Source organism: Microtus oregoni, unplaced genomic scaffold, assembly GCF_018167655.1.
Source record: "Microtus oregoni isolate MIOR12 unplaced genomic scaffold, Mior012 000036F_ref0000092, whole genome shotgun sequence".
Classification (NCBI taxonomy): Eukaryota; Metazoa; Chordata; class Mammalia; order Rodentia; family Cricetidae; genus Microtus; species Microtus oregoni.
In genome coordinates, this window is record NW_024543095.1 from 11995446 (window position 1) to 12572161 (window position 576716).

Sequence of the window (576716 nt, forward strand, 5' to 3'; positions counted from 1 at the left end):
TCCTTGCTCATGTTCTTCCTTCTTCTGCTCTTTATCTGGGCCTTGGGAGCTCAATCCAGTGCTCCAATGTGGATCTCTGTCTCTATCTTCATCCATCCCCGGATGAAGGTTCTATGGTGATATGCAAGATATTCATCAGTGTGGCTATGGGATAAGGCCAGTTCAGGCACCCTCTCCTCTGCTGCCCAAGGACCTAGCTGGGACATCTCCTTGGGTACCTGGGAACCCCTCTAGAGCCAAGTCTCTTGCCAACCCTAAAATGGCTGCCTCAATTAAGATAGCTTCTTCCCTGCTCCCATATCCACACTTCCTCCATCTCAACCATCCCATTCCCCCAAGCTCTCTCCAATCCTCCCCTTCTCTCTCCCCATCTCCCCCCCACCCCACCCCCACCCCCATGCTCCCAACTTTTGCCTGGCGATCTTATCTACTTCTAATATCCAGGAGGATAAATTATGTTTTTCTTTGGGTTCACCTTCTTATTTAGCTTTTTTAGGATCACAAATTATTGGCTCAATGTTTTTTGTTTATGGCTAGAATCCACTAATGAGTGAGTACATACCATATTCTTCTTTTTGGGTCTGGGTTATCTCACTCAGTAAAGTGTTTTCTATTTCCATCCATTTGCATGCAAAATTCAAGATGTCATTGTTTTTTTACCACTGAGTAGAACTCTAATGTATATATGTGCCACACCTTCTTTATCCATTCTATTGAGGGCACCTAGGTTGTTTCCAGATTCTGGCTATTACAAATAGTGCTGCTATGAACATAGCTGAACAAATGCTTTTGTAGTATGATTGGGCATCTCTTGGGTATATTCTCAAGAGTGGAATTGCTGGATCCTGAGGTAGGTTGACTCCCAGTTTCCTGAGAAACCGACACACTTATTTCCAAAGTGGTTGCACAAGTTTGCATTCCCACCAACAATGGATGAGTATTCCCATTACTCTACTTCCTCTCCAGCATGGGCTATCATTGGCATTTTTTATTTTAGCCATTCTGACAGGTAAGTGTCCATGAGGGAGATTGGTCTGTAATTCGCTTTCTTAGTTGAATCTTTGTGTGGCTTGTGTATCAGGGTAACTGTAGCCATGTAAAAAGAACTTGACAATGATCTTTCTGTTTCTATTGTGTGAAACAATTTGAGGAGTATAGGTATTAGTTCTTCTTTGAAGTTCTGGTAGAATTATGCACTAAAACCATCCGTCCCTGAACTTCTTTTGGTTGGGGGACTTTTGATGGCTCCTTCTATTTCCTCAGGGATTATAGGTACATTTAAAATGTTTATCTGGTCTTGATTTAATTTTGATATGTGGTACATATCCAGGAAATTGTCCGTTTCTTTTAGATTATCCAATTTTGTGGACCACAGGTTTTTGAAATGTCACCTAATGATTCTCTGGATTTCCTCAGTGTCTCCATTTTCTTTATGTAAGCACTTAGTACTATGAACTTTTCTCTTAGCACTGCTTTCATGGTATCCCCTAGGTTTGCACATGTTGTACCTTCATTTTCATTGAAGTCTAGGAAGTTTTTAATTTCTTTCTTTATTTCTTCCTTGACCCAGGGGTGATTGAGTTGAGCCTTATTTGGTTTCCGTGAGTTTGTACACTTTCTGAAATTAGTGTTGTTGAATTCTAACTTTAAGCCATGGTGATTCAATAAGATACATGGGATTATTTCATTTTTTCTTGTATCTGTTGAGGTTTGCTTTGTTATCGAGTATGTGGTCAGTGTTTGAGAAGGTTCCACGAGGTGCTGAAGAGAAGGTATATTCTTTTGTGTTTGGGTGAAATGTTCTATAGATGTCTGTTAAGTCCATTTGAGTCATGACCTCTGGTAATTCTTCTATTTCTCTGTTAAGTTCCTTTCTGGCAGACCTGTCCATTGGTGAGAGTGGGGTGTTGAAGCTTCCTACTATTAATTAGTGTGTAGGGTTTGATGTGCAATTTAAGCTTTAGTAATGTTTCTTTTACATATGTGGGTGATCTTGTAATTGGGGCATAGATATTCAGAATTGAGACTTCATCTTGATGGATTTTTTTCTTTGAGGAATATAAAGTGTCCTCCATCTTTTCTGATTGATTTCAGTTTGAAGTCTATTTTGTTAGATATTCGAATAGCTATACCTGCTTGTTTCTTAGGTCCATTTGATTGAAAAATCTTTCCCCAACCCTTTACTCTGAGGTAATATCTGTCTTTGAGGTTGAGTGTGTTTCTTGTATGCAGCAGAAGGATGGATCCTATTTCATATTCATTCTGCTAGCCTGTATATTTTCATAAGTGAATAGAGTTTGATATTATGAGATATTAATGACCAGTTATTGTTAGTTCCTGTTGTTTTTTTGTTTTGTTGGTCATGGTGGTATTGTGTGTGTGTTTTCCTTCCTTGGGATTTGCTGGTGTGGGATTATCTACTGCTTGTTTTTTATGGGTATAGCTAAATCTTTGGTTTGTAGTTTTCTTTCTAGTACTTTCTGAAAGGCTGTATTTGTAGATATATATTATTTAAATTTGTTTTTTCCCCAACGGAATATCTTGTTTTTTCCATCTTTGGTGATTGAAAGCTTGGTTGGTCATAGTAGTTTGAGTTTACATCCATGGTCTCTTAGTATCTACAGCACATCTGTCCAGGACCTTCTAGCTTTCAGACTTTCCATTGAGATGTTGGGTGTAATTCTGATAGGTCTGCCTTTATATGTTATTTGCTTTTTTTCCTTTGCAGCTCCTAATATTCTTTCTTTATTCTGTATGTTTAGTATTTTGATTATTATATGGTGAGGGGACTTTTTTTGGGTTCAGTCTATTTGGTGTTCTGTATGCTTTTTTATCTATCCTTCTTTAGGTTGGGAAAGTTTTAGTTTATGATTTTGTTGAATATATTTTCTGTGCCTTTGAGCTGGAGTTCTTCTTCTAACCCTTTTACTCTTAGGTTTGGTCTTTTCATGGTGTCCCAGATTTCTTGGATGTTTTGTGTTAAGATTATGTTGGATTTAACATTTTCTTTGATAGATGAATCTATTTCCTACATTGTATTTTCAACTCCTGATAATCTCTCTTCCATTTCTTGTATTCTGTTCATTATGCTTGCATCTGTAGTTCATGTTTGTTACCCAGCTTTTCCATTTCCAGAATCCCCTCAGTATGTTTTTTCTTCATTGCCTCCATTTCACTTTTCAAGTCTTGAATTGTTTGAACCATTTGCTTCAACTGTTTGTTTTTTTTTTTGTTTACTTGGCTTTCTTTTGTTTGTTGATTCATTCAATTTTTTGGTCTTTTTTTCATTTCTTTGAGGGAATTTTTCATTTCCTCTTTAAGGGTCTCTGCCATCTTTATAAACTTATATTTAAGGTCATTTTCTTCAGCTTCTTCTGGGATAGTCTTCCTTCTGGTGTCACCATATTGCTTTTATGTTGTTGAATAAGTTCTTGCATTGGTGCCTACTCATCTCTTTCTCCAGTTGGTGCAGGCAGTGTCTTTGCCTCTTGGTCCAATTTTTGCAGTCAGTGTCTGTGTGTCAGTATCCTCTCTTAAGCAGATTGTTGCAGATGCTCTCTGTGTCTCAGGGAGTCACTCCTGGTTCCCTCTGGGGAGCTTCTGTTTGTGTTTCAGGGAGCCACTGATATCTCCAGGGATGGGAGGGTTTGGGGGTAGAGTGGTGCTTGTAGATTACAGGGTCCTATGGGGGGTATTGGAGCAGCCTGCCTGCAGGGATCTTGCTCTCTGGCTAATTAGTGCATCTGAGGCAGGTGGGGAGGAGGCCCGTGGTTTTGTCCCAGGTGCTGGGGCAGTTGCAATGATTTAGCATTTCTAAGCTTTGGTTTTATCATCTGTACTTCACTGAATTGTTGCCTTGTGTAATTTATGATTTTAGGTGTGTTTTTGTATGATGTGAGAAGTCCTTCTATCTATGTGTTGCTTTTATTGGTTAATGAATAAAGAACTGCTTTAGGCCTATAGCAGAGTAGGGCAGGAGAGAGCAGAGCTAGGTGGGGAGAACTGGACTAAATGCTGGGAGAAAGAAAGGTGGAGTCAGGGAGACACCATGAAGCTCTGTGGGAGACAGATGCTGGAACTTTAGCCAGTAAGCCACAGCTATGTGGCCATATACAGATTAATAGAAATGGGTTAAATTAATGTAAGAGTTAGCCAATAAGAAGCTAGAGCTAATGGGCCAAGCAGTGATTTAATTAATATAGTTTCTGTGTGATTATTTTGTGTCTAAGCTATCTGGGCAGCCAGGAACCAACAAGCAGCCCCTACTCCAACATCTGTAGATAAGCTGTATAGTGTAGGGTAAGACGAGGTATGTACAAAAAAATTTCTATTTGTAGTTTTGATGAGCATTGTGAGAGGTTGTAGATCTGAGGTTAGTTTTTGTTAGTGTATAGATTGTAGAGCAACACAAACTTGATTTATGAACCAGAGAAAGTACAGACCTGTGATTCAGATCCCTACAGATACATTTATTATATGTATCCCATGTACAATATAGATTTCTTTTAATGTTGGGAATTTTCAGTTTCTAGCAAAAGCATTTGCTAAAATTATAGTTCTTCAAGAGTCTCAGTTCAGTCCCATCTCTTACTGTTTTCCCAATGCCTCATCTCTGATTTCTGTGTGTTCCATTGGATTACCATCCCAAATTACTAAGATTGGTACCCCGATATCCCACCAAGTACTCCTAGGAGAGCCACAACATCATGGAGCAGATATGTCTGGTTCAAGGCCGCTTTTGTTTCTGATATTTGAAATGTCCCTCCTTTTTTGACCACTAAACAACAGCTAAAAGAATGTCTCTTTTATTTCATTATTGTGGACACTTGCAGTGGCAGGGGTCTGCTGTCAGTTCACAATCAGAAACACTTTCACATTAGATGGTTAAAAAACACAAGTTGGCATCAAACAGTGAGCTTAGTATGGGAGATACAAAAATCTGTAAAATCTATAAAATCAGGTCACTACTCACAAGACAATATTCTACTAGAGTGAGGAGTTATACAGGTTTCATATCACTTAGTGTAATCAGTACAGGAAACTGTTTATGTAAGTTTAGAAATAGAACAGGGTTACTCAAGCTTCTGTGGGGGATGAGGCAAGAGAAGGCTTCTTGAAGAAGAAATACATAACCGGATACTAAAGTATCAGTGTGAACCAGGCAAAGGAAGGAAGATGTATGGTTAATTTGAAGAAATCACAAGAATTTCATTGCTGTTGACCCAGAGTTCCAGGAACCAGCTGCATCTTATTACTGGACTCAACAGATAGATTTCTGATTGAGTTCTCCTGATTCTTTGGCAAAAAGATAAGGCAGTGCCATAAACATAAAGATATCTAGTTACAAAGAAGTGAGAGATCCCTTGGGATGCTGGAACTGTAGAAAAAGATGCCAAAAACGAGTTAGATGTGCAAGAGATTTATTGGGAGGGATACCCCTTTCATAGGGGAGTGAGAACAGCAGAAGGCAGGGAGAGATTTCACTACACAGGGAAGATCTTATATTTGTGATAGAAGGGGAAAGAAACAAGTTTAGACTCTGAGGAAATGTTTACCAAGCTAATAGAGAGTTATGCATCACCCATAGATAGAAGTGTCTATGTTGGGTAGAAAGGGCCAGACCATAGTATCCCACACAGTACTGTTATATAACAGTATAGCTTCAGTGGACACCCCATGACAGACCCCAAACCTCTATGGCTACAATATCCTCACTGGAACTGCCATAACTAGGCGTTTTGCCTTATATACAAGATTCACATAAATATAATTATTATGTTCCTATCACCTAAAACAGTGATTCTCAAGCTTCCTAGTCTGCGACACTTTAATACAGTTCCTCATGTTGTAGTGACACCCACAACCATAAAACCATTTTCATTGCTACTCCATAATTATAATTTTGCTACTGTTATGAAATGTAACATAAATGTGTTTAGAGATAGAGGTTTCCTGAAGGGGTTGTGACCTAGAATCTGTTTGTTTGTAAGTTTCCAGTTCTTACAAGCATAAGGCTGGGGATGGGAGTCATGTTATGAAAGAATTAGGCAGCTCATATCTGGAGCCACTTGCTTCCTAGCACCCCTTCAGACTGTTTGTGTAAAGATAACCTATCCAGGTCTCAGTACATCACATACATTCTTTTGGGCGTTAGCCTAGTCTTTCTATTGTACTGAACCTTTGTGATGTAGGTGGGTCTTCTTTTTATGTGTTGCTTTCATTGGTTAATTAATAAAGAAACTGCTTGGCCTGATAGGTCAGAACATAGGTGGGCGGAGTAGACAGAACAGAATTCTGGGAAGAAGGGAAGTGAGTCAGACGCCATAGCTCTCCTCTCTGAGATGGATGCAGGTTAGAATCTTCCAGGTAAGCCACCACCTCATGGTGCTACATACATTAATAAAAATGGGTTAATCAAGATGTGAGAGTTAGCCAGTATGAGGCTAGAGCTAATGGGTTAAGCAGTGTTCAAATGAATACAATTTGTGTGTTGTTATTTCAGATGTAAAGCTAGCCATGCGGGAGCCAGGCAGGAACACAGCCCACTGTTTTTTCTACACCTTTGTCTTTGAATCCAGACAGTGCATTTACCTGGCCCTTTTGTTGACCTCTTCCCACCTAGATTAGAGAAGACAAGCAGCTTTACTATGAACACATGGAGGTATAACTATCAACGAAGATATTTTGTTTATTTTAGAAAAAGAAGCATTAATACCCCAAAGAAACTAACATTTTCACACCCTTTCTCAAAAGAAACTTTTTCTTTACTGAGAGATTGTTTAACATGTCGTGGAAAGCTTGGTCACAAAATTTGAAACTTTGGGTTTTTTCAGAATTAATGAGAGTGAATCACTATGAATGTGTCATGTATGTTCCCTTTGTGCACTGGTCACCTCATCAAGACTGTTACCATGCACATATCTCACATGAAATTCTTTGTCTATAGGTAAGAGAATGCGTCTCCACTTCCCTTATTCTAGGGTATGTAGAGTCAATGTAAGCCTTTAGATATTCATACAGCTGGAAGGTATTTCTGTTGCCATGCAATCTTCCATCCTAACATAATCTACCCCTGATATTGTGGTTTCTTACATTGCAGAATGTCATTCACAGTGTCAAGAGTTTTGTTTTGTTTTGCAAAGACTATTCTAGTTCCATACAACTGCATTAAATGTTCTTTGCCTACACTTTGATGCCAGAAGTGTCTTTTTGAGAAGCATATTTTGAAGCACTTGATTCAGTATCAGATGACGATTCAGAATGGCACTTTCCTTGGGAATTAAGACAAACTGTCAAGTGCTTAAATGAGTGGGCTTATGGGAAATGTATGGGCTCCTTGTGAGCCATGTTGAGAAGGAGAAAAGATAGACAAGGGTACCCAGGAAAGAAGATCAGAGAAGTTGCTCCTTCTAGAAGTTTCTACTGGTGCTGAGGAACTGGAGCTACAAGAAGATCTTTGAAAATGTCCTGACTTTTTCTTTTACAGTTAATGCTAGAAGCATTCTTGGTAAACTAAATGGTAAAAATTCCACATGACAGTGAATTCCAAGAGTCTGTGCTTAATCTGTGAAGAAAAGACCTGACTTCATACCTCATCCCTATGCATGTCTTCCCATTTGAGCATCTAGAGTGTCCTATAACCACACTTTACCTGGTTTTCCTAGTCCCCTGGGAACATCTCTGAATGGTAATTGCTCTAAGGTATATACAAGTGCTGATATCTAAGAAAGATATTCTATAGAGTCTAATTACAGAGAACTAGTAAGCAAAGATGCAAAAATCAAAGGGGAATATGATAAAATGGATAGAAAAGGTCACCTGTGCTTAAAGCTCAGGATTTGCATATGTAGATTAGGTCTTCCACTTGCTCTTTGATAACTGCTCTTGCTTTAGAATTGTTCTGCTCTGAGTGTTTATATAATTATTCTATTCTTTAGCTCTAGTGTTTTGGTTAAATAATTCAACTAAATGCTAAGACATCAAGTGAATAAATAGACCTGCAATTGACTTGGGATGATGCCAACTCCGAGTATCATTATTAAGGTTATAGGTCTCAACATAGATAGGATTAAACACTGATTATGTCTAAATATCCCAGTGGGAAACGTTATTAAAAGGTCTTTGGAAAGCCCCCTGCCTTTTTGACACATCATATGCTGTTGTTGCTCTTAATGACAAAGTTCCATGGATTATTTATTGTAGTAGGATCTTATTATGGGTTTGAGATCGGCTCTTCCTTGGGAGACTTGGCAGGAAGGAGAAACAGCACTGTTATGTTGCTATTAATTGGGTTACAGGGGAAAAATTACAGTTTTAATGTAAGATTTCACAAATGAAATAAACTTTTATTATTTGATAGGTTTTGTCAGTTTTAGAAGAGAGGCTTTCTGCAGTGACTCAACCAAAGGATTTTGCTCAACTCCCAGCATAATTTCAATATATAAATATAGGTAGAGAAAGTTTAAAAGGTAAAGATCATGTAGAAAACTGAAGCCCAAATGTTTTATATTGTAACAAAACAAAAAAAAGTGACTGAAAATTAGAATGAAGAAACCAGAATAAGACTATTGGTTAATGCTATAGTCAGTATGTGGGGGTTAGAGCACAGTAGATTAATCGTACCAGATAGTCATAGGCAAAAATGGAGAAATAGTCACCCAGAGAGTTACTTAAAAGATGCTGTAACTACATTAGTAACTCCCAGAACAAATATCTAAGCTCTCCTAAATCCTCAAAATATTTCAATTAGGAAGAAATGACATAAGCAAATTAAGGAGCAAAAAACTTAGCAAATGTAATACAATGTAACAAAACAATGTGACTGCGATTGTCATTAAGCCTCCATCACACCAGTCAATATGAAAGAGCTTTGCTTGCTAGAAAACAAAGAATGTGTGTTGATCTCATAGTAAATGATCTGCCGTTTCTGCCAGTCTCCCTCCCTAATCCTGATACAGGACAAAAGAGCAAACCTAAAGCCAATGTTATTTCTGATTATTGATGCAAAAATGATGACACATTAAAAGCAACATTGCATTAAGAAAAGATTATATCATGTCCAGACAAGATTTATTCCACGGTTATATCAGCATTAGGGATCCTATTATGGTTGCTGGACAAGTTAATATCTTCATGGAAAAATCATAGGCACATCCCCACAGAGATTGATTAGATTGATTAGGTTACTGATGAAAACCAATGTCTATTCATGACAAGAGCATCCAAGTAAACAGAAACTAAATGAGATTTTCTTAATATGATAGTACTAATGGAAAACACAGGAATATTTTCACTATTATAAAGAAAGAATGCCTTGATTTAGTCATGAAAAGATAAAATCTTATTATTCACGTCAATGAATGGGAAGAGGGTCATTATGTTAAATGTAATATGCCCATCTTAGAAAGATGATCTCATGATCTCATTGTGATATGAAACCTAAAAACACTGACTCATAGAGTTGAGATTAAAATAGTGGTTACCAGGAGCTGTCAAAGAGGGTGCAGGAGGAGATGGGAAGAGGCTGATCAATAGTACTACTTCTTAGTTAGGAAAGAGTTCACTGTCCTATGGTATAGTAGGATGCCCATGGATAAGAATTCAGAAAGAACTAAAACTAGAAGGAAATAATTGAATGTTTTAAAATAAGAAATTAGAAAGTTTGAGCTGAAAGGGAAACCTTGATATATTATTTGATGTATGCATACATTAAAACATCATACAGTTCTTTACAAATATGCCAATTAGAAAAAAAAGAATGAATCTTTTAGATGCCCTCTATATTTAGTAAGCTTCAACCTTTTGCTAAATATATTAGTCATTGTAGTTAGAATAGAAAAAAATTAAAAAATAGAGGCTAGAGAGACGGCACCGTGGTTAAGGGCACTGGTTGCTCTTACAGGAGACTCGTCAGTTCCCAGCACCCACACAACAAACAGTTCATAACTGTCTGTATGTTTAGTCCCAGGGCATCCAGTACCCTCCTCTGACCTCTGTGTCACCAATCATAAATATGGTACAGACTACATTCAGGTAAAACTTCCATACACAAAAATAAACTAAACTGAAGAAAAGGAAGAAAATTGAAATTACAGAATGGATAAATAAAACATACCACGATGCCTGTAATATCGTACCTTGGAAATCTAAGAGAATGAAAATACAGCTAACTCAAGCATCATGATTAAGATGTCAGTTCTTTTGGTAATTTCTAAGAGTGTCACAATATCAATAAAATTATGAATAAGCACATTGACAGAGTTTTATGAGTTGATGTCACAGTGCTGTAAAAACACCCAGTGTAGGAAAACAATGAAAAAGAAAGGTTACTAGAGTGGAGTAACACTCTTGGTTATTAAATTACTCTGTCAAACCTCTGTAATTAAAATAATGAGGTGCTGGCCACCTATAGATCCGTTGACCAGAAGAGTAGGAGACTCAGTACTAGACCAAAGTTCCTAAGAAAATCAGATATACAATGAAGGGCAAAACTAGATTCCTTTTCCCTCGGGGACTTGAAGACCTAACCCAGGACCTTGCACTTGGGAGTTAAGTGCTCTGCCACTGATCTGAATCCCCAAGCTCCAGAGACAACAATGGAAGGACACACAACCTATTAACAACTTTAAATGGGTAAAACCAGTTTCATGCCTTATACTTAGCTCAAAATGCACCAAGAATTTCTATGTGAAATCAAAACCAAACAGTACTGTAAGACAACATGAAGTGTTTCTTCCTTAATTTTGGTATAGGAAAAGACTCTCAAATTATGTCTCAAAATCTATGCCTAAGGTAAAATATCTTTGCCTACCAAAAAAGAGTAAAAAAAAAATCTGGGACACAAAACGCTTGTAACATAGATTAAATACTAAAGCCTGGAATTCCTAACATATAAAGAAACCTTACTGATTGCTCTTTGGGCTGACGAGGAAGGGGGACTTGATTGGGGGAGGGGGAGGGAATTGGGTGGCGGGGAAGAGACAGAAATCTTTAATAAATAAATAAATTTATAAAAAAAATAAAAATAAAAAAATAAAAAAATTGAAGAGTGAGAAAAAAAAAGAATCAAGTAATTCAAGCAAGTTAAACATAAAAACAGCCTTAATTTCCTTACTTACAAGGGAGGTGGGATACATTTACCCTTTTGTGACACTTTGAGAAAGAACTATGTATACCTGGCTTACGTCAACATTATGGTGAGTTCCAGGTCCCCCCGAGCAATGCTTCTATCATGGTCGGTATCTTTTTAACCCTTTCAGTGTCACTGCTTTTCTTAGTTTCAGATCTCATCCACACCTGCTGCGTAGTTACCTCCTAGTTGCTGGGATTCTTCAGCAACAGCCACATTTCTTACATATCTCTTCTTCCCTACAGATCTCACTACCTATAGCTGTAACTCGGACGGAAACTATATCAGCATCAGTGTTTGTGAATTGTTTATATGATCAACACCACTGCAAAAACTATTTGGCTTTCCAGTGTAGCGACCTTACTACCCATTCAAGGCCTCCATCTTGTAAGCTTTTACAGCCTCGGAGTCTGCTTTTAGGCCAGTTGTAATCACAACAGCAGTGTGTGGTAGGTGAGTCGGAGATGCTGTGGGCAGTAGAAGAAAGATCTGCTAATTAAAACCAGGGAATCTCACTTGAACAAACACATCTAGGATGTATCTTAAAGGAGAAGAATTTCAGGAGGAAAGATAATTGAGGAAAAAATGTCTTTTTGACCATTTACAATAATCTTATGTGACCCGATGAGAGAGGCTCGAGAAATATAAGAAAATGAGCTTCATTATGTTCTTCATTTTTTATTTATATTAGGTAGAACATTGTTATGGGAGCAGAGAGTTATGTACAAAAAAAAAGGCATTTCCCTCTCTGAGTCATTTTCAAGTTATCTTCGAAAAACCAATATTAGGAAATTACCTCTTCTTTTATTGGGACTAAGGACTTGGTTTAATGGGAACCACTCATTAGGGAGGTGCAGGATGCAATTTCGATTACTATTATCCCCATTTTGTTATGTGGAAACAGCAGAGCATGAGAAGTTGGCTATAGGCTGGTAGCTAGGAACTTTGGCTGTGACTTTGGTGGAAATGTACCTGAACCTAGAAATATCATAAGAGGAACACCAAAGTAGAAACTGGAAATACCATAAGAGGAACACCAAAGTACTTAAAATGCGACCTCTTTGTAATGTAAAAGCATTCTTCTTCATAAAACGCCTCTGTCTATTCATTCTCCTCCTGGTTATCTCTGGTCAAGCCTTCAGTAATTTTCAGTCTGCATTTTTTCTTGCCCTCTTCTGTCTCATATCCAATCAGCAGTTATAAAGAACTCATACTAACTGAGTACTTGGTTTCTATTAGGCATCATGCTACATATGCCCAATGCATATGTAATTTCATGTAATGTGTCTCTAGGAGGTTGTGTAATGAGCCCAGAGTATATCAGACTGTGATTATGCTGGACAGCTCTGGTATCTCTTGCTTCTATCCGGCCTAAGTCCTCATGCTTTCTGCCATGTCCGTTACACAATTGGAACTTCTTTCTGTGGGAATTCAGTGTGACACTGGAGTAGCTACACTCCAGAGCAATACCAGCTGCGTGCTCTAGGGGCTGCCATCAAGACTCACATGGATGGAAAGGATTTTAGAGCTCTAAACTGACAGTTTGCAAATGATCTAATTAAGACTCAAGAAGGTTGAGTGAGTTAGTGACCCAACTTTGGGCAGAAACCAGATTTTGACTTTAGCGAAGTATTCTTTTCCTCCCTTTTGGTAGCCCCAGGACCCAGAAAGAAGTGTGAGGAGATAATGGGGTCCACCAGGAAACTTGTTTCTAATCAATCAAGATATCAGAGACTTTAGACGAAATTGATTCCCTGAAAATCCTCAGGATCAGAAATCCCTTGAGTTCTTTTGAGTCATCGTAAGTTGAGGTAGTTAGAAAAGCCCTTTTATGGACAATAATTTGTGTTGTGTGTGTGGAATCCCATTATGAGAAAGAATAACACTGTTTGTTTAGGAGAAGGACAGGATTATCTCAACGAAGCCACCTTATTCAAGTATCAGGGAGACAGATGCACTTGGTCTTTATCTTCCTGACAGACTCCAGCTCACCAAGCAAGGGTGGAATTCAGGGCTCTCAGACTCAAGACTGGACAAGCAGCAGTGGGTTTTCCATGCTGGTTCTTCATCCTGTGGTGCCCCTTCATCCACTCGATTGTCCTGCCTTGCTTCATTCAGTGATTCACTCATTTCAACTTTAGAGAGCTCTGATACGAGCATTAGTCTAATGTTCTGAAGGTTTGTTTGCCTCTGTCTATTCACCCAGGGCACCACTTACACATTCCTAGAAATGTGTTTTAGTCCATATTCTTCCTTGAGAATGAAGAGGTTGTTTAGGGTTCTGGCAGTTTTACGGCATAGATAGAAACCATCCCTTTCATGTTGAGTTTTCCGTGTTTAACCAAATTAGTGAGAAGTGTAAAAAATGTGTGCTTTTATTTAAAAATATTTTCCTTATAGGAATTATTACAAAGTACAGAAGCATTGATGTGCTGACTTGAATTTTTAGATTAAGGATGTGCATCATATACACTAGATGGAAGTAAACACTGTCTTGTGCACATATTATCCTCTGTTACTCAAAATAGTGATCATTTCAGAAGACTAGATACGTAAGCTCATGAGTAATTTTGTTTATAACAGGAAAGATCTCCTCCTAAATCAAACATTTGTTTGTTTTATTTAGAAGCAAAATATTCCAAAGTAGATGTGAGAAATGAACTCCTTTCTGCTCCACACACGCTGTAATTTTTCCTACCCTTTTGCCTGTATTTGCATTGATATCCTCCCACCTGGGGTACTTGCCCTGCCGTATCCTTGCCTGTGAATTTTATCCAACCGTTATGTTCCCGAAAGCTTCCAGAGAGTCCTTGTCAAATCATTTTGAAACAGAAGGCCCAGGAGATGCTCTTCTGAATCATCATAGTTAACACGCCTTTAAGAGCCCCTTCACTCCTGAAATGCCATGTGAGTTGTCTGAGAATAATGCCTTCCAAAGAAGAGAACGCGATTGCTAGGTTTTCTGCGGAACTGTGAACACTCACACATAGGCCAGCATTCTCAGAATTGTTCCTCTTAAGCTGAGTTTAGCATTTGTATCTTCCCTCAATGTCTTGAGTATCTTTCTTTTGTATCTGCATCTGCCAAAAATCTTTCTGCGCGTGTTATTAAGCACCTATCACATAAGGATTACAGGGTACAGCAAGATGCTAAACTAAATAGGATGGGTTATTACCAGTCTCAAGTTATGGAGTGGTTCGTTCTTCAGACAACCATTTACTAAATGTTTTATGTGGTATAGACCTTGTGTAAAGTATTAAGAGTCATTCATAAAACATCATCTGGCTGAGGTGAGAAGGCAGTCCATCTAAAAGATGCTTAATGCAGGGGTCAGAAAACATCCTCTGTAAAGGAAAAGATAGTGAGTATTATATGCTCTCCTGTGTGGCGTTTGTTTCAACTACGCATCTCTGCTGTAGTCTTGCAAAGCAATCATGAACAATATGTAAATGAGTGGCCTTGGCTGTCTTCTGGAAAACTTCTATCACAAAAATTACTGTAAAGTGATGTTAATCATCATGTCCCCCATTTTGTTGGCTTTTCCCTGAGGGCTGCAAGATGACCAAACTCAGCCAGATATTTATTATGATTGGAGGAATAACATGAGAAGGAAAATGGCTAGGAAAATATGATTTTCAAGAGAAAGCCTTGTGGCAAGCTTATATATCATGAGATAAATCTCTTAACTATAAGTAAGGCTTGTAACAAAGCTTGTGACTTTCCAACCTTTCTTGGGAGTTGTGCCAAGGGAGAAAGTATTGTAAAAGGCCTCAAAGGGTAGTTGATGCTTTCCTTAAATATGGTGGCCAGGGCAGTGTCGATCCTGGGGTAGTGACAGTGTCAAGGGGAAGACAAACAATGAGCAGACACCATCTACAGTGAGAAAAGACAGAAAAGACTTATAAACCCTTGTGTGGGGTTACGTTTGGGGCCTAAGGAAGGCCACTCAGATGCCAGGGCTTTTGCCAGCTGATCATCCTGCAACTGGAGACTCTGAGGCAGGAGGATTACAGTTCAGGGCCCGCCTGTTTCTGTGTTGCACTCTGAATAATTTATGGAGATTGTCTCAAAATAAAAAGCAAAACGAAGCCCTAATCTGTGGACAGAGCTTAGTGGTCATGTGCTTGCTTAGCATGCTCAAGGCCGTGAGCTTCCAGACCAGTAGTTCTCAACCCGTGGGTTGTGACCCCTTTGAGAGTCGAACAACCCTTTCACAAGGGTCACATATCAGTTATCCTAATATCAGATATTTGCATTGTGATTCATAGCAGCAAAAACTACAGTTATGAAGTAGCATTAAAATAATTTTATGGTTGGGATCACCACACATGGGGTATTAAAGGGTCACAGCATTAGAGAGGTTGAGAACCACTGCTCTAACCTGAGCTGTCAAGGAGATGGGAGGCGGCAGAATGTGGGTGGAAGTGCTGAGCGAGGAGCTACGGATGCTCAGGGAAGAGTCAGGCAGGATCTCCTAGATCATTTCACTTAAGACTGATGAAATAGAAATTCGTCACATTATAGGATACGAGGGAAATGCTAGAAGAAAATAAAGCATAAAAGAAAAAATGAATGACAAATTGCAGAGATAAAAGTCTGTTCAGTTTTAGATAATTGTGTGTTAGTTTCTATTTATTATCTATCTATATGTCTGTCTGACTGTCTGCCTTTCTTTCTTTCATCTGTCTATTTATCTATATCAATCTGTTTTGTCCATATTTATTTCAATAGAGCAAACATTTTTCTTATTTAAAACTCTTTATAAACATAATTTTAACATGTGTACAAGAATGTCTGCATGTGTGCAGAGGCTAGTGGACCACCTTGGGTCTTGTGCTGCAGGACCATTTGTATTTTCCTCGTTCCTGAGATGGCGACTCTCATTGGCTTGGACCTCTGGGGGGAGGGGGGGTCTAGGCTGGTTAGCTAGTAGGTCCCAGGTATCTTCCCATCTTTGCCTCACTGACACTGGAGTTGCAAATACACACTGACTTGCTCAATCTTCTGAACTCACAGCAGGAGCATCTCAGGTGGTCTCCCTGTTCCCACGCCCAGCCAGTGTGACATAGAGCCCAAGTGAACTTTCTTTGTGCAACCCTGTCCTAGTTCCAGATTTGAAAATGAAATAAAGGTTAGCCTTTTTTTTCCTTTAAAGAGCTACATTTTAGAAGATTTGTCACACAGCCTTAAATAACAAGAACAATTTTGATTATTGTTTTAGAATTGATTAAGGAAGGACTGTGAATGTGAGCCTACACATGTCTTTTTATATATTCCTGTCACTTTTATTAATCATCTTCTTTGACAATTTTGTACATTCTGGTCTCTCTCTCTTACACACACACACACACACACACACACACACACACACACACACTCCTTCTATTTTCCTTTAACCTCTGCCATCTCCCTCCTTCTCCTGCCAGATCCTGTCTCATATTCACATCTTTTTGCTTTGCTTTGTGACCCACTGAGTTTAATCAGGGCTGTTTGTGTGACCCTGAGTTTTGAACTCTCCACTGGAGCCTGGTGCATTCTTCTGTAGGTCCACAAGTGAAGACAGTGACTGCCTCTTCCCTAGATTCTGCCAGTAGCTCAGTAGGGTGTGCCTCTTAAATCCCTACTCTATCCTCGATTGATCCATAACAGGCCCAAAGACTACAAGCATCTTCCCAACTGTTGGTACATATGACTTTGTGGTTATTTAGAAGATAAGTCTTAGTTTCTATTCCTATTATCAATGTACGAGAGTGTCTGTTTGATTATGTTCCTGGATGCATCAAATGTTGTAATCAAACTCCTGTAACTTTTATTTTCAAATGTTGGCTTATTGACTCAGTTTAAGCCCATTAGCCATTTACTTACTTATGTGTACACTATTTTTATTTTCTATAAAACTTTTTAATGAAAGAACATATAATGAAAACTTATCATTATGGTACATTCCCTCTTCTACTTATTTTTTTTAAATACCTCTCTGAAGATGGGTTCAAAATTTCACATAAATGGACATATTACTATATGACAAAGGTTGTTGCTACTTTTCTATGTGGAAGAAGAAGTAAAGAAGATGACCCATGAAGTCTGACAGAAAAAATGCCCGAGGATTCTGAAACTGAGCAATCTTCAGATGTTACATGCACATAGGGGCTGGCTATGTGACTGACTGTGTCCGTGGAGGAAGGAGTTCCTTTGGAGCACAGCATCAAGGGAAACAGGACTGAGATATGGGTGAGAATGCACACTGGTGCCCAAGTCTCTAGACTGATGGTATCTGTTACAGCAGATTATCATGCTTATCAATATAAAATAGCTCTTCACCAAGAATGCATTTCTGTGAAACAGACTGTTTTCTAGTCTAGGAGTTTGCATTGTAATGGGCTTCTTCATAATGGAATGAGTCTTGACAAATTCACTTATTTATTTCTTTTCTATGTTTCTTAAAAGTTGTAAACTTACACTGTAAAGTTTAAATTCAAAAAGGAGGAAAGAAAATTATCCAGTTCCATCATCCAGACACAATGCTATTAAGTTTGGTAAATTTACTTTTAAGCCTTTTTTCTATACATTTTTAATATAGTTGAATTAATTTCATATAAACAAATATATAACCTGAACTTCTGTTTAATATTAAATGAAAGCATTTTCTTTGTTGTTCAAGAATAGTCATAACCATTTTAGTAACTATACAAAGGGATAGTGTATATTTAATTATTTTGTATTTTTTTTACAATATTTAGCTTTTCCATTTTTGTCCCTGTAATAGGTGATACTCTAGTGAGTATATTTGTATTTTTTTCTGTATTTATTATTAATCTTTTAGAATTGAATTTTGGGGTTCAGGGCCTGTGAGCTTGGTTGTCTCATAGTACAAAAGATAGACCTATTAACTTCTCATGAAGAAAACTTTGCTTTCTTTGAAGGATTTTAATCCATGTCGATGGCTCAGTTCCTAGTTTAAGCGATTTGTGTAATTATTGCCTCTGGATATTCCTTATCAGGAGAAAGGCCTTAAGATGAGTAAAGATGGCAGTGACACAGAGGATGGGTGCCATGGGAACAGAAAAATAAAAGCTCTCTAAATGTTCTGATGATCAAGATGAGTGGAGCTGGCAGTTTACTGTCTATTATCCCAAAGCTTCTTTAGACACAGCAATGATTTAGCTGAACTGTACTGGAAAGATAGGGACTTAAGGCAGAATGAGTTTCTGTGGAAGATGGACACACTGATGCCTTCAGTATTTCCGGCCGGATGAGCCAGCCCTTGAGGTGCAGCTCATGTTGATGTATTTGAATCCCTGAGTCCCTTTCCATGTGAACACATACATGCAGGTCTGAAGGATGAGGTGGTCAGCCATGCTATGCTCACAGGCTAAAGTCGTCTTACTTAAGTTGTTGAGGTGTCTGAGGAAATTTACTTGAGGTAAGAATTTACAAATTACATTAATATTGTTGGCTTAATGGTAGAATTTGAAATTCTCCTTTTCAAGGTCTTGCTTTGCTCTGTGGGGAGATATTTCTTAATTTCCCCAAGTACAGCCATATCCAAACTTCCACCAAGTGAGAATCACCCGTGGAACCAGAAGTGGGAAGTTAGGACCCTGGAATCTGCCCTTTTCGATGATGGTTTGCAGTAGGTTATTTAACTAAAAGTAGAGAGATCTGAGTTTGTGGCAGTGAGGGATAGAAAGTTGTTCTTCCCAGTCCCCTTTTAGGAGGGAATGTTGTCCTCTGTAGCAACATCTGCAGCTATGCAGAGCAACCTCTTCCGCATCTCACACAGGTGACTGAACTAATCAAGATATCTAAGATCTAGTCTGCCCAAGACTATCAAATCTAGTGGGCTAAAGTTGTGTGGTTTTGATTCTGAATCATTTACTGTATATCAGAGGTCATTATTTTAAACATAATAATCAGAGTCAGAAATACACATTTTGCATATTTCATCTTATATTCACAATTTATCTGTCAATGACATGAAGTCATACAGAAGGAACTATGGGTGTGGCAAGAGGTCTAAAGGGAGGGAAAAATAAGAGAGGGTAGTAGAATGTCTGAAATATGAGAGAAGGAGGGTCAATGTGGAGGGAGTAAAGGTCCAGAAGGAGAGGGAAAGGAATACATCGGTGTATGTGAAGTGTAAGCACAAAGTATAATAACATAAATGTATGAATATTCTACAGTGAAACATATTGTTTTGTATGTAAATGTAATGAAAAATGAAAGAAATTATTTATTAAAATAAATCTGACTGGCCATTTTAGCTCCAGGGCATCCCAGCCTGCAGTTGCTTTACAGGTCAGTCTGTCCTTTCTACCTTCTCTTCTTCATCACAGGTAATTCTGAGACCCTCCCCAGTAATCTCCCTGTACCTCAAATCTCCTGAGTCATTTTCTCAGGGATCGCCTATAAACAGATGTCCATGTGGAGTCTGCTATCATGTCACTCAAAAGAACAGGGCTAGGACAGAAAGAAAGTCTGATCGTGACATCTCATCCACTGCCTTTGAGTCTTACTGATTCACCCTGTTATGAGCAGCTTGTCCTATGCCACGCACACATCTGTTTCACTCATTTCTGCAATTTCTCCATCTCCCATTTCCCAAGGTCTATCCTTGCTTTACTCAATTGTAAAAAAAAAAAAAAAAAAAAAAAAGGTTTGTTGAATAGGTTTTAATTTTAATCAGGTATCTCTCTCTTTGGAAATACTAAAGTTTGGAATAAACTTGGAGAATGCAGGTGATTTGTTTCATGACTCCCTGTCCCCAGAGAAATCACCTTCTCTCTAAATTTATGATAAGTTTTACAAAGTGAACTGCTTATCCATGAGGTGGAGCCTATTATTCTTCCCCTTGCTCTGTTTTGACTCTTCCCATCCTGCCTTGCTTACTCATCTCACTCAGTATAGACAAGAACAATCATAAGAGCAGAAATGTCAGATTCAGGTACAAGAACACCATGTATCTGGCATGTATAAAACTGTGATTTCAAGCATATTAATCTAGTTTTAGGTTCTATATTCACAAAAGAGTAATTATAGAACAGGGCTCACTGACTTGACAGAATAAATAAAAACTTACTTTTATTCTTCCAGATACACAGTAATAACAATAAAAATGGAGCTGAGAACTATATGGCACTTACTCTGTATCAGACACTATTGATGTAATGTTGACATACTGCTGTGAAGTTAGTTACATTAATTAACCCAGAATTAATTTACAGAAACTGAGGCATAAAGTTTAAATAAAACTGTACAGAGCTTTAAGTATCAAGAGTTGGGTTTCAAATTCAAGCATCAAATACAATTATCATTTGTACTCTCTAATACAATATTGACGGTTATGTACATTAGTGAATGACATTAACTATAAAATCAGCACTGCTAATATGTAGGAGACAGCCATATTTTTTGAAAAGGTTTCAATTTATTCTTTGACCATCTCATACATGTGTATGTCAGCGTCTGATTACTCCCACCCCCACTCTTTTATGCCCCCCCCATCAAGCTCTTCCCTTCTCCATACAATCTGTCTTCAGCACTCATGTATTTTTATTTTGTTTTGTGACCCTGTGAATTAACTAGACTTATCTGTGTGGCTATGGGTTTGGAACTCTGTGATGAAGCCTGCTGGGCTCACCAGTGATGATGCTATTGAATGTATGTACTTCTTCTCCCAGAACCGATCAGTAGCTGAGAGTTCAGCAGACAGTAGGAGGACCTCACGAGCTCCGCCCCCATCGATGGTTGCAGGCCCAGGGAAGGTAAATATAGCTACTGTGAGCTCACTATATTAATAGCTGTGCCATGCCCAGAAGATGGCGTTTGGCTGCCCTTCTCCCCATCTTGCATTCTGACTGCCCTTCTGTGATGTTTTCCTGAGTCTTTTTTATTATTATTTTTTATTTTTTTCATTTCCCGAGTCTTAAAGAGGGTGGCCCAAATGCATTCTTCAGAGCTTATTTTACCAGACTTCACCAGAACATATTCTTAATTTGGAGAAAAGAACAGCAATGACTGAGGTCTATCACAGAAGCAGAGAGAATGACGGTAATTTCCAAAGGAACTAGGTGGGGCTGCAGAGATGCTGGGTCAAAGAAGCAAAACTTCAGATAGGTTGGTGAAAAGCGGTCATGAGATCGGTTATATGACATGATGGCTGGACTAAATCGTAGTGTGTTATATTCTTGAACATCAGTGGGAATAGACTTTCAACGTTCTCACCATAAAATAGTATGTGAAATAATTTAGATTTAATTGGGTTAATTTTACTGTTCTTCCATGTATATATATCCAAAATTGACATGCTATGCATGATGAATACAATATTTATTTGTTAATTTAAATAGAAGTGTCTAGTCTAATGGAGTGGTTTTTTTTTTTCTGTTTAAGGGACTAATACAATACAGCATCTGTTTCTGGAACATTGTAAGTGGGTCATGCTCCCAAAGCCTTCATTCACACTACCCAATTTGTTATGGTTCTTCTTTTAGGCAGGGCCACACGTCCAAGAACAAATACAGCTAGTTAAACAGACAATTAGTTTTTGACAGAATTTTCCATGCTTCCCCAGAGCTCCACCCATTTAGACATTGGTTGTTTTCTGCAGAGTGTCTATAGCTGTCTTCCTACCAAACATCCAAACATTCCTGGGAACTTGGTGACGAATGGGAGTCCCAGCAATGGTCACAATGGGAACAAACTTTAGTGCTCCTTTGCTGGCTGTGCTTGGTTTATGTTTTCATTCCTTTAGCCCATGTCCTTATTTACACCAGGAACTGGAAAAAAAAAGAGAAAATGTCAAATTCTGAAGCAAAACTTTGGAAATGAGATAAGTTCCAGCTGCTTCAGCAAAAGGAAACAGCTGTGCTCTAGTAGATGATAAAGACTGCATTGCCGTCCCTAGCTCAAGACCGAAAGAGCTTCAAGATTGTTAGGACAGAAATGGAATTTAAAAAAAAAATGTTTGTTTCAGTTTAGCCTAAAGCTTTGCCTGTAATGCAGAGGCCTCAGCCTTAACTATTTTCTCATGAAACCAAGATGAGGTGCTCTTCTAGAAAAAAAAAAAATCCTTTGAAGGTGTGTGGAGAAATGATGAAAGCCACAAAACAGTAAACCCAAGTTTTAGGCGCCACATCAGTAAGCAACAGCATCATCTTTGTTATCATCACAGTGGATAGTCAGTTGTAGAGGCTTACCCTGTGACAGCCACCAGGCCACTCAGATTCTATTTTCCCCATGACTATAGGTCAGCCCCTTGAATATCAGACCAAAGTGTTGTTTAGCACAATTGTTTGCATTCCTTTTATTGATGTTACCAGTTAATTGTTAATTAATCTTTGCATTCACTCAAACATTATTCACTTATTTATTAGAGAATTGCTGGCATTTAATAGGAACTAGGCTATGCTAGGACTCAGAGCCTCATAGAGAAGACGTGTAGTCAAAGGGATTTTCAATACAGAGGTCCCTGGGCTTGAATGCGATGCTTTCAGAAAGGACTAGGTCACCATTGCTGCTTAGGAAGTCTCATGGGGCTCAGGGACACCTTACAGAAGTCGAGAAGGTGGTAATGGTTGTTATAAGCGAATAGGAACCATTCCAGTATTCTGTGAAATTCAGTTTTCCAGCTATGATCTATAGGTTTTTATACAGGGCTTTTCCACATTGTGTATTGTCTGTGCCTTTTCCTGCTTACCCATTCCCCCCTAAAGTAGGTCACATCTTGTGATGTTCCTTCATCTTTGCGCTGTAGTTGATTGTATGGTGTAGGTATTGGATTTCATGTGCCCTGGCATTCTTAACCCCACTGTTAGTCATTCATGTATTGGTTTTATGAGTCTTATAACAAAGCCCATTCTTTTTGTTTGTTTGTTTATTTTATTTTTTTTAATTGTTGCAAAAAAATTTCCCATTTCCCTTCCCCTCCTCGCACACATCACCCCCTCCCCAAGCTCCCCTCTCCCTATCCCCCTCCCCCCACTCTATTCCCCCTCCCTCTCGAGAATGAAGAGCAGTCCAGATTCCCTGCCCTGCGGGAAGTCCAAGATCCTCCCACTTCTATCCAGGACCAGGAAGGTGAGCATCCAAACAGGCTAGGCTCCCACAAAGCCAGTTCATGTATTAGGATCGAAACCTAGTGCCATTGTCCCTGACTTCTCATCAGCCTTCATTGTCCGCCACGTTCAGAAAATTCGGTTTCATCCCATGCTTATTCAGTCCCAGTCCCGCTGACCTTGGTGAGCTCCCAATAGATCAGTTCCACTTTCACAGTGGGTGGGTGCACCCCTCGTGGTCCTGACTTCCTTGCTCATGTTTTCCCTCCTTCTGCTCCTCATTTGGATCTTAAGAGCTCAGTCCGGTGCTCCAATTTGGGTCTCTGTCTCTATCTCGATCCATCACCAGATGAAGGTTCTAAGGTGATATGCAAGATATTCATCAGTATGGCTATAGGATAGGGTCAATTCGGGATCAACCCACCCCAAGATCCAGTAATACCACTCTTGGGAATATACCCAAGAGATGCCCTATCATATGACAAAAGCATTTGTTCAACTATGTTCATAGCAGCATTATTTGTAATAGCCAGAACCTGGAAACAACCTAGATGCCCTTCAATGGAAGAATGGATGAAGAAAGTGTGGAATATATACACATTAGAGTACTACTCAGCGGTAAAAAATAATGACTTCGCGAATTTCGCATGCAAATGGATGGAAATAGAAAACACTATCCTGAATGAGGTATCCCAGTCCCAAAAAGATGAACATGGGATGTACTCACTCATAATTGGTTTCTAGCCATAAATAAAGGACATTGAGTATATAATTTGTGATCCTAGAGAAGCTAAATAAGAAGGTGAACCCAAAGAAAAACATATAGTCATCCGCCTGGATATGGGAAGTAGATAAGATTACAGGGCAAAACCTGGGATCTTGGGGATGAGGTGGCATGGGGCTAAGGGGAAATGGGGTGAGAAACATGAAAAGGGGAGAATGAGGGGAGCTTGGGGGAATGGGATGGTTGGGATAAAGGAAGGGTGGACATGGGAGCAGAGAAATATATAGCCTAATTAAGGGAGCCATCTTAGGGTTGGCAAGAGACTGGACTCTAGAGGGGCTTGCAGGTGTCCAGGGAGATGTCCCCAGCTAGTAACAAAGCCCATTCTTATACCAGTAGTAAGCCTATGTTACCGCATTAATAATTAAGAGAGAAAATTGACTCAAGAGAATATTGTGAGATAAGCCCACCAAAGACCAGCACGTGGGTACTCTTAAACTCAGAAAGAAAGTTTTTATTGCCGGCTGGTGGCTACATAGGGAACTTGCCAAAACCATGCAGCCCCAAAATTTACAGCCTTTATCTTTTATGGACAAAACCAACACCTTGTCATCACACTTCAGTTAGCAAAAAACAGAACTACAGAAGCCAAAAACAAAACAAAACAAAACAAAATTCGTACGTTTAGGGACTTTCTTGGAACTATGAACTAGGTCTTTGATGGATTAGGTCCCTTTTCCCATTTCGGCAAATGCTGGGGCATACATGCCAGGCTTTGAAGTCAGAATGGTCCTTCTAATATGTTGTGCTGAAGTCTGGAGGCCTTGTTCCAAGAGAGCCCAGACAATACACCATGCAGAAGTGGGTCAAGATCAAGTGGTCTTTCCTTTGTACAGAACCATCGCCAAGTGGAACTTCATGGCAACCAGTATATTTCAACTGTGTGTGTGTTCTGAGGTCACTATCTGGTATCTTTCTCAATCACTCTTAATCTTATTTTTGAGACTGTATCTCTTGTGAGTTTCAACCAATAGCTCACTGCTTCTTCTCAACTGACCAACCAGCAAACCCCAGAGAGCCTACTGTCTCCTTCTCCATATCTGTTTTACATGGGTCCTGGGGGCTAGAACTTGGGTCTTGATTCTGGCAGAATAAGCACTTTACTGGTGAAGTCATTTCTCTGCTCCTCAGCACTTTTGACTCCATCTTGTACATGGTGGTACATACTCAGAGTCTTAGCAACCATGGTGCTGAGTGAGGTAAGAGGGTCACAATGAGATTGATGCTAGCCAGGACTGTGTAGCCAGTTCCAAGCCAGCCGCAGAATTTTTGTGACTCTTTCTATAGATAGATAGATAGATAGATACATACATACATAGATACATAGATACATAGATTCTACCCCTCACAGAAAAATCTGCATTTTTTTTCCAGTAAGAAAGTATCTGTTAGAATTGCACTCTAGTCCCTCTTTCCATATTTGGCTTTCTTCTGTCAGTGCCAATCATGATAACTTTATTTCTAATGCTTTACACCTTTTAGGCCTCATCTTCTTCCTATGGCGGAGAAGTTAAGCACAGGTTCCAGAATGATAAAGATGTTATGAAAACATGAAATGGTCTTTTGGGCTGGACACATTAATCTGGGAAAGGCTAGCTAACGGACAAACACAATGATTTTATTTATTTCTTGTAACAAGAAACCTCAGAATTTTTAATGAGCAGGTTGGACATCAAAGGCAGGAGTCTAGTTGCAGCATTGTCCAGATATATTTGGCCATAGAAACCTTTCCTCGGGGTTTCCACTGAAAGTTAGAGAACTGTAAGCACTATCCAAACCTCTGACCTACTTCTCAGGCACTTAATCTGCAGCAGCCAGACTGGCTTGACATAAATATCACACTGCAAGTACAGCAGAGAAAGAGAGGTCCCTTCCTTTCCACTCTTATCAGTTTTCTTAAGTTTTGTGTTAAACAAAAACTTTTCATCCTTTTTCTTATTTTTTTTAGACAAGCACATGGCAAAATATAAAATAGAAATTAATAGCAGTAGCTATAGAGGTAAAAGAACTCTCTCTAACATGCACACACTCTCTCTCTTCTTGCACACACATGCACGCACAGAGAGAGAGAGAGAGAGAGAGAGAGAGAGAGAGAGAGAGAGAGAGAGAGAGAGAGGTACTTCTGTTCTAGATATTCCTTTAGATCTAGACTTGACCCATGGAGATTCATTCGTATAGTACCTACCAACCACTGACAGCATCTTGTGCAATAGATTTTCTAGTCTTCCAAGTATCTTTTCCTTTAAACAATTGTGTAGCAAGGGCTTTGCAAAGGTAGAAGTATAGTCTGGGACTTCTGGATACTATTTCAGGAACCTATTTAACCCACTCATCGGCTTGCCATCTGCCACCCTACCTTGACTGAGGTTTTCCTGATCCCTCAGCCTGCATTCTTTTTATTCTGAAGCCTCCTTGGAATGTGGCAGAGTCTTGCAAATGGCAGCCCTTAGGTGAATATTCAGCAAGGCAGATATATGTGTCCACCAAGCTCTGTAGCACTGGGAGAAGGTGAGCTTTCATGTTAAGTTAGGAGAGCTACTTTTATTTCAAAATAACCTGATTTCAAATGATTCTTAACATAGCCCACAGTCATGGCTAAAAGATCCATTTCTACATTATACATGTTTCGGGGGTCCTTAGGGTATTGTTGAGTAGCGGAGAGTTTCAGACCTTTGTTCCAGGGTGGGTTTTCTGGGTTCCAGTTACACTGAATGAAAATTAAGGAGAGCAATCTGGGGGTTGGAGAGTGAGATTGGAGAGTGTTTTCCTCTTACTGAGACATTGACATGTGTTGATGAGAGAAACGTTTATATTACATAAGGCTGAAACAAAGAAAGTAAATGATGCACCTGCAGACATTCGCTCCTACTGATCTGCTGCGTTTGATTATCATCCCCTGCACCTTACGTCACAAATTCTAGTTATAATCATATCTATTTTGTAAATAGGTTTGCTTACTTGCTTGATTAGGAATTTCAAGCAAAACTGAATTTGACATTTAGAAAAATCTGATGATGAGAGAGAGACCAGGATCTTTGGGCTTGAAAGATGGTTCAGTGGTTCAGAGCATTTGCGGCTCTTACTGAGGACCTTAATACCATGCCTAGCAATGGGTTTGCGTGGTTCATCTGCCTATAACTCCTGCTCCAGGGATCTGATAATCTCTTCTGGCCTCCATGGGCACCTGAACCCACATACACATGTCCTTACTTGTCTGTGTGGGCATGCAGTGTGCACGCACACACAATCTATTTTTTAAAAAAGCAGAACAAAACCAGGAGTTGTAAATCTGATGAGGTTGTTATTTGAAGCTATCCAGAATTCTATAGAGACTTGGGGTGGGGATTATTTGGGCTTGCATCTATCATAGGACAGAGATTAAGGCTGATGTTATCTACACCTGAAGGGCCAGGATATTGTGGTCAACATCTGGTTTTCACGTAAGTGATTAGGACAGTGATGGGGTTCTGTGGGTTCACATTGTAACCACACAACATCTGCTTCACATAAGGTTCTTGGAAGGAAGGTCAAGGAGGCCCTCATCCAAGGACAACGGCAAGTTTACTTCTCATTTAGAGAGGAGGCCTTGGAAAAAAAATCGAATGGATAAACTTGCTAATATGGCAACTGTGAAAGCCGGGAAGAGTCCCTTAACTTCAGAGTCCGTTGCCAGCTGGCACAGGGCAGCTGCCTGAGGCTTGAAGGGCTCTCGCAGGGGAGACAGAGTAGGAAGAGTTCCCACTCCTAGCCGAGTAGACATGCCAGGGAGCAAAAGCACTGACTCCTGCAGTGGGAAGACAGCTTTTCTAATGGTAGGAAATAGAATTTAAAGAATTGACCTGAGTGGTTCTGGAATCACGAGAAACCGCTTCTCTCTGAAAGAATCTAGGAACCACTGAGAAGCCGAAGCATAGGGCGCTGCGGAGCAGGGCACTGTGGTCCTCTTCCCATTGGTCCCAATTCATTGCCGTGAGAGACTTTCTAGCACAGGGGAATCTTTATACAGGAATGTCTACCATTTTGTGCATTAGAACGTATGTGAAACCTTCAGGATCAGAACACTCACTAGGCGCTGCTCTAAGAATGAGCATTGCTTGATTAAATTGAATTTGCACTGCAGGAATTATCTGTGGCTGGGAGAAATCCTGCCGTTTTCCTACTTGAGCAAATATTGACATTTTAGACCTTTGTTAGTGGCTGAAATCAACCTGTCACTGTCACCGTTGATTGATTAAATATCAATGTCACTTTTATTACAGTATCCCAGCTCAAAGGATAGACAAATATCACATCTGTTGTGGATGGTGAGTTACGTTTTTTTGTTTTGTTTTGTTTTGTTTTTTGTTTTTTTAGTGTAGGTTCTGTGTTTTATTTATTTATTTATTCATTCATTCATTTATTTATTTATTTATTTATTTATTTAAGATTTCTGCCTCCTCCCTGCCACCGCCTTCCATTTCCCTCCCCAAATTAACTCCCCCTCCCTCATCAGCCCAAAGAGCAGTCAGGGTTCCCTGCCCAGTGGGAAGTCCCAGGACCTCCCACCTCCTTCCAGGTCTAGTAAGGTGAGCATCCAAACAGCCTAGGCTCCCACAAAGCCAGTACACGCAGTAGGATCAAAACCCAGTGCCATTGTTCTTGACTTCTCAGCAGTCCTCATTGTCCACTATGTTCAGTGAGTCCGGTTTTATCCCATGCTTTTCCAGACCCAGGCCAGCTTTTTTTAAAAAAAATACATTGTAGCACTTTTTCACCTACCTGTGAGGCTCTTGAGATCAATCTGAAAAAGTAGAAAATAAAATTAAAAACACAATATTGGAGAAAATCCAGGAGATTTGGACATTGGATAATTCAGTAATATTTCTGATCCTCAAATATTATATTTATGAAACAAAGGATTTGGAATATGAGCCTTTGTCCATCCTTTCTGGTGAAATACATGACTCCATGATTCCAAATCCTGAGAGCCATTTCTCTTTTTCTACACTGTCTGATTCATGATGCAACCGCTTTCATAAATATGGGATCAAGTGTAGGCTGAATCATTCAACGGAGCAATAGGACACCTGATATTGACGAAACCAAATCAGTAATGTTTCTGTTATCTGATCTTTATTCTTTGAAAGTGAGTGTTCCCACTTTTTATAAGTGGCAATAAATAGTTCACTTGAACTTCTCATCAAGTTGCACAGAACAGATTATATTAAAAAATCAAAGAAAAAACCAGTAAATCTACCGTCCAGTGTAAATACATTCATGTGATAATGATTTTTGTATGTATGTATGTATGTACATAGACAAATCAATAAAATGAATAGTGGTAGTTCATTTTACAAAATTATTTTAAAGTTAATTATAATATTTACAGTTTTTGATGAGAAAGATTTTTTTGTGTGTGTGAAAATTTAAGTCATAAAGCTACATTGAAATTTTGTTGGTGGTGAATGGAGCAAAAGAATTATACCCTGTGTATGTAGAGATCTGGTTGGTGCTGGTTTGGTGGGAGGAATGGTGGCTGTTGCAAATGTATCTTAAGATGGGCAGTGTGATACTCAAAGACAATGGGGTTGCCGTACATGGAATACTTGACCTCTCAACAGTCCCCCTCTTCTGTTTCTTGATTTGTCTTTTAGAGTCTTTGATTTAAGATAGGCCTTTTCTGCATGTGAGCGGGCCTTGTCCAAACTTCCCAACACCACAATGGAGTGACTGCAATGGACTAACCTCTGACAAGTTGGAGATTCTCACCTGCACTCACCCTATCAGAACTGTGGATTTCTCCAAATGACAATGGATGCTCTAGGCAGACCCACCTACACGAATAGCACCTTAGTACCTCCTCATACTTTCTCTTAGAAGGAAATGACTTTGCTCTGAGGATGAAGGCTGAGATGATGCTTTGAGAGAAAGTTGTTTCATGCTGGAGAAACTGAGGCCAGGCTTTGATGTGTGGCCATGTCTTTGTGAGCTGTGGATTTCTGGATGTTAGAATAATACCCATTTGTTGTTCATTTAGGTCTTAGGGCAATTATTTGGTGATTTACTTTTAGAACTCTTCGGCGTTCAGTATCCCTTTTTATCCTTACAGCAATCTTATGGATCAACATTCTCATTTTTAAAGAGAGGAATCTGGAGATGAAAGAAACGTGTTGCCAAAGGAATTCGGAAAAATGACAAAAAATGTGGAAGTTGTATTCCATGTAATTAACCCCAGGATATAGAGCCCTGAAGTGGCAGAGCCCAGCGAGTGTGGTCTGATGCCACAGTTGCCTGCCTTAGGTTGTAGATATTAGAGACAGTAGGACCTAGGCAGCACTTGGCATCCTGCTTGCCTTATGATTGGTCCATAAGAAATAGGAGACACTGAAGTGGGTATGTATTGCTTCAATTATTTGAACTTTAGAAACTAATGGAGGAAGATCTCCCTGACTTGTTAAGGCCTTTTGGGGACATAGTTCTAGGATACCAATTACTTCCCCCTCTTTACTACCCCACCCCTCCTTCATTTTATTCCATTATCTTAATAAGCACAACTTGCGTTTCAAGTTCTAGTGACAACCACCAGTGACCTGTGGTAGAATTGTTCAGATAGTTCACAGTTGCTGACAGTGATTGAAGGCTCTGGCCTTGGCTGTTCCAGGAGGCAGTGATATGTGTCTGAATAAACTTGGCTTAATCACACCGAGTCGTGGTTGGCTCGCTTTATCAGTGACACAGCATCAAATAAATAAATGGCTCCTGGAAAACAGCTCATTCCCAAGCCAGCTGCTGTATTGCTGAGCTCTGATTTCACTCTGATTAATGAGAATGTGCTTTCCCAGCTTCGGAGATCTGAGCTGCTTCTCAGAGCACTATCCTGCCCTCCCCTGTTCTGCCATTAGTCTAGAGGACTCGGGATGGTGCCATTTCATGAATACTCTTTGACCTATGGAATTAAAGCTCTTCACAGGGAAACAGAAATATTGTCATCTTTGGACCACCAAAAGACACAGCCTCCTTCTACTGAATTCCTTGTAGTCTCAGAATGATATTAGTAATTCTTTTCCTCCTCCAATGTCTCATATACTTTAGTACTTGGAAATGTCCTGAGAACACTATTCACTGCTACTAAATAGAGGGGACATTTCAACTTTTATATCTAATTGAGGTCTAAACGCCACATTCTTTGGATTTTCCCTTTGTCTGTCCCTCAAGATTTGACCCTGTGCTGTACAGTCCAGAGACTGATCTACAGTAATTATCCTTTTGGGTTTGAAGGAATGAATTTAGTAAGGATATAATAAGTCAAAGTCAAAGAACAAATCATAAAAGATGGATAGATAATAGATTTTAAAAAAACCTCATCAAATCAAAGACTCAGACCATCAATCTGAAATTGTCTGGAGAAAGCTCCATTAAGTCAGTCAGCTGGAGATTCTAACAGAGTCCTGACACAGAAGACTGTCCCATGTCCCACTGGATGAGCCTTCCAATGAAAGAACAAGTGGTAACATGCAGAGTTGATATCAAATAAGTTATTCACAACATCCGGTAGAACCAACTAGGAAAGTCGGGGCAGTCAACTGGAGTCCCCAGTTGAGACTTTTCTCTGTGCATGAGCATCCATGACTGAGCGTCCTATGGATGAATTTGTGCTTTTCTATAGGCACTTTTATATCATGGGGGAGGCAATTGTAATCTCTGTTGGAAGAAGCTTATCTTTTAGCTGTTCTCAAAGGAAAAAAGATTCTTGGCTGTTCTGTAGTATTTCTCTCTGTGTGTCACAGATATGGGAGGGGCAGCCCATCCCTAGACAAGGGGCCTAGGAGTGCACTTTGCGACAGACATGCTTGGGACTGGAATGTGGGGGAGGAAACACTGCTTCTTGAGCCAGTCTTTTAGTGAGTACAAAGAGCACATGGTAATTTATCAATATTGTGTACACTACAGGCCCCATTGGGTTTTCTTTTCATTACAATTTCTTCCATTACTCAAATAACCTCATATCAAGTATCTAGATAATACAAAGTCTACAAAGAAGAATATGTGAGTCTCTCTCCTTTCTCCCTCTCTGTTTTTACTTATTACTTGAGACTGCTGTGGTCGGTAGTCTATATCTTTTAGGCCTTTGAAGACAGATGAATGCTCCTCTAGTTCATTTATTTTGCTGACATGTGATCATCCTAAATCCAGTATTTAGCCCTATTCTCAACAACACTCAAGTCTAAAGATGTTATGCAGTATTTAGACACAGAAAACATAAGTAATAATAAAGTAAATTGCAACCAAATTTCCCACCTAAGGTTTGTTAAGTGACTACAGGTTGCTTCATAGATTTTTGTGAAGTGACTCATTACAGCTATTTGCCTATCCAGTCCCACTTCCAAAACAAATCTCAACTTAGACTTTGCTGCATATTAATCCCCATAGATTTAACTTTAGATTAAATATTTTTAAATATGTACAGTTGACCATTCTTCTGGATAAAGATAAAATTATACAAATGGTAAACTATATATGCACTTTGTAACATACTTATTTTAACTTAATTTTGTGTTCATTCATGTAACAATATATAGTTTGTTTTCCCTTCTTGCTGTGCTGTAGTGTTTCATGTGAACATATCACAGGTGATTTGTCATTATCCTATTTATAAATATTAGAAGACTCAAGTACCAAATGGATGGAGCTAGAAACATGATTTTGAGTGAGGTAACCCAGACCCAGAAAGACAATTATCACATGTACCCACAAATCACAATCCCAGAGAACCTAGACAACAATGAGGACCCTAAGAGAGACTTACATAGATCTAATCTACATGGGGTAGTAGAAAAAGACAAGATCTCCTGAATAAATTGGGAGCATGGAGACCTTGGGAGGGGGTTGACGGGGAAGGGAGAGGCAGGGAGGGGAGCAGAGAAAAATGTAGAGCTCAATAAAAATCAATAAAAAATATGGAAAAAGACTCCAATACTTGCTTTCCTACATTTTTGTAGTGATCATTGCTATGGATTTTGGGTCCGGTAAGACCTGAGTTTCTCCACTGTACTCAGTTATGTGTGAAACTGTTGGATTGTAGCATGTGAATTATTTTATCCTTAACAAAAATTGCTATTTGAAGATGCTGAAATTTGAAAAAAGATCATTTTGTCTTCCTCAGTATTTAGTGTTCTCAGACACTTCAGCTGTTACCCATGACTTTTGCTTTAATTGCATCTCCCCAATGTTCAGGGAAACTGGGGAATCTTCCTTCATGGTAGTGAATACTCAGGTTTCTACTTCTTGTAAATTGTCTTTTTATAGCACTTGGCAAGTTTTCATTTTCCAAAGAACTTTTAAAACAGAGTAATTCCTACAGCATGCTAATAGTGGACTCTTGTCTCACTAGTTTATAATGCTTTTTCAGCACCAACTACACTAATTTTATTAATTTGCCATAATCTTTTATGTTTTTTTATACTATGGACAGAAGATTTTTTTTCTCCATTCTTCTTCTCTCCCCTTCTTTTCTTCCTTCCTGCCTTTGAAAATTATTTCTGTAGTACTACGATTCCATGCATCATTCCATAATGATGAAACTACAGCTGGGAACAAAGAAGATATCCAGGTCTTGGTATTTTACATTGTAGAGGCAAACTTGCTAATAAACAAGCAAATAAGTACAATGCATGGCTTATTATATAGTGATAAGGTAAAAGGTAAACAATCAAGAAGGGAGAAGAGGGGATTATGTAGCAGAGGAACTATGTCAGTGGAAAGGATGCTAAGAAAGTCTTTGGAAGGTGCATCACATAGTGAGGGAACAGGCAAACCCTGCTTATGGGAAAGGAGACATTCTAGCAGAGAACAGCTACCTCAAGTCCTAGGGCAGGAGCTTGATTGCTGTGCTTAATAGACTTCAGGAGGCTGCATGTGTTGAACAAACAGTGTCAAAGTCAAGAATGGTCAGAAATAAGGCCAAGAAGTGGGAGACTGACACAGGTCATTGAGGGCCTTAAGGATGCTTCATCCACAAGATTGTCATAGCGACCTTTAAGGACGCTGCATTCTTAAGAGCACCATAGCAAGTCACCTCATTTGCATTTCTGTCAGTTTCTCTCTGGCCTCCCTGTTGAGGAAAAAGGCTATGTAGGTGCTAAAGTAGGGAGAGAGTTCAGCAGGAACCTGGGGAGCAAGAATCCAGGCATATTACTATACTTCACTCTCATTCTATAAAAACTATTGTTTAAGGTCATCGTACCCAGTTACCAGTAAGAAACTAGGCTCAGAGGGACCAGTTAGTGCACTAACTTGCTATTATATAGCCTGGCAGAGGAGGGTTGGTATCTATATTTAAATTTACTTACACTCCCAGAAAGATTTCATGGTCTCAACAAAACTATCTTTTTGGTTTTTTTTTTTTTTTTTTTTTTAATTTTCGAGACAGGGTTTCTCTGTAGTTTTTGGTGCCTGTCCTGGAACTAGCTCTGTAGACCAGGCTGGCCTCAAACTCACAGAGATCCTCCTGCCTCTGCCTCCCGAGTGCTGGGATTAGAGGCGTGCGCCACCACCGCCTGGCTTTTTTGTCTTGTTTAAAAACCAAACCATGACACCTAATCCTATGTACTTGGAATTTGGTTGAGAACCCCGTGGTCTTATTTCAGCTCTCAGATACTCCCACTGATGTAACAAAGAAGTATTACTGTAGGGAAAGGAGAGCACATGGTGTCTCTACAATGCCCTCAGAAGTGTGACAGCTACAGCTCTCTACAGGCTCAGCAGTGGAAGATTACCCTGTGAGAACACAGTTATAACCGGAATCCCTGAGGGGGGGTTATTGGTTGTCATTGTTGTTTCCCGTGGACTATACTTAAGCTCCCAGGAAGGCTGTGACAATTTGTGGCTCACCAGGTTCGGTTTTTGTAATTGTGCATTAAGGTAATTGCTAACATAATCTTTAATCAATAGGTTATAAGTAGAATTTTGCATTTTAGGCTTTCAAACGAGTCTATAAATCCTAGGTCGCCATGACTGCATGGCGTTTTTTTGTGATGCGTTTTTTTCAACTGTGAAACTCGTGTGACAGAATAAAGATTTAAAGCAAGGGGAAAATTCGGAATTATTTAGTAGACTGTCTTTATTTTATGGATACATAATGTTAGGCAAAGAGAAGCTGTTTAAATTTAGCCATTCATCCAGAACTGAAAAAGCTGTTGTGAAGCAATCCAGCATATTTGAACGAAACTATCTTTAGACATAAGAATAGGTTTGGTTCTCTCTCTGGCTGCATGATCTTGGACACGTTATCTATATGTTCTAAAACTGTGAGTTCCAAATTAGTAAAATCTGGTTAGTAGTTATTTGGAAGAGTGGCTAAAAATGACAAATGCACCCAAGATGACAGATACTGCATAATACAAAGAAAGTGTATTTATATCAAATTTATATCATTCATTATTTCTCAGTTCATTCTTTAAGTTAACTTTCTTAATGATTGATCAAGTACTAATCTAAGTGGAACTTTAAGCATCATTTACACTAATAGATAAAGCAGGCTTTATTCTAGACATTCCTCTAATAGGCCACCTAAGTACGTAATCATAAAAACATGTGTTTTATGAAGAGCCTAAGTGGCAGAGGGGGAAGGTGCCCAGCATTGATCGCACCTGAAATATCTCTGCAAAGGAAATACAGAGGAAATGACCAAGAGAAGATGAGGCATGGTGTCACAGGCCTCCAATCAGTGCTTGGGAAGCAGATTCAGGAGGATTGCTGAAAGTCTAAAGATAGTCTCATCTAGATGTAGTTAGTTCCGGGCCAGCTAGAGCTCCATGGGGAGACACTGTCTCTAAATAACAATCGCGGAAAGAATGGTGACGCTTTCTCCCTTTCGGCTCAGTATTGTAAGTGTTTTGAGTGTCCAGTTCTTTCTGGATGTGTTTGTATGTTCTGGGGCATTTTATTGCAATGAATAAAATTTACTTTGGGTGCTCACATGAGATTGTCAAATTTACTAGTTTGAGGCACACTTGTAGTAGGAGGGCGCTTGTTTGTTCACAGCTGCTCAGCCCCGAAATAATCACACAGAAACTATATAATTTGCAATACTGTTTGGCCAATAGCTTAAGCATATTGCTAGCTAGCTTTTAGATCCTAAACTAACCCATCTCCATTAATCTATGCATCACCACGAGGTCATGGCCCAGCAGCAAAGTTTTGGCACGTCTGCCTCTGGTGGCAGCTCCATGGCTTCTCACTGACTCCTCCTTCTTTCTCCTAGCATTCAGTATAGTTTTCCCTGCCTGGTTCTACTCTGCCCTGCAATTTCTTTATTCATTAACCAATGAAAGCAACACATAGACAGAAGGACCTCCCACACCACACACTTACCAGCTTCATAATGAAATTGTCTCCTTATTCTAATATCTGCCTCAGAAAGTACTGTTCCTCAGAGCTAAGCGTAACAGTGATAGCGGGAGGAGCTTCTGAATGATCTGCTGAGAGCACATGATGTGGCCGAAGGATGTGGAAAATTGTAGAGAACTTTATTCAGGATGATATTTTTTTTCTTGCCGTTAGACTGAAGGCACGAGTAGTAGTACATCCAGGAATGGGCTCTATTACAGCCTTCATGGATGGTACTATTGGGCACAAATGAGATTTTGGTATTTGATTTACTCCGAATATGTGAAGTGCTTGGGTTATTTCAGATTCAGTCCCAAACCACGAAATGCATTATAACATAGGAGGCTGATATATGAATTTGCAGGAATACCTTTCCAGTGAGTAAAATAATGTGGCCAGAACTGGAGCCTCTTCCCGATGCCGTGGTATCTTGGATACAAGAATGATTATGAAGTGGCTTTGAGAATCTCAGAGTCAGAACAAAAGCAAGTAGATAGTCCTTAAATATACACACGTTATAGAAATGCCTCATCAGTGAGAACTCTCCGTGCTGGTCCGCAGAACTGCACTGTAGTAGAATTGTCCTGCTCAGAAAATATAGGTTTAGGATGGACCCCAAAAGCATCTTTATGAACCACTCCGCTTCTCTGGCACACTCTTTCTTCAGACAGATCACAGGAAAGGGACGTCTTTATAGTATTCATTTATTACTGGCATGCTCTTTTTATCTCAAGGCTCTCCAAATTCTTCAGAACAGCAGTATGTTTGGAAGTCATCTCTGAATCAGTGAAGTCGAAGCTTCCCAGAAGACACCTTCCCTACAGACGACTTCATCTCTAAATTTCGGGAAGCAGTGTCTACTGTAGACTTCCAGGCATCTCCTAGGCTCTAAATATGCAAATCCTACATGGGAAAAAATGCTAATAGTAGTGGGGCTTCCAAGTTCCCATATAAGGATATAAACACCAGAAATGCTAGGATGGAAGAACAAAGCACAGGTAGACTTTGGAAAAACTAAACAGTATGACTGCAGGCTGACCCTTCCCAATCAGAAAACATACGATACTCTAAAATCTAAAACCAATGTTGATTTAAAGCTGCCATATTGGCCATATGAGATTGAAGGGCCATTAAGAGTATTGTATAAAATTAAGTAAAGGCTATATGTATAAGGTATGTATAAAATGAGTTTTAAGTTGGGTTGGGTTCTATCTGTGTGAATATCACTATGCATATGCACATATTCTAAAATCTGAAATCAAAAGCACTTCTGGAACCAAGAATTTTGAATGAGGTATAATTGTCATGATTATTTTTATTGTTTCCTCACAATACTTAGCAAGGGGGCCTCAGGGTTTGCAATCAGCGGCCATAAGCTCAGGGAGCACTTACTTTTTCATACAGTAAACTATATAAGCTTCATCTCAGAAGAAAGGTGTAAGCACCATAGTTTCCTTACATAATGGAAGGGTCTCATTTGAACAGACTCTCTCTCTGCCATCCAGCTTTTGAGAGGGCAATGAGCTAAAATCTGAAGCCAAGTTATAGTGTGGTGGGGCAAGGCCTTTAATAGCAGTTAGGTGGCAGACACTGTCAGATCTCTGGGGATTTGAAACCAGCTTGGACTTCATTGTAAGCTCCAGGAGAGCAAGGATTACACAGTGAGCCCCTGTCTCAAACAACAGCAACAATAACAACAGCAAGGAAATAAAACCAACCTACTCTTTTTGCCAATTTCCTTGCTTGGGTTAGAGTCATTTGGCTTTAGTCCCTTTGAAGGATCTCTGAGTTGCTTTGAAATTAACAAGCAAAAACTATCCTGTAATGGCTGATCTTGGCTGTTGACAATACCCAGGAAGTAGCATCAATTAAGGTACTGCTTCAATGAGGTTGGCCTGTGGGCACGTTCATGGAGTCATTTTCTTGATTGCTAGCAGATATAGTAGGGCCCAGGACAGTATTGGGAGTGCCATCCTTGAGCAGGCGTGCCTGGGATGAACAAGAAACATGAGCCTGGACGTAAGTCATAAACTAAAATTCCTCCTTTGGTCTGTGCTTAACATCCTGACTACAGGTTCTTGTCTTGAGTTCTTGCCCTGGCTTTCATGGATGACTGACTGTAATTTTTAAGTCAAATAAACCTAGTCCTCTCTCTCTCCTCCCAAGATGCTTCTGGTCAATGTTTTACCACAGCAAGAGAAAAGTAAACTAATATAATACCTTAAGTCCTGGATAAAGGTGAAGGAAGAAGTTCTAATGGCCAAAGGAATTAGAGAAACACTCTACTGCGCTGGGAAGTAATGATCAGAACTTAATGGTAGGTCCAACTGAAGAACACTTGGGAGTTGGGATAGAATTTGTTGTGGTGGTGGTTAGTTTTGCAGTAAGAAACATGATTGGGTGTCTTCTCTTTCATTCAGCTTTTTGTGAGGCCAAAGAACTCAACTCCAAAGCTTCGTTGTTTTTAGTAGTCTACCCCTATGTGATTTAGTTCACTTGGGAAACTACCATTTTGGCTTTAGTGAAACTTAAAGAGGGGCTGACCAGAGAGCCCTGTGTTCTTCTCAACATTAAATATAGTGTTTAATATGTGTGTATGTAGGGCAATTTCATCTCATGGCACTATGATTTAAATTATAACATATTATGGGATGTGCATTTCAGTTATTATTTAAAAATCATTAAAGCGATTGGATTTGTTTCTAGCTGTTCTGCTAGGGTTGATTTACCCAATGACCTTGAATTTGTTACTCTCCTGACTATTTGTTCTTCTGCTTTCTTCTAAACACAGTTTCAGATGGCAGACAGTACTACAGGTACTGCCCAGCCAGATGTCCCCTGAAGTATGCTCAAGAAATGTTCCTTCTTTCTAAAAAGAAAACAACAGAACAACCATCTCACTAGAATTAATGAGACAATTATCTCATCTCAATGATTCCCCACATGCTTATGTGGAAGCAATCTATCAAGTTCTTCAACTTTCAAATATCCACTTTGTTTTTCTTTTTTAATAATAGACATTTCAAGTCCTGGGTCTCAGCCTGTAGAATTTCTGGAGAACTTTCAGGGGAGACTAGCTGTCCTGAGACACTTCTAGAAGTGTAAGAGTATGAAAATCTCAGTGTGGCCATATACTCTCTATGTGTCCTTGGGCAGGCTCTTCAGCCTGAGTCCCATTTCTTTGCTTCTGAAAAAATAGACAGCAATAATCATTTCCCTGGAGGGTGAGTGGGAGGATTGATAGAAAGAGGTGAGGCAGTTGGCATTGGACTATCCACACAACAGATGCTCAGTAAATACTCTACTTGCTCTTTGAAGCCTCACCAAGGCTTCAAACGTTGGCAGAGTGCCATCACGAGAATTAGACAAAGCCAAGCATAAAACATCTCTGGAGAGTTTAGTGCTGAAATTCACTCAGGATGGATGATCTCTGTCTTTTTTTCTTAAGGTGTGCTTATGACCACAACAGGGAAGAAGACCATTTTGAGTTTCCTTTTCATACTTTGTTCATTTTATAACAAAATTTTGTCTTTTTTAATTGTCTAAAGGACTTCATAAGGCATTAGGCCTCAAGCATCAGGAATATACACAGAGTAGCTGGTTGATTGGTACACACAGCCAGAGTAGTCTCCGGGTACACTCTGTGTCCTTAAGTCCAGTGTTACATGCTATGACTAATCTTTCCAAGGTGAAGAAAAGAGAAGCAGACAGTCCTAGAGGCACATACTTTTAATCCTGGCACTCTGGAGGCAGAGGCGGGTGGACCTCTGTGAGTCCATAGATAGCTTGGTCTACACGTAGTGAGTTTCAGGGCAGCTATGGCTACACAGAAGAGACTGTGTCTTGGTGGGGGAAGAGGGGGTACAAATAAGGTACAGTGAGGAGAAGCTCTGGTCCATATAGGGAAATCCTTTTATCTCCAGGAAGTTTTAATGACGCATTTTATTGAAACCTGGCATTAGGTAAAGAATTAAAGAAAAAAAAAAAAACTTACCTCTGCCTGCTGATCCTTGGCTCTTCTCTCTTTTCCAGGCTCAGTCTTGTTGCTAATTTTTTCCTATTCTTACCTGTCTTTACCATGGGTTTGTGGAGTAAGAAGGGGCAGGAATGGAGGTGGGGGGACGTCAACTGAACACTATTTCCTTTACTGTTCATTTGGTGAAGTTGAGAATCTTGGGGCTGATTTGTTAGGAAGCTGGCATCGGAGAGTGTGGATGAGTGCCGAAGCAGCCAAAGGTTGGGGAAAGTGAAGCTCTTAGTCTCCCTTTTTGTCCTATCTTGAATGCTGTTGTAGAGCGTTGGAGACACTTGTCACCATCAATAGCTGATAACAAATGTGCTTTCTCATGGAAGGCTACTTGGAAATTTGTGTCTTGTTCAAGAACAAATATTTAATGAAAAGGTTTTGGTTGTCCAGTTCTACAAAAATGATGTGGACTTCAAGTGTCAGGAACCAAGCAACCTTGGCCAAACAGAAGGACTTCAGGGTTGCCTCTCTTTTCTTTCTTTTCTTTTCTTTTCTTTTCTTTTCTTTTCTTCCCTTCTCCTTCCTTCCTTCCTTCCTTCCTTCCTTCCTTTTTCTCTCTTTCTCTCTCTCTTTTTTTCTCTTTCTTTCTTTCTTTCTTTCTTTCTTTCTTTCTTTCTTTCTTGTTTGTCAAGCATTTGCCTGTCAAGGAGATTTGAAGGGGTTTGTTCTTTAATATGATATTCATATTTTGAGGTCTAAGTGGGGATGGGAAAACTAGTATCAACTTATCCCTGAGTTCTGCCCCAAGTGAGGGCAAAAGTGAACACTTGAGGGACATTTAGTGCTGAAGACATTTTGAAAGCTGTTGTGCAGAAAACATGCTACAGTTCCTGCCCTTCACTCATACAAGTCACTCAACTCTTAGGAATGCATTTCCATATCTTGAACCAATATTTTTGTCTGAAAACTTACAGTGCTCAATCAAATACGGCTAAGAAGTCACTCCTTGTGACTCCCCACTTGGTCAAAGGAAGAAGAGCAATGGCTTTCCTGTTCTCCCAATGGAAAGAGCCATGTTTAAGCTGCAAGCCAGTATGGAGGTGTGCTTTGGGGTATGTCTTCCACAAACTGGATCCACATGGGCAGGTGAGATTTCCCTGCTCCTTCATTTCACACCCATTCCATTTCCCACTTGCTGATATCTCATGGATCTTTCCATGCCCTTCACTTACTATTTTAATCTGAGTCTCCATTGTGTAAATGTACCACATTTTCTTTATCCATTCTTCGGTCGAGGGGCATTTGGGTTGTTTCCAGGTTCTGGCTATGACAAACAAAGCTGCTATGAACATAGTTGAGCACATGTCCTTGTGGCACAATTCAGCATCCTTTGGATATATACCCAAAAGTGGTATTACTGGGTCTTGAGGAAGGTTGTTTTCTAATTTTCTGAGAAATCACCACATTGACATCTAAAGGGGTTGGACCAGCTTGCACTCCCACCAGCAATGCAAAAGTGTTCCCTTTTTCCCCCACAGCCTCTCCAGCATAAGTTTTTATCAGTGTTTCTGATCTTGGCCATTCTTACAGGTGTAAGATGAAATCTCTGAGTTGTTTTGATTTTCATTTCTCTGATGGCTAAGGATGTTGAGCATTTCCCTAAGTGTCTATCAGCCATTTTAGATTCCTCTGTTGAGAGTTCTCTGTTTAGGTCTGTACTCCATTTTTTTTTATTGGATTATGTGATCTTTTGATGACCAATTTTTGAGTTCTTTGTATATCTTGGAAATCAGACCTCTGTCTGATGTGGGGTTGCCAAAGACCTTTTCCCATTCTGTAGGCTGCCGTTTTGTCTTGTTGACCATATCCTTTGCTTTACAGAAGCTTCTCAGTTTTAGGAGGTCCCATTTATTAATTGTTTCTCTCAGTGTCTGTGCTACTGGGGTTATATTTAGGAAGTAATCTCCTGTGTCAATCTGAGTCTCTACCTACTGCTGCTCCCTCTTGGTCTTATTATAGTCTTGTCGAAGGATCGAGTCATTTTTCTGTTTCCTAAGAACGTCTATGCCTTTCTATTTTGTTATAGGTTAATATGTTTCTGGGTAATTTGAGAAATTAATCTGCTTTATACACCTGTGTAATGAAAACCAGGAGAAGCAAGGGCCCTTTTTACTATCATAGTGTCCTAAGTCTTTAAAAGTTGGAGATACGAAATTTTTTGTTGTTCTATCAGAAGCAGGTGTAGTTTCCCAACTGAGCATCTAGAGATGTTGGGTGAGGAAGGACTTGAGGTGAGAAATCTGCATTACTGAGGACTGGGAAATGTCTTACAAGAGGAACTTTTGCACACTCTGAAATAGGAAGAATTTCTGGGTATGCTGGAACATGGGGAGCCCTCAGTGTCGTTTTCCTGGGGAACTCCTTGGCTTTTTCCTGAGTAATCCTAATTGGTCAGCTCTGTCTCAGCAAGTTGACTTGTCCTAGCAATAAATCCTCTTGTAGTTTTCCCTAAAATATGCATGTTCTTTTCTGGGCCAGAAGGATCAGATGCTAAAGTCTAAAATATTGATGGAAACTCCTTGTTTTCTTTCCCCAGTGTCTCTACTATCCATTGCTGCATAGACACGTACTGAAGTTGGAACATCCTTTCAGCTATTACCCTTTGAGATTCCTTTCTCTGTCTATGGAGGCAGTAGGAAAGCCAACACCCCAACAGCATTTGTATGTACCTTAAGTCTCAGTGCAATCATAAGGTATTGTAAGACAACATGCCTCCAATGACTGTATAACAGTGGCAATCATACCTGCCCTGTAGGCCTTCAGGTGGCTTTGGTGATGACAAACCTTTATCCAAAGAAACCCTTTAGTCATACATTTCACAATGTCAACTTGTGACCCCACTACCTTGCAACATTTGTGTTCATGCATTTTCCCCCAGAATCTCCATCTTCCACACATTCTTCCTCTTGTCATCCCTCTTATGCTTTGTTATTCAGTCAAGCCCATAGCCTCCATCAGTGGAATAGTAACAACAACAGCAAACAATGAGGATGATAGCAGCAGGATCATTGTGGCTACTATGTTAGCCACACATGCCCAAAACGTCCTATGAACCATTCCCCACCCTTGCAGAAATTACTGAAGGCTCTTCCTGTTTGTGGATGTCAAAGACTATTCCTTTGTAAAAAGTAGTAGGTGAAGGATGTGAGGTTCAAACCTGTAACTCCAGGTTCCTTCCACTACAATGTGCTGTCTGACAGGAAAAGTTAAGTATGGTCACTATAATGACCGCAGTTCCTCTTTCCTTGAGCTTCTTCTCAGTTTCCTTTGCAAAAGAAATTGTGGTTTGGAGAAATATTAGTTTGTTCAGGGATGGTGGCTTGCACATGGTAGGAAATCCAGGATGCAGCTAGAAGAACAGTACACAATATGTATTTCTATCCCCTTGCTGCTTAAGAAACTAAGTCTTTGGTGCCCTTCGGGTGTAGCAGTGAGGAACTGGGAATGGATGGCTCAAACGCTGGTTTATAATTAGGTGCAAACTTGTGAAAAATCATCAGAGAAATTGCTGAGAGTTTGTTTTCATATGTCTCAGTGTGCCACATTTTCCCTGCTGACTTGAAGCCATGGGTGTCAGCCAGCTCAGTTGCTCTTTCCCTCTTTTTTCCCCACTGTTGGATGCAGTCAGCATGTGATGCAGTTTTGAACTTCCAGCTTTGTGGGGATTAAGTGCCTGGTCATTATGCATTGGAATAGCCACTGGCTCCTGTCCTCAGTTTTATCCATCTATTTTTTTTTTAATTCTCAGGGGGAAGGACTGAAACATTAACCTTTAACATCAATTAAAGCATGTAATTGCCTTTCTCGTTTTATTGAAAATTTCTTTGACAGTTACTAAATTATACACAACTTATAGATCAGTACATGGTATGACTTCTTTATCAGATCCCTGTTATTTCTTATAAATGGTCTACAAGTATCAAACAATATGCATGCTGGGGAACCTTCCATGGTGGTTGAAGACGGAACATTCTTGAACTTACTATGATGAATTTGTTGCTTTTGCTTTTAGTATATATTTTGAATTTTAATGTCTTTCTTTAATATATATACATATATATGTATATATATGTAAAATCTAGTTACTTGATATAGATGCTCTGAAGTACTGATGACGTGTTCAGAGTGGTCATTTGGTTATTTTAGTCATCTCCATTATTTAACTTATTCAAAGCATATATTTGGATAACATAAAGTACTGGTTTGATAGTGTCATAGAGTATAAGTCTTATTTGTTCTCTTTTTTTTCCATTTCCTGTATTGTTTGTCCATTTCTTTGTCTGTATGTCCACTAATTGAAATTATAATTCAGCATAACATTTTTGGTTGTGAAGGATTTTGCAATGAACTTCATGAACATGAGCAAATGTGCTTCTTTTGTCAATGATGATACATAATTAATCTTTAGGTAGTGTTCTGGTGGAAGCTCCACCCCAGCCCCTGGCATCCATATACTCAAAGAGTTTGGAATGTTCTGGTGGAAGCTCCATCTCAATCCTCCTCCCTCATCTTTCTCTCCCAAACCCTGCCCCCATTCCAGTAAGCCCTCCTTTAATAGATCTTTCCCCCAGGGATGTTCAAGACCACTTCTGCAGAGTATTTAAAATGCTCCCTCCCAGAAAACAGACAGGTGCTTTTTTTGTCTCTCTGGGGGCCTGGAAAATCATGCAGGAGTGTTTTATCCATTAAACCTGGGCTTTTTCTAATTTGATTTGATTTGGTCTGATCTGGCTCTAACTTGGAGTTTTTTTCACATGGAAAACATCTCTTTCAGTGTCAGAACACAGGTCCTCAAATGCACTCATTTCCTGAGCACACTGAGGTTTACTTTGGGGCTCGGGACTTCACTAGATCAAATCTACATTTAAGAATGAGGAAGATTGAAGGGACAAAAAGGAATCAAGAGAAACAAATGGAGGACACTCAGTTTTACACAGAAGCTTGACAACACACTTTGTCGAGATGTAACACATGTACTAGTTAATCTGTCCAAGTTCTGTCCTGTCAATTGGAGGTCTAATCACTCAGGGACATGGGTAAGTCCCAAGAACCCTGGCCCTGAAGTTGAAAGTCACTTGTGGTAAAATCTGAGGATTGACTACTTTTAAAGTATGAAATAACCAACTCTGGAAACGTTGGGCCTGACTAAACCCTTGCTAAATGATAATTAAATGGGCTCTAGTTGGCCACAGAGCATACCTGTGAGAAAGGTAAGTTTGGTTAAGATCCAGCAGGGCTTGCCATCTGACTGTGAGTAATAGCCACTCTCAGAGAGCCAAGCTTAGTACCAGGGATATTCTGGTTTATTTTCTCCTTATATATATATATATATATATATATATATATATATATATATATATTTTTTTTTTTTTTTTTTTTTTCTGTAAATGGAATGTTTTTTCTGACACACAAGTTTCCTTTTTGTCTTTCTAGGCCCTGAAGCAAGATTGGATAATTCCTGCTAGGTTTCAGTCTGCCTCATCTCACAGTGTCTTGGGAACTGCCTGTCCCTCCTGTCAGTGCCACAGTCGGTGGAGGGCTCTAACTGATAAGGGTAAAGTTCATTGATGATGCGTTTAGCTTCAGGTCTGAACATGTCAGGATAATTAATACTCAAAGATGGCAAACTGTCCCTAATGAATCTGAAAGGACACTGGGATGGATGCTTGGGAACAAAATAGCAGAAAGAATTTACATGACAATGTAAGACATAAAAAAATGTTGATGGTTTATGCAACATGGAGGGGTTTTTGTCCTGCCCGGTACCCCACAACTGTTTAACCCCAAAGAAAATCACACATAGGTCTCCATAAATAATAAGCCGATTGGCCCATTAGCTCTAGCCTCTCACTGGCTAACTCTCACATCTTGATTAACCCATTTTTCTGATCTATGTTAGCCATGTGGCTCAGTACCTTTTTCAGCTGGCAGCTCACATCCTGCTGCTTCGGTGGTCTCGGCAGGAGTGGGATGAATCAACTTTCTCCTTCCCAGAATTCTCCTGTTCTCATTACATCATTTCTATTTCCTGTCTGGTTTTCCTGCCTATACTACTGCTTGGCCAGTCAGCACTTATTTGAAACATGATTGACAGAATACAGACAATTCTCCCACACCAGGTTTAAACCAGGAAGTTTTGTTAATGCTGCATTTTGGAGTCCAACTTTTGTGTTCATCATCATTTGGGAAATCTTCAGTTTGTTGGTGTTCTGTGCCAAGTCTTATGTCGACCCACCAAGGCATGGGGAGGTAGTCCCTGGCTTCATGAGACCTGCACTCCATGACAACAAATCCCACTGTGGCTTTCATGTGAGGATTTAGTCTCTTATATAGATACTCTAACTCTTCTAAGATGACTTTTAATTTTTACTTTGAGGTAATCTTAGTGAGATAAGCATGCTGGTTCCTCTTGCATTTTCCTATCTTTTATAAAGCATAGATAATTAAATATTTCCTTTTGTCTTTGAGGAATGTTGGCAGGTAGAAAGGGTAGAGGGGTACAGAATAGTGAGGTGCTATTTATAATAGGATAAATCCTGAATGTAATGCAAAATATATTTTAAAAGGGATAAGTTGCTTCTTTTCCTACTTGCTTCAGGAATTTTGACATTGGCTCCTATCCATAGACCCTATAATGATGTTGATGAGTCTTGGGGTCATTACTACTTCAAGTATTACTCATCAGCTGTGTTAGATGCAAGACTCCAATGGCCTGAGTCAAAGGAAGAAGAAAGCCATGGCATTCCTTGGCTCAGAATTCTTAAACCCAAACTCATTGCTTGTTAAGTATATAAAAAAACCCATAATATTGAGAGAAAAAATTAAATTGCATAAGTGATATTGAGAGTAGGGTGCTATTTATACAATTAAAAACATCTATACTACTGTATGCTGTTTATGGATCACACACACATACGCTCACACACAATTTCACGCATGGGAAATGTAGTGTGGTCTTCAGTTGTAGGGGAGGGAAAGAGGGTGATATTAAAGAAAATGAGATTCTGTTTCCTAAGTATTCATGCTTTATTTCTTAAGAGAAAGTGCAGCACCAAAGAGGAATATTTAATACATGTTTGCTTTCTTAAATTAGTGAGGGTACTGATATTTATCACATTCTCTTAAATTTTTTACTAACTTCATTTTTCAAAAGTTCTATTTACAGAAAAGGTAGAGACAAGAGAAAACATTTTAATGCATTTATTAAATCTCTCTATGTATCTATTTATGTGTGTATGCATCTATCTATCTATCTATCTATCTATCTATCTATCTATCATCTATCTATTTATCATCATTGGAAGTGGATTCTTCTCTTATACAACACAACCTGACCACAGCTTTCCTTCCTTCCTTCCTTCCTTCCTTCCTTCCTTCCTTCCTTCCTTCCTTTCTTCCCAGTTCTCTCCCAGCTCCTCTTTCCCCTGATCCACTCTCCCTCTGTTTCCTCTTCAGGAAAGAGCAGGCATCCAAGTGACTATAGCCAAACAGGACAAAACAAACTGCAATAAGACAGTTAAGCCTCATATGGAGCTGGACAATGCAGTCCAATAGGAGGAAAAGAATTCCAAGATGTATATATTAAATCTTTGCCCAAATTAGTATTCTTTCATTTTTCTTCTTTTCTACTAGTGATTCCTGTGAGAAAAATACCAAGCTTTGACTGCATGACTCTGAGAACTCTTGATTCTATATAACACATCAGCTTTTCTTAGCCTCAGATACAGGATGCCTGGTTATTAATTGCTGGTTTTCAATGTTGACTGCGCAATTTTGCCCTGCACATGTTGACTGATCACTTCAATATTGATTTTCCATAGGCCCTACCACTATTTGCATATCTATATCTATGTCTACATACATACGCAGGAAGTTTTAACAGGGCTCAAAAACATTTTGTAATACTAGAATTTTAAGCCACTAGAGCTATTAGAACATTCTTTCCTTGGGTGGCATGCTAGCTGCAGATCAAATGTGAGATAGGATGGAAGTAACACACTTGAATATGCAGAGCCTTAGCTCTAAGAATTCTAACAGAGTTAGTCATTTCAGGTTGTTTCTGAGTATCATTTCTCTTGGATGCCCCTCAGACTAAGGAATATGCATTTTTATTTTTTCCTCACTTGAGTTGTAATTACATTTTAAGTCATTTCTCTTTGTTCTCAGCTTTTGCTAAATATGAGAAACATGCATATGGTGTGGGAGAATTGTCTGTATTCTGCCAATCGTGTTTTAAATAAATGCTGATTGGCCAGGCAGGAAGTATAGGCGGGTCAACCAGACAGGAAGTAGAGGTGGGGTGATGAGAACAGGAGAATTCTGGGAAGGAGGAAGCCCAGATCACCGAAGAAGCAGGATGTGACCTGCCCCACTGAAAAAGGTAGTGAGCCATGTGGCTAACATAAATAAGAATAATGGGTTAATTTAAATTACAAGACTTAATAAGAAGCCTGAGCTAATGGGCCAATCAGTTTATCATTAATATAGAATCTCTGTGTGATTTTCTTTGGGGCCAAATGGTTGTGGGACCTGGTGGGAGGACAGAAACCCCAACAAGAAGGCCCTGAGGTTACATGCATGTTTCTCAGAAGTTGATGAAAACCTGTCAGAACTGTCTACAGTAATAATAAGTCACACACTCCGTAAAACTTTGAGGGCATGGTTGTGTGTGAGGGATAGCCCCCTTCAAGTCCTTGCAGATAGAAGGTAACTACTACTTGACTGATACCCAACTTGAAAATTGGATGTTAGGAACGTGTGTCTTTTTGGACATGTTATAGGAAATAGGGGACAAACATTATTTATTGATTTAAAGATGAGTGCCCCCCCATTCTAGTGTTTCTTGGAATGATCAGTAACATTTACTATAATATATTTTTTGATAGATCCTTTCCCTACAAAGATGGAGAAAGATCCATTTGGTGGAGGAGAGTACAACTTAAAGACTAAATAAGAAGCTCAAGTCCAATCATTTGTTCCAAGCCTCACCAAAACTGTCATTTTCATAGTCATTTATCCATTTCCTGTTTCTTTACAAATGGCTTTAAATACATAAAAGGGCAAAGTCTGAAGTATGAGCTTACTGATTACTCTCTATCCCCAGGACTGCCCTGTGTAACCTGCTGACATGAGCATGGGGAGTACTATAAGCAAAGGCTATGGTTATATCCATGCCCACTCCAGGCCTATTATTAGAAAATAACTTATACTCTCTCTATCCGAAAGCCACATCTATATATTAGAATTGCTCAGTTTCAGCAGCATGGCCACATTGGACCTGATACTTCTGTGTCATAGGTACCACTCTGCATGGTGCAAGACGTGTCAGCATCCATAACTTCTGTATATTAGAAATTAACAATATCTACACAATTATCACAACCAAAAATTCCACAAGAGCTTTAGTCATAAAGTGATGTTGAAATTATTTTCCTACATGTCTTGAGATAATTATGTAATTTCTGATAGCTGCTCTCCTTAGTGTGTTCATGAATTTTATTGAGAATAATTCTCAATTTTACTGAGAATTTTTGCATCTATGTTCTTGAGAAAAATTGGTCTAGAGTTTCCTTTTACCACTGTGAACCACAAGGGTTCAGTTTTGGAATCAGTTTAATGCTGGTTCATAGAATGTATGTGAGACTGGTAACAATATTTCTTCTCTTCTACCTTATGAAACAGCTTAAGGAGCGCCTTGGAAATGGTTTGTAGAATTCAGAACTGAATTTATCAACTCTTGAGCCTTTCTTTGTTGAGAGGCTTTATTATGACTTCAACCTCATTGTTATGAAACTATTCAAGTTGTTGATACATCTTGGTTTAATATATGTCATAAGTGGCTAGAAAGTTATACATTTCTTCTAAATTTTCCATCTATTGTTTTAGATGTAAAAGGACGTTTATAAACCATATTTGGGAACATGGGCGCAGTTTTTTCTCTCCAAACTGCTTCCTGCTGAATGGGGGCGTCGTTAATTAGGCCTTTCATGGTATAACCTGTGTGCTAGTTTCATCTCAGTTGGCAGTTGAGCGAAGCAATTTTCTGAAGATGTTCACTGCAACCCTTCAGGAGGGCGTGGTCCATCATACCAAATCGGAATAGAAGAAATGAACAGCGTCTCATCCTCTGTGAAAACAAAATAAGAAACTCCTTTCCAAAGTATCATATCCTTAGATCCAAATTCATAATATCTATGTTGGATTAGTTCAGCAGTATTTATAAATAAATATCTTTTAGCATCTGTTTCTCCTTCCTCAGCATTTAAACAATTCAAAGAGAGCATAATAGCATAAAGTATCAAAAGTCTTTGTGTATTTTCCATCTTTGTACGCTTTATTTTAACCTCTATTTTGTTTATTTTTACTTTCAACTCTTTGCTTTTTGAGACAGGTTCTCTGTATCTTTGACCTGAAGTACCTCTGTAGACTAGGCTGTCTTTGAACTCTCAGAGATCCGCCTGTCTCTGCCTCCCAGGCATTCGGGATTAAAGGTGTATGCTACTACACCTTGAACTCACAGAGATCTGTTTGCCTCTGCCTTCTAGGCACTGGGATTAAAGGCGTGTGCTACCACACACAACAACTCTCTTCCTTTTTTTTTTGTTACTTTTAAGAACTTTAAATTTTAGTCTGCATATATTTTTAACACACTTCAAACCATTTAGAAATTTTCTCTGTCTTTGAATCTCTCTTTACTGTATATCTCTCTTTTTCTGACCACATGAGTCTTTAATTTATCAAGCAATATCAGTAGGACTAAAGCCGTGGCTTTGCCAGCTAGATCCAGTCCATTCCTTAGCTTTCCAGCCTCATGGCGGATATACAGGCTGTAGCCATGTTTACTGCCACAACTGTATGGCATTTCAAGGTCCCTGCCAGCAAGTGAGCTACAACAGACAACACTCAAGTCCTCTCTTGGTAGCCGGCCCTCCTGCCTCAAACAGTCAGAGTTTGCCCTGGCAGGACAGCCCAGAAAGCCAGCATTTTTAAACGGTGCAGCTTTTTTCCTGCTATGGCTGAAAACCGAAAAGCATGCGTTCAGCTTTTCGTCAACACCGTTTAAGTGTTTCGTGGCAGGACCTCTTAATGAGCTGCAGGCTTTGCAGCTAAAGCTGAGTCAGGAAGCCTCTCTTAGATGAGGCGCTTGCTTGCCTCTAACAAGCAGAACAGACCCGAGAACACAGCGAGTCTAGTTGCCATCAAACAAATCATAGCCCTTTACTCCAAATGCTCTATTCAAAAGCTCTGTCTCCCGCAGGAGCCAGACAGAGATCACAATGGCGGCACAGCCCCAGGAAGTCGCGCTTTAAAATGACACAGCGTTTTTTTCTGCTACTGTTGCCGAATCATGAAATCTCTCTACAGCACGCCACCAACAAACAGCAAAAATCTGTGTTAAACTCTCTCTCCCTTATTTTTAAGTCTTCTCAGGTTTTTTAAGTGGCTTTAGTTGTCCACCCGTCTGGGCGCCAACTGTAGTAATGTCCCCACGTTGGGCGCCATATGAAGTAATAAGGGCAGTGGCGGCGGGGCTGCGTCCCCAACACCCCGGCCGCCTGCCTGGCTAGCTCAGTCGGTAGAGCATGGGACTCTTAATCCCAGGGTCGTGGGTTTGAGCCCCACGTTGGGCGCCAACTGTAGTAATGGGGGCGACGGGGCTGCATTCCCAGCACCCCGGCCACCTGCTCGGCTAGCTTATGCCCCAAAATAATTACACAGACACTGTATTCTTCCATAATGCATTTCTGACTTGCTCCACATCTGGCTGGCTTCTCCCATGTGCCTAGATTCATCTCCAGTTCCTCTCCTCTCCAAAAGTCCTGCCTATTCTCTCCTGCCTAGCTGTTGGCCATTCAGATCTTTATTAAACCAATCAGAAGGTGCCTTTCACACAATGTGTTTAAATATATTGAAACAGATTTCTGAAACTCTTTCTTTCTTTTCCTTTTCAATACAGTCTTTCATCCTATCCTGACTCCCCTTCACTCCACACAGTGACAACGTCCATGCTACCATCTTACCTGGAAGTCCAGAGCTTCACTGAAAAGCTAAGAGCCTTGAAGTCATGTGAAGTGGCATTCTTATCAAGTGTACCAATGTAGGACTCACAAGGCCTGGGTTCTTGTATTGGCTCTACCACAAAACTCTATGTGACCTTGAATAATTCACCTTTAAACTCCCTGATAATTTTATGTAAATTCACACAGTTACATATTACACATTCTTCTTGATTTTTGTTTCTGTAGATGTGTGTTTGGAAATACATGTTAGATCAGTAATTCCATTTCATACAATTTACTGTAGCACAGTGGTCTCATGTGTATTCTAAATTTCTATGAATCTTTGCTCACTGTAGTGTTGCATGCAAGGACACGTGCTTGGAAATAACTCTAGTCCTAGTCTTTAAGTGGTTACATAAATAAATTCAGCACATTTATGCTATATCACACCACTGGACTTCTCTAAAGCACCTGGATTTTAAATATCCATTTATAAACATGAGCAAAAGCTATTTCCAGCCTTGAGAGAAGCCTTTTTTCAGTGGACAGTGGTGAATACAAACACTCCACTTTCAGTCTACAGGCTCAGTGAGGTTTTCAGAGTGCTATATTTTTTCCGTCTTTGGAGTCTGCCATGCTCAATACTGGCTACCCCTCAGCCTCATGGAAATGAGAATGTAGCAGGTCTAGATGTCAGAGCAGAACAAAATGTCCAAAGGAAGTCAAGGAGAAATCTTTCCTATGTTTTTTGTTTTACAAATGACTTGGGCTACTTGTTCTCATATATTGGTGTCCAGAAGTGGTCACTGTCATAATTACTGAACTCCTGAAGATTAACTTTAGATGCATTGTACTCAAGTTTGGAGCTTGGCCAGCAACTAAGATGTTGGTCAGCTTTCTGTAAGTTTCATTATTACATGTATGTGTGGGTGGGTGGGTGGGTGGGGGGACAGCAAGTAGATAAATAAAGAATATGTGTATTCTCTAGGAAAATAAAGAGATGGATTGGTTTGTGAGCACACAGCTCAGTGTCACCTCCTAAAAGCATCCTTATCTGCTCTAAAGTACCTCAGTGAACTTCTGCTCAAGGACAGTACTCTGTGACTAACTTCCCACTAAGTTGAGTTAGTTATGGATCATAAACGCCCTGAGAACGGAGACAGACATTTGTTCATGGGTTAATTAATTATTTATGCCTTGTCTTGGGCTCAGCATGACTTACAACAGAGGTGTGAACAACAGAAATCTTAAAACCACAGTCATAGAGCTAATATCAGATGATTAAAATGTAACAACAAAATTCTTCTTTTACTTTTCATATACCTAGATGGGTGCTTTGCACATGAACAATGTTTATGAATAATTATTTTATCAAATAAATGGCTATGCCTACTCTTGGTAGAGAGCATCAATGTTCTGAAATGCTGACAGAACCACTTTGCAATTAACAGCCCGTCCTTCCTGGGGAAAGGCTTCAGAGCAGCTCATCAGGTTAAGGTTGAGCAGCGTTTTCATGCTAAGGGCAAACAATGCAGATGATGGTCGACCTTGCTATTGGCATCCACAGATGGACGAGCTGTGTCCTTAGCCTGATCTTCCCAGTGAGACACCCTCAATAGTATAACTTCATCTAGAAAGCAGTATCTACAACTTTCGCCTATCAAGAAAAAGTATGTATAGATTAATAAATATCCTGCTTTATCTCTGTTACGAGTATATCCAAGAAGCTCTGAGACATTCTTCGTGACAGTTAGACCCCAATGGAGGTAACTGGAAGAACCCAGATTTCCCTTCTATATTCTCTACCTCAACTATACCATACAGGACAGAATAAACATATTTACTTAATGTGTAAATAAACAGAATTTATGGATCTGTTCTTTGCTTGTGTTTGGATTCTAAGTATAGAGAAAACTTCCAGTCATAGACAGCTCTCCGATGCTTAGAGTCTAGACAATGAGAGATCAACTTCGGGTGATAGGAAACTAGGCAATTAAGGCCAATCTTCCCACAGGAATAATGTAAAAAAAAAGTATCAGAAACAAATACTATCTCTTCTGAGGCTTAAGTAAATAGTAAGATAGTGACTAGAGATTAGAGAAGAAAGAAGCCCAATGTGGTGGGGCTGGCTGGCCCTTGGAGTGCTTCATCTTTCACAACTCTCCTATTTCTCTGAAGGAACCTCAAAATCTCAGAAGATAAGCAAAGCTGTGATGTTCACGGGGCTGATGAGGTAAATATTTGAGAGTAAGGTTTACCAAGATGGGAAAATAGGGTCTAGTGTTGCAGATCAAAGCCAGAACCCTGTGCATATTAGGCAAGGGTTCTGCCACTGATATAAGTATGCAGCCCAGTCTACCCATGCTTCGTTTTGTTTTTATAGGATCTTACTATTTCACCAATTAGCATTTTGAACTCACGTTGTGTTCTAAGTTGGCCTTGGCCTTGTGATACTTTTGTGACTGGAATTATAGAACTGAACTAATACTCCAACTATGGGAAATAGATTTTGTTTTATGTCAAACCTTGATTGAACTGAAGTCATTGGGTGGTGTGGGACAATTGTCTGTATTCTGTCAATTATATTTTAAATAAACACTGATTGGCCAGTAGCCAGGCAGGAAGTATAGGTGGGACAACCAGACAGGAAGTAGAGATGGGTCAATGAGAACAGGAGAATTCTGGGAAGAAGGAAGTTCCTTCTGTAGTCGTGACCCCAGTCACAGAAGAAGCAAGATGTGACTTCCTTGCTGAATAAGGTACTGAGCCACGTGGCTAACATAGACAAGAATAATGGGCTAATATAAGTTGTAAGGGTTAATAAGAAGCCTGAGTTACTAGGCCAATCAGTTTATAACTAATGTAGACCTCTGTGTAATTTCTTTTGGATTTAACAATTACGGGAACTGGGCAGGACAGAAACCTTCAGACAACAATTGGGACTGCCTCTCATAGTCTTTATTCAGACGCAATTTAGAATTCCTTTAGGAAGAATAGTTCTAATTGAAAAGCCTTATACTTTTGTCTGTTTTTTTTTGTGTGTGTGTAACTTTGCAGAAATTCAAATTTGTTACTACACAACAGGAGAAGCAAAGGACAAAAAAACCGAGACCCATGGAGGATCCAGATAATGGAGGAACAAACATGCACTTCAAAATATTTAGGATTAAAATGTTCAAGATAGGCTGATGGGGTGGCACATGCCTCCCATCCCTATACTCAGGAGGCAGAGACAGGAAGATCTCTGTGAGTTCCAGGCCAGCTACAGTGAGGCCTTGCCTGAAAAAGTAAAATTAAATTAAAAAATGTTCAAGGAATAAAAAGGCAAGGATAAATGTTTGTGGCAGAAATAATTTTTAACGGGTAACTGGAATTTTCCCAGTGACAAAAATTTCAAGGCAGAGATTCACTCTATGCTACAGTTGTACAAACACTGGCAATAATAATGGAAAGCAGACCAAAATAAGAAGGGAGGAAGCAGCTGAGAGCGAGTAAAAGAAAAATAGAAAGCAAAGAGTAATGTGGTAGTTTAAAATCAAATACATGAGTAAATACACTTGAAATCAACATGGTGAAATATCCCAATTTGGGATAAACATTGTCAAATCAGATGGGAAATATAAACTCCAAACCTAAATATCACGTTGCGTACAGGAAATGTGTCTTAAAATACACAGCAACATAGACTTTTCAACGCTAGAAAGCTAAGTTGGGGTTTCCAGTGTTGGAACATTGCAAAGGATTCTTGGAGTTTCCTCATCAAATGGGCTGCTTCATCTGGTAGAGCAGTCATGGAGAGAGGACCTGTTGTATTAGGATATTGTGTAAACTCTGACTTCAGGCGTTCTTGTGCTAGTCTGTGTTAATAAGTTTGAGCAGATGAATAAAGCTTTCTGGTTCAAACACCTGACGTCTCACATCATAGTGTCATATGGAAGAATGGAAGAATGTTAGTCCCATTCCTTTAAGGGATGGGACTAACATTGAACATCAAGGCAAATTTGAAATTAGCCAGGAGAGTTGTCTATGTTTTCTCAAGTTGTTAGAAACGCTCTACTGTTTGGGCGCTGTCAAGTGATGATGGTGTCCTGGAAAGGCAGAGAAGGTTGTATTAAAACAAAGAAATCCATCTCAATAAACTAGTCTCAGGAAGATGCGAGCTAACACTCAGATCTACTTGGAAGTGCAAACAAAGACTACCCAACCTCTCCAGAAGTCTGTCTCAGACTTTAAAATGTGCATCTCCTTAATTCCTGCCACCGAGGGAATGGGGGTATTGAAGGCTAAAGGGAACCGTTTCAATAGCACTATGACTGCTATTAATAATTAAAACTAGCCATTGATATGGAATTCAGCTAAGTTGTCATTACTCTGATACCATCTGCAATATAGTTCAATATAATTAATGCTTTTAATCACCCTAATAATGGGCATGGCATTATTGTTAGCATGATTATTTTTATCCTAACAAGGCAGTGACTTCCTTGCTGCACACGATGCCTGTTCTGTGAGCTTAGGGCCAGAGGGCACTGGACAAAAGACAGCCTTGGGTTTAAAAACACCTCCTGTGCCTTCAATTCCAGCTTGACTGCACTTCAGTCTTCATTAAAATGTGCTTTCATGTCAGGGATTGCTCCATCTAGTTTATGAAAACAATGTTAATTCATTTGGGACTCCTTTCAATCGGTGGCTCTAGTCTTAGGATCTAAGACCATTTGGAACAGAAGAAAAAAAACCATATTGTATCCGTAGGAAACATGATATGATTTATTAACTGATTCTGTGGCATCTTCCTGTACCTCTGATATTTATGACAGTCAAATTCTCCGATAAGCATTTTGAAATTAAATTGGAAAGTCAAGTGTCAGGAAGGATAGCCTTGGGGGTACTGTGTTAATTTTTCCATTGCATTAAGCCCTGTCCTATTTTTAAGGTATCAGTGAACCACTGAAGAACACGTTCAATGCAACTCATGTAAAAGAACAGATTGTTTTAGTAATTAAAAAAAATCTCACTTTCCCCTTCAACACATCATATATATACAGACTGGGGAACGAAATCTCAAAATCATATGATTTGGATTTCCTCAAAGTAGAGGATGCTCATTGGTTGAAATGTTACTTGAGAGATGATTCCTTCCTTCACATATTACATCTACCTAAGACCATAGGATGGATGGAAATTGAAAGCTGTACAGCTAGGCATTTTTATGTTTGGGTACATGCTGAGATTCAGTGAAGAGACTAGGAACTCATTTTTGATAAGCAAGGGCAAAGTAGTTATTCTGTGCTGTCTTCTCTGAGTTCATCACAATTTTCTGGTTTGTTTTTTTTTTTTTTTTTTTTTTTTTTTTTTTTTTTTGCTAACCTCTACATCCACCTGATGTTTGGAAGATTTTTTTTTGTGGGGGGGTGTTCTTATGCATCTAACATCCATGAAAATCATCATTAATTTTTATCCAACCCAACTGTTGACAAGAATAAAGACTAATCACACTGGATGTAATTCTGGTCTCTGTAGGCATGTCCATGTTCTTTCAGGCATGAAGAGTGTCCACTGACCTGCCATGGAAGGGGCTGCACAGACTCATGTAACTTTATACAATGTCTCTCATTTCTGGTAGTTACTAACCATGTTCCTTTAGTCTTCTTTATCATCTGCAAACTGGACCTTCATTTCTCTCTATATTATGTGATTCAAAATATAATAAGATTCAATATACATCTAATAATCATAACTAGTTAGGCACAGTAAGCCATTTATGGAGTTTCTATTATTCAAATAATCATAAATATGACTGGCATTGATCTTATTTTTCATTGAACAATTGATCTCCCCGCAAAGGGAAACAAAACAGGGAGACTTGTTTCTGTAGCAATTGTTTAGTAACAGGAATCCTTCTTTTTCTATTCTGTGATTTTTCTGGTGAGAAAAAAATGATATTTTCAACCTGACTCTGCCCTGCAAGCATAAAGGGAAATAATTCCAGATTTTTTCATCATGGTATTTTTGCCACATCAACTCTTTTCCTAGATTAGCCAGGGGCTGTCGGAGTAGGACTCTATCAGAAACTAAAATATCACAGCAAGAAGCATTTTCTTTTCAAGAAACCACACGCACACACACCCACTTAGACCTTAGAAATAAGGGCAGTAAAATCATGTTCTCTAATTGTCCACAGACTTGAGGACAGAGATATAGGTTGTTAGGTTGTTAATTTTGAACATCTAAAGGCTTTATTTAGAAAACAAAATGCTCAAAAACTGGACAATCAAAGGCCATTGCAGCAGCTGGCAACAGAATGGTATTTAGTGTCGCCTGTGTGTTGCCATACAAGACAGCAAATGAGATGAGAAACTGTGCTTCAACCCTATAATTGAAATTGCCCAGCAATGTATAATTTGCCCTTTGATGGCAGCATCCACGGACGGCTGCGCCAGCTCCCATAGCAGCATTCAGAACCTTTGCAGTGAGGAGGTCATTTTTTCACACTTCGGAGGGCGGTTCCAGTGATCTCCTTCCCTCTGTCAGGCTCTAAGTGACACAAAAGCCAAGTTATATTTTGGTTTATCGTGGAATCATAACACTCTAGCTTATAATGGAACTTCAGTAAATATTTGTTTACTGAGTGAACTTTTAACCCTCAAGACCGCAGGATTGGTTCTAATCCAAACAAAATACCATGGTGGGCAGAGTCAGTGGGAGTAAATGGTGAGGAATCAGGATGAGATTATCTGAGTTATTTAAATTTCAAGAAGAGACATGCTTATAAATTCATGAGCTCGGATGCAGTTGCCAGCTACCACAGTAACTGTCGGGTGACACTGCCACCACCACCAGCAGCAGCGTTACTAGTCAAGTCTACTTCTGTGTTGGGTGCTTTCTAGGTATTAGCCTTAATCTCTGACAACTATTTCAGTTGAATCTTTTTTTTTAATTGAGAAAAGGAGAAAAGAAAAAAAAAACAAGTTTCCACCTGCTCCCAGCCTCCCATTTCCCTCCCCCTCCTCCCACCCTACGCCCCCTCCTCCCACCCTTCTCCCCCTCCCCCCACTCCTTTCCCCCTCCCTCTCCAGTCCAAAGAGCAGTCAGGGTTTTCTGCCCTGTGGTAAGACCTAGGACCTCCCACCTCTGTCCATAACTAGGAAGGTGAACATCCAAACTGGCTAGGCTCCCATGCATGCAAATGGATGGAAATAGAAAACACTATCCTGAGTGAGGTATCCCAGACCCAAAAAGATGAACATGGGATGTACTCACTCATAATTGGTTTCTAGCCATCAATAAGGGTCACGGAGTCTACAATAGGTGAATCTAAAGAAGCTAAGTAAGAAGGGGAACCCAAGGAAAAACATATAGTTATCCTCTTGGCTAAGGGAAGTAGACAAAATTGCCGGGGAGAAAATTGGGATCTTGGGGGTGGGGTGGGATGGGGGTAAGGGGAGATGGGGAGAGAAAAGTTAGAAGGGAAGGAGGTCGGGCCTTGGGAAAACAGGAGGATTGGGATAAAGGAAGGTTGGACAGGGGAGCACGGAATCAGTTGAATCTTATAACCCCTGTGTTATAGCTACAGAGATGAGGCAGCAATATGAGAAACCGAGTTCAATGCTTCTCCAAGTACTCTCTCTTTCCTCCCCAAGACTGGCTCAGCAATCCCATTTACTCTCCAGAAAGATCTCTGCTTCAAAGGCAGTTTTCAAAATCATGATACCTTTTTAATCTCCACAGGATTTGGATTGACCCCATTGGTGGCCATGGCATGGATTCATCTTGCTGTGGTGTGTGTGTGTGTGTGTGTGTGTGTGTGTGGTTTGCATCACTGTGCCCAGACCTTCAAGTTCCACTAAAGTCAGTCTGACTTCTCAATGTTACCAGTTCAACTGACTTAGCTTGGAAAAAGTGGCAGCGTTAGTTTCTTCAGCATCAATAATTCTAGTACAGATGTTACGTGGCTGGAAACGGTTTCTATGGGCTTAGCTCTTAGATTGCCTGCATTCACATTATTAGTTCATCATTTCATTTTGATGGCACTGACTTTATGGACTTGCCAGTTGGAAACATTTGATACCAATGTGCTGGTCCTTCCCATAGGGCAGTGGTTCTCAACCTTCCTAATGCTGTGACCTTTTAATACAGTTCCTCATAGAGTTAACCCCAACCATAAAATTGTTTTTGTTGCTACTACATAATTTTGCTGCTGTTAGGAATCATAATGCAAATATATCCTGAGATAAAAGTTCATCAAGAGGGTCACAAACTTGAGGTTGAGAGCCATTGCAATGGTGGCCTCTCGTGTAAGTATGGGTACTTTAAGAACCTGTTGGAAAGAATTCAGGAAAAGAGCTAGTAAAAACCCTTTAGCTATTTTCAGACATGGGAAACTTTTCTATTTTTAGACACATGTGTCTAAGAGGAAAAACTAAGATGGCCAAATGCTGATACTTAGCCACTCTTAGCCTCCACTGGTAAGAGATGTAAACTGTTTTTGTTGTTGTTTTGGTTTTTTTTTTTTTGGTGTTATGTTGGAATATCTCAGAGTAGCTGTATTTTGTGTCCTCAATAAATATTTGTTGGATGAGTGATTAGGAGTTTGTGACTTGATTTCATACGTACTGGCTACTTACACCCACCTCCTGTGGAGTGGTAGAAGTAATTCTCCAAACCTAATCCCACACAGGGATTTGTGCTTACTGTTTCCAACTACATTCCTCTTTCTTTTGTGCATTCACCCACATTGATTTTCATGTGTGAATCACACAAGGCCTTCCATTGATCTCCGCTGCTTTACTAACTCACTTCTTCTTTCTTTATCACCCTACAATTTATTCAATTCAGCTTAATCTGGACAGCATGCAGACTGGCCTAAGTGTATGCACTAGGCAACTAGAGAGTGCTGACCCCTAAATATCTTGTAGAGAGCAATGTTGGCAAGGCAGGGACATGCAGAGTCAAGATGCCATTTGGAGATGGTTTTAGTAAAGGGTCAAGAGCTGCCACTGCTGTCAGTGTGTCATTGCTAACAGTGAGAGGTTGACACCTATGTTAGGGCAGAGAAACAGGTCGGCCTTGTTTCCTCCACTAGGAGAGAGCCTAATTGATAACATACACAGGGAACACAAACATATCAGAGAAAAAGAGGAAAAGATTACTCTAAAATACAAACTAAGAATAAATCTGTACTAAAAACCAGCCTTTTTCATATCATGGTTTATGTCAAAAGACTGTAATAAATGTTCATGTATATTATCTCATTTCATAACCATGCCGTCCTATGAGGTAAGGTGATCATGTGTCCTTTTCAGTGACAAGGAAATAAAGCTTCAATATAAAGTGGGTGCTGAAACTTATCCAACATACAAAGTTTTAGCCACTCTGCATTACCTGCTCAGCTAGGGTAGACTGGTCCTTTTATCCATCATTGAGGATGATACATTTGTATATGTTTTTAATTGTGTTGCTTCCAACATTGCCCTTGTGTTTAACTCAATGCCAAGAATTTGGGCAAAGAAGACCTGGGAAAGCTTTCCTAGTTATTTTGCTTGTCTATCTCTAAATAAGAAGAAAATAGCAAGGAAGCAAAGGATAACTGCTTTGAATTTAAACAGGCATACTAAATAATCTTAAATAGTACTTATCACATAATAAATAGGTTCATCACTACACGCATACAAAAGCAAAACTCTGGAGCTATCATAAGTCTGTTTTCTTATGTTCTAGTACTTGAGACCAAAGATAGACTATGGAATGGAAAAGGTAGATGTAGTGATTGGAGAAGGAAGGAAGAAAAGAGAAACCAGGAAGAAATATACTTGAAGAATATATACTTCAAGGATATACCTCCATCATCAAGTAGGTAGGAAGAGAGTATGCACTCAAGTCCCAAAGCTTTCTCTCCCTACCTTTACTTTGATCTTGTACATTCAAAGGGAAATGTGAAAGACTGTCAGGTAGGAAAATGGAAAGCACCAGAAGAGAGAATCATGGATTTTAATTTTGGCAAGACCATCCTCAAGTAATCCCATTTTTCAAATGCAGTGGGCACTAAAAGGCATTCTCTAGGACTTTTAAATGCTATTGAGTTCTTGAGACTAGGACTTAAGAAGGTCGTGAAAATAATTATCATAGTTAGCAACTAGTTTATATGATGTCATATGCTAATTATAGAAAAGGGTGGATCTTCTGCCAGTGTATGGTACAGTACTCAATGTCTTCATTAAGCCCTGTGTACCTCAGAGTCCTCAGTCAGCTGAGGGGTTGCTTGCTATTCATCAAATGTTTTAGTTAACTAAGGCTTCCACAGATGGACTGATAATTTTTGAACCATGATTCTACAATTAAACTTAATTCAATTTTTCTTGGTTGAAAACACTTAAGGTCATGAAATGAATGCTTGGTTTCATCTGTATTGCTATGAATTCTCATTGTACCAGCAGACTGGGGGATTAGTGGCTCATGGAGAGCTCAAATTGAGAGACTGCCAATGAGCCACTATTTATTCACCGAAGGTAATTTGCCCATTGTGGGAATATTGCTGCTGGCTCAAGATGAGAATCTTCTAGAAGGCATGAACATGATAAGTAGTCTTGTTTAATGTGCATAATTATTGAAGTGGTACCACCTGAGCTAGTGTAAAACTGATCATCAACAGTACCCATGCCCTGCCTACTGTAGTGTTATAATGCAGACCCATTGTCACTAGGTTTTCTTTTAAAATGAATAAAAACGCATTTGTGTCATTTCTCCTTCCTCCAATCCCTTCCATATACCCTTCCTTCAACCACTCCTATACATCTTCCTCATTCTCGCTCAAATTGATAGTCTATTTTTCTTTGTTTTGCTACACCACACACACACACACACACACACACACACACACACACACCATGCCGAGTCTCTTTAGTGTTGCATGTGTGTATATGATTTCAGGCCTGACCATTTAGTATTGGATGATCAGCCATTGCTGGGGAAGATTTATTTATTGTCTTTCAACAGTCATTAGTGATCTGTAGTTCTTTGTCTAGGAGTGGGGTCCTGAGAGATTTCTCTCTTTCATGTTAACCTGTCTATTGGTATTGTCTTTGGACTTTGGTTAGGCAACTTGTATTGTTGAGATATCATTGGTATAGCTTTTCTGTCATTTCTAGGAGACACAATCTCACAGACATCGTAATCCCCTGGCGCTTAGATTCTTTCTGTCCCCTCTTCTGCAGTGTTCCCTGAGCCTTCGGTGCATATGTTAGACATGCCATAATCAGTTGATCTCTGTGTTTTGACAAATCATGGCTCTGTACTGATCTTTGTTTGCTGCAAAGAGGTGTTTCCATGATGTGGGTGAGAGCTATAGTTATCTATGGTACACATTTTAGTTGTGTGACACATTATAATTCAAAGGCGTGGATGCTGTCAGTTTGGTATAATGAATCTGAGTAACTGGGTCAGGTGAGTCAGGGAAGAGATAAAGTCCACCACAAAGTATTTTGATTAGTGTAGGTCCCTCTCTGGAGAGCGGATGAGTGGTAGATTTCAATGGAAACCTCTGAGGTTCTTTGTGGTACCTGTTTGAGGACCATTCTTAGCATGGGGGGGCAATGCATCATTATCTACAGAATTTCAACTTCTGTGGGCTCAGGATTGGTCCTTGTATTGTCTATTCCACAGTATTTCCTAGGTCCTTGGGAATGCCTGGGTTTTCTTTATCATAGCAATGTATGTTGTTCAATACAGTAAGTTTGGAGAATTTAGTACATTCCAAATCCCTCATTTAAAAAGCAACTATTTGTCATTCAGGTCTATTTCTTACTAAGAGTGGTCACATGTTGTGTTCTATGTATGAGTAGTAGTAAGGTGTTTGATCACACAGTGACACTTTGAGACTATAAATAAAGTTTACCTTAAATCAGGGGGCAGAGTCAGAAGCTAGCTGACCAGAATTAGCCATAGAGAAGCCAACGATTTGGATAGAGAAGACACACTAGAAAGAAAGGGCAGGGACTTGGGTTTGGCTCTTTTCTTTTGGTTTTGGGGTAGGTGAAAAGATGTGCCTCTTGCTTGATCTCCAGCCAAAGAGCAAAGTCAGCTGATGGCTCCCCAATTTTTCTGATTTAGTGGGTTTTCAAACCCACATCTGATTCCCGAGTCTTTGTTGGTAAATAGAATGATAGAGACTTAGTTTGAATGTATATATTTTGGCTATGGGACCAGAAGACCCTGAGTGGCTGACAGGAAAGGGCACTGACTATGGGACCATGAGATCACAGATGATAATTAAAATACTAGTAGATTCATGTGCAGCAACTAAGCCAGCAGAAAAACATCAGTAGGGTATCATTTGTTAAACCAAAAATTATTCTTAGGCTCCTGTTTCTGCTCTATTCAGAGGAGCTTGGTCTTTAGTGTTTATTTTTTCCAGAGATTTAAAGAAGTGAAATCAGACAGTACATGAGGTCAGAACATTTTTATAAAGACCAAGAATGCCTCAGAAGTTGTTCTAGAGGTAAAAGAGAAATCAAGATTCCTTGGATGACTTCAAGTTAAACCAAGATCGGATGGTTATTTAAAGCATGGGAGTCCCTTGTGCACCAAGGATTCTCCCCATCCAGGGTTCTCCTGAGAGGCAACCAAAGGTTGGGATGACAACTACTCGGGAACACAAGTTGAGTGTTAGGAACTGTCAGCCTTTCCAATCCTCCCACGTGATTGCCCATGAGGCACCGGAGAAGCAATTCTGCCCTTCCAAATGTTTCAAGCTTGCACATGAGTGGCATTTGCGGAATAAGGGTGATGGAACACACACACTAGAGATGCTGGATTGCATAGAGCAGCAAGCCTGGTGCCTGGTTTCACATAATGGACTGTGACCTTTCCGAAGATGTGGAACTTCTGCAAATAACAAATGTGAGCATCCTATACTTCTGTTGTCCCATGGAAATAAATGAAGCAGTGTGAGGATGTGAACAATAGATGTCTCTCATTTCCTGGAAGATTACTTTCTCATCCATTGTGGTTTCTGGGCCTTTTGTTCAAGTAGATGCCTCTGGTATTAGATACATAAGTTCAGATATACAAGCATCTTTCTTTGTTTTTCTTTTTAAATTTTTATTTTAGAATCTTTTCATACAATGTTTTGATCATATACTTTCATCTCCCCTAACTCCTCTCAAATTGTATCCACCTAACTACCTACCCAACTTCATGTTCTCCCTTTCTCTGCCTCTCTTTCTCAACACCTCCTCGGGAAAGACAATGGCAGCAACAAATCCCCCAAAACAAAAACTGCCTAAAACCAAAATATGAAAAATAAAATAAAATTAATAAGTCAAAAATATCAAAATAGAAAGTACACACACACACAAATCATGACACTTAGTTCATATTGGCTAACTACTCTTGGGTGGAGAGTTTGGTTGAGACACCTAGTACTACTCAGTCAGAGAAAGCTAGTTTTCCCTTTCCCAGCCAAATAATTATCAATTGCAAATAATTTCTTGCTTAAGAATCGGAATTTGTGTACACTTCCCTTTTTCAATCTTAGAATTTTGACTGTTTTGAACCTGTACAGGTCCTGTACATGTTGTAAGAGTCTCTATGAGTTCATATGTGTCAGTCCTATGGTGTCTGGGAGACACTTCTGTTTTGGAGACATCTTTTCTATTTCTCCTCCTCTTCTGCACAGGTCACTGAGTCTTGAGGGGAGGAGTTTGGTGAAGTTATCCCAGTTAGGACTGAGTAGTCTAGTCTCTTATTCTTTGTCTGTGTGTTAATCTCATCACCTGCAAGAAAAAGTTTCTCAAATGTGCGTATAGCAATCTATCATGAGGAGTCATTTTATTGCTATGTTTCTTCAACAGAATAATACTGTGAGGTTTTTCCCTAGACTCATGATGACCTTGCTAGTCTCAAGTTCTTGAAAATTTTAGCAGTGTTAGTGGATTCCATCTCATGGAGTAGGCCTCACTAAATATTTAGAAAATAGTTGGTTACTCTCATAACATTTGGGCAACTATTGTCCCAGTATCTCTTGCAGGTGGGTCACAATTGAGGTCACAGAGTTTGTAACTGGGTGATATTGATATTACCTTTCTCCTCTAGTCATGTGCTAAGCACCTTCTAAGACCATGAACACTTGTCAGTAGGGATGGAAGTTCTAGTTAGTTACCACCGTGATTCCCTCATGCTAAGTGACATAAACACATGCTGTCTACAGCAATAAGGCCTTACCATTAGGTTGTAGAAAACAGCTCATAGCCTCCTCTAGGTTTCTTCATAGTTTTTCTAGTTAAAGATGACACTTACTAAACATACTGTGTTGAATAAAGTTCTATATGACACATAAAACGACTTCTTCAGAAATCTTTAAGTCACACTATTGATAACTGTAATAGTTAATCTTCATGGACCTGAGAGCCTTCAGAAGCTTTGGAAAGCGCTTTTCTGGTTGTTCCTGCAAGGATGCTTCTAGATGTGATTAGACAATGAAGGCTTTGCAAAAATGTATAGTTGACTCTTGATGGCTTTAATTATTGAATAGTTTCCCAAAATCCGGAAATCCTGGAGCTGTGGAAGGTGAAGGTGAGTTCTAGTTGGAGAAAAGTGGGTCATGGGAGGATAATCTTTGGGACATATCTTGACTTTATCTCTTTCTGTTACTGCTCCATTCTGCTTTCTGTCTTCCATGGCTGGTGCTGTGCCACGTTCTCTCTGCCATCGTTGACTGAAATGTCTGAAATGGTAAGCCAGATACTCTTTTCTCTCTTCTGGTGTTTCTGTCGGGTGTTTGTTTCCAGTGATGATAAAAATGATGAACCCAACTGCATTGTGGCAGTGATCTCCCTGCAACTCCTTTCATTCTCCATTCTTGAGCATTCGGGTGACAGCATCCTCTGGCTTTTTATGCACTTAGCTTGTGACTGTGTGATTAGTCTAAGCAATGAGCTCTGGGCAGAAATAAAGTGTGTCCCCGCCAGAATGAAGTATTTAAAGACAGTATGCAGTTCTCCAGCTTCTTCCCTGCGCCGTGGAAACTCAGGAAGTGATGTGTTGGGGTAGTTGTGTTGCCAAATTAAAGTGAACTGGTTACAGAGCATTTTCCCTGGAGAGCTGGACTTGTGGTTCAGCTGAGAAAGAAACAAACCACTGCCATTTTAGGTCACTAAAACTTGGAGTTATATTACTACTAAGGCAAATATTTTCCAAGTTAGAGTTTAAGCCTTTATCTGTTTAACAGAACCAACCCTGCAATTAGACTTCCGAGGTTCCATTACATTATCCATCTCTTTATAGTTTTTGGCCTTAGAAATGTCGATCTGCTTGTTTTAGTTTCTTCATCTTTGCCTTACTCATAGAGTGATAATCAACTAATATTAAGGAATTAAAATACCATCTGCCACACAAAAGTATTCTAAAAGCTTTAGTTTTTTGATGACTAAATTCCAAAAGCTGTTAGTGTAAACTCCCAAACAATTAGTACCCAAAACAATTCCAATGTCTACATTTTGTTTATTATTCATTGAGTTCATCCATGACATTTACTGTGGGTATAAAAAAAGATGTGCATGTGATTCACATTTGTTCCAAGAGAGTTTCATAAGAAGTTATTTTGCAAATATTTCAATCTTTTTTTTAAAAAAAAACAATTCTATTTATTTATTTTTATTTTTTTATTATGTGTACAGTGTTCTGCCTACAGGCTGGGAGAGGGCACCAGGTCTCTTTACAGATGGTTGTGAGCCACCATGTGGTTGCTGGGAATTGAACTCAGGACCCCTGGAAGAGTAGCCAGTGCTCTTAACCTCTGAGCCATCTCTCCAGCCCCCAATATTTCAATCTTTTATACCAATGACCTCACCTTTTGAAAAACATTTCTTTGGGTGACTTATTTTTGTTTCTTCTACTGCTTCTCTTAGTTTGACTTTTTTTTTTAAACCAGTTTCTATGTTTGTGAGTAAATAATTCTCTCATACCTTTTTAATGTTGGCTATAACAAGAACTCTGATTTTGTCTCCCCTCGTTTTCTTATGCTGCTGCTAGCTGACAGGGAAGATATTGAACAAGGATAAGAGATGATCCCATGGTTTGTTGTTTGGGTGGCTAAAAGTTAGGCAGTAATGTCACAAGAATGTGACAGGGTTTATTTCTGTGCCTAGACTGTATGTATGCCCTCTGGTGAGTAAGTGTTAGCACAAAGTATTTTTTGTCATAGTTTGTGATGCTGGCAAATCATATGCAGTAGATACTTCCGTGTGTGGGGGTGGGGGGAAAGAGAGAGAGAAAGAGAGAGAGAGAGAGAGAGAGAGAGAGAGAGAGAGCATATGCACATGGCCATTCTTCTTAAGGAGCCTTGTTTTCTTTTGAGACAGAACCTCTCAATGGCTTTGCTGTCTGGTCACGGAGGCCCAGGAATTTCTCTTTGTCTGTATGAGCATGTGGGCCCGGGGGGTTGGGTAACTTAGACCCCATATTTCTGCATAAGCTATCTCCATGAGTTATGCATGAAGGTACTCTCAGAGGCCAGAAAGATGTGCTGAATCCCCTGGAGCTGGAATGACAGGTATCTGCTCCATGTGGGTACTGGCTGAAACTGAACTTCGGGGTCCTCTACAAGAGCACCAAGCACTCTCAACTGCTGGGCCCTAGATTGTGTTCTTTAAAAGACACATTTAAAACAAGGAGACTGAAGTAAAACAATTCACAGTATGGATGAAGGAGTGGGGGCGTTTAAAGGAAACCATAGTAAGAAGGCAAGATATGTTCTGCACATCAAGGAAGGAAAAGCTTCATGGAAAGAGTCTGCCAAGGGGAGACACTACATGATTATTGAATGAGTGGAAGAAAGTACATCCAAAGGCACTAACAGTCGCAGGTTCCTTCAGAGGAAATACAGAATCAACTCTCTCCCGGCTCTTCCCGAATCCATTTTCACTTATTTGTAGACTTTATTTCTTGCTTTGTCTGGTGTTTTTCTTCCAACTTGGTTTATACTTTGTTTTACCTTATGTTTTCAGTTACTTTAAAATAAGGGAAAACATGTATAAGAGGGTTTTAAAGCAATTCTAAATAAGTAGGTTTTTAAAAGTGAAAGAAATTATTTACAATTCTCTACTTACCACACTTATTTCCCAAGAAAATCTACTAAAAAGTTGGGAGTAATACATTGTCACAGAGAATCGATCCCAAATGCATCTCGAGAGAAGACAGCGTATAAAATATAGGGGGTTTTCTTTCACAAAAGATTTCTAATTTCTGTTCTAATGGGTAGGGTAATATAATTTTATGAGTTCTTATTTAATACTGCATTAAGAAAAGTGTAGAGTTGAGGCGATAGCTTATTGCCAAAAATAGCTTATACAGAAACATGGGGATCTGAGTTAAATGTAAAAGCCCCCGGGTGGTGATATGCTCTTAGAGAAAGAGGAATTCCTGGGCATAGCCATTGAGAGGCTCTCTATCAAAAAAAAAAAAAGGCCTGTGATTTGCTTCTGGCCTTCATACTAGCACATATGCGCACACATTTGACACACACAAACACATACACACATGAATACACACACACAAAGCATAATATGATAACAACATTGGTGAGTGTGAGTGTGTGTGTGTGTGTGTGTGTATTAGGTGGTTCAAAAGGAATAGTGGGTTTGGACTTTCAATTTTAAATCATTCTAACTAGGTTCAAACACATCTTTATCAATCAAAGCAGGAACTATAAAGAGTCAGCACATTTTCGCTAATTAGAAATACACTTGTTTATTCCTGTGGTGCAAAAATCCAAGAGTTGGGATTTGTCAAATCTGCAAAGCATTTGGATGGGAAAGACTTTTCTGTATCCCTGTAGATGTACAAGCATTTCCCCTGCAGACAAGTGCCGAGATGCCTAAAGAAGTGGAAGTTGATAGATAAGGAGAGATCCGGTGAATATTGGTGAATTGGGCAAAACTCCATTGCCTAGTTTGTTCAGCCTTTGAAGTGCTGATTGCATGAATTTCTATCAGCTGTTAGAGTGGAGAGTAACAGCCTCTTTCTGCTGACCTGTGCCAGCTGCCAGCATGGCAGTGGTGGGTGCATAGCATTGAATTGCTGAGTTCCCTTCTCAGATATAATGATTCCGAAAGCTAGAGTTGATAAGGCGCCTAGCACCACTCAACAGCAGCCATGGCATTCCCATGCATATGTGGCTTTGAACAATACTTTGGAGCATCTCAGTCTGAACCATGAACTGTCTGCTTTTAGTCATGCATGGTGACTTGAGGGAGAAATGGTTCATTATTGCTGTACAGAAGAAGAGAGGATGGTGATTCACAATGTAGATTCATTTGTGTTTTAGGAGGCTCACAAGGCAACCACAGAGTACAGTGGTTTCCAATCTTTCTAATGCTGTGACCCTTTAATACAACTCCTTGTGGTGACCCCCAAACATGAAATTATCTTGTTGTTACTTCATAACTGTCAAGGCTTTCTGCTCCTTTGCAAAACTTGTAGAACCATCCATTGCCTTATAAATTGGTTAATAATTTCTGAGACAAATATGGTTTCATTTTTGAGAGTTGTCTTTGTTGTTTACAATGGCATTGGATGTCGATAAGAACACCATCCAAATTTGCCCTCTGATTTACATCATTTTCATAGTATTAAATAAATATAAAATAAACAGCAAAAAGAGTGGCAAACGCATATTAAAATATTATATAGCATAGCCAAATTTTTAAGAATGTATCCAACATCAAATAACAAACTATAACAGTGCAAAACCCACAATTATTCTTGTACCAACCTAATAAACATATATCATCCATACATATGTATACAGTTATACATCTTCATACAAAGCATTTCTGCAGGAACAAAGGAGATGTAGTTATCTATTAAAAAAAACTTGAAATTTTTCCTTTTAAGATTTGGAAGACAAAAAAAGTAAAATCTGGCACTGGTGGTGCATGCCTTTAATCCCAGCACTTGGGAGGCAGAAGCAGATGGATCTCTGGGAGTTCGAAGCCAGCCTAGTCTACAAGAGCTAGTTCTATGATAGCCAAGGCTACACAAAGAAACTCTGTCTCAAAAAAAAAAAAAGCAAACAAATAGCAACAACCAAAGATTTGGAAGATTGGAACTAAAACTTAGGTTTTTGGTTATTATTGTTGCCAGAATAAAACCTTCCTTCATCTCCATTCCATAAACTGTCTCTCGTGCCTTTTCTTTGAATTATAACATAGCATCTTGCCTTTACTCACCCTGCTGGCTTAGCTATTTCCATGTACAACTGTGCATGATGGAGATTCTCTTGGGGCAGCATCTAAAGGCTGCAGAAGTTGCAGCTTCAATGTGGAGGCTGCCAGTTAAACCTGTCTATGGGATAGGAAGGAGCACAATGACCTTCGAAGCCAAGGACCAGTTTCTCTTCACGAAACTTTTCTGTTGCTTTTGTAGCTAGACTCAAAAGCAGAGGAAATTGATGGTGAACATGGGTCTAAAAGATGAGAGGATGGAACTATGTGGGGAGACAGTGACCGAGCCTCGGTAGCATGAAGCCTCTAAGCATGAAGTCGTTGTATTTACTTGGATGGTCTCATTTATTCTTCACATTAACAGCAGAAGCTAGCCTGGAGAGAGGAAAGTAGGCCATCCATTTGCCGTTGACAGCAGGTGCTGTGTGTCTACTGTTTGCAGAGTGCTGTCAACAGATATTGGCTTAAATAATTGCATGTACCTTCGCCTATCAGTCACATGCTAATGCAAACATAGATGCAGGGTGAAAAGTGTTTTAGAAGGATGTTAACATTTCACCCCCCCTCATTTGGAATGGCAGAGGGAACACCATACAGGAAAAAAATGCTAAAGCGAAATCAAAGTGCTGCTTGCTTGAGTCATTGCTGGTGTCCAAGAATATGAATTTCATTGCTTGGAGCACCTGAGGATTTGTTCCTTAGGAGCTTCCTTCATTTAGATTGCATTTATTACAGACATTGGCTGCATCACTCTGATATAATTTCTGTCACATTTGCCACGGAGTTTGAATATGTCTGTATGCTTATCAATCTCAAATAGAACTAAACATTCTCTGCCTAAATGATGCAAGCTATTGCTTTGGGGTTCTTTACAGGACCCTGAATGTGGTAATGGAGCAGTCCCTGTTATGACTTGACCTTGCCAAATATCTCAGGGCTGGAAGTCATTTATGTGTTTAGTTCATGGTTTTTCACTTGGGAACAGCTGTTCAGCTTTCACACAATATTTTGGGAGCGACCAAAGCAACACCTTTACTTTGTTTGGTGTACCTCTTCCATTCCCATCTTTGTTGTTGTTTCTCATAGCCTAATGGAAAGCCTCTACCAGGGTATAACTGTAATCCGTAGGTAGGGGGTGGGGAGCGGTGAGGGAGGAGGACCTCCTTGAGTTTGTGTTATATAATCAGAGCTTGCCTCACAGTCCTCCTCACGCATAACAAATAAATAAATAGAGGGAGGAAGGAAAACATAAAGAAAAGGAGACCTTCAACTGACATATTTAATCTGATGGATGACTTTCTTAAATTCATACAGGAAGTGCGCATTTGAGTGCTTCAAAAAATTGTTTATCTGACTTTTTGTGGCTCCCACTGTATTCTGTCATCTTATATCTCACCTCCACTGAATTTTGTTAGGTTTTGGAATGAAATTAGGTTTCTCTAAGTAAAGTCAGACTTCCATATCAGGGAGAAAGAACAGAAGGAAGGACTGTTCTGGCTAGAATGGCTTGGAACCCCCAAGGAGTCCGAGTCCAGTATCGGTTCCTTTGAGCAGTATCTTTCAGGCCTCCTTTTGGAGTTTTATACTTTTAATTTTGTTGACTTTTTAGCACATTCACTTTTATGAATTCTACAATGCAGAGTTAGTTTCAAATGATGATTTAAGATAGTACAAATAATTACTGCTAGAGACCGAGTGTATTTTTGCATTGGGATTTAATTTTGCTTCAGAGTTTCCCAGTCTGACACTCTGGGTGTTCTGGATATTTCCTCAGGAATGATGGTGTCACTGATACAGGGCCATTCTGGGAAACACCCTGATTCTACATCTCAATTCATCCACTCTGCCTCATTTTGGGGGAACAGACTGTTCTCAGAATGATAGCAAGCACCCAAAGTTGACCTGCACTCATCACTCTGTCTCCATCGTCACTCCAACGTAACTTTTTACTGGAATAGGGGAGAATATTCAAGGCCACTCCTTAAATATTTAAGCTGATAAGCTAAAAAGTCTTACAGACTATATAGCAGTCAGCTTCTTGATTTAAACAAATCATGTCCAGCAATCTATTTCTCTGCTAATAGGATATTGCGAGGGAGTCCCTGAACTGGCAGGAGATAGACAAAGAGAAACGAAGGGGGCCCCGAAGGGCCAGGAACCAAGATGCTGTGCCAGGATTCTGCTGTGAAATACTTGCTTTAAGTGATGCTTCTCCTCCTTCATTACTTCCGGTTAATTTGACTTCTAAATATCTTCTTGCTTTTGTTTTAGTTGCTCAGGATTTCTTGATTTGGAGCATCCAACCACATGACTATGAATTTATGAGTTTCTACAGGAGAAAATGAGGGTGGAATGTGAGAAACTACTCTTCCCTAAACCCTTGAGCAACAGACGGCTCTCTCTATGAAGTACTGTACAGTACTGATTGGAAGAAGCACACAGGAGGTTAGGCAGCCGCAGAAAAGTACATATCTGATCAATAGCTTCTGTTTTAACAGAGAATAATTATGGAATTGCCCTTAAGAATCAGAATCAAACAGATTGGGGGGGGGTATAGACTATGTATGCAGATCCCGGTAACCAGAAGCCTAGCAAAGAGAGCCTTCATCCAGGGATTGCACAAATGCTAATCTGAGCCCAAACTGCGTTGAAGGAAAGGAATAGACCCTTCCCAGGCTTGTCGAAGTTCCTCCTCCTCTCTCTGAGCTATAGACCACACTAATTAGACCACATCTAATCATTGGATTAATGAAGAAAACAAGGCACCATCTTGCTCCATTTCCAAGTTCTCAACAGCTCTGCAGCTCTCCTTGCTGATCTCTAAGGCCTGACTTCCCACCACCCCAATCCTCTTGCCTCATTTTGCTATTTATCTCAGCTGTCCTCCAAAGAGGGTTCTCTCTGGACCTTCCTACTTTTCATAAGGACAGATTAATAGTCATGCCAGAATTCTTGGAGATGTTCAGAATGGAGGACTATGCTTTTCTATGACTTCCTTATAAGAAATTTAAATTTGCCTTGTGTCAGCAAATACTCCAAAATAATACCTTCAGTAAGATTTTAATGTAAATCAAAACACACACACACACACACACACACACACACACACTTTCATCTCTACCAGCTTCATCTTTGGACCTCCACATTATATACATCATTGAAAACTAGCCAGCTGGCACCTCCTGTCTCAGTTGGCTAGAGAAACTGAACAAGGATGGAACTTTTCCATTTGCTGAAAATGAATGATTTATTATCTGAAATTCAAATAATTTAATACGCTCTCCAAGAAATTATCTTGTTTGGAAAAACTGTAAAAGGAAAGTTAAAGGAGGTGGAAGAGAAGCTGAGGAGGACAATTGACAAATGGGGATCCACTCTGACATGAAAAGACACTTTAAAGAAGGCATTTGAGGCTGGGTCAGGAAATGGGAGAAGGGCTCTTCAAGTCCAGACTATCTAACCTAGGACTGTGGATGTTGTCAAAGAAGGAGAACTCTGAGAACTGATGTTTTTGTTTCCATTCATTTTCCTTGGCAGTTGGGGAATGAGTTCCATGTCTGGGAGCCCTGGTTAGGATCCTGCCTCTTTGGGCATGAGGGATCATTCCGTCATTCAGAGGTGAGTAGGAAATTAAGATCCTCCTCTCAATCTCCTAAACTCTGAAAGCTTGTTAGTCTGAAGGGAATCCTTTACCTGTATTTTTCTTCAAGTATTCTTTAAGTCTTCTAAATTATTCAGCAAAGCCTATGTAAAATACTGAAGGTCTCCAGAAACAAGGTCCCAGAGGAATCAGGTTGCATAGCTGTGACTTCTAGTCTCTCCTCAAATACTTACCAAGGCAGGAAGTCCCATGTCTTCAGGTGGAGTATCAGACAGCCCTTTGACTTTGGGAGGAAGAATAATGACTCCTTGTGATATCTACCTTCTGATATCTGGGAGCTCTGATGTACGGAACAGTAGTGAAGCATGATTGATAAAAACTCAGGGTCAGAAATTGAGGTTCAACCTGAAGATCCGAAAAGCAAAATAGCCAGCCACTGGCGCTTACCTCAACCTCAGTCTGAAGTGGTGATCCTGCCTCCTGGAATCTCAGAATGAGATTCCACTCTAGTGCTGGGATTAAAGGTGTGCACCACTCGGATTAAAGGTGTGTGTCATTGTGGCTACTGGGATTAAAGGTGTGTGTTACCATAACCTGGTCTCTAAGGCTGACTAGTAGGACTGTTTTATTCTCAGATCTTCAGGCAGTCTTTGTTTATTAAAATACAATTGAAATGCAACACAGTAGGTGGATACGGTGGTATTGTTTCTGAGATCTCTGGACTGTGATGTATGAAATAGTTGATGGATACGGTGGTATTGTTTTTAGTCACCCAGGATGTCTTAACTTGTTTGTGCAGCAGTACAAAAAATAATATACATACAAGAGTTTTCATACTGACTTTGAAGTCATCTGAGAATAGAAACATAGGAGACAGATGGGTAGAGACATGAAATTATTAATTTTACTGCCAATTTTCAATTGTGTTTTCTGAAGACTACTACTCAACTCTTCATCCTTGAATTAGAAAGTTTCAGGCACTCAACCACTGGAGCAGTCTCTCAACTCAGTGTCCATGAGCAACCAAAAGAGAACTGTCTCTTCATTAGAGAGCAGCTGGTGGGATCATGCTGAGAGCCAGCAAAACCAAGAAGGAGAAAATCTGGAAGGTGCTAAGCCTTGCATCCAGACTTCTCTCCAATTCACCAATGAGATCCACTACTGTCTCTGTCTTGGGAAGGGAAAACAATGGCGTTAGGAATGTGGCAAGCCTTCTTTCATAAGGAACATATGCTCTTTCTAATATCCGTTCTTTGTCTTTGTTACTGAGAAGATGAAACATGAGAAAAAAAATTACACCTCAAAAATCATTCTTCCACATGTACAATGCAAAGCCAGGCTTGAGAGCTCACATCTGTAATCCCAGCACTAGGGAAACTGAAGTGGGAGGATTGCCAACTCGACAGTCCGTCTAAACAAACAGAGAAGTAGACACAAGGTTCCATAGGCTTAATTCAAGTACTAACTTCTCTTTTTTGTACACAACAAATATATTTTTATTGAACAGATATCAATTGCCTTTTTTGTCTTTTGATAGATGTTGATCAAATTCATAAGGAAATGTGATGATAACGTCATGGAATAACTGAGATCCTCTATGCATCCTGTCTTAGTTTGGAGCTCTTTTCACATATGCCTCTTCGGCTATGTCTGCTCTGAAAGAACCCTATTGTTTCTGTTCATTTGACATTCACAATCTTACTCAATTGATAACATGTCCCTCTGCCCCATGTTTTCCGGCTATTTCCTTAAAACTCCGCATTTCTTCTGGTTGTGCCATGCACCCAGGTCACTCCTGAGGAACATTTCTCCCTGTCACACCTTAAATGCTTAAATTAGGCTCCAAGATTGTGTGGCATAACCTTCATTTCCTAAGGCTTCCAGATCATTACTTTGTAACCAGCTTCTCTATACAGATATTAATTAGTTACTGGTAACTAAAATACCTTCCAGAAACAACTTACAGGCAACAAGGTTTATTTTGGATCATGGTTTCAGAGGCATTCCCATTTTTCATGGGAGATAGTGGGAGAGGCTCAATCCATAACGGTTGGAGCCTGAGGCAGTGGGTCTTCACAGCATGCCATGTAGGGAACAAAACTACAGGCCAGAAACAGAAGCACGTCCATTCCTAATGACTTGCTTATCCAGGGCAGTCCCTCACATAAGGTCAGCACATTCTTGAGAATAGCATCCAAGATGAGGACATAGAATTCAAAGCATGAGTCTTCAGAGGATATTTCTGATTCAAATCATGACAGGACTCAAGAGCCTCACTTCTGTTACTAGCTTTTCTTCTTTCCTTTTCTTCTTACCTTACTGACCACACAGTTACTCCACAGGTAGTCTTCAGTCTTGATGACTGTTTGGTGGTGGTGGCGTACATCTTTAATTCCAGTACTCAGGAGGGCAATTCAGGTGGATCTTTATGAGTTCAAGGCTAGCCTGGTCTCCAGAATATATTCAGAATATCTGACATCCAGAATAACCAAGGCTACACAGAGAAACCCTGTCCCCTCAAACCAAAAACAAACAAACAAAAAAACAAACTAACTAGCTGACTAACTAACTAACAAGCACCTAATCAATCCTGATTACAGAGTACCTCGGCTTCCAACATTCAGTCATCATCCAGAGAGCCTCTCATTGTCCCCAGATCATGCTCCACGCTTGGACCCTGTTTCTTTGCAGGGTTACTACCCGGCAGTTAGTTTCAGCCATGGACAACCATAGTCTAGAGTCAAAACTGATCCAAAATACTAACCCAGCGTCACCTCTTGAGCTTCTGACTCAATTATTCTCAGGGTGCATTGGATTCTACCACCTCAGGTTCTGCATTCCCTGATTCTGCTACTTCTTGCTGTCTATCATTCTTACCTAGTACACATGCAATATTCTATCATTGAAACTGCTCACTATAACATGCCCGACCTCATGTCCCTAAGTTCCTTTCACAAACCCAGGAGCCTGCAAGCCCTGGACGAATCCATCTGACATTCTCATGCTCTTGAATCTGATTTATTAGTCTTGACAAAGAGTCATCTTGTGCGGACTGGGGAAACTATGCAGGTGTCAATACCATTGCTATCTGAGGGTACAATATTACCCAGAAATCTTCCATTGACTCATTCTTCCATTTCAAGTTGTCACACTGTCCTCAAGCTTCTAAAAGTTGTGTTTCTCAATGTTCCATGAAGCTGATGATCCGACTACCCTTTAATAGGGACTATAAAAGTCATCAGACAGGAACCTCCGCAACTTTATACACTTTAATACACTTTCCTCCTCTGTCCTACTACAACGGGGTGGGTATTTCTTCCAATAGTGCAATTCTTACATCTTATTCATTTTCCAGGGCTCATTCTTTTGTTAAATTCCTTATTCCAGAGGCTGCACTTTCTCCACCTAGGCTATAGCTCAGCCAATTCCTCTTCCTCAAAAATAACAACAAAGAAAGCAACCCAACAGAGCAGAAATGAGGGAGGCAAGTTGGTATAACTTACTAAATCACTGGGGTGGGGTTAACTTAAAAGTGGGTGGGGTTCTCCTTTCCCCAGTGTGTTGACAACCCCCAATTTTTTTTTTCACCTAGATCAAATTACTTCTTGGTGGTCCTGTTTTCTACATTTTTAGTTTTAGCTATTTTGTCCTCGTTAAATCTCATTCTTCTCTTATTCCTCACCCACCACAGCGTGGTTCTACCTCCACCCTTGGGTTGCAGCTGTCTTCACCAAGGCTGCCAACGACATTCACTCATGTCGAACACACCAGGTGGTTTTCCCTCATTACCTCACTTGACCTTATGGAAACATTTACCATTGTTGACCACACTTCTTCCTCAGGGCTCCACTCTTTCCAGCCTCTCCAATTATTTCTTTGGGCAACTCTAAGTAACTACCACCTCTTTGCATCCTTAAGTAACCACAAAACTGAAAATTCCTTGAGGTTTTTTTTTCCACTTTTTACATTGTTCTTGGTCAAAACTCACCTATTTTCATAGGTTTGAATAAGCAAACTCATGTCTGGTTCTGGTCAAGCCACAGCCATTTTTAAATAACTTTTTTGTTTTCTGTCTCCCCTAGAATGTTTCAACTCACCTGGAACTATTTTGAAATAAAACTGACCTCACTGACATCTCTCACACGTGTGTTCATCCCTCGTGTTTCTTAAACAGATCCATAGATCCAGAAATAGTTTGACAGAGATTTGGCACTCATTTTGTTCCTTCTTGCCTATCCCTTTCTGCCCCATTGTCTCATGTGGATTGCTTAGAAATCAATCTGTCTCCTCTGTCCTCTATGGCTAGGATCCTAGCTAACAAATATTCACTTCATATTTATGCTGTTAATTATTTCAACCTTCTTACAGTTTATTATATTTCAATGCTACATCTTTAGTGCCTAGAAAAAAAAGTTGGTGACAGTTCATTGGTATAGGCGAGTAACTTTGCTTAGAGTGCAAGAATACTGTTTGGCACTGAGAGATGTATATATTATATTTGCGTGTGAATGACTTCTTATCTTTCTTAAATCTAGGCTCTTATATACAACAAAAATACTCCTGGGAAAATGCAAATCCAAAGAAATTTCTCTATTACTCAGGCTGTTGTTGCAGCTGAAATGCCTCTGATGGCTGTATTTGCTGCGATAGTAAGTCTAAAACTTTAAAGCAACAACTTGCCTCTGTCATCCTGGGTCCCCTTAGCCCCATGGATGACCGAGATAGGATGCCCTTCAGCTTCTCACTCTCGCCCCAGATGTTGAAACATCCCTGCCTTCAGACAATGTACAGTGTCCCCTTCTGCAGCTTCTGTTTATTTAGTTCCCCCTTCTTGCTGCTCTTCCTTCAGAGCGGCACAATCTGACCTCCAAATGACTTTCCATTTGTGTTTTCTGCTTCACCTCTCACAGTGCGTCTCATGCCTTCTTAAATGTCCGCAGTGTCTCTATTTTATACCATCATTAAAATGCACACGATAGAAACCCTGGGTAAGGAAACGAAGCAATCAAGTGGTCACTGGAGCTAATCACCCGTCTCTTCCTGCCCCCTCTGTCATTTTTGCTTTCCTCTTTATTCTCTCCAGCTTTCGCGTTTTCATTTCTTTTTTTTCCCCCTGTGAATGAGTAAGAGACACATTGGGATGGACGTAAGAGGTGAAAATGTGCTAGCTGTTTTCCTGTTAATGACAAAGTTCACTTGGCCTCCATCTATGCACTCTGGCTATTGGATATAATAAAATCTGAACCACTTTGGGGTCTTTCTAGGGATTTCTACTATAAATCACCTTCTAACCCTCTTGACATCAAAGGGTTAATTTTCTTTTAAAGTGTACTTGATAATCAAATGCATTTGAATATGGTTTAGATTAGATAATTCCATGAGGGTTTCATTTTTTACTGCTGGCTCCATTAGCAGTTGGCAAATGTGTCCTTAAGTCAAGCTATGGCAAAGCAGTTTTAAAGGAATTGACACCAAAGGCCGTTCTAATATTTTTTTTTTTATGAGAGGGAATCACAGGCTACATTCATTTAATAAATCAGTAACTCTAATCTTTTTCTCCAATGTTATCTTTGGAGCACTTTCAAGAACTAAATAAATCTCTTTGAAATTATTATGTAGAGCTCCTCCTTCTGGCCCTTTGGAAGGGAGGAGGGAGGGAGAGGCGAAGAGAAGGCAGGAGGGTAGAGAACAGTAGGAAAGAAAAACAATGAAATTCTTTTTCTTTATATCTTTATTAGCTTGTGTAATGTTGTACTCAGGGCTCTAGGTTCATTTTCAAAATATTATGAAAATTTGTCAATAGTTGCATTTCTGGAAAAATTTGGAATGGGGTTCCTTTCCTTGAGGGTTCATACTGACCATTGGGAGTTTGGGGCATTGCTGTCAAGATTGGGGCTCAGTTCATATTAAGTAATGTTTGACTTGAAGGAAAACATCTTAAGAACACATTCTCTTACCAGGATTGTCCAAGGGCCTTGCTGCCACCAGAGCCATGCAGATCTGGGTGACCTTTACTGCCACATGGGACCAGCCATTGTGATATCCAGGCCCGGGATGCTGCTGAGGACCATGCCTGGGTCTGTGGCCATACAGAAGCTAATGTCTGTATTGATGCCTATGGTTCTTGATACCATCAAAGACCCTGCCAATGCCAGAAGTCCGGGTTGCCTCCTGGGACCATGTTGGTGTCTGAGGGCCTTTCTACAGCCAGGGCCATACTGATCTGGGTGGCCTGTGCTGCCACTGGGGTTATGATGACGTCTGGGCCTGAACTGCTGTAGAGAGTCACATTTGGGTCCGTGTTCCAGCTACAGTTGGGGTCTATGATGATGTCCATGGGCCATGTAGCCACAGAGTGTCAAAGAAACCATGCATGTTAAAATCTAAGGGCTGTGCTAAACTGGCCCAGCCCTTCACTGGCCCTGGGATAGCTGGACCTACCCCTCACTGTACACTGTAGGAGGATAGCTGGCCTTACCCCTCACTGTACACTGTGGGACGATAGCTGGCCCTGCCCATCACTGTACACTGTGGGAGGATAGGTGGCCCTACCCCTTACCATACACTGTGGGGGGATAGCTGGTCCTGTCTCCATGGAAAAGCTGGCCCTGTTGGCATGGGCCTATGAGAGCTGGCTCTACGTCTCACCTGAGGGCAGGATGTGGTCCCTGTGGCCCAGATTAACCGGCTCAGCTACCACTCAGGCCCACATCATGGACCTTGGGTTGGCCCACGCTAACATCTACCCCATCTATGACCTGCTGGAGTGTGTAAAGGGACTGGCCCTGTCGACTGATAACCACAGGCTCTCCATGGCTTAGGTCAACAGCTGGATATTCAAGCAGAGTGTCAGTAAAGGCCCAGTGATGATGGTGCGCTAGAGGCCTTGAACCAGACCAATAACTCATTGCAATGAACATTTTGAGGGTGGGGCTGACTGGACAAAAGAATATATTGCATGGCACACTATAAAATCATCAGTGCTAGTGGATGAATAAAGAGGTATTAGAAAGATGGAGGAGTATGGTGGTTGTTTTGCTTTAAATTGATTTGGGGGATGTACTTTTGGGAAGATGCTGCAGGGATAAGAAGTGTATATGGAGTGACTGGGAGGTGAATAGGTTTGGGGTGCATGGTATGAAACTCACAAAAAATGAATAAAGAATTATGTTATAAAAATAACTGCAATAAAGGACTTTGGGGGGATAACTGGAGAAAAAAGGGTTCATAATCACTGAATTGTTTTATCTTTACAACAACACCACAAGCTACACATTAACATTGTCTCCAGTTCTCCAAACGTTCAAACACGGGCTAGCTTCTATCTTCATGCTATCTTCTAGCTAAGGATAATCTCAACCTTTCGATTCTCCTCTCTCCACCTCCTCCACTTGACGACACATCCTAGTGAAGGGGATGAGCAATGATGAGACCCAGGACTTGTCAGAGAATGGAGGATTCCAACTGTATTTGCTAGTGGATCAAATGTGACATACAAAGATAAGAGAAAATGTTGCGGTTCCAAACAAGAGCAAATGGAAAGTTGGGAGGCACATAGAAACAAGGGGAAGATAGAATCTAGCTCTGGTCAGACTATAGTTACTTTCTAACCTCACTAAAGACATTAGGTTTAATGCTAAGTCTTTTATACTTCTATAGACTTTTATAAAATACATGCGAGCATGTTGCACATGAAGGTTTAAGGAGTAAATGCAATATAATACAAAGCAAGCAGGAAGAATATATGTAGTTGTTTTTAAAAGTTAATTTCAAGGGTACCACTGATGTTAATGATTTTCTTCTAACACTATTAATTATGCCCTCTTTGATTCAGCCAAGGTCTCAACTGGGAGTTTCTTTGTCTAATACAATAGTCTAAACTTCAATTCCAGAACTTTCTTGCCATTTGTAGACTTGCTTGTAGTACATTGTAAACATCTTTTCCTGGACATAGGAGATCAAGATGGTACCCAGAGGATCATCCTGAATTGACAGGTCTTAGAATTTTTTCCAGTGGAGAAGTTGGTAGAATGAGTCTATAGGAAAGCTTTTGGCGGGAAGAAGTCCAGGTGTGGGGAAAGCAATGCAGATGAGAAGGGATGCTGAGTGATGTTGAGAGACACTCTGTCTGCTCCACTGATGGTCATTTAGTCTTTCTCTAAAGACCTGAAACTATTACAGACACACAGCATCTTCTGTGTTCCACCTCCTGCTCTGCTGAAGCCACAGCAGGAACACCTGTCTTCACCCTCCACACGAGGTCAAGGCAGGCTGTGCTTGGACTACTCAGTTATTCATTTTCTTTATCCAAAGAGTCATTACCTGGAGCTCAGCCCAGGTTTTTGTTTCTTTGCTCAGTGTTTATTATCACCACCTGACTAATTACTAAAAAGCAAGCAAGCATGAATTAGCTCCAGACAAATACATGACAATTACACTGGGGAGAAACAAGAGGGTTGAAGGGCACATCCCCTCAGAGCACACACTAATCAGGCATAGAGCCGTCATCTGCATTTTAGCCACACATGCATCTAATTGACTTCATGGGAAGTCAGGTTCTCATGTCAAAACATCTGGGTACAGTTTTCTGGATGTTTAAACAACCCTGGCTCTGGAGAATGAGCTTGGGGTGGTATTCTGACCAGATGTAATCACCCCACCCCTTTCCCTTTGCTCTTTATTCTTAGCCCTTTCTGCTTCTTGACCAAAGAAAGTTCTCGATCTCTTGGTCAGACCCACCTACTGGGGTTTGAAGTGATTGTCTTTTCTTTCCACAACTCATTACCGAGACCACTGCCATACTGAAATTCTGATCCTTCCATTGGCAAGACGGGGACTGGTTAGGCACTCACTAAAGGACTGCTCTTTGCTGCCTGATTTGGTGAACTCTGTAAACTTAACAGTTGGCCTAAAGTCACTGATCTTTACTGAGCTCCCCAAGCAATTAGTTACTGTGTGCTAGGCCTGTTTTCTGCATCCTACCTGGAACAGTACCTACCAGGAGTATGCTGTAATTTCACTGCTCTTACCCATGTCTCCTCAAGTAGCATGTGACCCAGAGGGGTCTAGGCAATAAACTTCCCTAAACTTGACACCTAGACTCCCAGGTTATGAGTCATTCAGTGAGTACTTGTTGTTCTTCATTAAATTCAGTAGCTGCCCCCATAAGCAACTGCTGTCAGCAACTGCAACTCTGTAGCTACCAGTAGTGGATTGGTAGCACTGTCTGTCGCCAAGCGGAAATTCTGTTCCTTCAGGTACCGGCTGGTGTAGGAGGTCCTTCTGTCTACGTTGCTTTTATTGGCTAATGAATAAAGAAACTGCTTTGGCTTATAGCAAGATAGAACTTAGCTAGGTGGGGAAAACTAAACTGAATGCTGGGAGAAACAAGGCAGAGTCAGTGAGACACCATGTAGCCCCGCTGAAGACAGATGCCAGAACTTTACCTGGTAAACCACAGCCTTCTGGTGATACACAGATTAATGGATATTGGTTAATTTAAGATATGAGTTAGCCAGAAATACGCATAAACTATTGGCCAAACAGTATTGCAAATAATATGGTTTTTGTGTGATTATTTTGGGGCTGAGCAGCCAGAACTAACTAGCAGCCTGTTACAACAACCAGCTCTACCATGGCTACTAAAGAGATTTCTATCCCTCTACAGAACTCAAGATTCAAAGTTTGAGGTGAAATTCTGCTCTCTCAGAGAGGCTGAATAGTAAGTAGCTAACTTTCTCTCCCTGCTCCTGTCTCCCAGCGAAACAGGATGTCCTTCTGCTCAGCCCCCCCATTTAAGAACCCTAGCTACACATGGTTCCTCCCCATTTCCTGTCAAGTAGTTGCTGACTCAGCCTCCTGACCCAGGTTAATTTCATTTAATCAAACAAATGTAACATGTCTTTGCATCATTAAACAAATATTCCATAACATTAATGAATGTAACACATACTAAATTAATATTCCACAACAATTTGTAACATTGCCGAACTGATTTCCTTGTGGACAGGGAAAATAATTAGGTCAGAAGATATAGCTGAAAAGCTTTTTATCTGATAGTTGATACAATTTCCAACTCACAGAACATTTGGGGAGGATGTACATGCTCCATAGGTTTGGAGAGTCATGGGAAATATGTGTAATATGTAATCAAGTAGAAATTTTCTGTGTGGCAAGAGATAATCAGAATCATATGGTGGCTATAGAATCAGAACTTTGAAAGGAGAGATTAAGTTAGTATCTAATCAGATAAAATTGCTTTTGCAATTTCCTGTGAGTTGGTTCTCACTGTCTTTACCTTGGCTTATTGATTATGAGTGAATGTGATTGATTTAAAGAAAAATAGGTGGCAAGACATAAAGCATTGTTCAAAATGAATGGCAAAACTTATGGTCTTTGCTTTAAAAAGGAAAGCAACAACAAACAAGAAAGAGACTATTTAGAATCAGTTATGCTGAGAAATAGTATTCACTTAGCTTGCATTTTTCACAGTAAACGAGAGGTCAAAGCAACTCAAAGGACAGTTCCTGGTTGCCATGTGGGTCCTGGGAATTGAACCTGGGTCATCTGGAAAAACGGCAAGTGCTTTTAACCACTGAGCCATCTTTACAGCCTCTAATGCAGTGGTTCTCAAACTTCTTTATGCTGTGATCCTTTAATAATGTTCCCCCAAACATAAAATTATTTTCTACTTCATAACTGCAATTTTGCTACTCTTATTATTTGTGATGTAAATATCTCTGTTTTTCGATGAACTTAGGGAACTCTTGAGAAAAGGTCATTTGAACCCTGAAAGGGTCACAACCCATATATAAATTGAGAACTGTTGCTCTAATGGGTTCTATTGTACACTGTTAAATATTACTCGCTTTTTAAAAAGCCAACTACTGTACTCTTGTGTATGTATGCTGTATTAAGAAGCCCACAAATTGGATATTTAGGTAGTTTACATATCTTAACTATAGTTCTGCAAAAAACACCAGAGTACTAATAGCTCTTTGGGATCTTGATTCCAACTTTTTGTATAAATACCCAGAAATTATATTGATATGCCATCTGATAATTATAGTTTTAGTTTTTATGAATATCCATGTTGCTTCCAAAGCAGCTATGCCATTTTGCACTCCTAAGAATGTTATGAAAGGTCCAAATTCCTTATATTCATGCTGAGGCAGACATGCATAAGGAATAACTTAGCAACATGGGGCTCCACTTGGTTTACTCGCCTCTCCTAACAATGCACTAGCAACTTGGGACCCCTGCCTGCATAAAGATACATGTATATCACACTTTGAAAAGTGGAATAAAACTTTACTTCCCTTAGGAAGCACAATAACTTCCCAATCTTGAGTAGACTTTTATTCAAACGTATTCCAGAAAATGTCCAGGTAGGTATAACAGGTGTCCACTCAGGTCAAGGCTGGGTTTTGGTACTTCTGCAAAAGGTAAGATGTGTCCTTTGAGTGCAGTTTTATGGCAAAATCACTATTACCATCTAACACCTATGCATGATTGGCTGTATATCTGATTAAAATTATTTATAGCTTAGGAAGGGATATACACATTAGAGAAAAGGTTATATATGTCTCATTATTCATCAAAATAGAAGAAACACTGGATGTAGTGGCTTTTATATTTAATCCCAGCACTGAGGAGGCAGAGACAGAGGCAGACAGATCTCCTTAGTTCTAGACCAGCCTGGTTTACACACCAAATGCCAGGGCAGTCAGGAGTGCGTATCAAGACCCTGACTCATTTCATCTGTTTGTTTCCTTTGCTTTTGAAGTCATGCATCTCATTTTGGTGTCTGCTATTGTCTGAGCTAGGTTGCAGTGTTTGCATTTCATTTGTTCACCCAGCACTTACTGTGATGGCTCTGTGTGTATCTGCCAATTAAAGCATGAATACAGCAATTAGGAATTTTAAAGCCAGATACTCATTAATCTTGACCTGTTGTCATTGTGGTATTCAGTGGCAGAAAATATAACTGGGCCTGAAGATCAGTTGCAAAAGCAGAGAAGTTTTAGAGCAGCTTTACCATAGAAACTACTGTAATATGAGTGAAAACTATGCCCAGGATAAAGCCAAATCTTTTGTGCTTGTCACCACCATCCCTTAGTTACTTTTCTATTGCCATGGCAAAACACCATGGTCAAGGCAAATTTAGAAGAAACTCTTTAATGGTGGTTTATAGTTTCAGAGAGTGAGTCCATGATCATCTTGGTGAGAAGCATGGAAGCAGGCAGGCAGGCATGGCACCGGAGCAATATCTGAAGCTCACATCTGATCCACAAGCATGAGGAAGAGAAAGAGAGAAAGAGTGGGGGAGCTAACTGGAAATGCTATGGGCTTGTGAAACACCAAAGCCCACCCCAGTGACATACCTCCTCCAATAATGCCACACCTTTAATCCTTCCCAAACAGTCCCAACAGATAGAGACCAAGCATTCAACTATATGAGCCTATGGAGGCCCTTGTCATTCAAGCCACCACAGCTCTTGAGAAAGTAGAAGAAGGTGACTCTGGGAGATATTCAAGCAGAAGAGGAAGAAGCCTTGGGGTCTGGGGTACCAACATCTACTTCTGGGTCCATTTTAAGTGCTTTAAATCCAGCTAACTCAGAAAACATTTTAATTGCCTTTTCCATTTGTTTCTTGGATCTTTTTGTGTTTGAATGACAATATTAGCCATCTGTTCCATGTTCCTTTATACTTAACTCTGCTAAATGTTATTTGGAGGGGACAAAATTGAAGAACATTTTCTGTTAGATTCAGTTGACAATGATGGATCTTCAGTTCCTCAGAGTAAAAGCATGGACATGTAAGCACCAGAACAATCTGATCTAGTACCTGTCATAGGATGGCTCTTCACACTAATAACTCACATTTAGTAGCCCCTTATTTTCTGCTTTCTCATTTTTTGCCTTTTTAGAAGGTGTTCTCTTTCTGTGAGTTCCTCACTTATCATGCCATCTTGAGGCCATGCTCCAAGTCATGATCCCAAACACAGTTCTCCAGATTCCAGTGACATTTTCTATACTTCCTAACTGAAGATTTCTCTGAAATCTTTCTGAGATGTTTATACAGGAAAGAACCCACAAAACTTTGTTGCAATTAGATGCCAATAGCTAGATTAGCTTGCAATGTCCTCATGATCACTTCAACAAGCTGGAACTCTGACCCAGATCAGGGCACTGACTGGGCTGCACAGCTTATGCACTGCAGAGTAGGAATTGAAACTAAGGTTGTTGACGTCCAAGGCCACATTTACAGTCATCAAGTTTCTTGCCTTTAGTTGATGTAACACCTTCTTAAAGTGTTGACATTTAAGCAGCACTCTACGGTAACCTAATGATGCTGTTGGGAAGCAGGCTTTACAGACCAATCATTAAACCTGTATAGAAGACTGGGAGCAACAAAACACTGGACCTCAAGATTTGCGAACCATACAGTTTGGTGGGTGAGTGGATGAATGGCTACATTTATCAGAGGTTGACTCACAAGATACAGAGGTTAAGAAATATTTCCCTTTGTATTTTAAGTGTCCAGGTAATACTTTCTTGTTTGAATAATCTGTCTTCACACCTTCAATGTGGGTAGTAACCATTTCAATGTCCATACTGGATTTCCTGAAGTAGGTACCCCTGAAGTCTGAATATGCTTTCATTTTACCATGAAAATGTTTAAATAACTGTCTTCCATCCCACCAAGCATGGGTAGTTGAGTGTTATGGTTCTCAGAGTGTGGCTTCCAACAAGCACATCTGGGGTTGCTTGTACTGTGCCTCAGAGCTACTGAATCAGAAACTCCAGTGTTGGAGAAAAGCAATCCAGGTGATTTGATGTCCACTTGAGTTTCTGAGACACAAAGTCAATATGGTGGAATATGTTCCCTTATTAACTATATGCTGTGCTAAGAATGATACCTCCTTTGAACAGATCTAGGTCTGACTATATTAGCAGCAAACTTGCTTTGTTAGACACATCATTGGTGGGGGAGGGGAGGCCAGGAATCCAGGCTAAGGCAAAACAAGCTTTAACAGAAGTAAGATGCACATGCAGAGATGGAGCTTTCTATGGAATCTTCACAGCTAGAATAAACTTTGCAATTGTCTCCAGGTACCCAGGGTCAGGACAGAAAGTACATGGTGTGAAAATCAATGGTGGCAGTGCCCTTCCATAACAAAACTCTGCAGACTGAGTGTCTCAGACCACAGGGCTTTATTGTTACACAGTCCTGGAAGCCAGAAGCCTGGAATCAAGGTATCAACATGCTCATGCTCCCAAAAAATGCCTCCAGAGAAAATGTCTGATGCCCATTTCTTGTTTCTTTGGTCACATAGAATGCTATGCTTTCCAAATCATCCCACATGTCCTGTTTCTTATAACTTGCTGTATATAGAGTAGAGACCACTGCATCCCAGACAAAGAATACAAAGTGGGTATGAAACTCCATGAATCTGTTGTCTTATCTATAATAAGAAGACCCGTCTTCCCGCTGTTTCTGAACTTGGCTGCTTCTTGAGAGGACACTTTCCCTCCAGTTCTTTCTAGATGCATGGGGAAAGTCAGAGAGTTAACTGTGTTGTACAGTAGGTGACTAGAAGAAGTTGGTGGCATCAAACAGTGTTCCATTTCCCCTTTTATCTCTCCCATCATGTTGGGATAGAGATTGCAATCTGGACCCTTGTTCCTCTTTGTCTTCTGTGAGGAGATGATCAATTCTAGAGAAGACCTGTCTCTTGTTTCCCTGGCAGGACCTTCTCAATGCCTGTTCTCTTACTGAGTTTAGCTGCTGTATTCTCCAGCATCTTAGACATATTCTGATAATCTTCAGGTACTGTGCCATTTTATCCTTTGAGTGCACCATATTTTTCTTTGCCTGTAAAATCTAAGGCTTAGTTTATTAATACTAAGATTTCTCTGTGCTAACCAATGAGACTCCATTCATATCCAATGTCTGAGGAGGTCTGTCATTTCTTCCCCACAACCCTACACACTAGATCAAAGACTCAGAGTGCCTTTTTATTTGAAATACATCACAAACCCCTGTGCTCCTAAGCAGTCTTCTTGGGGGGGGGGTGCATCTTCAATGAACTGACTGCCAGATCTCGAGGCTGCCTCCAGCCATGTCATCATTGGACATTTTGCTGTACAAAGGCTCAGAACTTCAAGGGTAAAGACTAGGACAAGGGATGAAATTAGAATGACAGGATACCATCCTGGAGCATCAGTATTTCCTTAGTGCTGATCCTTAGAGACCAGCAGCAGCAAGAGTCTGCTTTAGGTGAAGAAAAGCAGGGAAGCATTACTTCTCACTGTGGCTTCCTGGGGAGGGTTAAGACTAGATGCTCCATGACACCATGAACTTTTGTTGTCCTCACCTGCTCCCGCTGTCTGGAACTCCTGCAGACTTCATGTGTAAACAGACTTCCTATGTAAGAAACCATGGTGACAAGATACCGATCTGAAGGTAACTGCAAATGTTGTCAAAGGGGTGGAACATTGACAAAGCCACCTGTGTGATAAATACACCCCTGTCATAGGGGCCCAGGGAGGAAGCTTTGCCCGTCTCTGTTAGATACCACTCTTCAACAGGGTCCTACAGGGAACATCACAGCACCAGGATGAATGGTTTGAAGCCATTTTCTTCAAAGACTTCATTGTAAAAAAGAACAAGAGCCACAGACTCCATAAATGACTTTACTTTTCTCTCCATAGGGAGGCCTTTTATTCTGAAGAGTCCCTTATTGAGATCATCCCTTCTCAGGTTTCTAGAATTCCTAGAAGGGAAGCAAGTCCATATATTCTGCCATTCCTCCTCTCCAGGATGGCTTCCTGGCGAAAAGGAAATGGAATCAAAGTTAAAAATGCATCAAAAAGAAAGCCAAGGACAGGTTATTATGGGAAGAGGAGTGAGTGGGGATCATGTGGGCTGGGGGGATGCTGGCATCAATAGCATTTAGATTAGCAGAGCATCTTTGAGTGGGGACCCTTGTCCATCAAACAAGAATAATGAGCTCAGGGCCAGCTGAGACATCACATGGACTGGAAAACTACTCAATTCTTGGACTTCCCATTCATAATTAGACATTGTTGGATGAACTGGACCTCAGCCTTAAATCATTCTAATAAATTCCCTGTGTGTGTATGTGTGTGTGTGTGTGTGTGTGTAGAGAGAGAGAGAGATAGTGACAGAGACAGAGAGAGATTCATTCTAAGAGTACTGTTGCTCTAGAGTACCCTATCTCAAAATTTCAAATGGTACAGTATAAAAAGGAAGAGCAAATAAAAGGATATTACAGAATTATGAAGTTCTGAGGCCTCTGTTACCACTGTCAAACTTTCTATCAGGCATGTGTAATCTTTCACCTGCTGGACCAACTTGCCTGAGTCTTGATGCTCCATCTGTTTCTCATGTCCTTATAGGGAGGTTGTAAACACTGATAACCAGATATAGTTAAAAGATGGTTCCAGCTCACACACCTGTGCATATTAGGTTTTACATCAGCAGTAAATCTCCTGTGAAGATATATTTGCAATGGATTGTTGATAACTGTATCGTTGTTTTCTTAGCACTGTAACAGCATGCCCCACAGAAGGAACTGCCCCCACTGGGTGAAGGTATAAAGTGTGAAGCCTTTGGCTTTGACCTTTATAGGCTACTGACTGACCTAATTCAGTGCCATTTCTTTGAGAATCCTGGGTATGGACCTGGCCAGGGTCCACCTTCCTGATAGGACTTGATAAAGTTTGCTTCAGTTGGACCATTGTGGCTTTGGTCTTTCTCCTAGCAGTATTTCGGTTTCACATTTTCATTTCTCAAATGGTGACTGGGTTTATTTCTATTGTTTTCCTTTTGATTGTATTTTCCCCAATATAATCACAAGACTATTGTTTTGTAGTTAAATAGGAAAATTGAACAGATTAGCATATGAATAGAAACTGCCTGAAAGCCTGTTTCAGGACCAGCCAGAACAAAGGACTCACAGCAGGATGATAGTCTCATTATTTTCCTTGACTCTGGCTCTGAGAGTTAGCGTATTGTCTTCCAATGCAGATGAGCTTCCTCCTTGACCGGTACTCCTGGCTATTGCCCGCGCTGGCCTTTCTTATTTCTACTCTGTAGCCCCAGGAGAAATAATTTCTAAGCTCTTTCTGATTGGTTTGCTGAGTCACATGATTTGGTGGCATCATAACTGTTCCAGAGAGTGGGACAGTGTATGTGTGTGTGTGTCTGTCTGTGTGTCTCTGTGTGCCTATCCTGCTCGCCAATGTATAACCTATATGGTAGGTTTTCCTCATGACACTATGGATTCAAGGACAAATTAGTTCACATAAGAGTTGTAACCAAATCACACTTTTCCACACCATCTTACTTTTAAGTATATTGTTAATTGTTTTCAGGTTAGCGTATGAAGGAATGGGCCTCCTTTTGGCAGTCTCATCCCTCTGTGTCATTCTACTTCGCTCACAGCCATTCTCATTCTCCACTGCCTCATCTTCTGCTCCGTCCCTCTCTGAATCTGAGCAGTAGAAAAGTAGAACATAGTTCTGTCAGGAAAGCTGCTCTGACTTTCCTGATGTCTTCCACCATCCCACAAAGTTTAACAGTTCATTGTTGTCATCATTCATCCTCCCTACAGCATTTCTTCCTGTTTAGCCTCTCTGCGTGGATCTGCTAGTTCCTTTCTGGGCGTGGATCTAAGTAGAAATCTGCTGCCAGTCTTCCTGCGGCCACTACCACGTCCAGTCTTGTGACTGAACAGCATGCTTAGTGCTTCAGTTTCCTTGATTGCATGAATACATGAGATGGAGGGCTAAGCCACAAGCCCATGGAGGAGGGGACTCCACACAAGGTCTCTGATTTTCCCATTGAGAAATATCACAGGCACACAGAAATTTGTTCAATTATACCATGTCAACTTTTGAAGAAGAAATCAATGTCAAAAATATGTTCTATAGTTGTATTTATTCACAACAGATACTAAACAGTGTAATTCAGAAACAGTGATGCAGTTTTTTTCTGTTCTCATGCTTCATAAATAATTTTGTTAAAACTCTCAAAACATTTCTCATTTGTATCTTTTAAATTTGGTTGCCATGTTCTTGAGTTCTTTGTATATTTTGGAGACCAGACCTCTGTCTGATGTGGGGTTAGTGAAGATCTTTTCCCATTCTGTAGGCTGTCATTTTGTCTTGTTGACCATATTCTTTGCTTTACAGAAGTTTTTCAGTTTCAGAAGGTCCCATTTATTAATTGTTTCTCTTAGTGTCTGTGCTGCTGGGGTTATATTTAGGAAGTGGTCTCCTGTGCCAATGTGTTTAAGGGTATTTCCCACTTTCTCTTCTATGAGGTTCAGTGTGTCTGGCTTTATGTTGAGGTCTTTGATGCTTTTGGACTTGAGTTTTGTGCATAGTGATAGATATGGCTCTATTTTCATTTTTCTACATGTTGATATTCAGTTATGTCAGCACCACTTGTTAAATATGCTCTCTTTTATCCATTTGATATTTTTTGCTTCTTTGTCAAAAATCAGGTGTTTGAAGATGTGTGGATTGATATCTGGGTCTTCTATTGGGTTCCATTGGTCCTCCTGTCTGTTCTTATGCCAGTACCAGGTTGTTTTCAGTACTGTAGCTCTGTAGTAGAGTTTGAAGTCAGGGATTTTGATGCCTCCAAAAGTTCTTTTATTGTACAGGATTGTTTTGGTGAACATGGGTTTTTTGCTTTGCCTTATGAAGTTGAGCACTGTTCTTTCGAGGTCTGTGAAGAATTTTGCTGGGCATTGCATTGAATATGTAGATTGCTTTCAGTAAGATTGCCATTTTTACTATGTTAATTCTGCCTACCCAAGAACACATAATCCAATAAAAAAAATGGAGTACAGACCTAAACAGAGAACTCTCAACAGAGGAATCTAAAATGGCTGAAAGACACTTAAGGAAATGTTCAACATCCTTAGTCATCAGAGAAATGCAAATCAAAGCAATTCTGAGATTCCATCTTACAACTGTAAGAAAGGCCAAGATCAAAAAACACTGATGACAACCTATGCTGGAGAGGTTGTGGGGAAAGGGAAACACTCCTGCATTGCTAGTAGAAATGCAAGCTGGTATGACCCTTTGGATGTTAGTGTGGTGATTTCTCAGAAAATTGGAAAACAACCTTCCTCCAGAACCAGTAATACCACTTTTGGGTATATATCCAAAGGATGCTCAATCATGCCACAAGGACATGTGCTCAACTATGTTCATAGCAGTTTTGTTTGTCATATCCAGAACCTGGAAACAACATAAATGCCCATCTATCAAAGAATGGATAAGGAAAAGGTGGTACATTTACACAATGGAGTACTACACAGCAGAAAAATATAATGACATCTTGAATTTTGCAAGAAAATGGATGGAACTAGAAGCATTATTTTGAGTGAGGTAACCCAGACACAGAAAGACAATTATCATATGTACTCACTCATAGGCAATTTTTAAACATAAAGCAAAGAAAACCAGCCTACAAACCACAGTCCCAGAGAACTTAGACAACAATGAGTACACTAAGAGAGACTTACATAGATCTAATCTATATGGGAAGTAGAAAGTAGAAAAAGACAACATCTCCTGAGTAAATTGGGAGCATGGAGACCTTGGGGGGAGGTTTGAAGGGGGAGGGGACAGGCAGGGAGGGGAGCAGAGAAAAATGTGGAGCCCAATAAAAATCAATAAAACAAAAGGAAAAATAAATAAATAAAGATGGCTGCCATGGAGTCATATAAATTCCCATGACATATTCTTTCATTTCCAACAGATTTATTTTTGAGATGTGGTTCATTTTGCATCTGTGTATAAAGATAGGTTTACTGACATCTATTATCTAGAGTGACAATCACAAATTTAAAAAATTTAATTCATTTGATTTTTATTTCTTCTGCAAATGCATTTGCATATGAGCCACAGGTCTCTGGGGTTTGCTGGCCAGCCATGAATGACACCAAGTGACCCAGAATACAAAAAAATAAAAGGTGAATGTTACTTTAGAAATGACACTTGATGGTTTTCTACACACCACACACACACACACACACACACACACACACACACATACACACATACACACACATGAACATACATCCACACATAGGTGTAGGTAGAGACTGCTTGTTTGTTTCCTGGCCACCCAGACCCAAAAATAATCACACAGAAACTGTATTATTACAATACTGCTTGGCCTATTAGCTCATGCTTCTTATTAGCTAGCTCTTATATCTTAAATTAACCAATTTCTATTAATCTGAGTATTGCTATGTTGTTGTGGCCTACTGGTAAGATTCTATCTGTTGTTCAGTGTCTGTCAACTGCAGTGGTGACATGGCTTCTCCTTGACTCTGCCTACTCTCTCCTCCTCTATTTGCTTGGAATTCCCACCTTGCTCTATTCTGAGCTGTGTGCAATAAGCCCAAAGCAGATTCTCTCTTAACCAATGGTATTCACAGAAAACAGAGAGGAATCCCACATTACTTCCCTTTTTCTGTCTAATTAAAAAGGAAGGTTTTAACTTTAACATAAAATTACATATAGCAAAACAGTTATCAAGCAAGGATTATAGTTACAATATTTACACTTTATCTTTTATCATAACTAAAGAAAACTATAACTATTTTTCAACTCCATCAAAGACCCCAGAAGGATATACTATTACCTGAGTAAGCAGGAAGTGCATTGTAAGCAACTTCCAAAACTCTAGAATTGACAGAGATATCTTGCTGCCTGGACAGTCACCCAAAGTTCTTCTGTAACAATGGGGTAACTGTCTTCAGCCTACAGACCCATAGTATCTGACGGACTTTTCTATGAAGCAGGAAATTTCAAAGACGGTTTCTCTTATATTGGCAGTTTGCCAGTCAATTTCTTCTGTGTCCTGTAGAATGCCTGGCAAACTCTTTCATGAAGCAGGAACCCTGAAGAACCATCTTACCTTAAGGCAATTTCAGCAGTCATTTTTCTGTGGGTCCTGCAGGTCCAGTTCATTCAGCACAACATCAAGCAGTCCAGGCAAGTGTAGTTTCTTGCCCAAATGGCTAACAAACTCCATAAGGAGCCTCTTTAATGCCCATCTTCCTGTTGAAATAGATTGGTACTACCAGGAACCGATGTGCCTCATTGTCATTAAAAGTCCTAATTCTTAAAAAAATTTTAAAGTCCATATTCTGTTAGTTATTGAAAGGTTTGAAGAATAACTATCTACTGAAATATATCTCTGTACATCTAGAAAACCTAATTAACATGACTATAAGTTTAACTGTAATAAAAGACTATTAATTAACCTATATTTCTTAATTATACAATTACATTTTTAAATGAGCTATACAAACACAATTTCTTAAACAAGAGCAGAAATATACATATAACAAAATTGACCTTAAATTTGTATTAGTAAATCAAGATCCATACCAATGCAAAGTATTCATCTCTATAGCATATCCCCCTTTAAGTATAAACAAATATTTATAAACAATATTTGGGAATTTGGGCATTGTTCTCTCCAAACTGCTTTCTTCTTTTTGTTGGGTGAAGTATTTTCTTGGGGGGAGGTTATGGAGACCTTTCATGGGGTCTTGGTTCATCAAGCAACATTAGTCTGAAAACAATCCACGGGTTCTCATCTTCTGTGGTAACAAAAGCAGAACCTCTTTTCCAAAGCAGCATATCCTTAGATCCAAATTTTGAAGTCAAGATATCTTTAAAGCATATATGTTGGTTTAGCTTAGCAGTCTGTACAATGAAATATCTCTGTACTTAGCTCATTCAGGTCAAAAAAATTCAAAGAAAACACAATAATATACATAATCCATATTTTCTGTAATTTCCATCTTTACATGGCTTATTTTTGTTATTCCTTTTATCTATGACTATACTCTGTCTCTTTCATAGCTTTGTATTATTTCTTAAAACCATTTACTTTCTTTTATGACTGTCTATATTCTTTTTCTTCTCTCTCTCAGCCTACGTATATTTTTTTAAAACACACTATGACCCATTCATAGGTTTAGTTCTGTCTGAATCTGTCTTTATTGAATATCTGTAATTAGTTTTTGACCAGGAGTGCTTATAAAATGGCAAGCAGCTTGGTCACAGCGACCCTGGGTATTAGCTCTGCTTCTCTCAGGCTTTTAATATGGCAGAGGTAGTTCTCCACTGGCTCTAGGACTGCTGGGTGGGAACTGTCCTTACCACCTCAACTCTGGTAACCAGTCAGCCCATGCTGCCACCAAGTAATTTGCAGCACACTGCCTAGAAACCCCACTCAAGTGCTCAGCCTCAGGAAAGAGCCAGAACTGTTTCTGCAACTAGCACCAACCAGGAAGCTGCTGTTTTGAAACTGCAGTTTTTTGCTGCTAATGCTGAATCTGAAAGATCCTTCTTAAAGGAGCAGTTGTATTCTTTTCCTTGACAACAAACAGAGCCCATCTGAAAAAAAATGCTGGCTACCAAGAAACCATGGTAACTCTGTTCTTTTGTGTCTAGCATTCCTTTCCAAGCTGTCTCAGGATTTATGTGGATGTGTTGGTGCGCCATTCTGTAGGCAGAGACTGTTTGTTCATTTCCTGGAATCCCAGACCTGAAATAATCACACAGAAGCTAGCTGTATTATTACAATACTGCTTTCCTGTTAGCTCATGCTTCTTATTGGCTAGCTCTTACATCTTAAATTAACCCATTTCTATTCATCTGTGTATTGCCATGTGGTTGTGGCCTACCATTAAGGTTCTGTCTGGCATCTGGCATCTGTCTCCTGTCGTGGCTACATGGCTTCTCCTTGACTCCTCTATCTGCTTGGAATTCCTACCTTGCCCAATTCTGCACTGCAATAGGCCCAAAGCAGCTTTTATATTAACCAATGGTATTCACACATCACACATTGTATCAGCACACATATACAGGGGGCTTGTATATAGTGACATTTGGCTCAGAGAGATAAATTCATAACCCAGGTATAATCACATAACCTGTAAAGTACATCTGTTTTTTAAAAATTGTGTATATGCTTGTATGTGCATGTGGCATATACATGAGTGTGCACATATATATGGTTTATGCAGAAATTTATATATGTGTACATTTCTTGTGCAGGCTGACATTAATGCCCTCTTTTATCTTGTTCACATTTTGAGACAGGGTGCCTTATGTGGAGCTTAGTATTTCAGCTAGACTGACTGGCCCTCGAGCTCCTAGGATCCACCTGCTGCTTCCTCCCACTGCTGGGGTTGCAGGTGCATGCAGCCTTTAAATAAGTGCTGGGATCTTTATTCTTCTTTGCTTATTGTCCACATATTTGATGCAAAAGTTTCCAAACCCCACCTCTGCCTCATGGTGTCTCATCCTGATACATTTTCCACAGTAGAGCCAAGGCTACAGTTTGGCCCAAATGGAGGTCCCTGAAGAAAATTAAAGGAACTTGTCAGCCTACCAGCAACATCATGGAGCTGCACCTCTGCCACCATCTCCCCTTGCATCTTCTGAGGGAAGACTCTAGGAAAAGCCTTCATTTTAATATGTGTAATGGCAAAGGAGGCAAGAAGAAGAGCAGAGTAGAGCCAGCATTTTAGACTGTGAACAGGGAGAGGAGAGGCAGGGTTGTACCTAGGGAGGAAGAATTAACATTAAAAAATGACCTTTAGAGTGACCTGCCCAAACCCCTGGCCCAAAGATGGAGCTGGGCACTGCTGAGTCAGCAGAAGCCTGGGAGGGACCTCTGGCCTCTGGAAGGAAGCATTTTGGCCTGAGTTAAAGGATGAAAGGTTTGAAAATGTGCATCTGTATTAAATGAGAGCAGGAGAAGGAGGAGAAGGCTGCCAGTGCACCTCAATCTACTTCAGTGTTAATGTGTTGCAGGGCTTTTTTCCAGGGTATTCTGTTATGCATGAATCACTGCATTTCCAATCTGAAGATTTGGATACCTATTGCCTGGAAGCCGAGAGGTAGATGAGTGGTGAACGCATAGTGTGCAACAAATGATCAGCTTCATTTTCTGAAAAGCTATGATAAAAGCTCCCAGGGTGTGGGGTAAACGAGGACCAGTTCCATGTCAGCTATGTTGGAGGCTGAAAATGGTCAAACTGTGCGTCATCTTGGTTTGTCATAGGATAGAGAGCAGCAGTCTGTACTTGTCTAAGTATTATTTGCACAGGGAGGAAAATACTTCTGCAAGACCTTTTTCAGAGGTATTACTAATATCCAACACCAAGCTAATGACTTTGGAAATTGGGTTTCAGAGACCCACATGGATGATTTAAGTGATAATAACAGCTGCTGCTGATGTGTTTTCATGTGTCACAGAAACCTGTGATCAAGGCAGGCATAGATAAACCCCAAACAGATTTGGAGTGGCTCAGTGCTCAGCCAACCTTATTGAGGAGAGCCTTAAGAAGCCCTGGATCGCTTAGGGATGCTCCCCTCAGGCTGAGAACTGGCCTTTTAGAGCCTGCCTTTCTAAATAGGGTGCCCCAATGTCATGTTTCCCTCTGACTCAACAAGATACTAAGATAAATCACCGCTTTACTTTCCAGAAAAATGTCCACAAGTGAAGACTCATCCAGATTCACAGGAAATTCGATTCAGGCCACTTTGTTGTTGCTGCTATTGATTTAATTAAAAATCAATTTGATAAATATGATTTTTTTTTAAAAAAATGTAGCAATGGGAAAACACTTGGTCTTACGTTCCCCAGACCTGCTCTAGCTTCTCACTGGTGGTGTACATAACCAAATGGATGTTATTTCATGTCTCTGTACAGGTTGAAATCTTTACTAAGATTGACTTCATTATTTGGGGGATGGAGCTTAGTCTTTTGTTGAATAAATGTGATATCATCTATGCATGACAGTGTATTTCATAACAATGCCATAGCCAGGATGATTGATGTCTTTATGAAAACAAACTTACTTGTGAAGAAAAAAATCAAGCACCAGCAGTGTAAATATTATCAAGAACCTAGGTATTTAAAATTTGGAAGGCATCACCAAGCTGGCATGCACTCAAATTTAGTGATTTGGATGGAACCACTATTAGTTTGAACGCGAGTCCTTTTTGTGAATTTTGTGATTATGACCAGTTCTCTGTGTTGGGATTTAAAGTTTGAATTTGTGTTTCTTATGGTAAAAGTGTGAACCTACTTCTGATTACTAAACTGCATAGTTTAAAAAGGTGAGGGTTCTTCCAAAGATGAGTACAGGGTAACATACTGTGAGCATCCAAACTCTACTGGTGTCACTTGATCCGATCCTTTGTCTGTTATTCTCTGCACGGATGCTCCTTTCCTTATTTATCTGTGGGAGACTCTTTATAGTGTCTGTTGCAAATATTCTCCCAGTCTTAAAATTCAGTATGGCTTATATTATTTTTCACATAAATTTAAAATTTTATGCAAGTATAATCTAACCACTTACTGTGTCTTAGCAAATAAATTTTTCAAGATTATTATTTCTTTCTAAATCTTTAAATAATTTTCATTTAAATCTTTAATTTACAGGAAAGAGTTTGTTGTAGGGAGTGAGACAAAGATCTGGTAAATTTCCTAGACAAACACATCATTGTTCAAGTGTACATCATGAAATAATCACTTTTCTTTATCTCGGTCTGTAATTATACCATAATTATTGAATTAGAATGCTCCAGTTTTCCATATGCATTTGATTATATTTCTAGATTCTCAATTCCACTCAATTTATCCTATCAATTTTTAATTACCATATTAGCCCTACACCAATTCTATTACTGTAGTTTTGCAACACACCATATGTACTTGGGATTTTTGGTTGGTAAAGCATTGACTTTTATTCTTTATTATGCAGTTGCTAAATGTTTCATGTCTATCTGGGGAGAGTTACTATATTTTAAATTTTTTTATTTATATTTTATTATATGTGCTCTACAACATACCAGAAGACGGCATCAGATCCTATTACAGATTGTTGTGAACCACAGTGTGGGTGTTGGGAATTGTACTCAGGACCTCTGGAAGAGCAGCCTCTTAACTGCTGAGCCATCTCTACAGCCCTTCAAATTTTATTTTAAATTATATTTATTTATATTTGAGAGTTTTGAGAGTTGTTATATTACTCATCATTATTCTTTTTTTTTTTTTTTTTTTTTTTTTTTTTTTGAGACAGAGTTTCTCTAGCTTTGGTGCCTGTCCTGGAACTAGCTCTTGTAGACTAGGCTGGCCTCGAACTCACAAAGATCTGCCTGCTTCTACCTCCCAAGTTCTGGGATTAAAGGCGTGCGCCACCACCACCTGGTGCATTTTTAACTTTTTAAATTCATTTAACTACCAAGGTACCAAGGGGTAACCTCCTCACACTAAACAACTGTTGGTATTTTGATTGAGATTATATAGGGATCATATGGGTCAGTTAATACTGTACTCTGAATGCTAAAGCCATATTAATTTCACATGTTGAAACCTAACCTTTGTTCTAGTTTGGTCTAGCAAGCTGTCATGAGCATACCTGGCAGAAACTCCTTAAGGGAGGAAGGGTTTATATAGATGTACAGTTTCAGAGGGCTAGGTCCATGATTGTTTAGCTCCAGGTGCTCAGGTAATCATGCTGGCAGTAATACGTGTCAGAAGAGATTGTTCTGTTCCTGGTGGATTGTAAGCAGAGGACATACAGAAAGGTGCAGAGCAGAGATGTACCCTTTGAGAACGCTCCGCTGGTGACCTACTTCTCTCTACGCCCCATCAGGTTTTCAGAATCTCCTAAAATAACATCACCAGCAGGGGACCAAAGCCCCAACAAATGATCTCTTCTGGAGAACACTTCATACTTACAACTTAACAGTGTTCAATGTGATGTTAAGTGTAGGGTCCTGTGAGAGATGGCTGCTTAGGCCCCGAGGCCTCCACTTTCATGAAATTGACCCTTTAATAAAAGAACCTGAAGGAGTATTGAAGGAGAATGTCTTTCCTGTCTCTTTATGTAAAATCAGGACAAAAGTGCTATTTTGAAGCAAAGAGTAAATCCTTAATCCTTGCTAGACATAAAATCTGTTAGTGTCTTGATCTTGGAAAGCTTAGATTTTTCCAGCTTCCAAATTGCATGCAATAATTTTATATAGTTTATAAATTATTCAGTTTAAGGTATTTTGTTATGACAGCAGGGACAGACAAAGGCCATTAAGCTTTGTCATCTTTAGTGAATTTTCCTATTCAGGAATAAAGAATTTAAATTTAGGTAAATCTTCAATTAGGTACTCATCTCTTTAATTTTTAAAACTTGTTATTCATAGATAGCATCTATAGAAAAGAACATAATGATTTAACAAAAAAACAGCATTCAGCACCAAGTGAATATTCTCATGTATCTTCTATCAGTAAAACAAACAGAACATTATCAGTATTTCTGGTGAAAGGCTATTTCTGTGATATTTTCTCCCAAGTCTTGCTCCTCATCCTTTTGTTTGTGAGATTCATCAAATGATTGTGAATAAATATAGTTTGCTCATCTTCATTTCTATGTCAGATCTCCATGCTCTGCATCTAACACAAAAATTAAACAGAGTTCTGTGTGTGCATCTGAGGTTTTGTTTTCAAGTTTGGGTTGGCTTGCCTGCACCTGAGTCTGAGCACATGTTAGGTATTTAGGAGCGAAGTTGTTGGGGCAGAGGGGATATGTAAATCCGATAGAGGACAGAGAATGATTAAACTACTTTATATTCACCAGCAATAAAATATGAGTGTACTGTATTCATGGGTCTCAACAACTGATGTTGTTTGACTTTCTGTTTGAGTCATTCTTCAGGCATGTGGATTTCACTGTGGATTTAGGATGCATTTTCTTGCATCTTAACAGAGTTCAGTTCCTCTTCATATTTCTTGAAACTCGGTTTTGTGCATCTTCTTGTCTGTTTTTCCTATGTACTCATAGGATTTATAAGTCTATTAAATAAATTTTATGTATTTCTGTCAAGATTATTTTTGCAGTTTTTTATTGCTATTACAAATGAGATACATTCCACTATCAAGTTTTCTCATGTTCCCCAACTACTTAGATTTACAAAAGGCAGATCTCCTTAAATCATATTTTCTTTGATTACCCACTGATGTCAAACTCTTTCACTTTGTTTTTTTCCATTTTACAAAAATTTATCTTGCAAGTAGTGACCGACATTTGTCTTGCTCAAGGCTTCACCTCCGTGAATACCTTTCTCACCTCTTACGGTGTGAATATTGATCATCAGAGCTGCTCTGAAGAGTTACCAGTATCAGAGCCATTTTACTAGTGGATATAGAACCAATGAAGGGTCTGTCCAAAGACCCAAAGACTTTTCATTACACTTGAGATCACTTCCAAGTTCTCTTGAAATTGCTTGCTGCAGGCTCTGGGATAAATTTTATTTCTTAGTAGAGAAAATAACACCAGCAGCTCTGTTATCTGCTGCCAGAACAAAGTGTGTTTGCTTACTTGAAAATTCCCTTTTCACCTCTGCCCTCGTTTCAACATTGGTTTTCTGACCATCAAAACCCAGAGTATGTCATGAAACCATCTCTGATAATTTGTTTCTGCCTTGGCCTTTGGTTTAATTGCACATTTTCTTTGGAATTGGGTCTTATGGAGTTGAGTCAGAAATGTCACCCACAGACTTATGTTTTGAACACCGAGTCCCATGCTTGTAGAACTATTCTTAAGGCTGTGGAATCTTTAAGAAGTGATGCCTGGCTGAAGGAGATAACCTACTTGGGGTGTGCCTTTGAGTGGTAAACTTGGTCTTGATTCTGGTCTGTGTTTTCCTACTTCTTTCTTGTCTGAAATGAATGAGTTTTTACCTCATACTCTGGATGCCATGGACAGAGTCTGCCACCATTGTGCCATCTCTACCGTGATGTACTAAAATTTTTTGTATTAGTTGCTTTCACAATGCTGTATCCAAAATAAGTCTATTTTAGCTCATGGTTTACAGGATTATAGCCTATCAATTGAAGGAAGTCAGCCTGCTATGGCACGGGAAGTGTCGTTGTAGATTGTTCACATGTAGGTAGACCAGGAAGGGAAAATAAAGGAGTCAGGGCCCAGGGGATGGTAGCTTTCCATTTAGTAATCTATTCTGGCACCCTGACCCCTTTGTTAAAGCTTCCACAGCCTACCAAATAGTCCCACAAACCAGGAAACAAATACTCAGAACGTGAGTCTATTGGGGGTATATTTCAGATTCAAACCTAAAAGCTGGGAATTTACTTTGACTCTGTCAGTCAGTCTCCCTATGGTGCAGTGGCATTACATTTGTATTTTAATAAATAAAGCTCGCCTGAAGATCAGAAAGTAAACAGTCCCACTGGTCAGTCTTAGAGACCAGGCAGTAGTAATACACACTTTTAATCCCAGTTACAGTAGATGCCATAGAAACTGGGCGGTGCATGGTTTTAAGCCCAGTGGCGCACTCCTTTCATCCCAGCCCTAGAAAGGATTACAGGACCGGAGGAGAAGGCTCTCAGACAACAGTCTCATTTTGAGATTCCTGGAGGCAGGATCGCCATTTCAGACTGAGATAGCGGTAAGAGCCAGAGGTTGGCTGCTTTGCTTTTTTGGATCTCCAGGTTGAACTTCAATCTTTGTCTCTGAGTTTTTATTAATCATGTTTCATCAGGATCCATCTCTGCTTTTTAACTCACGTCCCCATTATTGGTTGCCAAACATTTGCTGTCTTGGATTCTTGGCTATATTTTTTCTATTATTATTTTTGCTTTGTGTGTGCTCCTTCATGTGTGTTTCTACATATGGATGCAGGTTGATGTCAGTCATTTCCCCAACTTTTTTTTTTTTTTGAGACAGGCTTTCTCAATGATCCTGGATTTCATGAATTCAGCCTGATTAGACAATCATTGAGCTGAGCTCCTGGAATCAGTATGAGTCTGCCTCCCGGCAATGGAGCTGCAACTGTGTGCTGACACACGGCTTTTTAAAAAATATTTTTTAAGTTTTATTTATTTTTTGTACATGATGCTCTATCAGCATGCATGCTTTCAGGACAGAAGAAGGCATGAGATTCCATTATAGATGGTTATAAGCCACCATGTGGGTGCTGGGAATTAAACTCAGGACCTCTGGAAAAGCAGCTGATGTTCTTAAATGCTGAGCAGTCTCTCCAACACTGCCCCCCGGCAGCTTTTACATGGGTGTTGTGAATCTGAACTCAGATCCTCTTGGTGGTAGAGCAAACACTTTACTGACTGAGTCATCCCTCCAGCCCTCACATTTTCTTAATTCAGCTTGCCCATTGGTTTAAGCTATTGAAATGAGTTTGAAATCATTTTTGGTATAAATATGTCCTTTGTCATATTTGAGACATACTAAAAATGATTTGTTTTTTATCTGAAACTCAAATTTAGCTGGACATCCTGGCTTTTGCTTTATATAACCTGGCAATTCTAAAAAGCTGAAGCTTCAGTTTTATTTTCTGAACATATTCTGTATAAACAGGTAGAGCAATTTGGTAAAACTGATGACTTCCACCCAAAGTCAAGGAAGAATTCCATATTGTGGTAGATGAGAGAAGATGCAACCAACTGGCTTATGTGGTTTCTATACTCTCTTACTAATATTTAACTCCATATTATTGATTATGCAAAGATAATAGTCCATTAAGTGTTTCTGTATATTGATGGATCAAAAGATCATTGAGTATTTCATCTGCTGTGCTGTGTCTGCTCTGAGCAGATTCCACCCTAAATTCTCGTGTACAGTGACTAATGCAAAACAATTATACTTAAAACACTTTGTCAATTAAACATGTTATTCCTCAGATATTGTCTGATATGGTGTGTAAGTGATCATCTGTTACCTTGCCAGATAGGGAGAATGAATACCAAGTGTTAGCAATAACCCACTTGCTGTAGATATAGAGTCCCGATGTCATTACAGGAAAATGAGGAAGACAGCATACACATTTCCTTCAATGGCTCAGAAATGCTGCAGCTTTTCCACGGGGCTCTTCAAAGGTTTCTATGTAATTATCACCCCCAAATAATGCATCAAGTGTTTCTCAGTCAAAGTAAACAATTTGTTTCATCTTCTGGTGTATTGCAGTAAAAGCATAAAAAGAATTATGAGAAAGTAATATAAATTATGAGAGGATAATATAATTTTCTGAAACTAAGTACTTAGATTTACTGTGGAAGAGATTTATGTGAATTTAATAAAACCAGAGATTGCAACTTTAAAAACTCTATTGCATGTACTTCTCATATTTTTGCTTGTGAGTCCTAGCCTTTAATGGCTAAGCCATCTCTCCTGCCCTATTACATTAAATTCTTCTGGAATGCAGTGTATCAGGTGTTTGTGGACCAAAACCTAATCTCTGTGTTTCACAATTTTCCCCTCTGGTGGGAATGTTAGGCTTGACTTAAGATATTTTTGACATGTGAGACTATAAAGAGATAAACCCTTAATATAAGGATTACTTCTCTTCTGTATATATCAGAAGTTTGGTTCTGCAATCACACAGCTTTCTGGGACAGGATACTATATTTTGCATAAGCACAATAGTAAAAATAGTATGTCCAGGGATGTGTTAGGACTTTGGCACAGTAAGGATGGCTGCTGCTGACACTCTGGGAGGATACAGATCAGCAGTGGAATGCTTACTGAGCATGCGTGAGATCCTGCGTGCAATCTCCAACATGCTACTGATGACACCGCACAGGTATCTATGGATAGGAGAACAAAATATTTCAGGGTCATGTCTTGTAGCTGTTCCTATTTCTGTCCATTTTAACATTTAGTGTTTTCTAGGGCTGAATCTCTTTGGCTGTGAGTGAAACCAATGGTTAGATGAGCAGCCTATGGGGTCAGGCTGGCCCTTTTGCTGACTTATCATCGACTAGTCATGCCGTAATAAGGACCTCTTTTATCCTTCAGTCTTTTAATTTTGAAAGATGGAGATAATATTACTGGGCTGAATTCTTGGATACATGTGTATGAAGTAAGAGGACATCTGTCAACTATCTAGCAGTGGTTGTCTTTATATTGCTATTATTGTTTATAATACAGCTATGTAGCAAAAGTTACCTGGGAACTTTGACAGATTTCACACAATTCTTTCGTGTGTGTGTGTGTGTGTGTGTGTGTGTGTGTGTGTTTGTGTGTGTGTATGTGTAGGCTAGAGGTGAACCTTCTGTCTCTTTAAGAGATATACTTCTTACATTTTAAGACAGGGTCCCTCAATAAAATCTGGGAGTTACTAACTGGGCTGGACTACTTGCCAGTGAGCCCCAGGGATTGTTCCCATCTTTGCCTCTCCAGAGTTGTGATGTCAAGTACATACCACCATGCATAAATTAATTTGTGTTCGGACTGATATTGAGGTCTTTAATCCATTTGGACTTGAGTTTTGTGCATGGTGATAGATATGGATCTATTTTCATTCTTCTACAGATTGACATCCAGTTTTGCCAGCACAATTTGTTGAAGATGCTCTCTTTTTTCCATTGTATACTTTTAGCTCCTTTATCGAAAATCAGGTGTTCATAGGTTTGTGGGTTAATGTCAGGGTCTTCTATTCGATTCCATTGGTCGACTTCTCTGTTTTTATGCCAATACCAAGCTGTTTTCAATACTGTAGCTCTGTAATAGAGTTTGAAGTCAGGGATGGTAATGCCTCCAGACAATCCTTTATTGTATAAGATTGTTTGGGATCTCACCAAGGCCAGCTGGCCTAGGTCTGAAAAAGCATGGGATAAATCCGGACTAGCTGAACATAGCGGACAATGAGGAATACTGAGAATTCAAGAACAATTGCAGTGGGTTTTTGATCCTACTGCACGTACTGGCTTTGTGGGAGCCTAGGCAGTTTGGATGCTCACCTTACGAGACCTGGATAGAGGTGGGCAGTCCTTGGGCTTCCCACAGGTCAGGGAACCCTGATTGCTCTTCGAGCAGATGAGGGAGGGGGACTTGATTGGGGGAGGGGGAGGGAAATGGGAAGCGGTTGCGGGGACGAGGCAGAAATCCTTAATAAATAAATAAATTTAAATAAAAAAATAAATTAATTTGTGGGTTCTGATAATCAAGCTTGGGTCCTGATACTTGTGTACCAAGTGCAATACTTACCAACCTATCGCGTCAACTCTGTATTTCTTTTTTATTTACTTTAATTTCTTGTTCTTCTCTACCTCACTACTTTATTTTACTTTTGTATATTCTCTGCTGTAACTTTTGCTATTCTCAGTTCTTCTCCACTGTCTTAGACAGTGTCCGAGTCTAGTCAGGCAAGCCATAGCTCTCTATGGATACTGACCAAATGGAACCAATCAGAGCTCCGTCTTCAGAACTGTGATGACAGTGTGTGACCTTGGCTGACACTCACTACATGTCAGCACTCTTAGGACTTTAGTATGTTAACTCCTTTCAAGAATACCACAAGAAAGATGCCATTATTCTTGTTTGAGTTATGAGGAGTGAAGCGTTGGGATAATAAATAGGCTGCTTGTTATTGTGCAATTTAGCAGAGACAAAATCTGAATGCATGCTCTTAATTGTTACTTGCGAATGATCCTCTGGAGGAGCCCAGAGCTGAGAGAAAGGCGATCCAGTGGCTCTGCAGTCTCTCAGGCCTCACCTCACTGAGTACAAACAGAGGCACAGCAATCTCACAAGGTCATCTATCAGATAAAACCTTCAGGCCACCTGCCTACAAAGCGACAGTTCCCTCTATCAGAGCCTGCCTTTCTCAAGTGGAATGATATGCCCTGCTCAGTTGGTCTAAAGGGATCTGACATTTTGTCTATTCTTTCTTGTTTTTTTTTTAATTTTATGTTTTTGAATTCCAAAGATACCGATACTGTCTTTGTTCTTTTGAAAAAATTACACGCTTCTTTTTTTTTCTTTTTTTTTTTTTTTTTAAAAAAAAACAACCTCATTCTTGACCCATATCAGCTTCTTGACAAACAGAACTAGCATCTGTGTTTGGTCCCAGATATCTTCTGACACATGTCCTGTCTGGTTATTTGTTCCTATCGGGAATTGACAAGCCTCAGAGAAGGAGGTTTGAGAGAAGTGTGGATGTTCAATGTGAATTTATGCAGGCATTTGAATCAAACTTTTCAATATTTACAGAACTATGAGGGACCGAGGAGATGCTTCAGTGATTGAAGTCCTTGCTGTCAGCATGAACACCTGAGTTTAGATCCCCAGTGTCCCCACAGCGACTGGGTGTGGCCGTGCATATTTGTGATGGCAGTGCTTGGAGGACAACTGAGGAAGACGCTTGACATAGACCTCTACATATGCACACACATATATGTAGTAGGCAAATACAGCCACTCACACAATCCACATATATGCATATATCAGCAAACACAGAAAATAAAAGGATTTACAAAACTCCGATGTAATGGGAGTCCTTACTGTTGTATAAAACGTGAAACCTCACGGTGGCTTCAGTCATAAAACACAGTTTCTGTAATCAGCAGAAGCAAAGCACAAAGATCCCCCACTGTAATTTCTTACCACGCCATCCCCAAGCTTGAACACTCTCGGAATTAATTAATAACAACGCTTTTGTTTTTGCATTTGTATCTTTGGGTCTTGGCTTCTTTGGGATCAGGCCTTACATATGCTTGGAATTTGTTGGCTAGAGTTTCAAACAGATGGCTGTGTACTTTTTCCCATCTAGGAAACTCGTTTGCTTATTTGTCCTCGCGTTCTCATGGTAACCAAAAGAGGTTGTTCATATTATTTTTACTTACAAAGAAAAAAATTGTGAGCTGTCAGACAGTTGCAGCTGTTTGATGGAGGCTTGACATTTCGTTTTATTTTTCTAGTCTGTGTTGATGGATGCTTATCACACTGCACCTTGTTTTTAGTGACTATTAGAAATAAAAGTGATCAGAAAGGGAGCCATTTCTGTATATTATCCTTAATTATTTTTCACTGTTACAAGAAAAAATAAAATTCCCTTTGATTTCAAATAGTTTGTGATGAAGGTTATTATGATGGCTCAGGTAGATTGGGCATAACTGGGTTGTTTAGATAGCTTCACTATAGGGATTGGTCACCTTAGAACCTGAAAATACTTCAGTGCATTCTACTTTGCAGCCAGTACCTGAGGTATGGAAACACAGCTCTTGCAAAGGATGTGGTTATGTGTAGTAGGGAGGCTGCTTGTTCGTTCCCAGCCGCTTAGGCCTGAAATAATTCCTCAGAAACTGTAATATCTGCAATTCTGTTTGGCCAATAGCTTAAGCATATTGCTATCCAGTTCTTATATCTTTGGCTAACCCATTTATATTAAACTGTGTATTGCCATGGCTGTGACTTACTGGCAAGTTTCCGGCGTGTCTGTCCCCTGCGGCAGCTACATGGCTTCTTCATGACTCCTCTCTCTCTATTTCTTTTCCAGCCAGGCTCTATTCTGTTAAGCCATTGGCCAAAAGCAGTTTCTTTATTTATTAACCAATAAAAGCAGCACATATACAGAAGGACTTTCCACACCAGTTATGGTGCCAAGCAGTGGTTGAGTGTAGACTCACGCAAATTGTGTATGTGCAATGGGGCCACCATTATTCCTCAAAATGGAGTCAAATTTCATTGCCACATTATAGTTAAGTATTATTAAAAGCTAAGTTCAGTGTGTGTGTGTGTGTGTGTGTGTGTGTACATCTATTAGGCACACTTAAAGAATCAACTCTTCAGAAATGATAAAACTAATGCTTCAACGTCGTGTTATGGGGGAACCTCAGAACAAAATATTCATTTGTAAAAGATAATTTCTGCTGTGTACAAGGTCATTTCAGGTTTATAATTGATCCCAACTATGAAGTAACTACTACTGCCTACGACATTTTAGTTGGTACTGCAAGGATGATCTCATAACCTGATTTGTGAAAATAAAATAGCCATTGCTTAATTTAGGAGAGGAATTAGATATAATTATACATAAATATATAAATTTTATTCTCAAATCAGATGCCTGCAGATAAGTCTGGCCGAAGAAACAAGAATAAATATATCTATTCTCTGTGGTTGTGTGAAACTATTGAAGGTGACCTTGGTGAGCTGTTTCCACGGAGACTTCGGTGATGCATACAGAACTTATTCAGTGTTTGTTCCTTTCATGTGGGTGATATAAGTCTTCAAAAACCATAAAAAGTGGGATAATAATTATGCCTTATGATTGTTACTATGGAGATATGTATCAAATCTGTATGGAGTTTCTTTGGCCTGATACAAATATAGCTTAAGAATATATCTAATCTGATCTATTCTATCCAAATGTCTATCTATCTACATACCTACGATAGTTTTGCTGTTGTATTATTTTTTTGTGATTTTATGTCAGTTTGGGAGCTTACTCTAAGCAAATAAAAACTTTCAGTTTTTGATTTCAAAAGGCAAAATAACACAATGATTGCCAAGGTTGAGCTTTAGAGTCAAATAAGTTTGAATCTGAATTTTGATTTGCCAATTAGTGACAAAGGGAGTTTGGCATTTGGGGCAAATACTTGCATTCTTTAAGCTCAAGTTCTCACATGTGTAAAGGACTCCAAAGGGCCAGGGATATAATGTAAATAAATAAAATGTAAATAAGTATACTATCTGGTTGGTAACAAGCACTGGGGAATTTTGGTTACAACCGATGAAGTGAAGACAGTTAATTTAGCCTCTTGGTTCCTTCATCTTTCAAAATGATGACTATTGTTAGCATTAAAGAAAACATTTATTCAGACTCCTGGCAAGGCAGCGAGAAAGACTTACACACTCACGAACAGGACTATTGCCGTCTTACTTTGCAGCAGGATAAAGATATTGAGTTCAACTTTGAATAAAGGAAAAGTGATATTCAAAGCCAAGGTATATGGTGATGGTCAGAGGAAAAAAATCACCTAGAAGGACTTCAGGTCTAAGGCGATTTCTGCTGAATCAGGTCAACAGTATTAGTACAGAAAGTAAGGTAGGGTAAGTTGGGATGAGGAATGTGACCAGACATCAAGGGAGGAAATTTTAACTTAACTGACCCCGTGAATAAAAAAAAAAAATGGGCTAAGAGTGGCTTAGCCTTGTTTGGTTATTAGAACAAGAGATGCCATTAACACTGCGGAGGATGCAAACAGCAGCTATATCTTGCTGAGTGTCACTGTGTGTGGCCCTTCACAAAACCTTATGTTTCCCACGACAGGAAAGAGCAAGTACTACGGTCAGCACCAGGGATCCTGGGAGCTTTACACACAGACTTCTGGGTTCAGAGCATCGCTTTACCCAGGTGGGCGGATGGTGCTGCAAAGTGGCATCCGTAAGTACTGTTCTGTCTTGGCTTAAGTGTGCCTGTATGACTAGCTCTAATCTCACCTTCTGTGTTTAGTAAATATTAAAGATGAGTGGATTAATTAATGAGCCATGGGGAGAAATGCAAGTCTCGGTCGTTTTTAACCTCTCCCGCATTTTCTTCTAATTGTCTATTTGAATTTTAGTTAGTGTTTGATTTGTTTTTGAATATTTATTTTTATCAGTTTGTGTGTGTACGTGCGTGTGCATGTGTGTGTGTGTGTGTGTGTGTGTGTGTGTGTGTGTGCAGTGTGACCACAGAGACCAATGAAGCTGGATCCTCTGTAGGTGCAGATAACACTCTTAACAACTGGGTCATCTCTTGAACCCTAGGGCTTCAATTTTTTGAGGGTACTTATCACCTGCCTACATATAGTAGACATTTGTTGAACGAATGAATAAATAAATGTTGGCCATTAGCTAAAATGTCCCTGGACCCGGAACAATGAATATTTTGATTTTTCTTTGTTTATATTAGTTAACGGAGCCACCCAAAAAGTACATCCAGTTGACAGAATATGAATGACTAATTTACAAACATTTATATTTCAGAGTTAGGAAACATGGTGAGATTAGGGAAACAGTGAGGACAATGATTTACACACAATAAACTAGTTCAGGCAATGACAGCTTAACACGATTAAACAGCACATAGAACATACATGTATGATAGGCATTGCTTTTGATATTGACATACCATCAGTTACACACATAAGAAATATTGCCAGTTACAGTTTGGGTGTGAAATAGATACTTTTTTTGATACGACATTTCAAATTACAATGTATCTCAAGCAGCATGCAGGAAAAGTCACTTATTGTATCTTTGTTAGGACATACTTTGCACCGAACTTCCAATTTTTTGGTAGTTAGATCAAGAATATAGAAACCACAGAAATAATAGTATGGTTGAAATCAGCAGTTGTATTTACTGGCTGAGAGAATTTCTGGTAAAAACAAAATTTTCTGAATTCGTTAACAAAATGCACAGTGATCATAAACATAAAATATATCTTTTCACAATTAATTCTTGTTTATTGGTGATAGAGCAGCTGTAGGAAATTCAACTCTGAGAGCTGGATTTTACATGACAGCAGGAACTAATTCTTCTGTGGGCTCACGTGATCACAACAGAGATGTTTACCATTTGAAATCACGTATTATAACAAGGTGCTATACAAAGATCACAAATATTTGGTGTTTCTGTCTTAACGCATATGATGTGGTCATTCCACAGAGACTAGATTAACAGGCAGTGTAAATCACATGAATCCTAAGATTTTTAAAAATACATTTTATACAATAGGCTTCTTATTTCTTCACTAGCATTTTATTTTGATTTTTTTTTTTTGTCTTTATAATTAAAGTCCTTAGAGAAACTAAGAGCTTCTGGCTCATGCCAAGAAAGTCAATAGGACTGATATTTCCCACAGGAATATGGCTGAGTGTACATTGAATCACAGTCAATAACGCAACATCTAATATAACAGATTATTTAAAAAATTCAAATCAAGTCTAATTATTTTAAAAGACATAAGTCTGAACAAAACTGTAGTAATCAAAATTTTATTTACAAAACACTTAAATATATAGTTTAATGGCTAGTTCTCGCTAACTGCACAGATTAAATTGGCTTACACAGTCTCTTAACTTTCTGTGCAAAATTGGTAGACCTCTGAGACAACGAGTATGGAGTGGTTGGCTAAGAAAATTAGACAGTAATTTCTGTCCACTCAACGTTCTTTGAAGAGAAATGATTTAATGATTTCTCTATAAGACAAGAATCGTCATTAATGTTGGCGTGTTTAAGGTCTCCAAATGCAGCCTAGTGTGATGCAAGAATTTGAGGAAAAGACTGATAAATACGCCACCAAATTTTCAGATTCAAATATAGCTTTTTTTTTCTAAGAATTATGTGTATTACATCGGCTTAAAATATTTCCGTTGGTCATTGGAAACACAAAAAGAATTCATTTTCAAAAGATAGGTGATGGAGTGAGCATTCTTACAGTCACATTCATAATACAAGAAGTTAATCTACATTTTATAGAGCATTAAACAATTTTCTTTGGCAGAAGACTATAAATAATTTCCTTCACTTCTAACATTTCAACGAGGCCATTTTTTTTTTCCTTGTGTGTGGTCACTATTTCAGGATAATAGTAGAACACCGCAGACATAAGAATATTTAATGAGCACAAACTGACAGCTATTTTCAAATAGTATTGATCCATTGATGCTGGAGAAGGTATTTTACATAGCGTTTTCAACAGTACGTCTGACGATCATAATTGTAATACAGTTAGCAATCATGCGCATGTTGACTTTTCTTCCCCCCCCCCCCACATTTTATCTCTGAAGCATTGACAGAATACACTAAAAAGTTTCTGATTGCTAAACATTTTGCTTCCCCCACAGAATTACTAACTAGGGTGTGCACACCTTTGTGTATGTGTTGTGTGCTGAAAATGGCAATCTTTATACATTTGATTCGTTGGCCTGAGAAGCTCAAAATTGAAAGATGCAGTTAAGTTTCCATCGCTATTATCACTGCCAAACCACCATGCAGTGGATTCCCAGTGGGACTGAGCTATTTAAAACACAGTCTTGAGCAAGGGCCATCTCCAGGTTGAGCTGGAGGAATGTGAGGATTGCTTACACTCGCCCGTGCTAAGATTGCCTCTAATTTTGTCTGTTTGGCTTTCCACCTCCTGCTCTTTGTCTTTGAAGGTTATTTGGATCCCTTACACTGTGAGTACATCATCTGGACAGACTGTTCTCTACTCTTCAGCATGTGTGTGTATGTGTGTGTGTGCGGGGGGTGTTGGTTGCGGTGCTCATGTCTTCTCCAGAGAAGAATTCATGCGTGAAGACACGCCAGCCTGTTCTATAGGGATTGCCTGTTATAATTGCTCAGGATGAGCTCAGTTTACCCTTAAATCATTCACCAGCTTTATTCCCTGGGGGAAGAAATGCCACTGGAGGCATGAGACAATTGTGGATTAGTTTCCAACTGGAAATCTCTCTCTTGCCTGCCCCATGGAATGCTGCCAGTGGCTGAGCAGCGTTTTGTGCATATATACAACAGCCATTTCCTTTTCTGGTCCTTGTTTAGAGAGCCATGAGTGTCTCTTTGCTGTGAGCATTGTGCTCTACAAAACTCCCAGAAGAGCCCCGGGAAGTCCGGTTACAATCACAGTTGTGTCAACGGTGGTTATTATGGCTTTTGGGAAAGAGACTTGTCTTGTACCATTAACCTGTGACTATCACCGGGAATAGTACTGACAGGCAAATCTGCTTATGGTTTTAAAACAATCATCTGCTACCTTCTCATGCCCGAGCCTTTTCCGTGTTCTCCGAAATAAGGGTCTTTCATTATCTAACTGTTTTCCTGCTCTTTTGCAATTCAAATCCATGATTATTTCAAGGCTTTGGGATTGGAGCGAAATAAACAGTGCAATGGATCGTGGAGCAAGGAGAGATGCTTGGCAATTTCACCTGGGAAGCTTCCACCATAGAGGTTTCCAAGATGGCTTTCAACAGTCAGAGAGGATAGCAAGGCTTTGGATCTTAGTGACAAATTTGAGTTAATTGCACAGAATCGAGCTTAGGCCTTCTGCTGCAAATATTATATTCCAACTCTGCAATGGTCTTAGTGGCGAGGTGACTTGTGAGCAAGACTTTGATCGTGAGTAAAAGAGTGTTTAAGTGGAGATGCAGGGGAAGATGACTGAGACCAAATGGGCTGTGTTTGAACTGGGGATACAAGAAGTCAGGTGCATTTGAGAGGAAGAGGACAAGAGGGAAGTCATCAATGCCAAAGTACTCATCACTCCCCACCCCACTCCCCGTAGCAAAGGGACAACCTACACTCAAGCTTTGGCCAGCATCAGTAGACACACACAGCTTCTTGAATTGCTTGAAAAGCAGGGACAAACACGTGGTGGGTATTTTAAATATTTAAGAGTGTCGGGTTAGATTTTAGAGGACAGATGGACACATGCCCACACTTACACGTGTAACTCACTATCTCAGTTTATCTTTCTAAGACATTCTTATCTGCTAAGTGACCTGAGTATTCAGCACTCCAAGGCCAGGAAGAGAGTCTTGAAAGTTGACCCCAGGCTACCTAGAGTGATGATGTCTATGCAGTCTGTTGTTTCCCAGCTTTTTGCGCCCTGTGGCTTGTTTTGAAGCAGCTTCCCACTCCTCAGACCAGAAGACATTGATTCAGCAGGACATAGGACTGCCACAGAATAGTTCAAAATTAAGGATAAAACCAGCGCTAGTGAAGCAACCAGGAGAAAGGTTTCCTAGGCTGTCCATGGCTGCTCAGGTAAAGAATATGCACGGCTGTATTTTAAAAGAAAGACTCAGGGAAGAGAGGCTTCCTGAAGTCCCATTACAAGGGGGGAAAAAAAGCAATTGTGAGGTTAGTTCTCCTTCAAATTGAATTCTAAGTCTGAGTTATGGACTTTTAAACCACACGTCTGAGTCTGTTGTACTGAGAGGCAGGCTGCCATTTAAGCCCTTAAGCTTCTTTCTGGGGGAGCAGAGTTAAACAGGGGGTGACATTGATCATCCTTGGCCATACAGAACACTGTGTGGATCAATGGTTTTGAACTCCAGCATGCATTAAAACAATCCAAAGAGCTTGTTAAAACCTGCAGCATGGAGCCTAGTCCTGGCATATCTCATTTACCAAGGGATGGGGTCTCTAGTGGGAGCAGCTGATTTGCATATTTCCCAGGTTTCCTTGTCATTGCTGATGCTGGTTGGTTGCAGATCAAACTTTGAAGAATCGCTGTAGTTGCTTATTCTAAAACACTAAATATAGTTAGCCATGTCATCCGAATCGGATTCTCACAGCAAAGCTTTGCCATGTGGGGAGGGGAAGATTAATGTTGAATTTTCTCTCCTGAAACCCATCAAGTAGTAAGGGCTAGATTCCACGGGTGTTGGTTTAATTAGAGAAGAGTTTTAGGTTTAGAAAGTTAGGCATACATCAGTATATACAATAAACATGTTCATAAAATATAATTCTATGCGCTGGCCTTCCTGTGTAATTTTCTATGTTATTAAGTGTAACACCTTAAAAGTCCATTTCTAGAAAATTCTACCCTCTTTCTTCATATAATATTATTTTAGTAATAACATAAGAGTTCTCTTCTGCCGCTTAGGCGACAGTCACCTTATCAGTCCAGAGTAATTAACACAGCCACTAAATTTGTTCACAGTTTCTTGGCTGAGCACAAACAAATGAGTTGTTGATATTTTCTTAGTAAAACCTTTGTGGAAATTTGTTAATCCCAAGAACTCCTGAAAATGAATGAACAGGGAAGGTTTCAAGGGACCTTCTGGGGCTTTCAGGTGAGAAAGAGTTAAGGTGGACAAACTGTCAGCAGGCATAATTAGAGACTGCAATTTGTTTGGCTGGAAGACCTGGGTCAGCTTAGGAGGCGGGGCTCTGGCAGGGAGTTGAAGAAGATTGACAAGAATTTGTGTGAATGGAAGGAAGTCTAAGTTCATTGGGAAAAGGGGGTTCTCTTCCTTAAGCAAAGAGCTGCCTTTGATTGACAGTACAGCTAGGGTTGCTTAAGGCAGGCAGCAGCAGAAAATGCCTATAGAGCATCTTTATTTTTAAAAAGATGAACCTCCCCCTTTTTCCAGTTTACTATTTCCTAATCAAATCTGAAATTGAGGTCAAATTTGACATAAGGGAATCATTGCAATTTAAAATGTGATGCATTTGCTGCAACTGAACAGCAGCTCTGGGTGGAAACGTAAATGAGAAGAGGAAGGGTATTTTTATCCCCAAGCAGCAGCTACAGAAATTATTGCGGTAGTAACAAAAATATTACCCATTTAAATTTCTTCTCTCTATGTTGAGGCTCACAAAGCCACTTCATCTGTTGCCATATGTCAGTAATGTTTGGTTACTCTTCCCCCCTTACAAATTTGGCTTTGTGGTTCAGGACTAATAAAGTTGGAATGCGTTCCTTCCACTAATGTTGAAATAGTTTTGTCATTTCTTAAGACATTCCTTCAAGAGAAAGCTTACATTCATTCCACAAAAATATTCTCTTTTACATAAGCAGAGGTCTGTTATTTTTTTTCCTGTCTTTCTCTTGTGAAAATGTCTACATTCTTCTTCTGTGTTTTATGTGCAATTTCAGATCACCAATGAAGTATTTTGGCTGTGGCAGTCCAGGTAATTGCTACGGTTATGGTTTAAGAAGTCTTTTTTTATGAAATCTTTTGGATTAGTCGTTTCTCCATAACAAAGAGGGTATTGAAAAGACAATTGCATCTGTAGCAAATGATACCCTTTTTTCATTTTGCTGTAGAATGCTTGTACCCTTAATAACCTTGGAAAGGGTGCTGCTGGCCTCTGGACAGCTTGTTTATAATTTCATATAGTTTAGTATAAAACAGTGTTGACAATCTCTTTCTCCTATCTGTTGGGAAGCCTAAGGAATGCAAAACAAAAGTGGAATTGTTATGAGACACTCTGAGAATTAAAGGTCATCCTTAGAAGAAGGATGGATTTGTCCATAAGAAGGACACGGAGTTAAGTCCACTCTAATCTTTCAGATGCTTCTTCAAATGGAGGAAACTTCCCACTCCCTCCTCTCAGGGAAAAAAAAAGCCAGTCCTATACCCCAGCAGTGTACAAATAATTATTGTAAAATCAATTGTTACATTCCCCCCAGATGCATGGGGCTCAATTGACTTGGCACTTGTTTTGATAATCGAATACAAGGAGAACTGATTGGCATCATAAAGCATCTTTAGCCTGTATTTACAAGAGGAGGGAACAGGAAGCTACTGACCACATGGGTGGGGCTTGATGAGTTCTAAAAAACAACATGAAAGTATCATCTCATCTCTCATGTAGCAATGTGAAGATTCAAACCCAGAGAGATCTGAAGACTCATAACTTTCTGAAACAAGTGATCTATCTGCCCTTCCAAAAGAGAAAACCTTCAAGTCTCCTGTCTGATGATGACTGGGCAGTCAAAGGAAGAGAGCACTGTATGCTCAGGGGAGAAGCTAAGGCCCTCTTCTTTAGAGGCTCAGTTGACTAGGAATGGAGTTTTAGCTCAGAGAGGAGCCAGACTCTCCAAGTCAAGAACATTCAGTGTTTGTGGTTAGTAGAAAGAACTTCAATAATGACCAACCTGTCCAGAACTTGAAATGCTAACAGAGCAGTCTCACATGGTGATTGGCTCATAGAAGACTCTGGAATGTGCTATTTAAGTTTGAATCCCTTCATCTTGATGGTGAAAGACAGAATGTGAAATTAAGAAAATCATTATTTCTACTTTTTAAAGGGAAGTTCTTTGATCACTTTCAGAATGACCCTATTAAATATTCTCACATTCATAAAGCATCCTTAGACCAAAATGAAAGATTAATTTAATTAGAGGACTGTAATTGGGATCTGATTAAATTCAGGGCCAGTGTTAATTGTCTTAAATCATCCTTCCTTTAATGTCTCATGTTACCTTATGATTCTTAACATTTTATCAGAATAAGGGCTGGAAATTTATGAGATTGTGTCAGAAACATAAACTCTGATTTTGAAACTGCTCCACTGGCCAGACTGAATTATTATTATTTTTTCAAGTTTGAACTGAATGTAATGTCTGTGAATGATTGTGGATGGGGCTTTGTTAAACTGGCTAATTTTCTGCCTCTCTGGCTTAACTTGTGTCTGATCCCTTGTCAGTCTTTAGTCATCCATTTGCTGTTTATCTAGCTCCACCCATCCTTACCATAGCTGGTTCATGAGCACAGCATTAACTCAGAGACAGGTAAAATGACATGCGCTTTTGTTCAAAGCTTCTGGTTCAACCAGGATGGTACTTGGCATTCTCCTGCCCCTACATTATACGTTCTGAAACAGCTGTTTTTTTTTTTTTTTCCCCTGGCAGGATTTAAAAAGACAGGAAGTGAAGACCAATGCTCTGTGTCCTCTTATAGAGAACATTTCATTGGGGATAGTATAAATGTAAACTTACAAAGACGGGCAAGACATCAAGACAGCCCAACAAAAACCGGTCCTCCTGTATAGCCCAATAGCCTGTGCAAAACATTCCTTTCTTTTGTCTTGATTTCAACAAATCATTAAATATTTTAAACTCCTTTAAAGACACCCAAAATAATTCTGAATTTTTAAAATAAAACAATTCTAAATTTGAGGTAAAGACAGAATTCTGCTGGCCATGAAGCTGATGTTGATTAGTGGAAGTTCTGAAGCAGTGTGAAATGAATCCGAAGTAGTCATAAAGCGATCTTTCTTTTCTTTTAACAATGACATGACCACTAGAGTCGGTGTGTCAAAGTTCCTATAAGATACCCATGAGAGCAGGAACTCTGTTCTTGGAGTTTTGAACAGAAACTTGAAAAGACAAAAAAGTTTTGATGACTTAATGATAACAATTGTAAATGAATTCCAAAGGCTTTGCACCTGTTCAATCTCATGCCTTGCCCTGAGAGGGCTCCCTGGAGAAGCCTCATGCGCAACTGGTTGGCCGGGCTAGTAAGATTTTGGAGGGGAAATGACAGAGACAAGACAACCAACAGACGTGAAAGTTGGAACGTTGGCTCTGTTGTAAATGTCTAACCTTAACCTGAGCCAGTGAAAGATCCAACAGGCTGGGGATATAGTATATCAGTGGACAGGATGGATGAGACCCTCCTCTGTATCTCCCAACATGCAACCAAGCTGGGGATAAAGTATCAGTGGACAGACTGGATGAGACCCTTCTCTGTGTCTCCCAACTGTAGGACACATTTCTAGAAAATATTAACTGACACGGTTGCCTGCCTGCTTGATACCATCTCTTAAGCAAAAATACAAAATCCCATCCTATTTTAACTTCCAGAATTTGATCTTGGTCAGATTTTTTTTTTTTTACAAGAACTGTTTTTGAGACTCATTCTCAAAGGCAGAAAGAACCAAATAAGTCCTAAAGGCTTCCTAGCTGAAATACTTGCTAAATAAAAGGAATAAAAATGAATTTATTTTTTTAAAAAAATATTTTTGCACCTTTTTTGGGGAAGGATACTTGTTATTCTAAACATCTCTCAAACAACTTGAAATGTACACCTTTACCTTTAGAATAACACTCCCTTTTGTGCTTTGTTCCACTTATGAAAGAGATATGATGTGAAAGGAACTAACTTGACATGAATTTCTGGGCAACCATAGATAGATATGTAGGATGCAGTTCAGGCTATTCAACATGTGAAATTTATCTTTGTTTTTAATGTACATATCTCTATGGTGTGGGAGAAAAAGGAAAGAAGGGAGTCACTGATTGAACAATGTCCAGTTTCAAGAAAAAGAATCTTGCAATTAGTAATTTAAACCTTCTAAACTTGTTTTTGCACTGGTTAAAATGCACACCTTTGGTAGAAAAAAGACCAAATGCAACATTCACCTTTGTTGTACCCTAAAATGCTGGTTCTTCTGAAACATTTAACTACTGGTAGATCTGTCTGGACCACATGTTATTGGGGCTGACTCAAGTCCAATAGCCCACCCTATGTATTGATTCAACATTATAATTAGTCTTGAAACCTTAGTAACAATATCAAAATGGAGTCATCTTTTAAAAGGGAGAAGTATTAAGTTACCAAGATGAGTAATTTAAAAACATTATACATTTTAAAATGTAAGGGAATTATTGAAAATATTTTTATGAGATATCTGCACAGCTCTAATGTATTCCACAAAATAATTCAATGACATGGAAAGTATGCCAAAAGCATACTTTTCTTTAGTTGTCCAAGCCAAAAGCTATATATGCCCAGCTTTGACTTTCATATCAAACATGAGAATGAGTTTAAATTATACAGTTGTCTCAGGGAAATGGAAATCATTCTTACTTAAAGGTAATGAGTTTCAAATATCTTAAATAAGGGTAATATGTGATGAAATCCTACTTAACACATTTTCTTTATGCCAAACTGTTTCATTTAAAAAATATAATCTTGTCAAAGGTATAGTTAATTCTCACCCATATCATTATTTTACCTTTACAACTTGGTTCTATGAGCATTATGGCAATGCAGGATAAAAAGTTCCCAAGATTTTTCACTGGGATATTCTTCAAGTCTAATGTTTGCTAAAATGAATTTAGCAATGTAGGGAAAGATTCACAAAGAATCTCATTTTTTTCACAAAAGCAGCCATTGTGATCATATGATTCTTATCATGGATATGCTATCTATTTTATTTCTTCAGTGAAATATTTTGTGAAGCAGTTACAGACTTGGTTGAATTTAATAGATTTAATACATAGGGGTAGTTATTTTATTTGGAAAAATCTTCAGGATTATGATCTTCACAATAGAGGTGGAACATTGCAAATCAGCAACCATATAAATATTGCCTTCTTGTATAACTGATCTTTGTTCCATATTTGCAAGGGAGTCTAAGAAATAGTTCTATAGATTATAAGATCACTAGCGGGGTACTGGTAGAAGGCTGTATAGTCAGTCATCCTAGTAGGTAACTTTCCCTTCCTCAAGTACATTTTTTTAGATTTGGCAGAGTATACCTGTCTTTGCAACAAACAAATTATTAGGGTTGGACTTTGTGAGTTAACTCCTAAAACAGATCCAGTAACCCTGAAGTTTGGTAATTTCTTTCTTGGTCTATTTGGTTTTTAATGTGAATTTTCTTACCCATTGCATTCCTGAAACACACTAACCAGTGAAGCACTTGGGCCACTCATATTTCTTAGAGTCATATGTATTTTTATGTGTTTACATATGACAGTTTTAGAGAAACTCTGCACAGGGCTTGGGGACATATGTCTTGCTGTTCTTTCCCACTCTTACAGATACTGAATGAATAGGCTGGGAGATGGACATGGGGCATGATAAATACAACCCAAGAGATATTAATGAGCTAGTATGTAACTCTAGGGTACCGCAGAACCCAAATATTTGTAGAGATAATACACTTTGCTCTAAAATCTGTTGTCTTTGTGAAAACTAGTCATCTTTGATTTTTCTAGGACAAGTTTGCTCCCAGAAGAAAAACTCTCGAGCATGAGCTTTCCCCTGCTGCTGAGAGGTAACAGCAGGCATCATGAAGTTTACTGAACGTACTAAGAGTGGTTGATGGAAGAATGGCAAAGTTGGGCAGTATGGAAAGGAAAGCCTACAGTATGAAGTGATGCTCTTTACAAAAAGTAAGTGCATCAAGAATAAGTAATGATCCGTAAACGTCCCTTGAGACAAAGAAATCAGAGAATGTTTGACAAAACTGAAAACTTGGAGATTCTCTAAGGGCATCCCTTTGGACATCTTGGCAGGCCGAGGCAAGGTCACAGCAAGTTGGATACTTACCAATGTGTTTTTTTTTCATGTCTCTTTTGTGTGACACACCACTTATTTACCAACTGACCATCATACTTCCAAGTTTTTGCCAAGAGGCATGGTTATTATAAAGAATGCCAGATTATAGCTGTAAGTTAGGATGCACAATGTCAGTGGTGAAATGGCCACATGTTCCTAAACTCATGATGGTGCAACCGCTACTTGCTCTGGGTACAGTTTCCCAAGATCAGAAAAGGAAAATTAAAACCAAGAGGCAGATTCCACATTTTTAACTCAGAAAAACCAAACCAAAACAAAACCAAAAAAAAAAAAAACAAAACAAAACAAAAACTAAGTAAGTCTTAATGAAACTGAATTAATTGATTTAAAAAAAGAGGGGATTTCTAATTCCTTCTACAAAGCTGTCGGGTATGAGAGCAAACTAGCCCCTCTCACTTGATTTTGATAGGTCAAGGCCAGGAATGTGGGCACACAGCGTTTCTAATGGCGAAGCCTGGTGTGGAAAGGGCAATGGACACAATGCATTTCTACTTGTTTGGAGATCACCTCTTGGGGAGGGGCTGCTTATTAGATGTGAGCTACCTGTCCATCTTGCAGGCTTGTTTCAGACAGCTTATTTGTATTATAATCTTATATTTGAAAAGCAAGAGCAACAAAAACTTGGTGCACTTATGCTTTAGAGAGCAAGATTCTCTGAAATGGTCATGGTTGGAAGCACTGAATCAGAACCTGTGAACTAATGAGTGCTTGCTCCTACGCACTTGAGAGTCAATCAGCCAGAGAATTTTGTGGAAGTCTATTAAATGGTCAAGAATCCTCACTATATTACTCATTTTTGCTCTTTATTCAAGAAGTAAACACTGGCTGCCAATGTTGTATAAAATTAAAGATCAATATTCAGAAGGCGTAATCAATTCTTTGATTCAAGAAGAGTGTTTAAATTGTACCTTATTTCCTCCCTCCCTTGAAAATGTGCCACACAGGCCCACAGGACGCTGTAATGAAAGAATTTGTGGGAAATAAGATGCTCAGATGAACAGAGTCATTTACATGCAGCTAATGTCCAGATTCTACCACAGTAAGAGGGTACTAGTTCTTTTCCTGCAATTCTCATTCTATGCCGGGTCACCTCTTCTAGGCTCTATCGATTGTTTGGGAAAGGAAAGTCAGGAACATATAATGCATAAAACCAGAAGTTAATAACATAAAACATAAGCCGTACTAGGAGCAAGAAGAAATACAATGCATGATACTAAATGAACGATTTGCTTGTCCCTTGGGAAGTAACTGTACTTCCAATATCCATTGTGATGGTCTGCATGATTTAGTCTAATGCACTGTGTGCTAAAAGTTGCCCGGCAATAATAGTTTATGAGTCCATGACCTTGGATGCAGAAAGCAAGAAGATCGAGCTAAACTAAAAGGTGAAAAAATGGTGACAGCAAGGCACACTTAATGTTGATCACAGTGTCACAGGACAGACAGACACTCTGACTCCATGTGCTGCTCTTGGGACATTTAAACGAGAACACTGTAGGTCCAAAGAGCTGACATTTGCATGACCTTGAATTCTGGCTGTCTCCTTTCCTGTGGATGAGGATACCAATTGCACAATGATACCTTGTTGGTCTTTATTTCTTCAAAACATGAAAACAAACAACGGACAATGAGAAGAGGCATTCCCCAGTACAGAACGAAGACTGGAGCCCATGGTAAAGAGAGGAATTCCCCAGTACAGAACGAAGACTGGAGCCCATGGTAAAGAGAGGTATTCCCCTGTACAGAATATGCTGTGCCACTAGTGATGAAATCACAAACAATTAGAAACTTTATTTCTTTTTCGTGTCGACAATGTGTACCAATTCCAAGGAACAACACTGTTAGTGCCTGTTCCCCTAAAGTCGTGCACAATACACACAAAATAAAATAATAATCAAACAAATAAAATGAAATCATTTTACACATAATAATTAACAACCCTGAACATCATATTTTCCCTACAGCATGAAGACTGAAAAGGCAAACAAACCAAAATGCTTGAACTTGAAACTGACCAACAGCAAGAATTTCTTGGGAAGGTCTCGGTGAAAATTCGCTGCAGGGTGAAAATTCGCTGCAGGATTATTGACATTCCAAAGATGGAACGTAACCAAACAGAAACAAAAACAAATCAAAAACAGTGCAAAACCTTTCTAATATTTTTAACCATGTATATCCTTGGACTGCATTTACTTAGTAGTTCTAGGCTAGCTTTCCACGTTTAAAATCTAAAATAAAGTTAAAAAAAACAAAAAAACAAAAACAAGGTGGGTTAGAATGTACCTCTGTGGGCCACCAGTGTCACCAATATTGGCGGGCTGCAGTATATTGTGATGGAAAGGAAGCAGTGCCACATAGATAAAAACTGGTTAACCGGGTCTTCTCAGTGATTCCGGTCACCACCATGACTACCCTGCTTGGTCTAAAGTAGGAAGATGAACGAACCTGCAAGTCGGCCAAGGTGAAAGAGTACTGTTCCAGAGTGAAACATTACATTTTTCTAAGAAAAAAAAAAAAGTGAGTATTTGGTCAACTGCTTTTGTTGTGCAATTTTTTTTTTCTTAATGTGATTGGGTTAAAAAGAAGTCATAATTATCTTTCTCTTGCAAGATAAAACTGTCTCAGTATGGTTAGGTCAACTCATACTATTTGAATAGGGATCCCATTCACTCATACCTCCTGGGGGCAGGAATCTGGGCTACCTTGGTCACTGGTCAGCTACCAGGAAGTAGTATATTACCTACTGAATGGGTAACAATTATCTAACTACGAACTCAGTGACTAAATGTGTATTAAATAATGGACAGCTATGATCACAGTGGAAGAAGAGAAAGGAGGTCTCAGAAACATTTATTTCTTAAGTATCTTTGAATCAATAATGCAAAGGGTTATGGAGGTCTCAGAGACCTGTCTGAGAGGCGGGCGAAGAAGCACTGCTTTTGGAATGTCGGGTTTATCTTTGCTCTTTGGTACTTTTGAATAGAAAGAGCTATTTCTTTCAAAGGGTTAAAAAAAAAAAACCTCCCCAGTGTTGTCTTCCTGGAATGTTCCAGTCCCTTTGTGTTATCTCCTCTTCGTGTCATATGCAGTGGACTTCTAAAGGCCCACTGGTCACTCTGGTTTCTTTTCCACTCAGGAGTTGCTAATGAATTCAGGGAGTCTGGACTGGAAGGTGAATGAAACCGGGCTCAAAACAGCCTTCTACAGAAAAAAAAAAAATTAAAACAAGCTAGCACTATCTACCATCTGTGCCAGACAGAGCAGATGCGCAATAAATACCTGGGGGGAGGGGTAGTGTGGAAACGGTGGCTCTAAATGTACAGGCACACCCAAAGTGTCCACTTTTCTCCCCAGCCTTTCTCTTTGGCCTGCCTGAATTAATCATGGGTGATTCTCGGAGGCCTCTGCTATGCCCTACATTGGCTAAAATTCCATGGAGATCTCTGTAGCTCCTCTGTCCTCTCAATAACTTTAATCTCTCCTCACATGACAGTTATTGCTTCTTAGAAATGAATGTGCAGAATCATGAACACTTAGCCATTTTCTTCTTTTATACCTACTAATATTCAAACTCAGTAACAACTCAAAAGTAACAGCTCAGGTAAAAGGAAAACTCGCGTCTTCAATGTCCAATCAACATCGCTGAATGGGAGAACAGTATTTGCTATACTCTACTATATACAGATACGCTTTGTTTTCTTTGTTTGTCGTCCATGCACTGTGTAAAGGGGATCACAACAACATTCCCAAACAGGCACATGAAGGAGGGCAAATGTTCAGTCATGACTGGAACAGGATTGTGCAAGCCATGGATGCCACTGAAAATAAAACTGATTGGAAAAGTCCCAGGCAACAGCAACGTGGGACCTGGACACACGTGATGACCAAAAGGATTATCTATTTTTTTGGGGGGGATGGGGTTAATTTTCCTACTTGCAGGGGATTGGGTGGTGGGCAGGAGGGGGGTCTGGGATGGGATACCTGGGGAATTAGCTGGGCTGGGCAGAATAAGGGTCTTGCTAATCACAGTTCAGAGCTAAAGAGATAAGGATGAAGAGTTCTGGGTGTTCCTGGGAATCTAGGCACATTATCCCTGTACCAGTTGAACGAGAGTGCCAGGCACCATATCCTTAGTCTACTTCTAGAACCATCGCTTCTCCTGGCTCCAGTTCAGCTCCCATGCTTCTCTTCCTCGAGGCAATTCGCCTCTATTAACATCTCGGAGATAAGCATAACATTTTGGTAATAGAGACGTGCTTCTTTCTTCTTCCATGCCCAGATCCTTCCTTAATCCAAAGTAACGTTTAAAGTGTTTGGAGGAGGTGAGGAGAGAATCGTAATGATTTCCAGATTGATCCCAAATCCATACACCTTTGGGTGGATCAACGCTTCCCATAAAGAGAAGGAGGATCCTGGCTCTCCCAACAAAACAAAACAAAATCAAACCAAACCAAAAGCCAACCACCACCTCCCCGACCCCACTGGAAACAAAACAAAGGAAAAACAAACCAAAGCCTTAGCCATTTACAAACTTGGAGAGGGTACAGCCCTCCTAGGCTGAGATGCGAGGTGCACCTGCCTCCATGCCTTGTTCAACACGATGATGCCCTGGGAATGGGAGATGGTGGTTTCTGACTTCCGCCCTAGTACAGAGTATGTTCTTGAAGCTGGATTCCATCAGCAGGTTAAGTGAACATAACAAATGTCAGTCTCCTCTGTTCATTATACATATTTTTTTAATGTATATATATGTATATATATAAATTTACTATATCTGATTGTTCCTTTAGAAGCCTTTTATGTGGCAGTAGGCCTCCAGGGAGGAGAAGAAAATGTACAAGAGCCACAGGAGCACGAACAAGCAAGATGTGAGGAGCTTGGCAGTCCGGGGCCCACCTAGCTCACCTCCTATTTCCGGCCTCCGCCGATACAGCAGCACCCCCACGTTGATGAATGCAAAAATGGTGAAGAGAGTGACGGAGAAAGCTAGCGTGCCAGGGGACACTCTGAACTGTTCCCCGTTGGCCGCATGGTAGATGGCAGCAATGGACCAGGCCACGCCGATTCCCAGGAAGACGTTCACAGCGTTGCTTCCGGTGACGTTGCCTATGGATGCATCTGCGTACTGGTCCTGGGTGGCTGCTACTTTGCTGGCAAACGTGTCTGCAGAGACAAGAAAAAGAGGCCATGGCACTGAGTTAACCTTATACGCACGCCCATGGGGTGGGTGCCTGGAGAGTTTACTGTGTAGTCTATACTCAAGCCCACAGGAGACTTCTGTGGCTTTTTGAGTCAGTCTTCTGCTCAAGGGATGGAGCGTAGATATCAGGAGTCTATAGATATCCTAGTTCTTTGTCTATTGGGCTTGTATGGTAGTTTTTTTTTTCAGAAGTATTCATAGCTCAAGTTATATCAAAATCCAGTGGGGGCCTTCAGAAGACTGACATTACAAGACTCCATCCAGCTGTTCTTGGTCATAATCCCTGGGGTCCAGAAATCTATTTTCACAGAATCCCAAAAGATTTCTAGGTCACTACGCGTTGAAAATGGTTGCTGGAGGGTATTACTAGAATGCTGTATCAGCAGCTATTGCTCACAGATGAGCGAGCTAACATGCCAGGAGAGAGTTCCAAAGATCGGGGAGCAAGTCAGTACAGCACTGAAAAGAATTAGACTGTAATCATAGCTGACATTTACCTAGAACCCCAAGAATAGGGAAGTAGGTTCACCCGTATGACAGTATTGATTGGGATAATGATAACAAGTGATGAAATGAGGCCCAAGGATGACTTGCAGCAGGCATCATGTCAAGATGGTGGATTTGGGGCCTCTGCCTCCTGCCTTCAGGACTCACACTTGTTCACTGCACCAGCTCACCCATTGCCATGCCGCAGACACTAGTAGGTAGCTCTGTTGGCAAGGATCTTCACTGTGCCATTTTGTGAAGACAAAATAGTCATCACTCACTCGAGAGCAAGTTTGGCATAGCAATAGCTTCATTAGCACACAAAGGTCTCCAATCCTCATTTACAATGTACTCTGTGTCCCCGGGTCCCTATTGTTCCTCTGTGGGATGCAGATACTGATAATCACTTTAGATTTGCTGTTTTTAAAATGGGATAGAATATGGGAAATACTGCTTACACTTCTTGGCCAGGATAGGTAGTTTTTTGTTGCTTTGTAGAGACAATAAAGAGAGAGAAATCTAGATTAGTTCACAAGTTGGTATGGGTTGAACTATGGCCTCCCTGGTTAATCAGCTACTCCATGTGTGCTACCTAGTTCCTGATACTGGTGAGATGGCTCAGTGGGTAGTCGTGCTTGCTGTGCAAGCCTATTGATTTTAGTTCAATCCTGGGAACCTATGTACCAACTGACCCCCCCCCCCCCAAAGTTGTCCTCACCTTCTGCATCCATGAGACGGCATAAAGCCCCTCAACACACACGTACTCTCTATTACATATACACTCATTCACACGCACACACTCTCTCACAGACAGAGAGCTGTTTTTGTTGACCCTGTAAATGGTCGTGCACAGCATGTTCATAAAAGATGTTGATAATGGCCCCACTGAATTAACATTTGCGGCTTTAGTGATGGCAAGTGTCGTAGGACCAGCAGTTTCTGGGCGCCCGGCACGCTCTGGCAGGCAAGTAGCCATGTAATAGCTGAATCAGTTTCTTCTTTCTGATCCTATTCTGTCATCAACACCCTTATGAAGAAACTTCCATGGAAACAAGATGAAAAGGGTGCATGTTCCTATCATCCTGTAGATGTGCTCCTTTGTGACAGGGAAGACAGTTACCCACTGCACCCGGCTATCATATTCCTTCTGAAGGGGAGTTGGTCAGCCCTGAGGGCCCGTGGTACTTTTGATCACTGTCTGTGGTGGGTGCCAGATTTTGCATATCTTCTAAAACTAAAGAGATGAAGAAGATCACTACATACTGCATATAACATACAGGTTATATGCACATTCTCATTTAACCATCTCACAGTCTGGTCTTACAGCCACATGCAATTATTCCATTTCTGTAATTTTGAAATCTTTGAAATCATTATCTTATGCCTCTTGGATAAGAGTCCTGGAGGGAAAAAAAGTTTTAGACCAACATGATTTCAGGGTCCATTCCCACTACACACCACATTGCCTATCCCAGGAAGATCAAAGGTTTCTTTCCTCTTAGTTACAAGCCACTCTGTTCCTTCTAACCAGAAACTTTGAAGCTGGTTTTTGTCAAAGAGCCTTTTCTGTTTCAAGGGGAAGCAGCCTGAGAAGGCACAGACTGTCTGCTAATCGAGCTTTTGGATTTGCTCTGCCTTCTGTGTTTGTCATCGCACAAACAGCAGCCCAATCAGGATCCTCGGAGACGGGCGAATAAAGCAAGCCAGACACATCCTAATGGTCTCTGCATTTTCTTATTAAAAGTTATTGGAGCTGTGCATGCTGAAGTAGACTAAAAGAGAAGAGGTTTTGTGCCTTTTCTTCTCCAAGGGCAGCCAGTGCAGAGGAATAAAGAGATAAAGAATCAAGAGGCCATGGTGGGAGAAAGCGACTTAGGGGAGAGTCGCTGCTGGGGAGTCCCTGAGCCCTGCTCAGATCTGAAGTGACTGCCCTTACTGTCTGATCGTGACAGGTGGCCAACCAAGTGAGGGGCTGTCATTCCCTTCTGAGACAGGGATAGGTTACCAAGCCGACTTCCTCTCCTAGCAAGTGCTTCCAGGGGACATGTTCCATTTGGCAGGGAACACAATCAAAGATCCAAGGGACCTGGCCACCCAAACTGGTCATGTTTGTTGGCTTGCAGAGCATGACAGGTCTGTGAAAATTTCCACTATTGCTATTTTCCAATAGCCTGTTTATGCGACTACTGTGTGAACATTTCAATTTGTAACAACAGGTTCTGATTTCAAATACTTTCCTCTGGAGCCCCTGACAATTAGGAGCCCAAATTACCAACTTGTCACATAAATAAAACATGTCTAGAACCTCCTTGAGTCTGGTAGGTTTTATTTACCTGGGTTACTCACTGGGCCTCTTGCCTATTTTTATTTCTAATCCAAGAGCTATGTAAAAGCATTGAAAAATGCATGCAAATCCAAACCATTAACTTTGACTGTGACAACTAACCATAGCTCAGGGTTCCAAATGCCATGCGATGGGATCTGTCCAAATCGCCCTCCGTAGCTTCCTCGCTGCTTTGTGACGGAACAACATCCCGCACACCATATGTGAGAGGGTGATAAACCTGCCCTGAGCCCCAAGCCTATAACATGACTGTGGCTGAATGAGACAAATGCTTGCCTACAAAGAAAAATCCAAGAGCCCACTGCTGCCTTGGTCTCAGAAGGGATGCGATGCTGAGAAGTTGGCGCACTAAATATAGAGGTAAGGGAATCAGATTTCCAATGCGATTCACATACATTCAGACGTGTTCATGGTGGCATGCATTTGCTTTTATACATGCATACCCCTGCCAACCTCTCATGGTTCAACTCCCGTCTTGAGCTCTAATTAATTGTGCACTAACGTAAAGTCTACAACATTTAGGCCTGTCCTCTCAGTCTGGATGACTATAAACCAGGAAGAGTTAGGCCATAACTGTCCTCTGTGGAGCTGTTTCCAGTTCACTTTACATAACCTTGGCCAAGACATCGGGTCAGCATACAAGAATAATTCCCTGTTTTCTTCCAGGACTTAATTTTTCGTAACCTGGATCTCTTCAAATTCATAGTTACCTAAACATCTCTCCTGGAAATGGCCATCCTTACAATGTCACAGATGGGACACAGGCTTCCCTGCTATAATTCAGGAGTGTCATCTCACCTCAGATGGTTCATCTTATTCTCTACTCTTTGGGGACAACTGTCCAGTTCCAAAGTGATTCATGCCTAGGAGTGACCTTTCTAGAACCAGTTTCGCCGTGGAGATATGGTTACTTATCTGTTAACAATACAGATTGTGGACACTCTAGGACATGGTCCATTATGTACAGAGGTTCATGGTGTCACAGTAGAAGGTAGCTCACCAGGGAGATACTCTTGCACCTGCCTGAAGGCTCCTGTGTAAGGCATACCCCCTCCAGTTCCAGTTTCCTTTTCTAAAATGAAGAATCCAGAAGATCTCTAAATCTGCTAGTTATTGGGTGGTCCACACATTAGGTCAACATATCAAGTAGATTTTGGATTTGTTCTGCCGTTTGGATGTGACCCAATTGCTTCCATTAGAGCCAGAATCTAGTTCATTTAGGAGGTATTGATAATTCGAGGAAGGAAGATTTCAGATCGGAAGCTATCGCACTAAGCAGGTTGTGTTAGTTTTAATAAAATCAAACCACACAGCACAGCCTTTTGTCTTTTAACACTGGGTAAAACAAAAAATGTTGGTGAAATTATTACCTCCCACCCTTACGCGGGAAGCTCCAGTTTAAATGGGATAGCGGAAACTTTGTGCTAGGGGAGGCGTTTTCCTAAACGAACCAGATTCTGACTCCTCTTCTTGGAGGAGCAAAGGTGGAAGTGTACCTACCTCACAGGGTTTGAAGGGAAATGAGTCACCGTGTATGGCATCTAATGAGTGCTTAATATTCCAAACTGATTCTCCATATACAGCAAAGCCAGAGACTGTAGTGTACGGGAGCCAGACTCCGTGCTGATGATTCTAAACTTCCAGTAACAAATACCCTTGGCCAAAGAAACTTAGCAACTTCGAAAGCTCATGCTTTTAAGTGTGATCACATAAAAATCATTCTTACAATTAAAGCAAATTTTATTTTAAGAATTTCATAAGACTTAAGTCATCAAAAGTCGTTAGAGATGTGGTTAAGCCAGCCATCTTCTGAGTGGCTGCGCCTCAGTCCCTGTTTAAGCATCACTTAAGCATGCTCCTCCTTTCTTCTCTTCTTTTCCTGTCCTCTGTCCCTCCCTCTCAGAATTCAGGCAGAAATAATCTATTCTGGTGCTAATTCTTCTGCTATGTCTAGCCAGACAGAAACAAGTTTTAGCCTCTGGTTGGAGTTATTCGTGACATTTATATACCCAAGTAAATATGGACGAACCCCCCACCCCATTTCACAGGTTCACATGAAGGCGATCCATAAAGCCTCTAAGTGGAGTGCCAGAAACCAGAGAATTACAACTGATTGATTAATGATGAGCGAAGAAAAGAGCTGTAAAATCTAAGTGAAGGGTGGGGTTAGGGTGGGAGAGCCCTAAACATTTCTGCCCATAAAAAAAAGCTGTCCTGAAAGAGATTGAAAAAGATATGGAGATAGTCACCAAAAACTCAAGAGGTCCATGTTTTCAAGATCAAAGATCAAAGCCCCTGGTATATGTCATTTTTATCCTCAGGGGCAAATTGGAATCAGTAGGACAATTTGCTGGCCTTCCTGGACTCTCTGCTTAATTGTCTGGGGGCGGAGCCTAATTGTCTGGGGCAGGGTCACAGCTGTGACAGTTTTAAAGCTTTCACAAGCCTTAGCCACTGGCATCTATAGCTTCTTTCATCTCTGTAAGGAAGACAGGTGCCTCCCCAGGCTAAGCAGGCAAGGTGTCCCATAGGACGGCTCTGATGTCGTCATTGAAGAGACCTACCTTTGCTATCAAATGACAAGTTATTTTTCACTTTGATATGTTAACTTGGACGTGAGCATTTTGCAAAGGTACTTCTGGGCCTTTAGATTTCCTGCCAGGAATCTGACACCCCGCTAGAGTTGAAGCTCAAAGCAAGAAATTCCCATTCAAAGAGAGAAATAATGGAAGCTTATATTTCAGGGGACACAAAGTAAAGACATGAACGAGTGCAAAGAAGTTAATCATCTTTCCAAAGTGTACTTTGATACATAGCCTTAGTTTAAAATGATGCTTCTCCAATCTATCATACTCAGACAGGGTAGTTTATAGGTGAAATGCTCATAAATTCTTAAGAGGATTGGAGATGCTCTCTCTGTGGAACTCTTAGGAGATTTCTAAGATTTGTGGCTTTTTTTTATTTTATATTTTCTTGTTTTAGCTTTCCCCCCTTTTTTTTCTCTTAAATTTTATTTTATTTGGGGTGTGTGCAAGGGCAGAGGGAGGATTCGAAGGGGTGGGAAATGAATGGGGTCAAGATACATGATATAAAAGACACAGAATAAATTAATTAATAAAAAAAAAGAAGTACAGAACCTAGAAAAAATGCTAAAAATTCCTGGCTCTATTTTGTTCTTGCCGAATAAATATCCTGAGCATTTTATTTTAAATATTTTATCTTTATTTATTTAATTATGTGCATGGTGGGAAGGGGGAATCAGTGCAGTGTCCACAAGGGCCAAAAGAGAGCACAGGGCCCCCGTGGGTTGGAGTTGCAGGCAGTTGCAAGCCCTTGGACGTGAATGCTGGCAACAGAATTGTTCATCTTTAAGAACAGTGCATACCCTTAACTCCTGAGTCATCTCTCCCACCCTATCTTGAATCTTTAAAATGAACCTGATGGCTCACTTGAGATGGAAATTGCTTTATTTAATTTTTTTGTTCACTCACTCTATCTTCTCTCTGGTTCTAAAGAAACTCTACACAAACTAGCCTAGTGTGCAGAAAACTAGTGATATTCCTCTCTGGTTGCCTCTTGGGATTTTCATGTGGGTCTGAATTAGACTGGAATATGTGTGCATGGTGGTACCCTTGCTTTTGAGTTCCATTTGTTTATTGCAAGGGATAAAAAATGCCTTATATAAGTTACAATGTGTGCTTGATCAAACAAGGAGTGTGAGGTACACTGATTCAAAAAATTTCCTTTTGTTCTTTTTAAACCTTAAAGACAGGGAGGTAAATGGTGACTTCTGCTCATCATGGAGATATCTACCAAATGGAGGCTAAGGTAGGTGGCTGATATGTTCACCTGAATCAGTGTGACTCTGTGGGTAGCTGCTATTGCAACTGAGGAACACTGGTCCTGCATGCCGTGATCTGCATAATCCAGTTTTGGTAGCAAGGAGCCAAGCTGTGGAGAAAGATCCAGCCCTGTTCTCATTTTCCATGAACCGACTATGCTAATTCGGGATAATTAATCTCAAAGGCCTCTGAAACCTCATTTGTGAATAAGGTAAACTGTAAGTGCTCAATTGTATGGCTGTTAAAAAATGATTTTTACAAAATACTGTAAAAAGGTAAAAAGGCCTGGACCGGTACCCGGAAGGTGGTAGTTGCAAAACAAAACCAAACAAAACAAAAAAGAAAGAAAAGAAAAAAAACATAGCGTTTAGAGCATTTATAGAATCTATTATTACATTTTCAGAATTTTTGTTTCATCAATAGCAGAGGTTATGGTGATATTGTCACACTCTTTCATCACTGTCTCCTTCAAGGAGGTGATTAGGGACCAATAGATTTCTTCTAGGATGATGGCAGAATGTGGTTCTGTCTGCGATGTCTAGAAATGATGATAGCAACCGAACAATGAACATGTTTGGGGGCTTAGTAGGTTGAGCCTTACACATGGATTCTCACTTAACATAGCACATTCTATAGTGTGTACACCTGTTGTTATCTTTATTTTACAGATACCACAAATAAAGTGTAAAGAATAAGGACTGCGCTCAAAGTTACATTCCCAATGGGAAGCATAGACTCACTACCAAGGAGTAGGACTGTTGTAGAATGGCTTGTGCTGAGACCGTCAATGGGCAGGATCTACATTCAACTCGCCAGAGTGAAGCACAGGGTCTCTGGCTGACTCACAGAGGTAGTTGGACATATCAGAGGAATGAGGAGGGCCCAGAGGAGATGGGCGGGTCTTTTTGTTGCTCTGTGGATCTATCAGGCTTTGCTCTCATATCCTACTCTTCATCATTTTTTTTATTAAAAAAACAATAAAAGAAAAAATCTGGCCCCCAAAGCAGGACTTGAATATTTAAAACACAGTTTCTGAAAAATCTCTGAAAAATTCTGGATAAGGAGCTGGTGTGGATGTGAGACCAACAGTCTCCCATGCAGGCCAACACTCAGAGAGGTACATGAGAGATGCCAGGAGACACAAAACAAGCAAGGCATACAGAAAGAGAGGTATCAGCCACAAACCATACAGCAGCACATACCAGATTCATAAAAATTGGTTAAGTTATAAGAGCTAGTTAGGAATAAGCCTAAGCTATAGGCCAAGCTTTCATAATTGATAAAAAAGCCTTCATGTCATTATTTGGGAACTGGATGGCGGGACCAAAAATAAAAGCCATTACATAGGGCTTTAGCTGCAGGCCAGAATTCTTCATTGTTGGTTCTTGGGGCCACTAAAAAGATTAGACTATTGGCATTTCATAAAACTGAAAGCAGACAAAGAGTTCAAAGAAAACACCGAGAACCTTTGCTCATTTGCCATCAGCTATAACTGCACAGTGCTGCATAGGCTGCATATGTGAAAAAAAAACTGAATAAAATAATTTTCTGTGGAAATGCCAGCTTAGCTTCTTAAGCAAAATACTATCTTAAAGAGGTCTAGAAATAGGATAAAAGGGATCTGCTTTCATGGAAGGCCCCGTGTTCTAGAACATTAACAGAGAGTAGTAACTGACATCGAAGTCATTGTTCAGTCCTCAATTTCTGGCTTTTCTCGGATTACAACTATGTTGCCTCTCTCTACAAGACCCCAAAACAATCATGGGTAAGCGTATTTTTAAAATAGCACCAGGGTTCTGATAATTCTACGTTTGAAGTATGATTGTATTACTTGTATAATAAAACTGAATTGAGAGTATAAATTCAGTTTGAATTCATTCAGCAGCATTTGGATGATTTTGAAAAGAGAAAAAGAAAACAAATTTGGAGCTCCAACAACTAGGAGCACTATTGTCATCTCCTCATGCCGGGTAGTTTGTAATATAGAAACCCACTTTCTGCTTCTAAAATAATCCAGGCCCAGTTTCCCAGTTTATTTCTTCTTTCTCTCTCTTTCCATCTTTGTTTTCTGAGACAGAGTTTCTCTGTGTAGCTCTGGCTGACCAGACTGACCTCAAATTCACAGAGATCTGCCTGCCTCTGCCTCCTGAATGCGGGATTAAAGGTGTGCACACCACTGCCTGGCTATTCCCCTGCCCCCTCTCTCAATTCATCATTGTATCACAAGATTACTCTTTTACTCCTATGCTTGTTATAATTCTGGAACGTCCATCATCTGATTGAATCCTATCAAGTCTGCTTCAAGTCCCAGTCTAGAGTGGAAAAATCATGTGCTTTGGAGCTAGGGATATTGATAGAGCTAGAGGTAGCTGCCAAGGACCCGAATGAGAAACTGTACTTTCGACCATCCAGTTCCACCCATCACTAAATCTTCCTTCTCACCTACAGGGCTGTGATGGAAGTTCTTGGTTGGCTCAGTTAATGTAACAACTGGTCCTGTGAATCTAGACAACACATTAGACACCCAACATGTTCCTTTGTCCTGAGGATAATTATTCTACCAAGATAGACTCTTATGAATTTGAGACTTTGTTCATTTTAAGTCTGGATGGATAAATATGGACACTACTTAAAGTAAGCAAATAGCGGCAACTCAAAAAACAGAAAAATTGGGAAAACTGATTTGTTCAATATTCTTTGATAAGATAAATTGTAACTTCATATATTTTATAATTGTTAAAATCTAAAGGCACTCTAAGTGTTCACGACACTCTATCATTCGGTGACAAAGCAGGTCTTGTAATATATGTAAAATCAGATCGTTTAAAAAGTGTGGGCCAATGCCAGGCAGTGGTGACACACACCTTTAATCCCAGCATCCGGGAGGAGGAAGCAGGAAGATCTCTGTGAGTTTGAGGTCAGTCTGGTCTACAGAGCGAGTGCCAGGACAGGTTCCAAAGCTACACAGAGAAACCCCATCTCAAAAAAAACCAAAATATTTAAAAAAGTGTGGATCAATAAGTCAGATATGCTTGTATGCATATTTTTGTGCAGTTTTTTTAAACATAACAGAAATTTAAAATTGAAAGCTAACAGATTGTTAATTGGTAGTGAGACTGTATTTTTCACAGCTTATTACTATTTCCTGTCTTATTTACAAAGGACATGTATTGCTTTTAATAGCATGTGTTATTAAAAGACTCATAATAAAAACACATAAAAATAGGTTTATACATGATACAGTTTCTCTAGGCAGAAATGAGAGTCGGTTTAAGAATTTTTTTCCTGGTCCTTTTGCTTGTGTCAATTGTCAGAGTTAATTCAGGCCAATGGGAAGTGTCATCATAAAGCATACAGAATGGAGGGTATGGAGGATGAGGAGGTGTTGCATAAGAGACCAAACCAGGGCATCCCGATCATCAGGGCTTAGCTTGGAGCCTAGGTTCAGGGATATGTCCAGGATAGGACAAGTTACAAAGAAGAGCATATGTTTTCCCTTTCCTTTCAAAAGTATTCATTCTTTCTTTTTTTGAAAGAGGGTATGTCTTACAATATAGCTGAGGCTGGTTCGAAACTAGTTATGTAGCCCAGGCTGCCGGTCCACTCCCAGAGGTCTGTTTGTCTCTGCTTCTCAAGTACTGGGATTAAAGGTTCAGAACACCATGCTCGGCCGAGGAGCATGACCTTTAAAGAAACATCACCAACAGAGAACAGAAGCTGCCACTGTGTCCCTGATTCCTTGTGACCACTCTCCTCATGTCTTCATTTTGTACTTGGTGTTACAGATTCCTTATATTTCATTGACCAACAGGATGTCTTGTTAATTGCACTGCACAGAATCGCTCTGTCTTGTCGCTTGACCTGACAAATACTTTTTATAGGCTTGCGAAGAGATCTGTGCCTTTGAGATATTTGAAAAAGAAACGCAATTCCCACATCCTTCAGCCTTTATTCTTGGGATCTTTCTAGATACATAATTATTACTACAAATGCTACACAGGTTGCCCGGGATACCCCAGGAACTGAACCCACCTGTCTTTTTCCTACTCACCCAGAATGACAGCCCTTGATACTTAGTGTCTCTTGGCAAACATCTTCTAGTTTTACAGTTGCATGCCAGCTTAAGAACACTTGCACAGCTGCTATGTGATTTTTCTTCCTTTTTTTCCAACAATTATGAGGGGGGTTGGAGAGTTACCCTTAGCCTCACATCACCCCACCCCCACGGAGAAAACAGTACCTTTTCATCACTTTGCTAGGTCATGGCCCATGTTTGGCACTGATACCCCTCTGTATTACCTAACTTCCGGAGCTTGTGTGAGTATTAAAGTGATTAAGTTACACAAAATTACTTTCTAGTCAATGAAAACCACACTATTGTAGCTGACGTTAAAACATTTTGCCGTGTGTGTATTAATTTAAAATATTCTACCCTCAGGAAACCATCATTAATAACACATGTCGCGGTGGGATCATGTTTTTGGATATTTTCAAAGCCGGATCTAGCTTAGAATATTTAGAAGGAAGGGAAGCAGGGAGGTTAGGGAGAGAAATTCAGGGCCTTGGGGAGAGCAGCTGTGGGAGAAGTGAAATGAGAATAGTAGCTGCCAGAGAGAGGAAAAACTCTAAATGATTAAAGGCATTATGTGAAACGGGAAGCTCAGGAACCGCTATCCACTTCCATAGTTTTGAAGACTAGACTCGTCGGTGCAAGTCTGCGGGAGAAGGCTGCAGGCTTAGGTGTCAGTTGTCAACCATTAGTGGTGTAAGCAGTCACCCAGCTCTATTCAAATGCTGCCCCGTCTCCACAGAAAGGCTATTCGACGACATCATAGTTTGCTTTATTTTCTTCTCAACAGTTTCCATCTCCATTCCTAAGTGCCTTGCCTAGAAATGGAGCGCCGGTTCCACAGAGTTCCCTGCATCCTTCCACTGCTCCCGTGCGAAATGGTGCCTAGTGCTTAGCGGGTCCTTGTGAGGTTATTTCTAGAATGAATGAGGGGAAGGGGTGCAGAGTGGCCTGAAGCCACTCCCTGCTCATACACTACTCCTTTCTTTGAATCTCTTTGAGAACTGGTAACCCCCCTCTTCTCGGATGCCTTTATGACTGAAGAACAACAATTTGAGTTGCTTCATGGAACAGTGCCACGTTATCTCACAGAGAGCTTTAGGCTTTCCAGTTATTTATGGGTCTCATCAGGCAATCTTACAGGTTTTTTTTTATGCTTATTTCTTATCGCCAAAAATCCACCATAGACTCAGGACAATATTCGATTTTAGAAAATGTACTGATAGCAATTTCTCCCTTGTCAGTTTCTCTCTAGTGCCTGAATGCAGGACTCCAGCAGCACAGATCTCGGGGCAGGTCGTACCTCAAGGACTTCTAGAGCAGTCCCATGGCAACTATCCACTCGCAGCCAAGTAGCCTTATCCTCAGACTCCCACTTAACAAACAAGCTACCTTTGGGGCTGTCTTTGTCACTGTCAGCCATCTGTAGCCTCAGCAAGAAGGACATTTTCATGACCATTTTGTACATCTGTGAATTTTTTTCTTTTTTGTTATTTTGTAAATACAGCTCAGGAATGGCAGGCTGTGATTAGTCCTCTGCTGAGCCTGGTTGCAGACCCTATTGGGGATCATTTTTGTTTGGAACTGTAGAGTCTTGCTGTTTGTCTCAACCCATGACATTTTACTATGATAACCTAATAACAGCTTGCAATCTATGAGACACCATGTCCCAGAGCCTCCCTGGGCTCCAGAGCAAAGAAAAAAAAAGAAGACAAGCATAATGCAATTTTCTGATTGCAAATAATAGAGCCCAACTCAGCCATCTTCTTTTTGTGCGTGACATATAGGATTTATATTTGCTGAGCTTAATAAAGGTCGTCGAATATGGTCACCCACCAATTTAAGAATCTTTGGGATCTTGTGCTGGAAAAGGTGTCTAAATCATGTAAGGCACTTTGTGGATTTAGTTTTTAGAATGAAGCAGAGTATACAAAAATAAGTAATACCAAGCTTATGCTTCATTCCCAAGAAGAGGCAGAATGGAGGGTCAGTGTGCTAGGGAGCCAAGATGGTATCCAGCTGGCATTGCACATAAATGCCAAGCACCATGGCATTTATACCGTGCATTATTCCAGACATACCAACATTCTTTTATACCCACATGTAAGATTTACCTTTCAAATTCAGTGAGTATTGTATTTTCCCTCTTTCTAAAAATACCAGTGAGCCCAACTTCCTTCTGCTGCTCACACTGTGCCCATGACACAGTAATAAAGTCACATCTTCCTATAGCCTAATGTTTCTTCTTGTGAGTTTGGCAGTAGCAGAGAATTCTTTGTGCAGGGCAGAATGCCAGTGCTTCCTGACGAATACGTCCTGGTTTCTATATTCTCTCCCTAATGGTTGGGATGGATTTGTATTGATCAGAAGACAAAAAGAATGGCACCTTGGAGCCATGAGGAGAGTGAAAAGCTGAATCAATGACACTGGACTCCTTGAAACTGTGTTATGATCAACAATTGAAATAGCCAAAGACATTTACAATTTTATAAAGTTAAACAAGGGGGAATTATCTAAGATTCCCAGTGTTGATTCTAAGTATCACTGTGTAAGTTTTTCTCCTAGTAAACAATAATCTATGAATTAATAGTATTTGGGGGGAGAAGGTGTTTGGAAGTATTTGGGGTTGTTTTTAAGGAGTTCAAATCTGCAAAGGCACAGAGCAATAGAAATGGACAAACCCCACTCAGAGTTGCAAGATGTCTGGTGAAAGGAATTTTAAAACAGCTTTAAAAGTTTATGATAACTTCTGCCCTTCTGTATTATAAAAGGAAATATGATTGCAATAAAATGGAGAACCCACATTTTTATATTGAAATTTTTTCATTGGTAACTCACAAAAGACGGGAACTATAGAGTCAGTGAGGGATTGCTTAAGGCTGAAGAATGAAATTACTATTATCTGAAAACCGTGAGGGATCTCATGGGGGTTATTCAACACCCTAAAAGAGGATCAGCGTGACGACAACATAACCCAGTGACTGCACTAAACAGCGACCATTCTTCAAATGTGTGAATTGTATGGCTTGTAAGTAGTGCCTCAGAGAAGTGTGCAAATTGTAAGATGGGCCTGAGTTGAAAAGCACAGAGAAGTGATCTTTGAGATTTTTCATTATCTCATCTTCAAATATATCAAAACGAAGAAAGGAAAATCAACCAGAGCGCCCTTCTTCGTCCTTTGTCACTGGCCTGCAAGCTTGTTGAACTTTGTGGCGCCAAAGGGACTGATGTCTTTAATCTACAGGATGCTTGCTTCTTGGGACACGTACCCAAGATAAAAAGAGGTGGAGATTTACATCGCTCGCAACCCATAAGCATAACAGCGGTATCTCAAGCACAACAAGACAGGTATCCATGGATCTGTGTGCACACACACGTACCATCCCATTTCTGCCGGTGTCCTGGCTTTGACTGGCAAAGAGTGTGTTAAGTCTCAGATAAGATAGACTTGAATATTTTTAGCTCTTCACTCTTACCCTGTGATTCTAATGAGACCCAGTGAAATTGGCTGGTGTGCGATTGGGGCTCTAATCCAAAGCCTCTGCCAGGCTTCAGGTTGGGCACGACATATGTGGAGTATCTCCGCTCCCTGGACTGCCTCCTGACAGCTGACAACATTGCTGTCTTCCTGGTCACGACCCAGCCTTGTGTTCGATAGTTTTGCAGTTTTTTTTTTTTTTTTTTTTTTTTTTTTTTTTTTGCAGAATTGGGAAAAATAAGTTCAGGAACTGCTAACAGAAAACTTGAAAGTTCTCTTGAAAAAACATGTAATACAGACTCTTTGCCTGAGAAGAAAGAATAAAAGCTGCAAGCATTTTAAAATGAGTCTCCCAGGTTTTTACAAGTGTCTTGAGTTCTTTGCACTGTCTCTCTTGTGGCATGTTTTACTCCAGAGCAGAAGGCAGCTGTGGTGTTGGTAACAGAACAATTCTTATGAAATCTAATATCCAACCTTCCTTTGTTCTTGTAAGTTTCCTTCAGCTCCAGTTACATCACCTAACTGTGGGTGACTGTGCTGGCACTTAGCCTCCAGATGGCTCCTGCCTGCAGCAGGTTAAGATAGGGGCTCTAGAAAAGCCACCGAGGGTGACTAATGCTGCCCGGGGCAGCTTCTCTGGCACTGTCTCTGGGTGGCCTTGCCTCCAGCCTGACTGTAGGTCTGACTGTCCCATTTTAGCAGTTCTGACCTTTCTTGGTAGTAAAGAAACTGGCTGTCTAAAGTTAGAGTATCAGGAGACTAAACATTCCTGCCCGGAGGCAGCCTTTTGGAGGATCCGACACCATAGGCACTGGGGAATATAGGCTGTGGCCAGAACATTTGGGATGATAGGAAATGTTTATCATCTTACTAGATATTCACACACACTGCAGAGTGGCTTTCCTTGAATACAGTGGGTGTCTAACTTGAGGGATCAGTGTCCCAAGGCTCACAATTACAGGAATAAAGGCAGAAGGGCTGTCCACTCACCAAAACCCCAACATACTATATCAGCAGAGACCTGTGATTTGTATAGTTACCCATGCTTTGGCAGGTTTAGGGCAAAATACCCCAGGAGGACTAAACTTTTTAACCAGCAGATTAAATGAGAATAAAAGAAATAGAACATTTCTCTTTGGGTCTGCTTTGCCTGGTGTCAGGTACTTTAAAGGCAGGTGAATCTCACCACATTTCTGTGAGAGATATTTTCAGCTGTTCCCCTGGTAGATATCTTCATATGTGTGTGTGTTGGCACATATGTGGATCCACATGTGTACACACACATGCATATGGAGGCCTAAGGCTGACATCAGAAGTCTTCCTCAGTAGCTCTCTGTCTTAGTCATTGAGTCAGGGTCTCTCACTGAACCCCGAGATTGCTGATTAGTCTAGTCTAGCTGGCCTGCCTTCTCCAGGAGTCTCTTGTCTCCACATTCTGAATGCGGGAATTGCAGCTATCCTAAGCCTCACCTTCATCTTTCCCAGACACGCACTTTGATTGCTGAACCATGTCCTCATTCTAGAGAGGTTATCATTATTAATTTTTGTCGGAGTCAGGCCAAGAAAGCAAGGCGTACAGACATTAGACAACATGCCTCCATGGTGCTTCATGCACAAGAGTGGAAGAGGGAGGGATGGGTTTGCACTCTGATCCATCCTCGACAGCTCATGCTCTTTTATTTCTTCTCTTTACATCTTGATCTTTAGACTGGGAGAAGGGTGAGCAATCTTTCAGACACCTAAGTCTGTGAACCATCAACCTGTCTGTGAGCTCAGTACCAAAAACATTAAGTCTTTTTGCATGCATTGCAAGAGGAAACTGAACCAATATGATTCCCTGCTCATCTCTATGGTGCTCAGATGGCTGCTGATTTAGAATGATTTCTTGTCTGTTGGGAGAGCATCCCGAGCCTCTCTGGGCTCTGCCCACCCACACCTACACAGCTGTGTACAATGGGCAGCTTGACTTTGCAATGACAAATCTCCTTGCTCACATGCATTAGCCATACACGGCTGTGCTGATGAGGAGGGTCTCAGCATTTTCTTTATCCCTAGCTGTTTCAGAGATGAATAATGCTAAAAGTTGCCAGTGAACCAAGCTTTAAAATGTTGACTTTTAAAATAATGAGTATAGGATTATAAAGGCAAGTCTTTACTAATTTCTGAAATTGTCTGAAGCCTAAAGCCTACTATCTGATTTGTATTCCAAATGGAATAACAGCCCAGTGATCAAGGGTTTGCATATAACCCCAGGATGCCATGTTTGAAAAGTAGAAAATGTCAAAATTGAGGTAAAGAGAAATGAATAACTCCAGGAAAATTGTAAGGCATATGGGAAAGAGTGTATATAATACTTTAAATATATGTTCAAAATGGCATGGCAGAATAAATGGCCAAGAGCTGTATTATAAATCCAGAAATTCCATCCATCTGAACTTAAGTGTAGACAAATGACTTATTCTCTTAGTCTGGTGAATAGTGAAAGCCTTGGTGTCCACTCTCTTGTGGAGCTGACTTTAGAAAGAACCACCCTTGTCTGCATCTGTAGATATGGTACCTAATACATTTCCAGGGTGACATTGAGATTTGCAGCTCCTGGAGATAGTAGCATGACTTCTGCCACATGTAAGCTATTTTAAGGCCCACTGAGAAACAAAGCAACATGATGTGGAAAATGATAAGATACTTACTACTTAAATATAATATAGGATGTGTTAGTTCTGAGAGTTATTCAAAACTAGGAAATTAAAAACTGAGATATAAACAATTAATGAGTAATTTTTGTTGTAAAAACCTCACAAAGGCAGTATGTTTCTTAGCACGGAGGAAAACAATGAACAAGCTCACTTTTAAGGAGCAGGAGCTAAGGGACAAATACACAAAATACACAAACCGACTTGCAAGGGAGTGACATGATATCACTAAAAAATGTAAATAACAGGCAATGGGAGTATTGTGCACACATCTAACACATGCTTGGAGCTTTGTGGTCAGCTGCAAAATTTCCTCTCCTGCTCATAACTTTTTCCAATTATTATCATTTTCTGATGACCTCCAATGCTTTTGATATTGTTCAGATTTGATCTTGGCATTAATTCTGAGATGATTAATTCCTGTTTTATATGTTAGGGTTCAGAATGTATTATCCAATCCTCTAATCAATTTTATTTGAACTGCCATGTGGTATTACTGCCCACTTTTCAGGCATGAGAACTCAGGCACAGAGAGCCAAGAAGTCTCCTCGAACCACACTGGGAATAACAGGACAGAGACCTGAACTGCAGCCCTAGTGTACCTCAGCACTGCAGAAAGAGTGCGGGGTGGACAGTCAGTAGAAAAAGTCCGAGGGTGCTATAATTCAAAAATAATATAAGCTTCTTCCAAAATAAGAGCTTTCGTTTGGAAATTTTTCTACATACAAACTGAAAAAAAGTTCAAAAAACATCTAGACTTGTGTTTCATGTCTTAACACCTCCAACGGGAGATAATTCCTACATGACTTATTTCAAAGGATAAAGAATAGTAAGAACACCAAAGGATACAGAAAACCTTACAGTTCCAGAGGCCGAGAGGCAGCCTAGAATACTCAGGCTTTAAAATTTTCTGGTCTGAAGTGAACAGCTGGCAAAGCAAGCTCAAGGAGGCAGCCGGCAAGCCATCAGGTACAGACCAGTTGATACAATGCAGAAAGACCAAGGCTAGACTTTGGGGATAGGGAGCAAAAATTCTTGTAACTACTCAATCCCTAAGAGGTTTCTGTGTAACATCAGAAGAATGATTTCTTCTATCTGAATCCAATGTAAAGAAGAGGTAAAGGAAAGCCTATATCTAGAATCCAGAGTACAAAGCAGAGGGTCTTGGCCCCACAGACAGGATTTATCCCAGAAAATTACTGTGAGTGAAAATAAAGGCCCAACCAGAGGAGGCCTTTCATTTTCAACAGGCTGATTTCCGAGTGCTTATTCTCATGTTTGCTCCTTGAATCTTGAGCTTTCTTTCCCACAGAAACAGTGGGGTGTGATAGTTTTGGACTAGGGGAGATAACATAGTATACCTAAAAACTTAAAAGTACTGGCCTGAGTTCAGGGTCTTAGGAACAAGAATCATAGAAGAGAATAGAAGAAGCAGAGGCAAAGGTTTGTCTTGTTCAACACAGTTCCCAAGATACACAAAAGTTTGATGAGAAAAAAATGTTTCTCCTTTGAGGTCCTCTGTGCCTTTGGCTTCCCTTTACTCCATGTACAGCAATGGCCTTCTCAGATCTGCCTTATTCCTCAGGAACCAGTCAGGCTTTGAAAATAACCTTTATTTGTCTTCCCCAATAATCAGAAATGCTTAGCAGTCTCTAGAGTGCTTTAGGAAGAGTCAGATTGAGACCATTAACGCTAATGGGTAAAAGACTGGTTTGCCCATTCGTGTGTGTGTGTGTGTGTGTGTGTGTGTGTGGTGTGATACTGAAACACACATCATCAGGGTATGGTAGAAGTAACTGGGTGTTTTTTTTTTTGATTGTGTGAAGGTTACAGTTGGTAGAGTTAGATAATAATAATATTCAAAAACAAAACCAAGAGGCCAGTGCGATGCATTAGTAGGTAAATGTGTGAATGAAACCACCAAGATTGATGACCTAAGATCCATCCCTGGGACTCACATCATGAAAGGAGAAAACAGACTCCCACAAGTTGTGCACGCACACACGCACACACACACATGCGTACTCAGAGAGAGAGACAGAGAGGAGATAGAATAAATAACTTAATGTAAGAAAAATGACTTTGAGCTTTATGAAGTAGTAAAACTGTACAGAAAAGAAACTATGAGAATACAAAACATTGTGTGATCTGCTTGACACTTGGAAGGTGCCACTTAAGGTCACACACAACTGTAGATGAGCAGACAGTTTTGTGCACATGAAGAGGGAGATTGTTTTATGCCGTCAGGAAAACCCTGAGAAAGCAATTGATTCAGCTGTGGAGAACAGAAGCAGGGTGGTAAGCCCAAAGAACAGTGGGCAAAGAGAACAGAGGGGAGTGTCATGGGATGGCCAGATGATGTCAGTCTGCAAGGGAGACTGAAGCCTCTGAGGGTGATAGTGAGTGAGAAAAGGAGCCACCTGGAGACCATAAGCAGAACTTTTGTCTGATTGCTTCTTCAGAAGATCTCCAGTGGAAGCAGAGAAACAGGAGACACTTGTAGGGTCCACATAAAGAACAGTTGTAAGATGGAAGGGGGGCAGTTATGTGAATCTGTTAATTACACGTTATATGGAAGGCATGCTGGAGCTGAAGATGAAGGAAAAATAGGAATCAAGGCCTCCTGGGTAAATGATGATATTGTTTTTCTGGTCAAGTCTGGAGAGAACAGGTTTGGCTGAAGGACTAAAGTCACTGGGCTGCTGAAATTGCCACTTCTGTTGAGACATGGCAATGGAGTTGCAAATCACACATCACCCATCGGACATGGAAGCAGGGAAGGTAAATCCTATGTACCCCAGCATGGGAATGCAGGGGCTGCTGCTCTATAGCTATCAGGCAAGGACTGGTATATAGACTGGTATATAGATGCTGTGTATGTCATGAAACTGTCCCCAGGGAATTGTGAGAAGAGAAGGGACAAGGCTGAGGACCAAGCTGTGGCTCACTCCATCTGTTCAAGATTAGAAGAGTCTGTCTGGAAGCTTCTTCCTTCATCTAGGACAGTGACTTAGAAAAGGGGCCTTGCTCAGAACTTCTACAACTTACAAACACTTTCAGTATCATAAACACTTTCAGTAATGTAGCAGGATACAAGATTAACTCAAAAAATCAGTAGCCTTCCTTTAAACAGATGATAAATGGGCTGAGAAAAAAATCAGAGAAACATCGCCCTTTACAAAAGCCCCCAAATAGCATAAAATATCTTGGAGTAACTCAAACCAAACAGTGGAATACCTGTATGACAAGAACTTTAAATCTTTGAAGAAAGAAATTGAAGAAGACACCATAAAGCAGAAAGATCTCCCATGCTCTTGGGTAGGCAGAATTATATAGTAAAAATGGCAATCTTACCAAAAGCAATCTACAGATTCAATGCAATGTCATCAAAATTCCAGCAAAATTCTTCACAGACCTTGAAAGAATGGTACTCAACTTCATATGGAAAAGCAAAAGGCTCAGGATAGCCAAAACAGTCCTACACAATAATGGAACTTCTGGAGGCATCACAATCCCTGACTTCAAATTCCCCTTAGAGCTGCAGTACTGAAAACAGCCTGGTATTGTCATAAAAACAGACAGGAAGACCATGGAACTGATTTGAAGACTCAGATATTAATCCACATATTTATGAACACTGATTTTTGACAAAGAAGCAAAAAATATAAAATGGAAAAAAGAAAGCATATTTAACAAAGGGTGTTGGCATAACTGGATGTCAACATGTAGAAGATTGCAAATAGATTCATATCTATTGCCATGCACAAAACTCAAGTCCAAAAGAATCAAAGACCTCAACATAAAGCCAACCACACTGAACTTCATAGAAGAGAAAGTGAGAAGTACACTTGAATGCATTGGCACAGGGAACCACTTCCTAAATAGAACCCCAGCAGCACAGACACTGAGAGAAACAATTAATAAATGGGACCTCCTAAAACTGAAAAGCCTCTGTAAAGCAAAGGACACGGTCAACAAGACAAAACGGCAGTCTACAGAGTGAGAAAAGATCTTCACTAACCCCACATCAGACAGAGCTCTGACCTCCAAAATATACAAAGAACTAAAAAAAAAAATGGTCATCAAAAGAACAAAGAATTCAATAAAAAATGGAGTACAGATCTAAACAGAGAACTCTCAATAGAGGAATCTAAAATGGCTGAAAAACACATGAGGAAATGCTCAACATCCTTAGCCATCAAAGGAATGCAAATCAAAACAACTCTGAGATTCCATCCTACACCTGTAAGAATGGCTAAGATCGAAAATACTGATGACATCTTATGTTGGAGAGGATGTGGGTTAAAGGTAATACTCCTTCATTTCTGGTGTGAGTGCAAGCTGTTACAGCCCCTTTGGATATCAATATGGTGATTTCTCAGAAAATTAGGAAACAACCTTCCTCAAAATCCAGCAATATCACTTTTGGGTATATACTCAAAGGATGCTCAATCATACCACAAGGACATGTGCTCAACTATGTTCATAGCAGCATCATTTGTCATAGTCAGAAATTGGAAACAACCTAAATGCTCCTCAACCAAAGAATGGATAGGGAAAATGTGGTACATTTTCATAGTGGAGTACTACACAGCAGAAAAAAATAATGACATCTTGAAATTTGCAGGCAAATGGATGGATCTAGAAAACATAATATTGAGTGAGGTAACCCAGACCCATAAAGACAAATATCATATGTACTCACTCATAAATGCTTTTTAGACATAAAGCAAAGAAATCACAATCCCAGAGAATCTAGACAATAACGAGGACCCTAAGAGAGATATACATGGATCTAATTTCCATAGGAAGTAGAAAAAGACAAGATATCCTGAGTAAATTGGGAACATGGGGACCTTGGGAGAGGATTGACGGGGAGGGGAGATAAAGGGAGGGGAGCAGATAATACTGTAGAGCTCAATAAAATTAATAAAAAGAGAAAAACCTGAAAAGAGGCCTTTCTCTGCTGCCAGGTGTAGCTTTCAAGCACTAGGAAGCATGAGAACTCTTATGAATAGCTCACCTCCTCCCCTGCCCCGCCAGCACAGTAATGAGCTCTTGGCACTTGCTAGTGTGATGAGAGAAAAGTCCATTCATCCTCAACGCCACAAACTTTCCCCCATGTATTTGGAACAATACTGATGAAGGAGGGTCATCTTTCTATCTGTTGTTTTTTTGGTTAAGTAATAAAGAAACTGCTTGGTCTCTGATAGGACAGAAAATTAGGTAGGCGGAGTAGACAGAACAAAATGCTGGGAGAAAGAAGCTGAGTCGAGGAGTCGCCATGATTCTCCCACTCCAGACAGACGCAAGTTAAGATCTTCCCTGGTAAGCCACCTCGTGGGCTACACAGATTATTAGAAATGGGTTAGATCAATATGTAAGAGCTAGCCAATAAGAGGCTGGAACTAATGGGCCAGGCAGCGTTTAAAAGAATACAGTTTCCGTGTAATTTTTTCGGGTATAAAGCTAGCCGTGTGGGAGGCTGGGAGCTCGGGTGCCAGGAATGTAGCCCTCCGCCCTTATTACAACACAATACGGTAAACAATACTTTCAAGGAGGCATATGGGCATTCAATCCTGCCCCAGGGATAGAAGATAGCATGGGGAAGTTTTCAGTTGTGATATGGCCATCACAGAGTCTAAGTATCAGAGTCTTTGGTAGAATGAGACAACAATTCATCAGACAATAGGCAGTAACCCTCCAGCTTTAGAAGTGTCAAGACATCAGCTGGGTCTATGGTCAGTGCTGACTAAGAGCAGGTTGACATGGAGAACATTCATTTTACTTTTGTCTTAATTTTTTCCGCTTCTAGCAATCAAGTGTTGTGTTCCAGAAACAATAGCATCATTTCCCCCCTTTTTGGTGTCTGGGATACAATAAAACAGATGAAAGAATCAATGTGATGAATACAGTCAAATGGTATAGTCATTAAGTATCATTAATTACATAGCTTTTGGGGATAAGGGGATTCCATATACACACACATGCACACACACAAATATACATGCACACATACAAATATACATATATATACACACACACATATGTGTGTGTGCGTGTGTGTGTGCATGTATGTGTGTGTATGTATAGACATACACACATATATTCTGAAAATTCATATGAATATCTTATTTAGGAAATATGATGTACAGCTAATATTGTAATAAATCATAGGCAATTTAATCATACTATAGCAAAGAAGGCTGCATCCCAATGGGAAGAATTTCTGGCAGAGCAGAAAAACCATTACAACAACTAATGGTTTTGTTGTATTCTTTTAATAATGAGTCAATTGCTGTGGTCCATTTTTCTTTTTCCTTTTGGTATGAAGTGTGGTTGAAGTTTATCAAAGCCACAGGTAAGCCAGCAGTGCTATGGTCCCTTCTTGCTTTTGACTGGTGGCTGGTCTCAGAACTGAGTTAGTCTGTCATGTGACTGAGCCCATGATCAAAGGGCAGTCTCAAGCCCCATGCCTTATGCCAACAGGATGGGGAATTTGAGAAGGAAGGGGAAAAACCTGGCATATGAGAAGAGAGGGCTGGAGTTTCCACAATCAGGAAACTAAAAACAACAGCAACAGCACAACATTGTCTTATTCCTATACCCAAAGAGCTGAGCATTGCTCCAGCCCTCTCAGAGAACCTTCCTGTCATAGATGGAGATTAAAAAAGTGATTTAAGACTGGACAATGCGAAGTGAGCGAGTGAGTGAGTGAGAGACTTTTGAACACTCAGCACTAAATTCATCAAATCCTTCTTTTCAAGGTGCAGGTATCTATGTGGAAGAGAAGGTAGAAAGATTATAAGAGCCAGAGGTGGTAGGTGATGCCAAAGAAAAGGGTCTCCCAGACAGAACAGGACTGATACACAGGTGAACTCATGGAGACTGTGCCAGCACACACAAGACCTGCACAGGTTCCAACCAGACAAAATTCCAGCACTGAGGAAGGGGAAGGTGACACACAGCTCCAACCCTATCCAGGAACTTATTTGGAACTGATACCTGCTGGGAAATGAAAAACCAGGTTTTTTTTCCAGAGGAGTGTCACTGGGTATATCATCCACACGCCAGGTCATGCCCCATGCCCACGAATAGCTGGCCAACGTGAAATGAACTCAAAGGTGTGTGTGTGTGTGTGTGTGTGTGTGTGTGTGTATGTGTTTTAGTTTTGGGGAGTTCCACAAATCATCCTTTACCTGGCACTGAGGTTCCGAGAGCGACAAACACAACTGCAGTCACGGAGTCTTTCAGTCCAATGGTGCAGCCAAAGTGGGAAGCCAGATCTCCGATGAAGGCTGTCAGGAGGCCAATCATGAGGATGGAGACGATGAAGCAGGCCCAGCCATTCCAGTATTCTGTAGGGGGCACGAAGGCAAACAGAACCTTCCAGAATACTGTGAGAAAGTGCATCACGTAATCAAAACAGGAGGGCAGCTTCTCTTCCCCACATTCATCGTCATCGTCATCTTCCCCTAGAAAAGAAAATAAAGCAAAATATATTTCATTAAGACCCAGCTTCTAGGAATTTCTTCCATTTTCTTCATCTCCTTCTAGACGGTTGTCACGCTCCTCTGAGCGACAGGAGGCCATCAGAGGTCACTGAAGCTTAGGGCTTTCTAAAAGTCAGCCATCATGAAGCAATTATTGGTAGTGGTATTCCGAAACCATTTCCCTGTGGCTAGGTTGTCAAGGGTAAAAGCTCACACAATCAATACAACCTCCATGCCGTTCACATTACCTCCCAGTAGGATTTGCCTTTGGGACAATGAAAAAGATTTCTTGCCAACATGGAAAGCTGAAAGAGAAGGCTTTCTGGAAGTTTGGACAAAGTTCTACGAGGGTTCTTCGCTTTGAGCTTAAAGTCTAATTGAAGATTGATAGTCGCGTGACTTCTATGGTGTGGCATTCAGTCAAGGCTCCCAAGTACAGCTCTGGGACCTTTCTTCCACTCTAGATTCACCTCCTTTAATTATTTCCAACCCTGTCTTAGCCTATTAGTATTATTGGCATTTTGAAACCATCGTCACATTCTCTGGCTTCAGAGCTAAGAGTGTGCCTCATATTCTTACCCCTCCATTGTTCCCCTCCACCCATCAGTTAAAATGCCTCTCACCCCTCTTCTGGCTGCCATGGTTCTACATACTCAGAACTTTGGATGAACAGTTCTTGGTGAGTTCACTGAGCAATGGCACTTTGGAATGTACTAGAAATGCAAATTCTCAACTCATTGAATGTGACAAAAAAATGTGGGTTTGAATAAACCCTCCTTGTGAATTGACTACTTTGAAAGTTGCTGCCTTATCTAAAATTAGGCCTGTTCTGTGTCCTCTCTTCTCCATTTGACGTGAGCCCTTTATACATTTTGTCTCTCTAGTATTTGGTTATCATTTCCATCACTTAGATAACTATTTCGTATCCCTGGCATTTGGTACAATCTCCATCACTTAGATGACTAAGCAGCTGCCAACTGAAGGGATGAGTACATGAATTTCTACTGATTTTACATCACTATGAAATTATATAATATATGTGTGTAAATTACAAGTACACCAGTTAAATCATATTTGAACGCACATATAAGTGCAGGAGGCTTGCTAGTTAAAAGGGCCAGGAAGTTAATAACAACACCATAAGAAATAGTTCATATAGGTGGCATAAGATTAGTGTAAATATAATACATATTAAGTAAAAATAACCCCTATTCATGTGTTTTCAAATTATGATAGTCAGTGTCACTTTTCTCAGAGTGATAAAAAATTAATGTTCATGGATTTGGGGACAATTTTTTTTAAAAGAAGCTTCTCTTGACTATTTTGTTTACTTTCTCCAGCATCACCCGGAATTAACTTTACTTTGTTCTAATTAATGTGGTTGACAGCAGGTGGGGCTGGCGGCTCTCTAGCCGATTGTATGGTACAAGAATGCCAACACCAAGCAAACGCCTGTACTCTTTGTGACATAGTACAGGGTAAAGCCATCTAGGACAAAAAAGTGTGGGAATCCCCCTTAAACACATTCCAGCTTGGAGCAGAGAGTGGGTATCACAAAACTTGGAAAGCCAGATAGCTTGGGTTTCTCCTGACCATACAGGATTAGCAAGAAAGTGATGAACCGCTCTCCCATGAGCACATGGCTACAGTTATTACCTTGTCTTTGAGGCTTTGGGAGGTAGCCAATAAACAAACTGTTAGGAGAATGCACCCATAAATGTACAGAATCACCTTTGGGGAATGCACAGGAGAAGAACTTGAGTCTAGTGGATTGACAGAAAATTCTAGGAGTGAGAAAGCATTGTTGATCTCCCAGGTTCATACTGTAGGAGTGAGAACATGTTTTTAGTAGCCTCTTCTGAAAACACAAACTGCTTTTTAAATAAAAGCATCTGAAATGGGTTACACTCACCTCCTCCCTCCCAATCAATGCTTCAAAGCCCTAACCCCCCATCCCTAGAATGCAATCTTATTGAGAGATAATGCCTTTGATCAGCAATGTGAGACAATGTGTCAGAAAGACATTGAGTCTGGGTATGGGGGCACAGTCCGGATGCTCACCCTTTGAGAGGCAGAGGCAGGAGTCAGAATTTGAGGACACCTGAGCTACACAGTGAGACCTTATTGCAAGTACATGTACATGTGCAAGCCAAGGGACTGATTGGGAGAACCAAACCGACTCACACCTTGATGCACAGAGAATCAATTTCTTCTGTTTAAGCATCAATTTGTGGCAGTTCATTATGGCAGCTTTGGTCAACCAACAGCAGCTCATTGGAATCCTCCTATTGTCACCTCTTGAAGTTGGGGTACATATATCAGACATCACACTGTAGCCACAACTATGCACAAATGCTGCACGTCACTTACAAACAAACACTGCCCATGCATTTAGGAAATTTCCCTGCTTCTTTACTTCTTTATCCTTTTGCCTATTCTTTATCCACTTCTCTTTACCCTGATTTTGCTCCAGATAAAACTGTGAAAGCTTCAATTTTTATAGTTAATCTTAAGGTGTGAGGGAGACAAGAGCCATGTTAGTTTTGTGCCTGACTTGTCCTTCCCACTTTCTATAAGCATGTCCACCTGTAAGTTCTGCAAAAGCACCACAATTTCTGGTTATATTTCTTTTGTGTCAGACCGTTCTCTTAACTTCCATATATTAGGGCACTTATAATTTCTCAGGATATATGACGAAAATGTTTTGTTAACACTGAGTTTCTATCAGTCATCCACAGAAGCAAAGAACATTCTGCCTCTGCAAAGTCATTTATTTTGGGAATGATTAAGTCTCAAAGTTTAAAGAAGAACCAGAAAGCAAAGAATGAAACTTCTCAAAAGAAATGACACATGTAAATCCGGAGTAGATATTATTTTTATTTTGAAAGTGGAAATAATAACACCTTTCCCTGGAGGGCTGTTCAGGGGAAGAATTAGACAAATTGTACCAGATTCCTGAGGATGCTTCAAGCTAATGATTATCACGTTGCATATTATTATATCCTTCTACTCCGGCCTACAGCTGTGTTTTCCCCATCATTATTTCATTGCGCAGTTAACATGCTGTTTCCTAAAAATTTTAAAACAAAATAGCATAAAGCACAGGGTGTAGTGGTGCACTCCTTTAATCTCAGGAAGCAGAGGCAGGTGGATCTCTGTGATTTTGAGGCCTACCTGGAGCTATGTAAACAAGACACTATCTCAAAAACCAAAACCAAAGCATAAAGTATGTACATGTGTGTGTGTATGTATGTATGTATGTGTGTGTGTGTGTGTATGAGAGAGAGAGAGAGAGAAAGAGAGAGAAAGGGAAAGAGAGAGCGAAAGGGAAAGAGAGAGAGAAAGGAAACGAGAGAGAGAAAGGGAACGAGAGAGAGAAAGGGAAAGAGAGAATATTCCCTAGCCTTTCAGTATTACAGAGAATCTTAAATATTGTCATGTTTAAACCTGTTTGAAAATCATCATGTATCTTACAACGTTTTAAAGTAGAACTGTGTCTTCATTCTTTTTTCCCTGGGATCTCACTGAACTTTATATACTTGAAGGATTACCTGACAAGTCACGTAATGATTAAAAATGACCACTGGCCTCCATGCATGCTGCACGATTATCCTGTCTTGGGGAAGGACAAGCGAGTATTAAGGGTGTCCATCACCAGCTGGACTATCCTTAAGAGTCTTTTTCTCACGAAGAGCAATGGAGCATTAGCCCTCTCCTCGATAACTTGGGAGCATCTTTTATTTCACAGCAGAAAGGACAGCCATATGCTGGTTCTGTAGCCTGTCAGCGCAGGATTGCCTGGGGCTGCACATCCCTTCACATCCCTCCTCTGGGCATGCATGGAGATAGACAAGTTGGGGGGGTTGCTTTTATAAGCTCTCAGTTAAATCCCTCTTATCGCAGAATCCTTCTTTTCAGCTTTATAGATTCCACTAATGGAAAGATAAACAATCTGTGTCCCATTAATCCCTCCTGGAGCCTTAGAAGAAATGGCTTCCCTGATACACGTTGGTTTCCATAAATATAGCCATAAAAATAGCCAAATTATTAAATGTGCAGGTAGTGGAGACGGCTTAACTTCAACTATTGATGTATTAACAAGACATTGATCACTTCCCTGGAGCACAGAACAAGGGTATCATCGGCTCAGTGGAGCATGGGAGCTGGGCACGAGGCTTGCCACCAGCTGATACCTTATCTTCTATGGTAAACACATGTTTTTCGACATCCCTCCATAGACATGGGCCTCAAGGAGTGTGCTGGGAACCAGAAAAAGAAGCCACTGGGATGAGCTACACTTGAGTCAGAAATACTGCAGACCAATTTCTGTTTCTTGGGAAGACACTTGTATTTCCCAGGCTCAGATCCATGTCTGTCAAATGAGTTTGCTAACTGCCACATCACAGTGCTGCTTTGAAAACTGAGAGAGGAAAAATCTGGGTCCTCGGTAAAAGCATGGGTCCTTCACAGACCTGTGCTATAGCCCAGAAATGTTGTTTGCTGACCGGAAGGCAATAAATCAATCCAGCCTCAGCAGTCTGATGTCAATGATCTATGTACAGCTCAAGCGAACCATCGTCACCACTATTTCCTGAAACTGATTTTTTTTTAAAGAGAGGGTAGGGCAGAGGGATATGAGGAGGTGCCTAGCTAGAGACAGATACCGAGCCAAAAACAAAGTCTTTTCCCATACTGACCTTATATTGACATTACAGTAACACTTTAAGGTGGGCATCGTTATTCTTGTCCTATATAGGAAGAGTCTCAAACTTGCGGGGAGGAGGCAGATATCTTTAATAAATAAATAAATTAATTAAAAAAAAAGAACTGACTTTGGCTTGGCCAACCAGGTTTGTCTTTCTTCTCTTGATAAACATGATCTTAGGGAAAATATTCCAAGCCCCTTGGTCTCTGTATCTGTGTCTGAGATGGAGAATGCAAGACATTTCTCATAAGTGGACTGAAGCAATTTGACTCAATAAAATCTTTTTCTTTTTTTTTTTAAAAAATTGTATTTTACAATAATTGTTTAGTTGGTAAGTTGGGTAAGTAACTAAGTTGTGATTTGATCTAACTGCCTGAGGAAGCATATTCCTACATGATGCCCTAATGAAACAACTAGGTTCAGCATCAATCACCTATTGATTCTACCCTTTCATTGCCCTGTGCTAGCTATATACAATGCTGTGCCTTCTATGAATATGAAAATATTGGCCCACACAATCAATAACATTTGAATTCTAGTATTTTCAGACATCATTTTTATTTACTGAGTCAGGTGTATGCTGTTCTTTATATCTTTGTGGACCATGCACACAGGGAAATAAGCAAGGAAGCGATCATAGTGTGACCATTTTGGAATCTCTGCTTTGGAAAATGTCAGGTTCTTATTCCCATTTCTAGTGGACAAAGGTCAGCTTTCCAGTTCAGAACATATTGACCTTCATCTAACTCCCCATTCTAGAACCCAGGAAACCGCTTGAAGGGCCGTACGTGTATATGTAAATCAGTCTGGGAGACACAGATGGCCTGAGTTTGTGTCTGATTGTTCTAGTCCTTCACAGGTATACAGAGAGCTCTCTACTCCACCATACCAGAATCTTTCCTTCTTTTACAGCTTAACATACAGATTCAAACTAGGTGATCCTATTCCATTCTATTTTGATTTCGCATTGCCTGCAAGGTTTAGACCTTTGAAGTGGAAATCTTGAAATGGAAAAGGCAAAAGAAAACATAGCCATCAGTTCATCAGTTAATTCACCCTTTCTCTTCTACAGAGAGGGAGAACAGCTACAACAGCAGCAGCAATACCCACAGCAGCAATAGCAACAACAGTAACAACAACAGCAATAACAGGAACATCAACAACATCAATAATAACAACAATAGCAACAATAAAAACAACAACAGCAGTAGCAGCAACAACAGCAGCAGCAACAGCAAGAAGAGCCACAGCAGCAATAGCAACAACAATACTAATAACAATAACAGGAACATCAGCAACAACAGCAGTAACAGCTTTAACAATAAAAACAACAGAAGCAACAGCAACATCAGCAGCAACAGTAACAGCAACCCAAGATTCAGCAAGCCAAGCTTTATTTCCTTAATCGTGTGTACCTGTGTATATCTGTATGTCTAGTACATAAAGCTTGAGTTAAGTTCAGTAGCATTTTACTGTCTTGTTCTTGCTATGATTTAATTTTCTTTTTCTTTACCCTTTTATATACTTTTAAGCTATTTTTTTATTAAGAATAATCCTGATTTTCTGGTCTTATGGTTTCTATGTATCACAAGTTCAGTGACCCCTCCCTAAAGATTCACCCCTTGCTCTGGCTCTGGATCTGGACACTGACCACCATTCTCTTTAGCTTGCTCAGTGAGAACACAACTACATACTCTTGCAGCTAAAGGAGATGTTAAAGTTTTCTCCTAAGGAAACTTAGAAAGACACTTTCTTGTCAGAGAGAGGTCTTAAGAGTCAGTTTGCATCTTTTCAGATGTGTGAGCTGCTCAAGCACAGGAGAAACTGGAGCCATTTGCTTCTGTCATCTGAAACGAGTGGGCATTCTGGGAAACTGAACTTCAAGTTGGCCAGATTCAACCGGCTCCTTCATGTGGCTTCTTCTATAATAACCACTTTTTTAAGATGTCCACCAGTGTCAAACTTGAGAGAGTCAGCTATACCAGAGGACTCACAACTTCACAGTCGGAATTTGGTGGTTCTGGTAGGCAGCTCAGGCTGACCTCCAGGAAGACGATGTATATTTTCCTTACTGCCCGAGCCCTATGAAGCCAAAGGTCTGAGAGGGACTCAGGTGTTACAACTGAATGGTCTCTCTCTCTCTCTCTCTCTCTCTCTCTTTCTCTCTCTCTTTCTCTTTTTCACTAGCTGATGGTACTGAAATTAGCATGGAGACCCTGGTCTTGGAATCTGAGGTTACTGGACACTGGCACGCACAATAATTTCCGGGCCTCTTCTGGGATACAGTTCTCTCCAGTTTGCATCCTCCTTCTTTCAACGAATGCTCTGGATCCCAATATCATTGTTCGTCAAATCTGAGTTGGAGATTTCTATAGCTTGGACGACTGGCCTGATCGTGGGTGGAGAAGATGCTATGTAGGCCCTCCTGATAAATTTCACCAGTTATTTCCAGGCCACAGGCAGCTGTGGGGCATTCTTCTCTACAGGACCGGTGCTTATTCTTAGGGAGTCAAGGGTCAGGTGACCTGTAACAATATTAGAAAGGGACTCCAAAAGAACCTCACCCTCAGTGTGTGAGCCTTAACCTTGTTTGAGACAAATGAGCCCCTGGGAGAGGCCTTCCATGGACATCAGCCTGAGGTTTTTCCAGCTCTTATTAGGACGGTTGACACCAATGAAGAAACACGTCATGTGCCACATTTTGACAGCCTGTAGCCACTGTCAAAATGAAAAACGGATCCACTAAGATGCTCCAGGTCTCTGTACGTCAGATTATTAACACAATGAAACTCTTAGGAGGACAACACTGGCTGCTTGAGTTTTGGCGTCCCCTTACCCCACTTCTCCTACACAATAACATCTTGGCATGTTCTGTTATGAGTGTTATTGCCTCTAGCTCCTATCCCTACTATATCAGAGCAAGAATCTTGAAATTCGATGTTCTCAAATAATCTATGAATTGCAGGATAGAAAGAATTCCAGGTTCCAGCAATAGAAACCCATTTCCTGCAGGCTTCAGTAACCTAAGAAACAAACCTTTGGTAGGTAGGACCTACACAGAGCAAATGCACACATCGCCTACTACTGTGGATGGTCTTGTTTTGGCGGGTACACCAGGTTCTAAGACTGACCTGGGGGTCCTGTTAGCACTTTTTGAATATTAGCAGGAGTGTCTAAATTAGCCTTCTAGAGAGAGGGAGGTTGAGATTGGAGGTGCTGTTGGGGCAGACATGACCCTGTTGTTGTCAACAAACATTGATGTTACATCCCAGGCAAATGATCAAATTTACATGAACGGTAGGTAAGTACCCAAGCCTCCCCTCAGACAGGGGAGCATGAAGGACACCCAGGGCCCCTAAGATGTGGCTGTAGTGAAGCTGTGGTACCCGCTCCCTCCTGGGACACTTGCTTCCGTGCATACGGTAAATGCACAAACGTCACCCTTTACATTCCCGGGAGCCTAATAAGGCCATATTAACGAAAAAAAAATCAATGCTCTAAAGATGCAGGTGACTTGCTTACAAGCTCTAAGATTCATTCTGCTTCCTCATTTCCGTGACTACGAGATCCATTGTGTCCACAGGGGAAACTAATCTCTTTGTGCAGCAAACATTCATTCAGGTACAATCTAATCTCATCAGTTTTGTTTTGGGGAAGGTATAATTGAGAAATATCTGTCTTCTTTAAGTCCTTGAGTGATTTATAAAATGCTGAATTAGTCTTTGGGAGAATGGCTGGCTCCACTTTATTCTTGCTATGAGGTTAATGGTTTATTTATTGGTGACCAAAAATCTCTTTTATTTAGGTTCAAACATCTTTCTTTCTGGTCACCAAGAAGGAAGAACTCCTGTCCTTCGGTGGTGACAAAAACCTTCCTTGGACCATTTTCCTGATCCCAGGGCCACCTGGATGGACTGTTCTGGTCTTGACGTCACACGAGTCTATTGCTGACAAAGTGGTATTGTGAGTGAGTACCAAAGATTCTAATCCTGGCCTTGGTTTACACAATACAAAGTGATTGCAATTGCTCAGGGCATCTTTCATCTGCATGCTCCTACCTCCTTCTCCCCAGTTGTCATTGTCAGTGAGATCTCCATAAATAGGGCCTGCCACTGAAAACAAGGCTCTGTCCATGATTAACATGGGCACGTCACAGAGTCCTTTTGTACCCTCATTTCCTCCTTTGCATAAATGGGTAATAGGTACAACTAGCTATTTCTTTTGTGATGAGACTTTTAAAAATGCAAATGTGTGGGTTTTTTTTTTGTGTGTGTGTGTGTGTGTCAGAGAGAGAGAGAGAGAGAGAGAGAGAGAGAGAGAGAGAGAGAGAGAGAGAACCTGGCTAGTTGAGAAAAAGCCCCTAAGGTGAGGTGTTCTGTGAGCTCAAAAAGAAAAAAACAATAACCATGTAAAGAGGAAAGACATTGCATGCAGAGGCGAAGTATGTGTCTGTTCATTGAGTTAGAAACGGCTTATAGGCTTGGAACTCTGGGAGGCACAAGCCAGATAAGATGGAAAGAGGGCTTATAGCTTCAGATTCAGAATCTTAGGCTCAGGGTAAGAATCCAATATCCATGTCCCCATGTTGTCGAGTGGGCTCAGTGGTGCTGCACAGGAGCAGTGGGGACAGAAAACAGCTAGCCACCAAAGCATCGTCTTTCACTGATGATCCATGCTGCTATCACTTTGGGCCAGGAAAGTTCCAGTCTTTGAGTCCCACAGATAGAATGTCTGCCTGACTGGTGAAGCCGGCATCCCACATTTCCAACAGGAAAAGGAGAACACTGCTGTATGAGGGTAGCAAGAGCCTCGGGTCTGAAAGCTGCCTCTGTGCTGCCTGGGAGGAGTCTCTCAGTCTCTCTCTCTCTCTCTCTCTCTCTCTCTCTCTCTCTCTCTCTCCCTCTCTTTCTCTCTCTCTCTCTCTCTCTCTCTCTCTCTCTCTCTCTCTCTCTCTCTCCACCACCTTTATTAAATAGCAGAACACTGTTCTTTACCATGATTTGGACCCAAGATGTTTTCCAAGAAAAAAGATAAAACACTCAGCCAGAAATGATCAAAGACAAGGAAGGAAATATGTATGGGGTGGGGAGTGTGTATCAAAGTTGACTTAGGCAAGTGGCTTTTCATCATAGGATGACAAGAGCCTCATCAAGAGGGCACGCTGTGAACAGCAAGAATCAGTGCTGTAGGTTGCTGTGGTATGGGTCGCTGCTCTATATAGTGTGTGTGTGGGGGGGGGGGGGTCTGTGCGCATGCAGGAGGTATGTTTCTTATGTTTTACAGTTCTTCGGATAATACTGAAATGTGTCTTCCATGGAAACACTATACAAAGGCTCCCATCGAGGGATGGGAAGCGCCCCTGTGTCTTAGGCTCTGATGGATATGCAACAGCTAAATCTCTCTCCACATAGCAGTAGCCAGTGCCAACAAAAGAGCTGCTGGATCCAGAGATGGGGCATTGTTAGCAGAGCTGAGCCTCTCCAGACAAAAGCCGCATTAGAGACATGACTTCAGGCTCAGGAAGGAGAGTGCTGACTCATTCGGGAGCCCTTCAGTGCAGTCTTTTCCTCAAGATCTTTGTAATAGGCAATTTAAGAGAAAAACAGCTCAACAAGCCAATATTCTTTTCTGAAAAAAAAAATCAGCTAATACATATCCAGGGGCCAGAAAAATAATTGCTCTGCCTCCTGTCTTCTGTACTTGCACCACATGGTGGCTGGTCTGCCTGCCTTGTTCCAGAACAATGAGGGAAAGATACTGGAGTCTCCAATTTTGCCTGTTAGCGCTGACAGTTTTAAACTGATGGATATCATAAGGCTTCCATACTAGTACGACCTAGCGTATCTGCACAAAGAGTTTCTGGAAATTGCTGTCCTCAGTGTTCTCTCGCTCGTTCCTTCTACTTTTACTTTTTCTTGAGTAGGTTCCTAATCATCAGCTAAATAGCAAGAACATTCCACCAACAACAGCGACAGAAAGTGCGATTTTAAATATGAATTGTTTGCATATTCAATCTGTACACACACATTTTTTTCTGTTTACAAGTACATACGTGTGTACCTCTATGTGCCATGTGCATATGGATTTTTGTAAAATTATAGGATTGCAGATGTCTCAAAGTATTCTTGAAGTGCAGCATGTGTCTAAGAAATTGTATATATTATATTTGTGCATATATTAAACATATTTGCATCTACATTGTATATTTAATTTATATTATATTATATATTATTAAATATGCACAGATATATTTAATTTCCTAGATCTGAAGCCATAACATGCTTAGTACAAATAGTGCATCTAATGTCTGTGGTGACCTTTGATCAAATGTAACTACGTAATTTACTTAACACATGTTCAAAGGTAGATATTCCATCTTCATTAAGGTGTTATTTCAAATAACAGAACTATGTAAGTTGATTGCCTATGATGAATGATCCGTGGGGATTCCACCAATATTTCTGTTTCCTTCCTTCCTTCATTGTTTCTGTGTCTCAAAGACAACTCATAAGGCCGTGTGTTCTATCACGTCCATTCACGGCCCAGGAAAGCTAAAGGACTGACCTGGAGAAATGCAATGAGATTATGTGGCTCTTTGACTATTTAAACTCAAGGGATCAAAGATGCTTAGGGTTTCAAGCGCAAAAATTTAAGAATTAAGTAAGTTAAATGCAGCTTCTCTCACAAAGAATGTGTTCCAGCTACGTGCTGAGAGATGGGATCAGCACTGCTAACCACTCTTCACGTCCAGTAATTGTTACTCTATCAACACAAGGCTGGGGAAGCCTGAGAGGATTCCAGGCATGAAGAATCTGTCTCGAGACTGTCATAAGTCACAGGGAAAGGCCAAGAACTTATAGAAGAGGCTGGTCAGCGACTCTTCTCAGAGTTTAAACAATCAACCTTACATCTAGGATCAGACGTAACAGAGCCCCAAAGTCATGGAGTCACTTTGGAAACCTCCTGGGTTCCTTTGGATGGGAACAAACCAGGAGTCTCTGTGAAATCCAGAAACTGATCTGTCCTTTCCATTTTAAATAATTGATTTATTTTTATTTTATGTACATTGGTGTTTTGCCTACATGTATGTCTGCGTGAGGGTATCAGGTCCCCTGGAGCTAGAGTTACAGACAGTTGTGAGCTGCTATGTGGAACTGAACCTGGGTCCTCCGGAAGAGCAGTCAGTGCTCTTAACCACTGAGCTATCTCTCCAGTCTGATCTAGATTGTTTTGGAAGACTGACTTTTCATTCTAGCCGTTCAGTGCATTTGTTTTAGACTTGCACATTTTTTTCCCCCGAAACCCCAACTTCACAACCAAAAGACTTAGCCATTGCTAAACCTCCTTTTCTCGCCTCGCTTCACCTGACTTGCTACCAGTTAAGACGTGACTGAGGGAGCCACATAGGGCCAAGCTCAATGCTTGCTGGGTATAGACTTGCAAAGGTGAGGTGACACTCAGCAGCTAGGTCACCATGTGAGTCTCAGGATGTTCAGTCGCACTGCTCTAAGTGCGGCTGCGATGAGCGGAGGCAATGTATGTAGATCCTCGGACACACAGTCAACAGCCAGATAAGTGGGAATGCTCTTATTTAAGCAGAGTGAGTCTGCCTTTAATTTGCTGGCTCTTCACAGACTTCTTTTTTTTTAACAAAACAATTGTATCAACCCTATCTCATGAAACCGGTTCCTTTGATTTTAGACAGAGAATATTTAAGATTTATGATCTTTAAGATTTTATACAAAGGATATTTAAGAATCTTTGCAGTGTATGGGAAATAAGTAAGAATGATGCATCCTCGTTTCTATTTGCCACGCTGTCCCACGAAGGCTGTGTCAAACCTGAACAAGCAGGATCGTCTTTAACTACGTAGGCAGGATTTGAAGGGGACCCGGCACCAGCACGTGAGGTAATGAGAACGTCCTCCTGGTGTTATTTGGTGACAGGGGCTTCTGGGAAGCGATCTGATTAGACCGGACTGCCTGGAAATCCCTTGAAACTCATTTGAGGTTCCATTTTTATTATTTAGGACTTTTGGAGTGGGCCAGTCTTCAGGCTGGTAATTATTTAAGTCAGTTACTGTCGGGGGGCACTACTGAGTTGGTAGCTTTGGAAATTAAACACTGTTTTCATTGAGAACCTTCCCAATCCACCCAGCAAATCTATGGGCAAAAAACTGGGAAAGAGCAGCAACCCCTACACTGTGGCCAGTCTCCAGGTGCATTTGGCTATGTCCTGTTGTGATCCATCCACCGTGACCTGTCTTCAGGCTGGGCTCAGCAGCTACTTGAGCCAAACTGGGCTAGTATTGAGTGATCTCTCATATACAGTGAAGTTTCCACTGGCCTTAGAGAAAGACAGTTAGGGAACCAACACTTCTGCGTCTTTATCATCTCAGTTCTTTTCCTCTGAGCCTAACTCAGGCCTATCTGTCCTCATCCTTTCAATACTGGGAGCAGAGACATACAATGTATCATACTGTTCTGAATGTTTAATCTGGGCAGGGCAGGTGGGTAGGCAGGGCGTGTTTCTCCATAACAAAGCACAGTGTTACCAGGGAATACTGTTGGAATGGGATGGCCACTGGCTGAGTTCCTAGGTCTCGGTATGAGATGGCACCTTAGTGCTAACCTGGCCTTGCCCTCTCATGCCTCTACTGATGAGACTCAAAGTCAGAAAAATTATTTACTTGGTCAAGGTTATTTCCAGAAGTTGAACCAAGAAAGCAAGAAGGACTTTCTTTCTGGTCATTTTGAGAGCTCTCTCTTCTCTCTCATATTTATGTGTGTGTGCGTTGCTTTTCATTGTGAAAATGCCAATAGGTGCTATGTAAAATGCACAAAGATCATACTTAAAATTATTTCAGAAAACTTTTTACTCTGGGTTTTTAAAGTGAAATAAAGGCTAGTGGGATGCATTTCTTCTTTAGAAAGTCACAGATTATCAGGCACTTAAGGCGTGCATTTATTGTCTGCACATCTGCCCTTATGCACATGATCGATGGATCTATGTGTTACCATGTGCATATTTTTGTGTATACACACTCAGGCCTTAGGCCTTGCCCATGAGTTCATACTTCACAATGGAGATCTTCCTTAGCTGACCTGTTCCTCAGCACTGCCCCTCTCCAGTGTTCGTCTTGAGTTATAATATTTCTCTGATCTCAGTATTCTTGTATATAAAATGCCATGTTCAGTACTCCCATGAAATGGGAAGTCCAACCAAGGTTGAACTACCTATACCTGTAAAAATTATGGTGAGTTCATGGATTAGGCATGTTTTTCTCCCCTTTACACATGAGGGAACAAAGATGAGGGGAAGGTATGCATGCGTGATAATCTGCTGAGTCACCCAGAGTCACACACCTCCATCTGTGTGCATGGCTGGCCTTGCTGTGACTTCCCACACCCTTCCTTAGCCAGAGGCTAAAGTGACGAATAGCAAGATGGAGGCTGCGGAAATGAGAGCATCCTAGTGGGTTTTACCCAGCTTATGTTTGCCCTGTATGCTGATATTCCTGCTTCCCCTATATGACTGAGACTTGATTCTTAAGACCAACCTAAAAGTGCTTCTCTGGATGGGGGAGCATAAAGAAGAAAGAAGAATGGGGGTGGTGGAACGGAACTCAAGTTGGATAGGCAGTAAGTGCTAGCTTCATTGAGAAGTGCATGTGTGGACACATCCTAAAAGTACCTGGTGGGACTGGGCTTGCCTTGACATGATTTGTCAGCCATTCAACTGTGGCACATGACTGCTTCTGGTATTCTACCCAGAAAGCAACAGAAGGAGAATTGCTGGAACATGACTGTGTAATCCCTTCCTAATCTTCGGAATCTCTTGAGTCTTTCAGCTTTTCAAATACTCAACTGTCAGAACTTGGTGAGCAGATATATCATGGTCAGAGGAAGCCCAGATACTGCGCTGTGCAGTTCAGGCAGGTAGGAAACAACGTTATCAGCTAGTTACTTTGAAATGAGTTTTGAGATAGTTAATAAGAAGAGAGAGACAGAAAGAGAGAGAGAAGCCAAATTCCATTTACAAAATTATTACTTTTGTTTCACAAGACACATAGATTCAATTTTGCACAGAAAATTGCTTGGGAAGAAAAGACTCTCGGCAGAGCCCTTCAAAGACAATTTAATATTTTTAATAAGGAAAATCTTTCTGATTCTCAACTATTTAGCCATGAAATCTTAAAAATCCAATGAAAGTCTGCCTTCAATAAATGCTGCTTTACAAATTTTATTGTCTGTTTAACAACCTGAGAATATTAGCATTCCCAAGGCACTTAAATTCAGTTATAATTACAAACACTGCACTTTGAAAACTGTCTTTCGTGTAATTTAATGTAATTTAGTGCCTATACACTATTTGCTTATTTTTCAGATCTTCTTTAGCTCAAAATTGTAAATAAGGTCAATTAGCTCAGGAAAAAGGCAAGTTTCTAAACATTGTCTGTCTCTAAGAAGTCATTTATAAACATATACATGAATAAGACACATGCACACATATGCATAAAAAATCCATAAAGCTTGGGAGATTTTGCATGTCACTAATTAACTATTTTGAAAAGAACTGAAGGCGGGTGAGTTGTCACACACATGTAATACCTTGGAAGGATGCAAAGCTTCAGGCTACAGGATGAGTTCAAGGCTAGTGTGGGCAAGTTATTGAGACGCTGCCTCAAAATTTAAAAAAAGGCTAGGGACATAACTCGATGTGTTGTAGAGAGCTTGTCTAGCATATCTAACACCCTGTGTGCAATCTTCAGTAATACACACACACACACACACACACACACACAGTGCTGGAGTTAAGACTCATTATAGAATGGTGATAGCTTTGTCTCTTGAGACAGTCACTGGCACATGGTGGCTTTTCTCAGCAGACCACAGCTCAAGATCAGGACTGGGGAGATGGGTCAGCTGTAGAGGGCTGAGCGGGCAAGTGTGAGGATGGGAGTTCAATACACAGCACCCATATTAAAAGCTGGGAAAGGTGCTGTATGCTTGTAATACCAGCACCAGGGAGGCAGAGACAGATGCATCCCAGGGGCTTGCTAGCCAGATAGTCTAGCTGAATCAGTGAGCTCCAGGCCCAATGAGAGATCTTGCTTCAAAAAATAAGGTACAGAGTGATTAAGAAAGACATTAGGACATGGGCTATTGGCCTTCAAATGTGCACACATGTGCACACACACACACACACACAAACACACACACACACACAAACACACACACTCCCTTCTAGAGCCGAGCTGTGTCTCTGAACTATGTAGATTCTTCCATCTATACAGTAAGGACAACCAATGGACGTACTACATGGGAATCGGAAGGGATTTCTTCAGTGTCTACAACTGTAATTCCAGCACTCTTAATGAAGGAAGTATCAACATCTATATACTTGTTTTTCTTCATACCTAAGCTTCAAATGCATGGCTTTGGCCTTGTCCAAAATACTCCGCTTGTCACATAATCCCCCTCACATTTTGACACTGCACCGTGTCATTAGCTTAAAGCAGTCTTGAAGTAATTGGCACACTTGCTAAAAGCTACGAAAATATCTAAGAACACAAAGCCACTCTGTTGCTAGGAAAGCAAATTTGCCCTTAAATGGTCTTCTGATGGAATTATGGGGGTCACCTGCACACTCCCTGTCTCCCTCCGCACTCCCAGTTTCTCTAGCCAAAGCTTATGATCAGACACCCGTGAACTATGTGTCTTACTTGCTCTCTCCTACACTAGAAAAGTAAGTTCCTATATTAGACTTTTAGCAGTAGTATCTGTCTATTCCATTTGCCCCCATAAGAGCATCGACAGACACAGACAGACCAGGGGCTGGTAACCAGCACACAGCCATTACACAAATGTTTGTATATCCACAGCTAAAGAAGGCCTGGATTCTTCTGGACAAGCTTCAACATAGTGTTATGTGGTCTTTCATGTTGCAATCTGAGTACCTCAAAGCTCCATAACAATTTGGTCATTTTTGACACTTCCTACTACTGCGTCAGTGTTAGTGTCTGCTCAGTTCTTCTGGGCAGAGGGAAGTACGCTCCTGTCTCGGGTACTCATCTTGGATTTCTAGAAAAACATAAGCCACCCAAGGGGTGTTTCCATCTTCTTCTACTACTGCTGACATGAAAGATTTCAATCCACTCTCCCAATAGTATTCTACTGTTTAGTGCTCATACATTCCCACTGTATACTTGACTGCAAGAAACCACAGCATGGTGACGGCCAGCACTAGCAATAAACAACTACACTTTTTTAAAACCACTCTCTGTTCCCACAGCAGAAGGGAGATCCATCCAAGTGTAGTGTGGCAGTTGGAAAGAGTAGGCTGTGACAGAAGCTACGGCCTATCTGCTGGTGATGATGCTGTTGCCATATTTTACAGCTTAGGAATCACCCGCTCCTTCAAAACCCCTAGCTCTGTTGACTGGCTGCCGTGAGATAAGCCTATGGGGATTTGGGGGAAAGAACTAGTGTAAGTGGAGGAGAAGAGCTGAAAAAGGAGACAAAAAATGCAAACCAGTGTTGCTCTGATGAATGTAAGTGACTCCCTCTATGTCTGTACACAGGGAGAGTGGACAAGGCTTGGCAGCATAGGAAGGGTGGCACTCTTTCTTTATTTCTTATCCTCAGGTTCATTTTGCAGGATATTCCTAAAGAAAACGCCGTACTTTGCTTGTAGAGGAAGAACCGCAACATGCTTCAGTGTGCACCTCAGAGCCAATGCAAACTCTAAGATGTTCGATGCCTTAGGGGTGGACGCAAAATGATGGCACAAAGGTCTCAATGTCTTCCTTTTCTTCCCATGAACTTGCTCCTGTTTGACCTCCCCTTGGCCAATGTGTGCTGCTTTCAGGGATCCAGACAAATTCCCCATGGTTGGTTAAACGTCAAAATAAGACACAAATGGGTTTAAATTCATCCTGTCTACCCTCCAAAGGGAACTATAAACGGATACAGGTAAGGGATATTCTGATTTCTCTTCATTTTGCCACATGTGGTGTTTTGCCGGTGGCAAAACCGGAAAACTTAGTCGAGACTGGCCATTCCACCTCCTCACAGGGTACAGAGGGAGGCACTCACCTGCACTGACAGTGATCGCTTCGATGAACTGCTCCCTCCAGCTGTTTGTCCCTACCACAAGGGCCAGGTTCGTCTTCTTAATGAGTTTGTCCACAGTGCTCTAGAAGAGGCAAAGGGATAAAGACAATAACTTCTGGAGTTGTGAAGGCCTCAGGAAATCTAAAACCTTGTTTGGAAGCCTCAGGGTTATATAAAGGGGTAGCGGATGTCAATCTCAGAAGAAATTTATCCATAGCAAACACTGTCCCGATTATGCAAACAATCGTGGTCTTTGGAAACACTCTGAAATGGGAACTTCTGCCCAGAGAAATCTAGCCTTCTTTACAGCCTAGTGACCAATCAGGAGCACCTCCAGTGTTTCCAACAGCAGCTGTTTGAAAGGTCAGCTGCACCCCTCAACAGTGCGGCCAACTTGACTCCCTTTGGCAGGCTGTCTGCGAGTGAATCAATATTGGCCCTGTCTAGTATTTAGTGTCTGTGACCGCCTGGAAGTGATAGATCTGAGATGGAAGACATCTTGCTATATTTTTGTCGCAAAAAGAAAGCCAGGTAGCAGGGTTTAAGGTTGCTTGCTGTTTGATCAACAACAAACAGATGATTTGGTGGGGGTGGTGGGGGTGCAGAGAGGTCATTGTATTTTTCAGCTTGCTAATATCCAGGCAGTTCTATTCTCACCCGACTGCTGTTCCATCAGGAGCACATTAGACAAGCGAAAGTCAACACCTGTAGCTAAGGGCACGCTGCTAATAACCATGCACCAGATTTCCATACTTTAATAGCACTGAGGTGCCCGCCCCTTCTTTTACTTTAGAACTTATTGGGCAATTAGTTTTTGTGCAATGAGCACTCTCCAACTTTCTAAATTTGGTTAACAAAACAACGGGGCTTGCCAAGCGCTCACAAGGAAACTAAGTAAGCCATACAGTCAAAGCGCTACCACAAATCATGGCAACTACAGGGAAAAGGGACATTTCCAGGGCAACGAGGCTGCACCTCCCAGGGAAACTACAGCACCAACTAGTCTACCAAACCCCCACACTTACTGTCAGAGCATCCTCGAATTTCCACTAATCGCAAAGAGGCAGAAAACACACATTATTTGCCTTAGGTAATGACTTATACGTGTTCAGCGCAGGATACCGAACTATGGGTTTGAGGGAGCTGACAATATTGGCTGAGCCTGTTAGTTCTAAATGCGTCATTGGAAGTGATTTTACAACACTGAGAAGAAATGACACATGGAAGGACCCATCTCCAACTAGCGCTCTCTGTATCTGCAACGTTATTGGTGGCCAGCTAATATGTCCTTGGGTTGGGGAGGGGGCTGACCTCTCAGCTTCTTGTCTGGTATCCAGAACTGCTAGTGCCCCTGGATAAGAGTTTGAATCATTGCTCTTGGGAATGATAAATTGAGACACACGGCAGGCATCTGTCTTTTCTCTCTCAACTCAGGCACATCTCACCCTGTACTCTGAGCATCTTGGCTGATGCCAATTCAAAGGGCTGTGTGGAATGTAAGAAGAAATGAGCTCAGTTTTTCTCCTGCATGGAGTGGAAACTTGGAGTCTCTCTCTCTAAGGGGGAGAGAACACACTGTGCCGTAGCCAGGTCCGAGAACCCCCTCATCTGAGAGATAAGCAGATGCGCGTCGCTCCAGCAGAGGAACACGGACTTCCCCATAAAATGACTGCTAAAGATCAAACTTTTAAGGGGAACTAAAATTAACCTTTATTGATGTGGAAAACCCCAAGTATATATTAAAATGTAGTAAACATGAACCAGAGAGGCAGAGCCAAAATTTTTCCAAGTGCTGTGCAGTTCGGTTCCTTCATCTATGTGAGGAAGGAGAGTAAATCCAGATGAATTAAAGTTCAGACATTACTCTCTATTCACCTGGAGAGAGACACTCAAGACGTTATGAACGCCTCACCCTTGAGAGTGGGCATTAGTAAAGCCACCGCCTTAGCATGGTGGGTGAGAAGGCGGGGGTAGAAGGAGGGCACATGCCGAGCAGACCATGCTCTCCTAGAGCTTTGGACAAGTCTCAAGTTACATTCTAGAAAAACACAATTCCTAAGTGAAGAAAGCCAATGGTGATGTTACTGCCCTTGAAAAACGTGCCCCCAAGATGCCCTTTAGGTGTTAAAGTTAACGATGACTGTGTTTGTGAACTTGAGATGGAAGTCAAAGTTACTCTAAAGAATAAAAAAATAAAAACCTCAGTAAAGTGGACTTATATAAAGAAACTGCAGTACTTTCTAAAGAATCCATTAGCATTGTTCTTTCCATGGCTCTTTCCTCTAAGGCAGAGAGCACACAATGTGTATAAAAAATGCGGGAGTGAATTAGCTCCAGAAATGGCAGTCTCCGCTGTGACAGGCAACACCGAACCCTTTGATTCCCACTGGGAAAAGCAGCAGGAGGAAGAGGACAGCTGGACACGTGTGGACACTGAGTAACGGAGTGGGCTATAGAAACCGACAGACGGAGATTCGTGGAGATCACATGAGCATAGGATGCTCTCTCCTTTTGCTCAGAGATCACATGAGCATAGGCATGTTCCCTCCATGTCCTCCCGAGCCAGGCTCATGGCTATGCCATGCTGGGCTTGGCAGTGGGCTCAGTCCCGAAGTCTTCATCCCACTGTTGACTCCAAGAGACAGATAGGTGCTCAGTGGTCGGAAGAAGGTTTTAAAAAATTCCATTTTAATTGCAAAGACACCTTGTTACTTACTACCTATAAGGCAACTCAATCTGAGGATTAAATTTAATGAATCAACAAGGAAGAGGTAATTAGTACTAAAGATCCACGTAGGCTTCTATATGAGCCTGGTTCTTTATTTTCTTTTTCTTTGATTGTTTGAATAGGCACCATCTCCTTTTGAAAAACAAGGAAAGAAAATATTGTTCTGTTCCGGGTTTGTAATTCTCGATGTTATTAGAAGAGATACACAGTCTCTTATCCCATTGTACAACTAAAGTTGGCTGCACCTCAAGTTTTCTTAGATATGAAGGATCTGGTCAAGAAAAGCTATGTGTGGGGGATGCGGCAGAACAGTGGGTTAGGAGGGACACACAGGTTTCATCTTCAAATCTGAAGCTCATCTCATCCCCATATATTTAACGTTTAAAAGAATGACTTCCATAACCTGGGAAATTTTAAATCTTGACTGATGATGTAGCTCAGTAGTATAGTGCTTGCCTGACATACTGGAATCCCTGGGTTCAATATAGAGGATCACACCAAAAAGAGAAAGAGAGATGGGAGAGGGAAGGGAGGGAGGGAAGGAGGGAGAGAATTGGAGAATCCAGTCTCATCAGCTCACGAATAAACTGTATAGTTGTAGATATGCTTCTCTGGTGGGCAGTGCCAAAGAGCATTCTCAGGTCCAAACAGCTTAGCTATAAAGGACCATTCTCCAAAACCACAGCCTTTGAATTTCCACACCACAAATCCTGATAGATTCATCAGACTTTTTCCTAATACATAAAAATCTCTCTCTCTCTCTCTCTCTCTCTCTCTCTCTCTCTCTCTCTCTCTCTCGTCTCCTTTGAGACAAAGCCCTCCTTTCAGGGGACAGTTCTGACTCGGTCACAGAGCATGTCACCTGCTGGACTGTGGCTATGATGCTGTTTACTGTACAGGATTTCTTGATTCTCTGCTAACTCCACATTTTCAAATTGGATCTGACAGCCTTTTAGGGAATGAGCCTGTACGTGAAATCACATTTTCCAGTGTCCCCAGAAGGCTCTTAGGGCACAGACCACAATGAACCACCTTGAGCAAGCTGATGGGGTGGGCAGTGTTGACAGGCTTACCTTGAATTCGTAAGACTCTTCAATGATCACCTCCAGCTTGGTGTGCTCTCCCAGGATGGGGCGCCCCATTTCTGCAATGCGCCTCTCCTCTTCCTCTTTGCTAGTCAGTGGCTGCTTGTCATCATACTCGTCTGGGAAAGGGAAGGCAAGAGTGTGAACAATGCGCTCCTTCATATTTGCAAGTCCCAGGATCCTGCTATAAGAAAAGCAGGGAGCAAGGATGTGCTAAGGACCAACTAAAAGTCTCTTGGGTGAGATAGGGAGGGTGAGGGCCAAAGGGGCAGAGCTTGGTCGATGGGGCAGCGCCACACTGAAGCAGCAGAGGATTGAAATATAGTTCAGTCTCATCTCATGTGAAAGCTCGGATGGGGAAAAGCCATGGTCAGGGCATGTCACTGAGAAGGACCCTGCTGCATATTGTTTGTGCCAAGGGAATCACCCAGCTGTTTTCTGTGAAGCTGGCCAGTTTGGCGTTCTGCACACATTTTTTCCAACACGTGACTAAAGGGAAACACAATTAAAAGTCTTAAAGTAACCCTGAGGGAAGTGAGAGTTTGGCCTTTTCCTTTCCTCTTTCTAGATGCATCAGAAAATGCCTCAGGGCCAAAGAGACACGAGAAGGACATTCTGATCTCCTTCGTAGCTTCACGCTTGTCAAGAGTCCCTGTCACAGGTTCAGCTCTGAAACATCCATTTTACATTTCCTTGAGATGGCTGGGCCCCAGTGCGTTCTCTCGGGTGCAAAGGTGAAATGTATTAGGGAAGCTCTGACCATGTTAATCTTAAAGCAAACAGAGAGGGCGAGGGTGAGGCCTTTGGGGAGCTAATATTCACTCTGTGGGAATGATTACTTCCAGAAGCACCAAGTAAGCTCTCATTCTAGGAGAGGCAGGGGGTGGAGGGTTCTCAGGAAAGAGTCTGTTGATGAGGAGGACCTCACAGTTGTCTCTCTCTGCATGGTAGTCATTGGCATAAATCCCAGACTGACAAGGCCAAGCATCTGTGGAGGGCAAACACTTGTAATCACCCTTGACCTTCAGGTCCAGGATGCTGGGAAATGATAGGCTACTTCCTCAGAGCCCAGTGAAGCACTCATATCCAGGGAGGCAGAGGTGTTGCTATGGAAAAACCTCCACTCTGATGCTCTCGCCTCCAGGATATCTGGGCAATTGCCTGTAAGTGGAGTCTGTTGTCTGAGTCATCCAGACTGGGAAGGGCTGACTTTTTTGTTCAGGCGTCCTGACCTGCCTTTTACATTTAGACATCAGTATCAGCAGGGGTTCGTACCTTCTATTTCCTGCACAGACACAGCTTCCTCTCTGCTCTGGGACCCTGTGGCTATAGTTGGTTCTATTTATTGATCTAGCAATGGTTTTAAGGGATGATTTTTGGCTAGCAGTCTACTGTGAGGACTGGGGTTGAGGGGTAGAGGGGCTGGAAGTATAGCTAGCACCTTTGATTTCATGTGTCAGAAGGAATGGATGGCAGAAGCAGAGTGTCTCTGCTAACACATTCTTTAGCATGCACTTAGTAATGTATTCTAAAATAATGCATTTAAAATCCCCAGTGGTCTTTAATCCCACCAAATCAAAGGAAAATGAAAATGAGTTATTTGGCCTGTTGAGAAGCTGTTGAATAAGAGCAAAGGCAAAGCAGATAGAAAAGGAGATTAATTTTAACTGTAAGAGTGGCAAGGGATTTTATACAAGGATTGGGAAGCTATAAATCAAGGAGAGGCAAAAGGTAGAGTCTCCAAGACTGCCTTCTGAAATCCTGTGTTTTTCAGTCAAGGGATTGGTGGCCATGTGTGAAGTCAGTTTACCTAGTGTTCAAATCAATCATAGCTTGATTCTTCACTGCTTTCTGATCATTGGGTCCATGACAATGTCACTGGCTGTGTCCAACTCTCTGACATACCCTGAATAATAAATGACTTCCCCCAAGAGAAATATTGCCACTTAGATATCTATTTGACGTGCAAAGCTATGTGTGGGAGAATATTTATTGTGGCCATCACTTCTGTGATGTACTTAGAAACTATAAGTTGTTTTGAATGGGGCTCAAGGTAATCTAGGTAGAAAACATATAGCGGTTAGGGAGAAAATATGTACTGGGATTGTTCATGGAAACATCTCACAGAATGAAGCAGATCCAGAAAATGGTGAAAAATAATATGGGTATGGCAGTGAATGAAATTGAATCCATCCTATGAATGAAAAGGTGCCCCCCCCAAATCCTTCAGTCTTTCTGGTCAGCAACAAATACATGGTTTGACACTCCCAGGTCCATAACTGCTTCCCAACATCTGGCTTTCTTTCGTTTAAGATAAAATAGTTTATAGGCACAGAATGCTTGACTAGCCAGAATTGAATGGCATTCTCTTCATTGTAAAAATAATTAGCTTATTTTCCACTTATGAGAAAAATCTTACTAGATTTTTTTAATTAAGTAAAAGACAAGATAATTTTAAAAATATCACGGGATGTACATTATAATTTGGTTAGCATTTAACCTTCACAAAAATCTCATAAGAAGCTGAAATGTGGACATCTTGTCTAAACAGGTTTGATCTTCACATAAAGAAATGGTAGGGAGCTTGTTTCTATTTCTTGCTAAATTCTCTTTCCAAAGCATGGGCTTACCCATTATGCAATTACCAAGAAATACTCCTACACCTTCATTTACTTATATTTAAGGCCCTTCTTCCATTAGTATGCCAGCTGACAACTGGGATTTAGTAAATATCACTCAATTCTTTAATATCTACTGTGTGTTGAATGGTTTCATGTGGCTTTGGGATTATTTTAAATTATCTTTACATACACATAGCTAGTCTGTAGGATTGCAGAGCTAGGGTATGCCTCAGCACTCTTTGGGCTGTCTTTGCTTATGTCTAGTACAATGTATGGAATACTGAAAAATTACTCAAGTATTTGTTATGAGATTCTTCAAGTTACCGTTAGTAATATTTTTCATCTGCTCATTTTTTTTAAAATAAAAAGACCATCCATTATTTAAACACATGGTATTGTCCTCTTAGAATATATCAGCACAGACACAGTCCTCCTCTTTCTTCAGTTACCTTCCAGAAACTTCTGGTTTAGTGGGAAAAGAGGCATATGAATGAAGAACCAGAATCAGTGTGGCGGTGACTGTGGGACCAGTGTGGGAAGAATTTTTCTTTCTGCCTACAGAAGTCATGGAAAGTATCAGGACAGAGGATTAATTTGAAGCTATCTTTGAAGCATGTAGAGAGCTTTCCAGGTGATTATGATGGCAAGGATGACTAGGAGGTGCAGAGATGAGTGGTCATAGTTTGGACATGGACACAGCATCATGGAAAGGTCAGGGCTATTTTCATTTGATGAGTTAATATGTACATCTAAGAGATTGTTACAGTTGTGTAGTTGAGAGGTGGCAAGTGGATAAATCCTATGGCTGATCCACAACAGTACTGATATATTAGCAGTAGAGTTGGTTTTTTAATTTTTTGAGACAGGGTTTCTTTGTAGCTTTGGCCTGTCCTAGAACTCTGTAGACCAGGCTGGCCTTGAACTCACAGAGATCTGCCTGTCTTTGCCTCCCAACTGCTAGAATTAAAGGTGTGTGCCACCACCACTTAGTCGATGTAGAGTTTTATGGTGACAAAGAAAAGAGCTGAACCTTTTTCCCCCCAGTGTTCTCCTTAGGCGAGGCTTTATTAAACAGGGAAATGGTTAACACCATTTTTCAGCATTGATTACTATATTTGTTTCTTTTTCTCTTTTGACAAATGGATCAAAGCAGATTACTTCTTTGTAGCCTAGGTCACTTTATTTCCTTGCCTATATAGAGTGACAACACAATGGAATCTGAGTTCCATTTCTTAGAGCAAATTAATTCTCTGTGTGTAGCTCTGGGTCTCTTTGTCTCTCTTGATGCACATGTGTATACTGGTAAAGCTCACCAGTTGTTGACCCTGTGCGTTGTCAGCAACCATAGTACAAGCTGGTGTTGCATGGACACAATCCTTTATAGTGATTGATGTCTATAAACAACAAAAATCATTAGCTTTAGGTACGTGAGTTCTCAAAGTAGATGGAATTTTGTAAAACTGCTTCTAATGTTTCCTGGTTGACGCTGGACCTTGAAGTAGCATCGTAGTGATGAAGGGGGGAGGGGAGATCCTCCTTTTAGAGGGCACTCTCACCCACATGGCCCGTTCAGCGCAGAGGTCTGTCAAGGCGCCAGTGTCCTAGCTGTCTTTTCGTTGTTACTTTGTCTTAGTACCAAAAAAACAATATAGGACTTAGAAGGTGGGGAAAAGGCTGGTGATGGGAAAACCTTCTCAGGATTATTTTCCTAACAGGTCACTTGACAATGTTTCAGCCCCAGCTGGCCTCTCTGATTAGAACCCAGGAAAATTTTTATTTTTAGGAATCTTTTAAGAGGAAAATTGGTAGTGGGAGCTGAGAATTGTGATTGTTGGGTGGAGGTATGGTTTGTGAGGGTGAGGGGGACCCTCAGGGTCAGGCAGAGGTACTTCCACCACGAGGTCAGTGATGGGCAACAGTGATGACTGAAGGAGGAGGTACTGTTGTCCTCAGCAACTGACTCCACACCAGGAGCTGACCAGTACACTGTGATGCCTCACAGAACCAGGGGGGCTGTGTGATCCTTGGGCGGCTCTGTTTCTTTGTACACCAGGAAAGGCACAATTCTGGTGGAAAACACACCCGTTTTGGTTGTGCTTTTTTTTTCTTAAGAATTTTCATTACACTTAGATATAAAACTTACATGTAAAAGAGATATTTGCAAGAAATTTGAAACATATTAAAATCGGAGAGAAAGAAGGCATTGGATCAACCTCTCTGTGGGTCCATATTATCTCTCCCTACTGCCCTTGATTCTTGATCACTCACAGTATCCCAGCTGTCAGAGGAGTCACTCACCAATCGGCATTATCTCAGAAGACCCAGGGAATGCCATCTATGATTCTAATAAAGCATATACCTGAAGGCTGTGGCTCTCAAGGGCCACAGTAAAACGAGTACCTGAAATGGTGATTACAGTGGAGGGAAGCAGATGGTCTCTAGCTTGAACCTTCCTGAAGAGAGGCTGGCCTAGCAAAAGGACAGGCAGAAAATCAGCAGGATGGATCACATTGCTTAGCTCTCAGTGCCTTTGGAAATTAGTAAGCAAAACCAGCACCTAGACGCACACACTGCAAGCCATGTTAGTGTGGCTGGTTACAGGTCACCCCCTGTAGGCCACAAGGGGGAGTTCTGGTGGTTACCAATAGAGATTGCCACCCACAAATTGGAGGTAAATGGTCCATAAGACAAACCCAATCATGCTTGATTAAGTTTGGTGGATGAGAAAACGAATCTCTTTCCTTGGGGTGAGAGGTGCAATCAGTATAGCAAGAGTTTGAAATGGATGAGCCAGGTCCTTCAATAACTGGTTCCAGAGGCATCATAAGACAACAGAAAGCACTTGGCATAATGACTTGTGTTCTAATTTTTGAAGCCAATTGGTGCCATCTGTATAGTAGGCCATCTTTTCTATTTTCCCACATATAAATGCAGGTAGTATCTACTCCATTTCTGTTACACGTTTCTTTGAAGTTCAGGAAATACAGAACCCTTATGAAGGTGCTCACTACATCCATTTCCTGTGCAGACTGGAAAGCATCATTTATGTTTCCATGGAATAAGGACAAGTCATTATTCCCCAGCAGATCCATTAACCAGGCCTCAGACTTTCACTGTTCTTGTCCAGGTGGTTGCCAGGTCCACCTTGTCTTCATCTACAAAGAGCTACCGAGAACGAAACTGAGACTCTGGAATCTTGGACTCAGGGCCAGCCCTGCCACTTGTTTTCTGCTTAAATATGGGCAAGGAATTCTGCCTCTTGGAGATGCAGCTTTCTTGTCTGTAAAAATGAGGCAACTTTGATGGAGGGGCTTTACCCCTCTAACCCATACGTTGGAGCGGTGGAAGTGTTCTCAAGTGTCAGTAGTCTCAAAGTTTGGCCCATTTAAATAGACATGCATCTGAAGTCTGTTACAAGACCACAGCATGATCAGAAGAGCAATATTAGGGACATATATTGAATGCCATAAAATTTTAGGGAGAGCTATAGCTGCAAGTCTTAGAAGTTTTAGGGGAAATACACCTCTCCAGATTTAGTCAGGATACTGAATCTTATTTAAAGTTATCTCTACCTATGTAATCTAATTTTCCCTTTGGGGCATTTTCCTTTACACGTTCTTTGACTGCCATTCATAATGCTTGCTCTTTATGAGATATAGTTATATAGACTGATAAAGGGCCCAATGTATAATGTAAAGATAAAGAGAGAAGGAAATTGTTCGTACTATAGGACCAGCCAAATGACAGGGCTAGTGGTGGGATAATCACCAAAGGGCTTTTCACTCAGAGTCGAAAATGTGGCTGTCAGCATCTTGGATGAGATATCCAAGGTTAATCTTTTTGAACCTTTCTTTTTTTTTTTCCCCTGTAAGTGTGCACAATAAAGACTGAGAGAACGGGGATAAAATAATATTCATTATAAACTCTAATGAGTTATAATGTTATCATAAAACCATAAGTCAGAGGGGCATGAGTGCATAGGTTTAAGCACAGGTCATTTGGTAAGACAAGGGCTAGAACAGCAGGTGGAGGTTTGCAAATTTCAAAGGCCCCTCCAGCATTCCATGTCTATTACTAACGAGGGCTCAGCTATTGCTGTGAGGCTGTGGACCAAATGGTTTTTTTTTTTCATTTCCATATATACTTTTTCTAAATTCCACATCTGTACTCGTCCATGCAAGTTCATGGAAAACCTGCAGGCTAAGTCCAAAGGCTACATTAATTCTTCTCTTCCTCCTTGTACCTCAAAGCCTTGACTTCCAAGTTTCAATGTGACTCCAAAGAGGACTCTCTAGGCCTTGTTGCCGCTGCTCCCTGTGCAGACCTAAGTTGCAGAAATTTCTTAGAGGCATCAGTAGCAACTGAACCCTGGTATTTCTGGTTTTATGGGAGGAGGAGAATATGAAATTAGACAGTATCCAGATAAGTAACAGTTAGGCCAATGTAGAAATTTCTAGAGAGTTCTGGAATAATCCTCCCATTCTAACCACATTGATTTATGTATTGGGAGATGTCAACAATGAAAAGACTTCTTATTTTGGCTAAAGTTCCAGCCATAGGGAGGACCCAGGGAACTACTCAGATTGTAGAAGCTTTTAGAGAAAGAGATTGTATCATGTTGGATGCAGGATGCAGCCAAGGCAGGAAATGCTGATATGAGGGATATGGAAAGCTATGGATAGGATCTGTAAGAAAAGAAAATGAGGATCCTACTGACTGAGATACTGCAAGGGAGGGTGGTTCAAGTGGCATGAAAAGAAAGCCTTAGAAATGAAATCCTCACATGTATAATGCAAGATGGCCAAAGACATACATGCACTCTGGACTGAAACTGTGTAGAGTCTCACCAGGTTGCATAGAGTGTAAGGAACAGCTATTTGATGTGCTATTTCTAGAGACTATGGTTTCTTTAGAAAGACAATCCACAGCGCCATTTTTCTACCATTTTCTGTATATATCTGGACAATTCCTGGAGGGCCGAATCTGGAAAATCTGAGTTGGGAGAGGCTCGGCTGAGTCAGATTCAGGGATTTCTGTAAGGAGACTACCATGTTTAACATTTTAAGTATTTCTAATTTCTGTGTCTCTGAGAGTCTATGAGTGATTCTGTCATTTGCGGGTGTCTAGAGACGAGTAGGGGGCAGTCATCCATACAGAACTGCCATACATAGAAAGTTCTTCTCTGGGCAGAGCCACCCTGGTACTCAGTGTCCATGACTTAATACTAACAGAGGTTGATATCAACTCCAAGCCTGTCGTTGTGTCTTCATGACTAGAAATTTTGATAATATTCCCTTCAAATATTTTTTTTTCTAGTTCTCTGATTTACTATTTGCCCAATACATTGGAAAATTTTGGTATTTGTCTCACATATTGCAAAAGGCCATCTAAGTGAGTTGCTAGAGACATTTTCAACCTGCAGCTTCGGGCAAGTTTGAGCCATTACTGGGTAGTCACCTTCCCCTCTAAATCTGCAGGAACAATCCTGAAAAGGTAAGAAGGTACGCAGGGCGGAAAGACACTGCCCTTAGGAATGATTTCCACCTGTGCACAAGGAACTAGCTTCTGAGATGGCAGAATTTTGAAATTAAAGATTTCAAGCTTTCTCACTGGGATCTTGAATGCTTATGTATGGCTTTGTAAGGCACCTCAAATAGCAGAGAGAGTTCTTGTTACCATGCTATTAGTACTAAGCAAAGTGATCAAAGAAGGGCTTGGATTGTTATCCTCTTCTGATGTGGCATCATCTATCTACTTTTAGGATCCTGTTGATCCTGGGCCATGAACTTTGTGTGGTTGTCATATCCACCATCAGGAACCAGCAATCCCGTCTTTCTTATTCTAGTACACTGTGTAGCATCTATCAGAGTATATGGCAAATTCTTGGTGCTATGAAGGTACCTGTAGATTAGTTCCAAAATATGAACAGTTAGAGGCTGTCCCTGTGAGTTTTCTTACAAATAAATATCACACACACATACACACACACACACACACAGGCTGTTGTTAATGTGTAAAATCAACCAAAGGATAGTAAGGGGCACACTTAAATAGTAATTCGGGTTACATTTGGTTTGGTGTTTAGGCTATCTGGGCAAAAGTAAGAACTTTTAAAAGGCATTATCTTACCATACAAGTATTTTCCTTAATTAAAAAGAAATAAAAGAAGAAAATAATTTTTAAAAACTGTATTATGTTGACATTGACAGAAAAACTATAATTAGGTGGTATTAGACTTGAAAAATTCATACCTGTTAATGTGAAGCCACCTAAAAGAGAACAAAAGAAAAGAAATGTCATAATTTAATTTACATTACAAATAACAAGTACTAGTGACATTACGATGCTTGATAACCCACTTGACTTATGAAAATCTGCCAGATTTATAATTAAGAAGAATATTAAAAGTTCAGTCATAACTGAACACATTCTCTCAAGATTATGCAATTTAGTGCATGATTGTAGTTCTTGTGAAATACTCGAGGAATCACTGGCCCTCTAAAATGTCTATATACATTAAATTAAAAATGTGATATGAATGGTTTGGCTTCAACTAAAATGAGGCCAACATTCTTAAACAAACATCTGGCCAGTCCACAGACAGAGATAATAATCCAGAGTTACGGTATCATCTCAGAGAAGTGGAAAACAAGCTATGAAAATGGAAAGGAAAAGCAAGAAATGAAATGCTTACCAAGCTCACTCAACAACCCGGCTGTGAAGGAAACAGACAGAGACAAACACAGAATAAGAGAACAAATGAATAATGAAAGAGGAATATTAGCAGAAAGAAATCCAGGCAGTTTTTGCTAGACTGGGGGAAACCATCCCTTAAAAAATGTGTGCACCCCTATTGAATGCAATGTTGGGGACATTTCCAAATAAATGACCCCAATAGGAAAATTTCTGTGTGATTGAAAAAAAATCACCTTATATTTTTATTATATGTCTCTATGTATCTCATAAGATATTTCTCCCACAGTTGTTAGCAAACAGTGCATACAAAATCTAGTGGGAATATTGGAGACGGTAATCTTTAACTCGGTTTGGGTTGGGCCTCTTCCAATAAATACCACCTGAGGGCTAATATATCAAATGTTTGGAAGTTGTTAGTGACTAAAGACCTCAATTTCTTCTTAACAGGTAAAAGTCCCCAGAAAAATCCTTCATATTACCCTCTTGGAAGATTTTGACCTGGGTAAAGATCTCTGTGCATATTTTACTTAGAAGATATTTTGACTCCTTCAAAATCGGGTACACTCTTTAAATTCTCAAGTCCTAAGAAGCCCTAAAGAGACATTTATTTGTGTGCCTTTGTCAGTAACTTGTACATGTTAATAAGCTGACCTGGATGCTTTTTACTTGACATAGAACTCCAGAGGAGTTGACAGAGTGAGGAATGTGGGCCCATCTATAATGTAGCTGTTTAGATTATATTCTTTAAGTACAACTGGGACGATAGCACTTTAATTTTAATAAAAGTTAATCTGCTATGCAAGTCAAATTAAAGACTTCCGGGACTGTCTACAGGAATATTCCAAGTGCCTGTTTTCAGCCCAGTTTCCCCTGTATATTGGTAGTGGATGCAGAAGGAACCTAGGCAAACGATGTCGGTAAGCTTACTCATACTGAGAAAAATTCATTTGGCAGGTATAAAACAGGACAGCACCATCAAGGAATTTTAATTTGTGTTAATATGAGGGCATATTTTACTAAAATGACAATCAAAAGAGCTGATGCCAAGACACTCCTCCTTGAGATAAAAGACAGCTCTTTGGAGGCACACATTCAGAACTAAGTGCTTCTTCCCAGAGGCTAACGAGGCATCTTTGATCCCATCTTAAGAAGACATAGTTGTTTTGAAGTCTCTTTTCTTTCTGTTTACTGACTATGGGACTTATTAAATGAGTTGCATTAAAATGACTCCCAAGTGATTCTTTTTCCATTACTTCTGTTGCCATTTTGTGCTTAAGTCAAGCATGGTAGAAAAAGAACTTTTTTTTTCTCAGATGTACTCTGAGGTCAGTGAGTTCTTGGAATGTGAGATTGTATTTCTGCAAATGATAAGCCTACACAGGAATTGGGCATATAGACTGCATTTCTTGCCCCACATTTTAAAAATTAAATGAAATTCTCCTTTTCTATTTGAAATTGAATCTATTAGAAAGTAGGGAATAGTTCAGATCAGAATTAGCTTCTCTTTGCAAATGTTTCTAAAACTGCAAGACCCTACAAAACCTAATTAACAAAAATGTTAAAAAATCTTATAACTATAAGAATAACACTTCAATTTTTTCTTATTACTATTCATATTAAAATTGTATTAATTCTGTAAGTATCAAAAGATTTTTGAGTATGGGTAGGATTAGTGTAAGTCAGGGTTAAGTGTTTACGAAACTGATGTCATACATATGACTGTGGTCTCATATGTATGGGTCCTTTATTTGTTAGAGTTTATTATTATTATTGTTATTGCCACTGAGAGATGATCTTGCTATGTAGTTCAGGCTGCCCTTGAACTTTCCATCTCTCCTCCTTGAATTCCCAAGCACTTGAATCACAGGCATGTGCCATCATGTCTAGCTTTACGGCTAAGTGATGTATTTGATGATACAGAAGATATCATATCAAAATAAGGACATTGCATATTGACAGCATGAGTCTTAAGGCTCCTTATTCTTATTAATTGCTTTCTTAAAGGGTGGAGCTGGACAGATTGGCACACACTTCTCAGTACTTTGGAGGTTGAGGCAGGAGGATCAGCTCCAGGCCATCCTCAGCTACATGAGACCTTGTCTCAAAAATAAAAAAGACAAAAAGAAAAAAACAAGCCCTCCCCAAACCAGATTCTCTAAGAAGCCTGATGACTGAATTTTCTGTAATTTCTTATAAGTTGCTATGAGATCCATGCACCCTTCTCATCTGCTTACGAACATTCAGGTGGGCTTGCTTTTCCCTCTACTGTCATTGGCAGGGTATGTCAGGCTTTATTGAAGGGTGAGTGAACCTTTGTAGCTGCGCCTTTAAGTGGCTCTGAAGTGGCGGAAAGCAGAGGGCATTCTCTTATCTCCTCATTCCTGAATGACAGAAATTCTTTCAGGATTTGTTAATAATATTTAGCAACTCTGGTGGCAATCAAGGTTAGTCAGTCCTTCCTGGAGAAAATGGGAATTGCTTGGTGAACTTCTAAGGGACGGGGAAAGAACCCGCTAAGCTTCGAGGCAATGGAGTTTAGTCCTGGAAGCCGAGGAAGAGGAGAGAGCCAAGTGTGAGAATAGGAAGACAAGAGAGGGAGAAGAGGACACTTTCTCGCTGGTATGTCTGTGTATACCCTCACACCTTTTATTCCTCTTCTTATCCATTTTGGCTCCTCAAGCACAAGGGAGAAACTGCACTCTTTCTCATATTCCTCACGATCAAATATTCTAATGGTAATGATCTTCCTGTGGGGACACAAGACAAAGGCAAAACAAATGGTTGGAGTCACACACTCATGCTCTGGATGTTCACCAAGCCGAATGTTATGATGTTACGGAGAGAGAACTGGCAGCACATGACCTTCAGGCGTATGTAAAAGGGCATCTTGGTTGCTCTGCACTGGTCTCCCCTGAGGTTTCTGTGTGAATGGATTGCTTGCATAAATCCATCTGCTTCTTCCACAACTAAGAAAGCTGGCTTAGAATTTGGACATGGCAAAGTATCTGTGCCAGTTTCCTCAGCTTGGGAGGCCTGATTGATTTTTGCTCAAAATTAACTTTCAGACTTGCACGGTGCACAGTGGCCATAACTGGCTCATGGAGCTACAGTTCTGGCCAGCTGCTGCCAGCGTGAGCGCTATGCCCTGTTACATGCGTGCGGAGGCATGTGTGCATTGTCAGTCATGTTCTGAAGAATGCAGGCGTCCAGGGAGGCACAGGCAGCAGAAGCTGTTGGACTCAGCCCTGGAGCTGCTCCCCCACCTTTCTTCTCACTCATCTCCACCAGGCGGGGCTCTCCGAGCTCAATGTAGAAGGTCTTGTTTTTCTCATACTCCTCATCATCAATTACCTTGACTTCAATTGTTTTGCTGAAACAGAGAAGAACAGAAATTGACGAACAGGGGAAGAGGCATGCAAAGGAACATAGGCAGGAGGAAAGCAAGGTTAGAGAAGTCACCGAGAACATAGTTCCTTGCCCAGGGCCACAGAATTAACTTGGGCAAAGCACAGTTGTCAACATTAGTAAGCTTGTCATTGGCATGAGAAAGAAAAGCAGAAAAACAGATTCTAGTAAGAAAAGAAAAAAATGCTTATTAAAGTATTGAAATCTTGTGTTGTCTTAGCTGTGTCCTGAAAGCCAATGCTTTAAAGCAAAGTAATAAATTACAACAGGGCCAGTGAGACGTTTCCATGGCTAAGGCACCCACTGGTGTCGAGTTCTACCCGTGGAAACCACCTGCTAGAAGGAGAGAACTGACTTCAGCAAGTTGTCCCCTGACTTTCACCCATTTGCCATGGCAGGTACACCTCCATACATACATATCCACACTCCTCCAACATATACACAAATAAAAAGGGAATAAAAACACAATAAAATATTAACAGACATGTTATCTTAAGTGGTGGGGTAATTTCCCCTTCTCTGTGTTTTACTTTATTTGCAAGCATTATATTTTAAAAATTTTTGATGCGTTTATGACATAATTACATTATTTTCTCTCTCCCTTCTCCTCCCTCCAGATTCTCCCATATACTTCTCTTTTCTTAAAAAAAAAAAGTCATGGTCTCCTTTTCCATGTATAACATGTGATTCTACATATATAATATCATATCATATCATATACACATACATTTTCATGTATATATACACGTGTTTTTATTATATTTAATGTATAGTCTTAAATATAGAAAGACAACCTGCTCAATCTGCATAATGTTACTTGCACATATAACTTTTCAGGGATGTTCATTTGCTATTAGACAACCAATTGGTGTGTTCCCATGTGTAATATTTTATCATTACATTTTATTTTGATTAACATAATATATGTGTAAAAGCATTACAGAGGAAAATAAAATCTCTTCTATCTTTCTCCCTGGTATCTTAGAATCTAACTTGTTTAAGTTCCTTGGACGTTGTTCACGTTTTGTTTACATTCCTAAAGATGGAAACTATTTCACACAACCGTATCAAAAGTGTGGTGGCAGGGAGGGGACAACTGCTTATGTAATTATTTTCATCCCGTGCCAAGCTGAATTTCAGCTTTCATTAAACTATGACATTTATATTTTTTTCAACTTCATAAATACATTGTGGTGTTTCACGGAGAATTATTGCTGCAATCCAGCCTTCAGAAATGTATGCCCTATGGTCCTATGGCTCTGAATGATTGATGAGTAGACAGGACAAGTGCAAATATTATGCAAATCTAAACTTCTCTAATGATACCAGACATAACTCTTGTTAAATCTGAAAATAGATTATTCTAATATTACCTTTTAACTAACAAAGTTTAAGCGTGGTATATATTATAATTTACCCAGAGCCTCCTAAATACTGATTTAACAAGATTTTGAAAATAACATTTACTAAGATAATATCTGATTAAAGTTTGTGAAACAATAGGTTTACATAAACAGAAAGTTTTAGTGATATGGAGATTCTTTAATTTTGGTAACATTTTCTGAGTCTTTTAGAAGGAGATGTGTCCACAATCTTGCTTTTAGTTCATTGATGAAATCTGCCAGGTTTCACTTAGGTACAGGCTTTCTAATGATCATTTGTCCTTTTATCCTAGCATGAAGAAAAGAATAAAGAAGTTCTCCGAATTTCCCAGCCCCTTGTTCCAAATGTCTAACTCTTTCTTTGTAGGTTCAACATTGGGAAACGGAGACCAGACCTTGGAGCCTCGTATTGTCCTTCCCTTTCCCACCTACAGAACATGCATGACACTTGCATCCCAATGTATCCCTCCCGAGAAGCCAGGGCTCATTTGTGTTCCAAAGACCACAACAGGTGAACAGCTAGAAATAACTCTTGTTAACAATAATCTCTTTCAGTGTAGATATTAATAAAACTATCAAGAGTATGGTATATATACATATACACACAGCTCCTGCCTAATTTTTAGAGCATGTTTCTAGATTCCACCTATTTAATATATATTACATATTACATGTGTGTATGTGTGTGTGTATACAAACCTGGCACTTGAGAAATTCCCAGGAACCCACTGGATGACCCCTGGTAAGACCCTAAGCAATAGTGGAGAGGGTGCCCAAACTGGCCTTGTCTTGTAATCAGATAAATGACTATCTTAAACGTCATCATTGCACTTTCATCCAGCAACTGATGGAAGCAGAAGCAGAGACCCAATAGCAGAGTACTGGGCTGAGCTCCCAAAGTCCTGCTGAAGAGTGGGAGGAATGAGAAAAAGAGCAAAGATGTCAAGACCGTGATGGGAATACCCGCTGAAACAGCTTACCTGAGCTAATGGGAGTCCACCAACTCTGGTCTGACAGTAAGGGAATCAGCATAGGACCAAACTAGACCCTCTGAATGTGGGGCAGATTATGGGGGCCACTGGCAGTTAGACCAGAATTTATTCCTACTTCTTGTACTGGCTTTTTTGAACCCATTCTCTTTGGAGGAATAACTTGTTCAGTCTATATATAGTGGGGAGGGCTTTGGTCCTGCCTCAAGGCAATGTGCTAGACTTTGTTGACTACCCATAGGAAATTTTACTCTTTCTGAGAAGTGAATAGGGGTGGGATGGGAGAAGGTAGAGGGAGTAAAAACTGGGATTCATATGTAAAATGAGAAAAGAGAGTCTTAAAAAAAAAACCAATGAATTAATAAATTAAACAAAAAAAAAAGCAGCAAAAAAAAAAAAAAGTCAGTTGACCTGACAGTTTGGGATATTTAGTTGTTAATTTACATTTGGAAAATCCAAAATACTATAAGAAGCCCAAGAGGGCTTATATGCAGCAATTCTGGAAATGTAGTTTCTTTCTGAAAATTAGACAGTATCTGTTATTTTAGGTTAGATTAAATTTACCATTCAAAATTTGACCAAAGTTCTCTCTTTCTCTTTTCCTTTTCTTAACAAACTTGTTCTTTAGGTATTAATTTCTATTTTTCATTTTTGCAATCTTAAACTGGGATTGAAAATCTGTCCTGAAACAAGCAATGTCATGAGAACAGGCAAGGAAATGTGAAGGAAACCAAAAGCGCCGTGGTAGTTATTGTCCTTCGAACTGATGCTCAGCATTCATTGTAAAGGCCCTTCACAGTAGGGAGCATCACACTTGGAAGCCCCCAGGATAACAAGTCAGGTTGCAATGCTTTTACTTCTTATTATATGACCCATACAGTGTTCCCAGTCGCACAGTGTCACAGATATAATTGTACTAAAGAAACAAAGAAAGCCTAGTTCATATACATGCAGTAGCCTTTCTAGAGAGCCAGTGTATAAGAGAGACACTGATTTACGCCCAAGTGATAATATGACAATTTATGCAGTACCCCCGAATCACCCACTGACATTTTATTTGTTATCACTGCAGAAGGTCTTCTTCTACCATCATGTGCTAGTTAGTCTTAAGTGCCAACTGGATACAGTCTAGCCTAGTCGTCAACTTGATACAACTTTGAAGCAGCTGGGACCCAAGTTTCAATGGAGGAATCACCCAGGTCAGGTTGAACTGTGGGAATATCTGTGGGGGACTGTCTTGATTGTTAATTGAGGTGGAAAGACCCCGTACATGTCATGGGCTGGGCACTCAACTACGTCACAGAAGTGAAAGCTGGAAATAATAAGCAGGTAGTGGGGGTGCATTTGTTTCTCTCTGTTCTTGATTGTGGGTGTGATGTGATTAACTGCTTAAATCTCTGCCTCAACTTCCCTGCAATAATGGACTGTAGCCTGGAATGCTAAGGTAAGAACAGACCCTTCGTCCCCTACATTGCTTGTAGTCAGGGTACTTAATCATAGTAACAGAAATGAAACTAGAACATATTGCAATAGCTTTATTTTCTATACCCCAAGACGATAGCTACAATAGCCCATAAAACTTGTTTGAAATTTATCATTGGAGCATCTTTATTCATCAGGATCAGAATTCTCTGAAAATATTTCAGCATTTGGCAACTGAGATATGAAAAACTATATATATATATATAAAAGAAAATATCCACATATGCCTTTCTAAAGACACCTAGAATAGATATCATTTGCATAACAGCATATCATTTCAACATCATTAGAGACAAAATCAATAATGCCCTTGGCAAGACAAGCCGTTAAATTATATATTGATTTAGCTTCTCTAGTACAGTAAAGCTATTAATAGGAAATGTGATTATTAAAAGCCATTTCAGTTAATCTAAAGTAGCAAGATGAAGTCAGCCCTGAGTTAATTCTTTAAATCAAGACAGAACAGTCAGGAATCATGGCTTGTTATGTTCACCTTTTACTTCAGAACAGAAGGTTGCAATGGTGAAACCAACCAATATAATTTTCACGAGAAATTCACGAGAAACTCCCTACTCATCTGCTGTTTCTCACTTAGTAGAGTCTAAACCTTGAAGACCAAGGTTCCAGCTCATCTACCACAGAGCATGCTGCATGAGCTGGGACTGGTTTAGTGATGCCTGCAGCTAGACTACCTGGATAATCATTGAAAGCATGCTCCCGCTTCCCAGGATTTGGCAAGAGAAATGGAGTCTCAAGGATCAGGGGATCATGAAGTCCCACTGACACACCAAAACCCTATTATAGGATGCTCCTGGCCTTTCTGCTTTGTTCAGCCGTAGAAGGATGTCAGAGAAATGCTACTTCTTTCAGTTGACAGGATGACAAAATCAAGCCTGAAAGAGTTGGGTAAACATAGTCCTTTAAGCAAGCAGAACTCGCACATTATTGCTCTGATGAGGAATGAATAGAAAAACAAGTGCCTTGCTATTCTCAGCAATCATGACTGTGTTCTAAAGACAGAGAGGAGAACTCACTTGATCCTTTCCATCCTTGACTACAAAAAAGGCCTTTTCTAGAAATGAATAAAACAGTAGAAAAATCTTACGATAACAATAAAATATTTCTCAATGGAACCAAGACGTTTACAGAAACTGTTTTCATTTCATTTTTCTAAAGATTCAGCTATGAAAGGAGTTATTTAGTTGAAAAAGACGGATCATCCCTTCTGATCTTGGTGGTACCTTTCATGTACACACACCAGTATGATTCTACTTCTTAGTCCCTCTTATCTGATGCCTCTCATAGGACACAGCTTCAAACAGACTACCAGAGAGTCTTGTGGTGAGTCACTGATGAAGGAAAGAAAGTCATGACTTTCTTAGTAGTGGTTGAAACAGAAAATCTCGTTAAAATATATTTTAGTTTTCATTAAGCAAGAGTGGCATTCCTATTTCTTTTTTTTTAAATTAATTTAAATTTTACTTTGTCTTTCTGTGGCTTTATTTTTCTAGGTCTGCCCTTGGTGTCAGAAGAAGATGGCAAGAAAAAGATGAGCCTGGAGATTAGAGAGAAGGAATTCCTTTCCAGATTCTAACACTGAAAGTTTCACTGAGAACATCACAGATTTGGATGCATCCATACCTTCCCCCCTTAAGATTTATCCTCATTTAGGCACACTCAGAGGCGAGTCGAATCAGGCACTTTATATTTCTTAATCCATAGGTCTTCCTGACGTTCCTAGAAGTAATTCTTACTTCCTACAATTTACAGAGGAAATTAGACTCAAAAGAAGTCAGTGGTAGCCAACTTTAGTTGTTTATTTCCTGAACTGGCTTCAAGAACCAACTCCTTTGAATTATATGACCTACTGCCAACCACCAGGTTCCATAGTCAACTATTCAGAAAGTTTATGACCACATTAAATAACGGAGACCATTGTTTTAGGTTAAATGCAGACTTGTTATTTTATTTTTACATTCACAAAGACTTCTTGTATGAACAAGGATAGAATTTCATTTCTATTTTTGAAAGAAATACAGTCTATGATGGCTGGATGGCTGCCTTGAGAGGTTAAATCTTTGAAGAAGAGATAAAGCTTTAATTGGAAAATGTCATGTAAACACATGGGGCTTCACCAAAACTGAGGACTGAGTAGCTGAACAGTAGGCTTAACCTCATTCAGGGCTGCCTGATACAACTGGATAATTTCAGGTCCACTCCTGTCTATCAAAATGAGTATCTAAATTTCAATGTTTCCAGATGATTCCTATGCACGGTGAAGTCCAAGAAGCAATGATAAGAAGACCAATGAACTCTTTGTTTTTTTCTTTTTTTTTTTTTTTTTTGGTTTTTCGAGACAGGGTTTCTCTGTGGTTTTGGAGCCTGTCCTGGAACTAGCTCTTGTAGACCAGGCTGGTCTCGAACTCCCAGAGATCCGCCTGCCTCTGCCTCCCAAGTGCTGGGATTAAAGGCGTGCGCCACCACCGCCCGGCTGACCAATGAACTCTTAAATTAGATAATAGATTAAGGGGTTGGTGAAGGTTGAGTTTGTTCCAGATATCCCTGCATGTCAAAATCACCTTGGATCATCGCAAACTGTCAATCTCTGGTTTCACTCCAGATAAGTTAAATAAAACTCTTTAGTTGTGGAGACCCAGTACAAACAAAATTTTAAAAGATGTTTCAGATGATTCTAATATTTGGTCAGGGCTGGTAACTGGCTATTGGCCATATAGACTGTGTGGCAATATTTTGTTTGTGCTTTAACAAATAAAGCTTACCCGATGATCAGAGTGTGGAGCTAGCCACAGTTAAGCCACAGAAACCAGCCAGTGGTGGAACACACCTTTAAGCCCAGTACTTGGGAATCACACACCTTTAATCCCATCATGAGGGAGGTGGAAAGAGAAAGGGAAATAACTGGGCAGAGAGAGGAATATAAAGAGGGAGGAGACAGGAGCTCACAGCATTCAGTCTGACGATTCATAGAGACAGGACTGTCCATTCAATCTGAGGATTCACTATTGGTAAGAACTAGCAGCTGATTGCTAGGCTTCTCTGATCTTTCAGGATTTCATGTACTGCTATATCTGACTTCAGGTTTTTATTATTAAAACCAATTAAAATTTGCACTACAAGAATGTGTATCCTGGTGTCTAAAAAACTGCATTAAAAAAAGTGGGAATAGATATCACATACCATTATTGGCTTGGTGTTAATCTGTGTCTTTCATTTCAGTAGTGATCTTTTTATGACATTAGGTATATATAGAACGGATGGGATTGTGAGAAAGTCCCAGACAAAACAAAACATTACACCTAATGAGCAATCTGAGTTGAAACACAACACAGGAGTATTGGTTTTGCCTTTCGCTGAATTCTGTGGTGTACCTGGAAGTTGTCTTTCCTCTCAGCAGGCAACCTTCATGACATAGGTGAGAAAAATTCCTTTGGCATCCAGGCAGCTGTGCTTATGCTCATGAAGAACCATTTCCCTCTTAGCAGCAGATAGGCATTCTGTCACATGTTTTACACAACGTTGTTTGTCACAGAGTAAATAAAAACTAAGATGTCAGTGGCACCAAAGATGGTGCTGTCTCCTCTCTCTTCCTGGTTCCCCAGAAAGACCATGAGTCTTGTGCGGAGGAGGCCATGGAGGAGGCCATGTCGGGGGAACAGGGACTTAATGCACATGCGCACTCTCCTTTCACACTTAGAAGTGTTGCTGGACTGACCATAAACATCCCAGCAACTTCTCAAGTCACAAGTGAGGTCCGAATCTCCGGGACCTGAAGTGAGTCGTCAGGAGAGCATCCCACAACTCAAAAAGACACACAGACTGCACACCCAGGGGAGAAGAATCTGAATAGGTATTTCCCTAAAGAAGAGATTCAAATGGCTAATACATGCATGATTAGCCGCCAGCGAAAATCAAGTCCAAGCTGCACTGAGATACCAACTCTCACCAGGATGGACGTGATGAAACCGATCACATGTTAAGTGAGAACGTGGAAAAATTAAGATCTTCATCCACTACCAGCAGAAATGCAAAGTAGTACAGTGAACAGAGCGGAAAGGTTCTCAGATGTTTAAAAAGAGAGTTGCCACAGGGACAACAATTTCACTTCTAGGTGTGTGGAGTCACCACAGAACCAACAAGTCTACTTCTAGGTGTGTGGCAAAGAAAATAAAAATTGGAAACAAGGCAAGAATTTATCAATCAATGGATGAATGAAAAAAACAGGATCTATTTACAAAACAGAATATAACGTGGCAATGTAAAAGAAGGACGTATTGATATATACTAAAGCATAGAAAAACTTTAGAAAGCATATTCAGTGAAAACAGCAAGGCATTAAAGATGACATACTGTATAAGTCCATTTGTGTGTGCGCATGCATGCGTGCATACACACACACACACACACACACACACACCCCAAAATTGGCATATCCAGAGACAGAGAATATATCAGAAGAATTTCTCTAGGTTGCTAAAATGCCATGGGTGAGTATGGGGTTTTACTTTATGGATAAAGTTGCTGAATTTGATATCAGTGATGGCTGCAAATTCCGAGGACATACTAAACCCACTGAATTGTATACTTTTAAATCGATTTGCTGCTGTGGTATCTGTGGTTTACCTCAAAGAGCCAGTGCTGGGGAAAATAAAAACCTGCAAATTTTATGATATATCAGTCTTCACAGAGGACTGTTTTCTTGGGTGAGAAAGTGTAAGACTATGTAAAACTTTCAGTAAAGCCTCCAATTTCTGCGAGTATTGCCAAGAAGAAGCTGGGGTGCAGCATGCCAGGAGACAGGGCAAGCCATTTATATCAAAGTTAAGTACCTTGCCTGTGCCTGTCAGCTCCACTTCCCCTCAGACCAGGGTCTCAGCAGCATCCTTACTGAAAGCTGCCTGCTTCCCTCAGCAGCAAGAGCTGCCAGCCTCCTTTGACATGCTAAGTATTTCTGGTGGCTGTTACCCCTGGTCGGGCTTCCAGGGCTTATTTCCTTCCCCAGGAGTCTAAGGTTTTATGAAAATGCTAGGAACAGCACTTGTTTGAAAAGGAAAAGGCTCTAATCATAGGTTATGTCTGCCCTCCTTTAGGAAGCAGGCGCCACGCTCACTCACCACCACAGGCCCTCTCTAGCTCCTTTGTTGGCATTCATTTCTCTCTCTCCACAAGGAGCAAGAAGATTGCTCTGCATGGCTTAAATTCCTGTTAGACGTTAAACTTTTCCCTCCTCTCCCAGAATTGATCAGTGAGCTGCTCTTTGATTTGGGCTTAGGAAAAGGGAATGAAAGTCAGAGGAGACTCCTGAATAGATATTAGCCATTTTTCCTTAAGTAATCTATATCAACTCTCTCTTCTTGTAAACATTCCAGATATGAACAGGTTGCTATTCCTATCTATATTAGTACTCTTAATTATGGTAGGAAGCTAGGGAGAAACGTTAGGCACCGACACCTCAGGGAATTTAATATCCCACGCCAAGATGGTGGCAGGAAATGTACCCATGATTCCATCTGTTTATTCTTTTGGGCGAAAGCATGCAAAAGAAGCTCTTATGATCGGGTTCCTCACTTGGCTCTGGAGCTTTTTTGTTTAGGTAATTGAGTGGGTTCTACCTGGCTTCTCTCAAAACATCGATGAAACAGTTTATTAAATGGAAATAATAGACCTCACACAGGGCAATTATGATGTGTTTGCAGTGCTGTGATGAGTGTTATTGTTAATGAAGTTTGGCTGATGGAGCTCCACAGGTTGTCAAAAGATCATATGGTAAATAATTTTGTAAAGGGTAATAAATGTTAGGCTCTTGTTATTTAAGTATGGTGGGGACAGAGGCTCAGTGGTACGACATTGCCTAGCTGGAAAGTAGTGGCCAATCTTTGAAGTTCTTCTTTGCTTGTCTGCCCAGTCATCAAAGGGGTAATTGGAAAATGGTGGGGATTAAAGTCAGGAAACAACAAACAAAGTAGGGGGCAGTCCCCCCAAATCCACTCTCAGCAACAGCTCTGGACCACACCCTATATACTGAGATAGCCAAGTGCAGGACCCTGAACTCAAAGAAGCAAGTAAAACAATGTCATTATGATTAGCTTCCCAATTCCAGCTCTGCTGGGTCCTCATTCACCACCAGTCGCACGTCAGAGAGTCTGAAGTCCCTCTTCCTGGAGCTCCTTCTCTGAAATAGAGCCTGGCAAATAGTGATGCTGCCAGTCTGTCATTAAAAAGACTGAAGATGAGAGTTCCCGAAGTGGCTAAATCAAAGTAATTCTCCAGGACTGTCATTTGCACCCTGATCTCTTTCTCCTTGTTAAGTGGTAATTGAAATCATTGCTTCAAACAGAGTGCGGGACAAAGACAGCTAAAACCTTGCTGCTCCAGGGAGACCAAAGGAATGTCCAAGGATCCTGGAGTGAAGATTTTCCAGATCAACTTGCCCTTTTTTATTTTCCTCTGTTCATGTTTTAAATGAAATGGCAAGTACTTGATATTTTTTTTTAAAAAATTGAAAACAGTAAATAATAATTTATCCTTTTATTTTTTTGCTTCTTTAGCTCTCAGTTATAAACTTTAGTCTCAGAAGATAAAGCCAACATCTTGGCTCATGTCTGTAATCACAGAAATATGGGGGTGGAGGCAGGAAGACAGAATTAGCCTGGGCTACATGGCCAATAGCATGTCAGGTTGGGTTACAACATAAAACCTCGACTCTAAGACAAAGTAAACAAAGTAAAAACAAATTTTTAACAATCAAAATCCTCCTAAAAACATGGAAGCAATTTGAGAAACTCACAAGTTATCCTTCTTGAAACAAACAAACAAACAAACAATCAAGAGAACCCATGAGCAATGGTCCTTTCCTTGGAAGATAGCTTTGACGATTTCAGGTGATGCGGCAGGAATACAGAGCCACTGTTCCAGTAACTAGTGTGTTAGACATTCTAATACCTACCGAGTTCTGATCTAATTTGACAGGATACCAACAAAACTACACTAGCAAAGTCTATTAAGAAAAAGAGACAAAGGTATCCTGGAGACTGTCCATAACTTTATGATATTTACATATTAACCTAATGATTACCTTACTCAGTTGGAGTCAATAATCATCAGTCTTAAGGGAGTAAATGTATAAGGAGCCGGGGATTGTTATTAAAGGCCACATGCTAAGACAATTATCCATTCAGTAAAAAATAAAATGGATCAAGGATCAGACAGAATGGTTGACCATGATGGTTGAAATTTGACAAAATAGACCTTGGTCCATTTTTAATACTTAACAGCATTTGTATTGTAGACTCTATGAGAGAGACACACTTTGAACATAATGATGAAGGACTTTCAGCATCTTCAAATGTATTCATGGATCAGGGGTGTAACTTAAGGACAGAATGTTATCTTAGCATGTGCAAAGCTCTGACTTCAAACTTCAGTAACTTCTCCTCATCCTCAACATAGCATTCCCTAATTGGTTTTCAAGATGCTATATACTTCTGTAATATGACATTGTTTGCTGTACTTGAAACTGGCTTCTCTAGAAAATATTATTTCGATGAACTCCTCAACATTGAGGCTAATATTAAGAGTGTCTTGTGGGAAGCTAGGAGTGGCAGTGCACGCCTGCAATTCCAGAGTTTAGAAGCACTGAGAGCCTGAAGCCAGTCGTGGGGACATGGTAAGATTCTCAGAGTAGGGGGAAAATGAAGGGACAAAGAACATCTTTTCTATGCCAAATAATACATTTCTTAGGTTCAAGTTTAGAAACTAATATCAGTCCCTTAATTTTAATCTGCCATGGCCTTCTTTCTGTGGGTGGTACTCTTTCCCTTTTGGCCTATGGGCCACCAAATTGAGAGGGGAAGGAGCAGTAGTGGCAACGGAAAGCTTTGCAGGTGGACATGAGCACAAATGGAGACATCCCTCCAGGAGGCAGATTTCAGTGGATCAGATCAACTTTGTTCCGGAGTATAAGGAATATACAGGATTGGGAGCCTGAGGACAAGCCCGAATTTGCACTAAGCGGTGTGTGTTCCTATCACAAGGCTCGTAGCACAAGTCTAAGTTATTATATGTGTGGCAAGGGAGCCTCGTAGCAGGGATCTGTGTCAGGGTTCAAGCTAAAGATATGATAAACATCTGGTATAGAGACAGAGATCTGGTTTAGAGACAACTTTCAGACAAGTCAGTCCTCCAGACTCAGGGACATTCTCCAGATAAGGGCAGGTAGAGACAGGAAGATCTGCTTGGGGGAAGAAGTCCCGTGTTGCTGAGCTATTGAGATAGGCTGCCAGGCTATGGAGAGACTGCAACCTCTACCAGCCAACAAAAATCTTCCAACAGCCTTCTGTAAGAACTTAGAATAAAACAAAATTGATAAGGCTCAACTACAAGGAAGGCTATTTCCCCAAGCTTTCTCAAAAGCCCTCCTTCATCAGCATTAGACTTTTCCCAAAGATTATTGCTTTTAGACCTTATTTCATATATATATAAAATGCTCAAGGTAGAGAGTTTCTGGGGAGAACAACAGGAGGATTGCACTCTTGGAATGTTGCAGGTCAGCCCCAGGAATATGCTGAAAACATCTCAGGAGCCTGCTTTCGAATTATTGATAGATCAGTTGGACTTTCTTAGATCTTTAAACTTGTATTCTTCCTTTTGTTATTTCCTCCCTTCCCATCTTCATAACCACAGAAGACTGCAGCAAGCTAATCTCTCTGCATGCACTTGCATAAAATATGCACAGAGACAGACACCAAATACTTTCTTGAACATAGCGAGAATAAGCCAGGAAGCCGTGAATTGATGCTGATTTTCAGATTCCACATTTCTGTTCTGTGACTTCATGTGCGTCCGTGTCCACATGTGTATCAAATCATGCCTGCATATGTTTAAAATACATGTGGAGATCAGAGGACAGCTTCCAGCATTATTTTTTAATGTTGTCTATCTTTTTAGAGACAACGTCTGTCATTGGCCAGAAAGTTAGCAAGTAGGTAAGGCAGGCTAGCCCGTGTGCCCTGGTGGCGTGCTGCATTCTCTTCAGTGTTCACTGCCATGTGCAGCTTTCCTAATGCAGGATCTTGGGATGGAACTCAGGTCCTTGTGCTCCAAGGCAGTTGCTTTTCCCACTGAGCCATCTCATCTCAGCTCTCTTTGTTTAGTATTTGAGAGCTACTTTACATTAAATTAAGCTTTCCATATTTCTGTTTAAAAACACATCTTGATTTTAATTCTGTATTTCATGGTATATACCCATTGTTTATGAAAAATTAGGTAACAGAAATCTTGGCTAACAAGCAAGGTGTGAGGTTGGAAGGCCAGGTGGGGTTCAGTTTTGCTTATGGCAAAGGAGTCTTCTAACAAGTTCCTAGGTGAGTTTAAATTGTTCTAATGTTATTTTCCCATGAGTAATTAATAATAATAGTAGTTATGTCAATGGGCCCATGATTCGGAGCATTTCCACATTACTGACAAGGTGAAAGGACTTAAGAAGCCTTCTCAGTGGCAAGGCTCAGGTGGCTGGCTTCTTGCTTCCTATCTCCTACCTGTATTTACATTTGTCCTTTACTCTTGAGGCTCAAGTTCCTAGACTGTGAGGCAAGCACAATAATAGTATTTATTGCATCTGATTTTATTATGCACTGAAATATTGTGACAGGTGCCCTTTTTCACCCTGAAAGACATTGTGTCAAGTGAAGAACTGGGTCTTTTGCAACGGGACTGTCCATGGTCTCGTGCAAATCACTTAATCTTTTTCTTATTCCTCACCTATAGAAATATAATTCTTCCATCATCAGGCTGAAGAGGGTCCGATGAGAAAAGCAGAAGGGACTGGATGCATCGCAAGCACTCATTGACAAGAGAATAAACAGCTAAGGGAATAGATGTTAAGAAGTTCAGGAAAGTTCCATTCCTAACATCAGGAGGAATCCATGAGAGACACATTTGTTTTCTCAAATCGGATATTCAGGGTAGCTTTTTAGCTACCTTTCCCTGAAAATCTAAACAAAACAAAACAAAACAAAAACTAATCTTGCACTTGAGAGACCCCCATCCTTGTTTACCCAAAAGACGGTAAGTTGCCAGTGAGCCCCTGTCTGAATCCTTAGGTTGAGACTACTCACATTCTTTCTCGCTAAGCAGAATCATAACAATGTGGACAGCTTCAAGATAATGTGTGTTCTTTTGCTTAAAACATTTTCTGGGTTATCTAGGTAAGTACTGGTTTCTTGTTAAGATTTAACAAATAGAGAAATGGAAACAACAAATTAGTTAACGGTCTCGATGTTGGGGATCACAGGTGGCAAGTCCACCGTCTCAGGTGGTGCATCCACTAAGTGACTGGTGGATGGAGGGGATCTGTGATTGAGTCTCTGGTTCTCTCACCTGGACACTTTGAAAATATTTAGCTCCTAATAAATGGAAGGAAAATCTTGAGCATGTGTTTTTCTTTGGCTAAGCTATTTGGCATTAGGCCTTCATAGGCGACCACTCTCCTTTTGGTTTTTATTAATATCTGGAACCTTTTTTGGCACTATGGATAGTAACCTCCTTCAGACCCTCTTACTCCACTGGTTTCTATGTCTTAATTTCACCATTTGGAAACTCTGTGTGTCCATGCGTAAGAGAAGACACCTTCTCCTTGGTTACTACTAACTTTTGGCTTTAGTTTTGGGGGGAAGGTTTTCAGGATTTAGTTGTCAATGTTGTTTCCCCAGAAGGCCCTCTTGCCTACCTCAAAAAGCCTCACGTTTGCTTCCTAACAAATGATTCTCTCTAAATCCCTTGCTCTGCCAAAGCCAAGCCTCCTGTCTCTATTTTCAGGTTATCGTCAACATAGCATTAGGCGTTGCCATTCAGATTTAGCCTTTGCCTTCCTAAATGCTTCATTTTCTAGTCTAGAAGAAAAGAAAAATCTCCCAATCCTTATCATGGACATCCATGTTCGCCTCTCATTAGAAAGTGAAGCAAATTGATTTTTTTATTTGTTTACTTTATGTTTTTTGAGACAGGGTTTCTCAGTGTATTCTTGGTTGTCCTGGAACTTACTCTGTAGACCAGGCTGGCCTCCAACTCACAGAGATTTGCCTGCCTCTGCCTTCCAGGTGCTGGGATTCAAGGCGTGGGCCACATCACTCTACACAAATTGAAATTTAATGAAATCATCCAATATCTCAAAACTAGTGGCCCCTAGACTCAATGTAAAACTCATTTCCAGACTCTACCTAGATCCATGTCAGGTATTTGAGTACTTGTTACTCCAGGTTTTTCCTTTCTGGCTGCTGAAGGCAAGCTTACCACTATTGGTAGCAAACCTTTGCTGAGTCTCCCCCTTTCTAAAATTAAGTACAAGCTCATGCTAACTTCAGAAGGAACCACCTTTTGGTTGTTCTGTTGGTTCTGTAATCACTGTCTTTTCCACACTGTCCATCATGCTGAGGGGCACTTTATAAATTGAATGGCTTAAGCAGTGGAAGTTTGGGCTTCCTAAAGCATGGACGGCTGTATAGAATCATGACTTACAGTCTTTGACCTCCCTCCAACAAATGCCCATCTACAGACACATCAATGAAGAGCGAAGGAGAAGTAATAAACACTCAAAACTAAACCATCATCATATCAGCATCCCTTCCTTCATCCTGGTGCATGTTCCTGCGTTGTTCTCTTCTTACAGGGACCAGTGTTCTAGTGCATCAACCCTCACCAAAAACTAAACAAGAAACCCGAAGGTGACTTATTTTCTTGTGGTAAAAATGGTTAGTAACGGTATATATTTGTATGTGTATGGCACTTAGGAAACAGCTTTCTATTTTTAAAAGGGCCTTAATTTTCTTAATTGAAAGGGACTAATTATGGAAGGAATTGGCTTTGCAATGGCATCTGAGGATGCTGAGAGGGCGCCTGTTTGACAAAGAGGCCTCCGGAAGAGCTGATAACAACACATAAGAATTAAAACCAACATCAATTAGGAATCCAAATTGACTTTGCAAACCCAACAGGCACACTGTGGCCGCTGATTGAACTTCCCAGTACAGCACCTTGGTGGCCTTTATGACCCTTTCTGGGTATCCCGCTCACCTAAGAGCGAAGACTCATCATTTTCAATCCCTTGTTCTTAATGGAAGGGACTCAGGGCACTTTATAGGGAAGACAAAATTAGCAAGGAACAATTTAGCTGTTCAATGGTTAGAGAAATTTGAAGCTTAAAGTCAAAATTAGCAAAGCCAGAATGGACTTTATTAGCTTTGAAGGGAAAACAAGCTTTGCTTCCTCCCGCACCCGCCTTGTTCATGGTCTTTGCTCTAATGGATGTTTTCCCCCAGTTAAGCTTTAGAGAACCACAGCTGGCTTATAAAATGCCAAAACATGACACTGTTTAATAAAACTGAACTATTGGGCCAAACACAGCGAGGAAGTATTTGGTAAGAAATTTGTCAATTAATTATCGGCTTCTTTCTGATGTGGCTACATTTCAAGTGTACATTGTAGGGGGGACTTTGTAAGTGGCTTTTAGAATAATTTCGATTTATTATGGGGTATACAGTTTACTTAGGGTCCAGAAAACAAATATTCATTGTTATTTCAGGATTGAGGTTATATTTTGAAAAATTTGTAGGAAGTCTGCATTATTATTATTGCTATTATTATTATTTTGGTTCAGAGAATTGTGTGGGCGGAGCAGACATTCATCTAGATTTGTAGCTTTCAGAAGTGTGACCTTACCTAGTCACTTTCCATGAATTTCAGTTTCATAAAAAAATGAAAGGAGGGAAAATAGATGCAATTCACAGCCTTAATATCAAAAAAATGTAATAGCAAATATCGGAAGACTTTCTCATTTAAAACAGTCTCAAATGTGAAGGGCCTTTGCGATTACAGTTCAGCTACTTCATTTTCTCATTCTGTAACTATGTTTGCTCAGTTTGAATTTGACAACCCTTTCAGTAAACTAATACTCCTTCAATTTCTTCCAAAAAATGCATGGGGAAATAATGTCTGAGGGGTGAAAGATTCATTTTGGAAAATAAGGGCTTTCTATGTGGATGCAAACGCAGCAACACCTGATGCCTCCCCACGCTTTTGTCCTGCCCCGCTTTGGAGTTCTATCTTATATTTATAGAACCAAAGCCTCTCAGAACTGGAAGCGGCAGGTACAGAGGACTGACAGAAGACAAACAAATCCCTCATTAATTATTCATGATGATGACATCATATTAGATTTTAGCATTGGTCCCAACACATCTTGTAGAACTGAATTTAAGTTTGGGTTAGCTACATAACCCAGGAAACAGATGTCATCTAAGGGAAGGTTTGAAGTGATTTCTCAGAGGCAGGGCTAATATTGTGAGCAAATCCTAGTAATTCAACAGAAATAGGCCTGCGGTTTTTATGTTATTTGGTTTTTGTGTTATTTAGAAGGTTATCGTAGTTATAGATTTCCTTCTATATTCAGTGGCTGTCTTGGTATAATGTTCATATTCCCTTTTTTTAGTGGTTTCCCGTGCATCTGTAGGATAATCAAACTCTCTATTACAGTTTTGACGGGCTCTTCCTTCAAGAAGCCAGGCTTCCTGAGACAAGAGTTTAAAGGATGGTGAGACTGGAAGGGGAAGGGAGAGGTTCTATCATATCGCTACAAGATCCATCAATTATACAGCTCTGGAAATTTACATTGCCGAATTATGTAAACTGTCTGGGCAGTGCCCCATAGTCAACAGTAATGACATTATCCAGGGACCTGACACCGTATACACTGTGATAATTAAGTCTAGGGCTGATTCCTGGTAATTATGATTGACATGACTGAGCTCACTGTTATACATTTGTACTTGAGTTTTTCTTCTTCCTAATCTGTGATGGTTCCTTACATTTCTCAGCAAGGGCAATCAACATAAACTTAACGATAAAAAAAATAGTAGGTTTGTTAGTCTTGATTTCACCAAGTAAGTGAGCACTGACTGGTACATGATGATTCAAGCTCATGGCATGGGTCTGATTGGGATAGGTCAGACATACTTATTAACCATATGTCAGATCCTATAGGGTGTTTTACCCTTCATCCATTCCATAAGTCTTTACTAAGGATAGGATTATGCATTGAGCCTATATTAGGTGGGAGTGTGAGTTCACAGATTCGAGGAAGGACTGACACGGACAGCAAAGATTACATAATTTTCACTTGTACTAATTGTAAGTAGGCCTCTGTTTTATGGAAGCACAGAGGAGGAGGAGGGGCTTTACAAAAATCAAGAATAAATCGTTTGATGCTAGAGAAGAAAGTTCTTCCAGGCAGGAAAATATTCAAACGACAACATATGTGTGTGTGTGTGTGTGTGTGTGTGTGTGTGAGAGAGAGAGAGAGAGAGAGAGAGAGAGAGAGAGGCAGAGACACAGACACAGAGAGAGAGACAGAGAGAAATACAATGCAGCATGACACACACATAAGCTGAAGTCTTATTAAAAAAAAAAACTTAGTACAAATGATCAGGGCAGTCAGGTGGTGGTGGCGCATGCCTTTAATCCTAGCACTTGGGAGGCAGAGGCAGGCGGATCTCTGTGAGTTCAAGGTTAGCCTGGTCTACAAGAGCTAGTTCCAGGATAGGCTCCAAAGCTACAGAGAAACCCTGTCTTTAAAAGCCAAAAAAAAAAAAAAAAAAAAAAAACCAAAAAAAAAAAAAAAAACCAAAACACCCAAATTATCAGGGAAAGAAAAGCACCTGCTAAACTGGGCGGTGGTGGCGTATGCCTTTAATACCAGCACTCGGGAGGCAGAGGCAGGCGGATCTCTGTGAGTTCGAGGCCAGCCTGGTCTACAAGAGCTAGTTCCAGGACAGGAACCAAAAAAGCTACGGAGAAACCCTGTCTTGAAAATCCAAAAATAAATAAATAAATTAATTAATTAAAAAAATAAGAAAAGCACTTACTATATACAAGCAGCCAGTTCCATTTTACTAGAGTTTATCACGTGTCAGGTCAGAGATTGGTGAGTGACGTTTAAAACAACAACAACAATAACAAAATGAGTTGAAGGCAAGGGAAATACAAAGTCACGTGGGTACAATTTTGTAAGAAGGGAAAAGGGGTCTTTAAGATTATGGACTACCATGTCTGCTTCTGACCTTTGGCATAAGCGTTCAAAAAGAAGGAAGCCAGGAAGCATCTACATAATATTTAGAGAAATTTTTGGCTTCTTATCTTCCAGTCTGACTGCCAGAGCTAAAGAAATAGTAGGTGCCCTAATTTTGTTTCTGCAGGTTCTGATTCCTGAAAACCTGCCTGCAGGTTAGAGAAAACAAATTGAATTTCCACAAATCGCTCTCTTTGAGCTCTTCCTTTAGTCTGCAAAGATCCATTTCTCATCACAAGATGGAAGAAAGGAAATACACATTCTACCAGAGAAAACACCAGTCAGTGAATTGTAAACTGACCTGATTTGCATGAGCAGAAAATCCAATTATCTAACATAAATTCATGTCTGAGCACATATTTCATTTTATTTTTATCTACCATGAGTGGTTTTGGCCAGCTTTTGACAAAAATGTTGCTTGGCCATATGTATTAAATTTTCAAATTAACTTATCAAAAATTGAAATATCGAAAGTCTGAATTACATGCAAGATTGCAATCATATTATTTTATATAGTACTGACAGAGGAGCTGGTGAGAGAATTATAACCAAAAATTAATGTAACTAAATGATAAAGAAAGAGGTGGGAAAAGGGAGGTAAAAGAAATATCATTCTCTTGATACAATGAGTAGTCACACACAAACAAACACAAACAATAGTCAAGTTACTCCGTTGGCAGTGTGGCGTGTGAGGGTTAGAAATGGGATATAGGAAGGGAATGAACCATCTTGGGGTCAGTGATGTCAGTAATTTAATATTATAGGCAACTGCAGTTCAAGAAAATTTAAGGCATGAATCACACGCCATTTTCTCCTATCTTTTCTTTGTTTTTTAAAGTTATTGGTAGAGAGGGGCTGAAGGCAAAGTAGAGAACAAGGGTTCAGGAGGAACAGGTAATGCCACTGCCAGACCTAGGTGGGTCTGCCCCGTCACTGTAGAATGAGGCTGATTGAAAGTAGTTAAGATTAGAGTGTGACTGGTCCCTGGAGCAGAGCAGGTTGTTGGATGTTAGGCATTAATAGAGAAGATCCATTCCAAAGATGTACTCAGAAGGCATAGGCCTATGCAATAGGTGGAAGCCAGGTAAGCTGCCTGCTGTGATAGTCAAGAATATAGGCACTGTGATGTCATGGAACTGAGATATGAAATAATACAAGGCTGCACATAGGTAGCACCACATAGCAGAACATTGTCACAGCCTGGGAAAAATGGCACCCCTCCAAAGACACGGATGACAGCAAGAATGAGCCTGAAGATGAGCTGAGTCTTGAAATCAAGCCAGCAGGATGGAAAGAAGATATAAAATCAAATTTGACTTTTACATGGATTTCAGAAATCTGTGAATTCATTGACTTTCCCAAGTTTTTCAAAGAATAGCTGGGATGCACAGAAGTTCCACACATTTGGAAAGGAAGATGGAATTTTGGAACGGGCATGTAGGCTAGAATTTGTGATAAGCAGGCTTTCTAAGATGCCAAGGGCCAGAAGGTTAGGGGAGAGCTTCTGAAGTTCCTTTTGGCCTAAAGCAAGGGCAGCTGAGGTGGGCTGAGGAAGGTTATTGGGATCAATCTGGTGTTGTGAGAAGCAAAGGGAAGGAATAACACTGAGAAAAAATTTGGAGACAAACCGAAGCAGTCACAATGTGCCTTTTTCCTGGACATTTTCTCCCCGACTTGCTTAAATCTCTTCTCTATGGTTATCTTTTGCTATTCAAAAGATATTATCTATTTAAGTAATGAGTCTGAGCATGGGAGATGGGGAACAACATAATTTAAAAGATTAAGGGACTGGGAAGATGGAGATAATAAACCGTTTCCTTGATGTGTTTCATCCAAGTCAGGATGGGCTATGTCTTAAAGAACTTACAGAGCACATGTTTGCAATGAAGATGAAAGTCTTCTAGGAGAGTCTGCAGTGTGTCTGCCATGCACATTGAGGTGGCAACTGAGGACACTCATGCATTGTGTGCAGACTGATTTTTGTTTCCCAAAGAATTAACAGAATAAGATGTCCACAGAATGGGAAATCTTTTTCTTGAATATTTGCTGGAAACAGTATGCTAAAGAGGGATGGTAGGTAGAGAGGTGAGGCTGTGGAAGGGAAGAGGTTGGCCATAGGGACACTAAGCAATTGCAGAGTTCTCAGGAACTGTGGGGTGTTGGGTAGGGCATGTGGGTTTCAACTTAGAGGCTGTAATAACGTCTTGGCCCATACTTTAGAAATGAGGCCAAAGAGTTGATGTGTGTTGTGATGGAAGGGGCAAGAGCCTGAAGTGGAATATTGTTGATGCATTCAGCTTTGCAATATAAAAGAGGAGGAGCTGTAATGGTTGGTGATTTTTAAAAGAAGATGTGAAAAAGAAACTAAAAGTTAGATTAATAATGAAGAAACAGATTCCCAGTAAAAATTTCCGATAAAACCGCCTCTGAACTTGTGTGGTTCTGAGACTATCTTAGTTAAAGATTTTATTGCTGTGAAGAGGCACTATGACCATTGTTTTCTTATAAAGAAAAACATTTAATTGAGGTGGCAACTTCCAGTTTCAGGGGTTTAGTCCTTTATCATCATGGTGGGACATCTCAGAGTGCAGGCAGACATGGTACTGCAGAGGTAGCTGAGAGTCCTACGTCTTTGATTTTAGGGAAAAGGAAGTGAACAGAGACACTGGGTACAACTTGAACATATATGAGACCTCAAAACCTGTCCCCCCGCAGTGATACACTTCCTTCGATAAGGCCACACCCACTCCAGCAAAGCTATACCTCCTAATAGTGTCACTCCCTATGAGTTTATGGGCACTAATTACATTCAGACTGCCACAGAGACTTACAATAAAAAGCCGCACAGTATTAGACCAGTGGGTCTTTTGGATCCAGAATTTTCTTTGGAGCTTTAAAAGCAAACTCACAGGGGCTGGGGAGGCAGTTCAATTGCTAGAGGCTTACCTACTGTGCAGGAAGCCTTGAGTTCTATCCCCAGCACTACATAAACTGGGCATGTGCCACTTTGCCTAGGATCCTAGAACTCAGGAGGTGGAGGCAGGAAGACCAGAAGTTCAAAATCATCCTCCCACCTATAGTGGGAGCAGGAATAGCTTGAGCTACATGAGACCTTCTTACAACAAACACCACAGATGCCTTCCCCTTTCCCTGCACTCAGAACCTCTGACAATGTAGTAGGTGGAAGGTGAACAAGAGAAAACTCCAATACTAAAGAGCCTCCCTAAAATCTAAGGTAAAGACCCACTAACAGGAATGGGGAAAAAATCAGGTGAGCTTCTATTTCCAGGTTAAGAGGCAAATAACATTAAGAGAAGAGCTTCAAAAACCGTAGATCTTTCTAGGTTTATTATTATTATTATTTTATCATTCTCTGCTTTTACATAGCTCACGAAATCAACCCTCTTCCATAATACTTTCTTACACTGATCAGATACCATGTTCAGGGAATGAAAACAGAAGGTGCTTCTTGTAGATTTTATTTTAACAGAAAATTCTCCAACTCATCTTCTTTCAGCATATCGATTAGTGGTAAAAGTCAGTTTATTATAGGATAGAATTATTAAGTCCACAGAGTATTCTTTTGGGGGTGGAGAGGGGCTCTTTATGGTGTATCAATTTGTTCCACAACAACCTACATGTATAACTTTCTGTCAGAGGATGTCACGGAAGTGCCCTATATATCCCACACATCAGCAGCTGCCAATCCAACATGGCCTGGCACATCTTACTGAAGAACTGGACCAGGCTTGTCTGTCCCTTCTCCACGCAAAGCTCTTTCCATCATTTGCCGGTTAGAGGCCTGATGAAATAATTACCAGGCAATCATTCATCAGTGATACATCTCTCGTGTATGAGGGAGCCGTGTTTCATGCATGCGGACAACTGCATTATTTTCTCTAAGTTCAGAGATCATTAGCAGACCTGACAGCTGATGGATAGGGATGGAACTATAACCTTATTGGGCACAGTCTAAGGGTAGAAATGAACCAGCAAATCACAAATGCCAAAGCCATCATAGAGAAAAATGTTCCCTAAGAAAGGCTTGCCAGCTTCTAAGCAATCAACTCATTCCTTAACCTATCCACTGACTTTTATGAATGAAAAGCCTGAGAAATTCACTTAATTAAGCAGGTGGTTAAAAGAAAGAGAGGTGTTGTGTCACATTAGCAGGAGCTCTTCCTTTCATACCCTCCCACTCTGGCTGGCAATCCCGCGCCTCTGACAGGTGTGTTCTTGGGTCAGCTTCCACTTCTTCAAATCTCTAAGCAAGGAATTTCAAGTCCAATTTAGTGTCCTTAGAACAAGAGAGAATTGGGTATCCAGAGGGAAACTGATCTCTAAAATGCTTTCCTGTTTGGGTTTTTAGCTTAGCTTGTTTTGCTTTCCCCACCAGCTCTGTGGAACCAAAAATGTTGCTACCCACATGGCTCTAGATTAGGTCTCTTGACAAAGGTCTAGGGTGGATGGCTGCTCAAGAATGCTGCATGGGGTGGGCGGCTTTCATGGAGAGGAATCAGGGATTTCTGTCCCCATCCCTAGCTCGGTCAGCTGCCTAGAGCACAAACGAGGTTTTGACCACCTTAGCATTCACCCACACACGCAATGGATTCTCAACAGAACTGATCAGATCGGGAGGAAAGCAGAACTGTAAACTTCTTGGAGGACTTGCTAACTCTGGGTCAGTGCTTATAAAACAGAAGGGAAAAGTTGAGAGTCTTGGAGACTCTCTGAAATTATAAGACGAAGTCAAATAACTAAAAGTTATTTCTATTTTAAATAATGAAAAACCACTGTGTGTACAAGCTCCTTCCTAAACTGGACATGTGGTGGTTCTATGCAAGATTTAGGTATAATATGACCACGTCACCAAGAGTAAAATACAGAAATTAGACATAATAGAGCTAATTGTGGGGAAGGTAGCAGCGACAGAAACCTTCCTTTTGAAAACAACTGTGAGTAGGTGGAGTATTAGTCTCTTAAATACTGGCTATTTTCCCATGAAATGCTACAAACAAGTTTTTTTTTATTTCTATAACCTGGGAAACTTATTTATAAATATCAGATATTCATGATGTGTATTCTCCAAAGTGCCCACTCAACTGACATCTAATTATTTCATGTCATTCCTGCAAAAAATATTTCAAGTATTAATTTCATTTGCTGTGGAACACTGTTAGTTTTAAAAAGACTATTAGTAGAACTTATGCAACCATGAACAGAATATATTCTACAAAATAAATTGCACAGTAAGATAGAGAAAAAAAGGAGACCGAAAACCGAAAGGAAGGGATGCAGTATTTGATCTCCGCTCAGGAGTATGAAAAGTATGTTCTGAGAATGCTCATAAATGTACAGACTTAATACCAGATAGGTCCTTTCCCAAGACACTCTCTGGCCTAGAACGTACGTCTGAACTTATTCCCAGAGTGATCGTTATTCTGACAATGTTCACAGCAATTCTGTAGTCACTTCCCTTTTCCGTCAATGTACTGCTGGAGGGAGCTCTTCAAGATCAGTGCTCTAAGAAATGATGAACAGGCTACGTATAGAGTATAGAAAGCCGACTGGAGGGAAATAAGGGGGATCTGCTTTGGGGCTGGTGGCTAGATCATCATTTGCTTTGGATGGAACCTGGAGGGGGTGGTCTACATGCTGTCCTAATGCCATCCTCCTCCAGGCTATTTCTTAATCCACTATGTAGAGAAACGCCTTGCAGAAGGACTGAAGCATACTCTGCACTAGACTGCTGGTGATAGAAACCCCCAGCATTGCATGGGGCTTGCTTCCTATAAGACAGTCACTTCTCCAGGAGATGACTGACAGTAAAAGGAGGTTTCAGAGATGACAAGGCATTGCTGACAGTGAAAAAATTCTCTTTGTATTACTACAGTGCTATGAATTAGGATATTGGAAGCAAACAGAAAATTCTCCCATGCTTTGCAAAGAAACTTTGCCTTCGAAATTTTTCTTGTTTAGAAAAACCCAAGTACAAAACCACAGGTCTAGAGTTTACGTATTTTGACATATCCTCCTGGTTCTACATGATAACCGGTCAGTGTGAAATTAGCAGGAACTTACTCTTGGGATCTTGTTCTTAGTTTTGGTTTTAAAAGAGGCAGTCTGAGAAGAATGGAGAATTACTCATTGTTGGCCATATTTGGCAAATCAAGATCCCCTCCCCCCAAAAAAGACCTCTCTGTATCATTTATCCTGATAGAACGGTGACACAGAACAGATGTCATTCCAAAGTTAAAATGACACTGTTTTCATAACAGAATCAGCTTACATCACACTGAAACACATCACAGCAATGTTCCTCTGTACACTGTCATGGACAGGGTGAGTTAGATCTTTCCAGAGAGCTTGCCAAGCGCAAACGATGGGAGGAGTTGAAACTTTCTCAGGGCACTCAGCTGGCTTACATGGCTCCGTACTTCACTGCAGCCATAGACAATATTTCAAGTCCCTACCACACAAAGCATCTTTGGATTTCTCCAACCCATGGAGGAATTGACAAGGTCCCCATGGTAGGTAGAAGGCCAGAGATTTTGATTACAGGGTTACTTTCTTGTTCATTGCTGTCCCTCTTGGACCCTGGTCACCTGAATTTAATTTTGGGTTCTAAAGCTTTAAGGCTGTGTGCACACTAGTTTTTGTTCTCTTAGCATCTCGAATTTGGAAGGCAATCCTTCTAGAATGGGAGACTGGGTCAGTTGGTACAGGGAACGTCACCATTTTGATAGCTTAGCCTCCACCTTGGCCTTTGGGCAGTCCCTCCTGTGTCACCACTTTAGCAGACTTCACGGTAGATTTGGGGACCAGAAACTTCTCATGCATGCACAACGAGAACGCTCTTTGGGGGAACCTTTTGGGTGCAATGCCACACACGGATGTCACTAACTGTCTCAAACTATTGCAGTGAGCCTGAGGGAAACTTCTGCGCCACTTTAGACTTCGTCTCTAGTTGGCTACATGGTTCTCATCATCCCCGATACACATTGTTTGGTGATGGATTCATGTTGGAGTGAAGCAGCCTACTTGGATGCTTGTGTTTAATGAAACCAGTTGTCATGAACAAGAACAGTGAAATAACCTTGCAAGGAGAGTTAAAATTATATTTCCATATTACATTCTTTTGATCTTTTTGCTTCTGAAGAAAGAAAGATGGTGAAGGTAGAATATAAGTTATATGACAAAAGCCCTCAAAAACATGATTTCATAGAGACTATGCCCTCTAAAGGGGACAAATTATCATAAGGAGCACACACCTCTTTTAAGATTACCAGGACTAGGAAAACAAACGTTATTACTGTTTCTCAAGTTTCTTGGTGCAAGCATTGTGTGACTTTCCTAGATCCCTGTTTCTTATGATTTAGGCAAGACATGACAGGTGGAGGCAGATGAGGGCTTTCTACCCATCCAATACTTTCTGGGTGTGAAGAAAACAATGAGACAAGTTTGTAGATTTTCTCCTTTGTGGAAAAAAATGGGAGCACATATTATTCTAAACCAGAGATTCTAAGGCAGCTATTTTATTTTGCAGAAAAATAGAAATTAGCTTGCTTTAGCATGTACAACTTTAGCAGAATTATTAATGTAATAAGCACTGTCCCCTGCCACAAGGCCCAAGAGAACCGCTGGTATAGACTGAAGGTGTGGTCGTGGTTCACGCTCTCCAAATGACTATACTACCTTGTACTGAAGATTTATTGTGTCAATAGAAACTTAGAGACTACTGGAGATCCCAGTTTGAATTATGCTGATGTGGGTCATGTCCCTGAAGGGGAAGGGTCATAGAACCTGGAATATGGAAAAACATTTAGACACAGAAATGCTAAGAGTGTGTGTGTGTGTATGTGTGTGTGTGTGTGTGTTACCCGGGCCATCTTCAGAAGGTGAGCTTACAGAGAATTAGATGGGCACCAGACAGGCAGAATGAGAAGGGGAACTGGATCAAGACTCTCCAACTCAGGGTAATGAGGAGAGCTCGTAAGGTTTGAAATTCTCCTTGGTATCTGGCTGTGATCACTCAGGGTCCTGTTCTGTTCACCTTCAGTGTGCTGCTTCCCTGCCCGTGTTTCTCCAAAGCTTGCTCCATCCTTTAAGAGGCAGCTGTAAGGCCACCTTCTCCATGAAGCCACGTGAGTCATTCATTCAGAATTAGACGTTTCTGTTCTGAATTCGCCATCATAATTTTTCTGTAGTCTCCCCCTCCCCATACATATCAATTCCTGGCTTACATTATTATATTCCTACTTGATCTCCAAGAATGATCTATTACCATGCTGAAAAAAAGTTATGTCTTCTACAACTTTTCATTTCTAAAGAGAAGAGAAAGCCATCACAATTATTTATTTATTAAGTAAAATCTATTATGGAGGGCCATAAACCTTTTGTTTCTCCCAAACTAATATCATTTCCTCTTCTCCTTCCAGAATCCCTAGAAATCACAACATACCATTAACAAGGTAGAAGCTAAACGGAATGAAGCCTAAAGGAAACAGGCAGATTCTGCCCTTACACAGTACACAGAGTCATGAGCGTGGCACACCATTCTGTCACTTAGATAAGCAGTCCAGGTTCATGAATTCCAATTACTATTTTGTCTCAAAGAATGATCTTGTGATTAAGAAACTGTCTCTAGGACCAGGTAGAGCATATTCCTGGCTTCACCAGCAGGAGCTGATGCTGACCAGAATGGCATCTATGTTAGCAACTTTAGACATGCTTTTAAAATGCGTCACTGAAATGAGCCACGAGGAATGATATCTATGGTGAAGAACTCAGTGACTCCACTGCCCTGTGATGCTTACAGCCCACACAGACAGCAGCCCGGCATGGCTGCTTTTAATCCAATTCCTCACAGTCAATAAAACAAAAGGGATAAACTGGAGACAGCCTTCCCCTGTCCTTAGCAGCTGGCTGATTCTCGGGATGGCTTGCGCGGACCCCTTTTGCCCTGTTTACTTGCAGTTCCTTCCAAATGTCACTTAGGAGGAACTCCACATTCCTGATGCTAGAGGAAATGAACCTGGAGACACAGTTTTCATCAGCACATGGAAAGACGTTTAGAGTGTATCCAGAGGTAAACAAATCGAAGGGCGTAGTAGGCTGGGGTAGTTTATAACTAGAGAGCTTCATTGTGGCATTTGGGAATCAAGCAATCTGTTCCCATAACATTGTGCTACCATTGGGACTTTCCATTTACTGGGTGTTGCCAGCAAAACCTAAACAGAAGATGTTCCTCATCCATGAACTATTCTCAAATCACTCGATTGAATAAAAATGCTGCTCTAGTATGCCTAGTGCTAAAGCTTCCATCAGTTGCCCAACGAAGTTGCAATAATACCCTACAAGTATCTTGGCCAAAAAGACATAATTATACCATATGGAGGAGACTAATAAAACAATAAACTGGGGAAGATTAGCTGCTAAGTAAGTGCTGGTTAGGGTGGAGGCAAGATCGTTTCATCTAAATCTAATTTAATCTAAATCAAATGTGGTGAAGGTTGAAAACAGTTTTGCAAACCAAATTCCAGGGAGGAAGGAAAAAATATAGAGTGGTCTGGGTGTTCTTTAAGTGACATTTGAAGCATGCATACATGGTTCTAAAAACTGTGTGTAGACGTTACTATTCAGGCAACATCCTTAATGTCTGTTCAGAAAGCATCTTAAATTTAGGATACACTGTCCTGTCTTTTAAGACTGGTTTAACATGTTGCTTATTTTATAAGAATTACGCAATTACCAGGTGCACTGTGCATAGCACCAGTGTTCCAACACTTGCCACAAGCCCACACGGATGCTTCCAAAGCATTGTTTCTCCCATGATCTTTCAGTAAATCCTGGTACAGATTTTCAGATTATTATTATTATTTTAAATCTCAGCAGAGAATTGCCACAGCAACAGCCATGCAACTTGATTCTCAGCAGAAGTGACTACACATATTTTTTTTTTTTTTGCCAGTAGCCGAAGAAAAACAACCATATGGACCTCATTCTTAGCCAGCGTTCCATTAGCTAATTAAATTTGCAAAGCCCAACCGCCCATCCAGTGAGAGTCCAAAGATTGGCCCTGTTTTAATGGCTCCATTTTTTTTTCTTCTGGCAGAGTTAATGTTGTCTTGTTACAAAGCAGGCTAGAGAAGTTCTGAGCAGTTTAGACAAATTAAGAAAACATAGCAGAAACCACACAGATATTTTTTTGAAAAATGAAATGATAAAGGTAAAGCCGTTTTTAATAATACATGTGATATACCCAGGATATCCAAGCTATTATTATTTTAGCACACAAGTAACATAAAATTGACAATTGGGATGCATATCTTTCCTTTTCGTACTAAATATTTTAAATCGGGTATGTGCCTTTTAATGTCAGCTGGTCCAGTTTCAACTATTTGATAAAAGCATATGAGTAGTTAGCTATGATATTGAAAGTGCACAATTAAGACGTGTGTTTAGGCCTCTGTCTTCTCCCTGTTGTTCTCTATTTAAATATGTGCCAAACATGATGATTATGTGAGTCACTTTAGATGCTCATGAGTTCACATTAGCAATTCCACAACATACACATCTTTTGAAAAATAATGTATGGCATGAATGCCACCAATTTTTATTTTTCAAAAAACACATATTGAATATATGCGCAATCAATATACATATATAATTTACACCATACATATACTCAATATATAGAAAATATTCAACACATAATGTGAGATTCCCTTCTGTTGCTGTGAATGCCATTGGTTAATAAAGAAGCTGCTTTAGGCCAATGGCTTAACAGAATATATCCAGGCTGGAAAAGATATAGAGAGAAAGTTGATGGAGTTAGTGAGATACCATATAGCCACCAGAGGAGAAAGATGTGAGCTGCCAGCTGGAACCTTGCCAATAGGCCATGAGCTTCATGGTAAAATATAAGATAATAGAGATGGGTTAATTTAAGATGTAAGAGCTAGCTAGAAATACGCTTAAGCTATTGGCTGAACAGTATTGCAAATAATATAGTTTCTGTGTGATTATTTCAGTTCTGGACAGCTGGGAATGAATGAGTGGCCTCTGTCAACAAATATATAAATAAACATATTTTTATAATAAATATAAATATAATACATAAATAAAATATTTAATATATATTGAAAAATAAAAATTTGTTATATTTTATATATATAAATATGTACACGCATTCATATATATATATAATGTGTACATACATATCTATACTTTAGTCAGAGTATTGATATACCAAATTTCAGCAGTCTTTTGAGCACAATCAGTATTTACAGTTTTGCAATGGCTCAAGGATCTAAAGGTATGTTGTGAATATATGAGTTACATTGAATCTTCTCTAAATTTCAGGCAAATAATTGTACTGTTGGTACATTGATCACATTTTTCCGCTTTGAGATAAGACAGCATGGACTGACCATGAATTATTTGTGCTTATATGATTTGGTGATATAAAAAAAAATTACCACCAAGACATGGAAACACAAGGCTTCATTGGGAAGAATTGGCTGGAAACCATAAACTGGCAGACAAATTGGATTGTTTTCAGAGGATTCACTAAACAAGAAAATACATGACTATGCTTCTACTTAAAACTTGCAGTTAGACTAACAAGAAGACGAAGGCTATAAAATGTCCATAAAAAGAGAGTTCGGGGATTGCTCCACCCCCTCTGCAGTGGTCATGTGGGAGGAGTCTGTGGGCTCTTGTTGAGTTCAAACTTAAACCAGGCCACTTTCCTTAACCATCTACGTCTAGCATCAAGGCTGCCATATTACTGCTTTGGGAATCCATGGGAAGTAATTATTTAATCAATCGATTGTCACAAATCTTCACTCAGATGGTGATTGCATCATTCACTCCTGAGTCACTGCTAGATACTAGCCCTTATTAATTCTAGGTTTTGACATTCAAGTGAACAATAATCTTAAAGATTTCCCCTTTTCTCTCTTTCAGTGGGGATTCTTATTATTATCTGCTTGATGCTATGACTATCACATTCAGTTTGGGAATGCACTCTTTTATCTCATTGCTAAGTATGGGATGCAAAAATTAAAGGAAGTTTTTCCCGAGTACTTGCTTGGATTATCAGAAATGCTAATACCGGGGGCAAGAATATGAGAACAGGAGAGAGAACACTAGGGCTAAAATAAAATACCAGAGACAGAAGTGAAATCACTGGGCATCTAGGGAAGAAGACTGCTTCCTGCATATCTGACCTGCTGATCATGACTCTTGGGGATTTGGCCTGTGAAGATAAAGGTCCTGAGTGCCACAATTGAAACAGAAACTTTGATAACACAACAGGAAGAAAATGTCTGCTCACAGAATTGTCAGTTAACTCGTAGCCCTTAGCCCATTGGCTCAAAGGTTTATGTTACGTGGAGACTAACTTCATGATGCAAAAGGTTCTAAGGAGATCATCCATGGCTTGCGCTTTGAATAGATTAGCAGGACTTTGGAGCAGTCCCCACAGTCACACATGATTTCAAGAGTTGAGAGGACAGTTAAGAAAGTGTGAGCTGCTCATAGAATGTGGTGTGTAAGCTTGCAATAGGAACTGAAGGGAGGTAAAAGGCCTGTTAGCGACTCTTGGAAGTGTTCTTGATGTGGCATGAAAATAGGAGAGGGGAAAATCTGAGATGCAAAGGACTCTCCTGCAACACCAGCACTGCATATTTCCCCAGAGTGCACTGAATAAGGAAAGCATTTGTTGCCTTTTCTGTGCTCACACCAGGAACTGGGCTTCGACTTTCAGAACTTCCTACTCTTCCAGATTGCTTCTTGGCTCTGGCACCCCTTCAGTTTATTTCTTGGAAGGCCCATTGACCTTTCCAAGTCTTTTCTCTTGCATGGTCTTGGTCTGGTCATAATTCTGCCCTTTTCTTTGTGTATAGTTTCCAAGACAGGTTAAGTATGTGTGGCATTATTAAGAGACTGAGCCATGTGCAATTATATACAGATGGTAAGGTATGGATTACTCAGCACAGGCCTCTGCTGGATTTTATTTTTTGCTCAATTCCTTTCACTTACACACACAAAATACGTCTATGTATACATATACATGAATAATTCATAAATTGATATATATCATATGCTTATCTATCTCTACATCTATCTAATATATATATATATATATATATCTTGATTTTTACAGTCTAGAAACAAAATCAATTCAATAATAAAATGAGTGATTGCCTTTGATGGAGGACCTAATGTTGGCCAGGAATAAATATTACTTTAACTATGTAAAGACGTGTTACATTTATTTGTGTTGTGGAATATTACTTTGATTATGTAAAGGTGTGTTGTATTTGCTTATTTTTCATTTGTTTAACTTTGTAAAGATGTGTTGCATCTGTTTCACCTTCCCTGGCTAAGGCACATGTTTGGTCTAATAAAAAGCTGAACAGCCAATAGCTAGGCAATAGAGGGATAGGTGGAACTGGCAGGAGGAGAGAATAAGTAGGAGGAAGAATCTAGGCTCCAGAGAGAAGAGAAGAAGGGAGAAAGAGAGAGATGCCAGGGACCAGCCAGCCAGGCAGCTGCCAGTCAGTCAAACATGAAGGAAGCAGGGAAGTAAGGCATCGGAGTGAAAGAAAGGTAAAAGGCCACAAGACAAAACATGGATAAAAAGCCGGGCGGTGGTGGTGCACACCTTTAATCCCAGCACTCGGGAGGAAGAGGCAGGCGGATCTCTGTGAGTTCGAGACCAGCCTGGTCTACATACAGAGCTAGTTCCAGGACAGGCTCCAAAGCCACAGAGAAACCCTGTCTCGAAAAACAAAACAAAACAAAAAAACAAAAAACAAAACAAAAAAAAAAAAACAAAAACAAAACATGGATAAAGAGAAAAAGGTTAAAATAAGTTATAAGAGCTAGCAGACAAGTCTAAACTAGATCAAGCATTCATACCTAATAAGTTTTGATGTCTTAATCTGGGGACTGGCGGTCCCTAGCAGAAAGCCTGCTACAAGTGTGATTCTCTCTGACCAGGTCACAAAACCCACACTAGTTCTCCTCTTTAACTTTCTATATTTTCTTTCTGTGTATACCAATAGATTAGAAAATTATTTGGGTTGTCACCTTTAAAGTTACTACAGTAGTTCTAGCTTTAAAATTTTTCTAATGATGTTGGACCATTTAAATTCAGTTTTCGGTAGTCTGTCATTTTTGAGAGCCAATATGAGCTGCTATTGGACATTTCCCATCACTAGCAATGTGTACCTGGAGCTTGCAACAGCGCTTGAGACTAATCATTCAGATGGAAAAACTCATTGAGGCAAGTGATGTACAGGTTTGACAGGGAAAGAAATCTTTGGGTGTGCAAGCATCAGGAAGAAGTGTTTTAAGAGAATTCCATATTTAGGTGATGGGAAGATGAAGAGGAACTAGAGAAGGATTCACTGGTGCAATGGGAAAAGAAACACAAAGACTCCTCAAGGTGTCATTCTCAAGTCAGAGAAACAGCTCTTCACAGCACTTCCAGTGATCAGTGTGATCGGGGTCAAAGTGAACTTGTGCAGACCTGGAAATTCCCTTGAGAGAGTAGTTTCAGCAAATTGGCAGATAAATAGCCAGATTCCAAGGTAATAGTGTTTTTGCCTTCCTTAATGGAAGTGACATAAATGCATCAGGCTCAAGATTCTATACAGACTTTTTTTTTTCTGAAAGAATAAAGGGAGAAGAGAAATGTGAGTGAAGTATTAAAAATAAGAGAAGATGTGTGAATAAAATATGGCACAAGACTATCACTTAATACCCATCTAACACCACGATTCTTTACTTAATCAAGTTTCATGAATAAAATAGGCAGTAGAAATAAGAGCAATTTTCAAAATATATTCTCCACTAAACTTTACTTGCTGTGGTGCTTTGAATAAGAATGGATCCCATAGTCACCAGGGAGTGGCACTATTCAAAGGATTAGAAGGATTGGGAGGTGTGGTTTTGTTGGAGTCACTATGGCCTTGTTGGCGGAAGGGAGGTTTCAAAAGGTCAAGTCAGGTCCAATCTCTCTCTCTTTCCTTTCCTCTCTAGCTCTATCTCACTCTCTATCTCCTTGTCTCCCTCTGCCTGCTGTCTAGGGATCAAGATGTAGCTCTCAGCTACTGCTCCAGTGCCTTGTGTGCCACCATGTTCCCTGCCGTGATGATAATGAAGTATAAACCCCTGCCCTGAAACTGTAAGCAAGTTCCCAATTAAAATGTTTTCCTTTATAAGAGTTGATGTGGTCATGATGTCCCTTCATAGCAATAGAACAGTGATTCAGACATTTACTTTTGCTTTGCAAATCTGTAAGGATTTTACGTACTTTGAGTACATATTTGAAATGAGAGGAAGAAGAAAAGCCAGGATTTCAATATGGCTCAGAGGGAGCTAGAGAAGGGAAACAAACCCTAAGGCAATTTTAAAACCAACACAGCAAAGGGAAATGGTCTTGTTGAAAATGGAAGTGTTTGGCCAGTAGATGGAGTAAGTGATTGTAGGCAACTGGATCTGATGATAATCATCTGCTCTAATCTTTCAGAAATTTTCTTTAAAGGGACAGAGACACTGCCAATGGCTAAATGTTGACCTTCAGTTGTAGCTGATGGATGTAATGGATAACTTAGGTGCCTTTGCCTAAATTATTTAATAGAAAAGGGTAGAAATTTATGACAACTTAGACAGAAGTATTAATTAGGATGCAATAGAATGCAGAGGCAGCTCAGGGTATCAGGAGTCTCTTCATTTCCTCACAATGTTTCCTGGCATCTAGGAAATCATCCTGCCATACTCTGCCTCTCGTGCATTTTTTAATTTTCAAAAGTGGTCCTCTCATTCTGTAGTTTGGTTGTAGCATGCAGTGGGATGGGACAGAAGATCACTTTGCAGCAGGTACTATAGGGAACTTTTTCAGTTTTTTCAGGCTGACAATCTTTTCTTCTGGCAGATGACCTGTGTATATTACACGAGAGATCATTTATCTTGCTTGCTTAGGGTATTCCAAGCTTGCAAACTATGGTCAATTTCTAGAGACAGCAGGGTGAAAACCTCTCCTTTCCTACAAGGAAAACAGTAATGACACTACCTTTCAATGAAATGACCATAGATCAAGAACAGCCTTAGAAAGTCACTGATAAGCAAAGAGTCCTAGTCTGTCAGAGGTAGGATTGGTGGTTGTGAGTCCTGAGAAGCCTAATTTAAAGGATGTTTTCAAGGTGGTGAAGCAATTCTCTCTGCTCATATTCATCCTTACATATATGCCCACATGTGCCTATAGAGCCTCGTGTGCTCAAGGACAATGGGCACAGTGGCTGGAAGCTGAGAAGAAGGGCATCTTTTTCTCCGCTTAGAGTCACGTCAACTATTACTTGTAATCTCTAGTGTTTTATTTTCCCAGATTCCTTCCTCACCCTCCAGAGGTGTCCAGGATATCTCTTTGATCATTTAAAGTTCCACGAACAGGGACTGCCCAGACTTCTCTCCAGATCAGTGAGTCAAACTGGGGCATTGCCCTTAACACATTGACTCTTCTTGCCTGTGTCTGCTGTCTTTATACTTCCAAGAAAGTAGGTTTCAGAAACTGCTTAGATTCTCTCTTAACCACACGTTGTCATAGACCACATAATGGGTTATGGTTTTCTTAGAGAGTGATATTTAGAGGCTTCCAAGAGTATTTGGAAAAGGCGTCTTGATGGTAAAGAGGCTTAAATGCTTTTGTGGACCAGGATCACATTTGCTTTTGTGGTATCCCAAGCTCTTGTTTATTATGGACTCTGGACTAGACCAACAGAGTGCGTGACTTCAGATGAAGAAAACCAATTGTGTAAGATGAATAGATGGACTCAAAGGTCAGCTAAGTGTTTGCTCCTCTTCCTTCTTTAGATATGTAGGCCTATTCCAATCATCTCTCATGGTCCTCAGCTCCACACCAAGGGGGAGTCTTTCTTGTCTTCCATTATCCTACCAAACTCCTTTGCTCTGATTTGAGAGCATCCTGAATGTAGGGTTCAAAGGGTGACAATGAGGTGACATCTAAGCCTTTCTGGAACATGCTATCTGTTGGCCTGCATTTTTATTGAGCTGTCATGTTAATGGATCTTCTCCCCACTTCTCTAGTTTCTTAGATACTTCTCTTCCTTTTGTTATTTATATTTAGGTAGTGAGAGGCCATCTTGGGATATTTTCTAATGATGTTCTTGGTGTTATTGTGAGCACATAGAATTACCACTTTACGATAAACTGTAACTTCAAATTGCTACCCTGGATATGGATCAAATGAAATAGAACAAGGAAAGGCTTTACCTAACTCATCCTATCTTTTGGTCCTTGAAAACACTACTTTGAAAATTGTAACCACAACCTCGAAGCAAGAGTCTAATTTAAACTAGTTATAAATATAACCAATAAGCCCATCTAGACTTTACCTGCATGGCTACAGACTGGTGTTAAAAAGCGAAAAATGCCATTAAGTACCCATGTACTTACTGAACTTGGAATTTATTCAAGGCAAACATTTCCATATTCTGACATAAAATTATAACTAACATTGCTGTAATTTGACGAACACATTGTGTAAAGGTGTGTCTTTCCATCCAGACCGCCAAGACTAATATTAATTAATTAGCTAATTAATTAATCCCAGTAAGACATTGAAGAGACAAAAGCTTCAGAATGCTACGGGAAGCTGCAGTGAACCTGTGGATCTATTTAATGCGGGCATGCCATTAATGCAGGTTTCAATTAAGAGCCACTTTGGATATAAGTTTCAATTATCAATATTTCTTTCCTCTGCTGCTGATTAGGAGGTCTGAGCTGGTTGGCTTACATAAAAACATCCTATCTCCCATTGCTGACTGTGTTGTGCTGAGATAAACTCATTACAAATTGTGTGTAATTACCACATTGTGAACAAGGGAATGGCAATAAATTAGGTAATCAAAACAGCATTTTCAAATAAGCCATAAGCAGCTAAAAAGAGCATTTCTGAATGACAAATTTGGCATGACCAGGTAGGTTAAAATTACCATTCTACATCATTATCTGTTGGATTTTCTGCATTTAGAGCAAAGAAGAAGCCCGCTGGAGGCCTTAGCCTATGTGCTTTTCTGATTATGGATGATTACATTTATCTAGGGACTGTCATGCTTTATAAAGGATGAAAACATGCTTCAGGGAGGGAAAACTAATTAATTTCCTCACTCAGAGATTGGTAGGCCTAGCTCTCATACTTTAGATTTCAGTAGGACAGCCCCAACCTTGGATGAAAAATGCTGACTGGTGTGTTCTGGGAATCTTGGCTCACCCCGAGGCCACTCAGCACTGTGCCCTGGCTGTGTGCCCAGCTCTTGTGGGAAGGAGTAACCATGAGTGCTTTTGTCAACTTACTCTGAAGTTTTTACCGAGAAAGCACCGTGTGCTAGCGTATCACAGGAAATAGGGTTTTCCCTCTATAACCACCTAAATCAAACCTCATTTTCATTTGCAATCCTTTATCCTTTAGTGGACTCTTTGCTTTCCTATAATCTCCACTCCCACAGACAAGTTCCCCCGGGGCACTTAAGGAAGGCAGGACATACGTGGCTTTCTTATAGTGTGGATGTACCCACGTGCGTGCCCCTTTCAGTGGGAATGGGGTAAAGGGCTTTGCTGTGGAAGAATCTTCAAGGACATGGGTGAAAAATGGAGGAACGATAAACAAGAGAAAGGGAAGAGCAAAGAAACTCTCCTCTCCTGCAGGGAACTGAAATCCAACAACTGACTAAGACAGGGAGCAGGTGCAGCAATGGCCTCATCTTGTCAGCACGTAGGGAAGGGTACCGTGGGTGTTTCAGCAGGGTGTTCTTGGAAGACATTTCAAATTACTGGTAAAGTTTTCTTTAGTCACCCCACCATCCCTTAATAGCTCAGGGAGGGCATTAGCCTTTCTGTTTTGAAACCGGCTTTGGAAAAAAAAAAAAATTGGGAAGAATGAGAAATTGGAATGAAGCCTGAATACATTCTGTTGACTCCTTCAGGGATACTATCTTATGAGTAAGAAAAATTCCCATTTTCAGAAAGGGCTCAAATACAATAATTACAAAGTTGCATTTTTCCCTTCTGACTATCATTTTCAAAAGGGGTTAGCCTCCTTAACAAAGTAAACACTCTGTTAAAGTTACTTAAACACGTGGCCACTGTGTTCCAAATTTTTAAGATTTGAAAATTGTCACAAAAGAATCAAAGCATTGTCTTAATTAGCACCGCTGAGGTCATGAGAGATGTGACTATCATTCAGTTCCCTATCTACAAGATGGCTTGGAAAACGTTATTTAGCAACAATAGAGCTTGGATGATTAAAAAAACTGATATATCTTTGTGCCAAAGTTTAGTCATGATTAGGATTTTATTGAATTTTCACCAGTAAGATTATTTTTCTTGTTTGAAATTGATCATTGCTTCTTAGGGCTTTTTTGTTGTTTTATATTTATTTATTAATTTTCATCTCAGGCAATGGGGATCAATTTTTTTTTTCCTTAGGCCATCTCACAACTTGGAAGCCCAGCTGATGATCAATGAGTCTGGGGAGCAGAAGTAAGGCAAAGGGGTTCATACATTTAGCATTTGAAGACATCAGAGAAAAAGGAAAATGGCAAAGGAAGAGGAGGGAGACAAGGGAGCCAGATGAAGAACAAAAGAATGGAGTAAAGAAGGAAGTACAGAGAAAAGAAAAGAGTGTTTGTGTAAAAGAGGAGAAGAAGGGATAATTTTAGCTGTCAGGGCTTCCATGGGAATGCCAACTATGACAGTTGAGACACCACTCCTTCACCTCTGAGCAAGGAGAGAGCACCACTATGCTATTTTTAATAGAGGTCATTAGGGAGTCACGCCTAGACATCAGGTGCTTGTTGGGGTGGTTCCAACCTGAGTGACATTTAGGCAGAGGTCTGAGCATGGCTTGCCATTCGGTGGTCAGCTAGCCAGCTGAACTGGGGAATGGTGAAATCTCATCTTACCTTCCTGACAAAGCAGCACTTCCATTAAAAATAAAGGGCGCTCAGCTATTAATTTCTGCTAACTCAGTCTGGCTGATACAGCACACACATGTGCAGTTTTGTGCCTATTTTAGGGTACGGGTGTGAGGCCCTTAGACATCTCCGGTTGGCTTCGAGCTCTCTGTATCCATGCCACTTTCTCAGTTTTGTCTCCCTTATTCGTCGTCTCTTTCTCCTGACAAACCATCTAAGGGGAACACAGCTGGGGGGGATCGATTCTAACAGGCCAGACTAGACAAAGAAATTGTAAAAGCCTCTTCCTTCTTAGTAGTTAATCTTTTTCCTGAAAGAGAATACCTGAATGTCTTTAAATACTAGGCAGTGCTATTTGAATGTTTTGGCTTTCTTAGAAAAGAATTCAAACTCTCCTTTGCTTCCTTATAACTTCTCGTCTTCCCAAGGTTTCAGGAATTACTAGGGAAAGAAAACTCTCATTTACGTCTAGTTTCTCATGTCTTGTTGATCGCAGGAGATCAAGCAGCATGCAACACATTACTATAAATGATCAAATATTTGTTGATTTATTTAAATGAATCATTTCATCACATTTAGTGCAGTTTCCTCGATCTGGTGGATTGTTGCTGGCTTAAAAGTATGTTCTTATTTATTTATTTATTTATTTGTTTATTTATTTATTTATTTTTGGTTTTCTAAGACAAGGTTTCTCTGTGTAGCCCTGGCTGTCTTAGAACTCACACTGTAGACCAGGCTGGGTTTGAGCCCAGAGATCCAGTCCTCCTGCCTCTGCTTCCCAGGTTCTGGGAATAAAGGTATGTGCCACCACACCCCGCTGCAAGTTCTAATTTAGAATGGAAGGAGTGTGAGCCAGAAGTTTTATTTGATCCCGTATTCATTAGAGCAAAAGTAGGAAGGAACTTCCAAGTCCTAGCAACTGGACTATGTATGGAGCTATCTAAGTGACATTCTGGTCACAGAGCAGTCATGACTGTGTCTGCATGGCCATATTAAAAGGGCTGAAATGTGCGTTTGTAGGGACTTCTTCAGAGCGCTGATAAGGAAATGACAGCTACTTGTCTAGTGAGACACGTCACTGAGGCTGATCTCTTAGCCGTGTGTTCTTTCAGCTGACTAATAAAGGCATAAGCTTAAAATGAGATGAAGTTGTCGGGAAGAGGCTGAGTGGGGTCTTGGGCAGATTTAAAAAAAAACTCAGCTTGGTTTTGTCTTATCTTATTTTCTTTTATTGTTGTTCTTTAGATGTCTGTTTGCTTTCTTAGGAAAGAAAAGGAAAGGTGTGGATTTGGGTGGCAGGGGAGATGGGAAGGCTCTGGGTCCAGTTAGGGGAGGGGAGAGGGAAACTGCAATCAGAATACATTGTATTAAATACTTTTATTTTCAATAAAAGGAAAATAGCAAAAAAAGAATTTTAGAAAGGACTAGAGTGGCAGCAAGTATGGGTGGAGGAACTAGAAACAAGAATGGTAGGGCCTGAGGATAGTTAAAGCTATATGATCAATATAAAATTCATCAAACTTTATGTAAAAAACAAACACCGCAAACCTGAGACTGTGAATGCGGGGCTTCCAAGAGTCAGCTGGGGGTGGGCAGTAATGCACATTGTCTCTTAGAGACTGGGAGGGGATTAGGTCTTCCTGAAAGCCCTCGGAGCTACACATTACTACACTGCTTGTAACAAAGTGGAAGTTATCAGAGACAGAAGCCCATCGTTTGTGAGAAGGAAAATGGGATTCCAGAGACGTCACAGCACTCACAGCTAGAGCCTAAAGACTAGCACGTGCCTGCTACTGGGTTAAGAGGTCTGAGGCTTGGGACCCAGTCTTTATGGGCCATGGTCTTGCAGTTCAATAACCCACAGCAATGGAAAACAAACAAAGCCAACACCTAGTGGTCTGTCAGGCTGTCTGATTCCTTAGTTTTGGGGGGTTGAGAAGGACAAGGGCAAGCAAGCTTTTGCTTAAGAAATTCTGTGTCATTGAAGGATCCAGAAGCATCCATCTAAGTCTCATGTTTAGGGGAACTGGCTCATCCTCTCCAACAAGTGGGAGCTAATTTACACGCAACCCACGTCTGAGGCTGAAGGCTAGCCCCGTCGTTTCTGGATGCTCTGATAGTTAAGCTTTAGGTTTTGAGATAATGATCATAGGCCTCCAGCTGATTCTACTTTTCATAAGGATCCAAGAATGCACTTCATGACAGCAGAGACTGTGGGAAAGAATGCAGGAGTTTACATTGCCGTGGCTTGAATTCTGCTAGGAGTATGGCTGGGGAAATGCTATTTTGCTGTGATATGCATGCCCTTCTCTATTTGTACACTGAGAATGAAAAACAACATAGAAAAATTAATTAGAACATGGCATGATACCGTATAAAGTACTTAAGAGCTGGTGCATAGTAGATCTCAACAAGTGTGAGGTCTCTGCCATGTATGGTCAACAGGATGACAGTTATTTTCTTAGCAGAAGGTGACCAATATTTCTCTTCCTGCCATGTGTATTTAAATAAGAAGAACATTATGGTTTAGCAGAAGGTTACCAGAGTCAGGACAGAGTCCGAGATTGTATTGATTTAGGGAGATTCTCTTATAATCACTGGAGGATAAGTAATTTTGGCCAAAGGACTCATAAATGAATTGGTAACTTATCCTGAAGCCTGAGTTGCTATCCCTGTTAAACAAACCTTGTCTTTTTCTTAAGTGGTGATTTGGGGGGCCCTGGGGTAGCTGCTGAAGCCTTCAGAGCTGGTGACACAGTTGCTTGGCTATCACATTGCAGAGTTCCCACCTGGATAAACAGGTTGCTCTGGTGTAATGCCAGGAGCTGTTAGACCAGAAGCAGACAGGTATGTTTATCGCTTGGGCTGTGTGCTGAAGCGACACAGCCGCTTTACTTACAGTTCTCTCTGCACTGTCCTGATGCTGGTCCATGGCTGGTGTGCTCCGCTAGCTTAGCCAACAAGTCAGTATGATGCTAAACAGCTCTCCCTCTGCCTTGGAGATTTGTGACGAATGCTCAAGGGGATTTATTCTGGCTAATTTACCTATTGTAAATCACATGGGGTGACAATTGGTTGTACTGGTGTTCCTTGAAAAAGCAGGCCCTTTGCAAGCAGAGGGGCGCCTGCTGAATGATAGGCTGGGCAAGGGATGGCAGACTGGGCTCATTCTACTCTCTTACTAGCTCAGCCACAGGGAGGCTATTCAGTACTCCCATGATTATGTAACATTCTGGCTCAAGAGGGGAAGTGGATTTGGAAGCAGGATGCACAGCATGAAGTGACTGTCCTTTGAACATCGAGTTTCGGTGACCCGCGCTGTGGTCTGAAAGAAGGCTTGTGGAGCTGTAGACTATAAGGGGGAGTATGGTATCCGTTGAGGCACAGGGAAGGCCTAGAAAAGCGCTTCTCAACCTGTGGGTCAGGACCCCTTTGGGACTGCATATCAGATATTTATTTTATGATTCATAACAATAGCCAAATTACAGCTTATGAAATATCACTAAAATAATCTTATGGTTGAGGGTCATCACAACACGAGGAACTGTATTAAAAGGTCACAGCAATAGGAAGGTTGAGAACCACTGGCTTAGAGGGTCAAAGTGATTGAAAACTATCTGGTTTCTAAGCATATATTATGCCTCTGGATGCTTCCTCTCACAGGACTCAAGCATGATGTGGGAGTGTCATATATCAATCTGTTGATTTCATTGGTTAAGCAATAAAGAAACTGCTAGGCCCATTTGATAGACCAACCCTTAGGTGGGTGGAGTAAACAGAACAGAACGCTGGGAGGAAGAGGAAGTGAGCTCAGACTCCACAGCTCTCCTCTTGGGAGCAGACGCCTCAGAGAGACACCATGCTCCCAGCTCCCAGGCAGACACAAGCAATGAAGCTCCGACCCAGGATGGACATAGGCTAGAATCTTCCCGGTAAGCGCACCTAGCTGTGCTACATAGAATATTAGAAATGGGCTAGTCCAGGTGTGAGAGTTAGCCGAGAAGAGGCTAGATAGAAACGGGCCAAGAAGTGATTAAAAGAATACAGTGTCCGTGTAATTATTTCAGGGCATAAGCTAGCCGAGCAGGCGGCCGGGGTGCTGGGAACGCAGCCCCACCGCTCCTCTTATTACTTCACAAGCAGACTCTGGAGAGGGCCCGGGTTTTTCCTATTCACTCTTACTCTGCATTTCAAGGAGAAGCAACAGTGTAGATACTTGATTGACTTTCATTTTGTTTCCTTCTGAGGTGGCAAGGAGACATTCTCAACTAATTTATCCATATCTGACTGCCTATAAGAGTAGCAAATGTAGGCACCCAACTGTTAATGAAGGCTCGAAGAGATTCCTTAGTGGCTTTTAGTGTATTCCTGAAATTCGGTATTGGAAGTGCCACTAATGAGCATCTATTAATAGGAGATGCTAATGAAATGGTGAGGGGGCATGATAAAATATGTGTAATATTGGGTCTGTATACCTTTGTATTGTGTGGAAGTCAATGGTCAATGTCAAGTGTCTTCCTCATTCCCTCCATATTTTACTCTTTAAGGCAGGGTTTCTCACTGATTGGCTATCCTGTCTGTCCAGTGAACTTTGGGGATCCACCTGTCTTGACCTCTCCAGTATTGGTATTACAGATTCATGCCACAGTGTCTGTTTTTACATGGCTCTGGGGAACCCTTTAGCTTGCACAGCAAGTACTCAATGGAAGGAAACAATCTCCCCAGCCCATCTCTGAGTATTACAAGGAGGTGGGAAAGTCGACAGATGTGTCCTGAAACTATCATTCTCTATAGGATCTTTCTTGCCAATTTCATCTTCTCTCTGAACATCACTGAATGCAAAGGACCCATGCCTGGCCATGATGAGAAGTCTGTATCTTTTAATTCAAAATTCCAGTTTATGCTTCCTTATGACTCTCTGCCTTATAATCATGAAAGCATTGGCCATACTCTGTTGGTTGTTATGACATACAAACTTCTGAACGCCAGGCTCTTTTCCTGCACTTCTGTTGTAGCGATGAGGTCACACAGATTTTGGCATCATATGCACAGCATTTTTCCCGTTCTGCTGAAAACCTGAGTTTTAATTCTTTCCAGGTAAAACCACATGCACAATCCACACAGGAGCCAAATAACCATAAATGGAAATTCATATATGCAAAGAGGCAGAGATGAACTCAGCTCTAGCTTTGTAGGGACACATGATGGTGTGGAACTGGCTGTGGAAAAGCTATGTCTATTTGGCATAACACAGGGAGTAAAGCCAACTGGAGGCAGCTGCCGAGGTCTCTGAAACAAAACTAGGGAACTTGGCTGCAGCCAATCCCCCAAGTGTCCAATTCCCCACTGTGGGACTTGGAACAGGCAGAAATGGATTGGCATCACTGAGCTGCGTTTAATGAAAAGACCCCTAGGTTTCCAATCCGGGCCAACTGCATGATTACCACATTCTAATCCTCCCTAGAGGTTTGGGAGATGGAGAGCTTTTGCACCTATGGATGACTGCTAAGGACATTATTTGAAATATATTCTATTATTTGGGGGAGTGTTCATTCTCTTTCCCATTTGAAAATCATGTGTTCGGCGAACTTCCTTCCTTCCTACTAAGATGAGAAAGTAATTCTCCACATGGATTTAAGCCATCATTTAGTCACAAAGCTAACTGCTAGTTATGCTTAATTTCAGAAAGGTTATATGCAAGAATAAAATGCTCACGTCAATATATTTATTTTATATATAATCTAACTACTATAAATACAACACCATTTTTTCTTTTGTTTCAAGTGTGTCCTTAAGCTTACTCACCATGCTGCCGATCATGTAGCTTATCAATTGGGTCTTTGTGTGTTTAACAGGGATGAAACTTAAGTAGAAAATGTAACAGAGAATGGTGAATGACCTGGGGCCCAAATAAATCACATTAAGTCCCCCTTTCCCATAATCATAATTAGAAAAACCAAGAAATAAAAATTCCACTGTTCAATAGGAATGCATTTTCCTGTAGGTAAAAATATTTATAGTGGATATTTGTAGCTTGGGAACTACAAGGATAATAGCAAGGAACAGTGGTACAGGGTTGTAATCCAAGGACATGTGAAGCTGAGGCAGTAGGATTATAGCTAAGAGGCCATCTTGGGCTACACATTTAATTTGAGGCTAGATGGATACAAAAGGGAAGTTTGTCTTAAAGTAAATATCACTGAACAGACCAAAAACAAAAAATAAAAAAGACATTTTAAAAACTGTTAAATAATCCCCTTAATTTTGTTCAACACTGACTGAATCGAATTAGTTCTGCCACTAAGTCTCTCTTCTGTATTATCTACACAGATGTGAAACTTCATTTCCTCGGCCAATCAAAAGTATTGATACTGTTTGTAAGCCTGTGAGATACAAATTTTTTCAATAGCTTATAGCTCTTTCCATTTCCACAGCAAGTTATTAATGTGCTTCATTACTGTGTCCCTTTGTGGACAGGATCATTAGGATGCTATACCTAGAAATGTCCCCAGAAATAGCCTGGCAGTGTGTGTAGTGTGCCACACAAATTATTTCCCAACTCTTTGTATATTCTGTTTGGTTCTTTGCAAAGAGGATTATGCAGATGTAAGGGAAAAGGTGCTAGGAAGAAACCACTTACACACTAAAGCTATAAATAATACATATGTAAAACAGCCTAGTTAATGACAATACCACATCAGCATCTAGAGCTACATTCATGTCTTCTTAGATGGCATCATCGTTTGTATTGTTGTTTTGAAAATCTCCAAGTTTCAGAAAAATTTTCATTTGTTCCAGAGTGATCACTGCTGCTGGACTCTAATTTATGTCTAGGGTCTCATTTTGGGCAGGATTGAACTTCAGGATGGAAAGAAGCCTTCTGATGTCAAAAAACATCAGTTTATCATGAGGTTTGGTTAGTTCATAACAGCATGGGTTTTTCTACGGCCCTCAGCTTTTACTTGGTATCCTTATCTGTCCCGATACCACAGCACACAGATATTGTCCACAAACAAACTCTGAACCCATTTTGTCTTCTTGCTATCACTTTCTTCCTCTTCCACTTCTGATGACACTCTCCATCACCTCAGTCTAATTCACTCTGATAGCTGGACACTGGATCTCAAGTCGAGAGAGAAACATTTACTTTACGGGGTGAAACATAGCAAGCATGTGCCCTCCCTACTTCCCAACCTTAGTTCAAGACATGAGACCTCTGGCATTTTCCACATTGACCTCTGGTTGAACACTGCAAAGGCTGCCCGCATCAGTAGAAAAGCAAGTTAATGGAGGTGGAGTTTTCAAGAATGAAGAACACTAGGCTATTAGTAAGTCTTCCTTAATACTGTGAATAAATATTATTTAGAAGTAATGTCATGTACAGAAGCATAAGATTTAGTGTGAAATATTGCCTTCCCTATCAAACCCTGCTGTAAACCATGCAGATGTGGCAGATACACTTTCAAATGCAAATTAATATGATGGCCCTGGATTGTTATAAAATACCTCTCTGTCATTTTTTGTAAGCTTGAGTCATTTGGAAGGGGAGTTTTCCCCTCCACTACTCTCTACGTAGTAGAAAGCAGAAGAGGCAGGAGCATTAGAGACAATTAAAAACAAACCTGTTCTGTTTTGTGCACAAATAATCAAGTACCCAGAATTTACTGTTAAATGAAGAGGGCTGATGGAAACCAAACCCCACCTTGAGTCACTCAAGCCTTGAATGATTCTTTGAACTAGGTCCTGTTGTCACCAAAATCTTCCCAGCTTGCTTTGCTTTTGATGAAACAAGGAAATGAATTTTCAATACTTCTTGAAGAGTGGTGGTGTAGCCATAAGAGAGGTTATCTATCTATCTATCTATCTATCTATCTATCTATCTATCTATCTATCATCTATCTATTGTTTATCTATCTATTCATCTATCTATCTATCTATCTATCTATCTATCTATCTATCTGTACTCGTATTCTTCTCTCCCTTCTTCCCTGTCACTCTCCTTCTTCTTCCTTCTTTTCTTTCTCTGAGAAAAAGATGCCATGGTAAGCACAGTACCAAAATGTACATAAAGTTTGAAGTGTGTGTGTGTGTGTGTGTGTGTGTGTGTGTGAGTGAAATGGTAGATACTCCCTTCTGACACAGAAATCTAATGGATTCCTAAGCCAGTATATGCTTAGGGATATACTGATGTATACTACCATGGAGGCTTCCAGTTGTTTAGGATTTCAAATGGTCCCATTCAATCTTCACTACTGCTAATTTAAAGGGAAGGGTACCTATTTGTTTAAAAATGGCTCTTTTCAGTCCTCTATTCTCATTTACTCTGCTTTCTTTGATATTTGGTGCAGTTACTCATCCTGTCCCCACCCTTTAGGACTGACTCCAAGTGGGTTTCCCATCTATTTTAAATCTAATATTATAACTATCAAAATTAATTCTTCTGCATTCAGAACTCCTTCCACTGAACTTTTCTCCCAACATTTGAACAATTACTAACTCTTATATCTTTTACATACATGTCCCTTGGAAGACAAACCCTTCAGGTAAAGATTCTGTGATGTGTGTATTTCTCATCAGGAGCTAACAACACCTATTTCAAAAACACCCACCTTCACCATCACCTGCTAAATCAATTTACTCTAGAAAAGTTATTTTCTCTTCATCAGCATTCCTGTTTGAACATGAATATAGCCCATTAAGAAATGTTGGAATAAGGTTTGGATGCTCATGGGCTCTCCTCAGGGATGCTTAAAATGCAGCGCCAATGAACTACAAATTCAAGGAGGAAATAGAAGTAAAATAATGTTGTGGTGAAAATGTTTACAGTTTGGTAGAATGATGCTTGTGTCTTCAACACAGTAAGCCATGAATGTTTTCCAGAGCATTTGGTTCAGATCAAAGAACCAAGGCTTGAGAAAATAGCTCATGTTATACAATCAAGGCAGACAAGTCTCAGCATCTAGTTAGGGAACTCATAAAAATCGGCACCCTGTGGAGACCTTGGTCATATCTAAGGAAATTTCTGCTTTGTTGAACCATTCTGTGTTGGCCAGCTGGGTGATTTGTAGTAATAGAATGGAAGGGAAAACTAAGGGGCATTGAGTGGTCACATCGTTTTACTTTTGGTTGCCATGTTGATACTCTGATTAAGATGTTATTATAAAAGGCAAACAGACATGCAAATGCTGTCCAAGTTACTTTTTCATATTCAAATTTTCTTCCAAAGGATAGTACATATCTCAGTGCCATACTTTTTATATGACATCTATCTATAGAAAAAGATGGAAGATTACAGAATGAGATAAAAAGGTAGTCAACCCATAGCAACATCCCTGGCAATCTTCTCCAACTTAGAAATATTCAAGAGGTTTTATAAAAGGCTTAAACCTGACTATTCCATGATGTTAATGTAGATTTCTATTATAGAAAACATATCAAGAATTGTTCACGGATTTTTTGTTATGACTAATGGCCTAAGGGAATTATTTATCTGATGGTGTAAATTAATGTACATCATTATGTATAGATGTCACTTTCTTTTTAAGCTAACACTGTAGAGACATCCATGTTTCTCCTAAGGACACTTACCTTTACAGAGATAATTGTACTAACCTTTTAAATGAACATATGCCTACACCAGAGCTTGCACCTGTCATTGTCATCTTGGAAACAGGTTCAAAATATGAGCTGCTTTCCTTTTATTGAGCCATTATAGTTTCCCAGATGAATTTTAATGGCATTGTGAAAGGGAAAAAGGATTCTATGGAGACTTCTAAATTATTCAGTGAGGTTTTCTCGACTTCAATCAACTAAGGCCATACACACAATGATGAGCTTCACCTGAGAAGATGACAGGCAGACAATGTCAATATGTAAAATGGGACACAAAGTAGGTGTATCTGAAGATAAGCAAAACACCCTACTGCTGGCTCTGTTGTGTTTGTCATTGACATCCCTAGTTTCCAATCACTATTTCTCTCTCTTTTTTTTTATAGAAGCATATTTGAAACATTATCTGTCCTCCTGATGCACAGTAAGATCATGGAGTTATCTGGAGATTGTTCTTCATTTCTATTGTTTGGCTTGCTATTGACACCAGGTAAGAAGGCCCAGTATTTTCAGTGCTATGATACAGAATATATTCTACTTCTCCTTTTTGCATATTCAGAAGTTGACACATGGAAAAAATTAAGTGCTTTGTCTCAGTAAATGTACAACAAGTACATCTTTAGCTGGACTCAACCTGAGGATCCTGCCCCTTCTCCTTGCCCACAATTCTCGTGCTATGTCCTAAAAGACAGTCCTATCAATGACGGTTTAAGCTGGTCTAGGCCTCATGTGGGTGGGAGGACAAAATAAACTTTGGTTTTAAATATCTGAGCCTTTATTGCATTCTTTGTTTTCCCAGGAGTCAAGTCTAATTTACTAAATGTAATTAAATTTTGATAACTTTTTTAAAGGGTGTATCTCTTCAATCAGTATATTATAGGTCTTGTGTAGAATACTACTTATCTCTACAGAAATAATATCTATCTACATCTATATATAATATGCATATATATATATATGTATGTATGCATACATATAGTGTTGTGTGTGTGTGTGTTCCTTCATGACTTTATATATACCACATATTTACAGGTTCCTGCAGAGGTGAAAAGCGATCATTGGGCTTTTTGGAACTGAAATTACAGACAGTTGTGAGTCCTGGGTGTTGGGGCCAGGAATTACTGAGTGCTGAGACTTGAGCTGGGGTCCTTCGCAAGGATCAGTAAACTCTCTTCACATTTGATTCATCTCTCCAGCCCCATAAAATAATTAATATCTTAATGCAATAGGCAGAGAGGTTTTTTTTATTCATAGTGAAATATGACTTCACCTCCTTTGTGAAGTCTTGTGAATCAAGTGTCACAAGCCCACAATGACGCCAACTATGAAACCAGTGCTTTTTTCCTAGTCCAAATCCTGAGAAACATCTCTATGGAAACTGACAAACACTATCTGATGATAGATTTTGATGTATCATGTAATTTTGAACACACAGTTAAAGAATCACAGTTAAAAAGCAAGTAGGAAATGGCTATCTCCAGATATGGAGAGTGTCTGTTATGTAACTCTTGATGAGACTGATGGCAGGGCAGGCTCTGTGCCCAGGCAGGTCTCTGGCCAAGCAGAGGATTCCCCAGGTCCAGGGAGGCCCCTGAGATGGTGTGTCATATGGTGATGATAGGAGGAAAATCCTCTTTACTATTCAGGGTGTAATTGCTTTGGCGTTCTCTTGGTTTAGCTTTTGGCACTTGAACTGGCCCAGTATGAAACTGCAGCTGGAAAGTATCAGTGTTTGGATTGGTTAAGAGCAGTTTTTGAATCGCATTGCACTGCAGTTTGAGAGTAGAAAAAGCTTCCTGCTATATCCAGCAAGTTCCAGAGAGAACATCTTCCCATCGGTCATGTGTTTGTACAGAAAAACACATTCAAATAAGTGCACATGAATGTAAATCAATTGAGCAAGGAGATATAAATCTTATTGCCATAATAATTCATTCTATATTCACTTAGCAGTCACTCTAGTCCTCACAGGAGTAAAAAGAGCATAATTTGAGTATGTTATAAATCTACACTACCTTAGCCTTCTTTCTTGCCCTCCTTGCTTCAGAGAATTACTCCTGTGCACCCAAATTCTACAAAACCCGTTTTCTGAATAGGGTGTGGGCATGGATCTCTCAAAGCCCAACCTAGAGCCCATGATAGAAATGCATGATGATAGGACCAGACTAGGCCCTTTGAATGTGGGTGACAGTTGTATGATTGGGGCAGAGAGCAGGGCCGCTGGCAGTGGGACCAGGATTGATCCCTACTGCTTATACTGGCTTTTTGGAACCCATTGTCTTTGGAGGGATACCCTGCTCAGCCTGGTTATGGTGGGAAGGGCCTTGATCCTTCCTCAGAGCAATGTGCTAGACTTTGTTGACTCCACATGGGAAGCGTTACCCTCTCTAAGGAGTGGATGGGGGTGGGGTGGGTGGGAGAGAAGGTGGAGGAACGGGAGGGGGGGAGGACTGGGGCTGGAATGTAAAATAAGAAAAGATAGGTTCTTTAAAAAGTAAAATAAAATAAATAATTGGCAATAAAATAAATCTTTAAATAAATTCAGCATTTCTTATTGAAAAAAAGAAGAAATGCATGCTGAATCCTCTAGTTTATGAGCAATCCCAGAGACTCACAGAGTGGTTTGTTACCTTTCATGTCCAGGAACGACTGGGAGGTTTTTCATTATACACATCAGCAAACTCATCCAAATCTAGTGCATATATATGCATACATGTGTGTTATATAGCATTTGGCATAAAATATTAAACATTGAAAATGATAAAATATCCACAACTTGCTTCTGACTTAGGGTTATCTCCCCCAAAAAATAAATACATAAATCTATGATGGGCTTCTGAATTTTCAGTACAGCTATTATATATTATATAGTGGTAGTACCACGCAACTATTCTAGGTAGTAAAAATGGCATTGATCTTGTGATAGTGACATACATACACATACATGTATATATACATATATGCTACTCATACATATACACACATATGCATACACACGTATACACCTACACATATTTACATACATATATACACACACATACATATAAAAAAGAGACGGACCAGCAGACAGGCAAAGACAGAACCTAGACACATGGGAACCCTTAGGGGAAGTGAGTCTAATAGGAATTTACTGTAATCCAGAATGAAAACATCAAAGATATCTAAGTCACTGCCTGTGTCTTTGTAAATATAAACTTGAGAAACAAAGTAAAGCCTTAGGTATTTACATCTCATAAAAAAAGCTCGCTTCATCAGTTTTGGATTGCTTTGCCGAATGTGTAATGTCATTATCCCCCTGGCACCCTGTGCCATGCATCTAGTGTTTATGGGGCTTCTGTCTTGGGGCGTGTGCTCGGAACAGAAAGAGGCATAATTATAAATCCCCATCTACTAACAATGATAATGACTGCACCCAACAGCTCTACTTCATAGAGCCACCCTCCACATAGGGAACCAATTAGCGGAGCTGCCATTCAGAGTGCTTAAAGCTTACAAATGCCAGGAAAACAGCGGCCACCAGCTCTCTGCCCTTAGTACTGCTTTCGGCATCTTCTCAAAGCACTGTTTAGCCATCCGCGCATAAGAAAAGCAAGGACCAGAGACTGGAAGAATCTGTGTCTATCATTAGTGTAAGAAACCACATCAAACCAAACAACAGCAACAACAACAACAACAACAACAAACCCAACAAACTTGAGCCACCCACTTTCTAAAGATTCATAAAAAGGGTGGGCTGGTGGTCATGGTGAAAAGTGGCTTAGCAGGTAAAAGCATGTTGCACGGTAGCATGAATCCAAATTCCCAGAACTCACTTACGTGCCTGAGTGCCTGTAGAGCCAGCAAGCGTGGGACTTGGGAGGCAGAGTCAGTAGAGTCCCCGGGACACAGGGGCCATGCGGATGCAGCAGATAAACAACGAGACCTACTTCAAGGAAAGTGACAGGCCATGACTGAAAACAGGTCGGGGTGGGGAGGACTAAATTTGTGCCTCTGAATAAACTTTTGAAGACTGGAAAGAGAACCACGCAGCAGACAATGTCCTTTGTGCCATCTCTGCATTTACAAGAGCAAACCTAGTGACGTGTGTGTTCTTTTCTTAGCTGTTGATATTAAGAGGTAGAATTGCTCCCCTAAAGACTGGCTTTCAGCCCGAGATTCCCTTGTGAGATGGAGACTCCTTTAAGAGGTGGAACATTGTGTGATAAAGCAAGGCTCCTGGGGTCATGCTTGTGAGTGGGATGTGAGGATACCCAGCCCTTCTCATTTTCCTTTGCTTCATGGCTGTTATCACATGAGCCGCTCTTTGGCCACGTGTCTCCAACCTCAGTAGATTCTTGCTATAACCCCCACATCAACAGAACCAGCTGACCGTGGGACAAAAGCTTTTCTTTTTATGCTATTTCTGCCAGGGCTTTTGTCAGCGTGAGGAAAAGGTGACTCACGGTTACAACGATGACCACAGGAGACATATGCAGTGTAATTAGGAGAAAACACACATTTTTGCTTTCAAAACCACAGAATACAGGGGACCACTGAATGCCAGGGAAGAACACTACTGCTTCGAGAATCATTTCATGTCCTTCGTTTCTACATGCCATAACTCTGATGCCTTGGATTTGAAGAAAATCCCAGCCTTTTTAGATGAAGTCAATTTAACACTGCTGGGATGCGAGTTGTATTGCAAGAGTTACAAATTGTCTTTGTTATGGAAACACAAAGAAAATGGGATTCAACCGGAGAACACAGACTCACACAATACAGGACAAGGTGGAAGCCAGAGTGTCCGCTGCTCTGCCCCGGGGGAAATGTGAACGACCGCACAGTTTGCTTCTACTTCACCCTCCCAAGAGAGCTAGCTAGCATGCTTCTCCTGGCAGATCAGTCTACAGACCACGCCCTAAGGCCAGTACTCAAAAGCTATTGGCTGAAGGAATTCCCACAAAACTACCTGAAGGATTTTCACTGGGAATAAAGAAAAATATAACATTTTACATTAAGAAAGTAGTAACCTAGGTTTTATTTATTTTTTGCTTAAGTGATTTCCTCAAATGCATCCTGTTAATGCGGTACCTCGGCTTTGAGAAAAGCAGACTAAGGAATGCAGTATTACATCAGCACTGTGTATTTTTGGAAATGTCGCATTTCTATTTCCTGGTGGGTTGGCCCCTGCACTTGTGACCATAGTAACAGTGGAAAGACAGTCAACTCTGCAGCAAATGCCCAGCTGAGTCCACCTCCCCCCCCCCCATCACTAATATAAACTATTCAATGTAGCAAGAATCCCATGGACTATTCTCTCTGATGGAGGAGCAACAGACAACACATGTAACACCTCAAGGAAAATCCATACTGTAAGAGCAAAGTACAAGGGGACTGGGTAGAATGAGGATGGCTTGAAGTCAGAATGTGGCATTTCTAGATCTGTGAGGGAGGCAACTCTGTATCTTTTCTCTTAAACAAAAGTGGACGTTTGACTAATTTAATGGAAAGACCCATGAAAACACTGCTGAAATCCTTACATTGCAATGGCTGCGTCTACTAATCTCTCCTGGGTAGAAATAGTGAGCTTTCCAGTTCTCCTTACTAAGGATTAGAAGATAAATAGATGTCCTAAGGGCTTAGATATTGTGTCAGGAGTTGTATTAAGAAAGCAACGGTTCAGAAGATGACGTCCACACACTGATGTCATTTACTGAGCTCCTACTGCCGGGCGGTGGTGGCGCACGCCTTTAATCCCAGCACTCGGGAGGCAGAGGCAGGCGGATCTCTGTGAGTTCGAGGCCAGCCTGGACTACAAGAGCTAGTTCCAGGACAGGAACCAAAAGCTACGGAGAAACCCTGTCTCGAAAAACAAACAAACAAACAACAACAACAAAAAAAAAAAAACTGAGCTCCTACTATGCAAGCGTCTTCTACACACATGCCTACAGTTTCCTGAAATCTCTCAGCCATGCCAAGGGAATGACAGCCTTTTCTACCAACCTGTGAAGTCTAGGTTGGGAGTCATCCAGTGGTTCTTCCTGCATGATCTCACCATGAGGGAAGATGTGACTGCTTTTTCCACCTCATGGTTTCCCTGCAAATTCTGTGAAAGACTGTTGTTTTTGGAATTGAGCATGCAAGTGGTGTGCACAACATGAAGAAAGAAAAGGAAAAAGGAGAAAAATGGTTCTAATGTAAGCACTAGTCTGTTCAGCCTGCCCGTACAGCGAACAAGGTTTGTCCCGGGTCTGTTTCCAGCTAGGCTTTGGTTCCATGCAGTCTCAGGGAAATGCAGAGGACTCGGTAGACAGAGAAGCACCCACGGGACAAATCCTGAAATCTGGAGGCTTCTTCCTCTCAACGAGAGTGTTGGTAGTATGGGTGGTAGGCTTATTGAACAAAGGGAAGGGGAAGCTGGGTCTTAGATCTCAGAGTAGTCATTGTCTGGAAAGATTCTGCTGTACCGTTACCAAGTGATAAGGATTCTCACAAATCAATACAACTTGACAGCTTATAGTCTTTAAAGGTAGCTTCTGGGCCCTGGGATGTTACAGAAACGGTCATGTTCAAGACAGGCAACCAATACCAGTGAGCAACCTGAGCCGGGCTGTGATGTGAATCGTAATTGACCATTAAGTAAATCAAAAGGTGAGGAATTTGGTGTAAACTGAGAAGCCTTACAGTTCCAACCTAGTTGGCCTTACAGAGAGGGCAGGTAAGAGAGCATGAGAATGCTCTGCTGTTCTTGATGCTGGCTAACAGACAGTTGCCAGTGAGACCCTCAGCCCTTCAGCTTGCAGACTCCATGTCCCATGTCCTATTCCTCTCCCATTTCCAGCATGCTCTCTGTAGCTACAAGTCCATGAATGGGGAAATATATTAAAGCCATTTTTCCTTATGACAAAATTATAGTGTAAGGTCAAATGTCCACTTAGGAAGAAAACTGTATAAGCCTGCTATGAATTATGGATAGAGTGAAGCGACTCCTAACCAAGCCTGGGAAGGGGCTGTGGGGAGGAAATGTGCAGAAGATGTAGCTTAAAGAATATCAGGTAGCATATGCAGAGGAGGGACCAGCCAGAAGGACTGACAACACACGGCATCAGAACAGAGGACTGGTGCCCCATGAACTAGTAGCTTCTCCTGTGACTTATTACCTGATGATGGCAACTTTAGCATATGTAGAGAATATGGCATCATGATAAAAGTTTTAAGTATGTGAAAAAGAAGTTATTTTTAAGATAAAGGTGGTCAGTAGGGTAGAATTTTCTCTGGCAGAGTGCTTAGGAGCACAATTTAGCAGAAATGTAATTTTTTTAATTTATTTATTTATTAAAGATTTCTGTCTCTTCCCTGCCACCGCCTCCCATTTCCCTCCCCCTCCCCCAATTGAGTCCCCCCCCCCCCTCAGCCTGAAAAGCAATCAGGGTTCCCTGTCCTGTGGGAAGTCCAATGAACTCCCACCTCCATCCAGGTCTAGTAAGTTGAGCATCCAAACTGCCTAGGCTCCCACAAAGCCAGTGCGTGCAGTAGGATCAGAAACACATTGCCATTGTTCTTGAGTTCTCAGTAGTCCTCATTGTCCGCTATGTTCAGAGAGTCCGGTTTTATCCCAGGCTTTTTATTGCCCTTCCTTTTCTTTCTTTCTTTCTTTCTTTCTTTCTTTCTTTCTCTCTCTCTCTCTCTCTCTCTTTCTTTCTTTCTTTTTTACTTCTCCTCTCTCTCTCTCTCTTTCTTTCTTTTTTACTTCTCCTCTCTCTCTCTCTCTCTCTCTCTCTCTCTCTCTCTCTCTCTCTCTGCATGTGTGAGTGTTGTTTGTTTGTGGACACTTGCACACCACGGTACTTTTGTAGAGTTCAGAGAACAATTTGTGGGAGTCAGAGCTGGTTCTCTACTCATCCCACATGTGAACTATAGATTGAATTCAGGTCTTCAGCCTGAAGACTTTTACCCACTGAGCCATATTGCCAGCCCAGCAAGCATGGAATTTGACCAGGTACAATTTCACAGAGTCTGGTTTTACTGTGTATATTTGCTTGCTTCTGCCTCACAATCATTATTAATATACCAGACCTACTTGAAACACTTAATTTAGCAAAAGAAACCAAACCAAGGGAGGTATACATTTGCATTAATATTTTTCATTTCATTTCATACTGTGTACAGAGCCAACTCTTTGAAAACACAATTACTTCCTCCGTGGACTGTATGCAAGCCTTTCACGGTATAGATTGTGACAAATATAATGTTTAATATCCCATGAGACATCATGCTTAGCTTGGAGCTACAGTTGGGCCTCATATTATTTGTCAGAAACCTGTTGAATGTCAGAAACATTCAGGACCTGTGATTTTAATAACGATGTCACATGACCTGCCTTGAACTACTTTATAAAATACATTCCAATGAACTGTTCTTCTCTTAGAGCTGTTTCCCTAGCTTTAAGTGCTGTTGTTGCTACTTAGGCTTCAGTCTGAGTTTTAAGTTGTACATACCTAAGTTCAAATGAAATCGTGTTTCAGGAGAGGTGGCACTCATGTTAAAAGCACTTGCTGTTCTTGCAGAGGACCAGAATTTAGTTCCCAGCACACACACTGGGCAGCTACCAACCTCCTGCGAGATTCTGGATCCTCAGGATGTGAATCCCTCTTCTCACTTCCATGGGCACCTGCACACATGCAAGCATGCACACACACAAACACGCACACACACACAATATGAAATATTAATAAATGAAGATGCTTCAAATGTTTGATACTCATTTACACAGTTCTTACTTTGGAAATGCATTCCTTGGTCTGGGGAAATTAGCTGATAGTTTACTTAGGTAGATTTGGAGTAAAACCCTAGTCATACAGATTGAAAAAAAAAAAAAAGCAGACGGTCCTTCCTTAACAAGGGGATTGTGGCTCCTGTGCATGAATGCTTGTTTTTACTGAGCTTGCGTAAGTTTTGGCTGCAATTACATTGAGCAATTAAACTGGCCTTCACTGATTCATTCATTGTACCTATTTCTTCCCACCAGTCCTCAAATAGTTCACTGATGTTTCTTCTTGGGTTCTCAGAAGAGCTTTGGATCCCAGTAGTTGAGCTGGCATACTCTGGGTCGGCGTCCTTAGGAGTCAGTCCCTCTGTACAGACTGTTTTCCTGATATGCCAGCTGAGTGTATTGTGCCTCCAGTTCTGACCTTTTCTTGGGAACAGCATGGCTCCTTCATTGGTCCCAAGGTAGATGATAAACAAAGGTTGCTTTCACACTGAACATGCTCATAGATAATCTGAATTCTTTGTATAATTTTTTTAAAAAAATCTTGACTATTGTTTAGGGATTTCTGTTAGGATCCCTTAGGGACCATTTATTTTTTCCCATTTGTATTTAACTCCATCATTTTAAAGTAGGATGATCTAATAATGCAAGCAGTCTATACAAATGCACTCTGGTTGCCAGTGTGAAACTATATACACCCTAATAAATCTCCGAGAGGTAGAGAAGCAGGAGGGGGTGAGTAAGGGGCACCATGTGGAGACTTTTCACAACCACCCCGCATTCTTCAGTCTTTCCCCACATACTCTGAAAAATAGTGTCTGAATGACGAAGAACATTCAGATTGAAGGGGAAGACTAGCCTACTCCTCTGGACTACTGCTATGGGAGAGTTAGCCATCTTCCTGGGTAGGAGTAGAGACTTGGTACTTTGGAATCAATTCTCAACTATGATAGGAATTTAATCCCTGGTAAACTTTGCAAACACAGGGCGCCGGCTTTCCGACACAAGGAAAGGAGTGGCAACTACCCCCAGGGACAGGTCTTGGAGTTACTCAAGGTGAAGGCAAGGAACCAGCTTGGGTGTGTCAACTTCCTGACCAATCAGATTCCTAGTTAGGCCAAATCCAGATGTATTTGTCTCAGTTTGTCATTTGACTAGAATTGCTGAATCTAAGAATGTAGTAGAATCCTGATCTAAGAAATTTAAAAATACAGTAAAGTTGTGTGTGTGTTTGTGCACGTGTGTGTGTGTTTGTGCACGTGTGTGTTTGTGCACGTGTGTGTGTGTTTGTGCACGTGTGTGTGTGTTTGTGCACGTGTGTGTGTGTGTTTGTGCACGTGTGTGTGTGTGTTTGTGCACGTGTGTGTGTTTATGCACGTGTGTGTGTGTTTGTGCACGTGTGTGTGTTTGTGCACGTGTGTGTGTGTTTGTGCACGTGTGTGTGTGTTTGTGCACGTGTGTGTGTGTGTGTGTGTGTGTGCATAGATGATTCTGAGATCTAATGTGGTTAGCTAAACACACTCCCCTGCATAATAGAGCACCAGATGGTGCTTCAAAAATGAGAAAAAGAGGCTGAGGGCATTTAAGTCACATGTCACATTAGCTGTATTGGCCCAAATACAAATGCATACATTTTCATCTGTTTAGCATATAGCTTTGTTTTAATTCTTTTTTGTTAGTACATTAAAGGTAAGTGCTAATAGGTCTCTTTAACATATTTTACAGACAATTTACATAAAGTGCAAAAGTATTTACAAAAGAAAAGGAATTCTTGGCAGTTCTAGGAAAACACACACACACACACACACACACACACACACACAAACCAAATGCATAGAAGTTCTGTGACTTACTGCCCTGTCATCTGGCAGTATGTACCCAGACTGTGCTTTGTTTGTATGCAGGTGAAAGGTTCCTTTAAGAGACAAGCTCTGCTCACTCCCTCATCGCTTCCTTTCTGCTATCTCTTCTCTCTGAGAAGGCAGTTTTCTGTCTGTCTGTCTCCCTTTGTCTCTCTCTCTGTCTCTCTCATTCTCTCTTTCCTTTCCATTCCCTTTATCTCAAATAAACTCCACACTCAAACTCTGCCTGTTTGGCATATTTATCTGTCCCTCACCCGTATGGTCTTCACCCTCCATGAAACTCACCAGGGTCCCACTTGTACCAGTTTATGACAATGGTAATTGGAAATCAGATTTCTCTGGCTTCACAGCCTGCTACTATCCAAAACAGATTTATATGGGAAAAATAAATCTCTTTCAGCTATGCGTAATTCCCAATGAAATTTTTTTTTAAAAATAGCATGCTAAATAATGACCTTAAAATTATTTATACTCATACAAAGTGAATTAGACGGTTCATTCTAAGGGATAAATGAATAAATGAGCATTTCTAAATCTCCAGTGATATTAAGACTCAGTGAAGAACCTGACTGCACTCAGGTGTGGGTAACAAATAAAGTTTTAACTTCAGAAAACAAGTTTCCACAGCTATTTGAAATTGTTTGTTGAGTTTCCCAGTTGCTAAGGGCTGAATGTGTACTCCCACTCCGCTAGGAAGTCATAGGTCATGAGGTCAAGACTGGTTGATATTCCAGCCCTGGTTTGTAACCAGGCCTGGAGGGCTTCCTAGCCTTTCTATCATGTGAAGGCCAAAAAGTAGGACTTACCAGATAAAAGTCAGCTGGAGCCTTGGCATTAGACTTCATGGCCTCCAGAAGTGGAGGATATCTATTTCTGGTTTTAGATGTCAGGCAGTTAGGGTACCTCGCTGCAGCAGCAGGAGTGCCCTAACATACTTATTGGGGTAAGAATAGATTAAGTCCTGTTTTGTTCTCGGTTTAGCAATGCACAGTCTTTTCTCATTTGAATGGTATTCGATCTTGGTGTGACTGGATTGGTTGGCAAGCATATGCAAATAAGATGAAGGTGTCTAGCAAGGAGCCTGTAAGAAGATGGCTGAGATCTAGTTCTGGTGCTCTGGACATAAGCCAAACAAGTCAACAAATAAAATTTGTCGTTCTATTGGTGATTCACTTCCACACCACTAGGGTGAAACAGAGCTTTTATTTCTAGGAACATCTCCTGAGAGCAGGATGGCCTGGAGACAAGCCTCCACCTGCCACTGGATCCTGAAGAGCATCCTGGGAGACAAACAAGACGAACAGGAGCATCTACAAAATTCTATTGTTTTAAAGCAGTTTTGAGCTCCTACCTGTTATTTTTTCTTTCTCTCTTTAAAAGAAAAAAAAAATCAATGAGCAGGAAAAGCTATAACTCTGAGGTCCATGTTACTATACCGAAAACGGGCAGCCCAATGATAAACATGTTTTTGAAAAGGCTGACGCTATGCCTTAGATTTCCTTATTAGAAATGTCCATCACAGTTCTCAACTGACCACCAGGGTTTTGATATGGTAATATCCACCCTTACTTGAAAGGAGATTGCCTCAAACCTTGATGAAATAAAGAGATAGATTGCAAAGATTTTGGTATCTCTACCCAAATGAATGTTAAAAACAAAGCAACCGTGTCCCTCCTAGTGCATCCATGGTTTTTAAAGTCCCATTTCTTACTGTTCATTTGCATAATTCAATGCTTTTGGTAATGTTTCTTAATCTTTAGTGCTTCTTCAGTGAGTGGAGAGGCCTGTACCTCACTCTCCAGCAGAGGCTGTAGTGAAAAAAGTATTTTCCTACTTCCAGCATGTTTATTAGCACAGTTTGAGGTGGTTCTGGAAGCCAGTTGTGAATAGTATTATTATTCTTATTAGTAGTAGTATTTATTGCTTTATCAACCACAATGTGATTCTTTTGTTGGTAATAATAAAATTTTCCAAGCCTTCATTTAAATACTAAACACATTGACTAACTCTAATGAATTATTTGGTCCAAAATGTCACACCAGCCTTCACACAAGGAAAGGTGGAGACTTCATTGCAAATGCTTCATGCATATCCACCTTGGACATTTCAGTTAATAAATTGAATTTTGAGGTAACTTTTAAAAGTAAACTCCAAACTTATTGGCCTAGGGCTGGTCTTAATTTTTTAAAGGTGTGACACACAGAGAGAGAGAGAGAAAAAAAAAATGGTAGCATGTAGCACCACAAGAGAATCTAAGTCTAGAGTGAAATTCCTATGTTTGGAGGAACCCCCTCCTCCCAGATAATCTTTCTGAGGGTCTCTGTGAGGAATGGACTGGTCTGCTGATCTTGAATCTTTTTCAGAAACTAACATTCAGAATTTAATTTGACTGACATGATCTTTTCTTCTGGTTAACTGCAAACACCATTTGTGTGGTTCCTACCTCTCTGTGGCCCACATTTTCCTACAGATGGGTTAAATGCCTGTAGTTTACAAGCACAGGAGATAGGGTATTTTGGACTGAATTTAGGCACAAGTGAACTGTAAAATGTGTATGTATATGCAAAAGAGGACCTATGACTCTGGCTGTTCCACTGGCCAGGAGGTTGGGCTGCATTCCCTTCCATCTTGCCCACAGCCTGGGTTCTCTCCCACCATCTCATGAAGCTATCAGGCCTGAGAACATGCAGTAATCTCTGGAACCTACTGTCTTTGGGGAAGAGTTAAGTATTCACAGCTGTAGTCAAAAAAGAAATGTTTTTGTTCAGCAATCAGTTTTGAAGGTGTTTTTGGAAGAATGACCTAAAATATGGTACGAACATTATCCTCTTTTCATGATTGAAAAGAAAAAGAAAAGCCGCAACAGAAATAACACACCGTGTGAGGTGGGCAACCTTCAGACAACGGGAAAAACCAAACCTGCTAGTCAGAGATATAAAAAAATATCAACTTCTACCTTATGTTGCCAGGGAGACTGTGTAAACAGATTTAAACAAAGAGAAGTGGCTGGCTGGCAGCGGGGCTAATGTGGAAAAGCTCTTCATTCTTGTGTGACATGCTTCTTTTCAGAGGAGTAGGAAGAGGTGGCAGGCACAGAGGGAGAAAAACAAGAATGGGGGTCTGTGAGAGAAGCCAGGCAGACAGTGTGTACCTCTTAATAAATGACCTAAAAACAAAGCTTGCGAGCCTGGTGTGTTGTCTCAAGAGTCTGTGAATATGAAAGTCCCTATGCACTTAGATTCTCTATGTGAGGCAGTCTTGGCAGGGGATCTTTTCAATAGACATGCTACCTGATTTTTGGGGCTTCCTGAACAGTACCTGGAAGATAGGGAGAGGGCAAAGAGCTAAGTCCTGATCTCAAGGAAGTCATGCTAGTCAAGGAAGCAAAGACAATTCCATGCAACTGTCTCTCTTCATTCTCCAGAGGCTATTTCTAACACAGCTTCATATTCAACAACAATTATCTCTCCTTCATTATTAAATCTACTAAATACATATGGGGCATTCTAGGAAAACAGTGAAGTAACAAGCATTCCTGTACCCCCAGGATGTTCAAGCTGTGTGATACACAAACATGCTTTTAATTTTTTTAAAGTTTAGCAAGAAGGAGTCTGTGGTTTCTATCACATGATTACAAATGTGTAAAACTGTTGATCCAATAAAAAATAGTTCATGGGGATTACTAATGCATAGGGTATGAATTTTTTTCCTTCTTTTAATCTTTATCTCTAGATTTTCTGTAATGTAGCTGTGTGAATTTATTTATGTGATGAGAATTTATTGTTTATTAATGTGAGTTTGATTTTAGGCTTTGATTTGCAGCTTATTTCCCAGTTGAGCTTGGAATGATTAAGCTCGAAGAAGCCCAGATATTAATCACTTCTTTATACATTTGCTATTTGTTTGTAAGTGGTTGTTGTTTTTGTTTTGTTTTTCCAAAACAAAAAAATTCCTTTTTGAACGTTTCTTTTTAGACCTTCATCATAGAAGTGCTTGCATTAAAATGAGGTAAAGTAATATTTCAAACCTCTTTATGCTTCATTGGTTTCTTTCCATCCTACAGACAGGGAATGAGAGTACTGGTAGTTACATATTCAAAGAAAACAAGTTCCTTTAATAGCCTAATTGTCAGTCGTAAAGAAATAGAAACAAGATTGGGGTCGTAAGTCATTTCCCTATATTGTAAGGTCAGAAAACAGGGTAACACTTCTTAAAGAGGCAGTCAGAACCACAGTGCTCAAAGCTGGCTTGTTGAATTAGTAAAACACTCCTTAAAATACTCCTTTATGTTCTATCAAACCGCTCCCAGTCTGAGTGTTAAACAGGCTTTTTTGTTTGTGCACCATTAAAATCCTACATCCGACAGTCCTTTCAAGTAAGGTCATCAGACAGCACAAAGCTCGGTGACTAAGTTACTATCTTGAACTTTGGAACACACCATCTTCCCCCAGAAATGGCTTCAAACTTACAGCCTTTCAAATTTCCTTCCAGAGAGTCGTCATTTGGGACTTACATGTTATACAATGCGAGGTAATGGAATCCCTAACACTGTCTCATCAGCCTAGAGTTTATAAATAGTCAGATCCTCCAGACTCTCTAGATCTCAACTCTGCATTCCTGCTCGGCAAGGAGGACAAGCTCATTATGACAATGTGGGCGACTTCCTCTCAGAGCCCAACATGTGTAGTTGTAAGTTCATGTATGCTAACCATGTATGTAATTTCATGTATGTTAACCAGGAAGCAATTACCTGAGGCAGAGGTTTGAAGCTTCATCTAATTAAAAAGACAATACAGGATGGAGCCCCAGCATCCATCTTTCTAACCCTTCTCTGCCTAATTCCCCTTACACTCCCCGCTTCCCCTTTCTCTCCTCTTTTCTCCTGTCTTTCCCCATAAACGACAAATCTTTTCTTAGATTCCTCTTTCCTATGGCTGAGCTTAAAACAAGAATCCTATCCGACTGGTTGTTGGTCAACATCCGCAGATGTGAGATAATTTCAGCGTGATAAACAAGAAGGAATTTGAAATAAACCTCTCCTCCCCCCACCTCCATGGTGGAAATGATGATATCCCCACCATCTGCCCGCTCCCAGGCTGCAAGTGGGCAGAGAACCAGCTGGAGGCACAGCCCAGGGCAGGCATCCAGAGCTTCGGCGTCCTACAAGCTCTTGAATGTCCCTCCAATCATGAACATTCACAGGGGAAACATTTTCGTTTTGTGTTTTGTAAAGGGAAAGTCTTCACTCTAAAGCCAGGGAGGTGGGCAATGCTGAGAAGGCAGTGGCATTCTAAATTCCGTCAGGGCACTTTGGTGTTTACAAGCAATGCTCTTTTACGGTAGTGGGATCTTTGGTTCTGTATCTCGACCATTTGAGTTTGGTTTTCTCATTTGTCAAGTTGAAGTGAGGGTCTCCATCCTGAGAATTCCAGAATTCCCATACTAAATCTATGCCGAATTAAGAGAAGAATGAAACGAATGGGTAGTGGGATATTTCCTTTGCATTATATGGTAAAAATAGGCTATCTTTCAAACTGTACAGCATCTCTGCAAGGCACGATTTCAGCTTGCAAAAGAAACAAATGCTGTGGATTCTATATTCACATGTTCAGGAAAACCGAGCCAGAGCAGTAACTTCGGCTCAAAAGACAGGGGTAAGGATGCCAGCTCACACCCGTCCTGGCACCATCTCTGTGTCCATGTGTATATCAAACTGAAATCAGGGTCTCTGTACAATGACTCTAGTTTGGGAACTAGAAGAATATCACTGGTCCTGGGAAGTGCCCCTGTATCTGTGTGAAGACTCCCCAAAACAGCAGAAGCCTACCAGGAGTGATATGGGATTATCTACATAAAAAAGACTGTCTTTTTTGCTTGTAAGTTATTTGAGCATCATAAGGTATACACCACTTAATATTGACTCTTAAATGAAAATCTAGTGACACTGGTCCCTCTAGATCTAAGCTGAATGCCTTACCACACAGATTGTGGAAGAAGGCAGGATGGATATGGAGTGTGTAACTATTTTTCAAAGTGACTGCCCACCTTCAAAGGGAGTCCTTCTAATAAATTTTAAAACTGAGACTCGTTGGTGGAGGCTGCTCATTCATTTTTTTGGTTGCCCTGCCTCGAAATAATCACACAGAAACCATATTATTTGCAATATTTGGCCAATAACTTAAACATATTGCTAGCTACCTCTTATATCTTAAACCAACCCATTTCTTTTAATCTGTGTATCACCATGAGGTTGTCGCCTACCGGCAAAGTTTTGGCAGGCTTTGGTGGAGGTGTCTGTCTCTTGTGGCGGCCACATTTTTTTGACTCCACCTACTATTTCCTCCTCTTTCTGCTTAGAACTCCTGCCTTGCCCTATTCTGCTAAGCCACTGGCCAAAACAGCTTTATTTATTAACTGGTGAAAAAGAACACATATACAGAAGGATTTCCCACAGCAGAGACCCACTGAGCAAGACGTACTTTTGTGAGTTGAAGAATGCATGACTGCCATGGCATATGCATGTGCATTCATATGACAGAAGCTGCAGGTAATATGCCAATTACCTTTATCTTTTCAGTTGTTCTATGATGTAGCTACTTAGCACCCTTTCCCATCTATTCCGTGGGCTATATTTAGTCTTCTCAATTTCTGTCTTAAATTAGTTGTTCTCTTGGGCTATATATGTGTGTGTGTGTGTGTGTGTGTGTGTGTGTGTGTTTGGTTTTCATTTCTTGTGACACTTAATACTTCCTGATAGTTGGTCAGGCAGCCTGGTGTGAGCATAGAAGTCTTCAGAATAGCCTAAAATCCTACCTTCAGACTGTGAGTTGGGCTTTCTCCAAAATGAGTTGAGGCCAAAGGCACATCCTGTATCCACAGGGGTGGGGATGCAAGGACTATTCATCCAATCTGGCACTTGAGAAAGATTTTGGCTGTCTCTGGCAGTCTCTCCTCCAGTGCAGCTTTTGGGGAAGGAGTGGGTGGAGGAGGCTTCTCCTGACAAATTTATAACAGCAAGTGATCTCATCGGTGAGTCCAGCCTGGGAGTCCACCCATTATCACCCTTCCAACAGTTAGGACTAAGACCATTGAGAAGAGTAATAGGAAGAATGGAATATTTATCTTATCCACGTGTATACTCATACATACATACTTACATCTCTCTCTCTCTCTCTCTCTCTCTCTCTCTCTCTCTCTCTCTCACACACACACACACACACACACACACACACACAGAAACACATGGTATATATATATATATATCCTCACCATTCTTTCTCTGACCTCTTTTGTCTTTTGTTTTTTGTTTGTTTGTTTTTTGAGACAGGGTTTCTCTGTGTAGCTTTGGAACCTGTCCTGGAACTCACTCTGTAAACCAGACTGGCCTCGAACTCACAGAGATCTGCCTGCCTCTGTCTCCCTGGTGCTGGGATTAAAGGCGTGTGCCACCACTGCCCAGCTGGCCACTTCTTTTTTGATTCTCCTTGTAGGCAACATAGTCTGTGGTAGGAATATCAGCAGTAAGTTCCCAGAGAGAAAAACCAATTACCAAGATAGCCACTCTTTCCAAAATCGCATCCCTTCATGGCAACACCCCTTCCAGGAATTTGTTCTTTCTAGGGTTACATAGAACAAATAATTCTCTTGCTTTACAAAGCAAGGTGACTGTATAAATAAAAACTTTCAAATCCATACTCATTCAGTAAGGAGAATGACTTGTCTCTGCACTGCTCCCAGTATGTCAACTAACCTGCTGAAAAGGAATTGTTCCCTACCCCCTTCTTTTTCCTTTTCAGGTGACCTGTTCAGCATTCTCCCCCAGATTGCTATGGCTTTGTTTTTCTGTCTGATGGGATGGAAGATCTACATCCCCATGTGAACAAAGGATTCCAAAGTTAATTCAACATTTTCCATGGTAAAGATGGATGATGGTTAACTCTAATCCAACAGCAGGAGCAGAGCAGCACAAGATGGGAAGGACCACGCCTACCCTGACATTGCTCTCCAGCAGCTGACTAGTGTGGGGGATACTGACAATAATTAGGCAAACCGAATGCCAAACAATTGTGGGAAAAGCTGTCAAACAATTTGTGTTATTATCCCGTGAAAAACCCTGTGATTTAACGTTGTAGGAAAAGCACAGTAAAAGGAAAATCTCAACAGTGACATTTTGTTCAAATTACAAGCCTCGGCATCCCTGACTGCCTGCACATTGGCATCTCCAATGTCACATATACCACTCAGCAATTTGTTCCCTCATTAAGTGGCAGGTCTGAGATGGGTCCTAGCCACTGTTTCCAGCTACCGCTGTGCTGAGGACAAAAACATATTGCTTCTCAAAGCATGAGGAACCACATTCCTTTTTTCAGATGACCAGGGTCATGTTGGTTGGAATTATGATCTTCTGTATACAACCTTACTTACTATCGTTTCTTCTCTCTGGGGTTCTGGACTTGATTGGTGTGTATTTTAAGGACTGATCTTTTCAGCATAAAGTCAAATCCATGATGGTATCCCATGATGGTGGTAAATGAATTAGCAAGAACAAGAGATGGAAATGATAATTTTCTCATTGTTACTTTAGTGCCTGGCACAGTTTTAATGGATAGTCATAAACCGAGAGGAGTCCTGCAAAAAAGGCATGTTTCAAGTGGAGTGGGGAGGAAAGGCCATGGGTAGTTAGACTTGGGTTGATAGGCATTGATGCTAAAAATCAGTCAATAATCAGCCTTCTTCATAAATGAGAGAGTTGGGTCTGAAGTTCTGAGCAGGAACTCTTTCAATACCAAGGTGAAGCACCTTCCCAACACAAATACCTGGGGGCCTAAAGTTTTAAAGTTGGGGTCTTCCCTGTTTCAAGCCTGTCCAACCCAAGGATTCCCGAAAGAGAGAGAGAGAGAGAGAGAGAGAGAGAGAGAGAGAGAGAGAGAGAGAGAGACTCACTAGATGGCTAGTCCTTCCTTTCCATCGCATTATCGGGACTCTCTTCTGCCCATTTATTTACCTTTTCATATTTACATTCCATACAAGTATCAGTGGTCTGGCTTTAGGCAGTGTCATGAGTGCAGAAAACCTTTGTGTTTTATTTTATAAGTGGTTTTGAATTTTTTAAAATTTATTTATTTATTAAAAATTTCTGCCTCCTCCCCGCCACCGTCTCCCATTTCCCTCCCCCTCCCCCGATCAAGTCCCCCTCCCTCATCAGCTCGAAGAGCAATCAGGGTTTCCTGGCCTGTGGGAAGTCCAAGGACCACCCACCTCCATCCAGGTCTAGTAAGGTGAGCATCCAAACTGCCTTGGCTCCCACAAAGCCAGTACGTGCAATAGGATCAAAAACCCATTGCCATTGTTCTTGAGTTCTCAGTAGTCCTCATTGTCCGCTATGTTCAGCAAGTCCGGTTTTATCCCATGCTTTTTTAGACCCAGGCCAGCTGGCCTTAGTGGGTTCCCAATAGAACATCCCCATTGTCTCAGTGTGTGGGTGCACTCCTCGCGATATCTATCACCATGCACAAAACTCAAGTCCAAATGGATTAAAGACCTCAATATCAGTCCGAACACATTGAACCTAATAGAAGAGAAAGTAGGAAGTACCCTACAACAGATGGGCACAGGAGATCGCTTCCTATGTGTAACCCCAACAGCACAGACATTAAGGGCCTCATTGAATAAATGGGACCTCCTGAGACTGAGAAGCTTCTGTAAAGCAAAGGACACTGTCGCTAAGACACAAAGGCAACCCACTGACTGGGAGAAGATCTTCACCAACCCCGCAACTGACAGAGGTCTGATCTCCAAAATATATAAAGAAATCAAGAAACTAGACCGTAAAAGGCTAATCAACCCAATCATAAAATGGGGCACTGAGCTGAACAGAGAATTCTCAACAGAAGAAGTTCAAATGGTCAAAAGACACTTAAGGTCATGTTCAACTTCCTTAGAGATCAGGGAAATGCAAATCAAGACAACTTTAAGATACCATCTTACACCTGTCAGAATGGCTAAAATAAAAAACACCAATGATAGCCTTTGCTGGAGAGGTTGTGGAGAAAGGGGTACACTCATCCATTGCTGGTGGGAATGCAAACTTGTGCAACCACTCTGGAATGCAGTGTGGTGGTTTCTCAGTAGTTTTGAATTTTAAGAACATCAATATCTGTAGAATATAGAGAAACTGAGCCTCAATGTGAAACCCTCTGTTCTCTTTTGTATTCAGTCAAGCGAGAGAGAGAGAGAGAGAGAGAGAGAGAGATATCTACTTCTAGACATCATGTCTGAAACAGAGTTTCTCATTTTAAAATGTGAAACACTCTGTTCTCTCTTGTATTCAGTCAAGCCATTCTGTAGAAAAATAACAGCTCAGTTTTGGTCAGGAATGCTCCATCTTGTTGACAACCATACATCGAAAGAGGTAGAAATACCCAAAATAGCTAAGGGTCTGGATGGAGACTGGTAAAAGGACAACAAGGAATGTCTGCCTTTAACCCTCAGAATAATCTGTGTGCATGATGCAAGCAATAGAAGCAGGTCAAATGTAAGGATCTTCTGTAGGAGAAAGGCCATGAACATTCTATCACATCAAAGGCAAAGCCGGTCTGAGGTGTACTTGCTTGGTGTGTGGAGTCCTTTCTAAGGGAAGCCTTGGTTGTAAGCATTCTGTACCCATAGAACCACAGATTGTATTTGCTGAAACAATCACTTTTTTTTTTGGTCCTTTCAGATACTAGTTATTGATTATTTTTCCATGTGGCTGAAAAGGTTTCTCCTTCATACTAAACAGGAGTAGTACCCTAAGAGAGTACATTAGGATTTGCACAGCTGGGATTTTGCTAAGGCTCTACCATGATTGACAAGTGTGTCCTAAGAGTTTTGGGCTATTTCAATCCCAGCTTCTCACCTGGCTGATTTGGTCCCCTCCTCTCAGAAATTTAGGCAATGCTAGTTCTAGGCAGAAGGTCTGGTATCGTCTGAAAACCAGGAAGCAGTGCCCGAGTAATCTAGTGAAGGGAGAGCACATGGCCCTTTAGAGTCAAGAACACTTGCCTTCATTCTTGTGCAGGTATCAGCGAATGCTTTAAAGAGGAACATGTGTGAGTGGGCATTGAGCAGCAATGCCATCTAGACCAGGCACCGTGGTTTTCAATCAGAACAAACACTTTCCTTCCCAAGTCTTCTTGGTTAAGACAAAAGGAAGGCAATAGAAAGGATCCGGGGGAGGTTTACGAAAAGGCATGTGAATGCAATTGCTTTAACACAAATTTGTGGTTGACAACCTTACAAGTTTCTATTCTGTGACATTTCTATTCAGTGACTGCTCCACAGACAAGCCTTAAATTCTGTGAAGGTGGAGACGTTACGTTTGTGTTAACCACTCTAGTCCCACCACTTACTAGAACTCTTCGTGTAATAAGGACTAAGCAGTTTATTGCCTTTAAATTAGTAGTTTCTGTCTTCAGTTGTGAAAGCTTTATGGATTATTTTATCTAGGTACTGTGAAGACTAAAGCCAGTGGTGAATTAAAGATCAGCTGATAAACATGGCCTTTGATCCACCGGGAATGCCGGCAATATTTAACTTGAAGATCAAAGAAGAGAAGTCCTAACATTTCTAGTAGATTATTTTTATCTACTGGTTAATAAATCATTTTAAATTACAGTATAGAAACATTAACTTTATTTTATAGAGCAAATACAATACCATCCATTGTTCATTGACTTCCACTCCTAACTACTGGAGGAGCTGCTCTTGATTTATGATGAAAAGGAGACATGACCCAGGGAGCTTTCACTTTCACAGATGAGCACACACACACAGGGTTTAGAGTCTTAACCATCTGCAGAGCAGCGTCAAAAGCATTAAGACTGGGCGCCGAAGGCCACCAGCAGGATGACTGGAGTGAGTTACTGCTCTCTGATGGCAAGCGACTTCCTCGGAAGGCCATTTTCTACCTTTCTAGTCTCCATGTAATTTGTAAAATAACTAAGGTGTAGGGTTGTTGTGAGCATAAAATGCAATAAAGCACTGCATCATCTGCACCTTAAATGACATGTAATAGTAGATATGACTGAACTGCAGAAGAAGCCACTGTTATTCGGCATGGAACACGTTTTCCATGGCCATCAGTCACAACATCCCTTAGGAGTGAACAGTAAGTATTTTGCAGGTGGGAAAATGGAATCTTGGCAGGGCAGATGACGACTTTCCCTGTGTCCGTACAGAGGAGGACTGTACTTCACTTTCCCCATGGGAGTCGGAGGTAGGCATGGGACTTGTTTTGCTAATGAAACCTAAGTGAGGAAGGCACAAAGTATTTCTAGATGGAAGCTTTTAAAGCCAGATTTCCTTTCCTGGGCCACTATAAACACTGATGTTTCAGTTGGATGACAGTCCAGTAACCTGTGTCCAGAAGAAGGAACAAAATATCCACAGCCTCCTGCGTGTGATGATGGATGCGCAGCATGAGAAAGAAAACAATCCAGGATTACTTTAAGCTACTGGTTATATTACTGTTGCTTTTACTGAAGCACAGCCTAACTTCTCCTTATTTGCCCAAATGAAAAAAACGATTAAGGTCTAGTATTCAAACTCAGGCCTTGTGAAACTGAAGACGGTGCTTTTGTTTTACCAAATATCCTCACTGGTTATTAGAAATGAAATACAGGTGAGTACATCCTTTTATTTCGGAGAAAAATGGACTTCCCTTTTGCTCTGATTCTTGGCCCGAAAGACATAGAGATATTCACTGAGCAAAGGCCGAAGGAAAGGTAATGAAAAAGCTGGAGAGAGCTGGTAGATAATAGAACTGATTGAGAGGCCTGGTAGTAAAAGAAACCCTTCATTCCCTATGGTTCAGGACCTGAAGGCTACATGGGATAGAGGCTGCAAAGCTACAAAATCACTGTTTAAATTATTTATGTGATGTTCTTTGGGTCCAAAGGCAGTCATTTGGTTTCTATGTGGCACTCAGGGCTGTTGCGGAGGTAGTGAGAAAAGATTACTTTTTATTTACAGCGTGATTCTTCTTGTGCATGACCAGAAACAAGATTGGCGACTATGACATTTCTGTTAATGATTCTTTGCTGAGGGATGTCCAAGCCCTACTCCTGACCTATTAGAATCCAATGACACACTAGGAAATAACCATTGTGAAAACATTTAAAACAAAACACACCTAATCTATTCAGTTTGATCCACTTTGCATCAAAGGGCCAAATTAACTTCTTGAGAGCATCCATTCTATTAAATAAGTCAAGACCACTACCTTTACCAGTGAGAAGGTGAAGCATTTAGAATACCCATGGCTTCATTTGCTTCCCCAGAAGCCAGAAGTGAGTTTTAACACTTTCTAGAAGTTGGTCCGCATGGTTTACTTCAAAACAATGAAACAGCTATTCAATTAAATTACTTCTAGGAGGACATCTTTTCTGGCCACTGTATGCAGAGATTTTTTTTTTCTTCCCAAACTGTAGAATTGGTCGTCTCAAGTTTCCTACCCTTGTGCTTGCTAGGCCTGAACCCAGTTTCTTCAACTGAATCTGGGAGCCAGCTTCACATAGGTCAAATTTGTCAGTTTTCAACAACTGCAATAACCTGAAGTCTCTACCCCCAGACCCACAACTCATCAATTAGCAGAGGCCACTCCTTGCTTCCTTTGATCAAAAAGGTCGGAGTAAGGACCTTGAGCATAAAGGAGAAACCGGGGGCATCTATTCTGGGACCACTGAAATGAGGTCTGCTCACTGCTGGACACGGCAGGCTCACAACACTATGCAGGAGGCTGTGCAGTGGTACCTGACGTTTTGTCTCCTTCCATTTTCTAGGGCAAATTTTCCCGAGGGAAAAGTTACTAGAGCGATGCTGGCCACTTACCAGCTTTGCTCTCTAAACTACTCACAGACTCCTGTGCGTATTGTACGACATCTTTGCCCTTGGATCATTGCACACTTCTCTCCTTACCAGGCTAATGATACTGCTTCAACTGCAGGCTGATGCTTATGGATCCCTGTTTTCTGTGTCACTGAGAAGAGGCGAGCCTCTCAAGTGGGCTGTGAATGAAATTGCTACTCTCCTTCTGCCCTCACCAACTCGGCTTGTTTAATAGGCACGGCTATCATGAAATGGCTCGAACTGGGACAATAACTGATAAAATGTCCTGTCAGTATATTTGGTTAGACCTGTAGAAAAAGAACTTTCCATTCTGCCTGTGTATGGATTTTATCACTTATTAGAAACCCTGCATAGCCCAGTTCCCTCGATTTGCTGGGGAAAATGGTTGGAAAAGATTCAAATAGAGTGGAGAAAAAAAGAAAAACCACAGGATTTTGTATCAACTTTACTAGTGAAAAACCGTTGTCAACTATTGTGTGAAACAAGTTAAGTGAATAAAAACGGCTTTGTTAACACATTGGAAAGATCATGGACCTAAAGGGACAAAGATAACATTTGATCTCCTCACAGGTCATTCTTTTGGTTCCGGGTAGCAGCCTTTTTCAGTCCTTGCCATAACTAAGTGGCAGAAGTCAAGGGATCTGAACAGGGAAAATATATGAACTCATAGACTAGAAATTTAATAGCATTTTCCTAGTAAATAGGCTCGTAATACTGACTAAGGGACATTTCTTTTTCATTAATTTCTTATCATGCCACTATTAATCCTCCACCTTGAGCACTACAGTTGCCTTTAACCATACCAGACCTGAGACAAGGCATTGTTTGTCATAAATATGTAATTGCGTAATCTGCTCCGCTCAGCTGTTGTAAGCTTTGCAATAGCAGAAAACACACATATTGACTATCTGTTCCCATAGCTATTAGAGGGGTGTCTGGAATGTAGGATGTATACGGCAACCGTTTATTAAATAAATGGATAAATGAAGAAAAACATAGAATTTATCATTTCATAAAATTTATCGCAAGAGAACACAGTGGCTATGCTAGCTTGACTTCCAAGTTAATGCGTTAAGTTCTCCTAGTGCAGCAAGGTAGCTTTCATCCCCCCCCCCCTGTTTTAGAAGGAGAAAAATCCTTCAGTTAGTTCAACACACAGCCGCTGCTTTATGCAGTGATGTCCTCTGCTCTAAAAGCAAAGGGCTCCCCTCATGTATTTCCCTGTAAGTCACCACATCACCGGATGACATGAACGACATCTGGTAGTGAGAGTTTATGTTGTCTCTTCGGTTGAAAACTCATCTCTTGTCCAATAGAATAAGAAAGATAATCTAACTATTGCATTATTACAGGTATTTTCCATATGTTATCACATTAGGTCTGGCATTATCGCTTTTCTGAGTTGGGGAAGATGAAGCTGTTTTACTCAAAATGGAAGAAAGCTGGGACTCACACTGCACGCTATAGCATGTGTGCGTGTCTTCGGAATCCCCCTTTCTTCTGTCATAGGCCTTTAAGGGTAGCCCGCGGATGACCTCCACTTGACATCTTTCAAATGGGTGCTAAAGTGGAACGTTTCTGGGTCCTGCCCCAGACCTTTTAAAGTGGAATTCCTAGAATCTCCATTTTTAACAATCCAGTAAATGGTTCTGATACAAACCAAAGTTCAAGAAATACTGGATTGTGTCCAGCCACCTCTAAATGCACAGACTCAGGGCAAGACATTTTTCATGCACTTGCATAAATAACAGTTGGAGCCAGATGGTCTATAAATGGAAGAAATGTCCCTTTAGCAAGCATTGGGGGTTGCATTTTCAGCATCGAATATGGGGAATGCCGTGGCGCCCTCCATTAATGCTAATAGGAATCGTGTGGCTAATTCCCTAAACTCTATGCTGTAAAGTGTTCCCTCCAGAGCCAGGAGAAGCTATATTTAATCAAACCATCTGGATTCCTCTGCACATGCATAAGGGCAGAAAATAGGTCACAGCCCGTAAGCTACTTTCTGGGAACGATTCCATTGTATCAGCAAAGTCCAAAGACCTGAAAGGGTTCCTGCCCTCTTACCTCTTTCAGCGAGTGAGAGCCCAGGACTTAAGCGAGGTCAGAGAAGGCACCAAATTTAAGTAAGAATAGTTTTATTGCCAAGGAAATACATAAATAAAATCATCTCCAAAAGATTAAGTGTGGAATAAAGTGGTTGCTACCTATTAACCTTTGCAAATAATGAGTTTCTACTGTAAAATATTTTCATTTACAGCTTTGAGAACAGCACAAAAAGCACAGGTCAGACTTAGAAACTTTGAATGCAAATTCATGATGTCCAAGAGGTATCCAGCTTTGAAGTTCCTATGGAAACCACCGGTCTGGCAAATCTATATGAGGCTGAGAGAGTTGGGTAGCACACTATATATAAATATATAAAAATTGGAGCATTTACAAGGCCGTGGGAACTCACCTTAGTAACTGAACAAGAGTTTCATTTAGTCTGTCACTCCCAGGCTTTCTTTATTACAGAAGAGACATGAAACCAGTTTGAAGAATTTTGAGGCTAGAGAAGGATCTGTGAGGCTTAGCCTGGGTGAAGTCTCAGTGAGATTTCCCAGGAGAAAGCCGCGGACTGTGATTGAGCATGGACTCTCGGCTCAGGAGTGGGCCCTTCGCTCAGTGGCATTCCCATATCGTTACAGTCCCTCAGAGTGTCACTTCCCATGACTTCTCACGGGCCACTCCGATGGGCTTAGTGTTTATAGCACTAACTAAGCAGTGGCCAAAAAGAAAACCAAAAGGTGGAAACTGAAGTTTCCCAGGGCATGCGACCTAGAGGTTGCATAGTGTATTTTATGTCCCTTGGCTCTTGATATGTACGGCAGACCAGAAGTGCCAAAATTAATCAAAATCATCAAAATGCCTAGTAGGAGTGGGAACTACACACACCGCCTATGCTAGCCAGTGGTGGTCGAGCTAGCACTGCTCTGTGCCTGAGGTGGAAGAAGGTGCGGAAACGCCGAGTCATTACTACCCTATTGATGAAGAAATTTAAGAACACATTTTTTTTTAAATGCTCAGATATTTGAGTTTTTCCATGATAGGCTGAAGATTTCTAAACTTCACAACCCACAGCGGCGCCATGAGGTCTGACTCTGCCCAGAGTCACTGGACTGTGGACACATTGCCCGTGGTTTCCTAAGTGAGCTTGATCTTTGGGTCTTGTTTCTTCCTCTATCCCAATGCTTATGGGACTAACCCCAATCTTTTTGGAAAAAATTATTTTATATTTGTTCATGTCCTCCCCCCCCTTCCCGAGTGTGTCTGTGTGTGTAGATGTGTGAACTGGTGACTGAGAATATCAGATGCTTTGGATCTGGAGTAATGGGCATTAATGAGTTCTGGACACGCCTTCTGGGAACAGAGCATGGCTCTTCTGGAAGAACAATAAATACCCTTGACTACTGAGGCATCTCTCCAGACCCTCTTTCTCCTTTTTTATGTTAACTCATTTACTGAGAAAGATAATAGCCTGGTACAACAAAACAAATCTCAAACCAAAACAGCAACAACCAGCACACAAGAAACAACAAAGGAATAGAGGTCCTCAAGTGAAAGTAGTAACAAAAGAGTCACGTGAGAAGCTGGCAGGGCACCATAATGCAGAGATTGTGCTGGGAGGCCCGGGGCACAGTCACCGCAGCTCTGCAGACCCCAGCACAAACATCTAGAAGGCTATGGGCTCATCACTGGTAAGTCAAATCAGATGCCCATTCCCAGGTTTTCACTTCCTGCTCGAGACTGGGCAGTAATTCTGTAACTTTCACTTAGTGAGCATAAGCTAACTAAATGGTATCTTATATTTGTGGTCCTATTTATGTGGCTCAGTCTAAACTTGCTCCTTGGATCAATCAAAACATAGCTCTTTAGATTAATTTAGTAAGCAATTGCAAGACGAGATTGTCCAAGGCCAGTGCTGAAGGGCAATGGAAAATATGCTACAGGACATTCCACACAGAGTCAGGTAAAAATGCCGTGGAATATGGTCGTCTGACAAATGAGGATCTTGGAAATGCTATCTCCGTGTTGCAGGAAGTGGAGATTTGTTTGTGTGCTTAAGTAACCTTCCTGATTGACTACCGAACCAAAATGTTCGTTAACAGACTTTTGCAAAAGATTAAGTAAGGCAAGAACTGGCTCCCATTTGTGCTATAAGAAACCAAATTGGATGCTCACCTTACTTGACCTGGATGGAGGTGGGTGGTCCTTGGACTTCCCACAGGGCAGGGAACCCTGATTGCTCTTTGGGCTGACAAGGGAGGAGGATTTGATTGGGGGAAGGGGAGGGAAATGGGAGGCAGTGGTGGGGAGAAGGCAGAAATCTTAAATAAATAAATAAATAAATAAGAAAAAATGAAACCAAATTAGGGATTATTGTTATTTTCAGTTAAAAAGTTGGTATAAAAGGCTTTATAAATAAATAAATTCATAAATAAAAATGTTCCCTATTAAAACAGCCAGCAAATATAAAAACTCAGTGTTCCTACATAAAACCAAGTTAATATAAATGGAGACCAACTCACCAGAAGTCACCCTGTTAATGGACAAGTGTCAAAGCCTTTTGCCCTTTTCGTTATATAGCATCAAATAGAAGCTATACATAGATTATGAAATTATAATGGCATAGAGCATCTTTTTCCCAGAAGCCTTGCACAGACTGTGAAACTATCACCTCTCTTCTGCCTCTACTGAAAATGCTTCAAAGTTGAAACACTTATTTAGCATGAAGATTAATAAAATTAGTATCAAAATAATTCACAAGTAGTTAAAATGTTTAATTTGACCTTATCTTGAATGAAGAAAACAACAATTATGCTGACACTTTATAATTAAGCACTTCAAAACTTAGGTGAAAGTCTTGCCTTTTAACTTTTATTCCCTTGAAATGAACAATAATAGTATATTAAGAGAAGGTCTTCATATGTACCATTGAGGTTATCATTATGACCAAGAGGTAGCTATAAGACAGAGAGGCCATGAGGCTCAAATTGTTATTTTCTAATCAAGAGACAGAACTCTATCATGTCAAGCATCCACCGAGTTAGCTACTAGCTACTAATGTTGCTCAGACTTTAATAATATAGTACATTATTAGCTTTTGCAAATGAACCACCCTGAGTCTGCAGAGGAAAAAAAAATAAGATTAATCCCCAAAAGCAACAGACGGTGTCGTGCACAAAGTAGAGTCTGTTTTCATCTTCAGGAACAGGCTGTTTGAAAGGAGCTCTGGATTGAAAGTCAGAATGTCTGGGTTTGTGGCATTTTCCTTGCAGTTGGGCTTTGTGTGCCTTGAATAACCCATCGTCTTCTGAGCTTGAACTCCCCTAGCTCTAAAATGACGATGTTGACACTTATCCAATCCAATGGTGGGGACTACATAGTGTAACCGTGTGGAAGGTGCTTTGTTAGAGAAGAGGTAAATCAATGAAGGCAGAAACTAAGGTAGCGCTTTTCAAGAGTTAATGTTTTGGGAAGTCAGCCTGCAAGAATGAGAGTTGGGGAACATCTGGTGAGAGTTGGGGAACATCTGGTAGATTTCTTCTGCAGGTTCAAGAACTCTGTCCCTCTCACCGAGTCTCAAATGCAGTCATGTGACTAGACTTCCTGAAAGACCTGCTAGCAGCAAAAATGTTTCTATTCCAACTTTCCAAAAGATCTACAAAGCTAGGTATAAAAAGTCCAACATAAGAAATTGCCTGGTCTAAGCAAATTTTGCCAGTAGATGACTTTAGAATGCCAAGCTTGGCAAAATACTGAGAAGTTTGAGAGCTAAAATTCACGCTGTGTTCTCTCACCTGCTATGAAGGCAGCCAGGCAAGGAGACAAGACTGAGAACCGTCAGACTCAGCCGTTTTTTGTGACCACATGTTCCCTAAGGGGATGTTTTTAAGGGAAGTTGGTTGAGCTGTCTCAGTCTGTGGTAACTGAGAACAACCCTGAGATGATATTCCCATTCAGATCTTAAGGACTCAGTGAGAACAATGGGCAGGTTTGGGAGCATTTCTAACACTTGAGAAAATAATTTGTTCTTTATGTCAATAGGAGACAGATGTCTATGCTCTACGCTCTTCCTTCTTTGTGGAAACCAGTGTTCGAAAGAGCTGACTCAGCCACTGAAGAAGTTGAGTGGTTTCCACACCCATTGAGACTATCAAAGTGAGTGACACACATTCAGGGACAGCAGAGGACAAGGGCAGCACTCTGCTTTGTCTTAGTGTGATGACTTATTTAATCTATGAAAATGTGCTTTAAATAGGCCATTCTTTTCAGTGACATTTTTATTCCAGGCTATGAGAATATTTTATTTCTCTACTCTCTAAGATCTATAGTAGGCATTATCCGTGGTTGAAATGATTTATGTCGCAGGAGTTATTGATGATGCTTTACTTTTTATGGGGAAAACATGACCTTTACTGGAGTTCCAGCTTAGAATGTCTGTCATGATCAAGTGACCTCAGTTAGAAAGCTTCAATAGGGGACAAATGAGAATTCTACATCACGGTGCAAAGTTACGTAGCTGAAACAATATCATGCTTACATATAAGATAAACAAGTGCAGGGACAGAGGAAGATGGAGGTAACACAACAAAAATGCACGGTTTATGCTTATAAACAATACAACATAGTAGATCTGCCACATGCTAGTTTTGCCTCTCTGATAGGCTACTTGCACCCTTTATTCCTAGTTTTCTCATATTATGTTTATTTTGTGTGTGTGTTTGCATGTGAGTGTGAGTATGAGTATAACATGGTACAGGCATGTAGGCAAGAAGAAAGTTTTCAGGAGTCATTTTCTTCCTTTTACTATGTGGGTGCCCGGGATCAAACTTAGGTAGTCAGGCTTGGTGACAAGTGCCTTTACCCGCTGAGCCTTCTTGCTGCTGACCCAATTTTTCTATATTCAAAATAGAGTCAGTAAAGTGCACATGAACTCACAGACTAAAGGGGCATGCACAGGCCTGCACAGGTCTGCACCAGGCCCTTTGTGTGGCTTCCAGGTTAGTGTTTTTATGGGGCTCCTGAGTGTGTGTGTGTGAATGAATGGGTCTCTGATTCTTGTGCCTTCTCTTGGGCCCTTTTCCTCTGTTGGTCTGTCTTGTCCAACTTTGATGTGATAACTTTTTTTTTTATCTCACTTGAATTCATTTTGTTTTATATTTTATTAGTATCTCTTCGAAGCCTGTTCTTTTCTAATGGGAGATAGAAAGGAGAGAGCAAGTTCATATGGAGGGGGTGTGGGGAGGAACTGGGAGGAGTAGAGGGAGGGGAAACCATAATCAGGATATATTATGTGAGAAAAGAATCTATTTTAAATACAAAGAAAAAATAAAATAGTATTTATAGTAGATACCATATCATATTGTCATAGATTTTGAATTAAGTATTTAACACAACAGATGAAACATAATAAGCACCACAAAAATGGATATAATAATATCTGGAATAATTATCATGTGACTGCAAAAAGACAAAAGCTAAGAACAATGATGGAGGCAGTAACCACATATAAAGAAAAGCATGCATAATTTTCATTAATGGATTTTACTCGGACACCAAGTTCATGCAGTAAATATATTAGTGTTCCTTGCAGAAAAGGAGACCAAGGGACAGAATGATCAAGTAACACATCTTGGTTTCCATGACTGAGCTCGTATTATTCCAGGCAACTTACAGGGGTCTCAGTTTATTGTAAAAATAAACATGTTTATTGAATCACTGACTCTAGCTTTCAGGAACGTGTGATGGTTTCTCTACAATTCTGCTTGCGATAACTTTACAATTTTAGCTGTGTCTTTGGGGGAAGATGCATTGGAAGTGATGACAGGGCCTAGAGTAACTTCGTGAAAACAAAGAATCTGATGCAAACGTGGGAAAAGCAATCTCCAGTGTTGGAGGGCTAGAGCCAAAGGCAGCTGGCTCTAGTCTCTGCCTTCTAGAGGGGCACACACTGATGAGGCATCTGGACATGTGGCACCACGCCCTTTCCTCTGCTTTCTTTCTGCATGTCGTATTCCTATCTTCTTACCAACACCTCCTCACACTTGAAGTATAAACTCTTTTTAAAAAGGCACGTAAAATTTAATTAATATTCAACTCTCACTACTTTAAAAAAATTATGACTTACTCCAAATATTTTTTGACTTGTCTTCAAAGCACAGTTGCTTAAATACTGGTTGTTTCGGGCCTTGATGCTTATTCCAGATTCAGGGAATTTGAAGATTTGATCTCAGATTTTTAAAGATGTGACAGCTTGATTATTTTACAAGGCCAAGGCCACGGTTCAAGTCTGTAATTTTAAGAATCAGAACTGTTTTCCCATTGATGTCGACAGTTTGAAATGTGTGGTCCACAGCTGTTTATGGGTGGTTTACAGCTGTTGCCTTTTTGTGCCCAAAGTTCCAGAGAATCTGAGAGCTGATCCTCCTGGAACTGTTATTAATATCATTATCATTTAGACAGTTTATCCTTCAGCTAGCAATTTTATGACTATTATGCTCATGTAGCATTCCAGGTGGTCACAGGACACTTTAGGAAGGACTTACGTATAGTTCAGATTTTTAAAAGAAGTAACTTACTCAAATGCTGGTAAAATAGAAAAGGGCCCTCACATAGAAAAAGCAAATGCCAGAAATTACAAAAAATTTACATAAGTCAGAATAAAAAAATGAAATTCTTTAGTATACAAAGGGGCTCAGTTAGTATCGATGGGCAATGTGAACTCTGAAACTCGGTGGGGGCAGTTCCCTAATGTTGTTATTTCAGAATCAGACAAAACCTTTTAGCAAGAACTGGCCTAGCTTTACTGTGCTTGAACATCATTTTGGAAGTGCTTTATTTGATTCTGTGATTGATGGGGCTTGACATAGCTCTTAGCAGGTGTGCACCGGAAAGGCCTTGCTATCCTCTTAGGGAAAGAAATCATTACCGCAGCCTCAGGAAGGGAATTGGCACACACAGTCAGGGGTGTTACGGTGATGAAAAGACAGTTATTCTGTTTGTATTTTACTCTTTGACTAATGCATCTCCAAGGTGGATCAAATGTGGAGACTACCCTAAGTGCTCACAGTTTTTTGACCTTAGATTTTGAGCATTTTTAAACTTCAGTCGTGTTATTTAATTCTCTCACATGGACATTCTGTTTCTCTGTTGCCTCACCTACAAAATGGTTAAAACAATAGCATCACAGAATTCTTGTAACGACAAAAATGTATTTGTAAATGGAAGGGCAATGATTTTTAAAATTAGGATTAATATAAAATGGCAACCACAATTAGGACACCATGTGCTAATATGATAATGTCATGAGGTCTGTTGTTCTAAAGAAGACATTTCTGAATTATAAGCTGTGGAGAACAATAGTTATCATATTGAATACTTACTTGAGAAGATTAAATATGTAAAAGTTTTGTCTTTTAGATAGTGGTCCTAACATATATTTTACCTCTGATTTCAAAGCCAACATGGGCATTGATAATATAAGTGACTAAAATATAGGAATGTCTACCATTCTAAAAGAATCTAACTAACCATAATAGAACCTAAGGAAATAGACGTTAGAAAATGGAAGATTATTCCCCTTCCTTAAATGTCTGGAGGTATAACTTTACCATTTCTAGTCACAGAATAAATCCCGTTATAATGGGGAAAAAATCACAAAAATCCATTTCTTTAAAACCTCATAGGAAAATTTTTCATATGTAGATGGAAATACATATTACACTTGTAGATAAATGTTCTATCTTGATGTAAAAAATGCTGGTGGTGAAAATATACAAATATCACACTTGCCTTCTGCCATGAAATTCTGCTAAAAACACCACCCAGGACACTGCAATTCTTTGGGTTTTTTTTTTGTTTTTTCAAGACAGGATTTCTCTGTGGAGCTTTAGAACCTGTCCTGGAACAAACTCTTGAAGACTAGGCTGGCCTCAAACTCACAGAGATTCACCTGTCTCTGCCTCCCGAGTGCTGGGATTAAAGGTGTGTGCCACCACTGCCCTGTGACAACACAGTTCTTAACGAATACAATTGGCTATTTATTCTTTTCCTGGAATGCAGTGGGTTATATCGACATTTGGATGCTGAACCAAGTGATTTACCCCTGCATTCAGGAGTCTATAATATGTGATTCCCATCTGGTAGAGATAAACATAGGTGCAAACTGATGACAGACAATGATTCTAGACCAACAATTTAAGCAAAGTTCTCGAGACGACATGAATGGTATCTCTCAGTACTCTGAAGGAATAGCCAAACAAAGCGATTCTGGACAGTAGGAACCATTAATATAAAAACAAAGATTTAAAGACTCATTACTCTCTAGGAGGTGGTGGTGCATGCCTTCAATTCCAGCACTTGAGAAGCAGAGGCAGGCTTCTCTGTGAGTTTGAGGCCAGCCTGGTCTACAGAGTGAGTTCCAGGATAGCTAGGCCTGTTACAGAGAAACTCTGTCTCAAAAAAAAAATAGCAACAACAACAACAACAACAACAAATCATTGCTCTTTTTCCTCAGGCATAATTAATCAATCAGCACACAGAGATTTCTGTGAGCATAAGCAGTTTAAGTATCTTTATTGATCTTAATTCTCATCTCCCTTAAGGACCAGCTCCTAGAATCCAGCTGATCCATCCTTGTGCCTCAGAACTCACTATCCCACTTATTACCAAGCACAGCCCTCTGGGTTTTACAAATGCAGTCCCAGGGGTTGGAAGAGGGAAGCCTTTAAATCTTTCGCAACAGTGTCTCCTGCAAAACATCTTTGTAGTCATGTGGAAAAAAAGGGGGATTGAGAAACGTGCTTTTGATGGCAGGGCTGGGAGGAAGAATGGGAACGGTTTTGCCTTTTATGCACCTTCTGGAAAGGATTGCAAGAAGAAAAAAATTAGCATTAGCATCAGTGTTGGTCAGTATGCTCGGTGTCTGAACTAAAGAGCGCCACAAACAGGAGAATGTCTCATAAGCCAGCTCTACACAGAACTCTTGCCAAGAATAATTACAAAGTGGCGAGTCACATCGGCCAGGCCTTGTGAACCCTGTCTGGCAACTTTGGAGTCCCAGCCAGCATTTGTCAAAAAGCCACTCTGTGAACTAGGTCCCTGATGTAAAGCTACCAGCAGACAGCGGCTGCTGGAGAAGGGAGAATCAGTTCTCTTCAGGGACAAGTCCTTTGGATTTTCTACCTTCAGTGCTCACCCCCAAACACAGGTACATGTGGCTATCCTAAAATAGATTCCATAGGTTGTGTGTGATACTCACACACATACAGCACACGCATGCACATGCGCACACACAAACACACGTCTACAAAATGAATTCAAGAGAGTGTCTTGTTGGGCGGCAAACGCAAGAGAAACTGGAGGGAGTGAGGAAGGGGTGGAAATTACGTAATTATCATGTACATTCTCGTTGGAAATTATAAAAAACTAAAAAACTTAAATTAAAAACATCATCTTGAAGACCTTTCCAGTAAAGAAAGTTCCCTTTAGAATAAGGCCAGGAACTCAGCTCCCTTCAGACAACTTCCAAAAGAAAGCTTAGACTAAGTCTGGGAAACAAAGAGCCATTATTTACAACAGATTTGGTTTTAGAGAAACGAAGTGGAGAGCGGGGGTTATGAAGACTCCCGTCAACCAGGAACGTCTGTGCACTGCAAGCAGTGGATGAGGCTGCCATAGGTAAATGCTCCTTGATCCTAGGGATGTGACTGGCCTTCTTGGTGCTTCGAGAGCTTTGTCCTTGTCTGAATTTGGGATGGAATAAAGAAATTCTGGATTCATCCTAATCCACTACTCAAAATTGGCAACTCACGGCAGTCTGCTCATCCATCCACATAAGTGATCTAACAGGATTAGCTCCTGGCTGCTGCCCTTTCAATCGAGTGCCACCGGAAGACTCCTTTGTGACCGCAGTGGCTCCTCCATCAGTGTTGGCTTTCTCTCTAACTAGGGTAGCAAAACAATAAAATGCAATAAAATGTCACCTTTTCCTGACCCGCCAACCTTTCTAGTACATTTATATTCCTTATTTAATTCAGAGGCATGCTGGGAAATTTACCTAAATCTGAGAGCCAAATGTTTTGAAAAATCCTTAAGAATGGAGTAGTAGCAGGGAGTAATTTCTCATCCGGGATAAGCTCCAGTAATCAGCTTTTTTCAGCCTTGAATCAACCCTTAATAAAAAGAGCGAGGATTTTGGATAAAGTCTCTTTTCAGGCTCAAGGGACTTACAACCCTGTCTCTGTATCTCTCTGCTACTCAAGACATTGAGCCTCTTATTGGGAGCCTGCGTAATGCTTACTGATGCGAGGTTTCAAAGTTTGCATAAGTACATTTGTTAATGGACCCAGGTTTATACAGACCATTACTGTTATTATTCCCCGTGATTAAGTATAGAAATTGCACCTAAAAAGACTCCACTCTCTGGAGACCTTCCTCCTATCAATTACTGTGCTTCATCAGGCGGATACTGTTTTTTTTTTTTTTTTTTTTGAACCACTGTTCTCAGCTCAAGTCTGCCTAGAGCCAAAAGAAAAAACTTTCAGGGAAAGGGTAGGACCTAATTGCCAGGAACGTAAGAAAGAATCACGCGCATGCAGTCCTGCCTGACAACAGAGGTGGTCATTGAAAGTATTCAAACATGGTGGCAAGAGGAGCTTGATCTCTGACCCAGTATGAGCTTCAAAGAGGCAGATATCCTGTCCAGTCCCCCTCTTGTGTCCTTGGTCCCCAGTAAGTCCCAAAGAACCTGGGCTGACACTTACCAGATCTGTATCTAAAGTGCCAGCCTGTGATTAGCTTGAATTCTACCATTTCAAGAACTTAGTTTCATGATCTTCCATTTCCTGCCTCTTTAAAAATGTGTAAGAAGACATAGGCTTTCCTTGACTGGCGACTGTGCCAGAATCCAAGACAATTTAGGGCTTAAGGAGGATGCAGCAGGATGATAAAACAACTGGTCCTCTCAACTGAAACAAAATGAAACACAAATCTAAACATTTCCCTTTTAGTCCTAACAGGAGGGAAAGGATGTGGAAGAGGAGAGTAAGAAAGTTAGTGTCCGGATGATCATTTTGTAATTTCCCATCCAGCTGTTGTATTAGCTAAAAACCTGTCTTTTCTTTCTTTTTTCTTTTCTTCCTCCCTCCTTCCTCCACTCTTTCCTTCCTCCCTCCATCCCTCCCTCCCTCCCTTCCTTCCTTTTTTAATTAATGTGAAAACTGATTTTTGCGAAATGGTAAACACATCTGGATCTGTGCCAGGCAATGACTTCTGAAGAAGAAAAAGACAGTTATTTGGAGACTGTTTAAAGCCAGACAGTTCAGTAGGAACCATGTATAAAGGGACTTATTGAGAGTCTCCCCCTCAAAGATATCTCCACACAAGCCTGCAGGTGCCAGCAACACTGAGGAAGATTTGCAGGTTCCCAGCATGTCTGTCTGTGACAGCACTTCCCAGGACAGCCAAAGGAAGAGAACAAGCAAAACGCGAGGATAAGTGGGTGTCGCTCTTCCAATGGACTGGCATTTGAAAAAGACAAATGACAGACTCCCATACTCTCTTCCTGGGCACCACTTAGCAGTTTAGTCATAAGCTAAAAGCTTCCCCTCTAGGAGAACCCAGATGCATGTGGATTGGATTGTAGCTTTAAAGGCATTCCTCTGTATCTGTGGTTCTCAACCTCCCTGATGCTGTGACCCTTTAATACGGTTCCTCATTCTGTGCTGCCCCCAACCATAACATTATTTTCATTGCTACTTAACCAGTGTATCTTTGCTACTATTATGAATTGTAGTGTAAATTCCTGGTGTAGGACCCACAGGTTAGAACCACTGCTCTACATGGACCCTGAACATGAAGCAGACGCTCAAGGAGAAACGTTCTGGGAGCAGAGCCTGGCCAGGTAGAGTAACTGGAAGGGGCAATGGTTTAGCACATGTATCTGCCACCATATTTTTTTTTCCTGTTTGATAGTTATTCAGTGGGATTTAGCTGAGCTCCTGGAACCGAGGCCTGGAAATACGAGTACGGGTCTGGTGGTTGAGGAGGACGGCAGTAATCTTGGGTGTATTGTACAGAAAATTTTGCAAAGAGAGCCCGTTTTTAAACGGCCAGTTGGTGAAACATACTTCTGACCTGTGTAAGGTTTTACTGATTCTATTTATTGAAACTCTATACATTACATGATACATGTACATAGATATGCACGTTGTGCACATGTTCTCACAGCATTTACCGTTTATCCTCTCTTGGCCTTGTCTGAAATGGTTTGGTGTAGTTTGCTGCCTCCGTCTCCTTTCTCATGGAGATAGGCTCGCACGTGGCTGCCTCAGAAACAGCTGCTCACCAAAGGAAAGTACCGAATTAGGCAGCTGAGATCCGGCAGGTATTAACTCTATCTCTGCAGGAGTAAAAGGGGCAGGTCTTTGTACTCTAGGGATAAGGAAGAGTCCTGTTCTTATGAATAATAATCTATGCATACTGGCTAGTTTCATGTCAATTTGGCACAAGCTAGAGCCATCTGAAAGGAGGGAACCTATATTGAGAGACTGACTCCATAAGATCCCTCTGTAAGGCATTTTCTTGATCAGTGATTCATGTGGGAGAATCGAAGCCATCATGGGACAGTGGTCCTGGGTTCTGTAAGAAAGTAGGTTGAGCAAAGCTGCGAAAGCAGGCCAGTAAGCAGCACCCTTCAATGGCTTCTGCATCAGCTGCTGCCTCCAGGTTCCTGCCCTGTTTGAGTTCCTGTCCTAACTTCCTTTAGTGGTGAACAGCAATGTGAAAGTGTAAACCTAATAAACCCTTTTCTCCCCAAATTTCATTGGTCATGAATGGAAACCCTAACTAAGACCCCACATAAGTCTGGGATTTTTTTCTCTCCTTCTCTTGTATTCTGATGTTCTAGGTTTCTAACTTGAGGATAACAACATTTGTATAACATGATTATAGGGCATCTTACAGGCCACAGAACATAGCTTCTCACAAATCTGTGGTTGAAAAATTGTCAAGCAGACTCCAAAACCAGAGATGGCAATGATGTCTTCTTGGAAAGACATTTACTAGGGCTCTGAAAACAAAACTATGAGCTGAGCACTACAATTCTATTTTACAGAGGAGGAAATGAAAACTCAACTAGTTTATGGTTCTTGAGACTCAATATGATCTGAAAGCTGGGTGGAACTTCAAAGTCTGTATGTTTTTAACACACACACACAAACACACACACACACACACACACATACATGCAGTACTGCTTAAAAACTCATACAGATTTTGCTAAGCTAGAGTTTCTAGTATCTAATATATATTTTCTAGTATCTAATATATCATATATCTATGTATCATACATATATACACACATATATTTGCATACCACACATAAAAACTCTGACTTAATCGAAAGCTGTATGAAGACTTTAAATAGTACAGCACAAGAGGCTAAGTTGGGAAAGACAACTTCTAGATGGAATTTTGTTTGTTTTTAAAACATATGCCCTGTTTCTTGACATTCTCTCTCTCAATACAAAATAAAATAACAATTGATCTAAGCCTTAACTTCTATTTATATTAGTCTACTCAGGCTGATGTGATTCCCCCAGTTCCAGGTAATGACAGTAACAGAATGGTTTCTGCAGCCAGACCAGGAAAGATAGCAGTGTTTACCCAAGAGATAATTCGGCTTTTCATCTGATCCTTCTGTGCCAAGTTAAATAATTGCTCTCTTGGCTAAACAAAATAAAGAATTTTCTCCTACAAGGTAAAAACACTTGCAGTGCTTCTGGTTCTGTTCATTTCTCTTCACTGGACTTGGATAATGTGGGTTTTCACAACAAAAGTACTTGTTCATTTGTTCAGTGAAATAGGAATGAAACTCCTTACACTGCTCCCTGGAAATTCAAACAAAGAAAAAAAAAACAGAGCTGGGGTTGTAGCTCCTTGGTGAAGCAGTTTCCCATCATGCACAAACGCCTGGCTTGGGTCTCACTCTCTGCTAAAATGATGATGTTTATGATAAAACTGATAGTAATAATAATAAAGATTAATTAATTAATGAAGAAGAGAAAAGGGAAGATTTTTTTTTGCTTTATACTGAAGACAATATTATGACTGGACTAGACTTTACTTTTAATTTTAGTGTTTATTGACAGAATATTTTACTGAAGTTCTTCATGTGACCTTTAGAGAAAATGCCAAAATGATGTTTGAAACATAAATAATATTGAAGAAAATCCATAAAAGGAAAATGTTTGAAGCAGGAGTGCCTCGCAAAAGCCAGAGGGCAGAATTCTGGGCTGACTCTCTGGGCTATTTATTGCTTAGTACCTTGTGCCTAGAATAGTGCCTGGCAGCGCACAGACAATGTTAGACAGCAGATATCTGTTCAAGGAGCAAATGGAACTCCCTAGCTACCTTCTATAGATTCCAGAAATGAGTATTTTTCACTCATTTTTTTCTACCCCACATTTGTCTTTGGCATGGCTTTCCTTCAGGAAGAGCACAAGCTCATGGGAAGTCATGTTCTTTTGGGTTGTTTCTCACTGAGGTTTTTATATGCAAATCAAAGCAGCAATTTTAGACCAGAGCATGAGCCAAAGGCACCTTAGCTGTCTCAGAGTCACACTGGCAACAAGTCTGTTACAGGAGCCATTAAAAATATATCTGATTGTTATTGTAGAAGACTATCTGGTTCCCAATGACCTGACCGGTCTTCAGTGGTCAGTAGGGAAGGTTTGCTGTACCTTGATGACTTGGCTGCAAGATGGGAAATAAAGTTAAAGGCCTGCGGGCTAGTGAACCCGACAGATTTCAGAATAGTTCTGGTACAGTGATGATTTCTGTATAGTATTGAGCTGAGCTGGCCAATGGTATCTACACAGAGAACATTCAGAACTACTCTCAACAGATGAGACGGGTGTTCTGTGGATCCAGTTGCTTGTAAGTTACATCTGTTACTGTGGACCGATCGCAGTTATGACTTAACAAGATGTGCACGTGAGTTGTTCTTTGAATTAAAGTGACAGGTGATGTGATTATAAAAGAAGGTCATTTGAACACACCTGGGACCATGGAGTTGGCCTTTCTAACGTGACTCTTAGGGTCTTAAACTGCCATCTGTTGTCTACCAAGACAATAATAGGCCACTTAATCATCAACTTCAGAAAGAGATTTTAAACAATCGGAGCTCTTTAATCTTACACTAAGTTCTAAATATTGTTTGCTTTGCAGAAACTAGCAAAAACAATATAAGACCGGTTATGTTACCAGCTGGTCAGAAAATATTTACTGAGTTAACTTGACACAGAAGTGTCCTTCCTATGCAGTGTGAAATCTAGCTGACTGGAGAAGACAGACACACACACAAACGTCACAGCAAAGTGCAAGCCAAGGTTTGGTGGAGAATTCAGTGGCTAGTTCATACAACAGATTGGCTGTGTTAAGAAAATCAGCTGGCAGCAACGTGTGCACGTTTTCAGAGGCATAATGAGAATTAGGCACCGGCTGAGAGCACACATCCAAACTGGCTCCAAATCATGCGGTAATGAAGAGTAAGTCATGGTGTATTTTGTTCGATCAGCTACAACAGCATCTTGGAGGACAGATACACACCTATGCAATAGCTCTCTGCAGAAAACGATTCTGTTGCTGACTGGGAAGTGCATGGGTATCTTTATATGCTGAACAAAGGGGAATTCTTAGCTTCAGCACGCTACTCCATGAGGATGAGGTCACACAATGCACATCAAGGTATAAGGGAGGAAGAAAGATGGGAAATGGGGAAGGGTGCTTTTCAGGTGATGGTATTAAAGTGTCAGCATGTCAGTGGGGAAAAGCAATGTTTCATCTCTCCTCCCACCTGCTCTAGCTTGAACTCACTACGACACTCTAACTAGATACCTTCTTTTTTCAACATAAATACAGAATAGTATGATGGTGAGAAGCCAATTATCAGGAGACTTCTAGAAGATGGGCCGAAGAGGCATCTCCATCACTTGCTAGCCCTCGTGGCTTTAGGCAAATCCATTTACTTTAGGGCTCTGGCTGCAGTGAGAGTCTTCATTTCCTGTGCTTTCCTGAGGGCAGAGAATAGTGGTAACAGAAGACAGTCTTCCCTGAGCTCCAGGGCTCAGCCCTGACACCTCTTCATCACGACTCTCCACATCTAATCTGGGTTTCTCCAGGGATTCTGGGAACCAGAAGGTCATTTACAAGGCTGTGACACTTTAGTGGTAGCAGCCTAGAGCAATGTGGAAAAGGAAAAGGGGGTAAATTTTAGTGTAAAAGCAGGGCTTGGTCTTCTGGCTTAGACTGAGTTTCTGTTTTCTCCTTCTGTTCCCCTCAACTGCACAGTCCCACACCCCCTACAGATACTGCAAACCATATGAGATGCTTCAGGCAAGACACTTTGTTTTGCTAATAAACCTGCCTTCAGGTTGGATTCATAATAGCTTGTTCAGAATTTCCACCTTAAAAAAAATCAAATGAGTAGCTCTTTGGAAAATAGTTCCTAGGGCTTTCCACAGAAATGAATGACCTAGCCAAAGATTATTTGCAAAATCTTATTGGCAGACAGGGTTTAAGGAAGTAGGACCAAAGTCTGGGTATCATTTGGAGATGGAAGAGTGGAGAAGTGCTGCCCAGAAACCAGAGTTCTTTAGCTGTTAGTTAGGAACAACACAGGGGCTTGGTGGGAATGGGAGGCTGCGGGTGATGTGGTCTCAAGTTCAGCTGCTAGATGGCTAGATGGATGGGAAACTCCATAGGACAGAAAAACTACCTACCTCATCCTCTGCCCTGCACAGGCTCCAGACCTTAGTAAAGAGCATGAATGGGACATGAAAGCCTGCTCTGAAATTTTCTTTGTTTCTTTCTTAGTGTAGTTTTTTTTTTTTTTTTTTTAAAGGCAAATCCAAATTCCTGTTTTTGTCCTTTCTATAGCTTCAATTCTCACAAAGGTTTCGGGCACTATTATATTTCACATTTGGCTCTTTTAGCAATTCCTTTTCCCTCTTCTGCAGACACGGAAACCTGTGCAAACGAAATGTCAGGAAATAAAAAACCACTATGATATAACTACAGCTGAATTTACAATGCTGAATTGTGCACGTGAATCTGTTGGGTGCTCCAAAGAAAATTACAACTAACATAAACTGAAGGAAAAACAAAACGATGAAATTTTTCTTCTTTTTGATTAGAAAACAAAACATTTTTGTGTTCATATGTAATTTTATGGGCTAGCCGAAGAGGGTTTTGAGAACTCTGAAAACTAATGACTTTTTTTTAAGTAGCTATTTTAAATCCTATAAATATAAATTTAAGCACATAATATACAAATAAGTATTTTACACATATAAAATATCTGTGTAGATACTTCACTTCATATGTGTGTCTCTCTTTATATTTGATGCACACCAGTTTAAACAAATAATCAGTTTGCTTGGACTGTGATCGACTTCTCTGGCAAATGTGATGAGAAGAGTCTAAGTAGAGCTCTCTTTGTTGCATATGCTCTTACTGTCTTATCAGTTGGTACACTCTCTCGAGGTAGAAATTCAATACAATCTACAGTAGACCATGCTGGCACCAATTAGACATCAGAAGTAGAATCACAGTTTCGCTTTGGAGGGAACTAGAGAAGTCACTCTCTTGCTCTTTTGCTTGTTTTTCAAGACAAGAGTTTCTCCGTGTAGACCTGGCTACCCTGAAATTCACTCTCTAGACAGTCTGGCCTCAAACTCAGAGCTCAACCTGCCTCTGCCTCCTGAGTGCTGGGATTAAAGGCATGAGTCACTACTGCTTGGCTACTCTCAGTCTTTTTTTTTTTTAAACCAGCCTCTCAATGACAATCCTAATCAACCATGAAGTTTTACGTCTTGCTTATGAGAAATATATTCTTTTTGTGTTTTCTCCTCCCACCCAAGGGATATAACAAAGTAGCGAAGCATCTGCCTGGCATATAAAAGGCCATGGGTTCAATCCCTAGCACTGAAAAAAAGAAATATTTTCTTAAAATCCCAAATGCCAAGACACAAACAAATATCTAGAAGGTATGCCCAGTATGTTCCAGGACTTCAGGAAAGACATCTATACTGTTCTGTGGTGTTGTCTCTAAATTTCTGTGTTCAATAAAATCCAAAAGATGAAAGAGAAAGCCAAGGCTATGTGCTGCAGGGAAGAAGCAACCGGAGCTCTTGCCTTCTTCTCTTGATAAACTGCATCACTCTGCTGCCACTGCATGATTCCTCCCCTTTGCACACAAGCCTGCACAGTGCTTTTCCCCAGAGCCCAGTGCCTAGAGAGAGAGGAGCACGCTTTTGAAGTGGAATGTGGGGAAAACGCCCCATAGAGGGTTCAGCTCACTTGTCCCTTGGTGAGCAAACTGCTTCTGTCACCTCTAAAGAAGTCACAGTCTCAGATTTTGAAAGAACGCCTTCTCATGCGCCTTCTAAAAGTCCATTTTTATGACGATACATTATATCCCCTAGCCTTGTTTAGTTAACACAAATCTTAAAAATCATATCTCTGCAAGAGCTATAATAGTCACACTTAATCTTTCCTGTGAGATCGAGGCCACCTCAGTTATTCCAATTATGGAAGAAGTCACCTTTGCTGCTTTTGCCACCTAATAGCTCATTTAAAAATTTTCAAATGTTGAAAATGGTTAAGAATACATTTATGAAGATGTTAGAGATCAAATATCTCACTCACCTCTAGCTCTGTAAGGTTAGTTGCATATTTAATTTTTAATCTTTACATTTATGTGGTGATTTGAAGAAAAATCACATAAAAAAATTTACCTATAGCTCAGTAACAAAACAATGAAGAAAGGGTGGAGGCAAAACCAAGCCATGAGATCAACATGCCAGTTTTCTCTTTTGATATCCTGGATCCTGTCATTAAGGGACCAGTAATAAAAGAAAACATGTTTTTAGAACTTTTTTTTTTTAAACCTCTGGTGCTAAATACACTATAGGAATCTTCCAGTGCCTCTTGTTGGTGGGTCACACTGATCTATCCTTCTCAAACAATCAGGGATTCTCATATGGAGCACTGGGCTTCGCCTCTAGCAATCAAGCTAGATTTAAAGGATACTCCAAGCACCTTAAGACCACACTTTTAGAGAACTTCCTGGTCCCTTGCACGATCTACATGGGTATCCATCATGGCGACAAATCTCTAACAGAAAGGCTTGCTTCTGAACACTGAGGATGGAGTACGCCCTGAGGAGTGGTTGTGATATTTTCAATCAATAGACTCTTAGAAGCCTCCTGTAAATTGTCTTCAGAAAGCAAAGGCTTGCTTCTCAACACACCACAGTACTTTTTGATTTGTCTTTTGTTAAGTCATTGGGGGTAAAGGGTTGCAGAACCGGTGTATTTATGACCTGGACCCGTATCAATAGGGGACAGAACAACGCTCTATCACTTTGCTTCCTATCTTAGATGACTCTGTGAGAGGACTATCTAGCTCACCCCATTTGGAAGTTCTAGGTGGGGCAGAGAACAGGGATTGGGAGGTTAGTCTCAAATGAGTATGAGACCCTTGCCATGTCAGGCAGGAGTTCATGTGCTTCTCAGTCTTAATTCTGGGTAACCTTTTGGTCCATTTTCTTCAATTAGTCCATCATCGTTCCTTTAAGTCAGTGGTTCGCCTATGGATTGCGGCCTCCTCAGTAGTCACATACCAGATATTTACATTACAATTCTAAACAGTAGCCAAAATCATAGCTATGATGGCGCAATAAAATAATTGTATTATTGCATTAGGGAAGTTGAGAATCATCTCCATTGGTAAACTGAGTCTTCTATTTTAACCAAACTTGTATTGAGGCCTTTCATTTTTTAATACCATTTTTTCCTAATCCATGTTTACATTTAAAATTTATTTGCTTTCTTTCTTATTTCTGTGTATTCTACCATCATGAATGTCCTATAAAGACAGGTAACATGAGTGCTAAATTTTTAAGGATCAAAAAAATGCTTCTATGAAAACTGTTAAAATTTATGGTATATATGAAAGATCATGGATTTTGCCATAAAAGAGACCATCATAACTGTAGGTTTTAAATAAAACAGTGCTGGTATTGCTGTGTTTGATTGAATGTGCCTTGATCTGAATTTAGGAATTTTAGAGTGTGTACATGAGTGAGGAAAACTTCATCATTCATATTTTAAAGTAATATTTTTCTCATTAGATGCATTTCCTCTAGGTAATACTTAAATATTACTATCTTCCCTTAATGTAAGGGACATTTTAATAGCCACCCTTATATGGCTTTGTAAGTGCAAGGAAAATCGCAGCACGGATGTGAAGTAAAGGGCAGGAAAAGCAATTCTATTAAGCGTTTGACCTAGTTTCTCTCAGTTCCTTCAAGGCTATTGAGAAGCTCTCAATTGAGTATAATTTGCCAGTGATTACTCCATTGTGAACCACTCAGAGGCATATGGATGGGGTAAGTTCCACACATTTCTCTATGATAAATTCATTTACATAATATTCTGTCTTCAAAAGGTAAAAGGCCCCGCCCAATACTAGCGAGTCCCTGTGAAACACTACGGCATTTTAGGAGTGGTACTGATTGTACTGGAGGTCAAGCCATCTTTAATGAGATGAAGGCTTATGTGGCAGGGTTAGGAGGATTTGAGTATATCTGGTCTGTGTCTTTAATTTTAGAAAAGGCCAGCTGCAAATGTAGTGATATGCACAGTTGACTTTTATTAAGCTGTAAAGAAAAATAAATGTCTGAAATTTACAAGATGAATTAATTTGGAAAGCGTAATATTAAGCGATGTTACCCAAGCTCAAAGAGAGATGTGTGTGTGTGTGTGTGTGTGTGTGTGTGTGTGTGTATGTATGTGTGTGTGTGTGTGTGTGTGTGTATGTGCGCGCATTGGTAGATGTGGGAAAAACCTAAAAGAGTAGAAGAGATCGAGAGAGGATAAGAATGATGATGAGAAAGAATAGGGGAAAGTGGGCAAAAGGACGCAATGAAGATGAAAATAGGAAATAGACTGTGGCGGGGACTGACAAGGAAGGAGCGGAGAAACAAGCAGTAGAAGAATGACCTTTTTCTCTCCATAGCCCTGGCTGTCCTGGGACCCACTCTGTAGAACAGGCTGGCCTTGAACTCACAGAGATCCACCTGCCTCTGCCACCCAAGTGCCACCATGCCAGGTAGAAAAAATAGAAGAAGATATAATAAATATGCTTTGTTGAAGAATGTCATAATGACATTTAATACCATGTATGCTAATTTGGAGAAGAAGAAATGATTTAAGGAAGAGCTGGGAAAACAACCCACACAGTGATGACAGCACTACCGCTGGGCACATCTGTGAAAGTGTAACTGCTAAACCAGCTAACGGTGAGTTTATTTTTAAGCAGAGATTTGAAGTGGACTTTTCCCCTTTTTCGCTTTAAAGGTCTCAGTGTTGTGAACTTTTTATTTTTACAAGGCAGAGACGTTATACTCTGTTGTGTTACCAAAATACAATTCAATGAATTCTCACTATCCCTTTGCAAACAGAAACTCCAAAGCATGGCACCTGTTCCCTTTCTCTAGTTGTCAAATTGATATTATTAAAGCAATCCATTTTTAAATACACGCTAGAGACACATGTACATATAAACTCTATTAGTATATGTAAAGTCTGAAATGGATGACTTCTAGGAGTGGTCAGACAAATATTACTGTTTGTTACAAGCATCCCTCAACCTCTCTTTAGACATACAGCACTGTGTATGAAAAAAGGCTCCTAGTAATCCACAAAGATAAAAATCATTTCACAGAGAGTGAATTTCAACAGAATATACTAAATGCAAAGTCGTTATGGAGTTGTAATGATTTAGGGTGCTCTGTAGTCACTTTAAAATTATACATGTATTTTTAAAACTTTGTCTCTATAAATAGCACTGAAATAAGGAAATTCTTTGTGATGATACCCATTTCAATTATTTATTTAGCCAAGTGTCATAAAGCTGTCTATGTGAGAAATGATACAGGCATCCTTAGAACCCACTGCAAAATTTTGATTATAAGAATGAAATATAGCACCAGAAATGCAGTGAAACATGAATTATTGATGCTAGATTTTATTAAGTCCCACATAGTGATGATGTGATAAAAAATTACCAGTCCTATAAATTAAATATAATTTAATAGCTCTTTCCCAGTATAAGCATTTTGGCCTCAGACCCTCTACTATTTACACACAGAATCCATTAAATCTTGAGATCACTTTCATTAAGTCTTGCAGGGGAAAGAAATCTTTGTAGTGATACTTTTCACACAGCTCATTAGTGTGACAGAAAGTGGAAGGAAGAGAGAGAGAAACATCCTGGGGAAACAAAGTACTGGTGGTAGGAGGGAGGCATTTTTCCGTTTCCTGGAGCTATCTTGAGAACCTGAGCACTGTCCTTACTTACTGGAGAACTTGTATGTTCCTGGATCTTGACCAGGTAAGTTCACGGTTCATTTTATTTTGCCAGGACAAAAAGACAGGCCTCCGGGGGCTGGAGAGATGGCTCAGTGGTTAAGAGCATTGCCTGCTCTTCCAAAGGTCCTGAGTTCAATTCCCAGCAACCACATGGTGGCTCACAACCATCTGTAAAGAGGTCTGGCGCCCTCTTCTGGCCTTCAGGCATACAGACAGAATATTGTATACATAATAAATAAATAAATAAATAAATAAATATTTAAAAAAAAAAAAAAAAAAAAAAAGACAGGCCTCCATCCACTCTTACTCCTTCTAGTCGAATCTGATAATCATCACACATCTCTTCTTCTTCCGTGGCAAACATAAAATATTAAGTTATTCAAGAAAAAATGATTCAGGTTATTTCTTCCTTAACTGAAAATTGCCAAGGGCAGAAGGAGCAGGACTGGCTGTCACAGATTCTTACAATGACATCCCTTTGTTCAGAGTTATGGCATATGCAAAAGTTGAGGCCAGGACTGTCTAATGAGGCAGGTTAAATACAAAAGCAACTGTCTTTCTGTTCATTTGAGACATCCTAGTAGACTTGTAGTTAGTTAAAATAACTTTTCTATCTACTAAGACTTTGGAGATTTCCCTCTTTTAACTTCTTTACTACTTGGTCAATTCTTTCCAACTCTCCATTAACTATGTGACTTTTGATAAGTGGGCCAGATGTTAAATTACATATCTCTACACACTAAAACATGCCAAAGGGTGGTTAATACGTACTTAAGACATCTATTATTTCTTCTTTCAGGGTGTTCAGATAATATGTGGCATACAGGAATCTATTCTATAATGTATAAAATTCAAAATTTGGCTTTAAGATAACCAGGGAAGGCCAGAATGTGCTTCCATCCAGAATGCTCTCAAGGTCTGGAGGAGAGTGGTGAGCTACAGAGAACTGGATTAATTAAAGCAAAAGCTTTCACTTTTCCCTTTTTACTATGACTTTTCTGAATCATAACTCTTTTCTCTACTTCTCCTTTTATAGAGCATGACACAAAACAAAACAACAAATCCCATAGTCACAGAGGTAGTTGACAAAGTCAGAGACCTATCCAGCCACTAACAGTTCTATGTCACTCTGGAAACTCCTTTTAGGCCAGGCAGACATCAACATATATGAGGATGATTGTCACGTAACAGATCCATGGCCCTCCCCTCCATGGCATCTCGTATTACTATCAGTGTGGTTAACTTTATATTTTTATAAGACACAGTTTTGCAATTACCAAATTTTTGTAAAGGTTTTTCTCAAACATGTAATGAACTGAAGGCCCTTGAGGCCTGTGGTATCCCCCTAATCACTGCTAGAAATCATACTGACGGAAATAGAGGCAGAAAGTGTTTTAATATGAAGGCTGACACGGTGCACTCACTTCTGGATTCCCATGTTTGGAGCATGGCATGCAAACGCATACCCGATAGCTGTCTGTGGGCTTGGAAAAAAGTAATTTGAAGTCCTATCTATGATTATTTATTTCTGTATAGGTCGGCTCACATTTCTTAGTCCCCAAGAAATTGAGTTCTAAATCTAAACAAATAACTAAAAAGTTGCAGGGCCTTTTTTGTATATCAGACCATTCCTAGCTGGTCTTTACCTTATAACAAAGTGGGGCAGCTTTTTAGTTCTATGATATTTTCTGGAAGAAATTTAAAATAAACTTTTCAATGTCTCCTTGTCTCCTGAGATTATGGAATGAAGTCATTGCTTTTTATCTAATCTGTGGAAAACAAGTATTTAACCATATATCTAAGGACTTAGTCTTGATACCAATCATCTGTAAGTATAGAAAAACATATTTTCTCTAGTTAAAATATAACATATACACACTCATAAACGCCAAACCACTTCTGTATGGGTGAGCTGATCACAGCATCTGTGGCAAAACACTTCCAGGGGATGAATATATCTTTGATGATGACTCATTTCCAATCCAAGAGGAGGGACTCTGGTTTTCAAATGTTAAGCTGAAAGATTCTGTCTCCAACCAAGAGGAAGATGCATGGTTTAAGTGGCCATCTCAGGAGCTTAGATATTTGTGAAATACATTTTCTAATAAAGCCACAGTGTCTTTCTATTTACAGAGGCTAAGCAGTGTGTGGGTGACAGAAATGGGGCACACACAACAAACATTAATTGGCTACTTTGTCCAGTAGATTGCTCCTTCTTTCCACCCTCCTATTGGGAATCACACTGACTGGCTGTTTGCCTCTCATAAATAGATTTAGTCACAGGCTTGGAAAACTGGGCAGACTATTTTAACAGTTTTAACTTAATGGTGTTTGTGAAGAAAGTCCTTTCTGTTTTTTCATAAAAAGAGTAGTTTTCTAATCTATGTAATCCAGGGAGTGGGGCATACACTGGATACATGGAAATTATAATTCTAGGAAAAAGATATATATAAGACATCCACCAACATTTTGTTGTCCCCCCAGTTGATGAATTACTGCAATATTTTTAAAGAATAATTCTCAGTTAATACTGTCACTTTCTGTTCTTTGAAAGAAATTGGGAGGCGATTTCAACATTGTGTTTGACATTTGCTAATTTGTAAGCTGGTCATAACTTACACACGCCAGGGAGCTGTTTTAAAGATGACATGAGAGCTGAAACAATGAAAATGAAAACTGCCAAGATTTGCATGAACTTGAAATACAGTATTATTGTACTATTTATGGTGACATGCCTAGTCCCATGTTTATTTAGAAATTTGAAATGTTTTCCTAGGATCGCCAGAGGACCCACAACAGACAGGAGTTCAGTCAGGTCCCATTGCTTACTACAGTTCCGAAATGAAAGGTGCATGCATCTGAACACTTGACCTTCAGCTGGTGTCACTTCTTTATATGACGCTTCTTAGATGGATCCTAGCTAAGGGAAATGACAAGCTGGAGAATGGGTCTTGAGAGGAATACCCAAGCCCTGCTTGGACAGGGCTATCTCTGCTGTGTGATCTACCACAACGTACACAGGCTATACCACAAGCTCCTACTGCCAGGGACTGAGTCCCTCCAGCCACCATGCCCTCTCTGCTAGCATATACTATTCCTTTTGAATTATGAGCTAAATAAAAGTTTCTTCTCCTTAAATTGCTTGTATTATTTATTTTGACACCCTGTCCTTCAACTTCATTTCTATTCCTGCTGATCCTAACCCTTCTTTTCAATTCTGTTGCCCACAAATAGAAAACAAAATGGCAATGAACTTGTATCCAATTAGGGAATAAGAGGAAACTGCCCCCAGAGAGCAAAACACAGCATCCCAGAATCGCAGTTCTTAAGCAAGGCTATAATTTGGAGTCCTTCTCACCAAGTGACCTGGATTTGAAGCTGGTGAGCACTGCACTCTGAACTGCCGTGGGGGAGGAACCCTCTGAGATTGTTGTGCTAACCCCACCAGCAAATGTCTCGGTGGCTCCTTGTCACAAACAATTTGTTTCTGCCATATTCTACCATCAGGATCCCAGGGAAGATGTCCACACTCATTAGTCATAAAAGGAGTTGATTGCCTTAGTGTTTTGCCCTCTTTTTACTGAGGAGAAAACCTCATTAGAGATGCAGGGATCTAAATTGTGTGTGCGTGTGTCCGTGTCCGTGTGTGTGTGTGTGTGTGTGTGTGTGTCCGTGCTTTCCCCATTCTCTAATAGGAACTATGGATAAGTAAGTGTTAGTTAGAATCACTCACCTTGAATTAAAAGGACTCTGCAAGGCCTGTTAATTTTGTTATGACACTTGTGCATGTCATGGCAAAGAAAGGGGAGGTTTAAGAATATGACACATATCTGGTTCGCTACTTTCTGCCTCTTGCCTTCAGCTCCCTTTCTTTTTAATTGTGACAAATTCGCATCTGTTTCTAACAATGTCATTCACAGTAGAAAAGCAGTAGGTAAAAGAGACTTTATAATCCCTGGGTTTTATCCTGTGCTCATAGGATTGAGTAGTGTGCCAACGAACAGATCTCATTCCTTAATTTTCAGTTTATGGCAGTATTGTCTCAATAGTGACCAAAACTTCAAAAATCTCTTCCTTTGGATCCCTGAGCACCTGTTTCTAAACACACAGGAGAATCCTGACAGGTTGCTGACCAATGAATACGATCAAATAAGCTAGATTCTGTACACAAACACACACACATGCACATGCACATGGTAAAGATCAGGAAATTTGACTTAAATTCCCTTTGAGCCAAGTGTTTGCAGTGAAATCTAGGCACCCATGATTCTCCAGTCTATGTCAGGCGTTGTGCTAAAGGCCATCGTTTTCTAACCCCACTATTAATATCACACTCAAGTTATAGATAAGGAAACAGGCTTAGAGCTGTCACATACTTCATAGCATCATGTGCCTGGAACACTGTAGAGCTATGAATGTTCATCCTCCAGAGAGACATACACCTCTTTGCCTCCTAGATTGAGCATCATAGCTAAATATTTTTTTCCAGCTCTTTGAAAGAAGACAGGTGGAATAGGCTCAGTAAATTTTTAATTTTAACTGACATTCAATTTATATTTCATGGAAAACAGCATTATTTATAATTTAGTGTAGGCATATAATGTATAAAGATTGTATTAGAATTCTTCACTTTCCTGCTTCAGACTTTATGTCTGGAAGTCATCTGCATTTCAAACTCTAGATCCAAAGTCTGAACTATAGCCCTCTGATTTTGAATTTTCAGGTAGCCTTGAACTTGAGCACAGAGCCTAAAATACAGAGCCTAACCCTGCTCTTCTTGAGAATGGATAGTGAAGGCTCTTCTGAGTTCAAGAGCTAGTGCATCTTCCCCGAGAAAGATGGGAGTCAGTGCAGTGTATGAAAGCTCAATCCAGCCACAGTGTGCTTATTCTTTATTTTGGCTCATAGAGAATTACTTATGAATGATCTTAACTGGCATATAAATGGCAAATCCTGAAGAAAGTGACTGACAAACTGCCAATGTAGCTTTGTCTTTGAAATTTTTTTGCTTCATGGAAAAGTCTACCAGACACTAAAGGCCTATAGGCTGAAGACGGATGCCTCAATAATAAAGAACTTTGGGTAATTGTCCAGGCAGCAAGATATCTCTATCAATTCTATAGTTTTGGAAGTTGCTTACAATGTACTTCCTGTTTACTTAGGTAATATTATATCCTTCTGAGGTCTTTGATGGAGTTGAAGAATAAATAGTTATAGTTTTTGTCAGTTATGATAAAAGATAAAAGAAATATAAATATTGTAACTGTAACTCTTTCTTGATACCTGTTTTGTTATATGCAATTTTACTATGTTAAAGGTAAAACCTTCCTTTTTATTTAGACAGCAAAGAGGAGACGATGTGGGATTCCCCTATGTATGCTGTGAATACCTTTGGTTAATAAAGAAGCTGTCTTGGGCCTGTGCAAAGAAGAATAGAGGTAGGCAGGGAAAACAAAACTGAGTGCTGGGAGAAAGAAGGTGGAGTAGAGAGAAGCCATGTAGCCCTGCCAGAGACAGATGCTGGACCGAATCTTGCTGGTAAGCCACAGCCAAGTGACGATACACAGATAAATAAAAATGAGTTAAATTAAGATGTAAGAGCTAGCCAATAAGAGGCGAGAGCTCATAGGCTAAGTGGTGACTTAATTAATACAGTTTCTGTATGGTTATTTCGGGCTGAGCAGTTGGGAACAAACAAGCAACCTCTTACTACACCCCTACAGTTTTGTGGGAATGGCAGGAGTCTGAGGGTGAAGGAACTTCACAGGCCTGGTAGTCTCTTAACATGTGTACTCCTTAGCAGTGCTAAGATTTGAGCCCATAAGAATAATGATAAAAGTAGCAAGGACTGTTTGGCTCACTGAATTCTGCTCATAATTTGCTAAATTATTTATATTTCATTTAAGACTTAAAACAGTCTTATGACGTTAGTATTATTTGTTATTTTCCATGATTAAGAAACTGAAGGTGAGGAAATTTATATAACTCATCCGAAGTAACAAAGAACTTAAATTATGAACTATAGAATACAGTTTTGCAACTTTAACTGATGGTGTGGTTTCATATCCTCTTGTGGGTTCCTGAAGGTTCTGGAGAGGAAGGAAGAATGTATGATACAGGGATGACTTGCAAGGCCTAGAAAAATCTGAAACAAAGAGCAAAATATCACCCAGAAGCACAATGTGCTCTAAAGTCACACTCAGAGAATCACTAGCACATTCCCAGATGTTTAAGTGACTTGTGCTCTTCTTGGACGCATGAAAAAGAGTCTGGGTTTTTCAGTTCTAAGTTTTCTAGGTTGTGGAGGTCTAAGTCATGTATTATTACTGTCACTAACTTGGAATGCCAGTTGTCCTAGGGTTTCATCCAGGCAGTTTGGTCAGTTAACACTTCTCTCTCATCTCTCAGAGCAAATGAGGTGTCATGGCCATGAGCTTTGGTCATAGCTGTGGTCATGATCTTGGTCAAGGTCAGGGACATGGTCATGGTCACAGACATGGTTGTGGTCATGCATGTGGTCATTGTCATGGACATGGTCTTGGTCACGGTTGTGGTAAAGTTGTTGATTGATTCCTAGTCAAGTAGATTTTATTTATTAAGAAAACTTGATTAAGTTTATATCTCCATAGAAATAATTTCATTGGCTTTTCAGTGAAATAAAGGAAATAAAGTAACACACACACAGTATTTATATCTTTTTAAAAAGTCTTTCTTGAAATATAATAAAGTCACAATATTCAAAGAAAATGGCAGTATTTTGACCACAGTCAGAGCTAGGCAGGTAGAGTATCTGAAAATTGCTGTTAGCCTGGTCCTCCAGAGATTCCCTTCTATTTAATTTTATATTTTCCTCTCTGCTCAGATTTTCAGTCCACTTGATCCTTCAAGAAGGAAATGAAGGGAATGTTGGAATAACATTCTTCAATATCCAGATTCTAGACGCATCAGCCTGCTACAGCCAGAATTCAAATCCAAAGCATTCCTGGAATCCCCATGTTAATTACCACATTATCAAGTCCTGGAAGGATTGTGAACTATTGAATAAGGATTCTGGGTAACTTGATTCCCCTAATGGACTGGAGCCACCCAGACAATGGAATGAAAAGGCCTGTAGCCAGTCTGGGCTGCTGCCTCTCACCCCCGCTGTCTCAGAGTCTTGGCCTGTCCTGGGCTTGGCCCATGGCCTGTCCTTTCCCACTGACAGCCTCTTTCTTAGTACTTTTGGCACAACCTTGTCCAGCCTCTTTACTTGACCTCATGTTGCTACAGGCGCTGCAGAGTTTGCTTGCGCAGCATCCCACTGCCTTTGAATCTGTTGCAACTGCGTCATTGTACCCATGCTGCCAATGGCTTTACGGCCTCCAAATGCTCTCTGATGTTTCCTAGGCTACAGCTATGCTCACCAGGAGAATCCAGGCAGTGACTGGGATCACTGTTGCTAGGTGAAGCTGGACCTTTGTAGTCAAGCATCATCACCTCATCGAACCTACCTTTGGATGCTAAAGCCTTTGGGCAGTTATCTCTCTCATGACTTATTGAACATCTACTTTCCTTGGGGGTTTTGGTAGCATGAAGATTTTGACTTGGGACATCTGGCATGGTCTTGGGATTCCCTCATTTCTAATAACTTCCTAGGTGATAGTGAATCTGCTGGTCCAGGAACTGAATTTGAGCGGTCGGTTCTCTAGAGAAGAGGCCCGTTTTTAACATCCTTCCACCCCTCCAGTTTCACCTCTATTATGCTGCCTTCTTGGGGAGCCCTTTTACATAAGAGGTAACAAAGACCTCATGAGGTATTGAATAGTCCCTAGTACCAAAAGACCGAAGTTTGGGGCATCATTTTTCAATTTGAGTACACCTGGTGTTGAGGGGAGGATGATTCTCAGCAGAGGGGTGCCATACCGAGAGTTGTAGGTTATTGATCAGCATCCTGTCCTGTATCTACTATAAACCAGCCACACTCCTGTATCTGCAAGTAGCAAAGCTCTCTCCTGAATTCTCACATGTCCTATGACAGACAAAATTACCTCCATTTGAGATCACTGGTATAGGGATAAATGTAGGCATGAATAATATATTAAGAACCACAATAAGGATCAAGTTACAGAAGCAGTGTACATATTATTCATAAAATAAGATGATTACTATATTAATGCATGTTGAGCATTTGACACATGCTAAGTGCCCAAGGAAAGTTTGTTAGATAAATGAGTGAATTGTCAACATTCTCACACTCCTAGTTACCATAATAATTTACTTTTCCAGCCATAGCTATTACAAAAGATATATTCATGGACATATTTACTAAATGTTCTTCAAGAGGAAGGGGAAACGGTTAATGATTTAAGGGAAATTCAGATGAAATGTGGCTACTTGTAAGAAAATGTGGTTCTCAACAGATTTCTAAGAAAACATGCTACTCAACAGTTGTTTCTAAAGGCAGTTTGCACTGTTCTTCTTGGCATCAATCTCGTGGTCGTAAGACAATGAAAAAAGGAGCATGTGTGCATATAACTCCCTAAACGATCTCAAATGGCATGATACATTTTGTTGTGTGGCACATTTTAAACTCATGGCTCTAAGCAGCTGCATCAAGTCACCTGCAAGCTTCTTGGCCTTCAGAGCATTCCCGGGGCACTATTCTGGGTCCCTGTACACCTGACTGTGTACAGACCATGTATAAATCAGATGAAAACCCACCAAACAGGTAAGCAGGGGAAGTTGAGTAAAAGATAAACCAGGGAGGGTCTGCAAAGGAGTGAAGAGATGAAGCAAGGAGACAAGAGCAGAAGGCATCCGAGAGTCTGAACATAAGATGACAAGACCAAGATCAGAAATAATGTCAGTGGTGAGCTGGAAATCTCCCAGTGATTTATCTGAACAGGGAGGTAGGAATAAAGAGGGCTCTGACTTTGAGGCAGAACAAAGGGCTAAGACTTAGGGACACAGGGGGTAGAAGGGTATTTGAGGACAAAGAGAAAGAAGAGGAACACTGAAGGAGTAGGCATGGAACATTTCAGTGCAAACTTTTAGGCATGTACTTGCTAAGTGTTATTATTCCCTTACCTTTTATAAATGGAAGCCAAATAGGCCCACAGAGAGTCTTCTTGGAAATATATAGCAACTGGACAGAAATACCCACGGTTGCCAAAGGAAAGTGTGACTCTTGATCCTGTGGCCAAAGTCAGGAAGCCATTGCCCAAGAAGTGGGAGAGCCTTCCCTTCTGAATATGGTTTCTTAATTAAGGCCCAATGTCAATTCCTGCACATGAGTAGAAAAGAACACATTGGAAGTCAGGGCCAACCTTGTGGAAGGAACATTTCTCCTCCAATTTTCCTATCTGGAAAATGGGGAAGTTAAACTTTCCACCCAACTGTGCCGAAGGAATACTGTGGTGAGTAGGAAGGTCCATCCCTGACTTTGTTTGGTTCTTGCATTCCAAAGGCTTGCTTTGCTCTAGTCATTAAACTGAAAACACCAACAAATAAAGATCCCCCCCTCCTGCCCTCCATCCACAGGAATTAGGAGAAATGTCTCGAATACACATCTACACTTTTGTGTTTATCATGGCCCAATTCACAGTAGGAAAGACACTGGGAGAAGTATCCAAAAGCAGATGAATGAATAAATAAAATGTGTGTGTGTGGGGGGGGGGTTGACACGCTACAACATGAATGAACTTTGTAAAGGGGGCAGTCACATAAACACAGCATAGTCTGAATCCATTCAGTATAAGACACTACAAATTCATCTAGTTCACAGGGACAGAGAACCCAAGCCTTTAAATAACAGCATTTTTAGGTTTCAGTGTTAGGAACTTGCTGGGAAGCAGTGCTGGGTTAGTTTTGTCTGCATAGGCAGATGCGATTCTTCTTAGAACTTTCTGGTCAGCAGTCCACTCTGCTGGCAGAACTGAAGCGAGCCTTCAAATGCCAATGGAGGACAGTCAGCCCATGTTCTGTCTAGCCTGCATGTTTTAGTGGTGTGGGATATCAGCAAAGGCCCTGGAAACCCTCCAGAGACCTGAAGGCTGTGTTAGCTGGCTGGGCAACACTCATTTGTGATAATGAACCATTTCCCTCAGCCCCCACTGCAGACAGTTTCCACTATGACATCATTAAGGGCAGGAAAAGACTGGATGGGGTTAGAACAATGAAGCGATAAAAAAAAAGTTTCAATGGAAACAAACAATACCCAACACAGTTTCATTCTGCATCCAAATAACCCTCGGAGTGGCCATAGAAACAACCTAGGAGGGCAGTTTGGTTCCCTACTACGCACTCAGGGCCCCCTTTCACATGGCTCCCTCTTGCTGTTCATTTCTAGAGGCAACAACACCTCATGGGCTGCTACAGTGCCACTAACATAATGATTCTTTCCTTTGGGGAAGGAGCACAAATCTAACTGGAATGATATGAGCCTGTCAGTACAGCAAGCTGGGAGGTGCGAACTATATAAATGACGTCCTTGGTTTTGCCTTCTGGGAAAGTCTGTGTTCCATCTCAGATTTTTCTGCAATGTGATGAGACCGAGCTAGACACCTTTCAGATCTTCTGGGGCAACATGGGGTATTTGAAGAGCTTGCAGGACATAAGCAGGGAACCTTAGTTTGGGTGATGCTCAGCCAGTTCTTGCAGGCAAGGCACGTGAAGGAGAAGCTGGGAAGGTTACTCTGAGGCAATGTTCTAATGCTCTGAGCCATCAGACCCTTGGGGAATCAACACCAGCATCTCAGAACTGTTCTTTCCACGTAAGCAGAAGGAATTTCTCAGTTGGCAAAAAAAAAAAAAAAAAAAAAAGAAAGAAAAGAAAAAAAGAAATCAAAACAAAATCAAAACAAACCTCTAAAGGAATACCAGGCTCACAATTAGTTCCGCTAGCAGCTCTGTCCTGAGGGGGAAGAGAGAGTGCCATGGAGATCAGACACCTGGCTGATTAGCTCCACTGGGGATGCAGCATAGGGCAAGGCTTTGTCATCTCGTCTCTTTGAAGCAGTGTCTTCTCTGGGGGCCTTTAAAAATAGACAGGCTCTCAGCAGTTGGAGAAGACAGAGCATCAATCTTCCTGGAGGATGGAGAAGGGAAGAAGATGGCCTCAGACTATGTAGGGCACTGAATTCTGCATCCAGCTGGGCTCCATTGCTAACAGGAGATACTGACATCACGTTTGTTCAGCTTAAAACTCCCAGATACTGCAAATGCCCAGCTGCATCAAATTGCAAGTAAAATAATCCCTGTCAGTGTTCTAGTTTGCATCTCTGTTGCTGTGATAAAACACTGGCCTAAAACAATACGGGGAGGAAGGGGTGAGTCTGGCTTATATGTTGGGTTCCCAGTCTATTATTATTGAGGGAAATGAGGTCAGGAACTCAAGCGAGAGCAGAGATGTGAGTTAAAGGAGAAAGTTGCTACTGGGTTTAGTCTCCTTGCATTGTTCACCCTGGACCACCTGCCCAGAGGTAGCACCGCCCACAGTGGGCGGGGTCCTCCCATATCAATCATTAGTCAAGAATATGCCCACAGCATAGAAACCTACAAGCAAATTTCCTCAAGTTCCTCGTGGTTCCCTTCCCTCAGGTGACTCTAGAGTGTGTCAAGTTGACAAAAACAAACAAAAAACATACCAAAACAAAAAAAACCTATCCAGCACAGTTAGAAGAAGCCGAACTGGTTTTCTTATAGTTATTTTATTATTATGTGTACTGAATTTAACTCAAGAGGAGACAGCTACCACTGGGACTCTGCTTCAGGCAAATTCTTGTTTCTTCCATATTTACCTCCTTAGTCGAGATGCATTTCAAATGTTATAATAGAGAGTTACGTTTTCTGCAGCAAGATGAAGTTTGCAGGAACCTGTTGCTGTTGACTCTACAGTGATCTGGAGAACCCTCCCTAGGGAAAGTACTTTGACGCGCAGATGAAACCCACCCATCTGAGGCTGCACCTTCTAGATATTCACTGTCTCCCTAAAATACTGAAATATTGCCAAATGTCTAATCAAGTCCTGTTCTAAGCAAACAATTACTTAAATATTTTGCTTAATAACATATTTAAGGAGTTCTATTTGTATAGGATAAGAGCCTCCCAGCAGGGATCAGTCAGTGGTGACAGTGCTTTTACAAGGTATGTAACCACTACCACTCTCGAATTTCAGAACACTTCAACTGTGCCAGAAGAAACCCTATATTCATAAATGATCGCTTCTGTTTTTCCCAGAGTCTCCACTCCTGTTGTTCACTAACCTCAGTTTGCTCTTTCTGTGGGCTGATCATTGGCTACTTCAGTATAACCTGGAGTGATCGACTGTGTGGTCTTTTTGTTTCTGGCTTATTTTTCTTGCCATAAAGCTTCCTAGTTCAACCACATCACATGATTACACACAACTGTTTTCAGCAACTGCAGTATACAAAGCCGATAGGTATTGAATTAGCACAGCTCCCAAATTATCTTTGTGTCTAAAGGATGCCACAGTCACCAAAAGCATAATTACAGTGTGGCTAAGGGTCACTGTAGCCAAAAATAGTTGGGTGAACCCAGTCATAGATGGCAGGTTGTGTGAAACATGCTAAAGAAACAGATCACAATTAAAGATTTAGGGAAGGAAAGGCCAGGTGGATTAATGGATGAGAAAATAAGAAAGGGGTAAAACAGGAGGAAGACAAGAGGAGTACCCAAAGATGCAGGAGGAGCAGCGAAGAACTGAAGAACGTGACTCAGTAGCAGGAACCTTAACTGGGGGGTGTGCAGACTATCAGAACCATGCAATATCCTCTTGAGAAATCTTGATGGTATCTCCCCAGCTCTATAAATTTGAAGATGTTAAGAGGTTAATAAAAAAACCCCAGATCCACAAACCTTAGCCTTGGTCTCTTTCCTCTCAGTAGAATTCATTTCAGCTCACTGTGATACACCAACAGGTGAATTTGCCCATAGATTTTTTTTTTTTTTTACGAAAGTACATTTTAGGAGTTACTGCCTCTTATGCTGACATGCTATGCAAAGGTTAGCTGAAGGTCTTAGATATTTTTAAATTATTTTAAACTGTTGTCTGTCCTTTACCTTAATGTGGGTGCAGTGTGGGTGTACTCAGGGGCCAGAGGAGGACACCAGGCCCCCAATTCTCTCAGTGACCCAGGAACCAGGCTGGCAGCTGGGACGGCCCAATAGCATTCTGTTTCTGTTCTCTTTCCTGCGACAGTGCTGGGAGTACAGGTGTGAATATAGGCACACCTAGTTTTTTGGCATGGATGCTAGGATCTGAACCAAATCTGCATGCTTACACAGAAAAGTCTCTTTCCAGCTAAACCATCAACCTGGCACCATTTGGAATAATACTTTTGAGTCAATCTCTAAGCACTTGGGATTCTTCCTTTTCTTTTTCAGATACACGTAACATTTGAACATTGAGATCTATAGATGACTATTAACCTGTAGGTTTAGAAGTTGAGAGCTAGGATTGAAGTTCCTAAGAGGTGAGCCAAGGAGAAAGAACTAATTTTATACTGTAATTAGAACAATGACTCCCAGAATAAACAACTATCATTCAATATCTCTGAAAAAGTACCCAGTGTTCAACATTTTTGTAAAGTTATCTTCTTCCAGATAAAATTCATAAATATAGCTTTGAAATAAGTTTTTACTCTATGTTCTATAGAAGTTCATGTTTTTTCATTAAAAAATTAAAAAGAAAAAAAAGAAAAAAGAAATTAAAAATAAAAATAATTAGATCCAATTGTGTTGAAATTAGAAAAACAGAACTTCTATAGTTCAACAGGCATTGAAATGATGATATTTTTATTGACATGTAGATTTTGGTAAAATGCTGAGAAGCAAAGGTTATGAAAGAGATTTAAAATTTTGGTGTTTAAACTGGCCAGTGGTGGCACACTCCTTTAATCCCAGCACTCGGGGAAACAGAGGCAGGTGGATCTCTGTGAGTTCGAGGCCAGCCTGATTTACAGAGTGAGTTCCAGGACAGCCAGAGATACACAGAGAAACCCTGTCTTGAAAAACCAAAATAAATAAATGTTTATTAATGTTATAAATATGTGAAACAAATCTGTTAAGAAAACAATATGGCATGGGCTGAAGAGATGTGTCAAAGGTTAAAGCACTTGCTATTCTTGAAGAGTATCTGCATTCTGTTCCCAGATCCCATGATGGCCAGCTTGCAGCTGCCTGTAACTTCAACTCCACAGGAATCTGTCACCTCTGAGCAGCATTGGCACTTGCAATCACACACACACACACACACACACACACACACACACACACACACACAGAGAGAGAGAGAGAGAGAGAGAGAGAGAGAGAGAGAGAGAGAGAGAGAGAATTTAAAAAATTAATCTTTAAAATATTTTATACGTTTATTTTTAGTATATGAGTGTTTCACCTGAATATGTTTGGGCATCATGTGTGTGCCTGTGGAGGTCAGACGGGGCATCAGATCAATCCTCTGGAACAGGAGTTACAGTGGCGGTGAATCAATCACTGTGTGGGTGCTGGGAATCAAACTTGGGACCCTGGCCAGAGCAGCCAGTGCTCTTAACCATTAAGCCATCTCTCCTTTCTCCAGACACCCCTTCAATTAATCTTTAAAAGACATGGAAGCAGTAGATCTCAAGCAGATAAAAATAACTGTGGGAAAATTTTAAGTTGTCAGAACAAAACAGAACTAACAAAAAATCCTACATCAAACTTAGTGTCTAAATATAAAGCCAACAAGGTCAGCAATACCAGACACGTCAAAGTGAACAGGGGAAAGACCACGGGGCTTCAACCCTACAGAAAACTTCCCCGGAAAAGAACACACCAATTAGTTATCCAATAACAAGTGATTAGCTTTGAAACCATACATATAAATAACATTATACAGACTGAATAGGTTGTACATATGCCTATGTATTTAGGAAGACATAGGCATAAAGTGTATTTATATGCATATAACAATAATTAATAAAATGTCATGAATTGAAAAAAGAGCAAGGAGGGCTATATGGGAGGATTTGGAGAAAGGAGTGTTGTAGTTATAATCTCAAAATGTAAATACTCTACAGCTTGCAGGAGTTTTTAAGAATCTTGAGGGGCATCCCTAATTTGATAAGAATTTATCTTTAAGTAGCAGACTCTACAAGGATTTTATTTCTGCTTGCTTTTGTCCTCTTTATTGTCTAATTTTTCTACGATGAACACACATGACTTGTGTAAATGAAAATGTAAAATGGGCTTTGTTTTGAATATTGAGTTTGCAAGACAGGTCCACCGCTCCTGTAAACAGACATCTTTTTTAAATTCTATGGCAAAAATAAAACCAAGCTGTCCTCGATATCTTTAGAAGATCAGGAAAATACTCAAATGTTCCACACGAATGCAAATCAAAACAAGAGAAGCTGGTGGAAGGAACCAAACTTTTGTGCTCCTGTGGTCCCTTCTCTGCCTCACATGGACCTCCGAGAGGTATGGCTCCCTCCGTCACTTTTCATTTCTTGAACCATCATCTTCTCTCGAGTACATGCCAAATATATGATTTAAGAATTTGTCCAGGCTCTAGACTTCCTACTTTACCGAGGAAGAGCACAAGATGTAGCTACACTGTTGCTGAGCTTACTAGACCAATGTCAAATTGTTAGCTCACTGACACCTGGGCCTCAGGGGAAAGGCCTATGTTAGTGGGGCTCTGAGCAACCCAACTGCTTATCACTGGTGTTGAAAGCTGTGACTGTCGTCCATGCTCATGCTCCAAAGTGCTAAACTATCAAGATTATCCTGATCACAACTGTGAGGGGTCTTCTTCAGTGGTGTTCATGATTCTGTGGGTTGTACAGCATGTATTTTCTAAGAGTGGTCCAGGGGACGGCATACTTTATCACTTCAGTTTTGGTTTTATCTCTATGTCTGACTCTGAAGGGCAGTTTTTCCTCCACAAATCATAAAACACTAAGCATTTGCACACATACACACACACACACACACACACACAGACAGAGAGAGAGAGAGAGAGAGAGAGAGAGAGAGAGAGAGAGAGAGAGAAAGAAAGAGATTCTATGAATTTCAAGATAGTTTCAAGGATAGATTTCTAATCTCAAGACCAATGGGACACAAGCACTGTAAAAACCTGAGGTAAACTGAGTTGCAAACCGATTGTGTAAGTGGAAGAAGCTTCTGTTTGTAGATTAGGAACCCCAGCAGGTCGCACGCTGCACTGAGATTTACCGTTTGTAACAAATGGTGGTTGTGTTTGGCGTCTTACATTTGCTAGTAGTTATTCTCATCTACTAGCATCTACTTCCTCTGTGCCTTCAAGAGCTTTGTTGAGGTACTAATCTCAGACGATAATCTGAACATGGTTAAGGTGCTCAGCGTCATAAAACCTGGTAGGCTTCTATTTAGGAAGCAGTGATATTTCACTGGTGCCCAATGATGTTGCGTGTCTGTGCATGTGTGTATTCAGTAACTGCATAGTTCCTGTCGTGGAATGTCTCCTCAAATTCTGCCAGCTTCAGGGGGTGTTTTCCTAATTGCTGAATTTGGAGCGCTTGCTATATATTCCGGCTAGATACTTTTTGTTGGACCTGTGACTAAACCAGGATTTTCTTTTGATTCAGCTTGTCTTTTCATTCAGGTCTAGATGTTATCAAATTCTAAACAGATTGTATTTCTGGTGAGTTGACCAAGAAATAGCCTAAATTCCTAAAGATTTTTCTTGTATGTCTTCTTCCAAACGTTTTGATGCTTAAATTTTATATTACTTAAAAAACTGGATCTTCAGATGTGACTCAATTGGGCCCTTGCCTATAAGTTTTAATTCCTAGAATCATAAGAAATGAAAATACAAAAAAAAAAAAAAAACAAACCCCTCAGCATAAATCTTCATGCTAGTAGAGCAACCGACATGGGCTTTGTTGTGTGCACTGATGGCTTTCCAGGTTCAGGTCCCACTACACTATCCCAGTTGTTCCATTAAGTATGCTTTGAACTTAGGCTGTGCTATCGCTCTAATGACCTTCTTCTTTTTCGAACCCATTTTAGTCCTTCTGTGTCCTTACATGGATAGCAATGACCTGAGCTGAAAAATAATATGGCAAACATTTTAATAATATTTTAAATTATTTATTTATCATTATTATTTATAATCAATTTATTATTTAAACTGATTTTAGATAACAAAAGGCTAACATTAAACTGTTTAAATGAAAATTTAAATATTTAATTAGTTAATATTGTTAATAATAATATTTAAATTTTCAGAATAAGTTTGCTGCCCCCAGGATAGCAGCTTGAACTGAAGAGAATAAAGAAATGTATTCTGTGCTCATATGGTAATTATGAATTTAATTGAAAGAAATTCTTACACCTGCTTTGTTTCTATGTTCTTCAGCCTAATTGGATTAGTTCGAAATTGAGACTTAGAAAAGAGATTAAACTGGAACAAATTCTTTAACATCCACAAGGAGTTGAAAAAGTTTTCCAAAGCTTGATGTCTACATGAAGAAGAAAGAATTTTTCAAAATAAGACAGATTAAAAACAAAAAACAAAAACAAAAACAGGACACAAAACAAATCCAAACAAACAAACAAACAAACAAAAAAACCCAGACTGTGATGTCAATCTTTTTTTCAAATACTTTAGAATATTCTCTTAATAAATCCAGGATGTAATCAGTTTTGGAAGCTGGTTTCCAGTGACAGGTCCCAGAGATATGAATTTACCTGAAACTTTTCTTAGTTCTTTGTAACCTTTGGCACAGTTATGATTCATTAAGAAACCAAAGGACGGGAATACCCAAGGGCTTCTAACAGAAACCTCACCTCTCCCTGGAAATGACATAGCTCTATCATGATATGAGAACCTGGGCACACAACCAAGGCAATGCAATTACCGTGACCACCAGGACAATTTCACATCTTCCATGTAGAAAATATTTGGAACTTTTGGTATCAATAAATGTTCCATTGAAACAACATGTAACAGTCTCATTTCTCAGAAGCTCCAAACTGATTGCATGTTCTCAGGGCAGCTGTTGGAGACACTCAGGACTTGGGGAGATGATATCCATGCTGGAGAAGGAGTCGCTAGCTTGTTCTGAATTAGTTAATGGAAGCATATTGGTCTATGAGTCAGGACCCATTTAAACGAGCATAATTCTGAACTCCTCTATTTTTCTTCAGAGTTTAATAATATAAGGTGAGACGGGAGTTGATTTACCATTAAAATGGTGGTGGGAGAAGCAATTCACAATAATAAAAGCTGTTTGAATTACTTTGGTACCTCCACAAAGCAGTCTATTGTCTCAATTGAAATACATTTGCATAATTCAAAGAGATAATGGAAAAATTTAAATTTTCTCTATTCATTTCAATGTTGTACATGGAAATAGAATTTGGTTACATGTTTAGGATTTCTGGTTTTCTTTTAATTATCTGCATATGTGTGTGACTATTGTATAGGTTTGTGGATATGAGTGCGGAGCCTGCAGAAGCCAGAAGAGGGCATCGAATCTATAGTTATAGGTAGCTGTGAGCTGCACAGTATGAGTGCTGGGAACTCACTTTGGCCTCCACAAGAGAAATATGGACTTTTAAACACTACACTATTTCTCTAGCCCCAATGAATACATTTTTGCATTAAAAAACACAGTTGTTATATATAATAAAATTACAAGTATTTTTTGCTTTGGCATGACAAAATTTTAGCTGAGCTTGTTCACAACAGATACTTTCCATTCTTTAATTTTATTTTAATCCTTAGAAATGGAAGTTAGTATGAATGAAGAGACAACAACTAATAAAACTATTCATATTAGTTTAATAGTCACAGATTTTTGAGGCTAACTTATAACTGAAGTCTGAATTGTTTCATGAGTCCTATAGGAATTTCATATAAGATTGCACATAATTACATATAGGTACTTAAGTGTTCATTGTTACTCAACTACTCAATCAAATGTAATTTATCCTGATATCAGCTTATATTACTACAGATATATGGCCATTATTTTAACTAATTGTTCTTTACTGTAGAATAAAATGTCTTCTGATACAACATCTAGTTGTATTGATATTCCTGTAAGCAGGACTGATAGCCGCTGCTGTTAACGACAGAGGGATGGCACAGATACAGGTGAAATTTACTATCATCAATGTTAATGTAAAAATCATTAAAAGACCAATGAAAATGTTCCCAAAATCAACCTCAGGCTATGTAACCACAGGATAACTAACACAAAGAGAAGCTACGGTTCTATTGAACTCAATTATTGAGGGGAAAATGAAGCTTCCATTCCAGATTTGGGAAAGACTGATTTGTCCCTGGATGGTTCTACACACCATTTTTTAATCCACTTGTGAATGTTTATGAGTTAAGTCAGTTTGAAGAAAAGCTCCAATAACAAAACGAGTGCTCGATAAACAAAATGGAATAAACAAAAATAACATGAAATGAAATTGAAAAAACAGGGACTAGAATACCAAATACCAGATAAAGAATATCTGAGGTAGATAGATAGATAGAAGATAGATAGATAGATAGATAGATAGATAGATAGACAGACGGATGGACTGATGGACAGACAGACAGATAGAATAAGCCTTGTTGATTGGGTCACCATTTCTTCTAGAACCTAAATTGATTTTTTCCCCTAAATCTGCAGGGAATTTTCACCTAATAGTTTGCCCCCATACACCTTCCAAATACATTTTAAAAACATATTGAATGGATCAGTCCCTGGAGTTGACTATGGCTAGTTACTCCTGAGAGTCTTGCAATTTCCTACTGAACAGAGAAGGCTAACAAAAGTCATCAACTCACAAGCCATTGACCTCTGATTCCTCCCTGATCCTTTTCTAGTACCTGCGTGAATATCTGCATGAATACAGTTTCGGGAAAATGCTAAAATAATAACATGGCTTCATTTTTTTCCCCAGGTTTTCACAATTTAACTCAATGGAAAAAAAATACTAGAATTTTCCAACCAATATGATTCATGGAAAGACTAAACATAGAGATCATTCATGTGAAGTAAGATAAAATAATTCAAGCGTGACATGTACTGCTTTAAGCCCAGCGAGAGAAGACTCGGGGATGAACATTTGTCCACATTCTGTCCATACTCTCCCAAAGTATCAGTGTGGTCTTCTAGTAAATAGTCCCATCTGTTGCACACATAAGACCTGGGTGTTATTTTTCATTAAAATACACTGCTTAAACAGTCACATGCTGTGCTCCAAACAAACCCACAAATATGTCACACTCGGAAAGAGAGGAAAACACCAAGTACCGTGCTTAGAGCTGGACATAGGTGTTAATAAATCACTCATCGGTTTCACTGGCCGGGGATGGACAAATGATCAGTCAAGGATGATGAAGCACCCAGAAAGATGAAAACACATCTGGAAGCCGTTGCTTTCACATGTCCCCTTGTTCTAGCTTAGAATAATATTGTATCTAAATATTGGGGTCTGAGTAAGATGCATTAATATGCAGTAGTAGTTCAGCTAGAATGCTTGAGTCTATATGTCCATTCTTCCAATAAACTAGTAGTCTGCTTGGGGTAAAAAATCTAAATGTCCTCGGCCTTCCTTTCTTCATTGACAACAGTGCCTAATTCAGAGTGACGTTAGCTTATATTCTTAAAGTATACTTAGCTCAGTGCCTCTTATAGAGCAAACACTCCACAAATGCTACTCTTATTGTCGTTGTGGACACTATCACTATCTTAACAATAACAGAGGCCAGTTTACTAATCCATAAAATACAACTGATAAAAGTGTAAGTCCTAAGTGCTGCTATGGAATATGGATTTGAATTTAGACAGTTTGCGACTGGAGCCTGCGGGAGTAACGACCGCCTGTTCAGGCAGCTTTTTAACACATCTGGCTGTGTGTTAGTTACTCTTCTGGGAGCTGGGAGCAAATATCCAACAAGGAGCCTCCTAGGGAAGGCGGGGCTCGTCTGCTCACAGTGGAAGGCATGTGCTCCACCCCTGCACGGAAAGCATGCTGAGGTAGATGCTCGCTCACACTGCACCCACAGGCAGGATCTACAGAGATGGGTGCCGGTGCTCATCACGGTGTCTGATTTTTACTCTTTTGTTTGTTTGAAACCAGCGTAAAGGATATTGCCATCTATGTTAGAGCAGGTCTTTCCAGCTCCATTAAGGCTCTCTGAAAATATTCTTACAGACACACCCAGAAGAGTGTCTCCTGGCTCATTACTAATCTAGTCAACAGTATGAAAGCCAGGATCTTTGTGTCTACACTGATGTGATCTGTATGTGCACTGACAACTCCTGCAGTCTGGGAACTTGAACCTAGCTTTGGTTTCACAGGGGATTTTATATTAGCTTCTGTGACTGCTAAACATTTATTAAATTATTGATTTTTTTAAGTCTTAGTTTTCTCTCCAGTATCCCAGGGAATGTTTTGTTAAGGTGTGCTACTTTTGTTTATGTTGCATTTGTTTAATTCTGTGAAGCTGTGGCACTTTGCCTGTCTAGAACACCCGATGGTCTAATAAAGAGCTGAACGGTCAATAGCAAGACAGAAGAAAAACTAGGGCGGGGCTGGCAGGCAGAGAGAATATATACAAAAAGAAATTTGGAGGATGAGAGGTTCTGGGAGAAGTAGACAGAGAAGGAGGAGGGCATCAGGGTCCAGCCATCCAGCTACTCAGCCATCTATGGAGTAAAGATAAGATTCACAGAAGTAAGAGAATGGAAAAAGCCCAGAGCAAAAGGTAGGTGGTCTAACTTTTAAGTAAAACCTGGCAAGCAAAAGTCAAGCTAAGGTCAAGCATTTATAAGTAAGAATAAGCCTCCGTGTGATTTATTTGGGAGTTGGGTGGCGGGCCCCCCAAAAGAGCAAAAGAGTAAAAATCATCATCCTACTACTACCCGAAAGATGGTATTTTATGAACACTCTGAGAGTAGACTCTGTTACTCTGTGTGGTGGGGGACACAAAAGGGTCATTCTCAGGCTCCCTGCCAGTGATGTCACCTTGGAATTCTCAATACTTTCACCCAGGATTTCAAAGAGCCCCCTTACTTTAATGCAAAGTCTTTGGGAGTGGGCCAAAATTCCTATTTAATAATTTCTCTTTCTAGAGGAGTGGGAGAGGCTAAAGATCCTTCATACACTAGGAGTCCTTTCAAAAGCAAGCTTCCAGGATCACCCGGAGATAAGAGACAGATCAGACATCCAAGTCCACCTCCAGAGTTCCTGTTTCTGTGGCTCTGGGTTGGGGTGTGTGAGCAGAGAATGCTGCCTTTCTGTTGAGTAACTACATGATGCTTCAGAAGAAAAACTACAAAGTTCCCACAGTGATATGGTAGGTCTGTGTTGACCCTCCCTGCAGAAATCTGTCTGACAGTATTTGTATGTACTCCCTATCACCCCTGCATCTTCTCAGATCTTCCCTGAGCTCTTTTGTAGATGGGAATTTTGCTTTATATGCAGGGCCCTAACACAGCCAACATGCAAAATACCTGCTCGTCCATTCTGTGTTTACACATCACTCAATAGTGAAATAGCATCTGAGGCAGGGGCTGGGGGGACAGGTCACATTGTAAAATTTGGAGTTTGGAGCCCTCCTCCACCTTAAATGTCTTATATTCCCCTGAAGCTGCTTCATGTTTTCATTGCAGGCTCATATATTTATTTATATCTCCTCCTACACACATTATCCAAGAAGATAATGCCCAGATGTTTAGTTGAACAGTCATTATTAGCAACATCAGTGACAGAAAATAAACTAAATTTAAAGTTGTCCATTGGTTAACAGTCCACCTTCTCTGAAGCTTTCATGTGGAGAAGGAGTCGTCCATTGAAGGAGACACTGCGTTCCCTGAGGTCATGCAGAGCCTAAGGTAGATTGTGGCCACCATTGCTCAGACTGATAAAAGGCCATGGTAATAAAAAAAAAAAGCCATCTACACCATGTAATCAAATGGTTTTATGGGCCCTATTTTTTTTTTTTTCTGAGTTAGGGAAAAACGGCTGTTTGGGCTCAGACTGGAGTAGAATTCTGACTCATGTCAACAAATTACTAACAGAGTAGTGATCCAAAAAAAAGTCCAAAAACTAAAAGTAAATTTTATTTGAGAAACCCTACATTGCTATGCACCGATTGATTAAAAAAGCGGGAATGTGCACACTGCATTCCTGCAAGATCAGAAGAAGGTACAAAAATCCAGGGATATTTATTTAAACACTACCCTGCATTGGTGCTTTAATAACTCTTTTTAAAATGAAACAAGATCAATGTATAACTAGGCTATAGTATTTCACAAGCACTATGTCTCTTTCCTAAGTGCCCTTACTTAACAGAAGCCTTCTAAAATGAAAATCATGGTAGCAGGGACAAAATGACTGGAAATTTTGTGATATATCTTTAGTTTTTGAAACTCATGGTGTATTTTCATGACACTGAGTGACCTGGTATGGGCTTTGCTCCTTCGGCATGATCTAGCCCTGTGGTGGAGTTGCTTTGGATAGCCAGTGGGTGTTGACAATATAAAGATTTCATCTAAAAGAATCACAGGATTCAGATGGGAAATAGGCAGCTAGAATGGAGCCATGGAATCAGCACCAAGATGTAGGGGAAGCCCCAGCCAATCACCTTGCTTGTAGGGCGGGGTCCCCTGAGAATATTTTTTACTAATAAATATTGCTGGTGTACTCCCTCCTTCCCTTCTGCTTTCCTGTTCTCCGTGGGAACTTCGGTTCTGTAAGTCTTTCCCTTATTAAAGCTGAATATTTTATTATAATTTCTGTCTGCAGTTCATTTACGCCGATACACCACGACACAGAAAACAATTTTTTTTTTCCATCTTAAGCTGGCCAAGTAAATTTGCCGGAAGTGGACAGGTGAGGGTGAACAGAATCAAAATCACCAAAATACACGACTTTTGATCTCCGAAACACATCAGCATTTCCTGGAGACAAAGAGCCAAATATAGTGATCTGAGTTATCTCAAAACCACGCAGTCAGAGCCTCCAAGAGGAAGCTGGATATTCATACTGTGAAATCTCTAGCCCAGGCAATCCCAGCTCCAGTGTGGCTCTGGCTCACTTTGCTATGCACCAAAGATTATACTAAGCTACTTCCTTGTGCTCCATTAGCTGAATGGATAGTCTTCAGTAGAGTACAACTCTGGAAGCCAGGTTTTATTGTCATTGATATTGATAGGGAAGGGTTGGATAGCTTCCCCAGTCACATCCATTCTTACTGGTCAATGAGTCATGACCCAGAATCACCTTGCTCCACGCGTCCCCTCCAAATCACTCTTCAAAGAGAACCCTGACAAATGTGAAGCACTGCTGTAGAGGTAATATCTGGCTGTGTTTAGGATTGTCTCTACAAAAGCAATGCTACCGTTTTTACCTACTGATTATCATCAATGATGAAAACGTTCAGATTCAAATTCCCTCTTCAGGACTCTGGAGGTCACATAAAGAGTTCTGCACAAGAGTTTGATACAGCCAGGGCTTATAGTATAATAAACTCGGGAAACATACTCTCTCAAATTTGGCGTTTTTCATTTTAATATTTTAATGATGAATTTGAAAAGGGCTAAATATTTTTTTCTATAGAAATCTATTTATGCATGCATACATATATGCATGCATGTATGTATGTATGCATGTACATATTATGCATGTATGTATGTATTTCCCAGAATTTGAACACTACTTTGATGTCTTTGCTCCTACTAAAAGTATTCCAAATTTGGGAAGCTTCCAATTCCAAGGGAACAGGTAAGATCTGAGTAACCAGCTAAGGAGGCAATGTAGGTTTACACATTGCGAACAAAGCCTTGATTTCTGGTGGAATCCTGACAGGCAGTGTGCAAACGACTTGAATTCACCTCAGGGAGAAATTAAAGTGATGGGCTGTTTTACAAGATGCCTGCGATCACAAAGAGAATTTACCCCATGGAAAGCAGGTGTTCAAGAAGCCTCTAGCAGCTGATCATGTCATTTGGACAAAAGTACTGGGTATTGACTCTTAGTTGATTTTCCTTCTCTTTGCTCAGAGATATTGGACCGAGGGACTAATTCTTCAATCAGTGTCATCAATCTTTTCTTCTCTGGTCCCCTGAAGCATGGATTTTTGCAGGTGCTATTTGCTGTCTGGTGGATGCAGCTGATGGTATTGACCCTTCTCTGCACCATGTGGCTTTTACATGAGTAGCTCAGGATATGTCAGCATATGCTTCCTGGACTAACAGTTGAATGAGTGAAAGAGTGTACGTCTCACTAAGTAGTGTGTCTCATATCCAACATCTGAGCACTCCCACCTATCACACCGCTGCTGCTGACTCTAGGCAGAAATCTCTCTTGCTCACCTTCCCTCTGTTGGTCACCTGGACTGCCTTTCTGCAGCACCTACATGATCCCATGGCCAGTACCTTTCACACTTGAATGCACTTGTCAGGAGTGTCTTCCAGAGTCTTGGCCACTGTTTCTTTTATAGTCTGATGTGTAGACATTTTTCAGTCTTATGGGAATGTTTGTCAATGACACTATTAAAGCATAGTACTTAAGAAATGGGGGTTATGTTTTTGAGATGAGCTAAAAAGATTTAAATTTTCAAACTTCTCTCTGATAACACTTGTTCTTTCAAAACCAATATGTGTTTAATAAGCATTATTTTTGACCAGGTATTGCAGTACACTAGGTCTAGTTCTGAGGAGGCAGAAGAAGACAGATTTCTGTGAGTTTGAGGCCATTCTGGTCTCTACAGTAAAGCTAGAGCTATAAAAGACTATACCTCAAAAACTGTTATTTTCAGGAATTTGTTAGTTGTTATAAATATATTATAACTTCCAAGTAATTAGATTATCTTACCAAATTAATCTTATACATCTATTTAAGGGATATAAATACAGTTCTTTGAACATCCATCATACGCTCGAAAGTATGAGGTACATCTTGCACATAGGAAAATGAATGACATATCAGATCAATCAATGTTCGAGGAATCAGAAGTTCCTCTGCTATTTTCCTTTGGTGTATTCATACATAAGTAAACAGAAAGTATTCAGGATGTTTATTGACTCAATAGATAAACTGAGTAAATAGTAAATAGCTATTTACTATAGGGTTGAGGTTGAGGGTTATAGGGTTGAGATAAATTCCCAAGAACCTGTGGAGCTGGGAGTCAATCATCACTAGTACTTACAAACTACCATTGCAATTTAAGATTTAATAAATATTCAGTGTCTTCATCAAAATCCTGATTAAAACATTGGTCATCATTGGCATCCAACATTACAGTTTTCTACACCACTCTGTCCTGGCTGAACTTAGCTGACTGGCTCCTTTACCTAAGATTAGCTGATAAGTATTCAGAGCATGTGGTTTGCCTTCATGGCATTACATCTATGCCTCATGGTATGTATATATGCTTAAAAACCAATGTCCAGCTTCATTTTGGTGTTAAAAATGATAAAGATAGGATTCACCCAAGATCAGAGGTTTATTAAATAATGAGGAAATAGCTTTTAACTATTTTAGGTTCCTTTAAACTCTTAGCATCTCTTTGAGTTACTTTGATGTATTTCTCATTGTTAAGAAGACCAAGGGCCAGCTTGAAGTTCAGGGGACCATGTAACATGGGAGATCATATTTAAAGAGAGACCGTCCTCCATTTTCAATATTTTCTAGATTTGATCTTTGAAGACTCACTTCAAAAGGACATTTGATGAACTAATGAAGATGCATTAAAATAAAATGCGAATGGCCTCTTTTCTCCTGGTGCCCTCAGAGCTCCTTCGATCACAGCTTCCCAACGGAAATTGACAACCTGCCTCTTAGCCATCACAGCTTTGTTCTCTTCCTTGGCTTTCCCATTCTAACCAGATGGAGGGGGTGAGAAAGAAGCATGGAAGCCAAAGACTGGAAAACTCGATAACTGGAAGTTGAAAGTTGGGTGTCAGATTTGGCTTTGTGTGTTTTCAAGGTAATGCATGGACTTAGGGTAGCACTGCATCAATTTCCCCATTTATTAGGTAAGGGGAATGAGACACCTCACCGTCAAAGTTTTTCTGTTATACAAAACCAATATCTGGCTTAACCTTTCCAAATAATGACTTGAATATTTCAGGAAAATACCTGTCAAAGAATGTAACTGATTTTTTTTTTTGGTAATTTGGTGTATGGTTTGCACAAGCCAACTATCTAATGCAAAGAGAACTAAGAAACTAGTACTATAATCTCTAGTAGGGAAAACATTACACTCTGGAAGCAGAACAGAACCTTTTCACAAAGGCAGAGTCCTATGGGTTTGCCACCATATGTTCTAAGATAAATCACCCGAGATCCTGGGAAATAAAATGATTTCTACACATTCAACCCATTTGCAAGCATTTATTAGATGACTTTTGTTTTAAATAGAGAACCTATCTATGTAGTCACCTTAGAAGTCACTTAAGAATCTCTAAAGAAAATGAAAAGGTTGCCACTAAAATGAAGGTTACATTGTTTCCTATAGTTAGCATATCATTAGGTATCAAGATAATTTCTTGAGTTCTTATTTGCACTACACTTCATCTTGCAAGCTTAGGAAGATATTCTAGTAGCCAATGATTGCAGAAAGTTCGTTCTATGACTTTACAGCTATTACTGGGTTCATCAATGAAATTTCCTGAATTACTGGCTATTTTTATTCAATAGAGCTGCCCCAGTTCCTGCAATTTAGTAATGCAACATTTGGTGAATGAAAACATGAGGAATATTGAGGAATATTTCTCATATTTCACAGGAATCCATTCAGTAAAATTTTAACAAGATTACTTTAGTATAGAATAAGAAAGGTGATTATAATGAATCTCATTTATGTGCTATTTACATACTTCATGACACATAGGATATTGGGCATCACACACACACATGCACACACACAATTCCATTCAATTCTTAACTCTCTATAGTAAGTTTTATAATTCAAATGTGTGTGGGCACACATGGCACAGCATGTTTGTAGAGGTCAGAAGAAAACTTTAAAAACTTTTAGAATTAATTCAAACTCATGTCAGTGGTCTTGGCAGCAAATGCCTTACTCCCCGAGTCATTTCACTAGACTCCAAAGGTTTGAATCAATTCTATGATACTTAAGTCAATGACAGATAGATTTCAAGGTTAATGACAGAAGATAGTAGTTTTAATAAAAATCTTCTCGATTCTCTATAAATCAGTATCAAACAGGCAAGTTACTGTTGTGGTTCCAAGAGCTTTGAATGTCTTTATCATACATGAATTACAAGGCTGACAATTATCTTTCTTGAATAGAAGGGAACACTAGAAACTAATATATAATGTCTCCTTGACAAATAACCATCTTGAAATTCATCAATATTGCCTTTTCAGAATTTAAAAGACAAACAGTATCAACTTAAGACTTTAACTGACTACCATAAAAAAACTGTTGTCAATAAAAAATTCACATACCTTGTAAATCAATGGTAATTTCTGAACTTCAAATTATTTCTTCACTTGACTTTTAAAAAAGGGTCAATTCCCTAAGCTAAAAATATCCATGAGTGATTAATCTATTCAGTGTTACACAAATCTGGATTTCTGGCTTCTTTGCCTGTCATAATCTCCTTTTTAAAATCCCCAATTGAAAATTCTATTAACACTCATTCCATAAATATTTGTGTGACAAAATTCGAGTACCAGGAAACAGCATAACGTAAAATTACCAGGGTGCCTTGATGAAGGAACATGTGACCCAAACAGCTGCAGCGGGGTGATGATTTGTCCCATTGCCCAGTTTGTGGGTGGAGAGTTTGATGGAAACAGCCCTGCTTTCCAATAGCTTCCCGGAGAGCTTCACTAGACAGTCTCCATGCTGCTGGGATGTAGATTAGCTCAAAGGTTAAAGTGACAGGGAAAGGGGCTGGAAAGGTAGATACTTTACCAAGATGCCTAGTCGATGGTTCACTGGGATGTATTAAAGATGTGTTTTATGAATTTAACAATTTCAAAGTTCACTAAAATAAAAATGTTTCTCATCTCTAAGCATGCCTGGACTTACACAGAGTTACCATGTAATTTGAATTTTGGACTGAGGCCATTGCTGAGGAAAGGGGATCCCCAAGATTAATTGCGGTACGTGTAGATTGAGATTTCTCATGAAAACTAGGGCATGCAGTCACCCCACCTATAAAGGAATTCATTTACAAAAGATTTGGGGATCTTCTAAACATAAACCCACAGATGGAAACATAATGAGCTTAAAACCATTAGCAAGGAGCTTTTAACTTTTATATTGACACTGAAAAGCATTGGCACAGACACTATAAGGGTCAGAGGCTTATGGTTTTAAAGAGGAAAGTGCTCAGAAAAATCACAAAGTGGCAACTTCACCTTGTTTGAAACAAACAGCTATCAAATATGGTTCAAATATAATGTGCTGATTCGCCCTTGAGAACCAGTGGGTAAGCTGGAGCACTCATGCAAGGCAAAATGGCTACCAAATCATTTTGCCCCTCATTGTATTTTGCACATCACTGGGATATATAACTTACTATATAAACTTAAAACATTTGCAATACTCCCTATAATAAATCTTGAGATGTGAGTCAATCTAGGAGTTGTTTTATTCTCAGAAAATATAGCAATTTTCTACTTCAATATTTCTGTATCTGTCCTTTACAGGTTACTTAGTATAGATGAAAGATGAGGCACACACTGATACCCATGCTAGCATTGTCTCTGGGCTTGGGTGGTATCCAAACACCTGGGCTGGCTTTCCAGAACACAGGGTAAGCCTGCATCTCAAGCCTGATGTCAGTGGTCCTCCTGTCATGTTGCAAGATGTGTCGAGGTAGGACTACATATTTTTCCCCATTGGGATTGGCTTCTTCAGGCTTGCTTAGGTAGTTGAAATGAAGGATACTCTCCTCTGCACAAGCCTTCCTGATACAGCAAGGGCTAACTGGAACCTAGAGAATATGGCCCACAGCTGCTGTTGACCCCAACCCCTCGATACCCCTTCTTACTGCTATGACTTGTTTACCCCAGATTTTGTAGCTGTCTTTGCCTGTGATATTACACCTCTACTTCTAAGATAGTAGTTTCTGTGAGTCAAGACATTAGCTCTCTTTCTTGCCGAGACCACCTAAGAATATTGATTAAAGGAGAAGATCAAAAGAAGGCATGGTATTTGAAATTACACTGCTTCTCTTTGAAAGACTCCAATGAGCAGCAGGGAAGAGCTAAAAAGAAAAAAAAATCCCATCGGAGAAGAGCAGACACACTTTATTTTATACTTAGAAGCCTTCACCGCTTTAGCCTTTTCTTGCTTCTTCCTTGTTCTTCCACAGCCCACTCTTTCTGCTTCCTCTCTGGATCCTCAATTTCCTTCCACATTTTTAATGCTCCTCTTCCTATTTCTTTCTCGTTGAACTTGTGAACTGTCAGCAGAGAGGAGGACAATGTCGCCCCTTGGCTCCAAAATTATGAACTGAAAGAGATTGCTGGTAGCAACTAATAGAAATGGTCATCATTCCCACAGGCCACTTACGGCTCCTGATACTCTTTGGTGACTCAAGTATTTGAAGACGACATCTTCTAGCTAACCAGAAGGGCCTGAACTTTAAATGCTGCCTTGGCCTAATATTTGAGCCATCTAGATTAACAAGTGAACTGAAAGCAGATGGCTGTTTGTAAACAAGGGAAGGATCCCGACCAGAGTACAGAGGTATTGATCCCAAGCTGCATCTCATTCATAGAAAGCCCTAGTGTTCCATAGCCTTTCCCCTGCACAGTCTTAGGACCTTCATGGGAGACAGAACACTGTATTTATGGAAGCTGACCCCTGACAATAATGTAATATGGCCAATTAAAAAAATAAACTGCATGCATTCCAACCTCTATTAAAACTTATAATTTTGTCATATTTCAAATATTTTCCATTTGGAACCACTGTGGGCAAATAACTTTATGCCTTCCTTCGTTTAAAAATTATTATGCTTAAGTTGGTAAGATTTTACATACTCATTTACAATCATTGTTTTTTCTTTGTGTGCTATACTTGAACCTAGGGCCTCATTGATGCTAAGAACATTTTGTATCATTGAGGTAAGTCCCTGTAGTAAGATGTATGCCTTCTTTGACTACAATATTTACAATCATATAGCCATTCTAATATGTTACTTGATCCTGGGTCTTGGAACTACTTTGGAAGAACTCTGATGTGTTGGTGCCTAGGAGCGCTTTGTCTTCCACATTACCATGCAGAATACAGTTCCAGAAGAGGTGTTGTGTTTCAGAGAAGGTAACTGTTTTATTACACTCCAGGTATGTTATTGATTTCATGTTGCTGCTTTGTAAAATAATTTTTTAACACTTTCTTTGGGCAAAGCCTTTTCTAGACTTTGAATCTGAAATGAATGTGTGTATAAAGCACAACTTTGGCCCTGAAACATATTGTGCCATCTAGTAGGAGAAATAAGACACACATACATGAAAGGATCTACTATCGTAGCTACATGTACTTAGACAAGAAGAGGAAGATCACACTTGGCAGTGGAGAATCAAGTGTCATTAAGACTGGAAGTAAGTAATCCAGGCTGGTAAATAATAGAACCAAAATGGAACATCCCTTTGAAGTCTATGTGACCCCAAACACTATGTAAGTGGCTTTGACATCCTGAACGACAGGTCATGAATAACAAGGATATAATTCTGTCATTCCTCATAGATATTCTTCTCTGGCATTGAAAGACCTTCGTCCCCATCCCATGGGATGTGACTCACCCTCTGTAGGGTAGAAGGGGCAGCTCTTCTATCTCTGGTCAGTTTTCTTCTTGTTCTAAGTTTGTCATCCTCCAACTGCACCTCCGAGAACAATTCTCAAAGTTCTTCTCCAGTACTTTCTGTCTATTCTTCCTAGAGGTTATGACGCCTGACCTATTGGCTTCAGCCAGTACTGATTGCAAATGGCCCTCCCCTACACCTCTACAGTAAGCTCTCAATTCTACTTCTCCCTCTCAAATCCAACTCACTCAAATCCAACCCTTTGTAGTGATATTTAAAACTGTGCAAACATCATGGCACACAGGCTATCTTTGTGATCTCTTTAGCCTTACATTAGCTCCCAAGTTTGGGCCCAGTGTCACAGAGACTCCCGATTTCTTCCTGTTGTAGGCTATCAAAATCTCTTACCCCGAGTATTTCATGGAGCCTTACTCTTCGGCTCACCTCTAACTTCAACCCACACGTGGCACCAATCTCAGCCTCCCAGAGAAAATGGATTAGTCATTTGTCTAATCAAGACATCCAATGGGTCTTGTTAGTCAGATGCCATTGTTAATAATGTACTGATGGATCACCCCTGTTCCTTTTTGCCATGAACCTTATCTATGGAACATCTTTTTGTCTCCTCGCACCATAAACCACACCCTCTTTCTTCCTTCTCTCCTCTTTCCTCCTTTTCTTCCTCTATCTATCAGACACACCTCTCCCTGCCTTATTTACTGTAAATAGACATGCATTTACATTGGTTATACACTTTCTCTTGGATTAAAGACTCCCTTATGCTCTCATTCATTGAAGCCATGTAAAAACTTTATATCCACCCCAAATTATCACATCCAAAAAGGTTACCTAGACTTTGTTTCAGAGCAGTTAATTTATGTTTCAGGCAGCATTAACAGGAATGTTCCCTTTTTGAAGGCAGGGGTAATAAATTCAGTAAATCTGACTGTGTTTACAGTTTTTAGTATCTGTGACCAAAAAGGCTGAACTTCATCTTGATGCTCCAAAAATGGGGACCAGAAAAACTACTAACTCTAAAAGCTTTTAGACATTATTAGGCATAATTTTCATGCAACAGATCAACAAATGTGCACTGCAGAGGGTTGGGGTAAAGAAGAGGTGAGGATCCCACAATTTATCAATGGATTTTCTTTCCTTTCAGCTCTGGAATTCTTGGTCAGACCAAAACTTCTAATCACTTAGCAAGTAGCTAGTGAGAGCGTGGTATTATGGGGCTCATTCATGATCTAGGCTCTTCCTTCTCTCTACCAGATTACTGCTTAGGTTTAGGGAGGAAGACATTCAGGCTATCAGTGTCTTCTCTCCAGTCCCTTTCCATTTAATAGTGACTGCTGTCCTGGTACTGTGTATTAAATCTCTGTCTAAAGAAAAAAAGAAAGAAATTTATAGCCAAACCTCCAGTTTTATTTATCATTTACCCTGGGAAAGTACTGAGCTGATAAAAAAGGGGGCGGGGAATGAATGCCAAGCTATTTAAAGAGCAGGCTATGAAACTTCAAAAACATAAACTAATGTTTCTAAATCGGAAAAGGGTGTGGAGCTAAGGACACTAAAATGCCAATGCCGTATCTTGAGGAGTCTGGCTTTTGAATGAGTGAACTGTGTAGACCTGCTTCATAGACTCAGGGTTATTCCCAAGACCTGTTTTTGACTTCATGTCATTGGTTGGAGCCATGTTTTCTCCATTTCCATGGTAGAGGCAGGGCAATGATAGGATCAGTTTTTGCCTGAAGTGTGACTGATAAAGAAAACACATTAAAATGATGAGAATTAATGGGAATGCCTTATCAAGGCCAGACCTTCCTGCCATTCTTTAGGCAAAATTTCCCTGAAATTTAGTTTTACATTAAAAAAAAACAAAAACCCTGCATGGTTCCCTGTTGGATCAAATGTCCCAATGAATAAAACAACTAGGGGTCACTGAAAGCAACAGATAAGGTTGGCTATGTTTAATAAAGTGAAATAGAAAAGTAGAATATAAGAGCGTATTGTCTGATATTTCACCTGAAATAGCATAAACTTCAGGCACATGTGTGATATCAGAGTAAACTGAAATCCTAGATAGAAAAGATCTGTTTTCAATGTTTTCCATACCTTAAGGCTGTGGCTTACAATTTCATAGGTGAAGCAGAAATGGCCATTGTTTTACTAATTACTAACTCAATTAACACACACATACACACACACTTTTATGCTTGGGCTGTTAAATGATTGGCTGAAGAAATTAATAAATTGGAGCATTCTAAAATGAGAGGTTCCAGGATTGGCTAACTTTGGTATCTAATGGATACATTTCCAAAGAAAGGAGTTATTTAGGTAAATATCTGGTCCGACACAGTAAACCTACTTGTAGAACCACATTCAAAATGCAATGAATAAAACTAATTCAAGTAATAGAACAAAATACATACTTTGTTATTTTGGGGGGAAGCAAATGATGTTTTAAAATATTTGTTTTCAATATGTGTGCATGCGATGGGGGAGGGGTATATGCCCATAAGTGGGTGTGTCCATGCTGGTTAGAGGTATTGGATCTCCTATGGCTGGAATTACTAATGGTTGTGGGCCACCTAACATGGGTTCTCAAACACAAGCATTGCTCTAGTGTACATACAATGCAAATAACAGGCATAAAACATGTCTCTGAGAAGTACAGAGAGCAGATGCCCCAGCTTTGAGTCCTGCAGGCTAGGGTTCAAATCTTGGCTCCAAGCTTCAGTTTCCTCCATAGAGAATGAGGCTGATAAAATCTACAGTGTGTGCATGCTGTAAGAACAATGAAAAGAACTACGTGCCATCTATCTAGTGAGCTTTAGGTCTGACAAATGAGACTTTTTAAATATGAAAATTAATGAAATTATAAAAGGTGCCATTTCACCAACATTATATTGCCAGTATAGAAGAAACAGTGGATGGTCTAGCCTGCATCTAACTTCATTTTCTGCAGGAAATAATAGAATAACATAGTTAAAAAATAGACACACAAGAGTTTTCCCTGATTAGCATTTTATCATCTGTTCCATGCATCATTTAAACACATATCTATGGCAGAGCAAAGACTGATACCCTATTGTATACATTAGTGAAATTTTACATTTAGTTAATGACATTGAGGAGGGCAAGTTTTGCATTAAAAATTGGTTATTTTCTTCTATGGTAGTTTTTTATCAAAGATGTTCTGTAGAAACTTGGTCAAAATAGAAATATCTCACTTCCAAACTTTTCATGTATTCCCAAAGGTCACGGGTTGGCTCTGTGTGATTATCTTTGCAGGACCACATTCAATTGGCAACCGAGGAAACGCCTTCTGAGGATGGCAAAAGGCTCTGGTTTTCATTAAATGACTTTGAACTCTGAGGCTGTAAGTCGTGACTCTGCATTTACCCCTCGCTTTGCACATAATTCAATTCAAATGGCAACATGATTATCTTCTCTTCCTCAACATGCGTGGGTGCACACCTGTTTCCCCCGTGCCTGCTGGCTTATCTTTATCAGCTGAGTCCATTTGAACAGAAAGATCTAAAACTTTCTAATTCTGCCCTTTCTTTTAGCCTTACACGCCAGCAGTACATAGTGATGCTAGACAAGGAAAAAGACGGGAAGCCAAAAAATGGTTAGGAACACAGTCCTACCAAGCTGTGGAAAAGGAAAGCAGAGTTGGTGAAATCCAAAGGTCAAATGTATCTGGATTTCTTATAGAAAAGAGATTCCCAAACCTGCTTAACAATACCTTGAAGTGCATTTACAATCCTAGACTACTGGAACTAAGCACTGAAACTGTCATTCCCATATTTTCAGGAGCACAGTTAGGTTGATTTATTTTTTTCAATGTTATCTGTCATCAGACAAGGTCATATGTTTTTACGTAAGTACTTTGGACCAAAATGACATGATAAAATGTGAGCACACACACACACACACACACACACACACACACACACACACACACACACATTACAAGCTGGTTTCCTGTATCTTCCAAGTCTTTTCTCAGAAAGAAAAATGCAAAGCAGTCTCTACTTACTTCTGTATGCAATGCAATGTGAGCACACACAAGCATGCAGCATCTCTCCCTTACTCCACCTTCCTAAGGATTCTGAATTATATTAGAATTTTAGGGCTCCTAACATTATTACAGGTTGACTCAGTACAATGATAAATTGGGACAATCTTATAAAACAAGATAGGTGTGTTCTAATAGAAGGCTCCCTCATCCCAAGCAAGTATTAAAGTGGTCGAGCAACTGATGCTGGGAGAACAGCAAACTAATCTCTATCCATTCTACTTAAGACCAAGGTCTCCCACTGTGCTTACCCCATTTTATTCTGAAAATATATGTGCATGTCCTATCTTCTTCATCTCCGTGGTATAAAGAATAAATAAAACAAATGTGATCTTAACGGCTTGCTTAACATGCTATTATCATCTGTCTTCTGTTCGGGAGGTAAAACAATCGCCATACAAAACACGAACATGCATAGTCATGGGTATTCCACTGCATTGCATTGCAATACCATCAACATGTTCATAGATAAAAAGTCTAGAGTTTGTTTAAAGGAGACTTAGAGATGATTCCGATGCCTTATTAGGGAAATAACTGAAGCAAGGTTGAGTGAGGTTAATGATTTTCCCTGAGCTCCTGACAGTGTGATGCTGTAGATGGAAGGAAGAAAAAAAATCACCATGTTTGCAATGTCATTTTAGGCTTTTTAGTGCTTTTTAACCCACCCCAGAAGCCTCAATACTATAGTAACTGCATTTCATTTTATGTGTAAATGATTTCAGTACAGTTCAAGGACACAGACCTGGACAGTGGCAACATTTTTATAGCCACTGCGCATAGTTCTGAAATCATATCAGAATATGGAATTTATTAGTGCAACTTAGGTTATAGTACATGAGCATTAAAATTTTTAAATGTGGAACTTATTGGTACCAGTAACATAAACATTACTCATAATTGTGCTATAGAAAAACAAAATGGGTAAGGCTTGAATTCTTTCAAAAGAAAGAAGTCATTCTAAGAAAAATGTCCTTAGACTGCCCCCAAACATTTTTATTCATCCCTAATTATGACTAATCAAAACTGAGGGTTATAATAGCAAAATTCTCAAACCATTGATCAAACAATGCCCTATTTTTTCAGGCAGGTAATGGCATAATGGCAAGGAAAGAGATCTAGTTTATATCTAGGATATTGAAAATCAATATGGAGATTTCCTGAAGCATTCCCTCAGCCACGCAGCTGCCTCACTCAGAACTAATGCTTTGGCTTCCTGTTAGAAAAGGGGGATGGGCAAGCCTATGTCACCTGCTACTCTACTTGTCTCCCCCTGTCCTATACTAGGGCCTTCAGCTTATCCATGCCTTCATTAGACAAAAATCAACTCATATCAGCATATGGGTCTCTGCCTCTAGAGTGAACAGGGTAAACAATGCTCTAATTTTTTTTTTTTTTTTTTTTTTTTTTTTTTTTTTTTTTTTTTTTTTTTTTTTTTTAAATTTATTTATTTATTAAGGATTTCTGCCTCGTCCCCACAACCGCTTCCCATTTCCCTCCCCCTCCCCCGATCAATTCCCCCTCCCTCATCTGCTCGAAGAGCAATCAGGGTTCCCTGACCTGTGGGAAGCCCAAGGACTGCCCACCTCTATCCAGGTCAGTTTGGATGCTCACAATGCTCTAATTTTATAAACAAACATATTCTGTAACCAAAATGAATTTTGCACTAAAAAGGAGGGCTAGGTAGCAGTATGTAGGTAGCTACAGAGTGGCATTCATTCTTGTTGCTTTAGAAATTTAAATCTTATAGAGAAGTAACAGGTGAGCATATACCTATCTCCTGGAATTATCAAAGCATAAACAAGAGAACCCATACCTATTACACATTCATTGCTGTCAAATGCAGCTAAAGTTTCCTTAAGAAGGCATACTCCAGCAAGTTAGCAAAGCAACTGGTCTACCACTATGATTAAATCTTTATTATGTAGTTGTTTCATCTGAACACTAGACTGACAAACCAGGAAGATGGGGTACCAAATGTGAGTGGCTCAGCTTCCTTTTGGTTAATTTTTCAAAAACTCAGGTGAATAAACAGAATGGTTTCTTCTCTGCAAACTGAGATGGGTTTAAATGGAGAAAGACTAGCAAGGGCCCCAAGGTCAGACGAGAAACTGCCCTTCCTGTTCAAAGCGTGGGGCCGTTAGAACTGGAAAGAGCGAAACACAAGCAGGGTTCTTCCTGGCATGGTTCAGTTCTGGGACTCTGCCATCAGCCCAGGGATCTGTCTCTATTCGAAGAATGCAGGTTCTTTGGGAATCTGATGATATTAAGAGAAATTAAATGGGTACGTGGGCAAAACAAGTACCATGAGCCCATTGCACTGCTTATACCAGCAGTCCTAGTACCATGAGGCAGAGTCAGGAAGACTGTGGGGTCATGGAGAACGTGGGCTGCTATGTAAAGATATTTTGTCTCGAACAACCACAGAAACAAGCAAGACAAAAGCAAATAAGCTCAAAACAAAGAATCCCCAAACCCTTAATAGCCAAAATCAGTGAAACTCCTACTGGGTGCTCCATGGAAACAAGCCAGAAGGGGTGAGGAGAGAGTTCTCTGAAAGGATGTCCTAAATCTACACCTCACCCAGTTTGGGATTTGCAAGACAGACCAGCCAGGGGAGTATGGTTCCTGAGGGAAAGGGTTGCTATGGATAATGTTCTACTCTCCTCCAGTCTCTATTTTAGCTGTGGCCTCCCTAGGACCACTTTGGGTAGAACCTCAGACACATGAGCATCCCTAGAACAATTACTGCACTGTGACTGTTTACACGTCTCCTCCACTTGGAAGCATACTGATGCCATTGTATCAGTATCTGATACTTTATAGACTTAGCTCAACAGAAGAGTAAATGAATGAACACATAGCCAAGCCAACAAAAGACCTCAAAAGGGTTACTCTTGCCTGAAATCCATAATGACATTCCACTTAAAAAATAATAAACAGGAGGATGCCTATATGTTTTTCTTTGGGTTCTCCTTATTTAGCTTCTCTAGGATCACTAATTATAGGCTCAATGTCCTTTGTTTATGGCTAGAAACCAAATATGAGTGAGTACATTCCATGTTCCTCTTTTGATAGAAATCTTTAATAAATAAATTAATTAAAAAAAATAAACATAGAAGCCTGGCAGAGAATTTCTATATCATATAAGGTCAATTCTGGGTATCCCAGAAAAGCCAAAAATAGTCAAGAGAGCTCTTTAGGATTCCAGATAAATCTCGTTTTACCAAAGCTTTCTTCTGAAAAATAGCTTCCTATTCCCTCGGGAAGGAAAAACTGCCTGTTTGCCCTGGGAAGCCACAGGCCGTGGTTGAGGCTCCATTTCTTGTGATGCTCTCATAGGTCAGGGCAGTTAGGTCCACGGTGGCCCACCAGAAATACAGACCTGACCCTCTGCGCCCAGCCAGCATGATCTATTTTAGGATGCCTTAGTATTCTTATTCATGTTCCCTTTGAAATGAAAAATAAATCCACAGCCTTTGATGACAGTGATAGGAGTTTGAACTCAGCTCTAGCACCTTTGGTTCGAAGCTGTGTGCCTTTACTAGTTGAGTCTTCAGGCTGGGACTGTTTGTTTCATGTGGGAGAATGAATATCAACTGAGAAGCCCCTGCATAGATCCATCTAGAAAATAGATATTCAATAAATAGTGGCTTTAAAGATGCCTTAAGGGGGCAGGACAAATGTTTCAATAGATAAAACACTATGAAAGCATGCGGACCTGAGTTTCAATCCTGAGAAGCCACATAAAAAGCTATGCAGTTCTTTGCTTTTTTCTTAATCCCAGTGCTAAGAAGGTAGAATCAGGAGGCATCTGGAGCTTGCTGGCAAACCAGTCTAAATGAACCTGTGAGCTCCAGGCTCAGTGAGAGACCCTGCCTCAAAAAAGACAGAGAATACCCCTAATGGTAATCTCTGGGTGTTACACACAGATCTGTGCATGTACACACATACCACAATTAGAGATAGAAGGAGAGAGAGAAAGAAGGAGAGAGATAGATGGGGTGGGGGGAAGAAAGCAGGTGTTTGAATACAAACCCAACAACTGTGTCAATTCCCTACCTGACGCCCTGGACGTGACGCTGTGCAGCATTTTCATGACCTTAAATGTTTTCCTCTTCTTTCACTTTAGTGATGAGAATGGGAAGAAATAAGTTTGCTGTCTGAGAGCGGCGTTTGATATTTACCTCTCAGTTACAATATTGTGTTAAGAGCGTCCTTCCAGGAAAGTAGTCAGCACTCTAAACAGTGGTGTTATTCTGCTAACGTAGAACTGCACAGCAGGAAGCCCAGTTGCTTGGTGTAGTTCTCTTTTCTTGACACATGACTCTAGATTCTACAAGTTTTAAGAAAGTACTTGGGGCTGGAGAGATTGACCAGCAGTTAAGAATACTTGCTGGTCTTGTGAAAGACTCAAGTTCGGTTCCCAGTACCCACATCATGGCTCACAACCTTATGTAAGTTCAACTTTAGGGGATCTGATGACCTCTTCTGGTGTCCACATGCACTAGACATGAACATGTCCCAAATACATGGATGGAGGCAAAATGCTCTCTCTCTCTCTCTCTCTCTCTCTCTCTCACACACACACACACACACACACACACACACTTTCAGATCAGTATTTGCATGGTCTGCTTCTATAAATATCTGATAAGACCTCAAACAGTACCATGCAAACTGCAGCAAACAACACGTACTTGGGACCTAAAATATGACAACCAAGATACTGCCCATTCTAAATAAAAAACACAAATATAAGACAACTGAAATGCGCATAATTAAAATTTATGTGGCATTAAATTAGCATGCGATCTGATAGAGACACCCAGGAGTCTAACTTGCCCAAGGCCACATTGTCTGCCTTAGGAAATAGGCTAACCTTGAGGAAAGGAGGGCGTGGTGCTGCACAATACCTGTCACACAAGCATAGGTGCTGTCTGATTTTCAAAATCCAATATAATTTTCACTACTAAACAAATGCCCACTATGTGTGACTGGCACTTTTTTCTTATTTGTAAAGTTCTTCATAAACAGCAGAGTTACAGGACAACCCTTCCTAAAAGACCATTATCTGTCACAGCTGCAGCCTTGCAGAAACGCAGCCTCATGGCAGACTGGCCAGTGGTTGAGTAGATTAATGTGATGTGTACTCTTTCATTACATTCTATCCAGGTAACTGCAGGACAGAAGGAAGTAAAACACTGAGAAAGGTGTTTGCAAAGTCATGTTGAACCATAATTTACTCTATCATTTAAATTTTTGTATTGCTGGAAGTTAAAATATAATTATATTATTTTCACTTTCCCTTTGCTTTCTCCACTCCTCCTCATGTACCCATCTCAATTTCCGGGCCTCAGTCCCTTTCTTCCATATCTTTACCCTCTCTCTCTCTGTCTCTCTCCCTTTCTCTCTCAAATATATAGTAAAATATTCTCATCTACATAATATGATTTTGGGACTAAGAACTTATCAGATAATTTGGGAAATCTTTCTTGAGGAATTATATTTTCTCCTACTCTCAGCACTCCTTAGATGCCTGTAGTTTCCTGTCTAAGTTGGGGTTCTGTGAGATAACCCCCTACCATGTTAGCATGCCTGTCAGTGTGATCTTTGGCCAGTTCTTATTTAGGCAGCCATGTTGTTGAAGGCTCCTAAGTATACCTTTAACCATGAAAAGGATGGCAAAATAATCCTAGGGATACAATAATGGTGCTCTGTAAATGTCCTCTGCTATTAAATTTGCTATGCAGAGAAACGAAAACTCTCCGTGGTCACTGCAGAACACATCCCTCATAATTGTGGCCACATTGCTTTTAAATGAAGATACAGTAGGAACTGTTTGGTTATTGGAAATGACTGTCTATGATTTCAATCAGCACACAATGTCTGGCACATAAAGAAAGATCTGCTTTAGAACTTTAGTTCTGGGGTCGATGAGCTGGGACAAGTTGGTCAACGAAAGAGTTGGCAAAATGGAACTAATAAACGAAGCTCTTCAAACTCTCTTCGTGTTCCTGTTTATGATTAGATTTTTCTTTTAATATGAACTACCATAATACTTAGGGATATCAGGGTTCAATCTGTAAGCCTGGTCAGTGTTAATCTACTTCTGGTTACCAATAGAGAAAGAAGTACTCCATCCTGACAGCCAACCTTAAAAATCTTGATGGTAGAGTATGGCTAGAAAAAGTTATTTCAGAGATTAAGAAATAAACCCTGTTCTAGCTCTCAAACACACACTTAAAGCCTAATGCTTTGACTCCTGGACAATACAAATTCCCACAGGAACATTCAACTTGTGAGCTGTTGCTAGCCTGCAATGAATCGCTTTAAGTGCTTTTCATAGGAAAACCACATTCAAAGGAGCAAAATCCTAACAGCGGAAAGGCACAGTGTGGTGTGGAGCGGTGGAAGGCTTCTTCCCTAAGAAGGAAGTCATTTGCTCTGTCTCCTTGTGTGTGTTTCCCAGCTTTGCTTGTGTACACTCGGATCCACCATGACTGTTTGTTTTATTCAGAGAAACATTAACACTCTGGGCCAATAGCTTTCTAAAACGGGGTCACTCATAGCATTGTCAAGTTTATGCTCCCAATTTGAAAGAAGAAATAAGCAAAAATCAGGATAACATGTTAGGTTAACACATCATTCCTTACTTTATCCTCACCACCCTTTCCTGCCGTCTGCAAGACAGCCCTCTGCGATTATTCTTAAGACTAAATCCAGTAGAGAGGATGGAAGCTTTGAGATATTCTATCAAATGGAAAGGAGTTCTTTCTCTGACTGTTCATTGTTCAGGTCCCTGCTCAACTTGTCTCTTTTGCAATGAAGAATACTTCCTTGTTAAAAGAGACAGAAAATATTTTAGTGTTTTCAAAATATAAACCAAATTTTATAGCTTTGATATCTTATCAACATGCAGCCAAAATACCATTTATCTGGGACTTGGATTCTGGTCTTGTCTTTGTTATTTATTCGAATCCTGTCTTTGGGGGAGGTTTCTTTAATTTCTTCTAGTTTCTTGAGTATAAGCAAAATGCACTCAAGTTGGCCTTTAACATTACATCAAGGAACATGAATGTAATCTTTATGTAGTTCTTATAAAAACATTGTGGCTAATATTGGTTTTCCAAACAGTATCTGTTCCTGATATCTCAATTATAATAGTGTTATTTAGTCAAAACCTATCCCAAGAAGAAAAATATATATTTATGTTGGATATATGTTACCTTTAAGTAAATCCTTTTAGAATTATATAATTTATTTGTCTGAAGAATAGAACCTGATTATGACATCAGGAAAAGTATTAAAACACTAGAACAAGACAAAAAAGTGGATATTATTTACTTTTGTCATTATATGATTACATAGACTAAGTCCTGTCTTATTACATTTTAGGGGGAAATATATTTTGTTTTATTCATTAATGACCAAAGGTCAAAGAGTTAGTGATGTTTCACATGAACTTAGAGGATTGTATCTGATAGAGATACACATAATTTTTGGCTAGTAAAGAGATAACCCCAAAGGTTACAGTCTATTGCTCTGGATACTAGTATCCAACAGAGCAATCTTACTTGAACATTTATGAAATGGCTAGCCTATAATTACTCAGATGCTAAAAGAGTCTTTAAACTGGCTTTATTTTTGGCTTCTTTACTAACAAATGAGTTGCATAAATTCTTTGGTGCATGCTCATTTTGTGTGTGCAAGTCAGATTTTAAATTGTCTTAATTAAACATTCACAGTGATGTAGGAATTTTGTTGTTGAGGTGATAATTATTGTAGCGTTTAATAGATAATCATATGAATTCTCATATTAGCGGAGAAAGTTAAAATGTGACTGGGATGACAGATAGATTGATGTGCAGGTGGGAACACAATTTCTGGAGCTTTTAAATATAAATACTAAACCTTTATTTTCTTTTGTCCTCCTGGAGTCATTATTGATATACGGGTTACAGTGACAAGTAAGTTCGAGAATTTTCTTTAAGAATTATCTCCTAGTTACTTTCTTATTGCAGTGCTAAGACACCACAATCATGTAAACTACAGCAGTAATGAGGGCTTACAGTTTCAGAAGGTGAGTTCATGACTAACATGGCAGACAGCAAAGCTACAGGCAAGAATGCCACTGGAGCCGTATCGGAGAGCTTACATAATGAGACAACAACCACAGTAAAACAAAGAAGGATAGAGAGAGGAGAGAGGAGAGAGAGAGAAAGAGAGAGAGAGAGAGAGAGAGAGAGAGAGAGAGAGAGAGAACATTAACTAGGAAAAGCATCATGGGCTTTTGAAACCTCAAGACCCATCATAGAAGACACAACAAAGGCTACATACAGCTCCAAATCTCTTCCAAAAAGTTCCACCAACTGGGAATCAAGCATTCAAATATACGAGTCTATGAGGCTGTCCTCATTCAAGCCATCACAAATACATCTTTCTGCTAAAACCCACAGGATGTAGCACAGAAGTCTCACTGAAAGGACTTCAGAGTCTATTGCCATTCACTTAACTTTTATACCGCAAATGGTGAGAACTGAATGTTGGTAGTCATGCCATGTTGGAACAAGTATGACCCAAATTGAGCTACAATAGAAGATCCACATGCAAAAGAAACTGACTGCTTTACCACCTGTAACTGGGCAAAATGTTCATAGGGAACCTTTCCTCCTACTGTAAAAGACGGCAACCACATTCCAAACTTATCCCCAAATTGATGAGTGAACTTGAACTCTCAGAATCTCATTAATCATGAGCAACATTATACTAGGCTAAGTCAAAGATGTTTCCAGTGGGGGAAAGCCAACTGAAGTCTTAGAGCAGACACCCAGTAAGGTAGAAGGGGTCAGCTGAGAAGATAGCATCCAAAGCATACACTGTTAGAGTTACTTACAGTATTGAGATGTTAGCAGCAGAAGACCCAAGTCAAGCCCCATCACCTGAATGATTCTACAATCTATTGGTCTGGTAGGGATGGGCGAGTTTTAGAAAGTGTTGAGGACCAAATCTATGACCATGTCAGTTAGGGAAGACATGTTGGGTAGATTCAATTCAAACATATAAATCATTGTTATCCAGCCTTCCCCTGTCTCTAAAAGTACAAAAAGAATGAAACAAGAAACGAGACCACCCCAGGTATGCAACACAAACATTGAAGTGTGGTTTGGCTCAAAGAAGTTTCTTATTTGGGCAAGACACCGTGATCCAGTTTATTTTCATGTAAACTATTTGAGAAAGGAATGCCTGGGAGAAAAAGCACATCCAAGATGCATCTGTTGAGAATAAGGAGCATCATTACAATTTTTCAGTGTTGTGAGAAAGAAAGAGTCAGATAGCTCCAGGTCTTCCTCTGGGTCTAAGGGCGGGTTCATAGTATCCAATGTATCCACGTTTAAAATGGTGAGTGTAAAGCATCCAGGGCCTTCTTAATCACAACTGGTCCAAGGACACATTCTTTTGGGAGCAAAATTCCCAGAATTATGCCAAAGATTTTTACCGTCCATCCCAAACTGAGTATTTAGTCCTGATAAGCACATTTCCTTTGACAACTAATCATGAATAAGTTGGTCCTGGATCAAGACAGTTAGTTTAACTGCTATGAACTCTGGGATCTGTCTTCATTATTCTGTCTGTTTCACAAAGGGAAAGAATGTTCCGAGCCACACTCATAACTTGTTCAATCTGACCCACCTAGGTTCAGGATGCCAAGGGTCCATCATTTTTACCTTTCCAATTCTATTTGTTCCTCCAGAGTCAGTAAACCCTTTGGTATACAGTGGTAGCTGATATTTGGTTGTAGCAGAGGAAACAGCAGATATTTTAACTGTGTACTTTCTTTGGGCTTAGCCAACAAATGTGTGAATCCTTTATGTCAGGTACCAGTGTTTCTCACCTTGAATTTGTGACTTTTACCCTCACATGCTCTAAGAGGGACAATCTTGTCCCTACATGTCCATCATGTGTGCTTAGCTAGGAATAGTGGTACATAGTTCACATGCCAGAACTCAGGAGCCCAAAGCAGGACTGTAAGTTCAAGGTCAGCATGAGCAACATGTGGAGAACCTGTCTCCAACAAATAGTCATACCAACAAAACAAGACAAAACAAAAATGTAACATGGTTAAAAATAGGCATGGTTATGAAATATTAAAGGTACTTCAAAATCACATTCCTTTTCTTCTGCAAAGGAATTGAGAGTGAGAGAGGAGGAGCTGTGTTTCATCTCTTAAGTACTTAGAGAAGCATTCAAATTATGCTTGTGAGTAAAACAGTTCAAGGAAAATGTGAAAGGAAAGAAAAATCCGTTTTGTTAAGAACACAAAAGGTGATACCTTTCAACTCCAGCAAAGGTCGCTGCTTTATTTCTGGAGATGTTAGTCAGCGAATAAAAGAGAAAAAAAATTAAAGTCTGTATTCACAGTCTGAGTCAATACGCCTTTTAATGATTGGAAAAATCTGCTGTTTGAAAGTCATTAATTGCTTTGTGGTCCTTCTGCAACACTGCTCAGAACTGGACCAAGTTGATTTAAGATTCTGTGTCAACTAGTCCTTAGTTAGCCTGTCTCTGCATGTCTGCATCTGGAGTTTTTAGTTCTCCTTCCTGCAACTTAGGAAGCTGCTGACAGGAGGGATGCCAAGACAGCCGTGTCTTCATGTTCTAAAACTTTCTGTCTAAAACTGAGCTGCAGCAGGTAATTTCTTACAGTATGGACAGAATACACTTGGTCGCACACTACTACAGGAACTTGTTAGCAATGCCAGGGCTGCAGCTCAGACTAGCTGGGTTAGGATCCCAGAGGGGCCTGAGGCTCAACCTCAGTGTTGTAAGCTTGGTGCTGCATGGTCATGGGGCCACTTCTCCTCTGCTGCATTTGCCTGGAGAGTTATTTTGACACTTACCGGCATGAGAGGGAGCTTGGGTCAATGTTCTCGACCATTCTAGGGGAGTCCTTTCTCTAAAGGAATTTACATGTTTGACCTTTCAAGTAGAGTTCCCAACGTGGAATGCAAGACACGGGAAGGCAGAGAGGGAAAGAAGTTTGGGTGCCAAAGAGAGAAGAATGACCTGCATGACTAAACTGTTTCGTCTGCATCCTGCCTGGAGGCACCAACATTCACAAGAGAATAAACGAAGGCAGGAGAAAAAGATTCCCGCAGCTCAAAAGTCTTTCAAGTTTGGAATAATTTTAAATTGAGTAATAATCTGAGCGCAGTTTCAACCAGCATTTGTCGGGTCCACTAGGTTTCAGTCTGACTTTAGTTCTCCTGAGTAATCAGCCCACGTCTAAGCAAGTCAGGGATGGAAAAAACCAAACCTTTCATTTTCTGCTTCCCACATCTCCTTTTGTGCATACATCAAAGTTCAACCCGCAGGAGGAGGATGCCTCTAACATCAGTGTAGTAGACAGCATTCTGCACGGAACGTTGGGTTGCTTGGGTTCAGATGCCGCCTTTATGAGCTCTTAGCTATTTGAAAGAGCAATTTACCCCTTTCAGGACTGATTCGTTCATTTGTTTCACAATTAGGCTTTGAGCGTGTGTTGAAACCTGTTACAAACACTGCATACTTGGTGAACGAGACACTCTCTGATCTCATAAACTTTCCGGAAGAAGATAGAAACAATAAATAGAAGTGAAGTTTGTGTGTGGGTGTGTGTGTGTGAAAGACAGAAAGACACACACACATATACACACAGAGAGAGAGAGAGAGAGAGAGAGACAGAGAGACAGAGAGAGAAAGACAGAAACAGAGACAGAGAGAGACAGAGACAGAGAGACAGGAAACAGGGAGAATATAATGAGGATAGAAATTCAATGAATAGTTGATGCATCTTTGATGCTTAAACAGAGATCTGAATAAAATAAGAGGTGTGAGGTATGTGGGGAAAACCAGCAACAGGACAGAGAGCAGATGCAAAGACTCTGAGACAGAAATTAGTCGAGACTGTACAGGCACCATGGAGGACCTGGGTGGTTCTGAGACTAGAGGAAGAAGAGGGAAAAAAATTCTGTAGGCCATAGTACTTTATATTTTTAAGAAGTACCATGGAAACCTACTGGAGTTGTTTTAAGGTAGACAATGTGAAGATCTTGCTTAGACTTTCAGGCTCATGCCAGGGGTTATGCAAAGACTCACAACAGATACAGCATGAGGAAAATGCACTGCACTTAACCTAAGAACTGGAGAGCAATGTTGTGAAGTTGGAGCAGGCTGAACCTGAAACTTCATCCTCCACAGAATGAACACAGATGCATAACTCAGCATACAATTTCAAGGGCTTATGGAATTCTTCAAGTCTACTCTAGTTCTTCATGGATGAAGACGATAAAAACCCCTCATTTGATATGACATTTATGCTAGCATACAGGACTGAGGCAAACTGTAAATGAGGCATAAAACTATCAAATAGGTAAAATCTAAAAGGGCTGGGGGCATGCCTTAACCAGTTTTTAAATTTTTAGTAGCATTGCATCCTATTGACTGGGTGAAGGCAGGATGTGTGCTAACCTTGAGATACAGTGATAGAGAGGGAGAAGATTCAAGAATGGGAAAAGACATTTGTGCTCACAGCTAAAGTCAGACAGATACAACCACGAATCCTGTTCCTTCTTCTCAGTTGCTACTGACTTCAGCAAGTTTCTCTTTCCCCTTCAGCTGGATTCTTTGTAGGATGGGGGTGATGTTAGCATCTGCGGCTAGGGACAGAGGTCATGGAGTGAGGTAGATGGTCTTGGCATCATGAGGACTGAAGAGGCCAATGCATGAGGTGTGCTGAGCACAGGGCCGAGCAGGTAAGATGTACTAGAGTGAATTATTTGTCATCAGCAACCACCCTTGGCCTTTTAAAGAAAGCACTTTCTGTTAACATGGCTTTAAAAATTACTAAAGAACAAAGCAAACTCCAAAAGAAAATAAACATGTTTTTCCAAAGGTTTATTTATTATAAATACACAGAAAAGGGCACCAGCTCTTATTATAGATGGTTGTGAGCTACCATTTGGTTGCTGGGAATTGAACTTAGGACCTCTGGAAGAGCAGCCAGTGCTTTTAACCTTTGAGCCATCTCTCCAGCCCTGGAAAATTTTGTTTTTAATGTTAGAATTATATAATCCCCCAGATTTTGAGAATAATTTACAAATCAAAATAGTTTGAAGTCATAAAACAAAACCTAACATCTATATATAAACATGCAGCTGTTGTTTCCCAAGGACACTCTCCATAACAATATTTTTATTAAAGTGGAGCTACACTTTAATTTTAAAAAATGTTTCCTCTGAACACTGAAGATGTGAGATTAGAGTTTGGGTCTTGTTCGGGACCACAAATATTACTTAATAGACAAATAATTGGCTCCTTTTGCCATATTTTTTTATTTTTTTATTCTTTCCTCATTAGAATGTTGGCATTTGTATAATTCATGTGTCATATTTGTATGAGGCTTTTAAAAATCCACTTCATCTCAACAATTTAACATTCTTTAAAAGCTATACCATGAATAATGAGATGCTATTCATCTATTTTGTTTAACCATGTGTTTATAAAAGCTCCACAAAAGCTCTAGTCACTCATCCCAGCAAACAAACAAGCAGAAAATTAAAGTGATTTCTTGGTTTGGTAAGATCCCCATCTCCTCTGTCCTTGCTCACAGAGGGAGTAGGAGCGGGAGACCATGAGGACAAGGGCTGTGAAAAGAAACCCTTACACAGGGCACAGGCCTGTTCCAGAGGCCTTATTGCATGGTCTTGTCGTTCACGGTGACTTTCTGGGCAGCTTAGGGCTTCTCTTGAGATGTCCTTATAATCTTAAAGTCCAAATATGGGATCTGCTATTAGCAGTGTGTGAGATGGGAGGAAATAGGTCTCCCCAAAATAGTGTCTTCAACAAAAAGCTGGGAAATCCTATGCAGTAGTCCTGTTTCTATGGGGACAGACCAAAGAGGCACAAACAACTCTCTGCACACACAAAGCTCCGCTCCTTTCTCATTAAACAAAAATATCCAAGCATCAGGGAGGAGGGACTTGATGGAAAGAGTGAGATCTCAGATTGGTCTGTGGCTTAGCTTGCTTGAGTACTCGAGGTTATGGGAATCCTAGAAGTAAAATTTTAAACAAAGAACTGGAAAAATGCTTCTGTTGTCCTACAAAATGAAGCCAACTACCTTAATACTGTCCTCTACACCACAAACTCAGATTAAGAGGGTTATTGACGCCCGCTTTATACTGTGTGAAATAGAATGCATAGGTGTTGACAAACTAGCTAGAACTTATTCAATGGACCCAGGGACCCATCAGAAAGCTGCAAAGGTGTCCAACAGACACACTGCTTCAGTCAACCGAACTAATAACTGTTCCTAGCGGCTGTGAAAGGTTAGTCCCTTGGAAACAGGAGGACTGATGCCTGTTTCTGTTTTATTTAAGTCTAGTGTGACGACAACCCAGGGAAGAAAGCTGTAGATGTGCTGGGGTTTGTTACCAGTGCACCATGTGAACCATTCAACCCAATTACACTCCTGTTTATAAGTTAAAGTAGATGAAGATAAAGGCAGCCCATGGGAGCAACGTTCTGCAGAGCTAGGAATAGTCTACTGACGGATGTCAGATCTCCAGTTTCCGGTTCCCAGAGGTCTATCTTAATGCTTTCCCAGGTGACTCCATCCACCATGGAATGGGCTTTCATCTGTAACTTAGACAGAGGTCCCTCAAGTTCCCTTTCTATAATCTTTGGGAATTCCAAGAAGCCTGTGAGTCATCAGAGCTCATTACCAAAAATGGGTGTGGAATTTAATTTCCTAGAGATTATAAAGAATATAGCACACATTTTGTTCTCTAAAGCTCTGCATATAATTTTGGCTATGTGCAAAGAATGAGTCAAATGACCTTTTAAGGTAACTTCCGTGTATATTTAGGACTTAAGTTTCTAAGGTTTGGCCTACTCAGCACTTTTGAAATGTATTTTAGTTGGACAAAAGTGTTCTTTTTTTTCCAAACAATCTGGCTGCCGTAAGAGTCTGTGGGGGCATTGCTCTAAGTTAGCTTATAATTCAAGCCATTAAAAGTATTGAAAACTAGAATCTATTAGATATAGGTGGCCTGTTACCCCAATCTAGTCATAATCAGAGCTGTATTAAACTAGAGCTTTCCAAGTCCTTGGAGTTTATCTGATCTATATGTGAGAAGACAGGAAGGGTGTTAAATGCTGTGAGGTGTGAATTCCACTGACAGACAGGCCACATCCTGCCCTTGTTTTTTGGTCTTACCTCTGTCTTCTTCAAGAGGTGACTAGCTCAAGCCCATGCTTTCATGTTTGACTTAGAATTTACTCTTTTATCAACTATAACATTCAGTCACTGACTTTGAAATTATGTGAGAGAGTAGTTATTTTTCAGTAAAAATAAAGTTTTCAGTACTAAGATCTATAAGTCATCTTTATGTATGTATGCATATATGTATCTATCACCTTTCTATTTATCTATTTCTAGGCTTAAATTTTTCCTTCCCCAAATATGGGCTTACTGTCCTAGAGACTGTCACTGAGTGTCCAGAGGGACAATGTCTTGACAACTAAAGAGAAAAGTGAAGAAAGAGGCCACCTTTCTGCACCACTGTTGATGGCCACAGGTCTCTCTGACATTCACCCCAAACACCTGGCCCCATCTATAACTCTTTTCTCTTTTTCACAGGCTTCCCACGGCCTGTTGAGTTTTCATTAAGGTGAGTGGCTCTCATCTATTGTTAAATAGTGTTCACCTCCACCACCCTCCCTCGTGGTGCCTCATCACAGCGTTACTAAGATCAACACGTCCAATATCCTAGTCTTATCAGTGGGAAAACATTTCTTTGTGCTATGAACTGGGAGAAGAGTCCCTAGCTGCGGTATACAGTGCAGGCAGGTTATAACTCTAGCCCCGGCCATCAACTAAAAAAGTGCAATCCACAGATGCACTTTGACCCTTCATATTGCCCTCCTGCCTTCCTGCTTGCTCTTCATAGCTCCTTTCAGTTCATAGCTGAATTCCCTGCCTCCAGTGCATTGGTTGCTGATGGTGGTAAATGCTGTGGCACAGGTCCCAGGATGCCTCCTGTGTGCCCTCCAACAGAAGTAATATTTTTGAAGGCGGCAGTGGGGTGTGGGTGGGGGTGACACAATAGGGCCAAATATATGAATGCTATTAAATCCCTTCTTGACTCAAAGAAGAAAAGTGGCAGATATTTAATAAGCATTTCCTGTTATTGACAAGTCACACAGTTCGGAAGTGGTTGGACAGTTGAGAACAACACAGCTGTATAACTTTTTACACAAGTCCTTTCATTCTTGCGCAAGTGATTTTTTATAGGCCAGAGCCTCGGAAATGGAGTTGCTGGGTCAAGAGATAAACACATCTCTGATCCTGTTAAATATTTCCAGATCTCCCCCTGCAAAGGGTCATACCACTGTGCACCTCCTTAGAAAAGTATGCGACTTCTTGTTTTCTCTATCTCTGACCGTCTCGGCAGCAGACCGTACTACTGAACTGTTGAATGCATACTAGTCTAATTAATGGGGAAGTCTTTCCCTACAACTTGAACTAACATTATTTTGAATATGTTTTGGGGCGATGTATATCTTTTCTTAATTTCCTGTATTTGACCCAAGACATCCTGTAATCTAAAATCTTCTTGGCCCTTCCTCTAAAATAAGACCCTATGGCTATCTCACCCAATGCTACTCACACTTGCTCTAGGAAAAAAAAATGAGGGTGGGTGTGGTATGTGTGTTAAAGGAGAAAAATGCCTGGAAAGGTTCAGGCTTCTCACGTCAGTCTTTAGTTACGGGTTTGGCAGAAGCCAGATGGAAGTGTGCGAAGGTGATGCCAGTAAGAGGAACTAGATTTTCTTTTCTTTTTATTTTTTAATCAATTTATATCTCATGCTATTTGGGGATATTTTATGGAATGCATATCTTTTGGTCTTCCTAAATTGATTGTACTTGTATTTTTGTAAAGCCTCATAAGCCTTAAAAATATGGAAAAAGCTGGGGAGAGAGAGAATCTCATAAAAGGTAGTATCTTGTTTTATTTTTGACCAATGTACAAAATATTTAGGGCCTTGGTGTTGTATCCCTGCCTTTCAAACTACACGTGAAAATATCTCTATAAAATCTCAAGATTGGGGAAATATAGCATAGAGAACATAAATGAAAAAGTCTTAAAGAGTGTTACATATAATAATAGTTATACTTCCTCATAAAACTGTACTGGCTTTTGGGAAACTCATTCTCTTTGGATGGATACCTTACCCAGCCTAGATTTAGTAGGGAGGGACTTGGACCTTCCTCAAAGCAAAATGCCTTACACTCTCTGAGGATTGGATGGGGGTGGGGTGGGGGAGAATGTAGAGGGAATGGGACGAAAGAGGGAGTAGAAACTAGGATTGGTGTGTAAAATGAAAAAAGAAAGTCTGTTTGATTTTTCTAAAAAATTAAAAGGAGTAAAGAAAAAAGTGTTCTGTTCTCAACTGTGCACACAAAATCCTGGGTTACATGAAGGCACGCAAACTGCAGTGTTGCAAGATCTCTCAAGTCCTTTAACATGGGAAGGAGCTAATGAACCCTTGTACTACAATTTGGCTATAGATTCTCCCTCCTCCACTTGATCATGATCTACCTCTTGATCAGAAGTATGAGAAGCAACGCTTGTGGGATGCCATGAGAAATAGCCTTGTGACAGTCAGGAATCTGCTCATATGCATCGTTTGGATCTTGACACTAATCCCCATGCTTCCTATAGACCAAAACATGCCCTCTTACTACTGCTCTGAGCATATCGGTTTCTGTATTGCTTTTCGCAGGAGTCAAGTCACAACATGAGCCAGAATCCAGCTAAGCTTTAATCTGCCATGCATGACAACAATAAGCACAATGTCCTGCTCGAGGCCATCACTTAAATGTCACTATAAACTCCACTAGTGGTCCCAATAGTTCCGTTTCTTTGGTATTTGCTTTCTGAGGCCTTCTGGTATCATATGATGTTCATCAACAATTTAGATTCTAACCGATCCATGCTGCTAAATTATGAACATTGCCTAGGGTTCTAGAGAGCTGTGGTGTGGTACTTGTTGGAAAAGTCTGGTGCTTTTCTTTGCCCTCTGGCTGCTTCGGTCATAAACAAGTTGGAGCCTACAATATGCCAGACACTCTGCTGCAAGACAGTTACTGATGGCAGTTCAGATGCCAGTATTTTTTTTTTTTAACACTTGATCATACTTCATGCTGTGCGCTGCTCGGACGGCTCCTCCTCCAGGATGCTATAAGTGAGTTTCACCTCAGTTTATTCTGGACTGGGCATCAGTCTCCAGATCTCTTATGACAATCATGCTACTGCAGGTCCCCTTCCTTGAGGATACCTCTGATCTTTAGAACAAAGTCTCTAGGTCCTTAATCTTATCTCAGCATCTATTGTGGGGACTATCACATCAATCAACTCAGGTTTATGAGTCAGAGACTGATCTGATCAAAGGAGAAACAAATCTCCTTCTCAAAGGCCATATCAAATGCCACCCAGTTTTTTTTTTTTAAAAAAAACGACTTACATACCTAAAACTCATATATCCTATCTTTAACAGAAATCAAAGGGATCCCTCTACATATTTCAGTTATTGAGACATTTTCACATGTTTCCTTCAAAGATAAGCTGGATGATGTTAAAATAACTGGAAGTTACAAATTAGTCATGACTCAGTGAAGTGAAAGGTGTTTAGGTGAAGCAGGGGAGACAGCTGGAGGTGAGCAGTGCTTTCTTGTGGCCCTGTCTGCTTTCTCTGGCTTTCACCTATCTGCCCAGCTTCCACATCCTTGTTCCTGCTGAGAGACAGCAGGGTGGGACAATGGCAGTTACCGTTCTGGTAAATCATAGAGAGACACGAAGCCTTACATCTTCTCAAGCCTCAACCACACAAGATAACGACAAGGTGCATGGCGCGTCTGCTCTCTCCTTCATGTCACCGGCCATCTAGTTCCACTGTAGACAGGGGCATGCCGCCCATCTTCAGGCCATTAGTACAACAAATCACATTTAGTCAGTGAGCCGGATTTGCAGGGCAGAGATGGCGAAAATTTGTGAATCCAGGTGAGCTGAGCACAAGGCTCGCGAGGAAGACTTCCTGCTTCTCTGAAGGAGACAACCTGCAAAACGTCTATTTCTGATAGCCATATGCCCTTGAAATGACATTTTAACAGCCATCACGTTCGTGTTAGAAAGGATGTCAGAAAAATATTCCAGCACTCAATGAAATGTGTTTCTCACAATAATGAACTTATTTTAAAATGCTGAACTAGCATGACTAGCCCTTGACTGAGATGGTGTTCCTCTGGTATCCCCCACCATCTTTGAGGAAAGTTCAATGGGATGTTTTACTCTCTCCCTTCCCATCTCTCCTGTTTCCTAACTTTAATGAATTTTATGCCGCCGGGAAGAAGAGCCTGTATTATTGGACAGTGTTATATCATATTTTCACCATGCCAAATAATACATATTTAAAAACTGAAAGGCTGGAGGCTGCTTAGTCATCACCTCTGATGTGCATGAAGAAACCAAAGGAAGGCCGAGAAACATGTTCTCCCGTGTACTCAGCGTCTCCTCTCTTTCATTCATTATTCATTTGAGAAAATTTCATTAACTGTCTGGGCTTCTTAAGTATTTCTTAAATGCATATAAGTTTTTAAAATTAAAACCAGGGCAGGGTGTTAAAAGAAACACCTACTACATTGTGCCCACATCTAAATACATCTTTAAAAATGTAACCACAGAGATGTCTATCTGGAGCTCCCACAGAGCATATTTTCACAGGTACAGTGACAGCTTTAAAAAACCCAGCACTACAGATTCAGGTACTTGTGAAAATCAACAGAAGCATAAATATCAGAAATTTCCAAAATTTTGATTTTCTTCCTCATTACAGTATCAGAGAAAGAGAATTCTGTGTGAGACCCGGCCCTGTCTCATTCTCTTCTCTCTGCAAGACATGGACTGGGGATCAGCCACATCCTTTCACGCAGGCACCCTGTAGTTCACACATGCATTTATCCATTGACTCACTCGGCATCGCCTACAATGGCCCAGTAGCATCCTAGGAGCTACTCAGAATACAAGGTTGAATAAAACCAGGCAAGACATTCCATCTGCACAGCACTCTTTCTTTAATAGGCAGCCAGAGACTTATAAAGTAACCGCACTGATGAATCAATAATGACACATGGAAGGATATTCTCCAAAGGAAGGACATGCTTCTACAGTCTTGACAAAAGAACCTCACAAAGACAGGGCCACGGGAAGGCTTCACTTAACAAGAGATGATATCTGCCCGAGAAGCCAACCAACAGCTACAAGGGAAGAGCTGGGGTTGGAGGGACTAGAACAGCTTTAGAACAGCTTTAGAACAGCCAGGACAGAGGAAGTTACAGAAGGTTAATGTGACTATAAAGCTGAGAAGCAACAGGAAAATCTTGACAGTGTACACAAGGGACAGTTTACTACATGCGTACCATCGGGCACTTGAGATACACCTAGTTCAAAATGAAATTAGCTGTGAATGCAAAACATACATTGTTTTGATGACTTCCTGAAAAAACTACATTAATGACCTTGCATATTGATTCCTTGTTGAAATAAATGTAAAATATATGCGCATGTTGATTCCATGTTGGAGATGTATTATTGTAATGCTTAAAATTTCTCATTAAAATTATTCTCGTGTGTATCATTTTGCTTTTTAATGCCTCTCCAAAAGGTAAAGTTAGACATATGGCTCATTACCTTTTTATTGGGCAGTGTCCATATTGAGTTTAGAATATGGTCTTTGTCATGAGCACATTGGGAGTATTTGCATGGTGAGGTAACGGCCTCATCCTAGCTTCTGGGTGGAGAAATATCAAAAGGCCAGAAGAAGAAGTAGAAGCAAAGGAGCTTTGTGCAGGATTACATCAAACGAGAATTCTCATCCAAGTTTACTTAGAGTCAAGAAATAGAGATAAGAGAAACAGAGAGCCCTGCTTGATGCTTAGGTGGAAAACAGCGACAGGCTCTAGAGTGAACTATGTGTTCTGTTGAAAACCTTCAAGGGACAGACAGAGTTTTTATTCTCGGCCCATGAAGTGCTGAAAAAAGAAAGAGGTTTATTTGAAAAGTATGGAAATATACAATATAACATCATAAATCTTTTGCAAGAAGTGTGAATTTAGAGAGGTGAGAACGCAAAGTAAAATTCAGGGATGTGATTTACATAGCAGAAAATGCTGCCTCTGCTATTGCCTTTAGGCTGATTTCATTACAATCTGGGTACCACCATCAGGTTAATAGACTGAATCCTGCCCAGAACACTAAATATCTTTTAAACAGAACTGAACTTAAAATCAACAGCAGTATAACTAATATTGACAATGAGCATGACTCTGTGCAAGGCTGCTTTTACAGAGAGGAGGAAAGGGAACTGGCATGTGTTTTATGTGTAGTACTGTGTTCCAGGACCTTCACAGCTTCAGAATCCATTTCACCTTCTAGGACCCTTAGCAGGTTATTTTCTTGTCCCCAGCTCAGAGATAAGTAAGATGAGGATCCCAGTGGTTAAAATATTGATGAGATTACATGAATTCAGAGGCTATTTTGATTATATTTCCTGCTGCCTGCCAAAGTGCAATACACTGTCAATGGTACACTAGATTCTTAGCAAATATGTAGACGGAACAAAAGTTTTACAGCTTACAAGAGGTAAGGTTCCAATCCTCTTGTGTTTTGACTTGAACATATGGTAGAAAGTTGGAGTATTTAAAAAAATTAAATGAGGGATGGCCTATATACATATGGTTAGGTTAGCAGATATTTATATAAGTACTCTTCATCAGTTGACAGATGGTTATCCTGCACCTCACTGAATAATAATGAGTTAACATCTCCTGAATACTTACTGTGAGCCAGACACTATTCTAAGCCCTTTCCTTACATTGCCTAGGCCTCATTTCTCATCTAACCTGAGGGGTAGGTACCTGGGCTTTTCTAACTTCACTATTTTTCTCTAAACTGAAGCCAACAGAGGCTCAGTCACTAGCCTAAGGTCACATACCCGTAAAGGCACTAAACCCATAGCCCTATCTTTAGAATCCATAATACAGTCTGAACCACTATAAGACTAAACCCACTACTTCACAAGGTCCTAGTTTTCACAAGGGTCTCTTTAACCTTGGGGTAAGTAAGTCTGCCTTCTTGCTATTGCTTCAACACTGTCCTTTGGGCCTCACCCCATGAGTCCACCTGGATTTTCTCTGGTAAATTTAAGGCTAAATAGTGAGTTGACATGAGAAGAGTCGGAAAAGAATGAGTAGAGAAAGATCCCCTGAATTATTAGTGGATCACACAGAACGAAATGAGCACATTTCTCATAGGTCTTTAAATATCCACTGACAAGAAGCTCTCATTTGTCTATGACGACCTCAGATATAACAGGGGAAAAGAGACAGAACAAGAGTCCTAGCAATTTGAAGATTTCCCAACAGCTGAAACCATCTCAGTAGGGTGTTAACAGTCTATTCAAGAGACACTTGCTCACTAATGGAGTTCACTTAATACTTAAGACCTTCGGAGCACACTAAACACTGAGTGCTCACTGGCAGCTTGGCTAATCAACTGGATGGTTCCAACCTCCCATCATCTCCTCTCATTTTATATGTGCTGGCTACTTCAAGTGTCAAATTACAAATCTCTGATTTTGTGAAGCATGAGGAGGCTCTAAAGCTCTGATTTGGAATGTCTGTTGTGCAAATTTGGCCCCACATATGCACACTTCACTTCTTCAATGCATAAAACATCATTATCCACAGTTTAGCACAGTCCCTGGATAAACAGTATTCATCTGCTTTTTGTTTTTTTTAAGAAATGATCTTAATAATTCAGTCCAATATATCTCCATGTAGTGTTCCGTATAAGTGACCTCATTTTATGCCCTGACAAAGTAGCCTAAGTTATAATCATGATGACTTTATTCGGGAATCTACTGATCTCTCACTGCCTACACACTAATAACAATCTGGAATGTTTCTCTACTTAATCATATGGGCAGTCATTGGGAATCCTGGAAGAGAATAAATACCTACTGACTATGTGGCCATGGTTCCTGGTTAGGAAAGCCTGTCTCTGACTATTTACTAAGCAATTATCCACCCTGTCCTCACTATGGCATAGAATATATGTCAGACAAGAAGTGTTTGTCTGATACACTAGAAATTTCAAGATGGCAAGCCCCTCCTGACCATCGGCTGATACAGTCCAGAGCCTTAAATACTTTACTAACATTGAAACGGATTAAGATTTAAAGTAAGACCACAAATACATTTTGATATTTGACAATCTATAGTCAAATACATCCCATTTTAGAAGAAAAAGAAGGCATTTATGCACCATGGAGACAGGGTGTAATTTATCCATTAAAAAAAATAAATAACGAGAACAAAGAGGAAATGCCTGCTTCTTTAAAACATGAAATTCTGCTAAGGAAATGTTATTTGAAACATGTCTGCTTTTCTTTGAAAATTCTATACCTGTTGGGTAGTGGTGCCTATGCCTGTTATCCCAACACTTAGGAGGCAGAAGCAGGAAGACCTCTGAGATCTAGGCCATCCTGGTTTACAGAGAGAGTTCCATGTTTACACAGAGAAACCCTGTCTTAAAAAAATATAAAAAGAGAAAGGAAAATAAATTCTTTACTCTTTTATATACTACAGCAGTTTATCCTAGAAAATATTTCATTTGATTCCATCAAAGCTTGACATACAAGAACTTAAATCTACCTTTTAAGGGTGAGTAGTAAGGAATATTCTGGAGATGGTTTCTGGAAATGAAGAACGATGGAACCCTGGACCTACTTCCACATTACTCCTACGTAAATGACAGACAGACTAAACCAAAGCTTTGGACTAAGCAGAACTTGTTTAAATGGGCTATCCTAAGTAAAGCAGAAAAGTTTAGTTTGCATTTGAAGCTCTTTCTTTCTAGAAGATCCATTATTTAGAGTCTTAAATTAACTCTGCAATACTGAAGTGGGGTTTCCATCACTTTTAAGCTTTGTAAAGCATTGCCATATCTATTTTTGTCTTTGCTAGCTAGCCTGCAAAAAGTTAAAACAAGTACCTGGATGCCAACAGCACTGGATGTTAAGCGGTCTCCTACCCAAGATAACCTAGGGTGTTCCCACAGACCACCATGCCACTCTATTCTCTAGCTTTAGGAATGTACATCATTTCAAGGTAGACCCTTTGCAATCACATTTATCTCCACATCTGTCACCTCTGCCCATATCATTTGGATAGTGCTCAGTTCCTAGCTACTTTAGGCCACAAAAGACCATAGAACAGCAGCAGCAGCATCTACTCCATTTTCAGGCCTCTTTATCAACTTCACAGTTTACTTTTAGCAGGTATTGGCCCAGACCGCAAGACTGTAAGTACAAACAGACACAGTGTGCAAACAAAACAGACAACAAATCCAAGAAGAAATAGCAAAGTCCTGCAAGTCTCCCAACACTGGTTCCTACAGATCCTGGGAGAAAGTTATTTTTCTCCTATAGTGAAGTGGACTTCAATTTGATAATCCCTTTTATAACACATTTATTATCAGTATTTTATTATCCTGTTACTTCCGAAAACATCTACCTAAAATCACAGTATGCAATATATGCATGAATGTGAGTAGTCTTACATTAGTTCTAACTCTGCAGTTTTTCTTAGAATGGTGGCTATCCAATTCTACTAGACCCAATTCTCCTCAATAGCAACAATTTTATAACATGCTTCTTTCTTGTCTTAAAATGAAATTTTTTCCAATCAACAAATTATTGTGAATTTTTACAATTACAATAACTAAATGTTCCTACATCCCTAATTAAAGAAAATATGCATATGCAAGGGTCAGGTTGTGATATAAATGAACAATTGAATTATAATATTAAATATTATAAAATCTATTTTCAATGGTAGCTTTAGCAAATATCATCAGATGTCTGCTTAAAGTGAATAAACTTATAGATGAGATCATATCCATTTTGTCTAAGAGGTACAGAAAATTAAAAAGCATATACACACACACACACACACACACACACACACACACATATATATATATATATATATATAAGCATGCAGGCACACATACATATGTATGTAAAATATTCCATTTATCAAAAAAAAAAACCTAAAGTTCAAAACCAGTAATGACAGACCTGATTTGTTTGTGTATAAACAGCTAAATAAGGAAATACTGAAACATTAACAATAAATCCAAGACAAATTACAAACTCACAAATGAATAGGGTTACCATGGCAGTAACCTCATTTTTATAATATGTGGGACAATAAATACAAGATATTTTAATCTGCTACATAACTAAACATTAAACTTTAGATAGTATACTATATTTAAAAACTATACATGTTCACTTGCCAACTGCAACGTTTAATAGATAGAAGTGTATTTGTCTGGGTGACCCAAATATCCCAAATGGTATTGCCTTAGGTGATGTGATTTTCCAAAATCATGAACAATTCTTGGCTAAGCTATGATCTTAAATGAATAAAATACAGTCTTCCTTTGATTTATACAATAGTTGCATTCTCAACTATTCAGTAGCTATTAAAATGTTTCAAAGTCTACTTGTTGTTGTTGTTGTTTTCTTTGTAGAAGTTAAATTCTATGGTATTTACAAACTGAAATTTCACTTAGTGGATTTCCTGGGAGATATTCCAGTGACCTAGAACTGATGGAACTCTTGCAGATTTTTTCCTTTCCTTTCCTTTCCTTTCCTTTCCTCTCCTCTCCTCTCCTCTCCTCTCCTCTCCTCTCCTCTCCTTTTCTTTTCTTTTCTTTTTTCTTATGTACTCCTCCAACTCAGTGGGGGAAACCAGGAGAATCACATAAATATCCCAAATCACCTTGCAGGTCCCGCTTTCCTTGAGGACAAGTCTGCATCTAGAATGTACTGCTAAAACAGAGTAATGAGCAGTTTTTCTGCAACAGCTCAGTGTTGGCCAAGTGTTGCAGTCATAGAATCCTTCATCTATCAAACTCGGTGCTATCAAACTTGACCCAGAGCCACCAGGAAAGGCGCACAACCAGCAAGATTCCTCTTGGGAATCTGAAGTTGAACTTTACTGCAAAGGGACAAAGAAAAACTGCTGATGAACATGGCCTCCTTTCTCTTTCTCAGACACCTTTTTGACCACAGCAGAGAGGAAGCTGAGATCAGCACTGGCAGTAATGCACACTCTTGTTTTGTGCTGTTAGTCAGTTCACTGTCTAATGGGAAAACAAAGCCATGCCACAACCCTCCGAGGTCATAGGGACTTGGGAGGATTAGAGAGAAGTCAGGAGAACTACCCCACATGTGGTAAGTGGTTAAAAACAACCGCTCTTGGGCTTCATTCCCTGTCCTTGATGCTATAACTCAAAAATGCATGTCCTCCTGCCATGTCAGTTGAATAGATTACTTACCTATGCCTTGGACAATGCATTTCTTAAAATGTATTTCTTAAAAGCAAGTCCATAAGATACTTCCTTTGCGTTTGCTTCAGTGTGGCAGGTAATCACACATTAGTTCAGACTGGATTATTTATGACTACCTGTTATTAAGAGTGTGCCTGGTGCGGCAAATATTGCTTTATTTTTGAGCCCTGAATCGTAACATTCATTTCTTTCAGGCTGATTGATTCGGGACAGTCAGATATTCTTTTTTCCAGTTCAGTAAAGCAATGAAATTTCCAGAGTAAGGCTATTTATTTATTTATTTATTGCAGAATTTCTGCATGTGCATGAGTTTAGGGAGAAAAATAATGTACGCATCATGTAAGTGATCTAATAATGAACAGTTAAAATCCCTCTGCATTTTTCTCCACTATGGAGCCTTTGGACCCACAGTACAAAACACAGTTTTATATTTTAAAGCTTTCATTTCACTTTCAAAAGGATAAAAAAAACTGCCCAACTTTCTCATAATTTTTCTTAGGACAGCATATATTTCAGATGCTTAAAAATTAACCCATTTTTAAAAAAATAATTGAGAGATAAGATAGAAGGTTTTCACTGTGTCTAGCATGATTTCAGATATTTTTAAAGAAATGGAATTTAATGGAACCATTATCCACAGATATGATTTTCTCAATAACTGATAAATGATTTAAGTGATCTGAACATGAAGAAACAAAATAATTTAGGGTAAAAATAGCTCTTGAGGGGTCTGGTCTCACATAGAAAATGTCAGAATCATTGGAACTAGTCCAGTCAGTAAGAGTCGTGCTATCTGGGAGGAATACACTTTACTAATTTAGTACAAATCAAACTATGAGCTATACTTAGTGACCTTTGCCTTTAATTCCAGCATGGGAAATGTTGAAGCCAGGGAAATGGTTCACATTTGAGCTAGACTGGGCTAAACAGTGAGGTCTAGGCCAGCTGGGCTACATAATGCCCTGGGCATGGAGAGGGAGATGGGAATCCAGGAGAAAAGTAGAAACTTAGAAAACTTGCAAGGAAACAATGACTCTTAGGGGCTTGTCTCTTGAACAGTTATTTCCTTCCCTTTGCAGGTCCACCCTCCCATAACACCGACGACTTCTGTTTGACAGACAACAAGTGTTCCAGGAGTTCATTCACTGACAAAGGTTCAATTAAAAAAGGCAACTTTAGAATACCTTCATTCTCTCTGTCTTCATTTTCCTCTGCAAATGAAAGACAACCCTGTCCTGCACATGGACCCTTACACTGCAGCTCATGCCCAGTTATTTTCAATGGAAAAACTGAAGGGGAAGAATTAGGAAGTGAGGATAAGAAAGAGCAAGGGAACATCCCTCTACCCTTTTTGTTTGCTTGGTTTGGTTTTGTTTTTCAATGAGGACAGAAGAAAACACTTTCAGGGTCTGTGCTGAAAGTAAACAAGAGAAGAAAACAGGAATATAAAAGTCATTGCTGGGCTCCCTGTCCCTGAAATCAAAGCATCAAATAAAATTCTCAGTAATTTTAGGAGCGATTGCTGAGCAGCATATGTTCTTCTAACCGTGACCCCACTCTGGAGCCACACAGGCCATATTTTACAAGAGTTATGGATGGCACTAATTTAAGAGCCTATTTAAATGTCTTACCTTATTTGAACCCCAGAAAACTAAAGGGTAGACAGAAATAGGTGTATTATAGCTGCATATCCCATGACTCAACTAAAAGCAACGAGAGTGGAACCAGGCTTCCCAGCACTTTGCATTGGGTGTATATTGATATGTGATAGTCTTAAAAGTAGTTGAGTGGAGACTTGTTTAAGACTCTAGTTCTACAAATGTAGACATCTAAACAGCCCATGGAAATTATTGAGGACAAATACATTTACAGACACCTAGACATTTGTTATTCACACGTATCAGAGACAGAATTAGATTTTTATCTAAATTTATGTGACAATATCATATTTCCCCCTATTTTTGGACTTGATTGTGGCATTCAAGAATTTCTGTAGTGGGGAACTGGAATCTCTTGTAATCTCCATCAATGACCTTCCTTCCTAGGAAGAAGGTAGCAGTCAGGTTTCTTGCTAACCTACATGCCCATATTTCCACAAAACTTAACACTGAACTTGACACTCTAAAAAGTTACAGTAAATCAAATACAGGGAAGGGTTTTAAAATCCAGGAAATCAGTTTCACTTCTCCTTAGCACTTTATAGACTGCCTAATAACTGAAGATTGGTAGGTTTCCTCTGTCTCTACCATGAATTAGCAGAAAGGGTAGCAAGCATAGTGTTTTGGGGTACTGCCAAAAGGCTAACAGATAAGATTCAGAACAACATAAAGCAAACATGTCATGATGTTAGCTCTTAGCTTGATTGCTTTTATAGTTGCCCATAGCTCCTGAAAATAGTGCTGACAGCCAGTAGTCACCAAGCAAGTGTGTATGGGGAGTCGCACATTTAATATTATTTTGGTTACTTCAGTCAGTATGTGTCCTTGAAAAAAGTTCTTTCAACAAAAACAGAAAGACATGGGGCCAACAATAGAGCAAGCTCACTCACAAGACTTTCATGAAAATAAAATGAGGCTGTGCACGTCAGAGGTGCTTTATCAATAATTGTAAAGTGTGGGAGTGTTAACTTTCATGTTAATCTTACATTTCATCATGGCAAACACACTGGCAGATGTGATTATCCTCATTTATACGAGGCAATGTGATTAAAGGGGGTTATATAAGCCATTTGGGGTCATTTAGATGACATGGAAAATACATACCCAAACTCTGGTCATTTTTTTGATCCCTCTAATTCCAGTAATTATCTTTATTACTTTTGCTACATACAAAGCTGTGATCTTTCTACAGTGTTATTTCTGTATAATATTATGGCTGATTCCCATTAATGGCATTTGAAAATGTTGACAAAAAATATTATTTATATTTTAGTACCATTTTGTTAAAATAAGGGTCATCAGGAAAGGTAAAATTAATTATTAGGTTTCTGGTGATTTCACTGGAATACTTTAAGAAACTAAACTGACAGAATCTTAAGGTCTCATTAAAGAGCCGAGTCCCTTGTCTGTAATCTCGTCTCCAAAGATGAGAGTCCCCCCCCCCCCCACAAACAGCTCATGCCTGCTCTCGCTCAAGCAGGTTGACAGCATCAGCTAAGATCTGCAGCCTAGTCCTGCACCTGTGCACTTCTAACACACCTCACCCCTAGTCTCCCACTCTGTCCCTATTTCTTCCCATGTCTCCAGCTTGTGTCCACATTACCAGTCTTCCTCTGCCCTGCTTTCCAGTCACCTTGGGTCTACTGACATGGACAGAATGACATGTGTCTTCTTGAACACTATAATTGAATGACTCTAACCTCCAATTCTAAACTTGAATTCACCTTCACTGCCAAAGAGATCCTCAAGCCCTCATTTCCAACTTCAATTTGCCTGTTCCTATACTGGAAACCTGGCTCTTCTAATAGAAAATAAAAACATCTGCCAAGATAGGTCATATGTCTTTTCTCAGCACTTTGGACAACCTAAGACCCACTCTTAGCTGGGGTGCAGCTCTTGAGTATGGGGTACTCTGCCATAATATTTGCTATCTTCTGAAGACAATTTCAAAAAGGTAACTGATGATGGTCTGAATTGGAATCTAATCCTCAAGCTGTGGTCACCCCAGTACAATGGATAAGAAGACAATGGACTCCAGGGTCTGGATACACTGCTGTTGTTAGTGATACATCTCCTTCTACAGGGGTTTTGTTCATAACCATGTTACACCACAGGCTCCAGTGAAGTTTCAAGGCAATGGGAATTCCCTATCGTGTTCACAAGGATGGGGGTGATCTCAGGTATCCCATGCCTTCACCGAGTACAGGGTGCTTTTGAAAACTCTACATTCAGGCCTTGGCATTTATTCCTGTTAAATCTTACATCTGTTTTGTTGTTGCTATTTACATGTATATGATTCTAGAGCTGAACACTTTGTATTTGAAAACCAACTAAGGGACTTATGCCTGGAAGAGGCTCATTGCCCCTCTTTCATTAGCTGTTATTTATCTTTGTCTAGAGGTTGGTGCCCCATGAGATTTTTCCTTATTTTACATGTCTATTGACATTACTGAAATCATATATGAATGAACAACAAAAATGGACTCAGCAGGTTCTCTTTGTATATTTGTTCATCTGTCTGTCTATAACAATAATAAAAAAGTCATCAATTTGAGAGAAAATAATGAACACGTGGGTGGAGCTAGGTGGAGGGCACATGGGTAGGGTTTGAGGATGAAGGGGAACAGGAAGTGACATAATGACATAATTTTATTTTAATTAAAATATACATTAAAATATCAAGAGAAAAAAAGCTTACATCTTTCATTTTGATCAGGGATTTCACCCTATCAAGGGCATTTTGAAATTTTAATCCCCCATGCATACTTATCTTGTCCTCCCAACTTTTCTTATATGCAGGTCTGACTAAGTATTCTCGTGGTGCTTCACTTAGTCACTGGTAAAAAGTGATAAGGAGAGAATCCTAACATGCTCACTATGAACCATTCATGATTTTAGAGTGACTTAATTATCAAAACATTTTATAAATGTCCTCATACAGAAGCTGCTGCTCAATACCCAAGTCGCATACTTTTTATTGAATAAACATGTTCTGGGTTATGTCTTTAAGATGACTAACCAACCAAAAATAAAAATAGATGGCATTTGACATGAAGTCGAAGGGACCTCTTCATTTAGTTCCTTCTGACCCATATAATGGGAAGAATTGGAATTAGCTGTTTTAGTGAAAAAATCTAGGATGTTCTTTCTGTTACTAAAATTTGGAAGCTTTTTTAAATTGTGATTATTGCATTAACATTATCATCCTTCAAATCTGGCTGCCTTCTTGCCTCAAACTACAGTGCTAGAAGAAATAACATCAACATGATGTTCATCAGCAGAGAACAGAAAACATTAAGTAGGAAACAGAGGATCAGCCCATAATCTCTTAATTGGTAAATGTGCATGATTTCCAATAACTCCAGCCTAGGGAAAGCAAGAAAATGCAGGCATACGAATTTTAAGGGTTTGTTGTTTTTATTAGCCATCATTTGTCTGGAGATAATTCATTGCTCTCCTGCTAAATCTAAGTTGCTGAAATAAGGCTACAGAGCTGAGGATTAGTCAGTTTGAGATCTCTGCCCTTCTCTCTATGGTGGTCATCTATTTTAACACTTGTTAGCAGCAGTGCTGGAGTGTATACATGAATAAACCCTTCTGGCACATCACTTTGAATTTTCTTCAACAGTTTTTATAGATGTCGTCCTTGTTAAATTGTGGCAGCATTAGCTGGAACCAATTTGGGGAGTCATTAGAGGCTAAGCCTGGTGAGGATTAGCATCATGAGGAGGGAAGAAGTTAGAGGGGAGAAAGAATAAGTCAGATACGACCACTCTGTTTGCTATCAATGCAATTCTTGAAAGGAGAGAAATCAAAGAAATTAAGACTCAAAAATGAAGATAATTTGAGATAATCATAAACCCCTGTGTGGTATTTTCAATCTTAGAAAATATAGTTGAGACAGGGCATTTTAATGGCTGCAGGTGTATAAATTCTGGAAAACCTAGATAAGACAACAGATTCAACATAGAACACAACTTAAGTCAAGGAAAAGGAGCTTCCTCTGTATATGCGTCCTTGTACACGTAGACCTGATAACCCTTAACCTAAATAGGAATTTCCCAAGGCCTCACATACCTCCAAAGTGCTTTCTTTGAGCAAATAAAAGATTCTCAAGTTTGTTTTTCACTTTTCCTTTCTTCTTGAAGTTGTGTGTTGGCCTCACTTGTCTCGCATTTGTGTGTGTGTGTGTGTGTGTGTGTGTGTGTGTGTGTGTGACTGCTGTTTCCTGTGCAATCTTACACCATCTCCCAGTGAAAATCGTATTTCTGAGAGATGTTATTCTCATTAAGTGTAGTTGAGCTTCCTGATAGAAATGTGTTTAGCTCAAATAATAATGATAAAACCTGTTTAAATTTACAAGCTATATTAACTCAACATCTATGACAATGGAAAGAAAGTCTCTACTGTGATGTCAACATAAGAGTTTACATATTACAAACCACTTTCACACTCTCATTCTTTTTTAGCCATAATAATATCATAAGGAATGTTATATATTACCGTTTTCATTTCATACATGAAAAAAAAGCAGAAGGTGAGTGAAGTTGGGGAACTGGAGACACTGAAGGAATAAGCTCCAGAGGTCGGTTCTTAGGTCAACGTTGTTTATTAGCCATTATTTCAAGCTACTCTAAATATCTGTAGTTGTGAGGACCGCCTACCTATATAAACCATTTTCTGAATTAAGAGATTTACTCTTTTCACCTTCTGGAAAACTTTCCTGATTCGGGGAATAGCTTAGAAGGATTTCCTTCTATCAATGTTCTACCCACGGTCCAAGGATCTCTGAGTAGAAAACTGGCTGTCCTCTGCCCAGTAATTACAGAAATGCCGGCTCACAATCATTTCAGTCTTCACACAGAAGCCTGGATTTCAACAAGTTCACTCTTAGACCTGGGCAAAATGAGAGCCGAACCTAGCCCACATGCGTGCTTGGCAAGGGGGCTACACCACTAGGCTTCAGGCCCTGCTCAGGTTTTCCTCTCCTTGTGGGATAAAGTCTCTTAAGCTTGAACTTGTGATTCCCCAGCCTCTAGATTAGTTATGATTAGTGGTCTGTAGTGGCTCAGGTTTAAATTTCATTTTCAAACTATGGGTCAGTTTTTGATAAAAGAAAGATCTTTCAAGTTAGTCTGTTCTGTCCTTAATAATAAAACTGGACAACAGAGTGGGGTTTACATAGAGAAAGAAGGGGGCAGAGGGCCAAGCATGGCAGGAGGTACAGAGTAGGGCAGTCCTCCAGACTAGCATGGGTCACACTGGGAATGTTTCTCATTGTTGTGGTCAACAGCTTGCCTGTCTAAAAGGGCAAAAGTCCCGAAGTCTCAGTTCCTTCATTCCTAAAACATAAAACCTAACCGCAGCTTGTCCCTTGCAGGATTCTCATGAGAACTAATGATCAGTGCAAGGAAGCCATGATACAAATTCATTTACACATTATCCATGTTTAATACATACAGGGTCTTGTTTATTCCGAGATTTCACTTACTTGGGAAGCAGAACAGAGACAAATAGAATGAAGGAGAAAGGAGAAAAGAATGCAAGGTTTCCTGTGTTTGGGTAGGACAGCGCTGACCATGTATTCAGAGAGCAGACTCTCTGACGTCATAGGCAGTCTCTGAACCTGTGACATCACTGGCTCCTCCATCGCTTTAACAAGGGTCCTTGCTACAGACTACATCATTTCACATCCTAACTAGGTCCCAACTATGTCTCCAGGACCAAACATTTAGAACCAAAAATAGGGCTACTCTTACGTATGAAAGTGGGAGGATATGTACTATGCATTCCTTAATCTAAAGCACTGTTTATCCCCATGAGAACAAATAAAATCCTTTTCAGAGGCCTGGCTATGGAGGTTCAGAAATTTACCAAAAAAAAAAAAAAAAAAAAAAAAAGTGGAAAATTATGGTAAGTCCCTCTTAATGCAGAAAATATCTCTACTTGCTACTAGAAAATGAGATTTACAATAATCGTATTCAACTCCAGACTTTCATCTACAAATCTAAACAGAAAAGCTTAACCTTACAGATTGTAAGCTGATGCCATAGCTATATATGGTCACAGAAGGTCCAAGGGGGAAGATAAATGTGTGTGTGTGTGTGGGGGGGGAGAAAACCCAGATGATGTGTCTCATAGTCTGTGTGCATGTTCTACTGTGGGGATCTTGGCAAAATTTACAAGGAAGAGTCATTAATCAGCTTTACTCTAGTGCCTGTAACACTTTCCATTGCAAGAAACCCCAAATGCCTCTCCCCTTGGGAAACCTCTCTGTTTGTCATGTTGAAGGTTTTTCTCCATAGAAAACCCGGCTAGACAAACATCAAAGACAGCTGGATTCCATACTTCCTGGGCTTGAGTGCCCCAGAGGGCAGGAGTGCTCCATTTCAATTGTGACTCACTTCATGAGCACAGCTTCCCCTCTCCTCCCCTCTCCTCCCCTCCCTTCCCCTCTCCTCCTCTTTCTACCCCTTTTGGCCTTCTGGCTAGAAGGCCTGTTTCTGAAAAATGCACCTTTGATAGTCCTTGCTCCATCCTGCAGTTTTCACCCACAGTAAGTCTTGGATCCAGCGCTCTCGTTGGAGATGCTTCCTCTCTGCAGTTAATTCACAATTGTTTATGGGATGAGATTCTCTTGCTTCCTTCATTTCCCCAGTGTGACAATGGAAAGTCATTATCTCTGCTTTAGATCTCAACATGGGAAGGGAGAGCAAATTTCCTCATCTAAGGGTGAAGGGAAGGAAAACCCCCTGTGGTTTGTGGAGAGAGGTGTCCCGGGAATGCAAAGAAAAAAATGGATTCTTACACAATGCCAAGAGCAGCCTCACAGGGCACATTTATCTGGCCCACTCAGGGTAAAAAGTCAAACAGTGTCGCCAGCTATAAATTGAACAAGGCAACCTGAAGTGCCAAGCTATTTTTTACCATCAACACAAGTAATGTTTGCCTTGAAAGATATCTCTTCAAAATGTTATTATTATATTTTGTACTTTTACTATATTGACAGTGAGCTTATTAAAAAGGCATATGTCCAGTGTGACATGATTCTGTCTCAGCAGATATGATACCATCCCTTCACTCATGTACACCCACAAAGTTACAGTGGATGATTTATAGGGAACAGGTCCTCTGCATGGGTCAATCTAACAAAAACAAGGCCCTACAAAAACAGACCACTAGTTGTGTACAAATCTCTCATGTCCAAAGTCTACAGCCTATAACTCAATGTCAATATGAACAATGCCATAAATAAGTAATAATAAATCATAGTCACTCTGTTTTTTCCTCCCCTAAAGTGACCCCAAGACAAACTTACAGTTGGTAAAGGGGCCCCAGATTCCTTCAATGTTTACTTTAAACTAAAATGTATCCCCTTTGTTTTCAAACAAGTAAAGGGGAAATATATTAATTTATCGAGGTTATAGAGAAGGAAAAAATGCTTAAAAGTCATAGTAACATAACCAAAACTGTACAAGAAGACCTGGAACCCAGGGCTGCCATCTCTCCTGGCCACTGGTAAATAAAGAGTAGATAAACAAAGCCCAAGAAGAAAAGATCCGCAGATGCCTTGATTTTACAGGCTGCGTTGGGATGTGCCAACACTTTCCACTCCTCCATCCTTCCCTGCATGTTTCCTGACAACTAACAGAGGCCCTGACACTGAAACTTGGGCAAAAAGAGAGTACATCAGATGAACTGAAAACTAACTTGGCAAAGCAAACAAATTCATGTATTGGCCCCAAGAAATTTCAGAGAGACATATCAGTCTGTTTAGAGGCTGACTTGTGCCTCCTGCAGTGAGAAGAACACAGTACAGTGAATTCAGCTTCCATGTTTGGGTATCCACTGGTTTGTTAGAGATCCCAAACATCCATTAAGTTAAGGAACTGAAAATGATCACTATAGATTAGAGTCATATGGAATAAGAGAGCAGCACTGTTGGCTCAGGTAGATGGGGAAATTTTAAAGAGCGAATATAATGTATATGTAAAATTCGGATATAGAAAAGGCCCAAGGTTATATGGGCATGTATCCACATATGTGTGTATATGCATGTGTGTAAAAACCTTAGATAGTAAATTTGACATTAAGGGGAATGCACTATCAGGGACACATCACAAGAACATCAATCCGACCATGATTAGGTGTATAAAAAGAAGACCTGGGCAGATAAAGTGTATAGAACTTTATAACCTAGACCTGGGTTTGCTGGTGATCTGGTCAACCAAGATGAAAGGAGAGAGAATAAGAGGAATAAACCTCCCCATCTGTCTTGACTGGCATATGTTTACAAGCTGTTGTCAATATGATAGATACAATCATTCATTGGCTCTACAAATGATTAGAGATGACATTTATTCAAGAAGGTATAGTTTGAGAATTGAAACCATAAAAATACTAATGGCTTCTTCTTCCTCTTCTTTTCTTTTCCTCCTCCCTTCCATCATTATCTTCCTTTTGATATTTTTATCTTTCTTCCCTACTATACCTTCTTTTGAGAAGATAAAAGGGAAAAAAATCATTCCAGAGCAATAAATCTTCCAAGGAGAACACTCTACTTTTGGTTGTTTGATAATGAATCTAATCAGTTTGGGAGAGTAGCCCTGTCATTATGGATTAATCACCAAAGCTTCTGGTTTGGTAAGTTAATCGATGCTGTGCTAGTAGCCAGTGATGGTCACAAGGCACTTTTGATATTGTAAAGAAATTTAGAGATAGAGGGAAAGCTGAATCAGTTAATTAAGATCCCTAAGACACAGCAAAGCAGCAGACCCCAGAACTGCACTGACTTGGATGCCAGTACTATTGCTTTTCGGGCTGAGGAGGGGGGGTACTTAATTGAGGGAGGGGGAGGGAAATGGGAGGCAGTGGCGGGGAAGAGACAGAAATCTTTAATAAATAAATAAATTAAAAAAAAAAAGAATTCACTCAAAATATTGAAGCCTCTGTCTTCCTGTTTGTTGGTTTGTTTTCTTTTTCAATTCCACTAGGGAATTTACTAGTAGATGAACTTGCAAAATATTGTTACAGTGTGCTTTTGTTTTTAAGAGGCATATCATCTTAAGTGAATAATGTTTAAACAATCATCAAAAGCCTGTGTAAGTTCCCCTGAGACATGGACGCTAACAACCGATAGACTAGTTTGATTGCCACGAGTTCAGATCTGCACAGTTTCTGTTATGCCACAAGTTTTAGCTAAGAGAGATGACTCCGGGTTCTCTTTTTAGTGTGTTATAGTTACCAGGCTACACTTAATTTAAAACACAAATCCATTGTAAACCTTAACACCTCACTCTAGTATTTTACTATTAAAGAGCTGAAGAATTTCTGCATCACGAGATTTAGAATCGGTACCTTGCAGAAGGTGCGCATTCAGTATTCTTTTTTTTTTTTTTTTTTTTGGTTTTTCAAGTCAGGGTTTCTCTATGGTTTTGGAGCCTGTCCTGGAACTAGCTCTTGTAGACCAGGCTGGTCTCGAACTCACAGAGATTCGCCTGCCTCTGCCTCCCGAGTGCTGGGATTAAAGACGTGCGCCACCACCGCCCGGCCCGCATTCAGTATTCTTAACTCTGTTAGTGCTTTGTCGTCTATAAGTCAGCCTTTGTTGTTCCATTTCAATAGCAAGAGCAACAAAAAAGACATAAAACAAGCATTCTGTATTAATTTTTCATACAAGCAAACCGAAGCTGGGTGAGGACACAGGGCTGGCCCCAGACCATGCTGACAGAAAAACAGGAGTCAGACTCAAGTACAGCCTAAGGATGCCAGATTCTTGTACCCATGGTCTTTGCACAAACCAGCCTTGAATAGGAAGAAATGGGTCTTTAGAAACACTATGCAGTGTTCCCGGAGTCATACACCACTATATCACTCATCATTACGTACATACATCACATATAATTCATGTGTGATGAATGTATGACTTGTTCCTTTTTTTCCATGTATCTCCAAAGTCTTCACAAAAAACCTACACAAAGAAAAAAAACTGTACCCACGGACATGGCGTAGATACAGAAATTTATGGAGACTTTATTCACAGCTATCACTCATTATACAGCAGAAGAGGGTTGAACCAGCCATACTTGATGAATACTTCATTATTGTAAATTAAGTAATTTATGGCAAGTGACGAGTACCTTAATTATTTTATCACAATATTCACTATGAGTTCAGTAATTATAGGCAATAAGATTTCCTGAGTAATAAGGTCTGCTTTATATCCAAATGGGCTTTGTACAACCTTAAAAAGCAAGAAACTACTTCCTGACCTGGCTATGGTCAGACCTGGCCTCTGTGCTATTATAAAATGAGGGTTACCAGGTGTCCTACTTCTTTAGGGAATGTGCTACTTTTGTACAAATCACCCTGCACGCTGGACCCAAAGTAGGGCAGTGACAATGTCTCTTTTTCTGTAACACGACAGCTTCAGCTTTGACTTTGCAGAGATTTCATGCTGTTCAACGTCTGAGTTCGAAGTTTTTCCCAGAATGAAAAAAAATCTCAGAATTCATTAAGTTCCATGAAATGTCTTCTTTCCCTATGGTATAATGTGGCCACAGGGGGGAAAAGTCCATCCATCTAGTTGGCCAGGTCTTAAGAGTTTCATATCCATATCTACAACATTGGTTGGTTGCTACAATTATCAGAATAGGGTTTGGCTGGACCCTCAGTTATACCAGAACTGCATGGAATGATTTATACCAGACATGTGCAAATGCCACCTCCTATGGGGAAGCCTTCCGCCATCCTCCGCATCTTCTAACTCTGCCTCTACCCCTGGCTGAGTAGCTTTTTCATTTCTCTGTCTCCCTATAAAACTCCCTTTGTGTTTCTCTTAACTGCAACTGCCACCTAGCTCCTTAAGACACACCAAAAGGACAAATTTCACACTGCCTTCCCCTTCGTGCCTGTCTTCATGTGTCCCAGTCTCCATGATTCTAGAAGGCATCTCTCCCTTTTCAGCTGGCAAATTCTATTTGACTTACAAAATCTGGATCAAGTCTTCTTTCACTGACCCCATTCTTGCTCCTGTGGTGTAGTATTGTATGACAGGACTTCCATTGATTAGGTTAACCACTTTATAGATCTCTTGTCTTCACTAGGATGAATCCTTGAAGGTATGCTGTCCTAGAATGGCAGCTAGTATATTTCCAATCAGACTTGCCAGTTGGAGTTCTGCCAATCACTCAATGATGTCTCTGGGATGGTCTGGGAAAGTCTTCATGCTGTCCTTGCTGCCTTGGATAGGTGCACCTAGAAGCTGGTGCTCCAGTAAGTTTGTTCTGTAAAACTGCATGGTTGCCAAAGCTATTTTTATCTTTTTCTAAACTTTTTTTTATGGCGCTACTGTTGCAGTAATTACATGATTGGATTACATAGTATATGAACAAGTGATTCAGAAAGTGTCCTCACAAGAATACATCGTAAAAGCAACTGCTTGACAGATAGAATGCACAACTACATAATGACAGCAGTCTAGAAGGATTTATGAAAATATTATCTGGAAATAAAATCTGGACAAGAGAACACAATGATCTGTTTTCTGACAGATAATATGATCCAGCCATTTAAATGTTTAAGAGGGAAATAGGACACACATGGAAACGTCAAACTTCTAAATGACAAGTTACTAGATGATTTTCATTTCCTGCTTATCTATTTATATTCTCCATGTTTTATTCAGAGAATTTGTATTTTTGATCTACAGGAATTGCATGTAATAGGAATGCCCAACAACACTGTAGGTACTCAGGGTATAATTAGCATATAAATTATCATTAAACTTTTACCCCAAAATAGGTCGCATTTACTACTATACTCCCACAAAAGAACTATAGGGGAAATCCATGGAAATTCTACGTAGTTCCCTTTTGTTAAAATTGGAGAATTAGTTTTGATATGATTTTTAATATTCGAATTCACTTTAGATGTCTCCCAGTCTTTATGACTTTTTAGTTCTTCCCTCCCACCTTTTTAAATAAAGAAAAATATATGTTTATATCTTTAAAAGAAATTAAAAGAAAAAAGAAAAAAATCAATGTACCTTCCTAGAATAGTTGAAATTCTATCCTTGGCTCATACAGTCTTGGTATGAAACCTGATCTTCGTTTTGGTTAAATATTTGTTTGGTGAGTAGCCAAAAGCTTTCCACCTATTTAACCAGGCCAAAGAACAAATGCATGGGGCATGAACTCTGCATTTCTGATGAGGGGTATGTGCATGATTTTATTTTTGAGATAGGGTCGCACTGTGACCCACACTGGACCAGAACTCACGCTGTAGCCCAGGCGAGACTTAACCTCACAGTCCCCCATCTTTAGCCTCCTGAGTGCTACAATTAGAGGCCACACTTTTCCTCTTTTTGAGATAGGGTTTCTCTCTGTAGCCCTGGGTGCCCTGGAACTCATTCTAAAGACCAGACTGACCTCGAACCACTGAGATCCACCTGCTTCTGCCTCCCAAATTCTGAGATTAAATGCATGTGCCACCACCCGGCAAGGTCAAGCTTTTAAAATGAATTTAGAAAGAGAGATGGGGCCATGAGCTAGGCTTTCACCGTGGGCACAGCAACATATATTCTGCTAATAGTATTGGTGTTTTTTACAATTGAATCATCAAGGGAAAAGTGAAAGAGAAAACGGCTTTGTTTTTATGAAGTTTAAATCAATGTTTATAAGAAATGGCAATTGGTTCAGATACTCTCTTATGAAAATAAGACCTTAATTTATTTAATGAATATGGCTGCACTGTTGGAGGTTTATGGAACAAGTCAGCTAGTTTTCTTTGTTGCTTTGTGAGCCTTGCCATCTAACATAACATCTCTGCCAAATGCCATGAATGAAGAAAAATGTCATCCTGGTCATCTTGTCTGTCTTCAGGGTGGAGACTTTTACTATAGGAGTTCATTTCAACCCAAAGAATTGTCTTTTAAGTAACATATCCTAGAATACCAGTGGCTAAATACATGTGCATGTTATAAAAGGCCACAGACAGTAGACATCAAAGAAACCCAAAGAGTGACTGGTCAATTGGAAGCAAGAATGTTCCAGAGGTCTAGCATGTCTTCAATGTACTTCAGCATCCAACCTCTGTGGTGGGTTCTTCATGGATTTGCTTCCTCTACAGGAATTTTACTAATAGTGTCTATCCCAACAGGGAGATGTTCTTTCCTCTGAGTGTGCCTTTCAATACAAAATTACCTCCTGTTTACTATTGGCACTATGACTTCACATTTCCACAGCAGATCTGTATGACTTCCTACATTTTCCAACAGATCTCACAGCCGCACTTCCCAACAGGGTTTCTTTGTAACACATTGGTTGTTCCTAATTTTACTGTCTATCTAATAAAGGCCATTGGAGAAGCCATGGCTAGATTTTTCATGATACACACCATCTATGCTAAGGATGCCAAAGAAGGCTATTCCCAGCAGGGAATGAATTCACAGTACTTAAAATCCAGTTGTGCTTGAAGGATCACTAAGTGAGGGAATTTTTGATTATCACATAATGAATTCAGCTTAATGACTTTCTGTGCATAAGCATTATATGCACAGCTCTGAGAAGCATCAGAGTGGCATGTCTGAGTTGTGAATGAATACCACATGACCCCAATTCAGACTGAGTTACTTTGGAAAATGGTCCACCACAGGACAAGCAAATAAATACACATTCCACTGATGAACCAAGCCACTTGGGAATCACCGCAGCCTTCTCTGGTTGTTAGAATGGTACACTTTGGGATAGAGTTAGATGTATAAAAGTGCTTGAACTTGAACCTTTAAAAAACTAGAAAATTACAGGAATATAACAAACAAACAAAGTTTATTGTTCCATAATGGGTTCTGATTACACATGTCTTAGATGATGGTGCTTTTTAAACAGTGTCTTTTTATTATTTACTTACTTACTTATCTGAGGCCTACTGACTAGTGAGACAGTTTCTGTCTCTTTTATTGGTTAATTTCCTTTTCTGAATTCCTTGATATGTTCAAGATTTTGGGAAAAATCAAAGGCTAATGCCAAATGAGCCTCATTGTTTTGCTGAATCATGAGACAATGAAAACCCTCATATACACTGCTACTTTAATAATCTATGTGTTTTGAAGAAAAGAGTTAAAATTATCCAGTGTTTCAAATACATACATTCAGATAAAGGGCATATTATCTAAAACACTGATTCTCAACCTATGTGTGTGTCGTGACCCCTTTGGGGGGATGTCAAATGACCCTTTTAAAGGAGTCACCAAAGACCATCGGAAAACACAGATTCTTACATAACAATTCATAGCAGTAGCAAAATTACAATTATGAAGAAGCAACAAAAATAATTTTATGGTTGGGGATCAGCATAAGAGAAACTGTATCAAAGGGCCACAGCATTGGGAAGGTTAGAACCACTGCTATAACACATTAAGAGTAAAAAAAGAACTGAGGATGCAGGTAATTGTTGAGGTGCTTGTCTAGTAGGTACATGGGCCTGCGCTTGATCCTTTGCACTGCAAGTTTAATTAGCTAGTTAATTTGTTTAAAATAAAAATGAAATCAGGTAAGAGAGTTTTCATGCCTGGTGACCACAGAGCAAGAAGATGGCATCAGATTTCCTTGAGATGAAGTTACAAGTGGTTTAAGTCACCATAAAGGTGTTGGAAACCAAATTCACGCCATCCTTAAGAGCAACAAGGGCTCTTTACCACTAAGCCATCTCCCAAGCTCTCTATTTTCATTAATTTTGATAACTCTGTCTTGAAAGCATGCTGGCTCTGAAGAAATCATTTTCTTTATTATTCAGAAATGGAATTAGATGCTGGCGTGGCATTAGGGGATTTGAATAAACAGGAATATGCGACCTTTGAATAAAGCAAGGTATGGAATTAGAAATCTATTTCTAGGAGTTGTGGTGTGTGGTTTTGAGAGAATCTGTTTGTTCTAGCTGTTGGTAACTAGTAGCTCACAGGCATTTTTTTTCCTTTCTATTCCAAGTGGCATAGTAGGCACAACCATAAGCAATCTGACACAAGCTGTAGGCATCTTCTGTAAATCCCAACAATTTTTAACATCACTCTGAGTCTTGTGCTCTTTATTTTACAAGGTCCCATGGGACTAGGAGTGGCTCTGAGAAATAATGTTATCTCCCATTTAGTTAAAATTATTATCTCCCGTTTTCTCTTCCTGTCGCAGGTGCTTCGGGAGCCGCCGATTACCGTCCAGCCATGGCCAAGTCCAAGAACCACACCACACACAACCAGTCCCGGAAATGGCACAGAAACGGCATCAAGAAACCCCGGTCACAAAGATACGAATCCCTCAAGGGGGTTGATCCCAAGTTCCTGAGGAACATGCGCTTTGCCAAGAAGCACAACAAGAAAGGCCTGAAGAAGATGCAGGCAAATAATGCAAAGGCCATGAGCGCAGGCGCAGAGGCCATCAAGGCCCTGGTGAAGCCCCAGGTGGTGAAGCCCAAGGTGCCAAAGGGCCCCACCAGCAAACTCACCCGTCTGGCTTTAATTGCTCACCCCAAGCTTGGGAAGCAGATTAGAAGCTACATGGCCAGGGGTCGTAGGCTCCAAAAAACAAAGCCCAAGGTTCAAGCCAAGGCAGAGGCCTCAGCTGCAGCTCAGGCTCCCAAAGGTGCCCAGGCCCCTGTGAAGGCCCCATAAAAAAGGTCACATTCTGCCAGTGTGAAGATAGATGGACTGGTGTGAACACCTACACAGTATTTGCAGATGTTCAGGACCTTATGCTGTTTTTACAAATAAACTTGAGGCAAGTTCTGTTAAAAAAAAGAAAATTATTATCTCCCAAACCAAATAGTGTAGCGCTCTAGAGGAAACTCGGGGATGTCTAAAGCCAAATGCCCTCACTCTAGAGGAAACTCGGAGATATCTAAAGCCAAATGCCCTCACTTGCCTGGTGGCAAAACAAATTCAAAGAGACAAGGAGGTTTATTCAGATAATATCCCGATAGACAACCAAAGGCCACAACTGAGGAAGAGTCCCTCATCCCATGTCATTCATCTCATCTCTAGTGACATCAATGTAGTTATCGTGAGCTCTTGCCACCCCTGTCATTGCATGAAACTGAGCTCAGTCCTGGTGACCAAGTTCAAGTTCCTCTCCTTTCATTCTGTCCTTAAACGAAGGCTGTAAAATGCTATTGTCTAAGACACAAATCTGGGTACCTGAGGATCTTTTATTACTATAACTTTTACCACAATTTCTGCTGAAATAAGAACATGAGAGGACATTTTCTGGACACCGTGTACCTACCTGGACAATACTAAGCACAGAACAGTCAGAAGCTATCTCTGTCACTTAAGATCTCCGAGAAGGGTAGAAACACCCTGGTAAGTTGGGACCCAAGTGGATTAAAGCTCACTTACTAGTAGTATAGACAAAATAAGTAATAACACATACTATCATGTGTTGCTGGACGTAACCGGCTGGCACTAACAACATAAAACAGGTGCTAACAGCTGGAACTCTCCAATTGGCTTTATGCTTCTGCTAAGATGTCTAAAGTCTCACAGCCTTTCAACATTTTGTGAGGTACAGCTTTTATGTTTTTTTTTAATGTTGCTACATGTTCATTAGGAATGAAATAGCAGCAATCACAGTACTGGGATAAAATAGAGGACAAGGAAGGTGGCAATTGATGTGGGGATCAAATCAGAGCCAAAGGCATTAATTCTTGCATCACAGTGTTATTAGGTTAATTGTACTAGGTTCACTTATTCTTATCCTGGCTGGATTTTTTTTCTTTGTGTGGCAAAAATATAAACGAATACTTTAGGGTCCTCTTGTGCTTTGGCTATACCTTGGAGAGTGCATATTAAGATACCTAGTGTATTTACTTGTGGTTATTGCATCTGGCATTATAGTACAGCAAAATCTCACAAATAAAATTTGCAAGATGATTTACATGCACCCTTTTAGCTCAGTGTGTTTCAGTGTATAACAGCAATCTGTACAGACATTTGCAGTAAAAGATTAGTGTATTCTTATTTCCATTGTGGAATCTTAATTCTGAGCAAGTATTAAATTTACCAAAATCCTCCCAAGTTCCATATGAATGTGTATGAGGATTTTTTCCCTGAGAAAAAAAAAATAATTAGGACCACAACTAAATGAGGTAAATAAAGGAAGCTGTGCAGTGCTACTCCCGTGTTCTTTGATTAGCTACTTGGCAACAATTGTGAATCACAGTAGAGACCAACCTAATTGATGTAATAGGACTTGTGTCATAAAAGAGCATATGGGATGCAAATTGGCTAAATTAGTGATATGTACATCCAACAAACAGAATGTTTCTCTTTTGTGCTTGTGTTTTTCACTCTTATCATGAGGATGAGGCACTTTAATTACCTCAACAGAAGTCGCAAACACACATGACTAGGGCACCCTAAACCACTAGTGTTACGCCAGTAGGGACTTGACTCTTCGATGATGTATGGTGATGACAGACAAAGCTTGCGTTGCTGCAATTTGGAGGATGCTTCTGGCATTTAATGGATAGGGGCCAGGAATTCTGATAAATACCATACAAAGTCAGAATAGCCCCACAACCACAGTTCAAGTTGAGAACCCTGCCCTGCACTTTAAACACAAGACAGCTAATGCCATGGTAATGTTCTCTACAAATAGCTGGTTCCTAGTACCAACAAATTTCAGTGAGTGTGCTCAGCCCACTTGCCTAGTGAGATATTGGTCTTCTCATATAGATTCCTAGGGGTACTGAGATTTATTAAATTTTCAAAAATGGTGCCAGGTATTGTGGGGCCTGCCTTTAATCCCTTCATTTGGAAGGCAGAAGCAGGCAGATCTCTCTGAGTTTACAGCTTAGACTATATAGCAAGTTTCATAGTAAGACCCTTTCTGAAAAGCATAAATGCAAAACAAAAACCAACAAAGCCAAACTGTATACTTTATCTGTGTGCTTTGTGATTTTCCTGAGGTAGAATCAATTGTCATTGAGAAAATGACATTTTATTTCAGCAAGTTTCTGCTAAACTACTTGGTAAGATGATTGTAGAAACCATCTTGAATACCTACTACATACTTAGCTGATTCCTGGGGTGGGGGTGGGGTGGAGTTTCTGATCAGATTTCTGCTGTCTTCTGCTTTAGAGAGCTGTGAATGCATTTTTTTTTTGTTCCCTTGTCGAACATGTATGGAGTGCCTGTTGCCTTAGTAACTGATTTAGCACAACATGTTTTTTCCTCCTTCTTTTAATAAATTAGTTTCCATTCCTGCCAAGAAGGAACATATTAATCTACTCATTATGCCTACCAGAGGGAAGTTGAAGGCCACAGAAATTGTCATTTATGCAAAAACTCCCAGAAAGTTGATTGTCAGTATCTGTGTGCCAAGAGTTCCCCTTGAGTCTTAGAGAGAAAGCACGTCCAATATTCTGCAAGGGAAGAGGTAGGTGCTGCCTTGTTTCCTGATAGATCATGTCTCCCTAAACAAAGCAGTTCTGTTGTAACTAGGCTTAAAAGACTGGTGATGGCGGGGAAGCAGTCACTATTAGATGTTTTTAAGTGTGAAAGTTCACAAGAATGTGCTCGTTTCTGAGAGTAAGAAAAAAAAGCATGCAAGGCTACCACCCAAACAAAACCAAACATCCCGAAGCTTGTGGGATGCCTAAGAGAGGTAGGAAAATTTTACTGAAGAAACGGAAATCAAGTTTCATTTCTTCCCAAAGCAGAAAATCCTGCTTAAGGATTCTGACTGGTTAATTTTTTTCTAATATTAAGCAAAATAGAACAATTCTTATATATATCTGTGTGCCGGTGTGTCTGTGATAATCATGTGTGTTTCACTAGGTTTTCTTCCACTATGACATTTACTGTCCGAACAAAAGGAGACAGTGGACAGGATGGGGTGGGCTTGGGTATTGATAACAAAACTATAGGAATTTCAATTTTCAGAAACATTTGATTATTAAAGCAATGGGAACTCAAAATAAGACATGAGAAAAGGTAAAATTAGGAATGTGTAGGTAAAGAGGCCACTTATCTAGTAACCTCACAAACATGGGCACCTCAACACAAGACCGGTAGGCTTTACAGAAGAACACATGAGAGGAAGGCCCATTCATTCTTACTAGGGATGTTCATGGAAAATGAGCACACATGGACCTTAAACAACCCTAGTGCCTGCCCAGCCACATTGTTCTATAAGTCAGGAATGTTTCCTATTATTTTGTACTGTGAACAAAGACTAGGCTGTGCATTTCCTCTTAATTTCATGGAATTATGCAGGAAAGGTTAAAGGGAAGAAAGGCAATGCTTCCTGAAAATCCTTGGATATTTTTGCTAAAAACACCCTTGAAAGAACTCGTCTTTGTTAGAGCAAACAGAAGATTTAATAAATTGTTAAAATCAATAGTCTCTACAGGAGCATGAGAAATATGCATCTGGCAGCAAGTAAGGCATTCATTCACTAAGCATGGCCATTCTTCCCCTGTGCATCCACTGTCCATGAAAACGTATTTGTCAATTGGGCAGTTGCTTAAGTCAGATGATTAATACGGCACTATTAACCTCTCAGTTTGGATGAGTTCATACATGGTTTACAAATCACTTGTGCTAGATTCAATTGCACTGTCAAAATAATATAATAATAATAATAATAATAATACAATATTGCTATTTATTCTAGCATCCCAGTACAAATTTCAGATTATTAGATGATGATGATAGAAATCTGACCAGAATCAATTTAAAAATAAGACCCTTTAAAGCATAACACAGGACGCTACACCTTTTCAGTATTTGACACAGTCTATAAAGACCAGTGCTCACAGGAAAAAATCATGGTGATACATAACTTTATTAATATATTAACATCCTATGGAAACTGATTTATTCATTAAAGAGATAATCAGGCTGTGATGAACTCTTGTGTCTGTTAGGCAGTATCTTTCTAAACAACCACAAACTCTAAAAACAAAATAAAACACAAGAAGAAAGGAGAAAATAGGTCGAGGGAAGAGCCGTGCACACAGGTTTGTGGATGACAGCTAGTCTAGCAATGGAGACTAGTCTCCGGAGGTTGGTTTTCTGGGTTGGTCATCAGGCCTTACTTATCAGGATGGAAGCAGGGTAAGCATCCTTTCCAAGTCTTTATAAGGTTTGCTAGTTCTAAGCAGGAAAAACAGGGCTCAAATTTTGTAAAGTCTACAGCCCCAGGAAAGCAATGGTGCTTTTTTTTTCTTTAATCTGGAAAATGGTGATAAGAATATTTCAGTCTACCATGTAGGGACTGGATCAGCACATTGTAGGGATGAATAGGAAAAAATTATTATTTTATGAATAAAAAATAACAGAGAAAGAGATCTTAAAATAGTTTCTGGCACACAGGAGAGATAAACTGTTTTTAATTCTACTTTTTAACCTTTTTCTTTTTACAAACTATATTTCTGTGACCAAAGCTAATGGCATATACAGGCTGTGGGCTAGCACACCCATTAAAGGTCGAGCTTGTGGTCCTTAGGTGAGCTTTTCCCAGAGGATAAAAATGAGTGTGATGAGCAATGATGTTCCAGATCAGTCCCAACAGGAGCAAACTGTGCTGCTGCCCCACTCTGGCGTTAAAGCCACTTGTAACCTAGTTTTCTCCCACCTACAATGGGGATTATGGATGGGAACTTCACTGGTGGCAAGAAAATGAATGCAAGAGGTATTCTTGACCAATCACGAGCACAGGCACCCTGCATGGAGGGAAAAGTTGTCACGCCATCTTTATTACACGTCTGCACACACTTGCTCAGCCTGCCTGCCCAGACCAGCTTCAACATATTCATGCAAAACCGCTAAAAACAGATGAGGATCGGGTCCCATCCCGAGGAAAGTGGAGCAGCATGCTCACATGTGGAAAATGTGCTCACCAGAAGGGCCATTCTGCACAGCACTAAAGACTAGAGGTCAAAATAAAATGTGCCCTTTTCCTCTGGGAATCACCAGGATTTCCACAAATCTCTGTGACTGGCTCAGCGACCCACAGCACTTTCTCAAAGTGGGACACAGCACGCTCAGACTCCAGACATGACACTGGATCTATCATGGTTGGGTAGCTGTTGCCTTGTGGAGAATGGCCCTTGGGACACTCTGCTCACACATTAAGCAGCTGAGCCAACGGATGCTTCAACTGCCAAGAAAGTAACAGAATGGAGAGGCCCTATGTGCGTTTGACAATGGTGCCAGCTTGGCAAAACAGTGCTTTTTATTTTTAATTGCAATCATTGAAAGAAAATAAGGTAGCTCAATCTGCAGTAATTTAGTTCATGTTCAGTGCAAGCCTGAGTCTTGCCTGGCTCAAATGAAACAGTGTGACATGTTAACTTGCTTCAGTCTTCAACTGTTTCTTCACGTCTTCTCGCTGATCTGGCCACTCACTTGGCTGGCTTTTGGGAATCTCCCAGCATTATTAGCGCTGCTGATTTTTGAGCCATGTTGTTAATAAATGCATCCCATCTTGACCCATTGAGACTGCTTATCTAGATGTACCGAGGCCAAGATGTTTGCAGTAAGACAGGAAGGCTTCAATGAAATATGAGTCTGAGGAGGAAAGTGGCTATTGAAGGTGGGTGAGTAGAGGCTGTGGAGTTCTGGCTCCAGCAGGCAAACATAAAGAGAGAGCAATCTTCAGAAGCAGGCAGAAGGGCATCTGGGGCGGGAGAGCAAGGACTGGAGAGAAAAGGGTAAGTGCTCTTGTGATAAGGATTTCAATCCAGGCAGTCCCCAAGGATATCAAGAGACTTGCCAGAGAGAAAGATGTTCCAAGTAACAAAGGAGGGGCATCCCTTTCTATGTGATGGGTGCCTAGTAGGGCAGGAGGGACTGCCCGGTGCACCCAGCTCTACTTTTGTAGCCTGAGTAGGCTACAGGAGCCCAGAGGGACAGAGACTAAGCAGGCATCTTGGAGTTGGCATTTACTGGAATAGACAAGGAGAGGTGGCTGGTTAGAGCCGGTGAAGCAGAACCAGCTGAAGATGAGGATGTTAAAATTTGGAGTGACAGAAGCCATCAGAGACAAACAATGCACATCTTGGGAGAGAGCTTGGTTCTGTTAGAGGCCGGGCCCCTTGGGAAGCGGTCCATTTGTGCCTCTTCTGGATGTTAGCAGCAGATGTGTGTGAGGTTTTCTGCACCAGATGTATATAAGGGGGTGCAGTAAAGAAATGGCCGACAGGACCCTTCAATTATTGGTGAAGGTTTTTATTATAGGTAAAAGAGGGTAAATCTCCGTAAGCATCTGGAAGAGTCCAGAGTGGAGAAAAAGGGAGGCAGAAGGCCCATGGTCAGAGTAAGAAAGAAGGATAGCTGGAGAAAGGGGGAAAAGAGAACAAATGGTATCTGGGAGGAAGGAAGCCTGGGGAGGCTGGTGTGGACTTTAAAATGTACAACAAGTACTTGAGGGTACCACTGAGGGAGCTAGGAAGTTGGCATGGACTTTGATATATAACCACAGGTAGCTATATGCCCCTTCTGCTGGAGGTAAGGGAAATGACTCCTCCCGGCAGATGGGAACTGGCTTCACATGTTCCTGAGGAATACTGGTTTTTATCTAGACTCCAGAAATCCCCCTATGATACAACTTGAGGTCATTTCTGGATAGACGGACTTCCTGAGACCTAACAGGTCTTCTTGTTCACTTCTTCTGGCTGACCTGAACTCTCACTTGGCTGGTTTTTATAAAAATCTCCCAGAATTATCAGTGTTGCTGATTTTTGAGCCATATTGCTAACAAATGCATCATATTTTGACCCATTTCCAACTGTGTGACCTCTTAGCTCCTGGCTACTGTGGGAACATCAATCTTCCTACTACATGCTAGTCAAATCTTAAACATCTTAAAAGTCACATAGCAGTACAAATTCAACATAAAAATAGAAAACATAGATGAACATAGGGAGGAAAATAACATCTATTATCATACCACCAAAGGTTAGCAACTGTTCCCACAGTTTCCAAATGCTGTCCTTCTGTGCACATTCTTTTTCTGTTTTTCAGAACTCAGTCACAGAATAATTAACATTATAAAAGTATTCCACCCTTATTAAAACATATAATCATCTTTATTAATAGTTGATAATTATTCATATAAAACATTTTGAATGACTAGATAGAATTTGTTTTTAATTTCTTTATGTACTTACACATTCATAAATACTTAACCATCCTAAGCATTTTGCTTATGTAAGTTACACAAAAAACAATTCTTGTAGCTGTTTCCCAGTGTCTATTTCCCCATCTTAATTGATAAATGACACATCTTCCCAGGCCTAGGAAAAAGCAACAGATTGGGATGTTTGCAAAAATCTGTCGACATGGCTCATAAGAAACAGACTAATATGTTCACATCCTTCAAAAACCAGGAACCACTGTAGTTCAGTACTGTGGCATTTAGAATAGGACTAGTCCCATAGGCTCATAGCTATGAATTCCAGTTCAACAGGGAGTTAGGAGGTGTGGCATAATTGGAGGGAGCATGTCACAGGGGAAGGCTTTGGGGTTTCAAAAGCCCAGGCCAGGCCCATTGTCTCACTCTTCCTGCTGCTTTCAGATCCAGATGAAAAACTTCCAGCTCCTTCTCCAGCACCATGTGTGCCTGCATGCTGCCATGATTCTTACTATGACAATAATGGGCTAAACCTTTGAAACTGTAAGCCAGACCCCAATTAAATGCTTTCTTTTTATAAGAGATGTCATGGCCATGGTGTCTCTTCACAGCAACAGAACACCGACTAAGACAACTACAACTTTATAACAGAAGTTCGGAAAAAGTTTTGAGAACTAGCTTTTAAAAAACGAGGTGAGGATAGGGAGCCTGGGGAGCAGAGTGAAAGAGCATCCCCGAGTGGCTCCTCAGTTTGGAGTAGCTGTCATTTTGAAACCCTAAATCTATGCTAACATTTTCACAAGTGAAGGAAGGCACCCAGAACTCAGCTCAGGCATCTTCTAAGTACATTTTCCTGGTTGAGATCAGATCTACAGAAAGGAAGGCAGGTTTTCTCCTTTGCCCCAGTATATAACACTGCTCCTGCAAGGCACGCTGTGGTTAGTAGGATGCCATAGGAAATGAACGTGGGGTTTGCTGATACTCTTTTGTTCCATCTCTCACTCCTCCTCCTCTCAGACCCAACACTAGGATGGGAGCAGTTGGGAGATAATTAGCAGAAATACAGGCTATCTAGGTTGTGGCCACTAGAACCTTACCCCTGGTCAGAGCCACCTTGGGGTGTCAAAAAAAAAAAAACAGCAAAAAGAACCTTTCAGAAGATGTCCACTTAAGGAATTTGATAAAGATATAGAATGGCCAAGTCTTTAGATGTCTGGATCCAAAAAAAAAATTTTTTTAAACTGATTTTTATTTAGACTCTCACCATCTGAAAAACCACCTAAATGTTCCCTGGGGATCTTATATTGTGTTTCCAGAAATGCTATGCTGTGGGAAACACTAAATTAAGCAAATGCACTCTCTTTTAAAGATCAGGACATTTGGGGAGAGTGCACTGACAGATAAAGAATTAGAAAGTTGTTTTTACTTGTAAAAGGCATAATGAAAACTGCCTTTACTCTCCGTCCTGAAACCGCTCAGCTAGTTAAATTAGCTGAACATAGTGGACAATGAGGAATACTGAGAACTCAAGAACAATGGCAGTGGGTTTTTGATCCTACTGCACGTACTGGCTTTGGGGGAGCCTAGGCAGTGTGGATGCTCACCTTACTAGACCTGGATAGAGGTGGGCAGTCCTTGGGCTTCCCACAGGTCAGGGAACCCTGATTGCTCTTCAAGCTGATGAGGGAGGGGGACTTGATGGCGGAGGGGGAGGGAAATGGGAGGCGGTGGCGGGAAGGAGGCAGAAATCCTTAAATAAATAAATTTAAAAAAAATAATCTGGGTAAGAAACTACACTGACTCACATTTAACAAGTAGCTCCATTTAAGAACAAGGTCAGAAGCTGAAGGCAGCTCCTAGAAATAAAAGATCAGGGAGAATAATTCGAGAAAGAGGAATATGCTGGAAACAGAAAAAAAGGGTGTGTGTGTTAGAGTGGACTTGGAGTTTCACAAGGGTGACTCGAAGTCCTGTAAGATGGCAAAAGCCATGTCAAGTCAAAGTTGTACGCTCACCTCATTTATTTCCTTTACAATCATTTGTTTCCTTTTGGCCCAAGGAGAAGCCATTTGTAATGCTTTCATGGATCAGATGGAAAGGAAAGGGGAGAGGAGAGGCCTGCAGAGAGGAAGGAAGTGAGAGGGTGTCCCTGCAGGCCAGCTGGGCTGACTGAACTGCCTCCTCTAGCAGGGAGAATGCAGTGGGAGGGAAGAGCCTGGAGAGGTGGGGGCAGGGGCAGGCTCCTGTCCCGGAGAGATCTGGGCGGTGATGTCAGAAAGAGAGCATCTGCCTTCAAAGGCCTTTGTCTGCCAACTGGCACAGGCAGCCAGGTTCTGAGTGCCAATTCCCTCCTTAACAAGGAGAGGCAGGAAATGGGCAGGGAGCACTGAATGTGTGAGGAAATGCACTTTTCAAGGACAAGGCTGAGAAAGCTGAGGTGGTCTTGGTGGTTTCTGATCTAGGAAGATATCCATGCTTAGTGCCTGTGAACGTGATTTCCAGGTTAGAAAACACGGAGTCCATCATATTACAGCAGCGATGTGAGAGCTGAGCATACCAGTGACATAGCTGTCCCTGTTGTCCCGATGAGAAAAGTGTCGCCCAGAGCAAGTGGTAGATGGCTAACCTTCTTTTATGGCACTAATGTCCTTTCTACTACTACCTGTCAGCATCTCTGCTGGGGCATGACGCACTTCCCACGCTTTCCTGCTAAATGTCGTGTATTTTCTGCATATATCCTCAAGTGAAGCTCTATTTGTGCCATCCTTCAAGCCTGCTCTAAGTCCCCCTGTCTCTGCGCTTTGTTTATACTGTTTGTGTTGACCGAGAATCTTTTCCTTACCTGGGCTACTGGAATGTTACCCAGGATTCACAAGGTCTAAACCTCTATGCTTTCTGGTTTTCTCCCATGACATTTTTTTTAATCACGAGTTTTTGTATTATGATATTCATACATTTCTTCTCCCAAACTAAATTTAACTTTTTCTGCACTTTATGATATGCTAAAACTGTTTTTGAAAAGAGAGAGGAAAATAGTTTTGAATGAGCTAGTGGAAAACTAACAAAATCTTGTTGTCTTCTTCATACGTATTTCTTGTAATTAAAGAATGAAAGAAATACTCTCCAAAGCCAAAGCAGATTCTATTTACTTTTGCTGTAAGAATTTGATAACTCAATTATATACATATATATATATGTTTGTGTGTGTGTAATATATGTTCGTGTATGATATATGCGTGTATTTAATATCCTATGCTTATGATAGCTGTCTAGATCTGCTTCTATGTATTAGCTAAATATATGTGTATATGTATACATATACTGTGTGTGCGTGTGTGTGTGTGTGTGTGTGGCTGTGAAGTTGTTCAACTTATTAAAATGAGAGAATCTTTGAATCTTCTGATCTTTGTTGAGTTTGTGAGTCATGTGTTTAAATACAGAATTCAGTACCCATTAAAAAACCTGTATGACTGGAGACTAAGAAATATATGTGCACATTGTCCTATATCTGAGCTCCCATTTTTAAAGGTATAAGTTTAAGCTTCTATTGATTAAAATATAAGTGCTAAGGAACCTCGGATTTCCTTTCATTATTTTCGCTGTTGTTATGACCAAGATCGATAGCTATGGTTAATTTAGTTGTATCTGTTATTGGAAATCTTTCCAGTGCCAAAGAAACCTCTGTACCATATACAGAGGAACTTATATTCAGGCTTTTACCCCAAAGGAAAGTGAAGGGCTAGCCTTCAATACTATTCTGAAATCATCACTCAGCTGCTCTCACCTCGACTAAACCATCTATCATTCACCTCCCTTAACTTGGTGCTTAGTAAATTGTCTTTCTCTCATGAAAGCCGTTGCTATTAGCTGCTACCACAATAGTGTCATTAGATTTTCATTTGTGACTTTCTGCTCCAAAACTAAGATTAGCAAAATTAAAACCATGAAGCTCTCCCCTAATTAGGCATTTGTGTCTCCCATAAATGACACTCACGAGTAGAAGATGCAGGTCCCATGCACAAGGCACATAAACTAGCACCACATAAAACCATTCTGGGGCTTAAATTGGGATTTAAATTGGAACTTAATGTTAATCTTTGGTGAATAGGAAACATCAGATATAAGGCAAGTTTAATGCATCGGGCAACTTGGCATTAATCAGTACAACACACCAAATCCCTTTACTCAGAAGCAAACATTTTGCAAAGCAACAGTTCTCCCATTAAACCCAAGAACTGAGAAGAGAGTAGACTCTTGATTATCCAAAGAGGAAATGCTTCTGCTCCCTGGTTGGCACATCAGCAGCAGAAATAGCCTAGAGAACATTCTTGACGGCTCCCTTTGAAAGTGCCATCCTCTATCCTCCGATTTATCTCAGGGAAGAGGAACCACCATCCTTACCCATTAGCTACCATTTTCTTTATTTAGAAAGACATCATTGGCCGCACTGGGATCCCTTTGATCTCTGTCTCTCCTTTCCCTGCATGATTAAATTCAGTAGAACTCTGACTCTCAAGGAGCCCTGCCACTGACTTGTCTGTCCCTTATTCAACCTTCTCAGTAATCCGAAGGCCTTTCCCATATCCTTCCTCCCTTCACATACTATCAACCTGAAATTCAACACTAGCTTCACAGTATTAAGACAATAATTGCTGAGTGCGATCCAAATGGTCCAGGATTTATTCATAGAAAGCACCCTGGCATCCAAAACAAATGTGTAACTAATACCGAACAATAATAGCGTTGTCTCCAAAGGACAGAGCATGACAATACAGCAATGCAGTAAAAATAAACTTTTGGCTGCACCATATGTGCTCCGAAGGAAGCAAGCAGAAATCTCCTGGTTCTCAATACTAGGGAGGACTGTTTTACTTCATTATTTTAAAAGACAGCCTTCATAAATTTGAGATTATTACGGATTTGTAGATCCAATGCCACTAGAAGGGGAATAGTAACCTCAGGCTATCAAGATAAAGCAAATTCATGCCTTTCAAAATACTTTCTTACAGTTTTCTTACTAATCAGTCACGTGAAAAGAAAGCTTTTCCCTATATGTATTTAACAAGAGATCTCCCCACCCCCAGGCTTTCTGAGTTACTTTTCTTCTCACTTGCAAACACTGAGATCATCTGTATATATTTCCTAGTATTGCACCTCCTCAGACTCCTTGTTTGTATTTTTGCCTTTAAGAGAGTTAAAGGTTTCTAATAGAGATGATGATTTTCATTTTCTTCCCTCCCTCCCTTCCCTCCTTCCTTCCTTCCTTCCTTCCTCCCTCCCTCCCTTCCTCCTTCCCTCCCCTCCTCCCTTCCTTCCTTCCTTCCTTCCTTCCTTTCTTTCTTTTTCCTGAGACATGATTTCTCTGTTTCAGCTTTGGTGCCTGTACTGGAACTAGCTCTTGTAAATCAGGCTGGTCTCAAACTCACAGAACTCCATCTGCTTCTGCCTCCCAAGTCCTGGGATTAAAGGTGTGCGCCACCACCACCCGGCTAGAGATGGTGATTTTTAAAGAACACGTTAAAACACATGATTTGGGAGCTAGAGGAATGACATATGGGATAATGGTACTTACTACCAAGCCTGGTGGCCTGAGTTCAATCCCTGGGACCCATAGGGAAGTGGGACACATAAGGTGAAGTGGACAGCTAACTTCCCCCTTACCCACCCGTCACACATACAAATGTAATATTTTTAAAATGTGTGATTTAATCAACAAATCTTACATTTATAAAAATCTGTTTGTGTATGTTGAGGAAACAAAACCATGAAACATGTCAAAGGGTCAATGAATCACCTTTTTCCCCGTGGTTGCCCTCCATGACCGGTGTTCATTAGGAGACAGAATATGGACTTTAAGGACAGTGACTCTGACTTATAGTCACATGTTTTACATTTTCACGATAGTAAATAGAACCGGAGCATCTCGGCTGCCTCTGGCTCACATAGGACCCTGCTTCTGAGCTCAAAAAAAAAAAAATGCATAATTACCCAGGAAGCTCGTTCTTGAACAGCTAAGCAGACTGTCCATAAAAAGGCCCCACTACAGATCAAAGGAACGCTGCATAGCAGGGCGTCACAGTAAAGCGTTTGCTGCTGCTGCTGAACATCCAAACAATCAGAAAAGACTAATTTTCTCTTTTTTCAACACCAGAGAAAGCTGAGAGGTAACGGTAATTATCTGTTTGTCAAATAACTTGTTTCCAGAAGTGGACTTATAATCCTGAGAAAATTCTGTAATTGACTGAATCATGAAGCAATCCCCACCACTTGCCCCAGCCCCATAGGATGTATCTCATTTCAAATGAGAACTGGAGTCAACGATGTAAATTAAGTGGTCCTCATAAGGCAAATGGAGAAGAGTGCTAGGGGGATGCGCTCCAGTAATTGGACAAAATGCCAAATTTCAGAGCACAAATGAATCTTGCTCTTGTTACCCAACAGAAAACATGCCAAAACAGAATGAAAGGCCTGGGGTTAACATGGGCTGCATGTCTCTGTTTGCTAAAAGAGTTTCTGCAAGAAAAATGGAAATGTATGTGGAGGGCATCATGGACGAAAGCCAGGGCATACCGTAAATATAGATTTCTGAAGAAAAGCACATGAGCGCTTTCATATCTCGGAAGGGTGGGTTGTCAGAGCTTGAGTGACTCATGATTGAACAACTGTCCCTTTTCCAAGCATGATCTACAAATCGGAATGCTTGTGAGATCCCATGCTCCAGTGTGCCTTTCAGTTTCCAAGAAAGAGAAGGGAGCTTCGTTGTCTGACACGGCTCTGCTGCACTCCTGCAATGGTTTATGGGTAGCTTGGGTGTGTTTGCCTTGTAGAAGCATCAGAACAGGAAGGACAGAAGGTCATTCTTCAGCTGCCTCAATCTTCACTGGCTTCGTGATATTCAGTGTTATACTGATTGCCAATGAGTCTTTTCTGCGCTTCCTGTTCTGCATCTTTGCCTCCCTCCTTCCCTTCTTTTCAGTTCCTCTCTCTCTTCTCTGTTCTCAACCTTCCCACTTTCTTCCCGTCACGTTCTCACTCCTTTTTTTTCTTTTCCTTGTTTTTTCATGAAACACTCTTGATAAGCAAGACATTCTGTCTTTCGATAAGTCTTCAAATGACATCTTTTTGGAATTTCTATATATTTCCTTGAAAATATTAATAGGGCTTTGGAAAACCTGTTAGCTAAGCCATGAAAGACCATTGTAATCTTGATTTAAGAACATATTATTTGATGTCTCCCATCACTGTATCGTCCTCTGTAACACTAAGTTTTTAAGCGTTTACCACTGGTAGATAAGCTCCATTAAAAATGATTTATCTGTTGTCAGTTAACATATGCACAGACATGAAGTTTAAATATCATCCATTACCTCAAAAATGTATTTCCTACTGACAGTCAAATAATCAGAAACATTGAAATTCTTGGAGTATGGTATTTTCTTCAATTTAAAGATGCTAGGACATTCTCTACACAACTGTAATACAACATCCAATGTAGAGGTGACAGTTGGGGACTTTAATACTTCTAAATGAGTTGTAGAGCTGTAATGTCCAGCTTTTCCATCATGGCACGTTAGGGGTGAACAGATAATAACACATTCTATGGTGGAGGCTGAGAGCAGATGGAATGCTGTACAGCTAGAGGAATGGAATGTCTTCCCAGACTGCCTGATAAAATCGGTATGGTGGAGCCTTAGGGAAGCCAAGGCCCTCCTCCACCCACAGCCAAGTGAGTGTGTGTTACTGAAGACCTGGGCAAGAAGAAAGTTGGAGAGGAAACCTCAGCCAACGATCTCACCATTCTCAGCTAATCCTCTGTGAGTTCCGAGGCTATGTATTTTAAGGGTCATTTCCCTGACGACTGGGGACATCATCAGAAAGTTCTAAGACCCAAAATTCCCATCAGAAAAAAAAAAAAAACCTTTCTGTTTCAACATCTCAATAAATCACAGAACAAGGGGTCGGGTGAATGCTTCTTTTTACTAAAGCTACAAATTGTAAATTAAATGGGTGGTTTGTTAGATGATTGTAGCATCTCTCTGAGAGTCATGAGGTGAGGAAAATTCCTCCTATTCAAAAATCTAAATTATCCTGACTTGCAGAAATGCCATCAAAATCTTCCAACTAGAAGTGGTACTAGATGAAAGCAGCATCTAGTGCCGCAGAATGTCATTGCATTTGTTTTGCATTTCAACACTGTGACTGCTGAGCAGCTATCAGTGTACTTGGCATAGATGATTAGTGAAGGGAAAGAAGAATGCTTTGCAGATATTTATTTGAAAATATGGGGGTAGGAAAATCCCAGCATGGAAGGTGGGAAGTGGCTCATCATCCCCTTGCTGAGGAGCTGTTGGTTGCTGGTAGGAGGAGAGTCGGTTTTCCTCAGTTATGTAGACCTGAGAAGTTGCCCATGCTCTAGTAGAGGTCCTTCATTCATGCACATATTGAAAGCTATTAAATTCATTCAGTGGGTTGAGAAATGAGCCCATAATGTTGGGAAGGGAAAAGAATTAGAAAGTGGATTTGATCAAAACACATTATATACTATATATATATATATATATAGTAGCCATATATATATATAGTAGCCATATATATATATATATGGCTGCATATTATATGTCATCAAATATTCAAATATGCTCAGTAAATACTAGCAGATTATATGCATACACTCATAAAGCATCCTAACATTTGAAGACTGTAAGCAGACATCAGGAATGTAAATGGTTACAGACTCTTTTAAAGCATCCTAAGTACTATTGAAAGCCTCATCATGTCTGGGGTTTTCTGGTCTGTTTATTCTAATTTAAAGATTTAGCATAAGGAACTAGTTGAAGACACAGACTAAGATTCTATTTCTCAAAAAAAAAGAGTGCACTCTAGCACTAATTATTTCTATATGAAGAATAGTAAACAAGAAACCTAAATACAATGTCAAAAAAGAAAAAAGCAATGACAGACCCTCGTCAGCGAAGCTATGGTCATATAACAAAAGCTTAATTCAGACACAGTTCGGTTTAAAAGGCGTTCTTTTGTGGATGTCTGTTTTTAACACACACCTGTACTGCACAACCAAGAGCAAAAGTAACTAGCCCAATATCACTTTCTGAGTAAATATTTGATCTGGGCTTAGAACCACATGGTCTGATTCCAGAATCTATAGCCCAGCTAATGCTGTTTATACTGCATAGGTTGCTTAGCATCTTCTAAGAACATATCAATCCTGTACAACTGTGTACTCGGTCTGTAAAAGGCTATAACCTTGTTGACCAGGCAGCTTGTGATTCTGATGGTGTGTAAGCTAAAGTGGTCATATATACTCGGTTTTCACCAATGGGCTGACTCTTAATCCTGAGAATACAAAGGTTGCTTTACATAGAAGACTATCATACCTACTTTATAAGCATCCATCTACAATCATATAAAGTATATCAGAGACTTGATTAAATGCTAAGGACAATAATAATTATTATCAATGATGATTGTAACAGTTTTGGGCATTGATTGAACACTACCTTGGAGGAGGCATGCACTCTCAGTGGAAGCTGATTCTAAACTACAGGAAAGGTATTCTACTTAAGTGCAAGGAGGTTTATTCTGCTTCCTTGTTAGTGTCTGCATCACTCAAACATTACATAGGCCATTTTTATTGATATCAGTGGAATTATTGCTGAATTCAATGACTGATATTATTTACACAAATCCATAGCTGCAAGAACTGCAAAGACATAGGCCAGTCATGACAAGAATTACAGAGAACTGTGATGACAGCAGCCATCAGGAGTAATGGACAGGACTCTGGATAGGAGGAGGAATAGACAGGACTCTGGATGCTCACTACTGAGAAGAGCTTTTGTTAATAAAATATGGCAAGAAGATTCAGGTAAAGTTGTTTGTTTTGGACCCCCCTCTCTCTTTCTCTCTCCCTCTCTCCCTCCCTTCCTCCCTCACTCCCTCCTTCCCTCCCTCCGTCCTTCTCCTCCCCCTCTCTCTTTCTTTCTATTTCCTTATTTCTTTCTTTTGGCTTCTGAAGACAGAATTTCTTTGTATAGCCTTGGCTGCCCTAGAACTAGCTCTGTAGGCCAGGCTGATCTCAAACACAGAGAGATCTACCTGCCTCTGCTTCTCAAGTGCTAGGACTGAAGGCATGTGCCATCACTGCCTTTTGACTGAGATTTCTGTCCTGCCTGGTCGCCACAGCCTTTCAGTCTCAAAGAAACACACACACACACACACACACACACACACACACACACACACAGTCCTACATTAATTATAAATTGATTGACCTATTAGCTCAGGCTTCTTATTAACTAATTCTTACATCTTCCATTAACCCATTATTCTGGTCTGTGTTAGCCACATGGCTTGGTACCTTCCATCAGCGAGGCATTCTCATTTTGTTTCCTCTCTGGGTGATGATTGTAGACTGACCGGTTCCTCTTCCCAGAATTTTCCTCTTCATATCCTGCCTCAACTTCCTGCCCAGCTACTGGCCAATCACTGTTTTATTAAAATACAAGTGTCAGGATAAAAGACCATTATCCCGTAGCAACTGCCCATCTTTTTTTTTTCTTTATTTCTCCTCTTCTCTTCTTTCTCTCTTTTCTTCTCCCTCTTTCATTTTTACTTCTTATTTCTATAAGTCAGGCTCTCATATAGCCGAGGCTGGTATCGAACTAACTGTGTAGCCTAAACCAGCCTAGAGCTACTTTAGAGCTCAGATAGCTCTTTATATACTATTTACTAGTATATATATACTATTTACCTCTGAATTGCAGGGATTTATGGGTATTTACCATCACATCCATCACTTTTTAAATTGCTGTGTGTGTGTGTGTGTGTGTGTGTGTGTGTGTGTGTGTGTGTGATGTTCATATGCCTTTAGCTTAGAGGACAGCTTGTAGGAGTCAGGTCTCTCCACTGTATGATTTTTGGGGATGAAACTTAGGTCATCAGTCTTTGCCCATCCTCTAGTCTTTCTTTCTTGTTAAAAGAAAGCTAAGGACGGTCAGAATTCACTAGTGCTGGTCTACTGTATATTCTTTATTTGTTTATTTTCTATCATGAAAGGCTCATTTGAGTTGCAGTGAAAATATTGACATTTGGTAGCATACTTGAGGCCCTGTTCTACACAATAACATCATTACACAGCATGAGACAAACCACTGTCTTTGAAGTAGAAACTTGAATGGATAATATGTGTTAAGAATATTTATTCAAATGCATTTTGTTCATGAGCAGAGATTTATATTTCTTGATCCCTGGATAAACAGACATATTAAGGGTGTTCATGGAAGATAAATCATTTATTCTTGAATTATGAGAGCTAACCATTTGCAGCTACATGATATTTCACCAGGTACTAAATGGAACAACACAGGTTGCTTTACTACCTAGTAACTGATAAGGGAATTTATTTCCTGAATACCACATTTTATATCAATTGAAAAGGAAAACTCATGAGAATATGCAATAAAAATAGCTTAAGATATAAATGTCACCTTAATGATATAAACAATTTAGAAAGAGAAAAGTAGCTGCATAATTTCTCTGATGAAAAATATTGCTCATGCCCCTCAAGTACCTTATAAAACATAGAGTGTTTCAGAACTATTGATGACAAACTGCATTCTTTGCTTCCTCATAAGTGCTGGCTTTATTGGAAAACAATAACCTGTATTCTAATGACACTGGGACCAGAGCTCTGGGAAGTACTGATGTTCTAGGCATAGAGATACCTAGACATTGGGGAAGTAAAATCACTTGTAACCATAAATCACTTGTAACTGATAAATCAGTTCTCTTGGGAGACATAACGAAAGGTTTGATGAGACAGTGCATGCATCTGATAACAGCCTATGATCTTGAAACCCTTACCTGGTCCTACTTATTCTTTCTGCCCAGTAACTAACACTGTGGCCAATTGAAACTTTCTGGTGTTTTATATGAGGACAGCTACAGGTTTAATGATTCTAATTATGTGCTTCTGTGGCTAAATTGCTTCTTCCTTGTGCTAAATCTACACTGATACGTCTTAACTGAACTACACCTAAAAGTCACCGAAATAATTAAAATATTTAATTCCTCAGTTATTTTTTGTTCCACTTATAAGTTTATACTTAAAACAATTATTATATTTTAGTTTCTTGACAGTCTATTCCTTCTTGGGGAATTTTACAGTATTTCTTCCATCTTTTGAAATTACTAATCATAATTTGTTATGTGTTAAAAATACATTAATATATGTACTATGATATATTATGATATATATATATAATATATCTATGATATGTAGAGAACTAACTTCATCTTAGTTGGGTTAGCTTATAATTAAAGATAAATAATGTTCTCATTTTTTTTAACCTTACCCTGAAAAACAATATTAAATGGAGAATATAGAGATGATTATTCTTAATAAGTTTAGAGGGAGTAATTAGGGGGACACTTTAAAAGATGGAAATATTGGGGAAAACACACTCTGATTGATTCCATCTAGATATCAAAAAGCATTGACTGTACGACTGGGACCCTTGTGGCGAAGGTGACTAGACAAATTGAAAGACAGGGCAGGAGGATTCTCTGGGAAATACTTTAGAGCAATTAAAGGTTCACATCCCCTTTGGCAACTTTCTTTCTCCAAAAATATTTACATTATAATTCAAGACAGTAGAAAAATTAGTTATGAACTAGCAACAAAATAATTTTATAGTTGGGGGTCACCACAACATAAGAAATTGTATTAAAGGGCCGCAGCATTAGGAAGGCTGAGAAGCACAGCTCAGAGTCACAGTAGCTTAAAAGCATAGCACGTATTTACCTGGGTTGGCACAACCAGCAATAGGAGTAAAATCAGATAGGGCAAGTTCAAGGGGTCTAAGATATGGTGCTGAATAACTGTCTTTATGAATATTAGTTCTATTAGGATCTTCAAGACTTTTCTTCCTCAAAGAACAAAAGCAGAATTGCTTATGCAACCATTGCTACAAAAGCAAACCCATGCTCCGTCTTCTAGACCTGCTGAAGTGACAACTCTACCGTTTCTCCAAAGACTTAAAGGAGAAAATAAATCAGTTATTTTCATCCCTATGTGGAGGGGGAAGAAAGAAAAGTGCCAAGACGGTTTGACTAGCAAACCGCTGGAGCTGTGGTTTAGGCATCATGGATCCCTTTTCCATTCCTCTCCATCTAATTAAGCTGCCAAATCCATCTTTTTTCCAGCAGACATGTTTACTACAAGCTCTAGTAAGATATTTCTCAATAGGTTCACTTAACAAAAAGAGGATGTGGGTGAGGAAAGCTGACAGGGAGAAACCTCAAATAGAATGTTTTCAGTTTCTGATGACGGCTGTCTCCAGATTATAGATGTCTCCAAATGAGAGGCAGTTTCTAACTTTCTAGGACTGCCAGTAAAGTGACCAGGCACACTCCTTTATCATTATGACTTCATAATTATTGAGAGGGACTCCTTGTATTTGTCAAAGTGATATCATTTAGAAATATATAGGTACATTAAACACACTAACAGGAATGCTAATTTATATAGAATATTAAAAAGTATTTGAGTAAATTTTACTTCATGTCATGCTAGGGTCACAGATAATTTTTCAATTACATATTTATTGAAATTAACTAAGAAAGGGGGATTTAAGGGTTTCTTGCTTGACTTCTATTTCACGAATTGTTTATTTTTGTAAATTAAGCATGTAAAAACGTTAAGACAAAGGGTGATTTAAATATTAAAAATTCCAAGTCAAATTTCCTCCTACTTGACTATACATTTAACTCGAAGCTCTATTCTCTCCACTCTCCTTTCTCTCTCTCTCCTTTCTCTCATGATTGTGTTGTGGAGATGGGAGAAGACACATAGATCCCAGAAGATCCATAGAGCACTTAATGTCTTTACTTTGCAGTGGGAAAGCTGAAGTTCCAAGGCCGAGAATGACTTGCCCAGAGCTGCTGGTACAGTTAGTGGCAAACCAACCATGAGCAACTGGTCTGAAGAGACAAGTTGGGTTGGGCAACTTCTGATATCAAAACATTGATTTACTTCTATATTCTATCCTGTTTCCTGGAGTATATTCTTCACTTAAAGAAACTATTTAAGAATCTTTTAGCAGGGAGCAAAGTCACAAAATCTTTTAGCTTCTCCTTAAACACTGAATTTTCCCATTAAGGAAAAGAAGAAAAAAAAACCGTATTAACTTTTTCCTTATTAGGAAAAGTTAGTGTAGTGTCAATAAAAATTTTAAATGTCTTAATTTATTAATTTTCGCATATATTCTGATAACTATACAAAAAGGAAGCTTTCTGGTTTGGGTTTTGCTGCCTCTCACATGGCAAATTTCCATAGCATGAAGGAATAAGAACAGTAGGAATGTGGGGTAGCCTACACCACACTGGAAATTCAGACTGCAATGAAGTGGTATTGATTCCTCAGTCAGAAATTAAAGGTAGCAAAGCAGTGTTTAGAGACAGAGTCCCATTCTGGAGCCCAGGCTAGCCTGGAATTTCCTATGTAGGCCAGGACACCCTCAAATCTTAGGCAACCCCTGTTCCCTGAAAGGGCAATATTTTAAAACACACAAAATGTTTCTGGCAAAGAGCTTCTTGAAACATGAAATCAGAGAAGGCTCCATCTTTAAAGTGACTGTTGATACACATGTGTCTCTTCTTGACACACATGTGTCTCTTCTTGACACACACGTGTCTCTTCTTGACACATGTTTTTCATCATTAGATATGAGAGTTGAATTTGAATTTCTATTTGAATTCAAGAAAATATGTTCACTCAAGTTACCATACCATTATATTCAAGAAGCAAAAATTACATGAACTTAGATTTAATACATTAGAGCTTTCTTCATGTAGACTTAATTTTACTTAATATGATGATGTATTTGATCTCTGACACACATAAAAGTTTTGACAGGCTCAGGATTATCCAGGGACTTCTTTCCAGGAAGGACTGACATAGCAGGTTGCAGAAATCCCAGATGACCACAAATGTAGGGGAGAAATGATTACTGTTTTCAGGCAGAGCGAATCAGATTTTGATATACTTTTCAAAAATGCCAAGAGAATTTCATTATTTTTTTTTATAGTTAAAGGTCCACGAAATACAAAAACCAAATGATGAAAGAAAAAGAAATGGAGGGTTGGGAGATGAACCCATTGGTAAAATGTAGCTGTGCAAGCATGAAGAACAGAGTTCAAGCCCCAGCACTCACTAAAAAGACAGGCACAGCACAAGGGCAGACATCAGGTGTCAACCTCTAGGCTCCCAGAACACATATGTATGCACACAGAAAAATGGGAAGACGTTAAATTAGTATTATTTGGGGCTAGGGTTATTTAATTCTCGTAACACTCATGATAACTATGATTTACCATTTTATGTTGTGATATTTTTCTTTTTTCTTCCACTAAGTTTAAAGGTAAAGAAAAAGAACATGTCAGTCTTGAGGTTTCTAAACTAGGCACAGAACAAGCCACCAGTAAGAAGGTAGTATTTTTTTTTTGTCTTGTTTTCCTGAACACGCTAATAGATTAGAATATAGAAAGTTCAAGGGTCAGAGGTGGTAGGGGCATAAAGACAAGTTCAGCTAGGTGTTAGATCTGGGGGCATGCTAAAGATGTATGACAGATTGCTAATGCCACTGGCAGGCAGTGACAAGTCTCACTTGTGTCAGTTGGGGCCACTATTTAATTCTTTGAACCTACTTAATTCCTTGTGTAGCAGTCTTTGTTGCCTCCATCTTTTTTCTACTCTCTCTTCAGAAGCCATCTGTTGGAGCCCTGCTAGATATTAATGACTGTACCACTATCCTACCCTGAAATAGATCTGCTAATTCCTCAAAGGGTTGGTGTGAAAATGAAATGGAGACTTAGAGACCCTGTAACCAGCCAAGGGTTGCCATCAGAAAGGGCTCATCTCTGTCCTTTCCTGTGTTCAGGCTTTCAAGTGGCCTGGACTCCCTGGTCTGCACATTATATCCATTTTGCTTCACCCACTTCCTTTATCAGAATGGTGAATTCATTGTAGGGCGCACTGTTGGGGTAGCATCTTGTTATAATTTTCATCTTTCTCTAGAGTTACCTTTTTTTGATAGGCTAATAGACAGTTATATGTTCAAGCACTTCTACCCTGAGCTTATATACATTCAAATGCGCGCGCGTGCACACACACACACATACACACACACACAGAGGCACACACACAGGCACACACACACACACACACACACATACACACAGAGGCACATACGTATGCACGCATGCACACACAAATGCACAAACCTGTGGTTCATTAAATTGAAAGTGTCTGTTTTAGGAAAAGGAAAGTCAAAGGAAAAATATCTTTTGCTTACTTTCCAAAAGTGTTTTCTTCTTCTTTTTTTATATTTAACGCACATGGTTTTATGATACCATCTCTAACTGGAGATTAGACCTCGGTAAACAACTTTCTGGAAAAGAGCTAAAGTTAATGATTACAACTAATATTTCTGACTATAAAGTAGGTACTAGATACATGTATTTATTAGAAATAGTGATGGATATCCTCATTCCATAGATGATAAAACAATCCCACCGATATTTTGCCTGAAATATATATATATATATATATATATATATATATATATATACATGCATGCATATCTACATATACACACATACATACATATGCATATACATAGTTAAGGATATATCTGTATATATGGTAAGCAGAATGAATCAATAAAATTCAATAGACTGGAAACTTAAGCTAAGTAGGTACAAAGACACACTTTAAGGCTTACATATATAAGAAAGGATCTATGATTATTCATGGAATAAAAGAGTTTAAGTTGCCAGATGGTGGTGGTGTACACCTTTAATCCCAAAACTTGGGAGACAGAAGCAGGAGGATCTTTGTGAGTTTGAAGATAGCCTGCTCTAGTTCCAGGATAACCAAGGCTACACAAAGAAACCTTGTCTCAAAGGAACAAAAAAAAAAAAGTCTGAGTTAAGAAACTATAATTTTCATGACTATTAAGAAAGTTCCCAAACCTATAGAGTACTTTTCAATTACTTGTCATAATTTCTCCACATGTGTGTCAGCTCTATATATTTCTGATTAAACACATAATCTTGCTACTCCTGTGTCATTACTGTATTGGTCTTTTCAATTATGGATATGTGTATTATAAGCATATGTATCAATACATCACATTAACATTCTACTATCCTACCTACACTATCCAAGAACTCATTTATGGTCTTTTTCAACACGACAGCCCAAGGGGACCTCTGCCTTTAATGTTCGTCTTTCCTTTCTGATCTGCTTGGGCTCATTCAGTATCAGATCATGGTTTCCTAAGATGCTAGGCCATCTGTGCCTAAGACCCTGAAGTCACCATGCTCCCACTTCTCAGAGTCCTACGATGTGGCTTCATTCACCTCTGCTTGGCAAAATGATGCTCTTTATAGAAAGTACTCAGATGGGAACCACCTCTGCCTTCCCTGGTAACGCACGGGGTTAGGAAACAATGGGAGAAGATGAACACTTACTTCTCCAGTTCACTTTTCTCTCCCCTCGTTGTGCTGTGAGACATAAATCTGATTTGAACTTGAACACTCTCTATGCTTTCTGTCTCTATCAGAGAGGGCAGCCAAACCATGAAGGAGCCATCTGGGATGGCGACAGTGAAAGAGCCACCGTGTGTGGTTCTCTTCCATGGAAGAGCAGCCACATACAGGGTCCAGCTGCCAGAAGTGGACAGCTCATCATCGTTGGCTCTCAGCCTGAACATCAAGGCAGGAGCCTTATCCAGAGGCACTGAGAGAGACAGGCATGCTGAGGAAGTCACAGTTGGAGCGTCAGGGATGACTACACACTCAGAGCTATTTGGTTGGAGATTGTTTATCTCCTCTCGTAGATACAAAGCTCTCCATGGGAGGGACTAAGACTTAGTCTGCTCTGTAGCATTTTGCAAGGAGCTTGACAGAGACTAGGTGTTTATAGAACATGTTGACAGAAGGTTCCCAGCCCTATCCTATTGCACTAGTTTATTTGAGCTTCTTAAATGGACTTGGGCTACTCCATGATTTTAAGGGCAAAATTTCTATATATTTTTAGCAAATCAGGAGTGAGTTCCATCTCTATTTCTTTATTCTCACACTGTTTGCTATTTGGTAGAGCAGGAATCTGAACTGATTCCAGGTTTCATTTCATTTTAACAATAGCTGGAGCCTAATCGGGGCCCTATACCATCTCTGTCTCTTGGTCTGTATGTTGCCCTTCCCCAATTCTATTTCTCTTTTTTCCCTAATGATACTGTCTCCCAACCTCCCAACTCTCCTTTAGCCTCCCTATTCTCCCTTCTTTCCCCATCTCCCTTTCTCTCCTCTAGCCCCCTCCATTTCGTCCTCTTCTCTCTTCTCTCTAGATACAGAAATCCTTGATACACAGTTACACATATTAAAGGTAATAGTTCAGTTAGGGCTGCAGTGTCTGATGTGTAAGACTGTAAGCTGTTTCTGGCATCATGGGACTTGGTTGTGTTTCATTTCTCCCTAAGAATTGAACTATATATGATTATGGCATAATTTTACCTTCTTACTTCTTTTATTTCTAAATGAAAAATGTGTGTTCAAGGAGAACCATTTTGATTTTTCTTTAAAGGCTACAATTAATTACGTTTATGAATACTACCAATGGACTTACTCCAAACAGACTCCTGATTGGTCTGCAAAATTAAAGCATAAAAGAAAACAAAGTGATTTCATCTAAAAATAGTTTAAAGACAGATTTGAATTTATAAAAGTATATGGAAGGTGTCATTAGAGTTTATGTAATTTTTTCTTCTTCTTATTGTCCCCTAGAGAGAATGTAAGTAAAAGCAAAGTGACTTGAAATTTATATAGTGTATCCATGCCAAGTGTGTGACACACAACTGTAGTTCTGGAAGTCAAGAGGCTAAGGAAGGAGTATGGTGCATTTGCAGCCAGTCTGGGCTGTATCATAATACAAATAAAGAAAATAAAAAATATACATAAAAACTTTTAAAACTGTTCTTCCCGCTAAATTCGGAATTATAATTTTGCATGAGGAGAACCATCATGAGGGTCACCTATCATAGAAAAGCTTTCTATCAATAAGTTCTTCTGTTAATTACTTCCAGACTAGCATTGCTTCTTGCTTAAACCAGCAACACGAGATAATAAGTATCCCTATATTAATTCTCTTCATCTATTAATTTACATAGCCTTGTAACATACCACAAAAAGAGAGGCAAAGGAAAGGCTATTTTAGGTGTGGAGGAAAGCTACATTCAGTACTTAGCCATATAAGGAAGTCAAATGCTACAGGGTCGGAGCAGGGAATGTCAAAACAAAACAAATAAACACTCATAATGAAGTTTCCTTGTTAAAATTAGGAGCGAGGTGTAAGGAATACTGTGGGGAACGAAAGAAAGACTAGACGTTCTCTGGCCAGGGCAGAGCACAGAATGACTGTCTGTGTCCTCTTGCTCTCTGACCTCAGCCATGACTTCTAGGAGAAGTGGGAGTGTGGTACTATAGCGCACTTGGTATGGGTTGCAGAATTCCACAGAAGACAAATGGTCACTTCTGTTTCCTATTTCCGAGTTGCTTAGACATGTGTTGCAGTGAGGGCTGTAGTCCCATAGCCTCAGACAGGGTTATATTTGGATATAAGAGTCTCTGATAACAGTGTAGGCTTTAGGGTCAGGCAGTTCTGCGGATGAACTCTAGAGCCCCTCTATACTAGCTCTGAGGATTACAAAAAAGGTAGTGGGTAAATCTCAACTTCTCCATTTATACAATAAATATGGCGAGAGCACCTTGGAAATACAATTGTGAGAAGTAAGTCCAAATGGCAGATGACTTGTCCCTGATAAATCGCAACACTGTCACCATCACTGCCACTATAACCCTGTCTACCATACCCACCATAGCTACGTCCTCCACCTCTGCACCACACCTACTGTGGCCAGTGCGACAACCACAAAAATGTGAAATCACAACTGCCATCATGCTACCTCTAATACTACCCCATCCACACCATCACCTCCTTTCCCCCCACCACTGCCGTCACTATCTCAGCTGACACCATATTTACCTCAACCCATATCTGCCGCTTCCACTACCATCAACATAGCCCAAACTGCCACGTCTATGAGAACCACCATATCCTAAACATCGCCACCACAGACACACAGATCTGCCATTGCCATCACCACCTTCAGGCTGGCAAACTATCTTTGGACCCCTAGCACGCACATAAAATGCTGGGCAGAGCGGTGCACACCTACAGCTCCAGGACTGAAGGGTACAGAGACAAACCGCCCCCCAGGGTTAACTGACAAACAAGCATAATGGAAATGGTGAGCTATGGGTTTAGTAAGAAACTGATTCAAAAAAAGTAAGATGGAAAGAAATGGACACTTAACATCAATATCTAGCCTCTAAAAGCATACTCACGTATGAAATCACTCATTTGCTCACTCACTCACTCACAAACACATACACATACACACACACATACACACACACACACACACACACACAGAGAGAGAGAGAGAGAGAGAGAGAGAGAGAGAGAGAGAGAAAGAGAGAGAATGGGTGAGTTCAGGAAAAAGCTCAGATCTTGTACGAAGGAAGCAGAAAAGAATGAGAGAGAGAGAGAGAAAGAGAGAGAGAGTCTGAAATTCTATGTGGTGAATATTCTCAGCTGCCTCACTGATATTTGAATTATCCGCAATACTGAAATAGTTCTGACATCTCAAAAACAAAGAACCTACATTCTGCTTTTGGGTTGCCATTGTCCCTTGCCTCTATGTCTTCAATTGTCACAACAGAGCACTACTCCCACTGTCATATTTAGCCCAACAGAGATACCGTGAAGAAGGAGGAAAACATTATCTAGAGTCTAATTAATCCTGGGGAAATGAGATTACAGCACCATGCACAGCAATCCGGCTACACGGTAAAGAAATTCCTTACATATAATCACCATTAGCACTTAGCAATATGAAATTACAATTCATGAATGTTTTGTCTCTGATCAAGTCTTAATTTGTATAATGGTTGTAAATTAATAAAACATATATATTCACACCAGCATCTTCTATAGTTATAATTTAGGCTTACATGTGGTGTTGGCTCTAAACAGGATAAATATTCCAGTCGGAGAGGATAACCCACTAATGTAGAAAGTTACTGTGGTACTCAAATTGTCCCATCCAAATTTATTACATTAGCAAATTACCTATAGGAAACATATCCCCAGATAAATTAGCCCATTCTTTCAATAGTCTAACTGTAGGAGAGAAAATTATTCTACTGTAAAGTACATTCAGAACAAGTGAGATTTTAAGCAGTGGCTGCTGATTGCTCTTTCTGTGTGATGGTATCTGTCGTAGTAATTTGTTCATCATTTTCAATTTTCTGGCAGACACTCATTGGTCTGTTTGGATCATGTCAGATTTTCTTGACACCTTTGCTTTAGACAACTTATCATATTACTTCTTGTTTTCGGTCCCATAACTGATTCAGCTTGTATCTAGATTTCTATCCTATGGAATCTCACACAGCACGATATGAATTCTGGCAATGTAAGTGGCTAAAAGTAAAGTATTTATCTTTCCTGACATACAAGAGTAGTAGAAGTAGAAGAAATACTAACAGTAATGATAATATGCAACTTATACAATATTAATGTTTCCTTATTTTCTAATCCTTGTTCAAAAATTATGTAAAGACTGATTTTGGAGTTCTGTACTTGTTAAAATGGCTTGAATATTTCTTAGAATTAATAAAGCTATACACAATACCTAAAAATTTAATAATTGTCCAAATTAAACTGGATAAACTCATCATTTATTGCACTATATTACAGTACAGAAGTGTCTGTAAAATAACTTGCCAAGCTATATGCTATGCAAATATGCCTACTTCTTTTGTGCTTTCTCAGCTCAGCATTTTATATATATAACAATAAACAATCACAATCTCTCAAATTATCTTCCAAAATGGTAATATTATTGGGCCACCACTAAGTAATTAAATTTGATTTGCATCTACATTAATTAATTAACCTTAACATTTCCCAGAACAGTTAAGCTAATAATAGATCTTGAAAGACCAGATTGTATTTTGTTATAATTATTTCCACTACACTAGCATCATTAGAGACTAACCATCAGCCGGGCTTCACATGTGTGGGTATCATCTACCAACCACAAATCACATCAGTGAGTTCTTAATTTACTTTTTTCATTAGCTATTAACATTAGACAGAATTCCCTACTGAAAGTTAAGACTGTTTGGCATGGGCTTGCATTTTGTCATTGACTGATCTTGTACAAAAGCATGTGCTTTTAATTACATCCCTTGAATGGAGTTTTACACTTTAGTTTAAAGAATTTTCTTGATAATACATTTTATTAGATATTATAACAAAAATTATTACTTATCAGCACTTATACACAACTGTACATATGATCTTAGAAAAGGTCAATATGAAATAATTCAAGTCATTTATGTTAGAATATGAATGAATAGGTGCAGACATTTTTCTCTTAAATATTTAAATATCTTCAACACTTCAAAACAAGACAGAATTAGGAGGCCTTAGTGTCTTGACTATAAATAAAAATGCTGATACTTAGAGTTGAGAAGAGGGCTCAGCTGGCAAAATGTCTGCCACACCAGCATAAAAACTTAAGATTGAATTCCTAGCACACACACACACACACGCACGCACGCACGCACGCACACACACAAACACAAACATATGGACTGGCAGTGCACAGCCGGGAAAATCCTTGGAACTCACATTATATCAGACTGGCCGGTTGGTGAGTTCCAGGTTCAGTGAGAATCTGTCTCAAAAAGACTAGAGCGAAGAAAGGCTGAGGAAGACTAACATTAACATCTGGCCTCCACAAGCATATGTTCACACTGGCATGTGCATCCACACTCAGCCACACACACACACACACACACACACACACACACACACACACACACAAAGTTGATGCACTTCTAATAAAAAAAAAACACTGAATGCTAAGATAACAACTTATTATCAGCCTGAATTATGTTCTCAGATCTGTTCTACATTTATGGAGATGTGGTTCGACATAATTAAAACACCGCTGCTGATATTACGACACTCTGTAGCTACATTTAAGACCTTTATTCACAGAAAAGCAATGTGCAAAAGAAATGGATGATGATTAAGATCTCTTTAGTTCTAGAAATCAAACAATCAATAAAAGTATACAGCCTCTGTCTCTGCTGCTGATCAGATTGGACCCAATTTCAACCATGGTTAATGTACCCTTGAAATTAGATAACCTTTACATCTAAGCTTAGCTATGAATTTCTTTATCGTGCCTTGAAAAGAATAATAAATTCAGGCTTTGTGTGCAGCGTTAAACAAAAAAAAACATTATTCAAAGTACTCACTGAAACTTCCTTGTGTCAACAGCTCCGTCTGTGTACTGTAAGGTTCAAAGAAAGCCATCTCTCTCAAAACTAGCTATGTAATTGGGTAAGCTAGAAACGTTCTCTTAACAACAACCTAGGCTGAGTGCACACATGCAACTTCATTACATGATGGGAACATCTCTTTACTCTGGATCTAATGTGTGGACCTAGCTTTGGAGAACATAGAGATTCATTATAAAAAGAAGACAAGAAAATACTAGTTTTTCTAAACTGCGGAAAGTCAACACAGCTATATATATTTAATAATTTTTTTCTATATTGTGTTTAAGTTCTTGGTGCTTAGCTCAAGAATAAATCTTAGTAACACAAAGAAATATGCAGAGGCAACAAGCCTACACAGCACCTTCAAATACCTGGTAGCAATGAAATTCTAAAGCCAAGCTAAAACCTTTTTAAGATTAAAATGCTTGGAATGTAGGGCCATAATTTCATTCTACCTATAAAAAATCCTTTTCCATTTCTAAAATCTCTCATTTCACTGTTGAGAATATAATACAGTAATAATTTTATACACTGGTGGTTGATCTAGAAACTCAAGGAGAGAGAGAGGGGGGTGGGGGGAGTCACTCAGGCCTGAGGACCTACATTTGATTCTCAGAACTCTCTAATCAGAGCCCCGGGGAAGTGGAGATGGGTGGATCCTTGGGCACACGCTTGCTGTCCAGCCAGCTGGTCTAAGCATACCTTAGCCAGTAAGTCACAGATAAGTGAGAGACTGTCTGAGAAAACCTGATAGAATACTGCTGAAGAATGACACCCATGGTTGGCCTCTGTCCTCCGCAGACATACATGCATATGCTTGCAGACACATGCACAAAGAAATAAAAGTGCTAATTCTTATGAAGGTTCACCAGTTCCACCAAGTCTTACAAAATGTCAAAGAAAACATCAATTTGTAAAGATGGAGTTTGACCATAGTCCTCCTTTAGCAAGAATAAAATTAATATAATTGCATTGAATGAATGTTTTCAATGAAGCTTGGCAGAATGTTATTCCATCTAATCCCTGCCATTCAGAACTTTTGAGACCTTCGTCTGCTTATGCCACCAAACCGAAGATTGCTTATCTATGACTTGATAAAAAAAAAAAAAGAAAAGAAAAGAAAAAAGAAAAAAAACCTTAGTAACAGAGTAGAAAGAACAAGATTAACTCTAGAAAGTATGGAGAAAGTTGCTTTCTCCTTATGAGAAACTATCCTGTGCCAAGCAAGCAAACAAAACCCTTTTCAGCTTTGACCTGGTTAAGGACTACCTTCAGAGTTCATTAAAATTTTACAGGGATTACAAGAGTTGTCTATAACTAAAGTTATTAGAAAACTTAGTGTGGGAAAACAGGAAGTAGAAAAATAAAACAGATGTGAACTAATCTGGGCATGATCATAGTCAAAGCAAGTCCCTGGAAGAAGATTGTTCTTTAGTGTGTAATATACATTGCTACTAAATTCTATCTCCATAAAATTCATTTACCGATAAAATACATCTCAGTAGGTAGAATCTTAACAACATAGAACAGATACTACCACAAACATCGCCCACCTCTATACACTACAGGATGATAAGCATAATCCCTCATTTCTTTAATGTCAATATTTAATTGAATTCAAGGACTACTCATTTCTATCGTACAACATCAAAGAAATATATGGACCCCAGAAAGTCCTACAAGGGAAACCTACTCCCTCTACCCATCCCCATATTTTTGCTTTTTCTTTTTGGCAGACTCTGCAGGAAGAATGTCATTCTTGGTGGACATACACTTGCTGTTTAAAAATGTTACCTGTTGGTAGCTCCAACATTAACCAGTTTTAGAATTTATCACATGAACATATTTTTCCTTCCTTAATTTCATAAATTATCAATGCTTCAGTCAACAGTGTTATTCATGATAAGGTCCTTTGATGTACTGCAGATACTACCATGTCCTCTCTTTTGTCCTTCTGGGTGGCTGAATACAAAATTATCTCCAAGACTAGGCAGGAGACCTTGTTCTCTCAATAGCAGCTCTTGATAGAACAATCATTTCATAATTAACTACTCAGTATTACAGCAAGGCACCATGACAGGGTTAAGCACTAATAAGGAAGAGAGAAGAGTCAATCATTTGCCATTTCTTTGTCTCTGTCCCACTCCTCATCTGTGAGAATGCTTGGTAGAAAACTTATTTCTGACTCTATTTTCTATCACTAGGGTAAAAAGGGTTGCATAATCACAGAAAATAAAACCAGACTGGTAAATAAATAAATAAATAAATAAATAAATAAATACATAGGCATCCAATTGAAGAAGCAGGACTGATCATGTGTCATGATTCAACATTAGCCTTCAAGTAAATGCATTATCATATATTTTCATGATACACAATATCAAATGAATGATAGAGAAACATTCAGTCATGCCTGGTAGCCAAGATAATCTCAGAGGTGTTTCAGTTTTAGGCTTTTCCAGATTTGTGCACAGCAATGGAGTTAGAAAGTCTTGTGGTTTATTGAACAGTTGTTTTCAATATTTATGTGTTATGTATACACACATAAGTACTCTGTGCAATTCATAATGGAATAAAAATTTTCAACTCATCTCAAGTAATCTAGTAAATTGGGCTACAAATTCATTTTATCATGCCCTACAATTTATACAAAATATATACAAGGCAAAAGTGAAAAAATGAAATTAAGATCTTGTGTATAGTGCATATCGAAAAGAAACACCCATGAGAGATCTGTTATTTTGAAAGGAATATAACTTGATAACTATGGTTCCTTGAATTCCATTTGCTAAAATCATGGATGCTCACATGCATAAAAATATTCACACACACACACACACACACACACACACACACACGTAACTTACACAATTTCATCGTTCTCGAATTCGAGTTCTCCACACGTGTCCTCAAAGTCCTCCCCTCCACCTCGGGCTGTTCCTTCAATGGTTTTATAGGGGACAATAACATTTCCTCGAGCTCCGGATGTTCTCAAAACCTTCACCTCCATGATGCCAATGCTCTCACTCACGTGAGTCACTGGTTCCTCAAACGTAAAGATGCCTGCATGGTCATCATCAAAAATGGTCACAGTGGCAGTGCAGGGGGACCCAAGACTAGCAAGTGAAGAAATATGATTGGCTTCTAGTATGCCATCTTCTGAATCTTCAGAAGAGACTCTGACATTGCTTAGATGCACAAGGAAGTTTTCATCCTCTTCAAAGATATCATCATCAATGATGCCAACTCTGATCTCCTTCTGGCTCTCCCCAGGTTTAAAGATCACAGTCCCTTCAGTGAATTCATAATCAGACCCTGCATTGGCTGTGCCATCTTCTGTTCTGAAATCAACAAACACAGTGCTGGTCAAGTCGCCCCCTCTACGGATAATGGTAAGAGCCACAGTACCACAGTTCTCTAGACATTGGTATGTCCCTTGCTCGAAGAAGATCTTACTGACCGGGTCATTTTCAACTGCTCCCATGTTGACTTCATGCATGCTGACAGCCTTCCTTGCTTGGTCAGCGGCATGCCTCTTCAAAATGTTGCCAGCTCCAGTCATCAGGCGAGTAGCTTGAATCCGATAAAATGCTCGGCTTTTTTGCTGCTGACTTAGGACTTGATAGTTGGCTAATTCTATTAATTGCTCAATTTCTTTATCTGGATGCTTCTGCTTAAGTTCCTTCAGAATCCTTGCCATCTCACGCCTTGCTTCCTCATCATCTTGGTCCCTCTCATCGACTTCCAAAACCAGAGCACCATCTAAGAAATTGTCAACATGAGAGTTGACCACTTTCCCATCCATTTCAATTTCAGTTTTGGAAGCTGGCCTGTCTCCTTCATGTTCAATAATCATTCCCCTCTGCTTGCCAGCCCTATACCGCTTGTAGACATACTTATAAAAGAGAAGCCGCCTGTCTGCTACCCAAGCGAACACGACACAGATGGGAAAAAAAAAGAAAGTGAGCAATCCTTCCCAGACCTCCACAACACCAGGAGAGATGACAGACAGAATTATATAAAGCCAGGTATAGGCGAAGATGCTCCAGGCTGCTGTCACAAAGAACACACGCAAATGCTTAATCTTCCTTGTCTCTCCATCAGGGACCACATAAACACAAATCGCAATGATGATGAACATGTTAAAGGCAGCGCTTCCCACGATGGTGCTGGGACCAAGGTCCCCTGCAGTGAAGTTATGGCCACATACTTCAATGACAGAGAGGAGAATCTCAGGAGCAGATGAGCCCAGAGCCATCAAGGTCAGGTTTGACACCGTCTCATTCCAGATCCTTACTGTAGTCTTGGTGGTCTCCCCATTGGGCTTCTTTATGGTTATTTCTTTTTCTTGAGATGTGATGACTTCTATGGAGGACATGAACCGGTCGGCAATGATGGAAACTCCGAGAAACATGTAGACCATGGCTACAAAATACACAGTTGCTCTAGCAATTTTATCCCCAAAAGATGGGTCTTGGGGTTCCCAAATGGGAAGAATCACCCCTTTCTTGCAGTAATATGAGCCAGTACATTCAGTGGTTTCATTTCCCCCTGCTTCTGACTCTGCTTCCGCAGTTATATGGTCAACATGGGAAAACAAGAGAGCCACCATAGCTACCAGACGAAATCCCATTGAAACAGTCGGTGAGAGACTTATTTGCAGCATGTTGTACAATGAGACTTCCAAATGTCCCAACCTAATAGTAAAAAAAGGGGGAGGAGGGATGAAGAGGAGGGGGAAGAAAAAAAATCACATAATTAGTACCAAATCATCATTAATAACTTGTTCATATTACTTTATGTTTAGCCATCACAAAATCTCCAGGGAATCATTATTCTAAGACTCTACCAGTAACTAAACAATCATCTGTAAAATTTACAGTTCAATTTCTCAGTGGATTTTCTACGTGGAGTCCCATTCACCGAGCAAGACACACAATGACTCCCTGCAAATGACGAGCCCCATTACAGTGCAGCTCTATTGAGCACACACTGGTGCACACTAACAACCAACAGTAAACAGAAAGCAAAACTTTTGAAGCATTAAGTAATTTCTTCCTTATTGCTCAAGTGGATTTTCTTTTACATTTGAGTTAGTACATTATCTTCGGAAACGATTTCATTGAGAAAACCATCTTATTAGGATGCACATCTTGAAACTCAGATTCTGAGAAGATCCTTTGAATACAAGGCACGTTGATTATCTTATATCCTGGAGTACACCTTTACTTTATTTCGTAAAATCACATCCCACTGCTCCAAGCTTCCTTGGAAACAGAAATCTTCAAGCTTGCTGGCAATCAAAACTCAGGAGTATTTGTTCTTGTGAGGGAAAAGTATCTTACTGAAAATGCAGTATTTCTATATTTTAAGTACATTTTTTTTAAAGCATGTTTTCTTAGAGCACCCTCCCCGCCCCAATTTCGGCAAGTCTGGGCTCGTGATAGGTGCTCAGCTGATCACAAGCTCTTCAAGCCCAGCTTTCCACATCTGGATGCACAGCCTGCTTTGGAAGCTGCAGACATTGTGCAGCAGATACAAGAGATAACCGGGCCTGGGCTGAGCTGTGTGGAGGAGCCAGGAGGGCCATGAAAGCAGCCATAAAACCTTCTTTCTCAGTGTCAATACATACTTTCCAGATTGTTCCAAAACATGCATTTGCAGTTCTATAGTGAGCTCAAGTGACCAGAACATGCAGGAGTAATGATTCCATCTAAATTAGCTCACGTAGCATAAAAACTGTGACCACAAAGTATACATATAATGAAGAGCTTTTGACAGTTAAGGACATGGCAACAAAGACATTGAGCGACACAAAGAATGATAAAAGTGAAATTGTTGACTGGGCTACCAAGGTCCTAAATTCACCCACTAGCTCATGCAAAACTCAGCTGAAACCTCATATCACCTCTGCCTCCAAAGCCTGGGATTTGGGGTCAATGCAAGAGAAGGTCTATAATACTCATTTGGAATGCCTCAGGGAAGGACCATTTATTGCATCCATAAAGCATGCATGGAAAAGAGGTCCTAAGCATAACTCTGTGTTACCTGTAGAAAGTTAAACCAAAGTCAGATGTCCTCATTTTGCCAATCTGGCTCTAAGACACTTCACTTTGGCCTAGGTTTTCTGACCCATGTCTGTTATGGATGGCTGGTAGATAAAACCACAGCATGGCCTGGCAGAATCCATCACCCACCACATAGCAGCAGACCTTTGGGATCCTACTGTAGCCAAGATCCCTTCTAGCTTATAACTGATGAGAGATGACTTTTTTTTTTGCATTTTTCACACACTAAAAATAAAAACAGGTTTTCAGACTTCTAATTTAAATAAAAGGATGATAAATAGAAATCTGTATATTCAAAGCATGCAAAAGTTCCCAGTCGGTCTTTCCACCTGCTTAGTCATTGCAGAACTTGTGTGGATTGGGAGTTTTTACCTACAATGAGCCAGCTAGCTAGAGGAGTGAAAGGTCTAATTCCAACTTGTGGGTCCACTTAGGCCACACACACACTTGTGTGATTAATATGAATTTCACGATCACTTCTTCTCTTCTGTCCTGAGGATTCACCAGTGACTAAAGCACAGATCTCTGTCTTCATTAATTTATTTTCTATCTCAGAGGTAACAGCTAAATAAATATAAATACTGGCTATTAAAATGCCTCATAGTGGAACAGAAAAGAATCAGTTTGAGGACAGACTGTTTCTATATTGATGGGCATGCACAAGAGGCATGCCTGATTTTATTGAGGCACTCAAAGGTGAGGTAGCAGCTGAGGAAAGTCCAAAGGGAAGGGAGAGATCAAGTCTTGTAGATACCTACAGGAAGAGGATTCCAGCCAACCATAAATGTTGAAGGGCCTAATAATACTTGGCTCAGTGTGTCTAGCTGCACCGAAACACTAATGTGCTGAAAGTAGTGAGTGAGGAAGGTAGGACTCTGGGGTATGCAGGCCTTGGCCTTGATAGGAATGGAAACAGATCCTCTTGAAGAGGCAGCTGGTTGCAATGTGGTGTCATTTTTTTTTTTTTTCAGATAGCTCTCTCAACTGGGTCAGTGTTGAATTGACTGTGGGAGTGGCTGTGGATTCGAGACTATAATAAGATTTGAGTTTTAAAGGAGCTCAAAGGCTGGCAGGTAGACAAATTAAAGATCAGACCGCTAACATTTAGAAAGAAGAGAGCCTTTGTAGTGCTGAGATGTTCTATGCAAAGCATCTCGAGAGCCTAAAAATATAAGAAAGATTAACCGGAAGAGTCAAGACTGTTATCTGTCTCTGTGTCTGATCCTTGAACAACTTTGTCCAAATTGCTGTCCAATCTAGTACTCCACTTTCAATGTTTCAGTCAGTACTAACTTCTACAAAGCAACGAAGATATTTTCAACCACCCGAAAATTCCTTATTGTTCTTTCTCTGACTTATTTCTCTGTAGTCAATGACTAGGTTCTGCTGCAGACCCTTTAAAAATCTGATCTCTGAGCTCCAGGATGCAGTCTTTGCTGCTTGCTGAGAAGACAACACTGGCTTATCTCTGAACTATTACAGACTGCTTTCTGTGTAACAGACTAGCCATTTTTTCCTACTGAGCCTCATATTTTTTAAAAGCATGATAGCAACTCATAGTCAACTTCTTGAGACTAAGTCATTCCACATATAAACACTGCTGTAGACATCATGTTAAGTTTTTTTTTTATGGGTTTCAGTTATTTACAATATCAAGAACCACTTCTTGTTATGCCCTTCTAGTGTGATAAGGCTTCCATGGCAACGTAGGCAACTAGCACCCTTCTGGAACTTTTTGGTACCCTAACAATAACTCTATGTTAAAATGGGATAAATGAAGCTGAAACAGGTTAACTCCATATGGAAAATATAACTATATATTCAAAGTGGGATAACTGAGGCATGGGCAGGCACACTTGGTGAAAGTCACACATAGTGAACTCTTGAATGAAGATTAAACCCTGGTCTGGTTCAGAGATTAATAGTTTCGCCTTGATAGTAAGTAAAGCAATATTTGACAATAGTGGTATTTCTATTTGAACTAACCCTTCAGAACCCCCTTTGGAGCAAGAAGGACTGCCTTAGCATCAGTCTCCTGGAAGGCCAAGCAGCCTGGATTTTTTTCTCTTATGGATTAGACACTGAAGCAGACAAGCATCAACGACAGCACAAGAGCTGGCATGTTCCTAGAGACAGCTGCCCTGCACGCCTTAGCCTTTAGCAATTGCCTGGCAACCACTTCCTGTGTACACTGTCAGGGCAATCTCAGGTCCGCCAACTAAAGCTCTGCCCTCCATCCCTACTGTAGCCCATATCTGACACCGTTCTTAGCCAGAAGGCTAACGGGTGTGGAAAGGCAGGTGGATCTGTACAAATCCATCATCATGATCCATATCAACAAAAAGAGAGGCGGGGCAGTGAGGGGCTTCTGAGGTGACCTGAAAACATCACAGTGATTTCCAAAAGGAGACAGCACAATAATTTGTGAAATCAGTGGCTACAAAACACTGATGTAACTTATTGGCAGTGATGCAGCTGGAAGGAATTCTCTGGACTTCAGTTTCTGTCTCCATTAAATTAATACCAAATGCAAATACTCATTGGGATAGAAATCGGTGTTATATACAAGGCAGTTCCTTTTGTGCCCTATTGTCTCCCTCTGCCCAGGGTCTTTTTCTTCATAATTTGACTAGTTTTATTTCATCTTCCTTACATACTACTCTAGCATACTTCCATAGAACTTGAGCAAGGGGATAATCTAAGATCACAGAAAATCAAATACAAGTCTTGTTTCTTTTCAGACTTTTTTTTTATATTCTTGCCCAATCTACCGAATACTAGTACAAGTACAGGCTGATTATGATGGATTCAGATCAACTATAGCCAAGGATCACATAGAAACATCCATTAAACCATCCAAAATTGTTCTTAGTATTATGTCAAGAATATCTGTATTATTTTTGTATACTGCCTTATTTAAGAAAAATTAAAACAAGACACCAGTATCACATACAGGTTACAGAGCTGAATGATAGTGACAGATGATGATAAAAAGCCAAGCAGGTGCAAGTAAGTCGGTCACTGATATAAAAGAAGAGTTACAGATGTAAGGAACAGAAATGGGCAAGCGGATGCTCATCCAGCTGTCAAGGTAAAGAGCATCCACAGCAAAGAGAAGCAGAGTGCTTGTCGCCTTTGGAGACTGTAGCCAGTTTCTATAATCCAAGAGTCCCTGACTCAGAGAAAAGGAATATGCTGGATTCCCACCAGCCTAGCACACTAGATGGCCTAATCACATTTTGTTGATTGGCAGTTTGTATTACTCCAAGTAACTCCTTGACTTCTTTTCCTAGGAACCTGAAATTCCCTTCCATGTCATTCATGCTGATGGAACTCTTTAAAGCTAAGCAATTAATCTATTTTTAAGACAACAGTTAAGCAAATGTAAACTTTTATCTACAACCGATGCAAGGACATTTGAGCTCCTCTAAATAAAGAGGGAACAGCCAAGGATGAAAGTTCTTTGCATCTGACTATTCCATCTCGGATGCTAAGTACAGCATCTAGTTCCCAACCATAGTCCATCAGACCAAAACCAGACTTCAGGAAAGGACTCAGTTCCTCCAGTCAATCTGTGTCAACACCATGGTAACAACCCTCCCCCTGACACATATCAAATAGAGCAAGCAGTGTCCATCTCTGCTGATGGGTAATGAATAAATTGAAAGGTTTTTGAAGGAGGCAGGCTGTGAGAGGCCAGATCAGAGCTCATGACCTTCTCTTTGAACTAATAAAACCGAAGTCAGGATCCTGTCTCGTGTCAGGAAACACCCACTTAAATTGCCTAGCAAAGGAAGTGACTGGGGTAAGCATTAGGCAATGGGGTCCTAAAAAAGGAAGAGAGATTTAAGCTTCAAGAAAATGAAGACATTATAGAGAAGCCACGTGCCCCATCCACTAGTCCTTCTCTCTATTTTTATCCATAGCACTTACTACTTTTACATCTTAAATAATTTATTCAGTAATTTTATTTATTGTTGTCTTCCTTCAACAAACCTAAACCTTAGAGAACCAGAGATTTCGGTTTCTTCTTTTTATTTATTAATTTTTAACAGTGTTTTTTATTTTTTATTTATTTATTTTTTTTACAGTCAGAATTGGTGCATGGAAGATGCACTGCAGCGCACAGCACGTATCTACTGGACGAATCAAACAATTCTCATAGGGTCCTGTGCTAATTCATCAACTCTCTGGTGCTGTATGAGAATCTGGGAACTGGGCCTGGGCACCTGCACTTAATATTCACTATGTAAAATGGATGTGCACTCCATCAGCACAGGTTGACATCAGGATGAGAAGCCAACAGCAGTGCCATCCAGAAGAGAGGAAACCTGCTATCCAGGCTTACGACAACAATCTCAAACTGGAAAAGCTGGTCTCTAGCCTGGAGAGAGGGTCTGGGGATCAGGCTTCTTCCCTAGTCTGTGGTTACAGGGTGGCTTCAGGATTTCCTGTACCAGCTCTGGTTTGCAGACTGAATCCATTCTATGGAGAGCATAGAACACTGAACATACTTAAGGGCACATCTATTCCCTATCTTTTCAATGTAACTCAAAAATGTCTGATCAAACCTCTGCCAACACCTGCCATGCCAGACATTCCAGAACAGGGAAGAAAATCCAAATCTAATCGTGCTAACTCTGCATGGTAACGTGTAGATGTGGGAAGGAAGGAGATAATGGAAATGGAAGAAAGGGTTCCAACAGATGACAGAGAAGGATTTCGGGAAAAGACAGTTTGATAATCTGGGGCTCTGTGAGGGGCCAGTAAGGACTGACTTCAGAGTTACCACACCTGGGCAGTGTAGCACAAGTGCACTTAGAGCGATGATGGCAATACAGGCAGAAATGCTGGCTAACCCCCCTACACACACACACACACACACACACACAGACACACACACACAGACACACACACACACACACAGACACACACAGACACACACACAGACACAGACACACACCACACACAGACACACCACACACACACACATACACCACACACACACACAGACACACACACACAGACACACACACAGACACACACACACAGACACACACACACAGACACACACAGAGACACACACAGACACACACAGACACACACACAGACACACACAGACACACACAGAGACACACACAGACACACCACACACACAGACACACCACACACACACATATACCACACACACACAGACACACACACACAGACACACATACAGACACACACACAGACACACACACACACCACCACCACACACACACACCACACACACAGACACACACACAGACACACACACACACCACCACACACACACACAGACACACACACACACACACACACCACACACACACACACAGACACACACACACACCCCACCAGTTTTCTTTTCTTCATCGTCCTGAGGTTTCTGCCAATAGTGCAAGGAGGTTTGTGTTGCTGTTCTCATTTTACAAATGAGAAACATATAACATATGGTTTGTACTAGCCCATTGACAAAAGTTATGCAGCCTCAAATGCTATAACAAGGTTTTTTTAATCCATGCACTTGACGTTATATCACAGCGATTTTTGTTTGTTTGTTTCTACAACAGTTTACTAATACTGTTGTTTGGGAACAAAGAGCTCTGTGTTAGAATACTTAGTACAGAATGAGCTCTCAAGTTTCCTTCCCATCTGACTACAGATTTGTAGGTTGCTTCATCTCCATGCTTTCCAGGTCTTTACTTGTGTCTTCTGCTTCTCCATCCTCTAAGGTGGATTAAGGTAATTAAGGGTGGGAGGTCATCAGCTGAAGTCTGGGAGCCCAAATTATTCCAAGACATGTGACAAACTGAATGGTTTTCACTTTGCTTAGGAGAAACCCAAAGGTTGGGAGAGATGCTAGGAGACAGGAAGATAGAAAAACTGATAGAAAAGGAGGGGATGATGGGAACTGGAACACAATTTTGCCACAAGGAAGTAATTCTTTATTATTAATAATTAAAATCTGATCAAGGATCTCAATGCAGCTCAAAAGTTCACTGTTTTACAGTTGGGATTAATAGAGAAATTAAACTGATCAAGAATAAATAGTTACACAAGGCCCTGCAAGAGCAAGGTTACCTGTTCACTCAGATGTGGCAAACACTGTGTGGCAAAGATGAGAAAATGCCCCTCCAATGCAGCTCAAGCTCACTAAGGTGATATTGGAGTCAAACTATGAACCTCTTTTCTAGCGAACAGACATCTTCCATTACTGGGAAATCCCAAAAGAGGAGGGGTTCTCCTGCATTTCAACAATGAGCATCGTCCATTACTGGAGAAACCTGGAAGAGGTGGGGTTCCCCTGCATTTCAACAGTGGACATCTTCCATCACTAGGGATTCCCAGAAAACAAGAGTTCACCTGCATTTCAACAGTGCTTTGTAACACTCAAGTGGATTAACTGGAAGTTCTTGGATCAAAGTACTACAACCATGCTTCTAGAAACTCCAGACCATGCCACCTTTGGTCCTATAATCAAGGGATTTCAAGAGTTAACTCCTGGAGACAGGGGCCTGGAACCTATCCTCTGTACACTTTTGATTCTTCCAGGGGCCTCTTGGTTGACAACAGTAACAGCTTTTGATTGAAATTCGCTTTCCAACCTTGAGGGTAAATAGCAGCCCTTTTCTGATAGTTAACTGTGCATGCTGGGAAAGAATGTGACCGTAGTTGGGCTTTTATATATAAGCCATTTTTTTTTAAAAAGGTTTGCTGCCAAAAATATTTTCCATCCTGGTCTAGAGACAATCAACCTTCAGAGATACAGGATGGATCGATGGATCGATGGATAAAGTGGTTTTCAGGCAGGCGTGGGGACCAGGGTTTGGATCTGCAGAACCCACTCAATACGCCTGTAAGCATGGCAGCCTGCTGCAGTTCTGGCACCGTGGAAGAAAGTGCAGAGGATCCCCAAAATAAACTGCAGGGTATCCCCAGAACAAACTGGTTAGCTAGCTTAGCCCACCAGGGAGCTGCAGGTTCTATTGCGAGCCCCTAACTTAGCAAATAAAGAGGAGAGCAATTAACCAAGTCACTTGATGTCAACTTCAGGCAAACACACTCATGGTAGAACTTCAAAGAGAAGAAGTTTCCATAAAAGAAGGAATATCCAAGGAGAATAAAACTCTCTAGAGCATGGAGGCAGGAGTAATCCAAAAGGAACACAAGGCATGGATAACTGCAGACATCTAAGTCTCCTTAACTTCAGGTCACCCAAGAATCACCCGGAGACAAGAAAACCCAGGTAGCTGGGCCCCTTCCTCAGATACACAGCAGATGACAAGTATAACGTTCCTGCTGACACCGGTAATTTTAAGGTAGTGTGATTTTGGCGCTCTTCCTTGAAAATACCTGGAACAAAGGCCAGGTGAGAAGAAAAGGGAGAGCTGAGCAGAGAGCAGAGAGGCTTCTGAGGCAAGCGCCATCTGCAGCAAACACATCCTCAGCATGAAAATGAACCAAGCGGCACTCAGCTAGTGCCTGGGTATCCTAGGGCAGCCATGGGCTTCGGATGGCGTGAACACTGGTGTGAGAAGAATGTATTACATGGATGTGCTTCTTACAGGCTGAGACCCCTGGTGGGATTAAAACAGGAAGGCCCTTCATGATTGTGTTGGCAGAGAGGTGGAGGACTAGAGGACGAGGGAAAACAGAGGCTGAGGCAGATCGTCAAGCGGCAGATGCAGGCACTGAGTAATCTGGACAGCAGCTGATCTATCAGCGTCAGTTCTGCCACTCGAAGCAGAAGGTTGGGATTGCCAGACACTCCAGCAACACCTGACCAAAAGCAAGAAAACTGGAAGCCTCTAGACGTGAACCCTAAAGCAGAGGCTGAAATATGCAGGACCATGCACCCTAGGAATGGTTTGAGTAGTGGAGAAATCTGCTCCTTCCATTCGAGGCTTTTCATGGGTGTTGCCGACTTCCCCCACTCTTTTCTCTTCAGCTCCAGAGTTAATCCGAACTGTGAGTTGCTCCTCTTCCTTTCTAGCATCCTCTCAGCTCCTGGAACTCTGTGCTATACTTCAATTTCAGGATAAATGATACAAGAATATCTCAAATAACTTTCTTCTTTTTTTTCAATTCATTTTTTATAAAGAAAATTCTGTTTGAATGAGTGGAATCTGGTGTACGAGCATACCCCCTGTTTCATCCTCAAGTAGAATACTTTCATAGGAGATGGATTTTATCACTGAAAGGGAGGGGTTCTTTTTCTGTTTGGTATCAAGTCATAATCCATGGAAAAGTCACAAGCTTCTGAGAATGGCAGAGGTAGAAAGCAAAAGAAAATATATAAAATAGAGAAAAATGACACATTGTAATGAAGTACATAAATGATCTGTGTGTCTCCTCTGTCAATATTCTATGCTGCTGTTTTGGAAAGTTCCTGTGAGAATGCTCAGTGGCTTGGCTCTAAAACCATGTACAAATCCACAGGAAAGCAGCACAATTTTAAGAGGGAAGTGAGCTTAAAGAGGAACTTGTCAACTCTGATTACTCAGCAAAATAAATGGAGTGTTGATGGCCTGTGGGAAAACATAGTTTTTACACAAATCTCTGAGCAGTTTGTGAAACATACATGCTCTCTATTACATAGGACATGCAGTGTGTGTGTGTCCTTCAAACACTTGTATCTTGGAAAAATTGTTTAAATATCAGTAGAAGAGTTACAGTTTTAAATGTTAGGAATGATGCTGAAGCTGATTTATTGTTGTCTTTTTTGTGACAGAGGGTCTGCCATAAAGCTAATCCTGAGAGTAGATATTGGGGGAGTTAGAAAAAAAGTCAGTGGAGGAAAAAAGAAAAACAAAACAAAACAGTTAGCCATTTAGTCATTCAGTTCATAGTGGTAAAACCTTTGCTTCCCAAGCTTTTGCTTAAACAAGAATCGTTTTCATCGATCTTGATGAGTCATGTACCACTCAAGCAACTGTCCATCCATCCATACATCCATGCATCCATCCATCCATCCATACATACATCCAACAAATACTGGATGTCTGTAAGGTGCCTCTGGGATCTAAAACTGCAAACTAGATAAATGCAACCTCTCTCTTCATGGAATGTATGCATGACCTCACTGAGAGACAGGCAAGAGATGGTACTCTAAATTATTCCAAACTGTAATCATTAGCTGTGGCAAATTTTCTTTCAGAAAAATATAATCATATAGAAATAGAAGCCTGGGGCCTGATTGATAGGGTTTTAGTGAAGGTTCCCTGAGAAAATAGCATCTGAGTTATTCAGAATTTAGAAAACTACAGGAAATCAAGAGGATCAGATGCTTCAGGGCAAAGCTTCTGCTGACCCCTTGACATTACCCTCCTGGATAATGGGATTATTCACAGACCTACTATCTTATGTGGGATATGAGATCATGCTTGGAAAACACTGAAAATAGCTCTATAGTTTATATGAGACTTTTCATCTTGGACGTCAGAGCTATTCCCCTTCAGTAAACTGCTTTCCGACACACTGTTCTGGGGAGTGGGATGGATGAAGGGCTCACTGGTCTAGGGACTACAAGAAATGAATACCAGATTTAGCTCCACAGAGGAACTTTGGACAAGTCCCTTCTACTCTCTTGCTCTCTCCAATTCAACTGTTAAACACAGGGAATTCTGGTAATAATTTGATATTTGTGGTATATCACATTTTGGTATTCAGTGCAATTCATAAGACGATACCTGTCCACCTCGCTGGGTCTGCTGTTTTCTGACAGTCAGCTGAGCTATTAAATATGAGAAAAAACTAAATATGAATCATATTTTCCTTTTCCAAACTTTTATACCTAACCTCCCTGATCCATCCTTAAAGCCAAATCTCCCTCTGTTAGATTTCCTTTACTATTATTATTTTCCCCCTGGGAAAGCCCTTAAAAGTTAGATAGCTTTTCTCTCCATTTCTCAGTAAGAAACCTCAGACTGATAACTGCAAAGATTTTGCAAAGCCACATGTCACAAAAGTGACAGACTAGACTCTAAAACAAAGTCTGTGTTTCTAGGCCGCCTCTCTTGACTCTGAACCAACTGCTAAGATGTCGTAGACTCACTGATATTACATTTTTCGTGTCTTTCACACTATGTACTTTGTCAGGAATCAAAAACTCATGTCCAATGGAGCCCAACCCAGCCTGCCACCTGGTCTTGTACAGCCCATGAAATTAAAATGTTTTCCAATTTTTAGATGGTTAAAAACTGGAATAAAAGAACATTTCACATTTCAAAGAGAACTTATGAGATATGCAGAGTCAGTGTTCATTAATAACTTGTTAAAGAAAACAGCTCTTCCATTATGTATGTATTGTCTGAGCTGGCTTTCTTGTAGAAGAAACAGAGTTGAATGACTGTGAACGACTCCATGGTCCACAAAGACGAAAAGCAATTTTTATCACTATTGAAAAACACGTGTGATCTTACAACATGTGTGTCTGTGTGTGTGCGCATGTGCGTGTGTGTAGTAAGCTTTCTCATAAGGACCACCAGCCCACAAATAATGGCATGAAGACTTATTATTAATTATGAAAGCTTGACCTTTAGCTTAGGCTTGCCCCCAACTATCTCATATAACTTAAATGAATTTGCTTCTATTAATCCACAAAACCACGAGGCTTATTACCTATCTCTGTATTGTTCATCCTGAATCCTCTGAGTCTGGCTGGGTATTCTACCTTCTTGTTCCCAGAGTGTTCTCCTGCCTATATCTCCTGCCTAGCTATTGGCCATTCAGCTTTTTATTACACCAATCACAGCAATACGTTTCACACAGTGAAAATGTCCCACAACATTTTGTCCTTTTACTTAAATAAAAAGGAAAGGTTGTAGTTACTCTAATAGAGTAAAACTACATACAATAAGAACAATTATTAAGTAAAAATTATATTTAAAATGTCCAGTCTGTTTGTATTTGGCAAATTCGGGGAAATTACTGTGTTATCTATCCTCTTTTAGTTAGTCCAAAGTTTTATACCTACGTCACTTTCTATAATAACCTGTATTACCATCCTAAAAATATCTTTTTAAAACTTAAAACATCTCTTTAGATAAACAACTTAGGATTTTTGTTTTTCAACCAAAAGTACCCTACGTCATTTATGAAAGTCCTTTTTATCTGAATTTGACAAGGAAAACCATACAACTCTCTAGCCTTCAATCCCCATCACAGACCCAAGAAGAATAAAATATTATCCGAGTAAAGAGGAAGTGCAGAGGAAACAACTTCCAAAACTACAGAAATGACAAAGATAGTTGGCTTCCTGTATAGTCACCCAGGTTTTCCTACAACATAGGGGCATCCATCTTTGGACTACAGGCCCATACAGGACAGACTTATATCTAAAGCAGTAATTTTGAAGGACCATCCGAGTTTGTCTTGGCAAAGTTCAGCAGTCATCTTCTATTGTGTCCCGCTTGTCCAATTTGGATAATATACTGTCAGCAGTCAAGGCAAGGTGAGTTTCTTGCCCAGTGACTAACTTTGCCACAATAAACACAAACTTTGACGTCAGTCATTCATCTTTTAAAAAGTAGATTGGTGCTACCATGAGCAGATGTGTTTCACTGTCATGAAATCCTGTTGTTATTTAAAATCTTAAATACTTAAATAAATACTTTATAGGTCTCTGAAGTGTTTGAAGACAACCTATCTATTTAAGATGTATCTCTGACCTTGAAAACTTACCTAAAGTGACTACAAGTTTGATTATTATAGATGACTAACTACTAACATGCATTTCTTAACTATCCTAAAGAGTTTTATAGCAATAACTTTCAAGGACTAGAAATTTACATTACATTGTTAAATGAGCTGCCTAGGTACAACAAGTTAAACAAGAGTAGAAACATATAGAGAGTATGTTCTAACAAAAATAACCTCAAATTTGTATCATTATACAAAAATATCTTAAACAAAGTACAAACAAATACATCATGGTTGGGTGGTCCATGTCATCGAGTGTATACTTGCCTTCCACCTGTCCATGGCAATACTCCGCATCACTGAGCATAGTCATGTAAAAGGCACGATAGGAACAAGGACTCTCATTTATTCGTAAGCCATTTATAAATCTTTATAGAATACTTGTGCACCAGAAACTATGGCACTGATATATGGTTCCCCACAAAATCCATAGACTCATTAATGTTGTTATTACTATTATTATCATTATCATCCCTCCTTAAATAGATGAGCGAAGGGAGCTGAGAGAAATGATAAATTCAAACAGACATTGTAAATATGAATGGTCTGCTTACATCTGCTGGTCTCAGAGCCCTGTAGGCCCAAAACACAAGGGGCCTGCAGTTGAAGAGTCAACATTGAAAAAAAAAAAAACAGTGTGTCAGTACTCGTTCCTCCCTGGGGAATCTTTGTTAGATATCTAGGCATTCATACGGCTGGAAAACATCTGCATTTGGGAAGGTCTTCTACATTGTCAGAAAGGAAGAAGTAGACTTGACTTGGACAGGGTGACTTCTAGGTATCACCCCCTCTTTTTCCATCTTAGAGCCATTTAATATTAAGTACTCTCCATTTCGTTATTTGAGAAAAGAAAAAAATAACTACATGCCATCTGATGTGTTTTGCAGTGCTGAGGACAGTCTGAAATGAGAGCACCGATGAAAAAGTAGCTCTTGAAAGAACTGCATGTTCTGGGAAGAAAGACAGAAAAGATTCACAGAGGGAGAGGGGAATGCGAATTTGTCCAACACACACCAACTTCAGCTCCGGGTGGTCACAATCTCCATCATAAGAAAGGCATTTTGATAGGGGGAATGATACTCCCGAGAGGTAGTACCTTTCCAAACTCTCCCTGATGCCACTTACAGGGAAGGTCTACAAAGCAAGTGTCCCTTCGGAGATGGATAAGCAGTCCAATGACCTTGACCTGTTACTAGGCTGGGAGGCTTTTTACCAAGGAATAAAAGCAACCAAAGAGTGGCCCTATGTCTTGTGTATTAATGAAGATCTTGGAGAAGCTGGAGTAGTGAAAGGGGAAATTCATGAGAGCCAACAATGATACATAAACAAAATCAACCTAGAGCGGCACCAAAAAATACCCAGGGTAGCATCACACTTACAATCTCCGAAATCTGGAGGCAGAGGCAGGAGGATTCAAAGCCTACTTGGGCTCCATAATGAGAGCTGATCTTTAAAACCAACCAAAAAGTAAAAGAAATGAGTTGACAGGTGACCCACTGGTTCTATTTGTTTCTGACTATTTATTTCGCCTCTGTCTTTCAAGGTTGTGCTCCAAGATCATGTTGGAAGTTGCTTTCAAGTCTAAAATGCCATAAAGTTACTATTTGTGATAACTCTATAGTTCATAAGTATTGTCCTGACTGGGAGCATATCAGTAGCTATGGAATTGCGCAGGACATTGGTCTATTGTCCTTGTCATAAAATGCCTGGAGCAGGCTTCATATGTCTCAAAGGGACTGGGCTCACTGGTTTTCTAAACCCCTTTCCCCCTATCAAATGACCTGAAATACCTTCTCCTAGAGGAAGTCACAGGTCAAGCTTCTCTTTCCTTTTCATCTCATCCAGTGCTTCATTCTTCTGCAGTTCAGAACCTGCCTTACTCAGCCATGGTATTTCATCTATAGTTGTTCTAGATCAGGACAGGAAGCACTCAGTCCAGAGCGCGACTTTTGTACTGGCTCTTACTCACCCATGGTGAAGTCGGGCAACTGTGACAGTCTTCATCTTTAAATTAAGGTAGTGATGCTTCCTTTCAGGACACTTAAAAGCATCAGATCAGAAAAATATATACCTATGTACAGCAGCTTGTCTAGTATTGGCATGACAAGTGCTCCAACAAATGGAAAATAACTCACTTTTCATGTGTGTGTTCTGAAAAGCCCACTGCAGGGCCTATATATACATCTAGGGCTCAATAAATGTCATAGTTGGATTTATGTAAGCTGCTGAATCACTGCCTTGCTGATTGACTTGATCTCACATTAGAGTCAACAAAGAAATTATTATTTGTGACTTTGCCTGCAATGGCTGTGTGAGATCTGCAAAGTGATTACTCTGCCTTTGAGTTTAAGATGGCCCCTGATACTATGTTCCATCTCTTGAATGTGCAGGTGACTATTTACCCTAATTGGCATCAGGCTACAATCACCTAGGTAACCAGTGGGGACGCTGATGATGGTACCATACAGCACTTCAGGGCTAGGGAATGCTGCATATGGTGCAAGATAGCACCTTCAGGATTTGAAGACCATCAATTTACTCTGCAGAAAATACTCGGCCCATTTCTCAGAAGCCTTACAAAAAAAGAGGGTAACTTTCAAGAAAAGATCCAAGGCTGCTTAAGAGTAGCCCCTTAGTGTGGGAATGCATGTTTGCCTATTTCTAGCTATTCTCCAGCTACCAACACCTTTGTTAGAAGCTCTGCTCCCTGGCACTGGACTCCTCATACTTGCCCATCAGAACAGTCTTTGGAGGGGCATTCCCTGGGCAGAAACACAGCTTTAAATCCCATTCACTTGCTCTTTGCCTTCCGCATCTCAGGACTTTCTGTCAGTTAATTGTATAAACCATTCCAGGTTCACAGATGAACATATGATAATTCCCTGCAGGGATTCGTACAGAGTACCTCTCAGCCAGGCAGTACCTCTATATTTGGTTAGGGGTCTGTCTGAAAGAATACCTTCGCCCAAATGAATGACTTTCACTCTAAGGATCTCAGATCCTATGTTGGCCAATGGATAAAGGTTTAGAACCTATGACTGTTTAGGCCAGACTCAAGCAACTTGTTATAAAGGAGGTATTGACCCTCAGCCACGGAAACATTTTTCTTGCCTCACTTGTCAGTCAGGATGCTCCCTCCCTTCTTTGAAAACTGGGCAGGAAGTAAAGTCAAAATGTGTGTCATTTGAACCTTCATCTATCTGGTTACACTCTGGACTAAAAGGACCAAAGGACAGCTGCAACCGTGAGCATAAGGCAGCCAGGTTCAAAACAAAGTTGGCAGGGAAGACAGCGGTAAGGACTACTGAGTCAAGATGCTCCCCGTTTGTCTTCGGAACCCCTTTGATGAAAGCCTACCAGTAAGCACTTTCCCTAGAAGTCTCTGAGCCAGAAGATGAGCTGTCTGGGTTGCATGGCAGAAAGACTGAGAGCCTGCTCCTTGATTCTTTAAAGTTTCAGCATCATATACGTGTACATGTGAGAGGCTAGAGGCTGGAGCAAAGAAAAAAAAAAGACAGAGAAAGGTAGAGAAAGGACAAGAGAGGGAAGGCCAGAAAGAGGAAAAACGGAGTGGGGGAGGGAGGAAGAAAGAGAAAGTCAGAGAGAGAATGGAAAATAATCCTACAGCATCTAATGAGGCCCCACTGGACGAGTCTTGCCTTTAAATATAAAAATCCCCAAAGGCAAAAGCTGAAAGCTCACATTTCCCGAGTCTAGTCTATCCCAACGGGTCAGAATACACCTGACATCTACTTCCACTAAATCCAAGAGATATCCCCCGGGAGCCCAAAGCATTTTGTACAGAGGGAAAAGTGGGAACGGCTAGTGCTGTAACCCACTGGCCTGCTTACTCTCAGTCTCCGCTGAGAATTAGAACTGGAGAGGTAGACAGCTAAGGGAGCAGTGAAGATCTGGGGATCTAGAGAAAGTCAGGGAGAATACTTGCCACAAGAGGGAGCAGTAGAATTTGGTCAGATGGGTAAATGTTCCTACTAGAGAAAGGGGGTGTCTAACTGTGAGTTTATAGGATCCAATCATGGAGTATGGATAGTAATGAATGATGGCTAAGCAAAAGACTTATGTCCCTAAGTGACAGAAAGTAGTATTTGGACCACTAAATGCTTAACAAAATCAGATTTTTGTTTTACTTGAAAGTAACATATACAACAGCCGAAGAACATGAGGCATGCAACCTGACATAACATTATCTTCTCTAAATGTTTCTTGCTATAGAGTTAACTACCATTTCAGGAATCTTGTTGATTCCTATACCTGCTTCTTTTCTGTATATTGTCCTCCCTCTACCTGGAGTGCCCGGGAGAAAAGACTTACCCCACACATGTGACAACCACAAACAGGCGCAAAACACTTTCTTTACATCGCGTGTGTTTGTTCCTTGCTGCCCATTTCTCTTTTTAGAGGAGAAAAGCAATTTCTAGAGGCTCCAGAGTCCTTCTCGTTTATTTTGTCAGAGAAACAGATTAAGCACTAAGAGGGAAGGAACCATGCGTTTACTTTGCAAGATAAATAAAAGTCTATTTTTGTCTGATAAAAAAACATGTTAAATATAGCTTGCTAACAAATGCTGAAGCTCTTCTTGATGTATTTTATTGTTTCAAAGCATAGTGAGCTTGAAAGAGCCAACATCTATAAATCCTGCACATCCATCCTCAGGGGATTCCTCACCTTCCCCTCCGGTTTTCATCTGGCGTTAGGGCACCAGCACTGCTATGCTCTCTCCTTCTCCTTCATGGTCAACAGGAATTCCGTCTGTCTCTTAATCTGAATCCAAATGGATGCCATAGAAACCATTCTAGTTACAGGATGGAAGGTCTACAAATAGACAGGGGCCATGAAGCACTACCTTCCAATGCCTTTAGTCCAACACTCTCTCCCCAGCCAGGCTAAGCAGCTTGCTTTCAAGGCAAGTTGAGATAACCACCCTAGATGCTCACATCCTGATGCTACCTCTGGTCAGCTCAGCAGTGAATACTGCTTTCTCTCAGTTCAGCTTTCTTGTTCGCTTGTTTGTTTTTCCCTCTCTCTTTTTCTAGGAACTAATCACTTGTTTTTAATAAAACACAACAGCCATTTTAAAAGGAGGAAAAGATCGGTATTGTCTTTATACGGGAGATCTTAGTTAAAGAGTTCTGAGATCCAAATGGAACCCTCAAAGCAGGCAGAAAGTGTGGAATGAAAATGACTGAAGAAAGCCCACCTGACTGAGAGCAGTGGGTCCTCCCCCCACCCGCTCACTCACAAAACCTTAAAGATGGATGGAGCAGGCCTTCCTTCCTCCTGCCTTCTACACCCAGCTAACCTCCAAAATTAAGCAAGTTTGACAAAACCAGAGAGCAAAATCCCAGTAAGGCAGGAATTCGAAAGAGGAACCTAAGCTGTCATTCTTTTTCCGGCTTTGTGTTCTTGTTGCAAATGAATGAAGACTTTAGATTCATTCTCCTCCCCCAAGAGCCTTAGAGAGAAGGTGTGTGGTGTGTGTGTCTCTGTGTGTGTCTCTCTCTCTGAGTGAGTACATTTGTGTGTGTCTCTGTGTGTGTCTCTCTCTCTGAGTGAGTACATTTGTGTGTGTCTCTGTGTGTGCCTCTGTGTTAGTACATGTGTGTGTCTCTGTGTGTGTCTCTCTGCGTGAGTACTTCTGTGTGTGTCTGTGTGTGTCTCTCTCTGCGTGAGTACATGTGTGTGTGTGTCTGTGTCTCTCTCTCTCTCTGTGTATGAGTACATGTGTGTGTGTGTTTTAGTGGGACATACTTTCAGAATTCCCCTCCCACGCCCCCCCCACAATGCCCCTTGAGAAACCTTCACACAGCAGGACAGCAGATCTAAGGTAGTAAACATTCTGCTTCTCCAAGCTGAGGTCCTCAAACAATCTCTTGAAGCAAATCTGATGAGAAATCTTCACCCCCTCAGCGGCTGGCTCCCTGACCAGGATGCCTGAACTGTCTTTAGCGCATCTGTCATTTTTCGAAAAGCTTCTTCCACTACACCTCCCACTGATATCCTTTTTTCTCATTTTAGGCTTTACACCTCCAGCAGGACAAAGTTTGTGTTGTTATATTCACAACCACTAGTGGCTGACTAGCAGAGAGGGTCTTCCAGGGAGCCAGGCTAAGGGGGGGTTAAAGCCATTCCTAGCACAAAAAGCATGACTTTCTTCTGCCCGTGATCACAAATAACAAACACGTTGGTCTCTTCCCGAAAATGCTTTGTTAAATTGGATCACAGCTGCTCTTAACTCAAGCACCTCCTCTTTATTTGGGGAGGGAAGTAGGAACTGCTAGCAAGTCATTCACCAGACAGAGACAGAATGGGGGGGGGGGTGCGGACAATGAGGCAAACATGCACATATGTTGTATTTTTTAAAGCGTCTCCAGGACGGATTTGGTTTCTCTAGCGGACTGTCCTGCCTCTTCCTCGAGAAGGAGGAGCCAAGAAGGAGATCCTTGAATCTCAGAACACTGGCCATTTCCCCAAGGGCCAGCCCAGCCTCAGTGTTAAATGATGCAGCTGTGAAGTTCCCTTTGAATCTCGGGGTAAAGACGTAAGTGCATGCAGAATCCCCAACACCGTGCCCGTGCACGGGAATCCTACAGCCCACTCCCCACAGCTTTTCTCCCTCCTCTTTCTCGGCTACCCAGCCACACCTCCCTCCCCTCTGCAGTCCTGCCTAGTAGCACCCAACGTCCGCCAGGAGAGGTGGCTCACAAGTGGAGCCTTGGGGTAGACCCCAGGAATTACCAGGAGGAAGGGGGACCGACCGTGTGAGGAACCCAGTGGGTGGAGGTGTCTGGCTTCCCAGCAGCGCTGCCTGATTTCTGGGTGGACTTAGCTCTTCGCCCCTGGAATCCTCGCAGCCCAGCACTGTCCAGGGTGCAGCATCTCCCCCCTACCAGCAGCCCTTTCTTCTCTGGCAATCTACACTGGCAGGCGGGGACCCTCACGCCCCAAACCACCAACAGCCTGAGCAATTTCACTCTCAGAGAACCACGGACACCCAGAAAATCTGCAGGCGTGCGCTTACACATACAGACACACACACACACACACACACACACACACACACACACGCACGAGCAATTAAGAAGCTGACCCTTTGGCTTAAACGAAAGGAATCGCTGCCTTGAGAACCTCAAAGAGAGCAGTTTCCTTCTCGATGTCGCTGCCTACCAGGGACCAGCTCCTTACCTGGGCTGAGCCTTGTGGATGGATTCCCTGCACGCCGCCGGGCAATCGGGCGCGCTCACTCCCTTTTGGAGACAGCTCGCTTTCAGGAAGAGGTCGCTCCCATCCTCGGCTGGAAGCACAAAGCCGGCGGCGGTGGTGGCGGCGGCGGCGGCTCGACTCGGGAGCAGCGCCCGCTCGAGCAGCGACGGCGGCGGTGGCGGCGGCGGCGGTGGCAGGCAGCGGTGCGCGCGGGCGGGAGGCGGCGAGGCCGGCAGGCTGGGAGGGCCGGGGCCGGGCGGCGCGCGCGCTGCGCTCCCTCCCTCGCTCCCTCTCCTCCCTCCCGCGCACCCCGCCCGCCAGCCCGCAGCCTCACACTGGCTCGCACGCGCCGGTCCCGCCGCCTCCTGCCTAGCTGGACCCCGCGCGCCACCCCCGGGTGCCTTGTGGGAACACGAGCCGAGCGGGCAGCCCTTGCAGCCACCGGGTCTCCTGTGCTCCACCAGTGGCTGAATTCCCCCGCCGCGGGGCCCCCCGCAGTGCGTACCCGCCGCGCAAGCCAGCGCTCCCTTCTGCACCCAGACACAGACACGCGCAAACACGAGCTACTGCAACTTTTCTTTTGAACCCTGCTAGACTGATCCATAGACAACCTGACGCCCCCCACCCCCCATACAACTCGCCCACTTCTTCCTTACCCCCGAATTTGCTACTCCAGATACATCTTTCTTCCTCCACATTCTAGTCCTCTTCTAATGGAAGCTTTCTTTTTAGCAAAGGGAATCTGGCGACGTATCACCATTTTTATTTTAATCCTTACTCTGTGTTTCGCCTTCGTATTGAGATAGGAAGAATTATATGCTAGCTACGAGGTGCTGCGGATCAAATACGGACGAGGACAGGGGTTTCCCAGTGGAGATCTCAGAAAGACTCAAGGTGTTGCTACCTCGCTCACACCTTGCAGCTTCCGTGGGAATAAAGTCCAAGAGGCCCTTTAGTATGAATGCTGTGCTGCTTTTAAACTACAGACAGGAGTAAGAAACTGAGCATTAAGACTGAGTCAGGAAAGACCTAATGCAGCAATCGACGAATCATTCATTGTCCTTTCCAAGAGAAGCCATACCATTGCCAATACATCACTTCTCCATAATTAATAAAGGAGCATTGCCGCAGGCCCTTGCTCTCACGACAGCTCATTCATCCTTACAAATCCTTAATGACTTGGCAGGATGAAGGGCTAGACCCACTGAGGAGCTCAGTGACACCCAAACCTGGCTGCCCATCAGATACACCTGGGGATGCAGGCTCAAAAGCTGCTACAGACTCTGAGCAGAGTTGCAGGTTTGGGCCTTTAAAGCAAAACTTGATAGTAGCCCTGTTGTTTGCCAAGAAAGGTAGGTGAGTGCCCTGTCAGGGGCGGCTATATAGTGAGGGACAGAAGAGAGAGCTGAGAGGCAGCAGAGGCAGCAGTGACAGGGGTCGGGGAGTTCAAGTCTTTCTGTAGTTAGCCCTCCTACTTACAGCGCAGCTCTGGCTGTCAGGCCTTAAATGAAGAGAGGTTAGGACTCCAGGAATCAGTGACTCTGCAACAAAGCAAGGTGGGAGAAGTGGCCTTTCTCTAGAAGCCCATCAGGGACTCTTGAGCCTGATTGCACCTCAGCTATGCAGGAGAGGGTTTTTAAATCCCATCGCGCAGGCCACACCCCAGACTGGTGAATTGGCAATCTATGGGGTGGAATGCAGGCATCAGGGAATGGTTTTGCAGGTGCCCCGGTCCATCCTAGGCTCAAGGAGGGTAAAGAATCAGGGCTCTGGGCTAGAGTATCCTTTCAATAAGGTATGGATGTCAATCTCCTGGTGATGAAGTTTCTTGCTCAGGGCAGCGCCTCAATTTCTAGCGAATGTCACATGCTATGGGTGGCTTCTGAAGGAGGGCTTCACCGCACACAGCAAGTATGTGTGGTGCCCTTCTAAGTGCTCATGGGCACTGAGCTTGGCAGAACATACTGCAAGCTGCCTTTTCTGTCGACATTTGCAGGAATTCTTCCGGCCTAACAACAGTTTCCTTTCTTTGCTGGGTCCAGGGCTTTTCCTGGAGGCCCCATGGCTATCTATGCAGGCTTCTGTGAGACTGCACTGACTCCTGATACACGGCATGACAGCGTCGGTTGCCATCACTCAGCTAGTGTATACCTCTATTAATAACTGCTTTAGAACTCTGACTGAGAGAGAGAGAGAGAGAGAGAGAGAGAGAGAGAGAGAGAGAGAGGCAGCTCTTTAGCTCACATTCAAGGAAGGGGGCTTGGAAAGAAAAGTGGCTGCATCTACATGACACAGGGAAAAACTTGTAGGGAAAGAGTCCACTCCATTCATAGGGCAGAGAACATAGGTAAAGGAAGAGAGTGAACGAACGGAAGAGCAAGGTGAGTGAATTGTATTCCATTGGCATAGATCTTGTGTGCAGCGCGAGAAGCAGATTTGCTTTAATGGACTGCCTAGTGAATGCTCCAATTTTCTTGAAAGTGTAAGTATGTTTGTAACATAGTGTGGCAAAAGGGATGGTTTTTTTAGGGCACCCTGAGTCCATCATGTCAGCGTCTACGAAGGTATTAAAGTGGCATCCCATTTTCTTTATTTTTTTCTACTTGAAATTGATAAGTAAATTTTGAATCTTGGAGAAAACCTACATCAAGTGTTTTTTTTTTCTTTATCTAGAACCACTAAGAGGCAGCCCCATGCCTGGTAATTTGGTACCCATTTTGATCTGACTTAATATCTGAGCCCCTAATTTTCTTTGTCTTCCATTTCTCATTAAAGCCAACTTTATAATGGTTCTAGCGCCCCAAGGCAATTTAAACCCTTTACTCCCTCCCTCCCAAATGTCATACATGGCTGGATTTTTATTGCAAGAATTATCAAGGTCTACATCACCCGCAAAGGGCTGTGGGAGACTGCAGTTGTACTTCAAGAAGTGGCGAGGCTGCTGCAGGCTGGATCAGGACAAAGAAAAAGCATTGTACCACGTATGAAAGTGGGGGTTACTATCCTAGTCACAAAAGTCCTGATAGCCGTCTCTTATGGAATTCTCACATATTGGCAGTCGTGTTTCCACCGTTGAACCTGAATTTTTATGCATTAGTTTTCACTATATCACTAGCTAAAAAGCATGGTACAACTACTTAGTGAATTGCATAAGATTGTTACTAAAAGTCGACGCATCCTAAGGTTTTCATGAGTTGGTTCCTAGAAAACCTTTTCTGGGGCCTTCAGAAAATTCACTGCAAAACAAATATAAGTGACACGTATTATATCCAGCTTTATATCCAGTCTCCAAAAAGAGGAGACCAAGAGTTGCACATTTAAAAATGTTTCATTTAGTACTGGGTTGAAACCCATAATAATTTTTATCATGGAGAAAGCAAGTACTCTACTATAGTTGCTTTTCTTTTGACGTCAGTGACTTGGCCAGAGATACTATTGTTCTTTCCATTGCTAGGAGTTTCATTAAAATTCAACCAGCTACTTAAGTCCTGGTCATCCCCATTCTCCTTTCTCCTTTCTCCTTTCAGCCTTTCCCACTTACTTCATGCTGATCTTTCTTAAACTCAGTCTTATATAGATCTCTGTATCCAGAAAATGTTCCACAGTACACCGAACTGTCCAGAAGAGAACACAGTAGCTAGCTAGCTCTCTGCCTAAACACCTCCGCTGACCACAGAGCACCTCATTTTGTCTTTTAAATTTCCTTCGCCACTGACTGAATCCAAGGTTATTCGCTTAAGGAATGCCTGTGGGGAGTCTGTGTTGACTTCCATTTCTGTTGGTCTTTGTCCCTTGAGTCTTAGCCTTGTGGTTGAACACTTCTTTGCGTCTTGACTTGCTAAAATACCAGCCTAGTACTTATCCAGCAGTGCTGGTGCACACAAAGCTTCACAGAGTGTGACCAACTTCATGATAGACTGGTAGTGAGAATCCTCATCCCTGTGCCCCGTCACTGAGAGATCGTCCACTTCCTCTGGTGGGACAATGAAGCTTTCCCAGATTTAGGGGCATCAGGGGCTTGCGATACTACATTGAGAAACCTTTATCTAAAGTCAGGACTTATCCAACAATTTCATTTCGCAGTTTTGTTTTGTTTTAGACCAAGGGAATATCTAGTTCATATCCTCCAACTTTTCCAATGGTAGCTGGAAGGTAGAAACCTTGTAGGGACAGAAAAGAACAAAAGATCCAGTGCTTAAGTGTCAAAATGTCTGCCCTGGACTCCCAACTCTGCTCTGGTCCTGTGACCATTGGAAATTTCTTAACCTCTAAAATGCCTTATCTTTGTCAGAGAAGCTAGAATCAAAGTCTCCTTCAAAAAGCTGTAGGGAGGATAAAATATATATAAAATACTTCACAGAGTTATTGATTGTAGAAGTCATTCAGCAAATGATTTTGCTCTCATTGTTGGGAGTGAAATGCTATCAAAATCATAGTCACACAAATTAAAAGAAATTAAGCAATTAGTTCCATAGCCAGGGCATTTTATTATTGGCAACAACTATGTCGAGGTCCTTGTTACACCTATACAGTGGGTAAACCAGGAAAACAGGCTTCCACATCAGGGGACCAGTTTCTTTTTCTGTAACAACTTTAAAAAGCCACTTGTACGCTCTAATTTTGTAAGCACTCGGTTTATCTATACTTACTGATAATACTCCTTTGCTCTTTATAGTTGTGTATACAATTTGCACTCATCTTATTAAAATTGGGAGCATCAAGGAATGCACTTGAAGTAATTCTGAATACAACTATGATGTTTTTGCTCACATTAATGTTTTCCAAGGAGACCTTATCGATGGGACAAAAACCTCTTCAACATTGTTTTAAAGACTCTCCATCACAGGGGCTGAAGATCACAAGGGCCGCTTGCAATGTTCTGTACCAGGTAGCTGCTCCTTAGCATTCACTTCTGAGGTCTTGTCCCTGAGAGGTCATACATCAGCTATTTTAATAAATCTCCTTCGTGACATACCACCCCTGATGCATGGCTCCCTTATTACATCTTCAGTTGCTGGCTGCTGGGTAGAATCTTCTGAGAAACGTCAGTGTTTTAAAGATTGCCTGAATCCCAGACAGCAGTTGTTCAAAATGAAAATGGCAAAGAGACTTGGAGGCAAAGTAGAATGAACCTCGGGGTGTCTCAATGCACAGTGTTATCAATGCTGGTTCCGCAGCCAGTGGAGGTGCTTGGATAACAAAAACCAGCGTGTGCTCATCTCTTTGTGAACTCAGACTCACGCTATGTAATTCAGGACATAGTGATCATGAGCAAATGAAGGTCAGCAGCTAAAATCTCCTCCCCACATCAGTTCTCCTCTGCCACAGAAGAACATGACTATCTTTGGAATTGTTTCTCTATCTCTTAGAATGCTCAGCTAAATAAATGGCAGGCTATTTGAGGAGGCACTGAGAAGATTTGCTGCTGCCTATAATTTAATTTTATATGAGATCATTATACATTAGTCAGAAGGGCTATGATTACTTCTATTTTGTAGATTGAGAAAGAAAATACACAGAGATTCATTTGCCTAAGTTTGACTGCATATATGTCTTATTTCGTTAATTTGAAGAAAAGAAATAGCAGCTGAAGCCAAGGCTGTACCATTGGATGCTGTCTTCTTCCTGCTGTGAAGTCATGTCTGGACACTGTATTTCAGGGGTTTCTCTTACTGGGGGCATTTTTTGTTTTGTTTTGTTTTGTTTTGTTTTAGATTCTCTTGGTTGTCTTCAGATCCAGTCAGGGCTAAAAATGATTGACTTAGGTTAAGTCAGGAATTCAATAGATATCTATAAATGGCCCCACCCACCTAGCGCATTGTCTCCTACTCTGTGACTCTATTGAATATTGATGCTTAACAACACAAAGCCAGAAACTCCTCTTGGACATTTAAACAGGCCTATATGTGTGTGTGTTGTGGCCTTTTTGTTTTTAAGAGGCAGGGGTAAATACTGCAAGTTACCTTACAAGACACATAAGCAGATTGGAATATTGCATCAAGAAACCTCAGTCCATGAGTAGAGCATATCCATCTTGTAGAATCCTCATCCCACATGTAGAATCTCAAGAAGGTTTAGTGCACAGGAGATAAATTAACAGAATGGATAATGTTTACTCCAAAGGTACGGAGCTATGTGGGAACAAGGCTGATTTCTCTTGTAAGGTACCACTCTTTGGCCCCTATCCGTTGCAAACTGAAACTTAATTCCCATCACCTTCTTGTCCCTGCAGTACGGATCCCGGTTAGCAACTGACAGAGTCACCATACCCACAGCACAGTCCTGGCTGACCACCTGCTCTGTGATGACAGACAGATTGCCTGCGACACTGCCGGAGGCTGAAGCACACTGAGATGGCAATCTGACCCAGCTGCAGGCTTGAGGCTGTAAGCTGACCCTCTGTTAGTTACCTTAGGAATTACTGATAAACACAATTTGTGACCAATTCAAAGGCTGTCTTATTTTGTCTGTTAACAACGGTTCATGGGGCAAATATTTATAAACATTAAGCTTGAATTTGCGTTGCTATTTTAGAATCAAGGAACGTTTTAAACATTTTAGCTGTATTCAAAGTCATTAAACAGTTCATTGAAAGAAAAGTAACTGGGAAGGGCAGAGAAAAAACAATTCATGGTTGTCATTTTAATGTATTGGTTCATTCAGCTGTTTGTGTGTTTTTAAATTTGATTACATTTGTGTTGTGTATTTAGGCCAAGCAACACCCAAGAATTAGCGCTCTCCTTTACCATTTAAGTCTCAGGGATCAACCTCAGATCCTCAGTGTTGGTGGCAAGTGCCTTAACCCACTGAGCCAACTCGCTGGTCCCTAGTCTTTTATATCTTAATGCAGCAACATTTATGAAGAAATATTATGGGCCATATATTGTCTCAGATACTGAAGAGATAACAGAAAAAAACAGAAGGAAAATTCCTATTCTATTTTAACACGGACAAATGATGGGCTGGAAAAAATTTAGAAAAGAAACATGTCTTAGGTATCATATGAAACAAGACAAGGAAAACAGTAAGGTAAAAACAAACAGAGTTTAGGGAGTGGGACTAAATTAGATGGCCATTTAAAAAGAAGGTCTCCTGTTGATCCTACTGCCATCTTTTCAAGTTCCCAAATGGTTAAATGACGCAGCGTGGTGCTTCGTTTGGTAATTTGTTTCTGTCCCACACTGATGCTCTCTCGGACCCTCCTCAGGGACAGAGAGCTTTCTCAGGGCAGAAGCACGGACAGGTGAAAGCAGCTCTGTATAGGATGTTGTCACAGGATACAAACCTAACTGGTGTAGGAGGTTTTTATGTTTGCTTTTTTATTTCATTGGTTGAATAAAGAAGCTGCCTTGGCCTTTTGATAGGGCAGCCCATAGGTGGGTGGAGTAGACAGAACAGAATTCTGGGAGGAAGAAAGCAGAGTCAGAGAGAGCCGCCTGCCATGAAGCTGCCAGGTCAGACATGCTGAATCTTTCCCGGTAAGGCATGGCCTCGTGGTGACATACAGATTATTAGAACTGGGTTGAATCAAGATGTGAGAGTTAGCCAATAAGAGGCAGCAATTTAATTAATACAGATCTCAGTGTGATTATTTTGGGCATAAACTAGCTGGGTCGCTGGGACAACAAGCAGCCTGCCAGCCCCGGCTTATAAAAACATGGAATCAGGTACATTTTGGTCCTTATCTGTGATCAAATATTCAATTATTTAATTATCACCAAATCAAAAGCTAAAATTTTTATATTGAATTCCAAACTGGCAACTTACTTTTTATTTTTATTCAGTATCATGATCTTTTACTATTAGGGCTTTATATACTTAGTTTCAATTTTAATTAGAGGCTTATAAACGAAAACAGAATATGGCCCGTGCATATACTATGCATCAAAGTATAAAACAGATGCACTCGTTTTGTTTCTTTTGTGAGTTTTTAATTTTTTTTAACTCATGTACAAGGAAAAACAAAAATCCTGAACGTAGAAAGTGTTCAAGAAAAGGCAGTGCTTAGGTGGAAATTATTCAGTACTTAAAGTAGATTCCTGACTCAGATGAGCAATATGTAAGAGCACTTTGAGTAAATTATACCAGGTAATGGGCCACCCCTGCTTTATTACATGGCAGTGGGGTCAAAGTTTAGTGCCTGAGATTTTAATTCATCTTGCAAAAGAAAATGGGAAGTGACCATTCGATCCAAAGCCATGAACTAAGTTCTGTGATTGCTTTAAAAAGTATATCTGACACCATTCCTTACTTCTAGGGTCTTTATCTTACAGGTCGAAGAGATGCATGGTTTGGAAGAAGTGGGTGCTATAGTTGTGAACAGGCACCTTGACTATGTGTCGGAGACTTGTTAAGGTGAGCATGACCGTGGATAATGAGATGATGTTTCAAAGGAGGAACAAACGGAGAACCATAACAGTTTCCCCGCTCTGGCTCAACTACTGGCAGAATACCATAGCCTCCCACACTGGTAGTTTCCAAAAGTAATGTTTTCATTTCGAAGAGAATCATTCTGTCGGATGAAACACAGATAATTTCTATAATGCCGCTACTCTAAGGAAAACAATCGCTTTCAATAGTGGGGGTGGGGTGGTAGCCTGCACTCCCAGCCAGAGGATATTTCATTAATGAGATGATGAATGGTATTAATAAAAATCAGACAGACTCTGGGTTGGTTTTATGACCGTGTTTAAATTCTCTGCAGACAACGCACCCTCTTGGTCTTTGAATAGTAGATTTACTGTCTTCTTTGTGCGCCCTTGTGTTTTAAAAGAGGTTAAAGTAATCTAAGAATATCTGGTCTTCCTCCTATGACATGCACCTAACCTGATCTTACTAGCAGGTGAAAAAACTCCCTTCCCAATCCACTACGTGTGAAAGAAAAACAGAGCTAAGGTTGGTAAAGTACATACTTCATGCAAGTCTCTTCATTCTTTTTTTTTTTCTTCCTTAAGACAGGACTTCTTTACATGTATGGTTATCCTGGAACTCACTTTGTATACCAGGCTGGCCTCAAACTTACAGAGATCCTAAAAGTATGTGTCACTACCACCCTGCAAGCCTCTTAATTCTAATCACAACCAATTTATTAAAACTTTAGAAATAGTCTAAATCAGTGAAATCTGAATAAAATCACAGCATTCAATCAAATCATTTTCTTTTGAGACCATCACCCATTTACATCTATCTATCTGCCTATTTATCTATGTATCTATCTAAGTATCTATGTATCTATCTATGTATCTATCTAAGTATCTATGTATCTATCTATGTATCTATCTATGTATCTATCTATCTATCTATCTATCTATCATCTACCTACCTATGTATCTATCCATTATCTATCTATCTATCTATCTATCTATCTATCTATCTATCTATCATCTACCTACCTATGTATCTATCTATGTATCTATGTATCTATCTATCTATCTATCTATCTACCTATCTATCTATCTATCATCTACCTACCTATCTATCTATCTATCTATCATCTACCTACCTATGTATCTATCCATCATCTATCTATCTATCTATCTATCTACCCACAGAAGGGCATTGTTTGTCTAAGAGATGTCTTAGTTGTCACGTAGCAGGTTCAAAGACAAAATCTCTCAATGTAATTCTTTATGTATATTTCAACCTCTCTTCTGGTACATTTTTAATGTGATACAACCTAAAAAACCTATACATTTATTATTATGAAAAAACATAGTATCCATATAATGCTGATTATATAAAATTATTATAAAATGTATTTATAAATGAAAAACACACTTTAGAATTTTATCTTTTTCTCAAAAGACAGAGGCGGGCAGATCTCTGTGAGTTTGAGGCTGGCCTGGTCTACATGAGCTTTTTCTAGGGCAGATAAACTCTGTCTCGAAAAATGAAACAAAACAAAAAATCAAAGAAACAAACAAAAATTACCATTTTATCTTCTCTTTTAAGGTAATCTTGAATTTGTATGTAAATAGGTATATGTTATTAATATTAGTCAATTAAATCTAATTATTACCTGCAACTTTAAATATGCAAACGTTTCTTTGCATGTGTATTAGTTATTTTTCCTTTGCTGTGATAAAATGTTATGGCCAAGGCAAATTGAGACTGAGTTGGTCTTGGCTCACAGTTCCAGAGGGTGAAGAGGCAGTGATGGTGGCCAGGAAGCATGGCAGTGAGCAGGCATAGTGGCAGCAGCAAGGACCTAAGAGTTCACACTGACAGCCACAATCACCACAATCAGGATGCAGAGATTGAACAGGCATTGACAAAGGACTTCTAAGGATCAAAGACCTCCAGTAAGGACACACTTCCTCCAACAGCACCTCAAACAGTCTTTCTAACTGGGGATCAAGTATTCAGAGAGCTGGGCCTGAGATGTGGGGCCATTCTTGTTTAAACCACTAAAGAATATAAATATGAATGTTAAAAATACTTAATGAATTTCCTGGCACTTTTCTTTTCCTTGTAAGAAAGGGAAAGTTTCTTGTGTTAAAAAAAATCAGAACACAGATGAGTTTGCCGTTTTGTAGGAGCAATTATTTGAGTTTGGGGACCAGTGCATGAAGAGCTGAGAAGCCTGACCTTGGTTCCTTCTTGAGGACAAGATCATCTGCTTGCTTCACACCTGCTTTCAGCAAGGAATGAATCAGCCCGACAACACCTTAACTCCCCAGCCCTTTGCCTCATTTCCTTCCTCACACGTGATTCCGAAGACTCTTTTCTGCTCTCTCTCTTCTGGGATGAGTACGAAAGAGAGAGGTCAGGCGTGATGACACACACTTATATTCCCACCACTTAGGTGGAGGCAGGCAAGGCAGATCAGAAGCACAGGGTCATGCTCAGGGGACATAGTAATTTCAAAGCCCAGCTTAGGCTACCGGAGACCCCATGACTGTGTCTCAAAAGCAAACACATACAACTAACAATTGGAAAGATTAAAAACTAATTGAATCACATAAAGGCACAGTTTTACTTTCTTTGTTATGCTATGTGGTGTGTCTCCTTGTGAGTATCAATAATTAGCATCTATGATTAGCACCATGGCTAAAATTCTATTCCAGATACTTTATCTGGATATTTGGTACCTTGTCACTGTGCAGTGCATGCATTCTACAGTGCTCTCTGCATCTTTACTTTGGGCTTACAGATAAGGAAGAATGATGGCAGAAAAAAAAATATTGCTTGTCAATGTGAGCAAAACAACAACAACAAAATAAAACCCACTGACTTGATTCTGCAATTGAAACAGTGCTTTCTACGACGTTAAAAGATCACTGTATTCCCACTGTTTAGATACAGGTGATATCTGTTACTAGGGAAGTATTTTAAATGTCATGAGGATATCTTCAGTAGAGAGATGCCACGGCAGCTGCGGATATATTAAGGGCACAAAAGAGAGGTCACCTATAAGTACAGGGCATTCACATTTAATTTCTCATGGTGTCTGAAGCTTTCTGTCCCCTCTGAGGCAATGCTCAGCACAGAGCCAATGGGGTAGGTTGGCCACAGTATGAACTTGCTGCAGCCTTTGCCAGGAAGTCTTCACTAGACTCTTCTCATTCAGACACTGTGGAAGCCTGGGAAAGGAGATTGAGCGAAGCCAAGCTTGTCCATCAGAACGATACTACTCTCTAGGGACAGTCTGGAAATTCAGGCATGGGGTGCATAGTTATCACAAGGATGCAGAACTTGCTATAACAGCCAGGAAAACAACACATCTTGCAATGTGTGGGGCATTTGGGTTCAATAAATAACGGCCCCTCCTTCCCTATATGTTCTGAAAGTTCTACAGACCATTGGGTAGAAGAAAAATCTATTATCCAACTTTTCAGTCTTATCTGTTTTTTTTTTTTTGTGTAAGAACCAATACTTTTTAAAAATGCATTTTAATTTACACTATTTTTTTCTCCAGGAATGTAATTATTGTGTATATTGAAGATAGATTGTACTTCGTTTCATTTTTAATTAAACCCAAACTGATTACCATCTCTTTAAGGCCATTCCTAAAACTTAATTCACTGATGGCAATAGTGCCTGTTAGAGTGTGTATCTGGCCTTTATGTAGTTCTACATAATGAGGGAAAGCTGGATTATGACACTTTATCATCTCTTTCTGTCATTCATTACGTGTATGGCATAGGATCCATCATCAGTTTCCGATTAGAACAATGAACTGCAATATGGCCAATATAAAAGGAGTAATATGATCTCAGAGAATGCTTTTATATGTATGTGTTGGAAACTTAATTCTTGGATAAGTAGCATGCCTGTTGAGAGGCAGGGCCTGATGAGAGGTGTGTGATCCTCAGGGTTCTGTCCTTACAAATGCATAATTGCCACCATGAAAGGGCATGTGGGGGTGGATGTGATCTCTTTGTCCTCTTTGTGAGCAGAAGGGTAGTTTCCTTTGTCACCTCTCTGACTTCTAACTCCTGCCATGAGAAGACATAGTGAGAACTCCATTAGTAGTTCTATGGCCTGGGATTTTCAGTTTCCAGACTATGAGAAAATAAAATGTCTGATTTTCAAAAATTTCCAGTCTCTGATATTTTGTGCAACATGGTACAGTGCAATATGAACTGAGACAACAGGGAAACCGAGTTTGATAGCATTGATAACCGCCAAGCTTATGACGCCCCTCAAAGGTTAAACACAGGCTGATTCATAAGAATAAATGTTAAGGAAAATTTTCAGTTAATTAAAAGTTACATTTAAATGCAAATAGAAAAAAACCAGTCACTAGAATAGCTAAACATGAATGACACTGTCCTATACGGACAAGTTCTTCAAAGAACAGAAGCGAGGAAGAAACTCCATTGCTACATCACTGGAGGCCCTCATAGGAAGACTCCCTTCCAGTTCTTATGTCCAGTAAGATGGCCTGAGACCTTCACACCAGAAAATTAGGAAGAAGGTGGAATGGCCATTCTGTAGATAACTCACTGTCGGTATACTCACAATTGCTCTGAGCCTTGCTTCCCTTGCAAACTGATGCTGTTAATGACTTTTCTGACTTTCTCAATGTTATTTTGAGAGTCTTCCGGGTGCAATAAGAAGTGCTGTGTAATGACAAAAAATATGGTTATGTATTTCCTTGGCTTCTGCAGTATCCATTCACACGCTGTGCATATAATAATAACTCATAATTCATGTAGGTTGGTTGAATGTGTCCCCCTTTTCTACTTGTGAAACACAGACTCTAGCAATTTGTGACTTGGATTGTATTTCTAATGAATACTGCTTAATTTCTTCATGCCTGTATATGAGGTACATGGAAAACTATTTATTATTAATCTTATAGGAACCAACTATTAAAAAATGAACTTAAAATAATTCAAGGGAGGCTGAATATGAGTTTTAAAAGATTGATTGAAAGTAGAATCCTAGGTGGGACACACCAGGAGGAGAGTTATTTAAAGGTCCTGTAGAGAAGACTGGAGCCAATACCCAAGACTGGCTATGACTAGGTTGGTTAGAACAGATTGCCTACCATGTCCTCTAAGGTATCTACCTATTCCCCAAGATTCAGCCTCAGTTCTTGTACATGCAAACTCTCTACTGTTAAACTAACTCTTAACATTTCTGTCTTGAACATGACAGTCTTTTGCCTAGAGCTAAGAGTGGGACACTGATATGAACCCAGTGTACTGAATGAGTGTTTCTAAGTGAAAGAATTTACCCTGTAGAATACTTTGTCTCCATCCTTGCTGATCCTGACAGGGAAAAGGGCATGACGGTGTTATTAACTGCTGCTAAGTTTAGATGGAGAGGGAACAAAAGCCTCAACTACTTAATCTGCTTCTCTAAATTATCATTTTCTCAATTAAAGGCAATGGTTAATGTTGTTGTCTCCTTTCACGTTTCTTCTGCAGAATAAGGATTTGTTACCCTTTGGCTATCTTTAGAGACTCCCCTCCCTGCACTAATTAAAGGTCATATGATGTGTCCTCCCATTTGACATTCAAATAAATTAATTCACAGTGTCTATCTTGTTATTCTCTCCTCAGTGCTGTCTCCCTTAATTAAATCCACTCTAAGATTTTTATTTCCAAAGAAATCAATAGTTATTTTCTGGCACACCTTCGAACTCACTAGTCACTCTGTTTTACCTAGTACATCGCTGATCTTGAATTTCACCTTTAATCATCAGAAAGTGGTTTTGAGTTACAAAATTGAATAACTTTTTGCACTTGACTACATCATTATATATAAACAAGCTAGACTTAATAACCACTAGCTATTAGTATAAGTTGGAGCAAATCAGTTCAGCTAGATCTCAAGTTGAGTATGTGCAAATTATCTGAGCTGAATTGACTTAGGTTTCTTTTCCAATTAAAACATTGAGCTTTGGTGTCATAAAGTCTCAGTGTCTACTCTTTTATCTTTTAATCTTACTGTTTACCATTAGACATGCATCAGATTCTGTAAGAGAAAACTGTGAAATTATCAGCCGTGGTCCACATTTGTGGGAACTTTTTAACATGTACAAGTTATAGTCATCCATTTTCTCTTGAAACGTAACTTTGTAGTGAAACTAATCTTATTAGCCCTTCCTTTAGTGTTTATGTTTGTCGAACTCTTTACTTTTATGACCTTTCCTAGAAATATGCTTTTCTCCTATGAATTTAAACAGTTTGGTAGAATAGTTCTTAGAGCATTTGCAAAGATGTGATGTAAGTGAGTATGTGCCTGTGGGGTCAGAAGAAGGCATCAGATCCCTGGAACTGCAGTTACAGGCAGTTGTGACCCGCTCATCATGGGTTCTTCAAACCAAACCTAGGTCCAGTAAAAAGAATCAAAGACTCATAACCATTGAGCCTGTTTCCAGTCCCTTGAAGCATTTTTATTCTGAAAATGTTGTGGTGTCTTTTAACATGATTATAAACAACACTCATTAAGTTAAAGTAAGTGCCGAAGTACTTCTAAGCCAGAAAGGGTTTTAGATCTCTGAAGTCTCTACCTTTAACTTCTTAATTAAAGGGTGTTCTTTTCTGAATTCTGTGCAGTCAGTGTGCACAAGTATTGTCTATATAGTAATCAATATTTAAATAATTGAGCAAATTTCAGTGGATACAAAGTTGAGAGCAAACAAAATCTCAGTTGTCAACTGATGGTCAATTTTGTTACAGGTAAATTTGACAAACATTGATCATTTCAATGCCTGTTTAAACCACATTTAATTCATCAGCACACACTTCAGTTTATACCTTAAAAATGACTATATTTTATAATTATAATATTATCCCCGTTAAAAAGTTAACAATAATTCTCTGTGCTCACCACAGATCCCTGATGATCTCATTAAAAATATGTCTATGATTGGTTTGAGAAAAATTGATCCAAGCAAAATTAAAACATTAAATTTTTTGAGTATGAATATATAAAGAAAATGAATTCATTTTCTTCTGCCAAGTTTCACACTCTAGAATTTGCTGAATACAGTTCCTGGTGTTTTAAAATAGATATTTCTGTCCCTTGTCTTTCTTCCCTGTAAATGTCAATGATACCGGCTGTGATTCTGTCATAGGTATAGTGTTGTGTATATATTTTCCACATAAAAGACAGAAATAGAGTCAGGTTGCTTTCTTTCTCAGTGTGTTTAGGATTTTGTCAAGGTGGTTCAATTATAAGGTTCCCCACCCAACATTGTAATGAGCCACTGATAATTTTTGCCTCCATCTATTGTTTCATTAAATATCTCAAAAACATTGCTATTTGAAAAAATATAATTCATTCGTTTGAAATAAAGAATTTGTCTTATCAACATCTGGTTTATCCCAAAGCTTTATTTGAATAATATTTTACTGCTTTCACTATATCTGATGAGTACCTGCTATTTTTTTTTTATTTTGGTTTTTTGAGACAGGGTTTCTTTGTGGTTTTGGAGCCTGTCCTGGAACTAGCTCTTGTAGACCAGGCTGGTCTCAAACTCACAGAGATCTGCCTGCCTCTGCCTCCCGAGTGCTGGGATTAAAGGTGTGCGCCACCACCGTACCTGCTATTTTTTAATTTTTTCTTCTTGGAATTGATCCTCATTTTTTGTTTACCTCTCTACTTTTTACAGAGACTATACATTTCCCACTGTATTTAAATTTAAATTTTCCTAAGGACAATCTGACAGACTACATAAGTTCTAATGTGCATATTCTTGGAGTAACCTGTCTTAAGAAAACAATTATAGAATGTTAAAGTATACATGCACGGAAGTTCAAAATGGAATTTTCTGTGGCAAAAATTCACCACAAACAATTTAAGTGTCTAAAATTAAGTTGACAGACTCATATTGATAATCATAAATAGTCACTAAAGTGACATTAATGATCTATGCTGACATTAACAGCATGACATATAAATAAATACAGATCAATAAGGACATGAACATACGTTGTTAGTACATATTGTTTTAGAACCATGTTAAAAAAATTCATCTGTTGTTGTATCCTATGATGACTGAGAAAATAGTTTTATGCTTATACATTTACAGATACAAATATACTGATATAATGTATACCTGAAAATTCTGAAAAGTTGTCCCTTCAGTTATATTTTTAATTTTAGGTGGTGACATATGAATAGTTTTTCTTTTGGATATCGCTTCCTTCCTGAAAAACATTATTGTTTACAAGAAAAACAATTTAAATTTAATTAACTTTATGATTATAGAAGTATCCTCAATCAGGGAAAAAAGTCTTATGATTTATGTTTGATACAAACTACTAATTTTCCCCTACTAAGTCTCAGTGTATATATCACACAAGATAGGTAACATTTTATCTATACCTGCATTGTGCAACTCAACACTCCAGCATTTACTTATTTGTTTGTTTGTTCATTTATTCATTTATGTATTGATTGATTGCTTCTGTTTGTTTGTTTTGAGATGGGGTTTCAGTCTATATCCCAGGCTGGCCTGGAACTCAATGGGTAGAGCAGCCCAATCTTGAACTGCAACAACCCTTCTGCCTTAGTCTTCCAGATGCTGGTGTTATGGGAGTTCCTACCCCCAGCTCCATCTTTTAAAATGTAATCTACAGACTTGATGGCTATAATCTGTGAAAATGCTGACTGGGAAGCCCCGAGGAAGGCTTTGCAACGAGGATTCTATTTTTCAATCGTGAACTCAGCACATGTTCTGAGCTCAGAGGTTCTACCGATATTATACTGTTTAATCTTTAGAACTCGCCTCTATCATAAGTATTAATAAGTGCTGTGCAGGTAATAAAGATATATAAAGCTCAGACCCAGGGTCACTTTATTTTCACGTCCTTTCTTCACCTGTTTGACCACTGCATTCCATCTCTGCCTTTCAAGTCCTACCTGATAAATCTTGACCACACAGAGACTATCTTACTCAATCCTCTCTCACTACACGTCTTTTTGAATTCAGTACCTGTTCCACCCATGTCTACATTCCCACAACACTGGAAGAACTTCAGTCTCTGAAAGGTTATGCTTCCCCCCTCCTTATACAAAGATAGCAACAAATTGTAAGTTAAACACACTGTATTCCTTCTGCTGTTTCCACATCAGTCATATAGAAAGTGTGTCCTTCATCAAAGTAAGAAGACATTGACCTGAGCATTAGTCTTGAAATACCTATTCGTTCACCCCAGTACAAAAGGAAGAAAGGAAACCTGAAAAGATTGTTGCAATTTTAGTAACTTGAAGCTTAAAAAACAAACAAACAAACAAATAAACAAACACTAGAAGCAGTAGAGGCCTTCAGCAAGTTAGGCCTACATTTTATGCAAAAACTTTTAACAACAGCAACAAAATACATATATGCATTGTACCGGCAAAGATTGAAAATAAGACATTACCTACAATCTACCTACAATACATACTCTTTTAGCACACAAAGACAGAGGACTCTTCCTACTATAGAAGAAAAATAGACTGGGATTCACTTCAACAAATATGTCCTAGGTCTGAGTCAGGGGAGCTGTAAACACGGGGTGTGGAAGAAAAAGAATCAACGTGGTGTGCAGGGCCAAGTGTTGTCCAGGGACCATCTGCCTTCTCCACACAAACCCCATAGTAAACCTACCCTTGCACACTGCGGAGTCAAGCAAATCAGAGTTTGTCAGGAATTGAGGCTCCAAGCCTGACAGTATCTGCTACTCAAATTCTCCTTGAATCCTTGGAGCTTTATCAAATCTTGCCTTTTAAAAAATTGAGAGAAGACACTCTGTTCCTCTCTACCCTACAGAAGTGGGGAGATTGCCTGGGCAACACAGAGAAAGCACATAGCAAAAAGTGAAACACGGTGTGAAATAAAGCAGAGCTATAATATTATTTGCCAAAGTCATGATCCTGTATGGATGGTAACCAGCATCCATCTTGGTTAGCTCACAGTGTGCAGCCTTGTGTTTTGTAGGCCTAATGTGGATTTCATCTGTTTGAGGGTTTACAATTATACCAACAAACAATAAAATTTTAATAAACTATTCTGGCTTCATGCAATTTGCATAAACAGAAACTAGAATTATTGTTTACTATATTTGTGAGTGTTGTTTATTTGCCGACTCAATGTCCTATGAGCAGCCACGAACAGAAGATGGTAGTGAAACAATATTTAGTATAGCTGTGGCTTCAGAGTTCATGCTGACAGGGCAGCCCAGAGCTTGCCAAGTTTGAAATGAATTTATAATACAACATAATATGGCTATGTCACTTGTGCACCCTTGCACTCAGGTGTGAATCTCAGAAAAGCAAATGGAAGGAGCTGTTTACATCAGAAAGAAGGTAGACTTGAATGATGCCATTGGGACATTTCTGTCTTCTGCAATGTATTTTAGTTTTGTTTCCAGCCTGGCTCTGCTCAAGTGAAAGAGATGAGACACAGAGGACCCAGAAACCAAAGAACATGATAGGAAGGCACTTAAGATATTTTCCATGGGAGATTAAAGAATAACCCTGGGATGATTATAAATAAGTTTATTTGGTATCGATCCAGATAGCAACTTTCCATGAATGGCCAAGTTTAAACCTTTTTCAACTTCTCACTCTTGTCTCTTCTGGAAATGTTCTTCACTATACAGCTAACCAACCCTCAAGCCCATCCCAACACTCCTTGTCCATCTACCCTGCCTAACTGTTTTCCATAGCACACAATTTCTGTCGTCTAATTTTATTAACAATTTATTAATATGCCCTGTCCTGGAATAATACATCGTGTTACGGAAGATGTTTAATAGGTCTTATTGCTATAGCATGCTGCAGAGAAGGGACTGGTTCATGAATATTTTTGAATAAATAAGCCAGGATTTTCCAAAATGTTCAATGAGTGGTGATAAAGTGTGCGTGGTTTCTATCATAATTAATTGGTGGGTGATGGTCCTGTTTACTGTAGCATTAATGAGATGATGCTCTCTAGAAAATAGTCTTTGGTGCTTGAGATTGAACCTTGCACTTGCTAGAGGAGGAAAGAAGGGTGGAGTCAAAGAGATGCCATGTAGCTGCCGAAGAAGAAGGATGCCAGATCCTTACCAGTAAGCCACCTGCTGGTGGAGATACACAGATTAATAAAAATGGGTTAATTTATGATATAAGAGCTAGTTAGGAATATGCCTAAATCATTGGTCAAACAGTGTTGTATTAATATAGTTTCTGTGTGATTATTCATGTATGGGCAGCCAGGAAACCAAACTGCAATCTCCACTTACATATCCTCCCTCCTTTAGAGTGCTCAGAATTATCTAGAAAGGTTGAATAAACCAGGAAGTTTGTCTCAGGACCATATGCTCTTGGCTACAATGTTATATTATAAAACTTTCTGAAGATTGATGAGAAATAATGTTTATGAGCCTTTATTAATGCTATAGATTAGTGGTTCTAAGTCATGACCCCTCAGGGAATCACATATCTGATATCCTAAACATCAGATATGTAAATTATGGTTCAGAATAGTAGCAAAACATGTTACAAAGTAGCAACAAAAATAATTTTATAATTGGTGGTCAGCACAATATGAGAAACTGTAAATAAAGGGCCAGAACATTAGGAAGTTTGAGAACACTTGCTATAGACAAATAGATTCCATCAAATGTCTGGATCTATTGAGGACCTTTGTGAAAGAGAAAGTCATAATGGTACACAAAATAGCTATTGTCTTGCAGTGTAGAGAAATAGATGTATCGCAGTGACCAAGGTCCCTGTCTTAAATTATGTTAACTTCATACATACAAATGCTAATCTAAGTCATAAGCCGCCAATAACTACATTCCTACATAAATGCATTACGCTTATGACTTAGATTAGCATTTGTCAGGTTTTGTGGACCCTGCTACTTTTAAAACTTATTCTGAGTGCAACACAACTGTAGTTTATGTGAAAAATATCTATAGATATTGACATCGGAAATTAAAATAGACACTTGTGTAACTATTCGTCTAGAAACAACAACGATATATTCACTGCATGGTAACATTGACAACACAACTTGTAAAAGTCACTGAGCTTCCCAGGGCAGGGAGGTGTGTTCAGCTCAGCAGTAGAACACCTGGACCCTGGTTTTAGCTCTAAGCAGCCAAATCAAAACTACAGCAACCAGTTAGAGAAAAACGAAACCACAAATGGATGCATTTGACAGTGTAGCTTGTGAGAGGAGTGTGTGTGCTCTCTCTCCGATCTAGCTTAGGAGATGAGAGACCAGTGCTCCTATCTGTCTCTCCACTTGAACTGCTGCAAGCATTATAAGACTTGTGTCTTTTGCAAAATTCCCCTGCCCACATGTGTGAAAAAGAGAATGAAAAGGCAAATAAGATCTCTGTCATCTTAGGAAACTACCACGGCCTCCATGATCCCCTTGAGAACTCTTCAGGGTATTGGGTGGAGGAGCAGTGGTCAGAGCAGAGTTTTGAGAAATGTTGTCTTAAAATGACTGGCTCGGAAAGCGCATCAAAACAATGACCAAGAAAAGTCACCCTAGGGCTTCTTTTCTTTTCTTTTTTCTTTTATTAACAATACCAAGAATGAACTTATTTATTTTCAGTGGCTTCTTCCCCAAACGTTAACTTTCTATGATTCCTTTCAAATTTTAGAGATTAGGGAAAAAATGTTTTCCTACCTCGAACACTTTTTATGGAAGGGAGGAATGAAAGAATTATATTACAATCTCAAAAATGAAAATAAATTATTTAAAATGAACTAAAATTTAAAAAAGATAATTGATAATCGAATTATTAGCAGGTGTAGTTTAAGAGCTTTCATTTTTGGCCAAAAGCCTGGAAATAACTAATGAGAATTGAATGCATTATCCCTTGGTCAGTAAAAAGTATTGTGAGGTTAGTTGGGAAACTTCTTGACCCCTAGATGGGAATTCATCCCTTTCCTTGGTCACGTATTTCTCCTATGGTTAACCGTGACCCATGTTCACGTGCCTTCCTCAAGGGGCAACTACGACACAAGCCCCAAGGCTGGAGGCAGCTTAGTGTTTCCCAGGCTCACTTTGTATGGCTGCTGTGGAGGGGACTTTGCTTCTCTGTATTTACAAAGAGGACCCAATTCTTGGCTCCTAATGGTGCCAATTCATTCGTTTAGGAGTGGAGACATGAAGTCCTGCCACTGTGAAGCTCACCTCACCTGAGGAAGACTGAAAATAAATGAAATTGACCCTAATGTTTGACAGTGAAAAGTCAGATTAAATAAAAAAGAAAAAAAAAGCAAACAACAGGGGCTAGAGTGACAGAAACAGGATTTAGGCAAAGTGATCAGAGAAAATCCTACCAAGAGCCCTGCGTCAAGAGAGAAGGAGTCAAACTATGGGACAAGGATGGGGGGGGGGTATCCCTAAAACATATCCATCTCCTCAGGTTGGAAGAAAGTTGACTTGGAAAAAAAATAACAGTAAATAAAAGACTGTGGGAAGTGAAGGTTATGGCCAGGGACTTTATGTTAGATTACAGGAGGTTGCTACATTGTTTACAGGGGGTACAGATCAACTCAGAATTTATCCCAAGAGAATATGATATTGAAGAAGAATTTAGAATACTTAGAGATTTGAGCTGGGGGCAGATGGAAGCAAAGGACCAATGTACCAAAAGTTGCTTGTGCCTTTAACTAAGGGTGCTATCAGTGCAATAAAAGTGATGTATTTTCTAAGCAGAGTCAATTGGACAGACAGCTGAGAATCCAGTCTACAAGAATGAGGGGCAGGGCAGATTTCCTTATGACTGTGAAGTTGCTGTGGATTCTCAATGACAATACAAGAGCAAGAACGAGACAGCAGACCCTCAAGGAGGGAAGTGGGCTCAGTGTTGACTGGGTAATTAGTGCCTGCTATAAGGCAGGGGCTGTCCTTGGAGCTCACAGACAGTGGAAGAGAAGAGAAACAGAAGGGAGGGGAGGACAAGAAGAGGAGACACAAGTGATACTGGCGGTAGATGGCTGTTCAGGCCCAATTCACACAGAGCAGCTTGAAGGCCTAGCATCCTAGTGGGAAACTAATAGAATATATGAAAAAATGATAACACAAGAAATAGCTCTGCTAACTCAGAAAGAGCAGCTGTCACACCCCGTGAACGCTTTTGGCACCCCTGCTGCTGTCATCAGGGGGTGGGAACTGACTTCTGCGAACCTGGGAAACAGAGAGCAGTCCAACTTTGCAGAGTTAATGTAGACCCTCTGGATAGCTAGGTTTCTCTGTAGAATGAGAGAGGGAGGGAAGAAGGGAGGGAAAGAGAAAGAGAGAAATTGTGGATGCTCAGTTGATGTGGGGATGCTGCCCCTCCTTTTCTTTAACCCAACCATTTTATTAACTTCAGTTGCAGCCCTACTAGTTAGATCAGTAGAGAGTCAGAAATAAGCCAGTTGAAACCCTGGGCAGAAGTGGGCAGATGGGAAGTTAGAAACAAGAGTGAGTTACTGAGGAACAGCAATAAGGTTTTGTCTCACTGGAACAGAAAGGGACATAAGGGGGATCCAGCTGAGCTCTTCTGAGCAGGCCATGGAAAGCTGAGACTCTGAGGTCATGAGGGTCTTTGTTGAAGACTTATCTCTCCCACCAATAGCAGGTGGTGATTGTGGACTGTGGCAGCAGGAGAACGGGTTGCTTCCTGAGATGTGGTAGTAATTTGGGGTGGTTAGAATGTTTAATGCATGCAAAAAAACGAATCATGGGGAACAGAGCTTGAGAAACAAGGGACTCTAACTGTCTTCCCAAAACAAATGGGGAATTTTAATTAAGGGGTTGAAATAGGCAAACAAAGCAATCAAAGTGATCTAGGCTGCCACGAGTTTTATGTGACTATTTAGGTAAGAGAGACTTTGGTTCCTAGATGCATATCATTAATTCTAAAGATTGCTCATAAAACTTTATCTCTCTACAGGATTTCCAACTACCTCCAACTTGACCTTTTACAGGGGCACACTAGCAACTCCTATACAACTTTCAGGGTTGCTTGACCATCCTTTTACTGAAGTGTATGGACCATTTCTTTGTAATAGAACTTCGATGTGTTATGAAAACATCCCAAACCTGGAGACCATACTGGGAGGCAGGCATAAATACTGCTTTGTGATGATGATGCTTTGTGATGGACATCTTAAGGAAAGGGGGTCATCTCACTATGAAAATGGACACTTCTCCTGGGTGAAGCTAATTGTCATAGGAGATATGCAATCTTTTTTGCATTTCTGGATTTCTTAGGGTGACCAGCCACAGCAGCTTCTCAGACATGATGACTTTTCAAAAGTCTTATTTTATTTGCAATACCATATTTAATTTATATTGCTTGATTTGGAAGGGGTGAATGAATCAGTGAATCAATTAATAAAGTTGAGACCTCTTATGACTTTAAAAACTTTTGAACATGTTGCCATATATTCTACAGGTCTATGTTTTTACTTACGGCAACATCTCATTGGCCATAACAATGCCATACAATATTTATAACATTTGATATTTAAACACACCAAACACTATTCTCTGAAAATAGGAGCAGACAGCTCATGCATGAGCAATGGGCTTACCAGTCAAGACTTTTTAGCTTATTTTAAGAGCTCCAATGGTTTGCAAAAATATTTAAACGTCTAATGTCCTAAGAATACATTTGTGATACAGCCTTAGAATGGAGTGGAGTTCTCCAATGCCTGCCCTCCAAACCCTCCAAGAACATGTGAGCAAACTAATTTAGTCTCTGCTTCTGATTGATTTGCTGTGAAATGATCCACTTGTCCCGTCCATGCCTCAAACCCTTATGCACTGTCTTATTTAAAAGGAGATCGTCTCTTGTCACTTCAGCAAGATATCGGAATTGATATCTTTCCTTTTCAGAGTTAGCTAGCAAGCCAAGTTTTCCTTCTTCTCTTTAAAGATGAACTTAACTTCATTTTGCCCCCATATCTTCTCTGTACAGTTAAGCCACATGAGTAATTTGTCCTCTAGTTGAAATGCTTACTACTTTTAAATAAGATTGAGATAGGATAAGAAACTAATACCAACCAACACTGAGGTGGGGGGGGCAAATTAATGCAAATATGCTGATTAACAAAGTTTCCCATGGCCCAGAGAACACTCAGTAGATGCTCATTTTTGAGTGTGCGGAGCACTTTCCCAAGTCCCAGTGAGTTGCTTTATTTCTGGAATGGTTTGGAAGGTTGCATAGAAAAGGGACGCATGACTACAGTGTATCAATAATATCTCAGATCCACTGTCTCTGTGAATTTAGGGGGGGTCATAATGGGGGAAACCAAAGAGATAGCTGACCTGACCTTGGGAGATCTCATGGACGCTATTCTGAGGCCAGCCTGAGCTTACATAGAAAGAAGCTGCTCGTAAAGAGAGATGATCAAAATATAGATAGGTAGATGATTAATAGATAGATAGATAGATAGACACATGTACGGATAGATGATTGATAGATAGATAGATAGATGATAGATAGATAAATAATTGGTAGGTAGATGGATAGATAGATAGATAGATAGATACATACATACATACATACATACATACATGTATTGATAGATGATAGATGATACTGAGGCCAGTAAAGACAGTTAGTTAGGGGATCTGATTTCACTGTCCTAGGCCCTCTGCATGTGTGTGACAATCATGTAGCTTTGTCTCTTAGTAAGGCTTCTGACAGTGGGAGCAGAACCTTTCTCTGGCACTTAGCTACCGTTTGGTAACCAGTTCTCCATGCCGGATTACCTGGTCCCCATCTGGACATAAAGGGAAAAGTTTGGTCCTGCCTTAACTTAACTTTGTGCAAGTCTGTGGGAGGCCTGTACCTTTGTGAAAGGAGGTGGAGGAAGAGAAGATGGGGAGAAGGTTGGATGGGAAAGGAGAATGGACAGGAGGAAACGAGGGAGGGAAAACTGGTTGGCATGTAAAATAAATGAAAACAAGTTACTAAAAAATTCATAAGAGACTGTGTGTAAACATAGTTCCATTAATCTTCTAGTATGCAAACCTTGGTCATAGATGTTGGCAATAAAATACAGTAAATTCAGGGATAGACCCCTACTCTCTTTCCACTTTCTACACACACACACACACACACACAGACACACACACACACACTCCTTATTGTCTACCCCTTGAGAAATGGTCTGCTTAAGGAATTTATTCCTGTCAAGTTGAGAACCACTGTACTAATGCACAATAAGAGAAAGAACTACTGAACAAACATCCCTGGTACCATGTGTATGTACTGCTGAGACCAGTAAAGACTAGGTGACTTCTGCAGATCAAAGGCCCCCAACAAATGGGAACACACAATCATCTTCTTATCTACCAACCAGAACACTACAAAACCAGCAACACGGGCTTTGGGAATCAAATGTGTGTGTAAATGTTTTGTTTGACCATTGAGATCTTCAGGTGAGCTCTCTCTATGACATTTCTCACTGATATAAAAGGGCTTCTCTCTCCCTTCTGAAAAATCAGTCTCTGATGATCCCTGAGGGAGACCAGAAAAAAAGGGGGGGTGTTTAAAAGTTATTTTACTTATATGTCCGTGCCTATGCATGTGTCGTATTATGTGTCTGCTCTGTGTGCACGTGCAGAAGGCATGAAGAGGGAGGCAGATTTCTGTGTCAGGTGGCTGGGAGTCACCTAATGTGGGCACTTGGAACGGATCCATCTCCCTAATTCCAGAAGAAAATAAATAACAAATTAAACACAGTTATTTTATATTAAGTTGGACTATTTTTTTGAGACAGGGTATATTGGAATTTTTATGAGAAATTTACATCGATTTTTCTGAATTTTTTCTTTTACCATTGATCAATTAATTTTGTTCTCCAAGAAAACTTCCAAACCTGATCCAGTGTACAAATTTGGAATTTACATGTACTTAAGACACATGGCTGATGTTGAATTATTGACTTAACTCTTGTCAACCTTTTTCTCTTTTTACTGAAAATTCAATGATAAATCCTATCATTTCTACACAATTGTTCAGAAGCTTTCAGAATTAGAATATATCAGCATATAATAATTGCAAAATTTAAAATTACTTTTTTTGTATGGTTATTTTATGTGTTTCACAAACTACCTCAAATTGGTAATTATTCTGATACTAGGTCCTGAACACTAAATTATGAAGTGATAATTTCTTATGATTTTCATCAGGTTTAGAGAAATTACAGATATTCTATCTATCTGTCTGTCTGTCTGTCTGTCTATCCATCCATCTACCTATCAATCATCTATCTATCTATCTATCTATATATCTATATATCTATATATATATATAGCTATCTATCTAGCTATCATCTATCCATGTATGTATGTATGTATGTATTTATGTATCTATCTATCTATCTATCTATCGATCTATTAATCATCTACCTATCTATATTTTGATCATCTCTCTTTATGAGCAGCTTCTTTTTATGTAAACTCAGGCTGGCCTCAGAATAGCAATCTTCCTACTTCAGTACCCATAGTCCTAGAATTTTCTGTGTGCACCATTACAACCATACTTCATAACAATGCTTTAAATGCCTAATAATCCCTGTATACCATCTGTTTGAATTTCTTCTTTCCTGGGACTTTCAGTGTAGTTTTGCAGATATTTTACATAGAAGAAAGTACTAAAGTTTCTTGCCTGGGATAGGAAGAGCACATAGTCCAGGGGCATTAAGTAAGATTTTCACATCCTTGACTCTTGCCATACAGGATTTATTTTAACTGGGGAAGAAAATAAGTCTGAACTATTATCAATGAACTTTGTTTCTTTCAGTTTTGATCAAAAAGTGCTCGACATTTATCAGTGTTCTAGATTTATAAATAGCGTTATGAAATTACTTTCTTTCTTTTTTTGGCGGTCTATCTGGTAGCTGTGCAACTGCTCAGGCTCAAGGGCTGGCGATTAAAGTACCAAGGCAATTTCTTCTTGATGTTACCATCTGTTGATACAGCTATAAAAACTGAGAGAGGTCCTTGATCAGGTCTCTATAGTGACTTGCTCTAACTGCAGGATGAAAGAACAGGACAGCGAAATGCTATAATAAGATTCTGATCTTCTATGGTGGCAGGGGAGAGGCCACAAACATGTAGTCTTCAGAACTGAAACAAAAATTCTCACGAAACATTAGAGGAGGAAGTTGAAGGATCCTCTCTTCCTCAAATGTGAACTACATTGCTCCCAAAGGTCAGGCTGCCTTTTATGGTTTCAATGTCTGTGTCTTTCTAAAATTCTTGAACTCATAGATCACCAGAAGGTGGTACAAAGGTGCAGGGTCTTTGGGAGGTTATTCGGGCACAAGCTTTTGGTCCTTCCTAATGGCACTCTGGTTCTCATTAAAAATGTCCAAGTCAGACCAAGTGAAGACACAGTGAGATGCCACCAGCTATGAGATAGAAAGCAGTCCTCCCAGATGTGGAATCTTCCTTGACCTTGGACATTTGGATTCAGAAGTATGAGAGGAAATTGTGTTTCTGCTGCTGATTCATCCAATTTATGTTATTCTAAATACAGTAATGTGAATGGACCATGCAGTTAAATTTTGACCAAAAAAACTTTATTGGCATGGAAATGGCTCCAGATTATACTTTTCAAAAAGTAATGCTGGCTATGTTGACTACTTTGGAAGTTTCATCTTTTTCCATTTTGTTAAGAATTAATGAATGTCATCAACATGCTATAAGATGAAGACCATAGGCACATTAGGCACATAAGTGCTGGGTCCCTGAAACATTAGACCACTGAGTAACAGACCTAGACTGATCCTTGGAAAGATTTATTTGTGTTCATACTGAAGTGTAGCCTGAACACAAATGCCTAAAAATACTAACAATCACAGCCACAGTCATCTAGTTACAGTGCTGTCATTTACTGCTGGGGGGGTGGGGAGAGGAAAGTGCTTATGTAATATGACTGGACATCATTCAAAGGGTCCAAAGAGAAAAAGCATTCTCTCTCTCTCTCTCTCTCTCTCTCTCTCTCTCTCTCTCTGTGTGTGTGTGTGTGTGTGTGTGTGTGTGAGAGAGAGAGAGAGAGAGAGAGAGAGAGAGAGAGAGAGAGACAGACAGATAGACAGACATATAGACAGACAAAGAGGAGGGAAAAAAGAGGAAGTGAGAAGGAAAGAACTTTTACTATATATACTTCAGCATTTTAAATAATGTGAGTTATGGTCTGGTGAGATGGCTTAGTTAATCAAGGGCCTGTCAAGCACGAGGACCTGAGATCATATCCCCAGAACCCATGTAAGAGCTGACATCTGTAGATTGCTTTTGGTAAGATTGCCACTTTTACTATGTTAATTCTTTGATGTGGGAAGGTCATATGTCAATCTGTTGATTTCATTGGTTAATAAAGAAACTGCCTTGGCCCATTTGATAGGCCAGCCCTTAGGTGGGTGGAGTAGACAGAACAGAATGCTGGGAAGAAGGGAAGTGAGCTCAGACGCCATGTCACTCCTCTCCAGGGCAGACACGATGAAGCTCCAGCCCAAGATGGACATACACTAGAATCTTTCCTGGTAAGACACTACTTTGTGGTGCTACACAGATTCCTAAATATGGGTTAAGCAAGATATGAGAGTTAGCCAAGAAGAGGCTAGATATAATGGGCCAGGCAGTGTTTAAATGAATACAGTTTGTGTGTTGTTATTTTGGGGCATAAGCTAGTCAGGCAGCCGGGAGCCAGGTGGCAGGAACGCAGCCCGCAGCTCCATCTACAATTCTACCTATCCAAGAACATGGGAGATCTTTCCACTTTCTGGTGTCTTCAATTTCATTCTTCAAAGATTTAAGGTTCTTGTCATACAAGTCTTCCACTTGTTTGGTTTGAGTTACTCCGAAATATCTTATGCTATTTGTGGCTATTGTGAAGTGTGGTATTTCTCTGATTTCTTTATCAGTCCATTTATCATCTGTGTACAGGAAGGCTACTGATTTTTTTGAGTTAATCTTGTATCCTACTACATTACTGAAAGTGTTTGTGAGTTGTAGAGTTTCTTGGTAGAATTTTTGGGATCGCTTGTGCAAATTATCATATTATTAGCAAACAGAGTTTGACTTCTTTTTTTTTCCAATTTGCATCCCCTTGATCTCTTTTTGGTGTCTTATTGTTCTAGCTAGGACCTCAAGAGAGTGGACAACCTTGTCTTGTTCCTGATTTCAGTGGTATTGCTGGAGTTTCTCTCCATTTAGTTTGATGTTGGCTGTTGACTTGCTGTATATTGCCTTTAATATGTTTAGGTTTGTTCCTTGTATCTTTGCTCTCTCCAAGACCTTTATCATGAAGGGAAGTTGCATTTTGATGAAAGCTTTTTTTTCCTGTTTATTTATTTATTAAAGATTTCACAATGATGAAAGCTTTTTTGGCATCTAATGACATGATCAAGGGGACACTTATGCACTGGTGGTGGGAATGCAAGCTGGTATAGTCCTTTTGGATGTCAGTGTGGCGATTTCTCAGAAAATTAGGAAACAACCTTCCTCAAGACACAGTAATACCACTTTTGGGTATATATCCAAAGGATGCTCAATCATGTCACAAGGACATGTGCTCAACTATGTTCATAGCAGCATTGTTTGTCATAGCCAGAACCTGGAAACAACCTAAATGCCCCTCAACCAAAGAATGGTTAAGGAAAATGTTGTATATTTACATAATGGAGTACTACACAGCAGAAAAAAATAATGGCATCTTGAATTTTGTAGGAAAATGGATAGAGCTAGAAAAAAATAATTTTTAGTGAGGTAACCCAGATACAGAAAGACAATTATTACATGTACTCACTTATAGGTGGTTTTTAAACATAAAGCAAAGAAAACCAGCCCACAAATCACAATCCCGAAAAACTTAGACAACAATGATGACACTAAGAGAGATATACATTGATCTAATACACACACACACACACACACACACACACACACACACACCAAGAGCTGATATCATCATATCTATCTGTAACTTTTGTGTTGAGATGGTGGAGACAGGCAGATTCTTAAGCTTCATGGCTATTTAGTCTAACCAGTTGGTGAGAGTCACCTTTAGATTGAGGCTCTGATTCAAATGATGTAAAGAATGATAGTGGCAGACATCAGTTTTCAACCTGCCCACAAATAAATTAAGCCTATGTACACAAACACACAATTAAAAATTTTTTAAAAAAAACTGTGTTACTATGGGAAGAAATATGTATAAAAAGAGGATGATTAATTGGTTCTGATCAATTTTTATATCTTATCCCTATAAATTTCAACTTTGACTATCATCTCACACATAAGTTGTTGACATCATACAGAACAGTATTAGGAAAATAAAGTAAACTGAACTCAGCCCTACCTGAGTTTAAATCCCCACATGTCAGCTGTGTGAATTTCTTTATTTTTTTTCCTTTTACAAAGTTCACTTGTCTATGGCAAAACTGTTGAAGTCAACTGAATTCATGGAACGTGGAACGCGTGGTAGGGAGACTGGGGAAGAGCAACTGCCAGTAACTGCTGCCACCTTTTCTGTCCCCACAGAAGCCACAGCTTGCTTTTGGCTAATAAATCCCACACTGCTGAGTGACCACGGTCTCTGCCCTTCGGCTCCTCAGCAGAGGAATGGCGTGAATTTTTTTTTTTTTTATAATTCTTGAAAAGCTACTAGTGGGAAGCAAGTGGCTGACAAGTGTGAACCCTTGCAGACAAGCTGCTATGAGATGCCACATTTGCATTTCTTCACTCTTTCTCTCTTTCTCTTTGCAAACCCAGCATAGACCCATGACACCCTAGCGCTGCCAAGGAAGCCTCATGTCTGCTGTTCCCTTAGCCTTTGACTGCTAATTCCAGAAACACAGTTATGTAGTCTAAAATTAGAACTTCAGTGGAGGAAGTAACCTTAGACTAGAGCAGGTCAAGTTTTAAGGCACGTGACAATCACCCGGGAAGCTGAAATGGAGACTGGTGAAGACCCATCTCCAAAGAGTGTCTTTAGGAAGGGGAACAGCTCAAGTTCTGGACTTTAGAAACAGCTTACATCTATTGTGAAAGCACCTTATGTGAAGTGTTAGCTCTTAGCATGGTTTAAATTTTATTTATTTAGTGTCTGGGGGTGGGACATGGTGATATACACACCACAGTGCATGGGTGGAGGTCAGAGGACAACTTGAGAGTGGTTTCTCTTCCCAGCTTTAGCATCTTGGGTATCTAACCCAGGTCATCATGTGTGCTGGCAAGTGCTTCTACCCGCCAAGCCCACTCAAAACATATTTTTAGCATATGTTTTTACTGGATAGAGATGCAGCAAGGTCTTGCAAGTTGAAACAAGTGCCCAAGCATCTTTAAAGGGTATCTACAATTGACTTTCTGCCAGTATAGGGCATGTGATGCCATTATTCAGTGAAGACCTGACCGTGGGGGAAGGGGGACAGCTTTAAATTTTGTAAGGAATAAAGCTTATACATTTTGAGGCCTTATCAAGAGATCATTTCTAAAATTCTACACTTTCAGGTTTTCACAAGTGTCTGAGCATGCATACGAACTGTTAGAGGTCCTCCTAAGGGCCTAGAGCATCAAATGCGGGGACAGTAGTCCACCAACACTTCATTAGTATCACAGGTCTCTCACTCCTGGACACCATGGCAGTCTGTCCTAATAGGTATCTCTATTATAAGAGATGAAGAAATAGACACATTAAGAAACTTTCCAGATTCATGCATCTAACGGGAGAAACATTTGGTTTGGATCTAGGCAGCCTTTCTCTGCTTCTCTTGTTTCTTTTACTGCAACAATGCCAGGCCCTTTATAGACACTTCCTGTTTTCTGAAACCCCAGAAAGGCACTGCTTCTCCTTACTTCCATCGCAGGAATACCACTTAACACTCCCAATAAACTGAATTACAAGACACAGCAACTAATAAGTATTTTTCATTGTTAGCTGCTATCCATTCACATTATATGTTTAAAATTTTTCAAATTCAATTTAAGATTCACAATCGTTACATATATATGTAATATATATGCGATAAATAATTGGTGGAGTCTCTGGGTGACTGAAGGGAATGAATGGCTTTGATTCTAGAAGCATATAGTCTAATGAGTCAAGGGTAAGTTCTAGAAGGGATTGGGAGCTGAGATAGTCACAAACTCTAAGCATATTGGACAATGTGTGGAAGCTAGCATTCAGAGGAGAGCTGAAAACTAACCTCCCTCAGAGAAGAGCTATCTATATTCAAGAAAGCAAAAATAAAACAAAAAAGAAACAGAACTGACCTGGTACCTGCATTGTGTTGGTTAGTAGCCCTTTGTTTCAACTGCTTAGCTTTGTAGTAAAGTATGATCACATGACTGTTCTACTGTTCTAAGGAAAATCCAAGGAATGTAACATGACACCTTTCAGCAAGCCTTCCTAAAACACATATCACTTGCTCATTTTGTTACTTTTTATCCCCTTTCCTTTTTTTTTTTTAATCACATTATGCTGGATGGGGCACAGAGGAATGGCTGGAAGTTGAGCAGCCAAAATTGTTCATGATAGCATTTTAAGGGTGACAAAATATGAAGATCAAAGGAGTGTTGGTGAACAAAAGACACTGTTTCTGCCTTGAATTGCTTTTATCCAGATTAAATGACACACACACATTTACACACACACATACCTTCACACACACACACACACACACACACACACACGCACACACACCACACAAGGTAGGGGGTGCCACTGTCCTATTTGCAGTTTTTGTCATTCGTGGTTGACTAAATCCTAATTAATAATTCTTTATTGACCTTAACCATCACTCTATTAAAAAGATTTAGCAGGGCGGTGGTGGCGCACGCCTTTAATCCCAGCACTCGGGAGGCAGAGGCAGGTGGATCTCTGTGAGTTCGAGACCAGCCTGGTCTACAGAGCTAGTTCCAGGACAGGCTCCAAAGCCACAGAGAAACCCTGTCTCGAAAAACCAAAAAAAAAAAAAAAAAAAAAAAAACAAAAAAAACAAAAAACAAAAAACAAAGATTCCACTGTGTGGAACAGATGATTAATGGAATTTTACTATATTTAAAATATATATACATCTGATACATTCAAACAAATGTATCCCTCTTGAACTGCTACTTTGCGTGATGCTACTCTTATTTGGAAGGAGTTGCATTATGCAATGCCTGAGGAGTAGTGACAGATTGACACAGTAATCTTCATGGGTTAGTTTGGATGGGATCTGACTCCCAGACCTTCCCCCACCTCTACCCTTCCTCCAATCCTGCAGTCATGCTCTTTCTGGAGATGCAACAAGCCTCTCAGAATCCTGGTTACCTTCTCATCCAAATCCTCCCAGACGATTCCCCATAAACGGGACCTCATGACATCCTTGTCTTATCACTTGAAACTAGCAAAGGGGGCTTTAAAGAGTGACTTTGAGAGGTGAAAATGCACCTAGTTCTTAGGAGAACCACCACAGTGAGCATTCAAAGGATGTGCTAAGTTGTTATAAAGGATGGGATAGGTGACTAAGGTAAGAAAGGTGCTGTAAGTTTATGTTGGATTCCATACAGCCAGCTTCTTTGTGTGTGATGGACAGACAAGTCATAGAGAATGACCTTGCTCCTATATTGGGATTTATCAATCAATTCCAATGAGTCCCGAAGCTCTCATCAGAGAAAGTCAGGTATCTGGCCATCTCTGACGACTCATTATTACTGGAGAATTGAAGATGTCTTTCCACTCATGTTTCTTTTGCTCTGCAATGTTCAGTCTGCCTTGGTTTGCTACAAAAGAAGAGGCTGAATGGTAGGAGACTTTCAAGGAAATAAATTCTCTCCCACATTGCTCTTATTCCTCCCTGTTTGCTTCTGTCCTCATCTTTACCCAACAAATCATTAGCCTTCCATCAACCTCAACTCTGCCAAGGGAAAGGGTTTACTTATCTATGAAATCTGTGTGATTATTATCTGGCATCCTGCTTTCTGCATGAGGACTATGTTAAGGTTTTAAAGTACTTACCAACATCTTTTTACCCTACTGCTGAGGGAAAAATAGGAAAGAAATAAATGTTTCATTTAGGACCGTTCTCTGTAAGTCCTGCTTCTTCAGATGCCTGGGATACTATTAAGTACCAGGGGCCCTGAGCAAACAATGGGGCAGATAGTTTTCTCTTTTTCACCTTGACTACCTTCCCCTCTCCTGTGATCCAGCCTCTTCTCAGAGATTATTGTCATTTTTGCTCTGATTTCTCTCCTCAGATGAAAAACACACAATAAAAATCGAATGCTCTTAGCTGTCTTATGAATGGCTAAAATCGTGGCTCTCTCTGGGATAATAACTACTTCAGAGAGCTTCTTGGGAAGAGAACTTTAATAGAAAATGTAATGTGATGAGAAATCTAGAAAAAAAACAGAGAAGACATCTTGTATATGGTACATTTCTGGCAACATTTAAAAGTATGATGCAGACAGTTTCATAAGTGATCAGGGCAAGTTGGGTACTCAACATTTGTAAATGCTTTAATTAATGAAGGCACTGCCCCAGTGCAAATGGCACATTTGGTAAATGTGAGGCACAGACAAACATCTGAGACAGGAATGGCGTGGGTGGAGAGTAAAACACACCACATTCACAGGAAAGGAGGGGAGGGAAGAGGCAGGAGATGTTTGGCTATAGTAATGCAACTGACCCATTCATGTCTCTAGCCACATTATACAATTAGCATTGTTTGGGGAAGTAAAAGTAAATTAGTTCAATGAATGACTCATACATTCAAATGTGAGTTGTCATTTCTAATTGTATAGAGTGTTAAAATAATAATCAGTTTCTAAACCTTGGCTCATTAAAGGCCCCATTAAGCTATAAACATTGTGAAAAGTGATTTACAACTTAAATGTCCAAGAATCATGTCTATTACTTATGTTCTTTGTATTAATGATTCACATGTAAACATTTGACTTCCCTGACATTTACACATTTTGTTTGTAGTTTTGGAGGTGAGAGGGTCTAAGATTCTTTCCCTGGGACTGCAGAGATGGCCCAATGGTTAAGAACACTGCTCCTCTTTCAGAGGACTCAGGTTGTCAGGCAGTGGTGGCATAAGCTTTTAATCCCAGCACTGGGAGGGAGGCAGAGGCATGTGGATCTTTGTGAGTTCAAGGCCAGCCTGGTCTACAAGAGCTAGTTCCAGGACTACCAGGATGTTACAAAGAGAAACCCTGTCTCAAACAACAACAAAACAAAACAAAACAAAACAAAACAAAAACAAATGGAGGACTCAGGTTTGATTTCTAGCATCCACATGGTGACTCACAACCATCAATAGGTCTAGTGTCAGGGGACCTAAAGCCTTCCTCTGGTCTCCATGGACACCAGGTGTGTACATATTTATATGCAGGCAAAGCACATGCAGATAATATTAATAAATAGCAACAGTACTAATTTAAAAAAATTTAAGAAAGATTGCTTTACTAACATTCAGCTTGAATTTTCCAATTGTAATTTGTTGCCTTCAGAATGTAGATATTTACCACATATGCTTTTCTTGATCATTTCTTTAATTGTAAAATAGATTATGTATGATAAATAAATCATATCTACCATCTGCTTGTTGCTAACATTACACATCTATGTGTGCATGTATATTGAATGCATCTTCAGTGGGTATATGATTCATTGTTATTTATATTCATGTACTTTTGGTTTATCAGTACAGAATGCTACATTCATTCTCTCAGAAACCTAACATTATTGCTTATCTCTTCTTCCATTAAGAGCTCCATGCAAATGGTACATCCTGGAGGATACTTCCTCTGGTTATCCAGATCATTTAGAGCATCCTATTATATAACTCTGCTTCTAGAAATAGTACTCACTATCATTGCAGTGAGTTGAAGTTTTCACTGGTCTTTAACATCTCATTTTGCAATTGTAACATAAACTCTTCTAGGACCTAAAAGTTTCATGGTGGTGTTCCCAGAATCTACAGTAAAACATGGCACAAGATGGATAGATATACCTAGCGTATTTTCCCCCCACATGATGCAGCCTATAAATGAATGCATTGAATAAATAATGATTGAGCATTTAGTTTCCATTAACTGTGTAATTATCGAATACCCACATTCCATCTTTCTAGGCCAAATTACTGTTAAATTTTACCATAGATTGTTAATTTCAGATTCGAGGTCTGTTTATCTGTTACCACATTCTGAAGCTAAAGTAACCTTTCGAACTTTTCGTTCCTTTAAGTGAATTGCCAATCCTAGCTGATTAGATGACTTTAAATGACTCAAGTATCATGTGACCTTAGTGATGTCATAATCTAAAATAATATTTTTGAACAAAAGTGTTTTACTTTAGTAGCACATCTGAAAACTAGTTGTCTACAACTATTTAAAGACTTCTAATCATGCTACAGATATTCATGCCTTGGCAGGGAAAAGGCTAACCTTCCACTGTCTGCCAAATTGGTAGAAAATTCTTGCTCTCCTGAACTATTCAACACTCTTAGAAGGAAAACCACAACTTTGCAGTAATGGGCCTCTCTGTCTTTGAAGGGAGGCTCTTGCATGCTCTCAGTGAGTATAGACCTTGACTGTTCCTGATGCCATCACTCACCTGTGCTCGTCTAAAATAGTTTGCTTAACTGGACTTTTCTTTCTTTTTTTTTTCTTTCTTTTATTAACTCCTAAAGTGTGACGCACAAAGTCGTCATAGTTTTCCCCAGGTGGCCAATTTAGTTCTTTGAATGTGGAAAATTTGCCTCCTATGAACTTGGTAAGGATTCCTGGATTCAATATTAACTCACCAGTAGTTTGTCCCAAAACCACATGGGGTGATAGAAAACAAGACCGTTCTTTATTTGATTGCACCCAATGGCACAGGAGAAACAAATACCCTGACAATATTCAGATGTGCACTTCTATTTCGCCATTTCATTTTCCTTCCCAGAATCAGTGATGATGAGCCCATTAACCATTGCTTTGTATTGACCCAAGCATGCTCTCCGCATTTTCCTGCCCCACCTCCATGATCGAAGGTTGATGACAATAATTAGTTACACTAAAGACTTATAAATAAGTGATCAATAAATTAAAATAATTTCTGCTAAAAAAGCGCTCACTGTGAAAAAGCATTAGTACTCCTTCTGCCTTCCCCTAAATCTGGATGTTTACTTAGTCAGACCATGTCTTCTAAAACATGGTTCTGACAGGAACCATATCCCTCTTTCTTTTCTTTTTTTTTTTTAGAATAACAAAAAATATTTTACTAAAACATAAGATTTACAGAATCTTATGTTTCCAGCCTCCTCCTCCTCCTCCTCCCTTTCTTCTTCTCCTCCTCCTCCTCTTCTTCTTCTTCTTCTTCTTCTTCTTCTTCTTCTTCTTCTTCTGCTTCTTTGAAGATGGGACAGAGAATCTACACTTGACAGCAAAGTCACAATGTTTTTAGTGAGTGCTGTGATGTTTATTTAATATTTCCACTTTGGCTCAGACAGTCAAGCTTGTCCATCTACAGCATGCTTAGATTCATTTCCCCATCATGGTTTAAGTACAAACCACAGTGAATGAAGGTAGTTATCAGGGTTAGCTGCCAAGGATATGAGTGTTCTTATTTTATTTTTTAGGAAGAAAGTTTTATTTTAATTTTATGGTCTCCTTTCCCTCTCCTCCTCTTATGGAATCTAATTGCAGTAGTTTAATGCAGCTAACCAGGTTTTTAGAATACATTCTCTTGCCAAGTTTAACTTTAGATGCTGTAGATGTCTCCTTTTCTAATAAATCATTCTTTTACTACATAATGCCTTTATATATATATATATATATATATATGCTGTATTTTTGATTTTTGAAACTGTTCCATTTTCAATAAATGCTCGGAGTAGCATCAATGAGTAAAAGTTAACAACAACAGCAACAAAAGATCCAAGCTTGGAAAATATATCCCAAAGACTCATGAATGATATCCCGTGTTAGCCTCTTTCTGATCTATTTTATAGAACATACTTAATTCATTGGTAGTTGCCTGAATCCCTTTTGAGAGGTGGTATATATAGATCAAGTATTATTAAGTATCTACTTAATTTTTCTATGATGCGACACAATTAACGTGTAGTTTACATAGGAAACATGGTGGAGTATCAAGTGTTGCATAACTCATAACAAAAAAAAAATACATCTTTAGGTTTTTCTGAGGATCCTCCTACAAAACATTCATTTGTTGTTGGTTGGAACTTTCTCCTTTATATTTGACAAGTAAAATATTTTAGGTTATCAATGCACACATTTGTTCTATTTTGTCCTTGAAATTGCACTGTCTATAGAGTACAGCAGAAGAGAACATAGGCCTCTCCCCACCTCTCCAATTAAGTTGAGTCTAGTTGGTCTCTGTGTTCTGAGTTACCATTTAAAAAAATAATTCCTTAAAGCTTAACTTAGAACTAAACTCTTCCCGCAGTGTTGGAGAAGAAAAGTGGGTATGTAGGCACAGCAGAGGTAAACTTACTAGATGTGTCCTGAAAGAGGGAGCCAGGAGCTGTCTGGAGGTGCTTCCTGAAAACCCCAACTCTCACTACCTGAATGTCTGCTTGGATTCCAGGGAGAGGTGACAAACTAAGAAGGCTGTGAAGGGCTTCTTGTATCTATCTTTTATTAAGAATTTTTTAATAACATATTTTCTCATTTTACATAACTATCCCCATTCCCATTCCCTCTCCTCCTCCTGCCCCACCCTTCCCTGGCCTGCATTCCTATTCACTCCTCAGAAAGGGTAAGGCTCCATGGGGAGTCATCAGAATCTAGCACTTCACCTTGAAGCAAGACCAAGGCCTTTACCTCTATATCTAGGCTGAGCAAGGTATGTCTTCAAAGAGAATGTGCTCCAAGATGCCAGTTCAAGTGCTAGGGATAAATCCTGGTCCCACTGCCAGTGGCCCCACAGGCTGCCCAAGCCTCAAACTGAGTGGGCCTAATTTGGTCCAATGCAGCTTCCCTGGCTATCAGTCCAGAGTTACTGAGTGGGTTTTGACTCACTTGCCCATTATGGTCTTGACTCATTTGCTTATATCTTTGCTCTTCCCTCTCTTGGGCTGGTCTCTAGTAGTTCCGCCCAGTGCTTTGCTGTAGATCTCTGTATCTGCTTCCATCAGTTACGGATGAAGGTTCTATTATGACAATTAAGGTAGTCACCAGTCTGATTACAGGGAAAGGCCAGTTTAGGTGTCTTCTCTATTGCTGATTAGGGTCTTAGTTGGGGTTATCCTTAAGGATTCCTGGGAATTTCCATAGTGCCATGTTTCTTACTAACCCTTTAAGAGTACCTCAATCAAGATATCTCTTTCATTTCTCTCTCTCTCTCTATCCTTCTAATTCTTGAGCAACCTGTTCCCTCATATTTTCCTCCTCCCTCCCCTTCTCCTCCTTTCTCCCCCGTTCCATGTGCTTCCTGACCCAGACCAGTTTTCCCACTGCTAGTCCCCAGAGCAAGGCTCTCGCCTAAGTACCTTTTCAAGGTCCAGTAAATATGCTGATCATGGAGAGATAACACCATCTTAATCTGCTATAGGACATTATGGAAAAAACAATTCAGCTAATCCTAGGGAAAGAGAATTTATAAAAATAATGACAAGCGAGGTTAAACAGTTTAAAGCCAGCTGACTGCATATCTATGGCTAGGTTTGGCATTAACTTTTAGAAAGGAATGAACATTCACATAAGAGTGCTTCTTTAGAAACAAGAGCAGTTAGAGGGTGGAAAACCAGAAAACTAAAGGTCTTTGTTTTCCATGTGTGACTTATGATATGATAAAGTGCCCCTCTACCCTTTCTTATTACCAAAAGGAGGACACTATTAGTAGACAACAAGAAAAGGTAATGAAAGAATGAAAATTTATTTTTCATGCATAAACCTTCCTCCCTTCTTCCACACAGGTACTAAGGGAGCTGGCGAGGGTGGGTAAAATCCCAAGGACATGTCATGGCATGGGATGTTGGACATCTGAGTCCTTTAATGCAGCCCATTTGGCCTCTGATTTTATAGCTGTGCAGGCAGCTGCCCTTAAAACAAGATTGCAAAGCTGGTTCACAAGATCACTATTTGTTGTTTCTCCAGCAAGTGGAATGAGCCGGTTCCCTTTTAACTGTCAAAAGGGAAGTCATACATGACAAGGCACTTTTGATCAAAACCAGCTCTGTGTGTGTGTGTGTGTGTGTGTGTGTGTGTGTGTTTTAAAGTAATATAACCGAAGACATGGGAGAGAAAAAGAAGAAGAAAAAGCTACTTGATTTGGGTTGTTAATTTAATTCATAAAAACCTACGTGCTCTGAGCTATTAACTTAATTCATAAAAAACTACTTGCTCTGAGCTATTAATTTAATTCAGAATTTTCTACTTCCTACTCAAAGCATCCCTCCTTGAAAGCTCATCTAAGGTCCTTCCGATGCCACCCTCCTTCTATGCACAATTGGCTTTATTGTATTGTCAGGCTTCCCCAGATCATGCTGTGTTGCAGAAATTCTAAGTCCCTAGGCATCCACTCATGGTGTATTCAGTGAGAGTGGAGAAATACACAGATGCTTGGTGACTGATCCATCTGTCACCATCAGTGGGTGCCTACACTGCTGTCAATGATGATGGGCCTGCCAGAAAGGATACACTGTTGGGTTTGAAAGCTGACCCCACAGAGCAGTTATTGTGGTTACACTAACACGCTATGATAATGACTGGTATTTGTGGAGTGACAGAAACAGCATCGGGTATGGAGTAAGCATTATCTCAGGCAAGTGCTGTATGGGCCTTTGGAAGGTCATGGAGTCATAGGCAGGAAACTGGGGCTTAGAGAACAATACAAGCCTGTGCGAGTTGACACATTGTTGGGAATTTACAAGAGAAGCATGATTCTAATGTTTTCTGCCTGTTCACTTTCACTATCAGTAAAACCAGAAAATAATCCACAAGAAAATGCTCTGTGCTTGAAGATGATGACTTGAGCCTTGCAAATCAAAAAGTGAACACATTTGCTTTAAGGTGAGCATGCCATGTAGAGTAGGTTAGAATAGGAAACTGAGACCTCACAGTGCAGGTTGGAAGCACAGTGCAGTTTTCTTCTCAGGATTGTGTGTCTGTGTCCTTTCAGCGACATCAGGATTTCTTTTTTTTTCTCTAACGTTGGTCACAACTCTGAAGATATCAGAGACACTTTTATTTCTTATACCTGAGTACAAATACTGTGGCATACTGTTTGTATGGGATGCTAGACAGATCTTTGGTTTTCCATGGGGCTGAGAAGACTGTGGTGGAGGCCAGTGGGCAAGGAGGAAGCACAAAGTCCAAAGAGCAGACACCCTCCCCTCTCTCACTTGACTCAGACTCAGAAACACAGGCTCAAAGTCGGAGCTGGATCACGATCCTTTAAACAGTTCTTGACAACTTTCCGTAGGGTTTCTTGGACTATGCAAAAGGAACAGAAAGTTCGTTGGAAGAATTCCCCCATAGCAACAAGCCCTGAACTTGAGTCGTTAAAACGGTCTCCTGGATCCCCAAGGAGCCCTCATGATATCAGTCTATTGAAAAGCCATTCCTCAGACTTTAGAACCCCCATGAAGGGAGGGAAGCTATCATCTTCACATGAAAACACCCTCCAAATATTTACATGGTGCCATGAAGTCTGTGCTAAACACACACACACACACACACACACACACACACACACACACACACGCATAGTTTGCTCCTTCAACTGTCTAGAAATTCTCATGAGAATTTTGATGACAGCTATGTGGAAGCTTTCTTCTCCCAAGAGCCTGGTGAAATTGCATGGGTGCGTGATTTACAGTCAAGGAAAATATGCATTGCCATAGCAATGCCAGTCGCTTGAAACACACAATCACATGTTTATGAGGGCAGATTAATGTGTCTGACTTGAAGACATAGGGCTCAGTGGAGTACAGAGGGATAGATATTGCTATTGTTTTAACCTTGCATTGAAGATGGGAATTTTAAATTGAGCTCTATTCCTTCAGATGGTAATAAGCAGAGAACAATTTGGTTCTGCAGTCTTCAGATCATTTTAGTCCTAATTTCATATGCTCTAATTGTTTGTTTGCCTAAATCAGGAATGCATACACCATGTTTCTCTCTATAAATATAAATACATTAATATATTCAAGACTGATTGCAACTCACTGAATAACTGAGCATTCTAATAAGTTTCAAGAGCCAAGATGGATGTCCTTTAGATGCTTAATGAGTCATATACATTTAAAATGCTGTGCATATCCTGAAGAAACAAATTTGAATATAACAGGGTAATACTTTGAGATGGGAGTGAGAAGGAGCAGTAGATTCATAACTCTGTGTAGGTAATCAGAGATGCCTAAGCATAAAACTGGAAGTGGTAACTTCAAATGTCAACTTTCCTGAGATTTTTCAACTCAAACAATTAATTGCATTTATGAAAACAGGCAAAAATAATAAAGCACAATGAAGCCCTAGGTAGTTTCTACTTGGGGCATGTGGGCAAAGATGACATTTTAGAGAAATGCATACACACACACACACACACACACACACACACACACACACTGTACCAGATCCATATAAAGACACATACCAATCAGGAATAACAAATAATTGATAGGCAATATTATTGAAACCTTAACTGGGAAATTCTCTCATATACTGTACTGTTTACTGTATTTATATCCATGAAAAATAGCACCAAAAAGTTCTTTTTATGTAAAAAGCATAATATTACTTAATTATTTATGTTTCTTTTGTAAAAATTGCATTTTATATGTGTGTGTAAGTGTTCATGTGTGCATATGTGTGTGTGTTCATGTGTGCAGGTGCCAAAGATAGTCAGAATGAGCATCAGATCAATTGAAGATGTAACTGAAAGTATTTGTGAGCCCAAACTTGTGTTCTAGGAACTGAACTCCAGTCCCTTGATAGAGCTGTAACTTCTCTTAATCATTGAGCCATTTCCCAAGCTTTTGTACCTGAGTTTCTAGCATACAATTGGAAATGTATTAGGAAACCATGAAATTCAAGCTCTTAGTTTAGAGTTAAAAAAAAAAACTTTGGATCAAAAATGTAAATTTATCAAGATTATTGAATTTGATATGGGTAAACCAAGGCTAGACCCAAGATTTTCCTCCACACAAATTAAAGAATATTTCTCCATATTATGTACATTAAGAGACAACCTGTTGGTAGCTATGTTAGATTTTGAAATGGATTTCCTCTGTCTCATCCCCATAACCTCCTGGAAAATGTTTTGCCATCAATTTTGGTATTTGACAGTTTAATATGCTTATCTAATGTATTTTGATTGTTCTCTCTCCAACTGTCCTTGTCAGCTGTGCCCTATTACTGCTTGCCCTTTTCCTAGATTTGTGACTTTGAGTTATTTGGTTGTGTGACCTATTTATTTAGTTTATCTACTTTAAAAAAAACACCACCAAGAATTTCTTTTCCAAACATTATTGCTTCTAGAAATTCAAGGTTGCAGTAAGACTGAGTTTATCTGAGTGCATGTGCCTTCTCTCCTTTTCAGGTTCTGTTAGTAACTGAAAATATACACTAGTATCATTTGTATCAAACTTTAATGACCCCTCCAAAAACTGGACAAGACCAGTTTTCCAAGAGACAATACAAATTTCAAGTCAAAAGTGAGGTTGAGTAGGAAACTTTGTAAAAGTTTCTCATTGTATGTGACAAGTTTGAGCCCACTTCAGACCCATCTGTGATTCCTTCTTACACCCACAGCCACCCTTTGTTCCTGATAGTGCTTATCATTTTTGCATAAATTGTCCTACTCACTGTCATCTGATTAGAAAATAAGGAGGCATAATTGGTGAAGGGTAAAGAAAAAATTTCTCTGAGAGTCCATCCTGAGCTTGGGTCTTTTCCTTTGGTGCCTTGCATATTTAATATGAGATGCTCTGTTCTGAGAGTTAACTTTTCTTTCTGTCATAGAAAGAATTCCAAATCACTCCATTTGTTGACCTTTTACATTGTAAGCAGATGTACTAGAGCTTGTATGTGCCGCCTTCTGGTACTAAGACCTGTATTCCTCCCACAGTGTCTTATGACTCAGATAACATTAATACAAAATGACTGCTCTTATAGTGGTGAACAATAGGGGCATATGCATTTGAACAATCACAAAATTGAGCGTGAACTAAGATACAGCTCTAAATTGATATATTTATTATTTTTATTATTACTTTATTACTTCTTTTATTTTTGAGTTTATCACACAAACATGACATTTCCCCCTTTCCTTTATTTCCTCCAAACCCTTTCAGATAATCATCATTGCTCTTTTCCAAATTATACCCTCTTTTTTATTAATTGTTGTTATATACAAATAAGTACATATTCATAAATATATAACTAGAACCAGCTCAGTCTATACAGTGTTACTCATACGTATATTCCCAGGGCTAAGCATTTGGTACTGGACAACAAATTAGTGTGCTTTTCCCTGGGGAAGACAGTTTCTTCCTCTCTGGCATTCCTTAGATGCCTATAGTTCTGTGTGGAGCTCAGGCCTTGTGTGCTTCCCCTCCCCCAGCCACTTCAACATGTCTACTTCTGTGGCTTCTTCAGCTCACTCTTAGGCAGTCATTTAGGGATTCTCTACAGGTTAGTACAAAACTCAGTCAACAATCAAGCATTGAAAATTTAATCTTCGTCAATATGAGGCTAGTTATCTTCATTTACTTATAAATTATTTATAAAAAATTTCCACTGGTTAAAGCGTTGGTGGACAAACAGGATAGTGAGTGCATAAGGAGTGATAGTGATTTGTCACTCAGTTCTACAGAAATCAAAGTGCAAGCATTAATAAACAGAAATGTTTACTCCAAATCCTTGCACTACCAGGAGCTGACAAAAGTCGTGTCTGAAGAAATGATACAGTTTGCTGAGTACCAGAAAAGCGAGTAGAAAACTAACCCATCTCTGATCTCTCCTGGCTTTACATAGGTATCACTGATTCAATCTCACAAGCAGGTTCTCACACTTGTTTTAATTCTTTCCAAACACAGGGCTTATTTTTACTGACTGCACTAGAAAGATTCTAACCTGTTCAATTTAGATTTTAAAAGTCGAGATAGCTAAAAGAAAATACAAGCTAGATGGGACACCATTTCTTCACTGGAAGACACCCCAGTGGTATGAGCCCAGCTGCTTCGGCTCAAGGGGGAAGCAGACAAATATTAGTGATTTAAACAAATACTAGTGATTTAAACTCCTTTCTTTGTGACAGACAGGAACTTGTGACCAAGGTTTGGCATCTTCAGGGTAGCAATTCTCTTTTTATTCCCTAGGAGTTAAGTTGCTCCTTAATTAGAATTAAGTCTCATAAACTGATCCTTTTGTCATAAGGCTCAGTTGTTACCAGAAATCATTTCTTCTTACTTATTACAATACACTCCTCTCTGCAGAAAATAAGTTGACTAAAATAAGAGGAGCCCAAAGTCCGAGCCATGCTTAAGTGTATAACACAGATATATTTGGGATATCAGTGCGGTTGCTCAAAATGGACAGGTGAGGTCACTGGGTTGACTTGTTTCTGCATATGCCCGCTGGAAACATAAATGTTTCTGGGTAGAACTGGATGCACTAGTCAAGTGTAGTCTGGTGTTGCCTTTTGAAAGTCCATTTGTACGGATAGGAACCCGAAGCACTTCAGGATCTGAAGGGAAATGAACTACTATATGCGGTTCTTTAGGCTGTCAAGGTCTGGACAATACTGATAAAAATGGCAATGGATGTTTCGTATTATTTCCATGAACTAATACCTCCGTGTATTCATTTCTCCCTGACCATCAAGGAAACCAGTGCTAGATTTTAAAGTCATTCTCAGACTTTTCATGACATTAGAAAGTAAAATTGAGAGGAGGATTTAAAAAAGAAGTATTTCTTTATGTGAGTCTGTTCATTTTGAAGCTATTGAAATTGATAGCTTTTAAGAATGATAAGTATAGAAGGACTTGTAATAAATAAACTATATTTGGGGATTTTTTTAAAACTTCTTTATTGAATCTTTGGATGTTTCACATCATGCGCCTTATTTTGGAATATTTTAAACCTACTAATGCCTACATATTTTTTATGACATATCTTATACCTCACTGGAAAATGCTGTATCTGTCCATCCATCTCTCTCTCTCTCTCTCTCTCTCTCTCTCTCTCTCTCTCTCTCTCTGTGTGTGTGTGTGTGTGTGTGTGTGTGTGATGAATATGAATGCAGTGGATGATGGTTACACAGAAACTCAAAACTGGTCAAAGGGCAGAAAAATGATTGGTGACAATGCAATCACAAATGGAGCGTCTATATAACAACCCGTCTTTAAGGCTCAGAGTGGCTCAGAGACCACTGTGGAATAGGAGGCAGAAAGACTGTGAAAGCGAGGGGTCAGAAGAAGTGTATTAAAATAATGTCTCCTTGACATCACCCAACCTCTACACTCACGAACTCACAAAGCTGTGGTTACCTAAACAATATAAAGCCATCCAACATTCCAGTGGGAAAAAAGAATCCATGAGCCCCCAAACTTAACTGAGGACAGTTAATGTCTTTTGGATCAAGGAGAGTTAATTTTCTTTAAGATTGTGGCTCCAGGTAGGTTGATCAAATTTCAGTGCATTACCTTATGTGTGGATGTTTATGGACAGCACAAATGGGTGTTGATGGGTTATTCAATTTGAAAAACAAAAAGGAAAGAGGACATAAAGCTTCGGGAACAGATAGGTGGAAGCAGGTCTGGGAGAAGGAGGGGTAAATATGATAAAGTATATTTTATGAAACTCTCAAAATTCAACAAAATATTCATTAAAGATGTGAATTAAGGATAATATAAAAATCTGAGATTTGTTTAGGTGTACCTTAAAAAGCAAATAACATAAAAATAGATTATTAATATTCAACAACATGAAGGTAAATGAGGAAGGCCTGTACCACCTTTTCAGGACATGAAAAAAAACAGGAGAAAACCACGTAACTAGCATCTACTATCCTCTGACTTAAGTTACGCTAAGACTTACTTAGACTTTAGCACTTTAGTTTAAAAAAGATGTTATTGAGCATACCAGTTCATGACAGACCTGGTGTCTTTTCTTGTATGCGTTAAACAAGATGAGCAAAATCAGAATATATTCTCAATGAACTTGGCTTCTAATGGAAAAGCAGCAAAAATATATATTGATAACACTAAACAGGGTTATAGAGATGGCTTCCAGGTGCAGCGAAAGCACAGAGGGTGAATCTAAATTAGAACTGAATAAGAAGTTGGATATCACAGACAGAATGGTTTTTGTAATGACTTTCAAAGCACATGCAGAAAAGGCAATTATGTAAGCTACTTCACAAAGAGTGTATTGACTATGTAAGGAAATGGATATTTGATCCACTCCCACTAGTTTAGTGATCTGTAAATACTTTGTTTTAGCTAGAACAGAGGATGGTTATAGAGCAATAGAGAGAAACAAACTTAGGCCTGAAACTAGGAATTGATAATATTTGACATTACTACATTTTCAAGGGTTGTGTTGGAGTGCTTGATCAAAATTGAGCATTAGCAAGGTCATTTTAGGGATAATGTGGACAATGGTTGAGAGTTGACAGGCTCGAGGCAGAATATCAATGCATATTCTATTACAATAATTAATATATAACCATAAAAAGAATGATGATAATAAGTAGTAAAGACATTCTGGAGGGACAGAGTTAAGATTTGGGTGGATGAATTAATCCAAGGAAAGGACTCCAAATTGATCTAGTTTCTGGGTAAGAAATGAACTACATAAAAACAGTCTTAGACTTACTCATAGAGTATTTCTCTGTATAGCTGCAGCTACAACTCCCTCAGGATACAAACCAAAGAAGTGATAAAAGAGACCATAGAAATATGCTCAAAGTAATATTTTACAACATTAATGTAAGTAGAAATTTACATTTACAGAAGACATGAGGTCACAGAGAATATCTGAGAGAAAGAAAAACTTGCTGGTTTTTATCACAGACTGGAGGGTAAATTTCACACAGAAGTCATAGGGAGCATAAATAGGGATACTAGATTTAAAAATTGTCTTTCTCATTTAATTCCTTAATGCCTTTTCTCATAGTGGAGTGGATAATAATATTGACTTTGACATGTGATTTATCCACTTCTAGCCTTAATTGTCTATACAGTTTCAGACAGATTTGCACAGTCAGCCCGTCTTGTTTCCTTTTCCTCTTCTGAGAATGGGGACAAACAGTAGAATCCAGTTCTTACCACTGTCATCAGTATTTGATGAGTCAATATATGTAGATCATTAATACAAGTGCCTGACATATGGGACTTCCTGTGAAAGGCAGCTTTCAGTGTAAATAGTAGTTACAGGAAATTGAGTGTAGGTAGGATCCATCCTTCTCACAAACTTTCAGATAATACTAGCAAGAAAACAGACTCACATTAATGGCCTTTATGCAGTTTTCAAAAATGAATATGTCATTGTTAAGCCAGTATCTACAAGTTGGTGAGAGTCTTCAAGTGTTCTGATGGCAGCCTTATCACCATACTCTCCCCGTAGTCTGGGGAGAGCCAGCTGCAAACCATACATAGCCTGTATCCAAGTACAACCCTTTGCTTGGTTGTTTGACCAACTCTTGAACTTTATTCTCTCTGAAAAGGAAACTCTTGTCTTCATATTTTAGCTTTCTGTGCCCTTGTTTAAATTCTGTGCCAATGGTCATTTCAAAATTGGTTTTCTGGTCCACTACTTTTAACCCTGATCTTCCTTCTAGGATAGAGAATTAAGAAACCCTTACTTTGAAGATGGCACAGGCATAAGTTGAAGTCTAAGAGACTTCCACAAAGAATAGGCATTAGATGTTCATGGGAAGTCATGAGAAATGTCTTCTTCCTATCTCAAGATCATGAAAGACTGGGGATTTTTATAGTTATTGAATCAGTGTATCAGAGTTTCTCATTGGATGAAATTTATGTATCTATATCCATCTATATCTATCTATCTTTTATCTATCTATCTATATCTATCTACCTACCTATCCATTTATATCTATCTATCTTATATCTGTCTGTCTGTCTATGTATCTACCTATCATCTTTTAACTGTCTTATTTATCTTTGCATATAACTCAAATAATAACACTATACCCACATTGAACACTTTGAATATACAATTTACAATATTTATTTGTCAATCAATTAAAAAATATATAGTTTGGAATTCTCCATACCACAGAATTATCTGCCCAATAAGTTAAGTAAAATTTCTGGTTTAGACATCAGAGTCATATTTCTTACCCATCTACTTTCTCACGTCCAGTTTCACATAAGGCTTAAAAATGAAAAAAATATATAAAAAATGACTTAGGGAAACATTGAATTGAAGTAAAGAACACCAAGGCAGGTAATAGTAAAGCAAATTAATTATGTAAAATCCCTAAAAATTCACTCAATAATCAATTTACTCTTATTATTACTGTTTTGTACTTTCATAAAATTTTTTTATTCAAGTGATTAATATTTGAAAATTCAGTATTTGGTGGAAGAGTTTAAAGTTATTTTTATTAGCTACTGTTCTTTAAACACCCACTCAGCATGCATTTGTACTTTTTAGTCAAGGAAAACATATGTTCCAGTTTGCCTGGGACATTCCCAGCTCACTGATGTCAATACCTTATGAGAAATGCTCCCATTTTGCTCTCAAAAACTATTTATTTAACTGTTAAATATACAAAAGTCAATAAATTATATACTTTATTTAAAACGAAGCCTCTTGGGGGCTGGAGAGATGGCTCAGAGGTTAAGAGCATGGCCTGCTCTTCCAAAGGTCCTGAGTTCAATTCCCAGCAACCACATGGTGGCTCACAACCATCTATAATGAGGTCTGGTGCCCTCTTCTGGCCTGCAGACATACACACAGACAGAATATTGTATACATAATAAATAAATAAATAAATATTTTAAAACGAAGCCTCTTTATCCTTATGAGCAATTACATAGACACCCATACTGTGAGTATTTATCTATTTCATTTTGCCTTTTGCACTCTAGTATGCTTACTAGCCTCACAATTTTTAAGATGTAAATTATATTCTTTCATTTCTCAGCTAATAACCCTCCAGGGGTCACCTAACATCCTCATTATGAACCCCAGATGGATCTGTAAAGTCCATGATGGCCACTGCTCTGGTGTTACCTTTACATCGCGTCTACTTCTCATTCAGCTGCACTGAGCCCCTGCCTGGTCCTCAGTGGGCCACAGGTGTATTCCTCCCTCTGCACTTTCACATTCTGTTTCTCACTTTTTTTTGGAAACTCAAATAGTCTCATGATTTATTTTCTCTTTTAATTTAGTTTTCTAATTAAATTTTATTTTTTGGCTTCCCTGTTTAAGATAACTTTGTAACTATACTTCTGAATTCCTCCCCATTATTGATTGCCTTTTTCTTTGGCTTGAATATTGCTTAAATTATGTTTATCATACATCAATTACCTTAGTATGTAGATATTTTATATATTAAGATAAATGAATACACTCTAAGTATAACATTTATACTATTTTAGTTTTTCAACCCAAATTAGAAAATTGGGTATACTACATACTTTTGCTCACTTTAGAAGATTGATATTTTAAAATAAGATTGCAAATTACCATATTGCCTCCTAGATAATTTGATTGGCAAACACTTGCTTTTGACATATGTGTGCACACTTTTGATGAATATGGATGCAGGGTATCTACTTCCCTTTGGCAAAGAAGGTGTAATAGAATCAGAGACTCTTAGAAGCTGAGCATTTCGAGAAATCCCCCAGTATAGCTCCTAGCCAGACAAGAAAATACATTAAGGGAGAGAAATATTTCGAATTCAAGTGCATTGACTGGTGGAGGAACCTCCATCATGGTTCAAGCTTCATTGTATCCTTCTGTGATTGCCATTTCACATGTAGTTGCAATCTCAGTGCTCAGCACCCCCTCATCCAACACACGTGTGGAGCTTCAGCAGAGGTTTAAGAATGTGCCTCTGCCTTATGGAAAGCCCATGTTTCAAGCAGTGCTGCTGTTGCCAAAAGCAAGCAAGCAAATAGAAAACACCTATCATTTCACTCTGCTCTACCCTTTCCCCTAAAACAAGATCTTAGTATAAGGCATCAGCATTGCTTGTAGTATCCCTAAACATACCTCAAATTTCACTCGCAGAAGAAAGGACCTCCTTTCCTACCATTTCTGAGATTCTGGTTTGTTTTGCTTGGTCCAGGCCAATGAATATAGACAAAGAAGCAAAGTGAATATAATTCTAGAAATGAACTCTGCTATATTGAACTTATAGTCACATAGAAACTTCATTTTGAAAGCATCTAGAGGGTTTACATCTCCAGTGTAAGTCACTTGGCATCACAATGTTCATCTGACCTGCACACAAGAGTACAACCATTTCATCCCAGTGTGCAGCAAAGTATTTCCCAGGACTCATAACACAAACCACATATTCTGTGGTGATGTAATAGTGTGCACTCCACTTATCTGCGAAGGACGTGATGCTTGTGTAATATCGCATAGACCTTCTTTCTCTTTGGCAAATATCATCTACATTACTAAATTTAAAGAACCCTTCCTCAGACCATGTTTTGGGAAAACTGGTTTGAAGCTTGTAGCCTTGCTTAACTTTTTAAGATACATTTATCAGACTTTGAAAAGAATATTTATCATGTATTCAATTGAAAATAAATAATTTAGTTGGGCGGTAGTGGCGCATACCTTTAATCCCAGCATTCAGGAGGCAGAGGCAAGTGGATCTATTTGAGTTCGAAGCCAGCCTGGTCTATAAGAGCTAGTTCCACAACAGTACCCAGAGTGACAGAGAAACTCTGTCTCTAAAACAAAACAAAAATAAAAATAATAATTTTATCAAGTAATTATGATATTCTTTTTAATCTATGCTTAAAACTACTATGAAGGATGGGGAGCTTTATAGGTACAACTTGGAAACATAAGTATCTATTTAGCCCATGCTTGTCAAAGTAGTGTTGGCCGTTTCCATTGGATCTGAGATATATTGATTGATCATAAAGAACATATTAACAATGCTCAGGTTTCATTTTTTCTTAAGTTACTTGGAATGTGTATTTTTAGCATATTGTGTGGGGGACTTTTTTTGAAGTGTCTTTCTTTTACTGGGGTTGTGCATGTGTGTGTGTCCACGTTCATGCATAATCCTGCTGCACTTATGGGCATCAGAAGACCACTTTGGGTGTTGACCTCACCTTCTACCTTGCTTAAGACAGGTCTTTCTGTGTTCACTTCAACTTGTACGGGAACTTCCAGGGGTTCTTTGGCCTCTTCCTCCCTCCACCCCCATTTCTCCCTTTTAACACAGATTACAGATGCAAACTAGGCACTTGACTTTTCACGGCCTCCATGAAGTCATGTTCTTGTGACTGTGCAGCAGGTGTTTTTAATCTACCAACCATTCAATGTTTGTAATTTCTCAGACAGTTATGTTATATCTCTTTTGATTTACTCTGTTGTTTACTGTTAATCTGGTACTGGTTCCTGATGGTGTTTTTAAATGAAGCTTATTCAGGTCTATAGACACCTAGGGGTTGAAAGTATTCTGTTGTTTGTGTCTATATTCTTTCTTGTCTCCTATTTCTACTGTTTGTTTCATAATAGATCTTTCTCTCAAAGTAAAAGAGTACTTAAGTTAACAATAGCAAAGCCATCTTTAGGGAAACAAAATAGCAAGTGATCCTGAATCTGTGGTGAGGACAAACAGGAGTGTTAGAAAATGGACTGGCCTCAGTCTTCTCCATCTGCATGACAAACTTGAAGGAGAAAAGACATAAGTTTTCATTACACTCTTCTAAGAAAAAAACCTGGCCAATTTTTTGTTGCATTAGTTAAAATACATTTCATCATGATTTTTATTAAACCAAATCCATGGCTCAAAATATTTATGCATATTTTATGTTAAATTCCCAGGGGTTCTGAGCTCATAAGTGTAATCTAAAATGTAAGTTGAACATGAAGTGGATTTCTTATTCTTGGTTTTAGATTTTTGAATTAGAATTTAAATGGGATTTAAACATGTATGGGAGAATTATAATACTTCCATTTAAAGATTCTTATCTCATTTTTTTTTTTGCCCAAATCGGCATGCTCAGTGACATTGAAGAGTGCTGGGAAGGGTGATTAGAATCCCCTACAATCTATTCAAATGTGAGCAATCTGACAGGCGTGGCAAGGATGGAAATGTAGTCACAAAGAAATGGCTTGGCTCCCATTTCTGAGGAATGTCCATATGACGATTTGAAAGCATTAATTTCCAAAGAGCAATTAATATTTCGTCTTAATTAGCTGACACTTGCAAGAGGCATTTTAAGTGATTAGGTTATTAAACATATGAATTGAATAAATGTAATCCTAAATAATAACATCATTTGTTCTTACCCCTTGATGGTCCTTTACAGATGACTTTTCACATATTAATTTAATTTATTCTTACATTGTATGGCTAAGAAAGAAATATTGGGCATTGAAACACAGAAGCTAAGTACAAGTTTCCAATTCTGCCTTGTTAGTTGTCCATATGACTTTGGGCACATTATTTAATCATCTGGCCAATGGCATCACCATCTACAATGATTATCTCATAGAGTATTTGTCAGAAGTACATGCCATTTACTGAGGATTGGCATCAGAAAATATAAGGATTCAATAGTTATTGAGATAGATTTTAGTGGCTTGTCCCCAACATGTTTGCCAGCTGCATAGCTGGCATTTCAACATGGATTTGTCTGAACATGAACTGAGGCTTTCAACACACAAAATGCTTTCATTTCACAGAATGTATTTTATACATGTGAATAATGCACTAGTAAAAGTAGTTAGGATGTACAGATAGTTCAATCAAATTATGCTTCTTGATGTTAAATTAAATGGCTTGTTATTGAGAGTGTCACACAATGTCACTTATAAGACTGCATCTTGTCTCTCAAAGGCTGAAGTTACAATATTGTATAATGTTATTATTGGTTATAATCATGAGTAACCCTTCATTGGATCCTTCTGTCTCATTTTTCTCAAAAAATACACCATTCATCAAATTATTTATGAAACTGAGTGTTCTTGGATTCTTTGCCATAAACCTATGACTTTATTTTATACTATTTTTATGTCTTCTAATAGTCATACATGTAGACTACGGGGAGATAGTTCAGTAGTTAGGAACACATTTTGCTCTTGCAAGCAAGGTAGCTGGCCTCTGTGGGGTACTGCACACATGATACATAACCAAACACATAGGTGAAACACATATACACATACAAATAAAAACCAATAAAATAAAACATTGATAATTACATATATGTCTGTGATTAATCTTGATGCTGGAAGCGGTAGTGTCCAGGCCCATCTTGGTAGGCTTCAGAGTAGAAGAAGTATTCAAGGCTCATCATCTACCAGGGTCTTAAGACAATTCATCCCAGTGTGCTGAGACTTTTCAGAAACTTAGGGAAGTTGTTTATACATTCCTAAAAATGTAACCACTCTCCTCTCAGTACATTTAGTGATCAGAAAAAGAATGAGACTTGGGAGAAACCCAAACAATTTCTAAAGATGATGTCATAACCAATTGGTTATTGTAAGAAACTCTTTGTATTCTGCCATCCTGTCCTTCAAAGATGGTTGCGATTTCACAGAAAGTAGAGAATCAGAACGACTGGACTCACTGTTCACATTACATAGTCACCAACATGCAAAAGAGCCAGGATAAAGCTCACACTATTGGACATGAAGAACCCTTAGCCCTCAGTATTCTGACTACTGTTCCTCCTCTCAGACCTGCCCCGTGCTCTTCCTGTTTCTATCCCTCAATACTGGCGTTACAAGGGCAGGGCACTGTGACATGATGCTAAGAGCACATTTTGGAGACCAAACTCAGACTTCCACGCTTATAATCCCTTTACCCACCAAGCTACATCTACAGCCCTAAAGTGAGGTTTATATTTATACATCTTGATATATTTTGTTTTGCGATAATTTAATATGAATATAATTTCTGCATACAATTATACACACGCTCTCTCCAGAGTTCTTGATCTCTACTAGAAAGATAAAAGGCAAAATGGTATAATCTTTCATTAAAGAAAATCTGCCCACTGGTTTTTTTTTTTTTTTTTTTGGTTTTTCGAGACAGGGTTTCTCTGTGGCTTTGGAGCCTGTCCTGGAACTAGCTCTGTAGACCAGGCTGGTCTCGAACTCACAGAGATCCGCCTGCCTCTGCCTCCCGAGTGCTGGGATTAAAGGCGTGCGCCACCACCGCCCGGCAAAAAATCTGCCCACTGTTTTGAAAATTATTGCTATCAGAAGTAATATCCTCATTCAGGTTGGTTTTGTGTAGGTTCGTTAAATGATATGAAATTTCATTTAGCAGTCACAGGGAAGAATCATAATGTCAATATGCATAGTTTTTGTATTTTCTAATAATTGTGGCTAGGGTTCACATGGGATTTGAGCTAAAGAATAGGAAATGTCTTAAATATCCACATCATTTCCATTTATAGAGAAAGTTTTATTTACATATGCTGAAGGTGTAACAGAAACTTCGCATCAGCAAAACTTATATAGGTTATCCTTTCCCTTTCCTCCCTCCCTCTGTCCGTGCCTCCATGCTTCCTTCCCTCTCTAGTATATTACTATGTAGCCCTAATTGTCCTCACTCTCCCTACCTCACAGTCTTGGGGTTTTCACACATTTACTAGGAACCTGGGCTTTTATTATTATTTTATAATCTTCATTTGTACACATGCCATTCCTCTTGTTACAACAAACGACACTACCATGTTATTATTGCAAGAGAAGCTGGTTCTTAGTCTTGTCTCCATGCTGCAGTTTCCTGGGGTGGGTTCAGAAACTGAGTCCCCTAGTCTGGTCCTCAGCAGGGCATTCAGTTTATCAGGGAGCTGCAGAGCTTCACCTCTGAGGACCCTAAGGTGCAGACAGAATTGAGAACTGGGATTCAGTCAGGAGCTGTAGGTGGGGAAATAAAGACAATTCATACTAATAATTGTAAGTGCTACCTAAACTGGTCTCCCTTTTACTATTTGTGTAGTTTGAAAATATTTTGAATAATGTCCTGACACACAATTTTCTTCTAATACCTGTCCACAAGAGAGTATGTACTTTAACCATGTGGAGAGGTGTTTCTTGGGCTGGGCAGCTCACTTATGACCCAGGAGTCTAGGGAATTTCCACTGTCATTTACTGACCTGCAGAAACACTTATCTTGTCTTCAAATTCCTCCCCAGTAGGTTGTTCCTCTAGTCTTACGCTGTTTGTATTTTTTTTTAATGTTCTTGAGATTTTTGGTGTTCTGCCTGGAACTAATGTGTCAAGTCTAATTACCTAAGCCAATAGAGTTGTTTTTGGGGGGGGTTATTTATAATTATAAATACTATTATTATTATTACTTAGAATAACCAATGGTATTTTTCCCTAAATCTTGATAAGCTTTCCTATGAACCAAATTGTTCATATTTCCAGAAAGGGAAGTACTTACCCTTCTCCCCCTACAAACTCTCTTCATATACAAGAATATTATTCCCCTTCAAACTTCCTGAAGCACTTTCTCTTTCTAACTATTATACCATAATAAATCACAGGAGAGCACAATGTACTCTCTCTGGCTCTAAAATGGAGACAGAAATATTAAAGCTGTGTGTGTGTGCTAGCTGAACATAAGCTAACATTTCTCTATACTTAGTCACCATGAACAGGCCTCAGACTTCAGGTTACTCTAACTTACATCATTAAATCAATTGCATTCTCACACAGAACACTTTAGTTCTTCCAAAGTAAGATCTTAGAATCAATATTCTACATGCAGAGTCACATCTCCCAGTTTAGGAAGTCATGAGTCACCTGATTCTATTATCCTCTTTGAATTAGGGTTTCTATTGCTGGGATGAAATGGCATGATAGAAAAGAGAACTTGAGTAATAAAGGATTTATTTCATCTTAAACCTTGCAGGCCACATTTCGTCATTTAGGGAAATCATGGCAAGAACTCAAGTTAGGAGCCTGGAGTCAGGAACTGAAGCAGAAGTCATGGAGGAACACTGATTACTGACTTGCTCCCCATAGCTTGCTCAAGAAAATGTACTATAGAGTTGCCTAAAGACAATCCGATGGAGGTATTTACCCAATGGAGGTTCCTCTTAGATAACTCTAGCTTGTATCAAGTTGGCAAATAGCCAACCAGAGTACTCTAACTGAATTTTTCTCTTGGGTTGAACATCACCTGAGAGGGAGATGTCTTAGGTACCTTAGGTGAAGTTGAAGGGAGGTGGTTGTATATGGAGATGACCAGTATAAATGCTATAAATGTATGAAACTTCAAGGAATAATACATATATAATAATATATAATACATTTTAAAAAGAAGTCATAAAGGAGTAGGACAAGAATTTTGCTGTCATTAATTTTATCCATAAATGTTAATCTACTACACATAAAAATAGTAGCCATTATTTCTATTACTTGTATTAATTGATTGAATTTGTTTGTTAGAGGGGAAAAACAAACAAAAAGCACAAAAGAAACATATAAAACCAAGAGTAGACATTTCACATGAGGAGTACAAATTTGAAATGTGCTTGGCAGTATGCAAATGAGAGAAAAGTAGCCAACGACATGTATGCATTGCATCTGCTCACAAATGCTGGTGGTCTCCTTTCTATGAACCGTTTACATAGTGAGAATTGTGGAGGCTCCTGCTCTGCCTTTGCTTAGGGAAGCCGGCTGGTATGCAATGTTTAATTAAGTAGTTTAGAGTCACTCTTTTGTACTTTTCTAGGCCTGTTCTACTTTAGCTAAAGTTATGACAGCTTTGCTCTGTTAGTTTAGAATAAAGAATTTACAGTCTCTCTCATCACCCCTCCCTCTACCCTACTTCCCCATTCTTCTCCCCTCCTCTACTCTACTTCCTTCTCTTTCCTCTCTTTTCTCTCTCCCAAAATATTAGTATTTTTAGTGAAGTAAAAAATACTTTATTGTGTTATAAATTGAATATATTACCAATGTAAATAGGTAGATTAAATAATAGTTCAATGTAAAATCCATCTTATAGTGTTGTGAGTATCATGGCAAGGCTATTGTGTTATTGAAACAAAAGTGTATCTTCCCCTTTTCTGTCTTTTTTGATTGTTTAAGTGAAGCAGAGCACACACAGCTTAGAAAATACTATGCACACTTTGGCTATGTTTGTCAAACTTACCCCCCAGAAATCTAATGTATCCAGATAACAATTCCTTGCTGAGCATTGCAGACTATACTTATTTATTCATTATTTCCCATGTCATAAAGAAGAAAAACCACACTAAATATTTCTCCCTTTTCCAAACATGTGATGTCACATAATTGAAAACTAAACTTAATGAGGGAATTGGTTCAAATCTGACTTTAATCATGCACATATTTCCCTTAACAAGATAAATCCCGACTTTGAATTTCATCATCCTTTGTATGAATTACTTTAGTTTAATCTTGGTTAAAACACATGTATTTTTCAAGTATAGCCCGTACGTTGCTCCCATAACTTTCAGGAGTGTTTTGTAGATACAGACTTTATTCCAGTCCTAATTTTAATAGAACACCTTTATCTAGTAACTACAATTTGGTAATTAACTGGAACGCCATTTCAAAATGCAATGATTGGATGGTTAACCTGTATCCCAAAAAACAAAGGAGTCTCATAGATGCTGGCATTGTTACTCTTGTCTTCCTGCCCATGCTTTGAGTTTTTTTTTTACTCCTGATTTGAAGCCTTTCCTATTTCTATTTTTTACTCCTGATTTGAAGCCCACTATTTCCAAAATATAACTGATGAAAAAATGATGATAATATATAGAGGTATTTCCTTTCTAGTCCTTAAGTTTTTGAACCTCAACAAGAAAGAGAGAAGAAAAAAATTGCCAAAAGTACTCAGAAAAATCCAGGACATAAAGCTAGTTTTAGCTACTTCACCTTACACAGGACATGTTTGTAAAAACAACCCACAAAATCTTTGAACAGGATGTGATCAATCTCTGAGCTTCCATGAAACAGCAAAACTGACTTCAGCTGCTAAAAATAATAATGTCTTTTTACCAACCTTCTCTTGCCACACACGTGAGCTTTTGCTAGCTTCTAAAGAACATGCAAGAAAAATGACACATCCCACCTACCCTACCCTAAACGACACAGTGTATCAGAGCCTCATGGGACGCTTTAGCCCATTCCAAAACTTGCTGGAAAAAATCAAGGAAGAACCATGTTTACACAAGTCTGAATGGTGAGTGACCGGGGGAAAAGAAGAGGTTTAATTTGCTAGCCAATCTGTGTCTTCACATCCCGTCTGTAGGTAAACTGTTCTTCCTTGTGAAGGACTATCTGTTAAAGACATCAGTCATCAACCGCAACCAAATCTCAATCTCTTTTTTTCCAAAAAATTTTGACACCATCACTCAAGAACATCAAGGGCTCAGGCGGGAATAACAACATATCATCTCTTTTATAAATTCATAAAAGTTTTGCACCTACCTTTGTCAAGCCTTCTCTGTCTGCATGGGCTGGATGCAAAATCCACCAGCTCTGATGACTGCTCCAGACTGACCAGAAAGAAAGGACTTGGGACGCTTGTCCTTAGTGTCTCTAAGCGTGGCTGCATAGCTGGCTCCCAGCTTATCTGTGCCTTTCGGCTTTCGCTTCCATACATGGACCTGTTCCCAACAGTAACTCCAAGCTGTCGAAAAGCTATCTGGCAGCTCTCAGCCTCATCCAACACATGGGTGATAAAAATACACATATAGACATCCTTCCAGCCAGCCCGTTTCCCACCCACAACCCTGCCACTACACACTCTTACAAATACACTCTAGATTGGCAGTCTTATTCTCCAGATTTTGGCGTATAATCAATTTTCACCTGATTCACACACAAAGCTTGCAGGATGTGAGCTTGTTTAACTCTGGTTTCTTACCAGACTCTTCATTCTGAGAGGCTTAATAATAACATGCTAATGGAACTCGAGAGACATTGAGTGAATAAATGAGCAAGTGAGTGTCTAAATGGACACTGCCCCCCCATCCTACTACATATGAATTAATGGATCTATATGAGATATTTCCTCAACTGGAAATGATTCTTATCCCTCTGGGTGATCCACCTTAAAGGAAAAAGGTAGCAGGAGGTCAAAGCTGTCAAAATCTTTCTGACAGGTTCTTATTTAAACAGTGTTGTATTAGGCAATTGTGGCAGCCCTAATTAAGCTAGTAACACTCGACTGAGAAAATAAGATTTATAAAACGTTTTTTTTTCTCTTAAAACACACACACTTAAGTGAATAAGCATTTGTTAAGCTTGTTCATTGTCAATATAATAGTTTCTGTGATTTATAACTGGCTTAATCCTTAAGCAGGGTATAAACCTTGCCCTGAAGAGTAAAGAGGGGCCTTTTACTGGCATGAAGACTAAGCCTTCTAGTTTGGTTTATTCTTTGACTATTTGCAGTTTAGATTTTCATTTTTTGGATTTTGTTTTCAAACACTGAGTTTTACCCCCTTGTTTCCAAGATCTGAAGTTCATTCTTTTTCTTTAGTTGGAATTCAGTTACATTGCCTCTCCTTCCTCACCCTCCTTCAAACTCCTTCTGTGACCTCTTCTTTTTTGTTTCAATTTTTTGTTACTCTTCTACAAGATGCCAAAATACTGAAAAAAGAATGTACTAATGATTTTCTATTAGTATTTTTTTTTTTAGTTTTGTTAAAACTTTTCTAGAGTCTCTTGTTTGAAGGTATTAACAAAATGGAGGCACACAGGAATAACTTATTATAGCTACTGAAAAGGAAATCAATTTTCTGAAAATAGTCCATTGGGAAGAGGGGAATGAAAGAAACAGGATTGTCAAATAGTTATTGCTGCAGGTGATACATGCAGGGGCACATGTGTAAAGATATTTTTTAGAATTTGTATTTGTTTAAATTTTTCTATTATAAACTGAAAGGACAAACTGTAATAACGATGCACTCATTCAATCCTGGAATTTGGGAAATGGAGGCAGGGGGATCCGGAGTTTAAGGTCATCCTTAGTCACACAGTGAGCCTGAGATATAAGAGACCCTGTCTTGAAGACAAACAAATAAACCAGAAAGAAAGACGTGCAGTGGGATCAAAAACCCATTGCATTGTTCATGGGGCAGAGACAGAGACCCACATTGGAGCACCGGACAGAAATCTCAAGGTCCAAATCAGGAGCAGAAGGAGAGAGAGCACGAGCAAGGAATTTAGGACCGCGAGGGGTGTACCCACACACTGAGACAATGGGGATGTTCTATCGGGAACTCATCAAGGCCAGCTGGTCTGAAAAAGCCTGGGATAAAACCAGACTCGCTGAACATAGCAGACGATGAGGACTACTGAGAACTCAAGAACAATTGCAGTGGGTTTTTGATCCTACTGCACGTACTGGCTTTGTGGGAGCCTAGGCAGTTTGGATGCTCACCTTACTAGGCCTGGATGGAGGTGGGTGGTCCTTGGACTTCCTACAGGGCAGGGAACCCTGATTCCTCTTTGGGGTGAGGAGGGAGGGGGACTTGATGGGGGAGGAGGAGGGAAATGGGAGGCGGTGGCGGGGAAGAGACAGAAATCTTTAATAAATAAATAAATTAAAAAAAAAGAAAATTAGACTTAATGTAAAACGTGCATTCTAGATAATAGCCCTGGGACTCAGATGAAAAGGTTGTGCTCCAATCATCACTCCCGCTGATTCTTTCTGACTACTTTCATGGCACTGTTTACATAATATAATTTTATTGCTATCTCTGACAAGACAACAGTCGTTTTCCTTAGGACAGACTTTATTCTACAAACTAATGCGTTGCTGTGTCTTAATGCATTGTAAGGTGGTAAGTATTTATTCTACAAGGTGATTGATACACAGGCCCAACAGTGACGCTGCAGCTAAATATAACAGCGATGGGGTGTCTGCTTTCTATCGAGAGGATTTGCAGACATTTGCTTTGACTGGCTGAACTTCAAAACTCTTGGGAATTCTGCTCTGATGTTAGGAGCATCCAAGGTATGGGGTGATTGTGTATTCCAAATTGTGTTTGCCATTTTGAGCTTGCCAAATTGAATTGGAGTGTTCTTGGTGAGGTTTGTAGCAAAATGGGACAGTTTCCCGATTTGCCTTGGATAGACAGTACTCTAGGGAAAGAGAAACTCAGGAGGTTCATGACTACTCTATTTCTTCCCTATTCTGAGGGACGCATTACCGGTTACTTCACTGGAAAATACCTCAATGGAAAGATAAAATTGTTTCCAGGAAAAAGGGACAAAGGTTTTCCTGTGTCCCTTGTGGAGGTTATGACTTAATGCATCAATATCTTTTTGCTTTACTTTGAGGATAAGAGAAGAGAACAGTTCTCTGGGTAGACTGTTTCCTTCATGGTGCTGATTTTAGAGGCTTATTTTTCAACAAAACGAATTGCATCTTCTGTCTAAAGTACATATACATACATAGACACACATACACACAAAGACGTTCAAATGCATATACACTCTCCAGTTTCACAAGAACATAGCCACAGTCTTGTGACTCAACTCAGTGTCTCCTCTGAAGTCTTTACTTCTCTCAGATACTCTAAATGACTCATAATAACTCCCCATTTACTTGCTGCTTTTGTCTATTAAATTATAGCTATTAAATTTGTGTTATGGACTGGTATATCTCCAGCATCCCTCAGTATCTTTTCTATGCTAACCAAACATTAGCATGCATTAATTGAAGAATCAAATGCACTACTATATGAAAAATGGATAATTGACAGTTAATTATCAACCAGCGACTGTTAACTTAGCAGTTTTCCTGTTGTGTAAGGTGATATAAACCGTGCTGTCCTTGTGGATAAATATTCTGAGTGGATATAGGAAAAACAGAACCTTAAAATATCAAAAATGTCTGATTTAGGCAGGCAACCTTTGGTTTTCAGTTACTCAGGGCATTGGCTGTTTTTTAGTGCTGATTATTTGGATATCCGATACGAGCTGTTAATGTAAAACATGCTATTTTATACTTATTAGTAAGCAGCATTATTTTTAAATATATTACAGATGCACAGTAATTGGTGATTCTACTAATTTTTCTTTCTTTGTCTAAGAATACAGAAGGATCATTCATGCAAGATTTAATGAATGATGCAACAAGATTTGAAAGAATTTCGAGAGAGATGCACAGTGAAATGTCTAGTTTCTTTCATTATTTAAAGTAGTTATAATTGATAACTATGAAGCAGAAATTTGAGTAATATATTTACCTGTTTGTATTTCTTCTTATATTTAGATCATACCAATACTAAAAATCAGTGACTAAGGCCAAAAGGATTGTACCTTTATCAGGGCTCAAGTCTTGGCTATATGCAAAAAGATAATATGTATGATTCTATATTAATGCAAAATATAAAAAGAGTAGGCACTCACCTATTCTTGAAGAGATGCCTCAGAACTCACTTCCTCTGAGGTTTACTTGGTCTGTCTTCAGCACCATAGTTGATAAAATGATTGATTTTTGTCTTCCTTGAGTTCTCTCAACACACATTCAGGTTTTTATTTTAGAGAGTAACTTTATTGATACATAATCCATATACCATGCAACTCAGTGAGTTAAGATGTATAATTTAATTGCTTTTATTAGTATATTCACAGATAAATGCAATCATGAACTTTTATAGATTTTTTTACACTTCCCTGTTTCTCCATCCTATCATCATTATTTATTTATTTTTTATTTTTTGTAGATTTTCTTACACAGATAAACACACACGTGTGTGTATGTGTGTGTAAATTCTAAGTTATTTCTTAATGATAAATTCTATGTTTATTCATTTGAGGAATCACCAGGTTTTTCACCAAAGCAGCCCCACCAGTTTGCATCCTATTAAAACATGTGAGGTTTTTGTTTCTCCATGAACAATAGCTTTTGGAGTCAGGGTCTCCTATATCCCAGTCTGGCTTTGAGCTTGAATCTCTAGATTTTCTGCCCAGACCTCCTAAGTGCTGGGGTTGGAGATGGATGCTATCATGGTCCTGTGCTAGGAACTGAACTCAGAGCTCCATGCATCCTAGGCCAACATTCTACCAGCTCCAGCCCCAGCCCCAGCCTGCTGACAATTCTCACAGCCTAACTTTCCGGATCAATCATTATAACTTTGATCTTAAGTTCATTTATGACTCGCAATGTTGAGCAACTTTTTATTTATGTGGTGTCTTCCTCAGAGAAATACCTCTTAATATGCTTATATAATTTTAAAGTTATTTTGTTTTTTTCATTTCAGAGCTGTATGTGCTCATAACAATTCAGACAGAAGACCTTTATCAAATACATGATTGGGAAAGAGTTTCCCATCTGCTGTGCTGGTTTTAACTTGCTTGATGGAGTCTTTAGACGAACAAAAGTTAAAGTTTTTCATTTTTGTGATATGCAGGTTATTATTTTCTTCCCTTGCTCATTCTTTTAAAATTGAATCTAAAGACTTCACTGACAAATTCAAGGTCATGAATATTCTCTTCTTTGTTTTACTCAAAGAGTTATATGGTTTTATCTCTTATATTTCAGTCTTTGATCCATTTTTGTGTTGTTCATTTTTAGTTGATCATTTTTCATGATGTGAGGCAGGGGCTCAGCTTCATTATTTTTCCTTGTGTTGACATTGACTCTTTTTAAATGTTTGCTATGCTTCACCAGTGACACCTCTGGTTCTCAGAGCCTATAAATTGATAATTTTTGAATACCAATTCAATTTCTTTACTAATACAGGTCTACTTGGATGATTCTTTTCCTTGAGCCAACTTAGGTACATTGACACTTTCTTGGAATTTGCCCATATTTTCTGTAACCAAATTCGTTGGCATATAATTTCATACATTTTCCCTCTATTCTAATAGGGAGATACTAATATGCGAGTATATTATAGAAAATGAAAAAGAAATGGGAGGCATCTTTAACTAGGAAGTGGAGGGAGATAATTCAGAGGGAAAGACAGGAAGAAAGATATAATAAGCACATTGGAAAGGCCATGGTGAAAGTTACTTTATAAGCTTACTTAAAATGCATACATACTATATATGTGTTTGTACACACATATATAATTTTTTGATTTGTGGATTATTGATTTTCTGTGGATTTCACATCATGCATCCAAATCCCACCCATTTCCCCATCCCACTCTTTTCTGCACCCTTGCAACGCCCCCTAAAAACAAAACAAAACCATCAAACAAAACAAAATGAAACTAAAACATAAAAAAGGGGAAGAATGTCTTCAAAGAAGTTATAGTGTGGCCGGGCAAGTCACGTAGGTTACCCTTTAGTCCTTTCATCTCCACATCCAAGTGTTCCTTGCACTAAGTTTCTGGTCTGCTGTGAGGTCTCTGGCCTCTGCTACCCTATTGATAAGAAGCTCTCACCTGAGCTTTTCTTGGATACCCTGTACGTGTCCTGTGTCTTACAGATCCTGCAGTTTTGGATTTGTAGGTTTGTTCTCTTCTCACTCATCAGCAGTTCATAGATGGAGGGCATGTTGGGATGGGTCAGTTCATAGCCCTGGTTCTGGACCTGGGTGGTGGCTGGGTTGGTCAGGCATCAGGTTTCCCCCATCATCACCACCTGGGCTGGCTCTCTAGCACTGCTTTTGCCACCTTACCCAATGCACTCTGTAGGGCAAATTCTCCTGTTCTCAGGCCCTTGTGTATGGCTCACCCACACTCACACTCCCACGGTCAGCTCTACTGTCGTGCTCAGGAGAGGTTCAGGATCAATTCTCCTGATTGCTGTGAGGGGTCTACAAATCAGGATAGGGTCAGCTCTCCTGCTCTCAGGCCCTCAGGGCCAACTCACCTGTGCTACTGTCAACAGGGTGAGCTCTAAAGTACTGTCCAGGAGGGGTGTAGGGCCTGCTCTTCCATGTGCTGGGGCTGGTGAGGGATAGGTCTAGTTCTCTGCAGGTAGCAAGGGGCGGAGGGTGGGGTAGGGCACCATTCGCTCACCCACGCTATCATGGTAGTAGATGACAGGGGAACAAGGTCAGCCCTGCTGCTCTCATATCCTCAGGGCTGGATCACCTGCATCTCGGACAACAGGATCAGCTCTAGTATGCTGCCCAAGTGAGATGTATTGTGCCCAAAATAAGGGGTGAGGTCATCTTTCCCAAGTGAGGGAGACAACTCTCCTGTGTCAGCATTCAGCAAGGGGCAGGGCCAACTATCTGAGGGCCAGGGCCAACTATCTGAGGGGCAGTGAGAAGCAGGATCAATGTAGCACAGCCCTCGGATTTCAACAAACATGTTTCCCATGACCTCTTGTGTTAATACAGACCATGGACATCTACATGGAGCCCAACTGCAGCAGGACCCCAGACCAGACTGGGCCCTAGGCAGAAGCTAGGACCTAGAGGCCACCATGGCACCAGTGGCAAAACAGGACGCCAGATAGTTATGGCCAGGATGGCGGCATGGCCCGTGGAAACCAACATGATCTCAGGGGACAGACCAGACCCTGGGCATCTGCAGAGCCATTGGTGGTAATAGGAACAATGGACATCATACCAGTTGCTGCAGGGCTACAGATGATGATATGACCCTAGGTAGCAGCCCAGTCCTGGACATCTCCATGGCCCCAGATGGCAACACAGACACTCCCAGTTCACTGACATGGTCTCAGGTGGCTGACCAGACCCCAGGCATCTCCACAGCCTTCAGTAGTAACAGGAGTCATGGACATCAACGCAGATCCTGATTGCTGTTGGGCCATGGACCCAAACATGGCCCTCTGTGACAGCCCTGGCTCAGATGACACCATGGCCCCAAATGGACAGCACCATGACCACAAGTCACAGTGCAGGACACTCAGCTCAGCATGGCCCCTGTGGCAGTGTGGCCCTCAGACACCAACATGACCCCAGGTGGTGGCCCAGACGACAGGCTTCTGCACTACCCTCAGTGGAGATAGGAGTCACAGACATCAAGTAAGGCTGCTTGCCTGCTTCAGGGATGTGGGCCAAGACTTGTCCCTTGGCAATAGCCTAGCCCTGGATATTACCCTGGGCTCAAAAGGTAAGTAGGCCACTCATATCAGCCTGTTCCTCACCACCCTTACCTCTTCAGATCTGATTCTCTCCAAAGCCTGTTAACTACATTGCCTCTCTGTCTCCACCTCTCTACCCTGTACGCACTCATCGTAATGGCATCCGGTGCTCTGCTCCAGAGGCATTGGAAGGGCTCCTGGTTGAAGTGGTGCTATTGTTGTAGTTCTCTGTGGAGTCTGGGGCTAGAGCTCGCCATGGTGTGCTGCCCTCCCCCAACCCAGTTGTCCTTGGTTGAGTCCTGCCCATCCCATCCACAAGGCATGTCAAGGAGATATTGCTCCACACCTGTCTTTTAAATAGGGTTTTGCCACACTTGGTGTTCCCCATAAAATCTGTAGACTGTCAAACAGAAGATCTCAGTATCAGGCATGGCAGTCCTCTCTGAGTTGTTGGTTAGTGGGATCTAAGAGACTGGCAAATGATATAGGCTATCGCCATTGCCCTAGGTTGCTTCCCTGAATTTGAAGATTAAGATTTTATTGTTGAATACGCTATACACTTTAGAAGCAGGACTTTGAGGAAGAAAGCTTGAATTAATCTGGAAGCTGCCTCCATGAAGAGTAGCTCTCATGGTATCTGAAGGTGCTAAGCAAGCTGCCAAGGGAGACAGCAATCGGTAATTCTACCCAGCTGAAGCAGAGAAACCACAACACTGGCCAACACAGAAATATACACTCAATGATACAATAGTAACTTTTTCATCTTTGGGGCAACCAACAATGTCTAACTGAGCTTAAGCCCTGCTCAAGGAGATGGGATTCATGCCTAGTACTATAAACATAGTAAACTTCTCAAAGCTGTAGAACATAGAGACCTTAGAGTAGAACCTACTGTTTTTCTAAACCTAAATACCTATCCTTATAAGTAAATGTAGCTCTCACTCATCAAAGAAACTTCTTTTTGAATCTGATATATATCATTCCAAGATACACAATCTGTCAAAATGCAGAGATTAAAAGATTGTGTGGTACCCATCGCCAGTTGGCATACCTACAGCACAACCCCTACACTAAGATCCAGAGTCAATTGAGAAAGAGGGGGCAGAACAAATGTAATAATTAGAGAAACTGAACACATGCTGTTAGATGATTTCATCTAGGCATGAAAGGGAAGCTGCACCCAGGAAGTCTCAACAATATGTTTATCTAAATAAGACCTAGATGACACGGACAGTCAATATGCCCACATGGATGCAGCACATGTCACAGCTACACAATTATCACTGACTACTGAGGAAAGGAGAAAGAGTTTTCTCTAGGAATGAGAACCTGATAAATTATCCATTCACTAGTGCTCAGCACTAAGTGTGTGTGTGTGTGTGTGTGTGTGTGTGTGTGTGTTAAGAAAAAGTCATGAGTTAGATAGGAAGTTGAGGGGCAAATGATAGGAGTTGGGAGGTGATAGGGAGGAGAGCCAATAATGTAAATACAGCATTCATTTAAGAAATTATCTAAAAACTAAAAATATAAATTAGAAGAGGAATAAATTATGTAGTGTTGGATTAGTTGGTTTATATGTGGGGCTAAGTTTTTTTTTTTCTTTTTCTTTTCTTCCCTGAGATACAGTCTTGTTATCCATTCCAGGCTGGCTTTGAGCTCCTTGTGTCACCTAGGCTGGCCTTGTAATTCTACCTCACCTGTCTCCATGTAAGAAATATGCATTTCCCTGCCTGGCCCAAGACTGCTTCATTTCCTTTCCCTTCTTCTTCCTCTTCTCCTCCTCTTCCACACCATCTCCTCCCCCTCTTGAAGGGCAGACTAGCAAAGCTTCATTGAGAAATAAGGTAACAGTTTTCTGCTGCAGAAAGGCGTCTGGAGAAGGCGTTGCCCCAAGCTGCTCGTGCTTTAAGTTTTAGAACAACTGCTGAGAATTAACTCTCTTTTTCCTTCTGAGAGGTCAGTGATTATGTTCTCTGTTAAGTGTTAAATCTTGTGAATTAGACCTTCCCTTTGTTTCATTTGGTGAATATAGCTAAGTATTTCCCAATTTATTATGATTCTTTTTTATGTTATATTTTATTTTTTAAAACAATCTTTTTAAAAAAAATTACATACCAATCCCAGTTCCTTCTCCCTCTCCACCTTCTCTCCCCCCCCCCCATCTTCCCTACAATCCACCCCCATCCACTCCTCAGAGAAGGCTAGGCCTACAGTTCTTGTGGTGTCACAGAGCCTTGCTCTACAGAGTTCCGACACGGCCTTTAAGCTTTAGTCTATCCTAAGTCAGCACAGTCATCTCAGCTTTGGTCTGGCTGCTGCTTGCATGCTATAGCACCTGCTTCGTTTTAGTTGTGTCTTTAAATCACGTGTGTCTTCTCCAAACGACATAATTGCATTCTGTCTTTCTTTGTAGAAATCTAGTCTGACAACCATGGCCTTTTGATTGGATTATTGAATTTGCTGTTTGATGCGGCACTTTCCTGTTACTTTCATAAAGCACTTGAGATAAACCACTCATTGAAAGTCTGGTTCCGTTTATTTTGACTCATGGCTTCAGAGTTCCAGTCCATGTTCTTTATTTCTTTTTCCTACTTCTGTTCTAGGTCAATATCTTATAACGAGTAAATGGATTTATTTAGAAATATCGATAATAGATAATAGAGGGTGGCTGGTCAGAGAAATGGTCATGAATTCAACCTAAATAAAATTTCACACGTACCCTTTATCAGTAAGAAGGTGAACCGCTAACTACTTTCCTGAGTGGTTAATTGAATATTTTAGAGGAATTTCTAATTGCAATGTCATTGTGTTGCCTTTCCTTAGTGCTTAGCCCTCTAATTTGAGATCTACTGGAGGGCAACATTTACAAATTAGAAACATAATTGAAATCTACTGCTGAATAAATTGATGTTTACTTCTACATAAAATTAGAGAAATCGCTTAAAATGGTATAGAATCTGTTTTCCTTTCACTTCACTGGTTTGCTTTTTGTTGAAGAAATTTGTAGTTTGGAATTTCTCTCAAGAAAAGGTGAGCTTTCTCCTTTGACATACTTGCAAATGAACAGCATGGCCAAGCAGTCAGCGGCCTTTGTCAGGAACCACAAGATACTGTGATCTCACGTGGTGGAAGGCCCCAGAGCTCCCTGAATTTGATGCAAACTGAGTAAAGGGTTCTATTGGGAGACTAAGTCTATCTACATAAATTCTTAAAAACTGAGTTTGAAAGATATAAAAAGGTGAAAATTCATACTTAATTGATGCAATAGTATCTAATTCCAGATTAAATTCCAAGTTTTTAAAACAAACACATTAAGTAAGACACACCATTAAGAAAATTACAGCATACACAGAGAAAAAATACTTCCAAATATATATTTTCATCAGCTAATTGCTTTGGAATACTGGATTATGTTTCTAGAATACACAAAATGTCTTTGTACTTAAAGAAGATAATCCAATAAACATGAGTAATGTTAGAACAGTCACCTCACCAAAGAAGATTTGGGTGGAAATACACAACAGAAGATGCCAAACGTATTTTGTCATAAAGGAACTGAAAGGAAAATGATAGACTACCTACAACTGCAGAATTCCTAAAATCCTGATATTTCATCATATGAATTACTGATGAGGCTATAGAATAGTAATAGATTTTATTGATTGCTTCTGGGAATCCAAAATAGCATAGCTGTTTTTGAAGAAAGTTTGATAGCTTTTACAATTGATGATGATGAGGAGGAGGATGAGGAAGAAGAATCTGTGAGGGTACCTGCTGCAGTATACATGTGGAGGTCAGAGTACAACTCTGAGGAGTTATTTTTCTCTTGTTCACCTTTATATAACTTCTGGGCTTGAACTCAGGTCGTGAAGCTTTGTGGCAATCACCTTTATCCACTGAAACATTTCCATGGTTGGAGTAGTTTGTGACAAAGCTCTTACTTTACTCATGAAGTTTTGACAAAGCTAAAGTGACCAAAGTTTCCCCTCACTCTTCCTGTTCTTTCTTCCTGACTCCCATCTACCCCATCTCCTTCCACTCCTCCTCCTTTTCCATTCGGAAAGAGGCAGGCCTCCCATGGTCTTAAACCTAGCATGGTGTATCAAGTTGATGTAGAACCCCCTATATAAAGACTTGGCATGGTAATCTAGTTTGGCAACAGAGCTGGCCCAAAGCCAGCTGAGAGCCAGGAACAGGTCCTGATCTCACTGCTAGGAGCCTTACAAACAGATCAAGTTACACAACTGTCACACAAGTGGAGGGCCTAGGTCAGTCCCATGCCACCTCCCCAGAGTGAATGTGCTCCCAAGAGCTCAGGTCAACTGTCTCTGTGGGCTCCTCTGTCGTGACCTTGATCCCCCTGGCTTGTATAATCCCTCCTCCCTTTCTTCAAGATGACTCCCAGAGGTAGACCAAGTGCTTGGATGTGTATCTCTGCATTTGCTTGCATCTGTTACTATATAAAGGCTCTCTTGACAATTAGGATAGTCACCAGTTTGATTAGAGGAGATGGCCGGTTTAGGGACCTTCTCCACTCTTGCTAGGGGTCTTAGCTGAGATCATCCTTGTGGATTATTGGGAGTTTCCCTGTTACCAGGTTTTGTCCTAGCCCTCCCTCCTGCCCCAAACCACCTCCTGCACCCAGCCTTCCCAACCCATTTCCTCAAGTTCCCATCCCCCATCCCTCTCATTCCCACCCCTGGTTTACCCAGGAAATTTCTTCTATTTCTGCTTCCCAGGGAAATCCATGCTTTTCTTCTTAGGCCTTCTTTGTTATCTAGCCTCTCTGGGGCTATAGATTGTAGGTTATCCTGTCCTTTACTCCTAATATTCACTTATAAGTGAATGTTTGTCTTTCTGGATCTGGGTTACCTCAATCAGGATTATTTTTTCTAATTCTAGTCATTTGCCTAAAAATTTCATGAGAGGGCTGATCTCCAAAATATATAAAGAACTAAAAAAAAAAAACTGGACATAAAAATAGCAAATAATCCAATTAAAAATGGGGTACAGATCTAAACAGAGAATTCTCATCAGAAGAATCTCAAATGGTCAAAGTACACTTAAAAAAACTGTTCAACATCTTTAGTCATCAGGGAAATGGAGATCAAAATGACTCTGAGACACCTCTCAGAATGGCTAAGATCAAAAACACTGATGACAGCTTGTGCTGGAGAGGATGTTGAGTAAGGGGATGCTTCTCCACTTCTGGTGAAAGTACAAACACTTTGAAAATCAGTATGGTGGTTTCTCAGAAAAATGGGAATCAATCTACCTCAAGTCCAAGCTATATCAATTTTAGGCATATACCCAAAGGATTTTCAATCATACCACAAGACACCTGATCAATTATGTTCCTAGCAACATTATTCATAATAGCCAGAACCTGGAAACAACCTAGATGCCCCTCCACCAAAAAATAGATAAAGAAAATGTGGTACATTTAGACAATAGAGGATTACTCAGCTGTACAAGAATAATAAACGCATATTTCTAAGAAGAAAAAAAAAACAGTTTGAAAAGGATACATGCTCCAGAGTTTCAGGATTTAAAGATATACTCTAGAAAAAGCAATACTAAAGATTCATTGCTTAGCGGGAGTTAGGGAAGGAAACAAGATTCAATAAAAACGGGTTTGTTTTTAAATTGTTGAGCTGTCCTGTGAGATACTGTACTGGTAGATACATGCACATGTAATAGTCAATACCTCTAGAACTGCACAACACAGAGTGGACCTTCACCTCAGTCATGTGGTCTTATTAAAGTCAGGGTCTAACCATTTGTCTCCAATGTTTAAACAAAGTTGCTCCATGCAAATACTGTTGTGACTTCAGCCAGACAAGGGTCCCTCTTCTTCTGGCTAACAAATTTACTCTGTTGGCTCCCCATTGACTGTTGAATACTTGGGGATGGGACTCTGATGTATACATCTTTGCATTTCTATTGGTTTCTTCTTGGGCTTTATAAAAGGTTGATTGAATTAATGTTATCAATGTTGGACATTCATTTTCCAGTTAAGGGAAAATTTGAAGTCTATGTCAATTTGACTAAATGAAAAAGAAGTTATTTGTCATAGAAGTCACATGATGAAAAGGGATGATGTGTTTCCCCCCCATCTGCTATTATTGTGGTCTCACTATTTGTGGTTGATAAAGCATGTTGGGTAATGCCTTCTGTGTGTGAGCCATTATTGCAATAATTAATAACAATGGCAGTTCAGTTGATAGGAGCTTGGCAGTGTGTCTCCTTATCTTCAGAGCTCCAAACAGTTTGGAATTTGGCTCTTTGTAAAACCATTTAATAGGAAAGTGTGTGTTTAGAATCTGTTCCCAGCACAAAGCCTGACCCTTGTCTCTAAAGTCCTTAATGAGAAAGCACCTGACAAATTGACTGGCACCCTCCACCCCTCCACAGAATTCCCCTTTCTGCCAAACAGGTTTCTATCGGGCTCCAGTAAGAGCTGAAAAGCGCATGAATGGCAAGTAGTGTGAAGCCCGTGTTTAAAGCACCAGAAAGCTTTCTTCAAAAGGTGACTTTGCAAAGTAACATTAATTGATTGAAAGAGCGTGGGAAATTAATCCACCCTTTTATTCATTGTGCCAATTGGATATTTGTTATGTCTTACTTGAATGAATGGACTGGCGGTTTAGTACTTCACAGCTGCCCAGAAAGGAATCATCAGAATCGTTGTATTTGATTTTGTTTAATGATGCATAGTTGCATAAAGCAACAATGCAAATAAACAAAAATTAAATGCATTATTAGTACTCACCAATAGTCCTAAATTCTATTCATGAATCTCCTAAGTAGACTTTACTATTTATTTGTCAGTTTAACAAGTACCCAGTGAATAATTTAAGGCATGTAAGAAAACCATTGTGACAAAAATACCAAAAACTGCAGATGAAAATATGATTCTATTCCACTGGAAATAAAAGAAAAAGTAAAAATATTCAGTTAATAAGAGGTCTACAAAATGGGCCTAGAAAAATTGTAATAGTAACCTCTACTGTCCTTATAAATAGCTTTTTTCATATCAATATTTTTATTTTGGGAAATGATAATTTCAAACTATGGCCCTATGGCCCTATGGGAATCCAGGCGAGAACCTGGAAGCAGGAACTGAAGCAGAGGCCATGGAGGGATGCTGCTTATTGGCTTGTTCCCCATGGCTTTGCTCCTTTCTTATACAGCCCAGAACCACCCACCTATGGGTGGCACCACACTTCCTGGACTGACCCCCCCCTCCCCCCCACACACATACCAATCATAATTTTTAAAATACTCCCACCAACTTGCCTACAGGTCGGTCTAATGGAGGCAATCTTTTTTTTTTCAGTTGAGGTTCCCTCTCCCAGATGATCGTACTTTATTTCAAATTAACAAAGCAACCCTACGCAGCATGCCACAATTCCTTCGACACACCACCTGCTTCCTGCAGGGCCAGCTGCATCGATTCCACCTGTCAAAGTCCGTGCCCCTTGATGGGTAATTCCATTTTCACAAAGCTTCCCTCTGATGTTAGGTGATGAGAAGCCCAGCCTCACCCACATAATGGTAAAGCAACATCAAGGAGAGCAAGGCCATGGCTCTTTCCTCACCTCTGCACAAAGCCAAATGGCAGTTCCTCTTCTGTGAGTTTTCTAAAACAGTGATCCCCGTTGGCTTTCGTGGACCTTTGGACTCGGGCTCGTGGGCTCCAGTACAGCCTGGCTCTGGCCTCCCAGGTGCTCTAGGGACCGTTGTCTTCAAAGCCAGTCTGCCCACACCTGTGTTGCACCAACGACGAGGCTGGCCTATGCTGAGGGTGGCTGAGGAGTCCCCAGGAAAGTCTGGGCCTTTCCTTTACATTCTGTTTGCAGATAGAGGATCCTTCTAGCTTTGTGGTTGTGTTCTCTCCTAGGTGGGGCAAGTCTTTGTTCCCCTTAGAGTTCCACTCTGCTCCAGTGGGGAAGTTCAGTCATGGAAGGTTTTAGACCAGAAAATGTAACTGACACATTGAAGGGGGATTTTAGAGATTTTACCAAAGTTCTCATCAAAATTATCACCTGAGAAATCGACTTGATTTGGTCCTGGCTTACAGGACCCAAAGCAAACTCCCATGTTTATGATCAATTGAATCTCAACAAAATGCTGCAAAATCATTCTTAAGAACAATATTTTTAGCTGTGGTGGTGCAAGCCTTTAATCCCAGCACTCAGAGACAGGCAGATCTCAGTGAGTTCGAGGCTAGCCTGGTCTAAAAGTGCTAGTTCCAGGACAATTTTTTTGCCAATAAGAAATGATTCTGGGGCAATTTGGTATCCACACGTGAAAAAAGCAAGTGCTGGTGACTATGAAACACCACCAAGAAAATTCATTCAGAATGCAACATTAAAGGTATGAAATAAGATATGCAAATTCCAAGAAAAGGACATGGGCACACGTTGTTGTGACTGGATCAGGCAAAACTTTGTGTTAGGACATTAAAGCCTAACAGCTCCATCACCATGCGCCAGCATGCTTCAGAGACCCCGTCAAGGAGAGTAAGGCAAGATGGCTAGAAGAAGAAAATACTGCCACGTTCATGTGCCTGATGAAGAACTCACACCTAAGACATACAAAGGACTACAAACACCAGCAAAAGGTTAACCCAATTTAAAGCCGGAGAAACAATTTATCTAGACCCCCTCTATGAGGTACACGAACGGCCAATAGGTCCATGGAGACCCCTGTGCTCCACATGTTAGGGGAATGTAGATGTGATCCACACACCACATCGAGCAAACCTGGTTTAGTTAAAAAAGTGGAAAAGGGGGCTGGAGAGATGGCTCAGTGGCTTAGAGCATTGCCTGCTCTTCCAAAAATCAGGAGTTCGATTCTTGGCAACCACATAGTGGCTCACAACCATCTGTAATGAGGTCTGGTGCCCTCTACTGGCAACAGAAAGAGCCAGGAGAGATGGCTCAGTGGTTAAGAGCATTACCTGCTCTTCCAAAGGTCCTGAGTTCAATTCCTGGCTATCACATGAAGTCAACACAGACAGGGCCATAAATAGGCTGGGAAAGATATCAGAGAAAGATCACCCTTCACAATAGCCACAAATAACGAAAAAAATCTTGGAGTAACTCTGACCAAACAAGTGAGGGCCGTAGGGCCGTAGGACACCCTTTAGCAATAAATATGCACGTTTGTTTATGTTATTGAAATGACTTTTATGGGATTTTATTGACAATAATACAACTGTTACAATTGCATTATTCTTTCCTCTACATAGACCTAGATTTTAGGTCTGAAATTCTCATGGTTTGGATAGAAAAAGAGAAATAAGGAAAGGAAGTGACTTCATGGAGAGGCCAACGCTTTTCGTTGTCTATTCATGTATTCAGAGGTCAGATGATTGAGGAATACCTGTGGCCCCTCCACAGGTATTGATGATTTAATGTGTTCTGATTTTCCTCTTTTCACATTTCTCACTACAAAATCAAAAAGAATTAGAATGACTCTCTGCTACTTAGGATATTCTATTCTCAAATGCATATAGTTTCAACTGACTGATAGACAGTGCTTTTGTTTGCAACAGTCCAAAAGTATTGACTCCAAAGGTTACTGAAATTCTATAAACAACTGTCGAGAGGAGGAGTTTTATGCAAATCAAGTAACTTTTTAAATACAGCACATGATGCCCCATACCAACTAGTCTCTGCTTGCTCAAGATAATCTGTACATCTTACTCTTGTCCCCTTATAAATGGCACATTGCTTTTCTCTTGCCTTTCAAGATTAACCCACCTATTTGACGGTTAGCTTTCTCATGGCATGCATGTTTGGTGTTCTCCTTGATTTATAATTTACTCAGATTATTCTCTGTCAAAGCATTTGAGAGGTTCAACCTTTATGTCTCCCTGTATGTTTTGCTTTTCTTTTCTTTCTCCCATGTGTTTCTATAAATACATGTATGTGTTTGGTGCCTTTACTGGTATCCTACATTTTCTCAAGGCTCTGTAATTCTTTTCTTTGCATCAACAATCAATAAAGTAATTAAATGTGTATGTGCAGGTGCACCCATATGTATGCCTAAGTGTGCATATGTATGTCAATGGATAATTTGTGGGAGTTTTCTTCCAGATAACATGGGTCTCGGGACTAGACCACAAGTCCTCATGCTTGGCAGAAAATACCTCCACCTTTATACTCTCAGCCGTCACCCCAATTTTATTTGGTTTTCATTCTTTTTCCTCCTCCCTTAAATAATCTCATTACTGTCTGTTCTGACCTCAGGAGCTTTTGTGCCCATTGTCCTCATTCCCATCTCATGGCTGGCCTGTAGGCAGGGTGAAATCTTCATGAGATCATGAAATCCTGACACCCTTTGTCACAAATTCCAGTGTTCTTGATTGACAACGTTGTTGGGTTGGGTATATCCCCTTAGCGGTTGAGACTTAAGTGTCAGTTTTTTCCTTGGCCTCTCTTTTACAGTTGCTTCTCTCAGGCCAAACCTATGAGCTAAGGCTCAGAACTGACTGCCAGAGCACTAGTGGGGAAGGAAATAGCAAGAATCTCTTTGACTGTCTTATAGAAAATGGGAACTTGGTGGAGAGACAAATGAACTCCAGCCTGAGGTCATGGGACTCCCAAGTCACTGCTTCCTGATCTGAGGTAAGGGAAGCCAGAGTCTCAGTATTTCTCACTGTCTGAGCCAGGGTTAGGTGGGAAAAGAGAATATGCACTCTTAACTCTCCTTTCCCAGGGCTTAGCTTCTTAAGCAGGCAGTGGGGGATAATATAATGAACAAAGCCCTCCAGATGAAGGATGGGCGGACCAGGCACCCAAAATTCTTTACGCTGAGAAATTTGGTTTGAAGGCTTTGCCTTGTTAAGTTGGAGAGCAAGGAAGCAGAAGTGTTCTAGCTTTAAATTCAAAAGATTCTTGCCTTTCTCACTGAATTTTCATGAACTGATGCTTCTTCGTTTGCTCTCTGCCCCTTGGAACAGCTTCCAGAGGATTTGGTTTTTAAAACATAGTTTCACTGTGAAATGTATCCAAGGTGCATCCTATGATATAATGGCAGATATAATGATATAAGGTTGACCTTGCCCAGACATTAATGTCAGGCTGTGATATGGTGTGAGAGCCTTCCAGGATAAACACAAGTCTTCTGCATTGTCAGTTCTTGGAGTCTAGGATAGTTTCTAGCAGGTATTAGATAATCAACTAAATTTTCTTGCCTTGCATTTTGAAAAGCTTAGATTATATTTGTTTTAATTTTGAAGATCTCAAAATGTGCACTTTCAATCCTTAGCTCTATCACAAAATCTTATTTCCATTTGAGCATGCTTCCAAATAAGCATATAGAACTGGAGAAATGAAATTGTTTGCTTACATTGCATAGAAAACCAATGAATTATCCAAAAGACATTGCTGACTCATTTCTTCTTTGAATGTTGTCAGCTTCCCCATTTTCCTTATGATAAATCGCCAGTCAGAATCAGCAGGAATATCAATAATTACTATAAACTCAAGGCTGAAATTTCATCTCTACCATTTCTGAAGCAGCAAGAAGGAGACCTCCACTTCTTATGGCCCTCAATGCAGCTGCTCCTCAAGTGAAAGCTGGGCCACCCCAAATGTGAAGGGAGAAAGATTTTCCTTAAGGAGCTTTCTAATCCATGATGATCTTTTCCCATCTCATTAATTCTTTATATTTGCCTATGATGTTTTGAAATAGGACAGGGAACTTAATCCCAAGGAGTTATAAGCAGAATTCTCATTCAGTTCAGGTAAAAGAAAGGACTAGTTGACAAAGACAATCTAAGGGATGGTTGGTTTATTTACACCCAAACTTAACATTTTCACATTACAAGTGAAGAGAAAAAGCAGATGACATGTGAACAACAACAACAACAAACAAGTGCAGCTGGTCAGACCCCACAGCTGTCCTTGGGACCATGTGAGGAAACAAAGGAACAAGGATTATTATCACATCAGCCTCCTGTTTACAATGGGCGATTGCAATTAACTTTTCAGCGTCACACTGTTCTAGAATACGTTCCTATTACTACTTAAACCTCCAAACCTTGAGTTGTGCCCTTTTCTTCCACTTGTCTAGATTTCTCCCTCTTTATTTATTTTCATTCTTAGTTTTGCAAGTGACAAATCACAGTGTGTTGCTTCCTAGAATTAATTTATTTTTGTTTCTTTTGAGTTTTCTGTGGAAAATGTCCATTCTCATCTGAACAGCTTGATATATTTGTCCTGATGTTTTTCTAATATGATAGGTCTATGGTGAACAATGAGGTTATAAACTGCATTAATCTAATGATAACATAAATAAATAGAATGTGTAGAATTTAAGTTGCTGTAATAACTGGGCTCTCACAGAGACTGCTCTACTTTTATAATCATATCAGGGACTAGCCTTTAATTTATATAAACTGGGAAACAATGTCAATTCATTTAGTCATCTTAAGAAGAAAAATGGAATTCTATACTTTGTGAGTAAAATAATTCAAGATTAGGCAAGCTGTTTATATAGTATAAACAATTACACACTATGTAAAACCAGCAATATACCAACCTACCTTATGTGATTACAGATTAAGTCAATAAAAGCAGGCCTACGTATTTATAATTATGTCAGTGCCATTTATTAGTTTACTTAACCAATCCAAATTCCATCCTTAGAACTTATATATTCTTAATACAATTTTGTTTACACCAAGTGCATCTGAGAATTGAAGCTCATTTAAGGCCATGATTGATTTTGCTTTGCACAACTTTCCAGGTATATTTCCTTGAAACGAAGTAGAAGAAATCTTGAAGAAGACAATGCCTTCCAATGTTCATAACAGAGTGAAGATGATCATTTTGAAAGAGTTTGGGCAGTTTTGTTTTTATTCTCACTCATGACCTTAACAGCTACAGAATGTTCTTTGGAAAATTTAACAAAGTAAAGACAACTCCCTTTAAAGAACGATTTACAGAAGATCTGAATCTTTTCTTCTTGTGGACATAAAACTCTCCCAGGATTATAAAAGTGGAAATTCTGGAAGACACTGAATGTTTTGTGTTCTAAAGGCTTATAGTGAAGTAATTTCATATATTTACAAAAAGGATTTCAAATGCGACTGTGTTTAATCACTTTGACACACAAGACACATAAACGAACCGCATCACAAACACAGGGCATCGAGACCCTACTCTGAGAGTAGTGATGGCTATTCTGAGTGAAATTACAGGTATGTAGCACGATACGTGGCTGTATTATACTCATGATAGGCTTGTTGTTTTTATACCATAGAAAGATACACCATCTTTATGTTCCAGTTGTATACCTTATATAAATATCATTGATCACAGTCCAAAACAGAGAGCTGTTATTGCTTCTGTTTGTCAGATGTGTAGAACATGAGGGACACATAAGAAAATGTGGCTCGATAAATAATAGAGACTGCATAATAATAATAACTTAGTTTGTGTTCAAAATAATGATTTCATGGTCTCCATATATAGTTATAATTATAAAACAGATGATTGGATTAACTTGGGTACAATAAGACTCAGGAATAGGAATGCAGACACATTCACATTAAGAGCCTCTCTTGCCACTCCTAAGGTCAGGGGTGGCAAAGTATGCTTGCTGTTATGTCATCAATACTATTTTTAACACTGTTAAGTTAGATATTAGATTTAGTATGGGAAGAGAAATTAGATTTCAATATATTATTTCTTTTGCCTTCACATGCACCTTAATTTTCTCAACATGATACTTTATTTTCAAAATTAATGAAATAAAAATCTAGGTATAAAAGAGCACTCATTCAGAAGGCCAGAAGATTTTTCTTTTAAGTCATAGAAAGTCAATGTCTGTGTTAAATAATATGTCTGCTTTTCCTGCTATATGCTCAAAACCTTCATATTGGCCATTTTCTAAGGGAGAGCAACTTTGAACCTATCATACCTGTCAGCTGAAATTAACATAGTGAAGTCACAAAATAGTCTCAACATCATAAGGATTCATCAGGCTGCCCCTCTGCAGCCCCAAACACTTGGTTCTCTCATTCACATTGACCAGTGGCAAGGACTTATGTACTCACCATTTGTATAATGTCATTTCAAGGAAATTGTGTAGATGGACTAATATTTAGCCTTGGAGAATTGGATTTTGCATTTAACACTTTACACTGGGAAGTAGATCCTGATTGTCATGAGTAATAAATACTCCATAATAGGGATAGACAGTGATTTTTCTGTCCTTTCATTCATGGAAGGACACATGAGCTGTTTACAGGGCATAGCTATTAAAAATAGAACTGCTGTGGACATCTGTATATAGACTTTGGTATTAACAATTCATTTCTCTAGGATAAATGTCTAAGAGCATAATGGCTGGGTCATGGGAAAGCAAGCAGATTTAGGATTTTGAGAAACTATCAAACTCTCTTCCAGAGTGACTATAAAATTTTATATTCTCCAAAGCAATATATGAGTGTCTGAGTGATTCTGTCTCTCTATATCATTATAACCATATAGAAAGAAAATATTATTATAAACAGATAGTGATACTTTATTAATATCCCCTTTGATAAAGGCTTAAGTTTTGGATAGGATTGACTTGATTTTTAAAGCAATTTAATATTGATTTTGAGGGTCCTTAGATTATTAATTATTTGTAAGATAATTTACAAAATTTTCTGTGCCTATTAATCATGGTTTCATCCATTTAATGCTTTTGATATAGGTAAGACTCAAGCTATCTATTTTAGAGTTCATAAACTGTGCTTTGATATCAAGCCTAAGACTTTTTTACTAGATCAAGACAAAGATTAATTGTAGTTTTCTTTTCAAAAAGTCTTACATTTAAATCCAGTGTTTAGTCTCGTGAATTCAATGTTCATTTGTTGTTAATTTCCATAGATACTGTGAGACAAGGTGAAGTTTGCTTCATAATGTGATGAAAAGTGATCCATGTTCTTCTCTTTCCTGCAAGAGGTTATGTAGAGTTGGTGTCAGATTTCCTTTAAAGGTTTAGGAGAGGTTTCTGTTGAGACCTCCTTTCTCTAGAGACTTTTTATGTGAATCTCAAAATTGTATATTCAAATTTATAAGTAGTTATTGGATGTTCATTTAAGATGAGTTGTGATAATTTGTGTTTTCCAAGAAATTGATCTTGCATAAGCATTAAGCACTTATATCTCTTCAGTGGTTCCTGTTTTTTGTTTTGTTTTGGCTTTTGCCTAGCTGTTCCATTAGTTTTTGAGAGAGATGTTGAGGCTTTGATGGTAGTTTTTGATGTATATGCTGCTCCTTTGCACTGTGTGAAGAACTGAGTCACTCATTTTGCTATTATGTTATTAGGTTGATGCATGTTTACAGTTGTAATATTCTTTGGTTGATTGATTGATCAGTGTAGGCAGAGACTAGTTGTTTGTTCCTGGCCAACCAGACCCAGAATAATCACACAGAAATTATTTTAATTAAAACACTGCTTGGCCCATTAGCTTAGGCTTCTTATTAACCAACTCTTACATCTTAAATTAACCCATCTCTATTAACCTGTGCAGCATTATGAGGTCATGGTCTACCGACAAGGTTCTCGTTTTCCTTTGGTGGCTACATGGCATCTCTCTGACTCTGCCTACTTTCTCCCAGCATTCAGTTTAGTTTTCTCTGCCTAGCACTATTCTGCCCTTCCATAGGCACAAGACAGCTTCTTTATTCATTAATCAATAAAAGGAATACGTATACAGAAGGACTTCTCTCATCATCTCCCCTTTTCTGTCTAAATAGAAAGTTTTACCTTCAGCAGAGTAAAATTACATATGCAAAACAGTTATCAAGAAATAATTATAATTACAATATTTATATCTACTTTATCTTTTATTAAAACTAAGGAAAACTATAATTATAACTATCTATTCTTCAACTCTATTAAAGAGCCCAGAAGGATATAGCATTTCCTAAGTTAGCAGGAAGTGCATTGTAAGCAACTTCCAAAACTCTAGAATTGACAGAGACATCTCACTGCCTGGACAGTCAGAGTTCCTCTATAACACTGGGGAATTCATCTTCAGCACACAGGCCCATAGTATCTGACAGATTTTTCCATGAAGCAGGAAATTTCAAAGAAAGTTTTGTCTATATTAGCAGTTTGTCAATCACTTTTTTCTGTGACCTGCAGAATGTCTGGCAGTTTTTTCATGAAGCAGGAACGCCAAAGGACTGTCTCACCTTTAATAAAGTTCAGCAGTCATTTTTCTGTGGGTCCTGCATGTCCAGATCATATAGCACAACATCAAGAAGTCCAGGTAAGAGCAGTTTCTTGCCCAAATAGCTAACAAACTCTAGACGGAGCTTCTTCAATGCCCATCATCCTCTTGAAGTAGATTGGTGCTGCCAGGAACAGATGTGTCTCATTGTTATTAAAAGTTCTAAGTTTTTAAAAACATTTTAAATGCCATATTCTATTAGTTTTTGAAATGTTTGAAGAACAACTATCCATCTGAAATAAATCTCCGAACAATTAGAAAACCTAACATGACTACAAGCTTGACTACTATATATGACTATCTACTAATCTGTAATTTTGAAGTATACATTACATTGTTAAACGAGCTGTTTAAACATAATACTTTAAACAAGAACAGAAATGCATACAACAAAATTGACCTTAAATTTGTATCAATAAACTAATATCCATACTAATGCAAAGTATTCATCTCTATAGCATACCTCTATAAAAGTAAGCAAACATTTATATACAATATTTAGGGAACTTTGGCATTATTCTCTCCATACTGCTTCATGCTTTTTTGTTGGGTGAAGTTATTTTGGTGCTTGCAGAGACCTTTCAGGGGGTCTTGGTCTATCCCACCACATTAGTCTGGAAGGAATTTACAGGCTCTTTTCCTCTGTGAAAACAAAAGAACCTCTTTTCCAAAGCAATATATTCTTAGACTCAAATTTGGAAGTCAAGATATCTTTAATACACACACACACATACACACACACACACAAGCACACACACACACATGTTTAGCTTAGCAGTTTTCAGAATCAACTGTCGCTCTGCAGTCAAAAAATTCAAAGGAAACACAGTAATATGCGTAATCCAGACTCTCTGAGTATATTCCATCTTTATGTGGTTTATTTTTCTTTACTCCTTTAAGCTGTGACTGTCTATACTCTGTCTCTTTACAGACTTTGTTTTATTTTTTAATGATTTCTTTATTTTTATAACTCTCTATACACTTTTTCTTCTTTCTCCCAAGCCTACGTACATTTTTTAAACACACTGTATCTCATTTAGAGGTCTTCTATGTCTGAATCTGTCCTATTGTGTATCTATAATTCTTTTCTGTCAGGAGTGCTTTTTAAAATGCTAAGCATCATGGCTAGGATTAAGTAAGGCTGCTTTGCCTTTTGGCTCCACTCAGTCTAACGTGGTGGATATTTGTTCACCTTCAGCTCTGCGAGCCTGGCTCACAGCCCCATTTCTATGCAGACAGTGGGTCTATGTTGCCATTAAGCAAATTGTAGCACTCTACTCACAACCCCCATTCAAGTGTTCAGCTTCCTGAAAGAGCCAGAGTTTTTGCTGACAGCACGAACCAGGAAGCTGCCATTCCTTAGGCTGAGTCAGTAAGCATTCTCTTAAAGGAGCCGCAGTGCTCCTTTTTGCCACCAACAAATAGCCCATCTGTACAAAAATGTGGCTACGAAGAAGCTATGCTAAGCTCTGTTATTTTTTTGTGTGTGTGTATGTGTGTCTAGAATTACTTCCCAAGCTCTCTCATGTTTTATGTGGATGTAGTCAGCCCATGTTGGCATGCCAATTTGTAGGCAGAGACTACTTGTTTGTTCATGGCCATGCAAACCCAAAATAATCACACAGAAACTATATTAAAACACTAATTGGCCCATTAGCTTAGGCATCTTATTAACTTACTTTTACATCTTAAATTAATCTATCTCTATTTATCTGTGCATCACTACAAGATTGTGGCTGACTGGCAAGTTTCTGGCAGGCTCTCACAGGCATCTTTTTCCTTCAGTAGCTCCATGGCATCTCTCTGACTCTGCCCCCATTCTCCCAGCATTTAGTTTAGTTTTCCCCATCTAGCTCTATTCTGCCTGTCATAGGTCCAAATAGTTTCTTTATTCATTAACCAATAAAAGCAACACATATATAGAAGGACTTCCCACATCAGATCAGTCCTTTTATTCTTACATAGGCATTTACAGTCCCTCATAATATTTGATTAATGTCTGTGTGATGTATTATTTTTAAAGTAAGTTTGAGTTATTTTAAAAACATGATGTACTTTTCTTTAATTTACCCTATTTTGGGCTCATCAGTATCTTGAATCAGAAATCTACTTTTTTTTTTCCCAAATGAAGATGGTTTTTACTTATTGCTCCTTCAAGTCATTTTTCAGTTTCATTCATTCTCTTCTCTGGGACCCTAGAGATATAGCACGATTGTGCATCTCCCTCAGATTTAATTTTAAATTTCAGTCGATTTTCTTTCTTTGGGGATTTTTGGCTCTTTAAGGCCCATTCGAATGCACATACCTATCCTATCCCCTACCTATCATGTATCTGTTACTCTCTCATGATTACTATTTGTACTTACATTTAGTGAACCTGTTTTTAATTATGTAATTTGGTTTTATATCTAGCTCTCTGGAGCTATTCCAACTCCATACTTTCTCACTGAACTATGGTACGATTTTCAACAACCTTACTAAACATGTAATTCCTTCTTCTGAACTTCCTTCCCTGCCACCCTTTCTTCCTCCCATCACCATTTTCCTTTACTATATTGGATCTATCATTGCTTTATTTCTGTTGTTTAGTTTGGATAATTTTAATTTTTCTGTCTTCTTCCTCCACTGATTCTTCTCTCTATTCTGTTGTTCAGTTTATTTCTAACCTATGTATTTTTAAATTGTTTTCCAGATCTACATGTCTGTGGATTTGTCTCACATATTCCATATTTTTGTTGATGTTTCCATGTTTTATGTATTTAAGGTATATTTATGATCGTTTACGGATACGTTTTATAATGTCTACTTTATTTCTTATTAAAATATTACTTTAATATATTTGTCTTTTCATCATTTGTATCTATTTGTGGGGTCATTTCTCCATTCAATTTTAATCCTTTCTCTTGGTTCTTAGTATGAAAGTGATTTTTGGTAGAAATGGGCATGTTTTGGCTTTTATACTATGAGGCTCTGAAATTTAATTTTTCATTCTAAAGTTTATAGCTTTAGATTGGCTTTCCAATTATATGACAAATCTAACACTGACTCTTCTTGAGTATTATGTATATAGTTCAGACATTGGCTATTTTGTACTCTGCAATACTGAGTCTATAAGTAATGAAAGAGATTAAAATTAATAGAGCTGAGAGGGAACAAGAAAGCTCTAGGCTATCCAACAAAGAATTTGGCACTGAGGTGGGCTTGCAGTTATTGTTGCCTATTTGGTTACACGAGCTGCATGTCTATTTATTGCACATCACACCAAGCAGGAGTCCTTGAGAATCTGCATCTAACTGATACCTGTGAGTGTCCATGAGATGATGCTGAGCACAAACACTCATTTGTGAGTTCCTCAGAGGTATTCTGGGTGCTCTTCTCCACTACCGAAAGCAATAGATTATCTCACTTCTTGTTTCCAAAAGTATGTTCCACAGTGTGCAAGACACAATTTCTCTTCATTTGCAAATAGATTGCTCTGAACAACAGACTAGAAATTCCTAATTGTTCTTAGTATTTTCTGAGTTCTAAGGTAAGATATCTTGGTAATTACAGCAGCCTATTGAGTCTTCTTTAGTTTTGGGTTTTCTCTCAAACAGAGAAGGAAGGCTGGAATTAACACTTTAAAACTATTTAAGAATTAAGCCTGTATCTCATTTAAAACAATAGGTAGCACATGCCTTTAATCCCAGCACTCACCACTCGGGAGGCAGAGGCAGGTAGGTGAATCTCTGTGAGTTCAAGGCCAGCCTGGTCTACAGAATGAGTTCCAGTACTGACTCCAAAGGTACAGAGGGAAACCCTGTCTTGGAAAAACAAACAAACAAACAAACAAACAAGCAAACAAAAACAAAAACACCCCTGCCCCCCAAAAAGACAAAGATATAGCCATACAAAACCTAACAGTATCAAATTATTTTACTGTCTTCTGGATAGCTACATTTTAAATTACATTAACATAATAAAGAATCCAGAACTTTGCCTATTATATATCTTATAATCATAACTAATAAAACATTTTCCTAAGTTGATTTCCAAGTAAATATTTATGAATGGATATTTTTGTTAGTATACTAAGGGGTATGGTTACTAAATTGACAATAACTAGTGACTATAAAAATATGTACTGAAAGGCTATGCTAATTACTCATAATAAAGGATCTTGGTATGATCACATCTCTTGGCATATATATATATATATATATATATATATATATATATATATATATCCAGAGACAATGATTCTAAATAAAGTAAAATATAGATTCAAAATTTTATATCTATGGCATTGATTTATGATTAGTAGTGTTTGAAGAGAAAGACTGAAATGGGGATAAGTCATTTAAATTATTTTGATTCAAACTATCAGACAATCAAAGTACAGAAAAAACTCCACTCTTTAGTCGTAATCCAGTGAATATTTTGATGAGAGAATAAGTTAGACATGGATAGTTAAGGAGGCATCTTTTCAAACTGCTGGAAACCAGACTGGGCTTGTACGTACTTGGAATTGAGGGATGATTGTAAAGTGGAGAAGGCCTGGTAGTTCCTAGACACCTGCTCTGGCAGAAGCTGCTCAGACACGAAATAACCACACAGGACCTATATTGTTTGCAATACTGTTTGACCAATAGCTTAAGCATCTTTTTAGCTAGCTCTTATATTCTAAACTAACCAATCTCCATTAATCTGTGTATTACCACGAGGTCATGACCTACCGGTAAAGTTTCATTGGGCTTTGGTGTAGGCGTCTGTCTCCTTGTAGCTGCTACATGGCTTCTCCCTGACTCTGCCTACTCTCTCTATATATTTTTTCCAGCCTGGCTATATTCTCTTAAGCCATTGGCCGAAAGCAGCTTCTTTATTAACCAATGGTATTCACAGCATACAGAGAGGAGTTCCACATCACACCTGTCCATTGTTTTGTGACAGAAATTAAGCTCCTTCACAAAAGTGTCATGTTACAGGGCTGAGGAGATGGGAGCTAAGTAACAGGAGAACCATAGAGACACATATATAGATTCCCCCTGGGAAGGGGAAATAGACAAGACCTCCTGAGAAAATTGGGAGTGTGGAGTTGGGAGAAGAAGGGAAGGCAAAAGGGAAGGAGGAGGGAAGAAAGGGAGGGAGGAACTTGTGGAAACAGAATGATCAAGATGGGGGGAAGGACAGAGATAGAGAGCAAGGAAAGAGATATCTTGATTGAGGGAATCATAATGGGGCTAGCAAGACCCCTGACATTAGAGAAATTCCCAAGAATTCAAAATGGTGACCCCTGCTAAGACCCTAAGCAATAGTGGAGAGGGGGCCTGAATTTACTTGCCCTGTAGTTAGATTGATATGTATCTTGAATGTCATCATAGAACTTTTATCCAACAACTGATGGAAACAGAGGCAGAGATCCACAGCAGAGCCCTGGGCTGAGCTCCCCAAAGACTGGTTGAAGACTGGGAGGAGCGAGAATATGAGCAAAATGGTCAAGACAATGATGAGAATACCCACTGAAACAGTCTACCTGAGCTAACGGGAGTCCACCAACTCCAGCCTGACAGTGAGGGAACCGGCATAGGCTCAAACTAGGCCCTCTGAATGTGAATGCCAGTTGTATGCCTGGGTCAGACTGTGGAGCCGCTGTCCACAAGACCAGGATTTATTCCTACTGCTTGCTCTGGCTTTTTGTAACCCATTCTCTTTGGAGGGATACCTTGCTCAGCCTGGGTAAAGTGGGGAGGATCTTGGTCCTGCCTCAAAGCAATATGCTAGACGTTTTTGACTCTAGCATGGGAAGACTTACCCTCTCTGAGGAGTGGATGGGGCATGGGATGGGGGGGATGGTGGAGGGAGTGGGAAGAGGGGAGGAAGTGAGAACTGGATTTGGCATGTCAAATGAGAAATGGTGTTTTTTTTTAAAGTAATAAATTACAAAAATAAAAGGGTACTGATGCTCCTCCAGATGGCTTAAAATTAGGTCCGAGCACTCACATGATGGCTGACAACTAGCCTTAATTCCAGTTCTAGGAGAAGCCATCGCCCCTTTCTGGCCTCGGTGGGCAGTGCAATCATGTTATACATTGGTATTCATGTAGGCAAAACACCAGTGCACATAAAATAGATCTTTTAAAGCATCATGTTTTTAGATTTTTGTTTTAGGCATTAATTGTATCTGGTGGCTCTAAAGCAAGATACATCATTAAATATGTCATCTGTGTTATTTATTATCAGTTAAAATAGGAAGTAATTGCTAAGAAACTACAGACAAAATTTGGGGTTATTTATTGTAGTGAGATAGTTTGGAACTATGTGCATCTCCCATTAGTGAAACTCTTTCCAAGGAAAACCTAGCTTAGAAGAACACCTTGCTTCTCTTCAGTCTCTTTATAGTGATGATAAAAAATTATTCACATATGATAGAGAGAAAACCTCTAGGTTTATTTATTTAATATGCAGCACTTCCTTTATTCACAGATTTTGGAGAGCAGAAACCACATCTGCCCAGTGCCAGCACCAGCCGTTAAGACTTGCTACAGAGTTAATATTGGTGAGCGTCCCCACGCTGCTGCCTGCTGCTGCATAGTGTTAAGAACACGACTCAAGGTGGTGTGTTCCGAGCAAGCCAAACTGCGAGGAGCAGCAGCAACCTCACATGGTCCATAAGGAGCTGAAGGTTTAGTTACGTGAGTATTGCTGTGCAGGTTTGGGACTGAATGATCATAGCTGACTGAGAACAAATGCAAGCGCAATCAGTGGTGATTGCAGGTATGTTGCAATAGACAACTACTTCCGTTTCTTTTACAGCCACATTCAAACTGCAGCCATCGATCGCAACATTGTCTGGGGAGGAGTGAAAAACTTCCTCGATATATTATTCTTGCTACTCTTAATAACAACTCTGAGCTGTATTGATTTGAAATTATAAGGGAGAGCATCTCTTTGAGGCTAAATGATACAATAAATTCAAACACTGTCTTGTATATTGGACAGGTAACAAAGGCACAGTATGCACTGCCTCTGTAGTCAATCACCAGTTATTTTAATTTTTTTTAAATCTTATTTTATTTATCTTTAGTTTGTCAAGTCTGGGTTTCTCTGTGTATAGCCTGGGCTATCTTGGTACTCGCTCTGTACACCAGGCTGACCTCAAACTTACGGAGATCCTCCTGCTTTTGCCTCCAGGGTGCTTGGATCAAAGGTGTGCACCACCACTCACAAATAAAATTTATTTTTAATGCATGCATAGAAACATATATTTGCCTTGTGGTGGTGGAACACCCATTTAATTCCAGCACTTGGGAGGCAGAGGCAAGCAGATCTTTATGAGTTCAAAGCCAGCCTGGTCTATAGAGTGAGTTCCAGGACACCAAGGGTACACAGAAAAATCCTGTCTTGTAAAACCAAAACCAAACAAACAAAAAGCAAAACACAAACAAAAAACAAAACAAAATTTTATGTAGCTGAGGGTTTCATGTGATAAATACATGTGACTTGTAGCTTTACACAAAGATAGAATTCTTTCCTTTAGCCATTTGAAATAGTGCAATATATTTAAAAGCACCTTATGCAGAATAGGGGATTAAGTAATTGTACAATATTGATTTTTTTGTTCCATAGACACATTATAGCTTTCCACTGTGTTTAATTTTGTATTTTTCATACTATTCTGTAAATAAATAAAAAAGTTCTGTAGTTATCCTACTGCAAAATGGCAGTATAGAAGCAGTAGCTTACATATGTCAATATATCATATAGTATATGGCATATATGTGAATATATGTGAATATGCACCATATAGTATATATAAGGTATATTTATTTTGTAGAACTAGTTTTTGTGTGTTTTGTTTTCTGTATTATCAGAATTTGCATAAAAATTATTTATCATTCCAATGTCTTGACTTAACACTTTTGCCAAAGTACGTATATATATATATATATATATATATATATGGATTCAACACTGAACTTTTTGCTATTTTATTGTTCTACACGTCTTTTTTTAAAATGAATGAAATACTGCGTATATTACTATAGCTTAATATAATACAATTAACTAAGGTAGGCAGGTCGTGTATTTCCCTAGGTCTTTGTTTTTTCTTTGTGTGTGTAAGATTGCTTTGTCTTTACAGACTTTTTAGGTGGTTTTGTAGAAATGTTACTGTCTTCTAGTTCTATGAAAAATATTATTAGCACTCTATAAAGAATGCAATAAATTTTAAATCACTTTGGTCACTATGATAAATTTAGCAATACTGAATTTTCTAATCCATAAAAGTAAAATATTTTTATTGTTATTTTTAAATCTTTTAAAATCTTTTTACTTTTCACTGTAAGGATATTTCACCTTCTTAGTAAAAATTATTTCAAGATATGTTATTTATAGTTTGGGCAATTATTTTTGGTATTTCTCTGCTTCTTTTCAGACAATTAGCTATTGGACTACAGCAATGCTACAAAAATGTATAAATTTATTTTCTTTCTTAGGTTTCAAATTTCCTGAATTCATTTGTTAGTTTCATTAAACTTTTAAAATTTTATTTGCATATATTTTAATAATAACACCGATGGATTTTCCTCTATAAAGTACTGCCATCTGCACAGTGTTGGCATGCGACTTCCTCTTCTTCAGTTAGTTTCTACTTTGTTTACTGCCTCTTACTAAACTTCTCTGATTATGGATTTTATTCATTTTGAACACAAGCGCCGAAACTGTGGACAGCTATTGCAGGCCTTAGAAAGCTTTTGTCTTCCTTGTGCACAATGTCATTAGCCATTGTATTATTAGATTTGGCTTTTATGATGTTTTGATCATAAAGAGATCATGAATTTTATCACATGCATTTTCTCTTTCTACAGTGATGATCACAGTGTTTCGGTCTTTCTTTGTGTTGAGGTGACAGCTCATGGGCATGGTTATTGCTTCTATAGGATGATTCCTTATTAATGGTTATGAATAATTTTTACAAAGTGTTATTGGGTTTGCTTGCTGGTATTTGTTAGCTCTGTGTTCAACAAAGAGATGTGTGAATATATGTATATTATTTTTTGGTTTTGCATCAAGGAAATGCCAAACTTGTAAAAAGAAATTGAAAAACTCATTCCTCTTAATTATTTTGTAATGCTTTAATAAGACTTGTTTTTAATATTTTTAAAATGTTTGGTTAAAACTATATGATTCTGGGCTCTTCTTTGATGGAACATATTTCATTATTTATTCATACTTGCTACTTATTACTTATTTGAGTTTTCTGTTTTTTCATAATTGATTCTTGATAAAATGTGTGCAGAAACTGTATTTAATTGTGTATAATAGAATATAATAATGCCTTTTGTGCTGTCACTTGATTTATTTATTAGAATATTCTTCTTTATCTTACTTTAGCTAAGGCTTTCTCAATTTAGTTTAATTTATATGGAACTCGTCCTTTGATTGACCTTTTGTCTTATTTAATTTATTTTTAGCCTCTGTTTTTTGGACTGTACAATTTCTTTCTTTCTAGTAATCCTGTGTTTATTTTGTTCTGTTTTGCTAGTCCCTTGAGATTCAAGGAAAGTTTATTTATTTGTTTATCTGAGATCCTTCTTTTTTTTCAAACTTCTCTCTTGGTAGCCCTTTTGCTCTACAGCAAAGGTTTTTGCTATGCTGTTTTAGGTAATCTGTAGTTTTTTTGTTTTGTTTTGTTTTCTTTACTCTTTGATCTTTGAGGGGTCATCTGCCACCCAGCTCCCAAATAAATACATGGAGCTTCATTCTTTCTTTTTAAAGCCTGGCCTTAGCTTGTCTTATTTCTGGTCAGCAATTTTTAACATAAATTATCCTGCCAACCTTTGGCCTCTGGGTTTATCTTTCTCCATTCTGTATCCCTTTCTTTCTTTACTCCTTATTCCTTAGCTGGCTGGGTGGCTGGTTCTTGGTGTCATCCTCTTCTCCTTTTCTCTCTCTTCCCTCCTCCATAGATTTCTCCCCTTTTTTATTCTTTTTCCCACTAGTCCTCCCTATTTCTCTCTCCTCCCTAGATATTGGTCATTCATATCTTCATTAGACCAATCAGATGTTTTAGAAAGACACAGTAACACAGTTTCACAGAGTTAAACAAATGCAACATAAAAAATGCAACACATCTTTGCATCATTAAACAAATATTCCACAGAATAAACAAAGGTAATGCATCTATCATTAGTCGTCCACAACAACAATGTTTCGTCTGCTTCATGAAGTCTTTAAATTTTTTCTTGGTTATCTTTCCTTAAGAAATAGTTTGCTCAAGATTAGCTGGCTGAATTTCTATGCATTTTTATAGTTTGTAAAATTTTTCTTATTATTGACTTCCAGTTTTATGGCTTTGTGGTCAGAAAAGATAGTTCACATATTTTCATTCTTTAAAACGTTTGTTTAGACTTGTTTTGTGGCCTGTCAACTGATCTGCTCTGGTGAATATTCCACATGATGTTGAAAAAAGTGTGTGTTTGGTAATCGGGGATAGTGTTATGGGGATGCTTGGGTTGAAGTTGTAGTTAATGTTTTCTATTAGTTTACTTTAGCCTTCTTGACCCGTTCATTGATTAGTGTAGAGTGCTAATACTCTACTGTTGCTTTGTGTTCACTTCACCTTTAAGGTATATTAATATTGGTTTATATATTTGTATGCACTGACATTGGGTTACATAAATATTTAGACACATTAAATGCATCATTGAATTGATTCTTTTGCCATATAACATCTTTCTTCATCTTGTTTTTACTGGTTTAAGCTTAGAGTCTATCTTGTCATAGATAAGTATGGTTTGGATGTCATTTGCATGAAATAGCTTATTCTAAATTTGTATATAAAACATCCTGATTATTCTTACTTTCCACTTTTTTCTTTATCTTTTTCCCACCTGTATCAACTTGCTTCTTCCTTCCCACAAGTACCTTTCTCATGTTCATGTCATTGTATTTTATGGTGTGACTCCCCGAAGTTTAACCAGAGATATTTGAGTGACTCTGGGTACGGCAGATGCACCAGTGGGCACACTGCTGGAGGCAATGACAACTTATTCCCAAGACTACACCATTAGCCATACTTTAGCAGGGAGGGTTATGGTCCTCGGATCCTTTATTTCAGCTAAGGTTGGCTGTTGACAAGTCCAGCCTTGTGCTGGCCCTATATGAGTTATTGCTGCTGCTGTGAGTTCCTGATTGCGAGGACTATGTCGTGCCCAGACGATGATATTTCACACCCCTTCTCCTTTTCTGTAGGTCCTCCATCCTTTCTGTCTCCTCTTTTAGGATGTTCCCGGAGCTTTACTGAGATTGGTATAACAGTCATGTGTCTCTGATCACCACTGTTCCTTGTAAAGAAAACTCCTCTGGTTAAGAATGAGACCAGCACAGACTGCAACCGGACAAAGCAAGAGACATAGACAGAGACCTCAATGAACAGTGCAAGAGAGGATCCCTGAGACACAAACTCTGACTGCAAGAATTAGACCAAGAGGCATAGACACTGCCTATTACCAATTGGAGAAAAAGCTGGCTAGACTGCAGTGAATGAATACATTCTTATCAGTGATCCTACTTCAGCAAGATCTGAACAGCCAACACAGATGAAGCAGAAAGGAACCACCTTAAAAATAACTTTATGAAAATGATAGAGGCTCTTGAAGAAATTAAAACTTTTGTTAAAGAAATGAAGGAACAGATAAATGAAAAAAAAATAGAAAAAATCAATAAATCCCTTAAAGAAAGGCAAGAAAAACAATGGAACAAGGGAAGGAAACAACTCAAACAATTCAAGACTTAAAAACTTAATAAAGGCAATAAACAAAACACAAACTGAGGGAGTCCTGGAAATGGAAACTCTGGGTAAACAAATAGGAACTATAGATGTGAGCTTAGCCTACAGAATACAAGAGATGGAAGAAAAATCCAAATTATCCAAAAGGGAAAGTGAGAATATCCACATTAACAAAATCAGAAATAGAAAGAGGGCCATAACAACAGACACTGAGGAAATTCAAAGAGTCATTAGCGCATACTTGAAAAACCTGTACTCCAGAAAATTAGAAAATCTAAAAGAAATGGACAATTTCCTAGATAGGTACCACATACCAAAACTAAATCAGAACAGATAAAATATTTAAACAGATCTAATACCCCTAAGGAAATAGAAACAGTCATCAAAATTGTCCGTATATAAAAAAAAAACAGCCAGAATTCTGCCAGAATTTCAAAGAAGATCTAATACATATACTCCTCAAATTGTTCCACACAATAGAAACAAAAGAAATATTGCCAAACTCTTTTTATAAGGCTACAGTTACCTAGTACATAAACCAGACACAGAGGGACTCAACTAAGAAAGAGGATCACAGACCAGTCTCCCTCATGAACATTTATGCAAAAATACTCAATAAAAAACTGCCAAACCAAGTCCATGAACACATCAAGAAAATCATCTGCCATGATCCAGTTGGCTTCATTCTGGAGATGCAGAGATGGATCAACATATGAAAATCTGTCAACGTAATCCACCATATAAATAAGCTGAAAGATAAAACCTTATGATCATCTCATTAGACGCTAAAAAAACAGTGAACAAAATTATTCATGACCTTCATGATAAAGGCCTTGGAGAGATCACTGACATAAGGAACACATCTAAACATAATAAAAACAATACTCAGCAAGACAAAATCCAACATCAAATTAAACGGAAAGAAACTCAAAATGATTCCTCTAAAATCAGGAACAAGATAAGGCTGTCCACTATCTCCATATCTATTCAATATAGCACTTGCACTTCTAGCTAAAGCAATAAGACAGCAAAAGGAGATCAAAACAGGAAATGAAGAAGTCAAACTTTCGCTATTTGAGGATGATATGATAGTATATATATAAGTGACCACAAAATTCTTTTAGGGAATCTCTATAATTCATAAATACCTTTAATATGTGGCAGAATACAAGATAAACTAAAAAAATCAGTAGCCCTCCTATACACAAATGAAAAAAGTGTTAAGAAAGAAACCAGAGAAGTATAATCCTTTATAATAGCCACAAATAACATAAAATATCTTGGGGGTAATTCTAACCACAGAAGTAAAGGACCTGTACAACAAGAACTTTAACTCTTTGAAGAAAGAAATTAAATGGGATATTAGAAAATGAGATCACGCATGCTCTTGGATAGATAGGATCAAAATAATAAAAATGGCAATTTTACCAAAATCACTCTACAGATTCAATGCGATACCCATCAAAATCCCAACACAATTCTTTACAGACCTCAAAAGAAGAATACTCAACTTCATATGGAAAAACAAAAACAAAGAAACCTGGATAGCCAAAAACAACCTGTGCAACGAAGAAACTTTGGGAAGTATCATCATCCTTGCTTTCAAATTTGACTATAATGTTATAATAATAAAAACATCTTGATATTGGCATTAAAAAGACAGGTGTACCAATGGAATCCAATTAAAGACCCTGATAATAATCCACATACCTATAAATACCTGACTTTTGACAATTAAGCTAAAATTATACAATGGAAAAAATAAAACATCTTCAACAAATGGTGCTGGCATAACTGGATGCCAACATGTAGAAGAATGCAAATATATCCATAACTATCGTCATGCACAAAACTCAAGTCCAAATGGATTAAAGGCCTCAACATGAATCCAGTCACACTGAGCCTCATAGAAGTGAAAGTAGAGAGTAGCCTTGGATGCATTGGCACAGGTGACCACTTCCTAAATTTAGAACCAGTAGCACAGACACTGAGAGCAAGAATTAATAAATGGGACCTCCTGAAATTGAGAAGCTTTCTGGAAGGCCAAGGACACAGTCAATAAGACAAAAGGTCAGCCTTCTGAATGGGAAAAGATATTTGCCAACCTCACATCAGACAGGGGACTGATCTCCAAAAATATTTAAGAAATTCAACAAACTAGACATCAAAATACCAAATAATCTAATTTAAAAATGGGTGCATACCTAAACAGAGAATTCTCAACTGAAGAATCTCAAATGGCTGGTAAACACTTAAGGAATTGCTCAACATCCTTAGACATCAGGGAAATGCAAATCAAAATTACTCTTGAGAACTATCTTACACCAGTCAGAATGACTAAGTTTGTAGCGGCGTAAACGAATGCAGACAGATTGTAAAAATATATATAGTTTTAATGTAGAAATAGACTTACAGAACCACCGTTCCAGCAGAGACCAGGAAAGCAGAAGGGAGCCCTTGGAGCTTGCTCGCCAAATTTATAGGCAGACATTAGCCCGAGGCGAACACGCCCCCTAAGGGGCGGGACTTATCCCTACATCTCCCCTTTTTGTCTAAATAAGACAGAACTAAACCAAATACAACTACATACAATAACAACAAATAATAAATATAACAAACAATATTGAGAACAAAAGCTTTGCTAAACATTCTATCTCAATGAGTCCAAATAATGTAAAGAGTAACTACAATTATATAATCTTCAACTCAGTCAAAGATCTGAGAAGGGAATAAACACTACTCAACAAACGAGATATATCCAAAATGTGCAACAATTGACAGAGACAACTGACTACCTGGGCAATCACCCAAAGTCTCGTTTACAATGTTGAGTCAACCAATTTTGGCTAAGGCCTAACATAACTGACATACCATTATTAAAGGCAAAGAACTTTTCAAAACTATCTTACCCTGTCTTGGCAGGATATGACAGTCCTGTTTTATCCATTGATGCACGCTCTGTATCTGTGTCAGTGGTTGAGGTATGGGCATTTCTTTGCCCAAACGCCAGTTCTGCCAAATAGAAAGGCTCCAGGTGGAGTGTCTTTGGTGCTCAACATTCTCTCGGGAATAGAGCGGTGTTGCCAGGAGCAATTGTGTCTCACTATCACAAAACTCTGAGTTAGATTAAAGGCCATTTTCTACAGCTCTTTGAAGGGGTTGAAGATTATCTATCTATACTGAGTATAATCTCTATATATCTAAAGAACCTGATTAGTCTGATTATAAATGACAAACTTAGATGACTATTTATCTATATAATTCTCAATATCTATCTAACTTAAAGACTAAGACAATAAACAACTGTGTAACAAATGAGGATAATGACCTCCAAATATAAACACTGTACAAATATACATTGCAATATGGCAAATATACATCAATACACAAACATTATATAAGTATCTTAATCAGAGGTAGAAATGTACATTGCAATATGGTAAATATATACAATATATATATCAATACAATATATGTCAATACATAAAAATGTTTTAAACAGACATAGAAACATGCATGCATACAATAGTCCATATAATTTAACTTTGTTTCAATATACAAGAATTGATACCAATATATTTGTCTAAAAGCAGTAACTCACAATTATAAATCTATTATCCCATCATTCCCTCTTTTTTTTTTTTTCAAAATGATCCTTGAGCTTATAAAATTCCTCCCCCAACCTCCCAACCCCTAAATGATGTCCCTAAACCCAGGGGTAAACTTTACTGGGAGAGGGGACATCGTCCTCTAGAATTACTTCCAGCTGTCATGGGGGCGACGTTCTTTCTGGGGGATCCTGTGAAAGTAAAATGATGGTTAAATTTCAAGATCAATGTCTTTTAAAATTGCAAATAGTCTCTGAGTATTTTGTGGAGGTCTGGCCAGAATGTTGTACAAGATGTGCACCATTTCAGCTAACCAAGTTGGGATTGTCTTGTGCAGCTGGTATCCAAAACAGGTCTTGTAGTAGCGCTATCAGTATCATGACGTCATATCAACCAGGTAGAGTTGTTGTTGTGGGGCCCCATCTTCTTCCTGGAAACTTCAAATGTCACTTCAGGAAAAACTCATTGTTCATTGTGAAAAACTTAAACATTAATCATATAGACATATATAGACATACATATATATTCAATGGAAGGCATGATAGATATATCAATGAAAAGTATGATAGATATGAAGAAAAGCAAAGATGTTTTCTAAACTCATATTTCTTTCTGTCCCATATCATGGCTCTTGACATGAGACAGAAACTCCAGAAACTCTGGGTTTTTCTCTTACTAACAGGCTTGGAATTGGAGAGGGACTGAGCCAGAGTCCAACTTCAAAACCAACTCTATATATTTATAAAGAAATGTTTAATAAGACATGTATATAAAAATTAATACTTACAAAATGTGTCCATCCATCAGTTATTAAATATTCAGGGTCCCTAAATTTCTTTGAAGATGAGTATTTTCCTGTGGAGATAAGAAAAGAACCCTGCCCCCAACCAATCTGTATTTCTTACCATCAGTCTGCTCACCATCCTTGCGCAAGAATTGTTATTTATCTTTTCCAAGTGGCTTCTCTTCTTCAAACCGAACCTTTATTAATTTTGATGGTATCCACAATTTTTCCTCACCTGTGGAGATAAGAGCAAAACCCCTTCCCCAACGTAGCACATCTCCTGGCTTCCATTGTGAGGTCAGCACATCCTTGAAATAAACTGGTTGATTTAGTTCAGTAGACTTTTCCATTATCCAATGTCTTTCTGCAGCTGTTGTTCCCTTCTCATTAGCGTTGAGAAAATTCAAGGTTAACAAAGCATTATGTAGCCTATTTCTGGGGGTGTTTTCCACCCCTTTCTGTTTGTTCAACATATCTTTTATAGTTCGATTTGATCTTTCTATGACTGCTTGACCTGTAGGATTGTATGGTATACCTGTAACATGCTTGATATTGTAATAATCAAAAAACCGTTTCATTTTCCTAGAAACATAAGCAGGACCATTGTCCGTTTTTATTTGTGTAGGTATACCCATGATAGCCATGACTTCTAATAAATGAGTGATTACTGAATCAGCTTTTTCTGAACTTAAAGCAGTTGCCCACTGAAAGCCTGAATAAGTGTCAATGGTGTGATGAACATATTTTAATTTGCCAAATTCTGCAAAGTGGAACACATCCATCTGCCAGATTTCATTCCTTTGGGTGACCTTTGGATTAGCCCCTGCAGGCAGTGGCGTTTGGTTATAGAAAGAGCAAGTAGGGCATTTCTTTACAATCTCCTTAGCTTGTTGCCATGTAATTGAAAACTCTTTCTTCAAACCTTTGCTATTGACATGATGTTTTTTATGAAATTCAGAGGCTTGTAGCACACTACCAATCAATAATTGATCAATTTCTGCATTACCTTGTGCTAGAGGACCTGGCAGACCTGTATGGGATCGGATGTGTGTTATGTATATAGGGCAAAGCCTGTTCCTGATCAAATCTTGAACCTGGAGGAACAATGAGGTTAGTTCAGTATCATCAGGTATAAATTCAGCAGTTTCAATATGTAAAATAACTCTTTCTGCGTATTGTGAATCTGTAACTATATTAATAGGTTCTTTAAAATCCCTTAGCACCATAAGAATGGCATATAATTCCGCCTTCTGGACAGAAGTATACGGACTTTGTTCCACCTTATCCAAGTCTTCTGATTTGTAACCTGCCTTCCCTGATTTATTGGCATCAGTATAGAATGTACGGGCTCCAGTTATTGGAGCATCACGGACGATTCGAGGAAGAATCCAAGAAGTTCTCTTTATGAAGTTAATCCGCTTGCTTTTTGGATAGTTGTTATTAATGTCTCCCAAAAAATTAGCACAAGCTCTTTGCCATGGTTCATTATCTTCCCATAATTTCTTTAGTTCATCAGCAGTGAAAGGCACTATAATTTCTGCTGGGTCTATGCCTGCTAGTTGACGAAGTCTCAGCTTGCCTTTTATAATTAACTCAGAGACTTTTTCTACATAAGTTTTCAGTTTCTTACTTGGTTTATGTGGTAAAAAGATCCATTCCAAAATAATATCATCTCTCTGCATTAAAATTCCTGTAGGAGAAATTTTTGATGGTAATATGACGAGAATACAATCAAGCTCTGGATTCACCCTGTCCACATGTGCCTGTTGTAATTTTTCCTCAATCATTGTCAGTTCCTTTTCTGCTTCAGCTGTTAATTCTCTGGGACTGTTTAAATCTTTATCACCATCCAAGGTTTCGTTCAAATGAATTATTAAATCAGGTGTTATTCCAATAGCTGGTCGTAGACTGGAAATGTCTCCTAACAGTCTTTGAAAGTCATTAAGAGTCCGTAGGCGATCTCTCCTAATTTGTGCTTTTTGTGTCTTAATTTTTTGCAAACCTATTTTATATCCTAAATAATTAACAGAATCTCCCTTCTGAATCTCTTCAGGAGCTATTTGCAATCCCCATTTAGGTAAAAGTATCTTTATTTCTTCAAACAGTCTGTTCAAGGTATCCATGTTTGAATCGGATAACAAGATGTCGTCCATGTAATGGTATACTATAGATTTGGGAAAATTTCTTGCGTATTATTTGCAATGGTTGGTTCACAAAATATTGGCACAGGGAGGGGCTATTTAACATACCCTGGGGGAGAACGGTCCAGTGGTACCTCCTCGAAGGTTGAGAATTGTTATAAGTAGGCACTGTGAAGGCAAATTTTTCTCTATCTTCTTTTTGCAAAGGTATAGTGAAAAAACAATCCTTTAAATCAATAACTATGAGAGGCCATCCTTTTGGTAATAAAGAGGGCAAAGGAATTCCAGATTGCAGAGGGCCCATAGGTTGAATAACCTTGTTGATGGCCCTGAGATCTGTCACCATTCTCCATTTACCTGATTTTTTCTTAACCACAAATACAGGAGAATTCCAAGGGCTGGTAGACTCTTCTATATGCCCAGCATCTAATTGTTCTTGTACCAGCTGTTCTAAAGCCTGTAACTTTTCCTCAGCTAAAGGCCATTGCTTTGTCCATATTGGTTTCTCAGTCAACCATTTTAGAGGCAAGGCTGTTGGTATCTCTGAAGGGACATCAATTGCTTGTTCTTGTACAGCCCGAATGGCCGGTTTTCTCCGTTTGTAATATCTTTTAATATTATTCTCAGAAATATAGGCAGGAATGTTAATTTCGGTATTCCATTGTTGTAATAGGTCACGACCCCATAAATTCATTGCGATATTGGCTACATATGGCTTTAATTTTCCTATTTGTCCCTCTGGCCCTATACATTCAACCCATCTCGTGCTCTGCCTTACTCGAGATAGGGTTCCAATTCCCAGGAGCTGAACATTTACATTTTGAAGAGGCCAATACGGATGCCAAGATTCTGGGGTAATGATACTTACATCAGCACCTGTGTCCAGCAGGCCAGTAATAAAAATGCCATTTACACACACTCTCAGTTTAGGTCTTTGATCATTTATAGAAGTTTGCCAAAACACACGTAACTTATCTTTCTGATCATTATTGCTTGTAACAGTAGGCATGGGGCTTCCTAATTGTCCTGATGAGGCACGTTCTCTGCAGAAACTGGATATGACTGAACCATGTTTGCCATGGGGGCCTGTGAGCCCCCCCCCTCACGTTTCCCGACTGTATCAGGTTGCCTTGTCTATCTCTTGTAGACCTGCATTCATTCGTCCAATGTCTGCCCTTTCCACATCTTCTACATAAACCTGAAGGCTGTGTACTCTTATTTCTGTTATTTCTAGAAGATGCATTATTATTATTATTATTATTTCTGAAAGATGCATTATTACTATAATTATTATTATTATTATTTCTGAAAACCCGTTGTCTACAATTCCTTTTCATATGACCCATTTTGCCACAATTAAAACATTCGGTATTCTGGTGTCTACTTTTACCGTTGGAAATTGCTTCTTCTACCCATGCTTCAGTGCCATAATCAAATGTATCAACATTGAGTGTATGCAAGACCCATTCTTCCAAAGGCGCTGATCTGAGCTTTAAAGGCCCCCAAATCCTTTTGCATTCCACATTTGCATTTTCATAAGCCAAAGACTCAATCATTATACGTCTTGCTTCTGGGTCAGATATCCCTATTTGTGCAGCCTTAGTTAATCTTTGTAAAAAGTCACTCAAGGGTTCTCTCTGACCCTGTTTAACTCTGACAAATGATTCCATTCTCTGTCCTGGGTCTTGTACCCTGTCCCAAGCCCTTAAGGCTGCTGTAGTACACATGGAGAGTGTGTTTTCATCCAAATTAGCTTGTTCCTGAGGATCGGAAAAGGGCCCTTCACCTAGAATTTGATCTAGGGAAATGTCAATTCCCTTCGCTTTTTCCTGCTGTTCTAAGAGTCTAGCCTCTTACCTGAATAAGCATTTCCATTTCAATTGCGGTCCACTCTCGAGTACCGCAGAGCTCAGCTGGAGCCAATCCGAGGGGGTTGCTCTGCTTGTCGTGGCCCAAGATCTTAGCATCTCTTTAACAAAAGAGGCTTGCATCCCAAAAGTCATGACAGCCTGTTTTATTTCCTTGAGATCATTCATACGAACAGGCTGCCATGTATCCTCCTTGATGACCCTAGGGTTTTTGGAACCAATCACCTTCTCTGTTGTTATTACTGGAAAGGCAGGTAGAGCTGTAGGTAGAGCTTTGTGGAAATTGTCCCGGAGAGACTTACCCACAGATGTAGTTAAAATTTGCCTTTCTACCCTTTGCTCTTCTTCATCAGAATTTAGAAATTCCTCAATCTTTTCAATCCTATTCACCATTGCCTTCTGCAATGTCTGAATCTCCTGTCCAGAATTATGTTCCAAAGCCTTCATTGAGGATTCTAATGTATGAAGTTTGTCCGTTAGAGATAACATCTCATCTTTGGACATAATTTTTATGGCATAAACCGTGCCTTCTTGTATTGACAATCTTTCCATCAATCTGTCATAAGCTTTAGACAAAATCCGATTGTCACATTCAGCAGTTTTGATTCTCTCAGTTAATGTTTCATTTCCTACAGAAAGGGACTGAATCTTATGGTCCAGATCAGCTGTTCCCTCTTCCATACTAATGAATTTCTCCTTAACATCAGCCTGAAGAACTTCAAACTGATTCTTGAGAAGATTGTTATCAGCCTGGAGAACTTCAAACTGATTCTCGAAAAGATTGTTATCAGTCTGGAGAACTTCAAACTGATTCTTGAGAAGATTGTTATCAGTCTGGAGAACTTCAAACTGATTCTTGAGAAGATTGTTATCAGCCTGGAGAACTTCAAACTGATTCTTGAGAAGATTGTTATCATTGTAGCCCAGGCTGGCCTCGAACTCGTGATCCTCCTGCCTCTGCCTCCTTCAGCAAATCCTACCGGCGTGCGCCACCACAACCGGCCAAGTCACTTTATATCAGACCAAATCTGACGCTGTGGCAGCTTTTGTTGCAAAACCGCAGGTACTTGAGCTTCTGCTAATTCAGGCAGTGGGGTTCCACTGCAAAACTTAGCCAAGGCAGGCAGAATGGGCCTGTGTCGCCGAGTATGTCTCGGACTCAGCACTGGGGCCTGAGTCACGAACTGAAAAACAGCACCCGGGAGGGTGCTGTGTTAGCTAGCGGCTACCCGCTTGAGTCGGGGGCAAAATAGCCCGACGTTGGACGCCAAAATGTAGTGGCGTAAACGAATGCAGACAGATTGTAAAAATATATATAGTTTTAATGTAGAAATAGACTTACAGAACCACCGTTCCAGCGGAGACCAGGAAAGCAGAAGCGAGCCCTAGGAGCTTGCTCGCCAAATTTATAGGCAGACATTAGCCCAAGGCGAACATGCCCCCTAAGGGGCGGGACTTATCCCTACATAAGTTCAAATACACCAATGATAGCTTATGTTGTAGATGATGTGAAGTAACACGAACACTTCCCCATTGCTGGTGGGAATGCAAACTTATACAGCTACTGTGGAAATCATTATGGTGACTTCTCAGAATACTGGGAATCAATCTAACTCAAGATCCAGTAATACAACTTTTTGCCATGTACACTCTCATATCACAAGGACAGTTGCTCAACTGTGTTCATAGTAGCATTATTTGTAATAGCCAGAACCTGGAAAAAACCTGAATACCCTTCAATTGAAAAATGGATTTTAAAAAAAGTGGTACATTTACACAGTGGAGTAGTACTCAGAAGTGAAAAACAACAATGATATCTTGAAATTGGCAGGCAAATAAATAGAACTAAAGAAAACCATTCTGAGTGATGTAACCCAAATCCAGAAAGATGAACACAGTGTGTGCTAACTTATAAGTAATATTAGGCATAAAGCAAAGGATAACTAGTCTATTGACCACAACTCCAGGAAAGCTAGGTAACAAGGAGCTCCCTAAGGGAGTCATACATGGATCTCCCTGGGATGGGGAAATAGTCAAGATCTTCTGAGAAAATTGGGGATTCAGGAGGAGAAGGGATGGCAGAGGGTAGGGTAGAATGGAAATGGGAGGAGAACATGAAGGAATGGGATGGTCAAGATGGAGGAAACACAGAGAGGGAGAGCAAGGAATGAGATATCTTAATTGAGGTTGCCTTTGTGGGGCTAGCAGAAAACCTGGCACTATGGAAATTCCCAGGAATCCACAAGAATGACCCCAGATAAGACCATAAGCAATAGTGGAGAGGGTACCTGAACTGGTTTTCCCCTGTAATCAGACTGATGATTATCTTAATTATCATCATAGAGCCTTCATCCAGCAACTGATGGAAGCAGATACAGAGATCCACAGCTAACACCTGGCCTGAGATCCCAGAGTCCAGCTGAAGAGAGGGAAGAGCAATAATATGAGCAAACTGGTCAAGACCATGATGGGGATACAACTTACCATGATAGAAACAACTTACCTTAACTAGTGAGAGCTCACTGACTCTGGACTGATAATTGATGGAGGAGGGTCATCTGTCTATGTGCTACTTTCATTGGTTAATAAAGAAACTGCCTTGGGCCTTTGATAGGACAGAAAATTAGGTAGGTGGAGTAAACAGAACAGGATGCTGGGAAGAAGGCAATAAGGCAAACGCCTCAGGCAGCAGCCATGATTCTCCAACCCCAGAAGGACGTAGGCTAGAATCCTTCCTGGTAAGCTACCATCTTGTGGTGCTATTAGAAATGGGTTAATCAAAATGTGAGAGTTATCTAATAAGAGGCTACAGATAAGGGGCCAGACAGTATTTAAAAGAATACAGTTTCCATGGAATTATTTTGGGTAAAGCTAGCCATGTGGAAGCAGGGTAGTGGGAAGCGGCCCGCCGCTCCTTCTACAGATAATGGGTAAACTTGCACAGGACAAAACTAGGCCCACTGAATTGTGGGGTACAGTTGTAAGACTTTGGCAGACTGTGGGGCCACTAGCATTTTGAAGTCCATTCTCTTTGGAGGGATACCTCGTTCAGTCTAGATATAGGGGGGAGATCCTTGGTCTGGCCTCAAAGTGATGTACCAGGCATTGTTGAATAGTCATGGGAAGTCCTACCCTTTCTGAGGAGTAGATGGGGGGGGTGTAGGAGGAGGAGAGTGAGTGGGAACTGGGGTTGGTATATAAAATGAGAAAATATTGTTTAAGAAAAAGTATGAGGTAACATTTGTCTATGGTGTAATCATATGTGTTAGAAGGCAGTTTGATATATCAACTTAAGAGCTGTATTATTAAGTGCAATGAATTTCTTTTCACAGACACACAACTGATTCATTTAGTCACTCTATGTGTTTTAATTGGAGACTTTAATCCATTGATACTCGAGGTAATTCACGAGCAAGCTCTTATTTGTTTTCTAGTTTTATTGACACATCTGTCTCGGTACCATTCATTCTTTCTTGCAGTTAAGAGACTGACTCAAATAGAATGTTCTGATTCCTTTCTTGCTATTTTTGGTTTGCCTATTTTAGATTTTTGATTTTTAGTTGTGAAGCTACACAAAGTGCCTTTTGGTTATAAGGAAATTTTTTGACATGATATCAGGGTAAAATACCTTAAAGATAAAAGAAAAATCCAATGAAACATTAAATAATCAAATAACTTCATGCCTCCCCATTTTGAAGTTCTTGCTATCTTATCTTACTTTCCCTGCATTTCCTATTGCTTAACATACCTTTATAGTTTTAAATTTTTTATTATATCAAATATGAGTTATATACCACCTTTAATTGTAATAGTGACTTCTGAATTTACCTTTAGAATTAGTTCTTCTAGAGATTTTTATACTTGCCAATGTTTTTCACTACTTGTTAATATGTCTTTTCATTTGAAAAACTTTTTAGTGTGTGTATTGTCTGTGTATACACACACGCTTCTCTTGTCATATATATATAACACATATATAGCATATAGATAATGTAAAGATAACATATATATGCATGTACACACACATATATGTGAATTATTCTTTTGAAATTAGTTTATAAAGGACTGCCTTTGTCCTACCTTTATTTTACTGGCTATCTTTTTTTTTTATTGAAAAAAAACTTCCGCCTCCTCCCAGCCTCCCATTTCCCTTCCCCTCTTCCTGACCCTCTCCCTCTCCCTCCACTTTTCTTCTCCTCCCTCTACAGTCTGAAGAGCAGTCAGGGTTCCCTGCCCCATGGAAAATCCAAGGTCCTCATCCCTCCGTCCAGGTCTAGGAAGGTGAACATCCAAACTGGCTAGGCTCCCACAAAGCCAGAACATGAAGTAGGATCAAAACCCCATGCCATTGTCCTTGGCTTCTCATCAGCCTTCATTTTCCGCCATGTTCAGAGAGTCCGGTTTTATCCCTTGCTTTTTCAGTCACAGACCAGCTGGCCTTGGTGAGCTCCCAATAGATCAGCCCCACTGTCTCAGTGGGTGGGTGCACCCCTCGTGGTCCTGACTTCCTTGCTCATGTTCCTCCTCCTTCTGCTCCTCATTGGGACCTTGGGAGCTCAGTCTGGTGCTCCAGTGTGGGTCTCTGTCTCTATTTTCATCCATCGGCAGATGAAGGTTCTATGGTGATATGCAAGATATTCATCAGTATGGCTATAGGATTGGGTCATTTCAGGTTCCCTATCCTCAGCTGCCCAAGGAACTAACTGGGGACATCGCCTTGGGCTCCTGGGAGCCACTCTAGGTTCAAGACTCTTGCCAATCCTAAGGTGGCTCCCTTAACTAAGATATGTGTTTCCCTGCTCCCCTATCCAACCCTCCTATATCCCAATCATCCCGTTTCCCCAAGTTCCCCCCATCCTCCCCTTCTCACTTTTCTCTGCCCCTCTCCCCTTACCCCCACCCCACCCCACCCCCAAGATCCCAATTTTCTCCCCGGCAATTTTGTCTACTTCCCATAGCCAAGAGGACAACTATATGTTTTTCCTTTGGTTCACCTTCTTATTTAGCTTCTTTAGTATCACAAATTACAGACTCAGTGACCTTTATTTATGGCTAGAAATCAAATATGAGTGAGTACATCCCATGTTCATCTTTTTGGGTCTGGGTTACCTCACTCAGGATAGTGTTTTCTATTTCCATCCATTTGCATGCAAAATTCGAGAAGTCATTATTTTTTTTTACCACAGAGTAGTACTCTAATGTGTATATATTCCACACTTTCTTCATCCATTCTTCCATTGAAGGGCATCTAGGTTGTTTCCAGGTTCTGGCTATTACAAATAATGCTGCTATGAACATCTTGGGAATATACCCAAGAGATGCCCTATCATATGACAAAAGCATTTGTTTACTGGCTATCTTTACTGGGTATGGTATCCCTGACTGGTGGTGTTTTATCTTGTCATACTGGAATCATCACATGCCACTCTCCAAGCCTGTAGGGATTCTACTGAGAATTCAGGTGACCTGAAACCTCCTTATGAATTAGTTAATCGTTTCTGTTCTTTTGATGCTATGAGAATATTTATCTTTTACCTTGGGAAGCTTGATGCTGCTTTAACTTTGGGAAATTTCATTTAGAACTGATTGCTGGAGTTTGGCATTCTTACAACTGTATGTTTGTAGTTTTCTAGTATGTGGATGTTTGTATCTTTTCCTAGGTTGGGGGCATTTTCAGTCATAACTTGTTTGAATGAGCTTTCTACTCCCTCTTTATTATTAAGCTTTCTTAAAACACGAATAATGTGGATAGGTTTAAAGTTCCAAATTTCCTTTAATACACTCTGACACTTGTCTTCTTTTATTTTGAATACTGTATTATATTTTTGTTTAAAGATGTATATTTTCAAAATTGTATGCTTATGTGTTTGTGTCTGTATGAATGTATGGCAGCTACCCATGTCTTCCAGAAGAGAGCATCAGTTGCCATGAAATTAGAATTTCAGGGTGATGTGAACCATCCAATCTGTGTGCTCAGAACTGAACTTGGGTCTTCTGGAAAAAAGAAAACACCTTTAACCACAAAACCATCACTGCAGTTTCTCATCTGAGAAATAGAAACAACATGCTTTCAACTTATTAATGTGTTCCTTCTTTATGGTCTAATCTTGACAGCTTCTACTATGTTTTAAACTTTACTTAGTATATTCTCAATTCAAAGGTTTCTAGTGCCTTCTAAAAATTGTTTCTGATTTGTTAATCTTTTAATCCTGAATGTTGAACACTTTATCTTTGTTTGAACTTCCTTATGTTTTCTTAAAACAACAATTTTAAGTTTTCCATCTGAGAATTCGTCCATACTTGTTTCTATATCAACCAAACTTCGTTTCTGGCACTTTGGTAGTTAAATGAAGTCAGTAGTTATTTTTGAAAGTTCTCAGTGACTGCTGGGGTCTTATACTAGGTAGGTCTTTGAGGACGAGGAATGTATTCCAGTCTTCATAATTTGACTTTGTTTTACATCTGCCTTTCCAGAAGAAAATACGAGCTGGTTTCTTTCTCACAGCTTCCCACTCCCAGCACTGTGGCAATAGACGTCTCCTGTTCGATGGTTTTTTGCAAGTTGATTGTTGTTGTGTTACCGTATTTTCAGCCATAGAGAGCTACTTGAGTGCAGGTTGGTCCCACACTGCAATCGAAGCACTGTAGATTCTTGAGGTGAATGTGGAAAGGTTCCTTTGTATCCCAAACTCCAGGAGCTTGGAGCTTGAGTAGTCCTAGACAACTTGTCTACCTCTACCAGTAGGTGGCAGGTTGTTTGGGAGGCTTCACCTGCAAGCACAGGACTGGGGATTTCCAGGATCTTTCTACTGTTAGGTCTTCCCAGTCTAGGACCATGTTCCAATGAAATGATCTGTGGTTATTATCCTGTCCTCTCACCAGTCAAAAGAGCTCTACTCCACCCAATGTTTCCTAACTGGTTTAATGCTGGTAAATGTAGCTCTGTATCTACAAAGGCTCATGTTAAGATAGGTTTCACCAGTGATTCACATATACAGAAGTAACAAAGTCTTGAAGGTGAAGTCAGAAACATACTGGGGATGTCTGTGATGAAGGTTGAATGTTGAAACATAGGTACTATCTAGGACAAAAGTGTCTGCTTGATATTAGAGAAGGTCATGAGTTCTGGCCTGGAACTAATTCTGCTGTCTGTGGTTGAGAGCTGATAATGAACTGGGTCATACCTGATACTCACAGCCAAGGAGGGCCTGAATTATTGCGAAGGAAAATCCAGGGTCACTTCAACATTGCTCATGTTGTGAGTTAAAACAAGTGTCTGTCCTGTCAAAGTGCATGTCTCTGCCCTATGATGAGGAATTTGGAAATGACAACCAAGAACTCTAGATTTAATAAAAGGGAGCTTGGTGTCTTCTAGTAGCCTGACACTGAACTCCAATGGCTCTAGTACTAGATTTTGTATCTTCTTCTCCAGCAGGTAGAGTCTTACTCCTTACATGGCTGATGGAGATTGAACTTGGTGGAAGAAATAAAATGTCTAGTTAGTGACTGTGGTTCTCATGGCTCCATCCACAGGCACTGTCCTCAGGGCAGAACTTGGATGGCTTTGTGTAGCACTGGGTTATACTGTGGTGGAATTAGCACTGGGCACCACACAGAAGGCTTGGACTTAACTCCTTGGACCCTTCTCTAAAAGTTGGAGATGCCTTTCTCCTTGCTGCTTGGATTAGTGAAAGGCAACACAGCCAAATCCTTCTTACCTTTTTCTGTGCATCCCTTATTACTGCACTAAACCAAATGCTGTCGTCTCTCACTTGGCTTCCCTAGTGTTTGTGACAGAAGAATGGTACATGATTAGCTGTTCAAAATGGTGGTTCTGTGAGAGGATTGCTAAAATGAATCTTCTCAGCCTGCTTCTTCCTCAGTCCTCTGTTTTCATGTTCATTGCTTTCTCTTTTCTGTATGCCTTAGTTATTTCTCTATTGCTGTAATAAAACATCATTATAGAAAGTACTTAAAGGAGGAAGGGTTTATTTGGGCTTTTGATTCCTGAGGGTTAAGAGTTCATTACTATAACATCAGGTAAGAATGGCAGAGGCAGGCATGGGAGCTCACATCCTAAACCACAAGCAGAATACAGAGAACAATCCAGGAATGTTGAGAGGTTTCTAAACCTCAAAGCCTGCCCATGGTACCAGACTTCCTCCAACAAGGCCACTGCTCCTAAGTCTCCACAAACAGAATTAACAACTGAAGGCCAATTACAGAAATTTCGGAGCTTGTTAGGAACTTTCTATTTTGTACCACCACACTGTAGTTGTATTTCATTCTTCTGGGACTATATATATATAATTAATTTATTAATAGAGGTCTTAGGACCTAATTAATGGATATTTATTGCAGGATGTGTTATAATTGCAACATTTCTATTTGGATGCTGCTGTGGTTTAAAAGGTCATTTTAGCCCGTCTTGGTTCATGAAATCTCACTTAAACAGAAATTAAAAACAAAAAATCATAGTTGTGTCCATTTGGGACTGGGCTGTACAACATTGCAATTTAATTAGTTGTGGTTTTCTATAATGGTCTCTGTCTGTTGCAAAGACAGGTTTCTTTGGTGAAGGGTGGGGACTCCATTTATCAATGTTTGCCTTTTGGAAAAAATTTTCCTACTATTCATGTTACAAAGAGGTCACGTGATGACTGGAAAAACTGTTTCTCCTTTGTCCTTTTTGACCTCTCAAAATGCAGTGTCAATGCTGAGAACAGTCACTACGTGGAAATGAATAAAACTTAAGTCCTTGACTTTGGGCAAATTAAAATTTATTTCCCTTCCTCACTCAATCCTCACTAACCATACTACTCAGTTGGAAATGTCTGTATCTCTTTTCCATTTGTAAAAAAATAAGTCCTAGCCTTGTACCCTGAGTGAAGTCAGCGTGCTGTGATTCCTGGCGGAACTGCTCCATCTGGGCTCAGAGGTGCTGCTCTTCCCTTTACTTCCTATTGTTCAGTCAGTCAGTAGATCAAGAGCATTGAAATCTACTGACAATGTCAAGCCCCTTCTTTTTCTTATGGTACACTTGAAAATGAGAAAGAACAATAGACCTTCAAGAGGTTGTCTCTAAGTATTTGTATTTTTCAGAAGAGGGTGTTGACATGGACAGAAGTGTGAGACCTCCACAGAGAAAATCCTAGTTACACGTACTGCTGAAACCCACTCCTGCCTGCCTTAACAGTCATCCACAGTCTTAAAAAGGATTCCGAAGCACAAAATGTGTTTCTCTACCCCTTTGAGTGTTAATGTATCTGAAACAGTGGAGTGAAAACCATCAAAAGAAATAGAATGGCTATATTCCCATGCATGCTCATTTAAAATATTACAGTGTGATTGCCTGAAATCACATGAAGAGTACTGATTTTATTGCCAGACCTGAAAGGCCATAGACTTGAAAATAGACTTGAATCTGATCCATGATATGAACAGGTTCAATACCCAAAATACATGTTATAAGTGGAACATGTTTCTTTTTGAGTATTCTGAAACATGTTATATGTTTACTTTAACCTGCCTGAGAGGGGGAGGCTTAGTTTATAATTTTAATCACTGTACTTTAACAAATTTCAAAGGATGACAAACAACCAGATCTCACCCTAAGTGAAGTATTTACTATTTAGTTAACTTCACTTTGTTATTGCAAGCCTGTAAAACAAGAGGTAATGATCACTCAACTACGGTGCACCACACCCCTGGGTGTCTCTGGAAGACCATTACACATGGGATGGGACATCATTCAAAGTCCACTCTTATCATTTAAGGCTCATTTAAGGTTCGTCTGAGTTACACATAAATAAACTACAACTCAACCAGGCCTTTGAAAAACCGATAATCTTGACTCAGCCATTGCTGAGCTTACTCCACAGTAAAAGTTCTAGTACAGAGGTTTTGCCAACCCACCCTAACATTGGATAAAGATCTTATTATTTTTAAAGTTCCATTTAAAGCATCTATATTTTAAATGAAAAACATTACTTTAGGGTTCAGAAGGCATGCTAAAAAGCAATCGGTGTCCTATGACACTAGGACCCATGCCAGATAAAGCACAGGGTTTCCATGGAGATCAGTAAATAGTCCTTGTCTGAGACACTAGTTCCCAATACAAGGGGGTGGGGGAGATAGAGCTCCTCACAGACTGTTTTCTCTAAACTAAAAATACAGTATGCATTCTACTAAAGGGCAATTAAAAATTTCTCAGTGATTTAGCCTCTAAGGAAATACACCCTCTCATTTTTAGAACAATGAGGCATCAAGTCAGCTACACAATACATTGAGATTGTATTTGTGTATGATATTAATTACACTCTGTCATGTAAGTTTTGATACAAGCACAGCTTTTTATAGTGGTATTTCATTTGGTTCTTCAAAATGGTTTATGGAAATTCATGTATGCATTACAGACATAAATTATGTGTTTATAAGGGTTGTGATACTAATTTAACACATTGAAGTGAGCTCTTCAAAAAGCTATTTGGTTTGTGGATACATTTCTCTGAATAGCTGTGATGACCCTAAGTTATTTTCAGTTCTATTTTCTGGCCAAGGTATTCCTTTTTTTTTTTCTGGAAGTCAAATATTAAAGAGCATGTTCACACAAATGTAATCATCTCCAAGATTTACATGATGTTACACAAAATGGAAAATAACATTACCATCAATAATTTTAGTAAACTCTCACTTTTGTATGAGGATAATAAGAATGCAAAATGGTATAATGTTTTCTAAAAGGTACACAGATAGTATGTGCATGATTGACTACTGGAAACAACAATAAAATATCCACAGGGAAATATAGTATATTTACATGAAAAATATAGAACAAGTTTATCTATTTAAGTGAGGTTACATCACTTGTGGTTATAATGATGCCACCCCCTCTAAGAAGCTAGACAATCTAACAAAAACTTCAGTGCTAGCATGGGAAACCTCTCTTTGAGCTGTTGGTCAGGAGTCCAAGAGACTTTTAAACCTTTAGGATATCACAGACTAGGGACTGGGCCATACTTTTCCCATAGGCTCTTCCCTATCTAATCCAGCCATTTTGTGTACCCACCCCCTTTTGTCCCTTTGCCCCCTTGGCTGCTACACCTTGTTCCCTGCTCTCCTCTTCCTTAATCTCCATGTCTCCCAACACAGCCCAGCTCAGTGTGATCATGTCCACTTGGGATGCTCCATGTCTCCAAACATAGCCCAGCTCAGTGTGATCATGTCCACTCTTTGCCTCTGGCCATGATCTCCCACATATCTATAATAATCTTTTTCCTCCACCAGACGAATCATGTCTTTTCCTGTTATTTATTATTTCATTCATTGAATACTAATATATATATATATATATATATATATATATATATATATATATATTCTGACACTTTCTTTTGACCTCCACCAGCACTGTGTGTGTGTAAATATTTATAAGTCGTGAATTTGAGTGGGAATTGGGAGGCACAGGAGAAATTTGTGGGGGAGAGGATATGTAGAAATTATGTAAAAATACTATAAATGTGTGAAATTCTCATGTATATATATAGATGAAGATATCAATAGATTATGAATACATAGATTTATAGAGAGATAAAATAGGTAGGTAGATAATACTGTAGCAGACTTTCTGGACTGCCAGCCCCCAAACTATGACAAGGGGACTTATTAAATATGAACATTCATCCTTAGGTTTGTTTCTAGCTAGTTTTTCTTTAAACTTAAATTAACCCAACTATTAATCTATGTTCTGCCCCAAGGCTTGTTTACCTCATCTACATACTGTTCATTCTGCTTTCCTGCTTGCTCTGTGTCCAGCCGATTGGGACCTTGGCTGGCTGGCTGCCTCCCCCTTTTTTCCCTCTGTTCACCAGCCCCACATATCCCTCCTCTGCCTAGCTATTGTCTGATCAGCTCTTAATTCGACCAATCAGTTACCTTAGGCAGGCAAGGTGAAACAGCAACTTTTCTTTATATCGTTAAACAAATGCAGCATGAACAAAAGAAACAAACCTTTACATTATTAAACAAATGCAATACATCTTTACATAGTTAAATAATTATTTTATTCTACAACACGTACTTCTCAAGCAATGATTCTTGACATGCTAAAACTTCTTTAGGACTTTGGGATTTAGTTCTGTGATAATTCTCTTAACTGCATCCGAATTTTCAGAAGTCAGTTGACTCAAACAACAATTAGGTAAAAATCATTGGGTATCACTATGGTCCTACAAAGGATAATTTATTTAGTGAACTGAGCGCAAGGCCTGGAGAGATGGCTAGAAGTTAAGAACTCATTATTACTCTTGCAGAGGACTGGTGTTTGGTTCCCAGTTTGAGAGATTTTGATACTCTCTTCTGGCCTCTGCTGGCATGGCCTGCACATGATACACATACACAATGCATGCAAAACACTCATAAACAGTAAAAAAGAAATTAAAAATCATGAGCTAATTTTGAGCAAATCACGATAGCTAAATATTTTCTTTTGCAATCTCACCTTCAACATTTTTATCTTTTTCTGAAACCCTACTTCTTAGGTTCAGGCTAATGAATATCAATGATCTCCAAGAATGTAGATGAGTTTCCCAACACAGCAAATACATGTTGGATATCATGTTCTCTAACTAAGCTATCTTGTTTCTATAATTACATTATCTTGAGATCTCCACCTTTTCTAAAATTTCTTTCAATTGATCAGAGAAGAAAGTAAATCTCCACTAACAACCTTCTTTGTATCTAAGTATGGAACCCTGCCCCCTTGTGTCTTTAGTCTTGAATATGGGATGCCCTGTTGCTTCAACAAGCTGTGCATAGAAAGACTTGTCATTTGGGGGATAGAGGGCTGAGCATAGACCCTGGCTCTTCGTTGGTCTGTGAGTGCCATGCTAAGAGTGTCACCTCCCTTTTTAAGCATCACATTCTTGTCCAGAAGACTGTCAATTATAGTGTCTCTAATGTGTGACTTTCATCACATGCAATGATGAAATCTCTGATGCTTCTAAACTCTGTTTAACTCATAAGAAATTTTTTCTAGACATCAGAGCAATGGTTATAATCTAATTTATAAGGAAATTCTTTCAGTAGATACGGATAATACTGATTTTATCTGGCCTCATAATTCCAGATCATAGAGTTTTCAATGTTTTGGCTTACTTTAATTTTAATTAGTCTTGAAAGGAATATGTTCGTGCTCCCTCTCCTTCTGCTCCTGATTTGGACCTTGAGATTTCTGTCCGGTGCTCCAATGTGGGTCTCTGTCTCTGTCTCCTTTCATTGCCTGATGAAGGTTAATATTCAGGAGGATGCCTATATGTTTGTCTTTGGATTCACCTTCTTATTTAGCTTCTCTAGGATTGGGAGTTATAAGTTCAATGTCCTTTATTTATGGCTAGAAATCAAATATGAGTGAGTACATCCCATGTTCCTCTTTTTTGGGTCTGGCTTACCTCACTCAGGATAGTGTTTTCTATTTCCATCCATTTGTATGCAAAATTCAAGAAGTCCTTGTTTTTTTACTGCTGAGTAATACTCTATAGCAATCATTTTTATTATGTTTTCTTTGTTCTTGCTGATCCCCCTTTCTTCTTTTTCAATTTTTCTGTCCCCTATTTTTGGACCCCTTTCTTTCTCTAACAGCCCCCTCCAAAGTTCCTGAGAAATGCTGAATTTAGACTTCTATTTAGCCAATAACAATTCTCCTCTTTACCGGGAACCTTAATCTGCCCATAAAGGTCTACCTCCGCTGGCAAAGTCAGCTAGGTCTCAGTTAATCTGAGTAGTCTGTATGAGCTCGAAGATCCCTACTGTGCTGACTATCATACAAAACCTGCTTGCTTTTCTACCATTTTTGTCCCTCCACCCCACTTTGGCAATTTGTCAGCCTTGACAATGTGCTTCCCTCTAATGTCTCCTCTCTACTCACAGAGGGGTCAGAGGGGCCTAGGGCATCTAGTTTCATGGTTTCACTGCACCTTGATGGCATTTCCCTAAGTCTTTTGTAGCTATATCTTTTCTTCAGAGATCTCTCTGACTCAGAATTCTATTTCCTCAGTGACAAGGGAAAAATACATTTACTTTCCAGGATTTGGTGCCAAGTAGTCAAAATGGGCAAGTGAATCAGAGAACTTACTAAATGATGGAATTGAAATTCAGAGAGAATTACATTACATTTTTGGCTGATTCGTGGTCAGTTCACTGAAATAGTTCCTGACATAGGTTAATCAGGCAATGGCATATGTCTTCTCTTTACTATTTTTCTTGGTTCTCAATGGAAAGAAGAGCCTGGGCCAGTTGCTATCTGCTTCCTATGAGTCAGTTTGCAATAGCCTCCTGTAAGGCCTACCATCCACACTTTCAATTACTTTCCCTGTGCCTATATTGGGGTTAGTATTTTAGATGTAAATCAGACCACTTTTAGCCTAAAGCCATTTTGAACTTCCACTTTCCCTTAGCCAAAGAATAATGTGTATAAAATATCCTTATATTGACTGCCACCTTTTCCAACTTTCTCTTTAGCTATTTAGCTTTTATAACTTTCTATGTTACAGGATAGATTCTAACTTTATTTCTCTAAAATTGTTTTCCTCAGAACACAATACATTCCCACATTCTGTTCCCTGCATTTAAAGATTTAAAGTGTCTATGAATCTCCTGAGTTGCTAATTCTTATCTGTACTTTATGATTTTAGTCACTGGCTCTATCTATCTATCTATTTATCTATCTATCTATCTCTCTATCTCTCTATCTCTGTGTTAAAAGGAGATTTGATAGAGTGGCTTACAGACCATGTTCCAGTTAGTCCAATAATGGCTATTTCCAAAACAAGATCAGTAGTTGCTCAGTCCTTGATGCTAGGCGTCTCAGCTGGCCTTCAGTCTATGTTAAAATTCCAAAGAAGTAGGCTGTAATACAGGTTAGAGAATGCCTCAGAAACAGGATAGATTAAATTGACAGATAGTAAAATCAAGAAGGTAAAAGCAAAAGCTTTCTTCGTCAGTCTCCTTTCCTGTGGGCTGCCAGTAGAAAGTGTGACCCAGATTTATGGTGGGTCTTCCCATCTTAGACGCTCCATTCAAGAAAATCCTTCACAGGTGTGCCTAGCTACTTGGATTTTAGTTCATTCCAGATGTAGTTAGGTTGACAATCAAGATTAGTCATCACAAGCTCAAAGACCACTTGCTTGAATATAACAAGGAGAGGTCCCAAACTTCACTTGATCTATAACATCTTCTGTCACATCGTCTAAGACATGCTATAGTTATGCTTTATAGTGGTCTCTCTATTCATGTTAAATATATATTACATTTCCACTCTTTAGTCTTGGAGAACTGGTGTAATTTCCCTGTGCTTTCACTTTGTCTCCATATGGGTCACCTGCTGTACAAATGACTAAAATTCAATAAATACTTCTAAATGGATAAATGAAGAAAAAAGACTATGAAAAATATATTATTTTTTATAGGAATGTGCAAATAATTTGGGGTGCTGAAAAAAAAAGGCTGGAGGACCTGAAAAAGCGGAATCTTGAAAGGGTATTTAGTACAGAGTGATAAATATGCACTTTTCAGCGTGGTAAGCAGAAATTATCTTTATTCTTGTTAAAGTCTGATTTTATCAGATTTTTTTACCCGAAGAAAGAATGGGTTTTTACATACAAGTAACATTATACAGACCGAGGAGCTGTATTTATATGTTTAGAAATATATATTCCAACAGTTTAAAAAATAGAGGTCATGGATTTGAGAGTGAGCATGGGGAGTACAGGGAAGAGTTAAAGGGAGAAAGGGGGAGGAGGAAATTTTCTTATATTTTAACTTAAAAAATAAAAGCATTGTAAAAATAAAAGTGAAAACGAAAGGATAGATTGTCTGGTGCTGAAAGAAGCTGTAAACAGGCAGACCAATTAAGAAGAAAATGAAATTTTCTGCAAAAAAAAAAACCAATATGAATAGCTTATGCAAACAAGTTGTTTTTTAAATTTGGTAAAAATAATATTCTGGTCAGATAGTAAATTTAACAAGAATTAAGGTTTTCCAAAGTAGAAAAAAAAAAGCCAGGAACTTAGATTTAATCAAGTTCTTAGAAATTCTGCTACCTGTGTAACTTGAAGAACCAAGATGTAGGGAAAGTAAGTTGAGTGGTCATAGTCATGATTTGACTAAATAATTGCACAGTAGAGAAATCTATATTGATGAGAAACCCATAAGTCTATCCTTATGGGAAATCCATAAAACTTCTAATCGACTGCAACCAGAAATGAGTCCATACCATTGGCTGAGACAGGGAAGTAGAACTCTCCCAGCAACCTCAATATTAGGATGAGTCAATTGTATTTCCCTCACTTACTGGTCTCTTGACTCCATGAAGTTAATCCCACCCACATTCTTATGGAAAAGTTAAAGTCAGAATACTTCATGGTATGAAATAAGACAGAGTGTCACCAATCTTGGATTTTTCTAATTCCCGTTGGTGTATTTTAAAGTCTTAAAAATAATAAAAGCATCTGTCTGTTTCAAAGTGGGCTATTTATTGTTTCATTGTGAACTTGAGTTACATTTAAAAGAAAACAAAAATTTGTATATAGTATCTAAGTTTTTTCCTGGGTACTATTTACCGATTTATTGTCAGTTTTTGTGTAATTCATCACAATTTTGTATTATACTACTGATAAATCTCGTATAAGAACAACTGAGAATGTGTTCACTACTTAACCAAGTTTGGCAAAGCACTGTCGACATGGTGATGACATTTGCTCATCTTTAATGGTATAACTGATTTTTTTTTTTTAAAAAACAGTGTGTTTTAGTTTTAATATTAGGTTTTACCTTTGTTTAATGCCAAGTTAATAGCAGTACTTCGTGGAATTTGGAATTGAATATGAAATATAATACTGGGTAATATCCAAAAACAGAAACTAAATAAGAAAGTGGTCCATCTTATTAAACCTGTACTAGTACTACCGTGGAGTACTGTGATATGTTTTTATAAAAACATTGAACAGTCCTTTTTTTTGTTATAAATGCAAGACATTCTGGGACAGTTGGGACAACTCAAGTCTGGGGTAGACACACTGATAACAAAGTCTGGATCCTATTCTAACACTTAAACTTATCAGTTTGCCAGATTTCTTATCCTTAAAATGTCAGGGATGACTTGTCCCTAAATATCCCTCCTGGTTCTCCAATTCTGTGATTCTTAGTTCTATCAACTATTTCTCTGTGTAGTTTGGAACATAACAGATGATTAGATCTGGAAGCATCTGCTATAGTTTGTAACATTTTGCCAAGTTCTTGACCTTCATTCTGCCACAAGAATCATATGTTCTATCACAGACCCCACTCTTCTTTTACTGAGGGAAATCAAGTACACTTCTGCCACAAGTAGTGTCAAGCTAACTGAACAATTAAATCTATTGCTAGATTTGTTAATTTTCCCTTTAAGCGACTTCTTAATAAAGGTTTAAATACCACTAATGATATAATTCATTTAGCACTACAAGTTCTATAAGTAGACCTTTTGCATTTTTATATCATACATATTTTCAAATTAAAACATTCCTACAAAGGGCATCATACTTTCTTCAGATAATCACACATTCATAAATAATTCTCTGGAGCACATATTCCCACTAATATGGAACTGATGAAGCATCCTGTCTTCATTTCTCCTAATAAATGAACATTCCACTTTTAACCACTATATCTATAGCTATCATTGCCCCAACATTCGTTTCTGACCACTGGAGTTTATTTATTTACTTAAGTGCCCACATGTTTATTTATTTTTTAAAAATTCCTGTCCATAATAAAAAAAATGGGCCATATTCTGGCCTTGTGGTGGCCATTAGTAATTCCTACACTTGGTGGGCAGATGAGGGAGGATAGAAAAAGAAGGTAAAACCCAACCTCAACTATATGGTTAGTTTGAGACCAACCAGCATTCTTTGGAAAAAAAAAAAAACAACAACAACAACAAAATAAACGTGAACAAAAACATAAACCAGTGTAAATTCAAAAATTTGTATCATAAAAATGATAAAACTTCAATTCAATTTGCTATACACCATATAACTATCTATCATATATTTATACTCTATCTGCCATCTATAATATTATTTTTTATATCTAGAGATATAAATATGATATAATTTGTCATCACATATATTTATGATAAAATTGCTATTTTATTAAAATTACTATTCTAAGACCAAAATTTGAACCCTAAATTAAGAAGGTGTAGTAACCCATCATGGTCTTCACCTTTTTGTTCATATTACTGCCACTCCCTGTCTTTGACTGGATTTTGGCAGCTCAGCCGAGTGCTAGCTATGGATTTCTGCATTTGTTGCCATCAGTTGCAGGTGAAGTTTCTAGAAGATAATTAAGGTAGTCATCATTCTGATTACAGGAGAAGGCCAGTTCAGGTACTCTCTCCACAATGCTTAGGGTCTTAGCTGAGATCATCCTTGTGGATTCCTGGGAACAAAGTGGTCAAGACCATCCATGTTGGGGATACTCATAGAAGAAGTTGACCTGAATTAGTGGGAGCTTCTGACTCCAGACTGACAGCAGGGAAGCCTGATAGCACCTAACTAGGCCCTCTGTATGTGTGTGACAGTTGTATGGCTGGGACAATCTGTGGGGCCACTGGTAGTAGGATTGGGATTTATCCCCAGTGCTGGCTTTTTGGAACCCATTCTCTTTGGAGGGATAGCTTGCTCAGCCTAGATATATGGAGGAGGACCATGGTCCTGCCTCAAAGTGATATGCCAGAATTTGTTGACTCCCCATGGGAGGCCTCACCCTCTCTGAAGAGTAGTTGGGAGGTGGGGTGGGCAGAAGGTGGTGGGAGCAGGAGGAGGAGAGAACTGGGATTGGTGTGTAAAATGATAAAAGATTGTTTAAAAAATAAATGATCTTGTATACTTCCAATATCCAGGAGGATAAATATATGTTTTTCTTTGGGTTCACCTTCTTATTTAGCTTCTCTAGGATCACGAACTATAGGCCCAATGTCCTTTATTTATGGCTAGAATCCACTTATGTGTGAGCATATACCATATTCCTCTTTTTGGTCTGGGTTATCTCACTCAGTAAAGTGTTTTCTGTTTCCATTCATTTGCATGCAAAATTCAAGATGTCATTGTTTTTTACCGCTGAGTAGAACACTAATGTGTATGTGTGTCACACCTTCTTTATCCATTCTTCTATTGAGGAGCACCTAGGTTATTTCCAGGTTCTGGCTATTACAAATTGTGCTGCTGTAAACATAGTTGAACAAGTGCTTTTGTAGTATGATCGGGCATCTCTTGCGTATATTCCCAAGAGTGGAATTGCTGGATCCAGAGGTAGGTTGACTCCCAGTTTCCTGAGAAACCACCACACTGATTTCCAAAGTGGTTGCACAGGTTTGCATTCCCACCAACAATGGATGAGTGTTCCCCTTATTCCACATCCTCTCCAGCATAGGCTATCATTGGTGTTTTTGATTTTAGCTATTCTGACAGGTGTAAGATGGTATCTCAAAGATGTTTTAATTTGCATTTCCCTGATCGCTAAGGAGGTTGAGCATGACCTTAAGTGTCTTTTGGCCAAAAGTGGGGAGCACCGGGGTGGGAGTGGGTTGGGGGGAAGGGGAGATCGGGAGAGAGAAGGGATAAGGGAAGTATTGGGGAGAGCTTGGGGGGAATAAGATGGTTGAGATGGAGGAAAAGTCGATATGGAAGCAGGGAAGAAGATACCTTAACTAAGGGAGCCATTTTAGGGTTGGCAAGAGACTTGGCTCTAGAGGGGTTCCCAGGTGTCAAAGGGGATTTCCCAGCTAGGTCCATGGGCAGCAGAGGAGAGGGTGCCTGAACTGGCCTTATCCTATAGCCACACTGATGAATATCTTGCATATCACCACAGAACCTTCATCTGTCGATGGATGGAGATAAAGACAGAGACCTATATTGGAGTACTGGACTGAGCTCCAAAGGCCCAGATGAAGAGCAGAAGGATGGAGAACATGAGCAAGGAAGTCAGGACCGTGAGGGGTGCATCCACCCACTGAGACAGTGTGACTGATCTAAAGGGAGTTCACCAAGCCAGCTGGACTGGGACTGAATGAGCATGTGATCAACTGGACTCTCTGAATGTGGCTGACATTGAGGGCTGACTGAGACGCCAATGATAATGACACCAGGTTTTGATTCTACTGCCTGTACTGGCTTTTTGGAGGGGGGAGGGCCTTGGACTTCCCACAGGGCAGGGCACACTGACTTCTCTTAGGACTGGAGAGGGAGGGGGAAGGGAGGTGGGGGGAGTGGAAGGGAAATGCAGGGATGGGAGGAGGCAGAAATATTTAATAAATAAAAAAATAAAATAAAATAAATAAATGAAAGGAGGGGTAGTGAGCCACACATATGCACAGAATTCATTAGACTAGTGAACTTCTGCTTTCTTCCTAGCTGAGCTTGCTTCCCACTCTTCTGATGATGTGGGTGATTACAAAGAGGAACAACCACCTTTAGACACAGAGTGAAAGCTACTTGGGAGAACTGTGTTTCACCTCACGTCCCATAGACAACAGGCCATGAGCAGTAATCACCAATTAGAACAAATCTGGTTGCAGAAGGTCCGCACTCAAGAACCCTCCCTGTACTCACAACATGGATCACACGCTAGCGCCACATGCTAATGCCGCATGTTAGCCAACATCATCATTCCATCACACCTCATGGTCTTGTCTCTGTAACTATTCAGACAAATGTCAGCGAGCAAACTGGGCTTCCTAACGCTGTTCCTTGTGTCTTTTGACAGCTTCACATTTTAGTCATACTATGCTTTCAGCACCTAGTGATCAAGTATTAGAATAAAAATTATACAACTTGTAAAAATGATAAAACTATAAAAAATAAGAAACCAAATATAATTTGCTTTTAAAAATATTGTTGTTTGTTTCTCTGTATTTGTGTGTGTGTGTCTCTCTGTATGTGTGTGCAGGCATATAGGATATGTTATACTGGTTGTTAGGTGCACATTCCGTAGCAGACATGTAGAAGTCAAAAACAAAGTTACATTTTTTTAGCATAGTTTTTAATAGATTTCTTGATTTTTGTTTTTTCTTTTTCTCAGAATCTATTAACCAACCTACAAAGAAAAATTGAGCATGCCGTTCAAGCTTGTATCTTTATAAAAAAAAAACATTAACAATCTGCAACAGCATTCCAGGAAGTATACTGGGAATGTTCTTTGCTCACTCAGAACTCTTACGCCTATTGTCTCAGCCTTCTCATCATCTGCTTCAGCCCCTTTATCTCCTGCTTTAAGCTCTAATCAGCCTGTTTATTCTGGGTTCCCTGAGTGTGCACTTGAGTACTTCTGCTCCCAGAGAGTTGGGTCTGTGTGGTTGGTTCTTAAGGAGCAGGCACTCATAGAGAGGAACATGTGAAGGTGACACAGTAGGGAGAGGAACAAAATTATCCATTTGTGATGAACTGGGTGAAACTGCAAAATGCCTGATGGTGGCTGCTTGTGTTCACCATACCTCTTACATGTGTGGCTAGGGTAGAAAAGTCCACCTTGGCAGAGATGCGGGGACTCATGAGAATTAAGTGACCTTCCCGAGGTCAGGGCACTTGGAAATATTCCAAACTCGGAGCTTCTAAATGAAGCTCCAGGATTCTTTCCACTACTTCATCCCCAGCATCTCTATTTTGGGACCCTTATCAGCAGTGCCTGAACATGTCTTTGGGAATTTCTGTCACTCACTTAAGAACTTCATAAGGAGCTTTGATTACAAGAGCAGGAGAGAGCTGAAAACTTTGATACAATGGCAACTATGGTTAGTTTATCAACTAGGGTAGAAGGACTTAGAAAACGTCTCTCTTATCTTAAAAGCAGTGTGCACAGCATTGCCAGGGGTTTTACATGGCAGCATGAGAGGAACAGGAAAGCTTGCAGCTGTGTTCACAGAATGAGTAAGTTTTCTTCTATGAACCCAGGGAAAGGCATTGGGTAGTCATGGCTCATTTCTAACTGATTTCATTCAGTATAAGCATCTCCATGTTTGTGGTGAACATGAAGTTTCTATGATGTCCTCTGTGAAGTGCATGCAGCAAGTAGGAACTTGGGCATCAATGCCACACTGCCTTAATAGACTAGAATGTTGTTGCTAAAATGTATGAGATTCTCTTGTTATGATGTAACACCAGATCACACTCCAGTTACTTAGGAATTAGTAAAAAGTGCACCTTGGATTTTTGATTCTCCATTTCAGAACTCATAAATTTGAATGTCTGGAGCAGGGTCCTAAGATTTTGATTAACGTTCTCAGGGTGACTTTAATGTGTGGCCAGCTGATAAATTTTCTCTTGTAACAACGAGTGTTTTGGGTAGTCTAAGCATGACAGCATCATTTGATGGTCATGGTTTATATGTATCTATTTTTACATCACTGACAGTGGCCCCTAGCTTGTATTTCCTGTTCCTTTAGATGGTGGCGTTATTCATAATCATAGACACATCACTCTGTGATGTTATGCATCATCCCTCCTCTGATAAGTGAATAGAGAATAGAATGAATGATGATCCAGAATAGGGAAGAAAGCAGTGTACTTGCTTGTCATTACTTCCTAGTTATTGTGTCTTCTCTGCTTTTTGTGCCTACCTTGACCCTTTTCCCTTCCCTTGTCAATTACAATTTTTTGTCACTTCCTATGTGCTTCTCAGGCTGCCTTTTTTTAATCTTTTCAGTGTGTGTGTGTGTGTGTGTGTGTGTGTGTGTGTATGTTAGATATGTCACTGGTTATTTTCTTCATCCACTCTCTCCCATTCTGCTTATGCTTTGGGACCACCTCTTGCCCCTGTGCTGGGATATTGTCTGGGTTGAACTTGCACAGGACTTGTGGCCACTCTGAGTTTATATGTGTAACTGTTCTATTGTGTCCAGAAAAACAAGACAAAGCAAAACTGTTTTCCTTATCACCTCCTGATGGAGGAAGGTCATTGGTTAAATAAAAAGAAACTACTTGGCCCTCATTGGTTAGAAGATAGGTGGGAGGAGTAAACAGAACAGAATGCTGGGAGGAAGAGGAAGTGAGCTCAGACTCCACAGCTCTCCTCTCGGGAGCAGATGCCTCAGAAAGATGCCATGCTCCCAGCTCTCAGGCAGACGCACGCTATGCAGCTCCGACCCAGGATGGACATAGGCTAGAATCTTCTCGGTAAGCGCACCTAGGGGCGCTACGCAGATGATTAGAAATGGGCTAAATTAATATGTGAGAATTAGCCTAGAAGAGGCTAGATAGAAATGGGCCAAGCAGTGATTAAATGAATACAGTTTGTGTATTGTTATTTCTGGCATAAGTTAGCCAGGCAGCGGGGGTGCTGGGGATGCAGCCCTGCCGCCCATATTACTACAGCCTCCTGCTATTACAATCTTTCTGTCTCTTCTTCCACAATGATCCCTGACTCTTGGGTGGAGGGATGTGAAACAGATGTCACATTTAGGTCTGAACACACTGCAATTCTATTAACACTACCATTTTTTCACATTTTCCATTTTATCTCATCCTTTGTACTTTTCAGTCAACCTTCCTTTATTATTTTCCTTGTGTGTATGTGTTTGTGGGTGTGTGATATGCCTGTGTACATATTTGTATGTGTGACTGTGTCTGTCAGTCAGATGTGTTGCTGACTGTTTCCTTCAGTCATTCTCTGGCTTTTTTCTTTGTTCTTGAGAATCCCAAATGATAAGACAATTAGATATGATCACGTATATTTCCATTTTCCCCCAATTCCTTTTCCCATTCATGCTCAAGAGTTCCTCCTTTCAACTTCATATCTGTTTTTTTATTCTTCCTCACCCAGGAACTATCAACTGAAAATAGTAAGGGGTGAGCACTGGAGATCATCTACCTCGTCTATGGTAAAATTATGGCTGACTTTATCTTGTACAGGTCTTCTGCAGGTAACCATTACTTAAATGTATGGGTAGCTCATATATGGTGGTTCTGTTGAACTTGTCCATATTGGGTTTCATGGTCAAAGTTGAAGAGGATAACTGACCAGGTCTCATCCTTAAGAGGGCACCAGATCTCATTACCACCAGGTTCAATTACCAGAATCCACATGGCATCTCACAACTGTCTATAATTCCAGTTCTATAGCTGGCATGAGTTCATGAATGTGATAGCCATGGTAATGTTCATAAGACAGCATTTCACATCCCTCCTCTTCATCCTCCAGCTGACTCTTATATTCTTTCTGATGTTTTCTGAGCCTTGAAGCTTGGGAGATTGATAGAAATATCTGACTGATGCTGAGAACTTTGACCATTTATTTCTCTCCAAAGCAACTGATGCCCAGTGTAAAAAGAACCTTCTCTGACCTAAGTTGAGAGCAACATAAGTCTATGGGTATACACACAAACATTTTAAGTCAATTTGATAGCATGACCACTTTACAAAATAACAGTAGCTGGTTTGTCCCTAGAGCTTATAACCTCCCCAGCTTTGGCTTTTGACAAGAACTACAGGAATTCCTTCCTGCAGAGCAAGCCACAAATCTAATTAGAAACATAGTTACTCCATGACAATGGTGCCACCACTGCAGCAATTAGTGTAACTTGCCTAACAGATCAGCCTTACAGCACACAGTGTAAGGCCATTGCTGTCTTTCTCCTTCCTTCAGCCCTTATAACATCTGCTGGCACTATGAATCACAGTCAGCAGGTGTTAAGTTTCCTGCTTGGGTTGACATTGATTTCTCTACATCCCTTGGTTCAAGTGTGGGGTGTCTTCAGCTATAAGGTTTTTCCATGTAGTTATGATGGATAACCAAGGGTACTGACAATATCCTGTGTTATTTTGAAGACATCTGAGGCCTTCCTATCAATAATTTGTAGGAAGGGACCCCGTCATTTACACTTAAATTTTTATTTAATAATCCATGCATTCTGGGAGTAACATTTATATCTATGCAGTGTAATTCCTTTCAAATATTTTAAAAAGTTTTATTTTGAATTAATTAACTTTATAAGTAGTATAGAAGTATTTAGCTTAATAACTGTATTAGCTTAGAAACTAGTAGATTTCTACAAGGATTTTTCACAGGTTCTTATTTTTTTAAAGCTATCTACTATTTATGCCCCTTTTCTAACCAGACCTGAAACTCATGGACTGACTGGGTTATCTCTCCAGCTCTAATTTTTTCTTTCACATTATATATTCAGGAAGTTTGAAACATTTAGAAAGTTAAACCAACTTAAACTCAATACCCAAGGATTTCATATTTCAGTATGTAGTCTGAGTTACCTTTGGAACTAGAACTTAATGTTCTCAGCATAGTCAACTGTTGCAGGGGGAGCTGCTTGCTTGTCCTGGCTGCCCAGAACAAAAATAACCACACAGAAACTGTATTAACTAAATAACTCCTTGGCCCATTAGCTCTAGCTTCTTATTGGCTAACTCTTACATCTTAATTTAACCCATTTCTATTAATATGTATATCACCATGAGGTCATGCATGGCAAAATTTCAGCATGTCTACCTCTAGCTGCGGATCCATGGTGTCCCCAGACTCCGCTCTTCTTTCTCCCAGCATTCAGTTCCATCCTCCCCACACACCCAAGTTCTGCCCTATCAACAGGCCAAGACAGTTTCTTTATTCATTAATGGAAATTACAGCACACAGAGGGTACTCCCACATCAGTCAAACAAGCCTAATTTCTAATGAAGCACAATTTACTGTTGGATATAAGTTAAGAACACTAAGTTAGCCATAGAGCTCATTCTCAAGGATCCCTCAGATGGTTGGGTGAAATGGGCACTCTGGATCAATTGTATAGGCATAGTCAGTTATAGACTGTGGACCCCCAAAATGGAAGGGGACACCCTGCTCAGTAGAGTCATGAAAGTATACCACAGAGATGATTCACAATCTCAATCATGGACGGTAATGAACACTAACTTAGGTAAGGAATATAGGATTAGAAAATAAATGAAGAAAATGCTGTATGTCATGACACTGGCATAGTCAGAGAATACTCTGAGATTTGGAGTACTTAGATAAGGTATTCATCTTTTTCCTATATCAATCGAAATTGATAGGGCTATGGACTCAAAATTACACAAAAATTCATCACTTTAATTAAAGCTTTTGGTTTTCATTTGGTCACCAAAGTAGTTGCAGCAATAAGTTGGTCAGTTTAGATACTCTGGCTCCTGTTGCATAGGAAATCTTTAGAAACATGAATGCTAAGACATTTTGATAGACAGAAAAGGTGGGGGGAGTGAAGTTTCTGAACAATTTACTGAGGGTCAGATCTGGAAAGATTTGTTCTATAAGGACTTTTGACTTGACCCTGCAGGAGAAAGAGCAGTAGAAGGAATTTGAAAGTAGAATGTAACTTGTTCTTCCCAGCAGTGTATGGACTAATTTACAAGATGATCGCAGGTAAAGCAGTCTAGCAAGAGATTGACCATGCTAAGAGAAGATTGAGCGAATGGACAATGTTCTAAAGATTTTGTGAAATGTAACCAGTGGGGTTTACTGTTGAGTGGGATTAAATTGTGGCAGAATTTGCTTAGAAGGAGGTCTAGCCTGATGTCACCAAACATAACAAACCAGCAGTTTGCTAGAAATCTGTGTGATGTTTGAGATTTGAAGTATTGGTCTTCAAGTTAATGATGCAAAGATAATTCACACAAAGGCGAAACTCCAGTGCCAGTCTTTCCATTGCCAGCTCTAGCCAGGCCTTAGCTTCAGGAGGCTTTTCCCATTCAGAGGGCTTTATAATTGCTACAGGTTGGATTGAATGAATTCTTTTATGACTCATCCTGTTAATTACACTTTGCACCCCCTGGGAAATAAATGGGCTTAATTGTAGCACATTGTCCTTTACAGTTACAGACATTCTAGTATTAGAGCAACAATACATTTCTTTATAGCAACAGCAACTGCTAATCTCTTAAAAATGTTTATCAGAAGGGAAGCACACTGACAAAGATGATATTCATAATCCCTTAAGGCAAAAACAAATCATAATGCCATTTTATTACAAATAAAGAGAATGATTTTGAGTGTTATTACATAGGTTTCATGTTCAGGTTCCATGTCTCCATATTCCTTGCTTTTAAAGATTACTGATGCCTAGATCTATCCTCAGAGATGTTTACTTAAATCCCTCCATTGGAACACACTGTCCTCAGAGATCCTCTGACAACCCTAATTGCGAGCTAAGATGCAAACCCTTTCTTTAAACTTCATGACTTTATGAATTTCTGTTTGGAAACATACTGGTTATGCCACACAATCTCAATGGCACCCCCTGCAGTTCGATTCAGATAGCATGTTGCAGTTGCTGTACTTAAACACAAATACTTAACAAAACTCTCAATTGTAAAATTTAGGAAATCAAAGTCACTGGAATATTTATTGAAAATAAAATCACATCCTGGAATATTTTCCTCTTTTGGAATTATGTTATAGACTTTTTAACACATAATTTTCACACTTGTCAAAAGTAACTATAATCATATGTACTTGATCACTTATGCATAATATGAATCAAATGAATCACAGATACCAAATGCTTCAAATATGGAAAATGCATGCAGTATCATGGTATCTTTCTTCATAACCATGCTCTTGGGAGTGGCAAGAAGACAGCTGTGTGGGAAAAGGTGTTGGAGTGAACTGTTAATGACATTGCTCTCCGTTTTCTCATTGCTTTGGAGAGCCTCCGGCTTCATTTACCCCTGTCAATACCACAGAGAACTCCAGGACAACTAGAGTAGGCAAGGGCCTCAAAGAAAAAGAGCAAAGATCAACTATAACAAGGGGCAGGACAGAGCTAGCTGAAAAGTCTTACAGTGTTGGCTCTGTCGTAGACCTCGGAAAGGGTGACACAGTCCCTGATGCCTCCCCATGCCCTGAGGTCTGTGAATGAAGGTAGTAGGAACCAAACAAGTTCAATATACGTCTATATCTATGGAAAGAGAATAGACATTGAAAACATATCTGACCTAGTTAGATGCTTTACCAGCTGATACATTGACCAATGCCCATCCATATTAGCCATAGCTGGATAAAACGTCAGTGCTTAGGGAAGCAGAAAGTCATGAAGGGGATGGAACTGAGCTGGTCTGCGAACTCAGTGCAATCCCAAGCCTCAGGCCTCCATTAAAGGCACAGTCACACATGGCCAGTTCCACACATTTGCACAGGAGGAACCTGCATGATAAGCCAGCAGCCTCTTACCCAATAGGAATAACTCACCCAGGCCTGTCTCAGGCAGCAGGAGCCTGATGCTCAGTAGGGGCTCTGCCGGAAGAGCACAGGCTCCACTTACTTCATTCTTTTAATGTCGCTGCCTGGGTTTTCATTTAATTAAGAAGAATGACCTTCAGAGAGAGTTTTTTTTTCTTCCTTTAGCATAGCTTAGTGCGAGCCTAATGGGAAAGAAAAATCTGATGCTAAGGAGGGCCAAGTTTTTCACTGATAAGGCCAGCACATTGTTCTTCTTCTTACAAAGAAATTTAATAGTCATCATTATGAAGGCATAAGCCAAAATCCCTTTCAAATACATCTGACCTGAAGCTGTTGAATAGGTGGCAAGAATATGAAGCAGAAGATAAGCCCTAACTGAATGTACATCAGAAAGGACAGCCCACCCACCAAAAAAACCAGGACCCTGAAATGGATATCTTTGTAATGAGCCTTATTTAAAGCAAATTGAAGTTAAATTTTTACTTAATACTTTAAACCCTTGGGGTGAGGGAAACATTTACTTAAAGCTTTGGCCAGACATAGCATTGTGGCACACTTCAGACAGACTGGCAAAATGAACATTGGGAAATGACAGTGACCATGGTATCCAGTGCTCTGGATCACAGATGTCGTCCTCTCTATTGTCAGACAGATGGGAACTTTGGGCACAGGTAAAGGTGGAGGTGAGCTGGCATCATCTCTGCCCTGGATCTGTCCACAACCTTTGGCAAGCCAGTTTCTCTGTATGAGAGAGACTTCTGCTTGAGAGCAGTTCACTCTGGCTCTGAGGAGCAGCAGCTGTGTGCTGGGTTTGTGTTCTTTCTTCTTGATGCCCTTTGGCAATTTTATTTTAAGGAGTACTTCTGCCTGGTATCCATGGAGACTATTTGTCTTCATGAAATGAGACCATCTTCCTAGATGGCTGGTTCTTGACCACACATAGATGCTTGATGACTCAGGGTACCACTCTCAGGAAGTGCTCGACACCTATCAGTGATTGTTCATTCAGGAGATGATGAGCTGCACCCACTGTGACTAACAATGAGACGCCTCCGTGTTTCACTCAACTGCTAAACAGCTTCTCTATGACAGGATATTGGTAATTTATGGACAGATGAAACAAAGTAATATTATGTTTATTGAACTAACCTAAGTTCCAGAGATGCTACAATTTGTGTTTCTGCCACGGTGAGCATGTATGCTCTTTTCCTTTATGCCTGTAATGAACTTTAATGGAAAAGGAGTGGGCTTTGATTCTCTGCTTATAAAAGGTTGCCAAATATCGTTAAAACCAAAATGGAGACTACAGACAAATAAATACAGTGTAAGTGGCTATCTGAACAAAAGGTTATTGGTAAGGTCTATAACACATTGTACTTACTAGTTCTTTCTGTGTTAGTACAGATAGTAAGTTAACATTGTTAACCCTGGTATATTCCACTGAGATAGTACATTACTCATGTTGTCAATCCAATATTCTTGTTTCAAGTGTCACCATAACTTTAAAGGAAGAAAAAGTCAAAGAACCATGAGGTAATAATTCACAACAGTTTTTTCTTTTTCTTTTTTTTTTTTGGTTTTTCAAGTCAGGGTTTCTCTGTGGCTTTGGAGCCTGTCCTGGAACTAGCTCTGTAGACCAGGCTGGTCTCGAACTCACAGAGATCTGCCTGCCTCTGCCTCCCGAGTGCTGGGATTAAAGGCGTGTGCCACCATTGCCCGGCTACAACAGTTTTGTTTAACTTCCCAGGGATCACCCTTTTCTTGGGGAATTTTCAAAACATTAAAAATAACTGTATTGGAATTTACATAATTTGTCACATACCTGAATGAACTGTGGGAAAGACGAGCTAAAAACAAAATTGTTTCTGTGCACTTACTGATGCCTACTACTACACACAACACATATGCAAAACAAAACAAGCCCCACTGAGAGAGAGAGAGAGAGAGAGAGAGAGAGAGAGAGAGAGAGAGAGAGAGAGAGACATGTCACTAGCACATGCACTCATAGTAACAAAGTCAAGTTTTAGGTCATTTCTTGTTTTTGATCTCTACTCTATAGAAAATTACTTTCTACCTTTTTTTTATGGCTCATTATAGCCAGTAAACACAATTCAAGGTTGAATACCAATGTTTATCATATGCTATTCCTTTTTATGATAGCAATAGCACAAAAGAATCTATTTTATTTGAGATGGTATTTAAATGTCTCCCTACCCATGGTAATAACAGAAAATAAAAAGCATTCATAGAAGCCTCTAGAGAGAGGGTAGAATGTTATTTAGAGGGTCCTGTACAGAGCACACTATGAAGAATTTAATTTCAATTTTTTATCAGGATGGATGTTTAAAATTGATTTTTCTTCTTGCTCTTTTAGTATCCTTTTTCCTGGACATTAATGACAGTGCTAATATTTTTCAGGTGACATTAAGTTCCTGTGGCAGACTTAGCACAATTCCATTCAGCTTGCTAACCTCTCCTGGGGAGAGACTGTCTTGCTCCCAGCTCTTTCTGTATCTTCTAAGATCTTGTTTGCTCTTTCAGATAATGATCCATGAAGCTATATAAAGCTAGCAGCTATCACTGCTGCCCTGAGCTGGTAACACTGGGCTCCTCCCCAGGAGCCAGCAATATCTACCAAGCATACCCTTTAGGAGAGTATATGGGAAATCTTTCTAGATAGAATAGCTCTTGGCAGGATGCATTGTTCCTTTGACCCCAGAACTCTGATCTGGAGTGCAACTGTATTTTCTTTGGACCTCCAGCTCCCAGCTCACAAATAATGACAAGGAGACTTTCTAACGTGTTCCCAGCTAGCTTTTAAAACTTAAATTAACCCATTTATATTAATCTACTCTCTGTGTCTTGCTGGCAAATCCCGCCTCTCTTCTTCTCAGAGTTCCTTTCTCTGCCTACAAGTCCCGCCTATCCTCTTCTGCATAGCTATCAGCCATTCAGTTCTTTAATAAGGCGAACAGAAGATGCCTTAACAGAGACACATTTTCACAGTGTACAAAAAGATTATCCCACAACACTGGAGTATATAGTAAAGTACAATTTTATGCAATATTATTATAAATAAAGATATGAACTTTTGACATACTCTAAATTTTTATTTAGCATCTGTATGTTTGATGGATAGGTGAGATAGACAAGTGCTGTAGATGGATTGATTCCCTCCCTTTTTATGGCATTTGAAAATTTATTTGTATAGATGGACACATAGCAGTGAAATCTCAGAACAAAAAATTTTTCTTCAAATTTTTAATAAGCTATTAAGTGTAGAGTACTTGTTTATCAAGTACTTGTTTATCAATATCCTATTCTGTATCGCCTCTCTTTTTCTTAATCCTTATTTTCTTTTGGTGTGTGTGTTTGCTTGTGGGAGAGGTGTGGAATGTGTGCTAAGTTAAAGAACAACCTTTGGTGTACTTTCTTAGGTCTCTTTGGTCTGAAAATTGTTAAGTAAGCTGGGCTGTCTGGCTAGTTATCTAAGGGATTCACCTGTTTCTGTCTTCCTAAGATTACAAATCAAGATTCCATGCCTGGCCTTTCTTTAAAATGTGAGGTCTAAGAATCAAAACCATCTTTTCATGTTTGCAAGGCAATAACTTTGTCTCCAGCCCTTTCTTTTCTTTTTAGAGTGAGCAATTTATCTCTTATTTGACTTCACATCTGCTTTCCTAATGGAGGGAAATAAGAGGATGAGAAGGAGGGGGTGAAAGAGGAGGAGGAAGAAAAGGGAAGTCTGTGGCCTGAGGCTTAATTTGATGATGGAATCTGAGATTCCCCTCGGTTCAATGACACCAATAGAATGTTTGGCACAATTTCCTGAGATGAAAGTCCATCCTGCTGGGAATTTCATTAAGACTTTGAAGGGATCTCCTCAGAACTCAGGAAGTAAACAATTCAGAAGCTTTAGGAAGTCCCTGAAAATAAACAAAACCACTAGGCCACTCTTCCAAGCTTATATAAGCAGTGAGGATTGCTGGGAAATACTTTAAACAAATTGAGCTACCATGAGAGATACAAACCAGGTGAGCTGCCTGGAATTGCTCAGACCAACTGAGCTACCTAGAAGAGATACTTTTCAGCCTGTTGAGCTGCCTGGACGTGTGGGGGTCCCTGAATGTGCTATACAGGGAAGTGAGCCCTTAGAAAATAAAAGAACGAAAACCTGGTGCATATTGACTTTGTCAGCCAGGATTAGACTTCGGGCTGTATAATGACAGAGCAATCTCTGCAGCACATTTAAAACCACAGTACAACCGGGGAAAAGGTTTCCAGGCAACGATCAGTCCAATTCCAGGTGCACAATGGAGCTTAAGGTGTGACTACATTGAGACTCTTCTACCAACCACATGTGACCATGAGAGTAGGTTCTATAGCTAAAAGCTCTAGATCTAGTGTGGTGGTCTCTGACTGATAGCATAGAGCTCAGCAGGCCATACTTGCAACACCTTCCTTAAGGATGGGTAATGGTTAGGGAAGGAAGAGTCTGGGGTAATCATTCTGAGGAATCGAGTGAGGTCTGTCTCTTCAGATAGCAAGAAGGTCACCAGACTTTGAACAACCTCTACTCTCAGTGTGCTAGATGGAGTGCAGGTATTTGACAGCCCTGTGTGATAGGCATTCCTGGTTCTCCTAGTGCCTCTCTGTGAGCACAAGGCCTTCTGTGCTTCCAGTATCGAAACTGCACAGTTAGCGATAGGCTTTCAGCTTTCATAAGTCATCACCCATGCTGGGGTGACCTTTGGTGGTACACCTATCTTTGGATCATTTCTCCTTGTATGAGTAAGCCCTCTCTCATTCCCCTGTAGTAACCCCAATAACTCATTGCTTCACCAAGTTGATTTTGATGGTATCCTTACTTTGTTCTGTCGTTGATTCCCTATCTGTGATAAATGGATGCTTTTCACATCTCCCAAGGAAGACTGTCACTCAACTGAGAGATGAGACTGTCTGTGGTCAAAAGGGAGACATACTTAAGAAAGAGGGCTATTGCAATGTAAGGAAGCAGAAAATGTTCTGCAAGCTGTTCCCCCACATCTAGCAAGTTTATTAAAGACCTAGCAGATACTGTTCTTAACATTGTACCGCAGCCAAACCTACTGTTAGGCCGTAGAAAGCAAGGGATATTTGTTTCTCCAGGATTTTGTTAATATTTCTTGTGTCCACTGGAATAATGTTCTGTGGTCTAGTTGACAGCCTGTCTCCCATTGAAATGAATAGTCTGTTCTTACTTAGAGTCATTAGAGGCACTGGTATGTAACAACCCTCTAACAAATATGAATTAGATGCTTGCTTGAGAAAGTGTAATGTAGAAATTTCAATATTAGAATCACATTTATAGAGTGTTGCTCTTTTGTATATGTGTTTATGGCTGATCACATGGGACTGGATTTCCTACCAGGGGACTGATTTCTGGAGAAGACTGAGTATCCACTTGTATCAGTCACTTGCCGATAGCTCTTTCTAGCTCCTCTTCTAAGGGTAGGGCCCTGACATATTTCCTCTATCTTCATTGGCATGCAGATGGATATTATTACAGAAGTCTTGTTTAGGCAGCCATATTGTAGAGATTTTATAAGTGTTGTATTGATGCCATGAATAGATGCCATGACACTAAGTCTCCATTCAGTATCACCATGAAAGTGTGTGTTACATAGTTTTATGCTTTGGAGTCTGCCATCTTTCTTCATCTTGTATTCCCTCCATAATATCTCGAGTAGAGGGTCTGAGTTCAGAGACCCAGAAGTCTTGGATAGAAACATTCTGAGCACTGCAGTGAAGTTCTTGATGTTTAGAGCATGCAGAACTCAGAAGCTCTCCCAATGTCTTGCACATGACACTATTACACAGTATCTGTGGTTTCCTGAGTATCTATGTCCTCTTTACTCTTGAGCATGCCTGCTTGTGTTTAGGAAAAGAAACGTTAACATATTTTATTATGTTACTGGAGAACTGCTGCTATATTTAGACAGTTTTTCTTTTACATATATTTGATTTTTTGCTAGAATTGTTCCCTTAAACAATATTTAATTATGTGAACATGATTTAATTTGTGCTCTTTTCCAGCTCAGGGACTGAACTTAAATCAGCTTGTTCAGATCAGGTACTTGTCAAATAAAGACATGGTTTGGCCATAACCTAAAAAAACTCTAACATATCTTACAAATGAGTAATGAAAAATAGATTTTATTATTTGTTACTGTTTCTGGGTAAATTAAGAAGGTATCTTTCCAGAGGGTCTCAGTGATGAAAAAGACTATTTTACTAATTACTCTTTGAGGCGATCCCTGGGGATAAAACAAAACCTGTGATACATGCAGGGACTCACATAGCAGACAGTTGACAATACTTTCAAATTTGTCTGAACTTTATCAAAAGCCATCTTAAAGAAGAGAAACCAAGAAAGCTAGCAGATGATGCCAATTTTTTTTTGACAAAGTGGGAGTCAAATGGAATTAGGAATAAGAACGATTGGAAGTTGCTGGCAAAATTTATTGAATGGAACATTGGGCTCTGAACATCCGAGTCCATAGTAAGACCCCAGGCTCTGGGGATGATCATTCCAGCAAAGCAGTGGAGATTTTGCAGATCGGAGTAGGAGTGTGGGTAGAAGTTAGAAAACTGTAAATTAGATTTTGACTTCTACCTCTTACATCTTTTCTCCATAAACATTAAGAACAAAAAGATGCCTATCCCAGGAAGTTTTAAATAAATGCACTGAAAATTATTGACTGTGTTTCTTGGAGAGAGTGTTATATTTCCATAAAAAAAGCAGCTTAGCGGTTATGCAAAATGGTCCCAGAATGGCTCAGTCGATGCCCTCCGAAAAAAATTGATCCTATCTGCAGCTGCACCTTTAGGATTTGAAAAAAGAACTTTTGGTTGTAAAGAGGAAAACATGAGCAAAATATAATAATAAAAAACCCAAAAAACTTAGTGGCTGCTATAAGTTTAGATTAAAAATTTTTAAGGCAAAAATCTAATGATATTTGTGCCCTTAAAAATGCACAAGGAAATGGAAATTGCTTTTAATGTGGCATGGAAATTGTTGGAAACCAGTAAAGTGGAGCGGTTTGGGAACTTCCATGTTCTCTAATTTATATGTGGTCCCATCAGGGGAGCGTGAAGAGAGAGACAGGATTAGAAGTTGGAATAGGGAAAATTGAATTTGGATCTACATATTCTAACACAAAGGGCATTTATACACTTTAAATTTATCTGAAGATTATGCTGGTGTAGATGTATTTGCCTCTGTTTAATTCTTTAAGCTATTTTGTTTTTTTTTTTTAAATCCCCTTTGCTATATTAAAAAGTCTCTTGTCCTTTCTTTTGACAGAATGGAACTAAAATGAAACTATAATAAATACTCACTTTTATGTTCTTTAAAGCAATCATAGTTTGCTAATTTTATGCCTTTCTGTCCTCCTGCTTAATAAGTCCTGTTTTCATCATTATTTGATGCTGCCTTTTATTATCTTCCCTTTAATGAAACTGCTTTAAAGATTTTACTTCTGCTCAAAAAAGCACACTCCTGCTGAATGCATCTGAGTTCTATTGTCTCTATAACTAATTTACCATTTAACAATACAGACCAGCGGGAGACTAGTTGTTACTGACAATTTTTCTATTTCTGCAAAGAAATAGGTAGCCTGTCTTGCCACTTTGCAATTGGGTGGGGAGAAGTCGGGTAAATTCTTCTGGCATGACTTTTAGATCTATGACAAATAGATAAACTGTTGGGAATATTAAATGATCTGTAAGGTGTGCTATAAATACACCAGTTTTTCAGTTTTCTGGGCTTCCTCTGGGCAGTGCTGCTAGTTCTATGCATTCAGTATTCTTACTCAGAGAGAGATCAAGGGCTTTGTGTGCTTTTAACCTCTTACCATAGGTCTATGCTGTAAGGACAGTGTGGCCAACGGAATCTTGGTGTCCTCCCTGAGCTGCCCATCATGACCATAGCATAAATGATGATTTGTTAGAGCTTTTAATTCTAAAATAAATGCTAGTTCAATGTTTCAAAAGTTTGTTCTTTATCATTCTCTCTTTCTCTCTCTGCGTGTGTGTGTGTGTGTGTGTGTGTGTGTGTGTGTACACACATATGGGTGCCCATGTAGGCCAGAAGGAGCTGGAATCACAGGCATTTGTTGCAATCTGGACTCCTGCCTCTTCCTGATGGAGTGATAAGTACTCTTAACCACAGAGGCATCATTTGAGCCCCTTGATCTTTACCTCAACCTCATTCATTTACTCATGCTTATTATCAATTAGCTTATGTTAAAAAGGAGAAATTTGGACAACATTAAATAAACGTTGATTTTTCTCCCTGACTCATTAGTGTTATATTATACCTTGTGTTAGCTTTTTTAAAAAAAATCAACTGCTTTGAATTATTTAACATCCAATTAATATCATTTTCAAACTGAAGTGGAAAGTCTTCGAGCAGACCATTCTACTTAAAGTAGATGGCAGCTAACACAGAGACCTATACTGTGCAGCCAAGGAGAGGCCCTGGAGCACTCACCCCAACTGTGCCATTTTTCATCATACCCATCCTCTCAGAGCTCAGGCCTCTCTCGGGAAGGGGAGGGGAAAGACTGTGATAGCAACAGGTGGTGGATGACTCTGAGGAAACTCTTCCAGATACAAGGCTGATGCAAATGTGAACTTACAGTACTGTGACATTGTGCAAAGTCCTGAGAAAGTTCAAGTCAGAAAAGTAATCCAAGAGTGGAGAAGGGCGAGCGAGCATAAAGTTTAACCCCTAACCATGAAGCTCTTTGTAATTTGTAGCTGCTTAGAGAGGGAAGACAGTTTTTCTTTTATGGAATGACATTGATCTAGGGCAGGCCTTATGGTCAAGAGTGGTTGGCCATAATAAACAAGATTCCATGTCTTTTCGTGTTTTGGGTTTTTTTTTTAGTTTTTTCCTTTTTTATGTTTTGAGATTGTATTTATATTATTTCTCCCTTCTTTTCCTCCATCTAAACTCTGTCATGTGCCCCCTACCACTTCCCACTCTCTTGGATCCGTTGCCACCTTTTTAAAATTGTTCTTTCTCTCTCTTTAATTGAAAACAGTTATTTTATACAGCAGTTTCCTCTCCCTCTGCTTCTCCTAGATCCTCTCTACTTCCTCACCTACATATAGCCACACCCCTTCTCATTAGAATACAAAATATATGAAATAAGATAAAGTAAAATCAGCAAATCAGAACAGGAGTGAATAAACAACAGAAGAAAAGGAGCCAAAGAAAAAGCTCAAGAAACCCGTGTAGACCCAAAGGCACACACATTCACACATGCCTAAATACTATAAAAGACCAGAAGCCATGATATATATTCAATGGATCTGTTAGGTGAAAAACAAACAAATAAACAACCCCAAGTCCCCAGCAAAGCATTATGAGACAAAAACTTACAAAAATGCCATTGAGTTCTTATTTTTTTTTAACTTTTTTTTTATTGAGAAAAGGAGAAAAAAAAACCAAGTTTCCGCCTCCTCCCAGCCTCTCATTTCCCTCCCCCTCCTCCCACCCTTCTCCCCCTCCCCCCACTCCTCTCCCCCTCCCTCACCAGTCCAAAGAGCAGTCCGGGTTCCCTGCCCTGTGGTAAGTCCTAGGTCCTCTCCCCTCCATCCATTTCTAGGAAGGTGAACATCCAAACTGACTAGGCTCCCACAAAGCCAGCACATTACATAGGTTCAAAACCCCGTGCCATTGTCCTTGGCTTCTCATCAGCCCTCATTGTTCGCCATGTTCAGAGAGTCCAGTTTTATCCCATGCGTTTTCAGTCACAGTCCAGCTGGCCTTGGTAAGCTCCCAATAGATCAGCTCCACTGTCCCGACTTCTTTGCTCATGTTCTCCCTCCTTCTGCTCCTCATTGGGACCTTGGGAACTCAGTCCAGTGCTCCCATGTGGGTCTCTGTCTCTATCTCCATCCATCACCAGATGAAGGTTCTATGATGATATGCAAGATATTCGTCAGTATTGCTATAGGATAGGGTCATTTCAGGTTCCCTATCCTCAGCTGCCCAAGGAAATAACTGGGGACCTCGGCTTGGGCATCTGGAAGCCACTCTAGGTTCAAGTCTCTTGCCAACCCTAAGGTGGCTCCCTTAACTAAGAATTGTGCTTCCATGCTCCCCTATCCAACCTTCCTTTATCCCAATCCTCCTTTTTCCCCATGTTCCCCCCAATCTCTCCTTCTCCCTTTTCTCTCCCCATCTCCCCTACCCCCATCCCACCCCACCCCCAAGATCTCAATTTTCTCCCCGGCAATTTTGTCTACTTCCCATAGCCAAGAGGACAACTATATGTTTTTCCTTTGGTTCACCTTCTTACTTAGCTTCTTTGGGATCACCAATTATAGACTCCGTGACCCTTGTTTATGGCTAGAAACCAATTATGAGTGAGTACATCCCATATTCATCTTTTTGGGTCTGGGTTACCTCACTCAGGATAGTGTTTTCTCTTTCCATCCATTTGTATGCAAAATTTGAGAAGTCATTGTTTTTTACCGCAGCGTAGTACTCTAATGTGTAGATATTCCACACTTTCTTCATCCATTCTTCCATTGAAGGGCATCTAGGTTGTTTCCAGGTTCTGGCTATTACAAATAATACTGCTATGAACATAGTTGAACAAATGCTCTTGTCATATGATAGACAGGAGTGGTATTGCTGGGTTCAGGGGTAGGTTGATCCCGAATTTCCTGAGAAACTGAAACACCGATTTCCAAAGTGGTTGCACAAGATTGCATTCCCACCAGCAATGGATGAGGGTACCCCTTCCTCCACAGCCTCTCCAGCAAAGGCTATCATTGGAATTTTTTATTTTAGCCATTCTGACAGGAGTAGATGATATCTCAAAGTTGTTTTGATTTGCATTTCCCTGATCGCTAAGGAAGTTGAGCATGACCTTAAGTGTCTTTTGGCCATTTGAACTTCCTCTGCTGAGAATTCTCTGTTCAGTTCAGTGCCCCATTTTTTAATTGGGTTAATTAGCATTAACCTATGAACACCTCATTTTTGATAAAGGAGCCAAAAGTATACAATGGAAGAAAGATAACATCTTCAACAAATGGTGCTGGCATAACTGGATGTCAACCTGTAGAAGAATGAAAATAGACCCATATCTATCACCATGCACAAAACTCAAGTCCAAATGGATTAAAGACCTCACTATCAGTCAGAACACACTGAACCTGATAGAAGAGAAAGTGGGAAGTACCCTACAGCAGATGGGCACAGGAGATCGCTTCCTATGTGTAACCCCAACAGCACAGACATTAAGGGCAACATTGAATAAATGGGACCTACTAAAACTGAGAAGCTTCTGTAAAGCAAAGGACACTGTCACCAAGACAAAAAGGCAACCTACTGACTGGGAGAAGATCTTCACCAACCCCGCAACAGACAAAGGTCTGATCTCCAAAATATATAGAGAACTCAGGAAAAATGCCATTGAGTTCATTTTGTAATTTTTCCTTTGTGAGTGGTAGCTTCTGGGTTAAGAATGAGAGATTATGTTCATTACTTTTAGCACTGGGACCCCATCTGACCCAGATCAATGTTGGCAATGTTCATACTGCCTCAGTCTCTGTTCATATGTACATTTGTCCTGTTTGTTTAGAAGGTTGTTTTCTTGGTGTTCTCCATCCCTTTTGGCTCTTAGGCTCTTTCTACCTCTACTTCTGTTCTCTCTGCCCTGAGGGAAGGGAATGATGGAGACATCCCACTTAGGACTGAACATTCTAAAGGTTCCTTTATTTCTGTACATTGTCCAGCTGTGAGTCTCTGTATTTGCTCCATCTGCTGCAGAAGGAATCTTCTCTGATGATAGCTGAATAAGGCATTCATCTATGAATATAACAGAATATCATTAGAATTTGGCATTAAAACCAACAATTTGTTCCTAATGTCTGAACTAGATAATTTAACACATTTGGAACTTCTTTATACAGCCAACTTCAACCTTTAGTTTTATATTCTGTGTCGTGAGAATAAAACTCCTTAAATAACTATTACTCTGTAAATGTGCATATTATATAAACTATATAATTGAAATTATATATTAATATATGTCCTAGGGTTTCTATTGCTGTGAAAAGACACCATGTCCAGAGCAATTCGTATAAAGGAAAAACATTTAATTGGGGTCGCTTACATTTTCATAGGTTTAGTTCATTATCGTCATGTCAGGAAATAAGTCAGTATACAGGCAGACATGGTGCTGGAGCTGAGAGTTCTTACATCTTGACTTGTAGGCAACAGGAAGTGGTCTGTTTCGGTGGTTGTAGCTTGAACATAGGAGACCTGAAAACCCATCCCCACAGTAACATACTTCTAAGCAGGTTATACCCATTACAACATGACCACACCTCTTAAGAGTGCCACTTCTTTTGGAGCTACTTTCCTTCAAAACACCTCTCCCCCCCCCGTGTGTGTGTATATATACATATTAACTAAATTGCCTCCTTGACACAGATACTTTCTTTCTCTTTTTACCTTTGTGACATGTTCATGATTGGTGCCTGGGACAATTTTAATTCACTACATGTGAGTTCTCCCTGAGATTCCCATCATGCCATTCTAAGTGCTAATACAGCAAAAAAGATCATTGAACCCTCATAACTAATCCATCAGGAACAAAAGTGTGGCAAAGCTGGTTACCATTTCTTAACATTTATAATTTTTTATAACAAGGGTTAGTGTTAGTGCCTTATGTCTTATGTGAACAATATGAAGGTACTAGAACTCATATTTAATGTTTTAGAAGGACAGATTTTAGTTTCAGAAATTTCCATCTGATCCAGTTATATTGTCTAGAAACAGACTTATTCCATGTTCAATTTGAATATGGAAAAACAAGCTGAATGGAAGAAGAGCCAATGGTAATCATTTAAAAGCCAAGAAAGAATGAATCAGAATTAATTCTCAAACAAGTTTTTTCTGGGTGTTCTTTCTTTCTTTCTTTCTTTCTTTCTCTCTCTCTCTTTCTTTCTTTCTTTCTTTCTTTCTTTCTTTCTTTCATCTTTAGACATGGTTCCTCTGTGCAATGCCAACTGTCCTGGAACTCACTCTGTAGACCAGGCCGACTTCAAACTCATAGAAATCCACCCATGTCTGTCTCCCAAATGCTGGGATTAAAGGTGTGCACTACCACTGCCTGACTGGGTTAGTGTTTAACACAATTGCTGTCATTAGTGTTTACTGTAGTTAGAAACTATTTGTGTCATGAAAATACTCATTTAATCTCCAAGACAAAATATACAATCTTTCTGTCACCACAACTTATATTAGAAAGTTAGAAAAATAATAATGTGTTGTATTAATGGAATATTCACTAAACTTTGGGAACTTAAAGACCTAATGCTTTATCATGTGTCATATTAAAGAAATAGCAAGTGGTAAAGCCTGAGACCACAGTTTACTTGGCAGGAGAAAGTCTATCTCCATGGAATATGTCTCAAGACAGAGTCAGTCCTAATAACAAACAGTACATCATTTCGAATCAGTGTAGATAAGTTTAATCCAGGGTGAAGTAGTTGGGCAAGTAGTAACTTGAAGATTCACCTTTGTAGTAAACTTATTTAGATGGGATGACTAACATGTGAAAGAATGGTATAACCACAGTATGAACAGGGTGGTAGGTATGGAAACGATGTGTAGAAAGGCTGCAGGGTTGGTATCTGAGGAAATGTAAATAAATACATAGAGGTAAAATTGAGTGTCCGTGCAATATTAGAGAGAAGGGATCACTGAACAAGAAGCTGATTGGAGGCAAGTGGACTTTGAACTTTATTATGGACTTTTTATAAATAGTGCTGATCTTTTTAGTACTTTATAGTGGCCAGAGAAGTCTCTTTAATTGACCGTTACATTACATAACACAGAGCTGCATGTCCTATATATAAACATTGGCTCATATGAAACTTTTTTTAGGCACATTAGTCTGGCAACGTTTTTCATTTGGCTTTAGAAATGGAAGTAAAGACAGCTCAGTGAAGAAAATATTTTAAAAATTCCAGGCATCAGAGGTAGAGACCTAAACAAAGCACTGAGGAGAAAGAAAGGTAAAAATTCTGAATTGTGCCTCTCATTTTTCAGTAGAAGAAAGCAGGGAGCTGTCTTGTAAGCTTTGTCTGCTGGTTGTAAAGCTACTATCCGTCCTTCTTTTATACCAGGCTGCCAGGTATTTTGACCTGAGATTCTTTCCGCTAGAAAATGTATTTTTGGATTTTGTTCTATTGTTTTTATCCTCATTACAAGGATTGACCCAGTGATGCTTGTGATGCCCCTCGAGGACCAGGAAGTGAGCCTATGTGATGAAAATACACCTATGTGGATGTGGCAGAATGTTCTGAACCTAGTGGGATATACCTTGTTAACACTTTGAATAGGAAATGCACCCCCCTCTGGTCATGTGTTAGACACTTGGTCCCCAGTTGGTGGCGTTATTTTTAGAAATTTTGGAAGTTTTAAGAGGTGAGTCCTAGGTGGAGGAAGTAGGTCACTGGGAAACATGCTTGTGAAGAGAGTGTCTGCTCCTGTAGCCACTTCCCCACTGTCTCTGCACCCTGCAGCCTCACGCCCCTTACACTATGGTCTTCTAACTCAACAGAATCAGTCAATGGAGTCAAGCATAGTGAACTCAGATCTCTGAAACTGTCAGACAAAGGTCTTTACATATTCCAAGTTGCTTTCTCCCGCTTCAGACATTTTGTTAAAAGCTACACAAAAGTAGCTTATAGATATATTGTAATTTATCTCTCCAAGGTTGAAATGTTCAAAGGTTTGTAGGTCTGATCACCTGTGTGGCCATAGAAACCTGTTTTTATGGGTGCCTTTGGGTTAGTCATTCACTATCATTAGGCTTGAATTTTCATATTCATAAAGCTGGCACAATAAAATGTTTTATGGAAACTGAAAGACTGTTCATGTATATAGAGTGTTTTACACAGGGTCATGAGCATGTTAAGTATTTAAGCATTCAATACGTGTCCCTAATTACTAACTTTAAGAATGCATTGATGAGGAAGACAGATAGCTGAGTCCTTGCTGATCTTGTAAATAACCCAAGTTTAGTTTTTCACAGCCATATTAGATAGTACCTGTATCTCCAATTATAAGATATTCAACACCATCTTCCAGACCCTGAACACTGGTGTACACATACATATACCAATACACAAAATTAAAAATCAAATAAATCCAAGATGCGTATTAGAGAATGAATTCTCAAAATATTTGGTAACTTACTTTTATGTAAATAAATGGTTGTAGTATTACTTAATTCCAGCTGAAGTTTATGGTTACTTAATTGTAGAGCATCAAATAAGATTTGGTTTCTCGTTTTGTTTTTTTTTTTCTAGCCAAGCTTTTTCTTTTTAGTTTTTGAGACAGAGTTTCTAGGTAGCTTTGGAGCCTGTCCTGGATCTAGCTCTTATAGACCAGGTTGGCTTCAAACTCATAGAGATCCGCCTGTCTCTGTCTCTCAAGTGCTGAGATTAAAGGCGTGTGCCACCAAAGCCCAGCAGAACATAACTATTTTGGTTATTATAGTTAAATTGTCTTGCCAATATTATTTGATTTTTTAAGTAATGCAGTACACCATTCATTTATAATAATTTACATTAAAATTATGGGAGGATGTAATTTGATTCCATTCATAATTTTTTTTTGAAATCTGTGTGCCACTCAAAAAAATGCTAGAATGTGATGGAGAGTCCATTATGCATTGGGGATGTGATTGTTAGTATGTGCTCAATGACCCAATGGATGGCCACACACCCATAATCATAGGGACAGCATTAATTGGACTTAGGGAGTTAAATAAAAAAAACTCAAATAAATAAAATGAGAACATGAAGTCGAATGGAGCTGGTGCATGAGGCAGTAGAGGGAGTTGGATGAAGGGGAGGGGATTTTACTTTAAAGAATAAAAATATCATGAAAAATGGATTTCAAGCCAGGCTTGGTGACACATGACTTTAATCCCAGCAGTTGGGAGGCAGAGGTGGGCTGATTTCTATGAGTTTGAGGCCAGCCTGGTCTACAGAATGAGTTCCAGGACAACCAAAGATACAGAGAAACCCTGTTTTGAAAAACAAACAAAGAAAGAAACAAAAACAAAAAAAAGTGGATTTCAGAGCTAAAAGTTGCAATATCAATAGCATAAGCTTTTAAAGCAAATACATGCTGTTTATTTTTTTTTTTAATTTTATTTTTTGAGACAGGTTTCCCTGTAGCTTTGGTGCCTGGAACTAACTCTTATAGACCAGGCTGGCCTCGAACTCACAAAGATCCTCCTGCCTCTGCCTCCCAAGTGCTGGGATTAAAGGTATGCGCCACCACCACCAGGTTAATTTAAAAAAAAAATCTAAAAATATCAATATCACAGTATCTGGCTTCTAAGAATATGTAGGTGTGCACTTGTGTATATGGGCATGTGTTTGTGCTTGTACATGTGTGTATGTGTGTGTATGAATACAGTTATTTCATTTCCATAGGAGAAAACAGAGTACACACAGCATTTCTGCATGTTCAAATAATTAGAATGTCAGTTGGCTTCAGAGGGTGAGAGAAGCACTGGTTAATAATTATTATTTTTGTTCTTGCTTTCCAAATGATGTAGCTGCCTAGCTACCAGCAGAAAATATGATCACAAACATCTTGTGCTGTTTGCAGAAGCTGCTGCTCAAGGACCAGCAAGATGGCTAGGCTGGTTAAAGGCACTTGTTTTTTATCCTGGTAAACTGAATTTGATTTCTGGAGTCCATGTAAAGAAGGAAGGGAGAACATATTCCATAAAGCTTCTCTCTCCCCTCCACATGTCTGCTGTGGTATCTGTGTCCTGTCCCCCACACCATATACACATACACACAATAAAAATAAATTAAAATGTTCTGGTTCAAGTCTTTCTATTCTTCTGCTTGGCTCTGTGTTTACTACATTCAGAGCACTGAATGAACTCTTAGCAACAGTTCCGTTAAAGTAAGCCAGGATGGATTTGTTATTCTCCAATTTGCCTTTCTCTTGCACTACTGTGCTCTAGAAATGCATGCACAATTGAGCAGACACCTTACCTAAACAGGTCATTACATCTTAAAGAAGGTCACTGATGGTCACCTTTCTTACCTCAGACACATTCAGAATGAAACCAACACATCTCAGTGTGAGTCCTCAAGCATTTGCTGATAAAAAAACAAAAAAACAAAAAACAAACATAGTTCATAGTGACATGAAAACAGTCGAGGATGGAGTATAGTGGTGGTTACTTTCTAGTTTTAATTGATTCTGAAGAAGTGTGCTCCATGCTGCTGCTTTTGCCAGGGTTTGGGGAAAAAACAATGTATTCTGTCTTTTTTATGCTGGCTTTAAGATGTGTGCAGCTTTCAGGCAACTGGCTAGTAGTCTGTAGAAAAGCCAGAATATTTCAGATTACATGCAAGTGAAATATATGTAGGAAATAGAAGCTAAGGAATTCTCCCACACAGTTTATAGGAAGCTTCTGGTATCTTCCACTATAGTGGTTTTGCAAGGCAAATATACCATTAACTTGGGTGCTTCATGAGATTCCCGACAAGCAGAAATGAACTAAAAGGAACATTTGTATATAAAAATATATTATTCTCAAGAAGGTTGATAATAAACAGTGAAGGGGCTGTGGTGATGTCTCCAGAGATGCAAACTACAAAACACGAATCTGCTGAAGAAAGCCTTTCTTCTAACTCAAGTTAAGAATCATGTTAAAGCCGGGCGGTGGTGGCGCATGCCTTTAATCCCAGCACTCAGGAGGCAGAGGCAGGCGGATCTCTGTGAGTTCGAGACCAGCCTGGTCTACAAGAGCTAGTGCCAGGACAGGCTCCAAAGCCACAGAGAAACCCTGTCTCGAAAAACCAAAAAAAAAAAAAAAAAAAAAAAAAAAAAAGAATCATGTTAAATGCCTACGAGCAAAACAATAAACCAGGGACTTTAAGGAGTACATTTCTTATCACCGTGTGCAAAAGAGCCTAACAAACCTCATTGGGGGGTGCTGGAGAAATGGCTCAGTGGTTAAGAGCACTGATTGCTCTTCCAGAGGATATGGGTTCAATTCCCAGCACCCACATGGCAGCTCACAACTGTCTGAAAATCCAATTCCAGGGTATCTGACACCTTCACACCAATGCACATAAAATAAAGATAAATAAATCATAAAAAATTCTAAAAAGTATTAAACAGTTTTAATAAAACATACCTCATTGGGTTATTCTTCTCTTCATATCCATGTGTGGAGATTGGCTATTGGTTCTATTAATAAAACTTGACAATGAAGCAATATTAGTATTGTACCTATGCTGCTTGACTCCAAACAGGACATGAATCATTTCCAATAGATCCATATAATAGATAGAATCCAAACTAGTCCCTTAGCAATCTTCTAGTGATGAAATAAAATACTCACCAACTACTATAGACTCTATGGCATAGAAGATAGTGTTAATTTCTGAAAATTAAGTTTCTAAATTCATGTTATATTTGTTTTGTAGTTAGTTGGAATTCTCTAAATAAGATTCAATTAATAGAAAGTCAGTAATGGTAGATTCTCAAGGTTCAGTGCATTTCGCTGCTTGACAATAGAAAGATTGAAATAAGCATCTACCAAAGCAAAGATAATGGGAAGAAATGAACACAGAGAGCAAACAGCTCACAGATAGAATGCTTGCATTCTACAGGTCTGGGTTATTGCATCTTGATGTGAGGACACCTGTAAACATGGCTGGAGACACAGGCCTTTGATTCAACAGCCAACTGATGATGCTGCCAAGTGAATCATTTCCCAAGGTTTCATGGACAGACATCTTAAGTAAAAATTCCTGTACTCCTTCCCTTAGCCAAGAGGATAACTATATGTTTTTCCTTGGGTTCACCTTCTTACTTAGCTTCTTTAGATTCACCTATTGTAGACTCCGTGACCCTTATTTATGGCTAGAAACCAATTATGAGTGAGTATATCCCGTGTTCATCTTTTTGGGTCTGGGACACCTCACTCAGGATAGTGTTTTCTATTTCCATCCATTTGCATGCAAAATTCGAGAAGTCATTGTTTTATACCGCAGCGTAGTACTCTAGTGTGTATATATTCCACACTTTCTTCATCCATTCTTCCATTGAAGGGCATCTAGGTTGTTTCCAGGTTCTGGCTATTACAAATAATACTGCTATGAACATAGTTGAACAAATGCTTTTGTCATATGATAGAGCATCTCTTGGGTATATTCCCAGGAGTGGTATTGCTGGGCCCAGGGGTAGGTTGATCCCGAATTTCCTGAGAAACCGAAACACTGACATCCACAGTGGTTGCACAAGACTGCATTCCCACCAGCAATGGATGAGGGTACCCCTTCCTCCACAGCCTTTCCAGCAAAGGCTATCCTTGGTGTTTTTGACTTTAGCCATTGAGCTGTTCTATTGGGAGCTCACCAAGGCCAGCTGGCTGTGACTGAAAAAGCATGGGGTTTAACCGGACTCTCTGAACATGGCGAACAATGAGGGCTGATGAGACACAAAGGACAATGGCACGGGGTTTTGATCCTGCTTAATGTGCTGGCTTGGTGGGAGCCTAGCCAGTTTGGCAGTTTGGATGTTCACCTTCCTAGATTTGGACGGAGGGGGGAGGACCTAGGACTTACCACAGGGCAGAAAACCCTGACTGCTCTTTGGACTGGAGAGGGAGGGGGAAAGGAGTGGGGGGAGGGGAAGAAGGGTGGAAGGAGGAGGAGAAGGGTGGGAGGAGGGGGAGGGAAATGGGAGGCTGGGAGGAGGTGGAAACTTGTTTTTTTTTTGTTGTCTTTTTTTTTTCTCCTTTTCTCAATAAAAAAAAAAAAAATTCCTGTACTCCAAATGGGGTAATACTGTAGTACTTGGGAAAACGCTTGTACATTTTAGTTTAAATTTGAATGGAAGGTTTGCCTTCATTCAGGACAGTTTGCCCTGTATTTTCTATTATTTATCTGAACACCGACAGCGAGCAGATCTACAATGAAAATCATTATAGAGAGGAGTCAAATTTTAGGTTCAAATAGACAGCTTGAATTCTTCAAATATAAATTGAACACAAAACAATTGTACATAGTTTATAAAAATTCAAAATAAATAAACTATCAATAGTTGAATTCTTTAACAAAATCCTTGATTTTAACTTTGAAATGGTAACATGGTAAAAATTCATCTTAAAGCACCATGAATAAATTAATCTGATTTTCTATTACAATAAAATATATATTCATCACTACTAATTATTTTTACTATATATTATTTTATTTTCAGAAGAGTTATATATTTTTCCAAATGTATCACTTTATGTCTATCAACATAAAAAAACAACGCTCAGTCAAAAATGCAACAGTAGTTAAAAATGTTTTATTTTAGAACATCCTCTTGCTCCCAGGATGATTCTGGTATGCTTATAAAATCCATAGTAGGCTCTTGGAGGGAATATCCTGCTCCAGTTTGGACAACTTCTGAGAACTTTATAGATATAGATATTTAAGCTCTCTTGTGTTCCAGTTTTCCCCCAGTAAAATGATGACCATAACTGTATGCATCTTATGGGTTCTGAGGACCAAGCAAGCAACTAAGGAAGGGGTTCTCCATGTTCTCATCATTATCATTTTCGTTTCCTTCCACTGTGTTTTGACTGGTTGCTCTAGAGTTACAACTGATTAGGAACTTCTGAGAGCCAGCTGTGAGTGCAATGTGTATGGTGGAATCAGAGAGAAAAGGATGAAAAGAAAGCTCAATAAAGAGGAAGAAGCACCTACAACAAACAAATAGAATAATTGAGTATTTTATAATGGTTAAGTTAGTGCTTCCAAAGGAATTGACCCTTTTTATTTATTAAAATAGGAATTGAGTTTTTTCCATATCAGAAATGAAATGTTTTTTTATATAAATCCATTGGAAGTTATGATGAAAGATAAATCCAGTGCTATTAGGACATTGAAATACCTTGACTATTAATTTTAAAGTATCAACTGAGAATATAATAAAAACTGCAGGTAAAGCCCCCTTGTCTTTGTTTAAAGTACTTCATTCATAGATTTGACATCAGTTTCTACTCCTGAAAAAGTGCATAAATTATGAAAATTCTGTTTTCTCTTCATTTATGGAACTGTTCACTAAAACAATGAGGGCAAATGTTGGTAGCAGATAGGAACAGTTAGTGAAACAGTTCCTTGAATAGATGTCTCCATCAAGGCAAACAGTTTGGCTCACTGTTTTATTTTTATTCAAAACTACACGAAGTTGTATTTATTCACAATTCACAACTCTTATTGGCATATGTTAGTTTAATATTTCATTCATAATGTAAGATTCTCAAACTTAAAAAGTGAGTTGACATTTTAAATTGTCCTCAATTAAATTGCAAAGTCATTGATGTTCAAAGCAATGTATGCACACTTACCTCAAGGATCACTGAATCTTTCTTCTTCTATGGATAGTCATGTTCATTTCATTTAAAAGACATTTTAGCAGAAAAGAGACATAAAATGCATATATTACTAATAAGTCAGTAGTAAAATATAGTGAGATTTTCCTAAAACTCCCTGTCTCTCTGTATGTGTACATTAATGTTAAATTTGACTTTAAGAAGAAATTATATTCTATTTTTTTGTATACATTTCCAGTGTTGTATATGACATACTTTCACTAAAATTTATTCATTAAACCCAAATTTAATCAAATACCTTTTATCTGGTAATTGTAGTTTTGAGTGTTTTCTATACATACACAGTTTTCAGATATTTGTACTTCATACCCAGAAATCTTTGATATAGTTTAAATTTTGTGTACTTTTTGGATTACTTTAGTATACTATCCTAAGTTTATTTATGAAAAGAAAATTAAGCCAATGCTTATTTATGAATAACAAAGTTACTTCTGTTACAATTTTTTAAAAATATTTGAAGATTTCAAGTTATTAAGGTTATGTCTACTCTTACTGGGAGGACCACTGACAAATTATTAACATTGAAGATATTCAAAAACAAAGCTTCTAAGTTAAACTAAAGTCTTAGAATTTAAAAAGATATTCTTACAGAATTGAAGTGTAAAACTGCATCTGTCTTATAAGAAATAGTGTTATGAAAGGCAATTTAAAAAGAATAAAATTACAGAGGAGTGTCATTACTTTTCTAATTCTGCCATAATTAAAGTTTTTATGCTCCCAATTGCTGTGTACACAGTATGTTTATATAAAGAATCTAATTGCTAAGTGAAGTATATGATGACTTCTATAAAACAAATTAAGACAATTTTCAAATGAACATCTGGTAGAGTGTTCATCTCCAATAAAGTTTAATTCAAGATTCACACATTTCAATACACGATGATATTGTAAGCACAAAAACCTTTCCTAAGTATAGCATAAAAATTTAACTCTAAATGGGGTAATGCTTTATACTTTATGGTTAATACATTTAACTATTTAAAGGAGAAAATAAATTTTAGATCAGCTTTTAAGAAAAGATACAAGTGTTACTTTGTTTTCATTTAAATATCACAGAGAAAAAGAGGTAATTTAAGTTATGCTGCATCTCTAGAAATATTTTATATTTAACATTAGAAAGGCTTGTCATATATAATAAAAACTGCAGAAAAATTCTAATCATGAAAAAATGATAAGAATAATCAGTGGCGCATATTATAAAGCTAAATGCAATGAGTAGGTACTTTGGACATTAGTTTTTTCTTGTATACAATTTCTGTGTATCTCATGTGCCACTCACCGTAAACTTAAACTGTTTGCATCATTTGGGCTACCATGAGCAAGGCTGTGTGGTAAACATGGAAGCTAATGTCTCTTTGACACATCATTTCATTCAAATATATACCAAGACGAATGATTGCTGGGGCATGAAATTGTTCTTTTTTAAATTTTCAAAGAACTATGATCCCTTTCTGATAGTGGCTGTGTTAATTTCCATTCTTACGGAGAATATGTAACAGCTGTTCTTTCTCTGCATCTTTACCAGCACTGGTTATCTTCTGTGAGTTTGATAAAAACTACTCTTGTAGGGGGGAAGTGACATTTCACTATAGTTTATAGTCCTTTCACTTCGCATTGGCAAGAAGGAATGAAAATGATCTCAGCCATCTTTTCATACACCCCCGACCATTAGTGTGTGGTTTATAAAAGTGTCTATTTACTTATGTTGTGTTTTAAATCAAGCTATTAAATTTAAACTTTTTCCTATTGTGTTTTTCAAGTTCTTTATAAATTCTGGATTTCAGTGCTTCGTGGGATCAAGTGTGGACAATATTTTATCTTACTTTCTGTGACAGCTCTTCTCTCTGGCGATTGTTCCTTTTTCATTGCACAGGACTTTTGGTTACACAGAATCAAATTTCCTGTATTTTTCTCTGTGCATTCATGGAG

At 39.8% G+C, this 576716-nt stretch overlaps 1 protein-coding gene across 12 annotated transcripts; it reads right to left on the reverse strand.

Annotated features, from left to right (window-relative positions):
* Positions 1–21862: 21862 nt before the first annotated feature.
* Positions 21863–481171, reverse strand: Slc8a1 (solute carrier family 8 member A1). Of its 12 annotated transcripts, none has more exons than XM_041631004.1 (12): positions 421074–421199; positions 398946–400775; positions 187707–187813; positions 184442–184462; positions 183999–184016; positions 183877–183891; positions 180148–180216; positions 175115–175245; positions 171296–171395; positions 153200–153475; positions 128794–129051; positions 21863–21906 (listed from the first exon to the last, which is right to left on the reverse strand). In XM_041631004.1, exons 2-12 carry the CDS (start codon positions 400742–400744, stop codon positions 21878–21880), a joined length of 2823 nt encoding a protein of 940 aa, XP_041486938.1. In that variant the 5' UTR covers positions 400745–400775; positions 421074–421199; the 3' UTR covers positions 21863–21877. The 12 variants fall into 12 exon arrangements, with proteins under 12 accessions (XP_041486938.1, XP_041486937.1, XP_041486935.1 ...); XM_041631003.1 differs by lacking the exon at positions 21863–21906 and adding an exon at positions 58645–58894; XM_041631001.1 differs by lacking the exons at positions 21863–21906; positions 421074–421199 and adding an exon at positions 481075–481171 and having other exon boundaries at positions 113227–129051.
* Between the last annotated feature and the right edge of the window lie 95545 nt (positions 481172–576716).

What these genes read in the sequence shown, in the direction of transcription:
- Slc8a1 (XM_041631001.1), bottom strand. Translation starts at nt 400,744, where the DNA reads ATGCTGCAAATAAGTCTCTCACCGACTGTTTCAATGGGATTTCGTCTG. An exon ending in GGAGATGAGTGAGAAGAAAG is followed by an intron (nt 184,463 to 187,706) that starts GTGGGGGAGCAG and finishes TTTCCTTCACAG; the next exon opens with CCGGGTTGTTGAGTGAGCTT. An exon ending in AAGAGTCTTACGAATTCAAG is followed by an intron (nt 171,396 to 175,114) that starts GTAAGCCTGTCA and finishes TGCCTCTTCTAG; the next exon opens with AGCACTGTGGACAAACTCAT.